This window comes from Misgurnus anguillicaudatus, chromosome 23, assembly GCF_027580225.2.
Source record: "Misgurnus anguillicaudatus chromosome 23, ASM2758022v2, whole genome shotgun sequence".
Lineage (NCBI taxonomy): Eukaryota > Metazoa > Chordata > Actinopteri > Cypriniformes > Cobitidae > Misgurnus > Misgurnus anguillicaudatus.
Genome location: NC_073359.2, coordinates 10,194,651 through 10,760,486, shown reverse-complemented (window position 1 = coordinate 10,760,486; position 565,836 = coordinate 10,194,651). Strand labels below are relative to the sequence as shown.

General features: G+C 36.9%; 21 protein-coding genes and 3 long non-coding RNA genes across 41 annotated transcripts; 8 read left to right on the top strand and 16 right to left on the bottom strand.

Annotated features, from left to right (window-relative positions):
• Positions 1 to 3,961: 3,961 nt before the first annotated feature.
• On the top strand, positions 3,962 to 63,242 carry mark1 (MAP/microtubule affinity-regulating kinase 1). Of its 4 annotated transcripts, XM_055217638.2 has the most exons (18): positions 3,965 to 4,275; positions 20,379 to 20,582; positions 21,435 to 21,488; positions 29,661 to 29,709; positions 33,061 to 33,126; positions 33,219 to 33,289; positions 34,024 to 34,080; positions 34,172 to 34,408; positions 35,730 to 35,849; positions 36,060 to 36,159; positions 36,250 to 36,362; positions 36,444 to 36,606; positions 46,934 to 47,115; positions 47,209 to 47,306; positions 49,415 to 49,579; positions 49,666 to 49,926; positions 57,250 to 57,294; positions 61,514 to 63,242. In XM_055217638.2, exons 1-18 carry the CDS (start codon positions 4,225 to 4,227, stop codon positions 61,854 to 61,856), a joined length of 2,379 nt encoding a protein of 792 aa, XP_055073613.1. In that variant the 5' UTR covers positions 3,965 to 4,224; the 3' UTR covers positions 61,857 to 63,242. The 4 variants fall into 4 exon arrangements, with proteins under 4 accessions (XP_055073610.1, XP_055073611.1, XP_055073613.1 ...); XM_055217635.2 differs by having other exon boundaries at positions 3,962 to 4,275; positions 36,060 to 36,362; XM_055217639.2 differs by lacking the exon at positions 57,250 to 57,294.
• A 3,788-nt stretch (positions 63,243 to 67,030) lies between these two features.
• LOC129453400 (creatine kinase M-type) lies at positions 67,031 to 81,038 on the bottom strand. The gene is made up of 9 exons (XM_055217634.2): positions 80,840 to 81,038; positions 80,646 to 80,692; positions 77,606 to 77,804; positions 76,133 to 76,293; positions 74,648 to 74,780; positions 74,401 to 74,557; positions 71,033 to 71,156; positions 67,862 to 68,051; positions 67,031 to 67,328 (listed from the first exon to the last, which is right to left on the bottom strand). The coding sequence occupies exons 1-9, from the start codon at positions 80,871 to 80,873 to the stop codon at positions 67,144 to 67,146; spliced, it is 1,230 nt and encodes a 409-aa protein (XP_055073609.2). The 5' UTR covers positions 80,874 to 81,038; the 3' UTR covers positions 67,031 to 67,143.
• Positions 81,039 to 83,293: 2,255 nt separating this feature from the next.
• Positions 83,294 to 97,093, bottom strand: traf5 (Tnf receptor-associated factor 5). The gene is made up of 11 exons (XM_073861702.1): positions 96,921 to 97,093; positions 95,160 to 95,387; positions 95,007 to 95,064; positions 92,818 to 92,916; positions 92,560 to 92,727; positions 92,408 to 92,485; positions 92,161 to 92,235; positions 91,985 to 92,077; positions 89,014 to 89,133; positions 88,610 to 88,778; positions 83,294 to 88,525 (listed from the first exon to the last, which is right to left on the bottom strand). Exons 2-11 carry the CDS (start codon positions 95,375 to 95,377, stop codon positions 87,960 to 87,962), a joined length of 1,644 nt encoding a protein of 547 aa, XP_073717803.1. The 5' UTR covers positions 95,378 to 95,387; positions 96,921 to 97,093; the 3' UTR covers positions 83,294 to 87,959.
• A 3,001-nt stretch (positions 97,094 to 100,094) lies between these two features.
• Positions 100,095 to 110,397, bottom strand: rcor3 (REST corepressor 3). Of its 2 annotated transcripts, XM_055217629.2 has the most exons (12): positions 110,138 to 110,397; positions 109,976 to 110,032; positions 107,316 to 107,393; positions 107,181 to 107,233; positions 106,946 to 107,107; positions 106,607 to 106,731; positions 106,417 to 106,495; positions 105,856 to 106,074; positions 104,248 to 104,325; positions 102,263 to 102,320; positions 101,954 to 102,189; positions 100,095 to 101,326 (listed from the first exon to the last, which is right to left on the bottom strand). In XM_055217629.2, the coding sequence occupies exons 1-12, from the start codon at positions 110,259 to 110,261 to the stop codon at positions 100,967 to 100,969; spliced, it is 1,629 nt and encodes a 542-aa protein (XP_055073604.2). In that variant the 5' UTR covers positions 110,262 to 110,397; the 3' UTR covers positions 100,095 to 100,966. The 2 variants fall into 2 exon arrangements, with proteins under 2 accessions (XP_055073604.2, XP_073717860.1); XM_073861759.1 differs by lacking the exon at positions 101,954 to 102,189.
• Positions 109,566 to 118,470, top strand: LOC129453398 (fetuin-B). Of its 4 annotated transcripts, none has more exons than XM_055217633.2 (8): positions 109,566 to 109,632; positions 111,540 to 111,689; positions 111,961 to 112,074; positions 112,177 to 112,255; positions 112,406 to 112,572; positions 112,667 to 112,780; positions 117,187 to 117,282; positions 117,938 to 118,470. In XM_055217633.2, exons 2-8 carry the CDS (start codon positions 111,546 to 111,548, stop codon positions 118,073 to 118,075), a joined length of 852 nt encoding a protein of 283 aa, XP_055073608.2. In that variant the 5' UTR covers positions 109,566 to 109,632; positions 111,540 to 111,545; the 3' UTR covers positions 118,076 to 118,470. The 4 variants fall into 4 exon arrangements, with proteins under 4 accessions (XP_055073608.2, XP_055073607.2, XP_055073606.2 ...); XM_055217632.2 differs by lacking the exon at positions 109,566 to 109,632 and adding an exon at positions 110,426 to 110,567; XM_055217631.2 differs by lacking the exon at positions 109,566 to 109,632 and adding an exon at positions 111,330 to 111,438.
• A 1,833-nt stretch (positions 118,471 to 120,303) lies between these two features.
• Positions 120,304 to 146,878, top strand: hps3 (HPS3 biogenesis of lysosomal organelles complex 2 subunit 1). 2 transcript variants are annotated; one of them, XM_055217626.2, is made up of 19 exons: positions 120,304 to 120,612; positions 120,975 to 121,196; positions 121,778 to 122,062; positions 124,893 to 125,070; positions 125,144 to 125,226; positions 127,317 to 127,497; positions 128,215 to 128,296; positions 128,445 to 128,599; positions 128,776 to 128,877; positions 132,539 to 132,647; positions 135,660 to 135,847; positions 139,105 to 139,279; positions 139,368 to 139,601; positions 139,685 to 139,870; positions 140,608 to 140,802; positions 142,294 to 142,398; positions 143,536 to 143,742; positions 144,347 to 144,434; positions 146,398 to 146,878. In XM_055217626.2, the coding sequence occupies exons 1-19, from the start codon at positions 120,396 to 120,398 to the stop codon at positions 146,523 to 146,525; spliced, it is 3,120 nt and encodes a 1,039-aa protein (XP_055073601.2). In that variant the 5' UTR covers positions 120,304 to 120,395; the 3' UTR covers positions 146,526 to 146,878. The 2 variants fall into 2 exon arrangements, with proteins under 2 accessions (XP_055073601.2, XP_055073602.2); XM_055217627.2 differs by lacking the exon at positions 128,776 to 128,877 and having other exon boundaries at positions 120,306 to 120,612.
• Positions 146,681 to 165,625, bottom strand: cp (ceruloplasmin). The gene is made up of 20 exons (XM_073861756.1): positions 165,453 to 165,625; positions 162,589 to 162,833; positions 161,802 to 162,014; positions 160,290 to 160,461; positions 157,066 to 157,322; positions 156,146 to 156,311; positions 155,915 to 156,054; positions 154,381 to 154,521; positions 154,253 to 154,297; positions 153,927 to 154,141; positions 153,634 to 153,784; positions 153,335 to 153,547; positions 152,194 to 152,401; positions 151,627 to 151,766; positions 151,412 to 151,540; positions 151,065 to 151,171; positions 147,998 to 148,217; positions 147,528 to 147,667; positions 147,279 to 147,441; positions 146,681 to 147,174 (listed from the first exon to the last, which is right to left on the bottom strand). Exons 1-20 carry the CDS (start codon positions 165,608 to 165,610, stop codon positions 147,137 to 147,139), a joined length of 3,261 nt encoding a protein of 1,086 aa, XP_073717857.1. The 5' UTR covers positions 165,611 to 165,625; the 3' UTR covers positions 146,681 to 147,136.
• A 2,766-nt stretch (positions 165,626 to 168,391) lies between these two features.
• On the bottom strand, positions 168,392 to 170,870 carry tm4sf18 (transmembrane 4 L six family member 18). The gene is made up of 4 exons (XM_055217624.2): positions 170,476 to 170,870; positions 169,216 to 169,287; positions 168,988 to 169,133; positions 168,392 to 168,915 (listed from the first exon to the last, which is right to left on the bottom strand). The coding sequence occupies exons 1-4, from the start codon at positions 170,650 to 170,652 to the stop codon at positions 168,717 to 168,719; spliced, it is 594 nt and encodes a 197-aa protein (XP_055073599.2). The 5' UTR covers positions 170,653 to 170,870; the 3' UTR covers positions 168,392 to 168,716.
• Positions 170,871 to 198,044: 27,174 nt separating this feature from the next.
• tm4sf4 (transmembrane 4 L six family member 4) lies at positions 198,045 to 201,743 on the top strand. The gene is made up of 5 exons (XM_073861875.1): positions 198,045 to 198,338; positions 198,587 to 198,672; positions 200,898 to 201,034; positions 201,130 to 201,313; positions 201,478 to 201,743. Exons 1-5 carry the CDS (start codon positions 198,161 to 198,163, stop codon positions 201,487 to 201,489), a joined length of 597 nt encoding a protein of 198 aa, XP_073717976.1. The 5' UTR covers positions 198,045 to 198,160; the 3' UTR covers positions 201,490 to 201,743.
• Positions 201,744 to 208,949: 7,206 nt separating this feature from the next.
• wwtr1 (WW domain containing transcription regulator 1) lies at positions 208,950 to 262,890 on the bottom strand. Of its 3 annotated transcripts, none has more exons than XM_055217621.2 (7): positions 262,193 to 262,890; positions 228,902 to 229,041; positions 221,983 to 222,084; positions 213,452 to 213,630; positions 212,187 to 212,305; positions 211,999 to 212,108; positions 208,950 to 209,485 (listed from the first exon to the last, which is right to left on the bottom strand). In XM_055217621.2, the coding sequence occupies exons 1-7, from the start codon at positions 262,600 to 262,602 to the stop codon at positions 209,304 to 209,306; spliced, it is 1,242 nt and encodes a 413-aa protein (XP_055073596.2). In that variant the 5' UTR covers positions 262,603 to 262,890; the 3' UTR covers positions 208,950 to 209,303. The 3 variants fall into 3 exon arrangements, with proteins under 3 accessions (XP_055073596.2, XP_055073595.2, XP_055073597.2); XM_055217620.2 differs by having other exon boundaries at positions 212,187 to 212,308; positions 262,193 to 262,889; XM_055217622.2 differs by lacking the exon at positions 221,983 to 222,084 and having other exon boundaries at positions 212,187 to 212,308; positions 262,193 to 262,888.
• A 1,416-nt stretch (positions 262,891 to 264,306) lies between these two features.
• Positions 264,307 to 271,633, bottom strand: commd2 (COMM domain containing 2). The gene is made up of 5 exons (XM_055217619.2): positions 271,416 to 271,633; positions 271,076 to 271,153; positions 270,906 to 270,988; positions 266,026 to 266,199; positions 264,307 to 265,096 (listed from the first exon to the last, which is right to left on the bottom strand). The coding sequence occupies exons 1-5, from the start codon at positions 271,480 to 271,482 to the stop codon at positions 264,899 to 264,901; spliced, it is 600 nt and encodes a 199-aa protein (XP_055073594.2). The 5' UTR covers positions 271,483 to 271,633; the 3' UTR covers positions 264,307 to 264,898.
• Positions 271,634 to 274,939: 3,306 nt separating this feature from the next.
• pex6 (peroxisomal biogenesis factor 6) lies at positions 274,940 to 288,153 on the top strand. The gene is made up of 17 exons (XM_055217618.2): positions 274,940 to 276,081; positions 276,158 to 276,324; positions 276,408 to 276,491; positions 276,565 to 276,670; positions 276,770 to 276,909; positions 277,571 to 277,682; positions 281,301 to 281,503; positions 281,628 to 281,814; positions 281,896 to 281,972; positions 282,051 to 282,183; positions 282,309 to 282,514; positions 283,661 to 283,722; positions 283,817 to 283,925; positions 285,307 to 285,423; positions 285,541 to 285,618; positions 287,443 to 287,582; positions 287,748 to 288,153. The coding sequence occupies exons 1-17, from the start codon at positions 274,981 to 274,983 to the stop codon at positions 287,882 to 287,884; spliced, it is 3,159 nt and encodes a 1,052-aa protein (XP_055073593.2). The 5' UTR covers positions 274,940 to 274,980; the 3' UTR covers positions 287,885 to 288,153.
• A 2,000-nt stretch (positions 288,154 to 290,153) lies between these two features.
• On the bottom strand, positions 290,154 to 298,974 carry LOC141359370 (uncharacterized). The gene is made up of 3 exons (XR_012365832.1): positions 298,834 to 298,974; positions 294,090 to 294,237; positions 290,154 to 290,930 (listed from the first exon to the last, which is right to left on the bottom strand). It is a non-coding gene; the product is annotated as an uncharacterized lncRNA (long non-coding RNA).
• Positions 298,975 to 311,740: 12,766 nt separating this feature from the next.
• kcnh1b (potassium voltage-gated channel, subfamily H (eag-related), member 1b) lies at positions 311,741 to 363,136 on the bottom strand. 2 transcript variants are annotated; one of them, XM_055217615.2, is made up of 12 exons: positions 362,733 to 363,136; positions 362,396 to 362,422; positions 360,229 to 360,352; positions 359,323 to 359,429; positions 359,110 to 359,238; positions 352,800 to 352,918; positions 352,015 to 352,407; positions 346,833 to 347,259; positions 329,409 to 329,608; positions 328,984 to 329,236; positions 325,081 to 325,277; positions 311,741 to 313,222 (listed from the first exon to the last, which is right to left on the bottom strand). In XM_055217615.2, exons 1-12 carry the CDS (start codon positions 362,803 to 362,805, stop codon positions 312,401 to 312,403), a joined length of 2,871 nt encoding a protein of 956 aa, XP_055073590.2. In that variant the 5' UTR covers positions 362,806 to 363,136; the 3' UTR covers positions 311,741 to 312,400. The 2 variants fall into 2 exon arrangements, with proteins under 2 accessions (XP_055073590.2, XP_055073591.2); XM_055217616.2 differs by lacking the exon at positions 362,396 to 362,422.
• Positions 363,137 to 368,170: 5,034 nt separating this feature from the next.
• LOC141359467 (uncharacterized) lies at positions 368,171 to 369,896 on the bottom strand. Its single transcript, XR_012365923.1, has 3 exons — positions 369,776 to 369,896; positions 368,742 to 368,801; positions 368,171 to 368,189 (listed from the first exon to the last, which is right to left on the bottom strand). It is a non-coding gene; the product is annotated as an uncharacterized lncRNA (long non-coding RNA).
• A 101-nt stretch (positions 369,897 to 369,997) lies between these two features.
• Positions 369,998 to 385,828, bottom strand: LOC129453098 (uncharacterized). The gene is made up of 12 exons (XM_073862415.1): positions 385,460 to 385,828; positions 380,553 to 380,711; positions 380,149 to 380,310; positions 379,730 to 379,885; positions 376,475 to 377,269; positions 375,710 to 375,804; positions 375,533 to 375,586; positions 374,742 to 375,108; positions 374,506 to 374,613; positions 374,237 to 374,335; positions 371,720 to 371,912; positions 369,998 to 370,001 (listed from the first exon to the last, which is right to left on the bottom strand). The coding sequence occupies exons 1-12, from the start codon at positions 385,587 to 385,589 to the stop codon at positions 369,998 to 370,000; spliced, it is 2,322 nt and encodes a 773-aa protein (XP_073718516.1). The 5' UTR covers positions 385,590 to 385,828.
• Positions 385,829 to 387,019: 1,191 nt separating this feature from the next.
• Positions 387,020 to 392,660, bottom strand: LOC129453385 (uncharacterized). Its single transcript, XR_012365996.1, has 5 exons — positions 392,340 to 392,660; positions 391,756 to 391,983; positions 389,793 to 389,927; positions 389,440 to 389,539; positions 387,020 to 388,927 (listed from the first exon to the last, which is right to left on the bottom strand). It is a non-coding gene; the product is annotated as an uncharacterized lncRNA (long non-coding RNA).
• A 12,686-nt stretch (positions 392,661 to 405,346) lies between these two features.
• LOC129453383 (uncharacterized) lies at positions 405,347 to 422,034 on the top strand. Of its 4 annotated transcripts, none has more exons than XR_012366124.1 (16): positions 405,347 to 405,874; positions 411,812 to 411,976; positions 412,229 to 412,390; positions 412,754 to 412,870; positions 413,087 to 413,254; positions 413,889 to 414,887; positions 415,334 to 415,428; positions 415,558 to 415,614; positions 416,297 to 416,681; positions 416,788 to 416,904; positions 417,168 to 417,267; positions 419,673 to 419,840; positions 420,204 to 420,251; positions 420,812 to 420,903; positions 421,045 to 421,090; positions 421,840 to 422,034. XR_012366124.1 is itself a non-coding variant. In XM_055217614.2 (12 exons), the coding sequence occupies exons 1-11, from the start codon at positions 405,796 to 405,798 to the stop codon at positions 417,257 to 417,259; spliced, it is 2,436 nt and encodes an 811-aa protein (XP_055073589.2). In that variant the 5' UTR covers positions 405,348 to 405,795; the 3' UTR covers positions 417,260 to 417,267; positions 417,394 to 418,390. The 4 variants fall into 4 exon arrangements, 2 of the variants coding, with proteins under 2 accessions (XP_055073589.2, XP_055073588.2); XR_012366123.1 differs by having other exon boundaries at positions 420,985 to 421,090; XM_055217614.2 differs by lacking the exons at positions 419,673 to 419,840; positions 420,204 to 420,251; positions 420,812 to 420,903; positions 421,045 to 421,090; positions 421,840 to 422,034 and adding an exon at positions 417,394 to 418,390 and having other exon boundaries at positions 405,348 to 405,874.
• A 4,641-nt stretch (positions 422,035 to 426,675) lies between these two features.
• Positions 426,676 to 431,556, bottom strand: fetub (fetuin B). The gene is made up of 7 exons (XM_073861315.1): positions 431,260 to 431,556; positions 430,188 to 430,302; positions 430,023 to 430,109; positions 429,751 to 429,917; positions 429,540 to 429,653; positions 429,329 to 429,412; positions 426,676 to 427,552 (listed from the first exon to the last, which is right to left on the bottom strand). Exons 1-7 carry the CDS (start codon positions 431,476 to 431,478, stop codon positions 426,737 to 426,739), a joined length of 1,602 nt encoding a protein of 533 aa, XP_073717416.1. The 5' UTR covers positions 431,479 to 431,556; the 3' UTR covers positions 426,676 to 426,736.
• Positions 431,557 to 433,450: 1,894 nt separating this feature from the next.
• On the bottom strand, positions 433,451 to 439,573 carry ahsg1 (alpha-2-HS-glycoprotein 1). Its single transcript, XM_055218276.2, has 7 exons — positions 439,319 to 439,573; positions 438,649 to 438,756; positions 438,476 to 438,560; positions 436,551 to 436,717; positions 434,378 to 434,494; positions 434,132 to 434,206; positions 433,451 to 434,038 (listed from the first exon to the last, which is right to left on the bottom strand). Exons 1-7 carry the CDS (start codon positions 439,529 to 439,531, stop codon positions 433,544 to 433,546), a joined length of 1,260 nt encoding a protein of 419 aa, XP_055074251.2. The 5' UTR covers positions 439,532 to 439,573; the 3' UTR covers positions 433,451 to 433,543.
• A 7,697-nt stretch (positions 439,574 to 447,270) lies between these two features.
• LOC129454047 (fetuin-B) lies at positions 447,271 to 455,191 on the bottom strand. 2 transcript variants are annotated; one of them, XM_073861734.1, is made up of 8 exons: positions 454,925 to 455,191; positions 454,658 to 454,768; positions 453,246 to 453,333; positions 451,974 to 452,137; positions 451,166 to 451,270; positions 449,322 to 449,408; positions 447,922 to 448,366; positions 447,271 to 447,860 (listed from the first exon to the last, which is right to left on the bottom strand). In XM_073861734.1, the coding sequence occupies exons 1-7, from the start codon at positions 455,111 to 455,113 to the stop codon at positions 447,926 to 447,928; spliced, it is 1,185 nt and encodes a 394-aa protein (XP_073717835.1). In that variant the 5' UTR covers positions 455,114 to 455,191; the 3' UTR covers positions 447,271 to 447,860; positions 447,922 to 447,925. The 2 variants fall into 2 exon arrangements, with proteins under 2 accessions (XP_073717835.1, XP_073717834.1); XM_073861733.1 differs by having other exon boundaries at positions 447,271 to 448,366; positions 454,925 to 455,190.
• Positions 455,192 to 456,036: 845 nt separating this feature from the next.
• anos1b (anosmin 1b) lies at positions 456,037 to 545,860 on the top strand. 2 transcript variants are annotated; one of them, XM_055218222.2, is made up of 14 exons: positions 456,037 to 456,308; positions 474,845 to 474,892; positions 509,157 to 509,219; positions 510,002 to 510,206; positions 512,831 to 513,015; positions 516,028 to 516,157; positions 526,388 to 526,584; positions 529,707 to 529,845; positions 537,477 to 537,632; positions 538,709 to 538,803; positions 541,562 to 541,730; positions 543,457 to 543,668; positions 544,071 to 544,212; positions 544,390 to 545,860. In XM_055218222.2, exons 1-13 carry the CDS (start codon positions 456,135 to 456,137, stop codon positions 544,209 to 544,211), a joined length of 1,914 nt encoding a protein of 637 aa, XP_055074197.2. In that variant the 5' UTR covers positions 456,037 to 456,134; the 3' UTR covers position 544,212; positions 544,390 to 545,860. The 2 variants fall into 2 exon arrangements, with proteins under 2 accessions (XP_055074197.2, XP_073717415.1); XM_073861314.1 differs by having other exon boundaries at positions 509,999 to 510,206.
• A 2,539-nt stretch (positions 545,861 to 548,399) lies between these two features.
• Positions 548,400 to 560,190, top strand: senp5 (SUMO specific peptidase 5). The gene is made up of 10 exons (XM_055218067.2): positions 548,400 to 548,567; positions 549,910 to 550,793; positions 550,873 to 550,978; positions 553,195 to 553,342; positions 554,603 to 554,650; positions 556,661 to 556,738; positions 557,628 to 557,765; positions 557,835 to 557,918; positions 558,257 to 558,307; positions 559,750 to 560,190. The coding sequence occupies exons 2-10, from the start codon at positions 550,031 to 550,033 to the stop codon at positions 559,882 to 559,884; spliced, it is 1,551 nt and encodes a 516-aa protein (XP_055074042.2). The 5' UTR covers positions 548,400 to 548,567; positions 549,910 to 550,030; the 3' UTR covers positions 559,885 to 560,190.
• A 2,703-nt stretch (positions 560,191 to 562,893) lies between these two features.
• Positions 562,894 to 565,634, bottom strand: ncbp2 (nuclear cap binding protein subunit 2). 2 transcript variants are annotated; one of them, XM_055218600.2, is made up of 4 exons: positions 565,431 to 565,634; positions 565,064 to 565,245; positions 564,244 to 564,382; positions 562,894 to 563,173 (listed from the first exon to the last, which is right to left on the bottom strand). In XM_055218600.2, the coding sequence occupies exons 1-4, from the start codon at positions 565,503 to 565,505 to the stop codon at positions 563,075 to 563,077; spliced, it is 495 nt and encodes a 164-aa protein (XP_055074575.2). In that variant the 5' UTR covers positions 565,506 to 565,634; the 3' UTR covers positions 562,894 to 563,074. The 2 variants fall into 2 exon arrangements, with proteins under 2 accessions (XP_055074575.2, XP_055074576.1); XM_055218601.2 differs by having other exon boundaries at positions 562,894 to 563,278; positions 565,431 to 565,630.
• Between the last annotated feature and the right edge of the window lie 202 nt (positions 565,635 to 565,836).

Here is a 565,836-nt window from a genome sequence, read left to right as displayed (position 1 = left end):
TGAGTAGTTACACAAGTAAGTATCACAATCTTTCATGACTTTATTTTATTGAGAACAACCCAAAAACCTCATAGTACTCATGAGCTTTAAGAGGACAGGGTTCCCACATCTTAGTTAACTTCAAATTCAAGGACCTTTAAAGGACTTTCCATGTACAATACCCTCAAATTCAAGGAGTAAATGTGGGCACATTTCAAATGAGAGCAAGGTTACATCGTGTTACCTTTAAAGATACATTCTTACAGTTTCCTTTTGAGGGAACTTGCGCTGCATCACTGCGGTGACACTTTGGGGACGCCTCCAGTGGTAAGTGTGTCTGAATGTGTATATCAAACTCAATCAATGGTAAAGACAGGGTGAAATACTGGCTATCTGAAATATTGCCAAAGACGGCGTTACAGGGATGCAGGAAGTATGGCAAGGGAGACGCAGCGTCTCATTCCCTTCTCAGGGAACAACAGTTACATACGTAACCCGAGATGTTTTCATGTGTCAAACACAACTATGGAAAAAAGCATTTTGGTATGAATCAACATTCGCATACAGAAGATATAAGCATTTAAAGCGAACAGTTTAGCACGTGTGCTTAAAAAGTCTAGAATTTTATTATCCTACGCTACACAGGGAATAATATGGATCTTTTCCAGAAAACTTCTTGCATAAAATAGATTCAAGCACTTTCAATGACCTGTATCTATGCATGTATATTTTCAAAAACTTCCCAGGGCCTTACATGTTTCTCCCAGATTCACAAACTTTCAAGGATTTTAAGGACCCGTGGGAAGGATCTACGATCAAGAATTGTTGTTTAACATAAAGCTAGGAAAGGTTACAAAGTTATTTCAAAGACTTTAGAAATTCAACCGTCTACACTTCTACAAAGTGGATGCTTTGCTACTCTACCAAAAAATGGGCGCCCAGTCAAAATGGCACCAAAAGCACAACGAAGACTTATCAATGAGGTAAAGAAACAACCCCTAATGACATCCAAAGATTTGTAGGCATCATTGGAACTTGCTAACATCTCTGTTTCATAAGTCTACAATACATAAAACACTGAACAAGCAGAGTTAGGAAGCCACTGCTTACTAAAAAAAACATTGCCACACGCCTGAAGTTTGCAAAAGAGCACATTGACACTCACAGCGATATTGGTTAAATGTTTTGTGGACTGATAAAACTAAGATTTAACTATTTGGGAAAAAACACACAGCGCTACATCTGGTGTAGAAAGGGCACAGCATATCATCATGAAAACATCATCCCAACTGTAAGGAGGAAACATCATGATTTGGACCTGCTTTGCTGCATCAGGGCCTGGCCAGCTTGCAATCATTGAGGGGAAGATGAATTCCCAAGTATATTAGACAATTCTTCAGGATAATCTGAGAATGTCTGAACGTCAGCTGAAACTGCACTGCAAAAAATGATTTTTAAGAAAAAGAAATCTTAGTATTTGTGTCTTGTTTTCAGTAAAAAATTCTAAAAATTCTTAAATTAAGATGCTTTATTTAAACTAAGATCTTTATGAGCAAAACGACCCAAGAAAATAAGTCTAGTTTTTAGACCGAAAATATCAAATTTAAGTGATTTTGTGCATAAAACAAGCAAAAAAATCTTGAACATTTTTCTTAAACACTAAATTCAAGAAAAATTTGCTTACCCCATTGGCAGATTTTTTTTGCTTGTTTTATGCACACAATCACTTAAATTTGATATTTTTGGTCTAAAAACTAGGCTTATTTTCTTGGGTCGTTTTGCTCATCAAGATAAAGCATCTTAAGTTAAGAATTTTTAGATATTTTTTACTAAAAACAAGACAAAAATACTAAGAATTTTTTTTCTTGAAAATATTTTTTTGCAGTGTGTGTAAGGTGGGTGATGCAACAGGACAACGACCCAAAACACCGGAGCAAGTCCACAACAGAATGGCTTCAGAAAAACAAAATAGAGATGCTATTGATTGACTTGAAGAGGGCCACACATACGAGACGTCCAAAGAATATGACAGAGCTACACTGCAAAAAATGATTTTCAAGAAAAAATTTCTTAGTATTTTTGTCTTGTTTTCAATAAAAATATCTAAACATTCTTAAATTAAGATGCTTTTTCTTGATGAGCAAAATGACCCAAGAAAATAAGTCTAGTTTTAAGACCAAAAATATCAAATTTAAGTGATTTTGTGCATAAAACAAGCAACAAAGTCTGGCTATAGGGTAGTTTTAGATTAGACAAATTTTTTTTCTTGAAATTCATTTTTTGCAGTGTAAAGCAGTTCTGCCAGGGGAATGTGCTAAAATTTCTCCTCAACAATGTGCAGGTCTGATCCACAGATACAGGAAGTGCCTGGTTGAGGTTATTGGGTGATTCTCGCGAAATTAGACTTATGAGGTGTCATGAAACATTTTGATAAAAAGTAAATGCTATAAAAATAAGAAGCATACAGTTACAAACATCTCTTTATGTACTATTTTGCAAACGATTTCAAATGACATCATACAAACCAATTTTGTTGTTTTTCCACATTTAAGGGATAGGATTTGGGTTCTTTGACATGGAACTATTTATAATAAAAAAATCTAAAAAATAAAAAGCTTCAGTGCATGTTATACTATAAACATTTACAGTAAAGAAACATGTGGTATTTGGTGATCATTGGTAAATGTAGAGACAATAATAAGGAATATAAATGTGTCCAAGACCAATTTTCTCATCCTCCGCAACAATTTTCAATCATTGTTTAAGCCCTTAAGGAACTAACATTTAAAAAAAATAATTAGTTGGAAGGGACATAATTGACTATGACACTCAAGATGGCTACCGGGTAAGCAGTTCTTCCTTTTTCCCTCCAGATAATAGTTGAAATTTTGTTTGTCATAGTACCTAGACAACTTTTTAGTTCTCATTACCGAACCATGAGTTTATAAATGCATATATTTAATGTAATATCACGTTGCGGTAATGATAATTTTTGATAATGATAATCTGAAAAAATTTAAATAATTTTATAGGAAATATTTTTAAAATTCTTTAAAAATAATGGTTGTAGTAAGTTCAGACCTTAATCTTATATGTGCAAAAATAAATAAATAATTGGCTTCAAGTGCTTTTTAAAAACTCTGATGCTGGACACCTTCTAAATCTGGATTTTTGGTCAACCAGTTATACACATACATATATAAATTAATTGTTGGAAGGTACATAAATATATATCTATAAAAACTTTATTTAAAAGCCGAGCTTTACAATTATATTGTATTGACATTAAAGATTCATAAAAAAGTCTTATGTCTCTCCACCTTACTGTCATCTACTGAAAATGTGAAGATGCTTTGCCACAATGCAAAATAAAATAAAATAACATAAAAAAATCGAATTGAATCGATGAGGGCAGCCTCTTGTGGTGTGGAGGGTGAGGCACAATAAAGTTAGGTGCGGTCCCGACTCCGGACACAGTTTGAAATATCAGAAGATAACAAGATATAGGAGCTTTAAGTTATTGTAATAAACTGACTTTCAAAAAAAAAAAATGTTTTAAAGCAACGGAACGGGGGAGACACAGGGGACAGGGTGACTTTGGACATGGGCGCGGCCTCTGACGTCACACATGGATGTGAGTGGGGTCCATCAGAGGATGCAGCGAGCCCTCCCTAACTGCAAGGTGATGTTGGACATGCAGTACTGTTTTAAAGCCATTAGATGGTGATGTCGATCAGATAAGTGAGCTTTTTCAGACAATTTTAATGTACCACACACTTTAAACTCTTGAATCAAACGATAGTCATGCAGTATGTTGTTGTATTTTTATGTGTATGTAGGTAAAGAGTAACTAATATTTAAGTTTAATTATCTGGCTGTTTTATTATTTCACAGTTTTATTATATAATGGATTTATCCCGTTACCTATGTATATGTGTATGTGTATATATGAATGAGTATTATATGTGTGTCAGTGTGTGTGTATCAGGGTGGATCAATGCACGCACACACACGCACGCGGGCGCGCGCGTCCTGTCCGCGCATCCGCAGCGCGCGCTCTCTCTGTCTCTCACCACCGGGCCGCTCGTGGATACGCGCGCGTTATAGACCGGAAAGCCTCCGCCGTCTCGTCTCGTGAATGCCGGGAGCAATGCCGCTGTGAGGGCGGATCGGATATCTCTCTCCTCCGCGTTATCTTCCGCACGGCCGGCCGGCGCTGGGGCGAGCGGCCTGTAAACACACAAGATGTCGACCCGAACGCCATTGCCCACCGTGAACGAGCGCGACGCCGAGCATGTAAGTGCACGACACAATGTATGAGTATGCGTGAATGCCCGTGTAAACATTTGCGCTATTTATCGTGTCGATTTAAAGGCATACCGAAAGTTGAACGGGTTGGTTAAGTGTGATGTGATGATGATCAGACACATTCAGTATCAGACTCACGTGTAACTGCATTGTCATTGTGAATAACAGTAAAGTCAGTATAGGTTTTATATGGCTGAGAAATCCACAGCAGGGTGGGCAATATAATGTACTAAATTTAAATGATTTTATTTGACACAATATTGTTAAGTATTATTTAAGCGGAATGTTGGAGGATGATATCACATCTATTAAAAAAAGAACGTTAGTTCAAACATCCATTCATTATTTACAAAAGGAGATGTTTTGAGGGATATAATAATTATTTATATACTACAGTAAGCAGTTATAATAATCAATAATATAGAGTTAGATTTATTACAGACACCGCGATCAGGTTATGGTAGATTTAACGATGATCTCTTGTTTATATGACAAACAGTAAATTATCTGAATAAGAAAATGTACTAGTAAAGATTAAAACTAATATTAAAGCAGAAGTATTTAAATGTTTTTGTGGAGAATTACGTTTTTTTTTTAAATAAATTAAATGCACATATTTATTCCTGGATGAATTTATCATTGTGATAAATGGGACATATCTTGTATAGTCAGTTATTGAAGAGAGAGAGAGAGAGAGTGCAAGCATGTGTGTACTGCTGGGTTAATGCAGATCTCTGATAATATTAGATTATGTAAAGGATTCCTTCACGTGAATGCAGTAAAACAGATTCGGCCTGTATCTGAATCTTTATGATCACATCACAGTGGGATTGTTGTTTCAATCATATAATTACAGACACAGAAATGCTTACAGTCCATCCATGTGTGGCTCATGAATGAATAAGACACATTTCTGTCTGTTAGATGTAAGCACGTGCTCTACAATTTTACGATGCATTTTGTACAGTTGTATTTTTTGTTTATTCTCAAACATTAGTGTTTATGAGATCCATTTCATGTTTAAATCTGTTCCTCACCGCTCTGCAGATTATCTTAAAAAATCAATGTAGAAAGGACAAAACACAGCACATGACATCTTGGTCTGACTGTAAGCTAGCAGGCTAATGGGTTGAAGTCATGCTAAGTAAGGCCGTTGAATGATAAGCTTGCCTAGGGTAACTTAACAAAAATCAGGCAAGGTTTTTTCACTTCTCAACCATTTAGGTTTTAATTCCCTATCACTGTCATGCTCACTAGGAGGATATAATTGATACATGTTAAAACATTTCCCTGCATTATTATGACACATGCAGTATTTAGCGAGACCTATTTAGACAACTTTTTATTTGTAAGTGCTGCTTTGCAAAATGCATACCATGCATGTTGTAAAAACGCTGGATTGGTGACGGAAGTTTCTTTATTTTTGAGAAATATTTTCCTGTAAGCCCATGAAGAATGTTATCGCTTATGTTATGAATTCTGATGCAGGATAAAACAACAGAGGACAAGTGAAATCATGAGACTCTGTCTGTTTTTATTGTGCTTTTGAGTGCAGTCAGACTAATACAGTATGTTGAGAAGAGGAGTGTGTTGTAAAGCAGTGTTTACTGCAGTGTGTCCTAACAGAGGTCAAAGAGGTTTTAAATATCAGTGCAGTGCTCTCTGTTAAAATCAATACAGCTGTCTACCACACACCATACTCAGACTCTGCTGTCTCTCTCTCTCACTGCTGTCTCACTCTCTCTCTCTCTCACTGCTGTCTCACTCTCTCTCGCTGCTGTATTGCCGTGTTGGCACCGTCTCATTTTCTCTCGCTGTCATCTCACTCTCTTCCCACTATCTCACTCTCTCAATACTGTATTTATCCCACTATTGTCTCATTCTCTCCCTGCTGTCTCACTTTCTCTCATTGTTGACTTGCTCTCTCACTGCTGTATCTCTCTCTCTCTCTCCCTGCTGTATTGCTCTCTTGGTACTGTCTAATTTTCTCTCGCTGTCATCTCATTCTCTCCCCACTATCTCACTCTCTCAATACTGTATTTATCCCACTATTGTCTCATTCTCTTGCTGCTGTCTCACTCTCAAAGCTGTCTCTCGCTGCTATATTGCTCTATCACCTTTTCTCGCTGCTGTCTCTATCTCACCACTATCTCAGTCTCTAAAAGCTGTATTGCGCTCGTTATTGTCTCACTCTCTCTCCACTGTCTCTCTCTCAATGCTGTCTCACTCTCTCTGTACTGTCTCACCTTTTCGGTCTTTCTCTCTCGCTCTCTGTATTGCTCTCACTGCTGTCTCTCTCTCTCTCTCTCACTGCTGTATTGCTCTCTTGGTACTGTCTAATTTTCTCTCGCTGTCATCTCATTCTCTCCCCACTATCTCACTCTCTCAATACTGTATTTATCCCACTATTGTCTCATTCTCTCCCTGCTGTCTCACTCTCTCTGTACTGTCTCACATTCTCTACCTTTCTCTCTCGCTCACTGTATTGCTCTTGCTATTGTCTCACTCCCTCTCTTTGTTGACTTGCTCTCTCACTGCTGTCTCATTTTCTCTCGCTGTCATCTCACTCTCTCCCCACTATCTCACTCTCTCAATACTGTATTTATCCCACTATTGTCTCATTCTATTGCTGCTGTCTCACTCTCAAAGCTGTCTCTCGCTGCTATATTGCTCTATCACTATTGTCTCACTCTCTCTCTTCAATGTCTCTCTCTCACTGCTGTCTCACTCTCTCTGTACTGTCTCACCTTCTCGATCTTTCTCGCTCACTCACTGTATTGCTCTCACTATTGTCTCACTCTCTCTCTCTGCCATCTCATTCTCTCCCCACTATCTCACTCTCTCAATACTGTATTTATCCCACTATTGTCTCATTGTCTTGCTGCTGTCTCACTTTCAAAGCTGTCTCTCTCTGCTATATTGCTCTCTGACTTTTTCTCGCTGCTGTCGCGGTATCTCACCACTATCTCAGTCTCTAAAAGCTGCATTGCGCTCGTTATTGCCCACTCTCTCTCCACTGTCTCTCTATCAATGCTGTCTCACTCTCTCTGTACTGTCTCACCTTCTCGATCTTTCTCTCTCGCTCACTGTATTGCTCTCACTATTGTCTCACTTTCTCTCTCTGTCATCTCACTCTCTCCCCACTATCTCACTCTCTCAATACTGTATTTATCCCACTATTGTCTCATTCTCTTGCTGCTGTCTCACTCTCAAAGCTGTCTCTCGCTGCTATATTGCTCTTACTTTTTCTCGCTGCTGTCTCTGTATCTCACCACTATCTCAGTCTCTAAAAGCTGCATTGCGCTCGTTATTGTCTCACTCTCTCTCTTCACTGTCTCTCTCTCACTGCTGTCTCACTCTCTCTGTACTGTCTTACCTTCTCAATCTTTCTCTCTCACTCACTGTATTGCTCTCACTATTGTCTCACTTTCTCTCTCTGCCATCTCATTCTCTCCCCACTATCTCACTCTCTCAAGACTGTATTTATCCCACTATTGTCTCATTCTCTTGCTGCTGTCTCACTCTCAAAGCTGTCTCTCGCTGTCATATTGCTCTCTCACTTTTTCTCGCTGCTGTCTCGGTATCTCACCACTATCTCAGTCTCTAAAAGCTGTATTGCGCTCGTTATTGTCTCACTCTCTTTCCAATGTCTCTCTCTCACTGCTGTCTCAATCTCTCTGTACTTTCTCACCTTCTCGATCTTTCTCTCTCGCTCACTGTATTGCTCTCGCTATTGTCTCACTCTCTCTCTCTGCCATCTCACTCTCTCCCCACTATCTCACTCTCTCAAAACTGTATTTATCACACTATCGTCTCACTTTCTTGCTGTTGTCTCACTTTTAAAGCTGTCTCTCACTGCTATATTGCTCTCTCACTTTTTCTCGCTGCTGTCTCGGTATCTCACCACTATCTCAGTCTCTAAATGCTGTATTGCGCTCGTTATTGCCTCACTCTCTCTGCACTGTCATTCTCTCCCTGCTGTCTCACTCTCAAAGCTGTCCTTCGCTGCTATATTGCTCTCTCACTTTTTTTCGCTGCTGTCTCGGTATCTCACCACTATCTCAGTCTCTAAAAGCTGCATTGCGCTCGTTATTGTCTCACTCTCTCTCTTCACTGTCTCTCTCTCACTGCTGTCTCACTCTCTCTGTACTTTCTCACCTTCTCAATCTTTCTCTCTCTCTCACTGTATTGCTCTCGCTATTGTCTCACTTTCTCTCTCTGTCATCTCATTCTCTCCCCACTATCTCACTCTCTCAATACGGTATATATCCCACTATTGTCTCACTCTCTTGCTGCTGTCTCACTTTCAAAGCTGTCTCTCGCTGCTATATTGCTCTATCACTTTTTCTCCCTGCTGTCTCGGTATCTCACCACTATCTCAGTCTCTAAAAGCTGCATTGCGCTCGTTATTGTCTCACTCTCTCTCTTCAATGTCTCTCTTTCACTGCTGTCTCACTCTCTCTGTACTTTCTCACCTTCTCAATCTTTCTCTCTCTCTCACTCACTGTATTGCTCTCACTATTGTCTCACTTTCTCTCTCTGCCATCTCACTCTCTCCCCACTATCTCACTCTCTCAAGACTGTATTTATCCCACCATTGTCTCACTCTCTTGCTGCTGTCTCACTCTCAAAGATGTCCCTCGCTGCTATATTGCTCTTTCACTTTTTCTCGCTGCTGTCTTGCTCTCTCACCAATATCTCAGTCTCTAAATGCTGTATTCTGCTCGTTATTGCCTCACTCTCTTTCCAATGTCTCTCTCTCACTGCTGTCTCAATCTCTCTGTACTTTCTCACCTTCTCGATCTTTCTCTCTCGCTCACTGTATTGCTCTCGCTATTGTCTCACTTTCTCTCTCTGCCATCTCACTCTCTCCCCACTATCTCACTCTCTAAAGACTGTATTTATCCCACCATTGTCTCATTCTCTTGCTGCTGTCTCACTCTCAAAGCTGTCTCTCGCTGTCATATTGCTCTCTCACTTTTTCTCGCTGCTGTCTCGGTATCTCACCACTATCTCAGTCTCTAAAAGCTGTATTGCGCTCGTTATTGTCTCACTCTCTTTCCAATGTCTCTCTCTCACTGCTGTCTCAATCTCTCTGTACTTTCTCACCTTCTCGATCTTTCTCTCTCGCTCACTGTATTGCTCTCGCTATTGTCTCACTCTCTCTCTCTGCCATCTCACTCTCTCCCCACTATCTCACTCTCTCAAAACTGTATTTATCACACTATCGTCTCACTTTCTTGCTGTTGTCTCACTTTTAAAGCTGTCTCTCACTGCTATATTGCTCTCTCACTTTTTCTCGCTGCTGTCTCGGTATCTCACCACTATCTCAGTCTCTAAATGCTGTATTGCGCTCGTTATTGCCTCACTCTCTCTGCACTGTCATTCTCTCCCTGCTGTCTCACTCTCTCTGTACTGTGTCACCTTCTCTAACTTTATCTCTCGCTTACTGTATTGCTGTTGTCTCACTCTCTCATTGTTGACTCGCTCTCTCGCTGCTGTCTCTCTCTCTCTCTCTCTCTCTGCTGTATTGCTCTCTTGGTACTGTCTCACTTTCTCTCTCTGCCATCTCACTGTCTTCCCACTATCTCACTCTCTCAATACTGTATTGCTCTCACTGCTGTCTCCCTCACTCACTGTTGTCTCCCTCCCTCTCTCTTACTGCCGTATTGCTCTTGGTACTGTCTCACTTTCTCTCACTGTCATCTCACTCTCTCCCCACTATTGCTCTCTCTCAATACCATATTTATCCCACTATTGTCTTTCTTGCCGCTGTCTCATTCTCAAAGCTGTCTCTCGCTGCTATATTGCTGTCTCACTTTTTCTCGCTGCTATCTCACTACTGTCTCAGTCTCTAAATGCTGTATTGTGCTTGTTATTGTCTTACTTTCTTTCTCTCTGTCTATCTTTCATTGCTGTCTCACTCTCTCTGCCCTGGCTTTCTCTGTCTGCTGTCTCGCTCATGTTTCACTCTCTCTGTACTGTCTCACCTTCTCTACCTTTCTCTCTCGCTCACTGTATTGCTCTAGCGATTTTCTCACTTCTCATTGTTGACTCACTCTCTCACTGCTGTCTCACACACTCACCGACATCTCTCTTTCTCTCTCTGCTTTATTGCTCTCTTGGTACTGTCTCACTTTCTCTCTCTGTCATCTCTCTCTATCCCCACTATCTCACTCTCTTTATACTGAATTGCACTCACTCACTCACTCACTCACTCACTCACGGCTTACTCACTCACTCACTCACTGCTTACTCACTCACTCACTCACTCACTCACTCACTCACTCCTGTCTCACTCACTCACTCCTGTCTCACTCACTCACTCCTGTCTCACTCACTCACTCCTGTCTCACTCACTCACTCCTGTCTCACTCACTCACTCACTCCTGTCTCACTCACTCACTCCTGTCTCACTCCTCACTCACTCACTGCTGACTCACTCACTCACTCACTCACTCATTCACTCACTGCTGTCTCACTCACTCACTCACTCACTCACTCACTCACTCACTGCTGTCTCACTCACTCACTCACTCACTCACTCACTGCTGTCTCACTCACTCACTCACTCACTCACTCACTGCTGTCTCACTCACTCACTCACTCACTCACTGCTGTCTCACTCCCTCACTCACTCACTCACTGCTGTCTCACTCACTCACTGCTGTCTGTCTCACTCACTCACTGCTGTCTCACTCACTGCTGTCTCACTCACTGCTGTCTCACTCACTCACTCACTCACTCACTCACTCACTCACTCACTCACTCACTCACTCACTGCTGTCTCACTCACTCACTCACTCACTCACTGCTGTCTCACTCACTCACTCACTCACTCACTGCTGTCTCACTCACTCACTGCTGTCTGTCTCACTCACTCACTCACTCACTGCTGACTCACTCACTGCTGTCTCACTCACTCACTCACTCACTCACTCACTCACTCACTCACTGCTGTCTCACTCACTCACTCACTCACTGCTGTCTCACTCCCTCACTCACTCACTCACTGCTGTCTCACTCACTCACTGCTGTCTGTCTCACTCACTCACTCACTCACTCACTCACTCACTCACTCCTGTCTCACTCCTCACTCACTCACTGCTGTCTCACTCACTCACTCACTGCTGTCTCACTCACTCACTCACTCACTGCTGTCTCACTTACTCACTCACTCACTGCTGTCTCACTGCTTTCTCACTGCTTTCACTATTGTCTCACTCTCCCTCTCCCTCCGCTGTCTCCCTCACCACTGTGTCTCGCTGCTATATTGGTATCTCACTGCTGTCTCACTCTCTCAGTCTCTGTGTGCTGACTCTTTTACCACGCTCTCACTTTCCCAATAGTGTGTTGCTGTCAGTAGTGTCTCACTCTTTTAGTGCTGTCCCTTTTACCACTGTATCTCACTGCTATATTGCTCTCTCACTGCTATCTCATTCTCTCAGAACTGTTTCGCTTTCTCACTGCGGTTTCTCTCTCTAGCTGCTGTCTCGCTCTGTCTTGCTTCTTTTTAACTGCTGTCTTGCTCTCACAGTGCTCTTTTTTTCTTTCTCACTGCTCTCCCACTCTCTCACTCGTACCTAACCCACTCACTCACTCTCAATGCTGTCTTACCCTTTCGTGTCTTACTCTCAAAGCTGTCTTACTCTCACTGCACAACATGGAAATCAGAAATGTTCTTTAAAGATACAGACTCTCCCAATCATTGAAGAATAGTGTTTTTATCTTTGTGTTTGGAACAAAGCAAAATAGTATTTTTCCTTTGTCATCATTTTCAAAGCTCATTGTGATCATTTGTACAATAATGGCATTTGCTGTCCTTGACGTCAGACCTGACTAGTGTACTAAAACAGCATATTAAAATGTGCCTGTTAGAGATGACCAGTTTAGCACTATACTATGGCAAATGTAAAGGGCATGTAGGCGTCTTTTTTTTCTCCTTCCAAAAAAGTTTGGTCTCCAATCTACATATGGTAAAAGAACATTATTCCTCTTCATTTTTACAGTTTCTCTTTTAGCAAAGTTAAACATGATATGCTTTACACAGTATATTGTTTAGTGTGTACTAAAGAAGCTACGACGATACATTGCCGTACATGCCTGACCATGCGCGCATCGATACAGCACCTTCCGTATCGATTCAGATGCACTTTTGAAAGTAACGTGGCGAATCGCTGTTGATCCGTGATATATCGAGTACTAATGCATTTGAGAAGAAACACAACAAAGACCTGCATGTGCAAAGTGTACGTCTAGAGAAGAGATACAGAGCTACTTTAAACTATAGCCTTCACATTAATAATCTGATTTCTATTAAATAGTATTAAGTCTGACTGTAGGTTTATACACATATAGATATAGAATAATTAAATGAGAGACAAATATAATGCCTAGAGTAAGGCACTATCTTTGTAAAACTTCTTTGTACAACATAAGTTAAGTACTAACTTAATTTTAAGTATTTCTATGAGTTACCCCAAAAGCTAATAAATGAATGGCAAAACCACAACTGTTACAAAACTGCTTATTCAATGTACAATAAACAGAAAATAGTCTTGAATAGTGATGCGCATCGTATCGGGAAATTGTTGGCGATATACAGCCCTAATAAATACCAATAATCATGCCGGCGAGAATCATTAATCCGTTTTGTTTTGATAGACGACAAGGTAGTTGTTGTTTTGGTTAGGGCTGCTCCATAAATCGCATGTGATTGTCATGCGTATCTTGTCACAAAGTCGTAGGTAACTGACAATCGGGGCAACTTCGCATTAATTATCGCAGGCAATACGTCCGCGATAATTAATGCGAAGTTGCCCCGATTGTCAGTTACCTACGACTTTGTGATGAGATGCGCGCGACAATTGGGGCAATTTCGCATGAATTATCGCGGACGTATTGCCTGCGATAATGTCTGCGAAATGGCCCGGTTTGTAAGTGAACTACGGGTTTGTGTAGTTTCGCTCCATATGAAAGCAGGTGATGGTGATTTACTACTATTCAAGAAACCGGCTTTACTGATGAGATGCAAATTTGCAATCGCATCCGATTTATCGTGCAGCTCTATTTTGGTGTTCTGAGTCTGGTCTCTACTGCTTGCTTTTTGTTGTAAATGCATTTCTAGGGTGTTTTGTGGGATTGCTTCAGGACCCAGTCACCACCAAAGTCTTTGATATCCTGATAATCCCTACAATAGACTTTTTATGATTTCTGTGAATTTTAGGCTGTTTCTCAGTGGATGCTGTGAAAGTTGCTTACTGTCTGAAGTCAAAATTACTCAGAAGAGAAAACGCTTAGAAAGTATCAGTACTTTAGCATACATTTCCTTAACTTAAGCCAGACAGTAGTGTCATCCGTGTTACTAAACTTCTCTCCACCCAACCCACCACCTGCCCCCTCGACCCAATTCCCTCCCATCTCTCACAGGCCATTTCAGACACAAACTTAAAAAAACACTCAAAAGAGCTGTTTGCAATTAGGTATCTTTCTTTCTATCACTGAACAACCTACTAGACGACAAGCAGTCAGGTCGAAACTAAAAAGCACTGCTGTCTGTCATAAAAGCATTACACCGTAGCAGCACACAGTACAGCCTGCTGAGCGGCACCTTGTCATACCATCACAAAAGGCACTAAATTACGTTTCCACTAATTTTTCTTCACTACTCCCTGCTGGTGGAATGATCTATACTAAAAACGTATAACTTTGTATTATCACTCCTTGTATTATTGCCTCCCTATGACAAATGGCTTTATTGTTTCCTAACCTTTGTAATTCGCTTTGGAAAAAGTATCTGTTAAATAGCGTCAAATTCACATCTATTGCGTCTAGTTTGCCACTTGAACATTTTGAATGCATTCGCGCGTCTAGAGCGAAATAGACTAGCCCAGAGTCACTCCTTGCCCCTCCCACAAAAAGCAGATTTCGCCTTAGACCAAGGCGAAATCCGCTTTTTGTGAGGGGGGCAAGGAGTGACTTCGGACTGGCCTGCCGCCACAGCAGTAAGCAGGCTCCTGATTGGTTAACGCTGCGTGTATTGACGACAAAGTTAAAATTTTTCAACTTGGGTGTCAGACTCAAATTCGCGTCATGCGCGCCATGCTTCATGCCTCATTCGTGTTGCGAGACCTCCAGATTCACGCAAACGCGTCTTTACATTAACTTAACATTGAAATCATTTGCGCCATACACTCTATTCGCGTTTGGTGTGAACGCAGCATAAGGTTTTAAATTCAGTGTAAATGCTTTGTTCAAGTCATCAACCATAGGTATAAGCAATAATAAGGGATGCTTGCCTTAGCAAGTTATGTCTGTATTTTAGGTCTCAGAAAGTGCAAGATTTGCTCCTTGGCAGTGTTCTGTATCATGTTGTGTATGGATCATTTGATACCTCGCTGAATCATCAGTTACTCTGAATGTTGATGATCATGACCTGGATTTGGGTTTTTGCCAATCTGACAAAACATAATGTGGATCCACATTTCATTTTTTGAGGATTAACAAAATAAATTGACAGTCGAACACCATATCATTTTAACTAATCTTCATGACATCCCCATTAACACAAATGTAGACATCTGGCATGGCATAAAGGGGTTAAATGATTAGCGAAACTTTGGTTTTGGGTGAAATATTTCTTTAAGTAGTAGTAACTAAAGCTGTCTGTCCAAATGCCGGTGTACAGATTCAGCCAAATGTAATTGAAATGTTGATGTTTGCTGAGGAACAAAATCAGCTCTCCAAAGGCTGTGATTTTATCATTGAAGTTAATTTGGTTTATTTACATTGAAGTAGTTTAAGCTGTCCAAGACAAAGCCTTTACTGTGTCAGAACTTACTAGTTGTCTTTAATCTGTCTACGAAACAGGAACAAGTAATATAAGTCTCAGGAGTGCCTAGAATGTGTCTGTGAAGTTTCAGCTCACAAAACCGCACAGATCATTTGTTATAGCATGTCCAAAATGCCTCTGTTCATTTCTCACCTGATGCGCTTGATGTAGCGTCAACATGTTGGATCCTATATGTAGAGAGATAAAGTAAATGTCATATTTTATACAATTTTTTTCCTTTAAGGTTCTCAGGAAACTCACAAACTGATATAATGTTAATACTCTGTAAGTCACAGTAAATCTGTGCATATCCACGTTTTTGTTTGTCCAGTTATGTGAATTTGGGGTGTGACCTGTATGTTTAACTTATGTCAGATGAGGTAAATGTTTGAGAAACTTGTTTGAAATCATTCTCTGTTCTGGTAGGTGAGGCTAATGGTTCACATTTATAAATACATACAGTAATGTATTTACAATTAAAATAAACAGGATTCATGTAATGTTCAAATAAATGTTGTAATAAAGTGATCTGTACCAAATAGGGGTGCACCGATATATTGGCCAATAGGGGTGGAACGGTACATGTATTCGTTTCGAACCGAATCGGTACGGGGGTCACGGTTCAGTGCATGAATTTAAACTGAGAATACATGGTATGAAAATAAAAAAACTTGCGTGCAAAAATAATTAATGTAATGCGGAACTACTGTTAGATACGCGGGTTCTTTAGGGACAGCTAATCTGTAGCCCCGCTTTAGCTTGAAGCTCCGATTGGCGCCGATGCAGACGAGCTCCACCTATGTATGCGCTCTATCAGAGCCCGTCTACATTCTGGCACTCTGCAGTTTTTTGTCAGGTTGACGGTTGAGTGAGTGAGTGAGATAGCAGCGACAGCGAGTATGACAAATGGTGGTGAGGATCCGCCGGCCTCTTTAAGATCGCAAGTTTGGGAAACTTTAGTTTTCCAGTCAGTTACAGTAGTACAGGCGAGAGAGTGGTGGAAAAGAAGAGGACTGTTTGTCGGCGTTTTCAGCAATTGTTGGGTATGTGAGTGGAAGTACATCAGGGCTCTCAAGTCTCACGCATTCACCATGAGACACACACATTTCAGTCAGTTCGCACGCCACACCTTGTATTTCTCACACTGAGAAGTAGGAGATAAGTTGTCCTGCTAATATACAATTAATGGACGAAGCGCAGGCATACTCAGGGCAGTTCTGTCGAGTTCAGCTGCTTTCAGTTTTTTAAGTGTGCTCAACTTTACGCCGCGCCATCAGCGTAAGAGTACTGCGAGAAATCTTGCGAAGGAGGCTGATTTCAAATCGCTCTTGCGTTACTCTGATGTCATCCACTTGTCGTTTCTTGCAGCGCCTCATGAAGTCGTACACACCTATTTATGCATCCTACAAGCCTACTTTTTTTTTGTTCTTTAGTACATTAATATTAAATAAATGTGCTAAAATGTAATTTAAAAATGTTTTTAGGTAACTTGTAATACATTTGAAACCCATCTTTGTATGAAAGATTAGTACAAGTTTATACATTTTTGTTATACAAGATAGTATGTTAAATGCATTTCAGTTCATATTCATTACATCTCAAAATAACACCGATAAGGACACCTATGTTTTTAAGATTATCTTAAGTTCAAAAAATGTTTGCCTTCTGCATTTTTGTTTGGCTTTTCCCTCCATTGTACCGAAATTGAACCGAAACCGTGTCGTCTGAACCGAGGTACGAACCGAACCGGGACTCCTGTGGTACCGTTCCACCCCTATTGGCCAATGATGCTTGCTATGCTTCTCAATGAATTACGGTGAAATGCCGCTACCTCCAAAAGCCAGAGGGCGCTCTCGAAACTGCAGAAGAAGAACCATACACACGCAGCTCCAGGAAATGGCTAAAAGATATATTTATATTGCTATTCTTCAAACGTTTTTAGGTATTTTCGTGATGATAAAGAATATGTATAATGATTATGTTTTTACGATTGTTGCTTTTTCAAAAGCATGTTATAAATGACTCAAACTAACAGTGATTTCAGATCGATAAGGACTTGCTGATTAAAAGCCGTAGTACATGAAATGGCTGTCAATAACATCGGCTGTGGGATTCAGAATAGTTATCGGTAGGGATGCACCGAAATGAAAATTCTTGACCAAACCGAAAACTGAAAAAGAGGAAACCAAGGCCAAAAACCGAAACACCGAAAGAAATTATTATGCCATTGCCAATTATTAGTACCATTGCATTTATGGCTATCACTGTGTACTAACTTTACTAGGGGTGTGACGGATCACATTACAGTTTTTGAGGCACGGATCTGATTATTTTTCGGATCAGCAAAAAGGGGGTGGGGAAAATCTAATAACAAATAAAGAAATTGCAAACATTTATATAAAGGAACAAAGTTGTACATAAAGTAAGCTCTGAAATTAGCATTAGGTACAGAAATCGAATTAAATGAGTCAAAACACACTTATTGTATAAATGAAATATAATAATAATTATTATTTTTAGAGCTACAAAAGTGATTTTCTCTTTGTCTTGGGTTGTTTGATTAACATTAATGACACAGACTTAAGTAGGTTAATTGAGGTTACTGTCTCTTTAAGACCAAATAAGCACATGTTTCTGACTGGATTCTATACATACACTTAAGGCATAAACAAATGTTTTTATTAGAAAAAGAATACCGTGGAGATCATTTTGTTTGTATGTGTGAGATTTTATGTTCGCTTGCTTTTTGAAACGCGTCTCTCCGTGAATGCACTACTGGGTGCACTTAAATGCGCGTGCACACAGACCGAGGGCGAATCCCAAACAGCGCAGCATAAACAGTCACTCCACATAAAAACGTTACGTTGTTTTTCATTGCTTTATTCGCCAAATTAGATCAATGGACTACAGTATGAGAGACATTAGCGCAACTCGCTCTTAAATTTACACATCAAGAGTTCTGATCGATCACGTCTGACACATTCAACCGCATGTGCCTCTGTGCTTTAGCGCCTTTTTGCGGTTAAATACGTCCACACTGCAGACATGTTGCTTCAGACAAGCACGTGCAGGTAGTGGTTTCTGTTTGCGTCATAACATTTCGTCCGTATTGTTTCGGTGATAAAAGTCTTTCGTCCGAAAACCGAAATGGGCCATTTTCGGCCAAAAATCTTCGGTGGCCGAATATTCTGTGCATCCCTAGTTATCGGACGCATTATTAGTGTATATCGGCATTTATCGGCACACCCCTAGTACTAAACACAGTCAGCATTTTATGTCATTCAGTTGAATGAAATGAAAACATTTCATGAATGAAAACTTCTTTTAAATGCAGACAAAACGTATATGTAACTCATATCAGTCATAAGTCGCACGAGTATATTTGTAGACAAAGCCAACAATACATTGCATGGGTCAAAATTATAGATTTTTCTTTTATGTCAAAAATCATTAGTATATTATGTAAAGATCATGTTCCATGAAGATATTTTGTACATTTCCTACCGCAAATGTATAAAAATCGAGTGAATGCCTTAAAATCGCAAAAAACAATTGGCCAGAAGCTCACCAACAAACTTCACTGTTGCTACCCACTCTTTGGGGATTTCCCATTCAAGTTGCCTTTTATGTAAAAGCTTACAGTTTCTCTATTCAGTCCACAAGGTCAATACACCGGTAAGCCAGTAGAGAGCGCTAAAACAAACCTTTTTATTACTAATATGCGTTGCTAAGGACTTAATTTGGACTTTTTCCTCATGCTAAACGTAGGTAAAGTGTCAAAGCAGTTGGGAGTGTTACAGAGTATTTCTGTGCTGAATGCACTTCGCCAGGGTTCGTACAAGTTTCGGAAAGTTTTTTTTCCAATTACGGGTCCAGCTGACGTTTCCATACGTCCATTCTTTTTATGGGCACTTCCGCCCGTCAATCAACGGGAGATGCTAAAACTTACAAACATCACATTTTTTTTGCTTTACTTCCTGCTTTGTTGACGAAATGATGAAATCGCGCCTGGGGTCGGACGATAAAAGTACAGTGTGAGTGCGCGTGCATGCTTCTGGGGGATTAGGGAGGGGGGCAATCGCGGCAGGGCATGGTTTGGATAGAGTAAGTGCGCCTTTGGTGCATGAAAGTTGAATTGGATAAATCACGACGTGCAAAATAACCATAAATCACCATTTAAACTTGTGTACGTGGGCCTGAATACAACCTGTCTGTGGCAATCACATGGATCGCAGCGCCACCTAATGTGTGGTTTGATTTTTATCATTTGCAATGTTTCTAGTTGCATCTTCAGTGATTTTGCAAAATGGTAGTGATATTTCTATTTATACCCTCGTAAGTTTATGACTTGACGTCCAGAGTGTGTATCAGATTTCCACAGGCTTCAGGTAAATGATGCTTCATCACTTCAGTGCTCTCTGTGTTTATGATGGATTCTTCTGGAAGTGCTCTGTGTGGTTTTAGTCTGAAGGTCTCTCATTTCAGATCTCGGTTTTATCTAGTAGCTTCTGGAATGGACCACTGTGTTTACACTGCAAGATCACAGTTATTTACGTTGGTACGAGTACCAAAACACACTTGTAGCCAATCAGCAGTGAGGGGCGGGTCTACTAACCGACATCATTGCCTGGGTTGCGTATGCGTGGGGCGGGTCTATCAAAAGAAGGTCCAGATTCTATTGCGGTTGGGGCGTGTTTGTTTAGGTGATTTCAAATGTCAACATTGACTTTCAGAGATCATGCACCCCACCTTTAAAGATGCAACGCCACAACACAATCACATCTCCTATTGTCCCACTTCATCTCACTGTATTTTAAACATTACAATTGCAGCAGGATTGCTTCTATTAATCTTCTTAACACGTTACTGATCTTTTTGCTAAAAATAGTTTTTCATATAGTATAACTGATGTCTTTGCTTAAGTGCATGGGCCCGTGCTGCGGTTAAACCACCACATTTACAAATATCTGCCTGTTTACAATGAAACCACACATTTAATCTCGATCAATAATCAGTTTTACTTGGTACAGAAGTCATGCTGGGTTATTATGATTGTGCCATGTCACTTTCATCTCTCTTTGGTTTAGACGGCACAAAAGATAAGTTTTTATATCATCATCATCCACCAGTCGATGGGTTGTCTGAATGAAGTCATGTATAAAAGTCATGTGTAAAGTGTATAGGGTGACATGCCCCATCAGACATGGGGGACGGGACAGACATTTTTTTGAAAATTCAATTTTGAACACTTGTGTTTCAGCACACGTCTGTCGATGGCTACGGCGACACACCAGCACCGCCCACGAAGTCCTCGAGTCGACAGAGTCTCCCACGCTGCCGAAATTCAGTGGCATCCATCACAGACGAACAGCCTCACGTCGGCAACTACAGACTGCTTAAAACCATCGGCAAGGGGAACTTTGCTAAAGTCAAACTCGCCCGTCATGTTTTAACAGGACGAGAGGTGAGGGACTCTTTTATACAGTGGTGTTTGTTTTGTCATGTGGGCGATTATGTAATAGCAGGGGTATTATTTAATTATTTTAATAATTTGTAGTCATTGACCACAAGATGTTACAGACCATAACAATGTAATATTCTCTCTCAGTCTCTCTCTCTCTGTCTCTCTCGCACACGCACACATGCACGCACACAGATATATATAACACGGTTTGACCAGACAAAACTCACATCTCACACAGGAACATTGAAGATATTTTTTATGAGATCTAAAATTGGGTTTGTAATAGGGTTGCATAACGATTAATCATGATTAATCTATAGCAGAATAAAAGTTTTTGTTTACATTATATGTGTTTGTACTGTGTATAATAACTTTGTATAGATAAAAGCACACACATGAATGCATGTATGTATTTAAGAAATGTTTACATGTGTATATACATTTGTATATTTATGTATAATTTATATTATATATAAATATAAATACTTAATATATAAATATATTTTTTTCTTAAAATTATACATGCATGTGTGCATATTTATATAATATTATACACAGTTCACACACATATATAATGTAAACAAAAACTTTTATTCTGCTATAGATTAATCGCGATTAATCGTTATGCATCCCTAAATAGCAGTCACTTATCTGACAGTATAAACGTTATTCATAATTCACAAGCTGTACATCAGAAGCCGCTGTCAGGATCACCAGAGTTACATAAATTTTGCCTAAACGACAGAGAAACGGCCTTAAATACTCACAGACATGTGTGAAGATATACAGTCATCATATATGAATGAATGAATGAATGAATGTAGAAATATTCACACTTTCTTTTTCTTTCAGGTGGCTGTGAAGATCATCGATAAAACACAATTGAATCCCACTAGTCTTCAGAAGGTGAGACCACTGTTTGTTTTTTTGCCGCACAACGTTTTTAAATATAGGATTACTCTGCTTATGAAGTCTATCCAAATGCGCTTCCCAGAGCTGCCTTCATGCTGCCGAAAAGTGTCTGTTTCTCAATACCAAGAACGCCAAGTTCAGACTAGCTTCCTCAGTAGTTCGGACTAGCTTCCTCAGTAGTTCGGACTAGCTTCCTCAGTAGTTCGGACTAGCTTCCTCAGTAGTTCGGACTAGCTTCCTCAGTAGTTGTTCGCACTTGCGTCCTTAGCTGTTCGCACTTGCGTCCTTAGCTGTTCGCACTTGCGTCCTTAGCTGTTCGCACTTGCGTCCTTAGCTGTTCGCACTTGCGTCCTTAGCTGTTCGCACTTGCGTCCTTAGCTGTTCGCACTTGCGTCCTTAGTAGTTCGCACTTGCGTCCTTAGTAGTTCGCACTTGCGTCCTTAGTAGTTCGGACTTGATCCGTTAGTAGTTCGGCCTTGCGTCCTTAGCTGTTCGCACTTGCGTCCTTAGCTGTTCGCACTTGCGTCCTTAGCTGTTCGCACTTGCGTCCTTAGCTGTTCGCACTTGCGCCCTTACCTGTTCGCACTTGCGTCCTTAGTAGTTCGGACTAGCTTCCTTAGTAGTTCGGCCTTGATCCGTTAGTAGTTCGGCCCTGCTCCTTTAGTAGTTCGGCCTCGCGTCCTTAGCTGTTCGCACTTGCGGCCTTAGCAGTTCCCACTTGCGGCCTTAGCTGTTCGCACATGCGTCCTTAGCTGTTCGCACATGCGTCCTTAGCAGTTCGCACATGCGTCCTTAGCAGTTCGCACATGCGTCCTTAGCAGTTCGCACATGCGTCCTTAGCAGTTCGCACATGCGTCCTTAGCAGTTCGCACTTGCGGCCTTAGCTGTTCGCACTTGCGGCCTTAGCAGTTCGCACATGCGTCCTTAGCAGTTCGCACATGCGTCCTTAGCAGTTCGCACTTGCGTCCTTAGCAGTTCGCACTTGCGGCCTTAGCTGTTCGCACTTGCGGCCTTAGCAGTTCCCACTTGCGTCCTTAGCTGTTCGCACATGCGTCCTTAGCTGTTCGCACATGCGTCCTTAGCAGTTCGCACATGCGTCCTTAGCAGTTCGCACATGCGTCCTTAGCAGTTCGCACTTGCGTCCTTAGCTGTTCGCACATGCGTCCTTAGCTGTTCGCACATGCGTCCTTAGCAGTTCGCACATGCGTCCTTAGCAGTTCGCACATGCGTCCTTAGCAGTTCGCACTTGCGTCCTTAGCAGTTCGCACTTGCGGCCTTAGCTGTTCGCACTTGCGGCCTTAGCAGTTCCCACTTGCGTCCTTAGCTGTTCGCACATGCGTCCTTAGCTGTTCGCACATGCGTCCTTAGCAGTTCGCACATGCGTCCTTAGCAGTTCGCACATGCGTCCTTAGCAGTTCGCACTTGCGGCCTTAGCAGTTCGCACTTGCGGCCTTAGCTGTTCGCACTTGCGGCCTTAGCAGTTCCCACTTGCGTCCTTAGCTGTTCGCACATGCGTCCTTAGCTGTTCGCACATGCGTCCTTAGCAGTTCGCACATGCGTCCTTAGCAGTTCACACATGCGTCCTTAGCAGTTCGCACTTGCGTCCTTAGCAGTTCGCACTTGCGGCCTTAGCTGTTCGCACATGCGTCCTTAGCAGTTCGCACCTGCGTCCTTAGCTGTTCGCACTTGCGGCCCTAGCTGTTCGCACTTGCGGCCCTAGCTGTTCGCACTTGCGGCCTTAGCTGTTCGCACTTGCGGCCTTAGCTGTTCGCACTTGCGGCCTTAGCTGTTCGCACTTGCTGTTCATAAAAGTGAGAGCGTTGTTGTTCATTCCCATTAATTTACTTATTTCTCAGTCTGCCACAAAATTAAAATTGGCCACAACAAATAGATGTTTGCACATCGCGTTTATAACTACCTCTGTCTCGCATGACAGTTTCTGTTCAAACACCCGACCCGTGGCGTCAGTCGGCGGCGCTTCGCTGAGCCTCATTGAAGTTGCATTTAAGCATATATAATGTGGACGTGCACATCACGAATGTGCCGCCACAAACTGGAAGTCGGGAAAAAACTGTTATGGTGTCCCTGATTCTCAACCTGTGGATGTTTTTCATCGCTAAAAGGGTGTTTGGAAACTTAAAGCTGAGCACAGATAACAACATGTTTGCTCGAGACAGCGCAAGCTAGCAGTAAGCTAAAGCTAATCTTTTACATTATAGCGATGACGCTGATGACGATTCTCTCAGACCAATCAGTGATCTACAGGGTTTTTGCGTCACGTTTGGTATCAGCTCGGGTCGCTTGGAACCCAAACCGAGGTTGTACGAAAAAAGTATCGAGTACTACGTACCGCACCCAATGGAAAAACTCCCAAAAGTAAGCTGACCCGACCCAAACTAAACCAAACCGTTTGGTACTATGCAATGGAAAAGCGCCATACGCGTTCTTAGCGACCCTCGTTGGTCGGACTTGCAAGTTCAGACTCGGGCCTGGTTATTTTGTAAATGGAACGGCAGAGTACCTGAGGTCTTCATCAATATTTTCAAATGCAAATTTGAAAATGTGTTTCAGAAAAACACACGCATACTTTGATTAACTTAAATCAAATTTCAAAAGGACTTGCGGATGAGGCTGACCTCGATGGTGTTCACAGCGCTGACCGCCTGCTGATCACCTGGAACTCACTCATATCTAAAACAAGTCTTTAGTAACTAACCACATATTTGAAGTTTATTCATCTATTTTCTTGACTAAACTGCTCTTAAAACTACATTTTATTACACAGGTAACTAAAAAGTACTATTTAGAATATTGTACAGGTTTTAAGCTCCATTCGCTGTTGACACAAAATGCATTCGGGGATCTTTGGCTGTCATAAGTCCACACAAGTCACCTCCTGATGCATCCTTGATAAAATAGGCGGATCAAGAACACATCCAGGGATGTTATGTAAACTTGGCTTGATGTGAACTTGAAATTGGAATTGTACTTGGGCGACTGATGATGCTTCACAAGTCCACAAGAGGGTGATTCTCACAAAAACTTGGTTTTAAAAATGTCAAGCATGAAAATGTAAAAATTGCTTAAATTTACTTTTTTTCCCACCAGACATTGAAAAACAAAGTCTGGAGTAAATGGGAACATTAATTTAAAATCTTTTACTTATCATTTAACACTTTTTGTAACATAATTTTAAAAAATTAGTCCTAAAAAATCAGAAAACATCAACACTGACATATTTTCAAAATGACATGACAAACCTGAAAGAACATAATTTGGAGATTCTGCACATGCATTTAAAATCAAAGTATTATGCTTCTATTAATTAAATTAACATGTAATAAGCATCTGTTGCGGTAATGATAATCAAAATGTCGTGTAAGCATTCCGACAAGACAATATTTCAAATTAACTGTAAAAAAAATGATCTTACCTGGTAGCCATCTTGAAGTAACTGGTCCATGTGCTTGGTCTCTCAAAATCAAACTTTATTAAAATTCTGTATGTGTGCTTAAACTGTTCTCAAAAAGTGTTGCGGAGGATGAGAACATCAGACATGGACACATCATTTTCCAAATTTTTCTTCATTATTATTATACATGAATATTCAGTAAATATTTTTTCTGTCATCTAAAGTAGTCTAGCAAAACATCCATTTATTTTTTTTTCTTAATATTTTGTGTTAATTTGATTAAATTACAACATAACGCATGTTCAAACACAGCCGGACACATTGCGGTAATGAGAATTTCAGCAGAAAATGAGATAAAATGTACAATTATAAATTCTTATGTTGAAATCACACATTGTGCAAGGTAGAACACAGTATTGTGTTAATTCTGATGCTTTTTAATGTTACTATATTACACATTTTAAAGCTAAAATCATTAGTGCCGTGGTGTTTCAATGGTTTTGTGAGAATCACCCAAGAACACATAGACAAGAATGTATATTGAGAAACGGCCACTGCCTCATGAGGCAACAAGGAACCTTCTTCAGTTTTCGGACAAAGCCTAAGGGAGTTTGGCCTATGTGTGACCTCATATTTACGAAATCATGGTTAAAAAAGAAACGGAAATATAATGTGCTTCTACAATATGTTGCTAATGTGAAGGGGTGCCAATAATTATGGCACAAAAATTTTTGTAAATATTTGGGGGCAAAAGACATTTTTTTCACACCTGTCTTTGCTCATATTTACCAAGGGTGCCAATATTTGTGGGAGGGCACTGTGTTTTCTGTACTTTTATTCTACAGAGTCAATATTCTGATAATGTCATTTACATCTCACGCACACACACATAGAGTAGTGAGCACTACAGTACGTGACACACTTGTCATTGTTGCTCTGGTTAATTTTAGAAATATTGCTCTATAAATAGCAGCCTGGGCGCCTGTGCTGGTTATTTGCCACAACTTACTGCCAAGAAACCTTTTCTGTAACTGTTTCTTCTCCTCAATGGACATGGAAAACACATTCAACTAGACATCACATCAGATCTCATCATGATTTAAGTTGCTAACTCCTCTTGATCAAATATGTTATAAATATATCATTAAACAGAGACTCTGTGTAGAGTACAGAAGTACATTGTCTATATGTTGGATTTCTTGAGTGATGTTCCCGTGTAGAAATGCCTCATTCCTGAAGTGGTGCACAAGAGACAAAGACATTGTTGGATGTCTTTGTCCAGAGATAAATGCATGTGTCAGTCTGTATTGTTCAATCTTTTTGGGATGTTCACTTTACACGCCCCCTTTCTTCTGTTTAGTGGTGGAGGTTTCTAAATGTCTGCCTGTCACATCCACACTTGGCAAGACATTTTAACCGATGTATGGCTGATATAACATAAATGTTTTTTATTACAGAAAATGAATTCAGACAAACAAAAAATTGATGAAACTAAATAAACATTTGTTATACGGAATATTTATATATATACTATTTTCAAGTACCGTATAGATCACACTTTTTTCATAGTTTGGCTGGTCCTGCGACTTCTAGTCAGGTGCGACGTATGTCAAATATCCGCTCTATGCTGCCTTGTATTTATGTAATTCAGTGATGTGGAATGACTTCGGGACCTTTTTGGACTTGATTTGGCTTGTCGTATTAATTAGCCTATTCAGCGTCCTAAGTATGTTTATTGTGTTCGGTGAATAACTGTTAATGTTACTTTAACATGTACGGACACCTATTCAGCCTGCTTTCTATGAGCCATTGTTTAGTTCCCGAAACTCTCTCTCTCTTTTTTATTAGTTATTAATGCACTGAATTATTACTGAACGGTGGATGTGTGAAACACAATTTCGTTTTTATGTACAACATGAAAATGACAAATAAATAAAGAATCAAGAAAAAGAATCTAGTTGAATAACTTGCCTTTCCAGATTAAATGTTTGTTCTTGGGCTTGAATTTTGTGAAATCATTTTCTAAATAAATGCGACATATAGTCCAGTGCGACTTATATATGTTTTTTTCCTCTTTAAAACGCATTTTTGACTGATGCGATTTATACTCTGGAGTGACTTATAGTTCGGAAAATACGGTACTTGAAAAATATTTACCAGACACACTGTAAAAAAATTATTTTCAAGAAAAAAAATTCTTAGTATTTTTGTCTTGTTTTGTTAGTAAAAATAGTTTTTAGACCAAAAATATCAAATTTAAAGGTAGGGTTTCACATTTTGAAAATGCTAACGGTAGCCGCCTAGCAATGAAATAACGATCCCACCCCCAAGTCAAATCGCCATCCAAAGTCACGCTTCTTTCAAAACACATGAACACGCACAGATCACACGGTCACATCTCATATCTCATTCACCAGTGAGAAAACTTTGCAGTACAAAGTGAATCAGAATTAGTTTAAGCACACTTTCGGTTGTGTAGACGTAGTAACTATATCGTTACGCTAATCCGTAATCCGTAATAAGCAACACAATGTTTCATCAAAGTAGAATATCTGAATCCATCTCAATACAAACATATCGCGTACCTACCTTACCAAAATAAACAGTGCAACGACCCTTTCAGACCCTTTGCCTCCTGCAGCCATTTGCATCTCGTGGTAAAGCAGTAAAGTTACCGATGTTCATTTGGGTTTTTGCTCTTTGCTCTCCAGGCAGTTTTTGCTGTTGTTGTTATAAAAGATTTCTTTCGTTTTGTGGCTCCTGTGTAGGTTGTCAATTCAGCAGAAAAGTTTGCCATTCTCGCTGTTTACAGACAGGAGTTGAGCACACGTGAACGCGCAGATGACGTATGGTGTCTGCGTGGACTCGCTGCGCGGTGGGCATTCAAATTACGCTTACGTATGAGGGACAAAAAAGGAAATGTCCGTTCGGACCGAAATCTATGATTGGTTGAACATTTTTTGGTCCTACGCCTTTCACGGATGACATGCATTTTTACAAATACATTAAAACAACTTAACACAATGATTGCTATCAGGATGTGAGGAGACTTTTAACCAGCATAACTAAAAATGTTTCAGGATCAAATCTGTTACCCTACCTTTGAGTGATTTTGTGCATATAACAAGCAAAAAAATCTGCCAATGGGGTAAGCAAATTTTTCTCTAATTTTTCTTTATTTAAAATTTGGTGTTTAAGAAAAAATGTCAAGATTTTTTTTGCTTACCACATTGGCATTTTTTTGCTTGTTTTATGCTCAAAATCAATTAAATTTGATATTTTTGCTCTAAAAACTATATTTTCTTTGGTCGTTTTGCTCATCAAAAAAGCATCTTAATTTAAGAATTTTTAGATATTTTTACTGAAAACAAGACAAAAATACTACGATTTTTTGTCCTTGAAAATAATCTTTTGCAGTGTATGTACTGCGGTTCTGACTAAAAATGAGACTTTGCTGCACATCAGATTGTTGTTCTACATAACATCATGTTAAAAATTAAATGATGATTGTCTTTTTACTGTTTGTTAGACTTTGACTTTACACCCGAGTCTCTTTTGATTAGGAACAGCAATTTAAGGAATAGGAAGATTTACTGCCGAATTGAAACGATTTAGTACCCAATGTCGATAATAAAATATATTGGTCTATTACTATTTATGACTTTACTTGGTGTTGGTTTACGGTAAAATGGCGAAAAAAATTGAATTCAAAGGATATATGGCACATATCATGTACAGTAGTGTTATTTACTTTGACCTGTGTAAGAAAAAAGGATGAGGACTTAAATCAAATCTACACACTTAACTGTGTTGTTTTGGACTGAAACAGATGTTTGACTGTCAACCAAGACCCACCCACTTACAGAGACTACATTAGATTGGCTGAATGACATGTCAAATGACTAGTCACAAGGTTCCCAGATCCTTGAAATTCTTGAAAGTTTGTGAATCTTTGGGAAAAATGTAAGGCTCTGGGAAGTTTTTGAAAATATACAAACGTAGATACAGATCATTAAAAGTGTTTGAATCTATTTTATGCAAGAAGTTTTCTAAAAAAAAAATCCATATTATTCCCCGAGTAGTGTAGAATATCATCATAAAAATTCTAGACTTTTTAAGCACACATGCTAAACTGTTCGCTTTAAATGCTTATATCTTCTGTATACGAATGTGGATTCATACCAAAATGCTTTATTGCATAGTTGTGTTTGACACATGAAAACGTCTCGGGTTATGTATGTAACTGTTGTTCCCTGAGAATGGAACAAGGCGCTGCATCTCCCTTGCCATACTTCCTGCTTCCCTGTAATGCCATATTTGACAATATTTCAGATAGCGATATACTTCCTGTACTTCCTGGCTCCCGTGTCACCCTGTCTTTGTCGTTAAGCCTCACCATTGGTTGAATTTGATATACACCCTTACCCCTGGAGGCGTCCCCAAAGTGTCACCGCAGTGACGCAGCGCGAGTTCCCTCGAAAGGGAACTGTAACAATGTATCTTAAAAGGTAACACGATGTAACCTTGATCTCACTTAAAATGTGTCCCCACATTTACTCCTTGAATTTGAAGATATTGGACCTGGAAAGTCCTTGAAAGGTCCTTGAATTTGAAGTTAACTACAGTAAGGTGTAAGAACCCTGTAGTTTCAGTTCACAGCAAACTAAGCTTTATTAGATAACAGGTTGTGTTCATTGATAGAGATGTTTTGAGTTTTGCTATGATGATACATCATTTCTCTCTTTTACCTACAGCTCTTTCGTGAAGTGAGGATTATGAAGGTCTTAAATCATCCTAATATTGGTAAGACAACATTTTATATTTGCATTAATGCATTTATCCAAAGTGACTTATGGTGCATGTTTTCTTTGGGTATCGAACCCACAACCTTTGTGCTGCTAACACAATTCTGTTACAGCTAAAGGAACACATTCTCATATTATATCTAATATATCATACTTTATATTACTGATCACACATCTTGTTAAAGGGTCATATTCTGGTTTCTCTGAAGCCCAAACAGTCCAAAAGCACATCTTTAGATTTACATGAATCATTTAGTGGCGGTTCTCATTTTGTGTCAAAAACGCGTTTGTACTATTGAGCTTTGGGAGCGTCTGCTTTGCTAATCAACATTTAGCTGCGTTTCCCATAGATTCAGTAATGTGTCTTATATTTTGTTCTGTGTATCCTTGTACAGCTATGATCAGCTGTTTCTCCATATTAAAAACGGAATAATCCAATGTTTGCATGACAAAATGTTGACACGTAAAGGGTAAAGATGATAGATTAGTTCTTGTATATACCTGGAAATATTTTCAACCTGCTCCAGTGCTGACGCACCTGGAAAAAAGAGCATGCGTGTGTGTGTGTGTGTGTGTGTTCGCACGCGCGCGCGCGCGCGTGTGTGTGCGTGTGTTCGCGTGCGTGTGTTCGCGTGCGTGTGTTCGCGTGCGTGTGTTCGCGTGTGTGTGCTTGTTCGCGTGTGTGTGCTTGTTCGCGTGTGTGCGTGTTTGTATGTGCGTGCGTGTGTTTGTATGTATGTGCGTGTTCGTATGTTTGCTTATATGTGCGTGTGTGTGTGTGTGCGTGCGTGCGTGCGCATGCGTGCGTGTGTCCATGAGTGCGTGCGTGTCCGTGGGTGCGTGTCCATGGGTGCGTGCTTGTCCGTGGGTGCGTGTCTATGGGTGCGTGCTTGTCCGTGTGGGTGTGTTTGTGTGGGTGTTCGTGCATGTGTGTGTGCGTGTGTTCTTATGTGCGTGTGTTCATATGTCTGTGTGTGTTAGGGGTGTAACGGTTCAATTTACTCACAGTTCGGTACATATCACGGTTTAAGGCTCACGGTTGCGTTTGTATGGATGTGCGTGTGCGTTCGTATGGATGTGCGTGTGCGTTCGTATGGATGTGCGTGTGCGTTCGTATGGAGGTGCGTAGGGCTGGGCGATTTGACCTAAAATCAAAACCTCGGTTAATCTAACATTTGACATCGGTTACGATTAATAAACGATTATTTTTTTGCCTCATAGTTCACTGACAAGGTTGGAAAGTTTAGGGCACACCTTAAATCAGCCTGCAATGCAATTATTCACATTTTTCCCAAAATAACTGCATTACTGAAAAATATTAAATAGACTTAACTCTATGCAGATGTTGCATGTCATTATGTACAATTGATGAAACTTTCAGAATGGGAAGTTATGAACCAAAGAATCATACAACCCCCATGACTAATTATAGACATAAGATACATACATAATAAGTTGTATCCAGATAGCATATTGTAATGAGATGAGTAGGGCAAAATACATACTTGGACTGTATCCTTTACACGTTTCTTGTATTCAATCCATTTTTTCTTAACTGGGCACTGATGTCTAAGCCATTTATTCTCATCTGTAATGCTTTTGGTGTTAATGTAGACTAGAAGTTCTCCCGTTCTCTCTCTCCGTCATCTCTGAAGTGTCTAATTAAACTCACGCGGGCGCGTCTTTTCGCAGTTTTGAGTGAGTGAGATGTGATGACATTACCCGGGCTGCTTAGAGACCCATCGGTAGATTAAACTGAGCGCGTGTGCGGTAAAAACCTGACCGGGCATTCCGTATTTTTGTCACAGGTGCCTGCACATTCGCGAGTACTTCTTAAAAAAAAGTACTGTGCTTCTTTTGGGCACTAGATGATCCTGATGCTCAGTTAAACAGTGTTTGAGTTCTCCTCCATGTTTCGCGGTGCCACTGACAGGACGGGGCGGAGTTACGCAACATCACATGCAGCAGTTTGTTTTTAAAGGGAAAGTATTAACAGGATTAAAAACCGAAATAACCGACATGATAAAATAATGTCGGTTAGAGGTTCTGAATTTCGGTTTCGGTTATTTTTCGATTAATCGCCCAGCCCTAGAGGTGCGTGTGCGTTCGTATGGATGTGCGTGTGCGTTCGTATGGAGGTGCGTGTGCGTTCGTATGAAGGTGCGTGTGCGTTCGTATGGATGTGCGTGTGCGTTCGTATGGAGGTGCGTGTGCGTTCGTATGGATGTGCGTGTGCGTTCGTATGGATGTGTGTGTGCGTTCGTATGGATGTGCGTGTACGTTCGTATGGATGTGCGTGTGCGTTCGTATGGATGTGCGTGTGCGTTCGTATGCATGTGCGTGTGCGTTCGTATGCATGTGCGCGTGCGTTCGTATGGATGTGCATGTGCGTTCGTATGCATGTGCGTGTGCGTTCGTATGCATGTGCGTGTGCGTTCGTATGCATGTGCGTGTGCGTTCGTATGCATGTGCGTGTGCGTTCGTATGCATGTGCGCGTGCGTGTTTGCACATGTATGCGTGTGTGTGTGGGGATATAAAGAGTCTTTATCACCACCATCATTATTTGTCTCTCTGTATTCATCCTTTCATTTTTTCACAGCTCAGTTTTATCCGTGACATGGCACTTTCTCTAAAGATTATTTATATTGTTAATGGACAGGAACGGCAGGAGTATGATTCACTCTTTATGGCTGATGTCTGAACAGCTCAGCTTTTTTCAGTCTGTTCTTAACAACACAATCCTCTGTGTTTGATCTGTGTATTGATTACAGTGACTCACTGGTTTCAGTGTGTGTGTGATCGGTGGGCCGCATGCGTGTAAAATCTGGCTGCTGATTGGCTGAGCAGGATGTGATGAGAGAATAGCTTTTCTCTTTTGTCTAGTTAAAGCTGCAGTGAACAGTGGCTGCACCAAAATAAACCGTCTGACATACCAACAATCAAGAAAAGATGTTACTTTTGGACAGCACTACCTTTTTATCCAAACAATGGAGGGTCTTTTCAACATCTGAAGTTTGTTTATGTAGTTTTGTTTGGTAATGCTAGTGGTGCACTGCAGCTTAATAAAACATGTCAGTTTTGCATCTGAGTCATACCTCACCCAAAATCAAAAGATGATCATTTTTTGGTGAAAGGAAATGAAGCATTTTAGGACCATTAGGGTTTTTGTACTTTGTGATGGAGTATTTATTTTGTGTAAAAATTAGCATGAAGTATGTTTCTGGCCTAAGAAACCTCTTTTTGGCCATATTTAGATGCAGAATCTATCAAATTTAAGAAATCAGAGTTTTGTTGATTTTGATCTCTCTCTCTCTCTCTCTCTCTCTCTCTCTCGCTCGCTCGCTCCAGTTAAGTTATTTGAAGTTATTGAGACGGAGAAGACGCTTTATTTAATTATGGAGTATGCAAGTGGAGGTGAGTTATGATACATTCTTATATGAATATTAGTGTCTGTCTGTCAGGTACAGCCGTATATCTCTGACTGTCTGTCTGTCTGTTTGTTACAGGTGAGGTGTTTGACTACTTAGTTGCACATGGGAGAATGAAGGAGAAGGAAGCCAGAGCCAAGTTTAGACAGGTGAGAGTCAACGCACATTCAATTCAATTGTATATATATTATATATTAGGGGTGGCATGGTTCACAAAACTCACGGTTCTATGGTCATGGTTCTCGGTTCAGTACGGTTCTTGTTGTTATTTTTTCTTTTAATTTTTAACACTCCAGAAATGTATTATCTTATTAATGTATTAATTATCCATAATTTAGGATACAGTATTAAAAAAGTTATATCATGTAATCATGCACAAACTGAATTTGACTTTAAGCACATTATTGTGAAATATCGAAACGTTTTGGTTATTTTGCGTGATGCTAATGGTCTAATCAGATTCAATGGATTATGCTAAGCTATGCTAAAAGTGCTAGCGCCAGACCTGGAAATCGGCTGAATGGATTCTAAAATGGTAAAAATTAAATGTTTAACTCTAGGGCAGCTAGAAAATGAGCCTATTTTCAAAAAAGTGGAATGTCCCTTTAAATAAGCTATTGCTCTTCACTCCCTTACCAAAAGAGATGCTTTGATTAAAATAGATCTGATTTCTCAAAAAACAGAAAAAAAGAGCAGACAATGTCTTACACACTGAAGGCAGAAATTATGGAAATACAAGACCGTGGGCGGGGCTTCAGCAGTGTGCCCCAAGTGTCCTCACTTTATTTTTATTGTCCTCACTTTGAAGGTTCTTCACACAAAGATACCAAGTCCATACACGCACACAGATTAAGTTGTTAATTGTGATATGTGTGACCTTCAGATTGTGTCTGCGGTGCAATATTGTCATCAGAAGAGAATCGTTCACAGAGATCTCAAGGTGAGACGCACTGAATGTCGAATCCTGTAGCACTGATCTAATGTCCTGTTTTATTGATTTCTAATAATTGTACACTGTGTGTCTCTGTAAGGCTGAAAACCTGCTGCTCGATGCCGATATGAATATAAAGATCGCCGACTTTGGCTTCAGTAATGAGTTCACCATTGGGAGTAAGTTGGACACGTTCTGCGGAAGTCCTCCATACGCGGCTCCTGAACTCTTTCAGGGTAAAAAGTATGATGGACCGGAGGTGGACGTCTGGAGTCTGGGGGTCATCCTGTACACACTTGTCAGCGGCTCACTTCCGTTTGATGGACAAAATCTAAAGGTCATTTTCTATTTCAGATAACATCATCGCAAACAAACTTATGAGACCAGATTGGTGTAGGCTAATAGTGATTTAAATATGGTCATTGATATATATTCTACACTCACCTAAAGGATTATAAGGAACACCTGTTCAATTTCTCATTAATGCAATTATCTAATCAACCAGTCACATGGCAGTTGCTTTAATGTATTTAGGGGTGTGGTCCTGGTCAAGACAATCTCCTGAACTCCAAATTGAATGTCAGAATGGGAAAGAAAGGTGATTTAAGCAATTTTGAGCATGGCATGGTTATTTGTGCCAGACGGGCCGGTCTGAGTATTTCACGCACAACCATTTCTTTACAAAGAATGGTGAAAAAAAGAGAAAATCATCCAGTATGTGGCAGTCCTGTGCAGGTATTGATGCTAGTGGTCAGATGAGAATGGGCCGTCTGATTCAAGCTGATAGAAGAGCAACTTTGACTGAAATAACCACTCGTTACAACTGAGGTATGCAGCAAAGCATTTGTGAAGCCACAACACGCACAACCTTGAGGCGGATGGGCTACAACAGCAGAAGACCCCACCGGGTACCACTCATCTCCACTACAAATAGGAAAAAGAGGCTACAAGTTGCACAAACTCACCAAAATTGGACAGTTGAAGACTGGAAAAATGTTGCATGGTCTGATGAGTCTTGATTTCTGTTGAAACATTCAGATGGTAGAGTCAGAATTTGGCGTAAACAGAATGAGAACATGGATCCATCATGCCTTGTTACCACTGTGCAGGCTGCTGGTGGTGATGTAATTTTGTGGGGGATGTTTTCTTGGCACACTTTAGGCCCCTTTGTGCTAATTGGACATCGTTTAAATGTCACGGCCTACCTGAGCGTTGTTTCTGACCATGTCCATCCCTTTATGACCACCATGTACACATCATCTGATGGCTACTTCCAGCAGGATAATGCACCATGTCACAAAGCTTGAATCATTTCAAATTGGTTTCCTGGGTTCACTGTACTAAAATGGCCCCCACAGTCACCAGATCTCAACCCAATAGAGCATCTTTGGGATGTGGTGGAACACGGCAGCTTCGTGCCCTGGATGTGCATCCCACAAATCATCATCAACTGCAAGATGCTATCCTACAATATGGGCCAACATTTCTAAAGAATTGTTGAATCAATGCCACGTAGATTTAAGGCAGTTCTGAAGGCGAAAGTTGGTCAAACACAGTATTAGTATGGTGTTCCTAATAATCCTTTAGGTGAGTGTATGTGCCTTGTGTATAAACTATGTATGTGAATCAGTTTTAACTGAATGACTCTGTTCACACAGGAGCTGAGAGAGAGAGTTTTGCGAGGGAAGTATCGGATTCCCTTCTACATGTCTACAGATTGTGAAAACCTGCTGAAGAAACTGTTGGTGTTGAACCCTGGCAAGCGTGGCAGTCTAGAGGTGACATTCATATGAATTATTGACTTTCTGTTTCGGGCATACTGCCTGTGCACTATAGTCTGAAATTTCGTTGGCTATTGCCCATATTCACACATGGTGCATGCTGATTGGTCAAGAGTATGTTGTAAAGGTCTATGTGCAGTTATCTTCTCTTCTGTAGTTGCATTGTTTTACTTTTAATGTCAGCGATATCTGATCTGTCTCACACAGCAAATCATGAAGGATCGCTGGATGAATGTTGGCCATGAGGAAGAAGAGCTGAAGCCCTACACAGAACCTGAGCCAGACTTCAGCGACACCAAACGTATCGGTCTGTATCCTGCTTTAGCCTATATCTGCTTTAGTATTCATAATCTTACAAAACGTGTTTTAGTACCAGTGATCTCTCATGTTGTTTCAGATCTCATGATCACTATGGGTTTCCCTAAAGATGACATCACAGAGTCATTAGTGGGTCAGAAATATGATGAGGTCATGGCCACGTATCTTCTCCTGGGCAGGAAAGCACCAGATGTGAGTCTTTATTATTGAGTTATAGTTAACATAAGCCACGTGTACTGATATTTACTCGCTGGCACTTCTGTGTAATTTCAGTTTGAAGGGAGTGAATCAGTATCCAGCACAAACCTGTGTCAAAGATCTCGACCCAGCAGCGATCTGAACAACAGCAGCAGCAGTAACACGCAGTCACCGGCACACATCAGAGTCCAGCGCAGTATCTCTACTACTCAAAAACAACGGCGATTCAGTGATCACGGTAACATGAGTAAATCACACTAAATACACTCATCTTAAACACATTTACAAGAAGTGTAAAGAATACTGTGCACATGTAGTTTAGAGACACTTTGTGTTTTGATTAATAGAGGAGGTTACGTTTACACTAGAGATGTAACAACTAATCGATAAAAACTGATTATGCCATTCGTTGTCAATGAATTCATTATCGATTAGTTGGTCTGTGACGTCACATGCTCCTTGATTTGATTATGTTTTCGATTCTAAGGTCACGATTCGATTCGATTCTCAATTTTTTAAATCGAAATCGTGACGCCATTAATCTTGACGTTTCTGACCGAATTACGATATAAATACTTTTAACAATTAGTTCACTACCGGACATTCGTTCGAATCTCACTTTTCATTCACGATTTATTATGAATATATTCGGATGTCACGTTTCTTGTGCAACGTCTGAGGAACAAATACGCCCCCTTGTGGAATTTCAGCCGTTTCATAAGAGGCTACTTCATTTTGTGAATTGATATTTTGACATTTAAAGATGTTTTACTATTTAAAAGCTGCACAAACCTTTTAATTTAAGGGTTAAAATATATAAATCAAAAATATTATGTTAGTAAAACTCTGTAGTAGTGTGTGGCTTTTGACCTTTTAAAAGTACACGTGTACCCAATTTAAAAAAATCAGCCAATTATTCAATTTTGAAAATAATCGTTAGTTTCAGCCCTAGTTTACACAATAACAATGTCGTAAAAAATGTTAAAAATGTCCTTTTGCGTTTTTCGACAAAATTCATGTACACATGATGTCGCTGCTAAAAAGATGTGCGTTTACACGAAGATGCCAGCGTGAAAAAATTGCCAGCCAGCGGAAGCATTTTTTATGATTTTCTCAAAAGTTTAATGCCTTCCAGAAGAGTATTGGGGAAAGTTACTTTTAAAAGTAATGCATTTCAATATTAAGTTACTCCCCAAAAAAGTAACTTATTGCGTTACTTAGTTACTTTTCATGAAAAGTAATGCTTACGTTACTTTTAAGTTACTTTCGCGTTACTTTTTCTTACTTGGCTGAGGCTTGATCTCTTCAGGCCTTGCAGGTGTTTTTAATGATCGCAAAAATGTCAAGCTCTGGCCTGCCATCTCCGACTGGTCCCGCTCAGAAGTGCGTAATTCTACGTTAATATGTTCAGTTTAATTCAGTACATTTATTTTATTTTGAATTAAATTTAATGAATTAAACTGAAAAGTAACTTTGTTTACTTTTTTTAAAAAGTAACTCAAATAATTATGTGTACATTTATAAAGTAATGTGTTACTTTACTTGTTACTTTAGAAAAGTAATAATACGTGAAACAGAAAATGTTCTTTAAATATATATAAACATACAATATATCAAATAAAAGAACAGAGCCTCTGCTTTAAAAAAAAACAGTTCTTCCTACCTTCATTTTTTCTCTTTTTATCACCTCTCAAATATGGGTAGGTTTCTTAAAAAATACCACATTTTGAGCAAAAAAGAACTTTTGATAAATATCAGATTCAGATCCTCAAAACATAAACAGAGTTTGAACGGTTTACCGTAAGGGAATACTTCCGGGTTTTATAAGTTGGGTAAGAGCTCCACCTGGTGGATAATAGTGGAAATACAGACTGCCGAAAAAACTTGTCATTGGCAGGAAAGCGTTTTCTCTTAATTGCCGGGGAAAGCGTTAAAAATCCTGCATTATGTGTGTCTGACCAATAGATGCCGATGTTACCTTGTAAAGAAACACTTCATGGCTGCGCACAAACACATTCATCTACAGAGCGATAAATAATCAAGACGGCAAAAGCATAGAGCAGTTTTGTTTAGATGGACGATGAGGTAGGTTTATTACAACTAATTGACCCTGGACTATAGCCTGGTCCACCCGGGAACGGGTATTTTTATAACCGTGACTTTTTTAACGCGGTTCGGTCGTTCGTCCACACGAAATCGCAATATCAGGACACAGAAAAGCCGGTTGCAGGGTGGTCATGTAGACAGTAAAACCGGGGTTTTTGCGTTTCGACGTCACTTTTGTTAGGCTTCTGATTAGCCAAGGTAGCTTTACGATTAGTGTCATATCGCCGCCTGCTGGTGTGGCATGCAGGACGGAGATTTCTTTTAAACCGAGCATGTGTGGACGGGATTTTTTCGGAGGAAATAAAAATACCCGTGTCTGTGTGGACTAGGCCTATAACGCAGAAAAATTTTAAACTTAACTTCTGGTCTCTGTTTGTTAAATGGTCTGACTAGTGGATAAAATGAACTCTGGAACAAAAACCTCATCGAAAAGAACGAATGTTTTGGTTTCCTAAAGACGAAGGAGCGGCGATCATGAATCACCACTATGTGAAAAACCGTATGGCAGCAGATCTGTAGTTAACATTGGCGCTGTTTACACTTGGCATTAAGATGTGTTTTCATCGATCGGATCACAAGTGGACGAGAGAGACACATTACGTTTACATACGTAACCTGGAATTTAAATCCGTCTCTTTTGTCCACTTTCGACCGCTTTTATTCTGAATACTGTGAGCGGACGGTCCGTGAGACGGTGGGCGAGTCTCTCTGCTGTCATTCAAACACGAGTGGGAGTAATTATGAGTTTATATGGACGCGAACTAATATTATGTCGGAGTTCGCTGCTTGTTTAGCAAGTAAACATGCTGCACAGAGTTTTGTACCTGTATATGTTAGAGCTTTCTCTGAATTTTCAGCGCAATTGATGAAATAGGATCGCGCAACTTTCACACGCTTTCAAAACGAAACTACTGAGATCAGACGCTTTAGTTTTATCAATGAAAGGCTAAAAATAGCACTGTTCACCGTATGCTCACGCGTGGCTGTTCGAACACATTCAACCACATATGCGTTCCGCAACTCCAAAGCGATCCGATCGAAAGTGGTTTCGACTATCTCTGGATGTGGTTGAAAGTGGTCGAAAGTGGACAAGCTCAAAACGTTTTAAACACCGTTTACACCTGGCATTAACGTCGTCCACTTGTGATCCGATCGACGAAAACGCATGTTAATGCCAAGTGGTAGGAAAGGAGGAGGAGTGGCTGCCTTATTTAAGGACACATATCAATGTAAAGAAAATAAATTAGGTCATTTTAATTCATTTGAATATCTTTCGTTTATATTGAAGGGTACTCCCAAAATTTTGTTTTTAACTATTTATAGACCACCACGACACCTTGTTAATTTTATTGATGAATTTGCTGAATTACTCTCTATTATATCAGTTGATTTTAAGATGTTCATTATTACAGGGGATTTTAACATTCACATAGACAATAGTATAGACAATAATGCCAAAGAACTTTTAGCACTTTTAGACACTTTTGATCTTACTCAACATGTGAAAGAGTGTACACATACTCATGGTCACATTTTAGACTTGGTAATTTCTAAAGGTCTTGATATTTTTTCGGTTAAGGTTAAAGACTTAGCCCTGTCTGATCATTTTTGTGTCTTTTTTGAATCATTTGCTACCTTGAATTTGCCAGTAAATTCTGCACCTATTAAAAAAAGATACATTACTGAGAGTACTAATGCTCAGTTTACAGAAGCTATAGCCAGATTTCCAACAATAAGTGCTGAATCAGTTGATATACTCTTGGATCGTTTTAATGCTAAAACACTACACGTCATCGATCGTGTTGCTCCGCTGAAGGTAAAGAGAAATATAAGGAAACATAAATCACCATGGCGAATCACCACAACGGTAAGCACCCTTAAAAGAGACTGTAGGAAAGCAGAACGCAAATGGCGGAAAACTAAACTACAAATACATTACGATATCTATAAACAAAGCCTTGGCTATTTCAATAATGAGCTACTTAGGGCCAGACAGCAATATATATCGGCAATGATAAATAATAGCATTAATAATACCCGCACTTTATTTAATATGGTTGATAAGCTTACAAATCCAAAACAGCAAATAGCATCAGAATTTAAATCTACATCAAAATGTAATGAATTTGCATGTTTTTTTAATGAAAAAATTATAAATATTAGACAGTCTATTGATACTACAAAGTTTAACATTGATTCTTTGTCATCATTATCCCTGCCAAGACATAACTTGGTTACGTTGTCACATTTTAATCTAATCGACCAAAAACTCCTGGATGAAATAGTAAAACATCTTAAATCTACCACGTGCTGTCTTGATGTATTTCCTTCAGATTTTTTCAAAACAATCTTTTCTTCTATATCAATTGATCTGCTGCAAATAGTGAATAGTTCCTTGCAATCGGGTATTTTTCCAACGTCCTTGAAAACCGCTGCTATTAAGCCCATTTTAAAAAAGAGATCGATGGATGCTTCTATAATAAATAATTATAGACCAATTTCCAATCTTCCTTTTATAGCTAAGATAATCGAGAAGGCTGTATTTATTCAACTAAACGAATTTATAACTTCAAATGGCATTTTAGATAAATTTCAGTCTGGCTTTCGACCACATCATAGTACTGAAACTGCTTTGATTAAAGTTTTAAATGACATTCGGCTGAATACTGACTCTGACAAAATAACAGTTCTGGTTCTATTAGATCTCAGTGCAGCATTTGACACTGTAGATCACAGAATTCTCATAGACAGGCTGGAATACCTGGTAGGAGTCTCCGGGACAGTCCTTGATCAAAAATATTATGTTAGTAAAACTCTGTAGTAGTGTGTGGCTTTTGACCTTTTAAAAGTACACGTGTACCCAATTTAAAAAAATCAGCCAATTATTCAATTTTGAAAATAATCGTTAGTTTCAGCCCTAGTTTACACAATAACAATGTCGTAAAAAATGTTAAAAATGTCCTTTTGCGTTTTTCGACAAAATTCATGTACACATGATGTCGCTGCTAAAAAGATGTGCGTTTACACGAAGATGCCAGCGTGAAAAAATTGCCAGCCAGCGGAAGCATTTTTTATGATTTTCTCAAAAGTTTAATGCCTTCCAGAAGAGTATTGGGGAAAGTTACTTTTAAAAGTAATGCATTTCAATATTAAGTTACTCCCCAAAAAAGTAACTTATTGCGTTACTTAGTTACTTTTCATGAAAAGTAATGCTTACGTTACTTTTAAGTTACTTTCGCGTTACTTTTTCTTACTTGGCTGAGGCTTGATATCTTTCAGGCCTTGCAGGTGTTTTTAATGATCGCAAAAATGTCAAGCTCTGGCCTGCCATTTCCGACTGGTCCCGCTCAGAAGTGCGTAATTCTACGTTAATATGTTCAGTTTAATTCAGTACATTTATTTTATTTTGAATTAAATTTAATGAATTAAACTGAAAAGTAACTTTGTTTACTTTTTTTAAAAAGTAACTCAAATAATTATGTGTACATTTATAAAGTAATGTGTTACTTTACTTGTTACTTTAGAAAAGTAATAATACGTGAAACAGAAAATGTTCTTTAAATATATATAAACATACAATATATCAAATAAAAGAACAGAGCCTCTGCTTTAAAAAAAAACAGTTCTTCCTACCTTCATTTTTTCTCTTTTTATCACCTCTCAAATATGGGTAGGTTTCTTAAAAAATACCACATTTTGAGCAAAAAAGAACTTTTGATAAATATCAGATTCAGATCCTCAAAACATAAACAGAGTTTGAACGGTTTACCGTAAGGGAATACTTCCGGGTTTTATAAGTTGGGTAAGAGCTCCACCTGGTGGATAATAGTGGAAATACAGACTGCCGAAAAAACTTGTCATTGGCAGGAAAGCGTTTTCTCTTAATTGCCGGGGAAAGCGTTAAAAATCCTGCATTATGTGTGTCTGACCAATAGATGCCGATGTTACCTTGTAAAGAAACACTTCATGGCTGCGCACAAACACATTCATCTACAGAGCGATAAATAATCAAGACGGCAAAAGCATAGAGCAGTTTTGTTTAGATGGACGATGAGGTAGGTTTATTACAACTAATTGACCCTGGACTATAGCCTGGTCCACCCGGGAACGGGTATTTTTATAACCGTGACTTTTTTAACGCGGTTCGGTCGTTCGTCCACACGAAATCGCAATATCAGGACACAGAAAAGCCGGTTGCAGGGTGGTCATGTAGACAGTAAAACCGGGGTTTTTGCGTTTCGACGTCACTTTTGTTAGGCTTCTGATTAGCCAAGGTAGCTTTACGATTAGTGTCATATCGCCGCCTGCTGGTGTGGCATGCAGGACGGAGATTTCTTTTAAACCGAGCATGTGTGGACGGGATTTTTTCGGAGGAAATAAAAATACCCGTGTCTGTGTGGACTAGGCCTATAACGCAGAAAAATTTTAAACTTAACTTCTGGTCTCTGTTTGTTAAATGGTCTGACTAGTGGATAAAATGAACTCTGGAACAAAAACCTCATCGAAAAGAACGAATGTTTTGGTTTCCTAAAGACGAAGGAGCGGCGATCATGAATCACCACTATGTGAAAAACCGTATGGCAGCAGATCTGTAGTTAACATTGGCGCTGTTTACACTTGGCATTAAGATGTGTTTTCATCGATCGGATCACAAGTGGACGAGAGAGACACATTACGTTTACATACGTAACCTGGAATTTAAATCCGTCTCTTTTGTCCACTTTCGACCGCTTTTATTCTGAATACTGTGAGCGGACGGTCCGTGAGACGGTGGGCGAGTCTCTCTGCTGTCATTCAAACACGAGTGGGAGTAATTATGAGTTTATATGGACGCGAACTAATATTATGTCGGAGTTCGCTGCTTGTTTAGCAAGTAAACATGCTGCACAGAGTTTTGTACCTGTATATGTTAGAGCTTTCTCTGAATTTTCAGCGCAATTGATGAAATAGGATCGCGCAACTTTCACACGCTTTCAAAACGAAACTACTGAGATCAGACGCTTTAGTTTTATCAATGAAAGGCTAAAAATAGCACTGTTCACCGTATGCTCACGCGTGGCTGTTCGAACACATTCAACCACATATGCGTTCCGCAACTCCAAAGCGATCCGATCGAAAGTGGTTTCGACTATCTCTGGATGTGGTTGAAAGTGGTCGAAAGTGGACAAGCTCAAAACGTTTTAAACACCGTTTACACCTGGCATTAACGTCGTCCACTTGTGATCCGATCGACGAAAACGCATGTTAATGCCAAGTGGTAGGAAAGGAGGAGGAGTGGCTGCCTTATTTAAGGACACATATCAATGTAAAGAAAATAAATTAGGTCATTTTAATTCATTTGAATATCTTTCGTTTATATTGAAGGGTACTCCCAAAATTTTGTTTTTAACTATTTATAGACCACCACGACACCTTGTTAATTTTATTGATGAATTTGCTGAATTACTCTCTATTATATCAGTTGATTTTAAGATGTTCATTATTACAGGGGATTTTAACATTCACATAGACAATAGTATAGACAATAATGCCAAAGAACTTTTAGCACTTTTAGACACTTTTGATCTTACTCAACATGTGAAAGAGTGTACACATACTCATGGTCACATTTTAGACTTGGTAATTTCTAAAGGTCTTGATATTTTTTCGGTTAAGGTTAAAGACTTAGCCCTGTCTGATCATTTTTGTGTCTTTTTTGAATCATTTGCTACCTTGAATTTGCCAGTAAATTCTGCACCTATTAAAAAAAGATACATTACTGAGAGTACTAATGCTCAGTTTACAGAAGCTATAGCCAGATTTCCAACAATAAGTGCTGAATCAGTTGATATACTCTTGGATCGTTTTAATGCTAAAACACTACACGTCATCGATCGTGTTGCTCCGCTGAAGGTAAAGAGAAATATAAGGAAACATAAATCACCATGGCGAATCACCACAACGGTAAGCACCCTTAAAAGAGACTGTAGGAAAGCAGAACGCAAATGGTGGAAAACTAAACTACAAATACATTATGATATCTATAAACAAAGCCTTGGCTATTTCAATAATGAGTTACGTAGGGCCAGACAGCAATATATATCGGCAATGATAAATAATAGCATTAATAATACCCGCACTTTATTTAATATGGTTGATAAGCTTACAAATCCAAAACAGCAAATAGCATCAGAATTTAAATCTACATCAAAATGTAATGAATTTGCATGTTTTTTTAATGAAAAAATTATAAATATTAGACAGTCTATTGATACTACAAAGTTTAACATTGATTCTTTGTCATCATTATCCCTGCCAAGACATAACTTGGTTACGTTGTCACATTTTAATCTAATCGACCAAAAACTCCTGGATGAAATAGTAAAACATCTTAAATCTACCACGTGCTGTCTTGATGTATTGCCTTCAGATTTTTTCAAAACAATCTTTTCTTCTATATCAATTGATCTGCTGCAAATAGTGAATAGTTCCTTGCAATCGGGTATTTTTCCAACGTCCTTGAAAACCGCTGCTATTAAGCCCATTTTAAAAAAGAGATCGATGGATGCTTCTATAATAAATAATTATAGACCAATTTCCAATCTTCCTTTTATAGCTAAGATAATCGAGAAGGCTGTATTTATTCAACTAAACGAATTTATAACTTCAAATGGCATTTTAGATAAATTTCAGTCTGGCTTTCGACCACATCATAGTACTGAAACTGCTTTGATTAAAGTTTTAAATGACATTCGGCTGAATACTGACTCTGACAAAATAACAGTTCTGGTTCTATTAGATCTCAGTGCAGCATTTGACACTGTAGATCACAGAATTCTCATAGACAGGCTGGAATACCTGGTAGGAGTCTCCGGGACAGTCCTTGATTGGTTCAGATCTTACCTGCATGGTCGGAGTTATTTTGTTACCTTTGGAGATTCTGAATCAGATAGGGTGGATATGACTTGCGGAGTCCCACAGGGATCAATTCTCGGACCACTTTTGTTTAATCTTTACATGTTACCTTTAGGTCAGATTTTACAGAATAATAAAATTAATTATCATAGTTACGCTGATGATACTCAAATTTATATGGCGCTTGAATCAGATGATAATAGCTCACTTGACTCTTTGTTCCACAGTATAGAGCAAATAAAAATCTGGATGAACCAAAATTTCTTACAATTAAACCAAGATAAAACTGAGGTTATTGTATTTGGTAACAAAAATAAAAGAGCAAATATTATTAAAGAACTAGATTCTCGTGCTGTTAAAACTAGGGATCAAGTTCGTAATCTTGGTGTTCTGATAGATTCAGATCTCACATTTAACAGTCATATCAAAGCGGTCACCAAAACAGCATTCTATCATTTGAAGAACATATCTAGAATCAAAGGCTTGGTACCTCAAAAAGACCTAGAGCAGCTAATTCATGCTTTTATTTCTAGCAGGGTCGATTATTGCAATGGCCTCTTAACTGCACTCCCGAAAAAAACTATAAAGCAACTGCAGCTTATTCAAAATTCAGCTGCTAGACTACTAACTAGGACTAAGAGAATAGAGCATATTACCCCTGTTCTAAAATCTTTGCATTGGCTTCCTATCAGTCACAGAATAGTTTTTAAAGCAATGCTCTTAGTTTACAAAGCACTGAATTGTTCAGGACCTGAGTATATTTCTGAAATGTTTGAACAATATAAACCAAACAGGAACCTGAGATCAACAAACTCTGGTCAGTTAGTGGAACACAGAGTTAAAACAAAATATGGAGAAGCTGCTTTTAGCATCTCTGCCGCACATGATTGGAATAAGTTACCAGAAGAAATTAGATGTGCTACAAATGTATTGATCTTCAAATCCAAATTAAAAACATTTCTTTTCTCTTGTGCCTATGACTGAGCTTTAAACATAGCTACACTGTTTAGCATTACAGTTTTTATTTTTATTTTTATTTTATCGTCTTTTATTATCCTTGAATCAGCTTTGTGTCTGTGTGTTTCCTGTTTTTATTGTGATGTTTTTATTAGCATTGTTTTTTTTGTAAAGCACACTGAATTGCCTTGATGTACGAATTTGTGCTATATAAATAAAATTTGATTTGATTTGATTTGATTTGAAGTGTAAACAGCCTCACAGTATACATTATATAGTACACCTAGCTTTAGCTATGATTTGAACTAAGGTAATCTACTTGTTTATTTTTCTTGTTATCAGAAAAAAATTCTCTAAAATGACTGTGTTGTTATTGATACTTTGCAGAGTTTACCGAAAGTTACATTTGTACCACGAAAGCCATTTGTTTATGTTGTTACTACTGAAACCGTCTATAAACTGAATTAACACATGAGCGTGATGTCACCGTTATCACAGATTCATGTAGTTTACATGCCTTGACTGTAAATTCAGTCGGATTGTAAACGTAGCTATTAGATGACTCATCAGTTTTAAGCAGCTGACTGTAATGTTTACGTTTCCTGCAGTTGCTCCGTCCATACCTCCAGCCGTCTCGTACACCAAACGCTCTCAGGCCAACAGTGTGGAGGGAGATAAGAAAGATGAATGGGAAGCGTCCCGTAAGCTGCCGTCCTCAAGCTCAAAGGGAGACGTGCCCACCTCTCCTCTGGTAACACAGGAGCGCAGGAAATCCTCTATAGCATCAGGGGTGAGAGGTCACAGTAATGCACACAATCGACTTGAAACAATGATTTGTGTGAGATTGTCTAAATGTGTTTTGTGTTCATGTGTTTATGAACAGAACGGCGCTTCTGGAGGAATGACCAGAAGAAACACATACGTGTGTGAACGCACCAGTACAGACCGATATTCAGCCATCACCAACGGCAAAGACAGCAGGTGAGGACACATATAACATCTTCACATTAAACTCTCCTACAGGATTTAAATCCAAATTCCACTTATTTAAATTTCCATATACATTTTTTGGTTAAAAAGTCTTTATTTTCTGTTTAGTATAATAATTGTTCAATAATGACATAAAGATACATTTTTACTGAAATGCATGCATTAGACAAGTGCGTGATACATTTTTAATTTATCTCTAATATGCAAAATGGCAAAAAGTTGGTAACTTTTTACAATAAGCGCGGGATTCAATTTGTGAATCTGGTGGGGAAAATTCAAGGCCCTGGGAAGGTTTTGAAAATATACATACATAGATACAGGTCAATGAAAGTGCTTAAATCTATTTTATGCAAAAAGTTTTCTGAAAAAATTCCATATTATTTCCTGTGTAGTGTAGGATAATATCATAAAAATTCTAGACTTTTTAGGCACACGTGCTAAACTGTTCGCTTTAAATGCTTATGTCTTCTGTATGCGAATGTTGATTCATACCAAAATGCTTTTTTGCATAGTTGTGTTTGACACATGAAAACGTCTCAGGTTACGTATGTAACTGTTGTTCCCTGTGAAGGGAACGAGACGCTGCGTCTCTCTTGTCATACTTCCTACATCCCTGAAACGCCGTCTTTGGCAATATTTTAGATTAGCGATATACTTCCTGGCTCCCGCGTCACCCTGTCTGTGTCGTTAAGCCTCATCATTGGTTGAATTTGATATACACATTCAGACACATTTATCCCTGGAGGCGTCCCCAAAGTGTCACCACAGTGACGCAGCGCGAGTTCCCTCAGAAGGGAACTGTAACAATGTATCTTAAAAGGTTACATGATGTAACCTTGCTCTCACCTGAAATGTGTCCCCACATTTAGTCCTTGAATTTGAGGGTAGTGGACCTGGAAAGTCCTTAAAAGGTCCTTGAATTTGATGTTAACTAAGATGTGGGAACCCTGAATAAGGCTGAATTTGTTAACATAAGTTTACCTTAACTAACAATAAACTTCTACAGCATTTATTAATATTAGTTTATGTTAATTTTTGCCTTAACTAATACATTTATAAAATCAGGCATTTTGTTTTCACCAAAAATAACATGAATAACTTTATTGACATTAACAATAATTGGGTGATTCTCACGAAAACTTGGTTTTAAAAATGTCAAGCATGAAAATGTAAAAATTGCTTAAATTTACTTTTTTTCCCACCAGACATTGAAAAACAAAGTCTGGAGTAAATGGGAACATTAATTTTAAAAAGTTTACTTATCATTTAACACTTTTTGTAACATAATTTAAAAAATAAGTTCTAAAAAATCTCATTACCGCAACAGTCAGAAAAAATCAACACAGACATATTTTCAAAATGAAAATACAAACCTGAAAGAACATAATTTGGAGATTCTGCACATGCATTTAAAATCAAAGTATTATGCTTCTATTAATTAAATTAACATTTGATAAGCATCTGTTGCGGTAATGATAATAAAAATGTCGTGTAAGCATTCTGAGAAGACAATCTACCTGGTAGCCATCTTGAAGTAACTGGTCCATGTGCTTGGTCACTCAAAATCAAACTTTATTAAAATTCTGTATGTGTGCTTAAACTGTTCTCAAAAAGTGTTGCGGAGGATGAGAACATCAGGCATGGACACATCATTTTCCTAATTTTTCTTCATTATTATTATACATGAATATTCAGTAAATATTTTTTCTGTCATCTAAAGTAGTCTAGCAAAACATCCATTTTTTTTTCTTAATATTTTTGTGTTAATTTGATTAAATTACAACATAACGCATGTTCAAACACAGCCGGACACATTGCGGTAATGAGAATTTCAGCAGAAAATGAGATCAAATTTACAATTATAAATTCTTATGTTAAAATCACACATTGTGCAAGGTAGAACACAGTATTGTGTTAATTCTGATGCTTTTTAATTAATATATGCTGAAAAACTATATAGTTCATTGTTTATTCATGTTAGTTTGTTCAATGTAATACAACCTTATTTTAAAGTGTTCCCAAAATCTCTTATAAAGCTTAAAGTAACATTTCCAAATGTTTTTGTCTTCTCTGTGTTGTCGCATCCATGTCCCTGTCAGTTTGACGGAGATGTCCACTGCGGCTACTGGTTCATCTTCAGTGTCTCCTGGAGCGTCGTCTGCACTGGCATCCACTCGGCCACGTCACGTGAAGTCCATGTCCGCCTCGGGTCACCCGACCAAATCCCCGCTGCCGCCCATCGAGGACAACGCTGAATACAAGAGGTTATGATTCATTAACCTGCTTCTCATAAGAAGAGACCGTTTATAATGACATTATTTTAAATATTTGCCCGTGTGTATGGTTTTAGCTCCGGTGGCACTAGAGCTCCGTCCGCCTCTCCGTCCGCTCACAGCATCAGCAGTATGACTCCGGACCGGACCCGTTTTCCTCGAGGCACCTCCAGCCGGAGCACTTTTCACGGAGCACAGCTCAGAGACCGACGCAGTGCCACCTACAACGGCCCGCCCGCTTCACCCACCCTGTCACATGACACTGGTGCTCTAGCCCAGGCCCGCAGAGGAACCTCATCCGGTTTCATCAGCAAACTCACCTCAAAATTTGGGCGCAGGTCAGTGAATCTGAATCTTTCCGTATTAATGACGGTTGAGTTTGTGTGCTGGAAGATCCGCAGTACTGTGAAATGTCAAATCCTGAAAAAACTGAAGTACGTGTCGGTTCCTCTGCAAACCGTCACGCACAGTGATTCTGTTTAGGGTAATATCATGTTTCCTGCAAATCATTGCTGTCCTTGCTCCAATTGTTTGACAGTGTAAAACACTTTATAAATAGACTTTTATTGAAAGATGAAGCCTGTGAACGCGCCTGTGTCATATTTAAGGAACCGAATGGCCATTAGTTAAATTGGTGAATAAGTATTTAACATTATTTTTCATGGAAATCCTTTGTGTGAAAGCGAAAATTCACTCTTTTAAAAGAATTTACATTTTAACACACACTGGCTACGTTTACATGCACAAAATCAATTTGTCAATCCAACTGAATTTAATACGATTAAAGGTTACGACAACACAATTTACATGCACCATAAACATTGCAATCTGATAAAATGTTCGTTTACATGTACATTCTACTGTATATAATCAAAACGTCAGCCAGGGTTGCCAGCTTTGTGTATCAAAACCATCCCAATGACTATTCACAGCCCAAATATTAATAACTAATGAACAAAATCCTTTCATCTTTAACCTGCAGAAGAAAAAAACAACCCGCGAAGATAGTTTAAACAGTAGCCCAAATCTAAACTCGAAATAAAGCAGAGGACTTGGCAACGCCACCCACACACAGCATCTCTCGTGGAGTTCACGCTTTATCTTTGAATAAATGTACAAAATTGAGTTGAAGAAAGTTTTTCTTTAACCCTTAATCAGTGTTCAAAAAGGATAACGTGTTATCTGACAGACCCCAAACTTTTAAAGAGCGATTGCATAAAGAAATATACTTTTTTTATATTATTTTTTTATTTACTTCTCAACTATACATTTATGCTGTGTATTTTGTGGAAATTATGACGTTTTTTACATATTTACTGCACAATTTCTTAACTAGGACTTATATTGTATTTAAAGAAAAAAATCACTTAAATGTCAATCTAAATTGTTTTTGGACATTGCTATATGTGTTAGGGATAGAATACTGACATCTGCTGGTTTTCTGGAAAAACTGCAATGACCACACACTGCAAAAAATGATTTTCAAGAAAAAAAATCTTAGTATTTTTGTCCTCTTTCTCAGCAATTCTAAAATTAAGATGCTTTTTCTTGATGAGCAAAACGACCCAAGAAAACAAGTCCATAAGTCTAAATCTAATATCAAATTTAAGTGATTTTGTGCATAAAACAAGCAAACAAATCTGCCAATGGGGTAAGCAAATTTTTCTTGAATTTTTCTTGAATTAAGTGTTTAAGAAAAATGTTCAAGATTTTTTTTTATTGTTTTATGCAGAAAATCACTTACATTTTGATATTTTTGTTCTGAAAACTAGACTTATTTTCTTGGGTCGTTTTGCTCATCAAGAAAAAGCATATTAATTTAAGATTTTTTTTTTGTTGATATTTTTACTGAAAACAAGATACTAAGATTTTTTTTCTTGAAAATCATTTTTTGCAGTGCATATATGTCCTTAAGGACTCATTTCATTTTAACTTTAAGTTTCTTGATGCTTTAACTTCTCCTCACAACTTTATGATATATATTTTGTGAATATATATATATATATATATATATATATATAAACATTCCGAAATACATAAAAAATCTGTATTTTGTGTGTGCACTGCTAAACATGATTTTCAAGAAAAAAAATCTTAGTATTTTTGTATTTTTCTTAGTATCTAAAAATTCTTAAATTAAGATGCTTCTTCTTGATGAGCAAAACGACACAAGGAAATAAGTCTAGTTTTTAGACCAAAAATATCAAATTTTAGTGATTTTGTGCATAAAACAAGCAAAAAAATCTGCTAATGGACTAAGCAATTTTTTCTTGAATTTAGTTTTTAAGAAAAATGTTCAAGATTTTTTGCTTGCCCCATTGACAGATTTTTTTTGCTTGTTTTATGCAGGAAACCACTTAAATTTGATGTTTTTGGTCTGAAAACTAGACTTGTTTTCTCTCGGTCGTTTTGCTCATCAAGAAAAAGCATCTTAATTTAAAAAATACTAAAAATTTTTTTCTTGAAAATCATTCTTTCAGTGTGTGTATGAGATAGAAAGTTCGTTCCACTTTTTATTTATGCTCCAGGACCAGACCTTGGTTTATATGTAGAACATTTTTAAGATTTATAAAGGATTTACTTTTATTTTTTTTGACAAACAAAATTAAAAAGTTTTTTTTTTCATTTTCCCATTCATTCAAAATGTATTTTTTTTTTCATTTTCCCCTTAATTGTCAATGTGGGGTCATTTTGACCCCAAACACCTTAAACTGTAATTATTTTTACACACCTTTAGAACAACCAAATCAAGCCCAGATTTGTGTGCATGTTCAGATAGATTATTCAGGAAAAGTCACAGAGTTTCATGCCCCTGAGATGAAAGTAACGCTTTTAAAAAATAAAGAAAAAAGTCCATTGGGGTCCTCTGGGATCTCCTGATGATCGAATAACAGATCGGACTATACCACCCCCTTCAATCATGCATCCGATCGACCTCAGTCGTATTGATTAAGGTGTTTACATGAAGGCTTTTCAATACTATTGAGCCATCAATACGATAAACTGATTATTTGGTTGCATGTAAACGTACCTACTGTGTTAAAAAATCACTTAAAATGAAAAACACAATCTACAAGATGATAGAAATATACAGATTTGAGATTTATGAAATTATTCCTGTAGATAAACTGGTAAAACACTGTGAGAATCAAACCCATGATCTTCAGACCGATAATGTATGGTTTACATAAAAATCATCCAATCACAATAACGTCGCACACCTGTGTGTGATAGGTGCGTTGGTAAACAAGACAATGTAGTCCTGAAATCAGCAAATAAAGTCAACACTATCAACGAGTTTTATTGCAACGTTTTGATCATTCAATCTTCTTCAGGCTGAGTTACAATAAAACTCATGAAACACAGAGAATTATGTGAGACGTAAATATGAGGTAAATATAAGACGTGAACTTGAGCACAAATGTTCATCATGGATGCCTGAAGAAGATCGAATGATTGAAACTTTGCAATAAAACTCATTGTATTTATTTGCAAGTTGACAGTGTGCGGGACTTCTCTTTATTTACATAAAAATCATAAAAGAGTTTAAGAATTAAAGCCAGTGGACGTCATTCAAGAAACAACCAGATGAAATATCTGTACAAATAGTTCATAAAACTGCTCTTAGGTAAATAAAGTCATTTAAGAATGGATTCATGAATGAGGTTTTTTCTGTCTATGTTTCATGAAGGATTAAAGAGTTATGGTTTAAGCCCGGAATACACTGCAGGATTTTTGCACTCCTATAGACTGTTTCAGCAGTAACAACATAAACAAGCGGCTGTCGTGGTCCGCACGTAACTTCCGGTAAACTCTGCTAAGAATAAATAACAACAAAGTTCTTTAAACGTAGTTTATTTATATAACAAGCAAAAAAAACAACACATAGATTACCTAGGAAACCAAAACATTTGTTATTTTCGACGAGGCATTTGTTCAAGAGATCAGTTTAGCAACTAGTCAGACCATTAAAAAAAACGAAACCGGAAGTAAAGTTTGGATCCAGACTAATATCGCGTCAGTGCATGTGCGTCCGATGAAACCGTCTATAAGATCATCACCTTATGACACTGTGCGACGTGGATCGTTTAAACTCGGGTACGACAAGCGTGTTGACTGTACGATGATGACACGGAAGCTTCGGCGGCTGCGTCACACGTTAGCGCAACGTCACCATCGTGCGCTTGTGGTAAACAAATACCAGTAACGTGGACTAACTGTGTTCCGTACACAACGATATTTCGTACAGACGACCTTTAAAGGTGGAGTCCATGATGTTTGAAAGCTAATGTTGATATTTGAAATAACCTAAACAAACACACCCCTACCCCATCAGAATCTGGACCTTCTGTTGATAGACCCGCCCCACACATACGCAACCCGGCAAGGATGTCGGTTAGTAGACACGCTCCTTACTGCTGATTGGCTATAAGTGTGTTTTGGTAGTTGGCCCGTCTCCTTTTCCAAAGCGTTTTTCAAACATCGTGGACTCCGCCTTTAACTGCCAATAACTCAATAAATAATTTGAGATCACACACAAAATGTATATCTGTGTCATCCTCATTTTCCCACCTTTCATCCACGATCAGGAAAGAGAACCTAATGCAAACTGTTTCAGTGATTATTTAGTAAGTCTGCAGGGTGCGCCTCTTGTGTTTGAAAACGGCTGGTGGGCAGGCTTACGCTAACAAACTGCAGCTTCGGGGGGAGACAGGTGGGGCAGCAAAAATGTGGATTTCGGTTTAATTTATGCTTCACACTGTATTTACATCTTTATAAAATGAATGATATTTATCACAAACTGTTAAATATATTACCTTTTGTTGAAAAAATATTTGAAATTGGAATATTTGGGTGCTTCTCACGAAAACTTGGTTTTAAAAATGTCAAGCATGAAAATGTAAAAATTGCTTTAATTTACTTTTTTTCCCACTGGACATTGAAAAACAAAGTCTGGAGTAAATGGGAACATTAATTTAAAAACGTTTACTTATCAATTAACACTTTTTGTAACATAATTTAAAAAATAGTCCTAAAAAATCTCATTACCGCAACAGTCAGAAAACATCAACACTGACATATTTTCAAAATGACATGACAAACCCTGAAAGAACATAATTTGGAGATTCTGCACATGCATTTAAAATCAAAGTATTATGCTTCTATTAATTAAATTAACATTTAATAAGCATCTGTTGCGGTAATGATAATCAAAATGTCGTGTAAGCATTCTGACAAGACAATATTTCAAATTAACTGTAAAAAACTGGTAGCCATCTTGAAGTAACTGGTCCATGTGCTTGGTCACTCAAAATCAAACTTTATTAAAATTCTGTATGTGTGCTTAAACTGTTCTCAAAAAGTGTTGCGGAGGATGAGAACATCAGGCATGGACACATCATTTTCCTAATTTTTCTTCATTATTATTATACATGAATATTCAGTAAATATTTTTTCTGTCATCTAAAGTAGTCTAGCAAAACATCCATTTATTTTTTTTCTTAATATTTTTGTGTTAATTTGATTAAATTACAACATAACGCATGTTCAAACACAGCCGGACACATTGCGGTAATGAGAATTTCAGCAGAAAATGAGATAAAATTTACAATTATAAATTCTTATGTTGAAATCACACATTGTGCAAGGTAGAACACAGTATTGTGTTAATTCTGATGCTTTTTAATGTTACTATATTACACATTTTAAAGCTAAAATCATTAGTGCCGTCGTGTTTCAATGGTTTCGTGAGAATCACCCATTTAATGTTTAAAGTCGGTTGCGTCCGATGACTGTATAGAGCCAGTCGGACAGCACGTCTGTCAGCACCATCTTGTACGCAGTGATTATGTTTAACTTAACTTTCATTATGCTTTAACAAATTAAAGAACATCACAATCAAGTAAAATAAAACATTATTTTATATTTAATGTCCATTTTCGCAGTTGAAATCAAGTTTCGTGCTCTGTACGGAACATCGTTAGCATGTACGGAAGATCGTTTCCCTCATCATCTTTCATACACAGCCGGAGGAGGTACTTTTCCTCACTTTTCTCAAAAACTATTGGTCCAAAAGACATCAATCAAAGTTTTACTCATACAATAGGCTTTCCCCCAGAGAATGTGCACACAAACATGCTTATTTTGAGCAAGTTGCTTCGAGGAGTAGCCGAAAGCTTTCGAAAAAGCACGAAAGTGTACGGAACACAGTTAGTCTACGTTACGCAGGTCGTAGCAGCGGTGCGCGGTGATCATGCCAAATTTCTGACACTGTCAGTATCGTAGGCTTTCTTTGGACGCAAGACCGAGAAAACGGCCGTCTTTGAACCTCTCTCACTGTACGACATAGGACCACCGATGAAGAACCATGATAACAGATTGTTTCAACGATTGTTTCACGATGGCAATCTTTCGTTTGTGACAGCCAAAAATCGTGCAGTGTATCCCGGGCTTTAGTTTCAGCAGTTAGATTTAAATCTGCTGTTTATGTGTTTGTATCATAGGACTCTGTCCTTCAGAGCATGGAGGTAGGACAATAGTTTGACGTTCCCCTTTGATGAAAATGTGTTGTCTTCCTGACAGATCCATGTGTGTGTGTTTGTCTTTAGACGTTTACAAAGGATCATAATGATCCTGATGTAAAACTGCTGTTCCTCTCCGATTTATCCTGTGTCTAATGTGTGATACTGCGGTGTTGATGTTCTTCAGTTTGAGTTTAGTTCAAAAACCAATATTATTAGTTTAGTAAGAATATATCAGTTCGGGTATATTAAATGTTTGGTAATGATTAAAGGGACACTCCACTTTTTTGAAAAATGCTCATTTTAGAGTTAAACATTTCATTTTGGAGTCCATTCAGTTGATCTCCGGGCCTGGCGGTACCACTTTTAGCATAGCTTAACATAATTTATTGAATCTGATTAGATCATTAGCATCGCGCAAAAAAAAATAACCAAAGAGTTTCGTATTTAAAACTTGACTCTTCTGTAGTTACATCGTGAACTAAGACTGACAGAAAATTTAAAGTTTTAATAATCAAGGACTTTGCATGCCAAAAATAGTCCCCTGCTATTGAAAGTTACCAAGGGGACTATTTTCGGTCACTGTGTAATATCATTGCGCTTCCTGCAGCCATGTTACAGCAGCAAAGTCCCTGCTTATTACGCCAGAATGAGAGTATAGTTCCTAACCATATCTGCCTAGAAAATCACAACTTTTAATTTTCCGTCGGTCTTCATACACGATGTGGCTACAGAAGAGTCAACTTTTAAGTAGGAAAAATATCTAAACTCTTTGGTTATTTTTTTGCGCGATGCTGGTGGTCTAGTCGGATTCGATGGATTATGCTAAAAAAGGTACCGCCAGACCCGAAGATCGGCTGAATGGATTCCAAAACTGTAAACCGTAACCAAGTGTTTGAGACAGACTGTAAAGACAGAGCTACTGTAATAATGTGATATGTGCCATAATCAAGTAATGTGTTTTTCAAGCATGAAAACCTCCCAAAAACAAAATCAAGACTTCAAAAAAGAGCATAATAGTACCTCTTGATTTACCAGCTTTTGTAATGATGTAACCGTTTGTGCTGTCTCATTTAAAAAAGATGTTTAGAGGTACTTTTCTGTTTTCTTTCTCAACATGAACTGTGATATTTTCTTAAGGTTACCGAGTGAAGGAGAAGCCCGCGGTCGGGCGTACAGCGTCAGGTGAGGTTTTTGTCTTGTTTTGGGGGCTTTGCACTGCAAAAAATGACTTTCTTACTTAGTATTTTTGTCTTGTTTTCAGTAGAAATATCTAAAAATTCTTAAATCAAGATGTATTTTCTTAATGAGCAAAATGACCTAAGAAAATAATACTAGTTTTTAAACAAAAAATATACAATTTAAGTGAATTTGTGATTAAAACATGCAAAATTATCTGCCAATGGGGTGAGAAAATTTTACTTGAATTAAGTGTTTAAGAAAAAAGAAATCTTATTTCACAATTTTTTTTCTCACCCCATTGGCAGTTAATTTTCCTTGTTTTAAGGACAATTTCACTTAAATTGTATAATATTCGTCTTAAAACTAGACCTATTTACCTAGGTCACTTTGATCATCAAGAAAAAGCATCTAAATCCAAGAACTTCCAGACATTTCAACTGAAACAAGACAAAAATACTAAGTAAGAAAGTCATTTTTTGCAGTGTGTTTGTTGCTCCTGCAGCTCGGTTGATCTTTAAAAAACGAATGGATGATACTTACAGTATTGTTGCCTACAGTATTGGATAAAGTCATGTGTTTCTGATGACTTTACTTGTTCAAGGTCCTATCCGTCATTCAAATTCAAGTTTCACATGGCTTAAAGGTGGTGTGTGTTCATTTTAGCAGCATCTAACCAACAGCTCACCCCTCAATTTCAAAACGCGTATAGTAGCCGCCGCAGGACAAACATGTCGTCGTCTGAGACAACGTAGGGATGAAACGCGCATTATAGAGCAGTTTGTCCGTTTAGGGCTACTGTAGAAACAAGATGGTGACTTTTATGAAAGGGAACATGCAGTGTATGGAGATAAAAACAGCTCATACATAGAAAATAAAAACAATAGAGTTCATTATGTAAGGTCTTTATACACGGCTGATAATATAGTTCTGTCAAAAGATCCTTCTAAATGTTACACAATGCACCTTTAATCTAATTGTAATGGACATGCAAAATAGGGAAGAGCTGGGGCGAAAGTACCATTTTTCAGAAAAATTTAATTTTTAAAAGGTAATGTTTTAGACTAGAAATCTAGAGATTTATTTTCGCTGTGGTCAATAACTCACAATTGTGGTCTATCAATACTAGGGATGTAACGATTCAACCGTGTGTCCCATTAAAAATGCCTGTTTGAAATCGATTCTGAATCGCAAGGCTGCACAGCTTGTGCGTGTACTACGGCATTTGGTCAGTAGGAAGTCCTTATCAATCTAAAATCATAACGAGTTTGAGTCGTTTATAACGTGCATTTTAAAAAGCAACACTCGTTAAACCAAATCATTAAAAATATTCTTTATTATCATGAAAATACCTGAAACAATTTGAAGAACAGTATATAAATATTCCTGTAGACATTTCCTGGAATAGCATTCGTAATGCTACTTCTTCTGAGGCACAAAGGGAGTTTCTGCACGGGAGCGCCCCCTGGCGTTCGGATGTGCCTGGATTTCACCGTAATTCATTCAAATTTATTCATTGAGAAAACGCGCATTTGCACGGTTAATCGTTACACCCCTAATCAATACCATTTGGAATTTTGATCAAATTGAAAATTAAGTATAACATAAGTAGCGCATTGTTACTTTTTAACACAACCGAACAAGATAGATTTTTGTGTTATACTTGTTTTATACATGACTATGACCTTGTTAATATGTAACTGCAAACATATTTTGTCATTTATCTTATTTATCAATTTGATCAAATGTTTCAAAAGCAACCTGACAGTACAAACTTGAATTGTTGCGAATAAAACATATTTTCAACAGTTTGAACACTATGAAAATTTAACGATTTCAAATTAGAATAATATAAATTTTCAACATAATGCAACAGTATAAACAGCGGGGCAAAAGTGTTACTTTCGTCCCGACAGGAACTCCTGACATTTAAACCTGATTTACTATTATTTTGAAAAACTCTGAGAAGGCAAACTTTAGGATGTTATGCTGTGTTCACACCGAACGCGAATAGAGCGTATGGCTCGAATTATTTTAATGTTAAGTCAATGTAAAGGAGGTCTCACGGCGCAAATGAGTTGTTTAGGGAGGCGCGGTAGACGCGCGAATGACTCATATTGGGCGTTGCCACGGGAAACGCGCGAGTTGAAAAATCTGAACTTTGGCGGAAAATTGCTTTGCGTTTACCAATCATGATCTTGCTCTAATAGTGACGTGATTACAGAAAGCGAGCGGAGTCGCAGAAGCTCCTATGACTTGAATTTCCGCGTGAATGACTAGAATTTCATGCGCAAATCCAGTGAGTTCACTCAAAATGTTCAAGTGTCCAACTATGCGTGAATAGCGCGTTTTTGTCGTCTCTTTGTCGCACTAAATAACCTATAGATTGATCAGTACTGTAACACATGAAAACAAAAACACAATGCGTTATAAGAAAAAAATGACCGCTTTATCATAGTTGAAAACAGCTTTCTGGACCTAGACACACAAAACGGTGACGAAATAACGCAATATTTGTCCACTCTGTCAAGGGTTGCGTGCTAAAGACGCTGTCATAGTTTGAAATGCGAATGTTTTCAGGGCTCTGAGAAAATCACGTTGTTACTTTCGTCCCACGTTACTTTTGCCCCGGTTCTCCCCTACTTACTTTCATGTTATAGATAAATATGACTATTTTAAATAAACATTTATTAAAACAAAACTAAAATCAATAAAAATAATCATAGTAACATAACAATTTGTAATTCATCTAAAAACTGTAATATATGTTTTACCATTAAAAGACACAATATAAACATTTGTATTTCGCAAAAAACAGTAGACGCTTTTCCATTACCCTTCAAAATTACGCAAATTGAAATGGCGAACTGGAAATGTGCCCGATGAAAACCATCAATTTCACAAAAACTCATATGTCGCACAAGCGTTTTTACCCTCGGATGAGGTGTTTTTTCTGACAATTCGAAAAAGGAATATATCGCTAAACATTTACAGGTCACCTGATATGCATAAAAGTCATATGATTATACTTGTTTGGTTGTAGAAAAGACAGAAGAAGATGTGTTCAACAAGAACCGACATGCGGACGACATCAAATAATTGCGCGATGTGCCAAGTCGACTGCCCTGTATGCTTTTGAATCGCTCTCATTGTATTTTGATGTCAACGCCATGTCGGTTCTTTCGACGCCAGAAGTCAAACACACCTCTTTTGTCTTGACCTCTAACTAAACAAACCCCGCCATTTGTTTAACATTGGTTAAGGAAAACGCTGTCATTTCACAATGTTTTTTTTTAGACAAAAAACACGCAAAACTTCAATAAAAATCAAGCTAGTGATGGCATTTCTGTCATATTTATATTAGAACAAATGTAGGCACAGATTTGATTCTGTTTATCAAAAACTTATTTTGTTTTTGAAAACGGATGTTTCATAGCAGATTGAGACAAAGAAAACAGGTCATTTGAGTTCACGTAAACATACCTGAGACCAGATTCACGTGATGTTACATTGTCAAATGTTAAAACTATTTTAATAATTCATATTTTCCTGTATAGTATGGTGGTAGAGATGTGCGTTAGCAGAGCTAATGGGTTCAAACCCACACATAAAATGTAAATGTATCTTTAACTGTGCGTTCACACCAGCCGGACTGTTCGTGCGTAGTTGGCCACTTGAACATTTTGAGTTTATTTGCTTTGTTTGCGCGTAAAATTTGTGTAATTCATTCGTGTTCAGGTTAACACGGCGCGACTATTCGCCAAAGTTCAGATTTTTCAACTTGCGCGTTTCCCGCTGCAACGTTCAATTCGTCATTCGCGCGTACTGCACTCGCGTGTCTTTGCATTGACTTAACATGTAAATCACTCGCACTTGCCGCCTCTTCCACGTCTGTTGAGAATGCCACAAAATGCTACGTTCACCCACTGTTACCCGCTGTAGATTACTCGCGGGATTTAACATCGTGTCATGCATTTTTCGCTCGAGTTGAATATTTTCAACTTGGGCGAAGATGCGTTTGAGTCGAATAGCGGGGTTTCGCGGTAAACTCGCCGCATATATCGGGTCATTCGTATCGCTGCGCGAAGTCTCATCTGATTGCGTGTTTCCATTGACTTTGTATGTAATCTACTTGCTCAAATCGTTGAACTCGTGTCTTGTGTAAACCCACGATAAATCGCTTTGGATAAAAATATCTGTTATGTCTCTTCTGTTATGTGTTCAGGAGCGGATCCGGAGAACCCAAAGAAGACGGTCGCGACTCAAAGCCGAGATCGCTGCGTTTCACCTGGAGCATGAAGACCACGTCCTCCATGGAGCCCGGAGACATGATGAGAGAAATCCGCAAGGTGCTGGACGCCAACAACTGCGACTACGAGCAACGCGAACGCTTCCTACTCTTCTGCGTCCACGGCGACGCTCGCCAGGACAGCCTCGTCCAATGGGAGATGGAGGTGTGCAAACTGCCCCGCCTCTCTCTCAACGGCGTACGCTTCAAACGCATCTCGGGGACGTCCATCGCCTTCAAGAACATCGCCTCTAAAATTGCCAACGAGCTCAAGCTGTAAGCGAAGGCTTTGGGACGTGCGTGCACCATTAGAGTTACTGCTTCTGTGATGTGTAGTGGAGAAAAAAAAAGATGAATGCTAAAGATGAAAAGCGCCCTCACCTGACCTCTCGCATTATATACACCTGGTTATAGCAACCATCTCGCAATAATACCGAAACCCTTTTAGGGTCGCCAGGACAACGAATGCTAACAGACTCAAAACGGACTTTTTCCACATGTACAGATCTGGATTGTTTTTGTTGTATCGAATTAATGATAGAGTTGTATAATACAGGACTTTAAGCCTACTGATGTGCAGATATGTTGTATAGCCACTAATGAGTCTGTACAGAACAAATCACTGTCGTCATTTACTTCCTGCATAGTTTTATTTTATTATTGCTTAATAGATTTTTTTATTTAGATTTTAGATTGTTATGCCATTCATCTGTTTTTATATTTTCACAAAGGAAAAGTGAATTATTAACTTGACCGTCCAGTCGTTTCAAACCCCCGTGCAACTGCAGCATTTTTTAATTGTAGACATGAATGCAGATTCATGCATTGTGAATATTCGGCATCGAGTATTAATAGACTACTGTCACTGGCAATGATTGTATAGTACAGCTCTGTGGGTTTGAAACGACACGTCGGTCAACATTGACTGAATTTCAGATTTGATGGGACGATAAAATGGAGGAAATGCTGAATAAGTGTTTATTTAGTAGTTTAGAAGGTCCGGATGTACATTTCATCAGATTAGATTTCAAGCGGTAGTGATTGAGCGTTGCATTAACAAACACACTGAGACTTTATACTATAATGTGCAGACAGTTTGCCACTACTCAGCCATACTTCTATAACGCTAAAACTTTTATTTATTAAGCCATTTTATGCCTTTTACGTTGTATTAAAAAACTCACCCAGAGAATGCATGACTTTTTGTATTTGTTTTTGTATTTAGTGATGATGATGATGAAGATAGGGATTATGACCACCTGTACTGGTACATTTCTACTATTGTGTTTTGTACCAAAGTATCAGAGGATAAATGTGCAATGCTGTCTATGCTGTGTTACTGTAACGTTGATGAAAGAAGTCACGACTGCACACTTCTCTTAAGGGGAGATTACATTGGAGAATAAGTGGCTGAAGCTGTGATGATAAAGATCTTATTTGTTTCATGGTACCTTTTTTATAGTTTTTTTGTTTTGTTTTGGCATTGTGGATGAAAGTGATTTAGATGGCTGAAGTTTTCCAAATAATGCAAGCGACTCTTCATTCCATCTCATCATTCCTCGCACCTCTGCCCTGTTTTTCTCTTAACATGGTACTGTACAATTGTGAGCTGAAGTCTCTTGGGCCGCTGTGGTTCAGTCCCCCATTAAAGCTTACTTGAAACCGGTCTTTGAACTTACATGTTTTGTGTCTTTTTTACCTGTATGACATTTTCTCATTGTGATATAAAAAAATCTGATTATACGCTGCAAAAAAAGATTTTCAGTAAAAATCTCAAAAAATTCTTAAATTAAGATGCTTTTTCTTGATGAGCAAAACTACCCAAGAAAATAAGTCTAGTTTTTAGACCAAAAATATTAAATTTAAGTGATTTTATGCATAAAACAAGCAAAAAATCATCTGCCAATGGGGTAAGCAAATTTTTCTTGAGTTTAGTGTTTAAGAAAAATTTTCAAGATTTTTTTGCTTACCCCATTGGCAGATTTTTTTTTGCTTGTTTTATGCATCAAAATCACCTAAATTTGATTTTTTTTTTGTCTAAACACTAGACTTATTTTTTTGGGTCATTTTGCTCATGAAGAAAAAGCAACTTAAATTAAGAATTTTTAGACATTTTCACTGAAAACAAGACAAAAATACTAAGAATTTTTTTCTTGAAAATCATTTTTTTTTGCTGATTTTGTATGTGATGCTGTCTGATATTCCGACTTAAGTCTCAATCTACACTGCAAAAAATTATTTTCAACATTTTCTTAGTCTTGTTTTCAGTAAAAATATCAAAAAATTCTTAAATCAAGATGCTTCCTCTCCATGAGCAAAACGACCCAAGAAAACAAGTCCAGTTTTCAGACCAAAACATCAAACTCAAGTGACCCTGTGCAATAAAACAAGCAAAAAAAATCTGCCAATGGGGCAAGCAAAATAACCCCAATTACCCCATTGGCAGATTTTTTTGCTTGTTTTATGCACAAAATCACTTAATTTGATATTTTTGGTCTAAGAACTACACTTTTTTTCTTGGGTCGTTTTGCTCATCAAGAAAAAGCATCTTAATTTAAGAATTTTTAGATATTTCTGCTGAAAACAAGACAAAAATACCAAGAAACTTTTTTCTTGAAAATCATTTTTTGCAGTGTAATGATGAAATTTGGAGCTTGCACTCATTGATATGAATCTTTGACATGGCTTTACTCTGTCAATATTAAAGAGCACCTATTGTCCGATTCACGATTTTACATTTCCTTTGATGTGTAAGTGTGTATTAGTACATGTTAACGATATGCAAAAGGTACAAACCCCAAAGTAAACGTTGACGCGAGTTATCGTCTCCAACGTAAATCTCTTTTCTTGGACTACAACACAGATTGTAGGCAACAGTTTACTTTCTGGGATTGTTGATGTAGACAAGACCGACATTATCATAATTCCCGCCGCTTCAGCCTGTAAGTTAACTCCTGTTAGCATTGCATTGGGAGCGAATCTTTCAAACATGATAAGGAGCGTCACATTTCCGGCTGACGTCAGAGGTATTCAGACCAATCACAACGCACAGATTAGCTGGGCAATCAGGGACACAGAGCTTTTCAAATTCACACGTTTCAGGAAAAGAGTGAAATAAGGAGCTACAAAAATGGACGGTATTTTAGTTTTTTTAACCATAAACGATGCAAAACCATGAAATAGGTGCTCTTTAAATATATCAACATTATATTTAAAAAAAAATCTTTATGTATAAAACCACAAATGACAAGAAATTGAACTTGAATTGTTTTCGGTACAAATATCAAAAAATTATTAAATCAAGATGCATTTTCTTGATGTGCAAAATGACCCAAGAAAGACATAAAATTTAAGTGAATTTGTGTTTAAAACAAGCAAAAAATCTGCCATTGGGGTAAGAAAAAAACTAAATTAATTTACCTTTTTTAAACCCTTAAGTCAAGAAAATTCTCTCACCCCGTTGGCAAATATTTTTGCTTGTTTTAAGCACAAATTCACTTAAATTGTATATTTTTTTAGATTTATTTATTATTTTCTTAGGTCATTTTGCTCATCAAGAAAATGCATCTTAATTTAATAATTTATTATTAAAATTATTAAAAATATTTGTACTGAAAACAAGACAAAAATACTAAGTCATTTTTTGCAGCGTAGGTCACATTTGATTTTTCTACATCACACATTATAATTTACCAGCTCAATGAACAACATGATATTTCTGTAAACTGAAATATAGCAAAAATACCATAACCTGTAACATTTTTGGTAAATCTTGTAAATAACACCCCAACAACCCCCCAAAATTTTTTTTGCAGAAATGTAATAATAGCTGCTTAGGTCAGTTATTTAAACAGATTTTCTTTTAACTTTAGTTTAATTGTCTTGTGACAGATAATATTTTGTACAGAACGAGTCAGATTTTTATTACTGTATTTTTAACAATACATCAATGGGGGGTTCTTAAAGGAATATTCCATTTTCTTAAAAGAAAAATCCAGACAATATACTCACCACCATGTCATTCAAAATGCCGATGTTTTTTTTTTTGTTCAGTCGAGAAGAAATTATGTTTTTTGAGGAAAACATTGCAGGATTTTTCTCATTTTAATGGACTTTAATAGAGCCCAACACTTAATACTTAACTCAACACTTAACAGTTTTTTTCAACAGAGTTTCAAAGGACTATAAACGATCTCAAACGAGGCATAAGGGTCTTATCTAGCGAAACGATTGTCATTTTTGACATGAAAAATAAAAAATATGCACTTTTAAACCACAACTTGTTGTCTAGATCCGGTCGTGATGCGGCAGCGTGACCCCACGCAATACGTCATCACGTCAAGAGGTCACAGAGGACGAACGCGAAACTCCGCCCCAATGTTTACAAGTTTTGTGAAAGATCACCGTTCCTACGTTGTTGTATGTCAACTGATACTAATTAATGTCCGCAAATGTGCGTTTTATATATGTAACACGTGACCTCCCTACGTCACTACGCATTTACGTTAGGTCGCGCTGGACCGGACCTAGACGAAAAGTTGTGGTTTAAAAGAGCATATTTTTTATTTTTCTTGTCAAAAATGACAATCGTTTCGCCAGACAAGACCCCTATGCCTCGCTTGGGATTGTTTATAGTCCTTTGAAACTCCGTTGAAAAAAACTGTTAAGTGTTGATTTAAGAAATTAAATGTTGGGCTCTACTAAAGTCCATTAAAACGAGAAAAATCCCGCAATGTTTTCCCCAAAAAACACAACCTCTTCTCGACCGAACAAAGACATCAACACCCTGGATGACATGGTGGCGAGCAAACCATCTGGACCCTTCCCCCAAGAAAATGGAATATTCCTTTAACTGTTATGAGGATAATTCAATAATTAAACGGGCTGGATAACTTGAGGCTGGGTTATTTTATAAATAATTTTATTTTTTGGGTTAAAATATGAATATGAAAGTTCTTAGTGGGTTTTTACCGAGCCCTTAAGGTGACATTGGAGCAAAAAAAATCTAAAGTTTAGTTTTGCGTGCTCACGTGAAACTTTTGCGCGATAGTTTCACGTGAGCACGTGAAAAGCGAAAGTTTTACGTGAGCACGCGAAACTAAACGTGGTAGTTTCACGTGCGCACGTGAAAGTTTCACGTGAGCACGCGATAGTTTCACGTGCGCACGCAAACTAAACTTTATGTAATTTTTGTTCCATGTCCCCTTAGGGGCTCCGTAGGTTTTACCTGTTTGGACTGGAAACACATGACATCAAATATTACACAAACATATAAAGGGTTTACTCTAAAAATGTCTGGGTTATTTATATAGACATAACACATGCTGGGCCAAAATGACCCAATGTTGGGTTGTTTATATGCAATCATGGGGTATAATATCCCAGCAGTTGGGTTAAAACAACCCAGCATCGGGTCAATCCCAACCCAGCAATGTGTTCTGTCCAATATTATCCCAATATGGGTCAAAATTAACCCAGCCATTTTTAGAGTGTTATAAAGTCTCTTGTGTTACTGATACCGCTGACCTTAAAGATCACATGTAAGCTATTTTGTTTTTGGAGAACAGCTAGAGGCGCACTGCAGTCCTCTCAGTCTTCTTTAATGGCACCAGGTCTTCAATGCCCCCGTTGTTTTCCAGTCTCTTCTCCATTTGGATGAGAAGTTTGACCCCATCCACCACCAGCTGAGTGAGCTCAACTTCATTAAAACCAATAGTCTGCAGGTTGCTGACTTTATAAATGCATGGGCAGCCTGCAAATGAAATACAAAAACACCAGGTGAACATGCAACACCCCTTTGTTAGTGGACCCTATTCACTTCCATAGTAGGAAAAAAGCATGGAAGTGAATGGGGTCCATGAACGGTTTGGTTACAAACGTTTCTCGGGATATCTTCCTTTGTGTTCGTCAGAACAAAGAAATTTCTACAGGTTTGTAACAACATGAGAGTGAGTAAATGATGACAGAACTTTCATTTTTGGGTGAACTATCCCTTTAACGTGGTAACAGAGGAAAGTACAATATAACTGTGACCACTAGGGGGCGCGTTTATGCGTAGCACAAACATCATTTGCTCATTGACAAAATTACTGTTATTCAGTATCAATTTGAGATAATTCCTCATAACATTAATCTCTAATGCAATGTCTTACATTCATAACCAGACATCATTTCAAATCTTAAGATAACACCTAAATACTGTGGCAAAACGTTTTAACATACCATAACATGATCTTTATGACTGTTGACTACATAATTTGACTCTGCAGATGATTTTTGTCATACCAGTTTCTTCCATTTGAATTCTCAGTCTGTCCAGGATGTCATCCAGACGTTTATTTTCAGCGAGATGCAGGAGTTTTACTGTGACGGATGCTTTCAGTCCCGTTCCCACTTCAGCAGGTGAGCTCACCACCCAACCCAAATGAGGCTTCCAGATAAACGGATGTCTGAGCTTCTTATACAGAGCCTCCAGCTAAAATAACATCAGAAATGATTTCGTTTGGGTTATTCAGACAGGAGCGAGGATATTTAAACATTTTTCTGATTAAATGAACAATAAATGGACAGAAAAGCAGAATCACATGAAACAGTATGTGTTTAAGATTTGTAGCATGAAGGGTTAAATATATGAGCTTTTAAACATTAAGATTCTCCTTTGTTTTAAAAGTCTTGTTTTAATCAATTTTTCTTGATTTTTTTCTTGAATTTAGTGTTTAAGAAAAATGTGCAAGATTTTTTTGCATACCCCATTGGCAGATTTTTTTGCTTGTTTTAAGTTATTAAGTTATACAATGTAGTGTTATTGGTTAAAAAGCACAGAATTTATGATGAATTAATGTATTTTTATTAGTGCAGGGCAAAGATTAATTGCATACAAAATACAAAAAAGTGTGTTCTGTGCGTAATTATTTTGTATATATAAATACACACACATTATTTAAGAAACATTTACATGTGTGTGTGTATATTATATATTTTATACGCAAAAAAAATCACTTTTATTTTGTATGCAATTAATCACGATTAATCTTTGCCTAGCTCTAATTTTTATCTATTTTAATAAAACTGGACCTTCCTGGGACCATCTAACACCCCCCAAGTATGAGAAGTATGAGATAGGTTTTGTCTTTGCATTTTTTATATATTCTATATTATATAAAAATTAATAAAAATTATATATAACCCAAAAAATATAAGTGTGTGTGTATATTTATATTTTTATTTATTCTATATTATATATAAACAAAAAATTGAAATGTTTATATGTATGTGTGTGTTTTTAAATATACATAATTACGCAAAAAAAACACTTTTATTTTGTAAGCAATTAATCGCGATTAATCTTTGCCTAGCTCAAATTTTTATCTATTTTAATAAAACTGGACCTTCCTGGGACCATCTAACACCCCCCAAGTATGAGAAGTATGAGATAGGTTTTGTCTTTGCAATTTTTATATATTCTATATTATATAAAAATTAATAAAAATTATATATAAACAAAAAAATGTAAGTGTGTGTGTGTGAATATTTATATTTTTATTTATTCTATATTATATATAAACAAAAAATTGAAATGTTTATATGTATGTGTGTGTTTTTAAATATACATAATTACGCAAAAAACACTTTTATTTTGTAAGCAATTAATCACGATTAATCTTTGCCTAGCTCTAATTTATCTCTATTTTAATCAAACTGGACCTTCCTGGGACCATCTAACACCCCCCAAGTATGAGAAGTATGAGATAGGTTTTGTCTTTGCATTTTTTATATATTCTATATTATATAAAAATTAATAAAAATTATATATAAACCAAAAAATTTAAGTGTATGTGTGTGTGTGTGTATATTTATATTTTTATTTATTCTATATTATATATAAACAAAAAATTGAAATGTTTATATGTATGTGTGTGTTTTTAAATATACATAATTACGCAAAAAAACACTTTTATTTTGTAAGCAATTAATCACGATTAATCTTTGCCTAGCTCTAATTTATCTCTATTTTAATAAAACTGGACCTTCCTGGGATCATCTAACACCCCCCAAGTATGAGAAGTATGAGATAGGTTTTGTCTTTGCATTTTTTATATATTCTATATGATATAAAAATTTATAAAAATTATATATAAACAAAAAAATGTAAGTGTGTGTGTGTATATTTATATTTTTATTTATTATATATTATATATAAACAAAAAATCGAAATGTTTATATGTATGTGTGTGTTTTTAAATATACATAATAATTGCGCAAAAAACACTTTTATTTTGTAAGCAATTAATCGCGATTAATCTTTGCCTAGCTCTATTTTATCTCTATTTTAATAAAAATGGACCTTCCTGGGACCATCTAACACCCCCCAAGTATAAGTAGTATGAGATAGGTTTTGTCTTTGCAATTTTTATATATTCTATATTATATAAAAATGTATAAAAATTATATATAAACAAAAAATGTAAGTGTGTGTGTGTGTGTGTATATTTATATTTTTATTTATTATATATTATATATAAACAAAAAATTGAAATGTTTATATGTATGTGTGTGTTTTTAAATATACATCATAATTACGCAAAAAAAATCACTTTTATTTTGTAAGCAATTAATCGCGATTAATCTATGCCTAGCGCTAATTTTTTATCTATTTTAATAAAACTGGACCTTCCTGGGACCATCTAACACCCCCCCAAGTATGAGAAGTATGAGATAGGTTTTGTCTTTGCAATTTGTATATATTCTATAAAAATTAATAAAAATTATATATAAACAAAAAAATGTAAGTGTGTGTGTGTGTGTGTCTATATTTATATTTTTATTTATTTTATATTATATATAAACAAAAAATTGAAATGTTTATATGTATGTGTGTGTTTTTAAATATACATAATAATTACGCAAAAAAAAATCACTTTTATTTTGTAAGCAATTAATCGCGATTAATCTTTGCCTAGCTCTAATTTTTATCTATTTTAATAAAACTGGACCTTCCTGGGACCATCTAACACCCCCCAAGTACAAGTAGTATGAGATAGGTTTTGTCTTTGCAATTTTTATATATTCTATATTATATAAAAATTTATAAAAATTATATATAAACAAAAAATGTAAGTGTGTGTGTGTGTATATTTATATTTTTATTTATTATATATTATATATAAACAAAAAATTGAAATGTTTATATGTATGTGTGTGTTTTTAAATATACATAATAATTACGCAAAAAAAACACTTTTATTTTGTAAGCAATTAATCACGATAAATTTTTGCCTAGCTCTAATTTTTATCTATTTTAATAAAACTGGACCTTCCTGGGACCATCTAACACCCCCCAAGTATGAGAAGTATGAGATAGGTTTTGTCTTTGCAGCCCTCGGTTTAGACCTATAACACACTACTGTATAAAGATAAACATTATATGACTAAAAAAGGTGGTAACTGATATCGAACCTTCATCAGATGGATGCAAACCGTTTTAAATGCCTCTTGTAGGTTTGCATCTTTTCTGAATGCTATCAGTTTTAAATGCTCCTCCATGTTTATCCAGATAGCCAGAGATCCATCTTTACTCAACCTGACAGAGAAACAAAAGAAATTAATTTATGAATTCACAGATTTGTGCCACAAAACTCTAATCATTTATTCAGTTTATTGTCATTTTTTTCATAAATTTTCAGCTCATGTGGCTTTATGGGATATTAAATTGTCCATGAGATCAATATTGAGAAACTTAATAAATGTACTACTATAAATGTAAGCTGATCCTGTCCATACATTTGATTCACAGTTTATTGATTTCTAATGGCTAACATGTCGCCACGTGTGTGTTCAGATCATCTCAGACTGGTTTCTTGAACAATGACAATGAACTGAAATGACCTTCATGTCAACAGGGCCCATCATGTATCCAGCACCTAGCTGAATAGAGGGCCACAGGGATGACGCAGTTTTATAGGCAACACCCGGAAGCGAGTTAGCACTTCCGCTCCATTCATTGTCCCAAAGGCAATGGGTTTTTAGAATGGGGTTAACTCTTAAGGTTAACATGAGCCCAATGTGTTTTCATGTTTTATTCCACGATTTTTTAAAAGTGTCTTTGAAAGGACGGTTGCTAACAAGCTGTTACATGGGACTTCAGACATTGTCGGGGACTTTATAACGCATTAAGATCTCAAAGCAGCGCACAATTCCCAACAAAGATTAATCCACAAAGTATTTCCTTTTTTTTTAATATTATTTTTTGGCCCATTTTGCCTTTATTTGATAGACAGGAATTAGACAGGAAAGTACAGGGTGGAGAGAGGGGGATCTCGAGCCCCCGGAAGTGCGTCTGCACCATATTTCGGAGCACTGTCCACTACACCATCGGCTCCGACACAAAGTATTTCCTTAAAGGATTAGTCTATTTTCTTAAAAAATCCTGATAATTTACTCACCACAATGTCATCCAAAATGTTGATGTCTTTCTTTGTTCAGTCGAGAAGAAATTGAATAAGTTTTTTTAAGGAAAGCATATCAAGATTTTTCTCAATTTAATAGACTTTATTGTTTCAATGCATTTTCAACGCAGTTTCAAAACTCTCTAAACAATCCCAAACTTGGCATAAGGGTCTTATCTAGCAAAACAATTGTCAATTTTGGCAAGAGAAAATGCACTTTTAAACCACAGCTTTTCGTCTTGCACCAGCTGTGTGTTACATATCGTCAACTTCCTAAACTCATTTTTTTGACAATTTTTTTTGCATAAGTCATCTCCTCATGATCCTGGCCACGTCTGGTACAATCGCCCACATCCTTATTTGGACAGATCATGCTATTCTACCCCTGTAATTTAATGGCCTAAGTCAAGAGCAATTTTACAAGCTTTTCTAAATGGCAGCTGCATCAAGAACAACACAAATCTACTCAACCTCTGAAGTTAGTTCCATTTATTTGTGTTTTCTGAGAAAATGACTTAGGAAATTATTTTAGGAAGGTGACGTTAGTATCCCCTTAGTATCTTTCAATAGCAGGGGACTATTTTCGTTCACTACGTAATATCATTGCACCTCCTGCAGCCATGTTACAGCAGCAAAGTCCTTGATTATTACGCCAGAATGAGAGTATAGTTCCTTGTCGTATCGGCCTAGAAAATCGCAGCTTTTAATTTTCCGTCGTTCTTAGTACACAATGTTATTACAGAAGAGTCAACTTTTAAATAGGAAAAATATCAAAACTCTTTGGTTATTTTTAGCGCGATGCTAATGGTCTAATCAGATTCAATGGATTGTGCTAAGCTATGCTAAAAGTGCTAGCGCCAGACCCAGAGATCAGCTGAATGGATTCCAAAACTGTAAAAATCAAATATTTAACTCTAGGGGAGCTGGAAAATGAGCCATCAACATATTGGATGACATGGGTGTGAGTACATTATCTGGATTTTTTTTTAAAGAAAATGGAGTAATCCTTCAACAGGGAACATGTTTTTAAATGAGTTAAATAAAGTTTGAAAGAGTTGTCGGAAGCTTGGTGGTGATGACGTTGATGTCTTGAGACTGTAGTGTAGTTCACTTGTAACCTACACTGTTAAACATTTCTGTAGAAATGACAATTTGATCTCACGAATTTCCGTGGTATAGTCACGAAATATTTTGCTCATTTATCTGTGTCATTGTCATGGATTGGTTTCTCAACAATTTTGTCTTATTTTATTACCATTGTCGCTTCGGTTTAGAGTTAGATTTACATAAAATGACATTCCTACCCAAACCCAACTCTAACCCTAATGCCAGGCGACAATGGTTTAAAATCTGAAAATATAAAAAAATAAATCTGAAAAAATAGTATAAACCAATACTTAAAGTGTAACACTAACGCAAACACCAAATCTAACCCTAAACCTAAGCGACAATGGTTTGAAAATAGAAAAACGCAGTCCGTGGTACGGCCACGGAAAAATGCGGAGATCCGTGACAATGACACGGATAAATGAGCAAAATATTACGTGACTATACACTGCAAAAAATAATTTTAAGAAAAAAAAATTGTATTGTATTTTTGCCTTGTTTTCAGTAAAAATATCTAAACATTCTTAAATTAAGATGCTTTTTATTGATGAGCAAAACGATCCAAGAAAATAAGTCTAGCTTTTAGACCAACAAATATCAAATTTAAGTGATTTTGTACATAAAACAAGCAAAAAAAATCTGCCAATGAGGTAAGCAAATTTTTCTTGAATATTTCTTAAATTTAGTGTTTAAGAAAAATGTTTAAGTTTTTTTGCTTAATTCTTAATTTAAGAATTTTTAGATATTTTTACTGAAAACAAGATAAAAATACTAAGAACATTTTTACTTGAAAATGATTTTTGGTTTCCAGAATGCTTTGCATGAGGCTGTTATTTTATAGTTTTATTCTGGAAAGACAAAGACTTGTTAATGTTTAATATTCATTAAACTTTCAACAAACTGTTGCCAGTTCATAACATAAGTTCAAATCTACAGTAAGTTACTGGCAAACAGCTGCATAACTACAGCAATTTAGTTTTACAGTGAAAGGTTAGCTATTCATTTCTAGTAAACACATTTAGAGACTTCATAAAAGTTAAAATTATCTTGTCGGACAAACATGTAAGTGTCATATACTATTGTTAAACACAAAGCTTATTTTTTGCGATCCATGGGAAAATTTTGCTTTTTTGGTTATGGAACCAGTGTTCCGCTAACTTCCGGGTTGGTTGGCCTACAAAAATACATTATTCCTGCGTCACTCTGTTTATGGCACGAAGAACTGATGCAGATCAGAAGACAAAATATAAATACATTTGGAGTTAAACCAACCACAGAGCCCGAGCATCAGGCCAATCACGAGCCACGCCGATCTTCATCAGTGAAGATGGTGGAGAGTCGAGAACAAGCCCACGATCATCACTCTCATGACTCAGTTCATCTACAGAGTAAAGTTTTCCTGTTGGACCTTCACTCATCTGCTCCAGAGCTAGAAACACATAAGCAAGACCATCATAATTCAATCATCATTAAAAAAGCAAGACTCATCACTCATGTATGATAATGTGTTGATGTGTACCGGTTTTGGCCAGCGTGAGGAGCTGTCTGCGTTCTCCTCTACTGCAGTGTGTGGGGAAACAGAAGTCATCTACAGCACGACCAACACTCACTTCACAACTCAGAACGTACACTTCATCAAAGTCATCACCACCCTGTACACAAATACACACAAATACTGTACACAACATTCAACCAGAGGAAAATAACACTTCACTTCAAGATCATCTAACAAAATTGATTCAAAGAAACAGACAAAGTCAAACTGTGTGAATGTGAGCTTAAAGTGCAGCTAAAAACAAGGTTATTTTGTGGATTTGGTATAATATAATGTGTTTGCGTGGTTTATGGTTAAAAACACGGTATTTTTCACATACAGTACATTTTTGTAGCTCCAGATATCCTGCCTTCTTCAAACGCTTTAATTTTGTACAAAGCTCATCAATTTGAAAAGTGCTGTGTATCTGATTGGCCAACAAATCGGTATGTTGTGATTGGTCTGAATACCTTTGACGTCCGGCGGAAATGTGACGCTCCTTACCATGTTTGAAAGATTCGATCACAATGCAATGCTAACAGGAGTTAACTTACAGGCCGAGTCCGAAGCGGGAGGAATTATGATAATGTCGGTCTTATCCACGTCACCAATCCCAGGAAGTAAACTGTTGCCTACAATCCGTGTGTTTGTTGTAGTCGCGTCATCGTTTACTTTGGGGTATGTACATTTTGCATATCGTTAACATGAACTAATGCACACTTACACACCAAGGGAAATGTAAAATCGTGAATCGGATGACAGGTGCTCTTTAAAACATCTTACGAGAAATCTCTTTATCTCTGAAAATAACAATCAGGACATTTCACAAAAAACTCATTTTACATTTCATTTTAATATCTGCAATGTTGGACAAACAAGATGGCTCGTGATATTAAAGGGATCATGGAATTAGCTTGAGAAGCAGTTTTCTGACAATAAGTGAGTTAATAAGTTTATAGGTTACTTTAAAGGAAAATTGTTTTTCAATATTTTACTATGTTCTTACCTCAACTTAGATGAATTAATACATCCCTATTTTTCTCAATGCGTGCACTTAATCCTTGTACTACAGTCGTAAATGTGTTAGCATTCAGCCCAGCCCCACCCATTCCCCAGGATCCAAACAAGGATGAATCCAGAAGCCACCAAACACTTCCATGTTTTCCCCATTTAAAGACTCTTACACGAGTAAGTATGCTGACACAAAATAAACACTTTAAATAGGGAAACAATGGAAGCGTTTGGTGGCTTTTAAATTCATCCATGTTTGGATCCTAAGGAATGAATGGGGCTAGGCTAAATGCTAACACATTCACAACGCGCAGTACAAAAATTAAGTGCAAGCATTGAAAAAAGATAAGTATGTATTAATTTGTCTAAGTTGAGGTAAGAACATAGTAAAATATTGAAAAACTGTGGTGTTTTCCTTTAAAGCTAACATTCGCAGATTGAAATCCACACAGCTCTCACCTTCAGGTTGTCATAATTAAAATCACTCTGTTGTACGGCATCACTGGTGACCTTATAGCCGTGATAAGACTCAATGATACGATCGAAGAAGTCACAGAAGAGTATGTATGACTGAGCATCACCTGCCAAACAACCTACTGACTTTGGTCCTGTAGGAAGTCCTGTAGCACAAAGACATAGAGATATAATATTAACACAGAGTGGATTGGTGAAAGAAGTTGACACCATAAAACTTGTTTATGGTGTCAAAAATAGAAACAAGGACAAAAAGCTGCACCTTTTTAAATACCATTTTTAAAAACCATCTTTGTTATGAGCAAATATGCTCACCATGAACAAATAAATCAATTATCATAGAGATGTAAAGAAAGTCAGGTTTAAGGGGATGGCACACCGGAGGTGCAGCTCAGCGCCACGTCGAGTCGCGTCTACGACAGTGCACATTAATAGCGCAAGCTTAGTCAGATAGCGTCTACTTTAAAATGCAAAATATACGTTAGCAGCCAATGTTAATCGCTAACGATTCGGGACAAATATGATGTTATTTAATGTTAAACTATGTGAGTGGCGCTGTGTGGCACGACAGCGATTTGAGCAACTTCCTGAGTCAAAGCTGGGCGCCGCGGACAGGCGCCACCTGTCGGCGCCAGTGTGCGTATACTCATAGAAAGCAATGTGTTCGATTTCTTAGAATGGCGCGACGCGGCGCTGCGCGTCCGGTGTGCGACCCCCTTTAGAGTCACGGAGATCACAGACTGATCTGACGGAAATTCGTGTTATAGTCACGCAAAATTTGATTAATTTATTTGTGTCCATGGCACGAAATTCAGCTTTTTTCATGCCTCGAGCACGAATGTCTTTTTTGGGTCACTCGCATGAATTTCTATAAATAGTTTTTCGTGTCCGTTGCACGACTTTCTTTTTCGTTTGATTTTATGTATTGTTTTATCACCATTTTTTTTTCTATTTTCTTACCTTTGTCGCTTGGGGTCAGAATCACTTTCCGTTACATTTTTAGACATCCTAACCCCAACCCCAAGCGACAATGATTGAAAAAAAAGGGAAAAAATGAGATAACAATACATAAAATTACACCAAAAAGAAAGTCGTGCCACGGACATGAAAAACTATATCTAGAAATTCGTGTGGGTGACATTGAAAAAAATGCTGAGCTTTGTGCCATGGACCCAAATAAATGAATCGGATTTTTGTGACTATAACACGACTTTCCGTGAAATCCTGTTGCGAGATCAACAGAGTCGACAGGAAGTCCCTATAAAAATACAAAGTCTATTGTTTGAATGTTTTCTGAGGTGTGATGTGGAGAATATGAGTCATGTCTGTGAGGTGATAATAAAGGTGTTGCTTCATTTCAACAATTAATGCTGAAAAACCCTCACTTACAAAACACATGTAGACAGCAACGCGCTCAAGAGTTTAAAAATTCTGATACAAAATAAACATCTACTGTACCTGGATCTTCAAGACCAGGACGTATGATGTCATCAAAAATGACACCGCTTTCAGTGGCCCGGCTGAATTGACGCGTGTACATGTGCAGGTTAAGGATGCGGCCCATAATTGTGTAGTTTCTGTCCAGGTTAGGAAACTCTTCTTTAGGTGAACCTCTCTTCAGATTAAACCTGCTCATTGGATCCCGCGGGATCAAACTCTAGAAATAACCGGAGAGAAAATGAAGAAAACGTTTTTTTCTAATCCATTTAGTTATTTTGTGGAATATAAAAGTTATGTTTAATCTGCTGTTTTTGAAAGTAAAGGGTAATTTGGTACCAATTTACTTGAAGGGGTGTTCATAAGACTGACATGACAGATTCACATGCTATGAACATGAAGGTGATTTTATGCACATTTATGACAATTGTCATTGAGTGCCATTTGTCATTTTTAAATTATTTGTCCATTTTCTTTAAAAAAATCCAGATAATTTACTCACCACCATGTCATCCAAAATGTTGATGTCTTTCTTTGTTCAGTCGAGAAGAAATTATGTTTTTTGAGGAAAACATTCCAGGATTTTTCTCAGTTTAATGGACTTTAATGGACACCAACACATACCAGTTTTAATGCAGTTTCAAAGGACTCTTAATGATCTCAAACGAGGCATAAGGGTCTTATCTAGCGAAACGATTGACATTTTGGCAAGAAAAATAAAAAATATTCACTTTTAAACCACAACTTCTCGTCTATCTCCAGTCCTGTGACACGCCAGCGCGACCTCCCACAATACATCATCACGTCAAGAGGTCACGGATGACATATGCGAAACTTCACCCCAGTGTTTACAAGTGTGGAGAAAGAGGACCGTTCCGATGTTGTTGTATGTGGTATGATAGTTATTAATGTCTTTGTGTCAGTTTATTGTTAAAAATGGTCCAAAAACGTGCGTTTCATATATGTTACACGTGACCTTTCCACAGCATTACGCAATTACGTGAGGTCGCACTGGCGTGTTAACGGACTGGAGGAAGACGAGAAGTTGTGGTTCAAAAGTGCATATTTTTTATTTTTCTTATTTTTATTGTTTGGGATCGTTTAGAGTCCGTTGAAACTGCAATTTTAAACTGCATTAAAACTGTTACGTGTTGGGCTCTATTAAAGTTCATTAAAATGAGAAAAATCCTGGAATGTTTTCCTTAAAAAACATAATTTCTTCTCGACTGAACAAAGAAAGACATCAACATTTTGGATGACATGGTGGTGAGTAAATTATCTAGATTTATTTTAAGAAAATTGACTAATCCTTTAATGCAAAGATGACATTGTTTGAGTCTTTGTTATGACAGCTTGACATTAACTAATACATCAAACTTTTCATGACAACTTGACATTACCAAGACAACATAACTGACCACTTTTTACCAGTGATACAAATTGAATTTGTCATTTAAATGTCATTAAGTGTTAATACTCTGTCAAATGGTTTTATAACGGCGTCATGAATATTTTTCTTGATCTCAACTACAGTGGTACAAATATAATTTGTCATTGAAATGTCATTAAGTGTTAATACTTTGTCAAATAGTTTTATAACAACATCATGAATATTCTTTAGTTCATAATTGTTTTTTTTTAAGTTTCCTCCAAGTGTTTTAAAAAAAATCAATAAAAAATAAAATCAATCAATCATTCAATAATAATAATAATAATAATAATTATTATTATTATTATTATAATAAATAATAATCATAATTAAAATTGATTAAATAATATTTTATTGCATTTAGAGACCGATTCACCTAAAATAAATGAAAACAGAACAATATTGGGTTAAGCCATGCAGCGTTGGGTCCATATCGCTGCAAACTTAATTACATAAAAATTAAATTTATAAAAAATTTTGTTTGTTTTTTCTTCGATGTCAGACAATTTCAGAACCTCTGTGTGAGAAAGAACAAATTCTTTTAGTTCTCAGTTTTTTATGTATTGTGCACATAAAGTTCAATATAATATTTTGACGTGTCTGTTGCACTTTATTAAGGTATTTAAAATTATTTGACAGAGTATTAACACATAATGACATTTAAATGACAGTTAAATGTAATGTTAAACCATAAAGCTAGATAGTTTGATAATTATTCTGCTATGTCATGTTTATGGCAGATTTATAACAAGTAATGATGTATTGATATATGTCAAGTTGTCAGAACAAAGAAAATAAAAAAATTTCATCTTTGCATTAAAAATGGCATAATTGAACAAATGACAGTTGTCATAAACATGCATAAAATCTCCTTCATTTTCATGACACGTGACGCGTCATATTCATACCATCATCATATGTACCTAAATTCACAAAAAAAAAAACACTTCAATCCAATTCAGTTTTTTTCTGTTTCTGTGATGCTTTTCTTCAAAGCAACTTTACAAAAGATAATATTTCGCTTAAGTGTCCCTTAATAAAAATGACTGAAAAAAGCAAAAATGCATTTCATCTCTATTACCGATCTTTTTAAGATGCACCAGTATTGTTTTTGGTAAGGTTTGCTTGTTAAAACTACCTAAATGTCCTTATATAACTGGATTAATCTAAAAACCCTGTCTGAGAAACTGCTTTAAATAAATTGGTATAAAAAAAGTAAAATGACTAAAACAACATGTAAATGTATTAAAACTTCTACACAATATCATTACAATGTATAGAGGAATTAAACAGCGTCACATCCTGTATGGCAAATATAAGTCATATAGACCACTTTATATTATCTATTTCTATATTCTCTTTTTAAACATGTAAGGTTTTTATCATGCAATATAAATTTACAGTCACCCATCATTCCTAAATAGACAAATGTTTAGCAGCATTAGCAGTGAATTTTTAGTGCCAAAAATCTCACAGTTGCCCCGGGGTGAATACATGACCATTCACTTAAGATCACTGAAATATGAAGAATGAAACTGTTTGGCAGTGTTTTTTCATCCTCACACAGACAAGAGTACGGGACTTTCCACTGGTTTCATACATGGGTGTAAATGCGTTTGTGAAGGGGAATACCTCCAGTACGGGCCTGTATCTAGACTCCTTTGGGTGCTCAGTAGGTGCTAAAAGAAAAGAACGACACATGAAAGAGGAAGACTGACATCCTGTCACACACATTTAACTAAACAAACACAATCTTTGTGTGATTTCATCAGAAGATAATAGGGATTCAAGTTTAGTAAATCAAACTCATGCCAGATCGGACTTACGCTTGATCATCCACATTTTCTCTCTCTTCCACATCTTCTCTTGTGGTTGTTTTAATCTGCAACACAGTGATCAGTACAAAAACACACGCCAGCTTACAACAGTCAGATGTAATAGTGAAGAAAAGCTCTATGTATAGCTCATGGTCATATGAGCCGCTATTGTCCCATCACCCACCTCAAACAAACAAAAAAATAACACAAACCATTGGCATGGGGTCATGTTGCTCACTGTCATAATGTGACTATTAATAGAGATGTGTTCATGTCACTCAGGGATTAAGGAATGGACATTAACATAAACAATGATAGAATAACAGATTTGAGGAGGAAGAACGTGGGATATTATTGAGGAAATAAATATTCAACATGTTCTCTCTATATATATACACATATACATACATAGACATAAAGTGTGTACACATGTAAAGGTTTCAATAAAATGATAGTAAGTCTTAAAGGAAAACACCACAGTTTTTCAATATTTTACTATGTTCTTACCTCAACTTAGACGAATTAATAGATACATATCTTTATTCAATGCTTACACTTAATTTTTGTACAGCGCGTCGTGAATGGGTTAGCATTTAGCCTAGCGTCATTCATTCCTAAGGATCCAAACACTTCCATGTTTTCCCTATTTAAACACTGTTAGGTACTGTTTACATTAGAGCATTTGCGTTTTAAAACGGCATTTTAAAATGAAAACGATCCTCGCTTATACTGGCATTTTAAAAAGAATCTTCATTCACACTATACACAACCATAAACGCATGAAACATGACCAATCACGTAACTGGGTATGCGCATAAAGAAATCGGTTAAGTATAGCTTTAGCCTACAGAAATGCTTATTGTAGGGAGTTCCTCTTCAGAAATTTCACGGTGTTATATTTATAAAAGTTAATTGTTCGCAGTTCATGGTCTTATAGCCCATTTGAAAATTTTTGTACGAACGTACTGTATTCTTCAGAAAAACACCAAATAACTTAACTTCCCTTACCTGTCTCTTCAGTGCGTGTGTGTGTTTAATTTTTAACAGAGCGAGGTCCGTGCACATCCTCCGCTAGCAACACAGAAATAGCAAAAAACGCAATCGGCTAAACGAGCATTAAATATTTTAATATGACGTTGATTTTATTGTTTTTGTTAATTTATATTCACAAAACTTATCAACAAAACATCAATGAAAATTAAATCGGCTAAACGAGCATTAAATATTAATATGACGTTGATTTTATGGTTTTTATTAATTTATATTCACAAAACTTATCAACAAAACATCAATGAAAATTAAGAGACAAATGATATTAAACGAAATTAATTTTAAGTAGCAAACAAAACTTAAACTAAACTCAAAAATAATGTCTGACCCATTATAATTCTCCCTTCATACTTTCCTTTACAACGCCCTATATGGCGTTTAAAATTACAGTCTCTTTCGTAATAAGCAAACTAAATTTAAACAAAACATAAACAACATTACAACAATATTCAAACCCAACAATACTCAAACATAAATATAAAACAGACATTATCTATAAGGATACATAACAATCTGATATAGCGTTTATAATAGCTGGTTGGTATGTTTACTATTTTTGGCAAAACCTCCGTTACAAACCTCCATTTACCTGAATAAAATAATTTTTACTTTGAAAATGATGCTCTGTCACGTTAACATCAGCTGTTTGTTTACATAAGACTCCGTCTACGTTCATTTACACTGCGTCATCTTCAGTGTTTACGAACGACTCCATTTACGAGGGTCGAAAACGGTGGCGTAGTGTAAATAAAAGGCGTAAACGTGGCAAAAGTAATGCGTTTTAAAAGGTAAACGCATTAATGTAAACATAGCCTTACATGAGGAGTTACACAAGTAAGTATGGTGGCACAAAATAAAAAGTGATTTTTAGGCGGATAAAAATGAGAACTATATTGTATGGCAGAAAAGCACTTAGTTTGCAGCACTTCGACCTCTGGCTTAAAAAAAATCGCCAATTTTTATTTTGTGTCACCATACTTGTGTAACTACTCATGTAAGAGTATTTAAATAGAGAAAACATGGAAGTGTTTGGTGGCTTCTAAATTCATCCCTGTTTGTATCCTAAGGAATGAATGGGGCTAGGCTAAATGCTAACACATTCACAAAGCGCCTTGTAAAGATTACGTGCATGCATTGAAAAATGATAGGTATGTATTCTTTTGTCTAAGTTGAGGTAAGTACATAGTAAAAAATAAAAAAACTGTGGTGTTTTCCTTTAATATTGTGGTGATTGACCAGTGATCCTCATGCATGATTCAAATTGATTATAAATCAAACAGAATGATGTTTATTAAAAATCTAAAATGGCAAAAAGTTATCTGTGAGGGTTAGGTTTAGGGTTTGGAGATACAATATATAAATTTGTACAGTATAAAAACGTAATGGTAAAGTGAGGGGTCTCAGACACTCATAGACACACAGGTGTTTTATTACAAAATCTCTTTGATCACCAGAATTGAAACTCATAACAGGAAATCTTTAAATAAAAATGTACATAATAAATCTTAAATCATTAACAAATGTAAAACAATTCATTATTCTAAAGACAGACATTTTGTATTTATATCTAAGAAAGCAAAGTCTTGAAAGTCATTTGCATATTAAAAAGCTCATGTTTTGATTCCACTGCACTTCTCTAAAATATTTTACAGTGGATTCAAGCATATATATGTTTTATCAGCGTGTGTTTTCTGGGATTAAACCTATGACATTTGTGGTGTAAACATAATACTCAACCAATTGATTAGAAACTTATGCCCAATGTTATAGCAAGAGTTACAGTAAGAGTTAAACAGACGTGTAAAGTACTGAAGTATTTTTACTTTAATAAAAAGTATCTGTATCACAGTGTTTTTCTTTTACTTCACTACACTTCATATTCAATTTTATTAAATACTTATAAAAATCTAGTATACTTTCTTAAGTAAAGGCAACTAAAGTTCTACTTGAGTATAAATAAAACAGTATTACATTTTTAATGTACAGTAATACTTTACTTGAAGGGGAGTTCATAAGACTGGCATGACACCTTCACAATCATGAACATATAAACATAAAGGAGATTTTATGCATGTTTATGACAATGCAAAGATGACATTTTTTTATTTTCTTTGTTATGACAACTTGACATAAACCAATACATCATAAATTGTCATAAATCTGTCATAAACATGACATAGCAGAATAATTATCAAACTTAAGAAACTACCTAGCTTTATGGGTTAACATTACATTAAATTGTCATTTAAATATCATTAATACTATGCGAAATAGTTTTACAACAGCATTATGAATATTTTTCTTGACCTCAACTACAGTGGCACAACTTGAATTTGTCATTAAAATGTCATTAAGTGTTAATACTTTGTCAAATGATTTTAAATACCAGTAACAGACCTGTCAAAATATTACTTTATTTATATGCACAATACATCGAAAACTGACAAATAACAAAACGTGTTCTTCCTCACACAGAGGGTTCTGAATTTTTCTGACATAGAAGAAAAAACAAACAAAACATTTAATCAATTAAAATTAATTAATTTAATGTAATTAACTGTTTTTGCGCAATATAATGTTTTTGCGCTGTTTTTCAGCGATATGGACTTAAAGCTGCATGGCTTAACCCATTATTGTACTGTTTTCATTTAATTTTAGGTCAATCTGTTTCTAAATGCAAGAAAATAGTATTTTATCAATTTTAATTATTATTATTATACTACTATTGGATGATTGATTTTATTTCTCTAACACCTGGAGGGAAAAAAACATTATGAAGAATATTCATGACGCTATGAGTATTAACACTTAATGACACCTCAATGACAAATTAAACTTGCACCACTGCAGTTGAGGTCAAGAAAAACACCCATGATGATGCCACAAAACTACCCGACAGAGTATTAACACGTAATGATATTTTAATGACAAATTCAATTTGTATCACTGGTAAAAAGTGGTCAGTTATGTTGTCTTATACAAGTTATAATATACTGGTTAATGTCAAGTTGTCACAAGGACATCTCAAACAATGTCATCTTTGCATTAAAAATGACATAATTGAACAAATTACACTTAATAGCAAATCTCCTTCATGTTCATGAAACGTGTCATGTCATGATTATAAATGTGTCATGTCAGTCCCATAAACACCCCCTCAAGCAAAGTGTTACCAAATGTACTGAAGTATTAAAGGTAAAACCAACAATGTACAATGTAGTGAAGTTTGCCAAAGAAAAACACTTTGATAAAGTACAGATACTTAAATAAATTATAAATACTACTATACACCTGTGGAGTTAAACATGTGACAGAATCAGCTAAAAGGGTAAAAAAAAACATTTTATCAAACAGGTCTATGTATTATTACATGAACATGAAATTTGAGATCTTAATGGAAAAAAGGCAAACGTGATCTATCAGAAATACAATGAGCTGAAAACATGGACATCTTCACAAGCATTAAATAAAATATCAGAATGTGACTTAAAACAATACTGTTGATAGAAAAACTTTAATACTGTAATAACCTCTATTTTATCTGACTCAGATCAAATATTATGTCCATTTTATTATGTTTTACCTTTAACATTTCATTATTTCAAAGCAATGCTTTATAACAATATTTATTATTTGAAGAGTTTGGTTCCAAAACGCGATAAACGGCATAAAAAAAAGAGTTACCGCCAAAATCAGTATTGTATCAGGTCAGTATTAAAAATGTCAATTCTTAATTTTACGCAAAATCCAATATCCGCCGTGTTATTCTGTCATCTTTTCTCACTTTTTCTCAAAACGCGATAAACGGCAGTCCTCCTTCTCTGCAGAATGCAATAAATCCGCTTAACCAATCACAGCGCACCTTTCCACGCACTGTAAACAACAATGGCGGCGCATTAAATACACACAGAATCCTAGTTTTCTTCATCTACTTTGTACTTTGTGATCAAAAAACAAACAAAAACAAAATAATACTTTTAATGGCATTGATAAACCTGTTTTTTTTTAATCAGTGTATACCACTAGTCAACTAAATGAATATAACATGGCAAAGATGAATGCACATTTATATATTGATTTAATAGATTTATAGAATTTTGAAGAAAAAAAAACTTTTTTGCAAAAAAAAAAAATCCGTTTTTATAATAAATCTTTAAAAATTGAATTTTTTATGTTATTATAACCTAAAGGCTATGTTTACATGAATGCGTTTATCCTTTAAAACGCGTTACTTTTGCTACGTTTACGCCTTTCATTTACACTACACCACCGTTTTCGACCCTCATAAACGGATTAGTTCGCAAACGCTGCAGACCCTGTTTTAATTTGAGAACTCAGACGTTGCGCTGCAGTGTAAATGAACGAAGACGGAGTCTTATGTAAATGAACAGCTCATGTTAATGTGACAGAGGATTATTTTCAAAGTAAAAATTATTTTTATTTTAAAATTATTCATATATTTTTATAAATGGAGGTTTGCAACAAAGGTTTTGCCAAAAATAGTAAACATCTACCAACCAGCTATTATAAAAGCTATATCAGATTGTTTTATGTATCCTTATAGATAATGTCTGTTTTATATTTATGTTTGAGTATTGTTGGGTTTGAATATTGTTGTAATGTTGTTTATGTTTTGTTTAAATTTAGTTAGCTTATTACGAAAGACAGACTGTAATTTTAAACGCCATATAGGGCGTTGTAAAGGCCAGTATGAAGAGAGGATTGTAATAAGTCAGACATTATTTTCGAGTTTTGTTTGCTACTTTAAAATGAATTTCGTTTCATATAATTTGTCTCTTAATTTTAATCGATGTTTTGTTGATAAGTTTTGTGAATATAAATAAATAAAACAATAAAATCAACTTCGTATTAATATTTAATGCTCGTTTAGCCGATTGCGCTTTTTGCTTTTTCTGTGTTGCTAGCAGAGGACGTGCACGGACCTCGCACACTTTCAAAAATTAACGTCATATAAATTTTTAATATTTATATGTTTGTATTTGCAAAATTTTTACTTTACTACATTCTAAAGCATATAGATAAAGCTATAATCATACTGTGTATTCTTCAATATTGCATATTAAAATTTATTTAATACCTAATTACATTTAAATTGTGTACTTTTACTTCAGTAAAAGTATGTTAATGTACTTAAATATTAAATTAAAAAATATATATTTATGAAATGTAATAAATAATTAATTAATTTTCATCGATGTTTTGTTGATAAGTTTTGTGAATATAAATAAATAAAACAATAAAATCAACTTCGTATTAATATTTAATGCTCGTTTAGCCGATTGCGCTTTTTGCTATTTCTGTGTTGCTAGCGGAGGACGTGCACGGACCTCGCACACTTTCAAAAATTAACGTCATATAAATTTTTAATACTTTAGTCATCCATGCTTTTTGTCGGAGAACGTGAGGGAACAGCAACAGGTAGGGGAAGATAAGTTATTTGGTGTTTTTCTGAAGAATACCGTCAGTTTGTACGAAAATTTTCAAATGGACTATAAGATCATAAATATGTCTGTTGTAGTTGCCGGCAAAGGATCCAGGTATGAATTTGTCAATATCGCACACCCCTAGGCTGCATAAACGCGCAAAAGTAAGCTATTATTAGAGTAATACGTTATTTTACACTTTTATGCGCATGCCCAGTTACGTGATTGGTCATGTTTTTATGCGTTTATGGTCGTGAATAGTGTGGATGAAGATTCTTTTTAAAATGCCAGTATAAACGAGGATCGTTTTCATTTTAAAATGCCGTTTTAAAATGCAAATGCTCTAATGTAAACAGGGCCAAAGATGCTCACTTACTTGGTATAGAAAATACATTTTTGCCCAAATTAGTCAAAATGGATCTATTGCGTTTTGGAACCAAACTCTTCAAATGTTTTCACAAATTAAAGACAACTGGATCAAATGACTGCTGTAGGTCAATAAAAAAAACTGAATTCAGATTGACATTATTACAGATACCTGTACCTTACCTAACCCCAATCTTTATGCATCTATAATGTGACACTGTTAAGACTCCCAAGTATCTAAAGGTAATGTTTCGAGACTGTTTGTAAAACTACAAGTCTTCTAACCCTGTTGTGTCCACCTTTGCTTTGATAAACAGTGTGTCATCTCTAACATAAACAGCATTTCGAGGGGTTTCCAGGTCAGCGTGAGATATGAACCGTGGGAACCCTGCGGCCACGTTGGCATCAGATATTGGCCGGCAAAAGCTGTCACTGTTGGGATCGGGAGTGAAAGTAATGCTCATGTGATTCCTCGAGCCGCTTTGATCCAGCAACGTCAACGTGATGTTTTGACGGAAAGGCCACGGTAAGAGCGAGTCGAAGTCTCCGTGCATTATGGTGACATAGAGCGACAGGTGAGTGCTTTTACCTGAGCTGTCTCCTCCGAGGTAAGCCCTGATTTTAAGCTTATAGCCGCTACGGCTGGTGTAGAAGGGGGTCGAGTTGACGGGGGTGCCGGCTTCTTTACTCCGCCTGTAGTCGCGCACCTTCCAAATGAGTTTGCCATCATAGGAGGTGGATTCAAGCTGGTGAAAGCGTTGCTCGTTACACTGGAGCTGTTCCACATGAATGTCCAACAAACGGCTGTGACGCTGACACGTCTGCTCTAATGCACCTGACACACATAAACATACAATATGAGATGCAATAATGCTTGTGGTTGTTTAACACCGGTATAGTCAATCAGGTAAGAGCTTACCCAGGTGTTCCCTCAGGCTTTCGGTGACAGCCACCTGTTGTCTGAGTGAGTCCAGTGATGTTCGGAGAGATGGGAGCTCATCACGCACCTTTGAGCCCAAAACACCTCGCAGGTCCCGCAGTTCGCACTGTACACTACAGATACGTAATCTCTGCTCTTCAACAGACCTCTGATAAACAAAATAAGTCATCTATATACACATCTATGACTTTCCAAGAGACTTCAGATAGCATGGTCCCGTCACTGGTAGTTATACCATAAAACTTACACCCCATCATCCTGCATTTCAGGTTTGTAATTGGCAGAATCTACAATGTCTATTCTAATGTCTAGTTGTCTATACACAACAGATACAACAGTTATGAATGTATTGTTATATCAAAGTATTGATAGGGTTTCTTTACCTGTAAGGTAGCCAATGTGTTATCGCATAAACTGATGTCCCTCTCCAGACTGCTGAGCGTGAGACTTTTGTCCTTTAGTGTCCCCTGCTGGACCAGCATGTCCTTCTGTAACTGCTCCACCTAAAACAAGCAGACCATTTAAACTTATAGTATATAGAGGGTATGCATTGATGTCACTTTTCCACGCCGGAACTCGCACTGTTGAGTGGCAAAGATTCAACAAAATGGCTGGTTTTCATAGCGGCTGCTGCGAAAATGCCGCTAAAACGGACTATTATCAGCTTAAATTGAATTTAGTTGGACTTGATAGCAGAGGTGGACAATACTTAGTTACATTAGTTACATTTTCCAAGTATCTGTGATTTATTAGGGTGTTTGTATTTGCAAAATTTTACTTTACTACATTCTAAAGCATATAGATAAAGCTATAATCATACTGTGTATTCTTCAATATTGCATATTAAAATGTATTTAATACCTAATTACATTTAAATTGTGTACTTTTACTTCAGTAAAAGTATGTTAATGTACTTAAATATTAAATTAAAAAATATATATTTATGAAATGTAATAAGAGTAAAAATTATGATAATATGTTTTGGAATGTATGTTTTCCAAAGAAAAACACAAATACTTGATAAAATACTTTTAAGTAGAAAGTAAAACCTCTGCTTAATTGTGACCCTAGCAACTTATCAACCCACCTGTGGTCTGTGTACGTTGGCATTAACGATCAATTTACTTTTCCTTTCGGTGTTTTTTGGCAGTCTTTAAAACGATAGCTCAGACATCTTGTTAATCTGTTAGTAGGGCTGTCACAATGATTAAATAATCGTCTCATCGCGATTGTTTGACCTCACCGCGATGATTTCAGATCACCGCAATGATTGCACATTTCCTTAAAAAACACAAGGGGGAGCTGCAGCGCATGCATAAATGAGACCGCATTCCTTAAAGAGTAGTTCACTTTAAAGATAGGGCCCATTGACTTACCATTTTTTTCTACTATAAAAAGCCAATGGACCCCATCTTTAAAGTGGACTACTCCTATAAGTGACAGTGTAACGTGATACAATGCAAACCCATTCAATACAGTGGAAAAACAGCATTTAAAGAAATGCTGCAAAACTTTGATAAGCAGTATTAACTTCCAGGTAAAACTCTTCTGGTATAATCAGTTTATTTGTATTGCATTTTGACACTTAATTGTGTTTATTATATGAAGAATTTTCAGTTTTTGAAAGATATATTCATTAAATAAATACTTTTAAATATGTGTTATGTTTATTAATATTTACTGCCATGTAAACCTTGCAAAGTATTTAATTTAAATAATCACAACATTGTGTGAAAATTATTTCAGAAACAAACAAAAAAAAGTGAGAATTAAATGTCAAAGCAATAAAACAGACAACTAATCGTCACAATTGTCAAAGCCCTAACAGGCAAATAATCGTCATAATCGTCACAATTTATTAGGCAATTAACCGTCAGCAAAATTTCATAACCGTGACCTATCTGTTAATACAGTCTATTACACAACAGCTTTTTCCCATTTAGACGCGTTTTCGCTGATTTCACACTGTACGTTACTCAAATTCTGCCGCTCTGTCTTTTGCCACTCAGTGGCCGTAACCGCAGGCCCTTTCGCCGAAGGTGACGTCACGTGCATACCCTCTACACCTTTAAAGGAATATTCCATTTTCTTAAAAGAAAATTCCAGATAATTTACTCACCACCAAGTCATCCAAAATGTTGATGTCTTTCTTTGTTCAGTCGAGAAGAAATTATGTTTTTTTGATGAAAAAAATTCCAGGATTTTTCTCATTTTAATTGACTTTAATAGAGCCCAACAATTAATACTTAACTCAACACTTAACAGTTTTTTCAATGGAGTTTCAAAGGACTACAAACAATCCCAAACGAGCCACAAGGGTCCCACCTAGCAAAACGACCGTCATTTTTGACAATAAAAATAACAAATATACACTTTAAAACCACAATTTCTCGTCTAGGAAAGCGCCGGCATGACCTCACGCAATACGTCATGACGTCAAGAGGTCACAGAGGACGAACGCGAAACTCCACCCCAGTGTTTACAAGTGTGTTGAAAGAGGACCGTTCCGACGTTGTTGTATGTGGAATGATACTAATTAATGTCTTTGTGTCAGTTTATTGTTTAAAATGGTCCACAAATGTGCGTTTTATATATGTAACACATGACCTCCCTACGTCACTACGCATTTACTTTAGGTCGCGCTGGACCGGACCTAGATGAAAAGTTGTGGTTTAAAAGTGCATATTTTTTATTTTTCTTGTCAAAAATGAAAATAGTTTCGCTAGATAAGACCCTTATGCCTCGTTTGGGATCGTTTACAGTCCTTTGAAACTCAGTTAAAAAAAACTATTAAGTGTTGAGTTAAGTATTAAATGTTGGGCTCTATTAAAGTCAATTAAAATGAGAAAAATCCTGGAATGTTTTCCACAAAAAACATAATTTCTTCTCGACTGAACAAAGAAAGGCATCAACATTTTGGATGACATGGTGGTGAGTAAATTATCTGGATTTTTCTTTTAAGAAAATGGACTAATCCTTTAAGTTCAAATAGATTTGATTGGCTGTCAATGGTTTATCGTTCATCAGGTGGAGGAAAAATCGCTCAGAAAGTGATCCCATCGATATCGTTCGTTGTATCTTTATCGTTATAGTTGTTGTGTGAACTCCGCTATTCTCTTTAATATAAAACGATTTTCTAAACAATATTTTTTATAGTTATAATGTGAACGGCCCTTAAGTCTCAGACATGCACTACGGCTAGATTGTGCAACAGGTGTAAATTAGACAAAACATGCAAAAATATTTGAAAAATGTGAACAATTACACATGAAAACCAAATTCTAGTAGACGCTTAAATAAACAAAATTAAAGGACATTATATGAGATGACGTCATGACTAAAACAGCTTCATACCTGTTTCTCAAGTTTGGTGTTACTCTCCAGCACAAGCCGAATGTGTGAGCTGAACTCTGTGTTTTCATGAACCTCCACTTTTCCTCTTTTATCCTGAAAGAGTTCAAGACAGAAATTACAGATCAGGCCTGCCGCCTGCTAAGCAAAACAAAGTAGTTTCTCGTTTAAAGACTTACTCTGACTGTACAGCCATAGTTTTTATAAATGCAGTCTGTCTGGACTTCAGGACATTCATCATCGTGCGCCTGTAGCTGTGAGGATGAGCACATGACAGTCATTAAAGTCCATGTAAAGTTATATTAAATATGTGTTCTGAACCACAAAAATTTGTGTTATTAACCACCCAGTCAAATTTGAATGATAAAAAACGCAAAGTATTGAAATCTGGGCGAAATAGATAGGACTCTCTGCTCTCAATCAAACCTTGTGTCTCTTGATCATCTGTGGACAGTTGTTGGAACACTGGATCTCAACTTCTGGGCATGAGGTCATCTGATGGTCCTATTAGAGTTTAAAGGTAAGATTAATGACAAACAGATGATTAATAGTTATGATGATGAGAGAAATATTCTGACCAATAGTTTGGATACAGGATAAGACTGTCTGCAGTGTTCACAGGACTCCAATCTGAAGGAACAGATGTTCGTCTGATGTCCTAATAGGTTCATACGTAACAAAACTTCTGTGCAACCTGAGTTTGAGCATCTGAGTCGCTCATATGGACAAACATTCAGATGATCCTGAGACACAGTATTGATATATAATTAATATGCTACACATGACGGAGACCTCTGGTGTACACATTCACTGTCTTTGGTTATCAAATGATCCTGCAGATAACATAAGGTGATCCTCTGTGTGCAGTCTGGAGCGTTGATACAGTAAACCTCTAAGTTCAGCAGTTCTCTTTTACAGCAGTTGTCTTGAAAAGTCTGCAAGCATTCAGTGAAATATCACATGGGAAAATTAAACCTTTTAATGCACTAGCATCGGACCATCCTAAAGTCTCAAATCTGTAGTGCACTAACACAGACAGACAAAAAAAAGACATCTATCTGGACTCTCGCTTAAAGGCGGGGTGCATGATTTTTGAAAAACACTTTGGAGTGGGCCGACTACCAAAACACACTTGTAGCCAATCAGCAGTAAGGGGAGTGTCTTCTAACCGACATCATTGCCTGGGTTGCGTATGTGTGGGGCGGGTCTATCAGAAGAAGGTCCAGATTCTATTGGGGTAGGAGCGTGTTTGTTTAGGCGATTTCAAATATCAACATTGGTTTTCAGAGATCACGCACCCCGCCTTTAACAGAGTATCATCAGAAAATGTGACTAAGACAGAAAAACTAAAGACTCAAACCTGTAGCATGCAAAGTCAATGTGTTCTTAAACATAAAAACCTTTCACATATACACAAACCAAACTGAAATTAGTGATGCACCGAAATTAAAATTCTGGGCCGAAACCGAAAATTTTGGATGCACTTGGCCAAAAACCGAAACTGGAGATGAAAATGGCTTCTTTTAAAAACATCAAAAAATAAAAAATAGCTATACATACAAAAATTGGACTGCTGTCTATTTTAGCAAACGTGGCTGGTTTCACTTTAATAACAAAAGTTGTTCAGCTTTGGCTGGTAAGACGGTTCCTTACTCATTAAGAAAATGAGATGTTGCAAGCAATGGAAAGTGTTTTTTGTTCGCGCCCCAGTAGTCAAGGGGATTGTCCAAAAGTTCTTTGGCACCACACGTCCTCTTGAGATTTGTGCAGAATAAATGTTAACTTTGGTGTCCTCATCTGAAACTTTAAAATACTTTCATACCGCTGACATGCTTAAAGGTGCAGTGTGTTACTTTTAGAGAGATTTAAAGGCAGAAATGCAATATTTTATACATAACTATATTATCAGTGGTGTATAAAGACCTTACATAATGAACTGTTATGTGATTATTACCTTAGAATGAGCCATTTTTATCTACATACACTGCTGGTCCCCTTACATGGAAGTCGCCATTTTGTGGCCCAATGTTTCTACAGTAGCCCTAAACGGACAAACTGCTGTACAGAGCGCGTTTTCAACATGTTGGTCCTTTGGCGGCTACTGTAGCTTCTCTATGCGTTTCAGTGAATGGTGGACTGAGCCATTGGTTGCAATTCACTGCTAGATGCCGCTAAAATCTACACACTGCACATTTAATCTTTGATGTGCAGACGCGTGATAACAGCTCGACCGTAAGTGAAACCTAAGTGCTTGCGCAAGGATGCGAGGGGCGACATTCATTTTCGCCCCAAAGCGATAATGCCATCTTCGGCGACTAGAATTTCGGTGCGCCCCTAACTGAAATGTGTGCAAATGTTGACCAACCCTTTAAAGACTTATTAGACCTTTGTCATGTTAAATGGATAGTTAAAGGGACACTCCACTTTTTTTGAAAATATGCTCATTTTCCAGCTCCCCTAGAGGTAAACATCAGATTTTTACTGTTTTGGAATCCATTCAGCTGATCTCTGGGTCTGGCGTTATCATTTTTAGCATAGCTTAGCACAATCCATTGAATCTGATTAGACCATTAGCATTGCGCTAAAAAATAATAATAATAATAATGTGCCGTTTTTATTGCACAAGTGGCCATATTCAAAAATGCGTGCAAATAATTAATACAATTCACTTCGACTGCCATACCCTGCCATACGCAAACGCCGCCCCTGGTCTAAGAACACAATGTATCTACAGAAGAGTCTATATTTAAATAAGAAAAATATTGAAAGTCTTTAGTTATTTTTAGCGCGATGCTAATGGTCTAATCAGATTCAATGGATTATGCTAAGCTATGCTACAAGTGTTACCGCCAGACCCAGAGATCAGCTGAATGGATTCCAAAACTGTAAAAATCAAATGTTTAACTCTAGGTGAGCTGAAAAATGAGCATATTTTCAAAAAAAGTGGAGTGTCCCTTTAACGCAAAAATGAAAATTATAGAGTAAATGGGTATTTCAAATATTTTTTGTATATTATTTATCTTACCTCTTCAGGTTTAATGGAAATGTTGTCTAAAGGACATTTTGAAATTTCTCCATTTTCACTAAAAGACAAGAAGTGGCACACATATATCATGTCACAATCTTTGACTTTGTATAGACAGTCGTGTGTACAATATCTCTGTTGATGTTTACTCACATGTATGTGCGTATGCACTGAGAACAGAAGATGTGTCCACAGCCCGTCTGATGTGGATTTAGTACAATGCCACTGCAGGACGGACAAATAAACTGTTGCTCCAATCTTGTCACAAAGCAAAGCGTACGATTGGTCAGAAATGACTCCAGTTCCCATGACCTCGAGGATCCAGAGATCTGCCGGGTGAATCCAGCACCCTGGCTCTCTTCTGCTGCCATTTAAACCTGGCTGTTATCATTAAAACATACTTAAATTATTTACAAAACTAAAAAAAAACATATAATTTGGTTTTTGTTTGTTTCGTTTACGCCCAGCAAGCAATTTAGCATTTGAAAGACTTAGCTGTCCACACACAGCCCAGACAATTAGGGTTAAACGAGGAAAGATTTGGTCTGTCAGTAAATTTAACAGATGTCTAAGTCCAAAAATAAATGAAATCAAATAAATAAATAAATGAATGAAAGCAAACACGACATCATGCCATATCAGACATCTCTCACAAGTTATTTTGGCAATATTTTTAGAAAACTGGCGCCCCATTACACTAATCAATAATGCAAAAATATTTGCAGAAAGATTGAAGTTTGTCTTGATCCAGACCGTTTGGTGACGCCATATTAAGCGTCTGGTCCGAACTTTACTTCCGGTTTCTGACTAGTTGCTGAAACTGAACGCTTAAACAAATACCTCGTCCAAAATAACATGTTTTGGGTTTCTATGTTTTCTACATGTTGTTTATTTTGCTTGTTATATAAATAAACTACTTTAAAAGGACTTTACTGTTACTTATTCTTCGCATAGTTTACCGGAAGTTACGTGAGGACCACGAAAGACGCGTGTTTATGTTGTTACTGCTGAAACCGTGCATGTCAATCAGGGTTTATGAAAGGTCAACATATATTTTTTTTACAGATAATAGTTTTGTTTTATTAGATTTTTAAAAAACATTTGATAGTATTGGTCGTCATATTATGTTGGAAAGATTACAGTTTTTTATAACAAGCATTTAAAACCGTATAATGATTGTAATACCTCAATTAAGCGAACACATGGAACGACAAACAGATTTAGTATAACAAACCTAACAGCATTTTATTTAGAACAGAACTATTATGTCGAGACTCTTGCAATAATAGCCTACATACTGTACATATTAAATATATACTGTATAATGAAATGAAAAATATATAATGAAAATATTGTAAGATAGACATTCAAATGATTATTCTCTGTAAAGAAAACCAATATGACGTGAGGATAAAGAGAAACTCCTAGTTTATAGTCTATATTTGTGTTTTTTAATGACTATTAATAAGCATGCGCACAACTTACGAGGTGCAAGTCATAAGAGGAAACTCTAAACAAAAAAGAACGAGTGCGCACTTAGTCATGCTTACTTTACACAGATAATACTTTATTTTTAAGTGACTGTGACAGACAGTTGGGATCAGCTTGTCATTGTTGTTCATGTGCAGTACAGCTTGCACCGCATACAACACCGTGCACAACATGGGAAATCCCCAGTGCAACAACACTATCATCTCAAAACACCTTTATTATTAGTATTATTATTACACATACAGATGTTTAACTCATAATAAAATACACTATACTACACTACACTACACTACGCATATACATATATGAATTGCAGCTGTAACTTTATTAAAACACGCTGTTAAACATTCACTTTCGCTTTACACTACCTGCTGCAATTCAACATTCACACATGCAGTATTTTAAATTGCAAGGGACACATACCTGCGGCTTGATGGAGTTAAGAGTTTATGTTATGAGCTGTGAATTAAAATGATTTAAAAATAAATACAACACAGTAATCTTGAAATCATTATCTGACAGCTGCGAGCGGCGTCCAGGCGCGCTTCATATGAGCGGAAACCCAACGACCAATCAGAATGCTTCGCTCATGAATATGAATAAAACCGACGGTAGCGTTTCCCATAACGAGAGTGTGAGTTAATGAATATTCATGAGCGAGCTCAGCTGTAATGAATTTCGTCATTTGGCGAGCGGAACGTTTATCACAGGAAGTTTCTATAACGCATCAGTGGATAAACTGAACCTTCATTTACACGTACGCATTAAACAGACACTTTCTTCCAAAAGTGCGGATAACCACACACAGTAGGGAATCACACACTATTATGTTTAATGGGAACGCATTGCGTTAGTGACGTCGAAATAAGATTGATCATTTAATATGTTCCTGTCATACATGAAAACAGAATCTGTTTAAAGTGGAAGTGTTTAATACCTGCAGATAACAAACACATGACACTGTACACATATAAACATGCTCAGGTACAAACTTCATATATAATCCCATCAAGACTACAGGGCTATAAAACCTCTCATAATAATAAAACAGCAAGGAATCATCATATAAGTAAGCAATAAGGTACGAGAGGCTGTGCTGTATCGTGAATAAGTAACGGCTGAAGGGCGTTGTTAGGCACGACGCGAAGCGGAGTGCCTGCAACCCCTTCAGCCGTTACTTATTCACGATACAGCACTTGCCTTGAGTACCTTATTGCTTTTATAAAACGGTTACCACACAATATTAAAGTAAAAAAAATATTAGTGCAACTTTCATGAAGTTAAATTAATAAAAGCATTCCTTCCGCTAGAAAAAATAGTCCCTGACTGCAAAAAACAACATGAAAGTTCAAATAAAAACAACAAACTGTTCTCAGACTTTGTCTCATTATATGTTTATGTGTTGCTAAGGGTGTTGCTAAGGGCGCAGTGATATTAAATAGAACCGTTGGGTGAAGCGGTCATAGCAGTGTTTTATTGCGAATAAAGCACACCTATTGACCAATCAGAATCAAGGATTGGAACTAACCGTTTTATAAAGTGTAAAGATCATTCTGTGAAAATATAATCCTGATATCTTTAATACTGACAAAGATTGAAATCAATGAGTGAAACCAAACTTTTAAGACTTATTCTCACATAATGAGACAATAGCTTTCCAGCTGTAAAAGGCCCAATATTGGTTTTGAAAAACACTATACAGGACTATATTTACAGGAGACAGAGTACCAGAAAGGCATTTTTAAGAAATAAATAAGTTTAAGTTAAATCAGGTAAGAACATAACCTGCTTTTTGTGAAATCCTCCTGATGTAAAGGACTCGGTGTGAAATACAAACACACAGCCCATGCGGCAAAAAATACATTTCTCTGGCAAAAAATATGTTTTAAATATATGCTAAGTAAAGCATAATTAAATACAAACTGTTAAAAATATCTGTAGAAATTACACTATTTACAGCTGTTTTCCAGTAACTTACTGTAGATTTAAATACTGGCAACAATTTGTCCAAAGTTAAATGAACACCAAAGAACAACAAGTCTTCATCTTTACAGAATAAAACTAAAATAGTCATAGCTGATGATTTAGTGGGCAGCGCTCCGACATGTGGTGCTTTTGCACTTTTAGCGACCCGAGTTCATTTCCCGACTCATGGTCATTTGCCGATCCCATAACCCTCTCTCCTCCATATACTGTCCTCTCTTTATTTACTGTTTAAATAAAAGCAAAAATGCCAAAAAAATAACAGCCTCATGCGAAGCATTCTGGGACCCAAAATCTGAAGGAAACAAACTGAAAAAGGTTGATGAGGATGCATGAGGCTGTTATTTTATAGTTTTATTCTGTAAAGCTGAAGACCTGTTAATGTTCAATGATCATTTAACTTTAACAAACCGCTGTCAGTAAATAACAATAATAACATGCATTTAAATCCACAGTAAGTTACTGTAAAACAGCTGCATCACTACAACAACATTTTCTACAGTAATTTAAAAGTATATTTAGTTTTAACCTTCATATCAACATAGATTTTAAACTGTATTTCAAGGGCAAGCAAATTCATTTCTAATTTTACAACCCATATGGCAAAAGTGTATTCTTGGCCAAAATATATTTTAAATATATGCTAAATGTAAGCTAATTTGATAAAGTATATTTTTGAAATTTAAAATAAATGTTAACTTTAACCTTTTCAAATCGGTTATGTTTAATAAAAAATCCTTGGTTTGAAATATATGGAGGGCTAAATATATATTTAAAAAATTTAATTAAAAAAATTTATTGTTGAAGATATATTTCAAAATATAGAAAAAATGGCCAAAAATATATTGGTGAAATGTTTTTAAACATTCCAAAATATATTTCAGTAAATATCTATTTTCAGCCATTTTTGTATATATTGAATATGTTTTAAATATATGCTAATTTTTTTTTATAAAAGTAAAGCTTAATTGTTATTTTTTTACATTTTGAAAATATATTTAGTTTTAACTTTCATATAAATTAACACAGATTTTAAAATGTATTTCAGGGGCAACAAATACATTTCTAATTTTACAACACATAGGCTACAAAATATATATATATATATTTTTCCGGGCCAAAATTTAAAGTTTGCAAAGTATGTATAAAATATACGTAAGCAATAACCTTATTGCTTTTATAAAACGGTTACCACACAATATTAAAGTAAAAAAAATATTAGTGCAACTTTCATGAAGTTAAATTAATAAAAGCATTCCTTCCGCTAGAAAAAAATAGTCCCTGACTGCGAACAACAACATGAAAGTTCAAATAAAAACAACAAACTGCTCTCAGACTTTGTCTGATTATATGTTTATGTGTTGCTAAGGGTGTTGCTAAGGGCGCAGTGATATTAAATAGAACCGTTGGGTGAAGCGGTCATAGCAGTGTTTTATTGTGAATAAAGCACACCTATTGACCAATCAGAATCAAGGATTGGAACTAACCGTTTTATAAAATAAGAAATAAAACATCTTTGACATCGTCCTAACGTTCATTATGATTAAAGTATTTTACCACCAGATACTCAAACTGTATAAAATCAAATATAACTTCAGATAGACGAGCTAATGATGAAATCAAACTCAGTTTTAATTCTTTTTGTTGTAGCGCCCCCTGTGTGTATGTTTATGAAACAGCACAATTGTCCTCCAAAATGAATGTCATTCAGTTTAAACTGTATTTAAAAACAGTGGGTCACACTCATATGTCTGAGAAACAACTTATTTAAATATAAATACAATTTAGTTTCAGTCAGAACACTTTAGAGAATTAAAGAAAAAGTTTAAAATTCATTAAAAATCATCATTCCTTCATATATATACTATTACAGCCTTCAAACCCATATACGTTTTTCTTTAGCAAAACACAAAAAGCTCATTGATTTGTAATGTAAGGGTAAAAACAGCTCAGATCCTCAAAACATCTGCTGTGGATGATAGTTTGGCATTGGGCACAAATATATTATGACAATTTCAACTACATATCTATTTAACCTATATGACACAAAGTAAGATTTCTTATGTGATTTTCAATAGCAATTCTTATTGATAATAGTTTTTCTGATCTGTTAAGAGCACTTTGATGACAAAAAATTGTGAAAAAGCTTCAGACACACCATCAGTCTATAGCACCAAGAATTAAAATATAAAACACAACTAAATAAGAAATAAACAACAAGACAAGCTACACCTTTTCGTTTGACATTGAAATGCACTTGGGCACATGAAATGACCAGCAGAAGTGCCAAAAACGTAGATAATATCACAATAATATTTTTTACTTTTCAATGAGGTGACGTACAATACGACATGATAACAAAATCTAAAGTTAAATCATTCAAATAAATAAAAACAGTTACCTTATATATATATACAGTGTAAAACTTAACATAAATATCAATTTCTTTACTACCACTACTTAAATCAATGATATATAAAAACGTATCAGTGCAGAGAGGAGGAGGAGGGCGATTCTGACTGGATGCCCACCAGACTGGGCGGCTGCTGACCCGGCACTGTGCTGACAGAGCTGGACGCTGGTGCCGCGGGTCTGGGGTTAAGACGTGGAGGGAGCGGGTTGGAGGGTCGAATGAGTGGCGGTGGTTGGTTTAGTGCTGGACGGGGCTGAAGAAAGCGAGCCTGCTGCTGCAGAGGTGGAGGCTGACGGTGTAATGCGGGGGTAGCAGGCAGTGATGGACGCAGGAGCGGTGGAGGCTGATTCAGAGAGGTGGAGCTGCTGGCTGCTGTTAAAGCTGATGATGAGGTGGCTACAGGAGATGGACCAGACGCTGGAGTCACCTGACCCTAACAAAGTGTAAAACATTGATCAATTTTTTGACACAGGGTTCCCACGCCTCAGTTAACTTCAAATCCTTTCAAGGACTTTCCAGGTCCAATACCTTCAAATTCAAGGACTAAATGTGGGGACACATTTCAAGTGAGAGCACAGTTACATCGTGTTATTTTTAAAGATACATTGTTACAGTTCCCTTTCGGGGGAACTCGCGCTGCGTCACTGCGGTGACACTTTGGGGACGCCTCCAGTGGTAACTGTGTCTGAATGTGTATATCAAATTCAACCAAAGGTGAGGCTTAACAACAAAGACAGGGTGACGCTGGAGCCAGGAAGTATATCACTATTTGAAATATTGCCAAAGATGGCGTTACAGGGACGCAGGAAGTATGGCAAGGGAGACGCAGAGTCTCGTTCCCTTCTCAGGGAACAACAGTTACATAAGTAACCTAAGACGTTTTTATGTGTCAAACACAACTATGCAAAAAAGCATTTTGGTATTAATATATATATATGGTATATATGATGGTATATATATATATATATATATATATATATATATATATATATATATATATATATATATATATATATATATATATATATATATATATATATATATATATATATAGCCTCACCTCATCCTCTTCCTCATCTGTGCTCTTTCCAGAGGAACTGTTGCTGTTCTTGCCATCTTCAGCAGACAGGACACTTTCTCCGTTTGGAGTTCCCTGTTCAGCCTCCCACTCCTGAAGCACTTCGTCCAAGTTAAATCGTCGTCGATAGTTTACAAAAAAATTCTTCACCTGCCCCACTGTTTTATTTCCAATCACATCAGCAATAGCTTGAAAGTCTTTCCCATACTTTCGTACACCTGCAAACAGGATGTCGCGGATTACAATTTGGGAATTGACGATTGTGAAACTAACATCTGAAATGTAATTCACCTTGTACAGCCAAGAGCTGCTCATCTGTTGTCCAGCGGGCGTTAATTTTTTGGGTGCACTGAAACGAAAATGCAACAGTTAAAAGGATGACAGTAATATGCAAGCAGAAAGTCACTGCGTAAGCTGCCTTAAATATTGCTTATAAATCTGCGTGCAGCAGTGAGCCTTACTTTCACTTTTGAAATAAATGCGAGGGCAACAATCGTATAAATTAAGTGCTTGAGCAAGAATGTGCAGGTACTTCTTATGGAAGCCTGTCTGTCCCAAGCTGAGCAACCGGCTCTTCCTCCCTTTTTATCGATGCTTAAATGGTGGGATTATTATTATTCTTAAAGGTGACATAGAATGATTGAACGGGGTATTTATCCTTGTTCTGTGATGTGACATGTAGACAAAAATATTTTTTTGTTTGGGTCTGTAATGCCTTAGAAGCTTCCTAAAAACCTCTCTCAGATAGCTCTATTAGGGTGGGGGGTTTTAAACAAGTGGTTTTGCACATATTTGGCTCCCCCTACTGGCTTAACTTGCAATCTCATTACTGATTGGCTGACTTTGCTGCCACTCAAAAAATGTAGCCAATTATTTTAAAGTGGAGGGGCAGTTAGATGTCTGTGATGTCATAAGCATCATTTTTTCAGATTGGGCTGTTTTCTGGCTGACATTTCTATAAGAGAAATTTCTATGAGACTGAGATGTTTAGCATGTTTAGCACTTTTTGTAAGTTTGTGAATGCAGGTAGACTACCATTATTCAACAAAGACAAGGTAAAATGGTTTTTCATTCTCTGTCCCCTTTAATAAAAAAAAAAGATCTTATTTGTTTCTTATTACTAGAGAAAATCAAAACGACATTGGAAGAAGGTGCAGCGGTGGGCAAATGATCTAATCAGTGACAGGCTAAAGCAATCGGTGGATCACCGGTTACACCGACAATCGCAACATGCCTAGTATAGTGTAATACTGAGAACAATGCCCCTTGCCAGATTATTTGCCTCATTTCCTACTATGGTTGGGGTGGAATAAGGTATAATAAGTGGAATAATTAACAAATCAGAAAGCAGATTCAATCGGGGGGGGCATAATTTGGCAGGTGTTGTGTTTTTGGCACAACTGTAGCATTTTTTAGCATATATAACTTCACATGAGCTTCCCAGATAATAGTGTCAGATAACTGAAGTTTTAGGGCCTAATTTCAGGAACATAAAGCATGTCCGAAATGTAGGATTTTAACCTGGGATGATTATTACTATGCTCTTATTAGTACATTTCTATAAGAAGACTAAAGGTAAATGAGAAACTTTCATGTGAAAGTTAGTATCTTGTGTGATACATTACAATTTATACATTTTGTAGTATGAGCATGTTTGAGATTTAAGTTAAAAATGTGTGTAATGTTACTACTAGACTTTATAATTAGGGATGCACCGATAGGATTTTTTGGGCCTATACCGATTGCGATTTAAACAGACAACTTCTGCCCGATACCGATGCCGATACCGATATTAAACACTTGTATACAATACTATACAGTTGGTCTATTAGCTAGTTTATTTCTGCATCAAATTATTTTTACTGAACATGGATTGGATCTAATTAACATTCAACTGACCAACATAATAAGAGTGGCACAAATTAAGCTAAAACAAATATAATAAGACAGCATGACTACCTTCAAAGGTGGTTTTTGCTATTCAGCATTTATTTTATTAACAACATCAACTCATTTTTTACATATAATGGATTTCTTTATGCAGTTAATTAATAAACAATGGGTATCGGCCTTTCTCGTGCTATTGCCGATATGCCGATGGTTTCAAATTCATCAAAAATCGGCCGATAAATATCGGTGGCCGATACATCGGTGCATCACTATTTATAATCAGTAAGGATTCAAAACTAATATAGTCTGAGACTGGCATAAAACATCTTGTTGAATAGTTTAAATCGAAAACACCATAAAAAAAATTGAAGACACAAATGATTTACCTCAGCCAATCGACATTCATCAATTCCATTTTCAATCTGTTGTTTAAGGCCACTGTTTAACTGTTTGGCATTTTGAACCTAAAAAAATATAACAAAAACAAATGAAAGACAAATCAATCTTCTTAAATGCATGTAAATCACTTGCAGTTGTCAAATCAAATTTTAAGCGAAGCAATTTAAAAATGTCTCTAGTCAATTGCTAGTAAACTGTCAGACTTACTCGGCAGTAATGTATAGGCGTTTTTCAGATGTGTAAACATAACATTTTTAGACTCGGATTGGCAAGAAAATTTTATTATTAGTCCTAAACACTGAAAGTGTGAGGCATATACATGCCATGTTAAACAAATTCACAAACTAAATCATATCATCTCTAAATTATCTTTGTTGTGCAGTTTTGTTGTTGCTGTTTTTAATTATTCTGTAAATGACTGAATATGGAACTTGGCTGTTTATTCAGCTCTCTGTCATTCTCTCTTTATCGCCTACATTTTATTAGCACGTATGTCAAGCACCAAGACTACTGACAGAAATGAGGACTATGGGGTGGTTTTCCGGATAGGGATTAGTTTAAAGGACAACTTCGGTATCTTACACTTAAAGCCCTGTTGTTTATGATGAAATAGAATGGTTTTGACTGAAATTTGGACATATGCGGCTGCCCCGAGAATTTTCGGGTGTTTCTTGCATCACCTCCCACCTCTATAATGGCTGTATAGGTGCACAGAAACAATCCTTCCTAAAATGCATTAAACTTTCATTTACAAAGACGTGGAACTCACCAAGTGGTCAGAGGGGTGTTCACTGATATGCTCACACAAAAATCACTGCAAAAGATGCTTTTCAACAGGTTTTATCGTAGTTTTGTCCAACTCTATTGACTTGTATTAGATGTGCTGTGAGGTACGGTATTACTCCGCGCCGGGAACTTTGTTTGTATTCTTGCAATTGGCAAAGCCAGATTATCGCCACCAACTGGGCTGAAGTGTCTATTAATCAAGCTCTTAACAGAAAAATGTACGGGGGGTGTGAGGCGTTTGGAAAAATAGGTCCACAAGTTTACAACGAATGCTAAAACACCTGTTGGAAGACATCTTTTGCAGCGATTTTTGTGTGAGCGTGTCGGTGAACACCCCTGACCACTCGATGAGTTTCACGTCTTTGTAAACGAAAGTTTAATGCATTTTAGGAAAGTATGGTTCCTGCACTTATACACACATTGTATAGGTGGGAGGTAAAACAACAAACACCTGAAAATTCTTGGGGCAGCCGCATATGTTGAAATTTCAGTCAAAACCGTTCTATTTCATCATAAACAATCTGAAAACAGGGCTTTAAGTGTAAAATACCGAACTTGTCCTTTAAGCCAGGACTAGGCCTTAGTTTAATTAAACAATATAACTAGTTTAACAAACATGCCTTACTAAAAACATTACTGGCGTGCATTTTGTGGGAAAACAAATGGCATTGATGTATTTTAAGATATGTCAGTACAAATTGTTTTCAGTTTGAACAGTTCTTACATTTATTTTAGTCTAGTCTAATCCCTGTCTGAGAAACCGCCCCTCAGTCTCTCATCAAGTCTAGTCTGGTCCAGTAATCTTATACCTGGCGTTTGAGTGAAACCAGCTCCATGTCCAGCTGGCGCAGGACAGTGTTAGCTGCGCTGGAGCTGCAGGAGACGGCCACCACATCCTCTTGTGTCAGGTACATGCCTTTGGGTGGGCGGCACTTGGACCTCTGGGAGTGGTGACGGTGCTGAAGGGTCTGGTGCTCTCTGCGCCCAATTCCAATCTTACAGCTCAGTGTCTGAGGCTCTGTGTGGCTCTATTAAAGACAGAAGCATGTATTACCTTTCCAGATCTCATCACTTAATATAACAAACACATTACTTTCCCAACACACATTTCTGAACCTACTGTGCATGATTCATATTAATAAAATACGTTGTCTTTATAAACTTTCAACAAAATGTACCAACTAGCTCTAACAGCTGACTTCATCCAATAAATTCTCCAATGACAAAATCCTGCCCTATAGGGTTGGGCCAATAGACGATATTATCGTCCATACAGACGACTTCTCGCACCTGAACTTGTAATGCATGCGCTATGAACTCTTGCTTGCACATGAACATGCAAGTAATAAATGAATGCAAAATCTTGGTACCTCCTTCTTTGCCTCTTTCGTTGGGTCATAATCACTGTCGTTTGCTTCAATAGGGTTTGCATCTTCCATTTCTTCCTCACTAAAACAACATAAATAACGGCAGGCATCATTTCTGTAAACAAAAAACAGCACTGCACCAACTATGAAAAATAACACCTTAAAAAAAGTGGTCAGTAAATAGAAAAGTAACCTTTCATCTTGATTACTCCGGCTTGCCAGCTTTCGTGCTTGTCGATCCATGAGGCTTGTCCGGGATCGTGTTTTTTTCCAAGAATAGTAGTACTTCACAAGACTGGAAATGGATTTGTCCGGCAACTACAATAAATAATCAAATTCTGTTATTTGGTATATTTCCCAAAATCCTTAAAACAATGTCACGATGGAAAGACTGTAATGTTCCCTAAAAACACAGATTTTTTATTTTCCTCAGCTTATCTATATTGATTGTGGCTTTAGCATGTACACACAGACACACTACAAATCTGTCACAGTGGATCTAACACTGAAACACCACCATCTTACGACTTACCATCTGCTGAATCCTATGGAAGCTCTTCCCATGAAAACTGAAGGCTTGTTCAAATAACACCTTATCCTCTACTGTCCACTCATCAGGGAAGGGTGTGAAGTTTGGAAGATCAGCCAGAGACTTCTCAATGTTGTGTTTATGCCAGAACAACATGCCTAAAGCCTGTATGTAACGGTCAACAATAAGATGACCATACATTAGATAATTCTTTAAAGGCCATGTTGTGTTAACTCACCTGCTCAACATTGTACCCATGCTTTTCTTTTGCAATTGCAATGTACTCGTCCACTGTGGAAAAACATGTAAAGTGTTAGATGCATGATGCATTCACAATGGAAAAAAAACTATAGAAGAAATAATATATACATACACTTAGAGTCAACTATTGTGTGATATGGTGACCAAACCAACATTCCTCCACTGTCCTTATCACTGTACTTCATAGAACCTAAAATCCCAACACAATAAAACATCAGCAGCAGTTTATCCCAAGGTTCTTTTTAAACATTTATACTGTTTTCGGAGTTATACTGTACCGTCTGAATTTTAGAAGTATACCGCTGATAGAAACACGTTTTTATGGACACATTTCATTATTCGGTGCCGTGAAGAAGACAGAAATATTATGACAGTGTCTGTAATGGTTAAACATGCTGATGTCATGTAGGGATGCATATCAATTAATCGCGATTAATCTATAGCAGAATAAAAGTTTTTGTTTACATCATATATGTGTGTGAACTGTGTATAATAATTATGTATATATAAATATGCACACATGCATGTATAATTTTAAGAAAAAAATATATTTATATATTAAGTATTTATATTTATATATAATATAAATTATACATAAATATACAAATGTATATACACATGTAAACATTGCTTAAATATATACATGCATGTGTGTGCATTTAACTATACAAAGTTATTATACATAGTACACACACATATATGATGTAAACAAAAACTTTTATTCTGCTATAGATTAATCGCGATTAATTGATATGCATCCCTAATGTCATGTTATTTGAGCTGTTTCTGGATGAAGGCAGACTGCTTGCAGCGAAATTGTGTTGACAGAGTTCAGGGAAAACTACCTAAGGTCAAGTTTAAAATGAATTCATGCTTACAGGGACACTCCACTTTTTTGAAAATATGCTCATTTTTCAGCTCCCCTAGAGTTAAACATTTGATAACATGGCTGCAGCAGGCGCAGTGATACTACACACTGCCCGAAAATAGTCCCCTTGGTTACTTTCAATAGCAGGGGACTATTTTCAGGCGCTGCGTAATATCATTGCGCCTGCTGCAGCCATGTTACGCCAGCAAAGTCCTTGATTATTAAGCCAGAATGAGAGAATAGAAGGTTTCATAGGACGCACGTGCGGTGACGCGATACGCGTCTGGTCCGAACTTTACTTTTGGTTTCAGTTTTTTTAATGGTCTGACTAGTTGCTAAACTGAACTCTTAAACAAATACCTTGGTGAAAATAACAAATATTTTGGTTTCCTATGTAATCTACGTGTTGTTTATTTTGCTTGTAATATAAATAAACACCATTTAAAGTACTTTGTTGTTATTTTTTCTTAGCAGAGTTTACCGGAAGTTACGTGTTGACCACGAAAGCAGCTTGTTTATGTTGTTACTGCTGAAACCGTCTATAGTTCCTAGCCATATCTGCCTAGAAAATCGCAACTTTTAATTTTCCGTCTGTCTTAGTACACAATGTAACTACAGAAGAGTCAAGTTTTAAATAGGGAAAATATCAAAACTCTTTGGTCATTTTTAGCGAAATGCTAATGGTCTAATCAGATTCAATGGATTGTGCTAAGCTATATTGCCACAATCTCACTATAATCACATTACGAGGGTCACAAAGTCATGCCAGTAGTCAACAGTTGTTATGTGACCAACATCTCGATTATAGGATTTAATATTCACCAATAATAAAATCTAAAACTCAACAACAAACTTAATTTATAAATCCAAAAAGTTTTCCATTTCCTTTCTAATAGTCTTATCAACATGATCAATCCCTTCCATAGTATTCTAATGGTAGATGGATTACTGTTATGTGTTAATTTAAAAATTCATCAAAACTCACTTGACTTTATACAGCATCATAAACTATTTACCAAATATTTTAAGATAACATTATAAAAATAAACATTAACATTAAATTTTGATTAAAAAAATTTAAACAGAGCATTCTGGAAAATGTTCTTCCACCAGTACTCATCAAATAAAATTGAAATTATTTAATTATAATGAATCCGTTCCAAATTCCTATAGGTGACTGATAGTTTTGTGTATATAATATTTAATTATAATATAATATGAATTATTTAAACTAAAAGTTTGCATATGTTCTTAAAAGTTCACTATTTAGCATTTTATGATTTTTATGTTAAACTTTAATTTTTACGTCCTTACATTTACATATACTGGATACAGTTCATGGTGTTTACATTAAGGACCTCATAAGCGTTTTCACAACACGTAATATTCTGTTCATTAAATTGTGAATTTGTTAATGAACACACAGCAAAGTTAAATGTAAATCATATTAAATATAATAAAGTGAATTTGTCATGACATGAAGTTTTGTTGTTTATTAGCGTGCGGGCGGCTAGGCGATAAAGCTTATAGTCTTTCACAAACGCTTTTCACGGCTAAACATGTAAGTTACCCACTAGCAGGTCATAAAAGTTAATTTGTCATGATAAAAAGTTATGTTATTTATTAGCGGACGGGTGGCTAAGCGAAAAAGCTAATGGTCTTTCACAAACGCTTTTCATTCATGGCTAAACATGTAACGTTAAGTTACGCGCCAGCGGAAGAAAACAATTTATACAAACATCTTTTAGCGTCCGACACCCAAAACTATTGAAAGACACTTAATAACATCAACTTCTTTTGGTTTGTTTATTATGAATAAGCGGAGCGCTATGTGAACCGAGGCTACCACAGTCAGTCGGTCAGTCAGGTTCTTATAAGCAGTAACATTTAAAGCAGTCTCATACCCGGATCAAACTCAGGAATATTTGCTTGATAATCCGACCCCACGCGCATGCCAACATCTGTAAAATAGAAATAAAAATGCTATCGTTAAAGTTCGTAAGTTATTAGCGCTTAAAATGTAAGGTTTTTAAAAGACAGATCTTCGGTGGTGTTCGAGGCTATACCGTGCTCGTCGTCACTGCCGCTCTCGTCTGTAAAATGTCCGTTTGAGGCACTCGACGGGCTTTTCGTGCCATTGGTGCGGCCTTTCCCCAGATACTCCGTGCCTTTGTCCATCATTCCCGGCATTTTCGCGATTAGTGTGAATAGCACAAATAAAAACGAAACTATATGTAAACACTCGAGCGATTGTCGAGTCGCTCTGTGCGGTGACTCTGCGCAGCTGCGCCGCTGTGCCGCGCGGTATCCCTCCGCTCGATCACATTAATGTTTCCTGAGCTTCACTCTCCGTGTCATCATCATCCACATCTGTTGCGTGTTTCAACTCGTGTTTAAAGTAAATCGACGTGTTGGCAGGATTTTCGTTCTGTGTTTATAGATAAAATAACAGAGTGACGAGGTCTGCTTTTCCTCGCGGAGGTAATTCGGATAAAGGTAAACACATATGTAATGCGGCCCTCTTCTGCGCCAGTGTTTTGGAGATGCAAAAATTTTTTCATTTTAATTCGTTTTACTTTAAAATACATTACATTTAACATTCAACACAATTATTACCTTTATTAATACACTTAGAGAGAAGAATATTTAAAAATTACAGCAATATAGCCTATTTATTTGCAATACAATTATTGCGAATCAGAAAGCCTTTGTATAAACGATCTGCATTTAAGTTATTGACAAATATGTCAAACATTTAAAGGCCACACATTTGTATCAATTTCGTGCCATAAATTGTTATTTTGAGTTGCATTTCCATATTCAGTGACAAAAAGTCTTGACATTAACAGACGCTTATGCAATGCATTACAAGATACACCTTTTTATCAGTATGTGTGTTCCGTGTGTACCCATGACCTATACAAAGCTATGCAAATGCAGTTTATTATAACTTGCAAAATCTTTAAAAAAATACAGTAAACCAAAACAGAGATCAGAGGAAAAAATTTAAACATACTAATAGAATAACGGATACAATAGGGGTCTTCGCCCATTCTGAGCTTGACCCCTAAAAATTATGTAACAAGCAAAAAAAGTGTTTAAAATGCAGGGCCATGCAGTTTTCCTCTGGAACTAACATAACACTTCTGCTAGGTCTATTTCCCAGACCTAAATCACGCAGACATGCTTGACTTTTCCTAACTGATCAAACACATGATAAAAGCAACTTTATTGTGTTTTACCCCAACACCTTCTTAATATATTTGTTATATGGTGGTGTTTTTAGGTGGATTGCATCACTGTTTACCAGTGCGCAGACGTACAGAGCAGTGCCTGATAAACACTGTTTGCTGATAGCTGCCTGATGGTGAAAGTTCACTTTTTCATCTCTGTCATTTCTTCAGATACTGTATAGCGATTAAGATGGATGTTTTCTTTCTGGTGTCAATCATTTGTGTTTTTTGGCAGTGTGGCATGGGCTCTGTCATGCCAGTGACGTGCCAGGACGATGCTGTGGTGAAAGCGGCTGAGGAGACCATAGAGCAGATCAATGCAGACAGACAGGAGGGTTATATCCTCTTACTCAGCCGAATCTATGATGTCAAACAGGATAGAAAGGTGAGTTTATGCTACTAAAAATATTTTTTCTTATACATTGGACACACTTTTTAACACTTTTTTGGGATTCAAGCCGTTTTAAATATGAATTTCCTGTTTGTATTTATTATTCAATAAATTCATCCACACAAACAAACACAAAACTAACCAATTACCCAAAATAAGGAAAAGTTTTTATTTGTTTGGATGTTAGAGGTTCACTATATGATTTCCTCAACAAACATCCCATTAAAATGTTTGTATTTTTAAACAATTTGATTTTTTGAGTCAGGTAGAAGGTGTGATGCATTTACAGCTGACAATAGATGTGCTGGAAACAAAGTGTCATGTGATCAGCAGGAGGACATGGAAATCATGTGCTGTTAAAGGGGTTGGTGATCTACCGGTATGATCTATAACTTCATAAGAGCTTCAGTAATAGACAGACGTATTTTAATTCATGTCTGATTTGATCTGATGTTATTATGTAAACTATTTTGTCTGCTAGGTTTATGGGACGTGTGAGGCATCTGTTTCCATTGAGAGCACCATCAAAGTTCAGAATTACAACTGTACTATTCAACAAGGTCTGGTACTGTAACCATAGACATAAGAAATGACTAGACCGGGCATTGGCCGCTTTGGTCAGCTGCTGCGATACGTTAGCGGTGGCAAAAGTTGCTTGCAAACAAATGCGACTGTTTTAGATATAAAACACAATAACTTTTACTTTACAGTGGCAGCTACGGCTATAGTACAAACTTGTCCCGACTGTCCAACCGCAGAGAAGTTAGATGATCCAATAATAACTGAGACTACGAAGCTGGCGCTACAGAAATTTAACAAAGAGAACAGTTCTCCTTATTACTTTGCTCTTCTGAATATAACAGCGGCCAGCATGCAGGTATGTCAACATCAGTCAATCAATCAATCAATCTGGTGCTTATGCAAATACATGCACCATTGACAATGAAAACAGCTGACTGTGTGTTTTGCAGTGGGTTGAGGGACCTTCTTACTTTGTGGAGTTCACCATTCAAGAGACAGACTGCAAGAAAAACACTCCTGATATTGACCTCACACAATGCAAGCTCAAGGACTCGGATTCAGCTGTAAGCACTTATCACACGTATTGCAAACTATTACAAAACTAACCTCGCAGAGCCACAAGGAGACCCAAATGAGAGTCGGCTCGGAGAGAGACTAACTAACATACCTAGAAATTACATAATTCCTTTCCATTCCTGAGAAATGGATTAAGGCCCTATGTCGGATATGACATCTGATACACTCTATTGCCAAAAGTTTTGGGACACCTGCCTTTATGCACCTGAACCTGAATGACATCCTATTCTTAATCCATTGGGTTTAATATGGAGTGGGCCCACCATTTGCAGCTATAACAGCTTCAACTCTTCTTGGAAGACTTTCTACAAGGTTTAGGAGTGTGTTTATGGGAATTTTTGACCATTCATCTAAAAGCACATTTGTAAGGTCAGAAAGCCTCGCTCGTAGTATCCGCTCTAATTCATCCCAAAGATGTTCTAGTAGGTTGAGGTCAGGACTCTGTGCAGGCCAGTCAAGTTCAACTCGATTATCCATGTTTTTATGGACCTTGCTTTATGCACTGGGGCACAGCCATGTTTGAACAGGAAGGGGCCATCCCCAAACTTCTCCCACAAAGTTGGGAGCATGAAATTGTCCAAAATGTCTTGGTATGATGAAGCATTAAGAGTTCATTTCACTGGAAGTGATTGGAACACCTGAATTCAATGATTTGGAGAGGTATCCCAAAACGTTTTGCAATAAAGTTTATTTCAGGGGTGCCCAGTCCTGCTCCTGGAAATCGACAATCCTGCAGAGTTCAGGTCCAACTCTAATCAAACACACCTGCCTTCAATTTTCAAGTGATCCTGAAGACCTTGATTAGCTGCTTCAGGTGTATTTGATTTAGGTTGGAGCTAGGGTGACCATTCGTGCCAGTTCCGTCCCGAACATGTTTTCGGGTTCGTTCTCCGAAGTCGCGTTGGTCGACCGCATACGTCATCAAGGTTTAATATTTCGGGTTTAATTTCAGAAAAGCAACCGTTACATTTCAAGGTAAGAATGAAACTACAATGATTGTATGTCTTAAAAGAAATAAATCTTAATTTTCTAATGTATTTCAACTGAAATGTGAGAACCTCGATGACATATGCGGTCGAGCAACGCGACTTCCGAGGAACGAACCTGAAAACATGTTCGGGACATGTCCGGGGGAACTGGCACGAATGGCCACCCTAGTTGGAGCTGAACTTTTCAGGACAGTCGATCGCCAGGAGCAAGGCTGCTTTCCACTCCAGTTTTAGACACGCACTTGCAAACTTCCCTAAACGCTTCCCCTCGGGGGAATCCCTGTCGCCATTTTGAAGTGCGTTCCACTTCGTCAAGTTTATATGGGCAGACCCTCGCTCCCTGATTTTGACTTCATATGTACACTTCAGGCCGCTCCATATACCACAATGCAACACGATTGTGACATCACTTCAGCAGCTCGCTCTTTGCACAGTTCAAATGATGGAGGGGGCAGTCTCCATTTTCCATGTGATCAAGGGCTTAGGGCAGGGCTATTCAAATCCTATCCTGGAGGGCCGGAGCACTGCAGAGTTTAGCTCCAACCCTGATCAAACACACCTGAGCAAGCTAATCAAGGTCTTCATGATCACTAGACAATCACAGGTGGTTAAGTTTGATTAGGGTTGGAGCTAAACTCTGTAGTGCTCCTGCCCTCCAGGGTAAAATTTGAATAGCCCTGGCTTTATTGAACCCACTTCATGTGTTATGCCAGTAGTGGGCACTCGTACAATGTAAGCAATGACGTACATCCGAGTGAACAAGACGAAGATAGCGAGGGAAGGTCATAAAAAACGAACTGGAACGCAGGGCGGGATTGGGCACCCCTGGTGTATTTCATTGTAGTTGAGGTGGATGAGGGCCTCAGCAGACTCAAAAGCATTGGGTGGATGTTTTATGGAAAGACAAGTCTGGATGATTTTTAAAAACAGTCTATTACTAGTAGGATACATATGTATTCCTTCAGGAGAAAGATCGTTCAAGGGTAGTGCGGAATGGGATGATGCAATACTTTACCAGCTGGCAGATGTTGGGCACACTGATGAATTGTTGGGCTTCCTGGGATAAACAAGGCTACCAACATTTATCCTTAAGGACTGTGATTGGTTTTCGAGTGCCAGATTGACAGACGTTTTTAATGGCGGTTCTGTTGCCTCACGGCATAAAGGTCCTGGTTTGAGCCCTTGCTGGTTCAAGTGGCCTTTTTTTGTTTTACTGCGAGTACTCTGGTTTTCTCCCACAGTCCAAAAACATGCAGGTTAGGTGAATTGAAGATGCCAAATTGTCCCTCCCCAACTTGTGTAGATTAACTGGTTCTTGCTATAGAGGGGTTGCCGGTTTACAAACATTACAGGGTGCGCGCGCTTCCAGGAGGCAGAAAGCCCACTTGGTGAGCTGATCCGCTACTGCAACAACCTTAATTATTGAAGCGTTCTTTATTGTTTGTATATAAATAAAATTTGATTTTAGTTGGATCTGTTTTTCTGTCTTTATTTTTGCAGTGTTACTGTGATACATGTATGAATTATAATTTTAGGCTAGTAACGTAATAGTCGCATCTACTGGTATGTTAACATCAGGCACCACCCAGCACTGACTCTGTTGGTACTATTTTCCACGCAACAACTTCTTGGCATTTTGACTTACAGACACAGCTACTAGCCTCTACAACACAATGCATGTCTCTTCTTTCTGTCTCTCGGTTGCGCGCGCAACCAGTTAATGACGTCGCTGTGCAACCCGTCTATATTCCCTTAAATGCTGGAATGGACTGAGAGTTTGGCCTCATAATTTGGTGGTTTTGATGATCTGGAAGGGCTGGTGCACTCTTTTAAACCAATGGCATTATTCCTCAAGCACAAGCTTAATATACATCTTCTCAGTGTTTCTGATGTCATAGTTCTGCTCTGCCAATGTTAACTTCTCGGAGATAAAGTTGTTTAACTGTAGTGGGTTGGGTTCAGTTCGCACTACTCTCACCTTTGCTGAATCTATGTGTCCAAGTCTTTGCCAAATCTATGGTGGTGAAATCGATCTGCATCTATTCTGTGAATAGTGCGCCCTGTCTTGAAAAGGAAAATATGCAGCTAGGTATGATAAGCTGACCAGGAGACGGGGAAACATGCTGTGTTCAACCCTGTTAAAAAGTTGAATGAAATGTTCCTGTCTCATGGTGTCATCATAACCAGCCAATTGTTGAACAAGTAGTTTGTTCTATCCACTGGCCACCATTAGTCTTAAACATAATAGCATAGTTAGTCACTGAATGTTTGCACTGCCAGAGACAATAAAGTTGTTCACTGCCATTGCTCGTCATTACTGATTGGGATAATGAAATCATCACAGCTGTCAATTTGTGTTCTGTTCTGGGCAAAGATTGTGGTAGTCCGTCGAAGAGCTCTGCTAGTTAATTAGTATATGATGAAAATACCATAGCTTAGAACCAACGAAACAACATCTACATGACCAGGAATTATAAAGTAAAATAATATGTTGCAGTCCTTTGCCAAGTCAATGAATGGTGGTTGAGGGCTGATCAGGTCCATTGCTCTCACCACAGACAGAAAACTGGAGTCAGGAGGAAGAAGTGGAGGGTGCTGTCTTGTGTTTTTGAGGAGCATGATATATATGGAATCTGAGAATTTGGGAGTAGAAGATACAAGAACATTAAGATGGTGATTAATGTGTGTGCTGACTGGTTGAAGGGGGAGAGCCTGGTGTAAGTGTAACAATATCTGACTGACAGTTTTTTGTAGGTACTGTTTAGGGGCATGAACATCAGAGGTATATTGTATCAAATCGATAGGCATGAACCATTTAATGGGACTCCATACATTTATGCATTTGGTAGACATTTTCATCCAAAGTGACTTACAGTGCATTCAAGCTATACATTTGATCAGTATGTGTGTGTTTCCTGGTATCATGACCTCTTGCACTCAGTAGTGTGTTTACCCACCAACCAAAGCACATGATTGCGTGGGGCCCCGTTGTTTGAGAAGTTTTGTCTAGGTGCATATCCAAAGCATACGCCTGAAAACCACTGCCAAGAGAGCACATGTATACACGCAAATGGTTTATATATGTCTGAATGTTGTGCAATTCAAAGGAAAATCTTGGTCAGTGTTGGGACCCAGGTCATTGGACTTTGCTTAGGGCCCCCAAAATGGTAAACTTGCCCCTGCTTGCACTGCTAATGCAATTCTGTTGCTCAGCTACGGGAACACTGATTGTACAAAAATAAATCACATTTTTTTTGCAAGAAAATCTAAAATATAAACTCCTTTTTCTCATCAATTGATATTAAACAAATAATAAAAAAAATAAATTAGGCACGTATTTTCTAAAGATTTAAACATGTTTTGTATTATTGTTTACAATAGTAACTTGCTTTTATCTGTTAAAGCACACTGGGTTTTGCACTGGTTCACACGTAACAGCTGATGATGGATTTGAAGTCAAAGTTCCTGTCGAGGTGAAATGTGAAATCTATCAACCTGCGGTGGGTGATTTTCCTTTTTATGATAGTGATGTTATTATAGTAACTGTCTGCTGCTTGAATGTAGTGCAATAAGACCAAATTTTATATTTATAATAAGTGCCTAATATATATTAAAGCAACACTATGTAGTTTCCATGTAAAAATGACTTACAGCTCCCCCATGTGGTTGAAAAGCGCAACAGTGCCTGGTATCAGAGACTCTTCTGCAGGCAGGGGGAGGGGCGGGGCTGTGTGCTCTACCCTCCACCGCCACTTTCAGAGTGTGCTTGTAGCAGCTAGGAGGCTGCTCAGGTTGCAGCAACAGTATAATTTGTCCAGTTAAAAGTTGTTCTATCACTGAAATAATTTTAGAGACATTATTTAAAGGTAAAAAAACTACATAGTGTTGCTTTAAACATTCTTTATAGATGTGTTTATGAACCACAGTTTAACACCTACCGACCCGAGGGAGGAACGGAAGATACTGTTAACTGTTCGTTATGATGTTAGAAATTGAAGAAGAGCCAGAATCTTATTTAATATAACTGTGTTCAGAATCAAATTGAGAAATTAAGTCATATACACCTGATAAAACATTAGAATAAGTAAATAATAATATAATTTTTAGACCTTCGGATGCACTTGGTTTATTTAATCCATTTTTTTGGTACTCTAGGGAATTCAACAAGGAACCTCTGGACCTCTTGGATTAATACAAGTCCTCTCCCCTCCGCCCAACCAGCCTTCACCCAGAGCGCGACCAGTGGCCAGTAACTGTCCCGAAGCAAGACGACATAATCTTGCATTGTCCTGACCTTCATAGTGCTCTTTTTTACTATATTACTCAAATTTGTACTATATACTATATAGTAACAAGTGGATATGGTGTTAAATACACTGAACTACAGTAGCATTTAAATCATTTACACAATGAACAATAAATGTGGGCAGATGTTTTGGCCTGACTATCTCAAGACTTGGCATGTGATACTGATCAAACTGTTACAGACCTCCAGTATCAGAGAGCAAATGTTGTTAGTTAATAACTGTCATGTGTTCGAGGGGTCAGATGATGGATCAAACAGCTGAAACATCCAATGAGCTGCAGTCACATCTCAGGACATTTCTCATTTATAACCATTGCACACAAAACAGGCTTTAAAAGATGTGTATGCCAATTCCTGCACATAAGGTGGGATTTATTAAATTTTGCAAGTCAAAATCAGTTTTTGTCATCTTTCCAGCCAACATAGCGTCATTTTTATTAATATTATAGCAACAGGATAGTAAAAATGCAGGCAAGGATAACACACCAAATTAGTCTAAATGGTCATCCAGAAACATGGGACAATGGCAAAACCAGGACATAAAATCAGTGTCAAACTAAATTTAAAAATCTTATTAATGCATTCTTGTATGTTTTAAGACTTATGAATATACGTTTCTGTGATGTGTTCTGAATTGATGTGCAGGTGTGGCAGGAAGCAGAAGTCAGAATTCAGTAATGGTTCCTGTTTTTATCTTTTGAATTTAAGAGAAATAGGACTTTGAAAGCAACCTATCAACGTTAGAGCTTATTTATAACTAGGAAGTGAAATGTTTTCCATATGGCAGAAGAATACAATTCAAATATATTTTTAAATATATTTCAAAATATTTAAAAAATGGCCAAAAAATGTGCTGAAATATATTTTGAAATATGTTTACAAACATGTATTTTTTTGGCCATTTTTTATTTTGACATATATTTTAAAAATAAATATATTTTAAGGCATTTATACATGGATATTAAAGTCATTGACAGGTGACTTTACTGTGTCACTGTTTAGAATGGCAATTTTCTCGTAACTTACAAGTAGTTGAAAACATTAGAGATGTTGTTAGTAAACAGCTGCAAAATATATATAACAATGGCCTAGTGGTTTTTGGATATTTTACTGCAAATATCTTACAAATTGTACCTTTAACATTGCATTGAAAGAAACATTTTGTATGTTATAAACCTGTAAATACTGTTCAACTGCAAAAATATACTTGTCATTTAATATTTTATACTGTAACTTATACATTTTATTCTTATACTTATACTTAATCATTTTATAAAAATGTTGATATCTTGGCCAGGAAAATATATATTTTTGGTGTATTGGTTGTAAAATTAGAAATGTATTTGTTTCCCATTTTGAAATATATGTTAACAGATTAAGGTTGAAACTAAATATATTTTCTAATACAAAAATATATTTAATTAAGTTCTAATTTCTACATAATGTATTTAGCATATATTTAAAACATATTTTTGGCCAAAGAAATTTATATATTTTTTGCCGTATGGGTTTACGCAGTAGAAAGTTTTATTCGGTTGTTTATTCCTCTGATATTTCTAGTATGAGTAATTGATTAACTGAGAAGGGCTGACAGTGTTAATAACTTTGTCCTGATCGTCACAAGACACGTAATCACAGTGTTAAAAGTTATGATGCTCGAGCGCACATATTAGGCTTGTTCAACTATGCGGCGCTGCAAGAACCGACATCCGGATGACGTCAGAGTACCGCGAGAACAATTCGAGAAATCATACGAAGTGTCTAGCTCTCGCGGCACTTTGACGTCATCCGCCCTGTCAGTTCTACCGGCGCCGCACTAAGTCGAAGCCTATTCTCATGTCTTATTAATTTGTCCTCCAGTGGGCGCGTGACCTTCATTTAAACCTCAAGACGGTTTTAGTTTTCTTTGGGACATCCGTGTGTGCATACTATTTTAAATCTGTAAAATCAAACGATTAGTTTTAAAGCGCATTGGCAAATACTCTCCGTCCATTGCATGATCTACAGCGCTGAGAAAAACACCAGCAACCACGTGATTATCCGGAGATAATGTGATACAGTAGTTGCTTGGACAATATATAGTATACCTAAATAATGTAACTGAATAACTTAAAAAGACATTCAACTGAAGTACACTATCAAGAGTAAAAAACTGAAGAACTTTTATTTAGAAGAACTCTCGTACAAACAACTTCCTATCCGCAGTGCCCCGCCTACTATACAACGTCACATTTCGACGTCACATACTGCCTGTTTGTTGTGTCTGTCGGCTCTCTGCGCGTGACAGCCCGTGCTGTCGCCGCCGAAATGGTGCATGTTTATAACTGTCATCCGTTCGCGTCTCAGCGCGTGGTGTCGGCGGAGCAGGAGCCCGGGCTGGTGTGCTGTGGCGGCGGGGCGCTGTTCGTGGTTTGCGCCGGAGGCTGCAGGATCGAGGCGTATGACGTGCGGCGGGACGGATGTCCGCTCATATGCCGCTTCAGCAGCGCGGGCGTCGTCCGTGCCATCCGCCACAGTGGCGCGGGTCAGTCACTGATCTCTTGTATTGACAATACTGTCATCGCACACTGATCAGAGGTTACTTACTGTAGTATGGTACTTACGGTACTTACTGTAGTATGGCACTTCCTGTAGTATGGTACTTCAGAGTAGGCTACAGTCCACTGTAAGTGTGTTAATTAAGTATCAGAATAGTGCACAAACTGAAAGCATAATGGGAACATACAGTACAAGATAAATGGTTTCACTTTTGGGGACTGTGTCTTGAAAGGCTAAAGACTTTTAGTTAAAAACAGGTTTATCCAATTGTATTTTTTTTATTTTATTTTATTGCCTTGAAAAAGAGATTGTACCTAGACAAAAGACTGTCATGTTTTGTATTTTTAGGGGATTATTTAGTGACTATTGAAGAGAAGAACAGAGCCACATACCTCAGGGCTTACACTAACTGGAGATATCAGGCTGTTGAGAAGACTCGTGTCGGTGTACGTCTGCTGGGTCACTTTCTGTCAGGCTCGTCCCTCCGCGGAGCGCCCAAAGAGCAAATGGAGATTATAGAGATTCCTCTATTTGAGCCGCCGCTTTGTGTGGCATGCTGTCCTCTCACAGGTAAAACCTGCCTGGATATATGAAGTATAAAGTAGGGCTGTCACGATTATTAAATAATCGTCTCATCGCGATTGTTTGACCTCATCGCGATGATTTCAGATCACCGCAATGATTGCACATCTCTCTAAAAAAACACAAGGGGGAGCTGCAGCGCCTGTATAAATGAGACATTATCAGATTACTTTTAAATATGTGTTATGTTTATTAATATTTACTGTCAGGTAAACCTTGCAAAATATTAATTTAAATAATCACAACAATGTGTAAAAATTATTTCATAAACAAAATGTTTGAGAATTAAATGTCAATCGTCATAATCTGCTAAGTACTAAAACAGGCAATTAATCGTCATAATTGTCACAATTTATTAGACAATTAACCATCAGACAAATTTCATAATCGTGACAGCCCTAGTATTAAGTCGGATTGTTATTTTAAAATCAAGTGAAGAGACCTGGGCACACGTTGGCACATGACTCTGGACGATTATAAATGTGATTTGTTTGTATCGACTGACTCAGTGTTTACATTCAGCAGATAAAGTTTTTCATTTCAAAATTACATTTTCATGAATTCTGCAGGTGATCTTCTGGTGGGTTGTGCTAAAAGTTTGGTGGTCTTCAGTCTGAAGCGTCAGACGTTGAGTGATCAGCTCTCTATACTTGACTTTGAGAGAGTTCAGATCCTTCACATCCAGGGCTGGAGCCCATCACAGGTGGCCTTCTGTGCTGGATATGTGGCTCTACAGAGTGAGCTGGAGGTGCTGGTGATAAAGATCACCCAACAACAGAACACTCCAGCCACAGGCGATCATGTGCTGCTACCAGATGATATCATGACTGATGCCAGTCTGGATGAGGATGCAGGTATTACTAGTATTCTTAATACAAACAGAATAACTGCAGCTAACATGATTTTCCTTCTGATTTTGTTCTGATCTTTGAAGGGCATAGGGATAATCACGTTTGATTGGAGTTGGACCGGACACATTCAACCGCATGTGCGTCTGTGCGTACAGGAAATTGCTCACTTTAGCGCCTTTTCCGCGGTTAAATTGTTTAAAATCACTTAAGTGTTAACATTTGGAAGCCTTTGAAATGCGTGCAAATGATCAACTTTCACACTATTTAAATTTGAGTATTAATCCGCGAATCGCATGCGAGCGGAACCGTGGGATCTGTACGGATCACGGATCAACTGCGATCCGTTACTCCACTAATTAGTATTAAAAAAACAAACATCTTGAGATACTTGGTAGCCTACACTATTTACCTCTTATGATTGAGCATTAGAGACTTGGGCTCTAGTAGGCTACTTGCTGGTGACAAGCTTCTCATTTCTCCGATGAGTCAACGAGGACCGGGAAGTTAACTTCACCGAGTCATATTGCACAGATATCTTGTCAAAGAACGAAAAAAAAAAAAATAACGGTATTAACCGGTAACCATTATTTTAAATAAACGATTATGTTCCAGAACATATATATATTTTTTAAAGTTTTTGGTTTTCGTTCCGTGAATCGGTTTAAAGCCTTGCACTCGTCATAGGTAGCGTTGACTAGAATTGTGCCCCAGTGGTGGGCAATGTTTAATCGCGATTAATCGCATACAAAATAAAAGTGAGTTTTTTGCATAATATTTGTGTGTTTTGTGTGTAATTATTATGTATATTATTTAAACAGAAACATACATGTATACATTTCAGAAATGTTCTATTTATATATCAATTTTGTAAATATATTATGCAAAAACTCACTTTTATTTTGTATGCGATTAATCGGTACCCACCACTAGCTCGTAGTCTAATAATAATATTACTTGCCTATCACCCCACTATTGTTTAGCATTTTTATAGAAATAAAATCATTTTAGTTTAGGACAGGGAGACAGTGCGATGGTTGACAGGACACACAAAATAATTTTTTTAATAATTGTTGGTCTTTGTTATTTTGTTGTTGGGTGTTCACAAAAATAATAATCAACCACAAACTAAGCATTTGTTTTAAAGTAAGGAAAAAAAATCCAGCAGTTTTTTATTTATTTGTGTTACAACATGGGAATATCATGTCATTCATCTTATTCGTTTTATTAATAATGTATAATGTTAATGAGTATACTTGTTCAAAGAAAGGGAAAGATGTAAAGGTCTAATGTTAAAGATCAAAATAAGTGTGTAATAAATAAATAAATAAATAATCTAGCTGGCACATCCCTATTTAATACCTTATTACAGACAAGTGTCCTAATTTTATGTTCTTCTTTTGTTTATTAATATTTTGGATGTTTAAATAAGTTTTACAGACAAACTAAACAAATGTTTAAATATTTAGGTTTTAAATGTCAAAAGTATATACCACTTTATGTCCTGTTTTAAATTATCTTTAACTCATTCACTGCCTGCCTTTTTTTTTAAAAGTTGCCCGCCAGCATTTTTTTTCTAATTTTCACAAAAGTTTCACAAAATGCCTTCCAGAAAAATTTTCTTCTAAAAATATATAAACATACAAATATATTAAATGAAAGAACAGACCCTCTGCTTTCAAAAACAAACAAAAAAACCGTTTCACATCCTTCTATATTTTTTTTCTCTGCTTATAAACTCTTAAATTTGGATATTTTTCTTTAAAAATAGTATTTTTTTAGCAAAAAGCTGAAATAATTGTATTTTTGTAAAGGAATTTTGTAATGGTACATTCACACCAGCTGCGATAGAGGCGGCAAAAACGCCTTGAACATTTCAGTTTACTCGCTTCATTCGCTCGTGAAATTCTAGTCATTCGAGACATTCACGCTGAAATTTGCGTCATGGGAGGGGCTTCTGCAACTCTGCAGAGTCTCCGCTCGCTTCTTGTAATCACGTCACTACTACAGCAAGGTCCTGATTGGTTAACGCGGCGCGGAAATGCACCGAAGTTCAGATTTTTCAACTGCCGTGTTTCCCGCGGCAATGCTCAATTCGCGTTACATTTTTTTTATGCAAATGTTTTCTCTTAATTGACGAGATAACTCGTCATTGGTGGGGAAAGAGTTAATCAACATGCCTAAGAAAAAGACGTTACTGGTGTGTATCTTGAGACAAATCAATGGCACTGGTATATTTTCAGATCTGTCAGTGCAAGTTATTTTCAATCGAGACAGCTCAAACATGTGTCTTAGTCTAGGATAGCCTTAAGCCTTGTCTGTGAATCCAGGAGTATATAGTACTCCAAAAGGGGCTTTTTTACTTAAGTACACTTAATACACACAAATATACATAAATTTAAGACTTTATTTTGTTATAAAAAGCAAAAAGTCTAACTGGAAAAACTGATTAGCATTTTATACAATAAAAATAAATTGTCTAAATCAAAATAATCGGTAGTCGCTGTACTCGTCAAGTTAAAATGCTAAACTTGCATGATATGATTTCCATACTGTACAACATGACAGAATCACAGCCATCAGGACAAATGTGATGTTAAATTACAGTACACCTATTTGGAGCAGGATTTCACTGCCGACAGAACACAATTTTGAAAAAAAAAAGTGTCAAAATGTCCATTTGCTAGCCTTGATAGCTTCTTATTTTAAAATCTGCCAATGTATTAGATATACATTTATCTCAGTGTTCAAAAGTGTAAATTCAGGTAATATCCTTGTGTAAGTACACTGTTGTATATCACTCATTTGTTTGTTCACATGTTTGTTCATGTTTAAGAGATGAAGAAAGATGGATTCAGCCCCCTCTATGAGCAGGATGACTTCTTCATGTTCCCCAAACATCAGGAGATGTTGGGCAGTGAAGCTCAGGACTGTGGCATATCTTTTCTTCTGGAGTGGACTGGTACAGAGACGGAGATACCTGGAGACCTAAGTGTGGATTATGTTTTATACAGGTATAATAACCTCTTTCTGCATGCAGTATGTCTGTGCGTAAGGTGTTATCTTATACTAGTGTGCTCTTTTTAGGAGGTTCGCACCTGATTTCTTTCAAGGCTGCAGCATAGAGGAGACACACTTACATTCTCTACAGCTCCATCCCATGTTTATTTGTAAGTATACTGTACATCTGAATAGATCAGCTCTTACTGTGGGATACTGTATACTAAGAGTTAAAAAGTCTGTGAATGTGAAAAGATTTACATGAGAATGGTGCAACATAAACTTAAAATAACACAATGCAGTCCCCAAAACAGTTCATTAACTCTTTCCCCGCCATTGACAAGTTGGCAAGTCCCCGCCTTGTCAATTAAAGGAATATTCCATTTTCTTCAAAGAAAAATCCAGATAATTTACTCACCACCATGTCATCCAAAATGTTGATGTCTTTCTTTGTTCAGTCCAGAAGAAAATATGTTTTTCTCATTTTAATGGACTTTAATGGACCCCAACACTTAACACTTAACTCAACACGTAACAGATTTTTTCAGCGGAGTTTCAAAGGACTCTAAACGATCCCAAACGAGGCACAAGGGTCACATCCAGCGAAACGACTGTCACTCCTGACAACAAAAATAACAAATATACACTTTTAAACCACAACTTCTCATCCAGGTCCGGTCCTGAAAGCGTCAGCGTGACCTCACACAATACGTCATCACGTCAAGAGGTCACAGAGGACGAACGCGAAAGTCCGCCCCAGTGTTTACAAGTGTGTTGAAAGAGGACCTTTCCTACGTTGTTGTATGTGGAATGATACTAATTATATATGTAACATGTGACCTCCCTATGTCACACACATTTACGTTAGGTCACGCTGGACCGGACCTAGACGAAAAGTTGTGGTTTAAAAGTGCATATTTTTTATTTTTCTTGTCAAAAATGACAATTGTTTCGCTAGATAAGACCCTTATGCCTTGTTTAGGATCGTTTATAGTCCTTTGAAACTCCGTTGAAAAAAACTATTACGTGTTGAGTAGAGGTCTTCTCAGGTTCAAAGAAATGTACCCAACCCGAAATGACCCGAATCACTTCATACCCGAACCCGACGTGCATAAATAAAAAAATTTTAAAGAAAGACCCGACCCGAGACAAACCCGAGAAAATTAGACCCGAGTCCGACCTGAACTAGTGAAATTTTTTTTTTAACCCGACTGGAACCGAATGTAAACGGCACTGACGCAGACCCACGCGCAGCAGTCAGACAGAAATAAACTCCGGTGGCCTTGCAACCAATTTGGCGAGCTGCTCCATTTGTTTTACTTTTGTTATCTGACAACGACACCAACGTAACCGCTAAAATGTACATTTATAATTGACTGACATGTTTGTCTCAACGAAAATGAACCTTCCGACAACCACACAATGTCGCAAGCGCTCTTGGCAAACAGATGAGAGGTTTGAAAAGGACATTGACGCACACAGGCGAGAGAGTTCGGGTCTTCTCGGGTCCGTTCAGAAAAAACACATTCATTTTTAAATTACCCGAGACCCGATGCCGCTATTATTGTACCCGACCTGTGTCCGAGGCACTAGCTCCCCTAGAGTTAACATTTGAGTTTTACCGTTTACCATTTAGCTGATCTCCCAGTCTGGCGGTACCGCTTATAGCATAGCTTAGCATAATCCATTGAATCTGATTAGACCATTAGCATCAGAAATAGTCCCATTGGTAACTTTCAATAGTTGGGGACTATTTCGGGCTCTGCGTAACATCACTATGCCTGCTGCAGCCATGTTACGGCAGCAAAGTCCTTGATTATTACGCAAGAATGAGAGTATAGTTCCTAGCCATATCGGCCTAGAAAATCAGAAATTTTAATTTTGCACGATGTAACTACAGAAGAGTCAAGTTTTAAATAGAAAAAATATTGAAACTCTTTGGTCATTTTTGAGCGCGATGCTAATGGTCTAATCAGATTCAATGGATTATGCTAAGCTATGCTAAAAGTGGTAGCGCCAGACCCAGACATCAGCTGAATGGATTACAAAACGGTAAAAATCTAATATTTAACTCTAGGGGAGCTGGAAAATTAGTATATTTTCAAAAACAGTGGAGTGTCCCTTTAAGAGTTCAAGTATGTTAAATGTGAAAGATGAATTGGATAGTGACCCTCTCATTGTAATATCTCTTGTCTTTATTGTTACATACAGTACGTTTTGTCTTTTTGTCTTAATGCTTTCTTTCCTGCCGTCTAAACAGCTGAAGACACCATCATTTCCAAACAGTGTGAACCAAGCTGTATGTTTGTTTTCTTCTCCTTACCAAACACTGGGTACGTCTACAGTTTGAAGGACTCTGTGGAGCTTGTGTCCACTTACCAGTACCCTGAAAAATCCCATCAGGCTGTGTTGAGCGACCAGTTCCTCTATGTTATCACCAGGTGAGACCAGCATACTCACACTCACACTGCAAAAAATACTACTAGTACTTTTGTCTTGTTTTCAGTAAAAATATCTAAAAATTCTTAAATTAAGATGCTTTTTCTTGATGAGCAAAACAACCCAAGAAAATAAGTCTAGTTTTTAGACCAAAAATATCAAATTTAAGTGATTTTGTGCATAAAATAAGCAAAAAAAATCTGCTAATGGGTTAAGCAAAACATCTTGATTTTTTTTAAACACTAAATTCAAGAAAAATTTGCTTACCCCATTAGCAGATTTTTTTGCTTGTTTTATGCACAAAATCACCTAAATTTGATATTTTTGGTCTAAAAAATAGATTTTTTTTCTTGTGTCGTTTTGCTCATCAGGAAAATCTTAATTTAAGAATTTTTAGATATTTTTACTGAAAACAAGAAAAAAATACTAAGAATTTTTTTCTTGAAAATCATTTTTTGCAGTGCAGGTGACACTTTAATCTTTGCTTTGGTTAATTTCAATGCTATTGATAAGAAATGGTAACTGTAAACTTTAGTTAATGCACAAGGTATGAAAAACAATGAAAAACTAAATTGCTAATTGTTAGTTCGTGTTAGCTAATGCATTTTCTTATTTCAACAAATACCTTATTGTAAAGTTTTTTATTTAAATATGCTTAGTAATAGTACTGTATGTGAAGGATTACTTCATTGATTATATAATGATCATGTTTGGTGTAGGAATGCTCTGCAGTGTTTTACTGTCAGGTGTAGTGCGGTAGCAGCACGGGTACAGGACCCCTACATTGACACCACTATGAAGGTAATGTTAATCATTATTGTATTGCCTGTTTTTGACATTGCTTTTAATCGTAACCAGGGTTTGATATATGATGGAGCAGTCTTGAACAAGAAAAATTAAGATTTAAAAGATGTTTGACTGTGTACACGACTCTATCGTGTTGATCCAGGCCTGCCCACCTGTCACGATGGAGGTGTGTGCTTTGCGGATCCAGCTGTTCATCGGCCTGAAGACTCTTTGTCATGATGAGAATCACATTGTTCTGCTCACAGCTGCTGATGTGGACAACAGAGAGGACACAGAGAGATCTGCACGCAAAAACACGTAGGTGTCTCAGTGGACATGCATACCGAGACCAGAAGTACTCAGAATATTGTTCTGATGTACTTCATTCTGTTTTACACCATGTTTTCACTGCAGTTTGTATTGGTGTGTAGTATAATAGTGTGGTACTGTGTAAATATATGTTCGGTAAACCAGCCATGTAATTCTTATTGTAGTGAATCGAGAGAACACAAAACCCTCACAGGCATTTTAGTAGCTGTAGGTCTAGAGCCGTCCTCAACACCAGCTCTGGAAAACCTTCTGTCCAGGGCATTTCTGTAAGTTAGACAATAGCATGAAATCCTTAAATCCCTCCTAACCCAACACTGTGTGACTCTTACCTATGTTACTGTATATAATTCATCTAACATCACAATACTGTCATGTTCTCTTAATGATGACCAGGCCCAAACGGAATCCACCGCGGATTTAAAGGGACACTCTTTTTTTTAATATATTCAAAATGTTCAGCTCCCCTAGAGTTAAATATTTGATATTTACCGTTTTTGAATCCATTCAGCTTATCTCCGGGTCTGGCGCTTCCACTTTTAGCATAGCTTAGCATAATCCATTGAATCTGATTAGACCATTAGCATCGCGCTACAAAATAAACAAAGAGTTTCGATATTTTTCCTATTTAAAACTTGACTCCTCTGTAGTGACATTGCAGCAGCAGAAGACGAAAATAGTCCCCTTAGTAACTTTGCAGGGGACTATTTTCGGGCAGTGCATAATATCATTGCGCCTTCTGCAGCCATGTTACGGCAGCAAAGTCCTTGATTATTACGCCAGAATGAGAGTTTAGTTCCTAGCCATATCTGCCTAGAAAATTGCAACTTTTAATTTTCTGTCAGTCTTAGTACACGATCTAACTACAGAAGAGTCAAGTTTTAAATAGGAAAAATATCAAAACTCTTTGCTCATTTTTTAGCACGATGCTAATGGTCTAATCAGATTCAATGGATTATGCTAAGTTATGCTAAAAGTGGTACCGTCAGACCCGGGGATCAGCTGAATGGATTCCAAAACAGTAAAAATCAAATGTTTAACTCTAGGGGAGCTGAAAAATGAGCATATTTTGAAAAAAAGTGGAGTTTCTCTTTAATGCCCATCATTGACAAGCACACAAACCTGTGCTTGAGCGTGTGTGTGAGCAGGAGCTGTCAATGACAACAAGCACACATATCCTGCGGGTGTTGTTAGTCGTCATTGACAAGCAGTACATAAAACCTATCATTTTTAATGATAGAGAGCACAAACCATTTGATATTCGAGATTAAAAAAAAACTAGGAGATCTCAGTCAGCACTCAACCCATGATCATTTTAAATCCGTTACACGACGAATGCACTTGTTATGTTTAATATAAAGTTTACATTGCGTTGTAAAAATGCTGAAATTATCTTGATACATACTAAATGCACAATGATAATGTATTAGCACAAGCTTTTTTATTCTGCTACAGTATAATATATAATACTATAAACAATAGTATGTGTCATTTTATAGAGAAAAGCCTTTAAATAGTCATTATTTTAGATGCAATTTTGTAACATTTACAGCTTAAATTATCTAATATCTTTCTAAAACATTTATTTTTTTGAAAATAGGCTTTTTTTCCAGCTCCCCTAGAGTTCAACATTTGATTTTTACCATTTTGGAATCCATTCAGCTGATCTCTGAGTCTGGTGCTAACACTTTTAGCATAGCTTACATAATCCATTGAATCTGAGTAGACCATTAGCATCGCTCAAAAATATCCAAAGAGTTTCAATGCTTTTTTGTTCTTTAAAACTTGACTCTTCTGTAGTTACATCGTGTACTAAGACCGACGGAAAATTAAAAGTTGTGATTTTCTAGGCCGATGTAGCTAGGAACTATTCTCTTATTCTGGTGAAATAATCAAGGACTTTGCTGTCGTACCATGGCTGCAGCAGGCACAATAATATTACGCAGTGCCCGAAAATAGTCCCCTGCTATTGAAAGTCATAGATATGTACACTAGATGTCGCCTTGGCTACGGCAGTTCATTGGACCGAATGCGTCAACTAGAGCCGCCATCTTGAAACAGGGGAACCCCGCATCAGCGTCATTCAGGCAATGATGTAACAGAAATAAAATCACCATAAGTCGTCATGAATGCAATTTTTTTGGTTTTCTTTTGGTTCATTTCAACAGTCAGACATGTATTAAGCATTGAGTCCAGGAAAAAATAAAAGTTTTTTTTTAGTAATGCATAGTGCTAGTAGGCCTAACATCCATACGCAGCACAAAAGTCCGGCATCGTCCATGAATTCGAAGTACAGGCGGAGATAGCAGCTTTACCTAGCTACTTCCTATGACAAGACCTCTGTTCTAAGATGGCGTCGGTTTTGATGCATGCTCGGAGCCCCAAGGCGACATCTAGTGTATATATCTATGATTGAAAGTTACCAAGGGGACCAAGTTTTAAATAGGAAAATATTGAAACTCTTGAGTTATTTTTTAGCGCGATGCTAATGGTCTAATCTGATTCAATGGATTGTGCTAAACTATGCTAAAAGGGCTAGCGCCAGACCCAGAGATCGGCTAAATAGATTCCAAAATGGTATAACTCAATTGTTTAACTCTAGGGGAGCTGCAAAATGAGCCTATTTTCAAAAAAAGTGGAGTGTCTTTTTAAAATCATTCACAGAAAAATCTCATTGAGGCTGTACTAAACTCAGGCCCATACAGAACCTGTACAGTATGTGAGATTTCTGAATGAACTGTCCATCATTCACAGTTCCACCCCCTACATGTGTCTGCAACCCCATTTACTGACTCTTAAGTAGCTAATTGTTTTTTATAAAACATTTACCACATAGTAAACGTTGTAAGATTATTATTAAGTAGTTTAAGCAAACTGATTAATATTTTGCTTAAAGGAATAGTCTACTGATTTTCAATATTAAAATATGTTATTACTTTAACTAAGAATTGTTGATACATCCCTCTATCATCTGTGTGTGTGCACGTAAGCGCTGGGGCGTGCTGCGACGCTTTGATAGCATTTAGCTTAGCCCCATTCATTCAATTGTACCATTTAGAGATAAAGTTAGAAGTGACCAAACACATCAACGTTTTTTCTATTTAAGACGAGTAGTTATACGAGCAAGTTTGGTGGTACAAAATAAAACGTAGCGCTTTTCTAAGCGGATTTAAAAGAGGAACTATATTTTATGGCGTAAAGCACTTTTGGGAGTACTTCGACTCGCCTGAAAAGTCCGCTCCCCTTCTCACTCTCATAATGGGAGAGGGAGGGTGTTACTGCGCCGAGTCGAAGTACTCCCAAAAGTGCTATTACGCCATAAAATGTAGTTCCTCTTTTGAATCCGCTTAAGGGAGGCGCTGCGTTTTGTTTTGTGCCACCAGGCTTGCTCGTATAGCTACTCGTCTTAAATAGGAAAAACGTTGATGTGTTTGGTCACTTCTAATTTTATCTCTAAATGGTACAATTGAATGAATGGGGCTAAGCTAAATGCTATCGAAGCGTTGCAGCGCGCTCCAGCGCTTACGTGCACGCACACAGATGATAGAGGGATGTATCAACAGTTCTTAGTTAAGGTAATAACATATTTTAATATTGAAAATGAGTACACTATTCCTTTAAACTATAACTTCTACTGGAAGTTATAATTCATAATAAAATAATGCTCTGTTATGGGTGCTATGTTGTGACACGCAGGATGAAGGTAGGTGTAGAGGTGTAGAGGTCTTAGCTGTGTTTATTATGTGAATATTAATCAATTATTATCTGCTTTATAATCCCCTGTAATCCTCTGTTCCCAACTGTTATATGTTTATTTTATTCTTGTAAAGAGGTTGAGCTTAGTTCCTAACTGCTGAATGCTGGTTATGTCAACTAACTCAATGCTGTATGACTGTTCTTCATCGTCACATCCTCTTAAATTTTCTTTAGATCCAGAAAGACCTCTGTGTGTAAAGCCCCAGAGTCGACTGACAGCGGTCACGGCTGGAATCTTTATGTCATCACATCTGTGTCCACGCTGCAGCTCTACAGTGAAATAGTACTGTATCTTCACCTCATACAGTACATTTATCAAAACAAAATAATATCACAAACACTAGTATAGTTATCGTTTGGACCATTGACATACAGTCTGCAACACTTTAGTAAAGCTAGGGCCACAACAAAATATCTTTAATAAAACACCACAAACATGATGACAAAAAAATCAGTTTTGTTCCTTTAGTGTGTGGAGTGTCGCTATGTGGTCATGACAGCACATCACACATCTTCAAATTCCCTTCACAAACAACACAAGTCTCAACGGAGAACACAGGAAATCTCATGTAAATCTTGAGATGTCCCTCGTGACTTCTCATTAAACAAACATGACGGACGACAGGCATAAAGAAATTTCACTAATACTATGTACTGCTTTTTACATCTCGGCTGTCCGTCTCAATTTGGACTGTGCCTGCTGCGCCATGACTGCGGTTGTTATAGTTTTGTATTTTATCAGCTCGCTTTCTGATTGGGTATCGTGTCGTTTCAAGTGACTATCTAAACCGTGCGTGCCCGTTTGTCCTCGGGGAGACAACAGGATTTCTGGTCGTAAATATTCAACATGTCGAAATGCCTCTGACATACTTCCAAGCAGATTCAATCATTCTTAAAGGAAAACACCACTTTTTTTTCAATATTTTATTATGTTCTTACCTTGACTTGGAAGAATTAATACATACCTATCTTTTTTAAATGCGTGCATTTAATCTTTGTACAGTGCGTCGTGAATGTGTTAGCATTTAGCCTAGCCCCATTCATTCCTTAGGATCCAAACAGGGATGAATCCAGAAGCCACCAAACACCTCCATGTTTTCCCTATTTAAAGACTGTAACATGAGTAGTTACACGAGTAAGTATGATGGCACAAAATAAAACGTAGCGATTTTTTAAGTGGATAAAAATGAGAACTATATTGTATGGCGGAGGATCGCTTCGTTTGCGGCACTTTGACCTCGGCGCGCAGTAACATCATCACTCCTGACTATCGCCCCTTCTCGCTCATACTTCCGTCAATATTACTGCACTGAGGTCGAGGTGCTGCAAAAGAAGTGCTTTTCCGCCATACAATATAGTGCTCATTTTTTATTATGTTTTATTTTGTCCCACCATACTTACTTGTGTAACTACTCATGTAACAGTGGAAAACATGGAAGTGTTTGGTGGCTTCTGGGTTCATCCGCGTTTGGATCCTGGGGAATGGATGGGGCTGGGCTGGGTGCTGGCGCATTTATGGCGCGCTGTGCAGAGATTGAGTGCTGGCATTGGAGGAAGATAGGTGTTTGTTGGTTTGTCTAAGTTAGGGTGAGAACATGGTAAAATGTGGAAAAACTGTGGTGTTTTCCTTTAACACACCACGCACCATAGGAAAATCTGATATGATAATGTGTTCAACCACAAAGACGATCGTGACTTTACCTAGGATTGTCATAAGGGGGAAAATCGGCCCAAATTCGTCCAGATTATCTTTTGGTGTGTTCCGGGCTTAAGTAACGTCCACAAAGACAGGAAAAGACTAACATCTAAAGTGAGCAACCATAGCTAAAGTTTCATGCAATATTTAGGGATGAGTATATCTGATATCAGTTATACAGCAGGGAATAAGGGGCCGTTCACATGTCGTGCCTAAAACGCGTGGAAAACGCTATGCGCGCCGCTTTCTCCTTCTTTCCAAAGCGCTCACGCAGTTGTGCTCCTGAGGCGTCTGTCATTTCTAAGCAGCCATCAGGTGCGATCTCCATTACAAAAAGGACATTTCAGCAAGTAATTAAAGGAATAGTCTACTCATTTTCAATATTAAAATATGTTATTACCTTAACTAAGAATTGTTGACACATCCCTCCGTCATCCGTGTGCGTGCACATAAGCGCTGGAGCGCGCTGCGACACTTCGATAGCATTTAGCTTAGCCCCATTCATTCAATGGTACCATTTAGAGATAAAGTTAGAAGTGACCAAACACATCAACGTTTTTCCTATTTAAGACGAGTAGTTATACGAGCAAGTTTGGTGGTACAAAATAAAATGTAGCGCTTTTCTAAGCGGATTTAAAAGAGGAACTATATTTTATGGCGTAATGGCACTTTTGGGAGTACTTCGACTCGCCTGAAAAGTCCGCTCCCCTCCTCACTCTCATAATGGGAGAGGGAGGGTGTGACTGCGCCGAGTCGAAGTACTCCCAGGGGTGCTATTGCGCCATAAAATATAGTTCCTCTTTTAAATCCGCTTAGAAAAGCGCTATGTTTTATTTTGTACCACCAAACTTGCTCGTATAACTACTCGTCTTAAATAGGAAAAACGTTGATGTGTTTGGTCACTTCTAACTTTATCTCTAAATGGTACTTTTGAATGAATGGGGCTAAGCTAAATGCTATCGAAGCGTCGCAGCGCGCTCCAGCGCTTACGTGCACGCACACAGATGATAGAGGGATGTATCAACTATTCTTAGTTAAGGTAATAACATATTTTAATATTGAAAATGAGTAGACTATTCCTTTAAGCTCAGGAAATCCCTGGACCGCAATTATGAGCTGCTCCTCCATTTTACTGCTAAGGTTTCAAAGTAACGAAAAAGGTGAGGAAGCTGATTGGTTGGTTCTTGTCGCATGACCTGCGGTGCGCTTGCGGCATTCTGAAAAGTTGGGATGTTTTTAACTTGATGCGGTGCGGACGCGCCTGGAAAGACGAATACGTCACAAAGCATTCGAATCGTGAGTGCATTGCTTACATTATAAGCGTGAATACCGCACGCCTACATTTGAAATAACGAAAAAAGACGCAATATGTGAACGGCTCCTAAAGTACTAACACATACTGTAGTGATATTGCCACTAAACAGCCATAGACATTAATGACACTATTGGTGCAAAAATTACACACCATAGTTTTTAAGATTGTCTTTTATCAAACATTGGCATCAGAAAACAACTAAGTAAAAACACTGTTTGTTACAAAACTTAATCCCATAGCACATAAAGTATGTTTAATGTAAGGGATGCTATTGTTTGTTTCAGGTGGAATACAGTAAGCGTTACGAACAGTCGAGTCCTCTGTCTCAAAGTTGTATTCATCTGTTAAGTGAAGCTCATTTACTCCTGCGTTCAGCACTGATCTCACAACAGGACTATGAGTCTGGGGAGAGAGCTCAACTCCAACAGGCCTTTCAGCAGAGCTGTGCTCACTTAGGAGACTGTTTCAGCAGGCAGGTGACATTTCATCTGACATCATTATGAAAATTATTCATCCAAAACCACTATTCTCTTTGATTTATTCTCGTATCATCCCAGATGTACATGACTTCAGCTGAACACAAACTAAAAGATAAACTATCCCTGCAATGAGAAAGGGCCAAAAAATGTGTTGGATCTAAAATCTAATTGTTTTAATCTAAATTATCTGTTCAATCTTTCAAGCCAATTCAGAGAATTGTTTCTAAACACATTATAAACTTTGAGATGTATTACAAAGAGTGTGGACTTTGTAGTACTGAAATGTGGAGTTATGGGCCATTCATACTTCAACGTTAACAATAACAATAGCTGTTTTTTAGCAATATCGCTTGATTTTGCCTACGGCCTCGTGCCGCTAGCCTAATCACAACTGTAAGCTATTTCACACAACTACGAGAGCGATATTGCTTTTGTTCAACAGTTCGACGGCACACGTTTAAAAAAAGAAAACTAGAAAACAACAAAAGAGTTTGTTTTGAATGTCATAATAACTCAATAGACGGAATAGCCGTTTCTCAATATTAGCGTTTCCTTGGTCACAAAATGTAGTTTTAAGATTAGTTCAGAATATGTACACTGCAAAAAATGACTTTCTTACTTAGTATTTTTGTCTTGTTTTCAGTAGAAATATCTAAAAATTCTTAAATCAAGATTTATTTTCTTGATGAGCAAAATGACCTAAGAAAATAATACTAGTTTTTAGACAAAAAATATACAATTTAAGTGAATTTGTGCTTAAAACGAGCAAAAATAACTGCCAATGGGGTGAGAAAATTTTACTTGAATTAAGTGTTTAAGAAAAAAGAAATCTTTTTCACAATTTTTTTTCTCACCCCATTGGCAGATAATTTTGCTTGTTTTAAGGACAATTTCACTTAAATTGTATATTATTTGTCTTAAAACTAGACTTATTTTCTTAGGTCATTTTGCTCATCAAGAAAAAGCATCTTAATTTAAGAATTGTTAGATATTTCTACTGAAAACAAGACAAAAATACTAAGTGAGAAAGTCATTTTTTGCAGTGTAAGGAATAATTGATGATGTGCCGTTAAATTATTAGAAAAATAATGCACACCCGAGATGGTGATGCGGCCACGATGCGAAGTGGAATGGATAATAGCAGCCACCTGGTGGATAATAGCGGTATTACGGATTGCTAGAAACACTCGTCATTGGCAGGGAACAGTGATGTGCGGGTCACTGAGTACGTTTACATGCACAGAATAAGTGGATAACTATCAAAAATCTGCTTATTATAAAAAACTGTTTTCATGCGTTTACATGCAGATCAATAAACCGGCTACGCAGACAACTGCGTTTACATGGGAATTGGAGATTTGTCAGGTTTCTCGCAGGTAGTGACGTCATCACCTATAGTACATAATAGTCGATCAAAAAGCAGACGGCATATCTGTCTTAAGCTATGTTATTTTATCTCTACGTGTCTCCAGAACATGTAAATATAACATCAGTTTTTATTTTCGCAGTTTCTCTGCCAACTGCTTAAGTAGAGCAGAGACTATTATGCGTAACTTTGCGCTTACTTCTGCATGTGATGTTTATCTTTCACATGCGGAGACATGTGCACATGGACAAAACCGTGAGAAAGCCGGTTAGAGTGTTTACATGCCACGCGAAATCGGGGTAATGAGCAAAAAACTACCTGTGCAGATCGTTTTTTGCTTGCGCCGTTTATGGGCTTTCCCCGATTAAAGAAAACCATTTTACGTGTTTACATGACCCCACGTGTTATCAGTTTATTAAGCATAATCGGTGCATGTAAACTATTCAATGTATAAACAACCCACACCCGACTGACGTTTTCAACTAACCCGCCCGCAACTCTGACCGCAAAAAATAAAAAATAAATATTGTACCCGATCCATTCCCTGGCTTGCATTTTTTTAAAGTAGTAAGTGTTTAAAATAGATAATTGGCATCTTTATTTTAAACGACTCGACCGACCGCAACCCCAATATCATAAAAAATGTTTTTGAATGACTCAACCCGCGCATCACTGGCAGGGAACCGTTTTTTGACGAGTTAACTCGTCAATTGCTGGGAAAGAGTTAAGATCAAGACATGACATATCACTCCATAGAAAAAACATTACGTAATGATACTGCTTTGCTTTAGCACTTTGGGAAAACCCCTAATTTTGTACTTTACATACACACACACACACTGCAAAAAATTATTTTCAAGAAATTTTTTTTGTATTTTTGTCTTGTTTTCAGTAAAAATATCTAAAAATTTGTAAACTATGATGCTTTTTCTTGATGAGCAAAACGACCCAAGAAGTCTAGTTTTTTTACCAAAAATATCAAATTTAAGTGATATTGTGCATAAAACAAGCAAAAAAATCTGCCAATGGGGTAAGCAAAAAAATCTTGAAAATTTTTCTTAAACACTAAATGTCAAAAAAATAGCTTACCGCATTTTTTTTTGCTTGTTTTATGCACAAAATCACTTAAATTTGATATTTTTGGTCTAAAAACTAAACTTATATTCTTGGGTTGTTTTGCTCATCAAGAAAAAGCATCTTAATTTAAGAATTTTTAGATAGGGCTGTCAAAAGATTAATTGCGATTAATCACATCCAAAATAAAAGTTTGTGTTTACATAACATATGTGTGGGTACTGTGTATAATTATTATTTATATATAAAAACGTTCCCAATCATGTAGATATTTAAGAAAAATTGGTTATATTTATATATAAAATATTTATATATAATATAATTTATATAAATGTATATACAGTATTTAAATGCAAATATTTCTTAAATATATACATGAATGTGTGTGTTTTTATATATACATAATATTTACACACAGCACACACACATATGTTATGTAAACACAAACTTTTATTTTGGATGCGATTAATCGCGATTAATCTTTTGACAGCCTTAATTTTTACTGAAAACAAGACAAAAATACTAAGAAATTTCTAAGAAAATAATTTTTGCAGTGTAGACACACAACTGTGCTTTTGTTTAAATTGTGGATCTGTTAATTGAGTCATTTGGATTACTTTTATTATGGATTGATGTGCCTTTGGATCTTTAACATTCTGGATCCATTATATAAACACACAGAGATATATTTGTAAAAATCTTGGTTTGTGTTCAGCCGAAGATAGGAAGAAGTCATACATCTGTGATGCCATGAAGATAAGTAAATTAATTGCATTAATATTATGTTATGCACTTGTTTGTGATATGTAGGTTAAAAAAAGACTGTCATTTGGCTCTACCATACTACAAGATGTCTGGCCTGTCTGTTACTGAAGTCATTCAGAGGAATGCAGCCGTGAACAGTTTCTCGTCTGAATACGGCAATGGATTTCTCTTCTATCTCAAACATTCACTCTATGAAGAAACTGTTGAAGAACTCAGTGAGGTATTTGTGTGTCCTTCAGAGACCAACATGCACTGTAAAAAAAAATGCTTTTCTCATTTTCACTGTCACGTCTTTGTCTGTGATACAGGATATGGCTAATAAAGTATTGGAGATCTTTAGTGCGTCCGAACCTGCTCAGCTCCCTCATGTAGTCAGCAGCCCATCCATGCTGAGAGTAGACCCTGATGGTGCCATGATCCATCTGAAACAGCTGGAGGTTTTGGGCACCTCCTCCATTACCCTGTCCCTCTGCCTGGCTTCTCTGGCACTCCGTAAGGGTGATCTGCACAGTTATAAGTTACAGATGGACCGCCATGCCGAGGTGATTTACAGTACAGTGCTCAAACTGAATGTTTACTGGTGTACTGGTTTCGTGAATGACTGAAATGTGTCTGAAATGTGTAGATGCTGCAGGTGTACGGCTTCATAGAGGAGCCCAGACTGCTGCTGCATGGTAGAGGTAAAGCCATGATGCCCACCGTACTGGCACGACACCTGCGTAGCGCACATGAGGGCCTGCTGGTGGCCGCGGTCGTTGCACTGCATGAGAACAGTAAGATCAAACTGGAGGAGGCCGATCTTTTTCTCCAGGTACATTTTTAAGCTATGCCACCAGGGACTATTTACGTTTATGTATTTATGTATCGTATTGAATCTATTTTATGCAAGAAGTTTTTTGAAAGATAAAATCCATATTATTCCCTGTGTAGTGTAGGATAATATCATAAAATTTCTAGCCTTTTAAGCCCACGTGCTAAACTGTTCGCTTTAAATGCTTATATCTTCTGTATGCGAATGTTGATTCATACCAAAATGCTTTTTTGCATAATTGTGTTTGACACATGAAAACATCTCGCGTTACGTACGTAACTGTTGTTCCCTGAGAAGGGAACGAGACGCTGCGTCTCTCTTGCCATACTTCCTGCGTCCCTGTAACGCCGTCTTTGGCAATATTTCAGATAGCGATATACTTCCTGGTTCTCGTGTCACCCTGTCTTTGTTGTAAAGCCTCCCCATTGGTTGAATTTGATATACACATTCAGACGCACTTACCCCTGGAGGCGTCCCCAAAGTGTCAGCGCAGTGACGCAGCGCGAGTTCCCTCGAAAGGGAACTGTAACAATGTATCTTAAAAGGTAACACGATGTAACCTTGCTCTTACTTAAAATGTGTCCCCACATTTAGTCCTTGCATTTGAGGGTATTGGACCTGGAAAGTCCTTGAAAGGTCCTTGAATTTGAAGTTAACTAAGGTGTGGGAACCCTGCGATTCGTTGAATCTATGTGTTAGTGTTGCTAACTTTTGTTGTGTGGATCTCTGTTTGTCAGGAGTTGTGTAAAGATGCTGTTGAGGTTCAGAGCTGTCCTCAGTTACTTCAGGATTTCTGGGAAGCTCTGTTAGTAGCATCTTCTCAGGAGTCCATCATCCAAGAGCTGCTGTTTCGCCTTGTGTCCGTCTACATCGACCGGATCACACGCAAAGATCACTCGGGTGTCAGACCCCTCAAAACAGCTGAGGACCTGGTGAGCAACATCAAAAAATGTGAAATCAAACAGTCCCTCCAGAAAAACGTGATTATGCGATCGTTTGATTTAACGCATAATCAGCCAAAGTCCCCATATTTATGGGGGGGACGCATTTTTCAAATATGTCGCACTTTCGCAGCATAAATTGCAGATTTCCGTGCGCAAAATTTGCGGGGCTTGCATGATTTCATAATCCGCACATTTTCGTAGCAAAAATCACATATGTCTTAGCAGAAAGTTGAAAAATGTTGCATTTACCTCACACAAGCACAGCCATGTCTCCTGTTGCCATGGGAACTTTATGAAGTGACGTGATTATGTGAAGTGAACATCATTGAAAAGCTGCAAAAGATGAAAACAGTTTTCGCAAGTTCCCGCAACTTTCGCAAGGTCCCGCAGTTTTCGCAAGGTCCCGCAGTTTTCGCAAGGTCCCGCAGTTTTCGCAAGTTCCCTCCGTTTTCGCAAGTTCCCTCCGTTTTCGCAAGTTCCCTCCGTTTTCGCAAGTTCCCTCCGTTTTCGCAAGTTCCCTCCGTTTTCGCAAGTTCCCGCAGTTTTCGCAAGTTCCCGCAGTTTTCGCAAGTTCCCGCAGTTGTCGCAAGTTCCCGCAGTTGTCGCAAGTTCCCGCAGTTGTCGCAAGTTCCCGCAGTTGTCGCAAGTTCCCTCCGTTTTCGCAAGTTCCCTCCGTTTTCGCAAGTTCCCGCAGTTTTCGCAAGTTCCCGCAGTTTTCGCAAGTTCCCGCAACTTTCGCAAGTTCCCGCAACTTTCGCAAGTTCCCGCAACTTTCGCAAGTTCCCGCAGTTTTCGCAAGTTCCCGCAGTTGTCGCAAGTTCCCGCAGTTGTCGCAAGTTCCCGCAGTTGTCGCAAGTTCCCGCAGTTGTCGCAAGTTCCCGCAGTTGTCGCAAGTTCCCGCAGTTGTCGCAAGTTCCCGCAGTTGTCGCAAGTTCCCGCAGTTGTCGCAAGTTCCCTCAGTTTTCGCAAGTTCCCGCAACTGTCGCAAGTTCCCGCAACTGTCGCAAGTTCCCGCAACTGTCGCAAGTTCCCGCAACTGTCGCAAGTTCCCGCAACTGTCGCAAGTTCCCGCAGTTTTCGCAAGTTCCCGCAACTTTCGCAAGTTCCCGCAACTTTCGCAAGTTCCCGCAACTTTCGCAAGTTCCCGCAACTTTCGCAAGTTCCCGCAACTTTCGCAAGTTCCCGTTTCGCAAGTTCCCGCAACTTTCGCAAGTTCCCGCAACTTTCGCAAGTTCCCGCAACTTTCGCAAGTTCCCGCAATTTCATCGCATAAAATTGCATACATTTTTCCGCATATTCCATCACATTTTTTAAGAAAACGTGCCGCAAGATCAAGAATTTTTGCCTGGAATAATCATTAAAAAACTCTTTTCTGGAAGGACTGATCAAATATTAAAACCAGTTATTAAGTAAAAAAAATATATTTTAAAGAAATTAAGAGTTGTTTTTATTAAATGTCAAATATTTCTTTATGTGCAGATCAATTCCTGCTCTCATTATGGGATGTTGTATCCATGGGTGAACATTCTGACACCCATTCAATTCGACGTTACCCATGACCAGCAGGACCTACACAAACTTCAGGTGTGTACTAATAGTGTAAATGCATGTATTGTAACTTTGGTACTGCCAATAGAGTTGAGGGCATGTACACAACATTTTAAACTTACAGATTTAAAGGAATAGTCCATTTTCTTAAAAATAAAATCCAGATAATTTACTCACCACCATGTCATCCAAAATGTTTATGTCTTTCTTTGTTCAGTCGAGAAGAAATTATGTTTTTTGAGGAAAACATTCCAGGATTTTTCTCATTTTAATGGACTTTAATGGACCCCAACACGTAACAGTTTTAATGCAGTTTAAAATTGCAGTTTCAAAAGACTCTAAACGATCCCAAACGAGGCATAAGGGTCTTATCTAGTGAAACTATTGTCATTTTTGGCAAGAAAAATAAAAAATATGCACTTTTAAACCACAACTTCTATCTATGTTTCTGTGACGCACCAGCGCGACCTCACGTAATATGTCATCACGTCAAGAGGTCACGGATGACGAATGCGAAACTCCGCCCCAGTGTTTACAAGTGTTGAGAAAGAGGACCGTTCCGACGTTGTTGTATGTGGAATGATAATAATTAATGTCTTTGTGTCAGTTTATTGTTTAAAATGGTCCGCAAATGTGCGTTTCATATATGTAACACGTGACCTTTCCACGGCATTACGCAATTACGTGAGGTCGCGCTGGAGCGTCACACAGCCGGAGGAGGAAAAGAAGTTGTGGTTTAAAAGTGCATATTTTTTATTTATTTTTTGCCAAAAATGACAATCGTTTCGCTAGATAAGACCCTTATGCCTCGTTTGGGATAGTTAAGAGTCCTTTGAAACTGCAATTTTAAACTGCTAAGTGTTGGGGTCCATTAAAGTCCATTAAAGTGAGAAAAATCCTGGAATGTTTTCCTCGGGAAACATAGTTTCTTCTCGACTGAACAAAGAAAGACATCGGCGTTTTGGGTGACATGGTGGTGAGTAAATTATCTGGATTTTTTAAGAAAATTGACTAATCCTATAATGACTTTGTTATAGACAGTATTGATCTTTTGAACTTTTAACATCCTGTTTTTAACTTATGTTATGTAATGCAGTTCGTCTTGAATCATGCAGTGAGTAGTGTGTAGAAGTTTACTTAGAGATGTAATGAAGGTTATTATTTCTCTTGTAGTCTTTACTGTGTGGCCCAACACTGGAGGTGTCATCCATCCTTCCTCTGTTAGAGCAGCTGTCTGATGATGATAACACTGGCCTCAGTGTGCATGTGCTGTGTGACACTAAACTGGGCCAACACGAGCGCTCCCTTGACAAACTTCTGGATCGCTGTCCACGAGCCATCATCCCTTATGCCAACCATGAGCTACAGAATGAAAAACTGGTAACAAACTTGACGGCTTTAATATAGTGGCGGCCGGTGACTTCTTTTTTTCGATGCGAAGTTCGTCACAACATGTATGTAGCTTGTCATGTGTGTGGTTCCTTTTTCAAAATATGTGTTCTGTACATCGAGAGATCCTGTGTGCATCACGTGTCTTGTCAAAATAAGTGCCTGCTGCAGACGCGTCTGAAGGGCCAGATACTTGCATAAGCTCATGCAGAATCAGAGTTTACTGTTAAGGGAGTGTATTGCGTGTCTTTTGTGAACGTGAGCGTCTCTTTTATCATTGACGCGTGTGCACGCATTTTTCTCTTGGGAATACATTTTTAGTGTTTAGAGTTAAATCTTTTTTGGCCCATTTTACCTCTAAAAGAAAACCTGTGTAATAATTATGCATATCTGAATTTAATGTGTGTTTTACTATCAGTCATCTTTAACAATAATATATCACTGTAAATGATTATATACAATATTAATGGTATTTAATAAGATTGTTGCGGTTTAGAATTGGTATTGCATGCAAGTGTATATGATCAGTTGTTTTGCTAATGGCATTTTATAACAACATGATCCAGTTTAGTTTATTTGTCTCTTGTCTCTTTAGTGTCTGTGGTGGCAGAAACTTTTCCCAGAGCTCTGTAGGAGAATGAAGAAAACGGCGCACGATAGCACAATCCTCTTTGCACTTAAAGGTTCATTATTAACTTTCCAAAGCAACACACACTGCAAATAAATGACTTTCTTACTTAGTATTTTTGTCTTGTTTTCAGTGGAAAATCTAAAAATTCTTGAATTAAGATGTATTTTCTTTTTGTGCTCAATTTGTGCTCAAAACAAGCAAAAAAATCTGCCAATTGAATAAGAAAAAAATTCTTGAATTTAGTGTTTATGAAAAAAATTAACTTATTTCAAGACATTTTTTCTTATTTCATCTGCAGATTTTTTGCTTGTTTTAAGACATAATTTACTTAAAGATTATATTTTTTGTCTAAAAACTAGACTTAGTTTTTAGATAAATTTGCTCAAATTTTATATATCAAGAAGAAACATCTTAAATTAAGAATTTTTAGATATTTTTATTTTTTTATTAGAATTTGTATTTTTTATACAAATATTATTTTCAAGAAAAAATGTTCTTAGTATTTTTGTCTTGTTTTCAGTGGGAATATGTACAGATTCTTGAAGTGAGATGCTTTTTCTTGATGAGCAAAACGACCCAAGAGAGTTAGTGTAGTTCTTGGACCAAAGGTATCAAGTTAAGTGATTTTGTGCATAAAACAGGCAAAAAAACTCTGTCAATGGGGTAAGCAAAAAATCTTGAACATTTTTCTTGAACATTAAATTCAAGAAAAATGTAGGAAACATTTTCTTACCCCATTGGCAGATTTTTTTGCCTTTTTTATGCACAAAATCATTTAAATTTGATATTTTGGGTCTAAAAACTAAACTTATTTTCTTAGGTCGTTTTGCTCATCAAGAAAAAGCATCTTAATTTAGGAATTGTTAAATAATTTTACTGAAAACAAGACAAAAATACTAAGATTTTTTATTCTTGAAAATCATTTTTTTGCAGTATACAAACGCCACTCACACTGCAAAAAACGACTTTCTTAAGTAGTATTTTTGTGTTGTTTTCAGTAAAATTATCTAAAAATTCTTGAATTAAGATGTATTTTCTTGATGAGCAAAATGAGTTTTTTTAGTTTTAGACTAAAAATATAAAATTTAAGTGATTTTGTGCATAAAACAAGCAAAAAAATTTGTCTATGGCGTAAGCAAATTTTTCTTGAATTTAGTGTTTAAGAAAAATGTTTAAGGTGTTTTGCTTACCCCATTGGCAGATTTTTTTGCCTGTTTTATGCACAAAATCATTTAAATTTGATATTTTGGGTCTAAAAACTAAACTTATTTTCTTGGGTCGTTTTGCTCATCAAGAAAAGCATCTTAATTTAAGAAGTTTTAGATATTTTTACTAAAAATAAGACAAAAATACTAGAACATTTTTTTCTTGAAAATCATTTCTTGCAGTGTACAAACGCAACAAACAAAAATCACTTTCTTACTTAATATTTTTGTCTTGTTTTCAGTAAAAATGTCTAAAAATTATTGAATTAAGATGTATTTTCTTGATGAGCAAAATGACCTAGAAAAATAAGTTTAGTTTTTAGACCAAAAATATAAAATTTAAGTGAATTTGTGCTCAAAACAAGCAAAAAATCTGCCAATGGAATAAGACTTTTATTTTTTGAATTAAGTGTTTATGAAAAAATTAAACTTATTTCAATACAATTTTTTCTTATTCCATTGGCAGATTTTTTTGCTTGTTTTAAGCACTAATTTATATTTTTTGTCTAAAAACTAGACTTATTTTCCTAGGTCATTTTGTTCATCAAGAAAATACATCTTAATTTAAGAATTTTTAGTATTTTTGTCTTGTTTTCAGTACAAATATCTAAGTAAGAAGTTAATTTTTTTGCAATGCAGGGTGTTTATTATGCAAATTTTTTTATTTAATTGTATGTATATTTCATACGCATTGCTGTCTTTTTTAATTGTTCAAAATAAAGATTTCATTCATTCATTCATTTTTTTGCAGTGCAACAGAATGAAGTGATTTATTAAGCGTTAATAATGAGATCCTCTTGTATTTCTCAGAAGCGTTGGTTGTAATGGGTGCTGAGCTGAACCCATTGGAGTTCCTCGACTTGTTACCGGACGAAGGAACGGCTCATTTTTTCCTGCCGCATCTGTTTGAGTGCAGCCAGAGAAATCTTCTGATGTGAGGATTTGTTTTCCATCAGTTTATTTCAGACAATCAATCAATCAATCAACACTAAACTTGTTTACACTTCTGCTGGATTTATAGTTAACCTGATGCATTAAATGTTCATAATCACTTAAGCTGGAATGTTACGCAACAATCACACAGACCAGAATGTATTAAGAAGTTCTTCTTTATTAAATGCGAATTTATGCAATTACATAATGCAAAATATAGCAATGCTTGACAATATGATAAATATTTGTAGGTCAATAACAGGAGGCTGAAGTTTAAATGTTTTAATGTATTATTGTCTTAATGTGCAAAAGTTTATGAATCATCTCAGTTTCAGAATAAATGCTGTTTTTAATGTGTCGTCTGATTTATATTATTAAATTATAATTAAATGTGCACTGCTCAGTTTTTCTAAACATTTCTATGTGTACTATGTACATCTTAAAAAATTGTACACAATGCAAATAACACTTAATATTTATATTCAGTTTACGGTTACTTTCGGGTATGGGTTTGATTTAACTCCTTTAGCTTAAGACAATAAGTCTTATTTTTCACACAGACACAATGTTTATGTATTAAACTGAATACTGTACTTCCTGTTACAGGTGAGGGAACTTAACCACTACCAAACAAACCCAGGAATCCCTTTTTCCCTAAAAAACAAACAAACATTAATGTAGACATTCACACATAGTTCTATTTATAAATAGATCATGTACATATTAATGCCTAGTGTTATAATTTAAAGCAAACATACCCTCTTTATCGAGCACAGTGTACGTGGTCTCCATTCCGGCATCAATGTGATCGGTCACATGACAGTGCAGTAACCATTTGCCAGGATACAGTGGACGCATGATGACCGTCTGAAATGTCCCAGGAAACAAATCATAGACATCTGCTCGATGAGTTCCACCGATCTGCAATTAAAACAGACACAAGATGATGATGTTTTAAATACATTGAATGGATTTTCATATGGTGAATGATGAATAAGATCCTTTACCTTATAGTCAAAACTGTGTCCATGGTAGTGAACCGTGTGTATGTCTATTTCATTTCCCATTCCCATCAGATACCAGTACACTTTATCTCCTACCCGCATATTCAGGCCTTTAAGATTACCATACACTAAACCATTAATACCTGTGATGGATGGAAATAACCATTACTTAACTGTTTGCCTTCTAGTCTGTAAGTATGCATGCAAATGTAAATTTTGATCATTTTTAAAACTATCAATCATTAACATGCTACTACAGCCTCATGGCAGATGCTAATGGTCTAATCAGATTCAATGGATTATGCTTCGCTATGCTAAAAGTGGTAGCGCCAGACCCGGAGATCAGCTGAATGGATTCCAAAACGGTAAAAATCAATGTTTAACTCTAGGGGAGCTGAAAAATGAGCATATTTTAAAAAAAAGTGGAGTGTGCCTTTAATATATAAGTTGGCCGTTGATGCTTTTGTACTCACCATGCATTTTGTTGCTTTCAATGAACAACTTGTCTTCTTTCAAGTCTTTGGGAGGACTTTTAACGTGAGCTTTGATGTTGTCGTCCAGCAACCAAGATTCATTTTCATCAAAAACCATAAAGAGTAAAGCAAACTCTTCGATCTCTTTCTTTAGTCCCAGTGATCGTGCTAGGCTTTTCTTGCAGATGACCAGCGGCCCGATCAAACCGGTGTACATGTCCTACAAAGTGACAATATATCTTCTGTTTTAAAAATGTATAAACATCCGAAAATAATCTTCATAAATCTTTTCTAATATACACACTTAGGGCCCTATTTTAACGATCTGAGCGCATTGTCTAAAGCGCACAGCGCAACGTCTAAATGGGCGTGTCCAAATGCACTTGCTAATTTAATGACGGGAAAAATGGTTTGTGCGCCGAGCGCATGGTCGAAAAGGGTTGGTCCTTTTTTTTAATGATTAATGGGAGTATTTTGGGCGTAACGTGCAATAAACCAATGAGAGTTTTAGCTCTCATTCCCTTTAAAAGCCAGTTGCGCTGGCGCTATGTCTAATCCCTATTTAGGTGACGGACTTTGTAAACTGAAAATCTAAGCGGAGGAAGAAGATCCCCAGTTTAAGATTAATGTTAAAAAATTTGTTTTTCACTTGTATTGAAATTGTTATTTTTTCATTAAAACCTTTAAAACTCGTTTTCTTTTAGTCATGGAAGTAAAAAAGCAGGCTTTTAATTGCTTTAAATATATGGCTATCCAATAATATCATCAAAAAATAATTTACAAGTATGTAAGAAAAGGTTTGTACTGTAAAAATACTTTATTTGTAACAAATAGGAGATAAAGAATTTACAAACAGCTCTCCGCATGTTTCAGCACTTGGACAGCGTCAGTTTTTTTAAGCATTACTTAAAAATGTTTCTCATCTCACCATATCCACAGGCAAAGAGTCATCATTACAACAAATCTGTGAGGTAGCATTAAAAAAACCATTTAAAACAGATGCATTTGTTTAAAGCAAAGCATTTATTTACTTACCAGGCTGCAGGTGAAGCAGCTCTTTGTGCCTTCTAACGTCTCATAATTAGTCCTCATTTATGTCCAAGAGACTCAATAATAATCTTTTACATTCAATCCTTTAATCTTTCATATTTAAAAGCGTTTTTGTGCTGCTGCGCATTCATGTATGTGTTAAGCAAACCCGCGTCGTCATCCCGTTTAGGCGCATATTACTAATTGACTAATTTAAATAAAAAAATATATTGCGCCATTGACTTTAGACTTTAGAGCAGGTTTTTGTTGGTCAATGGCGTAGTCTATTTTAGTTGCCTCAAAATAGCAACGCGCCAACAATGCGCCTGAACACACCTCCTTTTCAGACCAGAACGCCCATGGGCGCAAAAGGGGGCGCAAATGCATTTGCTATTTAAACAACGTGGCGCTAAACGTGAAAATTATAATTGCGCAGGGAGGAAAATAGCAAATGACACTTGCGTCGCGCATTGCGCTGCATTGCGCCGGGTGTAAGATAGAGCTCTAACATTTTTTGCTGTAGTTATGCAGCAGTTTACTTACTGTAGATTTAAATGTATGTTATTTACCGGCAACAGTTTGTTCAAAGTAAGCTAATGGGACACTCCACTTTTTTTTTTAAATAGGCTCATTTTCCAGCTCCCCTAGAGTTAAATATTAGATTTTTATTGTTTTGGAATCCATTCAGCTGATCTCCAGGGTCTGGCGGTACCATTTTTAGCATAGCTTAGCATAATCCATTGAATCTGATTAGACCATTAGCATCACGCTCAAAAATGACCAAAGAGTTTCGATATTTTTTCTATTTAAAACTTGACTCTTCTGTAGTTACATCGTGCACTAAGAACGACGAAAAATTAAAAGTTGTGATTTTCTTGGCGATATGGTTAGGAACTATACTCTCAAAGTGGCGTAATAATCAAGGACTTTGTTGCTGTAACATGGCTGCAGCAGGCATAGTGATAGTCCCCGAAAATAGTCCCCTGCTATTGAAAGTTACTAAGGGGACTATTTTCGGCTTCTGCGTAATATCATTGCGCCATGTACCACCAGCAAAGTCCTTTATTTTTCTGCAAGATCAGATTCAATGGATTGTGCTAAGCTATGCTAAAAGTGGTACTGCCACACCCGGAGATCAGCTGACTGGATTCCAAAACGGTAAAAATCAAATGTTTAACTCTAGGAGAGCTGGAAAATATTTTCCAAAAAAGTGGAGTGTCCCTTTAAAGGAATACTCTACTCATTTTCAATATTAAAATATGTTATTACCTTAACTAAGAATTGTTGATACATCCCTCTATCATCTGTGTGCGTGCACGTAAGCGCTGGAGCGCGCTGCGACGCTTCGATAGCATTTAGCTTAGCCCCATTCATTCAATGGTACCATTTAGAGATAAAGTTAGAAGTGACCAAACACATCAACGTTTTTCCTATTTAAGACGAGTAGTTATACGAGCAAGTTTGGTGGTACAAAATAAAACGTAGCGGTTTTCTAAGCGGATTTAAAAGAAGAACTATATTTTATGGCGTAATAGCACTTTTGGGAGTACTTCGACTCGGCTGAAAAGTCCGCTCCCCTTCTCACTCTCATAATGGGAGAGGGAGGGTGTTACTGCGCCGAGTCGAAGTACTCCCAAAAGTGCTATTACGCCATAAAATATAGTTCCTCTTTTAAATCCGCTTAGAAAAGCGCTACGTTTTATTTTGTACCACCAAACTTGCTCGTATAACTAACTGAATGGGGCTAAGCTAAATGCTATCGAAGCGTCGCAGCGCGCTCCAGCGCTTACGTGCACGCACACAGATGATAGAGGGATGTATCAACAGTTCTTAGTTAAGGTAATAACATATTTTAATATTGAAAATGAGTAGACTATTCCATTAACATGGTATACTACGGTATGAATTGAAATTAAATGATGTCTTATGTTCTTCACAATAGAAAGATGTGAAGCCAATCTGTGAGGTTTCATGTCAGCTAGCAGCTCAAGAAGGATTTTCCTCAAATAGTTTAGCTGATGAAAAACATGAAAGTTACCTTAGTAACATCTACAGTGGAGTAATACGCTCCAACACTGCACTCCTCCTGTTCTTCTGTCGGTCCAGCACTTTTTGGGATATACCAGGTATATGACTTAGTTTCACCTTGGGAGAACAACACATTTGAGAAATGTATAATGAAGTAAATGACTAGAAAATATTTATGTTTTGGGACATGCTGTATAATGAGTCTTATAACAGTGTCTGGATAGTTTCTTTAGTTCGTATAATTTTCTAACATTACGTTTTATGACATTGAACTAAACTGAAATTAAGCATCAGTCATCAGTTAACAGTGTTGGTCTGTTATGAGAGATTTATATTGTACTGTATATCCTCACATACCTGGAAGGGTAGGAGCGACCTCAGGACTGTCAGTTTTAACTCCATGAGCGTGTATGGAGTATGGTCTCTTTGCCATGTTTTTAAACACCACCTTTACTTTCTCCCCCACATTACCGTGGATCATGGGTCCTGAGGTGAGCAACATTACAATGCATTATATCCTAAAATTTTACAAATATTATCAATGAATTTAACATTGTTGTGTAAATATTTACCCATAATTCCCAGGTGTTCCATATCAGCGGTCCTTTCTTTGGGTTTTGTAAAGCTGTCATCAGTGTACTCTCTGTAAAGAACCTTCTTGTATTTTGAACCAATCAATTTCCCCTCTTTTTTCAGGAACTCATTGCCTGGACTGAAACAATTATAAATAAATACTGTATATATTATTTATAAAAGATGTTGCAATTTAATGAATGCATACATCGTTGGTTCTTTGAAAGAAGGGAAAAAGATGCTGACACTACTGTAACTCCACCCATGAGTGATGTGGATCTCATGAATAAAGAATTATACACTATACATTATTATACAGAGTCAAGTTTAATATAGGAAATATGGTTATTTTTTAGCGCGATGCTAATGGTCTAATCAGATTCAATGGATTATGCTAAGCTATGCTAAAAGTGGTACCGCCAGACTCAGAGATGAACTGAATGGATTTCACAGCCTTTAGTCAGTTTATGTTGTGTATTAATAAGATCACAAAATATCCTGTTGTCATATGAGTGTGTCAGTAAATGCTGACCTGATGTTATTATTTCTTCACATTAACTGTTTACCTGTCCTTCAGATTATGATGCATGTTTTCTTCCCAGACACGGCTGGGTGAATAATCCCACTCCATCTCGACGGCAGCTATGTAATATTTACTCTGATGTAACATCACCTCAGACTGACGGTTCCAGAAGTGACACTTCTCTACTGTATAGTTAGCTCTCATTCCTCCGTGATAATGATCTGTAGTTTTACACGCCACCTCAAACTGACCTGTAGTAGACATCATCAGAATAGCACATTTATTGACTTCACAATAACATCATGAGGTTACATAAAGATACAGAATCATACAATTATTGATAACTATGCACAATGTAAAGTAGAATACTACGGAAGCCCTAAGGGGACATGGAGCAAAAATTGTAGTTTCATGTCCGCACGTGAAACTATCGCGTGCGCACAAGAAACTTTTGCGCGCGCAGGTGAAACTTTTGCGCGCATGCATGTGAAACTATCGTACTTCCGAGCCCCTAAGGTGACATCGGAGCTCACGTGAAACTTTCGCGTGCTCACGTGAAACTTTCGCGTGCTCACGCGAAACCCCCGCGTGCTCACGAGAAACTTTCGCGTGCTCACGAGAAACTTTCGCGTGCTCACGAGAAACTTTCGCGTGCTCACGAGAAACTTTCGCGTGCTCACGTGAAACTTTCGCGTGCTCACGTGAAACTTGCGCGTGCCCACGTGAAACTTTCGCGTGCCCACGCGAAACCTTCGCGTGCTCACGTGAAACTTTCGCGTGTTCACGTGAAACTTTCGCGTGCTCACGTGAAACTTTCGCGTGCTCACGTGAAACTTTCGCGTGCTCACGTGAAACTTTCGCGTGCTCACGTGAAACTTTCGCGTGCTCACGTGAAGCTTTCGCGTGCTCACGTGAAACCTTCATGTGCAGAATTTTTTTAAGTTTAGTTTTGCGTGCGCACGTTGAACTGTCACATGTGCGTTATAGTTTCATGTGCGGACGCAATAGTTTCACGTATCGCACGTGCGCACGTGAAACTATCGCGTCCGCACGTGAAACTATCGCGTTTAGTTTTGGGTGCGCACGTGAAACTAAACTTTATTTAATTTGTGCTCCATGTCCCCTCCGGGGCTCCATATAAAGGTGTCTGCTTAATGAATGTACTGTATATACTGTATGTTTACCCATGCTGTCAGGCTCCATAATAACAGTGTGAGAAATATGAGGAAACACACTGATGGTGTCTCTTCTGGTTTCTTTGTAGAGGAATCTGTTGCCCGCAAAGTAAAGTCCATGGATGTCTACCTCTGATCCCAGACCAGACAGATGCCAAGACACTTTATCACCTTTACACATATTCAAGCCTTTCAGATTTCCATACATGTATCCATTGAGTGCTGTGAATAAACCGTTCAGATTTGTTTAAGTAAAATACTAAACAAGAGACATATAAATGTATGCTTTATTGAGGACCGATGCTTACAGTGCATTTTATTGGACTCCTGAAAATCTTCATTCTCTTTATCAACAGTTTTGGGCTGTTTCGTGTATCTGTTGATGTTGTCATCTAAATACCAACTCAAGTTCTCATCAAAAACAGTGGCAAGAAGGTGAAACTCTTTTTTTACGTTCTTCTGTAATGAGAAATATTGGCTGCTAGTACTGCAAGTATTATTATATCACATTATCTGAAACAGCCAGAACCCCACAAAACGTTATCACATATCATTTATTGTCATCATGTCCTGTCTGGACCTCAGCATTGATTTCTCTCACCTGCTTCCCAGATTTTAAGGATTTTGGCTTGCATATAAGAAGCGGTCCAATCAGTCCAGAGTTTGTGTCTCGGATGGGATCGACAGCGGAGTAGTACAGATATGTGATGCAATCTGGGTCATTTTGGGTTGGTCCTCCACCCTTAGGCACCACCCATTCATACTGATAGGTGGTGTCAGGAAGGACCTTCGCTGCAGGCAGTGGCTTAATTACTCCTGAATGAAGTCAATACAAGCTAACTTCAGTAAAGTACATTACACTTTTTTGCATTCAATAATAGCATACTTTGCCATTTTGTCAGGAGCATCAGTAGTTTTTGGTCTTACTTGCTTCTTTCTTGAGTTCCCGAAGCTTTTTCTCAGTGTATGACTCTGTATGAAGACATTAATATATTATATCTTTTATATTTTTACATATAATTTTTTTTTTACAGAGGAAGAAATTGATTCTTTACCTTCAAGGACATTGTGATAAAGAGTGCCATCCATCTCAATGCTGTATTGCACTCCATGAGGTTGAATACTGAAGGGTCTGTTAGCTTTATTTCTGAATGTTACTTTTATTGTGTCCTCTTCCTCTGCTCTGATGACTGGACCTGAATAACAAACCATCATTCTGGTGTTAAACGATTAGTCTATTTTCTTAAAAAAATCCTGATAATTTACTCACCATCATGTCATTCAAAATGTTGATGTCTTTCTTTGTGTTGTTTGAGGAAAACCTTCCAATATTTTTCTCATTTTAATGGACTTTAATGGACACCAACACTTAACAGTTTTAATGCAGTTTAAAATTGCAGCTTCAAAGGACTCTAAACGATCCCAAACGAGGCATAAGGGTCTTATCTAGCGAAACGATTGTAATTTTTGGCAAGAAAAATAAAAAAAGCACTTTTAAACCACAACTTCTCGTCTATCTCCGGTCCTGTGACACGGCAGCGCGACCTCGCGTAATTGCGTAATGCCGTGGAAAGGTCACGTGTTACATATACGAAACGCACATTTGCGGACCATTGTAAACAATAAACTGACACAAAGACATTCATTAGTATCATTCCACATACAACAACGTCGGAACGGTCCTCTTTCTCAACACTTGTAAACACTGGGGCGTAGTTTCGATACGTCATCCGTGACCTCTTGACGTGATGACGCATCACGTGAGGTCGCGCCGGCGCGCCACAGGACCCGAGACAGACGAGAAGCTGCGGTCCAAAAGTGCACATTTTTTATTTTTCTTGTCAAAAATTACAATCGTTTCGCTAGTTAAGACCCTTATGCCTCGTTTGGGATCGTTTAGAGTCCTTTGAAACTGCATTAAAACTGTTATGCGTTGGTGTCCATTAAAGTCCATCAAAATGAGAAAAATCCTGGAATGTTTTCCTCAAAAACACAATTTCTTCTCAACTGAACAAAGAAAGACATCAACAGTTTGGATGACATGCTGGCGAGCAAATCATCTGGATTTTTTTTACGAAAATTGACTAATCCTTTAAAGGGACACTCCACTTTAAAAAAAAATGCTGATTTCCAGCTCTCCTAGAGTTAAACATTTGATTTTTACAGTTTTGGAATTTATTCAGCCGACCTCCGGGTCTGGTGATACCACTTTTAGCATAGCTTAGCATAATCCACTAATCACGCTAAAAAAATAACCAAAGAGTTTTTTAAAATTTAACTCTTCTGTAGTTACATCGTGTACTAAGACAGACGTTCAATTAAAAGTTGCGATTTTCTAGGCCAATATGACTAGGAACTATACTCTTATTCTGGCGTAATAATCAAGGACTTTGCGGTCGTACCATGTCTGCAGGAGGTGCAATGATATTACGCAGTGCCTGAAAGTAGTCCCCTTGGTTACTTTCAATAGCAGGGGACTATTTTCAGGCACTGCGTAATATCATTGCATAATATCATCATCTCTTTGTCACTGTTGTCTATAGCATGGTCCAGATGATAATTGTAATTAAAAAAAAAAAAACATATTACCCAGAATGCCCAGATGTTGCTCCTCAGTTGTTCTCTCTTTACGTTTGCTGAATGTGTCATCTGTATACTCAATATATTGGACCTTCTTGTATTTGCCACCAATGCGATCATTACGGTTGTCAAAGAAAGTATCGGACACACTGTAGAGTATTTAGAGACAAAAAAACATCTATGATCAATGATTGTCTTCTTTAACACCATTCAACTGAGAGATTAGGAAAATATTTATACCTGTCTTCTGTAAGTTTTTTTCCTGTATACTGGTTTATCGCTGTGGGCCCATAATCCCAGATGATTTCTTCAGCTGCAATGTAATACTGTCGTACTTCTCCAAATGGTCTGGGTTTATGTACATTTGGAAAACACTTCTTTATCTCAAAAATGGCCTGCATGCCAGCTGAAAATGGGGAGAAATGCCATTAATGCAACACATTTCAATCTGTAGAGAAGACTTATAGCAATTTTGCTGTCTTGCTCCCTGAACTGTTTTAATTTTTCGTAGCTATGTTTACAAGTTTAATCGAGCTCAAGCTGGTTTATGTGTAGTTACTCAGCATTCAGCTTTCCAAGTACAACTCACTTCTCTTTATTTATTCACCCTCATGTCATATAACAGGAGTAAATGGTTTGACAATGTTGGCAAACATGTTGGCTACCATTTACTCCTATTATATCAGCGTAATTTAAGTTTTTCCCTACTGAAAAATCCAGCTAAAACCAGCATAAGCTGGTAGCTGGTTTTAGCTGGTTTAAGGTTATTTACGCTGGTCCTCCCTGCCTGGCAATGCTGTTCATGCTGGTGGGCCAGCTGGTATTCCAGCCTGACCAGCTAAGTCCAGCGTAACCAGCTTAAAATGTGACCAAAACACAGCTAGACCAGCTTGCTACACCAGCAAAACCAGCTTCCTACACCAACAAAACCAGGTAAAACCAAGCTGGAGACCAGCTAAAACCAGCTCACCAGCTTATGCTGGTCTTAGCTGGATTTTTCAGTAGGGTTGTTAGGGCTTAGCCGAATAAATGAAGTCAGTGATGGCACGAAAGTGCGTAAATAATTTTTTAATGATTGATATATTTATGTAAACTGGAAACCAAGCGAAATAAGATCATTATGGTGACAACATAAAGAAATGTAAGAAATATTACTTTACCTTCCAGGTGATCGTTGACTTGACAGCTGAGAAGCCACTGGCCAGGATTATCTGCAACCATCTCTACATTGACAAATGTGGCTGGAAACAGACTGACCGTGTCAACATGGTGGGTTTTGTCTGTCAAGACCTGACCATGAAAGTATGCCGAGTGGATGTCCACCTCATTTCCCATCCCAAACAGGTGCCAGTGGATTTTGTTGCCCATACACATACTGAGATCCGGCAGATTACCGTAGACATAACCGTTAATAGAGAGTAATATTGTAGGAGAAAGATGAGATTTCTGATTTAGCCTTGCAACTACAGAACACAGAATAATATCATAGTTAGAATTCATTGCGTTTTTTTTTCTTGTCTTAAATACTGTTGAAAGTTTTTTTGGTATTTTCCTGTTTTAGTATTGCATTTCTAGAAGAGATTAGGTGTTGTAGCTTGTTATATAACCATGACCATAAAATGGCATTTGCATCATCCAGTGCAGACAAAGTGTCTTTGACATGCACCACTTGTGGTACCCTGTCGTCCAGCATCTTGCTTTTGGCAAAATGGGTCACAGGTGACGTCAACAGTGCACATGTGCTCATATGCTAGTGCGATTGCATCCTTGATCCAACGTAACTAACCCTGTTGCTTTTTTGAAGCACCTCTATTGAGGGTGCAAGAAATAATTGACCAGTCCTGGAGCAAAAAACAAGCACAGAATCCTCAGAAAGTAACTCTTGTTGGACAGGCACCACGTAAAGAGTGAAATACTAGAAAAAACCTCCACAAGTACCATCAAATGGCACCTGCCCCACAGTAAAATCAGCCACATAGATCTTTAAAGAGCCAACCCTACAGAAAACCACTCTTGAAGAAACAGTAGCTCTTAAGAGTCATTACTTGAGTGCATACAGGTACCTTGTAGTAGCCTGGTCCAACCAGACTCGCGTACATTCATTTCATTTGTACAGAGAGTCTGGCCACGCTCCATTGCAAAGCATTACTTCCGTTAAGGAGGGTCCTCTGTTGAAGTTTAAAACTATTGGATCTGCCCAGAGTCACTCAGGATCTGCCATAGACAATCGCTAACGTGTGGTCGTGACGTATATCATGCGCCAAAACCGGCCGGAAACAACAAGTCCGAATAATCAGACCAACAAAACATAGCAAACATTGTTCTTGCTCGGTGCACCACACATGAGACAGAAGGTCCCTCCGGTTTAGAATTTCCCAGCAAAGATACTATTTATGAGAACCATACTAAAGCAGGCCAAAACTGGGCCATATGCAAAAACCATACTTCATTCTCCTGTACCCTTGCTAGAACCCCCAGGAGTGGCGCTATATGGGAAAATGTATGCAGATACCTCAGCCACATCTGTATTATCGTGCCCAGTCCTAAAGAAAAGAAACAAGTGAGTGGACTTGACCAAGATAAACAGTCCTGTACTTCCGCCTTGCTGAGCCTCAGTGAGAGCAGTTTGTCCTGGAATCAAAGCAGGTTTACCAACCTGATCAAAGGATGCAAATGCAAACCGCCTTGGTAATTTCTATATGATAACGCACCCCAGCCTGTATGAGAAGTGTCCCTCATGCAGAGTTGTTGGATTCGTAGTCGACCGGTGTCATCTCCACAGAAGAATGGTTTGAACACTTGTGCGTAACCGTTACAAAACTCTTACACAAGTCCAACAGAGCTCTTACATTTGAGCCGTCCTTGTAATGGCCTTATATGGAGCTGGTCTAATGGGATGACTAGGTCTGCTGCTGCTATAAGACCTAGCAGGCTTTAAAATGAACAAACTGTCATACTCTGGCTGAGCCTGAAGCTGCCAACACAAGCAAGAATCGACTCAACACATGCAGGAGATAAAGTTCTCACAGTACACCTAGAAAAGCTCACCACTGTTTTAGAGAAGGACTACTTTTTGAGCTTCAGTTAAAGACCTATACATCTTAAATCAACAATAACAACATAAATCAATGATAATGAACCAATGTCAAACTGAAAACTCTTCAGACTGAGCTGAGCCAGTGTCAAGGTCATTCAGTACAGGGATGCCCGGGAGTCACTTCCTGCTAATTTTGTGGTGACTAGGCCAGACTGAAAACAAACATGAGAATCTACCAAACAACCTCCTCACTGGATATGAGCTACAATATGATTAAATGTTATATCTCGGACCTGTATGTTCTTAGAGTGTCATTTAAATAACATAAATCAAGATTGTTAAGAAGAAGTCAAGAAGGTCCGAGGCGATGCAGGTCCCAAACCAGGCACTGATGCAGCTGCTCAGGATGCTCTCAACAAGGAAAACAACTTCTGTTTCTCTACGAAGAATTAGAAGCCAATGGATAGAAAAGCAAGAATCTCTGAAGGTCAGGGAAGACTTTAGTTCTGGGAACTGGTCTGATGGTTGCCCTGAAACAGCTCACTGGCAGGGAACAATTGAACATATTGAACTTGGTACTGATTAAAAGTAGATGAATGCCTTATTCAGTACAATCTCTTGTGTCCCAATACCCTCCAAGAAGATGGTGGGCTAACCAGAGACTGGGTGGAAATCCTGTTGGACAATCCTGCTCCTTAAAATGCAGGTTTCAGCCCCTTGAGTGGACTGAGGAAGAATGGAGACACAGTGATGTGTTGAGGCAGATGCTCACATTGGGGCCACTGCGATATGCTATGCTCCAGCAACAAAGAAAGTCTGTATTCTCTCCATAGCCTTAAGGTTGAATCTAAATATTCTACATCCAGCTCCTCAAAACTGGATGCAGGCCAGCAAAATATCCAAATGTAGATCAAAAGACATTACAGAGTGAGTCTGCTGATCTGACATGGGAACATCAGAGTCATGTGATAGAGAGAGAAAATCGGTTACCCATCAACCAGCAAACCTCATAATTGCATCTGATGCACTGCCTTGGCAAACCCATGTCAGTAAAATGACACCTGGCTCACTTTACTTAAAAAGAGAGCCAAACAAGTTTTTTTAACACACATGCACAAATAAACATATGTCTTCCTGAAGACAAAGATCTGAGGATGACTGATGCTTCCTTTGTCTTGATGACATAACGTTTCATCACCTGACCTCTTTGTCTTACTTTACATGCAGTGAGATCATGTTGGAAACTGTTGTTTACTGGATATTGTTCCATATTAGCGGACAACCTACAGTAGCCTAGATTGTTCATAGTTATAACAAAACATTATTGACTTTTTTATGTACTCACAGTGCATTTTATTGCTTTCCTGAAAGCCCTCATCATCTTTGCTGATTTTGGTGGCTGCTGAGCAGTGCGTCTTAATGTTTTCATCCAGATACCAGCTGAGGTTCTCATCAGACACGGTAAACATGAGGGTGTAAAGATAGTCACTTGACTTATCACCATGAACATCCAAACTGACTGAGAATTACACAAACGAATAAGAATTATCCAGATACTATATCACAACTTCTGTTAAAGGTACATTGTGTAACTTTTAGAGGATCTGTTCTATCTGTAGCGTATCTCACATAATAAATGTTTTTTATCGGGTCCCCTTACATCGGGGTGGGCATTCCTGGGGAGGGTCACTGTCCTGCAAAGCTCCAACCCTAATCAAACACACCTGAAAATCGAAGCAAAGGCTGCGACTAGGAAATGGCATTGAATTCAGGTATGTTTGGAGCTAAACTTTGCAGGACAGTGGCCCCTCAGGACCAGGAATGCCCACCCCTGCCTTACATGGAAGTCGCGGTCATGTTTCTACAGTAGCCCTAAAAGGACAAACTGTTCTACAAACTGTGTTTTGTCACTAAGGCCCTGTCCCAAATGGCGCACTTCATGTGGACTTTCGGTCTTGTGGACTTAAATTGCGCGTGCTCGCTTAGTCCACGAGTCCGTAGGGTGTCCCATCTGTCATTTTTACGCTTTGAAGTGTGCTCATCAGCGCCTCCTTTGCCCCCTTGATGCGGTCTTCAGCGAAGCCCGCACTGCAGCAGGCTTCGTGCACTTTACCAACCCAGAAGTCCTTGCGAAAGAGCAATCAGACCAATCAGACGACGGAAGGGAGGAGCTCACACTGACGGGCAACTTCTCTACCTATTTTTGGTGTGACGCTTGAGTCTGTCCCAAAATACGACTCCGTTGCACCCACATGGACTCGCATTAAGGGTCCCTAAAGTCTGGACTACGTGATGTCATCAAAGTGTGGACTCTGAGGAGGACCACAAGTCCGGAGTGTGCCATTTGGGACAGGACCTAATTTGTCTTAGACGATGACGTGTTTGTCCTGTGACGGCTACCATATGCGTTTTGAAATTGAGGGGTGAGCTGTTGGTTGCAATTCGCAACCTCATCACTAGATGCTGCTAAAATGTACATGAAAATGTTGTCATGATTTGAATGTCAATTTGTGAATTGTCAAAGAGGTTAATTCCCAGATAGATTCAATTCCAGATTCCGAGGGTGGACCCACTCCAAAGTCAGCAGCATCGCTGTACCTCTATCTATTGCTATCTGGGTTCAGTTTAGGGAACTGACTACTGTAGACAAAATATAAGCAATACATCTCAAAATGGAGTCAGTGCTGAATGTTAGTGACCTTAAAACCACATAAAAAGGACAGATTGTTCAAGATTAATTTAATGCTTAATAATATCAACAACAATCACTCAAGTAATCTGTTGTTGGGATGTTTGCTTCTTCTGGGACAATAAAAAAATATATAGACTTCTGGCTACACAGCTAAGTGAATTTTGTACCTTTTTTACATATGATGAGAGGTCCAATCAGACCAGACGCGATATCTTTAGGCGCATTAACATGTGAATGATAAATTCTTGTCAGACAGTTCGTGTCATCTTTTCCAGGGGTGTGGGAAGCAGGCAGAGTCCAAATATAGGTGAAGGATTTCCCAGGACCCACAGCATCATCTGCTTTTTCGGCCTTTTCTGATGAATCAGGATAAAGTGCCCCTGAAGAAACAGTACACAGTGTTTTAACTCTTTCACCGCCATCGACAAGTTATCTCATCAATTAAGAGAAAACGCTTCCCTGCCAGTGATGAGTATTTCTGGCTTTCCGCAATACAGCCGTTATCCACCAGGTGGATTTCCGCAATTTATAAAATCTGGAAGTATCGCCTAGGGCAAGCAGCTGGATGTTTGTGTATGTTTTGAGGTTCTCGAATCTGATCTTTATCAAAAGTCCTTTACAAAAATGGAATTATCTAAACTTTTTGCTCAAAATGTGGTGTTTTTGAAGAAACCTACCCATATTTGAGAGGCGATAAAACGAGAACTAATGAAGGTAGGATGAAAGTTTTTTGTTTGAAAGCAAAAGGTCTTTTCTTTCATTTGATATATTGTATGTTTATATACAGTATTTAAAGAAGAACATTTTCTGGTAGGCATTACATTTTTGTGAAAATCATGAAAAATGCTAGCGCTGGCTGGCGGCGAAAGAGTTAATGAGCAGGAGCACAATAAAACATACGGATAGATAGGAAATTCACAAACGACCCATTTAAAGTTTCATTGCAGCACAAACCTTCATTGGTCTTGTTGTAACTGAGTCCATGAGCGTGGAGGGAGTATGCCCGTGTGGCCATGTTCTTCAAGTGCACAATAACAGTATCATCTTCCTCAGCACTGATAAGAGGACCTAAGTAGCCCAACCATTTGGGTTTTTCTATCTCCTGTCTGTAGGTGGCATCAGTATATTGCAGATACACAGCCTTCTTATAGACCCGACCAATTCGCTGTTCTCCTTTCTCCAGAAACACTCGTGCATGTCTGTTAAAACATGTAAAGATATTGATCAATTCACAGATTTCTTCCACTTGATGTGTGTCCTGTCTTCACAGCTATAACTATATAGAAGCTCACCATTTGAACAAGACATATTTTCAGCATGATCTCACAAGAATTCGTACATATTTGAGTTGGCTAATTCGTATGAATTCATCTGAAGTTAAAGGAATAGTCTACTCATTTTCAATATACGAGTAGTTATACAAGCAAGTTTGGTGGTACAAAATAAAACGTAGCGTTTTACTAAGCGGATTTAAAAGAGGAACTATATTGTATGGCGTAATAGCACTTTTGGGAGTACTTCGACTCGCCTGAAAAGTCCGCTCCCCTTCTCACTCTCATAATGGGAGAGGGAGGGTGTTACTGCGCCGAGTCGAAGTACTCCAATAAGTGCTATTACGCCATAAAATATAGTTCCTCTTTTAAATCCGCTTAGATAAGCGCTACGTTTTATTTTGTACCACCAAACTTGCTCGTATAACTATTCGTCTTAAATAGGAAAAACGTTGATGTGTTTGGTCACTTCTAACTTTATCTCTGTTTGATACCATTGAATAAATGGGGCTAAGCTAAATGCTATCGAACTGTCGCAAGGCGCTTCAGCGCCTTCGTGCACGCACACAGATGACAGAGGGATGTATCAACAATTCTTAGTTAAGGTAATAACATAGTTTAATATTGAAAATGAGTAGACTATTCCTTTAATCGTGCAAAAACGTATAATTCTCATTAAAAAAAACCCAACCCCAACGTCACAGGGGTCAAGGAAAATCATACAAAAACTTACAAATGTGGTCATATGAATTAATATGAATTAGCCAATTTGTAAAATATGTATGAATTCTCTTGACATAGCGTTGATATTTTGAGATTTGGTACTACCTATACCCTGTAGTAATGTCAAAAGCTGTCACTGGGATTGTTCCCCTAAAAATAGTCCCAATATGTACCTTTAAGGTACTTATAAGCACACTTTAGGTACAAATGTGTGCTTTTTGAAAAGGTACTGCACAGGGGCAGCTCGTGACTTCTCTTCCAAGAGGCGCAAATTCAAAATATGTGTTCAGAGTGTCATGTGTGTTGCTCGTGTTTTCAAAATATGTGTTTGTTGCGTCATGTGAACAATGTGCATCACGTGTTTTGTCAAAATTAGTGCCTGCTGCACACACGTCAAAACCGTTTACGATAAAAGAGACGCTCACGTTCACAAAATACACGCAAGACACTCCCTTAACAGTAAACTCTGATTATGCATGAGATTATGCGAGTATCTCTTTTATCATAAACCCTTTAGACGCGTCTGCAGCAGGCACTTATTTTGACAAGACAAGTGATGCACATAGGTTCACTCGACGCACCGAACACATATTTTGAAATTACGAACCACACACATGACGGGCTACATACATGTTGTGACGAACTTGTGACGATTGGGTTTAAAAGGTGCAAACCCAACCTGTTGGGTTTTAATTTAACCTATGCTGGGTTGTTTAACCCATTTTTGGGTCAATTATAAACATTATCTGGGTTATTTTAACCTAACCGCTGAGTTTGTCCTTGTTTGACCCAACGCTGGAGCTTCAACTCTGCCTCTTTGGACCCACTGCCCTGTAAAGTTTAGTTTCAACCCTGCACCGACACACCTGCGTGTAATTGATCCTGAAGACCTCGATTTGTTTGTTCAGGTGTGTTTAATCAGGGATGGACTTTGCAGGACAGTGGCTCACCGGGAGCAGGGTCGAAGACCTCTGCTTTAGTGTGTATAAACAATAGTTAACGTGATGCTTAATATAACAAATACCATTAAAGGGACATTCCACTTTTTTTGAAAATATGCTCATTTTCCAGCTCCCCTAGAGTTAAACATTTGATTCTTACTGTTTTGAAATCCATTCAGCCGATCTCTGGCTCTGGTGCTAGCACTTTTAGCATAGCTTAGCACAATCAATTGAATCTGATTAGACCATTAGCATCACGCTAAAAAATAACCAAATTATTTTTCCTATTTCAAATGTGACACTTCTGTAGTTACATCGTGTACTAAGACCGACGGAAAATTAAAAGCTGCGATTTTCTAGGCAGATATTTTCTTTGTTACTTTTAATGACTATTTGTGGACAGTGCGTAATATCACTACGCCTGTGCAGCCAGGTTACATCGGCAAAGTCCTTGATTATTATGCCAGAAAATCGCAACTTTTAATTTTCTGTCGGTCTTAGTACACGATGTAATTACAGAAGAGTCAAGTTTTAAATAGGAAAAATATTGAAACTCTTTGGTTATTTTTTAGCGCGATGCTAATGGTCTAATCAGATTCAATGGATTATGCTAAGCTATGCTAAAAGTGCTAGCGCCAGACCCGGAGATCAGCTGAATGGAATCCAAAATGGTAAGAATCAAATGTTTAACTCTAGGGGAGCTGGAAAATGAGCATATTTTCAAAAAAAAAAAAAAAGTGGAGTGTCCCTTTAACAAATGATACATATAATATTACAGTTTTAAAATTTAATTGCATTTCATATTACAATGATTATTCTGTTGTAAACTACAATTTTACATATGTCATGTGTATATATTTTACGCAAAAGTATTTGTACTCACTCATCTTCTTTGATGGTTTTGTTCTGAATGACATTTTTACCAGTCGGTGCATAATCCCACTGAATTTCCTTAATGGCAAAGTAATATTCTCTGGTGATACATGACACAATACCAGCAGAACACAAAACCACCAACAGATTCAACTGCAGACGCTTCATTGCGGATCAAAATCAAGTGATTGCTTCACTCTTTTAAATGTTGAAGGGTGACGGTGGTCAGCCAATCATCACAAGAGATGAACAGAGGGCAAAAGATCATTGACATATCAGACCATGGGACAGTACATGACCCTTTGAATATAGTGTTACTTACTCAACTCTATCAGATCTGGGAAACTCCAGCTGTCAGTACACTTAAAACAAAGCTGAAGGTTGTTATTATGACTTGTTTGGCTTTATCATTCATTCATTTCGGAAGAAAATGTATATTGTTTTGTTTGGACAAAAACCAATGCCAAAAATATAATGAGAGTTGTCATAATGTCATTACTGAAGTGTTTGTCCATGTTGGATGCGAACATCATCTCATAAAAGACTTTGTTTGCATTACGTAACGTTTCCTGTATTTGGGTTATTTGAAAAAGAAATCAATGGGGTTTTGGGAATTTGCATTTGTTGAGGTTGACCTGATAAAAGGTCAAATACTTACCAGAGAAAATATCTGTCACAGCCCTGCCCTCATGAAAATTAAACACCCTTGCTCAAGAATATTGGCACCCTTGGTAAATATGATCAAATAAGGCTGTAAAAATGTATCTGCATTGTTAATCCTTCGATTTTTTTTACTTAAAAAATTCACAAAAATGTATTTAAAATGAATTAAAAAATTTAAAAACCAAAAAAATATATTTCTGATGTGCAACAAAAGATAATTGAGCTTCATAAATTGGTGAAGTGGCTTTAAGAAAAGAGCTAGAGCAGAATTTTTTGGATTAAAACCTTTAAAAGCCTTTTTCTTTCAGTCATAGAAGTAAATAGCAGGCTTTTAATTGCTGTAAATGTATTGATTTCTTACATAATCATTAATCTCATAAAATAGTATGCAAATATGCAAGAAAAGGTTTGTACTCTAAAAATACAAACAAGAGATAAAGAATTTACAAACGTTTCAGCACTAGAGCAGCGCTATATGGGATTTTTACAAAGCATTACTTAAAATGTTTCTCATCTCACCATATCCACAGGTACAGAGTCATCATATACAATAAATCTGTAGGTTAGCATTTAAAATACATTTAAAAATAGATACATTTGTTTAAAGCAAAGCATTTATTTACTTACCAGGCTACAGGTGAAGCAGCTCTTTACGCCTTTTAACGTCTCATAATCGGTCCTCATTTATGTCCAAGAGATTCAATAATAATCTTTTACATTTCAATCCTTTAATTTTTAATATTTAAAAGCGTTTTTGTGCTGCTGCAGTTGTTGTCCCTTCTATAAGCGCATATTACTAACGCGCTTTTTAAATAAAAAAAAACATGCACCATTGACTGCATTGCGCCGGGTGTATGATAGAGCCCATATGTGTCATTTTGTGTTCAAATATAACACAAGTTTTGTTAAAAGTAACACAACATTTATTAATTGTAATTCTAAACATAGGATCGAGAGGAGCCTATACATTCAGGCCTGTCAATCCTCATTATGGCTTACTGCATATACAGTATAAGGCAGCCTTCAGGCCTCCTGGTCTAGCTGCAATTTTTGCGGCATCCCTCCTCCTCCCCATCTCCACCTTCAATCTCTCTTTCTTCCTCTTTGTAGTTCTGTTTCAGAGACGTTGAACTTGGGGATCGAGCCCCGCTCTCAGGTTTAGGTACAAACTCCCTTCGAAACTCCCTTCGAGGACAGTAAGCCAAGTTCGTTTACCATTAAAGGTCCATTTTCTAAAAAAATCCAGATAATTTACTCACCACCATGTCATCCAAAATGTTGATGTCTTTCTTTGTTCAGTCGAGAAGAAATTATGTTTTTTGGGGAAAACATTCCAGGATTTTTCTCATTTTAATGGACTGTAATGGACCCCAACACTTAACAGTTTCAATGCAGTTCAAAATTGCAGCTTCAAAGGACTCTAAACGATCCCAAACGAGGCACAAGGGTCTTATCTATTGTCATTTTTGACAAGAAAAATAAAAATATGCACTTTTTAAACAACAACTTCTCGTCTTCCTCCGGTCCTGTGGCGCGCCAGCGTGACCTCACGTAGTTGCGTAATGCCGTGGGAAGGTCACGTGTTACATATATGAGACGCACATTTGTGGACCATTTTAAACAATAAACTGACACAAAGACATTAATTAGTATCATTCGACAATACAACAACGTCGGAACGGTCCTCTTTCTCCATACTTGTAAACACTGGGGTGTAGTTTCGATACGTCATCCGTGACCTTTTGATGTGATGACGTATGGCGTGAGGTCGCGCTGGCTCGTCACACAGCCGGAGGAAGACGAGAAGTTGTGGTCCGAAAGTGCATATTTCCTATACCTCTTGCCAAAAATGACAATCATTTCGCCAGATAAGACCCCCATGCCTCGCCCGGGATCGTCCAGAGCCCTTCAAAACGGCAACTTCAAACTGCATTAAAACTAATAATAGTTGGGGTCCATTAAAGTCCATTAAAATCAGAAAAATCCTGGAATGTTTTCCCCAAAAAACACAATTTCTTCTTGACTGAACAAAGAAAGACATCAACATCTTGGATGAATTTTTTTTTTAAGAAAATGGACTAATCCTTTAATCATTAAGATCTGAATGCGCAAGCAAACTATTGAACAGAATTTACAAAATGTATGTGCCGTAGATTATTGATGTAAGAGGATCACGAGGCTTTATGAAAAACAACTATTGTGTACTGTACCTGATGCTTTAGTTAATCTGAAAATGTTGAAATACAAAGTAACAAGGTCCACAAAAGCTCAATAACATAAAAACAGTACTCTAAAATGAAACATTTATTCATTAAAAGTGTGTTTAAACATAACACAACTATTAGGGACATTTTAAAAAACATTTCTTCTATTACTTTCAATAATTACAAAATAACTTACAGAACTTAGTGTACAAAACAAACAATACTCAATAAAAATACATTTATATGCAAATAATACTGATAGTAGTTCTTTACAGAAAACCTGCTAACAATATAGATTTAGCTGAAAATGTCTTAATACATACAGCAGAAACGTTCACTGTTTTTTGTATTATATGTGTGTGTGTGCGTGCGCGTGTGATTCACAGATCTAAAAGAAGTCTTTATGTTTATGCATTCAAGCTATATTCCTGCTTATAGCAGCAGGGTCTGCAGACAGCATTAACCAATCCACTTGTAAACTGCATGAGACAGATGAGAAACTCGAATGTACTGAGACCCAACAGGATGGACAGCAGCGTCACGTTCCACTCCACTATGTGTCTGGGCTGATCGCATTCAGACCACGTATCGGGGGCAAACAGATACCTGAACCAATGAAAACCAGGGTTAAAGACGAACAGGAAGATGCGTGTTTCATTTATCACAAAGAGAACCTACTTTCCACCATCGTTCTCAAAGGGAGACGTCCATCCCTTCGCCGTGGTAAAGCAATTTGGTCCCTTCAACAGTGCTATGGCAGAGATCAGGAAACAGTATCCGGATCCGACTAATCCGACAAGAGCTGCTATCACCGAACCACACATCTATAAAGACACACACATCAACCTGCTGTTAAATACTGTATAGATGAGCGAGAATCGAATTCGGTAGATTCACCTCACTCACCGCACAGCTCTCTGTCCCGCAGCTTTTTGCACATTTACCCATTCCCAAAAACACAAAGGCTGGAATCAACATCTGTATAAATGAACAAACAGTTTATTGTTTCATATACTGTACATCAGTGGTTCCCAAACTTTTACAGCGTCCGGCCCCCCTTGTGTACGGTGCATTCCTTCGTGGCCCCCCAAAGAAAATTTGTGACAAAAACTGTTCTAAAACTCAACATTTTAATAAAAAAACCATTAAATTCAACAAAAAAGTAGTGCTTTTGGTTAGTAGCCTTATTTTTTTAGGTTTAATTACACAAACTTCATGATAAATAATGAATTTCATAAAATGTCATAAAACTGGGGCCCCCCTGGAACCATCTCGCGGCCCCCAGTTTGAAAACCACTGCCTTAGAGCAGTGGTTCCCAAACTTTTTCAGCGTGCGGCGGCCCCCCTTGTGTACGGTGCATTTTTTTGCGGCCCCCCGAAAGAAAATTTATGACTAAAACAGTTTTAAAATGTAATATCTTAATTAAACAAAACATATAACATTATACCTAGTAGTGCTGTTGGTTAGTTGGCTTATTATTTTTTTAGGTTTAATTACACAGAATTCATGATAAATGAATGTATTTTATAAAATGTCATAAAACTGGGCCCCCCCTGGCACCATCTTGCGGCCCCCCGGCCCCCAGTTTGAAAACCACTGCTGTTACATTAGTACTTAAAGGGATAGTTCACCTTAAAATGAACATTCTGTCATTATTTACTCCTCCTCATGTTGTTGTTTCTTTTTTCTGATGAACACAACAGAAGATATTTTGAGAAATGATGGTAAACACACAGCACATAGTGTCCATTAACTTCCACAGTAGGAATAAAAAATATGATGGAATTTAATGAGTACCGTCAACTGTATGCTTTCCATCATTTATCAAAATATTTTCTTAGTCATTTATCACAATACTTCCAAAATATTTTTTTCTTACTATGGAAGTCAATGCTCACTACCTGCTGTGTGTTTACCCTCATTTCTCAAAATGATGACAGAATTTTCATTTTAAAGTGAACTATCCCTTTAAGTCGGTACATGGGTCCTGTGATATGCATTTAGTGGTTAAAAACAATCATATCACACAACTAAACATTGTGTAAAAACTATTTCATTCAATTCATCTTGTTTCGGACTTTAAGTGATTTCAATCCGACTCCTGTCCAGAGCCTAACAACAAATCCGAGCACAAATACAGAAAGTCACAAAAATATGATACTTACAGCCAAACCGCCTCCTCCGATTCCCATAAAGTACCACACATATGAAGTCACATGATTCTCCTGTACATAAATCACCTGCGCATCAGGGAAGAAGAGCAGGACATTACCCACAATACAGCAGATGGCCAAAGGTACAAGAGCAAAACCCAAAGACCGGGCGAAACCCAGTGAACACATATTCACACCGCACGACTGAAGTCATGAACAGAAAACTACTGAGCTGCTGGATGAAGAAGTGAAAGAATTTTAAGAGGCCCTCACCCCTGACGCCTGACGCCCCCCCTCCTTATGAGCAACAGTTTGACCGAGGGAGGAGACAGGAAACACATTGACATTATACTTTATGAAGATTTCAGCAGGAGGGCTTATGAAAGATTGTTTCCCACCACATACTCAAGCTATTTCTTTGTGTTACAAATCTGTGTTTGGATATGAAATATGCGTCTTATTTAACTTTGATAACATTGATCAGAAAAATTGAATGTTTAATTGTTAAGGAATTGTATTGTATGTATATGTATGTATAATTTGTTTATGTGGTAGGATTTAACAAAGAAATTAATACATTTAACAAGTATTGACTTTAGGAAATAAAAAACTAAATGTATTTGCCTTTAGTTTGTTTTGATGAAAACAGAATAAGTTGAAAACACAACACAGGCCTGGGTACAAACTAAAACATTTTCTTCATAATGAAAGTGAAAAGTCAATGGATCAAAGGTGACAACAGCTACTCATTGTTATGTTTTTCAGATGTATTACAGTCTAGATTAAGCATAGCTTTCAAACATTTCTTATCCTATAGATGGCATCCTAAACAAACATGTAAAACATCTGTGCTAGGGGATGACATTAGGTCAGAGATTTAAACTTTTGATGAAAAGACCCAAATGTTATTAACAAAAAACATGATGTTTTATTTAAATTATTCTTAGTTACTCTTAAAGGGACACTGCACTTAAAAAAAATGGGTTCATTTTCCAGCATCAACATTTTGGATGACATGGTAGTGAGTAAATTATCTGGATTTTTTTTTAAAGAAAATTGACTAATCTTTTTAAATATGCTGATTTCCATCTCTCCTAGAGTTAAACATAAAATTTTTATCGTTTGGGATCCGTTCAGCTGATCTCTGGGTCTGGCGCTAGCACTTTTAGCGTAGCTTAGCATAATCCATTGAATCTGATTAGACCATTAGCATCACGCTAAAAATAACCGAAGAGTTCGGATATTTTTCCTATTTAAAACTTGACTCTTCTGTAGTTACATCGTGTACTAAGACCGACGGAAAATTAAAAGTTGTGATTTTCTATGCAGATATGGCTAGGAACTATACTCTCATTCTGGCGTAATAATCAAGGACTTTGCTGATGTAACATGGCTGCGGGAGGCGCAATGATATAGACCTTTCTCACAGTAACCGGAAATACGTAATCGTCGTGAAAACGGAGTTCCTGTCAAGCGTCAACACACTAGAAAAACATAAACCCGGGCAAATTTAAAATGGATCAAAGAGTCTACACAACTTTGTTAATGGATTTGCCAAATATTACATTTGCTGATGTGACACGACTAATGGAGGAAAACTTTTTCCATGAAGAATTTGTCCATACATTTCTAGGTAAGTAGAGAGCGAGTCTAACTGTTACTGAACTGTTAACTAAAACGACACATTATTAGCGTGTCCACTTACACATAATGTATGTATAGTAGATGATATAGACTACCTTACTAAAACATAATAGTCTGCTTTCAATGAAGCATTAGGGCTCAGTCACACCAAAAGCGTTTATGGCAGTTGCAGGTGCCTTTTTTGAATGATATTCTATGGGCAGGGCGCGTTTGAGCTCTGTTTATGCGAGCAGAGCGCCTTGGGGTTTTCTTCCGCCTGCCTCGCACGCGTTTTTGACGGAGCGCTGTGATCGGAGGAGCGCCTTAAGTCATTCGCGTCTTCGATTGTACAATCGAATGAGGGGAGATGCGGGCCTCACGTTGTGCTGAGGGAAGTTTACAGTTGCTTTGAAGAACCAGACTTCACTCGCTCACTCTCTCCTGCGTGTTTGTGCTCCTCTTATCCTCAAACAAGGTCAGAGCAAGCGCCCTCTTTTTAAAGCTTCTGCTAATATGACAGTTAACAGCAAAAGAGCGCTCACGCTTCAATATTTGATTGACAAGACAGCTGACTCGGTGGTTGCTTAGCAATACGAAAAGCCGCGCCGCACTGCTCTTTTTTAAAAAAGGCAGTGCGTCGCGCCTTGCGTTTGCAAGCGTTTAAAGCGCTTTTGGTGTGACTGAGCCCTTATGGTATCAATTACCTTCAATTACTGCCTATGGTTGTCCAAGTGAACGTCTTGTGTGTAGCAACAATAACGTTAGCCGGATATTATCATTATCAGTTAACATTTTTGTCTGGTAATGTCTGTGATCGTATGTTTGTGTGTCGGGGTGAACTCGTTCCAAGAAAAATGGGTAGAGACAGCATTTGGTTGCAAGCGGCGACCAGTGAGCCCTAAAATATAGTCATCTTTAGTGAACGGTCTGCTGCATACCTAAGTGCTCCACTTTCTTATGGTGAAGTTAGGTCCTTAATCTCGCCGGATAGCCTAAATCCACTTCTGTCTAACTTCACCATCAACAGGGAATTAATGGAACATATACGGCTTTTTACATTGCCTTGACTGCGGAGGAAGTAGATTTCCGTGACGATTGCGTATTTCCGGTCATAAATACGGAAGTTGTGAGAAAGGTCTATTACGCAGAACCCGAAAATAGTCACCTTGGTAACTTTCAAAAGCAGTGGACTATTTTTCGGGCACTGCGTAATATCACTACGCCTCCTCCAGCCATGTTACGGCAGCAAAGTCCTTGATTATTACGCCAGAATGAGAGTATAGTTCCTAGCCGTATCTGCCTAGAAAATCGAAACTTTAAATTTTCCGTCAGTATTAGTACACGATGTAACTACAGAAGAGTCAAGTTTTAAATAGGAAAAATATCTCAACTCTTTGGTTATTTTATTGCGCGATGCTAATGGTCTAATCAGATTCAATGGATTGTGCTAAGCTATGCTAAAAGTGCTAGCGCCAAACCCGGAGATCGGCTGAATGGATTCCAAAACGGTAAAAATCACATGTTTAACTCTAAAATAAATGAGCCTATTTTCAAAAAAGTGGAGTGTTCCTTTAAGAATTTTTAAGTTTTACACAGCTAAAATAGCAACAGCACTAAAAATTTGTTTAAAAAAGTAAAATATTTCCCCTGAGTCGAGTAAAGATTATTAAAACTATTTGTCAGTGTTTGTGATCCAGAATAAGCTGTTAGATTAATCTGGCTTTACTGTATGAAGAAATGAAGTGAATTATATAACTGAATGGGGAATACAGAAAGACTGAAGAATCAGAAACAAAAACTATTTAGCCTTGAATAACACATCAGTACACTTTTATGTTCCTCTAAAACACTTTATATGTAACTAAAAACATTTTTTTTAACAACAGCATACTATATTTCAAGGAAACTTAATGTCAATGTCCATTTATTAAATATGTGTGCACTGAATAAGCTGCTAAATAATACGTTTTTAATATCAAGCCAAATTTCTAAAATGAAAAAAAAAATATATATATAGTCTGAAGTGAATTATTACTTTATAAAATGCCTGCAACATCTAATATGATAAAAATACCAATGTTCAATAAAAAATTATATTTGAATAATGATGATAGGATAAAAGTCATTTAGCCAATTAATGTATTTTTACCGAATGATCTTCAAATCTAGAAGGATGTGGATAGGACAGTAAATTTTCCCATATCTTTAAGTCTGTCAAATGTGTGTGGGTTAAGGAAAGCACATATCTGTCATGAGCATTTATAACATTGTGATTGAAAGCATGTTTATCTAGATAGAAGTTTTGAGAACTACTGGTTTAATTTAGTTTAGTTCCCTTTCAGTTCTCTGGATGGCCAACCGAGAACAATGGATGAAAAATGATTCAACTTCCTGTTAAATGTAACGTGTTTATTCTTTCAGACCTCGCGTTTCCTCCGATTTCTTCTGCGTGAAGATGAAATTCCACAGCAATGAAACATATGTGAAGGATATTTCTGCCGTGATGCCATGTGTCGCTAAATCACACCCAACAGCCGTTTGACAAGAGCCAGATTGTTCTTCATACTCACAGATCTGCTTTATCTGTTTGCTGATGTCACTGAATCATTATGAATAAATCATCTGTTCATCTCTGTAAGATATTCACAGCAGCTTCTACACTGTTCACAAAGAAAGTTTCAATGGCAACTTTACCAACTCTTATGCATGGACCAAAAAATCATGCTTTCTCACACATGAATATTCATGTATCTAAATTTAATCAGTTCAATTGGTATTACTATAGCTCAACTTTTTATATTTATCAGACAAATCATATGTTTATACGGTATGTTAATGAATTTTATTGTATTATGTTAGTCAGAATGAATTTATTTTAATATGTAATAGGATATAACATTCAGAGAGAGAAAGAGAGCGAGAGGAACCGAAGGGGGGGTCAACGCTATTTTACAAGAATTCGTACATATTTTACGAGTTGGCTAATTCGTATTAATTCATAAGATCACATATGTTTTTGTACGATTTGCCTTGACCCCTGTGACATTGGGGTAGGTGTGGGGTTAGGGGTTGGGTTTCGTTGTTGTTTTTTCATGCGAATTCTACGTTTTTGCACAATTCACTTCATATGAATTCATACGAATTAGCAAACTCGTAAATTATGTACGATTTCTCGTAAGATCAGGCTGGGGGGTTGACAGTTTATATTCACAAGTCTATTCTAATGTTACTTACAAAGAAATTTATTTATACGTTTGAACAAGTATTCACTTTAGGTAATGAAAGACAAAATTGTTTATTTTATTTACCTAAACTTTTAACTTCACATAAGTTTTTAAGTCCACATATAGATTTTCTAAATCACAAAACCTACATTTAATCAAAACAATAATTCAAACATTATCATTTTCTTTAAAACACAAATTAATATGGAATGCATCCATTAAAAATTATTATAAATAGAATTGATTAAAATAAACTTGTATTTTGTTAATTATACATTAGCATTTTTTTGCATCATAAAAATAAAAAAAATCACAAAAAAAAATCAGTTCAGTTTAAGTTTATTTAGTGTTTTTCAACAGTTTTGCAGCAATACAAAACAAATTGTGAAATCAGATGCGCTTTTAATGTCAGGTGCTATACAGTATGTGCACACATTGAAGGCACAGTGCAAACAGAATGAGACACTGTAAAAATAGCTGTAGTTATGCAGCAGTTTGCCACTTACTTATTGTAGATTTATATTTATCTAATTTATTGGCAACAGTTTGTTCAAAGAAAAATTAATATTAAACAGTAAGTCTTGGTCTTTACAGAATGGAATTATAAAGAAACAGCCTCATGCAAAGCATGCTGGGAACCCAAAATCCTCTTTTTTCATTTTTTATGATTTTGGTTCCCAGAAACGCTTTGCATAATGCTGTACTTTTTTATAGTTTTTTCATGTAAAGATAAAGTCTTGTTGACATTTAATGCTCATTTATCTTTGAAAAAACTGTTGTCAGTAAATAACATAAATTTAAATCTACAGGAAGTTACTGCCAAACAGCTGCCAGTAATACCGTAATTTCTACATACATTTTTAACAGTGCAGTGACAGGTACAGATAATAAAAAGATAGAATAAAATATGCAAATAAAAAGTACTTAAAAATACACAAAATAGAATTTAAATAATATATTAAATATGTTAAAAGTATGTTAAATGCAAAAAATTTTGTGGAGATTGGCCTGTCTTTTGCATGCACAAGGTTTACATAAGAATGAGGAAACTAGTGTTGGATATGTCAGAACTCTTATTATTCCTCTATGTAAATACAGTTTTACATTTATACAGCACCTTTAAATAAATATTGTTGTGTATTGCACAAGTTTATTGCCAACGCTTTCTCATGGCAAATTTTACGCATTTTACAAGGTGGCTAATTTGTATTTGTACAACCACATTCATACATTTTTGTACGATTTGCTTTTGAATCCTTGATGTTTTTATGATGACTGTCTGCAGTCATTTATGTGATTTTGGTTTTCTTTGGTATGGGGAGGAGTTTGAAGCAGGAAGGAACTACGCACATCTCCAGTGCTGAAAATTTGTGTAAAGATTAGGGCCAGCTGGTCACCACAGGGTTTCAGACAGGCTGGTGGTGTAACGTCATCTGGGCCTGGTGCTTTCCTCGTCTAATAAATATAGATATAGCAATAATTATGCAGTATAATAATACAGAAATAATGTAAATGTCACAGGTGACGGTTTGTGAGGGCGGAACCAAAAGTGTGGAAAACGGGTTCCGCCCGATGATGGTTCCGCCCGGACGCTTCACTCAGAACACCGGAATTCCCGGGGCTTCCCCGAAGCCGAAATTAAGCCTGATCACGCTCAGGTGGGGATAATTTACACAGCGGTTGCTAATAGGCTGACAAGGAGAAGAGTCAGAGCATAAAAAGACCTTTGAAGACATCAAACGGTGTGCTTGTGGTGTACTTTGTATACGCTGTGTTGCTGCTTTGCAGACGGACTGCGCTGGTTGGATCGTTCCCCTGGGGAAGAGAGAAAGGGACAGTCAGCTGGCGAAGGAATATTGAGAGGTTTCACTAGAGAGAGAGCGGACACAGAGCCATCAAGAGTACAGAAATTAGAAATCGTTGACAACGAAGATTGAGTAACAGCTGTAGTACTTATCTGTGCAATACTTGTAAGAAGAGTTGCTTGGTGTGTTCCTTTGTGTTTTTGAGGTCCCTGGCCCCACTGGAGAGGAAAGCGTGGGTGAGCCGCGGGTTGACCGGAAGCACGGAAGAAGCATTTGGTAGGAAGTGTCGCACACCAGTAGAGCAGTGGCCCTGTGGGAAAAGGAAGCGCAGGTGAGCCAGAGGAGTGAGAAACAACACACCGGGCCTGTGGATAGCCTACAACTCACGCTCATTGTTGGCCCAGCTATCGCCCAACTAACCTCTCGAGGGAGTCGAAGCCAGGTGGCGAGGGCGACTTAAAACCACGTGAAGTTTGCTCTGGGTGAGTTTTACTGATTGATGGTGTTCACGCTATGCTTGCTGTGTGTGTGCTGTGCTATTAACGTACAAACTGACTAGCCTCGGACGAGTCGCGAGACGACGACATCTGTTGTGGCCTGGGTCCTAAGGAGAGCGAGAAAATTAAGCCCTGTGCCCTGGGTGTGTCAACGAGAGCTTCGTTCTTCCATAGGGCAGACAGTGGTGAAACCCAGTGAGTATTATAAAGAGTGTACCGTGCGGATTGAGGGTTATAGCTGTGTGTGTACTGGCCTTTCCAACAGAAGCTCGTGGTGAGCGGAGCCCCGACGAAAGTTCGCCCCAACTCGGGACCCCGGCCGTGGAAGTAGGAGGGGGAGTTCGGGAAGCGTTCGGCTCCGTGCCACTGGACCCACCAGTCCCTACGACGCCCGGACAGCTTGAGTGGATGGGCGAAGGAATACGATGCACCAACGCTGTAGCGAAAATCCACTGTCTGCAAGTGAACGAAGACCTCTAGTGCTGAGAGCAACGTAACTGGTGAGCTGAAGTTGATCTGTGCTTATAGCAATTACTTACCTGTGTTCAAATGAAGCTTTGTGTGAACGAAGATCCCCAGTGCTGTGAGTAACGTAACCTGTGAAGTGAAGTTAATCTGTGTTTATAGCAAATGCTTATCTGTGTCCCAACGAAGGCTCCGTGTGAGCGAAGATCCCCAGTGCTGTGAGTAACGTAACCTGTGAAGTGAAATTGTTCTGTGCTTATAGCAATTACGTACCTGTGTTCAAATGAAGCTCTGTGTGAACGAAGATCCCCAGTGCTGTGAGTAACGTAACCTGTGAAGTGAAGTTAATCTATGCTTACAGCAATTACTTCTCTGTGCTCCAACGAAGGCTCCGTGTGAGCGAAGATCCCCAGTGCTGTGAGTAACGTAACCTGTGAAGTGAAATTGTTTTGTGCTTATAGCAACTACTTACCTGTGCTCCAACGAAGGCTCCGTGGGAACGAAGATCCCCAGTGCTGTGAGTAACGTAACCGGTGAAGCAGATTTGATCTGTGCTGGTAACCATTACTTACCTGTGTTCCAACGAAGGCTCCGTGCAAATGAAGATCCCCAGGGCTGTGAGTAACGTATTCTGTGAAGTGGAAATTAACCTGTGCTTATAGCGATTACTTACCAGTGCTTGAAGACTCCTGGCGAGTGAGGAAACCCAGTGTTGGTCTGAAGAGCCACGCGACTAAGACACAGGAGAGAGAGAGAGAGAGGCAGAAGGGTGAGAAGAGTAGCGATCTGCAACAAAGTACCATACCATCGACTAACTTTTATTTGATTCTGCCTCCAGGAGAAGCGGAGCGCGCCACGGATTTTCGGACCAGAGCCCCTGTCCCCAGTCCTTATCCCAAGTGGCCCTGGAGGCGAGAAGTAGACCCATTAGTTTTAAATTGCCCCTTCCCCTTTCCCCCCTTCCTTTTAAATATTTAATAAAGTTTATTTTAACTGTAGTTTACTCGTCTGTCTGGTCATTGGGGTGGTCTTGGGAAACTCCTCGAGGTGGAAGAGTTGAGAGGGGCGTGACCTTTAGTATAGTCGGGTCCGCCCCCGTGGTGTGACATAAACACACAAAAACAGAAAAATACATATTTTGTATTATCGAATACAGAATAATATTGGAAATCTTCCATAAAGGTACCTTACAAATAGTCAACATTCGTCTGTAGGATTTTAATCAAATTATTATATTCATAGCTCAATTAAATATGTTTGTCAGTTGTATATAATTTTTTTTAATGTTTTGAAGAACATATGAAAGCTTTGGATTTACAAGGTTTCACAGCAAAACTCTAACCATGGGTTTACACCAGTTGCGAGTTCAACGATTTGCGCGAGTAGATTACATACAAAGTCAATGCAAAGAGGGGAGACACGTTCTCACGTGGGGCGATGTGAATGACGCGATATGGGCGGCGCGTTTGCCGCGAAAACGCGCTATTCGCCTCAAACTAAAAATTCGCATGACACAAAATTAAATCCCGCAAGTAATCTAAAGCGAGTAACGCGATGTCCCGCATTTGGTGTGTATGTAGCATAACTGTGGGTTCACACCAGACGCGAGTTCCACGATTGCGCGAGTAGATTACATAATAAGTCAATCCAAAGACGCGATTAGACGCGTCCTCGCTTGGGGCAATGTGAATGACACGATATGGGCGGCACGTTTGAGGCGAAAACATGCGCTATTCGCCTCAAACGCATCTTCACCCTATTAAAAAAATATTCAACTCGAGTGAAAAATTTGCATGACATGAAGTTAAATCCCATGAGTAATCTAGAGCAAGTAACGCGATGTCCTGCATTTGGTGTGTATGTAGCATAACTGTGGGTTCACACCAGACGCAAGTTCCACGATTTGTGCAAGTAGATTACATACAAAGTCAATGCAAAGACGTGATTAGATGCATCCTCGCATGAGGCGATGCGAATGAGACGCTATGGGCAGCGCGTTTGCCGCAGAAACACGCAATATTCACCTCAAACGAGTCTTCGCCCAAGGTGAAAATATTCAACTCGAGCAAAAAATTCGCATGACACAAAATTTAATCCCGCGAGTAATCTAGAGTGAGTAACGCAATGCCCAGTGTTTGGGGTGTACGTAGCATAACTGTGGGTTCACACCAGACGTGAGTACCACAATTTGCGCGAGTAGATTTCATACAAAGTCAATGCAAAGACGCGATCAGATGCGTCCTCGCGTGGGGCGATGTGAATGACACGATATGGGCGGCACGTTTGAGGCGAAAACACGCGCTATTCGCCTCAAACGCATCTTCACCCTATTAAAAAAATATTCAACTCGAGCGAAAAATTTGCATGACATGAAGTTAAATCCCGCAAATAATCTAGAGCGAGTAACGCGATGCCCCGTGTTTGGTGTGTAGGTAGCATAACTGTGGGTTCACACCAGACACGAGTTCCACAATTTGCGCGAGTAGATTATATACAAAGTCAATGCAAAGACGCGATCAGACGCGTCATCACGTGGGGCAATTTGAATGACAAGATATGGACGGTGCGTTTGCGGCGAAAACACACGCTATTTCGCCTCAAACGTATCTTCGCTCAAGTTGAAAATATTCAACTCAAGCGAAAAACTTGCGTGACACGAAGTTAAATCCCACGAGTAATCTAGAGCGACTAACGCGATGTCCCGCGTTTGGTGTGTATGTAGCATAACTGTGAGTTCCCAAGTTGAAAATATGAATTATTCATTATGCTACGTACACACCAAAAGCGGGGCATCACGTTACTCGCTCTGATTACTTGCGGAATTTAACTTTGTGTCATGCGAATTTTTCGCTCGAGTTGAATATTTTCAACTTGGGCAAAGATGCGTTTGAGGGGAATAGCGCGTGTTATCGCCCCACGCGAGGACACGTCTGATCGCGTCTTTGCATTGACTTTTGTATATAATCTACTCGCGCAAATCGTTGCACTTGCGTCTTACCCACAGTAAGACAATTTTTTATATTTATTTTTGACATATTTTTTATATTAGAATGCCTTCTTTTATGTATGTTAACATTTGAAACACTGATAAAAGTTTTTTTATCATAAAACATATCAATAAGTAAAATAAAAACGTTTTTATAAAAGTAGCCCTCCAGATTGTTTTATCCATTGTGGTAGCCCCAGCTCACAAAAAGGTTGGAGACACCTGCTCTAAGCTATAAATCCAAACATATATATTCTGCATAGTTTAAATAGTTTATGAAGAATTTGAGTTCCTGACATGTGCACATGGACTTATCTATTAAAGTCTGTGACACACCCATATCCGAACGCACACATCCACAGACCACTGTTCACACTATACATACTATTGCTTTTTGCACTTGGATGCTAAATTCATTTCATTGTCTCTTTACTTGTACTTATACTCTGCACAAAACAGCTAAATCTAATGTTATGTAAAATAGTGATAAAATATGGATAAAACATGTAATGATATCACAGTAACATAACGTATACACTGAGTACAGTCCAAAGGCTCAAGGTTTGATACGTCCGGTTAACTCCTTCTAGCCATTATTATTATTATATTATCTGTAAAAATCATCTTTTAAAAACTGATAAAACAGATAATATATAGAGTTTTATACTTTCAGATGTGCACATCAGCCCTGATAAGACATCGAACTGTTAATTTTTAGCAGCTTTTTGCGCAATATGTGAAGCAATGATTCAGATAAGGCTGTGATTTTGGTCTAGGTTCGAGATTACTTATGTTCAGACCCATCTGGATAAACTCAAGTCAAGCAGAGGTTTCTGTTGGTATTCCTGAGTTTTCTTTCTGTAAAACAACATTTCGTTCTCCGTAACAATATCATAGTTTTATTTTGTGGTTAAAATGTTTTCTGTAATGTTTTGGTCTTTCTGAAGAGTGTAAAGTCTGTGAGCGTCTGTTTATTTAATTTAGCAGTCAAGGGATGATGTCAACCAATCTTGTAAATGTGTAATGGGAGCAATAGCATACAGGGGGCGGAGTCAAATAAAAACAGGAAGTGTTTTTGTATTTCCATTTGGAACCACTAGAGGCACAAACCAATTGCCGTGATCTTTGATGAATTGTATCCTGTAGGAAACTCGCAGCTTAATGTTATCATCTTAACTGTTTAAAAAAGTCACACGTCAGGGCGTCTCTGTACCGAATCCTACAGCAAACACTTCTGTTCTTTGTTCAAACAATGAGATCTTTTAAACAACGACACTGAGCAGATTTATAGTTTTAGATCTTCTTACATTTCAAGCAGTCATGTGTTGTAATGAGATTTGACATTGAGTTTCTGTTAAAGTAGCATGAATGGGGATTATAGTGTGATAAGACCTCTTGTTTGGGTGAGAAACACACAGGGATATGACATCACCTCTGTTAGATGAGAGGATGACTGTATACTTATTGTCGGAAAATGTATTTTTAGTCTTTCTATGAGCAGGATCTGACCTAATAAAGTCGTACTTATGACCTCCATTTCAAAGGTAAAACACCCTGGCAAACCTATTGATCGTTGGCTGGGAGATCCTAGTTGATAAGATGGATTAAACAAAGGATTCATTCAACCGACGAAACCCAAAAAGTTAATAATAAACTAGTAGATTTGTTTAATCATTGAGAGATTTAACAAAACTCCCAGCACATACTCCTCAGATTCATTTTAAAGTAAATGAAGAAATAAAGAAAATATTCCTGATTTTGTCTCATACACAGAGTTTTTGACTTCCGCTGAGAGTTCAGTTGGACATGAACACAAATCACAAACTAATCTCTAATCTTCATCTGTAAATCTGAGCTGTTTAATTCCTTTATAGCCACAGAGTTTGATTGAGAAAGAAAGAATTCCTATCTTGCTTATGTAATAAACATTGGAATTGTTGTGGACTTTAAAGGGACACTAGAGTTAAAATATGCTCCCCTAGAGTTAAACATTTGATTTTTTTACCGTTTTAGAATCCATTCAGCTGATCTCTGGGTCTGGCGGTACCACTTTTAGCATAGCTTAGCATAATCCATTGAATCTGATTAGACCATTAGCATCACGCTAAAAATGACCAAAGAGTTTTGATATTTTTCCTATTTAAAACTTGACTCTTCTGTAGTTACATCGTGTGCTAAGACCGACGGAAAATTAAAAGTTGCAATTTTCTAGGCCGATATGTTTAGGGACTATACTCTCATTCTGGTTGAATGCTGTATTCTGATTGGCTGAGAAATGTTCCGTGGGTATGCATTAATTTCTGATAACCGCACACCTAACTTGTCAAATGTCTTAAAAATAGGGACCAAAGCAATGTTTGTGGTAACCGTGGTATAAGAGGAATAATTGACTCCGGCCTTTGAATTATTTGAAAATAATGCACACCCAAGGTGCAATGGGGCACGACGCAGCGCTCGAAAATAGTCCCCTGTTATTGAAAGTAACCAAGGGGACTATTTTCAGGGGCTGCGTAATATTACTACGCCTGCTGCCGCCATGTTATGGCAGCAAAGTTCTTGATTATTACGCCAGAATGGGAGTCTATATCGGTCTAGAAAATTGCAACTTTTATTTTCCGTCAGTCTTTAGGGGTTGTGCACACCAAAACTTTTAAACGCGTCTGGAACTATTTTCGAGCGCTGCGTAATATCACTACGCCTGCTGCAACCATGTTACGGCAGCAATGTCACTGATTATGTTCCGTGGGCTTTGCGTCGTGCCGCATTGCACCTTGGGTGTGCATTATTTTCTTATAATTCAATGGCCCGTTGTCAATTATTCCTTACGTAATCAGTGACTTTGCTGCCGTAACATGGTTGCAGCAGGCGTAGTGATATTACGCAGCGCTCGAAAACAGTTCTCTGTTATTGAAATTAACCATGGGGACCACTTTCAGGCGCTGCGTAATATAATTGCGCCTGGTCCAGCCATGTTACGGCAGCAAAGTTCTTGATTATTACGCCAGAATGGGAGTCTATATCGGTCTAGAAAATCGCAACTTTTAATTTTCCGTCAGTCTTTAGGGGTTGTGCACACCAAAACTTTTAAACGCGTCTGAAACGCCTGGACAACGTCGAATGCCAGCTGTTTTTTCAGCTGAGTGCCAGCTTTCTTCAGCTGAGCGCTTTGGTTGCTGTTATACTATAGCTGTGAGCCGGTTGGTTGCTGTGGTAATGTCCCGCCCCTCCGCCACTGAGATTGACGAGCAGGGCTTTTCAACCAAAGTTGAATATTTTTCAACTCTCGCCGCTCAGCGCTGAGCGTGGACAAACCGCCGGGCGGCAGTTTTCAGCACGGAAGAAAACCGCTAGCCTGCTGGCTTATTTGAAAAATGCAGAGCTTCCATTGGAAACAATTGAAAACAAGCGCCGCTTGCGGGCGTAAAAGCTTTGTTGGGCACGCCCCCTTAGTATACGATGTAACTACAGAAGAGTCAAGTTTTAAATAGGAAAAATATCGAAACTCTTTGGTTATTTTTAGCGCGATACTAATGGCCCAACCAGACTCAATGGACCACGCCAAGCAACGCTCAAACTGGTAGCACCAGACCCGGAGATCAACCGAATGGACTCCAAAACGGCACAAATCAAACGTTCAACTCTAGGGGAGCTGGAAAATGAGCCTATTTTCAAAAAAGTGAAGTGTCCCTTTAAATTACAATGTGGGGCACAGTGGTTCAGAGGGTAACACTGTTGCCTCACAACAAAAAGGTCCCGGTTGGAGCCCAGGCTGGGTCAGGAGGCCTTTCTGTATGAAGTTTGCATGTTAGTTCAGTGTGTGTTTACTTCCTCCCAAAGATGTACAGGTAGGGTGAATTGCTCTTCTCCCAAAGTGTGTATGTGACGAGTGACAAAAACAGGCGGAACCAAAGAACAGCGGAAGAAGGTTCCGCCCGGACCGACTTCCGCAAACACCGGCACTTCCGGGTAACCCAAACTAGTCTGCCTAGCGAGTGTTAGAGTCTTACTAGAGCCTCGCGAACAAACATACTCACCTCAAGAGTCCGTGGGTCCCACTTCAGCACGCTAGCAACATCTAGGGCCCGGTTGGACCAAAAGTTAACTTACCTGTGCATTCCTTACAGAACCAGAGCCATACCCCGGGACCGGGGCCCCCGTCTGAGAGGAGTCTAGCGCCCTCTGCTTCCAGCCTGTCCCCGTAACGACCTGGCGTCCCTCAAAACGAAAGTAAGACCATATTAACCTGTCTGTCCTTGTGATCATAGGAACTTTTGGAGAACAGGACCTCAGAGGTATGGGCAAAGGCCTATCCCATCATTGATTCTACAAAGTAATTTATTTGATCCGCTTGGTGGTCTACACCAGACCCGGAAGGGAGGAACTTACCTGGCCACAGGAAGTCGCTTGGACGAGACTAGGACGTCGCGCAGTAAATTGAGATACAGGTAGCCGCTGGACTTCCAGGTCATTAATTGTGTGTCTCTTGTTTGCCTCCAGGATCCGAGGAGGGCGCCACGTGTTCACTGAAACAAAAAAACAGAAATCAAGATTAGAACTAATAGGAAGAGGAAATACTTACCTGAGGACGAAGGAGCTCCGTCCTTTTCCCTTGGCCTCCCCCCTCCTTCCCTACAAAGAAGAACACATCGGCTATTATTTTAAATCCCCCTTTCCCCCTCCTATTTTGATTTTAACTAATTTAAATAAAGTTTGTTTTAAATTCTACTCATCTGGTTCCGTTGCTTGGTCATTGGGGTGCTTTTGGGACCTCCTCGAGGTGGGACGTCTGGAGGGGCATTAGTGGCCCGCTCCGGTTGGTAACATGTATAAATCAACTTCTGTGGGTAAACTATAGAGATTAACCTGTTCTCGACATGAATATAGCCATAGATGCTGAAATGAAATGGCGGTAAGAATGAAAAAATAAATAAACTGTAATGTTTATTTTTCTGTATGGGACATAATGATTAGTAGATAATGTCTTCATTGTTATAGTTGATGGTTTCCACCGCACTAACACACGTTTGATATGGAGTCTAAAGTCTACAGGTAATAACCTACAATTATTGTTCGTCACTGAACACCGCCTCTAGATAGCATCCTATCATCCAGAGAGAGAGAGAGAGAGAGAAAGAGAGAGAGAGAGAGAGAGAGAGAGAGAGAGAGAGAGAGATGTGAACCACCAGAGCTTGACAAACATCACTATCTAATGTCAACACAGTACCTGACACTGCACGGTACCAACAGACACACAGATATAAAACACTATGAGCTGCTTTCGCTCTAAAATGCCGGGTTATTTTTTAACCAAGCGTTGGGTCAGTAAGGGGCAAACTCAGCCGTTGAGTTAAATTAACCCAGACATTGTTTATATTCGACCCAACAATGGGTTAAAACAACCTAGCATACGTTTAATTACATTCCAGGGTGTTGGGTTCATCCCTTTTTGGCTGTACACCCAGCGTTGGGTCGTTGGGTGTACAGCCTTTAAATCTATTCACTATTCACTGTTAATGTATATCTTTTAATACATTTGGTGGTTTTGCAGGGGTCACTGTTTTAGCACCAAATATTCATGCAACAAGGGCGTGGCCAATCAAATTATCTTTCAATGTCTAGACCCCACCCATAAAACCACAATTGAGTTACTGTAGGGGATTTGACTAAAGTTTCTTTTAAATATATGATTGCTTTAAACAGCACCAATTATTTGATTCACAATTTTACATTTTCTTTGGTGTGTGTGTGTATTAGTTCATGTTAACGATATGCTAAAGGTACAAAGCCCAAAGTAAACGATGACGCGAGTTATCGTCTTCAACGTAAATCTCTTTTCTTGAACTACAACAAACATACGGATTGTAGGCAACAGTTTACTTCCTGGGATTGGTGACGTAGACAAGAGCGACATTATCATAATTCCTCCCGCTTCGGACTCACTGCCAAGGCCGCCTTAATGCACGGGCTTACCTGGGCTGAAGCCCAGGGGCCTCCCAAGTTAAAGGGCCTCCCAAGTTTGCGTTCATGACGAGCTGAAAATGTCATATTGTTTTGTAACTTGTCGGGTTTTCTGTCAATCACTCTAATTGCACGTTACATTGCTGCTGATTGGTCCGTTGTAACTTAACGTGAAATAAAATTTCAGCGGGACGCACCTATAGCCGACAGCTTAGGGCTGGCGGCAAAAAGAAGTCCTGCGGATATTTTTTGCTATCTGGGACGTAACATATTTTTTATTCCGCGTAATGTAATTAAGTGCGCGTTGTCAACTTGACATTCCTGCACGTTAGACTGAGTGTGACAGAGAAACGGGAAATAATCCACCAACAAATGAAAGAGTAATTTCTGAAATTTCATAAAAAGCACTATAGTGAGGTGCATCTCTCTCTCTCTTTCGTGCGCGCGCTCGCTCGTTCGCTGTGCTCGTTCAGCTGAGTTTCTGGCATGCAGAAGTCTCTGACCCGTGCACAAGAAACTGTGCCGCTAAATTAAGAAAGGAGTTCCCGCACATAATGCTGTTAGTTGTTATAAAGTTTAAGTTTACTCGCGTTTATATCGGTGACGCGTGCGCAGCTGGAGCGATGTAGTTTGACGCGACGTCAGCTCACAGTACACACATCTGTTGGTAGAAAAACGAGAAAGAGACGCAACGGTAAAGGTGCAAGTCTTAGAAAGTAAAGAGCGACAAAACCATCTCAAATGATCATCCCCTGATAGCACCATTATAATCTCATTATCTAAAGATCTTATATACAGGTAATTCCCTGTCTGTGTTGTGCATATTCATACTTGGTCGTTTTACATGCTTATGTATGCATAAATACTAAATACAATTCATACTATATCTTCAATAGCCTACAAAATAAATAACTGATTAAAAAACAAAATTCTGTCTATAAAGACTTAGCTTTTGTTATCATTAATGCATTTAACAAGATTCTGTCTATAAAGACTTATATTTTGTTATCATTAAGGCATTTTCACTTTAAAACTAACTTTAACTTATTATATTTTTAAAACTGTGGTGAGCATTTAGTTAGTGAGTGGCAATTTTCTGCAAATTATATTCCAAAAACTATATAAACATAAAGCTTATAAACATATAAACTTTCACACATTTTGGTTTTATTATCACCACATGTTGCTGTGTGTGGTTGTTAAATAAAGTGTCTTGTGTTTATGCTCAAGTGGGCTCAGTGATATGTTAATAACAATATTATGGTGTTTTCTGGTTCAAAGAGGGAAAACTCACTGTTGTATGTCTCGAAAGAAACTAATGCATTTTGTGATGTAGATTACCTAGATATTACACTTAAAAAAAGACTATAAATCGAGGGGAAGGGGGGCCTACAAAACCTCTTAGCCCCGGGGCCTCACATTAGGTTAAGGCGGCCCTGCTCACGGCCTGTACGTTAACTCCTGTTAGCATAGCATTGTGTGTGAATCTTTGGTAATCTTTCGGAAATGTGACGCTCCTTACCATGTACACGATGTAACTACAGAAGAGTCAAGTTTTAAATGGGAAAAATATCGAAACTCTTTGCTCATTTTTTAGCCCGATGCTAATGGTCTAATCAGATTCAATGGATTATGCTAAGCTATGCTAAAAGTGGTACAGCCAGACCCGGAGATCAACTGAATGGATTCCAAAATGGTAAAATACAGTGTGTGTTTCACTGTATATAAATAAGCAAATGTCTACCCCACAACTCTGTACTTCTGGCCCAGACGATGATTTTATGTAGAAAAGTGTAAATCTTAAAATAAAATGACTTTAGCTAAGTTTTCCCAGGCTGGGTCACATATCTGCACAAAAAACTTCCTCATAGAAGATGAGAATTGCATACCCTTTAAAAATGTATGGGTTATTTTTAAGCCATGTTGGGTAAATATTGGACAGAAAACAACGCTGGGTTAAAAATGACCCAATGTTGAGTTGTTGTTATGCAACCACGGTTTATAATAAAAAAAGCCAGCATTGTATTAATTTTTACCCAGCGTTGTTTTCTGTCCAATATTTACCCAACATGCCTTAAAAACATTCCAGACATTTTATCAGAGTGTACAATATAGTGAGATTTATATCAATGTCATGCACCATTTCTATGAGTATATAAAGTGATTTATTTTTAGTGACAGCTATATTTTAAGGGAAAGCCCACTGAAGTGACCTAAGGTTGTTTTTCATAGTTATAATAAGAGGTATAACAGAGGGGAATCCCCATTGAACTCTAAAGACTTTAACGCACAATCTTTTTTAACTAACACAATCAATAAGATATTGACTTATAATAACATATGCATAGTTAATGGTGTGTTTTTTGTGTAAAGCCTAGGAAAAGGGATTTCAGTTAGTACATGTGACAAATGTACGTTAACACATTATCCCTTCCGACACGTACTTCAGATAAACACTGTAAATATATAACAATGTGTAATAATGATGATGATCATAAATGGGTGTGCTGCTGGATGTTTTATAGCTTTGAGGCCGATAACAGTTTCTCTTTGACTTTTTATATCACATCATATCTGTATGTGTATTATGGTGAATTTAAAGCTTTATAAATGAACAGATCAAAAGATTTTTTATAAAGTCAAATCTTTTTATGTGAGTACAGCACTACAGTGATATTTGCTTGATGTTTCTATTTCTGGTATTGAAACACTGAGCAGATCCAACTGATTCAGAATCAGACTATAGCTGTGTTATATTAGTGTTGTGTGTACTAAAGTATGATGCAATCATAAGAGTTAAGTATACACTCACCTAAAGGACTATTAGGAACACCATACTAATACTGTGTTTGACCCCCTTTCACCTTTAGAACTGCCTTAATTCTACGTGATTCAACAATTCTTTAGAAATGTTGGCCCATATTGATAGGATAGCATCTTGCAGTTGATGGAGATTTGTGGGGTGCACATCCAGGGCATGAAGCTCCCGTTTCATCACATCCCAAAGATGCTCTATTGGGTTGAGATCATTTTAGTACAGTGAACTCATTGTCATGTTCAAGAAACCAATTTGAAATGATTTGAGCTTTGTGACATGATGCATTATCCTGCTGGAAGTAGCCATCAGAGGATGAGTACATGGTGGTCATAAAGGGATGGACATGGTCAGAAACAATGCTCAGGTAGGCCGTGGCATTTAAACGATGCCCAATTGGCACTAAGGGGCCTAAAGTGTGTCCAGAAAACATCCCCCACACCATTACACCATCACCACCACCAGTCTGCACAGTGATAACAAGTCATGATGGATCCATGTTCTCATTCTGTTTACGCCAAATTCTGACTCTACCATCTGAATGTCTCAACAGAAATCAAGACTCATCAGACCAGGCAGCATTTTTCCAGTCTTCAACTGTCCAATTTTGGTGAGCTCGTGCAAATTGTAGCCTCTTTTTCCTATTTGTAGTGGAGATTAGTGGTAACCGGTGGGTCTTCTGCTGTTGTAGCCCATCTGCCTCAAGGTTGTGAGTGTTGTGGCTTCACAAATGCTTTGCTGCATACCGCGGTTGTAACGAGTGGTTATAGAGACAGAGCGCAGTTATGCAAATTTGAAAACCACGCCCACCGGGGGGGAAAGCGATCCAACCGTCTCCATTGACTTTGTATTGCGAGAAGCCGCCTCCTTGTCATTTCTGGCTTATAACAAAAAACTGAATAATGCCTAAAAGCTGCTGTGTGACAATATGTACAGCTAACAAGCCAAAGAACCCAGAAATAAGTTTTTATAAGCTGTCGAGCCGTAAAACCCAGTCTTTAAGGAGAATAAAGTGGATCGCAGACTACGTTTCCCCCTATTGGACGCAGTTCTACTAATAGTATTACTATGAAAAGTTGCCTGTATCCATTTCTGTGTCTTTAAACGCTCGTTTTTTGGGGTCAACAGCTTATAAAAACTTATTTACAGATTAAACTTAAAAACAGATTAATACCTAAAAGCTGCTGTTTGACAAGGTGTACATCTAACAAGCCAAAAAAACTAATAAGTTTTTATAAGCTTTCAACCTCAAAAAAACGAGCGCTCAAAGACACAGAAACGGAAACAGGCAACTTTTCATAGTACTACTATTAGTAAAACCGCGTCCAATAGAGGGAAACGCAGTCGGCGATCCACTTTATTCTCCTTAAAAGGCTGGGTTTTACGGCTCGACAGCTTATAAAAACTTATTTCTGGGTTCTTTGGCTTGTTAGCTGTACATATTGTCACACAGCAGCTTTTAGGCATTATTCAGTTTTTTGTTATAAGCCAGAAATGACAAGGAGGCGGCTTCTCGCAATACAAAGTCAATGGAGATGATTGGATTGCTTTCCCCCCCGGTGGGCGTGGTTTTCAGGTTATGACGCGCTGTGCTCTGTCTCTATTTCAGTCGTCCCATTCTCCTCTGACCTCTAGCATCAACAAGGCATTTTCGCCCACAGGACTGCCGCATACTGGATGTTTTTCCCGTTTCACACCATTCTTTGTAAACCCTAGAAATGGTTGTACGTGAAAATCCCAGTAACTGAGCATATTGTGAAATACTCAGACCGGCCCGTCTGGCAACAACAACCATACCACGCTCAAAATTGCTTAAATCACCTTTCTTTCCCCTTCTGACATTCAGTTTGGAGTTCAAGAGATTGTCTTGACCAGGACCACACCCCTAAATGCATTGAAGCAACTGCCATGTGATTGGTTGATTAGATAATTGCATTAATGAAAAATTGAACATGTGTTCCTAATAATCCTTTATCTGAGTGTATGTTACTCTGGTTTATCGACTTAACTGTCATGAAAACAGTTTCCAGCGGCAACAAATGTTTAATAATGGGCTATGGGGAAAACATAGATCTTTCCATAGATGTACCACTGACCTCACTTCCACATGTGATAAGATTTCAGCTATAAGAGAAGTCCTTTGTACCTGTTACATTGATCACTGAGCACTAAAGATGACATACATGAAAAGGAATAATGTGAGAGTACCTCTGTGTGTCCTTTATGATAACAAGATGTGTAAAGTTCAGCTAATGATTTCAGATAAAAAAAAACTTCAAATCATTAAAGTTATACAGTATACGGCAATTTAAAATGTTTGGCTTTGGATAAAAACATTTGCTACAAACTTTTTAACATGACAAAATAACACAATTTTATGCAATGTTGTCAAGATAATATATAATCGCTCATAGTAATGTGTTACTGTGTTTTTACCATTGCTAGTGTGCTTAAAGGAATAGTCTTCTCATTTTCAATATTAAAATATGTTATTACCTTAACTAAGAATTGTTGATACATCCCTCTATCATCTGTGTGCGTGCACGTAACGGCGCATTCACACGGGGCGTCAGCGTTAACGCTTCCCATTCACTTTTAATGGGTGACGTCATGCGTTGCCGAACTGAATTGTGGATCCGTCGGCGCTGCGTCAGTGCCGTTGCTCGCGGCAGAAGTTGAACATTTCTCAACATTTCAAGCGGCAACGCGCGCGTCAGCCAATCAGATCGCCTTATGCAAATTACCTAGACAGAGCCAGCCAATTACGTTTATGGAAGAACGGAGCATGTGTAGCGGCCACTGTGATTGGCTGTTGGCCACGCTTCAGACAAGCCTTCCGTTAAGCGTTAACGCTTACGCCCCGTGTGAATGCGCCGTAAGCGCTGGAGCGCGCTGCGACGCTTCGATAGCATTTAGCTTAGCCCCATTCATTCAATGGTACCATTTAGAGATAAAGTTAGAAGTGACCAAACACATCAACGTTTCTCCTATTTAAGACGAGTAGTTATACGAGCAAGTACTCCCAAAAGTGCTATTACGCCATAAAATATAGTTCCTCTTTTAAATCCGCGTAGAAAAGCGCTACGTTTTATTTTGTACCACCAAACTTGCTCGTATAACTACTCGTCTTAAATAGGAAAAACGTTGATGTGTTTGGTCACTTCTAACTTTATCTCTAAATGGTAACATCTAAAGTTTTAAATGACAAAAACAACACATTGAAGAATAACACAATCAGTGAAAACGATACACATCATCATGAGTTTACCATTTAAATGAGTTTTCCGTGGTTTTATTTCAGTGAAATGAGAGGAACTCTGGGAACCGATCCAGCAATACACACAGTGAACGAATACACCCGGAAATTAAAGTGAGGCGTGGTCGTGGTTGCAGGGGTAACTCTTTCTTGCTGGATCTATTTAAAACACTGTCAGCTATTGTACACTGTTTTTAACACTAGTTTATTGGTGGGCCTGATGGTGGCCTCTTGTGTGTCATGTTTCCTCTGTACACCATCAGAAAACTTCATCTGCTTTTAAATACCCCATAAATAATATCATAAATGCTTAAAGAAACATTGAGCACATTTCAAACAGCTTGGTTTTTTTTGTTGCTCCAGATAACCTCCCTTCCTCAAATGCTTTGATTTTATACAAAACTCATCAATCTGAAAAGCGCTGTGATTGGCCAGCTAATCTGTATGTTGTGATTGGCCTGAATAGATTGAAACTACATTGATGCCACATTTAGGAAATTAAATTACTCACAGTAATCACACACATTTTTCTGGAATAATAAATAAAATGTAATTATCACACGGTTAAAATAACTACACAAACGTGTTTTATTATGCTGTAAATATTTCAGTTTGGCCTGACATTTCCTCACACATCCAGTTTCCATAAAGTTCAAAGTTTATTGTAGGTGTGCTATAAAAGCAATGCATTGTGTGCTATATTTAAACTGTATATGAGCTTACATAAGCAGGGTAATCCGTTTAGAAATGATAAAGTCAGATATTAACAGAATCATATTATACTACAGTACAGAATATATTAGGAATGATTTTAAACTTCATAAAATTATTGTTTCTGACTGCGTTTACTCTGTATAGACAAAATACAAATGAATGTCTTGATTTTATCAAAAATACACTTGGAGACAAAGCTTGTTTATATTTATAAAGTCCAGACATAAAAAAAATGTAGCGATTGTTTTCTGTTTAAGGTGAGGGAAATATACATATGTAATAATGGATGTAAACTTAAAATTCACAAATAAAAAGCAATAATACTCATCAAAAGGATAGTTAATCAAGAAACAACATATATATATATATATATATATATATATATATATATATATATATATATATATATATATATATATATATATATATATATATATACACATTTTCATGTGTGCTTTTCTGAGGAAGTAACTACTGAGATATCAGTACAGGTAAAAACTTTTTTCACGGTGAGGTTAATATTTGCATATACTTGCTCATAGAGATAACATTTACATTTAGTATTAAAGAGTAAGAGAGAATACTAAAGTGACTATAATGTTGTAGTTAGACCATCATATATTTAATTATAATTATTTAAATAAAGATCGGTGTGCTCAATAGTTTAATTATGTGGTTTTATTATAATACTGCTTATATATTTATATTATTACACTGAAAAAAAATTAAATACAGTGCATCATTTTTGCATCCACTTTTTTTAAAGGTGCAGTGTGTAAATTTTAGCGGCATCTAGTGGTGAGGATGCGAATTGCAACCAACGGCGTAGTCCACTGCTCACCCCTTGCTTTTGTTCATTCATCGTCGGAGACAATTAGTAAAAAAATTTCCGTTAAGGGCTTCTGTAGAAACAAAATGGCGGCACAAAATGGCGACTTCCATGTAAGGGGACCCTCTTTGTATGTAGATAAAAAGGTCTCGTTCTAAGGTAATAAACACATAACGATTCATTATGAAAGGACTTTATACACCCCTGAAAATATAGTTTTGTATATTATTTTGCATTTCTGTCAAGAGATCCTTCTAAAAATTACACACTGCACCTTTAAGTTTTACATGGAATTTTAAGCAATTTAAGTATGCAATTTTTTAAGTATGTTTTAGGTGAACTTTTAAGCAATTAAAGCAACTGCAATTTTTTAAAGTAAGTTTTAGGTGAAATTTTAAGCAATTGCAATTTTTTAAGTAGGTTTTAGGTGGAATTTTAAGCAATTTAAGCAAGTGCTTTTTTTAAGTAAGTTTTAGGTTGAAATTTAAGCAATTGCAATGTTTTTAAGTAAGTTTAAGGTGGAATTTTAAGCAATTTAAGCAATTGCGTTTTTTAAAGTAAGCTTTAGGTGGAATTTTAAGCAATTTTAAGCAATTTAAAGAATTGCAGTTTTTTAAAGTAAGTTTTAGGTGGAATTTTAAGTAATTTAAGCAATTGCAATTTTTTTAAGTAGATCTTAGGTGGAATTTTAAGCAATTGCGATTTTTTAAAAAGTAAGTTTTAGGTGGAATTTTAAGCAATTAAAGCACTTGCAATTTTTTAAGTAGGTTTTAGGTGGAATTTTAAGCAATTTAAGCAATTGCGTTTTTTAAGTAAGTTTTAGGTTGGAATTTTAAGCAATTTAAGCAATTGCGCTTTTTTAAGTAAGTTTTAGGTTGAAATTTAAGCAATTTATGCAATTGCAATGTTTTTAAGTAAGTTTTAGGTGGAATTTGAAACAAATTAAGCAATTGCAATTTGTTACGTAAGTTTTAGGTGAAATTTTAAGCAAATTAAGCAATTGCAATTTTTTTAAGTAAGTGTTACATGGAATTTTAAGCAATTGCGATTTTTTTTTAAGTTTTAGGTGGAATTTTAAGCAATTTAAGCAATTGCAATTTTTTTTAAGTAAGTTTTAGGTGGAATTTTAAGCAATTTAATCAATTGCGATTATTTTTAAGTAAGTTTAGGTGGAATTTTAAGCAAATTAAGCAAGTGCAATTTTTTAAAAGTAAGTTTTAAGTGGAATTTTAAGCAAATTAATCAATTGCAATTTTTTAAAAGTAAGTTTTAAGTGGAATTTTAAGCACATTAAGCAATTGCAATTTTTTTAAGTAAGTGTTACAGGGAATTTTAAGCAATTGCTATTTTTTAAGTAAGTTTTAGGTGGAAGTTTAAGCAATTTAAGCAATTGCTTAAAATTCCATGTAAAATTTAATTAAAAAAGTGAATGCAAAAATGATGCACTATATTCTTAAGTAAATACAGCCTACTATTTTTAGTCCACTGCCCAGTTAGTTATATTTACTAAAATAATTCAAAATAATTCAAGTAGTTTCAACCAAAAATACGAATTTTACATGATAAACTAGTTGAATTTACAAAAACAATGTGTTCATTTAGAATTACTCACCTTTTTGTGTTATTTTTACTATAAATTTTTATAGAATTTATTCATTTTATTTAGTCCACAAAATAATTTTTACAGTGTAGTTTTGTAAAACCATTAGGGGACTCTGCACTGTAAAAAAAATACACTGTATTTACTTTAAAATGTAGTGCATCATTTTTGCATCCACTTTTTTAATTAGTTTTACTTGAAATTTTAAGCAATTGCATAAATTGCTTAAAATTCCTTGTAATACTTACTTTAAAAAATGGATGGAAAAATAATGTTATATTGTGTTATATTGAAAATATGTTTAAAGGGGTCATATTATAAGATTTAAAAAAAATGTTTAATAAGTATTTGGTGTTCCTAGAGTGTGTATGTGAAGTTTTAGCTCAAAATACCACATAGATAATTTATTATAACATGTTAAAATTCCCATTTTTTTAGGTCAGAGCAAAAATTGTGGGTGTGTCCTTTAAAATGCAAATGAGCTGATGAAATGCAAACACTAATCGCAATGATGGTGGTCTGTTCCAATTGAAACTGTAAATTTTGTCTGTCAATTTTTTCCTCACTCTCTTTTTCCCTCCACCAAATGGCAGTGCCGTGGTTGGAAAGTACTTATTAAGGGGCGGTATTATTATAATTGGCCTTGCTACCTACCTCCCAAAACAGGCAAAATCTGAACAACATAATTTCTTACATGCTTGCAGAGTTACTGGGTTGATCTTTTTCATGTTTTCTAGATTGATAAAAGCACTAGGGACCCAATTATAGCACTAAAACGTGGAAAAAGTCAGATTTTCACACTATGACCCCTTTAACAACATCCTGAAGTCATAACTATTAGTACTGATATGAGAAAATAATAAAATATGAGACTCTTATACCTTGCATACACCACTTCCATATATTAAATAGCTGGGAACGTCTAAACTGGTGAAACTAAGTGATAATATTTTGGAAATACTCTATGTAGAAGTTAATAATATGTATAATGTGATTTAAAATATGTAATGCTCTTGAAACTAAATTTATCAAGTGTTTTTTGGTAGATGAATAAGTGTGAGTTGTAGTTTACCACTTTTGTCATAATATTATTGACATAATTCTGAGCTTGGCCCAATAATAGCAACGGAAGTTTGGGGATGCAAGACCTTCCTTGTTTCTAGTTTTGGAAAGGTGCTTTTATAGTTCCATATTAAGAGCAAGATGATTTTGACGAGTTGCTTAAAAAGGACTGGGGAGTGTTTTAAGACTACGGAGCCTCAAAGGGACATGGAGAAAAAAATAAAGTTTAGTTTTGGGTGCGCACGTGAAACTACTGCGTGTGCACGTGAAACTATCGAATGCGCACGTGAAAATACCGCGTTTAGTTTCGCACACACACATTAAACTATTTCACGTGCATATGAATGCGAAAGTGAGCACATGAAACTAAACTTTAGATTTTTTTACTCCAATGTCACCTTAGGGGCTCGGTATAAAACCAATATAATAGTTGCGTGAGAAAAAACATCTTAATAGCACTTATTTTATCTATTAGCGAGATAGGGAGAGTCTTCAAGAACAATTTTTTTGTTTGTTTTTTTAAAAGAGGGGCGTAGTTAGCTTCCATAAAGAGATAAACTTTAAAATTAGGAGAATTCCTAGATAGGTAAATCTATCTTTAGCTATTGTAAAGATGGGTTAGGTTTTGTGACTCAGTGCTGATAGACTGTGTGGGCTCTGACAGATCAATGTTATACATTTACAGGTGAGTGTTCAGGTGACATCACACACCTACACCCCGTCAGGGGTGTATATATACACACCGACATTCACCTGCAGAAGCAAAGAAGAGTAAACCACACTGAAATATAGGACTCGGAGAGACCAGAGCCATCGCATCGCCTCTTATTTTTGTGGACTCTATCTATAGGACAAACTGAAAAATGTGTTCCGGAGGTTTTGCCAAATGTTTGGGGATAACCCTGTTACCTCTGTCCATCATCTGTGTCCTCTGTAATATTCTGCTGTTTTTCCCTGGAGGTAAAGTTGCTGACAACACCGCCGAGATCACAGATGAAGTCTTTTATCTAGGAGGACTTCTGGGATCTGGTATACTGATGAGACTGAGGAACAATTTATTTATTTATTTGTGTGCATTTTTACAGAATTATTCTTTTGTAAACTGAATAAATAGACAATATTTCTGAGTGAAATATATTTGTGTTTACATTATGTATATTGGTTAATTTTATATGCATCCCTCTAGCTGATATTTTAGGAGGAAACTTTATTCATTTTTATTTAAGATTTTATATTTCCAGTATAAAGGTGTAAAGTAAGACGATGTGGGTTTATCTGCATTTAGATGATTTTTCCCGCTCTGGTCTTCCTGGGAATGAAGAACAATGACTGTTGTGGCTGCTGTGGGAATGAAAGCTGTGGAAAACGATTTGCGGTGAGAAAACTTACGTTTGACTCCAACACTCCAAACCAAAATGTCTTTTAAGGATTTTTTTGTCAACATGACAAATTATATTTCTACACCATTCCCACCCACAAACACGTTTGAAAGTAATATATGGGTGTTAATTCCTCCATGAAGTTAATTATTTTGTGTCCGTATGGTTTAATTAAATGTTAAAGGGTTAAAATTTCAAAATAAAACTGTAGATTATTTCTCTTTTTTGAGGACCAAGTCTAAAATTTCTGTTTTTATTTCATTTTGAAAGAATATTTGGGGGATAACTGCAAAAATGTCAATGTGGTGTAACCGGTCTGTGTCAATTGGTGTAACTAGTTTTTTTTTTAAATAAAAATATAAATAATTCATAAAAAATATATTTATCTATAAATATAATCATCTAGTTTAGTGTAATATGATTTTTTACATACATTTTTACATCATTTGTCAAAGATTATTTAGAAAACAAAACTGTTTTCAGTACATTTCAGGACAAATATTACAAAAACGCATTAACATTTACATTTAGAAATAACTAATAAAATTGTATTTATATATTTTTATGATTACGCTTACATGCCATCAAGGTGGATAAAATATTGAGTGTTTCTCGTTCTTTGCCGCGGTTGGCGGTTGCACCATTCGACATTTTCAGGACCGTTCAGTCTTGACTTTCATAGAAATGGTGCAGGTTTGGTTTTTTATTGCATGGAGTCAACATGGATACACTATGTGCATTGAAATAAACCTGATGCGTGCTTTTTAAAAAAGTTTTTTTTAATATATTTTTGAATTTCTAATTCTGCCAAATCGTTTTTTTGTCACTGCCCAGTCTCCCGAAATTTCGCTATATAGTCACGTAATTTGTGATTCTTTCTTCGTGATATTATCACGAATTTCCGCATTTTTTTGTGATCGTGTGGCGCATTCCTGTTTTCGTGTGATTGTCACGTATTGGTTACTCAACAGTTTTGTCCTATTTTCTTACCATTGTCGCTTCGGTTTAGGGTTGGATTTGGGCTACATAAAATGACATCCCAAACCCAAACTCTAACCCTATCGCCAGGCGATATATAAAAAAATAAATCAGAAAAAATAGTATTAACCAATATATAAAGCGTCATTCTAATGCAAGCACCAGATCTAACCCTAAACCGAAGTGACAATGGTTTGAAAATGGGAAGGAGCAGTTGAGTGACCAATACGTGGTAGTCGCACGAAAACAGGAATTCGTTGTACGATCACGAAAAATGCGGAAATTCACGAAAAAAGAATAAAAAAATTACGTGACTATATAACGAAATTTCATGAGACTCTGATGAGAAATTCAAAAATCTTAAAAAAAAGCACGCATCAGGTTTATTATGCAGGTGGTGTGTTTGTGTTGATTTTGTGCAGTGGAAAATTGCATTTGCACCATTTTATGGAAGTTGGGACTGAGTGAACCTGAGGATGTCAAGTGGTGTGGCCACCAGTTGCGGCAAGGAATGAGAAATATTGGATATTTAATCCACCTTGATGGCATGTATAAATATAATTTTATCGATATCACGAAAAAAGATTCTAAAAATTATGTGACTATATCACGAAACCTTGTGAGACTGGGTAGCAGTGACCCACACTGAAAAAAATATACATTCAATTTACTCAATTTTTTTAAAGTAAGTGGTTGCAATCAATTTATTTAAGCTACATTTAAACAAGTTTTTTATGTAGCTTAAATATTTTTTTAAATGTAGCTTAAATAAATTGATTGCAACCACTTACCTTAAAAAAAAGTCATTTTTGAGTCATAATTCTTTCACTGAAAAAAATGATTCATTCAATTTACTCAAATTTTTTGGGGTAAGTGGTTGCAATCAATTTATTTGAGCTATATTTAAACAAAAGTTTTTTATTTTACTTTACTTTACTAATCATGTTTGGGTGTGGCTTAAATGAATTGATTGCAACCACTTACCTTAAAGGAATTTAGTAAATTGAATGAATAATTTTTTTGGTGTATATAACAAAATATCTATTTCAAAGGTTTATTAAGTCAATTGTTATTGCAGAGCTTTCAATATTTCAGAGCAACTTTAAAGAAAAACGAATGACAATCCAATCCATGCAATTTAATTTTACAAGCCCAAACATTTGCATATAAAAGCTTCCAATAAGGTCAAATCAAATCTTTTCGAGTTGTCTGTTTTAACTTGGTTTGTTTTTTTTATATTCAGATGTTCGGCTCTATTATCTTCGCTGCAGTTGGTGTTTTGGGTGCTGGTTACGCTGTGATTGTATCTGGTGTGGCCATTAATCACGGACCTAAATGTTTCATTAACGACCTCAATGTTACGTACCCTTTCGAGAATGGGTATGCATTTATTATTAACTCACATCAGGTGATAATAAAGTCTATGGGCATAATGGAGCTTCTGTATTTGAATGTATGTTTTCTTTATCTTTCAGGAACTACTTGTCGAATCATTCGCTGTGGGATGAATGCGTGAAACCATCAGGCATTATCACATGGCACTTGTCTCTGTTCTGTATCGTGATGGTGGCGAGTCTGGTTGAGATTGGACTTTGTCTCTTTCAGGTGATCAATGGTTTGATCGGTACCATCTGTGGAGACTGCTGCGGCTGCTGTGGGGTACGTCTCAACACACTTAAGCATGCTACCAAAGTTTAGACACATCTACTTATTAATCATTTACATTTTAAAATAATAGTATTATCTTTAAAGTTGCTCCTATCATAAGATGTTTTAGATTGAAACAATATGTTAAAATAACTTGAGTTTATTTGTACCCACAGGGCTCAGACTAAACTCTGGATTTGTGACTCTTTGGTACAAAATCTACATAAAATCTGAATCTGCATCCATTTATCACCTCATGATTTGTATTTATACTGTCTGGACGGGTTTTGCTTGTTTGTTTATTATTTTTTTTTCTTGCATGCCTGTTCAAAGTCTGCCTGATGGCTGACAGCTTATGAAGGCAATAGAGATGTTATATTGTTAAATAATGTTTTATATATATATATATATATATATATATATATATATATATATATATATATATATATATATATATATATATATATATATATATATATATATATATATATATATATATATATGCATATAAAATTGTGAATATGATATAGCATATATACAATATATGAATATAGATAAATAGATATTTATTTATTAAAAGGTTAATGTTATTTTCTAAGAGTTAATAAATATTTTTAATAAATGGAATATTTGATAAATACTTAATAACAGATTTATATTTTATTTCATCTCAGGAAATCGGTTAAAACGTCTTATTGTCTTATTTTAATATACAGTATAAAAAGACTTAATAAATTTGGAATGTAAACAATCTTTGTCCTTGTTATTTCTTCGACTTTCCACCTCACTCAGCAAAATTAATTTTTATTCGAGGAAAAACAGGAAACAGCAGGAAGGACGATGGGATGATCTGAAAAGCAGCTTTAGAGACTCTAGAGATTTCTTTATAAACAACAGCTGCTATCCTTCAGATTTCATAGTGAAATACACACATCGAGTATTGCGCACGAGCATTGATTATACGCTGTACTTTTGTTCTTATGTAATTTTATAACTTATTCCCTGGCTCTTCCTGGCTAAAGCAAATGTTTGTTGTTCCGACTTTGTGATGTTGATCTTTTATCGGGGGTTTTATGAGGGGAATGTTGTTTTATGGAGGATCTTCATTCGAGAATCATTAACTTTATGTGCACATGATGAATTCAAATGATGACTGACTGAACTGATCAAGGAATCATTTATGTTCAAACACTACAGAATTGCATTCAATATTTATTTTTTCTTCTTCTTCTGCTTATCGTGTTAACAAAAAATATTTAATATGGAGTTAGATATTTTGGAGAATCTTTTAAAAAAAATGTTTCGCCACAGTTATGAATCAGTTGACATAAGGAGCTTTAAATTATTGTCTTTGTGATTGTCTTTATTTTAATCAGAATCTATTTGCAGGCTTTAAGTAAAAAAGGTTGGCATTGCGCGACTGCAACTGGCTTTTAAAGGGGAGGAGAACTGAGACTCTTATTGGTTTATAGCATGTTACGCCCAAAACACACCTATTACTTATGCTGCGTTCACACCAAACGCGAAAAAAAGCGTCTGGCGCGAATTATTTCAATTTTAAAGGACAAGTTCGGTATTTTGCACTTGAGGCCCTGTTTTCGGATTGTTTGTGGTGAGGTAGAGCGGTTTTGGCTGAGGTTTGGACATGTGATGCTGTCCCAAGAGTTTTTGGGTGTTTGTTGTGTCACCTCCCACCTCTACAATGGCTTTATAGGTGCACGGGAACAATCCTTTCTAAAATGCATTAAACTTTCATTTACAAAGACGTGAAACTCACCGAGTGGTCAGGGGTGTTCACTGATATGCTCACACAAAAATCGCTGCAAAAGATGCTTTTCAACAGGTTTTATCGTAGTTTTTGTCCAACTCCATTGACTTGTATTAGATGTGCTGTGAGGTACTGTATTACTCCGCACCGGGAACCTTGCTTGTATTCTTGCAATTGGCAAAGGCGGATTATCGCCACCACCTGGGCTGGAGTGTATTCAAGCTCTCAGCGGAAGAATATACGGGTGTGAGGCGTTTGGAAAAATAGGTCCCCAAGTTTACAATGAACGGTAAAACACCTTTTGCAGTGATTTTTGTGTGAGCATATCAGTGAACACCCCTGACCACTCGGTGAGTTTCATGTCTTTGTAAACGAAAGTTTAATGCATTTAAGGAAGGATTGTTCCTGTCCACCTACACACCCATTGTAGAGGTGGGAGGTGATACAACAAACACCCCGAAAAATTATCGGGTCAGCATCATATGTCCAAATTTCAGTCAAAACCGTTCTATTTCATCATAAACAATCTGAAAACAGGGCTTTAAGTGTAAAATACCGAACTTGTCCTTTAAGTCAATGTAAAGACACGTTTAGGCGCGTCTGGATGTCTCGCCGCATGAATGAGGCATTTAGTGTGGGTGGTAGACGCAGATCTGCCTCGAACTAATGATGCGTGAATGAGTTGAAATCAAAAACGCGCAAGTAAACTCAAAATGTTCAAGTGTCCAACTACAAAAACAACTAAGTGTTTTTGCCACATCTACCGCGTTTGGTGTGAATCCAGAATTAGGCCTATTACGAGAATAGGAACAAAACCTTTTAATAGTGCGTTCACACAAGAAGCGGATGAAACGGCAATCACAAGTAGTTTACATGTTAAGTCAATGCAAAGACGCGAATAGGGATCCTGCTATGGAGGACCACAAGAGTCATGCAAAATGTAATAAAGAACTTCAATATTTAATAATTGGACAATAAAAATAGCAATTAATACATTTGTTTAAAAATTCATTAATTAATCTATAAATAAATAGACAAAGTTACAAAAAATCATTATGTTACATTTTATTAGGCAATAAAAAGATTATAAAAATAACGTAGAAATAAAATATTAATCCATTAATAAATTGTTCAAATTAATATAACAATTTACAAAAACAACATAAAACACTCAATAAGTTCAGTATTTTAAATTGCATTTATAAATTCTTAACTTTTCCGTGACTCTTTGGGTCCTTTGGGCCAGGTGGATCTCGTAAATCTCGGATGAGGACCCATAGAGTCATGGAAAAGCTAAATAGAGAGGCTAAAATGAAAAGCAAATTGAATAGCGAAAAAAAAATTATGTTTAACAGAAATGTTAAACGGAAATACCCTTTTAAATGCCTAATTTAAACCTGTATTTCTAGTTCAATTTGTGAATCCAGTTGTTTATTTCTCTTTATAAATCGCTTTTAAAATACATTTTAAAATTCCATTGTTTGGTTGGGAGTTTGTAAATGCAATTTGGAATGATGAACTTATTGAGTGTTTGTGTTGTTTTTGTAAGTTGTTATGTTGATTTGAACTATTTGTTGGTGGATTGATATTTCATTTCTGCATTATTTTTATAATCTCACTTTTTATTGCCTAATAAAATGTTGCATAATGATTTGTTTTGTAACTTTGTCTATTATTTATAGATTAAAGAATTTTTAAACAAATGTATTAATTGCTATTTTTATTGTCCAGGTAGTTATTAAATATTGAAGTTCTTTATTACATTTTTGCATGACTCTTGTGGTCCTCCATATCCTGCGGCATAATATCACTACGCCTCTGCACCCATGTTACGGCAGCAAAGTCCTTGTTTATTACGCCAGAATGAAAGTATAGTTCCTAGCCATATCTCCCTAGAAAATCACAACTTTTAATTTTCCGTCGGTCTTAGTACACGATGTAACTACAGAAGAGTCAAGTTTTAAATAGGAAAAATATCCAAACTATTTGGTTATTTTTTTTGCGCGATGCTAATGGTCTAATCAGATTCAATGGATTATGCTAAGCTATGCTAAAAGTGGTAGCGCCAGACCTGGAGATCAGCTGAATGGATTCCAAAAACGGTAAAAATCAAATGTTTAACTCTAGGGGAGCTGGAAAATGAGCATATTTTTTAAAAAAAGTGGAGTGTCCCTTTGAATTCTAAATAAGGAGGAGCATTAAAGTTTGATTTCAACGTTTGACATGGCCTTACTCAGTCAATATGAAAGATGTCAAGATTATATTGTTCTTTACAATATTTAGGTTTTTATGCAGGGTCACATACACCCAAGACTGCAGACTGACTTAATGCTGACGAAGAAACCGATTTAGAGAACATAAAAATGTATAGCAATTTTTATTTCATTGAATCCAAACAAAAATTCATGCTAAAACCATTTTATTCATTTCTTTTTTGATTTTACTGACAGTTTCAAAGAGGTTACAACTCAAATGCATACATTTCACATACATTACACCACTTGAATATTTCTCCGTTATGTTTTCTTTTTTTTATCTTTCCAGCATGACGTTCACAGAGTCTGTAATCTTACGAAAAGCCTCCATGTGTAGTGTGCTACATAACTTTGATAGTCTATAGTCTTTCTTTTAGCATTAATTCATTTTGTATGATACAAATTCTGTAATATTAGTTTTTAATAATAGAAAATAAAATCATTTAAATGTAACTGCAAAAGATCTCAGCTTTATAAAGAAACCAACAGCTCCATCATGTGGGCTCTTCCTAAATCACAATGATGTAAATCTCTGAAGGTCAAACGGGTTCGAGTACAGCTTGTATCGACCCGGTACTCAACCGGTCAGTCCTCACGAAAGACGTCATAAGCTCAATTTGACCTAAAGTCGCATTTTAACATTCTTTACTTTCTCTGCAATCCTCAAATCCAACACACATTTCTACTTATACCCCATTGATAAAGTAACCATACAAATAAATCATGGCAAGGGGTGTTTATACACACAACAGATCAAACATGCAATACAAAAAAATTAGACCTGTGTAGAAATAAAAATAAAAACATTTATATGTGTAATATATAAAGAACTGGATTTCAGATGGGCTTATAAAAGAAAGAAAAAACAACAACTATGTGTTGGCCCCAATATAATCCAGTTTCACAATCTCACAAATAAAAACAAATGATCTGCTGTATTAGAAAGTATTTAATCCCTAAAGATATTATGGGATATTCTTCACCTGTCAGATGAACATAACACTGCTTTCATTAACATCAGATTGGGTATGTGAGCAGAGTTTCAATTCAATCTTCAGATCAAAATCAGTATTGCTGAATCCTCACCGTAATGTAGTGCTTTCATTATTTAACATTTGAAAAAATCTATAAACTATATTAAAATAGCTCTTGATAAATACTACACTGCAAACTAAATAAATGCACCAAGAGCAAACATCAAAGGTTTCTTTTACAGTATACAAACAAGAATACTGTAGTAGTACATAAAAAACATACATGATATAAAACGTTTATGTGAAACAATAACTATACTGGAATAAACGTGAATAAAAAAACTGAAATATTTCAGTGCTGGATATAAAGTGATTTATATTTACACAGCTGCTATTCATTTGGTTTAATGTATATTGGATTACCTATAAATGAGCCTTAAAAACCTTTATCAAAAAATTAAAAAATGAATGATTTCGTTTGACCACTTAAGATTTTTTGCGTCGTAATATTTTCATGACGGTTAAGCCCAAATCATAATATTAGAATACAGTAATGTACAGAAAAATACTGTAGTGCACTTTGTTCTATTTAATGAAACTAACATTTAAAGATGTAAAACATCATTTGGTAACACTTTACTTGAAGGGGTGTTCACAAGACCGACACGACACCTTCACAATCATGACATGACACATGAAGGAGATTTTGAGACAATTTATGTCAATTTTAATTCAAAGATGACAGTGATTTCAATGTTAAGTCAATGTGAAGACGCGTTGACGCGCGTCTGGAGGTCTCGCATTGGCGCGGTAGACGCAATTCCGCCTTACTCGTGCATTTAGTTTAGAATTAAGCGTATGGCGTGTTACGAATGGTGTCTTTTTGTGCATTTTGCATTTGACGCGAATTTGCGGCTGACGCCCAAGTTGAAAAATTTGAACTTTGGCGGATTTTTGTGCAGCGTTACCCAATCAGGAGCCTGCTTGCTGCGGAATAACTCATTCAACATGAAGGAACGCTTGATATTGTCCGTAAGCAGTCACCGGGAGCTATACGACACAAGTTCTTATTTCTATAGATGAGACAGGAATAAAAAGGACCTCGCTTGGAAGAGTGTCAGTGAGGACATTGGGCAACCTGGTAAGTTGTAAATACACATTTCACTTTTGAGTCACGTGACGTTTATAGACCCGCGCTGTTTATTTTCCCCCTATAGTAAGGTGACCAAATACAAACCGGTAACTCTCAATAAATGCACGATCAACATCAGCCATCTTGCAAACAGACAACCGCATAGCACTTGCCCCTCCCACAAGCAGCGGATTTTGCCTCTGACACGCGTCAAACGCTTGCTTTTTCCGCGCGTCTACTTCGCTCTACACGCGCGAATGCATTTAAACTGTTCAAGCGGCAAACTAACTATATATTGGTGTAAACGCAGCATTATGACAACTTGACATTAAAATGTCATGAAGTGTTAATACTCTTTTGAATAGTTTTATAACAGCGTCATGAATATTTTTCTTGACCTCAACTACGGTGGTAGAAATATAATTTGTCATTAAAATGTCGTAAGTGTTAATACTCTGTAGAATAGTTTTATAACAGCGTCATGAATATTTTTCTTGACCTCAACTACGGTGGTAGAAATATAATTTGTCATTAAAATGTCATTAAGTGTTAATACTCTGTAGAATAGTTTTATAACAGCGTCATGAATATTTTTCTTGACCTCAACTACGGTGGTACAAATATAATTTGTCATTAAAACGTCATTAATTGTTAACACTCATAGCGTCATGAATATTCTTCATAATGTTTTTAAAGTGTTCTCCAGGTGTTAGAGAAATAAAATCAATTATTCAATAATAATAATAATAATAATTAAAATGAATAAAATTATATTTTATTACATTTAGAGACCGATTCACCTAAAATAAAATGAAAACAGTACAATAAAGGGTTAAGCCATGCAGCGTTGGGTTTATATCGCTGAAAAACACCACAAAAATAGCGCAAAAAAAGTTAATTACATTAAATTAATTGATTAAATGTTTTGTTAGTTTTTTCTTCTATGTCAGAAAAATTCAAAACCCTCTGTGTGAGGAAGAACAAGTTGTGTTAGTTCTCAGTTTTTATGTATTGTGCACAGACATAAAGTTAAGTATAATATTTTGACGTGTCTGTTGCATTTTGTTAAGGTATTTAAAATTATTTGACAGAGTATTAACCATTAATGACATTTAAAAGACAAATTCAATTTGTATCACTGGTAAAATTGTCTAGGTAATGTTTTGACAGAGTATTATCACTTAATGATATTTAAATGACAGTTGAATATGATATTAACCCATAAAGCAAAGTCGTTTCTTAAGTTTGATAATTATTCTGCTATGTCATGTTTATGACAGATTTATGACAAGTTATGTTGTTTTGGTTTATGTCAAGTTGGTCATAACAAATCTCAAACAATGTCATCTTTGCATTAAAAAAATGAACACAGTTGTCATAAACGTGCATAAAATGTCATGTCATGATTATAAAGGTGTCTTATGAACACCCCTTTAAGTAAAGTGTTACCCATTATTTTTATTTTGAGTTAACTTGTTGATTTAAATAATATAAATGCAAAATATTAATGCTTCATCTTCTTATTCTAATAAAAATAATTCAGAATTTTTTACCTGACATGATGAGATTGACTCTTTTTAGGTAACATTTACTGAAAGCAAGCATTCAAGAGTCTCTTATCAACATGATTGAGAGATTGTTCGGTAGCTCACTACTTTAGCATTGTCAAAAGTTATAATTCTTACTCTATCCTACATCAGTTACAAAATGAAACCTCTTCATCTGCTACAGCTTTAATTGATGTATGCTCGATGATTTGTTCTCAGGCTAAACACTTTGGTAAGTTTTGTTCTGTGTCTCATGGAAGAAGCTGATTGTGTTTATAATATATATATATAAAATGTGTTAAAAGTCTTTTGTCTTTGGTGTGAATCTAGAGCCAGGTGAGAAACGGTTCACTTTTGTTCAGGACAGACTCCACATCATTCAGGATGGGCATGAGGTCAGCACCCTCCAGGGTGCCCAGGTCCACGTTGGTGCCGGGCATAGAGTCCAGAAAATCTGGGAAACGGTTCTGCTGAGGGACGTTCATACCGACAGACACCATGCTTTCACCTGTACACAGGACAACATCATTTATACTGTGAGTTAGCCTATACATCAGTGGGAGTTTTTCATTCTAAACGCACTTTTTTAATTAAAACTAGGGCTGGGAAAAGATTAATCACAATTAAATCGCATACAAAATAAAAGTGATTTTTTTGCATAATATATGAGTGTGTGCTGTGTGTAATTATTATGTACATATAAATATCTATGTATTTAAGAAACATTTACATGTGTGTAAAAAATTGATATATAAAAAAAATCTGACATATATTATGCAAAAAAAACAACACTTTTATTAATTAATCTTTTCCCAGCCCTAATTAAAACATTAACATGAACTGAATTAAACACTTAATAATCATATTTACTATCAATATGCATTTATATATGTATATATGTATATATATATATATGTGTGTGTGTGTGTGTGTGTATATGTATGTGTGTGTATATGTATATGTATATGTATATATTAGATTATGTTAGCTAATGCATTAACCAATATTAATGAATGAGACCCTATTTCTAAAAGTAAAGTATTACAAATCTGCACCAATGATGTAATATTTACATGATTTTTAGTATGTCATTACAGCTATTACAGGTCATAAATCAAATCCGATGGGACATGCAGATGACCGCAGTATTACAAGTGTGATTAAATCTACGAGTCGAGATTCACAATCTGTTTCGCACAATGTTTGTGTCAGTGACAAAGTTGTTTGGGTCAGTTTGGCAAGATGAGAAATTCTAAAAATCTTAAAAAAAACTTGTTTTAAAAGCACGCATCAGGTTTATTTCAATGCACATAGTGTATTTATGTTGATTTTATGCAATAAAAAATAACATTTGCACCATTTTTATGAAAGTTAAGACTGAATGGACCTGAAAATGTCAAATGGTGTTACCACAATTGTGTCAAAGAATAAGACATATTTAATATTTTATCTACCTTGATGGCATGTAAGCGTAACCATCAAAAAAATTTAAATATAATTTTATTAATCATTTCTTTATGTAAATTTTAATGTGTTTTTGTCATTTTTGTCCTGATATATGCTCTGTTTTCTAAATAATCTTTGACAAATGATGTAAAAATGTATGTAAAAAATCATATTACACTATACTAGATGATTATATTTTATTCTACTTTTTTATGAATATATTTATATTTTTATTTTAAAAATATAAAAAATACTAGTTACACCAATTGACACAGACTTTTATTTTTAAAAGTAAAGTATTCCCAAAAATCTTGTAAATATTACATCATTAGAGCAGTTTTGTATGTCTAAAGACTCACATGTCATTTACAGTGATTACAGGTCATAAATCAAATCCGATGGGACATGTAGATGACCGTAATATTATAAGTGTACGATTAAATCTATGAGTCGAGTTTGGCGAGATGAGAAACTCAAAAATCTTTTTAAAAAACTTGTTTTAAAAGCACGCATCAGTTTTTATTTATGTTGATTTTATGCAATAAAAAATTACATTTGCACCACTTTTATGAAAGTTAAGACTGAATGGACCTGAAAATGTCAAATGGTGTAACCGCCAATTGCGCCAAAGAATGAGAAATATTAAATATTTTATCACCTTGATGGCTTGTAAGCGTAATCATAAAAAAAAATGTAATTTTATTAGTCATTTCTGAATGTAAATTTTAATGTGTTTTTGTCATTTTTGTCCTGATTTATGCTCTGTTTTCTAAATAATCTTTGACAAATGATGTAAAAATGTATGTAAAAAATCATATTACACTATACTAGATGATTATATTTTATTCTACTTTTTTATGAATATATTTATATTTTTATTTTAAAAATATAAAAAATACTAGTTACACCAATTGACACAGACTTTTATTTTTAAAAGTAAAGTACTACCAAAAATCTTGTAAATATTACATCATTAGAGCAGTTTTGTATGTCTAAAGACTCACATGTAATTTAAAGTGATTACAGGTCATAAATCATATCCGATGGGACATGTAGATGACCGCAATATTATAAGTGTACGATTAAATCTATGAGTCGAGTTTGGCAAGATGAGAAACTCAAAAATCTTTTTTTTATGTTGATTTTATGCAATAAAAAATTACATTTGCACCATTTTTATGAAAGTTAAGACTGAATGGACCTGAAAATGTCAAATGGTGTAACCGCCAATTGCGCCAAAGAATGAGAAATATTAAATATTTTATCACCTTGATGGCTTGTAAGCGTAATCATAAAAAAAAAAAAAATTAAAACGTAATTTTATTAGTCATTTCTGAATGTAAATTTAATGTGTTTTTGTAATATTTGCCCTGATATATGCTCTGCAATTTTTGCAATTATTTTTGCAATTATCCCCCAAATATTCTTTCAAAATATTTAGATTTGGTCCTTAAAAAAGACATTGTATGCAAGCAATCTGCAAATTTATTTTGAAATTGTAACCCTTTTACATTTAATTGAACCATACGGACACAAAATAATCAACGTCACGTCATTGGCCTGTTTACACAGTACCTGTGTCCATCTCATCTATGTTCAGAAAATCCTCAGGTGTAGTAGGGATGCTGTAACATCCCAGGCCGAGGCCGCTGTCTGTGCTCTGCTCCCGAGAGTGATACGGCCCACTGTTAACACATTTCACATGTTTAACACGCTTAATGCAAGCCAACTACAAGAAACTACGGAGCACGGCAGACACTTACCTGTTGAGGAAAGGATCTGAGCTGTTGTTAGGTATATTTCCCTGTGTCATAGCCGGAGAGCCGATAGACGCCGTCACGGGTGCCATATCAGAATCCATGGGGAGCTGCCGGAGCGCCGCCTCCTGGAGAAACACAGACAACACTGTAACCCGACCACAAAGAGGCATCTTCCCTTTAAATCAAAATAAAATCAGCAAATACATTTTATCATTTTACTTTTTATTTAAAATGAATATGTTATTGCCCACAGTGACCTCTGTGAATGAGTGTTTTACTTCTGGTCTTTTTTCACAGATATTTTGGCAGTGTGTTAAAGTATGAATCACATCAGTTTATATATAGATGCGAGTCTCTTGGCACTGCTTTCAGGGTGGAGTGCGCTCACAAAAACAGCTGCAGGAATTCACTGTGGAAAAAGTTTAGGACCAGAAACTGACTCAACTCTTTAATAAGTTGTTGTTTTTCTCAGCCATGATCTCTACAAACACATGCACTCTCTGAGCAAAGAAAAGTCAAAATACTAAAGTAAGAGAAGAGTCGGAGATATAAACAGACGCTGTGTGAGGTCTGTCTGCTTTAGTAAACTCTCCCGCTGCTGTATTTGTCAAGCTGCTGGTACAGAACAACCATGACCTTGTTTAAATCATTTGTGTAAACCTGAGCTGTGATTTATGTTGCTGACACGCACACTCACACATCACTAGGGGGCGTTAAAGTCTTTGTTTCTTATGTTAGCAGCTACTGTAACACTAAAATGTGTGTGTGTTAAAGAATGGTACTGATAGAAAAGGAATGATCTGTTTGGATTTTAACTGTCTGAACACTTTTCTAATGTTGCTCAACTCGGCCCCATTCCAGGCATTTTCACACAAGATGGAAAAAACTGACTCTGTACTGGCACAGAGTCACTGGCCAACACACAACATGTGTTTTCCACAAAACCACAACAGCCTTGCTGGACTAAGTAAACGGAGCCAAATGTGCATTCCATTTAATATCAGAGGCTAACTTTTATCTTTGTTATTTTCATAAATATTTGGTCTTTTGTATGGTCTACCGCAAGGTTCTGTTTTGGGCCCGATCTTATTTTCAATGTACAGTACATGTGGCCATTAGGTTCTATTTGTCACCATCACACTATTCTTTTATTACAAGTTTGTAAATGATACACAGTGTTAAACAATCATGTAAGTTTGGGGAAACACAATAATCTGTTGGCGGATTTAGAAACAGTATTTTATCAGTATTGTGTCTATGATGCTCACCTGTCGCATAAGCTCTTCTTGTCTCCTCTGAATGCGCTCGCGCTCAATCTGAATACGTTGCAGTCTGATCTTCTGCTGGTGCTGTTGGGCGCTGATGGCTCCACTCATGTTCATCATGGCAGACTGAGAGCTCTGCGGCTGTTGCTGCAGGTTCTGCTGATGGGCCTGCTGATTCATCACTGCCATCACAAACACACAACATCACAGTGAGATGAGCTGTTAGTCTTCAAAAAAACTCTTCATCTAGTGTTCATCTAGGTTTCTGCAAGTCTAGGACACAATTGGTTTTACCAGTCTGTCTGGAAAGCGAAGGGCAACCTTCCGATCTCTCTGATGAAGCCAATACGGAAGGCCGCTAGATGCTGGCTCCAAAAGGGAGTCAATTCCAATAGACCCCCCCCATGTAAAAATGGCCAACTTTACAGTAGAAATTAATATGTTTACAGCCTGGTACAAAAAATATTTTGGGTCTGTATAGCTAATTTTGCCCTTCATGACAACTGTAAGGGGAGTGAATTTTTTTGTAACTCATCAGTTTATATTATATTAAGCTTTTAAGTTCTGCATAATTAAGGGTGTGGCAACTTGAGTGAGGGGTCAACTGCCACTGCTGTCACTAGAGTTGAGCTGGGGGGCGTGGTTTCACGTCCTGCCTCTTTAACCATTTTCGAGTATCCGCGGATGATGTGCGGTGACGCCTTGCCAAGAAAGTGACGGCAGGCTTTGCCTACTTTAAGCTTCAAAAACAATCTTCAGAAACCTATGGGTGATGTCACGGACACTACCAGGGTTTCCCGCAGAAAATTTGTTAGTTAAGGTGGTTTTGGGGCTGAGGGCGTGGTAATCAAAGGGGCTAGCAGGTTGCTCAAAGCACAAAATCACCAGCTAACTTACTTTAAAATTGCAAGAACAATAGACGAATGCAATAACAGGCTTAAGTAAACCCAAAACATAAGTCCACTTACAGTTCTCACGGACACACGTTTTATCAACTGGCTATTCTCCAGACATGACGGACCACGTCTTATCTCATTTCGGCCGTGTGGTGCGCATGCACGCTCGCGGTGTGAAGCGCGTCCGCGCTATTCTTCGAGATGTTTTATCAACTGGCTAGTTATCCTCCAGACAGTGACGGTTCGGACCACGTCTTTCTCATTTCAGCCGTTTGGCGCGTGTCCCCACTCGCGGTGTGATGCGTGTATGCGCTATTCTCTGAGATGCACTTGACGGCCTTTTGTGCAGTGTTTGTTTTTTTGTTTTTGACGAAATAGTTAAGGCGGTAGGGTTTCCAAGCTTACCCTACAGTCACATTAGCTACAAAAGTGAACGACACCGAGCGACACACACTCGCTTGATGGGCGTTCCTTGGCTAGTTTCTCAAAGCGGTATCAAAAGTCACTTTAGAGGTATTGTTAAGTTACAAGAACGGTGTCTTTGGATTTAAAAGTATTTATTTCTCGATAAAAGTAACAAAATATATGAGATAAAATGCCAAACTTATCAGATATATACATAAATACGCATTTTCCGCCATCTTGAATTATTTTCTCAGACTCGACCACAGACCTACGTCACGCTGCTCCTTCACTCTGATTGGCAGTCGCTTTGTCGCATCGCTCAGCATTTGCATAAAATAGCCTGCTTGTCTATTTTGGCCCCGCCTTGCTCGCGCAGCGGCAAGCTCGTCGCTTGTCGCTGGCAAACGGCCACTTCCATTGAAAATGAATGGTAGCCTGTCGCTCTGTCTCTGTCGCTTGTAGCTAATGTGACTGGGGGGGTTAGGCGGGCCGCCTTAACTGAAATGTGCTGCGGGAAACCCTGACTACGTTCATCTTTTTTTACAGTCTATGCTGGAAAGTCAAGTGTGCACTTCGAAGAAGCCAATCACTGCACTTCATCAATGAAGTTTGTACATTTCCTGAAATCAGTCCAACATTGCCAAACAATTAAACACTTACTGCAACTACTGCAATAGTAGTTTGGGCCCTAATAAAGCAAGCTTTGTAATTATGTGAGCGAGATACGAGAGAAAATCTAGCATAAATATTTTAGCAGGCTAAATCAATCTTTTGTGCTGGAAAACCAGCAATGTGCACCAGACTTCATGCAGGGTGTCAAAGTACTTGTTAAATAAAACGTGGTTCATGTTACGTTTAGCATGTGGAGCTGTTGCGTACACTACTTTTATAGTAAAATGATGAGTAACTCCTTACAGTCATGTTGCTTAATAACACAGCTTCATCACAAAGAAAGACTGGGTTAGACCAGATCAGACCTGGTCTACACAAATCGGTAATATAAGCAGTAGAACATTTAACAGTGTTGTTTAACAGTAAAAAAGAGAAAACAAATCTCTTCAGTGTGAATGGAGATGACACATATAGAGGATATAATAAAAGAGTCAGGACAAACTTTGACGTTGACTTAGAAAAGAAGACTTGACTGAAAGTTTAAACTGTTTTATGCCATGCACGCACATACTATACTTTACTGTTTACACACACACACACACACACACACACACACACACACACACACACAATACTGTGCAGTGTGCACACACCGTACTGTACTGTACAGACTCAGTGGTCTGCTTTCTTTAAGATTTACATTTATTTTTATTAGAAAGCTTTTTCAAAGACGAGTTTTATTGATGAGGAGGAGGAAGATTTGGCAAGCGGGAGATGAAGGTAAAGCAAACGCTGCCTTTTATGGTTAGATGAAGTGGACAAACGCCGTCCTACACTACGGTAGATCTGTCATCGGCTGAATCAAAGTAATGTGCTCCGCTGAATCCCAAAATCAACTTGTAGCACTAATAAAACATTACTCAACTCAACCAAGTCTGTCCAACCAATAGCAATGGTCAATATTACGCTGTACAAACGTAACGAAGTGAAAGTCAACGACAATAACAAACATTGCTTTTTATAATAAAGCGTATTTGATCACCTGATTGTCAGGAGGAAGCTCTCGTGCAAATTGTTTGCAATGCCAGATGGGAGCTGTCTCAGCTGGAGGAGTATAGAGCCACACCCCCTCCAAAATCTGAGTGTCACAACACCCATCATGATAGAAAACACGTGTGCTGAACAACCAGAACACGCAAGTCACGACAACGAGAGAGAAAGAGAGAGAGAGACACTGAGACCCAACTAAATGAAGAAGAAACAAAGCCGGACATATAGCATGATGTCCAAACTGGACCAACTTTACTGTAAGAAATCTCAACAAGCCAATGGACCAATGAAAAAGAAGCACAACTGGGTCACAACAAAGTGGTGTCCAAACGCGTGAATAGAAAAGACTACATATCAGAAGAAACCTTCCAGTCCTAAACATCATCCAATAACAGATCTCAAATGATCTCAACATGATTTAACAGGCTGATTTGATTTAAACTGGTGTTAAATATGGAGAGGGAGGAGTTTATGATCTATAACGCAGTCCTCCACCAGAGGGCCATTGAAATATTTTGTCTTCACTCTTCAGGATGTGTACATAACGCAGGATTAAACTCTCATTAATGCATTAAGACAGGACATCAATCAACTTTCAGCCCAATTTCAACAGCCGCCTGCTTTTCATTTCTTGTTGCACTCAGTTAAATGGTATAATGTGCTTGTGAAACAGTTAAGGTTACTGTAGGGCAGAGCACAACCTAACGCTTTTTGGCTCAATCATTCAAAAAATATTTTGAAAAAGTTTGATAAATTATATTTTTACACAAGCAACACACACATGAACATTTGAAGTTTGTTTCTAGTACTTACCATTCTTGGACAATTACACCAAATGTGACAGAAGTGCAAACGTTACAACTTACCCCATAGGTGGGGTTCATTGTAACAGGCAGGTTAGTTGTAACACTTTCTAAAAATTAAGTTTGCAGGCAAATATTTCAATAATATTTTGTCTATATACTTGAAGTGGATATTGTTTATATATCTGTCTATAATAGACAGCTATCCACACTGTATTCATTCATCCAGCCCTTTTCTAACAATAGTTTAATTATAAATGGATACAAATATGTGAGAAAAAGCAGCACAATTATGACAAAAATTTTTTATATATGTGACCCAGACTGTAATAACCAAACTACAGTTTCAAAATCAAATTCTGAGAAATCTGATTTAAGCCATTTATTTCCTTATGATTTTAATCTTTGACCTGACCTTATTCAATCAATATTAAAGATATGAACAAAAATACATTTGACAAGACAGGCAAATTTATTTTGTTGTAGCCAGCAAACATTCATGTGTAACCTATTTAAAACAACAGCAAGAGTTATGCTAACATGAGCTGTTTTCATATCGTAAGTGCTGAGGGGTTAGTTGTAACACAGCGTTACAATTAACCCCGCTGGGTCAAAATATTTTCAAGCCCACCAAAAAAGTGGCTAAGAGCTGCAGACATGTTGACTAAAACATAGCATCGTTTTGAAATAAGACACTGATTAATATGAAATAGCATTGGATCTGGTATATTACACACCCAACTTAGAAACCGAAAAAAAAACATATGATGACATTTTTTTTACTTGTATGCCACCAAAACACACGTTCATCAATAAATCTCTGGAAAACAGTCCGTGTTACAACTAACCCCGCACTAGTTTTAAAGTAAGCACTGCATTGATAATGTATATTGAGCGTATTGTAAAGGTACTGTAGGTACACACAAAGTCAAGAGTCGGGCAGGTTTGAGCATCAACTCTTTCCCTGCCAGCGTTTAAAAAAAAAAAAAGTTGCCAGCGCCAGCATTTTTGATGATTTTCACAAAAGTTTAACTTTTTCCCCACCAGCATTTTTCATGATTTTCACAAAAGTTTAATGCCTTCCAGAAAATGCTCCTTTTTAAATATATAAACATACAATATGAAATAAAAGAACAGATCCTCTGCTTTCAAACAAAAAAATCTGTTTCATCCTACCTTCATGTGTTCTGAAATATGTGTAGGTTTCATCAATAACACCTAATTTTGAGCAAAAAGATGAGATAATTAAATTTTTGTGAAGGACTTTTGATAGAGATCAGATGCAGAGCGATCTTTAAAACATACACGGACATACAGCTGTTTGCCCTAGGGCAATACTTCCGGTTTTTATAAATTGCGGAAGTGCGCCACCTGGTGGATATAGCGGTATTGCAGAATGACGAGATAACTCGTCAATGGCGGGGAAAGAGTTAATGCCTTCCAGAAAATGTTATTTTTTTACCATATACCAAATGAAAGAACAGATTCTCTGCTTTTAAGCAAACAAAAAAACCTGTTTAATCCTATCTCTTTTTTTCACCTCTCAAATATGGGTATCAAATTTTGAACAAAAATCTCTGATAATTGCATTTTTAAAAAGGAGTTTTGTTAGAGATTATATTGGGAGCGATGATCAAAACATACACAGAGTATTTACTGCTTTGGAAACCATAGATGCTTTAGTGCTTTATAAGTTGCATAACCCTAATAGCAGAAAAATGAATTGCTGTAAAAACTCATCAATGGCGGTAAGAGAGTTAATAAGTAGGACTGTGACAAATAATCGTGCAAATGCGCGTTTTCTGAATGAATGAATTTTATCCACCGACATTTTGTTGTTTTTGTAACAATGACAAATAAATAAATTGAATTGAATTGATTGAATTGAAATTGAATTGATTAATGAACTACAATGAAATTCCGCCCCATCCAAAAGCCAGAGGGCGCTTTTGTGCAGAAACGCCATTTGTGCCACAGAAGAAGTACCATTACAAACACTACATAGATGTGTATAATAAAGGCTAGATGTTTCGCCCGCGCTGCCGGCCAATTGAGTGGAACATCCGCAATTGGCGACCATTGTACCACAAGGCGATCGCTCACTTGTAGCATTGTTTTTTAATGGTACATGTACTTTTAAAATGACCAATACTTGAAGAGTTTGGTTCCAAAACGCGATAAACGCCATTTTTGAAAAAAAAAGTAGTAACTGCCAAAATCAGTATTATAACAGGTCAGTAGTTAAAAGTAAATTCTTTATTTTACGCAAAATCCAATATCCGCCGTGTTATTCTGTCATCTTGGTATAGAAAACACTTTTTTCCGAAATTTGTCACAATGGATTTATTGCGTTTTGGAACCAAACTCTTCACTTGCACCATTTTCTACCGATTTTCAAATGGTTTGGTTTGTTATAAACGTCAAAAATATACCTATGACACTGCATATACTTCAAAAAATTTTTTCATGAAACATGTTAAAGCACCTACAAATATAGCCACGTTAATAAAGTTTGACCATTTGAAAATTGGTAGAAAATTGAGCAAGTTATGGTCATTTAAAAAGTACATGCATCATTAAAATGCTACGAGTGAGCGAGCTGCCTGTGGTAAGATGGCCGCCAGGTGATGACATTAAAGACTCCGCTGTAAGCCTTTGTTATACATATCTATGAAACACTATTCCAGGAAATGTCTAGAGACATATTAATATCGCCGTTCTTCAGATTGTTTCAGGTATTTTCATGATAGTAAAGAATATTTTGAATGATTGTGTTTGACGTGCTTTTTTAAATGCACGTTATAAACGACTCGGACTCGTAATGATTTTAGACTGATAAGGACTTCCTACTGACCAAAAACCCATAGTACACGCACAAGCTGCACATGAAACACAGAATCTGAGTCTTGCAATTCAGAATCGATTTCAGACAAGTCTTTTCAGTCCTTCCAGAAAAACGCAGATTTTTTTTGTGATTGTTGCGGGTGAAAATCCTTGATTTTGCAGCACGTTTTCTTAAAAAATGCGATGGAATATGCGGGATATTTATGAAATTTATGTGATGGAATTGCGGGAATTTGCGAAAATTGCGGAACTTGCAAAAGCTGCAATGATGTTCACGTCACATAATCACGTCACTTCATAGTGTTCCCATGGCAACAGAGGACACGGCTGCGCTTTTGGGAAGTAAATGCAAAATTTTTCAACTTTCTGCTAATATATATGTGACTTTTTGCTACGAAAATGTGGAGATTATGAAATCATGCAAGCCCTGCATATTTTGTGCGCGGAAATATGTAATTAATGCGGCGACAGTGCGTCGTATTTGGAAAAAATGCAGCCCCGCATAAATATGCGGACTTTGGCTGATTATGCAATATATCGCGCGATCGCACAATCGCGTTTTTCTGGAGGGACTGTCTTTTTAATGGGAAACACGATGCATCGTCACAGCTCTATTAATTAGATATTTTAACAACTATTTGACGAATCCTTCAGTAGTAAGCGAGATTCGTATGATACTGGTAGGTGTATCATTCCAGACACTTATGCCACCTGCTGGTATGGAAAGTTATCTCATCTCATGCAGGCGCAGAACGAACGTCATACGAAGTTGTCCGAATTCGTTTGATTTTTCAGGGCAACTTTAGACCCAGACGCAGGGAACCAGTCTGCACTACTTTGTTGGCGTGGGATTAGCATACGGTATATTAGCATAAACCAATAAATCTGCATTCATGTTGGGTGCACCTCGAAAAGTATGCAAATTGAGATTTATGGTGCTTTTCCATTGCATAGTACCACATGGTTTGGATTGGGTCAGCTTACTTTCGGGGGCTTTTCCACTGGTACCCGATACTTTTTAGTACCACCTCGGTTGGGGTTCCTTGTGACCGGAGCTGATACAAAAACGTGACGCGAAAACACTGTAGATCACTGATTGGTTTGAGAGAATCGTCACTACCAGCGTCATCACTATAATGTAAAAGATTAGCTTTAGCTTCATGCTAGCTTGCACTGTCTCGAGTAAATCTGTTGTCATCTGTGCTTTGCAACAAGTTCCCAAACTCCATTTTAGCGATGAAAAACATCCACAAGCTGAGAATCAGGAACACCATAAAACATTTGTGGTGGTCAATTTGAATTGTGTGGCAGACTGAGAAATAAATGAATGTATGAATGTACAACGACGCTCTAAATTGTATGATGTCACAGCAGTAGGCAGCGCAAATATAACGACACGCCTATAATCCCTCCCACTGTGAAGTGTTACTAAACTCGATGGAAAAGCTAACCAAGCCAAAGTGAGGTGAGCTGGCCCGGCCTGACCCGGACCAGGCCGTGGGGTGCTATGCAATTGAAAAGCGCCATTAGCTTCAGCCCTCATCCGACCCTTTAGCAATATTAATATTGATGAACCTTTTAAAGCTAGTATAAATACTAATTTAGTATACTATAAAAAAGGTAGTGTGAGAAAAGCTAGAGCAGCATGTCACATGCTTTACTCGACCACCAATCACTATAAAGCACAGATTTGACAAACAATCAAATACAATGTTTTGATGTTAGTCATTGACACAAACACTTTATGATTAGAACTGATTGATTGATTTTAATGATTTCTGTAAATGATTTCAGATGAGAAACACATGCTGAATTTCTTCTGTTGTGCTGTTCTGAGATCAGAGGAGTGAATTGTGTATGGGGTCAGGGATTAGGCAAGCACTACTAAGGCTGACTGGACTCAGGTCTAGAAGGCTTTACTCACCCATACGTGGGTCCAGCCATGAGGTACTTTGGGTTTTGTGGTCAATGAAGTACGTTTCTCCCTGAGGAGTGACGGCCTGCTCCCAACCCTCGGGTAACTGTCCTGTTCAGTACAACAGTATAACAGCTAAAGATCAGACAGCCGTCATCTTAAGTGATGACCAGAAGAGAAGTGCACACGCTTTTAACAATAGCTGGATGGCAAAAATAGTTCTTCACATGAAATCTAAATTCACCTTAAAATGACTTTTTGTTTTTATTTGATTAATGATTCATTAGTAACTGATTGGGGTGTAACGGTACACGTATCCCTATTGAACCGTTTCGGTACAGTGCACGTGTACTAAATGCACTCTTTAATAGTAGGCTTGTCTTATGTTTGGAACATACTTTAAATACAAGTTCCCACACAAACATATTAAGTAGCGGACCACCAGTTTGTTTGGCAAAGCCGCTAAAGGCGAATGTGTTTTTTCCATTGCTGACCGTTATATGTCTTGCGCACAAGCTCAGAGTTTTAAGACGCGTGTCAAGTTAAAATAATTTTTAACTTTTGAAGGCAGTGCAGAGCATCAATGTCAGGTCCAGAACAGTGGACCAATCAGGATACCTTGGAGGTGGGCCAAGCATTGCAAGCTATTGTTAACAGAAGTTGTTTTATTCCATTTAGTTTTTATTTTTATTAGGGATGCACCGATATGGAAATTTTGGCCGATACCGATAACTCTTTATATTTGGGGGCCGATAACCGATATATATAGGCCGATAAATATTCATATTATTTTCGCAATGAAAAACTCCCAGACCGCGGACATCTTGTCTTTGCGCTAGACTAGCATACTCTTCTTAAGCCCGCAACACGTGTCATCTTCGTGCTATGTCACAGAAAGCACCAATCAAAACTCCACATGGCCAGCAATGAGCAAGTGAAGTGGTTCAACCAACCAAAATAATCCATCATTTATCGGCATTCATTTATCGGCCTAATTTTGCTATCAGACCGATAACCGATAATATTAAAAATAAGCAGTTATTGGCCGATAACAATATGTCGGCCGATATATCGTGCATCCCTAATTTTTATTTATTTTATTTATACCAGGTAGGCGTTTTATTTACAAATTTGTTTCAAATATATAAACAGTTTTTATTCTATGAAAACTTTTGATGTTTGCTAATATTGATGTTTACAAATGTTAAAGCAACACTAAAGAGTTTTTTTAACCTTAAAATAACGTTTCCAAAAAAGTTTCACTTTCACATTGGCTTTGCAGCCCTCTATCGGCCAAAACCGCACTAAAGAAGTTTCCAACCGTCGGGTCGTGGTCCTGTAGTTCGAGTGAAAACTACAAAAACTTGCTTTAAGGCAGACCTACAATCCAATCAGAGCCAGCTTTGCTGCAGTAGGCTAAATTATTTACGACAGTGGTAATGGACAATTCCGCTTCCAACCTGTAGGGGGAGCAAAGAGCAAAAACTGTTTAGTGTTGCTTTAGTAGTAATTTTATGTTTTGCTTTTCGTCCCCTCTAAAGGGGGTCGCACACCGGACGAAAAGCGCAGCGCCGCGTCTAGGACAACTCGGAGGTATCGTACACTGGAAGTGCACATTAAAATGCGCGAGCTAAGTCAGATAGCCCCTACTTCAAGATGCATAATATATGTTAGTAACCAATTTTAAGTGCTAGCGATTTAGGACAAATATGTTATTTAATGTTAAACTATGTGATTGGCGCTCTGTGATTTGAGCAGTGTCCAGAGTCACAGCAGACAGCCGCCAACAGGCGCCGCCGATGTGCGTACACGCAACGCTGCGCTTTTTGTCCTGTGTGCGACCCCCTTAATTGTATTAAAATGGAACTTAACATTCATTTAAAAACTGAGGTATGCACCCAAGCATACATTTTTGTACCGTTACACCCCTAGTACCTGTTCTCAATTATTCCATTATGACTTTATGTATTGCTTACATGATCCACAAATATTGATGATATGGATGTGCTGTCATGAAGAATGATACTTTATTTACAAATACCGTTTTAGCTCTTATAGCATTCGTTTATGTTGAACTGTGTCCTATTTATAAATTTCACACATTGTTGTGATTATTTAAATTAAAACTTTTGCACGGTTTACTTGGCAGTAAACATTAATACACATAATACATTTTAAAATTAATTATTTAATGAATTTATCTTTCAAAAATTCTTCATACGAAATAAACACAACAAAGTGTCTGAAAATAACTAAAAATAAAAACGCAATCAAAATAAACTGACTATACCAGAACAGGCCTTAAATAATAGCCATTCCTACTAAGGTCATACTAGTACTGGACCACATGTCTGTAGTGGCTGCAAAAAAATCAATTCCTTACAGATCTCTAAGAATAGTATCCTTCACTTCCTTAAATTTGGAATTGCTGTTTTGGAAATGTATGTTTTACCTGGCACTTCATACTGCTAAAGTTTTGCAGCATTTCTTTAAATGCTGTTTTTATTCCACAGTACTGAATTGCTTTGCAATGTATCACGTTACACTGTCAGTTAAGGAGCACCATCTGATACGCTCTCATTTATACAGATGCTGCAGCTCCCCCTAGTGTTTCTTAGAGAAATGTGCAATCATTGCGGTGATCTTAAATCATCGTGATGAGGTCAAACAATCGCGATGAGATGATTTAATCATTGTGACAGCCCTAGTTGCAATATTGCGAATTGGGCCTTTAGCGTGATGTCATGCTTTGTGGTAAAAACCTTAAACAGATTTCCTTGTTCCCTGAAAGAGAGAGAAAATATAGAGGGACAGAGTAAAATCTGACCCGGTGAACTTCTGTACTAGAGTCTCAATTACCCATAATCCTCACAACAGATTACTGTGAACACACACACAAGACAGGTGTGTCAAACTGAATAAAGAAAAATGTCCTCCGAATGATCCTGAAGACAGAAAAACACCAGACCACAGCAAGAGCCACAAGGTATTGTGGGATTGTAAGGACAAGGTTTGAGTTTCAGATTTCTATTGTGTGTCTCATGGACTTCAACATCAGTATACTGTCAAGGAATCGTCTACCCTTTTGCCATATTAAACTATGTTATTACCTCAACTTAGACGAATGAATACATATCTATCTTTTTTCAATGCGTGCACTATACAGCGCGCCGTGAATGTGTTAGCATTTAGCCTAGACCCATTCATTCCTATGGTACCAAACAGGGAAGCCACCAAACACTTCCGTGTCTTCCCTATTTAAAGACTGTTACATGAGGAGTTATACCAGTAAGTATGGTGCCACAAAATAAAACTTTTTTGGTACCATAGGAATGAATGGGGCTAGGCTAAATGCTAACACATTCCAACACGCTGTCCAGTGCACGCATTGAAAAAAGATAGGTATGTATTAATTCGTCTAGGTTGAGGTAATAACATAGTTTAATATGGCAAAAGGGTAGATAACAGAGGTTTAGTGACTGAACACCTTTATTCAGATAAACACAAGCTCAATGAGATGTTTATGCAACTGTGACATTAGCTTTATGTGAAATAACAACATTATTCACCCCAAACCCATATATAGATGGTTTCAGCAGTAACAACATAAACAAGCGGCTGTCGTGGTCCGCACGTAACTTCCGGTAAACTCCGCTAAAAATAAACAACAACAAAGTTCTTTAAACGTAGTTTATTTATATAACAAGTAGGGCTGTGCTGATTAATCGTGCAAATGCGCGTTTTCTTAATGAATGAATTTTAATGAATTACGGTGAAATGCCGCCACATCCAAAAGCCAGAGGGCGCTCTCGTGCAGAAACGCCATTTGTGCCACAGAAAAAGTAGCATACCAAACACTATTCCAGGAAATGTCTAAAGGAATATTTATATCGCTGTTCTTCAGATTGTTTCAGGTATTTTCATTATAATAAAAATATTTTGAATTATTGTGTTTGGCGAGTGTTGCTTTTTTAAATGCACGTTATAAACGACTCAAACTCATAGTGATTTTAGATTGATAAGGACTTCCTACTGATCACAGAGCCATAGAACACGCACAAGCTGTGCATGAAACACAGAATCGGAGCTTTGCGATTCAGTATCGATTTCAAGCAGGTCTTTTTAATGGGGAACGCGATGTATCGGCACAGCCCTAATAACAAGCAAAAAAACAACACATAGATTACCTAGGAAACCAAAACATTTGTTCAAGAGATCAGTTTGGTAACTAGTCAGACCATTAAAAAAACGAAACCGGAAGTAAAGTTCGGATCCAGACGTGTATCGCGTCAGCGCACGTGTGTCCGATGAAACCGTCTATATGTAATGTGAACAAATACAGATTAAAAATTATGTGTTTTGGGGTTAAATTATTAATTTGTGAATTATTTGTGAATGATGGTGGATTTACGAGCTATTTTATTTTATTTTGCCGCTGTTTGTAAATACATGAAAATGACATACAGTAGGTTCACAATGCAAAAATCTAAAAATATAATTTCCGTCTTTATGTCTTGGCCTGGGATTTATGTGAAATGCGACTTTTCTTGAACATTTTCACAAGATTGAGCTGAATGCTCATAGTCTTAAACCTAAATGAAATGATATAGGCCTAGTTTATTTTACACATGTTAAACTCTAGTGTATTTGTTATAATTCGATATGCTCAGCATCTACTGTACAGCAAATGATTTTCATCTGACTGGAATCTGTATCTCCACTGCCAACACCACAACACAGACACACCTTTTTTCCATTTCATCACAAATCAGGATTTAAGAAGAAAAAAATGCAAAGAAAGAAAGAAAGTACATCTGGAAGTATTTTTCAGGGCCTGTGTCACAACACAAAAACAAGCTACAGAGTGCTTTTAAAGCAAGAGACTTAAAGAGACACTCCACTTTTTTTGAAAATATGCTCATTTTTCAGCTCCCCTAGAGTTAAACATTTGATTTTTACCGTTTTGGAATCCATTCAGCTGATCTCCGGGTCTGGCGGTAACACTTTTAGCATAGCTTAGCACAATCCATTGAATCTGATTAGACAATTAGCATCGCGCTCAAAAAATTTCGATATTTTAAAGCGCGATGCTAATGGTCTAATCAGATTCAATGGATTGTGCTAAGCTATGCTAAAAGTGGTAGCGCCAGACCCAGAGATCAGCAGAATAGATTTAAAAACGGTAACAAATCAAATGTTTAACTCTAGGGGAGCTGGAAAATTAGCATATTTTCAAAAAAGTGGAGTGTCCCTTTAAGCCTGAAGTTCCTTTTATATGCGCATGCGAGTGTACACCCACAATCGGATGTGTCACTGGTTTTGAATGGGGTAGATCGCAACGGTCAGAATGAGGCTTCTGTCCCGCCACCCAGTTAAAAGAGCCTATTGGCAATCGAAAAAGAACAGAATCCTCTGGGAGATGGACTGTGCACAGAATCGACAGGCGTTGCAAATATGGCAGTACAGTACTACGACTTCCTTAACTCTTTCGCCGCCAGCGTTTTTCATAGATTTTCACAAAAGTTTAATGCCTTCCAGAAAATGTTCTTCTTTAAATATAAATGAAAGAACAGATCCTCTGCTTTCAAACAAAAAAAAACTTTTCATCCTACCTTCAGTAGTTCTTTTGTAATCAGCTTTTGAATATGGGTAGGTTCTGCAAAAACACCACATTTTGAGCAAAAAGCTGAGATAATTCCATTTTTGTGATGGACTTTTCATAAAGATCCCATTCAGAGCGATCTTTAAAACAGACACGGACATGCAGCTGCTTGCCATAGGGCAATACTTCCGGGTTTAAAAAGTGGCGGAAGCCACCTGGTGGATAATGGCGGTATTGCGGAAAGCCAGAAATAATCGTCATTGGCAGGGAAGCGGTTTCTCTTGATTGACGAGATATCTCGTCAATGGCGGCGAAAGAGTTAAAAAGACTTCGGTTACTCGCACTGTGCGCTTATTTCCAACACAATCTACTAAGACCAGCGCAAATTAGTTCTGGGGCACAAGTAAGCAGAGCTGATGGGGTGTAAAAAGAACCAGAGGATGGGTTACAAGAAGTTTACTCCTCTTTAAATTTCCTCCAGCAAACCAAAAATAACATTGCTTGATAAACAATATTTTTAAATAGTATGTTCATCTGGTATTCCAAATAAACAGTTGCATGTTAAAAAAATCCACTGCCTTGTACTACGCACTCTCTGATGCCTTTCCTATCTGCAACAATTGCAGCTATCTCATGCGCTAAATGATTTAAGACATGCTTTTTTCGGCGTTAAATAATGGCGCAAATACCAGTAATATCACACGCGCAAACATTAGTAAATCGAGTTGTGTGAATCTATTAAATACTCCCCTCCCGTCGGAGCCGATGGTGTAGTGGACGTACTTCCGCGACCCGTGTTTGAATCCTGGCTCGAGGGGCCCATACCCCTCTTTCCACCCTGTACTTTCCTGTCGTCTCTTAATAACTGTCTATCAAATAAGGCAAAATGCCCCCCCTACAAAAAAAACCTTAAAAAACACTCCCCTCCCATAAATTTTGTGTCTAGGAGGACACTCCTAGAAATGCGTATGCAATAAGATCAGTCGCAAAAATAACTAGACCACACCTTTTTAGTGCTAATTTTCAATTGCACGTCTATAGTAAATCCCGATTATTTAACGTCAAAATGATGGTGAAACCTCTGGCCCTAAATCTGCAGTATAGCACTGAAAGCAAAGTCCAGTCCAGTCGATCAGTAAAATAATCCTATTCAATGTCAAGAATTATGTATAATTAAGTATAAACAGTGTGGTGCTGATATATTCAGAAATATTTCATACTTTATATTTTATCAGTGTTGATGCTTGGGTTACATACAAAAACTTGATGATTATTAAGCTTTATAAGTGTCAATGTCATGTGAAAACAGATGTGGTTCACACTCACCCAAGTTAGGTTGAGACAGAGCCATCGAACGTTGCTGAACATTGCTGTTATTGGAGGTTTGATTGTGCAAACTCATCTGATTGACAGGTGGTGTTCTGCTCTTTCGAGGGTCGTGCCATGTGGTGATCTTCTCAACATGACTGTAGAAGAAACACAACATATGTTACTTTATAAAAAAACACCACACTGAAGGAAACCTCCTCTATAAAGATCTGCTGACATAACATAGGGTGACCATATTTTAGTTTTCAAAAAAAAGAGGACAGTTGGGGCAGACCGACACCCGCCACAGTGGGTGCAGTTTTACAAAATAGTAATTTACCAGGAACAATTATAGGCTATTAATTGTATTGTTCTGGTACAAACCCTGAAATTTGGACATATGTGGCTGCCCCGAGAATTTTCGGGTGTTTCTTGTATCACCTCCCACCTCTATAATGTGTGTATAGGTGCACTGGAACAATCCTTCCTAAAATGCATTAAACTTTCATTGACAAAGGCGTGAAACTCACCGAGTGGTCAGGGGTGTTCACTGATATCCTCACACAAAAATTGCCGCAAAAGACGCATTCAAACAGGTTTTATCGTAGTTTTTGTCCAACTCCATTGACTTGTATTAGATGTGCTGTGAGGTACGGTATTACTCCGCGCCGGGAACCCGTTTGTATTCTTGCAATTGGCAAAGGCGGATTATCGGCACCAACTGGGCTGGAGTGTCTATTATTTAAGATCTTATAATCGATCTTCGATTAATAGTCGATAAGAGTTAAATCGATAAAACTTAACGATTGTCGAAAAAGCAAGCACGTGTGTCTGGCGCCTGCGCAAAGCACATACACAGCTGGTCACAATTGAGTGCTGGCTGCTAACGTAACAAACGAGGCTGGCTGCTAACGTAACAAAATTGCATTCGCAGAGGATCTGAGAGGGTCCGATGCCGAAAATCTAAACACAGTTAGGATACTGAAAGCAAAGACCCTCTTCAGGGAAGCCTGCAAGATTAGCATAGCAGCGCTGCTAACACTGCTTTACACAGGGAAGGCGTCCAGAAGCCGTTTTTAATAAACAGATTAAAATGAAAAACTTAAATTCTGGCAAGAAACTGTTAAATGTAAACTGTAACTGACTGACGTTACACTCTGAACTCCCGCAACATATATCATTGATCATCATCATGACTGGCTGAGGCGCTACACGCTAAACACTGTTGCGGGTTTTCTAATGGAAGGTTGAAGTCTTCATAACATAAGCATCTTTGCTGAAAGTACGCTGCAGGTCTAAAGCTGAGGTAACGACGGGAAAAGTGCCCTTTCGTGTGCTTCTTGGATATAATTACAACAAGCGGTGTATCGACGACTCAGAAAGCGAGGTGAACAACTAGAAAAATAACACTTGATGATAATGAAACTTTTATTTTGTCATAGATGCATGCGACTGTGCGGAGTGCCCGTTATGAGGCGGAGTTTATTGTGTCTATTAGTCATTATATTTCGTTACGAGATTAAATTGATGATTTTTATCAAAACACCAACTACATTGACTCATTTTACAATCCCACTAGCATATTATTTAGACAAAATAAAATCTTTTGATTCGCGTGAGGAAGCTGGCGTTTTTATGCACACTTTTATGTCATTGGCTATATGCCACTGCTGTAATGGCTTATTGCACTATTACTGTTAACAATTATTCGATTGATTGATCGTTAATTTAAATGATCATCGAATATGGGAAAATGCATAACTTGACATCCCTAGTTGGATCAACTTAATAAATTACTACAATTGGTTACACATAAAAAATTCAACTTACATTTTTCACAAAGGATTTTTTTTCACTGCAACCCTAAAGAGTTTTTGCTCTTTGCTCCCCCTACAGGTTGGAAGCGGAATTGTCCATTACCACAGTCGTAAATTATTTAACCTACTGCAGCAAAGCTTGCTCTGATTGGATTGTAGGTCTGCCTTAAAGCAAGTTTTTGTAGTTTTCACTCAAACTACAGGACCAGACCGACGGTTGGAAACTTCTTTAGTGCGGTTTTGGCCGATAGAGGGCTGCAAAGCGAATGTGAAAGTGCCGTTCACCCTGGTACGAGTGGATGAACGACTGAAACACTTTTGGAAAGGTTATTTTAAGGTAAAAAAAACTCTTTAGTGTTGCTTTAAAAATACAAGTTTAAAATTGTTTAGGTGTTACCAATTAAAGTATTTAAGTGATTGGATTTAAGTTGATCCAACTTTTTACTTTTTACAGTGTACTGGACTTATGGGACACATTTGTGTTTGAGAAACCACTGCAGTTTGTCAAGACAAAAATCAACAATCAATCTAGATTACTGCTTCAAGTTTGTCTGGCTGCACAATGTGACATAAAACTGTATCGTGACGTGTTTAGTCATGATACAACATTACTGGAAAAACCACTACAGCTCTTTCAGTTGGATTATTTCTCATTACAGGATGATGGGCTGATGATGTTTAGTCACATGTAATTCCCTAAACTTGTGTTATTTAGTCAACTAAAGCTGTAGTTGACCAGACTGATATAGATGACACTGTATCAGATAGACGTGTGTGTGCCTTCTCCTCCACCCATACTGAACTCCTCACTCCTCCAGCAAAACTGCAGAGACGTGAAAATCTGGCTTCTCTACATTTTTTAATGCAAGGTCACAAGCGTCAGTCAGACGGCTACTAAATGACTACAATGCAATCTCAATGATACTAAGGTGATAAACTAGTTTAACACTGTCTGTACACTATCAGGTGGGCATCAGGGTGCTGAGGTTACTCATAATAACCTTGGTTGCCCTCATCTATAGCTTCACATGTGCCTTTAACTCGACTTAAAATAAGCTTACTAAATAATGAGAATTTGGTTTGACATTTCTCATTTCATAAACCTGTTTTATAGCCTACTGATATAAAGATTTCCTGAATATGTCCACCATTTTTATAGCATATCAAGATCATTTAGAGGAAAAAGGTTTAAGTGAAATTTACAGTATATGTCCTTTAATTGTATATATAGACTAAGAAATGGCCAACTGAGTCACAAAACACATCAAATCATCAACGAACAGAATGATTCAGTGAAAGATGAACTACTCTCCCTGCTGATCTCAGGTCAGTTTAACTGATGATCAGATTGCATTCCACCCAGCACAAGCTTACTTGAGTAAGTGTGAATATTTAAAGAAGAAAAAAACGTACAAAAGGTCATGCTAAAAATATTGAATAAATATAAAGGCTATATAAAATATAAAGATAAAAGCAAAATAAAAATGAAGACTGACAGACCGTCATCTTAGATTCATGAAGAGACCTGGGTTTCGGGTTCAGGATGGGGCAGCTGTCCTGCACCTGTGGGTTTAGCCAAAAAATCTATAGGCCTAACTTCCCAAATGTGTACTTGTGACAGCTGCTTACTACAGTATATCTTATATAAGCTAAAGACAACAGTTATCTATCTAAAACCATCCAGGGCCAGGTTTCTCTCTTGACATGTATGAAGAATTCATAGGATTTCATTTTCCACCATGCAAATTTTTTTATTATTTACTATAATCTGACGTACAATGAGCAGAGCAGAATAAAGTCACCAACTAACATCATCAGAGCTTCGACAAATAAAAATCACGTTTTTTGGTTCAGTACTGAAACTTCTGTATTCAACTTTTCATTTGATGTTGTGACTATACTGAACACATCTGAAGATCCTTCAACATCAAGCATGAAAATACCAGGAATGTGTGTCTGTCTGTATCCATAGCAATAAACACACACACACACACACACACACACACACACACTCTCTCTGTATAAAACTAATCGGTTAGCCAACTACCGTTTAAACCGATCCACCTTATTTTTGACGTAAATGTGGGTGGGTGATTCTCACGAAACCATTGAAACACCACGGCACTAATGATTTTAGCTTTAAAATGTGTAATATAGTAACATTAAAAAGCATCAGAATTAACACAATACTGTGTTCTACCTTGCACAATGTGTGATTTCAACATAAGAATTTATAATTGTAAATTTTATCTCATTTTCTGCTGAAATTCTCATTACCGCAATGTGTCCGGCTGTGTTTGAACATGCGTTATGTTGTAATTTAATCAAATTAACACAAAAATATTAAGGAAAAAAATAAATGGATGTTTTGCTAGACTACTTTAGATAACAGAAAAAATATTTACTGAATATTCATGTATAATAATAATTAGGAAAAATGATGTGTCCATGCCTGATGTTCTCATCCTCCGCAACACTTTTTGAGAACAGTTTAAGCACACATACAGAATTTTAATAAAGTTTGATTTTGAGTGACCAAGCACATGAACCAGTTACTTCAAGATGGCTACCAGGTAAGATAATTTTTTTACAGTTAATTTGAAATATTGTCTTGTCAGAATGCTTACACGACATTTTGATTATCATTACCGCAACAGATGCTTATTAAATGTTAATTTAATTAATAGAAGCATAATACTTTGATTTTAAATGCATGTGCAGAATCTCCAAATTATGTTCTTTCAGGTTTGTCATGTCATTTTGAAAATATGTCAGTGTTGATGTTTTCTGACTGTTGCAGTAATGAGATTTTTTAGGACTCATTTTTTATATTATGTTACAAAAAGTGTTAAATGATAAGTAAAAGTTTTTAAATTAATGTTCCCATTTACTCCAGACTTTGTTTTTCAATGTCTGGTGGGAAAAAAAGGAAAATTTAAGCAATTTTTACATTTTCATGCTTGACATTTTTAAAACCAAGTTTTCGTGAGAATCACCCGCGTGCCGCCATCTTTGAGCTCCTTTGTGTAAGACTTCTGGTCGTATTGCAAGTGACACGAGTGTGCCGTTTTGACTGGCTTTTTAATGTTTATTATGAAATCCAGGTAGATCGGGATCATTGGTGCAGTTAGGGGTTGCCGTAATAGCTGGTACAAATGCAGTTAATCTCTACAAAACGTGTTTTAACCATAATACATGCACAAGAGCTGAATGTGTATGTGGCACACGTGCATCCATGATCTGTATTCACAAATACATCCAGTAAAACCTTTAATAGAAACTGCCAGTAAACAATAAATACAATAATTGTTTTAAAACAACTAACAACAGCTAGTTTATTTATTCTGCTACTATACATTATTACAAAAATGTGATTACAGTACAGAATATATACAACATAATCTGCTTAGTTAATGTTTATAATAGTTCTTAATGTGTTTGTGTGTACTTTTATCATGTTTTAAATGAAAAAGCAAATAATGTCATAAGCTCGTTTCGATCTAGTGCGTAAGAAGCGATGTAATAATATAAACGAAAACAATACTGAATACATGTAATAGTTTAATATGTTTTTATGGTTTGTTCAAATAACTTACAATGTGTTGAATGAGAAAGATGCTGCTGACTGTAAGAGTGAGTGAAGCTTGATCTGTTGCCATAAAAACTCAAGTCGATTAAAAATTGCCGTTTAAAAAAAAACTCTCACACCAAAGGGACAGTTGTGACATTTTAAACCATCGCCTGAAAAGGTATAAAACACAAAGTCTTGGTCTATGTATAAAACACTCGACTGACTTTCCCATTGTAAAGATACTGGTATGTCTCTTTGCTTTTATATTTGCGCATTGAAGACCCGACTGAATATATCTTCATATGATGTATCAGGCCACTTCTTAATTTCATCCTCGAAATGGTTCATACATGTTATGTGTAGTAAACATTTACCATAACGTTTAAATCATGTTTTATGTGTGCTCCCACTACACTGTTTTCTACCGGCTGGCTATTGAAACGGAAATACGCAGGGAAAAACGTCACTTCACTTAGTTCCGCGTTTGAAGTTAAGGTGGATATGACATTATAGATAATTTACGGACACTAATATAAGTGTATAATATCAGTGCTGTTTTATTCTTTGATATATATTTTGTATATAAAATGCATCATTAATGTTTTTTTACATTAGCATTACATTACATTAACATAAGCAACACTTTATTAGCCATTTCATAGCATAGTCAAGTGGAGGGCTAGTCATATTAGTTGTGTCTGACGTTATAAAAGCAAAATATATTTATAATCATTCTGATATTATTTTTTCCTATTCTAAATCAGCTTCAAACATATTATATGAATAAAACAATATTTACATTTGTCATTGTCACAGTTTCTACAGTTTCTAGAGTAGAGGCGGGGACTAATTTGCATATTCATAAATCTACTACTACTACTGTAGAGTTACATTAAAGCTATTTAAAGGAATAGAGAATTATTTTTACAGGAGAAAATGTTTAAATAAATATGTCATTTTGAAAATCAAAAAAGAGCTTTAAAGGGATACATTTTTTGACTACATAGGGACTTTAAAATATGTCTAAAAGAATGAAAATTATTTGAATTATAAACTGAAAAGGTTCAAACATACAACAAGTAGTTCATATTAACTATGCATCATATTTCCACCTAAAAAATTCACTAAAACTAGAAAAATAAATGACATTATTGCACAAAGTAAAAGATTTTAATAATTATTTCTTTGTAATATGATTCATTTGTTCGATTGACAAATTCAGTTCTCTATTTTCTATTAAGTTTGTGAAACTGCTGTGAAAGGTCATATTTTCCTGATATAAGGATGGACGGTGATGTTCTTGAGTCAGTCCTGTCCACAGGCTGACAGCAGGTCTCTCCACCCAACTGTGCTCATTGAAAACAAGAACAAAAGAATAAGATCCACTTTCCCAAGAGCCGGAGCTCGAGTTACTGGGGAATTCCTGCACACCCAACACAAAAGAGTCATGACGGAGGGCCTGTCCTAAAGACAGATGGTCAGAGGTCAGATTTAGATGGACACCAGCTGGATGTGCTGGAATCAGAAGTATTTCATTGAATGTGAAAATGTGAAGGCGGAGCCACAGGAAGTGGAATGCGTTACTAATTATAGTCACATACATTCAGATAACTCAGCACTAAAGCTTCGCTTGAAACAGGACAGGTTATGACTTGTGTTTACCAGTCAGCACTCAGTGAGGACAATACAATGAAAACTTTCAGTGCCGTCAAGATGCAAACTACACTCATGCAATTCTGTTGTGCTTTCTTTTGCTTTGCAACAATGCAAAATTGTAAAGTGTAAAAAATACATATTAGTAAAGACAGTAGAGAAACAAGGAAAAAAGAAAATTATGAAATATACACACATAAAACTTATTTTAACAAACTGTAAAAATATTTGTCAGTCCAATTGTGATCAGATTCCAAACAGAAAGAAGAATATATTGTTTAAATGAGCTAAACTTCAAGAAAAGAGCTTTTAAAAATACCTCTCAATTCTAGGGGATGCACCAATATATTGCCTTATAATGAATATGTGAAGTAGGGATGCATATCAATTAATCGCGATTAATCTATAGCAGAATAAAAGTTTTTGTTTACATCATATATGTGTATGTACTGTGTATAATAACTTTGTTTAGATAAAAGCACACACATGCATGTATATATTTAAGCAATGTTTACATGTGTATATACATTTGTATATTTATGTATAATTTATATTATACATAAAAATAAATACTTAATATATAAATATATTTTTTTCTTAAAATGATACATGCATGTGTGCATATTTATATATACATAATTATTATACACAGTTCACACACATATATGATGTAAACAAAAACTTTTATTCTGCTATAGATTAATCGCGATTAATCGTTATGCATCCCTAATGTGAAGATAAAATCATTTTTCTTGCATGTCCACTACAGGCGATTGTTTAAAAACAGCCAATGATCAGGGCAGGTTATATCCTGACAATCCAAATGGATGGAAAAACTCATACTGTGGTTGAATTGGGAGACGATGAAAAACAGAATTGTAGTTTGTACTTCTAGGATTTTACATTGGGCTTCATCTATTAATCTAAAATAGAAACCAGCACAGATCTGTGGAAAATTATCATCTTAAAACACATGAAACATTCATATACCGCCAATCTCATGGTACGAATGATCGTCTGTTGATAAACATGGCGAATGAAAGGTATCGTAATTTGAATAAATCGACCATATAATAAATGAGGCCTCATGAAATGTTGGGTTTAGGGTTAAAGACGGGGTGCATGATCCCTGAAAGCTAATGTTATATATGAAATCACCTAAACAAACACGCCCCTACCCCAATAAAATCTGGACCTTCTTTTGATAGACCCGCCCCACACATACGCAACCCAGGCAACAATGTCAGTAAGTAGACATGCCCCTTACTGCTGATTGGCTACAAGTGTGTTTTGGTATTCAGCCTGACTCCCTTTTCCAAAGTGTTTTTCAAAAATCATGCACCCTGCCTTTAAGTTTGGATGAAAACAGCACACATTCGGGGAGATTTTAGATTTTGACCATAGCTGTACCCCTTCTAGCCACAACCTCGAAAAGTATTAAAGAAAATCTGGAAAAATTCAGTTTGAAGCCAGAATTCTCAAGAGAAATTTATTTTCACACAAAAAAGGCAACCTTGTAATTTCAAATATTTAAAAAATAAACATAATTTGACTTATATATTGCAGCTGTGTATGTGTAGTATAATAATTTTTATGTAGAAATATTCTGCATCGATGCAAAAATAAAAAGTAATGTAAATAAATATAATACTGTATGTGAATTTCATGGCTGGTTTTGCACATGGCAGTGTAGGTAAAATTAAAGGGACACTTCACATATTTTTCCTATTTTAAACTTGAAACTTCTGTAGTTACATCGTGTACTAAGACCGACAGAAAATTTAAAGTTGCGATTTTCTAGGCCGATGTGGCTAGGAACTATACTCTCATTCTTGCATGAAGGATAATGAAGGACTTTGCTGTCGTAAATAGTCCCCTGCTATTTAAACTACAAAGGGATCTACTTTCAGGCACTGCGTAATATCATTGCGCCTCCTGCAGCCATGGTAAGGCAGCAAAGTCCTTCATTATTACGCCGGACTTGCCATATCGGCATAGAAAATTGCAACTTTTAATTTTCCGTCGGTCTTAGTACACGATGTAACTACAGAAGAGTCAAGTTTTAAATAGGAAAAATATCGAAAACTCTTTGGTTATTTTTTAAAGCGAGGCTAATGGTCTAATCAGATTCAATGGATTATGCCAAGTAAAGCTGAAACGATTCATCAAGTTACTCGATTAACTCGATTAAAAAAAATTCCTTGAGGCAAAAATTCTGCCTCGAAGCCTCGTTAAATTCCTATGACACGCACTGCGCGCGCCGAGATCTGATTCACACGGACCGATGTTCAATGTTCAGGAAGCACATCATAGTGTGTGATACTTTTATGCTTTATCACTTTTTAAAATGCTTTATCACTTACAAATCGCTTTGAATTAAAGTATCTGGTAAACGAAGAAATTTAAATATAACTAAGGCTGGGTATCGATTCAGATGTTCCAGATCGATTCGATTTCGATGCACAAGCTATCAAAACGATTCGATTTCGATTCTCAATCCAGTTTTCGATTTCGGTTCTCGTCGCGGTTTTTATACTCAGTTATTGATTCAACTCAAAGAATATCGATTATATAGAATATTATATTATATTAAAATATAGACTGAATGAATGAATGACAGGCTCGCCTCTCGCTCCTTGGTAACATGGCGCAAGGCAAAAAAAAGGGTGACATCTAGTGGAGAAGACTAGTAATTAGATTAACGTTAATCTTACGTTCAATGTTTGCGGAATTAGGTTCGTGGCCTGTGAGAATCGATTTTGAATCGACCACGGGAAAAAAAATGTTTAATCGAAAAATCTATTTTTGCCCAGCCCTAAATATAACCAATGCTATTCACTAATAACAACTATTGCCAACGAACCACTAAAATTATATTTTTATACTTGCATTTCATACATAGAAAGTCTTAAATTTTACATATGTTGGATTAAACAGCACAAGATCGTCTACAAAGCCAACGAATAGTTGCAGTGTTTGTGTGGATACAGACTCCAAAAATACATCTTCAGAGAGTGGAAATCATCAGATCTTCTTCAGCTGCCTTAGACAACTGTAAGGGTGGGAGTAAATCTCTGCACAGCTGTTATTGGGTCAACTAACTTTAGATCTGGCAGCCATTTACTGGACCTGTTCAGTCATTTCTCCAGTAACTGACCGACCGGCACTGTGTTAGAAATGTTAATACACAAAACATTGACTAATGCAAGTTTATAAGGACTGGGATGATGAACTATTCAGGGAAACGTACAGTTTTATATAAACACAAATGGAGGCGAACAACCCCACAGAAAATGTTTGATTTATAAAAAATTATCTAAAATTACCAGCCCCATCTAATGACTCTATCAAAGAAAATCATCATACTATTGCTTCATTTCATATTGTGAATATTACTCAACACTACACTAAGAGATACGATGTACACATGCGTTTCAACACAGACTGTACGGCTTTATTATTTTTGCTGTGTGTATGTCACACACAAACCGAGGCTTTGAATACAGAGATTATGAGAGTAAGCCGATGATTCATGAACATTGCCTTTCCCGTCAGACACAAAGCAAAGCCTTATGGGAAGAGTTACTCGACTCTCGACACAATAAAGAGATTTGTGTCATTGTTTCAGTACACAACAGTGTTAAATGGTTTTGACATTAACATAATAATACCTTTTAATATTATTTGACATGATTTGTACAAAAATATCAGGACAAACCGTGTGTTAAAAGTGTGATTTAGGATTATTTCATTAAGACTTTATAATGCAGCAGGGCTGGAGCACAGCCCAGTATGTTAAACAACTCCAGACTGAAGACTAACAAGCAACAAATTGTGCTGCGGAAAAATGTCCTGATCCAATCTCTGAAAGCAGAGGGCTGTCGAGTCTCTCACGATCCTATACAACTCATGAATATAACACAATAACATCTCAAACCTTTATGACTATACATGATTCCTTTATAAACTATAAAATCATCATGAAGTCGCTATGATGTATTTCAGCATCCAAAAGGAGAAAACCTTTAGGATGGGACTTAATCCTTTCAAAGAGTTTGTGAATAGTGAAAAGTGGTAAAACAATCTATATGAAGAATGAAGAAGTTGGGTTTGGAGTGGATCAAGTTGTGAATGATCCTGTGGAAAGTGTCAGCTATTAGACATCATCTTTTATACAGTGTGCTGCTCAATATATCAGTAACAACAGGCCAACATCAGCAAAATCCCACGTGATTGCCAGGACTTGGAGTTGAGCTGGAAAACTCTGTGCATTGGAAAACGGTCTGTCTGAGCGAGGACTGCTCTTTCCCATCCAAAATAAAGACCTGAGCGTCTGCTGTCTGTTTAATGACCCCAGTTCTGGATGAGACATCACAGAGAAGACAAAGAAGGCTATGAACCCACGCTACACACTGATCCAAAAAATAATGGTGCTAGGCTGAAGTAAATGAGAGGTCCAAAGCTTTCCTCTTTTACAGCAGTCCATCTTGGTGACTTAAAAAAAGGATTTAAAAAGTTCAACTAAAGTACTGTGAGTGCTAATAGTGGCGCTGATCTGACATTACTGGGACTGTACCACAACTGTACACACCAATATGAATCTGAATTGTCTGAAGCCGACACCTGATGAATGAATTTGACCCCTGGAGGCTAAACCAACCAAACTGTGCCCCAGCACGATTGTCCCCCTTCCATACTCGCCCAGATGCGGGCACTCACACTGTACTTTGAGCTATCCAGCCTGGGCACGCTCTCGTCATTAGGATGTGATTGCTATATTTTGAAGAAAACAGGAAGTAAAGCGCTCTCTTAACATTGGAGCCCATCGTAATGTTAAGTTTGTGTTTTTTATTCGGATTTGTTTGGTATGATGACACACAGCCCTCTCACATGACTATCATATTGCTTAGTTGATCTGTCGCGTGTGCAGCTCAGACATTCACACAACCCTGCTGCGCGCATTAAAAGGTTTTTACGAAAGGCAGGTGAAGGTGAGTGGTCGCGTAATTGACTCTGGCACGATTTCTGATCACACTGTATGTTCCGCGACTGAGCCCAAGTGAACTGCCCTCGAGCCCACCTCTGCAAGGCGGCCAGGGCACAATTACCCAAACTGTGCCCGTGCATGGTACAGAGTGATCACATTAGTTAAACAAACCAGGCTTGGGGGGGGGGTCAAAAGCGCCTGGGCGCGGTTTGGTTCGGATGGTGTAAGTGCACCCTTAATTAACTGAGTCTGAGACCTAAATCTAATAAATCTGACACCTGAATCAACTGAATCAGACACCTAAAATCAAGGACTGAAAATCTGAAATCTGAATCAAATCAGAGACATAAATCTGGCACCTGAATCAACTAAATCTGAACCTGAAACATGAATCAAAACTCTGAAACCGGAATCAATCAAATCTGAATAAACCTAATTTGAGATCGGAATCTGACACCTAAATCTAATGAATCTGACACCTGAATCAACTGAATCAGACACCTAAATCTGATAGCTCAATCAAATGAATTTGACATTTGAATCAACTGAATCTGACACCTTAATTAACTGAAACTGACACCAGAATCAACTGAATCTGACACCTAAAACTAATGAATCTGACACCTGAATCAACTGAATCAGACACTTAAATCTGATAGCTCAATAAAATTAATTTGACATTTGAATCAACTGAATCTGAAACCTTAATTAACTGAAACTGACACCAGAATCAACTGAATCCAACCCCTAAATCTAATGAATCTGACACCTGAATGAACTGAATCAGACACCCAAATCTGATAGCTCAATCAAATGAATTTGACATTTGAATCAACTGAATCTGACACCTTAATTAACTGAAACTGACACCAGAATCAACTGAATCCAACCCCTAAATCTAATGAATCTGACACCTGAATGAACTGAATCAGACACCCAAATCTGATAGCTCAATCAAATGAATTTGACATTTGAATCAACTGAATCTGACACCTTAATTAACTGAAACTGACATCAGAATCAACTGAATCCGACACCTAAATCTAATGAATCTGACACCTGAATCAACTGAATCAGACACCTAAATCTGATAGCTCAATCAAATTAATTTGACATTTGAATCAACTGAATCTGACGCCTGAAATCAACAGAGTCGGAGATCTGAATCAAATAAATCGGAGACATGAATCTGACACATAAATCAAGTAAATCTGAACCTGATGCCTGAATCAAAACTGAATCATCTGAATTACCTGAATAAACTTAATTTGAGATCTGAATCAACTGAATTGGACACATTAATTAACTGAAACTGACACCGACACCAATCAACCGAGTCTGAGACTTGAATCAAATAAATCGGAGACATGATCCTGACACCTGAATCAACTAAATCTGAACCTGATACCTAAATCAAAACTCTGAGACCTTAATAATCTGAATTCGCTTAATCTGAATAAACTTAATTTGAGATCTGAATCAACTGAATTCGACACCTAAATCTAATGAATCGGACACCTGAATAAACTGAATCAGACACCCAAATCTGATAGCTCAATCAACTGAATTTGACATTTGAATCAACTGAATCTGACACCTTAATTAACTGAAACTGACACCTTAAATTAACCGAGAATCAAATAAATCTGAGACATGAATCTGACACTTTAATCAACTGAATCTGAACCTGATACCTGATCAAAACTCTGAGACCTGAAACAACCGAATCTGAATTAACTGAATCTATATAAATCTATATATTAATCTGAGATCTAAATCAACTGAATCCGACACCTAAATCTAATGAATCTGACACCAGGATCAACTGAATTGGTTATCAGAATCAACTGAATCGGATACCTAAAATCAACAGAGTCTGAGATCTGAATCAAATCAGATAAATCAGAAACATGAATCTGACACCTGAGTCAACTTAATCCGAACCTGATACCCGAATCAATCAAATCTGAATTACCTGAATCTAAATAAACTTAATCTGAGATCTGAATTAACTGAATCCAACACCTAAATCTAATGAATCTGACACCTGAATCAACTAAATCAGACACCTAAATCTGATAGCTCAATCAAATGACTTTGACATTTGAATCAACTGAATCTGACGCCTGAAATCAACAGAGTCGGAGATCTGAATCAAATAAATCGGAGACATGAATCTGACACATAAATCAACTAAATCCGAACCTTATGCCTGAATCAAAACCGAATCATCTGAATCTAAATTACCTGAATCTGAATAAACTTAATTTGAGATCTGAATCAACTGAATCCGACGCCTAAAACTAATGAATCTGAGACCTGAATCAACTGAATCGGACACTTAAATCTGATAGCTCAATCAAATTAATTTGACACCTGGAATCAACTGAATCTGACACCTGAAATCAACCAACTCCTGAATCAAATAAATCAGAGGCATGAATCTGAATCAACTGAATCCAACACCTAAAACTAATGAATCTGACACCTGAATCAACTGAATCGGACACTTAAATCTGAATCAACTGAATTAGACACCTTAATCTAATGAATCGGACACCTGAATAAACTGAATCAGACACCCAAATCTGATAGCTCAATCAACTGAATCTGACACCTTATTTAACTGAAACTGACACCTTAAATTAACCGAGAATAAAATTAATCTGAGACATGAATCTGACAATTTAATCAATTAAATCTGAACCTGATACCTGATCAAAACTCTGAGACCTGAAACAACTGAATCTGAATTAACTGAATCTATATAAATCTATATATTAATCTGAGATCTGAATCAACTGAATCCGACGCCTAAAACTAATGAATCTGACACCTGAATCAACTGAATCGGACACTTAAATCTGATAGCTCAATCAAATTAATTTGACATTTGAATCAACTGAATCTGACACCTGGAATCAACTGAATCTGACATCAACCAAGTCCTGAATCAAATAAATCAGAGGCATGAATCTGACACCTGAAACAACTAAATCTGAACCTGATACCTGAATCAAAACTTTAAGACCTGAAACAACCAAATCTGAATTAACTGAATCTGAAATAAACTTAATTTAATTTGAGATCTGAATCAACTGAATCCGACACATAAATCTAATGAATCTGACACCTGAATCAACTGAATCAGACACCTAAATCTGATAGCTCAATCGAATGAATTTGATAGTTGAATCAACTGAATCAGAATCTGAATAAACTTAATTTGAGATCTGAATCAACTGAATTAGACACCTAAATCTGATAGCTCAATCAAATGAATTTGACATTTGAATCAACTGAATTGGACACATTAATTAACTGAAACTGACACCGACACCAATCAACCGAGTCTGAGACTTGAATCAAATAAATCGGAGACATGATCCTGACACCTGAATCAACTAAATCTGAACCTGATACCTAAATCAAAACTCTGAGACCTTAATAATCTGAATTCGCTTAATCTGAATAAATTTACTTTGAGATCTGAATCACTGAATCTAAAACCTGAAACAACTAATAGTGACACAAAAGCGCACAAAATGTTTTGATATATGCACAGTTATAATATATTATTGCTTGATGATGATCAGAAGATGTACACAAATGTCCTTATAACTGAATTCCAAAATACCTACTTTCCATGTACAATAATAACGGAGCAGAACGGCAATGGCAAATAAAACTGACATGAATACACACAGAAAAGAGTCGAGTCGTGGTGAATTAGTGAATTTGCTAGGAATGAATGTGCACACATCTCACAGAGACCCAATATTTTCATTCACTGAAAGTCAGAGCAGAGCAAAACTCAAGAGCGTCTGTAAGAGCGAACATACGGCACAACACAAAGAACAAAAGAGCATTTCACCCCGTCAGCTCATAACACAGGCAGACACACAGAAAGTGCAAATATAAAGACTGGACAGATATTAGCCTAATGTCTACAGGACAAAGCAGTCATTGTGAATAATCCTACAGGAGACATGGGAAGGAGCAGACAGACCCCCACCAACTTTCCTTTCCATTTGGTTTTCTCTTCTCTAGAAACAATTCATGCACTCACAGTCCAGCTTTGCTGTAAAACACCCATAACTTTTTCTATTTCTATTATTGTGTCAAAATCTGATTATGTCAAACATACAAAACAAGTAAAATCCATTTCAAGAGTTAGTTCTTCTTTAAAAGTTCTCAGAATATTAAACAATCATATAATCAAAAAAAATGTTTTTAACTAGAAACCCTTTATTTATTATAAAACCAATGTCAAAAAGCTTGTTTATAATGTTACTAAAACTTTAAAGGTGCAGTGTGTACATTTTAGCGGCATCTAGTGGTGAGGTTGTGAATTGCAACCAACGGCGTAGTCCGCTGTTCACCTCTTGCTTTTGAAACACATAGAGAAGCTACGGTAGCTGCCACCGGACAAACATGTCATCGTCGGAGACAACTTAGTAAAAAAAAAAATGTCCGTTAAGGGCTTCTGTAGAAAAATGGCGGCACAAAATGGCGACTTCCATGTAAGGGGACCCTCTTTGTATGTAGATAAAAAGGTCTCGTTCTAGGGTAATAAACACATAACAGTTCATTATGAAAGGTCTTTGTACACCCCTGATAATATAGTTTTGTATATTATTTTGCATTTCTGTCAAGAGATCCTTCTAAAAATTACACACTGCACCTTTAAATCAGTATAAATACAGAATTTTTCAAATGATAATATTTACTTAAATATGGGACATGTACACACTGCAAAGTTTCAGAAGTGACAACCGCATTAAAACAAGCGAATCCCCTAAATAATCGACTTGTGTATACAGAACACGACTCCCACCTTAAACTGCCAAGTCCTGTCGTCTCGTGTTTAACAAATGCTGTTTTAAAGTAATAATCCAGCATTATGATCTCCAATTTTGACTAAACTACTGTCTACAGAGGGGTTGTTTGTTAAGCTAATTTGCAGTGGGTGTAGCTGTTTGGGCTCATAAAGCATTTTTAAAGCGACAGGTGCAATATATTAATGTAGATTTATTGTATAACTTGTAATCATTTACTCTCGATATGAACATGAGATTGATCAGACATGTAATGGTGAACAGGTTGACTGGTTAGGTGTCTTTGTGCCTGTAGGGGTAATCTGTTCAGACATCGACCGGCTCAGAGCTCCACTGCACAGCTATGCTGCTTTACCAGTTTTCAATTCAACACTTGAATGTCGCCTGCTTGTCCAATGTCTCGATGTAGTCCAGGCAAAATAGCGTTTTACGACAGACTAATTGTAAAAGAATTTTTTTCAGCCTAGATCATTTCTATGAGGTGTCCAGAACAACATACTAAAAGTCCTAAGAAATCCTAGTTGAGGAAATGTGTTAATTTTTCATCAATCCGAAATGTGTGCCAATAAGGCCAGACTACAATACACCCCAATAGGGCTATTTGTTTCCTTTACTCCTATCAAAATGAAACTTTACACAATGAAAGTACCCATGAAAAGTAATTTTTTTTGTATTACAAGTTGCTTAGAAAATTTAATTTAATATGCAAATGAGCTATACACTAATAGAATATGCCCAAAATACACCCAAAAGTAACATTTTGGTATTACAAGTTTCTTTTGAAATGAATTTGAATATTCACATGAGCTTTACACTTATTTAATATGTCCTAATTTGCATAAACAGAAACACCATTCATATGTATGATAAATATATCGGCCCAATGTTCATCCAATCATCCTGCTGCTTTTAGACAGGCCTCTAACCTAACCTACAGTTTTTTCAATTCAATTTTATTTATATAGCGCTTTTCACAATTTGGTACCTTTTAGACCTATGCGTATGTGTTTAGTCATAGCAGTGATTAACAATCCCTACTGAAAAATTTAGCTAAGACCAGCATAAGCTGGTAGCTGTTTTTTGCTGATTTAAGGTGGCAGTAGCTGGTTTAAGCTGGTCCTCCCAGCCTGGCAAAAAGTAACCTGGTGTTGGCTCGTTACGCTGCTCGGCTGATCAGTCATTATTGGCATTAATCTCCCATCCAAAACATGGCACCCCCAAGGTTTTGGGTCCATAGGTTTACTTCCCCCTTTCCAATTCATCATTTGGTAAAAGACCTGAAGACTATGGAACTTTGCAGCTGCTGACGTTGGAGGGAGAGATTGAGCTTCCACTGGAGATGAGTTCTGAGTTCCTTTAATAAAGAATCGCCTGTATCTTAGCATGTCCAGTGATTCATCCTTTTGCCCCCATACAGTGATACTAGAGCTTTTTCACCTGCAATGATGATGCCTTTTCCCACATTTTCCTGTGACTGGCTAAACACCTTAACTTGTTTGAGAAAGCCAGTGTCATTCTTTACTTTTTTCAATGCCATCCCTTTCCTATGCAAAATAGACGAGATGTAGAATTAAAGCCTCAAAATGATTAGTGTTGGATTGTTTGAAGAGCTCGATGTGTCATCTTGAATGGAAAAAGTCTGAAATCATTTAGTTGCTTTTAAATAAATATCTATAATACGGTAGTGTTTTCGTTCCCTGATTAAAATGTAAGTATGGAAAACAATCAATTACACATTCTTAATAAAAATGTCATTTCAATTCTGAAACATAAGAGGATTTTATATCAATTGTTTCAGCACTGACCCATAATAGTGCCCCAACAAAATAAATGGCCAATTGAACTGCATTGTAATGAATGTATTTTGCAATGCAATTTTTTTACCCATATCAATGCTGCAAGGAAACCTCAGGTACATTTATGCTGTTATACTAGTGACCTTAAGAAAAAAGGTATCAGTCTTTCTTGTGTTTTGTTAATGATTTACTGTGTTGATCTATTTTCTAATTTAACATGCATTTAAATTGTACAGATTTTGCTAGTGCAATTCAGATTGCTTTAGTGAGGCAATTTTATCAGATGAATATAATCCGGAGGGGAAGAACCAAGTAAAGAACAAACCAGGAAATGATATGGGGGTGCCCGAACCAAATGCCACAAAGAAGGGGTTGAGGATCCAGGCTGGATAAAAAACATAAAAAATGTAAAAACAAAAACACACCAAAAAAAAACACAACCCTCCCCTTCTGTTCAGGCTTGTGTTCCTCCGTGACCCTGAAGATAATACTGGCGGGGGTTATACAGCTGGCAGGAACTACCAAGCCAGGCAGTTTTCAGGTTGGGGGCCGGTTTGAAAGCAGCAGGGTGGTTGGGTGAACATTGGGCCGATATATTTATCATACATATGAATTATGTTTCTGTCTATGCAAATTAGGACATATTAAATAAGTGTAAAGCTCATGTCGATATTCAAATTCATTTCAAAAGAAACTTGTAATACCAAAAAGTTACTTTTGGTTGTATTTTGGGCATATTCGATTAGTGTATAGCTCATTTGCATATTAAATTTAATTTTCAAAGCAACTTGTAATACAAAAAAAATTACTTTTCATGGGTACTTTCATTGTGTAAAGTTTCATTTTGATAGGAGTAAAGGAAAAAAATAGCCCCATTGGGGTGTATTGTAGTCTGGCCTTATTGGCACACATTTCGGATTGATGAGAAATTAACATATTTCCTCAACTAGGATTTCCTAGGACTTTTAGTATGTTGTTCTGGACACCTCATAGAAATGATCTAGGCTGAAAAAAATTCTTTTACAATTACTTCTATTTTTTGCTCCAAAATGAGTTAGTTTGCCTGGACTAATGTGTAAGAAACAGATTACATCTGCATGTGTCGTCTGATAGCTGCCAAGACGGCCAGTGTGACACAGGTCATTTACAGCCAATAACAAAATCAAACCATCCTAAATCCCCATAGGTTCCGTTTAAATCGTATTATTTGTCTCTGAAATGCAGTATGAGTAGACAAAATAATAAAAACTTCATTGGGTGATTCTCACAAAATCCAGACTTAGAAGGTGTCTAGCATCAGAATTTCTAAAAAGCCCTTGAAGCCAATTTTTTTGCACATATAAGATTAAGGTCTGAACTTACTATAACCATTATTTTTAGAGGATTTAAAACATATTTCCTATAGTACTTCGACTCGCCTGAAAAGTCCGCTCCCCTTCTCACTCTCATAATGGGAGAGGGAGGGTGTTACTGCGCCGAGTCGAAGTACTCCCAAAAGTGCTATTACGCCATAAAATATAGTTCCTCTTTTAAATCCGCTTAGAAAAGCGCTACATTTTATTTTGTACCACCAAACTTGCTCGTATAACTACTCGTCTTAAATAGGAAAAACGTTGATGTGTTTGGTCACTTCTAACTTTATCTCTAAATGGTACCATTGAATGAATGGGGCTAAGCTAAATGCTATCGAAGCGTCACAGCGCGCTCCATCGCTTACGTGCACGCACACAGATGATAGAGGGATGCATCAACAATTCTTAGTTAAGGTAATAACATATTTTAATATTGAAAATGAGTAGACTATTCTTTTAAGAGTCTAGATTGAAAACTTTGACAGTTATGGTCCATTAAATGTGACCATAAAGCCTGGGAACTCTCTTCACCAGAATAATGCAGATTCACAAAGACATCTCATCTGGAATGCGTTTCTTCAGAGGAGTCACTTGAAGCAAAACTCTTTCTTTTCTCTTCTTGTCATCCAACTATCCTTCTTGGTGTGTGGTGAGTGGAATGCAGGCGCATCTATTCCATTTCAAAGATCGGGCACATGCCAGGCCCTTAAGGAGGAGCCACTTTGACTCCGTGATTGCATTCAAGAAAGTTGGACAATAAGCATCACATCATGCTCAAATTGTCTTTCGCTAAAGCCTCTTTGAATCAAGTAATACATCACATAAGATAGGATGACGTGACTGTGAATCGGGGGCCTGATCTATTCCAAAACAAATGTGACCACACGCATTCCCCCCACACCGCTGAATAAAACGCCCATTGTAGTGGAGCTCTGAAACAATACATCCACATAACTGAGGGAGAGGGAGGAGTCTGTCACAACCTGTCAACAAGTCTGAAAGAGGGAGGGGCTACTTTAAGCCCCTCCCCGCATGAACGTGCCCCTCTTACAGCAGCAAAGGGTGGGACGATTTCTGCTTGACCAAAAGAACTCCAAACTAAGAACAAGCTGACAGTATTTGTACAGTATTTCTCTGGTTCATAACATCACATAAGTTGCAGAATTACTAAGTTTTTGGGTACTTTTAAAGGGGACATTTCACAAGTCTTTAAGATGTCAAATAAATCTTTCCCCAGAGTACGTATGTGAAGTTTTAGCTCAAAATACCATATAGATAATTTATTATAACATGTTAAAATTGTCTTTGTAGGTGCTGTTTTTGCATGTGTCGTTTTTAAATGCAAATAAGCTGATCTCTGCACTAAATGTGGTTGAATAGTGCAGATTAAGGGGTGGTATTATCCCCTTCTGACATCACAAGGGGAGCCAAATTTCAATTACCTATTTTTTCACATGCTAGCAGAAAATGGTTTACCAAAATGTAGTTAGTTACTGAGTTGTTTTTTATTACATTTTCTACGTATATAGATGCACTGGGGTCCCACAATTATACTTACACTTAAACATAAAAAAGTCAGATCCTCTTTAAGCTTAAGAACGTACGTTATTACTGTAGTGACAAAAGCCATGACCATTTTATAAAACTATATCCGTTTTGGTTTCTAAAAACAAAAGAAAGTCATATGGGGTTTGAATTAAAGGTCGACCGATTTATCGGCCGGGCCGATAATTTGGCCGATTTTTGCCATATTTTAAAAAAATCGTCTTTGGCCGATTATGCTGCAAAATTAGGCCGATTAATAGGCAGGCGCATCTGCGGGCACCTAAGAGTTGTTGTAGAACTCGTTTTTCGTGTTGTTACAGAAACACTTTGTTTACAGTTTTGCGCTGCTCAGCCTGGATTAGAACACAACGCGTCCGATTCGCGAACTGACTCCTTTGAACGGATTTGTTTGAATGAACGGTTGAAACAACATATCTGTACCAACACTAAACTCACAAGACGTCAGCACAATTAGTCACTTATAGCGTCTTAGAAATGAGAATGTAAATGTGTTTAGAAAGATTTGCCCTAAATAACAGTCTCAATTAAAAAACATAAATATTTACTATGTTAACTTTATGATGAATAAATAATTTGTCAGGTCTACCAAATAAGGAGTTTATCCTACAAAGCAATAAAAGCCATGGTAAAAAACTGATCAAAGATGATGACAGCAGAGTGTCAGGTAATATCTGTGTCTGATAAATGCATGGTGCAGAGGAGGTTGTAAAACTCTTCAGAAAGACCAGTCATCATTTTTTTAAATACTTTGACTTAAATAGTGACATTTTTACATTTAAAATATCTGCTAATGATGAGAATATTTTAATTATTATGTACATATAGAAAATCGGCCAAACAAATCGGTCATCGGCTGCCCTGATTTCTAAATATCGGAATCGGCCTCGGCCAGAGAAAAAGCCATATCGGTCGATCTCTAGTTTGAATGATGCAAAGGGTTAGTAAATGATTACTAGAGCTGTCACAATGATTAACTAATCATCTCATCGCGATTGTTTGACCTCATCGCGATGATTTCAGATCACCGCAATGATTGCACATTTTGCTAAAAAACACAAGGGGGAGCTGTAGCGCCTGTATAAACGAGACGGTATTAGATGGCGTTCCTTAACTGACAGTGTAATGCGATACATTGCAAAACCATTCAATATAGTGGAAAAACAGCATTTAAAGAAATGCTCTAAAACTTTTATAAGCAGTATGAACTATTTTCATTAAATAATTACTTTTAAATATGTGTTATGTGTATTAATATTCACTGCTAGGTAAACCTTGCAAAAGATTTAATTTAAATAATCACAACAATGTGTAAAAATGATTCCATGAACAAAAAAGTATGAGAATTAAATGTCAAAGCAATAAAACAACAAATTAATCATCATCATAACCGGCAAAGCCCTAAAACAGGCACAATTTATTAGGCAATTAACCGTCAGCCAATTTTCATAATCGCGACAGCCCTAATGATTACTAAATGTTTATTTCCGGACAAACAACCCCAAAAAATGACGTTGTAGCTTTAAATAAAGAGCATATTGTAGATATTGTAGACATAGAGATGCATTTGGTTTATTATTGATATTCTACCCAGATATGAAACTATTACATTTCTTCACACATGATTTTACGCTATGGAAAGCAGGGTTAACTGAAATACTGTAAACTACAGTTTTTTGGGTGTCTTTTTTGAGCTACATTCGCAAGATTTTCTTTTGAAACACTCTTTCATGGTTTTTTTTGTTGTTTCTATTCGCCCCAAGCATCCCTCCTGTCATTCTTCTTACAAACAAAAGGAAATGAGCTGCTTTATATCCTGTGGACGGAGACGTCCCTCTCAAGAGTTTACTGGAAAACACATGGAAAAACCCTTGCAGAGAACAAACTTAAAACATCTAAACTAAAACAATCAAAACTCCAAAAGAGTATGAAGAAAAACACATAACCAGGTAGACATTAGATACAACTTAGAAACTAAACTATTCCCATATATTCAAATAATATCTGAAGAAACAGTAAGTGTTGTGTTTTTAACACACTGTTATGTGGTTTCTAAGTGGCTGATAACCTCCAGCTCTCTTTGTATAATAAATACAGTTTAGCTCCTGTAAACAGCAATGATTTGAGATTCACATCAGTTCATGCAGAAAGGCCAGGGAGAGTTTGTTCAAACATTTTTACACTTACATTTTTCATTTAACATCACTACGAAAGAGTGAAAGCTTTTAAGTAGAAACCCTTTGTGTTTTATTTTAGGTCACTATCACTGCTGCCAGAGATATAGGGGCCATGTGTACAGAAATCTGCTATCTAGCCCTGCATGTCTTCAGTTCATCTGTTAATAGTCATCGACACAAGAGACAACTGAAGGGTTAAAAACCATGTCAACACATGTGAATGATCAATGCAAAACAACTTTCTTAGCAGACAAATAAAATCACAGTCAATAAACTCTTATCTGCTTGATAAAACTCTCTCTACTGTCGGAGTCTGAATGGACTCTTTGTTAGATGTTTAAAAGTGTTTGTCTTACTCCGAACAAAATGTCAATACATTTAGTGTCAGCATCATACAATGACAACTTTAAGACTGAGCCTCGTGTAGCATAAGTAAAACATTTCTGTTATTAGGCTCACTGACTTCGATCTTTGAACTTTACTGAAAAAACTAAAGGTAGATCAATTAATCGGCACCGATAATTCATTGGTGAAACAATCGGCTATCGGCAAAAAATCAATGCTGATAGTTTTTCTGAGTGCGTCCGTTGTTTCATATCATTATCATCATATAATTTGCTGAATAGATGCTGCATTAACAGAAAAACAACAGCAGGAACTGCTGGAAGCAGGATTGGTTCACAAAAGCCGCATTTGAGGCGTCAAATTCCCGTCTACCACGTCTAGTTTGCCGCTTGAACATTTTGATTTACTCGCTTCATTCGCGCGTGAAATTCTAGTCATCGAGACATTCACGCGGAGGTTCGCGTCGTGGGAGGGGCTTCTGCGACTCCACTCGCTTTCTGTAATCACGTCACCACTAGAGCAAGCTCCTAAAGTTCAAATTTTTCAACTCGCGCCTTTGCAGCGGCAACTTATTAGGCGGAATCGCTTCTACCGTGCCGCCCTAAATGCCTCATTCGCACCGCGAGACCTTCAGACGCGCGTCAATGCATCTTCACATTGGCTTAACATTGAAATCACTTGCACTTGACACCTCTACCGCGGCTGGTGTGAACGCAGCATAAGTTTGTCATCAAGGCTGACAGGACAATAATCTCTTAAAGGGACACTCCACTTTTTTGAAAATATGCTTATTTTCCAGCTCCCCTAGAGTTAAATATTAGATTTTTACCTTTTTGGAATCCATTCAGCTGATCTCCAGGTCTGGCGGTACCATTTTTAGTATAGCTTAGCATTACTCATTGAATCTGATTAGACCATTAGCATCACGCTCAAAAATGAGCAAAGAGTTTTGAATTTTTTCCGATTTAAAACTTGACTCTTCTGTAGTTAGATCGTGTACTAAGACCGACAGAAAATTAAAAATTGCGATTTTCTAGACTAGGAACTATACTCTCATTCTGGCGTAGGAACTATACTCTCATTGTGGTGTAATAATCAAGGACTTTGCTGCCGTAACATGGCTGCAGCAGGCGCAATGATATTAAGCAGCGGCCGAAAATATTCCCCTCGGTTACTTTCAATAGCAGGGGACTATTTGCGGGCACTGCGTAATATCATTGGGCCTGCTGCAGCCATGTTATGGCAGGAAAGTCCTTGATTATTACGCCAGAATGAGAGTATAGTTCCTACGCCAAAATGAGAGTATAGTTCCTAGTCTAGAAAATTTTCTGTCTGTCTTAGTACACGATGTAACTACAGAAGAGTCAAGTTTTAAATAGGAAAAATATCAAAACTCTTTGGTCATTTTTGAGCGCGATGTTAATGGTCCAATCAGATTCAATGCATTGTGCTAAGCTATGCTAAATGTGGCACCACCAGACCCGGAGATCGGCTGAATGGATTCCGAAACGGTAAAAATCAAATGTTTAACTCTAGGGGAGCTGGAAAATGAGTATATTTTCAAAAAAAGTGTAGTGTCCCTTTCAAATTGTATCTGTTTACCATGACAATTATTCCTCTTACGTACTGCTCTTGAAAAATACAGGAGACCTAAAATATGACCTTACCCAGACCCCACCCCAAAAAACTACAGACGCTTTATGTGTTAGATATGTGTGAGTTTAAAGGTCATCACATCTGACAGCCGTCACTCAGCTGTTGCTGTGTGTGTGACATTGTGTGCTTGTGTGCACGTGTGTTATTGTCACTGAGCTTACTGAGCATTTCGCAACACTGGCCTTTGTCTGAAAACACCACCAGACTCTCACTCTTTCAATGGAGCAACACAGAGTACAAATGATAGCCATTTAGTAGACAGCACACAATGTGTTTAACTGGTATGATATTCTGATCTACTGGATTATTTACTTGTATTTAAAATAAAAGCAAAGCTCTCGTGAAGCAGCTGCAAGATTCGAGCTGTCACTCATGTATTCTCATTCTTCAGGTGATGTCTCATCATATTCATCATTCTGAAGTCCAAATGCTGAAAGTTAAATGATCGCTTCATTCTGAATAGTCCAGTATGAGGTCTGCCTCCATGTGTTTAAATCAAAGCAGTCAACTTTATTTATCTCTACCAATTCTGCCAAACCCTGCAGAGCCAGTGGTGCTCAGCACTGCCCATATGGCATTTCCTTCAAGTTTCGTTGCTTTGATACAGTTTATATGTGCGAGTCACGCAAGGCCCTGAAGAAATCACGGCTACAAAGAGACTTTTGTCTTTTGACGGCAGCTATCGGTGTGAGAGAAAGAGCCAAGCAGATGCGGCTCTGCCAACGGGCCTCAGACGACTGGATCTTCATGCTTTTCTAATTCACATCCCGGATAAAAAGTCCCACTCCTGACAGTCCACCATCTCTTCTCAAGCTACTTAACAGACCATGAAAAATCCTAAGCGTCATACATCTCGATGTGTTGTCTTCAGTTTAGATAGCGGTGGTTTGGGATTCCATTAAAACTGCTGTATTGTTCTGACAGTCATCCTGCTGAGCTACAAACAGAGTCCTGACATTCCTTTAGATTCAGACCATAGACAAAAATGTATCACTTGACCTAAAGGTTCATCTGCTAACTTTAATGTTTAAAAAAGAAAGTTTGCAAAACTGGACTTGAGTAATAACCGAGCAGGATTTTGTTTCATAAACCTCCAGCATGATTCAGATAGAGCGAAACATTTCTGGTAAACATCACATACACGACAATATCACAGAGTTAAACTCGACATCAATGTCACCAGCCAGAACACCAGACAAACAACTTCAGTCTTTCTGTGCGTGATGTGTTTTTTTATATGAGGGAATCTCACGAAACCTGTTCAGAAATGTCCTGTTCTTACTTAAGAAAAATAAAACACAGGGAATGCATTTAAAATGAAAAGAAAGCCTATTGTTTGTGCATTGTGTTGAACTGCATTACTTTTATAACAATTAAGCACATTTCCTTCCCAAATTATCATTTTAAGATTGAAAAAAACATTGTTCCTATAGTGTTTTTGAAAAATTGAACTTTTAAACACATTATAATAACATGTAGATAAACTAACAATAAGGAAATCCTGAAAGTTTGTGAATCTGTGGGAAAAAATGTAAGGCCCTGGGAAGTTTTTGAAAATATACATACATAGATACAGATCATTAAATGGGCTTGAATCTATTTTATTCAAGACGTTTTCTGAAAAAAAAATCCATATTATTCCCTGTGTAGTGTAGGATAATATCATAAAATTCTAGACTTTTTAAGCACACATGCTAAACTGTTCGCTTTAAATGCTTATATCTTCTGTATGCGAATGTTGATTCATACCAAATGTTTTTGCATAATTGTGTTTGACAAATGAAAACATCTCGGGTTACGTATGTAACTGTTGTTCCCTGAGAAGGGAACGAGACGCTGCGTCTCTCTTGCCATACTTCCTGCGTCCCTGTAACGCCGTCTTCGGCAATATTTGAGATAGCGCTATACTTCCTGGCTCCCGCGTCACCCTGTCTTTGTCGTTAAGCCTCATCATTGGTTGAATTTATATACACATTCAGACACACTTACCACGAGGCGTCCCCAAAGTGTCACCGGCGCAGTGACGCAGCACGAGTTTCCTTGAAAGGGAACTGTAACAATTAACCTTAAAAGGTAACATGATGTAACCTTGCTCTCACTTGAAATGTGTCCCCAAATTTAGTCCTTGAGGGTATTGGACCTGGAAAGTCCTTGAAAGGTCCTTGAATTTGAAGTTAACTAAGGTGTTGAAACTCAGCATTTACTTTATTTATCAGGCTGGTTTTAGAAGAGTTTTGGACACTTTTTAGTTGATCTTACCTGGTCAGGCTGGAAGACCAGCTGACCCATCAGCTTAAACTAGTTTGACCAAGCTGAAAGCTTGGCCAGCTTGGTCATAGCTGGTTTAAGATGGAAGTAGCTGATTTAAGGTGGTCCTCCAAGCTTGGCAAATTAGTTAAGATGATCAAGCTGGTATTCCAACCTGGTCAAGATGGTGGGTGAGGTGGTCTTCCAGCCTGACCAGGTAAAAAGTGGCCAAAAGTCTTCTAAAACCAGCCTGCTACACCAACTTAACCAGTTTGGGCTGGTTTAAGCTGTTCTTTTCAGTAGGAAAACTTTACACTTTCATTTTAAAAACTCAAAACAAAAAAATACACAGCCATGTTTCTATTATTAATAATAAAAAAGTAATTATTGTTACTATTAATAATATTTCTATTATCTAGTAAGGGTGTCAAGATTTCGATTTTAAATCAAAATCGATCTAAATTAAGTCACAACCTCAAACTTTGAATTAAAAAAATGGGATCGTCGAGGCTGCCACGCCCCCATGTCACGTCCGGTCGGCTTGCCAGGCGGGGGAAAAACCTCTCAGATATTTATATTTTATACACGAGGGATGTATTGCTACAACTCCTTGAAATGCATATCATAAACAGGATTACTACCTAGTGATCTGACTTCGGACAGAGCGCAGCTCTCTGCACGTACGCGAGAGTGAAAGAGGCGCCAAGATGCAGCAGATTATATTTTAAACAAAAGGGATAGTTTGCCTCAGCTCGCATGAAACGCATAAAACTGAACAAAAACGTAAGGATTACTACTTTAGTTTATGTTTAAACTTCGGACAGATGCGAGAGTGTGTGCACGTGAGACAGAGAGAAGCGCAGCTGCTTATGACGCGCTGGATTTTTTTCAGATGCTTGTCCAAGACGCGTGCATTAAGTCCATGTGCGTGCAAGAAGGAATTCTCTCTCTACAAGCTCTCTCGCGTAAAGTTAAGCCCACAAACCCCCATGCGAGGAAAAGCACGCAATCTGCATGTTAATGTGAAACTATAATAATAATAAATAAATAAATATTAAATGGCATAGCATTTTTTGTCTTTCAAAAAAAAAGAAGAAGTAAAAATCGAGAATTGAATCGAATCGTGACCTTAGAATCGAAAATGTAATCGAATCGAGGATTTGGAAAATCGTGACACCCCTATTATCTAGTTTTACAAAGATTAATAAATGCTGTAAAAAACACACTTCTCATTATTAGTTCATGTTAGCTAATAGATAACTAATGTAAAAAAAAGCTTTTACAAACATTTATAAGAAGACCTGTATGAAACATAACCTGGCCATGTTCCTGACAGGTTACATTTGATTCACTTATATAAACATATCCAGGCTTAGAGTTTGAAAAAGTATCGCACAAACACAAGTGAATGTTTAGGAAATTTGTGGAGTCGCAGCTGGCAGCTATAAAAACCTAAACTGTTCACAGCTTATCTTCAACTTAATGCAAAAAAGACACAGCCAGAATCAAAGCACATGGTGGAAATCTAAAGACGTTATAATGACAGAGCACCTTTGCATGAGAAACAAAGAATAAACACTTTCATTCTTTTGCAGGGTTTGTTTGGATCAAAGCTGTTTGGTTTCGACCTATTAAATATAAACTAAAATATCGACTGAGAGTCTTCTAAAGACTTCATTCACTTCCTTTGGTTAACCATTATACATTTCTTATTCTTTCTATTTCAGTCAACAGTAATATGGGGTAGGGAATAGTCGACTCGACACTTCGAACTGACAAAGAGCTCATTAGAAATTTTAGAAGAAAAGGAGTTTCTTTATAGTGTAGAACTGCCCTCTTATGATAAGCCCCGCCCCCTTTGTTTCCTATAAGCACTTATTTAGTGGTAAGTAAACACAGCGAGAATCAATCAATCAGATGAAGTAATTATAAAGACTAATTATTACTCAATAATACTTAACATCTGGATTTGTGCATTTATATCTGGAAATTATATCGGCCTAGTTGTAAAAATCTCTCCTGTATGATGAGAGACATGATGGTGATGCTTAAAAGAAGTGGTGTAGTGTATCATAGTGTAGTATGGTACAGCATAGTACAGTACAGTAAATAAATCACGATTTTCAAGTAGATTTCAAACACAACTTAGTCAGGTCGCATAAACCAAACACTTAACATTTAAGGCAAAAATACAATATTTTCCAAGTATTAAAAATGTTCTCCTTTGTTTTCGTCAATTCAACTCATGTTCAATTCTGCTGTAGTGTCTTGTGTTTTAAGTTATTGAGACAGCAGAAAGAGGAGTCTGTGTGACGCTGAGGGAGGGATACATGAACCCTAACAACAGCTGTGATAGGTCAAACTTGAAAATACAAACCAAATTACTGAGCACAATACCCACGTCCTGAGCTTTAACATGCACAAGAGAAATAAAGGCACAGATATGTGAGATGTTAGGCCTTAAGGAGTACAGGTGAACATTAAGGACAGCTCATAACTGGTTAACTGTAGGGTATGTGAAACTCTGTGTCTGATGTTCTGTTAAAGGCTGAAGGTCTGCAAGATACGGCACGTTTTCTCATTACGAGAGTTTCCACGTAAAAGACTCAAGACTTCATGCGGTCAGACTGAAACCCCAGCATCCACTGAGATAGTCTGCCTTTGTTTATAATTCGAGTGATTTGAAATGAACTATATAGTGTGTACATTTAAAATGGATCAAAATCCTTTTGTAAAAGCCGTCTTACAATTTTAAACAATACCCGTTCTTGTCTTAGGACAACTTTGATTTACTTTTTTGATCCACTTCAAATATTGACTAGTGTAGATTATTAGAAATGATTAAAATCATCTGAATAAATTTACTGAGGTCAACCGAGGTAATAACATTTTAAAAATATTAAATAGATGCTTATAAAGAGTCTGTTTGGCAAATATGATGATTTTGATTATATGTTATGACATAGTGAAAAGTCACCATAAATAATAATAAATAAAAAAAACGATTACTATTTCATGCTATTAATATTACGATTTTTCCACATACTCATTTTAGTTTTCATTCATTTTAATTTAATAAAAATACATTTCAGTATTTTTATTTGTAACTTTAAAAATGAAGAGTTTGGTTCCAAAACGCGATAAACGGCATTTAAAAAAAAAAAAGTTACCACCAAAATCAGTATTGTATCTGGTCATTACTAAAAAGTAAATTCTTAATTTTATGCAAAATCCGATATCCGCCGTGTGTTATTCTGTCATCTTTTCTCCCTTTTTTACCAAAACGCAATAAACGCCAGTCTTCCTTCTCTGCAGAATGCAATAAAACGGCTCAAAAAAATCACAGCGCACCATTTCACACATTGTAAGCAACAATTGCGGCGCGTTGAATACACACTAAATCCTAGTTGTCCTCATCTACTTTGACTTCATAATCAACAAACAAACAAAAACAAAATATACTTTTGATGGCATTGATAAGCCAGTCGTGGTTTTCTGTGGCGGGGAAGAAAACTAAGCCATCAAAATCGAATAATTTATGCGAGTGGCATTCGGGAGACGGAAAAATGCCGGCTGTTGCTTGTTCTCATACGACAGCATCAAGCTTTTGTCATGCTAACACATTGACCCCAGGCAATCTTATGAAAAACTTTCCATTATTTTACTCGAAGTAAACAAAAATCTAGCAGAACCCAAACATTTTACAGCTCGCTGTCAAAAAAGTTGAGCAATGACGTTCTAACAGTGTTTTTTAATATGATTAAGTAAGTGTTTTGATTAATGCTTAATTGTTTACTTTTTTAAATCAGTGCATACCACTAGTCAACTAAATTAATATAACATTGCAAAGATTAATGAAAATTTTATATAGATTCAATAAATTTGTGGCATTTTGAAAAACAATTGGATTTATTGCATTTTGCGGAAAAATAATCAGTTTTTATAATAAATGTTTGAAAATCAAATTATGGATTGAATTTTTAATGTTCTTACAACATAAAATGCTATGTGAAAGTTTTTAATAGAAAATAATGGTTTTCATCTTGTCACTTTCTTGGTATATAAAACACATTTTTCCCGAAATTTGTCAAAATTGATTTATTGCGTTGTGGAACCAAACTCTTCGAATTAATATCATGTTAACAATGAAGTGATAAGTTTGTTGGCTCAACACCAATGTAAAAACTGAATGCAGGAGTAAACCAGTTCAGATCTGTTGTATGGATGACATTGTGTCATCTTTGCCGAGATTGATGTTGGTCGTTAGTCTTATAAACCAAAATGAACTCACAGTATTATTAAGGATATTTACACAACAACAATGTAGTAAAAAACAAAAAAGTTTTCCCTTTTATGAAGACGCTATCAAAAAGATCTGTGGGATCTGCAAAGCCAACTAAATCCGCTGTTTTATTTGTGCCAGGCCAGTAGATGGCGATGTTACCTTGTAAAGACACTACAAGCTGCGCACAAACACATTAATCTACAGAGCGACAAACAATCAAGACAGATGATGAGGTAGACAGATGATGAGGTAGATTTATTACTACAAGTACAGCACAAACACAGTCCTATAGGCCATACTCACGCAAGAACACATGAGCATGAACTCACCGATATCACAGATTTAGTCGTTATCAAAAACTTGCCCTACTTTGGAACCCATCTTTAAAAGCTCAAGTTTTCGTTGTGTTAACGAACAGCCAAACCACATAAAAACATAAAAATTTACAGTTTATGGCTGAAATCATTGTTGTATAAACAACCCCTAAATCTCAACCTTTTCTCGTGTGAACGCAGTCAAAAAGAGCTGTGATCCCGGCGGGTGGGACTGAGTTAATGCCAGTAGGCAACATTATAGCCGATATCCCACTGAGACTGATCAACCTTTCTGAATGAGATAAGAGCCGAGTCCCCGGGGCCACAGAGGAACAGTCATCTCATTCCTGAAGTCAAAACACACTCACATTTACATTGAGACACACTGGAGATATGTTAAACACACCCTTATCAGGGTGTCAGATGATTACAGGTATGTTTCTCACACACACACACACACACACACACACACACAGCTGTCTGTGTTTCCGATTCAAACCTTTAACACATGAATCTGTCAGTGTGAACGTGCACTGATTCGGATCACGAACCAGTTTAGTGACCACATTATGGTTTGGAACTATGTAGATGATTTTAAATGAAATGTAAGTCAATAATAAAGTTAATTATATCATTAATAAGTGAGTAGGAGTGTTTGTGTTTGACAGTAATGTAACTTAAGGGTGAAATGAAGTTAAACTCTCTTACTTGAGGAAATATTTTTGTCCCGTGGCCGTGTACGCCATCTCCCAGCCCGCCGGTAACGGCTGATCCTCCAACACATCAAACGACTGGTGACGGATGTGCCCGTGATGACGCGCGGGCGTCGGGGTACTCAACGCGCCCGCGGACTGCTGCAGCAACGCGGGCGACGAGATCGAGCGGACATGCTGTGCTTGGAGCCGCGGCGGGTGCCCGCTCGAGTCCGTGCTAGACTGGCGCGAGTGCGCGCCGGAGTCTGGCTCTCTGAAGAACGATTCGGGCAGATGTTTGTTTCTCCACGAGCTTGGCTGCGGGTTCATGACGGAGTTAAACAGCGCCTCGAGGTCCGTGTTTGGGTCTTTAGCCACATGAATCACCTGCTGGCCCGGTAACGGCTGCACAGGGTTACTGGTCATTTCCACAAATGTAACGACAACCGTCGAGCAAAGTCCTGAAAACTGCTGGGAAAAATTCCTTACTTCGGGCCCGTGGTTTCTTTCTTTGGTAAAAGTTGTTTCGGCTCGCTGAAAAGTTTTTAAAAGTCTTTAAAAAGTTGTCATAAAAGAGAAAAAGTCGATGTCATACTGGCCCGTAGAAGAAAGTTTTCGGAGATTTTTCCCTTGCGCGTGCCCTCACTGAGTTTCTGTCCCGACGGAAAGTTTGTAAACTCTCTCTCTCTCGCTCCCTCTCCAGCGCCTGCGTCATCTCATGAATATCCAATGACTCCAGCCTTTTCCTTACTTCAGCTCCTGCGTCATCTCATGAATATCCAATGACTCCAGCCTTTCCCTTCCGCTCCTGCGTCATCTCATGAATATACAATGACTCCAGCCTTTCCCTTCCGCTCCTGCGTCATTTCATGAATATCCAATGACTCCAGCCTCTCCCTTCTTTTAGCTTCAAGGTCTTCTCATGAATATTCAAAGACACCAGCCTTTCCTTCCTTTAGCTCCTGCGTTAAAGAGTCATATAACTTTACTAAAGGATGAATTGATGTGTTTTTTGGAGTTTTAATAATTTGGGGATCATTCAATGGCATTGGTGAACGTGACATTTTCAATAACTAATAAGATTGCAGGATCAGTGTGTATGTTAGATTTAAGTTTACAATTGGGTTAGGGGCTAGTAAAAAATCTTTCCAAACTATTATTTCACAATTATTTGAGAGGTAAAAAATGGTTGGGGTTTGTTTGATTAAAATGTTGATCCAGGATCACATCTTATGAAATCACGGCGACCCAATGGCGTTATTTAAATTTCAATTTATTTATTTATTTTTCAAATTTATTTACACCAATACACACATGTACAGTATATATTTACATTGTAAAACTAATATATTTAAATTACAAATTAAATAATACATGTAATTTATATATTATAAACGGCTTGCTTTTATTTAAAAAAAAAAAATAGCGCAATATATAATATATAACAATTTTAGACTATAGTAGTAAGTCAGGGATAATGTAACTTAAATCCAAATGTTTGTTAATGCAAAATACACCCTGGTAGAATGATCGGGACTCCAATGTGAAACAGATGATGGTTAGTTGCCATATGAGTAAATAATTAAACATAAAACATGAATTTGATATATTTTTAGCAGCAGTTAGGTAATTTGTTTATGTTGGGAGGAGAAAGTGTGAAGTGACACATTAAACATGCAGTAAGTCATACTGATGATAACTCACAGAAAGTTTGAAGTTAAAGCTCCAAAAAGCACAAACATCAATCATAAACTAACTAAATTCATAGTTAATAAATGTTTTCTGAGGTGAGGTGATGTGTTTTTGTAGGGAAAAAAAAGGCTGTAGCCTAAATGTGTTCATGAGAGAGTTAAGGTCAAGCTGTGACTGACATCCGACTCAACGTTACAAAAACCATCACTTATCAACAATTACAACAAAATGTTAAACAATCACTCGTCTGGAATCGACAGCCGGATGACTTCAAAGTACCTTGAGAGCGATTCGCGAAATCATATGGAGGAGTTTGCCTTTAAATCGCTCTCGCGGGACTTTGACGTCATCCGGCTGTAGGTTCTTGCTGCGCCGCATGAAGTCGAACAAGCTGAATAAATGTGATACCAAAAATATCTATAAAATAAAAAAATACAATTTACTGTACGCAAGTTAATGCATTTATTTATAAAAGCATAAATGATGAAATTTGAAAAATATTGTTAATGTTACATAAAGTGAAAAACAACAAAAAGCACAAAGTACATTTCATGAGCTCAAGTGTTAATGCAGTTTCATGAATATCATGGTTATATTCTCAGACTGAACATATCAACAGCCTCTCTTAAATGCTCATTTATTAAAGATTTTGGCTAATTTTGTACTTTTAACACACTGTACAATGTTAAATACCTCAATGTAAAACTACACAGAGTAATGACAGAATGATTAATATGATGATAAATTGGTCCATAAGCACATAAAACACGCCTGTACACACACACATGTACTGAATACAAAGAAAGGCACAAATAAAACAAAATCTGCATCCATTCTTCACACAAAACAAGCCCAAATCATCCATTATTGCAACAGTATCATTTTGACATCACTGAGATCTGTACAGCTAAACATGACAGTAGATGCCAAAAAATCAAATGTTGTGTGAGTGTGTTGAAACTATCAAAAATAAACATCAGCTTTATTTTTTAAGTGTTCTTCAGTGCTGATCTCTGTGATGGTGATGTTATTATTTAATGTTGCGGAGGATGCGACGGCAGTGGTTGCTCTTGAGCTCAGTGAGCGCTCGCTCCATCTCCTGAATCAGATGGTGTAGCGTGGCCGGATCCGTCTGCAGCACCTGTGCCCGACGCGTCCCACCCTCCTCCAGATGAAGCTTTAGGGTCACAGTGGGCTTCACCTGATGCCGAAGAGCCCTGCTGGCCAACTGCACACACAAACATGCAAAATAAAAGCCAGGGAAATATAGCAGTATTTGCTGTATGTCAAAGATCCAAACATTGGGAATTCAGAAACAGGGTAACAATCTCAACGATTTTGCTATACTGTTTGTACAATGGTAACTATACTTGTGTGGCTAAAAGTATCAAGTTACTTACATATGAGAATGGTGAAAAAACAGAGCAACTTCATGAAAAAATTGATGTGTAGTAACAGGTGTAAAGACTTTTAGCATAGCTTAGCATAATCCATTGAATCTGATTAGACCATTAGCATTGCGCAAAAACTAAAGAGTTTCGATATTTTTCCTATTTAAGACTCTTCTGTAGTTACATCGTGTACTAAGAAAATTATGAACTATACGCTATGGCTAGGAACTATACTCTCATTCTGGCTGCTTTGCTGCAATGATATTACGCAGCCCCTGAAAATAGTCCCCTGCTATTGAAAGTATCCAAGGGGGCTATTTTCAGGCGCTGCGTAATATCACTACGCCTCCTGCAGCCATGTTACAGCAGCAAGGTTACAGCCAAGACTGCAATTCTTGCAAGGTTATTCAGTATATGACATACTACCCAGTTTACATTCTGCATCACTCAGTGTCTGTTAACGTCACTCAATATCTGTTTACATCCCATTGCATTTACAATTCCTTTATTATGTGACATACTGTACCCATGCAGTACATTACTGTATATTATGCAATAACTTATCAATATGATGTGCAATACGTGATTCCACTGTGCCACTCAGTACATTACGGTCTATTGTGCAACAATAAACATTTATTATACGACGTGCAATAAGTTTCTACTGTGCAACACTTGACTACCCAATACCTGTGCTACTAGAATGCAGTATTCATAGATTCTTGTTTTATGTCACTTTAGTTACTTGAATGATAGTTGTTTTTACCTGAACATCCAGCCGCCACTCCAGATTGTGATAATGTGGGAGATTTGGGCTGAGATTACAGAGGATCTGTCGAATCTCTTTCCTGTTCTCCACATAGAGCTGAAGGAGAAGTTTATTGAGCTCTTCACTGAATCCTAACACCATCACAGAGTCCTGAAAATCCACCTCAGAGATCTGTAGACACACATTTAAACATAAGGCAAATGTTAGGGGCAATTATACAGCAATGAACTCTTAGGGGCAGGGTTTAGATTAATTCAGGACTAGGCCTTAGTTATTTTAGGAAATTTAAGTAGTTTTAACAAACCCAGCAAGCAATTTTGGCTAAAAATTTGGGCTCTCAGTGAAAGTTTAATAGACGTCTAACCATAGACGACGCGTATACTTTTACTATTGAACAAATGAAAGCAAACACTTTGAACAGCTGTTGACTTTGCTTATATGATGGGATATAGACCTTTTGCGAGTTGACGTCACAGTTACGTCACGCGCGCAATGTGGTGTCAGAAAAACAGTGGAAATTAATGAGACACGAGTGAAACGAACAATATAACTCACTAGAAAATGTCTTCTTGTGCTGTTGAGTCTCAGAATAGGAATGCCAAAATAGTTGACCTTCATTTTTATAGTATACCGTCGTCGAAGACACCATTTGAATATAAACTTGGTGTTTATGGTTGCAATAAGCCCTTAACCGGACAGACTGGAGTGATGAAATCATCTGAAAATCTTTCAATAATTTGAATAGAAAATAATTAGAGAAGATATCCGGTGTTCTGTCGAAGTCTGATCCCTCTATGTGTCTCTTATAGCGTTTTCATCACGTTACGTTTATAATTTATTTCGAAAGATTAAAGATTTAAATGAGTTCATAATATCAATAATATTACTATTTAGTAAAGTTTTTATATTTTTTTCGTTTTCTATTACTTCTTTTTACCTTATATCTTAGCCTATGTCTTCTTCCTGTTTGTTCTAAATTATGGTGTTTACTAATAAATATATACACATAGCACACACGATGTAAAGTGTTAATAATATATAAACAGGCATATACAAATTAATTTGTATGTAAACATAATAGTTTTAGAACAAACACGTAGGCTATTGATATAAGGAAGAAATTGAAAACAGGAAAATGATGAAATATTTAACAAATTATTTTATACAGAGTACATGATAGTATTGCTCTTATAAGTACTTCAGCGATTCATAATTGATTTACCAATAAAGAACAATACATATACATTACATACATGCACACATATCAGTAGCCAAGCCATTTAAACTTTTAATTTATTTAACAAATAAACATAACTTGATGAAAACGTTATAAGAAACATTACACTTAAGAGAAATATAGGGGAAACAGACTTCTACAGAACACCGGATCCATAAAAATCACAGTTTAATGCTTAAACACTTCACACCCCTATTGCGGAGCTGTCACTTTCTGCCACCAGTTGGGCTCCGCCCACAAAAAAACGTCATCTCTGTTTGCAAACACGCAAAAGGTCTATAGTACTTCTCAAAGTTATTTGGGCAAAAACGATATGTAACCAAATTCAAGGTTATTTAGGGTAGAAGTGGGTCACTCATAGCTGGACTATATTTGGTCTATAGTTAGCCGTCATTTCACTTGCTGAGGAACAATGGCACAGATGTATGTTAAGATCTAGGACAGCCAAGGCAGCTTAAACATGCATTTTAGTCTGGGACTAGGATAAGACCTGTCCGGGAAACCGCCCCTTAAAGGGACACTCCACTTTATTTGAAAATATGCTATTAAAGGCGCTTTTCCATTGCATAGTACCCCACGGTTTAGTTTAGTTTGGGTCATGTCAGCTCACCTCACTCTGGCTTGGTTAGCTTTTCCATCAAGTTTAGTATCACTTCGCAGTGGGAGGGATTATAGGCGTGTCGTTATATTTGCGCTGTATACTGCTGTGACATCATACAAGTGAGAGCGTCCTTGTACATTCCCATTAATTTATTTATTCATCAGTCCGCCACAAAATTAAAATTGGCCACCACAAATAGATGTTTGCCCATCGCGTTTATAACTACCTCTGTATCACATGACAGTTTCTGTACAAACACCCGACGGCGCTCCGGTGAGCCTCATTGAAGTTGCATTAAAGCATATATAATGCGGACGTGCACGTCGCGAATGTGCCGGTCACAAACTGCAAGTCTGGAAAAAACTTTTATGTGATCCTGATTCTCAACCTGTGGATGTTTTTCATCACTAAAAGGGTGTTTGGAAACTTATTGCAGAGCACAGATAACAACATGTTTGCTCGAGACGGCGCAAGCTAGCAGTAAGCTAAAGCTAATCTTTTACATTATAGCTAAGACGCTGATGACGATTCTCTCAGACCAATCAGTGATCTACAGTGTTTACGCATCACGTTTGGTATCAGCTCAGGTCGCTTGGAACCCCAACCGAGGTAGTACGATAAAAAGTATCGGGTACTACGTACTGCACCCAATGGAAAAGCTCCCAAAAGTAAGCTGACCCAATCCAAACTAAACCAAACCGTGGGGTACTATGCAATGGAAAAGCGCCATAAAAGTTACCAAGGGGACTATTTTGGGCAGTGCGTAATATCACTACGCCTGCTGCAGCCATATTACGATAGCCAAGTCCTTGATTATTACGCCAGAATGAGAGTATAGTCCCTAGTCATATCGGCCTAGAAAATCGCAACTTTAAATTTTCTGACCGTCTTAGTACACAATGTAACTACAGAAAAGTTTTAAAAAGGAAAAATACAAAAATTCTTTGGTTATTTTTTAGCGCGGTGCTAACGGTCTAATCGGATTCGATGGATTATGCTAAGCTATGCTAAAAGTGTTACCGCTAGATCCGGAGATCATCTGAATGGATTCCAAAAAGGTAACAATCAAATGTTTAACTCAAGGTAAGCTGAAAAATTAGCATATTTTCAAAAAAAGTAAAGTGTCCCTTTAAATTTTATAACAAATTTGATCTTTATTGTCATTCCTTTCTGTCTTACAGAAACATGGTGCTACATATTTAAACTATATAACATGTTACATGTTATGCTTTTGGGGCACTGCAGAATAAGCTAGACATTTTTATGTGGTTATGCATAACATGTCAACCTTGCACAAGAAGATGATAGAAGAAATGAATATAAAGGATAAAATAATAAACATTAAAGATTTGATTAGCAAACAGATAAAACTTTGTTGGTTAGATATAATGTGCTACAGTCAGGGACCCTTTTTTCAAAAGTATCAGATTAGATCAAAATGGGTTGTTCTAAATAAAAAAAATGGATTCTGAATTTGGATTGGATCACAAAATCCAATTTAGGTTTTGATCTGGATCAAATCATCAGTTTGTGTTGGTCAAAACTTTTTAGTAAGATTGGGATTTGTTTAATCCCAAAAAGTAGGATTATTCTGATCCCAGCAGAAGGGTGGACTTCAGGAACAAAAATGTAATAAAACGTCTTGAATTTTTACTTGAACTTATAAACCTACCGTTAGTCTATAATACAACATTTTTGTTGTGTGATATGTATAAATGTATAATTTGTTTGATGATTTTTTTTTACTTGATTAGTTCAATCCTTATAATGATAAAGTATTAAAAATTATAGACGGTTTCATCGGACGCACGTGCGCTGACGCGATACACGTCTGGATCCGAACTTTACTTCCGGTCATAGCGTTTTAATACAGATGACGCGTTTACCCCCCGCACTGTTTACTGACGTTTCCACACACATGCTGCTTGAAAGTTGAGCACACCTGAAGTTTACGTCCACATTTCTTCACCAAAGTTGTTTAAAACAGCTTACCGCCGAATTGCCGACGTCCTTAGCACGCCCTCTGTGAAGCCTAAAGTGCAAACAGTACTGTTGTTAAAAACGCATTTTTGGTTTGACGTCGTCTCATTCAATGTTGTTTGGTCATGAGCAACTTCGCGACTGTTTACCACAGACGTGAAAACAACAAAATACGGACCGTGGTTATGAACGACGGAATTGTTTACAAATACAACACTGAGCTCGCCGCGTGCTACAGGTACTTCCGCTTTCTCAACGAATTTACCGGCATTTTGATACTGATGTGTGAATTATGTCTTACTGGTAAAATAACGGAACGCCACTGCGTGTGTGAACAGCACATTTTTGTATTTACTGGTAAATTCATTCTGGTAAATTCATTTACCAGAATTACTGTGTGAAAGACGCTATTAGCAAACAAAAAAAAATGACATTTACTTTTAACAAAAGTAATCTTTTTGATCCAGATTAAACTTTTTGAACAACTGGCCTCAGGTGCCTAAAGTGAAAATCCTGTTTCTCACTTGAGAAATTGATTTTAAACGATAACTTATAAACTTTTAAAGTCAAGAGGTACAGTAACTCTGATGCTGTTAATCAATGGTACAGTTAAAAGAAAACATACGCTAAACCTTTCAACAGAACTGTATTATTATTTTCTGAATAGATTACTTATACAATATGCTAAAGTAAGATTTCTTGATAAATGTAAAGGTTCAGTTACTTTGTTAACCCTGTACTGTCAATGATTACTCTATATATTCAATACAATTTTTACAAGAAACTCTGTGGTAGTTTGGTATCACTTTACTTTTATCAAATCAGATAAAACTGGGACTGCAAGAATTATACACTAGCAGTCAAATAATCTAACATGTTTGCCCATAATACAATGGACATTATCTTAATAATTTGTGTTGAAAAATGTTTCTATTTATTAAGTATTATGAAACACATGACAGGGGAATCAAGGCAAATGTCTGATGGATCGGTGCTATAATTTACATCTTAAGCCTAAAGGGATTTAAATCTCATGGTAAAACAATGTACTGTACACACCATCACTTTTGAGCTCTCGGTGAGGAGATACATCAATCCCTCCACAGCATGCTGTACAGTATCTGATGATACATTCAGCTTTCCTGCAAACACATTTAACATCATCATTACACATCTATACATATCAACAAACATCAGCTTGCTTTTAACACATCATACGCTGTACTCACGTGCAGCTCCTTCATATATTTTGGGGTTTGAGCCCTTTTTCAGAAACTCCAGAGCAATTCTGCCAAACTCACCAACAACTGACAAACATTCAATTACACATAAGCACACATTATTTATTAAACTTCAACATGAGCACAAACTGTATGTATGATGCTTTCATATACAGATTCTACTCTGTATGTTATAAACAAGCACTATAATCACACACACTGCAGAATATATTAATAATACACCGATAACTCAAATACACGTGCACGTTATTACCGTGGTTATTACGTGTTGTACATGAAACAGAAACACCTGTAAATAATAATGATGTGATTGACAGCTGTCACTTACCAGCATTATCCGCTTCCGATAAAAAACACAAATGCTGCTTCTGCTCGTCTGATAAAACTAACAACATCTTATATGTTTATTTTAAAGTCAATGCACTGGATTCAAACATAAATCAGAGCGAATCAAATAAAATCATGTAAAGGTTTGCTTGCTTTGCAGTCATGTGATCAGTTGAGAGAGGTGCGCGTCACTAATGTCCGTCAGAAACAAACTCTCGTGTTTGATAGTTCCGCTTTACCCGCGTCATACCCATAGACTGTAAAATATAAGGTCATAACAATAGACTGTAAAAAAACGAAACAAAAAAAAACAGGTCATAACACATTCTGTACCTATTCATTTGTTAAGTGATTTTGTGCATAAAACAAACAAACAAAAAATCACTAAATTGAAGAAAAATTTGCTTACACCATTGGCAGTTTTTTTCTTAAAATCACTTAAATTTGATGTTTTTGGTCTAAAAACTAGACTTATTTTCTTGGGTCGTTTTGCTCATCAAGAAAAAGCATCTTAATTTAAGAATTTTTAGATAGTTTTACTGAAAACAAGACAAAAATACTAAGACCTTTTTTCCTTGAAAATAATTTTTTTGCAGTGTAATGTTAACATAAGATTACAGTCATTTTACGAGGCTGAAGTTAGAACTAGATTCAGATTTCAGTGGAATCTAAATTAATTTAATAAAAATAAAATAAATAAAATAAAATAAAACAAATAAAAAAATTTAATCGGTCAGATGACCCATTATTAAAAGTTAAAACTGTTTTTTTCATTCACTAGTTTATTTATTTATTTATATTTCTCCATTCATTCATTCATTCATTCATTCATTCATCTCTATACTGATTATATTGAGGTCTTAACATATTTACATTTTATTTTTAAAATAAGTGTATGTTACATTTCATAATATATCATAGTTGATATATATTTTTATTTGTGTAAAGAAATCTAATTAAATAAATACGGGGAAAAGACTGTCTTTTCCTTTAACTTTAGCATGATTTTCTAAAGCAAAACAAATCAAAATGTATATAATATGAACATATACTATTGTCTATTTATGGTGTAGTAATAAGTCATAAGTCAATATGTAGCCTAACTGATGGGAAATGGCAGTTCTTGACCTGCCAATTGAAATTAATGTAAATTATAACAGGATTAAGGATTGGCAGAGGGGAACTTAATCAGTTTCTGAAACTGAAACAATATGAAGGTGAGAAAATAAAGGTTATATAAGTACAATAAATAACCTATATGGCCAAGCTGTAAATGACATCCTCTGTAAAACTTTTTACAGTTTTTGAGATATCCTGTATTTAATTCCCTTTAATTGAAATGGATAAGTGTTTGTGACTGCATGGTGTCCGGAAATAATTGTGGCAGTGGAGTCTCTATACTCCCATGACTATTTTCAACTGGCAGGATTTCCTTCGAGGTTTCCCTCCTACATGATCTACTCCTGCTGAAGTTTTATTCACACTTTAACTCTTGTGAGTCTGAGGAGGATGCAGCTGTGGCAGTTTTACTAATGCAATCTGGGAAGGTGCAGCAGCGGGGTGATGAGAGACACAGGAAGGACACACAAAGGATGATGTCAATGTAAAACCACAGGATGATCCTTTGACCTCTACACATCCTCTCACTGCTATGACTTTAGGATTTAAGGATTTCTTTTTCATGGGAACTCCATCAACCTGCATTGTGTCACATACTCTGGTTTCAAATGAATGTTGATAATGTTGTGCCCTGTTTGATCTGATTGATTTGATGGTGTCCATGAGCTGCTGTAAGTACAGAGTCACACATCTGAAAACCTAGGCACTCAAAGACATTATCATACATGTGAAAGGATTAAGTACATCAAATACATTATTACAGGCTTCTCTTACGAAAGATGATGCTGAAGTAAATGTTTGCATGATGCTTTTAAGAAAACCTAATCCAGGTTTTCCATGTTTCCAGGTAAAGGGTTTCTCCTGAATAAAATAAGTAATGTTTGCTTAGTAACTCTGGATTTATTTTACTGTAATACAGTGTAACTAAAAGGTAATGTATATCATTATTTTTAAAATGTATAAAACATGTACTACATTTAAAAAGTATGTTATGTCACATATGTAACCTGTTCTCAACATGAGCTCATGAAGTGAAACCAAACAGTTTAAAATAAATTAACTGATTAAAAATATATACATTTAAATTGAAAGATAGACAGATATCAACGATACATAAAGTAAATCTTAAGTGTCGTCAATTCACATCACGTCTTGTGTCAAACATTTCACTGAATCTAAAGAACACTGTAAAAAAATAATATAGTAAGTTTTACTTGAAATTTTGAGCAATTGCATAAATTGCTTAAAATTCCATGTAATACTTACTTTAAAAAAAATGGATGCAAAAACTATGCACTATATTTTTCAGTAAAAATAAGTGTGGGGTTTCTAATAAAGTACACGTTTGCCATCCAGTGGTGACACCTGCTAACTACAATAACAGCCTACATATTTTTACTCGAAAATCTTTACACTGGAGATATATAAACTCTGTCATTATACAACTTATTTTGCAATTTTTGCAACCCTATTACAAAAAATTGGGATATGTCATAATTAGTGCTTAAAACAAAGACAAAATGGAATAAGCCAATGGAATAAAAAAGATTTCTTGAAATAAGTTTACTTTTTCATGAACACTTCATTTAAGAAAATTGTTCTTATTCCATTGGCAGTGCAATTTGATATTTTTTGTCTAAAAACTAGAATTATTTTCCTAGGTAATTTTGCACATCAAGAAAATACATCTTAATTTAATAATTTTTAGATATATTTTTTTAGAGAACCACATTGCAAAAAATTATTTTCAAGAAAAAATGTTCTTAGTATTTTTGTCTTGTTTTCAGTAAAAAACATCTTAAAATTCTTAAATTAAGATGCTTTTTCTTGATGAGCAAAACATAACAAGCATAAAACTGCCAATGGGGTAAGCAAAAAATCTTGAACATTTTTCTTAAACACTATTTTTTTTTTAATTCAAGAAAAAATTGCTTAGCCCATTGGCAGATTTTCTTGCTTGCTTTCTGCACAAAATCACTTTGGGGCGGTTTCCCGGACCAGGATTAGCTTAATCCAGGACTAGGCCTTAGTTTAATTAGGAAATATAACTAGTTTTAACAAACATACCTTACTAAAAACATTACCTGTGTGCATTTTGAGGTAAAGGAAAGGGCACTGATGTATTTTAAGATATGTAAGTGCAAGTTGTTTTCAGTTTGGAGAGATCTTTAAAGTGTTTAAGTCTAGGACTAGTCTAATCCCTGTCCTGGAAACCGCCCCATAAAGTTCAAAGTTTTGGTCTAAAAACTAGACTTATTTTCCTGGGTCGTTTTGCTCATCAAGAAAAAACATCTTAATTTAAGAATTAGACAAAAATACTAAGATTTTTTTTTCTTGAAAATCATTTTTGCAGTCCACTTATGTAGAACACATCTAAATCTGTCCTCCGTTTAATCTGTTTAGGCTTTTAGTTGTCTCTGTACTGCGCAGGCGCGCGCTTCTTCAACATGGCGGCGCGCATGAAACTGCAGTGTTTGGATGAGTTTCCTTCGCACATGCACCCGCTGCACGTCCTCGTCAACAAATCACAATTCACTCAGAAGTTTCCAGGTCGCGACGGACTCGCACACGCATTGTGTATTTCACCGGTGGACCATCAGTCGTCATCGAAACGGGGCTTTATAGTGAGCGCGCACGTCAGCGAGGCTGAAGAGACGAGTGTCAACACTCACTCGTGTTTGACTGTGCACGTGAGCAGATCTTTCCTCACGCATTACGATGTGAAGGATCATTCCGAGGGGTGTGCTCGTCCGCAGAGTCTACTGCCGCTGAGCAGGGTCGTGTTAGGCGCTAGGACCCAGCAGAGCTTCAGATGGGCTTCATCTGAGCAGTTCAGCGATGCTTTATTGTTCCTTTGCAGCACCTGTCATGAGCAAACACTACTGGTGAGACAGGGGGATGTGTTACTTCTGCCATATCATCCGTCATTGGGTGCCGAAGCAGCACAGTATCAGTCAGATGTGCTCGTGCTGGAGTGCACACCTGTCAATCAGGGCAGGATCACAGTTGACACGTGTCTGCTGCTGTCAGACTGTACAGATCTCGGCAGCATCAGCACCAGCAGACTGTCAGCAGCATCCTCTCTGTTCGTCTCTGATTTTGCTCAGTACGTCAACAGTTTGAGCTCCAGCAGCTGCTTGCTGAACTGTAAAACCATGGCAGGCTCAGACTTCAGTGCAGTCCTGCAGGCTCTCGAGGCTCGACTGGATGTCCGGGTGCTTGATGTCTCAAGTCTTTATAAACCCGGAGGAATCCTGTCCGGTCTCGATCAAAGAGATGCTGTGGATATTGACAGCGTTATTTTTGTAAACAAGAGCTTGTTGTTGAAACTGGGCGTGTTTAATGGAGAGTGGGTGATTGCGTCCATCCCATCAGAGAAAATTAAACAAAAGAGACGAGATAAAGTTCATCTAGTTACAATCCAGGCGTTTGAAGCAGTTAGACACCAGGAGCTGGATGTGAATGTGGGATTTATATCGCCCGTTCAATGGTTTAACTTGTCTGGTGGGATGCCAGTACCAGTTGGAAATATTACCATCAAAATAAAGGTGATGCCGGACTATCACTAGTACATAATGATGATATTTAGTGAGTTAATTTAATAATTTTTGTAACTTTATACAGAGGTGGAATAAAGCATCACATGCAGCTTTACAGGTTTCTGCAAGCGCATGTCGATTTGCAGCCCCGCCGTTTGCTAAGGAGCTGCGCATTGAAGCCGTTATATCCCCGGATTACAACTGTCATGGACCTTTTGACAGTATCCTCTATAAACACTTCAGTAGAGCAAGGTTTATACGGTTTACTCATATATCCCACATCATCTCTTATTTGTGTTTACCTGCTGTTTCTCAGTATTTTGGGGTTTTTTCAGACTCGTTCAACAGGGTAATTTACTGGCAGTCCCATCACAAGGGCATCCTGATCTTATAGAGAACAGCACTGAAGGAATTTTCAGGTTCGTTTTTTAATCTTCAATAGACTATGAAGTGTTTCGACTACAAAAGCATTCATTAATAATGTTTTTGTAGGTGGCCTGTGCTATATTTCAGAGTAAAACGTGCGTGTGGTTTTTCTGAAGATGAGGATGAGCTTTCTTCATATCTGGCTGATTCTGATCACACAACACTGTACATGGTGAGGAATGACAACATTTACTGCTGTATCAATTTTGTACATCTCCGATTTGAATCTTTAATTTGTCAAAAATGACAAGCTGTGATTGGTTGTCCACAGGAAAGCCCCACCCACAGTCACTCCCCCTGCTCAGTGTTCCAGAAAGACAGCATGTCTTACTGGACAACTCTCTGTCCTCCGGGTCTGTCCGGTACTGTAGAGAAACTGGTGACCATCATTCAACCCTACTTCAGTGACAGGTCTGGAATGGATTGTCCAGATAAATTATTAAAATTTTAATGTATTATAAAAATATCAAGAACAAACATTTTTAAAAAAATGTATTAGGTGTAATTTTTAGTACCTGACTGTTTCATTTCATAGCTCTTATTGTTGTTTATTGTGTATACTTTTTAAAAAATGTTTTAAATATCACATTTGTAATCATGGTATGTGTATTACTGTATTTTCCAGACTTTAAGTCGCTCCAGAGTATAAGTCGCATCAGTCAAAAATGCGTTTTGAAGAGAAAAAACATAAATAAGTCGCACTGAACTATACATTGCGTTTATTTAGAAAATGAACTATACATTGCGTTTTATTTCACAAAATCCAAGCCAAAGAACAGACATTTAATCTGGAAAGGCAAGTTATTCAACTAAACAATAGCACAGAACAGCAGAAGATCTAGTTCAAAAAGGTCCCGAAGTCATTCCGCATCATTGAATCCATTGAATTACATAAATACAGGAGCAGCACCGAGCGGATATTAAATAATTTTGACATATAAGTCACACCTGACTATAAGTTACAGTACCCCCCAAACTATAAAAAAAGTGCGACTTATAGTCTGGCAAATATGGTATGAAGTGTGTGTGTTTTAGTTTTAAGTTGATAAAGAAAATTTTTCATGTGTTACAGCTCCGTAACATTAAAGCGAGGCTGTTCTGTGATTCTGACGGGTCCGAATGGCAGCGGTAAATCAACAGCACTTAGAGCGGCTACCAGGAGGTTACATCTACATCTGATCCAGGTCAATCCCTTCTGTCTGATCAGATTTATCACACTTTAAAGTCCCACTGTGGTGAAAATCAAGAATTTGTTGTTGTTTATTTGTCCATTTGGTGTTTTTAACTCTTTCCCCGCCATTGACGAGTTATCTCGTCAATTAAGAGAAAACATTTGCATAAAAAACGTGTTCCTGATGAGTTTTTATGTTCATTTGTAATATTACCCACTAGATTACGCATTTCCCAATTTATACACTACAGCAAAAAATTATTTACAAATTTTAAACTCCGTGTATGTTTTGATAATCGTTCTGAATCTGGGGTGCGTTTCCCAAACAACGACATAACTCGTTGGTGAACGACCATAGTACGATGCGTCGTTGGAGAAACGAACTACCTTGTCACGACTGTTTCCCCGAAAGCATTGTAACTTTGTCGCACATTCGTCGTTTGAACCATGTTGGTTTAACAACATAGTTGATGATGTCAAGTGGGAGGTGAAGTACTAATTAATCTGTGCAATTCGATTTAATGTCAGATTATTGCTGTAAATAACATATATTGCATCGAAAGACTGATTTTGTTATCGTGATTTAGTTACCTGTTGTTTATTTTCAAGATATTTATTTCACGCGCAAGTTCCCTCTTACGTCACTCCTCCCTGGGATTCCCCAGGGTCTTAAAGCTCGTAGTGCTGCGCACATGCTTATTTTGTTCAAAAGCATGATCAACGTAAGTCTACATATGAAGAGTTTGGTTCCAAAACGCAATAAATCCATTTTGACAAATTTCGATAAAAACGTGTTTTCTATGCCAAGAAAGTGACAAGATGAAAACCACTATTTTCTGTTACAAACTTTCACATAGCATCTTTATGTTATAAAAACATAACAAATTCAAATCCATAACTTGATTTTCAAAGATTTATTATAAAAACAAATTCTTTTTTCCACAAAATGCAATTAATCCATGACAGTTTTTTATTTCAAAATGCTATAAATCTATTAAATCAGTGTATAAATGTGCATTCATCTTTACCATTTTATATTTATTTAGTTGACTAGTGTTATACAATGATTAAAAAATAAACATTAATGGAATTAACCAAAACACTTACTTTGTTATATTAAGAACACTGTCATTGCTGCGGGTATACTTGACGTCGTCTCTTTACATTTTCACAGCGATCACGAATGGATTTATTGCATTCTGTAAAAAAGGAGGAGTGGCGTTTATCGCATTTTGGGGAAAAAGGGAGATAAGATGACAGAATAACACGGCGGATATTGGATTTTGCGTAAAATTAAGAATTTACTTTTAACTACTGACCTGATATAATACTGATTTTGGCAGTCACTCATTTTTTTCAAAAATGGCGTTTATCGCGTTTTGGAACCAAACTCTTCATATGATAATAACAAGGAATGATGCTTCTACAACAAGTGAAGAGCTGTTGTTCCAACGACACAAGTTTGCGATGGAGTTTGCGAATGTTCGTTTGAACGATGGTTTCGGGAAACACCAAATCGTTGAACAATGTTAGTAACGATGGAACTTACGATGTTCGTTGGCTAACGATGCTTTTGGGAAACGCACCCCTGATCTCAAAAAAAAAAAATACATATTTAAGATTTTAAAAAAATTTAAAAGAAAAATACCGATATTTAAGAGTTATTTAAAACAGAGAAAAAATATAGTTTGTTTTTGTTTGTTTGAAAGCAGAGGGTCTGTTTTTTATTTGATATATTTGTATGTTTATATATATTTTAGAAGAAAATTTTCCTGGAAGGCATTTTGTAAAACTTTTGTGAAAATCACAAAAAATGCTGATGGGCGACTTTTCAAAAAATGGCTGGCGGGAATGAGTTAATATGCTTTAATGCTGCGTTCACACCAGCCACAGTAGAGGCGTGAACCGTGAGTGATTTCAATGTTAAGTCAATGTGAAGACACGTTGACGCGCGTCCGGAAGTGTTGCGGCGCGAATGAGGCGTTTAGCGCGGCACGGTTGAGGCGGAATCGCGTCTTTCGCGCGTCTAGCATTAATCATTGCCGCGGGAATTTCCGTGTGAATTTCTTTATCACATTTGTACTCACATGTACTGAACATACATGCAGTGTGTATAGTCTAACCTGCTAAAAACAGCTATTCTGATAATTTAGGTGACCCTCCAGGACCGGAGATGGCCATCCCTGATTATACTAACATGTCTTGTCTTGTCTGCCAACTCCACTGAACTCTCGCAGTGCATCCTTATGTTGCCTTATTTCAAAATAAACGCGGCATTCTTGAAGTCTTAAAGCTGGAATACACTGTAGGATTTTTGCCCTCCTATAAGATCATTACTTTATCACACTGTGCGACATGGATTGTTTAAACACGGGTACGACAGGCATGTAGACTGTACGATGATGACACGGAAGCTTCGGTGCCCGCTCGTGGTGAACAAATACCAGCGTGCAGGTCGTATCTCCAAACACACTGTGCGGTGATCATGCCGAATTTCTGACACTGTCAGAAAACGAACGTAGGCCATCTTTGGATGCAAGACCGCGAAAACAGCCATCTTTGAACCTCTCTCATTGTACGACATAGGACCACCGATGAAGAGCCACGATCACAGAAATTGCGACGATTGTTTCACGATGGCAATCTTTCGTCTGGGACAGCCAATAATCATGCAGTGTATCCCGGGCTTTAAAGCTGTTTAGTTTTTTACTCTTTCCCCACCATTGACGAATTATCTAGTAAATTAAGAGAAAACATTTGCATAAAAAGTGTTATGTAAATTTTTATGTTAATCTGCAATACCGTGATTATCCACTACCCAATTTATGTAAAACTGAAGCCAAAACGTTATTTACTAATTTTAAACTCTGTGTTTGTTTTGTAATCATTCTAAATCTGTTCTTTAACAAAATGCCTTCAGCTTTTTGCTAAAAAAAAGCTTGTTAAAGAAAAATACCCATATTTAAGAGTTTATAAGCAGAAAAAAACTGTAGGCTGCACAATGGTGGGGAAGACTGCTGACTTGACAGTTGTCCAAAAGACGACCATTGACACCTTGCACAAGGAGGGCAAAAAACAAAAGGTCATTGCAAAAGAGGCTGGCTGTTCACAGAGCTCTGTGTCCAAGCACATTAATAGAGAGGCGAAGGGAAGGAAAAGATGTGGTATAAAAAAATGTACAAGCAATAGGGATAAACGCACCCTGGAGAGGATTGTGAAACAAAACCCATTCACTTACCCAATTTATGAAAAAAAAAAGTAAACTCTGTGTCTGTTTTGATAATCGTTCTGAATCTGATCTCTAACAAAATGCCTTCAGCTTTTTGCTACAAATTTTTTTTTAAGAAAAATACCCATATTTAAGAGTTTATAAGCAGAGAAAAAAATATAGATAAGATGAAAAGTTTTTTCTATTGTTTGTTTGAAAGCAGAGGGTCTGTTCTTTCATTTGATATATTTGTATGTTTATATATTTTTAGAAGAAAATTTCCCTGGAAGGCATTTTGTAAAAAAAAAATGCTAGCAGGGAATGAGTTAAAACAAAGCTCTAAAGTCTTAATGTTGCATTTACGGTCATATTAAATGAACACAGTTTTAGATTTTAAAGTGACATGTGTGCTCTCTCGTGCAGGTGGACACTGTCACTGTCTGCGGAGACACTGCAGCTGCGTGTGAGGTTAAGATGAAGTCTGTCTTTGAGAGGGCGGAGCTCCATCATCCATGCGTTCTGTTGCTAAGGAACCTTCAGTTGCTCGGTCAGCCGCGGGACGGCACTGAGGTAGACTGTAGGGTGGTCTCTACGCTCTGTCAGCTCATAGCAGCTCTTCCTGTCAGGTAAACTTCCAACAATAAAAATGCCTGCTGGATAGACAAAAACAAGACCCACTGTTATTGTGATTATTATTATTTTAAGCCCAAATTGATGTCGATGTTGATGTCTCACTCTTCTGGCCTTTAGTGTGGTTGTGGTGGGCTCAGTCAGCAGCAGACGAGAGCTCTCTTCAGATGTAATGACAGCATTTGTACATCAAGTGGCAGTAGAGAGTCCCACAGAAGAACAGAGGAGAACGATGCTGTCCAGTCTCAGCGAAGACATGCCATTGGGGAAAGACGTAAATCTGAGCAAGATAGCCAAACAGACAGCTGTGAGACGGATCATCTATCACATCTGTGTATCGAATGCGAATATATCAGACAGCTATTGACTTATTGTCTCATTTCTTAAGGGCTTTGTTTTAGGGGATATCTGCGCGCTTCTTACCAGCGCAGGTAAAGCCGCTCACAGAAGACTTTTGAAGACATTGTAAGCCTTGAACCGATCTCCAATCAGATTCCCAACGTCATTTTGCTTCGACTCATAGTGTGATGTTTTTGGTTGTAGCTTTCCAGATGGGGCGAACGAACAGGAAGAAGAAGATCTGTGTGTTTCAGGTGTGAGCGTTCTGTCTGAAGACTTCAGCACGGCACTGGACGCCCTACAGGAAGCTCATTCACAGGCCATAGGAGCTCCAAAAGTAAAATCTCTATGGCAATGGCATATTCGACTAAAACAGCACAACATTCACACATGTGCCACACTGTGTTGTGAAGGTTATTATTTCTTGTGTAAGGTTTGTATTTGTGCTCCTCTGTGTCTCAGATCCCATCCGTCAGATGGCAGGATATTGGTGGACTGCAGCAGGTTAAGAAAGAGATTCTGGACACTATTCAGCTTCCTCTGGATCATCCAGAACTGCTGTCACTGGGTCTGAGACGATCGGGTCTGCTGCTTTATGGCCCGCCTGGCACTGGAAAAACATTGCTGGCTAAAGCCGTAGCCACCGAATGCTCCATGACCTTCCTCAGGTTTGATACATCACTTCAGTTTCACATTTGAGGTTAAATCCTGCCTTGATATTTCTCAGAGACATACTAAACAATAAAAAAACAAATCAGCAGTGATGGCATTAATGGGCGAAGAGGTCATTGTTGTGCTTTATTGTATATAACTGATTGCTGTTGGCCACTCGTTACAACCGAGGTATGCAGCAAAGCATTTGTGAAGCCACAACACGCACAGCCTTGAGGCGGATGGGCTACAACAGCAGAAGACCCCACCGGGTACCACTCATCTCCACTACAAATAGGGAAAAGAAGCTCCAATTTGCACGAGCTCACCAAAATTGGACAGTTGAGGACTGGAAAAATGTTGCCTGGTCTGATGAGTCTCGATTTCTGTTGAGACATTCTGACGGTAGAGTCAGAATTTGGCATAAACAGAATGAGAACATGGATCCATCATGTCTTGTTACCACTGTGCAGGCTGCTGGTGGTGGTGTAATGGTGTGGGGGATGTTTTCTTGGCCCACTTTAGGCCCTTTAGTGCCAATTGGGCATCGTTTAAATGCCACAGCCTACCTGAGCATTGTTTCTGACCATCTCCATCCCTTTATGACCACCATGTACCCATCCTCTGATGGCTACTTCCAGCAGGATAATGCACCATGTCACAAAGCTCGAATCATTTCAAATTGGTTTCTTGAGCATGACAATGAGTTCACTGTACTAAAATAGCCCCCACAGTCACCAGATCTCAACCCAATAGAGCATCTTTGGGATGTGGTGGAACGGTAGCTTCGTGTCCTGGATGTGCATCCCACAAATCTTCATCAACTGCAAGATGCTATCCTATCAATATGGGCCAACATTTCTAAAGAATGCTTTCAGCACCTTGTTGAATCAATGCCACGTAGAATTAAGGCAGTTCTGAAGGTGAAAGGGGGTCAAACACAGTATTAGTATGGTGTTCCTAATAATCCTTTAGGTGAGTGTACACACACCGTGCAGTGTTTTAGGATTCAGGGGTTGGTGAAAAAAATCTCACTAGATACATAAAAACACTTACTGACGACTATAAATCAGACACGTATAAACGTGATGTGTCAGAGAATGAGTTTGATCAACAGAGATCAGATGAGTTATAATGACAGGTGAATGTTTGTGTGTTTTCAGTGTAAAAGGACCTGAACTCATAAACATGTATGTCGGTCAAAGCGAAGAAAACATTCGAGAGGGTAAGAGTGACCAAATCATTCAGTTGTTATGTCTTCAAATCATTTCTGTATGTATGTATTTCTTTGTCATTTTGTCTTTCACATTTCACTGCAGTGTTCAGTAAGGCCAAATGTGCGGCTCCTTGTATTGTGTTCTTTGATGAGTTGGACTCATTGGCTCCTAACAGAGGTCACAGTGGAGACTCAGGAGGAGTCATGGACCGGTTAGTAAACATATATATATTGGTGCTGGTCATATAATTAGAATATCATCAAAAAGTTATAGGTTATCCCTATTGCATGTACATTTTTTTCTACCACATCTTTTCCTTCCCTTCGCCTCTCTATCAATGTGCTTGGACACAGAGCTTTATAAACAGCCAGCTTTTTTGCAATGACCTTTTGTGTCTTGCCCTCCTTGTGCAAGTTGTCTATGGTCGTCTTTTGGACAACTGTCAAGTGCGTCATCTTCCCCATAATTGTGTAGGTTACAGAACTAGACTGAGAGACTATTTAAAGGCCTTTGCAGGTTTATTGTTAGTTTATTAGCTGATTAGAGTGTGGCACCAGGTGTCTTCAATATTAAACCTTTCCAATATATTCTAATTTTCTGAGAAAACTGAATTTGGTATTTTCCTTAGTTGTCAGTTATAATCATCAAAATTAAAGAAATAAGCATTTGAAATATATTCAAATGTTACAGTTTTTATTAGGGATGCACCGAATCCAGGATTCGGATTCGGCCGAATACTGGGCTTTTTGACGGGGTTCGGGTTCGGCCGAATCCTAGATTTTTTTTCCACCGAACCGAACCCTAGGCTTGCGCTACGCTGGTCGACGTCACGCGGGCATTGATTACACACATCGGGTGCAGACGTGGAGATGAGCTTTTTCTTTCGGTGAGCCTTAGAGGCTGGACACACCAAAACTTTTAAACACGGCTGAAAACGCCTTGAGGATGCCAAATGCCAGCTGTTTTTCAGCCGAGCGCTTGGTCGCAGTGATGCTTCAGCTGTGAGCCGGTTGGTTGCTGTGGTAATGTCCCGCCCCTTCTCCACTGTAATTGGACGGCCGTGTGAAGACTGTGACATTGACGAGCGGAGCTTCTAACTCAAAGTATATAGTTTTCAGCGCTGAGCTGCTTGCTTATTGGAAAAACGAGCTTTCATTATGCATATGCTTATGGTAATTGTCAAAATAGTTTTCCAACTTGTCATCCTGGCATAATGTACAGTTAAATAAAATGAAAAATACACTGCTGTGGACGTTGTTTACTTCATTAATGTGCTTTACTGTGTTAATGGAATAAGGATGCGAGTAGGATTCGGTATTCGGTTTCGGATTCGGCCGAATCTTAAACGGTGGATTCGGGATTCGGCCGAACCTAAAAAATCTGGATTCGGTGCATCCCTAGTTTTTATATATACAGTTTGTGTGTAATGAATGAATATAAAGTACAAGTTTAACTTTTTGAATGGAATTAGTGAAATAAATCAACTTTTTAATGATATTCTAATTATATTACCAGCACCCTTATATAGACAGAATTAGAAGAATAGAAATAGAAAGAATAGAAAGATTTGTTGACATCATTTGTCTCATTAGGGTTGTGTCACAGCTATTAGCAGAACTCGATGGTCTTCATTCATCTGGAGATGTATTTGTGATTGGAGCGACCAATCGTCCAGACCTACTGGACCAATCACTGCTCAGGCCTGGCAGGTGACCTCATCTTTAGATACTATATAGGAATTATACGGGGTAACAGCGGATCACACAGCACATAAAAACGCAAAGCACTGCTGTTGTCTCAATTACAATTTTTTTTTTCGTTTTCAGATTTGACAAATTAGTGTATGTTGGAATTAACAAAGACAAGGAGTCACAACTTCAGGTTCTCAAAGCAATCTTACGCAAGTATGTCTGATTATCTTTAAGTGAAATACGTGACTCTTGACCACAAAACCAGTCATATTTGTAGCAATAACCAACAATAAATTTTTTAAATGCCAAAAATCATTAGGATTTTAAAGGAATAGTCTACTCATTTTCAATATTAAAATATGTTATTACCTTAACTAAAAATTGTTGATACATCCCTCTATCATCTGTGTGCGTGCAGTACTTCGACTCGGCGCAGTAACACCCTCCCTCTCCCATTATGAGAGTGAGAAGGGGAGCGGACTTTTCAGGCGAGTCGAAGTACTCCCAAAAGTGCTATTACGCCATAAAATATAGTTCCTCTTTTAAATCCGCTTAGAAAAGCGCTACGTTTTATTTTGTACCACCAAACTTGCTCGTATAACTACTCGTCTTAAATAGGAAAAACGTTGATGTGTTTGGTCACTTCTAACTTTATCTCTAAATGGTATAATTGAATGAATGGGGCTAAGCTAAATGCTATCGAAGCATCGCAGCGCGCTCCAGCGCTTACGTGCACGCACACAGATGATAGAGGGATGTATCAACAATTCTTAGTTATGGTAATAACATATTTTAATATTGAAAATGAGTAGACTATTCCTTTAAGAAAAGATCATTTTCCATGAAGATATTTTGTAAATTTTCTAATGTAAATATAATTTTTTTTTATCATTAGTTATATGTGTTGCTAAGGACTTCATTTGGACAGCTTTAGAGACGACTTTCTAAATATTTTTCGATTTTTTTTGCCCCCCCCCAAGATTCCAGATTTTTCAAATAGTTGTATCTAGGCCAAATATTGTCCAAACATCAATGGATTTTGTATCAGATTATATACATTCATCTTTCAGATTATGCATTAATCTCAATTTTAAAAAATTTCCCCTTAAAGGGACACTCCACTTTTTTTGAAAATGAATAATGTTCCAGCTTCCCTAGAGTTAAACATTTGATTCTTAGGGGCTGGACGCACCAAAACTTTTAAACGCGGCTAAAAAAGCCTTGAGGACGCCGAATGCCACCTGTTTTTCTGCCGAGCGCTTTGGTAGCTGTGATACTTCAGCTGTGAGCCGGTTGGTTGCTGTGGTAATGTCCCGCCCCTCCTCCACTGTAATTGGACGGCCGTGTGAGAACTGACATTGACGAGCGGAGCTTTTTCACTTAAAATTGAACATTTTTGAACTCTCGGCGCTCATCTCAAGATTTTCAGTGGGGAAAAAAAACGCTAGCTGGTTGCTTATTTGAAAAAATGAAGAGTTTCCATTGGAATCGATTGAAAACATGCACCGGCTGCGGGCGTAAAAGCTTTGGTGCGTCCAGCCCCTTACTGTCCTAGAATCCATTCAGCCGATCCCCGGGTCCGGCGCCAGCACTTTTAGCATAGCTTAGCCTAATCCATTGAATCTGATTAGACCATTAGCATCGTGCTCAAAATAATCAAAGAGTTTCTATATTTTTCCTATTTAAAACTTGACTCGTCTGTAGTTACATCGTGTACTAAGACCGACGGAAAATTAAAAGTTCCGATTTTCAGTGCCCGAAAACAGTCACCTTTTTAGCATGATGCTAATGGTCTAATCAGATTCAATGGATTATGCTAAGCTATGCTAAAAGTGGTACCGCCAGACCCGGGGATCGGCTGAATGGACTCCGAACCAGTAAGAATGAAATGTTTAACTCTAGGGAAGCTGGAAAATGAGCATATTTTCAAAAAGAAAGTGGAGTGTCTCTTTAAGACTGGTTATGTGGTCCAGAGTCACCATATGTTTGTCAGTGATCTAGTGTGTTATTGTTAGTGACTCTGTCCTTGTGTTGCAGGTTTAAAGTGGATTCAAGTGTGTCTCTATCTGAGGTGGTGGACTGTTGTCCATCTCATCTGACAGGTGCAGATCTTTATGCTCTCTGCTCAGACGCCATGATGTGTGCCATCAAGAGAAAGATCTGTCGTATCACCGAAGGTCAGTAAATACCTCAGTCAGAAGTGTAATTACCCAGAATTCATCTACACATTGATTGGCTTCATCTCATGAGAAGCTTAAATACAAAGGCAAAGCCTCATGTTTATTGTATTTTCACTAAATCTCTTTATTCTTTTATCTCTCTGTCTGTCCGTCTCTGTGTAGGTGTTGATTCAGAGACTTCTGCATTGACGTTGTGTCCTCAAGACTTCAGTCAGGCTCTCGAAGGTCTTCAATCGTCCGTCTCTGAGCAGGAACTCAATAGATATAAAATCATTCAACAGAAATTCAGTGTTAAATAACACAAGAACCAGCAGATGGGCTCAGGCTCTGTTGTTTTGTGTTTGGCTAAAGAAACCATTCATCATTTTATTGATTTCTGAACAGAAAGACAAAAACAGTCAAATGTGTATTGATCTTAAATCTTTTCTTTCCTGTCCCACAGGATCTTCAGTAATTGGTATTTAATGCTTGAATGGAACTCAGTCATGTTGAATAATGGCAGAATAAAACGTTCATTGACTTACAGAATCAGTTTATTGATTCTGTAAGTCTATGAACTATTACTCTTTACGTTTCATAAATACAGAGCAAACTGATTCATATCCAGTAGACATACCTGTACAGTATTAAATTTAAGTTTTTAAAGAGGTCTGATCATGGGCGTTGGAACCATTATATTTAGGTGCAGGACCTATTCACTTTTTTAGTGCATATGTCTGTTAAAGGCGGGGTGCATGATCTCTGAAAGCCAATGTTGACATTTGAAATCACCTAAACGAACACGCCCCTACCCCAATAGAATCTGGACCTTCTTTTGATAGACCCTCCCCACACATACGCAACCCAGGCAATGATGTTGATTAGTAGACACGCCCCTTAACTGCTGATAGGCTACAAGTGTGTTTTAGTAGTCGGCACGACTCCTCGTTTCCAAAGTATTTTTTCTAAAATCACGCACCCCGCCTTTAACTTGTCAGAGTGCCGGCTTTCAATATAAAAGCAATTGTTTAATTAAAAAGTACAAGAATACAAAAAAATGGCATTTACTTCGGTAAATGTTTTGGATTCACCCCCACATTGTTTTCGCTTCCGGCGCCCATGGGTGTCATGGAAACGCATATCCTTTCTGTAGTGTAAAATCATTATAAGATGGTGTGATGTGGTTAATTTTAGCTAAATTATGTTAATTTGCTATGTAAATGTTAAAAGCATAATGATATCGGTGGATTGATTAGTATTTATGGCGTTTTCAGCGAAAATATCTACAAATTCTTAAATTAAGATGCTTTTTCTTGATGAGCAAAACGTCCCAAAAAAATAAGTCTAGTTTTTAGACAAAAATATCAAATTTAAGTGATTTTGTGCATAAATCAAGCAAAAAAAATTTAAACATTTTTCTTAAACACTAAATTCAAGAAAAATTTGCTGACCCCATTGGCAGATTTTTTTTGCTTGTTTTGTGCACAGAATCACTTAAATTTGATGTTTTTGGTCGAAAAACTAGACTTGTTTCTTGTGTCGATTTGCCCATCAAGAAAAAGTATCTTAATTTAAGAACTTTTAGATATTTTTACTGAAAACAAGACAAAAATACTAAAAAAATTTTTTCTTAAAACATTTTTTGCAGTGTATAATATGGAAAGACTTAAATTTTTACTATTTTTTGATTTTATAATAAATTATAACATCACTGTGATGATGATAATAACAAGGGATAATATATTAATAACAATGTGTTAATAACAAGGGAGAAATAAGACATAATATTAAGTGTTTCATGTTTATTCAAAGAATCAGAAAATGAAATAAAAATAAATGTGATACTTCAAACAAAGATCTCAAAATGTGTGATTCGACAGAGTAGCTAAAGATATGAGACGATATGAACACAAAAGACAAAGTTGTTTAAAGAGAAAATGATTTAGTAAATGTTCAAACTATATAAGCATATTACATAATGTATTGTGCTTGTGGCTAAAGGTTTATCGAGCTGATTCAGACCGAGTACATTGTGAGAAATAAAAAACAACAACTAGTTTGCCGTAAAAAGCTCAAATTCTCAGTATCATAAAAAAGGTAATATTTAAAGGGACACTCCACAAGCTCATTTTTCATCTCCCCTAGAGTTAAACATTTGATTTTTACCGTTTTGGAATCCATTCAGCCGGTCCTCGGGTCTAGTGTTTCCACTTTTAGCATAGCTTAGCATAATTCATTGAATCTGATTAGACCATAAACATTGCGCTAAAAAATAACCAAAGAGTTTCAATATTTTTCCTATTTAAAACTTGACTCTTCTGTAGTTACATCGTGTACTAAAACCGACGAAAAAACAAAAGCTGCGATTTTCTAGGCCGATATGGCTAGGAACTATACTCTCATTCTGGTGTCATAATCAAGGACTTTGCTGCCGTAACATGACTGCAGCAGGCGCAATGATATCGCAACTTAGGAAATCGCAACTTTTAATTTTCCGTCGGTCTTAGTACACGATGCAACTACAGAAGAGTCAGGTTTTGAATGGGAAAAATATTGAAAATCTTTGGTTATTTTTTAGTGCGATGCCAACGGTCCAACCAGACTCAATGGACCGTGCCAAGCCACGCCAACAGTGGCAGCGCCAGACCCGGAGATCAGCTGAATGGATTCCAAAAAGGTAGCTGAAAAATTAGCTTTTTTTTTAAGTGGAGTGTCCTTTTAATAAAGATTCTTATTGTGTTTGGTATTTTTGGTCTTTATGGTAAATGTTTTACTCATCAGGACGTTTGAATCTCTTTGTCTTTGCAGGATAAAAAAGCCACTGGTGTGTGATAGTTACCAGCTCATAACATCTATACATGATCTCTGTTTTTCTTTTCATTCACTCTAAAAATGGCTGGGTCATCCTTGACCCACGCCGGGCAAATATTGGACAGAACACACTGCTGGGCCAAAATGGACCCATACAACACTGGGTAATTTTTAACCCAGCATGTGTTCCGTCCAACATCCACCCACCATAGGTCAAAAATAACCCAGCCATCCCTCGAGTGTTTAATTCACTCACACCTCATTTAGAATCAAAACTAAAAATCCCTGAAATCCTTAACACAGAAGAAAACAATGTCAACCGAATGTACAGCCACACACACTGTACTGAATTAAAGATGAAGAGATGTCAGTCAGGAGCCCGGGATCTTTTCGGCAGATCTCTCATTTTTACAACTAATTCTGCAACCGTTCTGGGTTTGCATTGGACTTTAGTTCGATAACGTGGTTCCTCTGTTTCTGGGTCCATGTAGACAACAGACGAGGTTTCTTTGTGTGTCAGAGATTCAGCTGAAATGTGGCATGCGATGACAGCTTCTGTAACACAAGTTAGGGTTAGATTTTTGTGGAGGGTTTTAATCAATAGTCTAAAAAACAGTTGCAGTTGCAGTAATGCCTATACATTAACCACTGCAAAAAATGATTTTCAAGAAAAACAATTCTTTGCATTTTTTTGTCTTGTTTTCAGCAAGAATATCTACAAATTCTTAAATTAAGATGCTCTTGATGAGCAAAGCGACCCAGGAAAATAGGTCTGGTTTTAAGAACAAAAATGTCAAATTTAAGTGATTTTGTGCAAAAAAAAGCAAAAAAAATCTGCCAATGGGGTAAGCAAAAAATCTTGAACATTTTTCTAAAAAAAATTGCTTTTGGCAGACCCTTTTGTCCAAAGAAACTTGCGGTGCAATAAAAGGTATATATTTTTATCAGCATGTACACTGCAAAAAATGATTTTCAAGAATAAAGTTCTTAGTATTTTTGTCTAGTTTTCAGTAAAAATGTCTAAAAAGTCTTAAATTAAGATGCTTTTTCTTAATGAGCAAAATGACCCAAGAAAATAAGTCTAGTTTTTAGACAAAAATATCAATTTTTTTTTTTTAAATCTGCCAATGGGGTAAGCAAAAAAATCTTGAAAATTTTTCTTAAACAGTAAATTCAAGAAAAATTTGCTTACCCCATTGGCTGATTTTTTTGCTTGTTTTATGCACAAAATCCCTTAAATTTGATAAGTGTTTTTTTTTATTCGTTTTACTCATCAAGAAAAGCATCTTCATTTAAGAATTTTTTTATATTTTTACTGAAAACAAGACAAAAATACTAATAATTTTTTTTCTTGAAAATAATTTTCGCAGTGTGCAATGCTAACTCACGAGAACTCGTACATATTTTACGAGTTGGATAATTCGTATTAATTCATACGACCACATTCGTAAATTTTTGTGCGATTTGCCTCGACCCCTGTGACGTTGGGTTGAGGGGTTCGGTTGTTTTTTTCATGAGAATCTTACGATTTTGCACGATTAACTTCGTATGAATTTATACGAATTAGCCAACTCGTAAAATATGTACGATATCTCATGAGATCAGGTTTAACGCAATGCTCAACACCTGAGCTATACAGGAACAGAAGACACACATCAATAACATAGTATGTTCTTGGGCTGCACAATTAATTGAATCGGGATTACAATTACAGTTGAAACAATGACATAATCTGCAAAAGCCTCAATTACAACTGTCCACTTGTGCTCATTTCCCTGCGTTTCGGCACACTCTAAAATAAAATGGTGCTAAATAGCAGTAAAAGCTCGTAATCAAGGAGAAACCATTTTTAGTGCTATACAGCACCTATAAAGCACCTATATAACCATCTGAGGGTGAAAGAGCACCACTATAGCACCAGATATGGTTCTATATAGCACAATATGGTTCTACACAGGTGCTACAAACAGCAGGGAAAATAAGTATTTGAGACATAAGCATTTCTATCAGTAAGGGGATTTCCAAGTGGGCCATTGACACAAAACCCCCACCAGATGCAGCCATCAAGCCAAACATTGAATTCAAACAAAGAAATCAGAACATTTAAGTATACAAGTTGAGTCATAATAAATAAAGTGAAATGACACATGGAATAAGTATTTAACATACTTTATTTAATACTTTGTAGAAAAGCCTTTGTTGGTTATTACAGCTACTAGATGCCTCTTGTATGGAGAGACCAGTCGTCTGCGTTGCTCAGGAGTGATTCTGGCCCATTCTTCCACACAAATAGTCTTTAAATGTTGAAGGTTCCTTGGGCCTCTTTTATGAACTTTGATCTTCAGTTCTCTTTATAGATTTTCTATGGGATTTAGGTCAGGTGATTGACTGGGCCTTTCAAGCAACTTGATTTTCTTTCTCTGAAACCACTTCATTGTTTCCTTGGCCTTGTGTTTGGGATCATTGTCTTGCTGAAATGTACACCCTCTTTTCATTTTCAGCTTCCTGGTAGATGGCAGCAGATTTTTATCCAGAATGTCCCAGGTACATTTCTCCGTTCATCCTGCCTTCAATAATATGAAGTCTGCCAGTACCCCTTGCTGAAAAGCAGCCCCAAACCATGATGCTTCCACCCCCAAACTTAACTGTTGGTATGGTGTTCTTGGGGTGGTGGGCAGTGCCATTTCTTCTCCAAACATGGTGTGTAGAATGACTGCCAAAAAGTTCAATTTTCTCTCAATAGTCTCCCAATTATCCACAGGCTTCTCCAAATGCTCTTTCGCAAACTTTAACTGAGCCTCAACATGCTTTTTGTTCAGCAATGGAGTCTTGCGTGGTGAGCGTGCATGGATGCCATGGCGGTTCAGTGCATTGCTTATAGTTTTCTTTGAAACAACAGTACCTGTTGATGCAAGGTCTTCCTGAAGTTCTGCCCGAGTGGTTCTCGGCTCTTGGAGAACTGTCCTGATTATTCTTTGGACTCCTGGGACAGGGATCTTAAGTGGAGCACCTGATCATGGCCGGTTTATGGTGAAGTGATGCTCTTTCCATTTCCGGATAATGGCCCCCACAGTGCTCACAGGAACATTCATCATTCTAGAAATGCGCCTATAACCATTCCCATCAAAATGCTTTTCAACAATAAGATTACGAAGATCTTGAGAGAGTTCTTTGCTTTTACCCATCATCAAGTCTTTCCTGTGTGCCTCCTAGGTAATGAGAAGCCTTTATAGGCCATCAATTAGGACTAAAGCAGCTGATATCAATTAGTACTGATAGGGGGCAGGGTTTCTCTCTCAATACTGACAGTTTTCAGGTGATCTCCTGGCTTTCTATGCCATTTTGCACCTTGTTCTCTTCATGTGTTCAATACTTATTCCGTGTGTCATTTCACTTTATTTATTATGACTCAACTTGTGTGCTTGAATGTTCTGGTTTCTTTGTATGAATTCGGTGTTTGGCTTGATGGCTGCATCTGGTGGAAACGCTATGTCAACAGCCCACCCAGAACTCCCCCCTCTGATAAAAATGCTGATGTGTCAAAAACTTATAAATTACCCAATGCAAATCCGATTTGAGACATGAGATTTTATTTACTTTCTGTACCCAACATTATGTGGTTATTTTTTTGATCTGTTCTTATTCAATATAACTGTAACATGTATGTGTTTGCTCTGAGAGATGACTCAGGCATACAGTAACAACCATATTTACCGCTTACGTGGCCTTTGCTACTTTTGTACGTTTCATCCGTTTTCTCCTCATGAGGGTGACCTGAGGTCTCTTCAGACCAGCAATGAGGAGCAGTAGTCTCGGTCGGGACTTTGTGAGCCAGCTTCTCAGTAACGTCCCCTTGGGAAACCTGAAACACATTCAACGTCTACATCACTGATGATTCTTACTGATGTGTTTCCAACCCTTATCTTTTATGGCATACATGTTTATTGGTTTGACTAGCACATACTGTACATGGTGCAGGCAAATTCATACAGATTTAGATACCTGGATTTGAGAGGAGACATAAAATACCTTTAAAGGGGACATTTCACAAGACTTTTTAACAATGTAAAATAAATCTTTGGTGTCCCCAGAGTACATATGTAAAGTTCACCACCAGCCCAAGGCAGACAAAATTTCTAACCAGCATGCACTGCTTCAAGCCAGCAACCGATCGGTGGCGCATGAAGTCTAAGGCACTGTCCCAAATGGCACACCGGACTTCCTCAGAGTCCACACTTTGATGGTGACATGTTGTGCAGACCTTAGGGACCCTTGACGCAATCCACAAGGGTGCACCGGAGTCGTATTTTGGCACAGACTCGAGAGTCATGTCGCAAATAGGAAGAGAAGTTGCCCATCAGCGCGAACTTCTCCCCTTAGATATATACACTATATGTTACCTTGGCTACGGCAGTTCATTGGAACGAACGCGTCAAATAGAGCCGCCATCTTGAAACAGGGGAGCCCCTCCTCTTTAATGCATTAGGGTCAATGTAGGCAAAGGTGTAACGGAAATAAAATAACCATAAATCGTCATGAATGCAATTTTCTAGTTTTTCTTCTTTCCAACGGTCAGACATGTATTTAGCATTGAGTCCAGATTTTAAGGTTTGATATTAAGAAAATCTACTTTTTCTAAATATAATGCATAGTGCTAGTACGCCTAACATCCATATGCAGCACAAAAGTCCGGCATCGTCCATAAATTCGAAGTACAAGTGGAGATCGTTAATACTTCCCATGACAAGACCCTTGTGCCAAGATGGCGGCGGTTTTGACGCATGCTTAGAACCCCAAGGCGACATCTGGTGTATATATCTATGACTTCTCCCATCCATTGTCTGCATGCTCTTTCGCAAGGACTTCTGGGTACGTAAAGTGCGTGGAGCCTGCAGCAGTGCATGTGGACGAGTTGGCAAGTGCCTCCTCACGTGACTCTGTACAGAGCCCCTCCCCCAGAGAATCATCAGTCGTTATCCATTGATAATTGGTTCAAATAGCACTTAGTTCGCAGAACTTCAACCTCGGGCGCAGTAATATTGACGGAAGTTGGAGTGAGGAGTGATGATGTTACTGCGCGCCGAGGTCGAAGTGCTGCAAACTAAGTGCTTTTCCGCCATACAATATAGTTCTCATTTTGTATCCCCTCAAAAAATCGACACGTTTTATTTTGTACCACCATACTTACTCATGTAACAGTCTCTAAATAGGGAAAACTTGGAAGTGTTTGGTGGCTCCTAAATTCCTCCCTGTTTGGATCCTAAGGAATGAATGGGGCTAGGCTAAATGCTAACACATTCACTACGTGCTGTACAAAGATTAAGTGCACGCATTGAAAAAAGATAGGTATGTATTAATTTGTCTAAGTTGAGATAAGAACATAGTAAAATATTAAAAAACTGTGATGTTTTCCTTTAAGGATAGTCTTAGACTAAAACACATGTTAAACTTGACAGATCTTAAAATATGCCAATGCCATTGATTTGTCTCAAGATAAACCCTTTTGTTTTCACAGTTGGCTAATTTCATGAATTTATATGAAGTGAATTATACAAAAATATATAATTATTGAAAGAAATATTGAAATTCCACAGCTAACCCCGCCCCTGAACCCACTGTGTTACAGTGACAAATTGTACAAAAATGCACGAATATAGTCATACGAATTAATAAATGACAACATCACATTCAGTGTAAATGGGTCAATGACGTGACGTTAATTATTTTGTCTTCGTAAGTTTCAAAATACATTTGCAGATTACTTGCACACTGCAAAAAATGATTTTCAAGAAAAAAAATTCTTAGTATTTCTGTCTTGTTTTTAGTAAAGATATCTAAAAACCCTTAAATTAAGATGCTTTTCTTGATGAGCAAAACGACCCAAGAAAATAAGTCTAGTTTTAAGACCAAAAATATCAAATTTAAGTGATTTTGTGCATAAAACAGGCAAAAAAAATCTGCCAATGGGGTAAGCACATTTTTCTTGAATTTAGTGTTTAATAAAAATGTTCAAGATTTTTTTGCTTACCCAATTTGCAGATTGTTTTGCTTGTTTTATGCACAAAGTTGTGTCCTCCAGTGGGATTTAATGTCAAAGATTTTTTGCTTACCCCATTTGCAGATTTTTTTGCTTGTTTTATGCACAAAATCACCTAAATTTAATATTTTTGATCTAAAAACTAGACTTATTCTCTTGGGTCGTTTTGCTCATCAAGAAAAAGCATCCCAATTTAAGAATGTTTAGACATTTTCACTGAAAACAAGACAAAAACACCAAGAATTTTTTTTCTTGAAAATATATATTTTTTTGCAGTGCATACATTCTCTATTTTGAGGACCAAGTATAAAATTTCTAGTTTAATTTTGAATGGCTTGACCGGTGTGTGTCAATTGGTGTAACTAGTATTTTTTTAGATAAATTATAAATATATTCATAAAAAATGTGGAATAAAATATAAACATCTAGTTTAGTGTAATATGATTTTTTTACATACATTTTTACATCATTTGTCAAAGATTATTTAGAAAACAGAGCTGCACTGCAAAAAAATATTTTCAAGAAAAAAATTGGTAAGTAAGTATTTTTATCTTGTTTTCAGTAAAAATATCTACAAATTCTTAAATTAAGATGCTTTTTCTTGATGAGCAAAACGACCCAGGAGGATAGGTCTAGTTTTTAGACCAAAAATATAAAGTTTGGGTGATTTTGTGCATAAAACAAGCAAAAAATCTGCCAATATTTCTTGAATTTTTCTTGAATTAAGTGTTTAAGAAAAATGTTAAAGATTTTTTTACCTACCCCATTTGCAGATTTTTTTGCTTGTTTTATCAAAAAAAATCACCTAAATTTGATATTTTCGGTCTAAAAACTACACTTATTTTCTTGGGTCCTTTTGCTCATCAAGAAAAAGCATCTTAATTTAAGAATATTTAGATATTTTTACTGAAAACAAGACAAAAACAGTAAGACATTTTTTCTTGAAAATAATTTTTTGCAGTGCATACATTCTCTTTTTTAAGGACCAAGTATAAAATTTCTGGCTTTATTTAATTTTGAAAGAATATTTTGGGGATAGTTGCAAAAATGTCAATGTGGTGTAACCGGTCTGTGTCAGTTGGTGTAACTAGTATTTTTTTTACATAAAATATAAATATATTCATTAAAAATATAATAAAATATAATCATCTAGTTTAGTATATGATTTTTTTACACACATTTTTACATAATTTGTCAAAGATTATTTAGAAAACAGAGCTGTTTTCAGCACGTCAGGGAAAATATTACAAAAACGCATTAAAATTTACTTTTAAAAAATAACGAATAAAATGATTTTTTTTTATGATTACGCTTACATGCCATAAAGGTGGATAAAACATTTAATATTTCTCATTCTTTGGCGCAATTGGAGGTTACACCATTTGACATTTCAGGTCCATTCAGTCCTAACTTTCATAAAAATGGTGCAAATGTAATTATTTTATTGCGTAAAATTAACATAAATCCACTGTGCATCGAAATAAACCTGATGCATGCTTTTAAAACAAGTTTTTTTAATGAATTTCTCATCTTGCCAATCCGTTTTTGTCACTGACCCAAATACTTCTCTCATAGACCTCTCTGAACTTTCATATAACATGTGTTTCATATCTATCTGCTGGGCTCAATGGTAAATATATCAAAATTCATTTGTTTAAACTTTTGCTGGATGGGCCAGAGAGAGATCTAGTAATGTTTAGTTCTTACTGAACCATTGTTGTGTCCTCCAGTGGGATTTAATGTCAAATCTGCTGCTAACGCATTGTTTGTTTTACAGTCTTGTTTTTCTCTTTATACGTTTCTGTCATTTAGGAGTTTTTTTGAACGATGTCTGTAACTGATGTTTGTGTTTCTCTTGATGCCAATGATCATCATATAAGAAGCCAAAACACTTTGTATTCATCAGATTGTACTTCACTATTGAGTATAAATCCTGATGCCCGATGTAACACCTCTGGAGATTTCTTCAACATTCAACAGAAGGTAAAAACCCTTCACAAATGTTATACACACATCAATGTCTGTCATTTTTATGTCATGTTAGTGTATATTTTACAATTTGTAACTTGTATATTAAGTATATTGTTGTTGTTGTTTTGCATTGACATAACTATCAAACAGCGTTATTTACTGACGAAACTAATGAAAAGCCTCACAATTATACTTCAAACCAACATGTACATTTTAGTTAGTTTAGTTAAAGAGACACACTTTCAAGCCAAACTATATTTCACATGCTTGAATGATGAAAAATCCTCACATTGTTTTATGATTATCTCAATTAACATTTAGTGACTGAAAAACTGAGCCGAACAATAAGCGAATATCTTCAAACAATAAAACATCAGTTAAGTTTGTCACTGGCATTTTATCCCGAAACATATTTTCCACTAATAAATAAAACCTGAAATTGTTTCTTACCAGTTGACTCCACACATTTGTTAGGCTTTGCCCCCTGCGCCCTCCTGAGTCGCATATATGATGCTAACGGACTAAGTGTCCCGCTAGAAAGTTCAACCAGGATGGAAAAAAAACAACTTTGTGGGACAATAGAAAGTGCATCAACTCCAGCGAGGGCTTTAACGTGAGAGTCAACTCAGCACTTCTGTCAGCGAGCAACAACAACACATGATCCTCGTCTCTCCACCAATCACAGAGCTCGCTGATGCTGCTGCTGTTTTTATGACATCATCACATGCTGTATAAAAGGCTGTGATCGTGCAGAGAGAGGTCAGCCAAACTATCATCTTTACTGTATGTGAAAAATAAACTCAATAAACTGTAAACTGTTTGGTTTACATTATCTCTTACAGTATGCTGTTGAGTTCTGTTTATTAAACCGCAAGACAACAGACATCATGAGGCATAAAAAAACAATTAGAAGTGTCACGTGCCACGTTTTTTAGCCCTGTTTTTAACCAAAATATTATTGTTTGAACAATAATCCAGGATAAAGAGAAAAACGATGATTATTTTTTTCACGGTTTTGATTTTTTGAGATATGAGCGCATTTTAGAAATGTCTTGTTGTTGAACACATGTGTAATATTTTGTTATTCCTGTGAGGGGCAGTATAACACCTTTCTAGAGAGACTTCAGTTTGAAAAAGACTGCAGATGAAACTCATGTGTGCTGGGAAAACCCTGACACTGCATTGCAGATCAACAGAGGAGGAGGAGACGACTGCAGGAGTCTTGACTGAGGGAAATCATCACACAGGGATTCCCTCATGAGATCAAACACTAAACATTCACAACACAATAAAATACACATGAAATATTTCCTATATATTAATAGCCAGCCTGAAGCAGAAATTGATCATTCATGCAGTTACTGTTTATACAGTCTGTATCCATAATTATGATGTCCATAATAATTGCAAGTCAATATTTTGATCACATTTGTTTTCCAAGCACATTTTACCACGTCTGCTCATTGTAGATGCTCACACCTTGCAAAAGTGATGGTCGCTGAAGAGTCACTCTTTATAAAAAGTTGTATGTACAATATATTCTCCACACCAACAAAATAAATACATGATGAGACTCATTTTTTTAAAATAAATATTTATAAAATTGTTTTGATAACACTTTATTGTTCATAAGACTGACACAACACTTCATAATCATGACATCATGACACGTGTCATGAACATGAAGGACATTTTTTGACATTAAATGTCATTTTTAATGCAAATATGACATTGTTTAAGATGTCTTTGAAATGACAACTTAACATTATCAAGACAACATAGCTGACCACTTTTCACCAGTGATACAAATAGAATTTGTCATTAAAATGTCATTAATTGTTAAAACTCTGTCATATAGTTTTATAACCGCATCATGAATATTTTTCTTGACCTCAACTACAGTGGTACAAATATAATTTGTCATTAAAATGTCATTAAGTGTTAATACTCTGTCAAATAGTTTTATGACAGCGTCATGCATATTCTTCAGTTCATAATGTTTTTTTAAGTTTCCTCCAGGTTTAAGAAATACAATTAATCATCCAATAATAATAATAATAATAATAATAATAATAATCAGTGTTGGGGTAATGCATTACAAGTAACTTGCATTACATAATAATATTACTTTTCGTAACGAGTAAAGTAATGCATTACTTTATTAATGCACACATTAACATTTGAGTTACTTTTTTTTAAAAGTAATGCGAGTTACTTTTCAGTTTAACTTATTTGATAAAAAAAATTATGTACTGAATTAAACTTAACTTATACCACGGGCCTGTTGATTGCTTTATTCTGATTGGTTGAGAAATGTTCCACGGGTGTTGATTATTTTTCTGTAAACCGCACACCTACCAGTCATATGTCTTAAAAATATGCACCAGAGCGATGTTTGTGGCATAAGAGGAATAATTGACTCTGGTCCTTTGAATTGGTGTTGGGTGTGCATTATTTTTTTTATAATTTAACAGCCCGTCATCAACTATTCCTTACAGATTAAAGGCGGAGTCCATGATGTTCGAAAGCCAATGTTGATATTTGAAATCACCTAAACAAACACGCCCCTACCCCAATAGAATCTGGACCTTCTGTTGATAGACCCGCCCCACACATACGCAACCCGGCATTTGATTTGATTTGATTGGCTATAAGTATGTTTTGGTAGTCGGCCCGTCTCCTTTTCCAACGCGTTTTTCAAACATCGTGGACTCCGCCTTTAATGTAGACGTACACACTCTATGCGTCACGGCTGAGCGGGAACAGTTTCAGTCAGAAACGGAGATGGCAGGCCAGAGCTTGACATTTTTGTGATGGAAATGACTTTTTTTATGACTTTTCTGTCATAAAAAACACCTGCAAAGCCTGAAAGAGATCAAACCTCAGCCAAGTAAGAAAAAGTAGCGCAAAAGTAAGTTTAAAGTAACTTAAGCATTACTTTCCATGAGAAGTAACGCAATTAGTTACTTTTTTAGGGAGTAACTTAATATTGTAATGCATTAATTTTAAAAGTAACTTTCCCAAACACTAATAATAATAATAATAATAATAACAATCAAAATGGATATAATTATATTTTATTGCATTTTATTGCATTCACCTAAAATTAAATGAAAACAGAACAATAATGGGTTAAGCCATGCAGCGTTGGGTCCATATCACTAAAAAACAGTTATTTAAATTAATTATTTAAATGTTTTGTTCATTTTTTCTTCTATGTCAGAAAATTTCAGAACTCTCTGTGTGAGGAAAATTTCCTAAAGTTCTGTTAGTTGTCATATTTGTCTGTTGCATTTTTTAAAATTGTATTTAAAATGATTTGACATAGTATTAACACTTAATGATATTTACAGTTTTTCACAGACGCTAGGACACATTTCTCCATACTTAGGTCACTTTTGCAAAACTCTTAACACAGTTCTCCTAACCAACTTTCAGCTTGGCAAAGCAGTTCATTTCATATTCAAAATGCACTACAACTACCAAAACACTTTATACAGGTTTCAAATCAACTCATTCTTCCAGAACACTAGCAAAGGTTGACAGCCGACAAACACACTTTGTCACCCACAAAACAATGACCTAAAAAACACTAACAACATGTAGCATTAAACAATGTTTTCTTGTGTAAAACAAGGACAGAACTCTGTTTATAATTCATTGCAATATATGTTACTGGAATGAATCAAACATGATGCAGAATTCGTCAATATTTTATGTAGTTCATTTTTATTTTTTGGCAGTGAGTAATTCCAAAATACAAGAATTTGTATACACACCATCCACAGATACAGATACAATAGTAATGCTAATCTACTCGGTCTTCTCCATTTAGCCAATTGTTTTTATAGCATGTTATTTTAAGATTGAAAATAAATCTCATAAAAAATTATTGTAGAAATGTAGCAAATTGCTCTCTTATTCAGTTATTGTTTTGAACATATGTTTAACAGTTTTGAAAACAGTATGCAAGCATGTGCAAATTGCCCTGTATGTATAAAGAGTTTTGGCAGTTGTTGTGTCTGAGTGACAAAAGAATTCATGAAATTTGAGAGATGTAGTCATTTAATGCATTTTGTGCCAAACCAATGATAATTGATCCTCATTCTCAACCTCAACTTCCAATAATAATGTTTTCTATTATAGTTCAGAGAGCTGTACAGATATATGAAGATATAGAGACAGAGCGCCGTTATGCAAATTTGAAAACCACGCCCACCGGGGGGGAAATCAATCCAACCGTCTCCATTGAGTTTGTATTGCGAGAAGCCGCCTCCTTGTCATTTCTGGCTTATAACAAAAAACTGAATAATGCCTAAAAGCTGCTGTGTGACAATATGTACAGCTAACAAGCCAAAGAACCCAGAAATAAGTTTTTATAAGCTGTCGAGCCGCAAAACCCAGCCTTCAAGGAGAACAAAGTGGATCGCCGACCACGCCTCCCCCCAGTGGACGCAGTTCCACCAATAGAAGCACCGTGAAAAGTTGCCTGTATCCATTTTTGTGTCTTTAAACGCTCGTTTTTTGGGGTCGACAGCTTATAAAAACTTATTTACAGATTAAACTTAAAAACAGAATAATACCTAAAAGCTGCTGTGTGACAAGGTGTACATCTAACACGCCAAAAAAATAAATAAATAATTTTTTATAAGCTGTCGACTTCAAAAAACGAGCGTTTAGACACAGAAATGGAAACAGGCAACTTTTCATAGTACTCCTATTAGTAAAACTGCGTCCAATAGGGGGAAACGTAGTCGGCGATCCATTTATTCTCCTTAAAGGCTGGGTTTTACGGCTCGACAGCTTATAAAAACTTATTTCTGGGTTCTTTGGCTTGTTAGCTGTACATATTGTCCCAAAGCAGCTTTTAGGCATTATTCCGTTTTTTGTTATAAGCCAGAAATGACAAGGAGGCGCCGAGGCGGCCTTTTGCAATACAAAGTCAATGGAGACTGTTGGATTGCTTTCCCCCCCGGTGGGCGTGGTTTTCAGGTTGTGACGCGCTGCGCTCTGTCTCTATGGTGAAAATGTCACTCGGCTGCAAGATCTGAAACACTAATATTATAGGTTGACATTAAAAAAGCTATCTATAATTCCTTCCCCGTTTTTCAAATGCAAATCATTGTGGTAACCTCAGAATCTTCTCGCTTCCCGCTGAAGGCAATAGAGATGTCACGTCGATGACCGATAAGGGAACTCGAGAGACCAACTTGCTTCAGGTGTATCTAAAAAGAGCCAATGCACATTGGCATGCGGTATTTGCATCTGTTGGCCATGGCCCGCCGGAAAAGTATAAATAGGTGGCAGGTGTAGTGCATATTCAGGACAGATCTTTATTGAGGATCTGAGCCAAAGACGCTCAACAGTGGTACAGAAAATGTGGCGAAGGGACTTCATTCCCTTCCTTCAGGGAATGACAGTTACATCCATAACCGAGATGTTCCCAAACATTCACTTAAGTTACATGTGCTTATTTATTTAAAATGTGTGAAATAAAGATTCTCATTCATTAATTGGAGGCACAGAGAAAACTGTCCTCCCATTGCCATAGCGTGGCTTACATCAGTGGACAGCAAAATTGCTGCCATAATTGGTGAGGTCAGCGTGTGTGGGATTGTGTCAAAAAAGTGACCTGGCTAAGACCGGAGCAAGGTTAAACAGATTTTTTATTAGTTACATTGTACATTCAGTGTATGGTGTGAAAACGTGGCCAATTGTTTGTCCTTCAGTCCTTCCAGAGTCTGAAGCGGTGGGTGAACAGGAGGTTCAAGGTGAGGGGGTCCTCAACAGATCCACAGCGTCCAGCTCAAAGCAGTGGTGCACCTTGTCAGTTTTGTCAGTGACAAAAACGGTTTGGCAAGATGATAGTGTATTTAAGTTACAGAGTGTATTTAAGTTAATTTTATGCAAATGTGCACCATTTTTATAAGACTGAATGGACATAAAATGTCAAATGGTGTAACTGCCAATTGCGCCAAAGAATGAGAAATATTCCATATTTTATCCACCTTGATAAGCGTAAAAATAATCATCAAAAAAAAAAAAAATTTTTATTTGTTATTTCTAAATGTACATTTTAATGCGTTTTTGTAATATTTGTCCTGACATATGCTGAACACAGCTCTGTTTTCTAAATAATATTTTACAAATTATGTAAAATGTATGTAAAAAAATTATATTACACTAAACTAGATGATTATATTTTATTCCACATTTTTTTATGAATATATTTATATTTTCATTAAAAAAAAAATACTATTTACACCAATTGACACAGACCGGTTACACCACATTGACATGTTTGCAGTTATCCCCCAAATATTCTTTCAAAATGAAATAAAACCAGAAATTTTAGACTTCCTCCTCAAAAAAAGATTGTATGCAAGTAATCTGCTAATTTATTTTGAAAATTTAACCCTTTTACATTTAAAGGTATAGCAGAAGATTTTCTTTTTTTCCGGGTGGATCATCAAGACTATTGGTCATCCCAGTTGTCAATCATTCTGATGATATGTTGACGTAAGGCCATCGTACGTGCTCGTCCCTAGGTTTGCTCTCTGCACATGTGCACTTTCAGTTGTATATGTGTGGTGGGCTGCGGTTTCAACCATTCATTGAAGCTCGTGTTCTCACCATATTTTTCAAAATGTCTCAGGGTCGCAAGAGAAAAAGTGCAGACGAATTGTATGACAAGTAGAGAAAGGCCTCTGAAGAAAGAAACAAGACCAGAGTGTGTTTGGGAGAATTTCTCACAAAGGTTGGGCTTCCCACTGATGCCTCAGTCGCAAAGTTTCTACTCGACAGGTAAAGTTTGTCATACTATTTGGAGAAATCCATTAAAAATCACTGCTAGTAAGAGTTGATGTAAGCTATGATTAACGATGCTAGTCACGAACCGCGCAGACACGGTAAACATGTTGTCTCTGTCTCGTGCATGCATTTAATAGGCGTTCCCTCTTTTTTAAGACTTTTCAAAAATTCGGGAAAATTTTCCGCTATGTACCTTCAATTGAACCATACGGACACAAAATAATTAACGTCACATCATTGACCCAAATAAGTGTGTTTGACTTTCCTACAGTGTTGTCCAGATGATCACACGCAACCGTATCGCTCGCTCCCACGTAATTGAGATCAAATGCGTAGACTGTGCAGCTCCTTATGAAGCCCACCACACCTGTTCATTTCCGTGTTAAGGGGGTTGCACACTGGACGCGCAGGACAGTGCCGTTCTAAAAAAAAATCGAACACATTGTTTCTATGAGTATACGCACACCGGCGCCGACAGGTGACGCCTGTCCGGGGCGCCCAGCTACGACTCAGGAAGTTGCTCAAATCCCTGTCGCGCCACAGAGTGCCATTCATATAGTTTAACATTAAATAACATCATATTTGTCCCGAATCATTAACGATTTACATTGGCTGCTAACATATATTTTGCATTTTGAAGTAGACGTTATCTGACGAAGCTTACACTATTTAAAGGAACAGTATGTGAGAAATGTATATCAATTAATCATAAAATGGCCCTGATATGTCACTAGACATTAAGAAATCATTTTCATTTCAAATACTTGTATCACTGACAACAGTGGTCTGGCCAGGATATTGTCATTTAAAAAGTGAATTTGCAGCCCTCAACTGATGTTTATGTTTTGTACGTTTTGTGTATTGGCCACCAGTTGTGTGATTGCAGTACCTGTTTTAGCCACAAGTTTTGTTATTGCAATACCAGTTTTGGCCACAATCCTACATACTGTTCCTTTAATGTGCACTTCCGGTGTACGATACCTCGGAGTTGTCCTAGATGCAACTGGACGCGACGCTGAGCTGCGACCCCCTTTACAGTGTGCTGTGCGTGACATATATTGTACTTTTGCACACGCGATCCACTTCAGGACCATGACCAGTTCACACAGGTGTCTGATTTTAGTCATGTCAAACAAAAAATCGTATATGAGCAAAGAATCTGAACTGAGTATTAATGCTTGCAGTCTGAACGTAGAAAACATAAACGTATAAAACATCTCTTTGAACCGAATGAGACGACAGTTACTTCTAAACTGAATCAGTTTATTGAACAAATGTTTGTATGATTCCAAAATATAAAAAATATATAAACATTTAAATCAACTTATTTGACTCATTTTATAGATAACATAAACAGTAGCAAAAATAACTACAATTCTTTCATTTTAAGATAAAAACGAAAACAAAAAATGTTAAGGCCCATGGTTTGACATGAATGATCTCAAATTAAAGACTTCGGGGAGATTTAAAAATATAACAGGACATTTGTGCACAGACTAAAATAAAAAAAAACAACAGGCGAGAAAAAAATAAAACAATGACATTGCTTTTTTCCACATCAAGTATAAACATATGCTTCATGTAATTCTATATAGATTAACTCATAACAGCAGCTGTTTATAGTTATGTTTAAAGTTTTGTTTCTATAGTTAAAGCCCTACCAAATGTTTTCAACAGTATTTCTTTTTATAAAATGCTAAATTATTTTTCTTGCACACATTTGTTTGACAGGTTTGTTTACAGGTATATCTGCATAGTCAAGTAAGTAAAAACTGAAAAAGTAAATTAGCAGCAATTTATATCGACCAATATCATACATTTTCAAAGAGGGTGTTTTAGACTCTCCAGTGTCTCCATATAAATTTATCATACTTTAATAATCAAGTATTTTTCATAATTTCATTTGAATCTTTTAACATTAAAGATCTTTTATTGTAAATATTTTGATAATTTAACAAGATTTGCTAAAAGCTAGAATAAACAATACTTTGCATTCACATATTTCTATCCAAGCTGTCGTTTACATTTCTGTAATGTACACACAGATTCATTTAACATACAGTTTACATACAGAATTAAACACAGCAGTTGTTCAGTGCAAATTTTGCAGTATGTTTCACAGGAATTATAACACTTTTTTTACACAGAAAAAATGAAAAAAGGACAACAAATGCAGATACAGTTGAAAGAAAATTTGACGAGACTTCTAAAAACCGCATGCTAGTTTGACAATAGTACAATTTCATGCTTATATGAACTTACATAAAGACATACAGTGAAGGTTTTCTGTATTGCCTATTCGCCACATAATAATTTGTTATCTTAAGACACTGTTTAGAAGGATCTGTTAGGATCTGTATAGTAAATAACACTAATACTCAAAACAACAGCAATGAATTCAGGTTAAAAAGCACAACAGTATAATGCTGCGTTCACACCAGCCGCGGTAGAGGCGTCAGGCACGAGTGATTTCAATGTTAAGTCAATCGTTGACACGCGTCTGGAGGTCTCGCGGTGCAAATAAGGCGTTTAGCATGGTGTGGTAAACGCGATTCCGCCTCATTCGCTCGTCTAGTTCGCGCAAATGGCGCGAATTGAGCATTGCCGCGGCAAACGCGCGAGTTGAAAAATTTGAACTCTGGCAGAAAAACGCGCCGCGTTAACCAATCAGGAGCTTGCTCTAGTAGTGATGTGATTACAGGAAGCGAGCGGAGTCACAGAAGCCCCTCCCATGACGCGAATTTCAGAGTGAATGTCTCGATGACTAGAATTTCACGCGCGAATGAAGCGAGTAAATTACTCAAACTGTTCAAGCGGCAAACTAGGTGCTATTTTGATGCCTCAAACGCGCCTGGTGTGAACCCACGGAGGTCTCGCAGCGCAAATGAGGCGTTTGGCGCAAATGTTGCGAATTGAGCATTACCGCGGCAAACGCGCGAGTTGAAAAATTTGAACTTTGGCAGAAAAACGCGCCGCGTTAACCAATCAGGAGCTTGCTCTAGTAGTGACGTGATTACAGGAAGCTAGCGGAGTCGCAGAAGCCCCTCCCATGACAAGAATTTCCGAGTGAATGTCTCGATGACTAGAATTTCATGCGCAAATGAAGAGAGTAAACCTAAACTGTTCAAGTGGCAAACTAGGCACGGTAGACACGATTTTGATGCCTCAAACGCGCCTGGTGTGAACCTACAGTAACAGTTTCCTTTCAAGGGAACTCAACGCTGTGTCATAAAAATGACATTTTGGGGAGAATGGCATCAGCGTTTGCACATCTGAATGAGTTTGTGAAACTGGTTAATCTTAAATACTATTCGGACGGGATTAGTTTTACAAAGGGAGGTGGGTTAAGCCATTTTTATCAGAGCTTCTCAGTGATTTTTGTTCCGTCCGAATGCTCCATGTAAGTAATCATTACGGACAATGTCAATGATTACGGCGACTTTTACCTTCAATCAAGAAAGCAATCTTAAAATATTGGTCACTTTCTAAATAATAAAAATATAGTGCATCTACTAATAAATGATACATAAATACAAATACATATCATTTATGCTATGATTTTGGCAAGGTGTACGATATAATGGATGCCGGCTTCATTAATATGCAGCGGGCATTCATGAGGTGATTTGCATTGACTATATATGGTTAAAAATGGGAGTCTACAGGTTGGGATATAAGGCAGATTAACGTATGCACACTTGCAGGTGATCTGTGATTTATAAAAGGAACATTGCTTGCTGGTGTGGTTTTATAAATCGGAATATTTTTTGGCGTACACTATTTTTGGCTTTTGTCAGTACATATAGACTTTTAGTAAGATCTTACGCACAGTTTTATAAATGAGGCACCAGATATGTGCACAACACCTTCACAACAGGACAGACACAAATTTTATGACATAGTAGGCATTCATTCCCCAAAGTGTCATTTTATGATGCAGCGTCTTTTTCCCCATCTCAGGAAACAGAGGTTACTGTCGTATCCAAGACGTTTTACTTTTAGCTGTTGTTTATAAAAAAAGATTGCAATGCATATTTATTATTTAAAGGTGCTCTAAGCAATTTCACGCATTTAGACCATAATTTTTTTTTTGTTACATACAGCAAACATCTCCTCACTATCTGCTTGCTACCTGACCACTGATCAAACTGTAAAAAACGCGATCTCTGTAGACAGCCCAGCCTCCACAAACTGCAATAACAACACAGTGGCCAAACCTACTATCACGAAACATAACAAAGTGTTTCAGCCAATAAACGACAAGAAGGATTTGTGGGTGGGGGTTGGGCATGTTCATGAAAGCATGGAAGGGAGAGGGAGGGGGAGGAGTTAGCTACGCTCCGTTTGTTTGAAAACAGTTCAAACATCAACAAAAAGTGACGTCGCACAGATTCGCTTAGAGCACCATTAAGTATTTTTACTTTGTACTTAACTCATTCCTCGCCAGCCATTTTTTGAAAAGTTACCCGCCAGCATTTTTTTGTGATTTTCACAAAGGTTTCACAAAATGCATTCCAGGAAAATTTTCTTCTAAAAATATATAAACATAGAAATATATCCAACGTGATCTCATGAGAATACGTATTTTTACGTTTCAGTGTGGTTGTATCATACGTACATTTACTTACGTTTAAAACACACTGAAAACGTATAATATTGACGTTTTAACAGGACTAATACGTAAATTATTTACATATTTACAGCTTTACAGACGTTCAAATTGTACGCAAGTTATTCCTATTCATAAATATTAAGATTGCAGGCATTGGCGTTTCTTACTCATATCAATGACATATTTTCAGTCATATTTTCTGACTTATTTAAGACAGTTTACCCATTTAGGTAATGAAATGATTATGATATTCAGAGACTTACACAATATTGAACATTTTAAAAGGAATAACATTTCTGTATTTATTTAACTATTTTTTATATTTAGTTTGTTTGCCATGACACACAAAAACGTGTTTTCTCCTGCTATCTTCTATGCAATACGTTATTATTACTACTAAGCAATAATTACACCAAAAAACAACATAAATTCACAAAATATGTTACTTTTATTCATTTGCTGTAATCCACATCTTAAAAATTCATACGATTGCGAGGAACAGATCCAAATTTAGCCCTTTATCCCGCGATCTTCATCCGAGTTCTCATCAGCAACCGTAAAGTCAGATCGCGCGTTTGTTATAATATAAATTTGAATTCAAATATCGCGCCTCAAGAAGCTTTACGACACACGGCAGTGATATCAAAAGCTTGTTGTCTCTTTGCGTGCTACGTGACACATTTGCGTCATTTCCGTTGGTGTACGTTTAAAATGTAAAAAAATGCGCCGTGCCAGAGGGAAGCCGAATCAACGTTCTCTTGGATTAATAACTTTAATACTTCTATTTACTTTACTTCATATACTCCAGAGAGGATCGCGGCTGCAGCACATCGTCATTTTAACTACTTTTGGTACTGATTTTAATATTCGCAATAAATAAGTTGTTGTGATTACACTGTTATGCTTTTTGTAACAGTAACGTTAAAAGATTTTAATAAATAGTTTTGCGTAGGACTGTAGTGGCTTAAAATATCTTTTAAATGCTATATTGTTACTAAAATGTTCCTACACATATCTGTCCGTTACGTTGCATAATATAAAAAGAATACATTACATATTTAAACATTTTGTATAAAAAGGGTTTGGGTTTAGGGTAAGGTTTAGGGTAGGATTAGGGTGGTAACATATCGCTAAAATGGTTAAGGGAAATTATACAGCAATCTTTATGGAATGAAAGATACGTAAATGTTTTATTTTTTTTAGCTGTAAAAACATAATAATGCTACGTTAAAATGTTGTAAATACGTCTACATTGTACGTTTTGGCATCTATTTAAACGAACAAAAATAACAGTGAGTATTAACAGTGAGACCAGGCTGAAATATCAAATGAAAGAACAGACCCTCTGCTTTCAAACAAAACGGGGAAAAAATTCATCCTATCTATATTTTTTATCTGCATATAAACTCTTAAATATGGGCATTTTTTCTTTAAAAAAACAAATTTTTAGCAAAAAGCTGAAATAATTGCATTTTTGTAAAGGAATTTTGTTGGAGATCAGATTTAGAACGATTATCAAAACATACACGGAGTTTAAAATTAGTAAATAATGTTTTGGCTTCAGTTTTTTTTTTATAAATAGTAAGTAGTGGCCATCTAGTGGATAATCGCGCTATTACAGATTAACATAAAAATTCATCAGGAACACGCTTTTTTTTATGCAAATGTTTTCTCTTAATTGACGAGAGAACTCGTCAATGGCAGGGAAAGAGTTAAGTACATTTATCAAGTAATTGTACTTTATCAGTGTTTTTCTTTGAAAAACATACTTCACTACATTCCAAAAAAAGTATTATACGAAGCTTTATAATATAGTGAAATAAAGTTTTCCCAAGAAAAACACTGATTAAGTATTAAGTATTTTTTCAATGTGTGCATGTGCAAGGTGGCATTACTTATTGCAAGCAAATTGATTTAAAACATTTCATTAAAGCAACACTATGTAGTTTCCGTGTAAAAATGACTTACAGCTCCCCCATGTGGTTGAAAAGCGCAACAGTGCCTGGTATCAGACACTCTTCTGCAGGCAGGGGGAGGGGCGGGGCTGTGTGCTCTACCCTCCGCCGCCACTTTCAGAGTGTGCTTGTAGCAGCTAGGAGGCTGCTCAGGTTGCAGCAACAGTACAATTTGTCCAGTTAAAAGTTGTTCTATCACTGAAATAATTTTAGAGACATTATTTAAAAGTAAAAAAAACGACATAGTGTTGCTTTAATGAAATACAAGCAAAAGGAATTTCTGTGTAATACAATTATCATAAAATGTATAATGCAACAATTCATGTAAGAAATGAGGATTATTTTCCCATTTACAATTTTGTAAATCAAGTTTCTCAATTTAGTTTTTTGCTTGTATGGTAAACTTTGAAATGACACAATTTTGGTACTCAAAAACCAGGAAAAGACTGGTAACAATTTTACATTTCACAGAAACAAATATATGTTCAAGTGTCACAGTTAATTTCATTATAGAGATTAATTCCATTTCCACATTCCTGCAGTTCATCACGAATCATACAGTTATTTATTTCTTATGAATTAATGTGGGATCACACAGTGTTACCGGCGGTATACCGTCAACATGGGTTAACAAACAGCATTAGGATAATGTATTGTCATCTTTTTCTAAGTCTGGCGACTCAGGTCTTGATTTGTCAAGAAGGTTTGAAGAGTTTCTTGCTTTGAGAAGTCTGAGCATGTCTGCGAGTTGGCTTTCAAGTGCTGACATTCGGCTGCTGAGGGAGTGGATGTCTCCTCGCAGCTCCTGCTTTAGTTCTGTGAAGCAGGCCTGAAGATTGTGCTCCGGAATGGGACAGAAGACTCGCCGTCCGTCGGGTTGCACAGGACTACGATCCTGAGGGGTTTGGGTGTAACCATCAAACATACTATCGAGTCGCAGGTCACTCTTTGTAATGCCACTGTCGCATGAGTCAATCTTCTTGAGGGACAGTTCATCTTGTGACTTAGTTCTATCTGGGAGGATCTCCATGGATTCTGCTTTAGAGAGATCTGACTTGACCGTGGCATCTTTAAACCGACCCCAGCCTTTACTTTTGGGTGCTTCGGCCGACTTACTTCCGTTACAGTTTCCATTAGGAGCCATGTGAAGTTTGGTTCGACATGATGTTCTGGATGATGAGGCTGCAATAGATGTAACTGCTTTTTCGGTACCCGTGATGACATCAGTTGGTACAGTGATGTTGTGCATCTGGGTCTCCTCTATATGGATCGGACCTCTCTCGATGTCTTGTTCTCCCTGATTGGCTCGTTCCGCGGCCAGCCGAGCTTCTTTCTGCTGCCGGAATCTCTGGAAGAGACGCCTTACTGGATGATCTGGAGGAAGATTCAGAGGGGCTTCGTCCTTTCTCCGCAGCATTTCCTCTTCCTCCCGTTTAACATCGCTTATTTTACGAAACACAATCTGCATGATTCAAACAAAAAAGCACATTTAAATATAGAGTAATTTCATGTAATTTGTATATTTCTTAAAAAAATACCAAATTTTGAGCAAAAAATAATTAAACTTAAATAATTGCATTTTTGTGAAGGAATTTTGTTAGATATCAGATTCCGAACGATTATTAAAACATATTGGGAATGTAAAATTAATAAATAATTTTTTGCTTCGGTTTTTTATAAATTGGGTAATTTATATAGTAGATAATCGCAAATATTAATTACAGATTACCATATTTTGGAAGACACCTTCCCATATTTAAGAAGTTATAAAAAGAAAACAAATAAAGATAGGATGAAATTTTTTTACCCGTTTTGTTTGCTTGTTTGTTTGTTTGAAAGCAGAGGACATTTTTGTGAAATTTTTGTGAAAATCACAAAAAAATGCTGGTGGGGAACTATTATGATCTTTTTCACAGCAAATACCGGTTTGCCAAAGTGTGATAATTCTTTAGTTAACACCTCATCTTTAACTCTTTCCCCGCCATTGACGAGTCAATTAAGAGAAAACATTTGCATAAAAAAAGTGTCCCTGAAGAATTTTTATGCAAATCTGCGATTATCCACTAGATGGCGCACTTATCCAATTAAGAAAAAAATGAAGCCGAAACGTTATTTACTAATTTTAAACTCTGTGTATATTTCTGAATCTGATCTCTAACAAAATTCCTTCACAAAAACGCAATTATTTCAGCTTTTTGAAAAAAAAATATTTTAAAAGAAAAAACACCCATATTTAACACATTCCCCGCCATTGACGAGTTATCTCGTTAATTATGAGTTAATATTTAACTAATAATATGCCTTTCTGGACGAATTTCAAAGTGAAAGTGTAATACCGCTTTTATCCATTGGATGGCGCCAAAACCGAATTTATCAAAAACGGAAGTTAAAAAGATTTCAAGATTTATTTTAACTGCCTTTATGTTTGATAGTCATTCTGAGTCTGATATCTAACATAAATTTGTTTACAAAAACGCAATTTTTTAAGCTTTTTGCTCAAAATGTTGTATTTTTTAAGAGAAATATCCATATTTCAGTGGTTAAATTAAGTGGAAAAAGTAAATATATAATGAAACGTTTTTTCCCCATTTTGTTTGTTTGTTTGTTTATTGTTTGTTTGAAAGCAAAGGGTGTGTTCTTTAATTTGATATAATTTGTATGTTTATATATTTATAGAAGATAATTTTTCCTGCAAGGAATTTTGTGAAACTTTTGTTAAAATCACAAAAATGCAGGTGGGCAACTTTTCTCAAAAAGGCTGGCGGTGAATGAGTTAAGAGTTTATTAGCAGAGAAAAACCATAGATAGGATGAAACGTTTTATCCCGTTTTGTTTGTTTGTTTGTTTGTTTGTTTATGGTTTATTCTTTCATTTGATATATTTCTATGTTTTTATATTTTTAGAAGAACATTTTCCTGGAAGGCATTTTGTGAAACTTTTGTGAAAATCACAAAAAATGCTGGCGGGCAATAAAAAAAAATGGCTGGCAGGGAATGAGTTAATGTGACATTGCCCCCATTGTCAGTGAACTACGGCTTTGTGTAGTAAATGGATAGACTGATGTCTAGTACAGTAAATCATACATACCATGTAGCCTAATTTTACAATTGGTATGTAGTAATAAAAAACTTTCATTTGTAATTTTACAATTTCTTTCATTTCAATTTTTTACCTCTTTATTACCCAAAAATTAACATATTGTTCCCTTATACCTACAAGTACATACTGTAAAAGTACTTTGTTGTTACAAATAGGTATGCTGTAAATTCTGTTTAATTATGCAGTACATTGCGGGCCATAATCTAAAGCGTTACTCACATTTTTTTTTCAGATAGATACTTTGACTAACCTGATGTGTCTGCTTTGTTTTACATGTTATTTTAAATCCTGTTTAGGTCTCCACTGCGGTCTAACTAGAAAGCAGCATTTCTCTGTTGTTTCAAACAGTTATTTATTTTTGTGAGACTTATGTCTGTGCTTTACACAAGGTAATATGCTATAAACCAATAAACCCCCCAAACTCATTTAGGTTTGACACAGCAGAAAAATGACACATCTGAAATTACACGTCCTCTATTCCAATGCTGCCACCTCCACATCTCTCACTATCATCCATCTGAAATGATAGAAAATCGAATCCACTTATGTTTGCACTTCACAATAGTTTATAAGGGTTTATCAGGTCTTAAGGTCTCATTTAAATTCGTAAGTAATCAAAACTTGCTGATTCAGATTGTGAATCAATGAATGCACACAGTCACTGAGGCATGGAGGGAGAAGTAGATCAAGGGAACCATAGGCGCTCGCTGCTGGCATTGACAAAAGTCCAACTCAAGTGCCCTAAAACTCTTATCACATATAAACACAGCTAGTTTAAATAATCATCATTCCATAAAATATGTATAATGAAATGTGTAAAGGATTTTGAACGTCTCCAGCTGTGGCAATGTTTCTGGTGGGGGTAATACCCCAATAATGTGGCCTATACAGACCCAACTCTGGTCATGAAGACCATAATGATGATTTTCAAGTGTAAGTAGATTAAAAACTGTCCAAGAGTTTAAAACAGAAACATAGATGAAAAAATTCTATCATAAAATGACATTAAAAACAATTATCTAGCAAGACAGAGCCCACCAAAGGTTTTGAACAAACACAAATGACAAAAAGTCAAATTCCACAAGGTAAAGTAGGTTTTAGGCTGTTTTTAACCTCATGGCCTTGCCAAATCAGTCAGACCTTGACCCGTTCATTAACTGGCAAATTGCAGGAGGGCGCCAGTTTTAGCCTGCCCAGAAAAAAATAACAAAAACCTTCTGCAGACGCTGCCACATCAGTGAAACATCTTGGTAAATGGTAAATGGACTTTATATAGCGCTTTTAACAGACCTATGGCCATCCAAAGCGCTTTACAAGTTGCCTCATTCACCCATTCATACACTGACGGCGATGTCAGCCATGCAAGGTGCCATCCAGCTTGTCGGGAGTAGCTGGGGTTAGGTGTCTTGCTCAAGGACCTTGACACTTGGTCAGATGGAGTCGGGGATTGAACCACCAACCTTCCAGTTAGTAGACAACCTACATGAACCACTGAGCCACTGCCGAATTTTCCCATTCAAATTATGGATTCTAATTATTGCCAGTTAATCCGAGAGGAAGATGCTTTCTGATGAATCTCAAGAGAGATCTCAAGAGATCTAATAATGACAGTGACGTCATCAGCATAAGCAGTAAGCCTAACAGTTACCAAGTTTGTAGTGGACGGACACACTGTTGATAAACCACAAAGTTTGCTCCTCAATTCTTCCAAAAGAGGTTCAATGGCAATATCATAAAGAATTCATGACAGATGGCATCCTTGCCGAATTCCTCAGTTTACCTTAAATGGTCTAGTAAGGGAGCCATTTATTTTTAGCATTCTATAAATGTCTGTGTAGAGCAGTTTTACATGTGCAATGAAAGATGAACCAAAAGCCTCCATGCGTTTTAAAAGGAAAACATGAAAAACCTGATCAAAGGCTTCCTCCTGGTCCAAAGAAACAATACCAATGTCAAGTTTATTTACTTTGGCAAAAGCAATCATGTCCCGACTCCCGAATCAAAGAAAGATTATCGAAAATAGTCCGCTCTGAAATGCAATATGACTGATCTGTATGAATCACTGAGGAAATGTCAATTTAATCCTGTTGTTTAAAGTCTTAAAAAGCATCTTGTAGTCAGTTCCGAGTAACGAAACTGGACGCCATCATCTAATATCCTCAAGATCACCTTTCGTAGGAAGTAGGGTTATTACAGCTCTCCGTAAACTCACAGGTATAGAATAGGTCTTTTAATACTTTCCTTAAAGGAATATTCCATTTTCTTAAAAGAAAAATCCAGATAATTTACTCACCACCATGTCATCCAAAATGTTGATGTCTTTCTTTGTTCAGTCGAGAAGAAATTATGTTTTTTGAGGAAAACATTGCAGGATTTTTCTCATTTTAATGGACTTTAATAGAGCCCAACATTTAATACTTAACTCAACACTTAACAGTTTTTTTCAACAGAGTTTCAAAGGACTATAAACGATCCCAAACGAGGCATAAGGGTCTTATGCTTTTTTTTATTTCCTCGGCTAAACAGCCCGGGGTTTTTTTTCTCCTAGGGGTTTTTTTACCCCGGGGAGGCAGCCTTCTTGGGCTTAACTTAGCTTCCTCTTCTAGACGTTACATTAGTAATACGTTCACTTATAATGTCGAGTCATAGCCGCAGCAAATTTGACTGCTTATGCTATCGTGTATTATGTTGTGCTATCTGTCGTTTTTCGGTGCTTTTACTGCTTCTATTAATGTAAAGCTGCTTTGAATCAATTAACTATTGTGAAAAGCGCTATAGAAATTGAATTGAATTGAATTGAATCGAATTAAGGCCGGGTATACCTTTTTTCCGTGTCTGTGTCTGGCTCGCGCGCACAGGTTCGCACAGCTTTCCAAGTATGTTCCCCGCAGCTACACACGGATGGCCGCGTTCGACACTTCACGCAATACAAATGATTTCGTATTCAAATTATTACTCTACCAGGTCGTCAGGGCAGCACTGATTTGGCAACATTTACAGTATATAAAAACGTTAGGGTAGGTGAAGAAAAGTAACCGATCCACCATTGCAAACACAGTTTAAACCTCCGTAAACGCTCTCATCTTGAATGCGGACGCGACTAAGATGGTGGCGTTACCAGAAGATTATAAAGAAGTTTATAAAATTTTAAATGTGGATATTACTACCACAACACGGCATGGATTACCCTCAGAAGACCTTTGTTTATCACCGTGTAGCTGTTTGGATTTAGTTTGTGAAGGATAGATGCACATTTTTTGGACTAGAAGGACGTGGACCCCGTAACTTTACATTTGATTAACTAAAAGATCTTAAACATTTTCTCGGACGTCTTCGGGGTGAGTAAATCATGGGTTTAATATAATTTTTGGCCGAACTATCCCTTTAACCAGGCTTGTGCACAATTCGGAATTGAATTGAGAATGACTCCAATTCAAATTCAAAAATTGAATTGGAATTCAGATGTCAAAAACAGGATCTAGAATTACAATTCGAATTTGAATTAAAGGAAGGCGAATTGCAATTCAATAGAAATTCAAAGAAATTCATATACATATTATACAGTAAGTGAAGGGTTAAAAATGAAGCTTTCAGTATATGTCAGATATGATTGCGTTACATATTCTATAAATTATATTAGTTTGAACTACTTTTACAGAATACATTAACAGGAAATGTTTTCCCCCAGCAATTAATGTTAAAAACTCCAGTCACATAAAAATAATTAAGTTTGATTTTTTTGTTGTAATTTTGTGGAACACGATGGAACATGAATTAATTTCCCAGAATGCTTTACATTAACCAAGTATTTAAAATGGTTGCCAAACAATTTTCCAAAGTAACATTCCTAGCACTGAATGTATGTGAGATTCTTTTTATTGTGTGACTATGGAATTTCTTTGAATTGCCATGAATTTATTTCCACTTCCTGTCATTCCAATTCAACTTCCTGTAGGGCGGAGTCAATTCAATACAAATTCCAATTCATGAATTGAATGGAGGCCAATTCTGAAATCCAGCCTGCCTTTAACGACGGGAAAAATGGTTTGTGCGCCCAGTGCACAGTCTAACTGTGCGTTCACACCAACCGCGGTAAAGGCGTCAAAAACGCGCTATTCGCGCGTAGCTGGATGCTTGAACATTTGCGTTTACTCGCTTCATTCTCACCTGAAAGCTGCACGTGAAATTCTAGTAATTCGAGAAATTTACGCGGAAATTCGCGTCATGGGAGAGGCTTCTGCAAGTCCGCTGAGACTCCGCCACTCCGCTCGCTTCCTGTAGTCACGTCACTACTACAGCAAGGTCCTGATTGGTTAAAGATCCAGTATGTCATTTTTTTTCAACACAAGAGGGCGCAGTTTCCAACAATAACAAAGGCGAAGCTTGATGACGCTTAGAAAGCAGGTGACGATGGAAGATGTCGTTTTCAATGAGTTTTCACCATCTATCAATGCATCTACGTCGAATTATTGAATCATGACCACGGATGAGGTAATTTATTCGTTTTTGTATTACCTTTATGTCTGATAGCATTATTTTATGTCATCATAATCAATGAACTGCAAGGAACATGACATGTTATGCTATATTATCCTGTTACAATTAAATAATTTTTTTGGGTTAATGCTGTGCAGTTTTATGCGTTTGTAGTTAATGGCGTGTTATTTAACGTGTTCAAACCAATTGTCTCATAGTAAATTTGAACGAACATTTGCACATGGGGATAGATGGCAACTCTCACGTATTGTCCGCAACATTCACGCATTTGATTGGTTTCACACGCTCGTTTGAGCGCCTGAATGTTGCGGACAATGTGTGAGAGTTGGCTGCTCTTTAATTGTACTGTCATAATCTCGGTCACTAAACGTGATGAAAAGCCTTACCGAATTACAAAGAGCAATATAACTGTTTATAAGTGCTATTAAAATCGTCTACAGATACTTAAATAATAAAATAGATTTGCTTACCTGTCTATTAATACACTCGTGAGAGCAGAGTCTCTGTCAAGTCCAAGATTGTCGCGAAGCTCTTTCCATCTGGAAAACGCCTGGCCGAGATTTACTCTGGTTTTATTCCTCCGTTTGTCACAAAGTCTGCGTGTATCCGAATATGGACGCTTACGTTTTGTCGCCAAAGAGTAATCGTGATCCATATCAGCCGATAACAGCTAAACGCTATAACCCGCACTTCCGCATTTGATCATGTGATATTCCGGTGTAGTGAATATCACATGGTCTACACTGGAAAAATACGATAGTGCGGATATTGCGTCACTGAAAGGCGACGTTTTTTTCCGGGACGGACAATTATTTAAAATTTGAATTTATCTAAAATAAAAAAAAGATGTGGAGACTTTTGAGATATTGTAACTACACTACTGCTGGAAATATATCACACTGTGCAAGTTAGTTTAGGAAATTTTATTAAAAAATATGCATATTGGAAATGCATATTGGATCTTTAACGCGGCGCGGAAATCCGCCGAAGTTCACGTTTTTGAACTCGCGCGTTTCCCACGCCAAAGCTCAATTCGCGCCGCAGGATGCGTAATCACGTCTTTGCATTGACTTAACATGTAAATCATCCGCGCTTGCCGCCTCTACCGCAGCTGGTGTGAACGCACAGTAAAAGGGTTATTCCTATTCTCGTAATGAGTAAGAGCGCCATCTAGTAGATAATTGCAATATTACAGATTAACACAAAAACACATTCAGGAACACATTTTTATGGAAATGTTTTCTCTTATTGACAAGATAACATGGCAAAAGTCAGATTTTCATAATATAATTCAAAACCCGAATAAAAGTATCAATAATCACGATACCACTTGCTAAAGTTGCTACAGCTAAAAACACTTTGTCAATGCTGTCCAAAAACAACATAATAGTGCTGTTCATTCGAAAGGCAGAGAGAGAGAGAGAGATAGAGAGAGAGAGAGAGAGAGAGAGAGCAAGCTGTACATTCCAAGGTCACTGTGTTTCACTATAATTCAGCTCTTGACTCTACATGGCCATTTTTTGACCGTTACTAATTGAAATGACTTCAGAGCGATCTTATCTTTCTCTCTGTCCTTCTCTCTGTCTTCCACTCACACTTAAGATTTCAGTATTAGTTCAATAAGCTGGATCTGATAGATTGTACCTGGATAATACGGAGCGGATAATACGGAGCAGCTTATCCAGACAATCTTCATCTGAACAAATCAGGCTTTTACACTGATGATAGCCATACAATCAGTCGAGCACTTTCAGACCATTATTGCTTTCGGCCTCAAACCAACAGAGAACAGTAGGCAGTACATTTGTATTCACTGTCCCGGACCTAAAGTGTCAAGACTGCAACAGATTGAACCAGTCATCCTGGATCACCTTTAAAGATTTCATTTAATCAATAATTTAATCCAATTAAGAATATAAACAAATCTACCACATTTGTGTCATTATGATTAGTATTTGTAGACAAATAGATAGATGGAGAATAATATAATCTATACTGATACCAAATCCTCAATAACACACATGTTCATTTACTATTACACTTTGGTTCTCATGCAGTCAGCTTCTGGAAGAAAAGGTGTTTAATAAAAATGACAAAACCTTCTGCATTCAAAGTAATATATTCTCTATGAGTAATGGATAGTCATTCTGGTGTCTGTGCTTGGAAGAGATTTGTCGAACACATAGATCTTCCAGCTCAGTTGGTTTCATAATCGCTCTGCTGTGAAAAGTGCTTACACACCGACATGAATTTAAATGAAACTGGGTTCAGTCCTGCCTCCGCTCACACGCAGTGCAGCTGAAGGTGAACCTGATGGTTTGGGTTAACATCCTTGTTATTCCTGTAAACACTCTTGACAGCTAATCAGGTTTAGCGTTGAGTTAAAGGCAGGGTGCATGATCTCTGAAAGCCAATGTTGACATTTGAAATCACCTAAACAAACACGCCCCTACCCCAAAAGAATCTGGACCTTCTTTTGATAGGCCCGCCCCACACATACGCAACCCAGGCAACGATGTCGGAAAGTAGACACGCCCCTTATTGGTGATTGGCTGCAAGTGTTTTTTGAAAATCAAGCACCCTGCCTTTAAAGGATTAGTCCATTTTCTTAAAAAAAAATTCTGATAATTTACTCACCACCATGATATCCAAAATGTTGATGTCTTTCTTTGTTCAGTCGAGAAGAAATTATGTTTTTTGAGGAAAACATTCCAGGATTTTTCTTATTTTAGTGGACTTTAATGGACCCCAACACTTTACAGTTTTAATGCAGTTTAAAATTGCAGTTTAAAAGGACTCTAAACGATCCCAAACGAGGCATAAGGGTCTTATCTAGCGAAACTTGTCACCTTTATAATGAAATGTAAAAAAATATGCACTTTTAAACCACAGCTTCTCGTCTATCTCTGGTCCTGTGACGCGCCAGCGCGACCTCACGTAATTGCCTAAGCCGTGGAAACGCAAGGCGTTCAGCGCGCATAAACAGCACGCAAACGCTCCCTGCCCATAGAATATCATTCAAAAAAGGCGCCTGCAATTGCCATAAACACGTTTGGTGTGATCGTCCCACTTACTTGACCCGCTTAGCGCGTCGTGCCGCATTACCACCTTGGGTGTGCATTATTTTCGAATAATTCAACGGCCTGTCGTCAATTATTCCTTACATAAAAACAATATTTAAAGTGCACCTGTTTAATTGCTAAAAAACGACGTTATTTTTTTCCACATACCGTACATTTTTGTAGCTACAGATATCCTACCTTCCTCAAACGCTTTGATTTTGTACAAAGCTCATCGAGCTAAAAAAGCGCTGTGTCCCTAATTGGCCAGCTAATCTGTACGTTGTGACTGGCCTGAATACCTCTGGCGTCAGTTGGAAATGGGACGCTTAACATGTTTGAAAGATTCGCTCACAATGCATGCTTACAGGACTTAACTTACAGGCTGTGAGTCAAAGCAAGAGGAATTATGATAATGACCGTTGTGTCCAGGCCCAGGAAGTAAACTGTTGCCTACAATCCATGTGTTTGTTGTAGTCCAAGAAAAGAGATTTAAGTTAGAAACGATATCTTGCAACATTGTTTACTTTATGGTTTGTACCTTTGGCATATCGTTAACTAACTAATACACACTTACACACCAAAGTAAATCGTGAATCGGACCATAGTTGCTCTTTAAAATAAATGTTAAATATTAAAAAGGCAATTAAACCAATGCTTAAGTGTTTTTAAAAGTGCAGTGTGTAATTTTTAGAAGGATCTCTTGACAGAAATGCAAAATAAAATACAAAACTATATTATCAAAGACCTTTCATAATGAACCGTTATGTGTTTATTACCTTAGAACGAGACCGTTTTATCTACATACACTGAGGGTCCCCTTACATGGAAGTCACCATTTTGTGCCGCCATTATTCTACAGAAGCCCTTAACGGACAATTTTTTTACTAAGTTGTCTCCGACGATGACATGTTTGTCCGGTGGCAGCTACCATAGCTTCTCTATGTGTTTAAAAAGCGAGGGGTGAGCAGTGGACTAAAGCCTGAGTTATAGTAAGTAAGTATAGTAAGTTCTACGCCGTAGCCTGTGCTTAGCCTGACGTGCACCTCACCACATTTTTAACAGCGCGTCAGTTCTACACGGACCGCAAGCGCTGTGATTGGTCCAGCAGAACCCCTACCGTCAGGTAAAAAAACTGCGTCATAGGTATTTCCGTTTGCGACGGTGAAAACAAAGATGAGCCAGGTTAAGGAGTGATTTAACTCAAACTGCAACAAAAGTCACGGTTTATTTACTTCCATCATTGCTGGTCTTCTCAAATCATACACAACAAGTTGCTGTTTCTTCTTCATTTGTGGGTTAACTTGCCAAGCTTCTTCTCTGATAGTCGCGCTGCTACTGTGGTTACACGCGTAGATACTGCCTACCAGCGGTTTGCGCGTGTGTTTGCACGTCGACGTGGAGGACGACGAAAAAGTATAAATGAAAACGGAACCTACGCTGTCGCAGCTACGCCGTAGGACCTACACACGACTATAACGAGCCCTTAAGCCGTTGGTTGCAATTCGCAAGCTCACCACTAGATGCCGCTAAAATTTACACACTGCACCTTTAAAAGATTTTGTTTTTGTGCTTTTGCATAAATAAAATTTTTTTCTGGACTTTCAAGGTTCATATATTATTTATATATATATTTATTTATTTTTAAATTCCTATATTTATTTATAGAATAGCTTTTTATACAGTTATATTCTAAAACTAAAATACCCGTTTCAGATTACAGTGTTAGATTTGTGACCTCTTTTTCACTTACAAAAAAGAAATAATTTTACTACCAAATGTATTTCAGTTAATAAAAATACTCTAGTTCACTGTATGTATTTGTTCATGTTTTAAGTAAGGGATAATGTAGAGGCAGCCGGTAGTTATCGGGAAATAAGCCCCGACAGTGTGATCAGGACCCGACGCGGCTGCCTCTAAATTATCCCGCTTATTACACGGCTACTTGCCCCATAAGAAAAAAAACTGGACATGAATATGAATTTTAAACATTTTATTGGCATATTTGTTTTAAATTAACATTTTTATCCTTCCGCGAATCTTCGCACAGATGCATAAAATGATCGTAATACCTGATTAAGATCCTCTGCTTCATACTTGTGTGTCTTCATTTTTTTCTCTTTTAGCCAGTCTTTGAGAAGTTTTAATGCCCATTCTGTATTTTTTTTGTGTGTCGGCTTCGTAGCTGTCATGCTATATTTGGTCAAGTTTAGTCTCAGTAAGCTCTCTGTGTCTTGTCGTTTTTCGTTCTTCTATCCACTGTTTAAATGTTTAGTTTTTTTCCGTACATGTTAAAATTAATGTCAAAATTGTCCATTCTTAATTGTGGCTGTCCAGTGTTTGTCACAAGATGGCGCCAAACAGTAATCTTTATTGGCGCAGAGCGATTTTAAATCGTACAAGTAGTACCGGCTATGCGTTATTACTTGAAGCGGTTATTATTTGAAAAGAACAAACCTGCAAATGTCTCAACTGACCAATCAGAATCAAGCATTCCAGAGAGCCGTGTAATAATAAGGGATAAGTCTAAAGCACACCATAAAACAATTCAAATAATTCATCCTTATTTTCGTATGAGGTGAGCATTTTGTTAATTAGATTTTTTGTGTGTTGTAATTTCCTTTTTCTCAGTTTGAAATTAAAAAAAATTTCATTAGGTACCCACCCTTTTCCTCAGGTTGTAGTTGAGCACCAGGTTTCGAGAGAAGTGACCTGCAAATCCCGTGTAGAACTCCAGAACCTTCTGCAAGGCATCGCGTTTGATGACGTGAAGATCACAGTAAGTCAGTGCTCGAACATTCGCACAGGCCTGAGCTAAATTCACTTCCTTCCAGAACACGTCACCAAATACATCACCCTTTCCTATAAGACAGACAGAGAGCGAGAGAGAAAGGAGGAGGATGGTGGGAAATGATTTTCATCTGCTTTCCAGATACCGAAAAGGCCCTTATTCATGCATAGATGGAATCAATATACACTTCAGAATAAAACCAATTAGGTTAAGCATGTAATTTCAGAGCAACATTAAATAAGCTCATGCATTTACATACGACTAACTACTGTAATGCGGCACATGAGATGAATGAGTACAAACGGCAGCTATAAACCATTACGTTGTGTTAGTGACCAGCGGTACAATCTATCAAGCAATGTCAGCTCAAGGTCGCACGCCCTGCTTTAGCGGCAGTACAGTCTCATGTCACCAATGATTATTCACTAACAATTGACCAATGACCTACAGTATAGTTCACTATTGGAAAAGAAAAATAGGTACGTGAGTACAAAAGGTCAAATGTGAGGTGACATTGGATTTAGACATAAATAAAGCAATTATTATTTGCACTGTAAAATGTGATCGCAGCCTCTGTTCTGAATAGATGAGGCGTTTGTGTTGAGTTATAACTGTATTCACTAAAATTATTTAGGAATAAATATTGTAGTTTGATGCCCACAAGAATTATTGATGACTGCTGTGATTTATATGAGAGCAGTTGTCATCTCCACAGTTCATTCTGTTTCTAACGCATTTACACCATCAGTTAAATGATAAATCATGTCAGAGACCTGCTGCCCTGCATGACGCATGCAATACCTCTCCTGGCCTTCATACTACATACTCCTGTACGCATATGTGCGACCTATGCATGCAAAGCACTCACAGTTACAAAAACCTGGTGTACAGTATGCGCGTACTATTCTGATGACAAAATTTGTGTCACGTGCACTATATGCTGACCCTTGCATATGAATAAAACCTGAATTAGGATAGACTCTTGCATAAAAAGTGAACTATACCCAGGCCTTTATAGTACATTGAAGGAGGGACCTGAACCATATCAAGAATATGGCACTTTTGAAAACTAGGCCAGTAAGAAACCACCTAACAGCCACCCAGGACCTAAAAGCACCCAAACAAAAACACAGTCACCTTACTTTAGCAACCATGGAGTAAAACGCTAAAAGTGTTTACTGTATTTTTTTGCTAGTTCAGCTCCATGCATTTTTCACTTTCACCTTTTTGTTTAAATGCCAAAATGTATTTGCGCCCATTTGTGCGTCCATGGGCGTGATGATCTGAAAACGAGGTTCAAGGGAATTTTTGGCATGATGATATTTTGATGCAACTGAAAAAGGCTATGATATTAACTCATCCCTCGCCATTGACAAGTTATTTCGTCAATTAAGAGAAAACATTTGCCTGAAAAAAACATGTTTCTGATGAGTTTTTATGTTAATCTGTAATACCGCAATTATCCACTAGATGCGCTCTTACCCAATTTATAAAAAACTGAAGCAAAACATTATTTATTAATTTTACACTACGCTTATGTTTTTATAATCATTCTGAATCTTATCTCTAACAAAATTCCTTCACAAAAATGCAATTATTTCAGCTTTTTGTTCAAAATTTTGTATTTTTGAAGAAAAATACCCATATTTAAGAGTTATAAGCAGGGAATAAAATATATATAGGACGGAACAGTTTTTCCCTGTTTTGTTTGTTTGTTTGCTTGTTTATTTGAAAGAGAATCTGTTCTTTTATTTGATATATTTGTATGTTTATATATTCATAGCAGAAAACTCTCCTGGAAGGCATCTTGTGAAACATTTGTGAAAATCACAAAAAATGTAAGTGGGCAACTTTTCAAAATGTATTTGAAATGCCAGCATTTTTTTTCACAAAAGTTATGCAAAAATGCCTTCCAGAAAGTTCTCCTCCATAAATATATAAACATACAAATGAAGAGTCTCGTTGCAAAACAAGATAAATCCATTTTTTTTTACATTTTTCTCAAAACATGTTTATTATTATGTTATCATGTTATTATTTTGTTTTATGGTGCTACTTAGCTGTATTTCTTAAGTTATGAAGGTTTAAATTAAAACAAACCAACTGCAGTTGCATTGAAATTAATTAAATAATTAATAAAATTAATAAAAACGAGATTTCTGAACAATTAAAAAAAAACGGTGGTTATCTCGTTTTGCAACGAAACTCTTCAAATGAAACAAACAAACTGCTTTCAAACAAACAAACAACTAAACAAAAATAACGAAAAAATGCTGAAAAGTCTTCATTTTTTCTCCTTTATCACCTCTCAAATATGGGTAGGTTTCTTCAGAAATACAACATTTTGAGTAAAAAGCTAAAATAATTGCATTTTTGACAATAACTTGTTCAAGATCAGTTTCAGAACGATGATCAAAACATACACTGTTTTGGAATTAGTTGATGCTTCAGGTTTTATAAATTTGGTAAGAACGCCCCCTAGTGGATAATAGCGGAATTATATATTACCGTAAAACTCGTCATGGATTTATTTGCAGGGAAACGTTTTCTCTTAATTGACGAGATAACTCGTCAATGGCAGGGAAAGAGTTAAAGGGAATTGTAGATGAGACTCTCATTGGTTTATTGCGGGTTATGCCCAAAACACACCTATTACTCAATTAGCAAATAAGGAAAACCCTTTAAGACCATTCGCTGGGCACGCTGACCATTTCCCGCCATTGACAAGTTATCTCGTCAATTAAAGGGTGCAGTGTGTAATCTTTAAAAGGATCTCTTGACAGGAATGCAAAATAATATACAAAACTATTATTATCAAGACCTTTTTATAATGAACCATTGTTTTTATTACCTCAAAATGAGATGTTTTTATCTACATACACCGAGGGTCCCCTTACGTGGAAGTCGCCATTTTGAGCCCCATGTTTCTACAGAAGCCCTTAACGGACAAACGTTTTTTACTAAGTTGTCTCCGTCGATGACATGTTTTTCCGGTGGCGGCTACCGTAGCTTCTTTATACGTTTCAAAAGCGAAGGGTAAGCAGTGGACTGAGCCGTTGGTTGCAATTCACAATCTCACCCCTAGATGGCGCTAAAATTTACACACTGCACCTTTAAGAGAAAACATTTGCATAAAAACGTGTTTCTGATTAATTTTAGGTTAATCTGCAATTATCCAATGCAACCGTGATAATCCACTAGATGGTGTACTTACCCAATTTATGAAAAAACTGAAGCCAAAACGTTATTTACTAATTTTAAACTCTGTGCATATTTCTGAATCTGACTGCTAACAAAATTCATTTTATATATTTGTATGTTTATATATTTTTAGAAGAAAATTTTTCTGGAAGGCATTTTGTGAAAATCACAAAAATGCTGCCGAGCAACTTTAAAAAAAAATGGCTGGCGGGGAATGAGTTAAATCAGCGAATGTGGATTCGGCTTGTGGCGTGCACTTTAGACTATGCGCTTAGATCATTAAAATAAGTGTTTTGAATCCATCAGTCATTAACTGAAATGTATGTGAGAAACTTGACACCCTTTAGACAGCCATTATTACTGTCATTGTTTTAAAACATATCACTATTGCTTTAAAAAGCAATTTATGACTATGTATCATGATTGTCTGGATTATGTATCAGTTGCAACTAAATTTTAAAATGTCCTTTTGATCAATTATAAATTTAATGCAAAGCTATACATGAAAAGCCAACCAACACCTGACCTGACATAATTTATCAACTTGAGTGTGTTAAAGTACAAAAATAGCATTACCCAAAATAGCAACAACTTCATCGTCTTGAATGACCTCTAAAGATCCAGACACCACAAAACAAAGGCTGTCCACACTTTCTCCAGCATGATAGATCAGGTCACCCGGAGCGCAGTGAATGGTCTGAAACTCCATAGCGAGAGCTCGCAGACACCCATCGCTGGCCAATCGGAAAGCTGGATGCTCTTTGAACACCTTTCTGTTGAGATGGACACAGATATCTGCTCGCATGTCCTTTGGGCAAATTTGCAACACCTGCAGAAGAAAACAATAAAATACTGTGATTTTCACGCGTGATTGCTTATTAATCAAACCAAAACTGGAGGATTTCTAAGCTAAGATTTTAATATTCACAATTGCTATGAATGTTATAGCAAAGAAAACAATTCACAGATAAACTCCCTTGAGACTGATCTGTGCCAGGTACCTTATCTGTGTCAATCCCTCTGGACATGGACCACGTTGAGACGATGTAGTCCATCACCCTCTCACTGAGACCCTTAGGAACCTGGTAGAGCTTCAGGAAATCTCTTACACTATTTAACATCTCATGGTAGCGGTTGGTGTTGGCATACATTTGCTGGAAGATGGTGGTTACATTACCAAAAATGGTAGCGTACAGGAGAGCTAAAAATATAAGGACATACTGTGTTACCCAAACTCTGCTGTATCGATCAGAAAGTGCAGAATATGGCTAGCACAATAAAACACAGATATAAAGTGGATTGGCAAGTCCTCTTATTGCTCAGTAGATGTTGATACATGATGCAATCTGAAAGTAACACAGTCTCATTAGAGATTTCAGTCATGTCTCAACTCTGTGTTATTGAGAAACTCAGTTAAACTTCATTTTTGGCAGAATGTAGTTTGTTTCAAAGGTCTCAAAAATCAGACTCATGTTTAAGTGCTATAATTGGGTGCCCAGTGCTTTTATCAACCTAGAACATGTGAAAAAGATCAACCCGTTAACTTAGTTTTGGTAAACCATTCTCTGCAAGCATGTGTAAAAAATAGGTCATTGAAATTTGGCTCCCCTTGTGATGTCAGAAAGGGATAACACCGTCCCTTAATTTGCACTATCCAACCACAGTGCTGCCATTTAGTGCAGAGATCAACAACACATTTTGCTCATATTTTGAGCTAAACCTTCACATACTATTTATTTGACATCTTTAAAAAGTCTTGTGAAATGTCCCCTTTAATATATAGGATTATTAGGAACACCATACTAATACTGTGTTTGACCCCCTTTCGCCTTCAGAACTGCCTTAATTCTGTGTGGCATTGATTCAACAAGGTGCTGAAAGCATTCTTTAGAAATGTTGGCCCATATTGATAGGATAGCATCTTGCAGTTGATGGAGATTTGTGGGATGCACATCCAGTGCACGAAGCTCCCGTTCCAACACATCCCAAAGATGCTCTATTGGGTTGAGATCTGGTGACTGTGGGGGCCATTTAAGTACAGTGAACTCATTGTCATGTTCAAAAAACCAATTTGAAATGATTCGAGCTTTGTGACATGGTGCATTATCCTGCTGGAAGTAGCCATCAGAGGATGGGTACATGGTGGTCATAAAGGGATGGACATGGTCAGAAACAATGCTCAGGTAGGCCGTGGCATTTAAACGATGCCCAATTGGCACTAAGGGGCCTAAAGTTTGCCAAGAAAACATCCCCACACCATTAAACCACCACCAGCAGCCTGCACAGTGGTAACAAGGCATGATGGATCCATGTTCTCATTCTGTTTACGCCAAATTCTGACTCTAACCATCTGAATGTCTCATCAGAAATCGAGACTCATCAGACCAGGCGACATTTTTGGTGAGCTTGTGCAAATTGTAGCCTCTTTTTCCTATTTGTAGTGGAGGTGAGTGGTACCCGGTGGGATCTTCTGCTGTTGTAGCCCATCCGCCTCAAGGTTGTGCGTGTTGTGGCTTCACAAATGCTTTGCTGCATACCTCGGTTGTAACGAGTGCTTTTTTCAGTCAAAGTTGCTCTTCTATCAGCTTAAATCAGTCGGCCCATTCTCCTGACCTCTAGCATACAACAAGGCATTTTCGCCCACATGACTGCCGCATACTGGATGTTTTTCCCTTTTCACACAATTCTTTGTAAACCCTAGAAATGGTTGTGCAGGAAAATCCCAGTAACTAAGCAGATTGTGAAATACTCGGACCAACAACTATGCCACGCTTAAAATTGCTTAAATCACCTTTCTTTCCAATTCTGACATTCATTTTGGAGTTCATGAGATTGTCTTGAACAGGACCACACTCCCTAATGCAATGAAGCAACTGCCATGTGATTGGTTTATTAGATAATTGCATTAATGAGAAATTGAACAGGTGTTCCTAATAATCCTTTAGGTGAGTGTATGACCACATAGTAAAAAACTAAATCCATAAATTCCAGTGTCAATGATTTATGGTGACGACAACATATGATGACCAGCTAAGAAGGTTTATATCATGAGACATTTGATCATTTAGCTTGTCAGAAGACCAAATATCATGAAATCAGGAAGTGGAAGTAAATGGGGCTCATGATCGGTTTGGTTACAAACATTCCTCAAAATATCTTTCTTCTTGTTTATCAGAACAAAGAAACTTATACTGGTTTGTAACAACATGAGAGTGAGTAAATAATGAAGCTGATGCCTATGAGAGTTTCAAATAATCAATTTTGAAAAGTTTGAATATTGCATTTGTAGACATAAAATAGTATTGTCTGTCTGAATGACACAGAGCAGTGTTTGTCATCCCAAACATTTATTCTGCAACCATCTGAACATCTGACCTTATAACAATGAGCTCAAACCTCCAGGCCACAAAAGCTGCTGATGTCTTCTGCGGGTCCATTAGTGTCTCATACAGACTCTTATTGATTGAAGTATTTAAGCTTAAATGCTCCACCTCGGCTAGTTAAAGTTGCACGTGCGTATAAAATTCCCTCACTAGAGTTGAACAGTGGGTTAAACTTAAACTGAATTGAGATTACCTTACCCCAAACTAATTAGAAATAAAATCAGATACTTCTTTATTAATTCTTTTTTGGTCAGCACAGAATTTGGCTACAATAAATTATAAATTAACTTATAAGTGAAGGTAATGTAATGTTATTGTCTGGGCTTCACCTCTACAATGTTAATGGCTGTGAGATTAGTAATTCTGCACAGCATCACTGCAGCCAAAAGCAATTTCTCTCTCTCTCTCTCTCTCTCTCTCTCTCTCTCTCTCTCTCTCTCTCTCTCTCTCTCTCTCTCTCTCTCTCTCTCTCTCTCTCCAATGAATTACAACCAAGCTGAAGTGAACCAGTTACATCTCAGGCTTTTCCAGTCAGCACATTTTAAGCAATCCATTAACCTCAACAGAAGATACGATACGATCCTGCTCTCAGGCACAATGTTATAGGTACTGTGTCAGTGAACTGCTCATTTGGCACCAGGAAAGAAATGTTAACATTACAAAATGTTTACTGCAACCTTGAAAGGACAAACTCAAGAGGACGCGAGGAAATAGAAAGCATCTTTGTGAGAATTGAGATGTGCTGATATTCCTGTTGGGTTACCTGACCTTCAGCTAACCCTGTATCACAAAATTATGTACCTATAGACACGTAATTTTTTTATTCTTTTCCGTGACAGTGTCACGTTTTTTTCGTGACTGTATCACGCATTTCTGTTTATGTGTCATTGTCACGTATTATTTACTCAACTGCTTTTTCCTATTTTCAAACCATACGGACTACCGGCACATCCGGGAACTTGACTGTAAATTTCGTCACCGCCCCTTTTTGGGGGAAACAAACCCGACCTCTCACAGACTTCCATCCAAAACAGCGGAACAAAGCAACGTTCACACACAGCCGGCAGGCATAAATAACTTAAGAAATCACTCAGATTAAACATGTAGAGTAATTATCTGTCCACCCTGCCTGCCATAGAGCGCTAATTATACATTAACCCATTTAATTTGGTCAATATAAAAACATGTCCCTTTCATTCTCACAGCGTCAAATTTGTGTAACAATGCTAAGGCTAGTTGTAAGGCTGGACAGAAAAGTGCACTCAGTACTCTAAATATAAAGACTAGGGATGCACGATATATCGGCAGACATATCGTTATCGGCCGATAACTGCTTATTTTTAATATTATCGGTTATCGGTCTGATAGCAAAATTAGGCCGATAAATGAAAGCCGATAAATGATGGATTATTTTGGTTTGTTGAACCACTTCACTTGCTCATTGCTGGCCATGTGGAGTTTTGATTGGTGCTTTCTGTGACATAGCACAAAGATGACAAGTGTTGCAGGCTTAAGAAGAGTATGCTAGTCTAGCGCAAAGACAAGATGTCCGCGGTCTGCGAGTTTTTCATTGTGGAAATAATATGAATATTTATCTGCCTATAGATATCGGTTATCGGCCCCAAAATTTAAAGAGTTATTGGTTATCGGCCAAAATTTCCATATCGGTGCATCCCTAATAAAGACATAATCTATAAATTTGAAGTAACTTTCAAATACAAAGTAAAATCGTTCACTTGCTTCCCTGTTGACGTGATGAGGTACGAGTAAATGCCTGGGTAAGACACCTCTAGCCAATGGGGAGCGTTGTTACACAAATGTATTTATATGTGTATATATTTTTTATTTTATTTTGTGATGAACTTAAAACTTGAAATCACAATGATGTGACTGTATATAATAAAATCAATTAAACTAAACGTATGATATATTAACTCCTGCATGTACTAACTATTCAATATATTAAAATACTTCTTCAGTAATGTGTGTCATTTATAAGGACTAGTAGAATAAGGCCTATAGTATGTCTATAAAAACACCCATTGGCTGTTTCATCATGTGCTTTTATCTTTGTCACAAAGCAGTCATGAGACAAAACCACAGCTGCTGAAGGCTGAAATAAGTGTTAAATAACTTTAAAGAGCAAAATCCCAAAATATTAATTCACTTCATGGGCATGTTGCACAGCTAGCTGTAGAAACAGAATTACAGTAAAAAGTCTTAAATTGTTTCCATAGAAAAATAGAAATAGTAAAATCCATGAGATATTGGCACATAAAGAGACATAGTAGAAAACTTATTGAACGTTTTTATTTCATTGTGTTTAAATTCTGAATTTGTAGAATTAATCAGCAATAATTACCTTATGTGCAAATAGAAAAGGCATTAAAGTAGGGATGCACGATATATCGGCCGATAACTGCTTATTTTTAATATTATCGGTTATCGGTCTGATAGCAAAATTAGGCCGATAAATGAAAGCCGATAAATGATGGATTATTTTGGTTTGTTGAACCACTTTACTTGCTCATTGCTGGCCATGTGGAGTTTTGATTGGTGGTTTCTGTGACATAGCACGAAGATGAAACGTGTTGCAGGCTTAAGAAGAGTATGCTAGTCTAGCGCAAAGACAAGATGTCCGCGGTCTGGGAGTTTTTCATTGTGAAATTAATATGAATATTTATCTGCCTATATATATATATATATACACTGTTAAATATTTCCCTGTTAAATAACAGGAAATTACTGGCAGCAGGGTTACCATTATTTTCCTGTTATTTTAACAGTTAATTCATGTTAATGTTTTTTTACAGTGCACTCCCCGTAATGTTTTTTAACAGTTAATTCATGTTAATGTTTTTTTACAGTGCACTCCCCGTAATGTTTTTTAACAGTTAATTCATGTTAATGTTTTTTTACAGTGCACTCCCCGTAATGTTTTTTAACAGGAAACAACTGGCAGCAGTGTTACCATTATTTTTCTGTTAAATCACCATTTATTTTGTTTCCATCAAATATTGTTGATTATTTATCATAGTAACGTGTACCACTGAGTGTTATAGACATTTTCTAGCTTGAGTTAATACAAGAATAGGCATAATCCATCAGATAACACTTAAGTAAAAGAAAACTAATAGTCCGTGTTGAAATTTACTTTTTTATTGTAATACAAACACTGAAAGGTAAATACTTACAAATGAAGGCACACATGAATCAGACAAATCACAGAAATATATTGTATATCATGTTCATTGCTGACATCAGTGGTCGCTGGATGGAAAATAACAACTGCGTCTGTCTTAAACTAGCAGAGACACTTGCGTTTGGCTTTGCACTGTGTCAGTGCAAGATAGGGCCCTAAACCTCGATTTTTAATGTTCCAAGAATTGCTAAGATTCAAATAAAAAGACTCAAACCAAGGATATACACTCTTGACTCCTGGTCATATAAAAATGTTACACATAGGCTCAGATTAATCACAATCAAATCTCATTTTCTCATGTTCATAGCTTAAAAAGTAGCAAATTCATTTTACACCCAAATACATTGTTCATTATAAAAATTTCTGACCCTCAAAACATAGTGTTACCTAAACCACTAAAATTCAACATGTATGAATACATTCAAACTGATACTTAACTCATCATCAATAAAGAACAATAAACAAAATAAACAAATAAAAAAACAGTGTCACTGCTTAGACCACTAACCATTTTCTCAAAGCACACATTGAGGATCCTTTGCGAAGTCTTGGGTCTGTATATGAGAGAGAGAGAGAGAGAGAGAGAGAGAGAGAGAGAAAGAGAGAGATATGAGTTCCATAATTTTACATTTTTAATCCAAAATTATGGCTTGAACTAACAAAAGCTAATGTATAATGTATACATCTTACTCACCATTTTCAAATGAAATCCCACTGAAAGTCCATGAGCTTGCTCCCCCTTTGCAGCATTTGTCCCTTTTTCTGGGTTTATACCCTCAAAGTGTCTGAAAAATTATACACTTGTTAAAAATTGAGTAATTCACACAGACTAACAACACAACAAAGACAACAAATGTACATGAACTATCCTCAACATGCACTAACTGATTTTCAAAATCAAAGTTAATTGCTAAGTCCCATCACCAGACCTGTTAAAACCATGCTTGAGCCACAGCTAGGGCAGAAAAAATGTAGGTGTTAGCAGACAATATCTTACCTCTGGATGAATTCAAGCGTGCAGGCTGCCTGCTCTTGGTTAAAGATGTGAAAACAGAAAAAAAAGACGCCAGCCCTGTCACAAAGGTGGACTGGATCCCTTCGCAAATTTGGCCCTCAAGGCTGAGCATCCAGCGCTGGAAGCGGCTTCTCGTTTCTCCTGAAACAGAATTTTTTAAACTGTGAAAGTTTTAGTTTTCATTTTGAATACAGTTTAGTTTGATACCATTGAATTCACTACATACAACACTAAAGACAACTGTCATATCTACAACCAACTTACCAAGAAGTATCAGACGAGGAGTTGCAGGTATAGAGAGTGAACTCTCAAGGTCAGCTGCAATGGCATATCCCTACATAGAACAAATTAAACACAATATTAATGACATAAGACTACCACTGAGTGAGTGAGACAGACAGACAGAATGAGAGACAGACAGACAGACAGACAGACAGACAGACAGACAGACAGACAGACAGAATGAGAGATGGAGAAACAGGATTAAAGGTGGAGTGTGTAAATTGTAGTGGCATCTAGTGGTGAGGTTGTGAATTGCAACCAACGGCTCAGTCAACTGCTCACCTCTTGCTTTTGTAACACACAGAGAAGCTACTGTAGCCGCTACCGGACAAAGATGCCATTGTCGGAGACAACTTAGTAAAAAAGTTTGTCTGTTAAAGGCAGAATAGGCAGGAATTATCTAAAAAAACTTTTTTACAAATTTGTTTAAACTGACTTTATATATCAATACATAAGTAAAATGTAAGTACTCTGAAAAAGAGAGTATAAAAATCGAGTGTCTGTAGACCTCTCATGACTGTTTTAAACACAGCTAACTTTTCCATTCACTCCACCCCCTCCCTTCTGGGTTTCTTCTTAAGCCACGCCCCCAAAACACATGAACGCGCGAATTACCTCAGACAAGCGGAGAGGAAGGAGCGCGGTGCATGTAATAACATCAAGTCACAATCACATGTAATAATACACCTAACTTTATCACTAGGAATATAAACAGATGGCTTTTATAAACGGATGGCTTTTAGTACTCACTCAGCCAGTGTTTTGCATGGAAGAGTTTCTGTGATGAAAGCATTGTTGACTCTGACGAGGACTACACTCCGCAGACAACACCGCTACCGCATCATCGACTCGAGGAAAAGCCACGCGATATTTCCTCTCGTTTGATTGCTTCATTTATTCCTTTTTTGCCTTCGCTGACTGGATATGCAGGTACTGTAAGATGTGAATGCAGTTTCTGTGAGTTGTGAGTGCTATTTCTCTGCTGTACTATTGCTCTTCCTAGAGTGCCTTGTGCACGTTCAAATCAATCGGGTGTGCGCATGTCTGGGCAGATCCCATAGCAACGGGTGGAGCCATGGTCGCGAGAGAGAGTGATATTTGAGCAAGCTAATCATATGTTTCGTCCCGGATGGAAATAATTAGCTGTGTTTAACACAGTCGTGGGAGGTCTACAGACACTCGAGTTTTGTGCTCTCTTTTTTAGAGTACTTACATTTTGGTTGTGCATTTGTATGTAGGGACGGTTTAGACAAACTTGTGGGAGGGTTTTTTGGATGATTCCTGCCTACCCTGCCTTTAAGGACTTCTGTAGAAACATGGCTGCACAAAATGGCGGCTTCCATGTAAGGGGACCCTCTGTGTATGTAGATAAAACGTCTCATTCTAAGGCAATAAACACATAACGGTTCATTATGAAAAGTCTTTATCCACCCCTGCTCATATAGTTCTGTATATTATTTTGCATTTCTGTCAAGAGATCCTTCTAAAAATTACACACTGCACCTTTAAGCAAGTAAGAAACCATTCAAATTTCCTCCTGGTTCTGAGATATAAATCCTTGGATATCTTGAACAGCAGTGTGATCAGCATCTGTAATAAAAATAAATAAAGAAATAAACAAATGTAAACATTGATCTACAACTCAATGATAATTAAAACAGCAATAAATAAATAAATAAAAAAATAAAAATAGGATGCACTATGCCAATGCAATAAAAAGTGAATAGCTGTTAACATAGCTAGATACTGCACTAGCCCGATCAGTAGCCTACTGGTTTTTTTTTTTTTTGCTGGATTTACCTCATTGATAGCATAAAACATATATATAAAATAGTCACAACAGCATGTCTGGTAGCCCAAACAGCTATAATTCATCAAAGACAAGCAACTGTCATGAATTCATTAAATAGAGTTTTAGACCAACTATCTCTAGCATAAGAAACAGCTATCAGTAAATAAATTTATAGCCGTTTGATTTTCAGGATGAATCTGCTTTAACCAGATGTGCACATGGCAATAATGCCACACAAACCAGACCACGGGAATGCTAAACGTTATAGTTGTTTATAGATTTGGATCGTACTATACATAAATGCACATTAAAATAAGCGCATTCTAAAATTAATGGACAAACTATCGAAATGTTGCTAGCTTAAATCACCTTGCCTTATTAACTAGCTAAGTTACTTCATTTCGTGTGGTGTTAGTCCCCGTAAGTCCGTTGCGTTTAGTATACATCAACATCACTGATAGATGATTAAAACTATGCATGACTTTCAAGAAACTCTTTAAACTCACCTGATTTTTGTGATTTTGGTCAATGACCGCGATCTTCCGACATGGTTCTCCGTGTTCGTTGCTGGTTAAAATGCCGCCTTCTACGCTAACGTTACTTCACAGGATGCAAAAAAATACAGTATGAACATGTTATTTCAAATAGTGCCGCCAAATAAAGTGGCGCCTGTCGTGCTGCGCGTCATACGGATATTTACACCGGTTTCAAAAAGAACAGGAGACACACACACATTCGGAGCGCAGTTACTCAATAAATGTCGTCTTGAGTAAAATCCGGAGTGTTTTAATACGGTAAAAAAAGACTATTATACCCACGATAACAAAGACATTCGCGTATGAACAGAAAACATTGAGGTGTTAAATAACAAAAATAAGACGTTATTTAACAATGAGGTGTTAAATAACAAAAATGAGGTGTTATTTAACAATGAAGTGTTAAATAACAAAAATGAGATGTTATTTTACATATATCTCCTAAAATTAACAGTAAGGCGCAGTTATTAAAAATAACAGGTAAATCATGTTGAAATTTGGCCGTAAATTAACAGAAACATTTTACAGTGTATATATATATATATATATATATATATATATATATATATATATATATATATATATATATATATATATATATATATATATATATATATATATATATATATATATATATATATATATATATATATATCGGTTATCGGCCCCCAAATATAAAGAGTTATTGGTTATCGGTGCCAGGTCACAAGACTTTTAAGATGTAAAATAAATCTTTGGTCTACCCAGAGTACACTGTTAGCCCTTGCTGTAGATTTCTGGGTAAATAACTGTAAAATTGGCAGTATTTAGCTTTAACATCAGTGAAAGGTATTTTACTGTGATATGAGGTGCAGTTATGCTGCACTAATAATAAACTACAGTAAATTACTCTTTGCACCAATTAAGGGAAATAACTGTAATATTATCTGGTAAATTACTGGCACACACATACACAGGTGCAGGTGTCACCAATTTGCCTTGATAAACTTGTTTGTTTACTCGTGCTGTGTTGAACAATATAATAGTGGATTTGTATGTTTAAAAGCTGAAAATGAGTGAGTAAACTGTTAAAATATTTGTGAGTGTCTTTAAAACAGATAAGTTAAGGTTCCAAATAGCTTCCTGATTAGCAAGTTTTTAGCATCTCCTATCAACGTTAACCCTTGTGCATTGTTCAAATTCACTGCCCTTTCCTGTTGTTCGTGGCAAAAAATGCCACTAAATGAAACTGTTGTAAAAATGTATCAGATTAATATAAAAAATATTAATCTGTTAATCAACCTCAATACTGATCAAAATTACCAAATATTTACAAAAATTCCATGATTGTAACTCTTTAAAAAGTTTATAAGTGAACTTCCCAAATAAGTATTTGGGAAAAAACACAAAATGACTTATTTTCAATATAAAAAGTGATTTTGGACTGGATTTTTTTAAAAGCCTTTCCACAGTCTTGGGCATTTCAACGATTAGAAAAAACATAGGCTTTGATGAATTTTTAGTTTTTGTGCAGCATCAGATTTAATTTTATTTTCCTCATTTATGGTTTGTGGTCATTTTTGCCCCATTGACTTCCATTATAGCAACATTTTTTTGATTGCAAAGCCATTTTTGATTGATAATGGTTTTTCTTTTTGCAAAAAGGTAAAATTTTTCATTTTTACTGTTGATCACCATGTGGCACCATTACCCCTTAGTAGGCCTGTGCAAGAAACAGAGCTTAATTTCTGGTTTCTACTTCGTGTTGAAGCATTTTTGTTAATGCTTGAATTGTAAGGATATAAGAAGGTCATTAAAATTATGTTGAATAACTGCAGGTTTGGAATAACCTGAGGGTCAACGGAGATCTTTTTTTTTTGAGGGTGGGATTTGACATGATTGTCTTATGAGTGTCTTAAAAGAATTTGTCTATTACAGTGAAAGTAAACCACACAATTTGCCACCATATGTGTTTTTTTTTTGCTATGTGTCGCACTACCAATAAATAACCTGAATGTTATTTGATTGCATTGTTTTGGAGTATGATTTTGTTAGTTTTGGTTTAACTGTCATGCAGTGGCAGAGTTCTTTGTTTATATTATTGCTTTTTGTTATCTTATCTTATTTTGCCAATTCTACAGAAAATTTGGTCTGTTTAGTTTAATTTTGTGATTCCTTGTGCTATGTATTTATCTATTGTCAGGATCCTGCCAAGGAGTCTTGTTTTGTATTTATATCTAGTTATGATGGCAGTTTGGCGTTCTGGCAGTCCCATGCTCTATGTCGGGGATGGGCGGCTTCGGTCCTGGAGGGCCGGTGTCCTGCAGAGTTTAGCTCCAACCTTAATTAAACACACCTGAAGCAGCCAATTAAGGTCTTACTAGGCATACTAGAAACTTTAACGCACGTGTGCTGAGGCAAGTTGGAGCTAAACTCTGCAGGACATTGGCCCTCCAGGACCGAAGTTGCCCATCCCTGCTCTATGTGGAGGTTCATGCCTTGTTTATTGGGTCATGTGCTTTCGGTGTCTTGTCTCTTGTCCCCGCCCCCTCGTTCTCCTGCTTATTAGTAATCATTGGTTTTCTCCCATCACCTGTTCCCCCTCGTTATCTTGTTTGTTTTTTTCTATATAATGTCATTGTGTCCTTAGTTCTGTGCAGGTTCGTTTTGTTTTGTTCTTGTGTTCATGAGGTTATCTAGCCGAGTTATCTTGTCAAGTTTAGTATTATTTATCTGCTTACAGTGTTTCATGTCATGTACACCCTCGTGGGTTTTGTTATATGTTGGTAAATAAAGTGTTTTCTGTTTTCCCCGACTTTGTCTGCAATTGGGTTCATCCGTCCTCTGATCCTGACATCTATTGCCACAGTAATAAAGTTTATTTGTCTAAATATTTTGGGGTTCTTTCTCCCTTTTTAATAAAGTAACATAAAAAAATAATCTTTCAAAAGTTTTAGAGTACCACGAGTACGGCATTTTATATACTATACAGTATTCTACCTGAAGCATGTGGTACTGTACAGTAATTAACTGAAATCACTGCTGCCAGTTATTAACTGTAATTCCTAACCTACAGTATAAAACTGGCAACACTGTTGCCAGTAAGACACCGTAATGGTACAGAGACAGTAAATTACTGGCAACACTGTTGCCAGTTATTCACTGTATTGTCATAGACACAGTACTATACTGGCAACACTGTTGCCAGTAAGTCACCGTTACAGATGCTGTACAGTAACTAGCTGGCCACAGTGTTGCCAGTAATTTACTCCTAAAAAGCCTGGTAAGGTTTAACAGTGTACATATATGAAGTTTTAGCTCAAAATATGATTTCACAGAAAGACGTGTTATAGTCACGCAAAACTTGATTAATTTATTTGTGCCTATGGCACGAAAATCAGCTTTTTTCCGTGCCTTGAGCAGGAATGTTTTTTTTTGTGACAGTCCCACGAATTTCTATATAGTTTCTCGTGTCTGTGACTTTCATTTTATGTAACTTTAAGTATTGTTTTCTCTTTTTTTTCCTATCTTAAAATCATTGTCACTTGGGGTTGGGCAACCTGATCTCACAAAATACGTGAAATAGTCACGCATTATTTTGCTCAGTTTTGCGTGACATTGTCACGTATTTTCACCATATTACGTGCCCCTGCCACAACTTTCTTTTCCGTGACAGTTTCACGTATTGGTTACTCAACTGTTTTTCCTATTTTTTAAACAATTGTCGCTTCGGTTTGGGGTTAGATTTGCTGTTTGCGTTAGGATGTCACTTAAAAATTTTCGTATGCTTTTTAAACCATCGTCGCCTGACGTTAGGGTTGGGTTGGGTAAGGATGTCATTTTATGTAACAGAAAGTTGTTCTAACCCCAAACCGAAGCGACAATTGTAAGAAAATAGGAAAAACAGTTGAGTAACCAATACGTGAAACTGTCACGGAAAAGAAAGTCGTGGCAGGGGCACGTAATATGGTGGAAATACGTGACAATGTCACGCAAAACTGAGCAAAATAATGCGTGACTATTTCACGTATTTTGTGAGATCAGGCTGGGTTGGGGTTTATTTTTAAGTATTGGTTTCTACATGTTTTTCTTCCGCTTTAAAAAACTATTCTCGCCTGGAGTTGGGGTTATATGGGTTTGGGTTAGCATGTCTAAAAATTTAAAAGAAAGTGATTCTAACCCCAAGCGACAATGGTAAAAACCATGAGAAAACAATACACAAAATGAAACTAAAAAAAAAGTTCGTGCCATGGACACGAACAAACCAATAAAATTTTGCGCGACTACAACACAACCCTCAGCGAGACCAATCTGTAAAATTTCCACTTTGTAGATGCGAAGAAATATTTTGGGTGTGTCATTTATAATGCAAATGAGATGTTGAAATGTAAACATTGATCACAATGATGGTGGTCTGAGTACGGTTTGCTTCTGGGTACTTTTTTGGGGGGGGGGGGGTCTGTGATCACTTGCTTGGTTTACATACTGTATACACACTGAACTGCTCTGAGAGCTTTTGGAGGGCTCAAACGAATTAGGTGTGAAACATCCTAAAATCAAAATTTCTCATTCGCAATTTTTGCAAAGCCTCTGATTATTTAATTTCTTTATTTTCATACTGTAACATCTGATCATCTGATTTGATACCCTTTCTATCTGCAGTTATTGTGTTTATATACAGGAGAAAAACCCCTGGTTTGTGGTTGCAATGCAAATGAGGTAGTGTCCTAAACCCTAAGCTTGTGATGTCTCATCTGTGGCTGAAACCACTTTCACTTTTTTAATGTCACACATGAAAATGAAATGGGAATTTACAGTGCGAGTTGTTGAGGGGAAATCACAAAACGTTGAGAAACAGAGAACTGAAACTAAGATTTACATCGTTTTTAAACATTAATGGTAAATGGTAAAGGATCAATCACTTTGAAAGAGTAATATTACTGTGATTTAGTTGTACTGTATGTGTGCACATTAAGGTCTGAACTTACTATAACCATTATTTTTAGAGGATTTAAAAAATATTTCCTATAGAATTTTTTACATTTTGTTAGATTATCATTATAAAAAATTATCATTACCGCAACATGATATTACATTAAATATATGCATTTACAAACTCATGTTTCGGTAATGAGAACTAAAAGGTTGTCTGGGTACTATTTTGTTTGTCATTTCAACTTTTATCTGGAGAAAAAATAAAAACTGCTCACCTGGTAGCCATCATGAGTGTCACAGTCAATTATGTCCCTTCCAACATTTTTTTTTGTAAATGTTAGTTCGTTGAGGGCTTAAACAATGATCGAAAATTGTTGCGGAGGATGAGAACATTTTTCTTGGACACATTTATATTCCTTATTATTGTCTCTACATCTACCAATGATCACCAAATACCACATTTTCTTTACTGTAAATGTTTATAGTATATGAACTGAAGCTTTTTATTTTTTAGATTTTTTAATTATAAATATTTTCATGTCAAAGAACCCAAATCCAGTCATTAACACGTTGCGGTAATGATGTGGAAAAAACAACATAATTGGTTTTTATGATGTCATTTGAAATCATGTGCAAAATAGTACATGAAGAGATGTTTGTAACTGTGCTTCTTATTTTAATAGCATTTACTTTTTATCAAAATGTTTCATGACACCTCATAAGTCTAATTTCGCAAGCGCATCTCTTATTGAACTCAAGCAGAAATTATTTCTTCATGAAGTGTTTTATGGATAAGGGGACATTCTATAAAAATGAATGGATATCAACCAGACACCAACAAATAAATACATATATTGATCTCCACTATAGTATCAAATTAAACCAAAACTCTCCCGTAAAACCAGCACAGGGTGTCTCTGTAGGCCTCTATTCATGAACACTGTCACAAGAAATACACTGGCCTTAATTTATAGACCAAATAAAGGCATACGTAAGCTCTCTCTCTCTCTCTCTCTCTCTCTCTCTCTCTCTCTCTCTCTCTCTCTCTCTCTCTCTCTCTCTCTTTCTCTCCATCTGTGCCTGTTGTGTTCCACCTCATGACTCTCCACATCAGCATCACCCTCACCTCCTGTTCCAACAGCCACATCCACACACCAAACACATACTGGCAGATAAAACACACACATACATTCTGTTTACTCACTTCCATTGTTGTAAACCTGTATGCGTCTTTATTCTGTCGAACACAAAATAAGATATTTTGATAAATGACGTAATTACACAGTTGATGGTAACATAGTAGGAAAAACAAATACTATGGAAGTAAGTGGGTACCATCAGCTCTGTGCTACCATTTATTATTTAACAAAATTTCTTCTTTTGTGATCAACAGAATAAAGAAGCTCATACAGGTCTGGAACAACATGAGGGATTTTTGGGTAAGCTAAGGGTGTTTTCACATCTGTAGTTCGGTTCATTTGGTCCGAACCAAAAGCAAAAAATGATACATTGTAACTTTTTTGGCAGTTTTGGTTCCATTTCACACCACACTGATTTCTCTGATCCGCACCAGTTGAAACGAACCAAAATTCTGTCATGTGATAAGATCAACATCACTCATTGGCCACATGTATTTGAACGTATTTCCTAAACTGCTTCTCGATTGGTCAGAATCAACGTGCGTGAAATTCCAATGGAATCCCTGGAAGTAAACAACAGAAGGATAATACAGCAGACACCATGGACAGACGGCTGCGCGCTGTAATTTTTTCTCCGTGGTTGTTATACATAATTTGTATGCAGCACTCTACAAACCGTTCATTTTCAGAATAAATCGCGGATGCGGCTCGAAACTTTTTAATGCACTACAAACGGCGAAGACACCAAATTTCTTAGGCTCCGCCCGCACCTCCTTACAACTCCAGGTATGTCCGCGATTTGTCATTGTGTTAATATTGTTAATAGAAACTGTCAACAAACACTTCCTCATCCGATAATGCACTGCGCAGCTGACTACGGCAGCTGGTTTTGTCCAAAATGTGCAGTACTTCTGGAGTTAGGTCGGTTATATCTCGGATCGTGTTCTCACCACAAACGAACCACTCTAGAGTTCGTTTGAAAGCGTACCGAGACCACCTCTGCAAGGTGGTCTCGGTCCGTGGTTTGGTCCGCACCAGAGTTTGATTGCTGCATTCTCACCTGCCCAAACGAACCGCACCAATTGAGCAATCGAACTCTGGTACGATTCAATCGAACTAAACAAGGCAGGTGTGAAAACACCCTAAAGACGGCATAAGAAATGAAATTGCATAAGAAGATGAATGTGCTGGATATCGGAGAAATATACGAAGAGTTTGGTTCCAAAACGCAATAAATCGTATAAAAACATAAAAAATTCAAATCCATAATTTGATTTTCAAAGATTTATTATAAAAACTGATCAGCTGTAAAATGGTTTGGTCCTGCTAGATTTTCTTTGACTTTGAGTAAAATAATAGAAAGTTTTTCATAAGATCCTCTGGGGTCAATGTGTTAGCATGACAGAAGCTTGATGCCGTCTGGAGACCAAGCAACAGCCGACATTTCTCCTTCTCCTGAGTGCCTCTCGCGTAAATTATTCGATTTTGATGGCTTACGTTTCTCCCCCGCCACAGAAAACCGCCACAGGTTTATCAATGCCATCAAAAGTATTATTTTGTTTTTGTTTGTTTGTTGACCACGAAGTACAAAGTAGATGAGGAAAACTAGGATTCTGTGCCTATTTAAAGCGCCACCATTGTTGTTTACAATGTGTGGAATGGTGCGCTGTTATTGGTTGAGCGGATTTATTGCATTCTGCAGAGAAAAAGAACTGGCGTTTGTCACGGTTTGGAAAAAAAGGGAGAAAAGATGACAGAATAACGCGGCGGATATGGGATTTTGCGTAAAAAATAATTGAAAATAGCGTTTATCGCATTTTGGAACCAAACTCTTCGTACACATATTGCATTATACTTTAAGATTTAATTTTAATGGAAAGTAACTGCTAGGTTATTATACGCCATGGGTGCATAACAACAACCCAACGTCGGGTCATTTTTAACCCAGCATGTGTTCTGTCCAATATGGGTCAAAATTAACCCTGCCATTTTTAGAGTATACTTAAAAGTGGGATGATGCTGACTGTTCTTTTCTGAGGAGATTTAGACCTAATGTAATGGATCTGTCCATCATATCTGCTCTAGGTAATGTACATTACTGTATAGCACTGTAGATTTTGTGTAAAACAGAAAAAAATGCGGGAAATGTTTCATTTACTCACAGCCAATCATCATCATGGCCACAGCGAAGATCTTCTCTCCGTCAGTGGTGGGCGCGATGTTCCCAAAGCCGATGCTGGTCAGACTGGTCATGGTGAAGTACAGTGATGTGATGTACACCGAGTCTTTGCTGGGTCCACCCTCCCACTTTCCAGTGCTGGCATTAACATAATATGGTGTCCCGACGGCTTCTCCCAGGAGATACAGCCAGCTATCTCTTCGGACCATGTTTGCTTCCTCATCTATGACCTCGTAGTCACCGATGCTGAACCAAATACAGGCCAGCCAGTGGGCGGCCAAACCAAAGACGCAGACCAGCAAGATCAGCACAGCCGCCCCGTACTCGATGTAGTGGTCCAGTTTACGCGCCACGCGCCCTAATCGCAACAAACGGACCACCTTCAGAGAGCTGAAGAGGCTGCTAATGCCCTTCAAAAAATAGAAAAGAGAATAGTTTAGTAAATAATTCAAGAAAATAATCATTCAGTGCTTTTAACTCATTCCCCGCCAGCCATTTTTTGTGATTTTCACAAGAGTTTCACAAAACGCCTTCCAGGATTTTTTTTCCTAAAAATATATAAACATACAAATATATCAAATGAAAGAACAGACAAACAAAACGAGAAAAAACGTTTCATCCTATCTATATTTTTTCTCTGCGTATAAACTCTTAAATATGTGTATTTTCTTTAAAAATACAATTTCTTAGCAAAAAGCTGAAATAATTGCATTTTTGTAAAGGAATTTTGTTGGAGATCAGATTCAGAAGATTATCAAAACATACACAGAGTTTAAAATGAGTAAATAACGTTTTGGCTCACTAAATTGGGCGTCTAGTGGATAATCACGGTATTGCAGATTAACATAAAAATTCATCGGGAACACGTTTTTTAATGCAAATCTTTTCTCTTAATTGATGAGATTAGGAACACGTTTTTTGTGCAAATGTTTTCTCGTAATTCACAAGATAACTTGTCAATGGCAGGGAAAGAGTAAAGTTGTTTGAAAATTTCTTGTGATGGCATATGACTACATCTGGCATCATGAAGGCCTAATAAGAACAGTTTTTAACATGAAATTAAAATTAAAAACTTTTTATGGCATATTTTAGTGTTTTTATAAATGCAGGGTTCCCACACCATAGTTAACTTTAAATTCAAGGACCTTTCAAGGACTTTCCAGGTCCAATATCCTCAAATTCAAGTACTAATTGTGGGGACAAATAAGAGCAAGGTTACATCATGTTACCTTTTAAGATACATTGTTATATAGTTCCCTTTTGAGGGAACTCGCGCTGCGTCACTGCGGTGCCACTTTGGCAACGCCTCCAGGGGTAAGTGCGTCTGAATGCATACATGAAATTCAACCAATGGTGAGGCTTAACGACAAAGACAGGGTGACGCGGGAGCCAGGAAGTATATCGCTATCTGAACTATTGCCAAAGACGGCGTTACAGGGATGCAGGAAGAATAGCAAGGGAGACGCAGCGTCTCGTTCCCTTCTCAGGAAACAAGAGTTACATACATAACCCAAGACGTTTTCATGTGTCAAACACAACTATGCAAAAAAGCATTTTGGTATGAATCAACATTCACATACAGAATATATAAGCATATAAAGTGAACAGTTTAGCACGTGTAGAAATTTTTTATTAATATTCCCCTTATAATCTTTAATCAAAAACTTTAATCTCCTCTCCTCCACAGACAACCTCTCTTCACGTCTATAAAGAATCACCAAATTAATTTAACAATCTCCTCGTCTGCCATTTTTTCTGACCTTCAGCTTTCATGTCCTCCTCAACATTAGGGTCCCAGATGGTTGAGGCTTAAATTAAATATAGATGTTGTGGAGAGGATGAAAGAAATTGTTTTACTCCTGACCAGTCCTGAATGTTTCAGTCAAAAGGAGCCTGAGATTTCTAATTCCTATCTCTTTTATTATGTAAAGGTGCAGTGTGTAAATTTTAGCGCCATTCAGTGGTGAGGCTGCGAATTACAAGCAACGGTTCAGTCCACAGTTCACCCCTCGCTTTTGAAATGCATAGAGAAGCTACGGTAGCCGCCACCGGAAAAACATGTAATTGACGGAGACAACTTAGCAAAAAAAAGTTTGTCCGTTAAGGGCTTCTGTAGAAACATGGCGGCACAAAATGGCGACTTCCACGTAAGGGGACCCTCTGTGTATGTAGATAAAAATGTCTCATTATAAGGTAATAAAAACATAACGGTTCATAATAAAAGGTCTTTATACACCCCTGATAATATAGTTTTGTATATTATTTTGCATTTCTGTCAAGAGGTCCATCTAAAAATTACACACCGCACCTTTAATTCAAGCACTTGTTATTCAGCTACACTCCTCCTATCACTCCTATGCAGTTTTCAGATGGACTATAATGAGGAATACCTTTACATGAAATTACTTTAGAGTACCTGCTGACAGACAAGATGTTTAACAATAAACAGACTTACATATATAAGACACAGCACATATTCTATTAACTCCAACGTACACACAAATCTCATTAACAAAAGCTTCTTAATCACAAAATTCATGTTTGCTACACTAATCAATGCCAAAAAAGATTTCCTTGTACCCTGCGGCGCGCCATAATCTGAAAATAAAGCTGAATGCTTGAACGAGTTTGTAACACAATAACTTCTGCAATGTATTATCCATTGGCCACAATGATATCTGAAGGGCATGAATTTACATAGAATTATAAACCATGACAAATGACAAGCCAGTCGCTGTGGTTCATTTCTGCAGCAATTTAAAGATCTGTAAGACGTCTGCATGACACAGCAGATATAACTCAGCACGGTCTGAGGGAAACATCTGACATGTTAGGTTAAAATCAATTCTTCAGTACAGCAAAACCTGTTACTGTGAGGCAATAATGCAATTTCAGCAGAAAGATTGAGACTGACACCAGCGCATGCTTTCAGGCATCACATCAATTCTGCAGTTTTTCACACAACACACTGGCTTTGCAGAACTTTGGCACTAGGTTGCACACATGCACTTTATGTGGCTAGACAAACTGTATAGTCCTGGAAAAATGTCTCATTTTACTATGTGCTGCACTGCTATATAGACAGTTTCATTGGACACACACACATTGTCGTGGTTGTGCGCCTAAACCGAAGTAAAGTTACGGTCTGTATTTATTTATTGATCTGGCTAGTGGCTAAACTGATCTCTGAAACAAATACCTTATCGAAAAAAGTTTCGGTTTGCTAAAAGATGAGGGGAGATGACGAGCATGGATCACAACTGTGTGGAGAGATTTGGCCCCCAGGCAAAAATCCACAAAATGTTTAGTCCACATAAGCGGTTTGTTTATGTTGTTGCTGCTGAAACGTCTTTATGCTTGAAATAACGCTTCTTGACTCGACTTAATATTTCATTTTATTTTATATTTAGCATTATATAACATTATACATATATACATACAGTATATATATATATATGTGTGTGTGTGTGTGTGTGTGTGTGTGTGTGTGTGTGTGTGTGTGTGTGTATATATATAAATATATATATATATATATATATATATATATATATATATATATATATATATATATATATATATATATATATATATATATACTGTATGTATATATGTATAATGTTATATAATGCTAAATATAAAATATGTGTATATATGTGTATATATGTGTATATATATATGTATATATATATATATATATGTATATATATATATATATATGTATATATATATATATATATATATATATATATATATATATATATATATATATTAGCAGTATACTACTCGCCTACTGCTTTTCGCCTACTGTATAGTATGGAAGTAGGCGGTTTTGGATGCAGCACATGGTTCCCTTTCGAGGGAACTCGCGCTGCATTGCCATAGAGATGCAGCGTCTGGTTCCCTTCTCAGGGAACAAGGGTTACATATGTAACGCTGTGTCGCCATGGAGACGTAGCGTCTCGTTCCCTTCTACATACGTAACCAGAGACGTTCCCTTTCGAGCAAACTCGCACTGCGTCGCCATGGAGACGCAGCGTCTCGTTCCCTTCTCAGGGAACAAGGGTTACATGTCATTCCACCGCGAGAACAGCCACATGCCTCTTCTTTTTTGTTGGATAACTCCACTCCCGGGCTATCATGGGATAGTGAAGTGTCCGTTGTATGCACACTTCAAAATCTAACTGGAAGTAGTAGGTCATCCGGGGACTTTTCACCTACTGTTTTTGAAATACTATTCATTCAGACATACTAATTGCCTTGCCTACTGCTTTTCACCTACTATATAGTATGGAAGTAGGTGGTTTTGGACACAGCACATGGTTCCCTTTCGAGGGAACTGGTGCTGCGTCGCCATGGAGACGCAGCATCTCGTTCCCTTCTCAGGGAACAAGGGTTACATGTCATTCCAGCGCGAAAACAGCCACATGCCTCTACTTCTTCGTTGGATAACTCCACTCCCGGGGCATCATGGGATAGTGAAGTGTCCTTCGTAAGCACACTTCAAAATCTAACTAAAAGTAGTAGGTCATCTGAGGACTTTTCGCCTACTGTTTTTGAAATACTATTCATTCAGACATACTAATCGCCTCGCCTACTGCTTTTCGTCTACTATATAGTGTGGAAGTATGCGGTTCCGGACGCAGCACATGGTTCCCTTTCGAGGGAACTCGCGCTGCGTCACCATTGAGAGCCAGCGTCACGTTCCCTTCACAGTAACTTACGTAACCAGAGACGTTTTTTGGTTTTAACTGTAGTAAAACCATGGTTAATATTCGTAAGAGACTTGCTCCAAACAAAAACAACATGACTTAAATTTTTATAAACAAATTTTGTGCTTTTGCATCTCCAATCATTGCATTGTCTATCCTTGTCATGTAAATCCCATTGCTCTGAACCGTATACTATATAAACAAGGAGTTAAGGATTTATGGTGCAGACACGCCTCTGGTGCAGACACGCCTCCAAAGACCAAACTAATCAATTAGGACATTCGTTGAACACCATTTTCATTATGGATTATTACTAAATATAGCCTACAATTAGTTGTTGCATCCCTACATACTGTCCTATAGTTTAAAAACACAAGAAAATATCCTGCGTTTGGCTCAATTATAAAAATATGCATGTGTTCATCGGCTTAAGATTTCAGGGGAAAAAAATCCCACCTCATCAACATTCTCAAAAGCATTGATGACATCATAAGGAAGACACGAGAGGAGGTCTATGACGAACCAGGTTTTCACATAGTTCATCCGGATGAGTTTCGGATCTGATATGACTTCCCCAGCAGGTCCCACAAAGGTGGTGTGGAAGTTGAGCACAATGTCCACCAGAAAGATCACATCCACAATGCTATCCACAACCAGCCAGGTGACGTTGTTTTGCTTGGTCTTGAAGGACACGTTGTAGGGCACCATGATGGCCGTGTAGAAGGTGAGGATGAGGATCACCCAGTCCCAGGTGGTTTTGAAGGTACAGTAATGAAGGATGATGTGAGGAGGAGTTTTGGGAGCCTCTTGTTTATACTGGGGGAGGATGTCAGAGCCCAACTGCAATACCTGGATAGCACCAGATAAAGAAGGAAAAGGTGCATAAACATCAGCTGACATTTAGATTACATTTACATTGACTTGCATTCATACAGCCAAAGCAATGACTTCTTATTAAGTAATGATAATTTGATTGACGGTGTTTGAAATACTCATGGAAATCCTACATTAGGCTTTTACAGAGCTTTTAGTTTCATAAGCCTCAAGTGACGTTCAGCCGCACAGCAGCCGCACGTGTCAGTGATTTATCTCAAGACGACAGAGATGTTTTTGGAATTGCAGTACATAATCGTGGCCAGAAAGGCTCAGGGATAAATTGATGCATTTTTCCTTTGATGAATGTGCTAACACACACACACACACCTTGACACAAGCACAAACTCACAACACACACATTTTACCTCAGCCAGACGGGAATGCTTGTGGACGTTCTCGCCCTTCTGAACAGCTGGAGCAAGCTGCTGTAAAACCCCACGGCTGCTGGTCAGTGCTCTTGTCAGGCGAGCAAATTTGCCCCAACCTTTAGAAATATAACAATGGGAAACGGAAACATAAGCTTTTTTATTTAAAAAAAAATACAACGGTAAGTCATGAAATACTTGCTTAATTCATTTAGTTACGCATGCAGCAAATTGTAGAGTTGTTAAAATGTATGCACACTTAGTGGTTCCGCCTACATTTCAGTGTTTTGCATGTGAATTCTTATCCAATCATGACAAACTATCGTTTGAAAGCTCTAAGAGTGTAGATTCCATTTATTATCACTATTTTGGTGAAGGACTGACATAGTGAGAGCTATTTTCTAAAACGCCACGGGTCCACAGGTGGGCACACTTTGTTATTATATATTTGTAACACTAATACCCTATCCTTAACCTAAACAATCTTGACAAACTATATATCATTTGAAAGCTCTGAGAGTGTCTTTGTCTTTCATCACCATTTTGGGAAAATTATGACGTAGTGGGAGTCAGTTTCTAAAATGTCACACAGCCACATGTGGACTAGAGATGCGCGGTTGGCGGTCACAGCCGCGGACTCCGCGGATAAACCGCGGATCGGGCGGATGACGTGACGAAATTAAATTCGGGCGGGTGGCGGATCGACTGCTTGTTATTAGCTGTGTCCTTCTAAGCATGCGACCTTAAAAGGTGAGCACTCTGTCTTTCAAGGTGGCAGGCTCAGAAGTTCGCGAAGAGAACTGAAATGAGACGGTCTAGCCTTCTGAGGACCCATAATTTGCGTCACCTGTTGCACGTGCCCCCAGTAGCGCCCACTGCGCCTGTCAACAATAAACAGCAGAGACATTTCTGACTTATTAAAATGAATATGTAATCAGAAAAATATTAATTTATTTTAGAAAATATGACACATTGATGTAGATTAAACTATTCAACAGTATATCAAATAATCAACCTTAGAAATATACGCAACATAAACCGAATAATATTAACACAAAACATAACTTATAATACTAAAACAGTGACAATAAAAAGTTTTCTAATACACTTTTATTTAATAAAGGTTTTAATTGTTTGGGATAGCCTCGGCTGTTAAGGATCCATTCGTTCTATCATTAACAGCGCGGAGAAATGAGGACGCATTTTGACACAGCTCTTATCAACGCCGGTGAAGGAGGTACGTGGCAAACTCAAAAATGAGAATTAAAAACAAAGGAAATAGAAGGTCAGAAAAGGGTTGTCTGGAATAAGTTTTACAAAGTGGTAAATCAGGATGACACCAGTGCAGACTATGTAATTTGTGCGTTTAATTTAGGCTATTTATTTATTTATTTTTGTCCCATGTGCGCCGGAGACTGAGTTCACTGCTGATATTCTAGAGCTCTAGTCTCGCGGCTGTCATCAGCAGCGGCCGTCATCAGCAGTGCCTTACATCGCCCAGTCAGCGGATGGCGGGCGGGTGCGGTTTTGAAAACTGGTCAGAAACGTTGGTGCGGATGGATGGCGGACGGATGATGAGTTTTGTGATGCGGTTGCGGATGAAATAATAGCCCATCCGCGCATCTCTAATGTGGACCCAATTTGTTTTTACATAAGTATAGCACTAATACCCCTGTTCTAAACCTAAACAATCTTGACAAACTTATTGTTGGAAAGCTTTCAGAACAACCTGATCTCACGAATATCCGTGGCATAGTCACGGAATTTTGTGCTCATTTTTCCGTGGAATTCTCACAGATCTTCGCATTTTTCCGTGGCCCTGTTACGGACTGTCTTTTTCCGTGGCATTCTCACGGATTGGTTACTCAACTGTTTTGTCCTATTTTCTTACCATTTTCCCTTCGGTTTAGGGTTAGATTTACATAAAATGACATCCCTACCCAAACCCAACTCTAACCCCAACGCCAGGCAACAATTGTTTAAAGTTTAGAAAATATAAAAGAATAAATCAGAAAAAATAGTATAAACCAATATTTAAAGTGACATACTAACGCAAACACCAAATCTAACCCTAAACCGAAGCGAAAATGGTTTGAAAATAGGGAAAAGCAGTTGAGTAACCAATCCGTGAGAATGCCACGGAAAAAGACAGTCCGTAGCAGGGCCACGGAAAAATGCGGAGATCCGTGAGAATGCCACGGAAAAATGAGCACAAAATTCCGTGACTATCCCACGAAACTTTGTGAGATCATGTTGTTCAGAATGTATTTTTATATGTTAAGGTCATCTGATAATAGAAATAATGTAGAGACAGTTTTTTTGTAACATAACCCCCCATAGAAATGCATATATTAATTATCATGTATTCATAACATTATATCCTATTATAAATCTTCAATTATCAATAAGCTATATATCATAGGAAAGCTCTAAGAATGTAGTTTTCATATTTCGAAACCTTGTTGCATTAATAATAATGCAGTAACAGTCATTTATACATTTATGACAAGAGTATGCAGCAAACCGTTGACACCTAGTGGCCGTTGTTGGTAAAACCACTAAAAGTGTGACACAAACCTCATTTTTTGTCATTTAACTTGAAACAACTACTTGAGACTTGTGGCTTTATGTTTACATTATTGCTTTTGTGAAACATTTACATTTTTATAATTTTATTTATAAAATCAATATTATATTGCATTACTTTTATTAAAATTAAAATTTAAACTGCTATAACAATATTTTTATTTCACCTCCAGACACTTCTGTGGAAAAACCTTAAATTGTCTTCTTTAAAAGAAGGCCAAGATTAGGCTTCTAGACCAAAAAATCCCAGCGTTATATTAATTTGAAGGTGTACATTACAATTTCACAATTTGTGCCAGTTAAGGGGTTAATATACAAGCCGGTTGTCAAGAGTCCTGTCTGTGTCTGCCCTGTTTTAGGCCTATTCCACACGGACATGGGTATTTTTATAACCGTAGTTTTTTCTCCAAAAAAATCCTGTCCACACATGCTCGGTTTAAAAGAAATCTCCGTCCACATGATAAAGCAACAACACGCATGCCACACCAGCAGCCGCCGATATAACCCAAATCGTAAAGCCACCTTGGCCAATCAAAAGCCTAACAAAAGTAACGTCACAAGGCAAAAACCCCGGTTTTACGGTCTACACGACCACACTGCAACCGGCGTTTCTTAAAATCTTGGCAGGGGTTTTAAAAAATGTTCGGTTTCAGTGCCCTGATACTGCGTTTTCGTGTGGACGAATTGCCAAACTGCGTAAAAAAGTCACGGTTATAAATACCCATGTCCGTGTGGACTAGGCTTTAGTGTGCCTGCTTTCCCTCCTGCTCTTGTGTTGCTCCACCCCCTTGTTTGTTGCCATTCATTCATACTACACCCACTGCCTATCCGTTTCCATCATAGTTTATAGTTTCTGCTCTGAGTTGGTGTCTAGGTTTGATAATGTAAAACATTCCTACCAGACTTCAAGCCTTGCTCTCAAGTTGGGCCACTCATTGCATAAGATATGTAATATACACTGATTATACACTGCAGATCTCTAATGGCAGAAGACAGTGAGGGAATAAAGTCAACCCAGACTTTTAAAAAGCTGCAAAGTGGTCTGAACATATTTCTCAGACAGGTATGACCACCTTGAATTGCACTTCAACAAGCCATCCACCCTTCCTTTCACAGAGGACGTCTTTACCAGCATCTTGAAATAATTGCTGGTTTAGCATCTAAGAAGTTGATAGAGATGCCATCAGCACAGGTTTACGTGGAAGTTTGCAGAGCAACTTGGCTTACATAATACTGTTCAATCGAATACGGGGTGGAGTGGTTGCAACGATGCAACTAAAAGGTTTCCTAGAGAGGGATACGGCTCCCTTACGTATACAAGACGTTGCTGTTGGCCAAAAAATCCAAACTACTACTTGCAATGGAGAAAAGTTCGCTTATAAATCTACAGCGCAAAATGCTAGGAGAGATTGGATAGGAAAATCTAAATTGAAGGAAACTAACTCTAAAATTCATTTTATTATAATGAAAAGTGTCATGCATGTTAATCTAACACCAAATGTAAATTATATAATTTAAGACATTAATAAAAACTACATAAAACTAGTACTGGGCAAATATTAATCGTGATTAATCACATACAAAATAAAATAGATTTTTGCCATAATATATGAGTGTGTGCTGTTTGTAATTATTAGGTATATATAAATACACACACATTCATGTATGTATTTAAGAACCATTTACATGTGTGTGTGTGTATATATATATATATATATATATATATATATATATATATATTTATTTATATATTTTTTATATTCTATAGTATATATACATTTAAAAAAAATTATATATAAATAAAAAACATTCTGAAATGAATATATGTATGTGTGTGTGGTTAAATATACATAATAATTACACACAGTACACACACATATATTATGCCAAAAATCACTTTTTTATTTTGTATGCGATTAATCGCGATTAATCTTTGCCCAGCACTACATAAAACCCTGAAAAACAGCATTTTTCTATCACTCTACTTTATCTTTAAATATCAAGCATAAAATTCTTTAGATATCTTTATTTTTTTGCATTTTTGTGTGGCTCCATATCCCATTGTTGCTTTAATTATTTTAAAGATTAATCGTGATTAATCGCATAAGAAATAAAAGTGATTTTGCATAATATATGTGTGTGTACTGTGTGTAATTATTATGTATATTTAACCACACACACACATAGATATATTCATTTCAGAATTTTTTTATTTATATATAAATTTTACATATAATATATAAAAATATAAATAAATATATATACACATGTTAATGTTTCTTAAATACATACATGAATGTGTGTGTTTTTATATATACATAAGAATTACACACAGCCACACTCATATATTATGCAAAAAATCACTTTTATTTTGTATGCGATTAATCGCGATTAATCTTTGCCCAGCACAAATTGTTTGCATTTAAAAAGTTATAATATTTTAGATAAATATTTTAGTCATGTCCCCAGGATTTCACTTAGTACTGTTACCCAACACGTTCCCCCCTCTGAAAATCTCGTCATATTTTCACAAGTTACAACATCTGAATATTGTGAAGATCGAAGGTTACTTTTCTCATTTTCTTTTCTGTATATTTTATGATATTGATGCTGACTGTGAATGTAGTCCAAGCATGAGATGAAGACAGACACAGTCTAAACTTGAGAACATGACACATAGAACAAGGGAACCAATGAAAACATAACACATCAGGAAACAGAAACAAGAGGCAACGTGGCAAGACATGATATCAAAATAAAAGATAACTAGAACTAGAACTTCAAAATAAAGACATGAACATGACAAGACAAAACTCTTACAGAATGTTAACATGTACCAATATACACCAAGAGAAATGTAAATCGTGACCCGGATAATTGGTGCCCTTTAATGTCTACTCCTGTTACCTATATTATTTCTTTCATGTTAAGCAGCCTTAATTGTATCATCATTGGCAACTGCCATGCAAGCAACTCCTTAGCAACAAAAAGACAGTATCCTAGGACTGATTAACAAAGCCTATATCTCTGCATCAGAACATTGTGACATGGCAGTTGGTTTATATCACTCAAACCTTTGGAGTATCATCATTGGCAGCTGCCAAGCCACTCCCTTGCAACCAAAGACAGTACCATAGCAACCAAATACCAAAGGCTATTTCTCTGCATCAAAAAATTGTAGAGACAGGGGGTTGGATTGTTTCACTTGTGGCTTGGACTATAATCATTGGTGGATGCCAATTCACTCCGCAGCAACCAGACAGAGGTACCCTAGCAACTATTTAGCAAGACCTGTATCCAGGACTCGCTTTGAGAAGGATTCAGGGGGGAAATGTTAAGAAAAATTACAAAAAAATTCCCTCTATCAAACTACCATCCCCCTATGTCATCCCGCAACAACAGCACAGTTACAATGACAACGAAAAGTAGTCAAAGTGGAAAAAAAGAACCAATGTTCGGCGAATCCACTGCAAATCACTATCAGTGTGACAGTTCAAATCTTGCCTTTCATAGTTTTATAGTTCAATAGTAGCCTAAACTCAAAAAAAGTTCACAACCATGAGCTAATATCTGCAACTTGCTATTCATTATACAAAAATGCAAAATGCAAGATGAGTCATTAAAATGTATGGTTTGTTTTGGTTTGTAAATGTAAGATGCATTTTGCGTCTGATGTAACAAAATGAAAGCTTGAAAGGTTGATGTGTAATGTATCATATCAGACCTTTAGATGAGTCATCTTCAATAGGCTGCTTGAATGCTGTGATATCATTAAAGGTGCAGAGAAACAGCACAACTTTGTCCTGTTCATTTCGGATAGGTGCAATTTTGACAAAGAACCACACGGGCATCCCTGCAATAAACATTTTTTTTTAAATAAGTTCCTAAAACATGGTACGCATACACTATTGTCAAATGATTTTAATGTCAAACTCACGGTTCTTCTTGTACATGAGTATTTCAAAGGAGTTCATCTCGTAGTTCTCAAAGGTCTGACGGACTTTCTCGCAGGTTTCTTTGTCAGTAAGTTCTCCGTACATGAAGCTAGAAGACAACAAAAAGAGATTCTGATGACACAAAAACAACCTTTTTAACAAAGATGCACCAACAAAAAGTCACAATCCACTATCCAGAGAGAAACTAGGGCTGTCACAATGATTAAATAATCGTCTCATCGCAATGTTTTTACCTCATTGCGATGATTTCAGATCACCGCAATGATTGCACATCTCTTTAAAAAAACACAAGGGGGAGCTGCAGAGCATGTATAAACGATACCGCATGGCGCTTCTTAACTGACAGTGTAACGCAATACATTGCAAAGCAATTCAATACAGTTGAAAGAACAGCATTTAAAGAAATGCTGCAAAACTTTGATAAGCAGTATGAACTGCCAGGTAAAACCTACATTTCCAAAACAGCAATTTCAAATTTAGGGAAGTGAAGGATGCTCCGATCTGTAAGGAATTGTTTTTTGTAGGCACTACAGACATAGATTTAATGTAAATAATCACAACAATGTCGTAAAACAGTCAATTAACCGTCATTAACCGTCTCAATTTATTAGACGATTAACCGTCAGCCAAATTTCATTATCGTGACAGCCCTAAGAGAAACCAAACAATTTTAAACCTACAAACTTTCCAAAATCACCAGGTCTCGAGAAACAGATTTCCTTTTCCATATCCTAAGTCTTTGACATGCCACAATTTAACAGTTAAAGTCTGTGAATCTCCATTACTGTATGTGATTTAGGAGTTCAGATGAGAAAGACTTTCTACATTTCCTCATTAATTCTAATATAATAACTGCATCAATACTGTTCATTGATGAGCAGACAAACCTGCAAGTGCTGCTCTTCTGCATGACTTCAGCACGATGGTAACCGGACAGCTTGCAGAATCCATCATTGCTGTAGACAATAGGCCAATCCACAATTTGGGCATTACCCAAAACAAAATTGGTGTCTGCCAGGAAGCAATGAGAAATCCGTTAGAGAAGTTTTTCATTTTGTTATCAAACTATGTTGTATCTGTAATGGTATATTGGTCTAAAAACTTTCAATACAATAATCTGATTTATTCTTATATGTTATATTAAGAACGCCTTGTAAAATGTCGGTCATATGTCATTAATGACGCTTCAGTACCTGAAAATAGTCCACTTCTATTGAAAGTAACCAAGGGGACTATTTTCGGGCGCTGCGCAATATCATCGCACCTGCTGCAGCCATGTTACAGCAGCAAAGTTCTTGATTATTACGCCAGAATAAGAGTATAGTTCCTAGTCATATCGGCCTAGAAAATCGCAACTTTTAATTTTCTCGGCATCTAGCAGTAAGATTGTGAATTGCAACCAACGAACGCATAGAGAGGCTATGGTAGCCGCCACAGGACAAACATGTTGTTGTCTACGACAAAATACAGATACAGATAAAACACAGTCTGTAGAGCAGTTTGTCTGTTTAAATAGGGCTACTGTAGAAACACAAAATGGCGACTTCCATGTAAGGGGACCCGCGGTGTATGAAGATAAAAACAACTCATTCCAAGGTAATAGACACATAACGTTCATTATGTAAGGTCTTTATACACTACTGATAATATAGTTATGTATATAATATTGCATTTCTGTCATTAGATCCTTCTAAAAGTTACACACTGCACCTTTAAGGTGTTTACATGCCACGCAAAATCGGGGTAATGAGCAAAAAACTACCTGTGCCGATTGGTTTTTGTTTACGCCGTTTATGGGCTTTCCCCAATAAGAAAACCGTTTTACGGGCTTATATGACCCCACGTGTTATCAGTTTATTAAGCATTATCATTGTGGCGGTACTTCTTCAAAAAGTACACTTTTGTACCTAAAAGATACACATTTTGTACATTTTGTTTTTAGTACATTAGATCAGTAAGTAAATGAACTAAACTAAATTGTGTTAATTAATTCATTAACTATGTGTTCTTCCTTATAAATGCCTCATAAGAAATGTTTAATGATGGCAACTACGTAAACTCGAGTGAACAACCCATAATTAAAGGCGGGGTGCAGAGTACCAAAACACACTTGTAGCCAATCAGCAGTAAGGGGCGTGTCTACTAACCGACATTGTTGCTTGGGTTGCATATGTGTGGGCGGGTCTATCAAAAGAAAGTCCAGATTCTATTGGGGTAGGGGCGTGTTTGTTCAGGTGATTTCAAATGTCAACATTGGCTTTTAGAGATCATGCACCCCGCCTTTAAAACAATTCGCACCAATCATCGCCATTAACCTTGCGCAAATCTGAATGCTAGAGTTTACAAAATGTACAGTGTAAAATCTATCCAGAATTAAATATTAATTCAGGGTAAAGTACAAATAGAGAAAATGAAGGATTAAATGGTCCCCAATGTTCCTATATGAGAAGCCTATATTAAAGGGATAGTTCACCCAAAAATGAAAATTCTGTCATTATTTACTCTTGTGTCTTGTGTTGTTACAAACCTGTATATATTTTGTTGTTTTGATGAACACTAAGGAAGATATTTTGAGAAATGTTTGTATCCAAACCAATTCGTGGACCCCACTCACTTCCATAGTAGGAAAAAATAATAATGGAATGAAAGGAAATGGGGTCCACGAATGGTTTGATTACAAACATTTCTCAAAATATCTTCCTTTCTGTTCATCAAAACAACAAAATGTATACATGTTTGTAACAACATGAGAGTGAGTAAATGATGACAGAATTTTCCTTTTTGGATGAACTATCCCTTTAATTTAAAACTAAATATATGATTTTATCCAATATTGTTATTTCACAACCTTTACATTTTCTTCATGCAGAATATATTCATATACTGATAAATAGTGCATGACATCTTTGATTACATCACACTAATAACATTGAACACAAAACAGAATGATGTGAGTATTAAAACATCACTTCTACTGATCTAACTCAAACTACAGATGCCAAAGCAAACAGTGACACAACAGGACAATAAGAAACACAAATGAAACTGAATCACCTGTCTGTCTATGAGAAAATGTCCAAACTGAAAAATCAAAAAGGAAACATTAAGTTAAAGCAGAAATATGCATCGTTTTAATCCACATTTACCCTGTCTCAATTATTTATTCCAGGATTAATAGTTATTAAACTGAATTTACACATTTGCAACAGCCTCAATCAACTGCATTTTGTTGGCATATTTCTGACTAAAAAATACGGTTAATCCGATGATAAAACTAAGGACACAAAATGCAATGTCTATAGAATATCTCCAAATATCTCTCGAGTACTTGGAGTGAGTCGAAGGTAATGTTGCAGAATAAATGATTATAAACTGTGAAAAACTTTCTCACCGTTGGAGCGGCGAACTATATTCTCTAGAAAAGTGTTCTGAGGAGCCACCAGACCTCTGCGTCCTCCAGCCATCCCTGCTCCTCCGAGATCCCTGTGAAGATGCGCTTCGCGAGCTCCGAGATCCGCGTGAAGATGCGCTCCTCGCGCGTGTGAAGATTCGCCCGGGTCGCGTTACTCACGCGCTTTGAGATCAAATGTTATCTACATGGTTGTGTCCGGTGTCACAACAAAACATAAGCGCAGAGTGTCGTGCTTCCCCTGCCGATGAAGACTGGTCCTGAATGAAAGACATCTGTGTGGAAATTACACACGAGCCTGACATAAATCCGGAGAACAACGAGGACATCTGTTGGCCACGGAAAGAACATCTAAAGGTATCACGCGGAATTTTTGTAGAGTTAATCCAGGTCTATTTGCACCAAAACATATTCATTATTTATTTAGGCTACTTTAAATAAAATAAAATTAACACGTAAACACTCTGAAATTAACATTTGCTGAACTTAAAGCGGTATTAGTTTCCCGGACAGGGTTTATTCTATAGTTACAGTCTAATATGAATATTTGAGCTGACTTTAATTTAAAACTTACAACTTGTACTGACATCTCTTGACATATATCAGTGCCATTGTTTTGTTTCAAGTATTGTTTTGGTAAGTTCTGTTTGTAAAAACTCAAATGTCAAGGATTAATCTAAACCCTGTCCGGGAACTAACCTCGAAGATTATTATCTACACTTATCTGAAACGTCCAGAAGCAAAAAAAAAAAAAAAAACTCTTCATTTTGTACATACAGCTTTATTAAAAGTCCCCTGAATAAACAACACCATTAATGTTGTTTTAATGTGATAAAAGCAGTTGCAGATGTTTTACAAAATACAAAACTAAGCTTGCACCAATAAAATGTGCAACACGTTTCGTTTACCATCATAATATGTAATATATCAATTTATTAATTTACAATTAAAGTTTTCCATCTCGCGAGGTTTGAGCAAAAGTCTCACGATTTACATCCAGAACATGATGCATGATGGGATAAGCTTAGCCTTGAATACTGAATAATAAAGTGGTATTTCAGAAAGTGTGGGTTAAAGGATACGTCTATTTTCTTTTAAAAAATCCAGATAATTTACTCACCACCATGTCATTCAAAATGTTGATGTCTTTCTTTGTTCAGTCGAGAAGAAATTATGTTTTTTGAGGAAAACATTCCAGAATTTTTCTTATTTTTATGGACTTTAATGGACCCCAACACTTAACAGTTTTAATGCAATTTAAAATTGCATTTTCAAAGGACTCTAAACGATCTCAAATGGGTCTTATCTAGCGAAACGATTGTCATTTTTGGTAATAAAAATAAAAATATACACTTAAAACTTCTCGTTTTCCTCTAATGATTGGTGGGTTTAGCTTTATGTGCATTTGTTCTGCTGGAATTACTTTTTCACTTCAGTTATTTTTCACTACTATTTTTATTGAGATTTTTCAACACCGACAAAAAAAAAAACAAAACAAAACAATACAAAGAAATTAAAGTTCAAAATTAAATTAAATTAAACTAAAGCAAGCATAAAATAATGACACTTATCCATTAAAATAAATCATTTGATAATATTTGAATATTGTGCAATGTTTTAACAGATGTCCGCTGGTGCTTTCTGTTACCTGGTGTTTTGTGGTGTGTTGGCGTGGAGCTCTATGTGTACTTTATTGTCCCTTAGACAAAAACAAAATTTTTGTGAAGATCAAACATATGTTTGCCTTAAAAAATTGAAATTGTAAAAGAGCCCCTGACCAACTCAGCCTTAAAATGATGAATGGCTGGAAGTGTTGTGCCTGCAGATCTGGAGAAATAGTGTTGATATTGTACGCTGTGATCTGCTGATCAGAGTGCCATGAAAATCTGAGATATCTTTGGCTTTCAAATATGTCATGTTATTCAACTGTTTAAAATAGTTTTTAACCTTTTTAATATAATTTACATAAAAATATTTTATTCAATAATCTTTTTCAAAGCTGTTCAGTGTCATTGTTTTCTATGTTAATACTTCTCTTAAAATGCAAAGACAAGTTAGTAATAAGTTAATTTCCCTAACACAAGCCTTAAATGACAGCATTCACCTAACCAATGGCCTGAACTTGAGACTGGATTATCACTTTTACTGTCTAATTGTCACTGCAACAGCGCCCTCAAGCGATCATTTTAAGAACAACGTTCAGAAATTGAATAAATGACTTAATGTACTGTTTACTAAATATGAATTTCCCTTTTCGTTTATACTTGTGTTTTGCATTGAATTGTGTTGTTTTAGAAGTAAAGAATATGTCCTTAAATTAAACCCTGAGATTTTTTTCTTGCATTGTATAAAGTAAGTGGAAAAGGTATTAAGCCTCAACTTTAATGTTGTTTATATTTACTGTCAACCTAAAATTCATCATGATTTAAGACGCTTCAATATTTGATCACAGTTTATAATAAAAACTGTTACAATGCGAGTAATTTTACAGATTAAAGTATTAATATTATTAATAAAAAGCATAATTGTCCTCATTCTTTACTTTTAACAAAAAAATGAAATCCATTATCATGTTTTATTTTTATCTAAAATTCAGGCAGCTATTTTAATGTAGTCAACAACAATATTTTTCATAAATTATCGGTAAAAATCATAGCACATGTTTTTCAGTATAGATCGACCACAATACAATATAGGCTATACAACAACAAATGAAAAAAATTAACTCACTTTTGTGTCTATATTTTGAGGTTACATGCTGTGTGGAATAAAAAAATATGTCGTCTTCTGTCCTTAAGTAGTCATTTTGGTGAAACAGGCTTTTAGACAAAATTCATTTTAATGTTGCTTAGTGATTTTATGTCCTAATACGATAACTAAAACAATGTCTTTAATGAAATCCAAATTTAAATGATGATGGTGCAAAAATTGTGTTTTAAACTGTTCTTGCTCCTTTAAGACATGAGGTGGTCTGTGTACTTTACACATCTGTACAGATTTCACAGTGAAGAGTGTGAATTGCAATCTTTCAGGTTTAAAATTTGTAATTAATTTGATCCTAATAAAAAACTTTCTTCAACACCTTCATTTTCACTTAAAAGCATAAAACTGTACAATGTGTTTTAAAGGATGTGATTATAAAACAAACATGTATGGGTCTTATGCAACACGACATGATGACAGAATAATGATGGCATACTATCATAGGTGAGCTTAATATTTGAGTTTGGGGGGTCAGACAGATCTGTCAAAATATCTAAACCGCAACATGTGCTATGATGTTTACCCCAAACTAGATCATTATAATTAAATCAAAAACATTTTCGCTGACTACATTAAAATAATGTTAAATAAAAATATTATAAGGGATTAGATTTTTTGTAACTGTAACACACAGTTAAATGTAAAGAATTAGGACAATTATTTGTATTTTTATTAATAATATTACTTTAATCTGTGAAATTACTCACTGTAACCATTTTTATTAGGCTATAAACAGTGATCAAAACCTAAAGCATAAACCACAATTATATTAAAGTTAGGAGACTTGGTTCACACAAAAATGAAAATTCTATCATCATTTACCCTCATGTTGATACCAACCTGTATGAGTTTCTTTTATTTTGATAAACACATTCCATCATATTTGTTTTTTCTATGGAAGTCAATGGTTACAATGAGCTGCGTGCTCAACATCATTCATCAAAATATCTTCTTTTGTGTTAATCATAAAAATGTAAATTAATACAGGTTTAGAAGAACATGACAATAAGAAAATAATGACAGAATTTTCATTTTTGGGTGAACTATTCCTTTAATACCTGCACGAAAAAATCCAGGGATAGTTAATTTTAGGACATTTTTACTTCTAAACACAACAGAATTTAATTCAAAACACAAGTGAAAACGAAATTCATATGCAGTGAACAATTCATTAAGTTATTAATTTATTCAATCTCTTGAGATAATTAACTACACCGAAGGCTGAACGCCCCAGGCGTTGTTCTTAAAATGGCCGCTTGGGGGCGCTTAAGCGCTTTGGTTGCTCTTATACAAACCTCTGCTAAATTTCTGTCTTATAAGGATCAGATTTATTGATTTATAATTTGTTTAATCAAATCGTATTTATATTGTGGTAGCACATTGTGTTATATATATTAATCGAGACGCTGTATTAACTTTTATGTTTTTGTTTAGTAGTAGAGGAAAGATGTTCCGGTTGGTCAATGTAGTGTTTGTCCCGCCTTTCCTTCATCGTGATTGGACGGCTGGATAACTGACTTACCAAGCGCTATGTTTTGATTAAATACACATATTGTTACCAGATTAACAATTGTTTCACACATTATCTTACAAAGTAACGTTTAAAATGTATAAGAACCTAAATTAAAATGTATATGTTTTGTGGAATGTAATTTATTTTATCAAACTCCTTTTAGCCAATCGGAGGCCTTGCCCCCACAAGCTCCGCCTATGCATACTATTTACGAGCCAATGCTTAAACCCAGCAATTTGGGTCACTAAAATATAATTTCTTCTATGAGATCTACTTGATTAGTGAAAATAAAAAAACAAAACATCATCTAAAAGTACATAGAATGTAATGTTAATCACATTAAGGTCATAAGAAAAGAAAAAAAATATATAAAAAAATACAAAAAAAGAAATTAAAGGAGAGGGCATAAATAAATGTACATGCATATTAAGGTAGAATATTGAAAATGTCACAATTTTTAATAGATTAAATAGCTTTCTTATTAAGAGTCTTAATAAGACATAAATTCTTGTTTGAAGACATTAAAGTGTTTTTTTTTTTTTTAGTGTTATGCAGATCCCTCTGGCAATAAATATCATTAAATCTTTCTTTAAAGCTTTGGGCCTTCATTTAAAATGGCAAAAATACTGAAAAACTCAATTAATTATATCAGATAATCTGAATGCTGGTAAAAGGGTGGTCTTATTTTTTTAATTTTAGTATTTTAAATTATTCCTTTAAAAGTAGTTGTTTGAAACATTTCAGAAGAAATCCAGTGTCTTTGTGAAACTTTATTCCCAATTATGTTTTTTCTCAGTTTGGTGGCCTTGATTTTCTTCTGCTGTGTAACTACAAAATTGAAAAATAACCAGCTTAACTATCTGCTTTAAATAAACAGGCTTTGTTGGCTTGGTCTCTGATATTCAAGCGCACATTTTCACCTCATATTTTATTTGGAATAATTGTAATATTTTGTACAATAATAAACTTATATTAAATTTATATAGAATTGGTTTGTTAAAAATGTGTTAGTCTGTCAGTAAATCAATTCTCAAGGGATGTTATTTTCATATTAATTTCTAGATCATTTTCAGTTTCTCCCAAAGAATTGTCAATAGTTATGAGTTTAATCCCATCAGGTGTCCTTACTTTACTGAGAGGTGCCTTGCATCTGGTCAATACTCCTGTTGGGAAAATTGTGCTTTTGTCACCTTATAAAAATAATAATTAATACATTCACTAATCCAGCAGGACATGCAGCCGGCATTTCAACGTTGAATCAACTTCAAGGACCAAGGATGAATTAACATTGAATTATCTTTTGATTTTGCAAATTAAATCGATATCGCGATGCAGTTTCAACTTTCTGTATTTCAACACTGAATACAGATTTTTACTTTTACACTCCAATACTCACTAAGTGATTTACTGTATGTCACGTTTTCAGTGCAATTATCATTTGAACGCAACTTGCTGCACATAACTTACAATTCCATTCATAATACTAAACAACTGATATAGGTAAAGTTTGAATGTGAACAAATAAGATGGCCCTTGCCTACCATTACTAAATAAACATATAAGCAGCTGTTAAAATTGCTCAATAGTTGTGCAGAAGTGAGATATTCCAAAGAATAAAAACATAAAAGATGAAAACAAAAAAATCATTTTATTCATCCGAATAGAACACTTTTTATTTAAGGAAATCTGCAAATATTAATTTTGTTGTTGTTTACCTGACAGTCTTCTTATGGTCATCAGCACCCATCCATTCTGGCTCATACTGTACTTAACATCTAAACAGGAAAAACAAAACCACAAGTTATTTCATATTGTCAATGCTGTATTTATAAAAAATTTTTGTTATTACACATCAAAAAATGTGTTCTTTAATAGTCTGACTAGAAACATAGCATAGATGTCTGATGAAAAAAGAAAGCTGTTGTGTTTACAAAAGTGACAATGAGCTTCAGTCAAGATCATCTACAGTCACAGTGCATTCAGAAAGTATTTAGACCCCGTTTACTTTTCAACTTTATGTTGTTGTATGGTAATTTTATAAATCTACACTACAATATTTACCCCATGACAAAGTGAAAACAGAATTTTAAAACCTTTTGCAAATGTATTCAGACCCTTTACAAAAACATTTGAAATTTTACTCAGGTGCCTCCCATTTGTCTTGATGGTTGCTGAGATGTTTCTACATCTTAAAGGGTTCTGACGAACACACAGGAATACGTTTTGAATAATGTTTGTAACCAAACTGATCAGAAGCATCATTGACTTCAATAGTAGGAGAAAAGAATACTATTGAAGTTAATGGTGCTTCTGTTCGGTTTGGTTACGCAGCAAGCTTTGCAACACCTGGATTTGTTTGTCAGACCTGAGGGTGTAACTGATGCTTTAAGTACTGAGTAAAGGGTCTGAATACTTAGATGATATCGACTTTATACCCCCCCCCCCAAAAGAGACACTAAACAAAGCAAACTGACTTCAAACGTGAAGATGTGTGATGAAGTTAATCGTAATAACAAGTTCATATTTCCTTCAAAAAGGAAATAAACAGGTCGGGCACGGGTAGCCATCACCGGTGGTGTTAATGTTCTTTTTGAGCGATCGGCCTCTATCCTGTGTACTTAAAAAAAAGATGTCTTTACTGTAGGATAGGGAGAGTATCCTGTACTTGATATTCAAATCTGCAATATGAATATACAAAAACCATTATAGGTACATACGTAATATGTCTATTACTGTTACTCAGACTTACCTTTCTGCGTCTATTCTCAGATTCTTCAATATTCATCTTCTTAAGTTCCTGAAGCAACAAATGACAAAATCAGACAGAAGGATTAATACACAGAATGATGTCCATCATAAAGTCACAATGAAGTTCAGGTAAGATCCTCCATCGGCCAAAGCTTAAAAATTAAAAGAGCAGTCTCAAAGTTTAAACTGTAATAAAAAATAAATTTAGTACAAATGTATTGTATTACCTACAAAATGTAAAAAACTGAATTCAGAAAATTTGAGTCATGCCTAACGTTGTTGTTAAAATTTGGTTTTTAAAATTATTTTCAGCACAGGCGCGGAGCTATGGGCGGGCCTGGGCGGGCCTGGGCCCGCCCAGATTGATAGCTGGCCCGCCCAATCAGAAATGTAAAAAAATACTAATGTGTATAGTTAGACATGTATACTACTTTATGTGGTGTATTTTATCTATTGCATGTTATGTTAAAAACAGTAAAATTATAAGTAAGCCTGATAACTATAAAGCAGTTGAATGTTGCGTTATAATGAGAAAAATATTCCCGAGCAGCTTTCAGCCATGATCACTTTGAGAACTTTTTTTGCAAGCAAGTGGGAAACGTATTTTGAATAACAACATAAATATGTGCTGCGCGCTTTCCTCTCAATAACATAAACACACAACAAATATGACAGCGGGGTAAAAAATAGAAAGAAAACATCTGATCACAGTGATGTTGTTTGATATAGCGATATAGCAGCACTATAAGTCATGCCACGGAGACTGGGTAGCTTATTGCTACACTTTATACAATATAGCCTATTGCTTTTAAGCAACAAATAGCCTATCATAACAACCTATAAGCCTACTGTGTAATTGAGACATTAATTTAAGAAATGCATTAAAAGCAGAAAGACGTGTAGGCTGCGGAAATATAGTGGGTTCACTTCAATCCACACCACAGACGTTCTTGGTTTGCTTCTTATTTATTAAATCGAAGCAATTGTTTGATCAAACATTGATTAATATTAAGATACAATTTATACAAAACGAAATTCACTTTAAAGAAAGACTTTCTACTACACAAACCTCGCAAAATCGCTTGCCCGACGTCCATTACGGGCTATGGCGAATGCCTGTCAGGCTACAAAAATGTATCTGCGCCTTGGCCGTCCGCGGAGAAAAAAATATTGTAATGTGTTTTCATTCTCTCAGATTTAATTAGGTAATTATGTTGTATGTAATTCGGCGTCATATTGTTAGCATTAGTATCCTCACTAACAAGTGAAACTGTCAGGAAATGAAGTGAAAGCATTAAATCCATTATTCATTTCGTTCACGTCTGATATGCGCGCTCCTCGGCTCCGCTCTTCACGAGTAGGCTTGCTCTTGTGCTCATCAAAAAGTATATTAAATGTTTCTTTATTTGTCATTTCGTTTAACCTCAGAGTCTAACATTATTCTAGCAATTCCCTTTTTCTTTTTTTATTTAGTAAGTTAACTTAAATATGTGAGAACGAAAATATATTTTTAGTTATTTGCATGAAGAGAATATGATGTTAGAAGCTTCATTTTAAGCATTTAGTAGCCGTATTTATTTAAAAACTTTAATAGGCTATTTAAAAAAGTATAAGGTTTTTTTTGGGTTCATTTATATTTCCTGTCACTGTGTGCAGGTTCTTTTTTGTAGGCTATGACCAAAAAAGGCTTAATAAATGTCACGTTGCATTACAATTTAAAGTATCAATAATGTCAAAAATGTGACGTGCAGTTCGGGTGTGGGGGTGTATGCTGTTTAAATTAGTGTTCTGAAGTTTTCACGAATTTTATAGACTTGTTATAGTATCTTATTCAAAAGTGACACCCATAGATCACGTTCTGCATCCGCCACTGTTTCAGCACACATTCTCCAAATCCTAAAAGTTCTACTTGTTTATAAAAAACATACAAGCCAAAAAAATGTACATTTTTTCTCTCTCAGAGTCCGGCAGCTTCCAGTTCCTTTCAAACTTTGTTGGTGTAACCCTCTGTGTCAGGGTACTTAAGCAGCAGATCACTCTTGTGAAGCTCCAGCGAGGTCTTGCAAAACGATTACGACGACTTAAACGTCTCCTGCTGGCTTCTACTCCATAGATTGTAAACAGTCTGTGTACTTCAACTGTAAATTTGAAAACAATGTGAATATAAACTTATCCCATCAAACATTTAATTAAATTTTTGAACATCTGCAGCCATGGACGTTCTGCCACTTGGCCTCTCCTGAAGTCTTGCAAGTTTGTTTCATTGAATGGCATAACTCCAGTGACCATGACAGACAAAATCACTCCCAGTCTCCATGTAAATGTGCAGCGTCATACCTTCACAAATGTGCACTAAATCACGTTCCCGCTCATTTTCCTTCACTACTCCCTGCTGGTGGAATGATCTTCCTATAGGAGTCCGGTCAGCCGCATCTCTTGCAGCATTCAAAAAACAACTAAAAACTCATTTAGTCCAAAAGTACTTGACAAATTGATATTGACTGCAGATATACCTCTTCTATATTAAATAATAAAATAAAAATGACTAACTCTCTCTCAATAGGTACACAGGTTTCGTAATAGTAAAAACTTGTAACCTGGTATAAGCACTTCTTGTATTATTGCCTCCCTATAACAAATCACTTTATTGTTTCCTAATCTTTGTAAGTCACTTTGAATAAAAGCGTCTGCTAAATGTCTAAATGTAAATGTATCATACTATGGTTTATTTTTGAAGACGTCAGGAAGAAGAACTGCAGGTGTCATTGAGCTGAAAATGATCTTGAACAGTTAGAGATCTTCACACGTGAGAGTATATTTTCACACTTAAGATCTGGTGCAGGTAGTTAATTCTGCTAACCATCTGAAAGAAACTGTATTTTTTCTCTCTTGGGATGAGTTTAACTTCATGTATCTTTTGAAGATCTATTTCTGCAGCCTTCATCACAAAACACGTGTACTTATGGGTAAGGTTGGGAATGGAATTTCGATTACAATTCTGTAATCGGATCCATAAGAAAGGAATCGGATCCTTGTTATAAAATAAGAATTTCGATTTTTTCATTTGTAAAAACGCGAGTCACCTGACGTATAGCCATCTGCACACACTGCGGAGGACCATCCACTTGAATACTAAAAGCCAGTTTGCATGATGGACTGTGGTGGAAGGCGGTCTAAAGTGTGGCTGCATTTTGTACAAAGCTAAGTGACAAACTATCATTATGTTACAAGTTTGGTGTTAACAGCAATATGGCAAAGGACCTGCTTTTGGTTTACCTTATCAAATTAAAAGAATGCACCCTGTTTGATTGCACCGTCTGCCGTGTGCTCTTTATTAGTCACCGCCAGTAGTTTGGCGGCAGTGCTGGCACATGCTACATGCAAGATCTCTCTTACTTTGAAGGGAAGGCTTACACAGGAAAAACTAAGGAGTGTGACAAATCGATCACAACAAAATAATCAAAGTGCTGCATGTATTTTCTGTTGAAAATTATTTAAAATCGTTTGGAGCTAGCCTAGCCATGTTTGGATGTAGCCTCCTTTTTTGTGTTCAGTTGTAATGGCACAAAATAAGTATTTTTGATCTATAAAGGCTTTCATTTTTTTGTTTTTCACCTCTTTGGAATAGAAACCAAGAATCATTAGGAATCAAAATCGATAAGCGGAATCGAATTAAGAATCGGAATCAATCAATTTGAAACGATGCCCAACACTACTTATGGGCCACTTCGATGAATTCATGCCAATGAATGATGTGCTGATTTTCATGTCAATGGAACGTAAAGTACTGTGTGACTGCGGCATGTCTTACATGACTATAATTCACATTTTCTGGGTTTTCTGGGTTGTTGCATATTACAAAATGGATTAGTTTAGATATTATAAAATTAGTGTTAACTAATCTACTAATAAACAGTAGTACTGTAATGTGTGTTAGACAATAACAGTGGGTGTTACATAGAATTTGGCCATACACATTACAGTACTGTAAGAATTTTTTTAAAGAATATTTTCAACTTTAATTTACTTAACTAACTACTATACTTACAAAACACTTTTTTAAAAACACCTGCACTAATCAGCCAATAAACTATCAACAGTGCAATGCATAAAAGCATGCAGATAGGACAAATTTTCTACTTCTTTCCTACTTCTCACTTTATCTTTTGGTTTATAAATGCACTCTCTGTTACTCAACGACTCTGTGCTTTGATAATAAATAAATGTATTGATTCTGTTGTATTTTTTCTCTGTGCTGTATTTTCATTTGCTTCTTTGACTTCTACACTTTGATGAATGACTTCTGTCTCTGTTCTCAATCGCTGGAGTCAATTTGTGGATCTGCTAATTCAAGCAATGTAAAGAACTTTGTATTTAGCATTTTACTTTAGTTTTCTTTCTTTTGAAAAGGTCTGTCTTTGATTACCTAATGTATAATATTTCTGAAAAATATGATCTGCACCTTTTTCCTCATTGAACCATTTATGTTGTAAGACTTCTTCGAATGTTGGCCTTCTGTATAGTTGAGGGACCGTGCACAGAGATATCACCTCTTGACACTCTGTATTTGCAAGTTTAGACAAGAGCATTGATTAGACATTTAGGTTTTATCATAATAATATAGAAACATATAACACATAATCAATGTTGGCATTTTAAGGTTTTTCATGATTGTGCAGAATCTTTGCTTGTGTGTAACAATGAATTTTTTTGTTAGTGCCGTTCTCTTACCTCCGGATATCATAACGTCGCTGCTTTTATGCCCATCTCGTCCATGCACCATTGTGTCCAATAAAACACCCAACTCGCCGACCATCTGAGCAACAGCAAAAAGTAGCCCTGTAACATATATAAGAGGTGAGAAAATATTTCATTAGTAAAAGTCATCAGAGTAAAACAGCATCCAATCCATCCCTGTAAAGTTCAGTAATGTGCTGTCAGAGGAATTATTCAGAAAGTCAACTCACCATCTGGAGATCTTTCCACAATTCTGCAGATTCCAAAGTCTATCAATTTCAGCTCCATCGTGTCTATTTTGACCAGGATGTTTGAAGGCTTTAAGTCCATTTGAATTACACCTCTGTCAACGCAGTGCATAGATGCGAGCACTGCTTGGCGCATTAATTGGCGTGCTTGGGTTTCAGACAGACGACCTCCATTAATGTAGGCGAAGTCGAAGAGATCCATGCAACGTTCTGGAAACTCCAAAATGATGATGTACCGATCTTTCTCTTCAAACCAGTCCAACATTTCCACAATGTAGGGGCTTTTCTCTGGTTTTAGCAGCATCAGATTGAAAGCCACTTCTGAATAAAGAGGTTTCGCATGTCCACGCTAGTACAAAAGCATTAAAAGAGATTAGCTGAAAAAGCTGAGATGTTCAATTTCCATGCAACACTTTTACTAAGACACAGTGGGGTCTTTATTTATGAATTTATTATATCTGCTTTTTGTAACTTTTGCCTCTCTATCGCCATCTCTGTTTGAACTATAAAACTGCAGTTATTTGCAGAATAATTGTCTGTATGTGCATTGTGCTTCGAATCAGAGCGGATCGGTCATTATACATCAACATGACAGAGAGAAAAACATCCTATAACTTTGTATGAGTAAAATATGAACAGTAACCTAAAATAGAATAGTTAATATTTCTGTTTGAAATTGTTTGTTTAGAAATCCCGATTGCCTCTTAATGCTCTCAAATGTTGGGACCCCATTGTATATTACATTTCATATACATTAAATCTTGCTAACTTACCATTTCAATGGGACAGTCAAAATCCGATTCCTTCAGAATAAATTTGATGGCGACCTACAAGGGAAAGTAATCATTTGTAAGTCACATCAAACCCCACTATAAACATTTAGATCAAAAGACTGAACATGGATCTATATGTTAGATCACATTTGGCTGTTTGATGAAGAGCGGTTTTACCTTTCGCTCATCAAATTTTCGATATCCCTCATAAACTGTACCAAAGCCACCTTTTCCTATCTGCTTTCCCACATTATAAAGCAATTCAAATGTGCCTGAAAAACAATCAATACAAAATGAACAAGGTTTTTTGTCTCCAATAGCAGTGCTGCTTATAATAAAATGGACAGAATAAATATTCATGTAGTGAGAGTTGTTCAGTACATCCAAAGCTAATCAGCTACTAGCATCATAAACAAGATGAATGTTTGGGATCAAGTAAGAGTAAAAACAGCAGGACAACCATTAAAAAACCCTAAATATTAAATAAGAGTCCATCAGAGTAGCACATTACATTGAATACAGCGAGAAGATATTACATAAACATCTGGGGCCTCATTTATAAAGCGTGCGTACGCACAAAACAGGGCTGGAAACATGCGTACGCCAGTTCCTACACAAAGGTTGTGATTTATAAAAAAACAAACTTGATGGGAGAATGGGCTTGCAGGGTGGGATATTAGGATGATTCCTTTTTCTGTAAACCGCACACCTAGCCTATCAAATGTCCTTTAAATTATTTGAAAATAATGCACACTCCGCTTCGCATCGTGCCAGATTACCACCTTGGGTGTGCAGTATTTTCTTACGGTCCGTCATCAATTATTCCTTACTTATTACAGTTAAGGGGCACAGGTTTAAAACAATAAGTAAAAGAGCAGTTGACAAGAGAGAAAAATAAAGCTGACAATAAAATCAGAATAATGTGAATAACAGTATACTCACTAGCAGGCTGGTAAAGTTCATGACCACTTGACTGCAGGCCGGATGGACCTGGCTGAGGGTCAGCCTGATCACTGTGAGCACTTGGCTCCTCGTCGACTGGACCGTGTTTAAGATCAGCCTCTTCTTGGATTTCTTTTTTCTCCAAGGTAAATGAACCAGCCTGGCAATAGGCTGGTTCTTCATGGCTCGCTTGCTCAAGTCCGAAGGGACTATTTTGCTTACGGGCTCCGTGCAGGCCGAACGGGCCTGGCTTACAATCAGTCTGATCAGGTTGAGCACGAAGCTCCGCCGGGTCGAATAGACCTTGGTTATGACCAGTCTCTTCTTGGATTTTTGTTTTCTCCAAGGTATATGAACCAGCCAGGCAATAGGCTGGTTCTTCATGGCGCGCTTGCTCAAGTCCGAAGGGACTATCTTGCTCACGCGCTCCGTGCAGGCCGAAAGGGCCTGGCTTACAAAAAGCCTGATCAGGTTGAGCACGAAGCTCCGCCGGGTCGAATAGACCTTGGTTATGACCAGTCTCTTCTTGAAGTTTGGTTTTCTTCAAGGTATTTAAACCAGGTGGGCAACAGCCTGGTTTGTGATAGCCCACTGGCTTGAGTCCTGAGGGATTCTGCCAGTCATCTTTACGGGCACTTGATGGCAGGTCAGATGGACCTTGCTGAGGATCAGCTGGATCAGTTGGCTCCAGTTCATCCTCATTTTCGCAGATACAGCAAAAACGCTTAACATCCCGCCATTTTCTAGAGATGTAAGCACGGATGCCCTTTTTATTCCGTTGTGTTTTTTGCTTTTCTAAAAGACAGAAAAGACAAATAACAGACGTTACCACCAGAATTAATTAATTAATCTCTTAACCGCTTGACATGTACAGTGCCATATGTGGGATTCAAATCAACATCCCCCAGAGACAACAGTCCCATATCTGGGATTTCTGAATTTACAGTGACGTAATGCTGTCAGATTCAAACTAGATATTTAAAGGGGATATTTCACAAGACTTTAAGATGTAACATAAATCTTTGGTGTCTCCAGAGTACATATGTGAAGTTTTAGCTTAAAATACCATATAGATTATTTATTATAATATGTTAAAATTGCCACTTTTAAGGCAATTTTCACATTTTCTAGGTTGATGGAAGCACTGGGGACCCAATTAAAGCATTTAAACATGGAAAAAGTCAGATTTTCATGATATACCCCCTTTAAATATTTATGTAATATATATAATATTTAAATCTGATTTTCTGAAACACAGTGAGGACCCGGTTGAAGCATTGGTCATTCATATTTAGAAAAACAGCTTCTCATACAGTTTTGTTGTTACCTGTATAAATTTCTTTGTTCTGATGAGCACAAAGGGAGATATTTTGAGAAATGTTTGTAACCAAACCGTTCGTGGACCTCATTCACTTCCATAGTATTCTTTTTTATACTATGGAAGTCAATGGGGTCCACAATCAGTTTGGTCGCGCCCAACTTCCCAAGTAGCAGTGCTTCACCTTCTGAGACTATAGTTACCAGTATGTATACGGTCTAAAAGATGGCTGTGTCTCATATGACCTTGTTATTTGTACATGCTGTGACTATACAAAATCACAACATATAAATACGAAAATGTTGGCGTTAATTTGTCACTTATTGGAAGCAGTATGCTAGCTGGAGCCATTTACTTCCAGTCTTTGTGCTAAGCTAGGCTAGCAGTGGGTGCGTCAGACAGAGTTACAGGAAGCATGGAGATGAAAAGGGTATGCATGGACTTATCTAACTTTGGAGAATACAGTATATAAGCTAAAGTCCCAAAAAGTCGGCGTGTTCCTTTAAAGGAACACTATTTTTTACCTTTAAATAATGTCTCTATTAATATGGCAAAAGGGTAGACTATTCCTTTAAATAATTTTAAATATGTTATTACCATACATATCTATCTTTTTTCAATGCCTGCACTGTACAGCGCGTCGTGAATGTGTTAGCATTTAGCCTAGACCCATTCATTCCTATGGTACCAAACAGGGAAGCCACCAAACACTTCCATGTTTTCCCTATTTAAAGATTGTTACATGAGGAGTTATACTAGTAAGTATGGTGCCACTTTTTTTTGGTACCATAGGAATGAATGGGGCTAGGCTAAATGCTAACACATTCACAATGCGCTGTACAGTGCACGCATTGAAAAAAGATAGGCATGTATTAATTAGTCTAGGTTGAGGTAATAACATAGTTTAATATGGCAAAAGGGTAGACTATTCCTTTAAGTGATAGAACAACTTTTAACTGGACAAATTGTACTGTTGCTGCAACCTGAGCAGCCTCCTAGCTGCTACAAGCACACTCTGAAAGTGGCAGTGGAGGGTAGAGCACACAGCCCCGCCCCTCCCCCTGCTTGCACAAGAGTGTCTGATACCAGGCACTGTTGCGCTTTTCAACCACATGGGGGAGCTGTAAGTCATTTTTACATGGAAACTACATAGTGTTGCTTTAAAAAGTGATTTGAACTGCTGAAAATCAAAAATGTTAATGTTTACATGGTCACTAGGTCACCCATGCCTTCATTTACATAAGTGAGGTGCCTGAACGTCCCACGCAATTTGTGTAAATGTTGGTAACCCTGCTAAAATACTAACTAAGTAATTTACACCACAAAGTACAAACGTTAAAACTATAGAGACACTTTAACTGCATTCAGATTGCTCTCCAAAATCCACTTAACTAAAGTCTAAACTTCCTGATGAGAGAGCTCTCAATTCAAATCTTAATTGAAACTTGACAGTGTAATCAAAAACTGTCAGTAAACGTGAAATTTTTGCCTTTTGAGTTTTTTTAGTTTCATTTTAAGTGTTTCCTTTCGTTCTCATTCTATATCTTTGTTTATTTCTTAAAAGTTTGAATACATTTTTATTGCCACAAAGGTAATTGCATATTTTGGAGCCAAAACTGTGAATTTTTCCAAAAGGTGACAAGTTTGCAATTCTGAGATTTTTGTTATAATCTTGGCTTCCAGATGTACTTAAGCTACTTCATTCATTATGACTAAGTTGGTAAATTATATTTTTCACTACCACTTTAATGTGGCTGACATTTCTCAAAAAAGGCTCCAAATGTCACTACAACTCACAGTACATAAACTTAAAACTGAAGTATATACTTAAATTATCTTTTAAAGGTATAGTTCATGCAAATACAAAAATTCTCCAATTATTTACTCCACTTATATGAATTATATTTAAGATGTCATAATAATTGTGACTGACTGACCTGCTCCTCTCCTCTCATCGGCCCCTGGAGGGGCGATCCTCTCCTGACCAGCTGCAGGTGTAGAGATGTTCAACGTCCGCTGAACATCACGTGCACCGCTGCTGCTGGTCACTAGCCCACGAGCTGACTCAGACAGAATTGTATTCTGTCTAATAGCTGGACAAACCAAACACGAAGAACACAGTATAAACATCTGTAAATTCTAACTCATTTTACTGTATAGTTACTGTGGTATTGTGACAAACATTATAAAACATATTATAGAAATAATTTAAATGTTTTCGTTGCATTGCGTTATTCCACACTGTTAATGAGTTTATTCTTATTGTAAAATATGAAAAATATATATAATGAGTGTTACGTATAATATATATTATTTCATATGTATATTATTCAGTCATCGTGATGGTGTGACTGACCTGCTGGGCTCCACTCCTCTTCCTCAACAGCCCCAGGAAGGGTAAACCTTATGTGACGTGCTGCAGGTGCAAAGACGATTGACTTCCGCCGAACATCATGTGCACCGCTGCCAGTCACACCCCCATGAGTTGACATAGACAAGATGTTACTCTGTCTATCAACTAAACAGACCAGACATTAAAAAAACATAATCTCCTCTAAATCAAACATATTTTACTGTATTGTTATTGTGGTATTTTGACAAACATTGTAATAATAAAACTAATAACAACAACAACAAAAATAATTTATTATAACATATGTGTGTACATACAGTATGCGCACACACATATACATAGATATAAGCATGTGTTTATCTTTGTTTCAATATATTTAACATTTTATTACAATGTGAGTGACTGACCTTCTGGGTTCCACTCCTCGTCAATAGTCCCAGGAAGGGTGCACCTCACATGACCAGCTGCAGATGTAGAGATGGTCAGCCTCCGTTGACCATCATGTGCACCTTTGCCGGTCACGGGCCCACGAGCTGATGCAGACAAGAGTGTATTCTGTCTAACAGCTGGACAGAACGGCATACAAACACATTATAAAATGCTTTAAAATGTCATTGTGAACTGTTTTGTATTCTATAAATACAATTCTATAAAATGACACTCCTGCTATGAGTTTTTATTGCACGTGAAGCAAGAAGAGTGCGAGGCAACTAAAAAACTAGCATTTATAACCATAGACATAAGAAATAACTAGACTGCTTATTGGCCGCTTTGGTCAGCTGCTGCAATGGGTAAGCGATGTCGCTACACTCTAAAAAATCCAATTAATGAAATGTTGGAAGGGCAAAAATATATAAGTTAAACCAATTTTCTTGTTTGGGCTTAGTTGAGTAGACATATTATTTTAAGTCTACATAAATCTGTGTTTAAAACATTAAGTGAATGGTTATTTTTAAATTCAGTCAACATTCAGAATGGCTATGTTGACTGAACTAATTAAGACAAATCTGGTCAATATGTGGACTTATGACAGCTATGTTTTCTGACAACAAAATGCTCATAATATTACTGTTATTTGGTTACAAAATGTAATTGTAAGAGTTGTTCAGACGTGAATGTATGTGCTTTAAGTTTAAATATGCGGTCGGTTAATATAGATAGCGTCTATTTAAAAATGTGCTCGGACACTTTCAGACGGAGAAGAGCTCCAGATGAGCTCCAGAAAATCACAGACACTTAAGCGCTCACACCCCGCCCAGCGCAGCCTCGCCTCGGCAAGCCCATCAGAAACCGACTGCTGGCTCTTATATCTCTGTGGCGTTTATACATGCGATTTAATTCATTTTAATTTCTTATACTTAATAATAAAAGGTTTACCGGTATGTTTTAAATCATATTTTAGGATTGCACTTAAATGATATCGCTGTTGAATGATATTTCATATCTTTCACATTTGTTATAACTAGGCTGCGTACTGCCTGCGAATTTGAACTTCAGAGCTGAAGGTGCGAGTGGAGAAATAGTCCCAATATCATAACAATCTTAAAACTTCTAAATATACCCGTATGTGTACCCGAGTGCGTGCGTGTGTGCATGTATGTATGTATGTATGTATGTATGTATGTATGTATGTATGTATGTATGTATGTGCGTCTGTGTATTTTGAATTTAAAATGTTTTAACTCGGAAGGATCTGGATCACAGGTCATTTCATCTGAGATCAATCCGCACATAACAGCCTGAATCACTCACTGTTTCCCACAAGGACACAAGTCAGCCGTTTCCTCAAGTTCACGTCAGGTAAGTGTTTGCAATTAAATGTTAATTTTAGAATATATTAATTGGCAAAGACGCAAATACTCGACGTTTTTGTAATTATATTTTTGTAAAGATATATTTAGAAGTGTGTTATGTTATGTGTTCGAAGTAAAGTGGAGCTATTTTAGTTAAGATAAAAAGCCTGTATATAGGGTTGGTTTACCGGACAGAGTTCAGAACTCTGTCTTTATTATAATTGGGACATTTTTACAAACAAACCTTATAAAATACAATACTGGCGTGCATTTTGAGACAAAACAATAGCACTCATATGTTAAGAGATGTCAGTAAGTTATTTTAGTCAGTGAAAAGCCCTGTCCAAGAAAACTGCCCAATAGTGTTTAATTATGTGTGATGTCTGAGGGAAATTTGGCCTAACGTTAACGTTATTTGGGAAATAAAGTCTTTCACCGTCAAGCTTTATTATATTAAACATGTTATTTATGTATGTGTGTGTGTTTATATTCCTCTGTTTATCAAACCAGAGCGGAGATGATGTGAGAGGAAGACCAGAGGAATAAGCGAGACAGTCTCTGCTTGGACTGGCTGAAGAAAGTCTGCTAAATGGCCCTGGAGATGTTCTGAGTGACTTTGGAGTGCTTTTGGACTGTTTTATGCCCTTTATTTAAAGAATACTTAATTCTGTATGTTCAGTCTGTATGATAAGTGAATAAGTGAATAAAAAGCTTTTGTTTTTATGTGACTGAAGTTAATTATTTTGTTAACAACACCAGCATAAATTATTTGATAAATAATTTACAAATGTTATAAAAAAATCCCAAATAATAAATATTAATTGAAGTAACACATAAAACATTGAGTAAATACTTAAATTTTAATTGACAGAGTCTTTGCAGTAAGTTTTTAAAGATTCAACTGATTAAAACATTTTAGTTGAATGAACTATAAAGCTAATTGAGCAAACATACTTTTTTATATTTGAGTCAAGTTTAGGCCAACTAAAAAACATCAATCCAGGAAACACTTTGGAGACAGAAATTGAGTGAACGTAAAATTTCTGTGGAACTAGTTACTAAAAATAATTCATTGAGCCAACAATTTATTTTTTACAGTGTATATTAGTCTGCAAACAAATGCAAGTAAAAAGGGAAGCTGTGACTTATTTAGATATAAAACACAATAACATTTATATTTCTCAACTGATTTTAATGATTTTTGACCTGTGTGAGAGTACCAGTATATTACTGCAGTAAAGTCGGTTTAAGGTTCAATATTTGCTTGATATAAATTTTTCCCTGGTTTTGTTACAAGAACGTTATCGTTTTACACATACAACAATACCACAATCACATCATAAGAAATCTGCCCAGGATTTACAGGGTTAATTCTTATGATAGCTGAGCCACTGAGGTGTTCATGTTAAGAGTCTGCAGATGTGCCTTAAATACAATTCTAAAACAATTCTGATAAATAAAATTATAACAAATTAAATTATGCAGATTTTTCTCTATAATAATGTAGTACTATAATTGTATAAATATAAACTAATTAATAATCATTCATAATTAATTAATAATAAATTTAACTTGAAATAACATCAAACTAACCTCACTGTGAGTCAAATACAACAATTAAAATGTAGTTGACTTTGAATATTAAATATTTAAAGTCATTTGCATGAACAACTGAATAGTTTAAGTTATTTTGCGCTGTGGGGTACCACGATAAAGTTAAGACTTTATTCAAATTATTCGTTTTATAGGGAATCATGATCGTGTAAACTTATGTATTGATTTGGCTTGACCAATCTTATATAGCTTAATGTACATGAAATTAATAAACACTTCCCATTGATTTTTATATTGCTTAGCCCAACTATTTCATTTTCTTGTTCTTTAAGCAAATCCAAATCGAAGAGTGTCCACTGTATTTGCTTTTATAGCACTAAAATTATATCAAACATTATTTACAATACAAGGATTATTTGAGGTCTTTTATATCAGCCACCTCTCAATGCCTCATCAAGTGTTTCTCTTTAGGAAACCATCACTAAAACCTAGCTAACCAGCGAACTACAGTAAGACAGACAATTTATAATAACTTTAATAAATATAACAATTTTATTTAAAAAAGGTAAACATTCATAGCGATATTGCTAGCTATTAATAGTTGCCATCTCGCTTTCAAAACAATGTTAAATGATCTAACACATCAAGAAACAACTGTCTAACTTGTAAAAGGTAATTCCCTGATATTTATTTTTTAGGTGAGTGACTGTCTGTACACCTCAAACTGCACATGACCGAGGCATTTTTAACTTCAGTTGCTTTGAGATTAATGAAGAAGTTGCCACCACTACTAATATGGCGGCGCCGTTACCCACGATGGTACAGCCGAGAGAGGCCATGCACTATTGTTATTTTGTTGTTTTGTTTGTAAACAGAAAAGGCATATTTTGCTAAATTAGCATGGATGAACAAAGAGATTTTACTTCAGAGATTTGCTCAAGCTCAAATAGCTTTGTCAATATTTACAATTTTACAGTGGTGAATTTAGGGACAGTCTTTAAGTTACTTAATAATATATACGTTTCTACTTTTAACAGCATTTAAATGTAATGACTTAAAGTCAATAAACAGTCACAAAACCAACCTGTTTATGTGGTTGTCAGCTATAATGCACACTTTTAAGACTTGTAATATGTATTTAAATAAACTGTTAAATACTATTGAGGATAGAAACGTGTACAGTATTAATTTAGAGATGGTCCCTTAATTCACGAACATGAACCGTCCAACTTTATTTATTTATTTATTAAGTCTATCGGCTACACATTAGCTGTGTGGTAACGGCAAAGACCCCAACTCATATGCATTAGCAGTCCACTTCAAAATACACTAATATTATGGACAGGAAATTACATTATGACATTTGAATTATCATGTCAGGATAACGAGAAAACAACTTTTTTATCTCGAGATCACGAAAAATTAAGTCGTGATCACGAAAAAAACAAGCAAGCAAAAATAACAATAGTGCATGTCCTCTCTCGGCTTTCGTACTACCGAGCAGCCAATGCCTGGTGTAGTAATTTATTTAATGTACGCTTATAACACTATAGCGTTAACGTTATATCCGTCAGAATAGGTGTTAAAAACAAGTTGGTAAAGCGTTCATAATCTGTGCTAATAGTTGTTGGATCGTTTAAGGGTGCAAACCTCCATTTAACAGAACAAAAACAACGTTATGTCACTTTAAATCATGACATTTACCAGCACAAATAGACAAGAGAGGTGTCGCGAATACTGATGGATTATTTTTGTTCTCATAATGGCGAAAACTTAATTTATTGTAGTTTTAATGAGGTTGTCTGTGGAATACATAAAAGTTTGATCATTTAAATGTGTGAGTGAAAACCGCCTGCAGCCGGTTTACACCGCTTGTTCTCAGACGCTGGCGGTTTTTTCCATTCACATAAATAGGGATGAAAGGTTATCGAGTTCAATATTTGCTTATCGTCTGCTGTTTGACATACCTGCAGGGCTGCACTCATCTTCCGGAACCGCAAAGCTTACTCGACCAGCTGCAGGTGCACCGATGCTTAGCCTCCGCCGAGCATCAGGTGCACCGCTGCCGGTCTTCAGCATATCATTGAATTTAGACATGATGTAATTGTCTAATTCACTCTATTTCACGACAGTGTTGTACACTAGTCGATTTAAATAGACGTGAAAGTATAAGAATTACTGACTGTAAAGTCCGTAAGAGAGAGAGAGTTGTCAGCGCTCGACTTGCTTTCGCTCTGAGAATCACTGAACTGAAGGTTCTCTCACAGAGCGCGGCCTTTTATATGACTCCACCCCCGTTGTCACGGTTACGCGTCTGTGCGGAACTTAACTCGTCTTTCTTTGTTTACTGGCTAAACTGAACTCTGTAACCGATAACTCGGCAAAAATATCAAATATTTTCGTTTCCTAAAGACGAGGGGAGAAGACGATCACGGATTACTGCTATGTAAAGGGAGGTTTAACAGCCGATCTGTAGTTAACATAGTACACATTTTACACCTAACGTAAATTTAGTCTGTTTACCCTTTAGCTATGATTTAAACTAAGGTAATCCAGTTGTTGTTTATTTAGCTTGTTATCAGAAATAAACAATTCTCAAATGACTCTGTTGTTATTAATTTTTTGCCGAATTTTATCGTAAGTTACGTTTGTCCCACGAAAGTCATTTGTTTATATTGTTACTTCTGAAACTATAGATCTCTCCCTCTGCTAAACTGTTTTATACATTCATCCCTGAGAAACTGTTACCTAAAATAAAGATATTTATGAAACATAAGCAGTGTAGTGCAAGGTATACACATGTATAAAGACTATTACCACTTCTTTATTAGATGGCATGGCACTTATACATATTTCTGGATATTAATTTATTAATATTTATTATTTAATAATGTTAATTTCATATTTTCAAATCCATAAGAAGTCCAGCTGCAATATGACAATATTATAAGCACAATAATTACCCATTTTGGAGTGAACTAAATATTATTAACGTCACCTACTTAAAATAAAAAAGTGGAGATACATAACATTACTTTGTGACAGATCTGTCATACATTGTGAAGCACAGACCTTTAGACCATCAGCTTTACTTCCAGCCACTTTAATGGGTTTAAATTACATACACGCACGCGCACACACACAATATATTCCACTAGCTGCTCTAGTTCCCCTTTCATGTTTGCTAAAAGTGTTAAACTGGTGATTGTAGCTGATTCTAACCATTGACACCCATAGTAGGGAAACAATCATGGAAGTTTTGTAAAAAATAATGAAGATGACATTTTGATAAATGATGGCAAGCACACAGCCGACGTTACCCACTGAATTACATCGTATTTGTTTTTCCTACAATTGAAGTCAATGTTTACAATCAGCTGTGTGCTTACAATCATTTATCAAAATATCTTCTTTTGTGTTGAACAAAAACAATCATACAGGTTTAGAACAACATGAGGATGTAAAAATGATGACAGAACTTTCATTTTTGGTTGAACTATCCCATTAAGGTCCAAAAAGAGGACATGTCCTGGAAAGAGAGACTGTATTTGAAGCTTTAAACCAGACAAGACAAAATACCTACAAAAAAGTACTGTTCTGAAGTTAATATTCATACATTACATTACACTTGTTAATATAAATATAATACTCATATTATTCATTGTTGCGTATTCCATTGATGTAATTCAGTAGTTAACTAAAGTACCTATTATTAAATCTAAAGTAAACAACAGCTGAAGATGTAAAACATAGAAATCGTATACGGTAAATGTGATTTAAACCTCAAATTCAGATGGGATTTCATGTTACATGTTTTAACATTTATAGTCTATAAAATGCATATTAGTTATATTTTATATATGTATGCATTAAAGTAACATTCAGCAAATGTCTTAAAATGAAAAAAAATTATAGATCAGTTTATACTCCAGCGCTGGTGTCGTCTGAAATCCTTGGAAAAGCCATTGTCATCTTCCTTATGTGTTGGGTCATCTGATGGAGGTGGGATCCAGACTGGAGTTGGTATAATCTCTACTGCAGTTCCCTCAGGATGAGCATAGAAACAGAAAAACAAAGAGAGAAAATTAGCGTAGCTGCTGTTCATAGCTTTTTAGGTAGAAGATAGTTATTAAGAAGTTATTCATAACTTTATGCAAAGTTACAGGAAGCAGTTGTGTATGCTCGCCTGAAGAGATGTGTCTGAACCCCGACCAGTGTCAGGAAGGTTGATCAACAGTTTAGGTGTGAGGTGGGTAAAAGCGCAACCTCTCTTGGTGAATTTTGCAATTAAAAGTACAAAGTGACAGATGCTAAGGTAGCATAGTTGTAATAAGTCATCATTACACAGTGAAGAACTGCACTAAAAGGCAATATGGAAGAAGTGGTTAAGATCTCTGGTGTCATATAAAGGGTGTGGTGTTCACCGTTCAGTAGTGCAACTACCGTATGGGGAGGTCACACTAGACTTCAAGCATGAAAATATTTTTTCGGACGTTGCTGCAAATATGGGCGGGAGAAAAGTCACGTGCTGGTTTTCTGCTAGTCACGTCTTACGAATACAAATTCGCAGGTCAGAGTTCACCAGACTTGAACTTTGGCACACAGCAAAACATGAAATATTGTTACACAAGCTTGCATTTTCACATGTGCATGACTGGACGTTAATGGAACAAAAAGTGTAGTATGACCGTCCCTTTATGGTACACTGGAAAACATTTTTGCACTACATTTTTAAGTATAATCAACCTGAATATACAAGTCATTTCACCTTTGATTTTTTATCTTGACTAGTGATTCGTTGCTGTAACTTTATTTAGTCAAAGCAACTCATCACTAGTAGAGTTAAAAAAGTTTTTCAAAAGTTGTATATCCAAGCTAATTACACTTAAAAATGTAAGTGCAAAACTTTTTTTTTTAAATGAAAAAGCAGTTTTTAAATCTGTTTGTGAGAGCATACTGTACAATACTCTGTATCGTTTGCCAGATGTCACAGGGGTGAACATGTTGTGGCCAGGATGTAAATGGCTGTGACCTTTCTGGGTGGAACATGCCCTGTAATTGTTCTCCAGACTTGGGAGTTAGGAACAGGTGAGGTTTCCCATTTTCTGTAAAGTCAGAGTACCCCACTGGAATGAAGTGAAAATTATATAAATCAGAAATCAGAGACACAAACAACAACAAGAACATGTTATATTAATATTTACAGCAAGGCTGGAACTGTCAAGATACAATGAATCACTTAATTATCTGTAATAAGTGAAATTGGGCAAGTTTACCTCCGGCACCATTAGCACTGGTGCTCCTCAAGGCTGTGTGCGATCTTCACTTCTCTTCTTCCTTTACATCAACGACTGGATTTTAACACACCCCTCCATCAAACTCGAAGTGTGCATATGACACCACAATCATCTGCGTCATCCAGAGCAGTGATGAATCTGCATACAGAAGAGAGGTTGAACAGCTGGCAGACTGGTGCAGTCAAAACAACCTAAAGCTGATAAGCTCAAAACTGGGGAGCACTGAGGAACTATGGGTAATTGTCGTTGTGTTAGCATGACTTTACGAAAAAAAAAATTCTATTAGACTGTAGGTTGTTTTGTGGCAAGCCCATTGAAACAACATATCCATGGTATTTAAAGAGATTAAATGAATTTAATATAGCAAGTTAACATCAATTTCTCTCCTGTCTGCTGTTCTTCTCATCCATCTCTGTATCTGAATTGTGGTGTTAACTCACAACAGAGTAATTATGGGACGAATGATTTTTCCCTGACATCAGAGAGAGCTAGTAAACCGGATCTAAAGTTGAATCCGTTGTAAATCAAGAAATGTTAAAGACCTTTGTAATAAGCATCCAACTTTAGTTTTTGTTTCTTTTTAAAAACTCTGTTTCTCATATGACCTATGCTATTTGTGTATAAAGATAAACTCATGAGCTGCTCCTGACCTTAATTTCTTGTCAAACCCTTCTTGTTGTAAGATCTCTTCTAATGTCGGTCTTTTGGCTGTATTGCGTTCCAGGCACCGATCTATCAGGTCTTCATGATCTGTATTAGTAAATGTTGACAAAAGCACTAATTAGACATTAAGGTTCTTGAATAGTGTCACATATATAACAAAAGCTTATGAAATATGTAGCATATAGCAATAAATAAATCAGTCCTGTAATTTTCAAGTTTAAGCAGCAATATCCTTTCTTGGTTTATAATTTATACTTGAAAGCTGGTGATAATTGTTGATCGATGATTGTGTAAAAACTTTGGTTGAACAATGTATTTTTTGTTTGTGCTGTTCTCTTACCTTTGTATATATCTTCCAACTGAACAGTATTTCGTGAAACGGTGCAATAGTTGGTCATACGCTGTTGTCCATGAACCATTATGAACAGCAAAATACCCAAAGCACAGACCGTCTATGCCATTGCATAATATTGTCCTGTAATGTTAACAAAAGGTAACAAAACATTTCATTATTAAAAGTAATCCATGTCAAAATTTCATCCTTGTAAATTTCAGTAGTGTGCCATCAGGAGAACAACACAGAAAGTCAACGACCGCTGTATGATGTGCCTGCATCACCACAAGTGTCCACAAGCTCGCCGAGTTCAAAGTGAAGTTTCTGAAACGAAAGGGCTTGGCATAGACAGGCTAGTAAAAAACAATAACATTATAAAAAGATTAGCTAACTATAGGTAAATAAGTCTATTTCATGCAACATTTGTATTGAGATACGGTGAACGTGATTTCACCAAGTAGGATGTGATCCTGGATCAACACCATTGTTGGTCCTGGATCAACATTTTCATTAACCAATCAGACTGCAGGATTAGGATTAGTGTGAATGTTAGATTTAGGTTTAGGATTGGGTTAGGGGCTTTTAAAAAATACCCCTCGAACTATTATTTCACACTAATTTGAGGCTTTAAAAAATGATTAGGGTTTGAGTTAAGGGTAAGTTGGGGTATCTTTGATTAAAACGTTGATTCAGGATCAACAAAAAATGTTTATCAAGGATCACATCTTACTTGGTGAAATCACGGCGACCAAAAAGAAACAATTTGGTATACGTACTGTACACAATGAAAAAGCCCACAAAAGTAAGCTGACCCGACCCAAACCTTGGGGTACTATGTATGCAATGGAAAAGCACCATATATGTTAGGTCACATTGGGCTATTTCAAAGGAATAGTCCATTTTCTTAAAAGAAAAATCCAGATAATTTACTCACCACCATGTCATCCAAAATGTTGATGTCTTTCTTTGTTCAGTACAGAAGAAATTATGTTTTTGAGGAAAACATTGCAGGATCTTTCTCTTTTTAATTGACTTTAATGGACAACAACCCTCAACACCCAACTCAACACGTAACAGTTTTTTTTCAACGTAGTATCAAAAGACTCTAAACGATTCCAAACGAGGCATAAGGGTCTTATCTAGCAAAACGATTGTCATTTTTGACAAGAAAAACAAAAAAAATGCACCTCCAAACCACAACTTCTCATATTCCTCCGGTCCTGAAAGCGTCAGCGCGACCTCACGCAATACGCAATGAGGTCAAGAGGTCACAGAGGACGAATGTGAAACTCCGCCCCAGTGTTTACAAGCGTCTTGAAAGAGGACCGTTCCGACGTTGTTGTATGTGGAATGACACTAAATAATGTCTTTGTGTCAGTTTATTGTTTACAATGGTCAGCAAATGTGCGTTTTAAATATGTAAACGTGACCTCACTACGTCACTACGCATTTACGTTAGGTCGCGCTGGACCGGACCTAGGCAAAAAGTTGTGGTTTAAAAGTGCATATTTTTTATTTTTCTTGTCAGGGGCGACAGTCATTTTGCTGGATGGGACCCTTGTGCCTCGTTTGGGATTGTTTGTAGTCCTTTGAAACTCCGTTGAAAAAAACTGTCACGTGTTGAGTTAAGTGTTAAGGGTTTGTGTCCATTAAAATGAGAAAAATCCTTCAATGTTTTCCTCAAAAAACATAACTAATTCTCGACTGAACAAAGAAAGACATCAACATTTTGGATGACATGGTGGTGAGTAAATTATCTGGATTTTTCTTTTAAGAAAATTTACTATTCCTTTAATGAAGAGCGGTTTTACCTTCTTGCCACCAGATTTGTAAATACCCATATACACATTTAGATACCTGTATGAAGAGTTTTGAAAATGCAGCCTCACTATTGAACAATGCTTGTTAGCAATGTAAATAATGTACATTATTAACGTAAAATGTAAATAAAGCCCTTTAAGTGTCTTACCTGAGCCTCGTCTGAGAGACTGATTCAGTGTTACATGGCTGTGACAGCACTGAAGGGGAAAGACGCTGTGGGGTCCTCATTCAGCACTGAACTGTGATGTCCTCCATGATCTCTTCCTCAAACCTCTCATCTTACAGGTCCTGCTCATCAACAGGTCTTTCTCCTCTGGGTTCTGGAGCACTGGGCTCAGTGTTTTGGCTCTAAAGGACTCCATTCCCAACAATTCACCTACAAAATAAAATGGAAAAAACAAAGCTTTCTTAATAATTTGTCTAGTACATTAAGTTAGGTCATCGAGGCGGTCTCATTTGAGCAAACTAACCGTTAAATTGCAAAGAAAGAAAGAAACTGACTTTTTAAATGTTTTAAAATGAACACTCGTAGTTTAATTGGTTTCTGCGGACCTTATTTATAGACACTGCTGTCTGTACTAGGGCATTTGGCCAGGTTGGTTACAGCTTGTAACGTTAGGAAAAAATTATCACAACTTTACTAAAGACTACACTTGATTTGGCAAATTTAAGCAACTAGTACCGAAGTTATAAGTCAATTTAAGGGCATAACATCGTTAAAAACAAACTTACCTGAGAATTGCTAATGTATCGCGAAAGTTGTCCATAAAAAATAAGATGACCTTATCTTGCTTTTGAATGCTGATTGGTCAAAGACGCGAGGAGGATGATTGCGACGCGGGGCGTCAGCTTGAAAGATGGGCTGCGAGCGAAACCGCCTACTTACATACTAAATAGTAGGCGAATAGCATTAGGCGAGGCAAGTAGAATGTCCGAATTCATAGTATTTAAAACCAGTAGGCAAAAAGAACCCGGATGACCTACTACTTCTGGGAGAATAGTTATATTCCACTACAAATATACTTATTCAATTATGTTCGTATACACTTTAAACGTTTCTGTGTAAGATAATGTGTAAAACAATTGTTTATCTGTTAATAATAATCTGTATTTATCAAAACGTGGCGCTCAGTAACGTCACTTTTCTAGCTGTCCAATCACAAGGAAGGAGAGGCGGGACTAATACTGAACAAAAACATAATTGAATTATAGCGTGTCGATTAATATATTTAACATCATGTGCTGCCACAATATGAATACGCGTTGATTAAACAAAGTATTATTAATTAAAAATCTGTACTTTATCGAAGGTTTGTATAATAGCAACCAAAGCGCTAAAGCGCCCTCATGAAGCGCCCTCATGCGGACATTTTTAGAACAGCGCTTGACGCGTTCAGCCATTGGTGTTTAATTTTACATTAAGAGATTGAATAAATGAATGACTTAATGTACTGTTCACTGTATATGAATTTTCGGTTTTACTTGTGTTTTGAATTAGGCAGTGAATTGTGTTGTTTTAGAAGTAAAAAATGTCCTTAAATTAACAAACCTTGGGATTTTTTTTCTTGCATTGTATATTCAGAGAAAAGGGTATTAAGCCTTTTAATTTTAATATAATTGTTGTTTATATTTACTGTCAAACTGTAATTCTTCATGATTTAGGATGCTTCAATATTCAAAAGGGAGTGGGAGTTATTTCAGAGATTAAAGTATTAATATATTTTTTAATAAAAACATAATTGCCCTCGTTCTTTACTTTTAACAATAAATTAAATCCACTATCATGTTTTATTTTTATCTAAAATTCATGCAGCTATTTTAATGTAGTCAACGACAATATTTTTCATACATTTTCGAAAACAATCATAGCACATGTTCCGTATAGATCCCATAATCAACCACAATGCAATATTGTAAACGTTTTTAGAAACAGTGATCAAATATTGAAACGTCCTAAATCATGATGCATTTCAGTTTGACAGTAAATATAAAACACTTATATTAAAAATAAGAGGCTTATCTTTTCCACTGACTAAAAAAAAATCTCAGGGTTTGTTAAATTAAGGAGATTTCTTCACACAACTAATTTAAAACACAAGTAAAAACGAAACGGAAAATTAATATGCAGTGAACACTACATTAAAGTCATTTATTTATTCAATCTCTTGAGGTAAAATTAACTCCACCAAAGGTTGAACCATAGACTGTAAAAAAAGAACGCGCCAGGTGTTGTTTACAGATTATGTAGATAATTTGTTAAATCAAGGCGTATTCATATTGTGGAATCACATGGTGTTATATAAATGTATATAAGTTTTTATATAAGTTTTGTTCAGTAGTAGAGGAAGTATGTTCCGGTTGGTCGATGTAGTGTTTGTCCCGCCTCTCCTCCATTGCGATTGGATAGCTAGAAAAGTGACTTTACTGAGACCCAGAGCCATAGTGGTCGATGTATGGCATTGTAGTGTGATTTCTACCGAAAATTAATGAAAAATATTGTCGTTGACTACATTAAAACAGCAGCCTGAATTTTAGATACAAATAAAACATTATGATGGATTTCATTTTTTGTTAAAAGTAAGGAATTATGTTTTTATTAATCATATTAATACTTTAATCTGTGAAATCACTCCCGTTGTAACCGTTTTTAATATAAACAGTGATCAAATATTGAAACGTCCTAAATCATGATGAATTACAGTTTGACAGTAAATATAAAAACAACTATATTAAAATTAAGAGGCTTATCTTTTCCAATGACTAAGAAAAAAATCTCATGGTTTGTTAAATTAAGGACATTTTCTTCGCACAACTAATTCAAAACACAAGTAAAAACGAAACGGAAAATTCATATGCAGTGAGTGAACAGTACTTTAAGTCATTAATTTATTCAATCTCTTGAGGTAAAATAACTCCACCAAAGGCTGACGCGCCAAGCGTTGTTCTAAAAAATGACCGCTAGAGGGCTCTTAAGCGCTTATGTGCTTTGGTTGCCATTATACAAACTTCCGCGGAGTGTTGTCTTATACATATCAGATTTTGTAGATAAGTTGTTAAATCAAGGCGTATTCATATTGTGGAATCACATGGTGTTATATAAATGTTATATAAGTTTTACGTTTCTGTTCAGTAGTAGAGGAAAGATGTTCCGGTTGGTCGATGTAGTGTTTGTCCCGCCTCTCCTCCATTGTGATTGGATAGCTAGAAAAGTGACTTTACTGAGCGCCACGTTTTGATAAATACACATATTATTAGCAGATTAACAATTGTTTTACACATTATCTTACAAAGAAACGTTTTAAAATTATAAGAACTTAAATGAATATGTATATTTGTTGTGGAATATAATGTCCTTAACCTTGCATTGGAAAAACTGACTTAAAAGATTTTTATAAGATTTGAACATAATTTTTAAACTTATGCGACCAAGTGGACCTGACAGTAAAATAACGTAGGACCTGAATAAAACAAAAAGGTTAAAGAACAATGAATTGCTGCATTTTTTCAAGTTATTACTGAAGGTTGGAGCCAAAATGTCGTTTTGTATTGCACCACCAGAGGGCGCTATGGATTTGGTAAAAACGCATGTTAATATAAATTAAGGTAGTTTGGGTGTTTGCCAGTGTGTGGACAGGTGCCAGGATATATGATTTAGTTTAGTTTTGGTATTTAATTTATTTTACAAGGTTGTATAACCCAGTCAGAGTTTAATTTCTTGTATTGTCAACATCCAAATCAGACCTGCTTTTATACACTGAGGGGTGGTTTCCCGGACAGGGAGTAGCTTAAACCAGGACTAGGTCTTAGTTTAATTTAGGAAATATTAAAAACCTACTTTACTAAAAAGATTATTTTGCATTTTGAGGCAAAACAAAGGGCACTGATGTTTTTTAAGATAGTACAAGTAGTTTTCAGTTTGCACAGCTCTTACATTTATTTTAGTCTCGGACTAGTCTAATCCCTGTCCGAGAAACAGCCCCTTATTCATAAGAACTTATCTGATCCTTAGGTTGTCTGACTCTTGCACAGACTAACTCTTATCTCATCACAACATATTGATATTTTCATTAAGCTGTTTGTTCATGAAATATAATCATATATTAGAGGCTACAGATTTTTTGAACAAAATTTTGGAACTTCACACTCTATCTGATACTTCTTTGTTATTCACTTTGGATATAAGTTTGTATACTAACATCTCCCATGAAAATGGATTAAGTGCCTTATTTTTTTGTCTATACCCTTTAAATATAATTACTTTTAATTTTTATTTACAAGTGAGAGCCACAACCATAGGTTCTATATTTGCCCCTAACTATGATCATTTAATTTGGGTTTCTTTAAACATTGTTTTTTGTTCTAAGATTATCAAGTGGTACAGAAGAGAAACATTGACGAATGTGCACACCTAATATTTGCTCTTCTAACTTTAATACCTATTGGGATGAATGATGTAATATTTAATATCTGATTCTATAATGTTGTATTTCCTCTCTTTACTTTTTAAAATGTATCTCCATTTTCTTTTATATTGTATATCTTTATTATATTGTTATTATATATTATATATTATTATTCTGCTTATTGGCAGAAGCGCGCGTCCGCCTCTCGAGTGCTTTGTTGTGATCACGTGATTATTCAAATCGCGAGACGCGGGTTCTGGTAAAACCGATATTCTCCGAGTGTTCCGTTTCTGTTGTAGATTCTAAGGTAGGTTTCCTTAAATTCGTGGTTACTTTATTGAATTACTTAATAGTGATGTTTATTCAGTTGTCAGTATATTTCGATATAACTAACAAAGATGATAAACTTGTTGACGTTAGTGAGCTAACGTATCCTAGTGGAGATCTTTTATTTGTCTTTATATCTTCTATAAAAAACGTGCTTGTTCTTAAATGTATTTTAAATTCTTTGGTTAATTATAACGCAAGTTGACTCCAATTATTGCAATCTGGGTTAGCTTGACTGAGCTAGTTGCGCAGTTATGCGATTGCGCAGATGTAGCGTCTTTCATTTTAAAAGAGATTATATTTGAAGAAATTAATTATTGTGTAATTCCATGTATTTTTATAATTCTTGCATCTCATATTAATTCTTGATTTTTTTTTAATGGCAGGGAGGGAAAATATTTTGTGAAAAATAAGCATAGTTTGAGTGACGTCACTTAGTGGCCGCGTCATGCTGCTGCTGCTGCTGCTGCTGCTGCTGCTGCATGTCTGACAGAATGTCACTTGGTCTCGGCCATTTTCATGTATTCTCAGAGGTGGGCCCTAATATTTTTACACTAGTTGTGGTCATTATAGTATACTGATAACATACAACTAAATATAAAAATGCATAGTGTTATCTACCAAATTTAATCCCTGTAATCATCTCTTACTGTATGTTCACACCACCGCTGGCTAGAGCGTCAAAAAAAAAACACTCTGGCTGCCCGACAACAACGATAAAGACAAAGTGTTAGAGGACGGTCTGATGCTCAATATGAATGTTTTGCTGTAGAAAAAAAAATACTACGACCAGGCGCAGGTGTGCTCGGCATAGACGTCCCTGTGTATGCGGTTAACCACATTGATAATTGAGATGCCACTCGTTTCGCAATGGTTACAAACTCGCATTTACTGCTGCCAGCTGATAGATGACAAATGAGAGCTTTCCCTTCTCTCTCACGTGTACAAGTGTGCTGTCCCTGAAGATGCGTGCGTCACATGCAGAACTATCAAACCTGTACATTAACTAAACGAAAGCCTTTCCAATTTGCACAAAAGGAAATCATTTCGCGATACATTCTAGCAATTCTAAATTAAAACAAAAAAAAACAAAGCTTTTAATAAGTTTTATATGCTGTAAATATATAAGTATTACATGATATAACAATTTATTGGTGCTGTCAATCATTGCATGCATGAAAGCCTAGTGCTGCTCGCATATGCATTAGACGTGCAAGTGTCTTGTCAGTTTAATTATTTCTATGTTGCTATAGAAACAAGTCAAGACTTTATATTTACACCTACCTTTGACTAGACTTAATGTTTATGCTGTGTTCCAGAGCCCATACAAACCAGTGGGACTTATCCTACCTCCAACTAGGAAAAGTGCACTGGAAAGGCTGTCGAAGTGGAACCTCCTACTGGCAATCTTGGGGGAGTTCGACCTACCCCGACTTCGCAAAATGAATTCAGAGGAAATGAGTCTCGCGTCATGAGAGGTAAAGCGTCAATGAATAGGCTATAAACTGTACTTCTCTGCTTGTTGGGTTGTTTTATAAGTTATATTTTTGGGCCATTTTTGCCTTTATTAGATAGACAGTGATTAAGGAGATGACAGGAAAGTATAGGGTGGAGAGAGGGGTGTGGGATTGGCAAAGGACCTCGAGCCAGGATTCGAACTCGGGTCGCCAGAAGTGCGTCTGCACCATATGCCGGAGCACCGTCCACTACACCATCGGCTCTGACTGTTGGGTTGTTTTAGACACTGTAATTTGAACACAACTTGTTTTTTATGTTATGGAGTAAAATTGTTGTTATTATCTGCTAGCATGAAGCTTAGCGTTCTACTTCAATTGCCTGGAACGCTTTGAAGTAGGAGCTAGTACACTTCAGGAAGGATAAGTCCCAAGTTCCACTGGTTTGGATGGGCTCTGGAACGCAGCATTAGTCTCGGATGTACGCTATGCCTAGATGGTGCTACATGTGTAGCCATATGATGTAAAGTGCATTTTACCTCCAGAGTCCAGACTAGTCTTACAACCGGGTGTACACCCAGCTGGTGCCACTGGCCCCTGTTTCTGATGGCTAGGAGGACTGTTGGGCATTCCTTTATCATGGTGGTCCTTGTTTGTCTGGGAGTGATACATGTTTTAAAAGGGAAATCTGCTGAAACTGCCACTATTCAGCTACAAGACTGCCCAGATCATTGTGCAACTACACAGTTGGTATGCAAATGTGTGGTACTAAACTAAAATCTGTCACCTGTATAGCTGAAGTTTTTGTTAGAAATTTCTAAATGAAATTGTTTCCTACAGTTTATAGGAGATGCTGAATTTTCAGATCAGGAGAAGAGGGCTGTCATGGGACCTCCAAGGTATAACAAACAACAATAGACATTGGCTGATCAGCAGACTCGTGGTGTAATTTATAGAGTTTTTCTTTTTGTATTTTACTAGTTTAAAGAAATTTGGGGATTTATTTTTATTTAAATACACAATCATAGATTTTTTACAGTTCATTCATCATATTGAACCCTTAAAGTAGTGTATGAATTTTATAGAAATGTGGGTTACCCTTTATAATAAAGGTCCATGAATCATTATGATTACTAAAGTTAATGGTGACTTCAATAGTTTATTAATAGTATATGCTTTAACTCGGCACAGGTTCATGTTTAAGTAAAAAATACATTTATGTCTTAGTTCATTATGATTCATGGACCCTTATATTAAAGTGTAACCGAAATGTTATTATTTGTTGTTTTCTAAAAAGCATCAAAACCATCAGGTCTATATTTGATATTTTACAGGTACTCCAAGATCAATTGGTCAGATTAATCAATAATGTTAAAAGGACACAGAAGTTTGATTGCTGTTGCAACAACGTCCAGATGTCCATTTGATCTTCCCCAGAAACTCAGAAGCTGATTGCTCATGTTTTATTACTTAATCTAATTTGGCATTGAATATAATTAAATTCATTATACGGCGCATTCACAAAGGGCGTAAGCGTTAACGCTTAAAGGATTAGTCCATTTTTTTAAAAGAAAAATCCAGATAATTTACTCACCACCATGTCATCCAAAATGTTGATGTCTTTCTTTGTTCAGTCAAGAAGAAATTATGTTTTTTGAGGAAAACATTGCAGGATTTTTCTCATTTTAATGGACTTTAATACAACCCAACATTTAATACTTAACACTTAACCGTTTTTTTCAACGGAGTTTCAAAGGACTATAAACAATCCCAAACGAGGCATAAGGGTCTTATCTAGCGAAATGATTGTCATTTTTGACAAGAAAAATAAAAAATATGTACTTTTAAACCACAACTTTTCGTCTTGGTACGGTCCAGCAAGACCTAACGTAAATGCGTAGTGACGTAGCAATCCTGCAATGTTTTCCTCAAAAAACGTAATTTCTTCTCGACTGAACAAAGAAAGACATCAACATTTTGGATGACATGGTGGTGAGTAAATTATCTGGATTTTTCTTTTAAGAAAATGGACTAATCCTTTAACGGAAGGCTTGTCTGAAGCGTGGCCAACAGCCAATCACAGTGGCCGCTACACATGCTCCGTTCTTCCATAAACATAATTGCCTGTCTCTGTCTAGGTAATTTGCATAAGGCGATCTGATTGGCTGACGCACACGTTGCCGCTTGAAAAGTTGAGAAATGTTCAACTTCTGCCGTGAGCAATGGCACTGACGCTGCATCGACGGATCCACTATTCAGTTCGGCAACGCATGACGTCACCCATTAAAAGTCAATGGGAAGCGTTAACCCTTACGTCCCGTGTGACTGCATCGTTAAAGAGGAGGAAGGTGGCGTTGTCACGTTTTCGCATGGTTTTAGACACGACATGTGAAGCAAATGAGCATATGTGCTTGGACATTTTGGTGGGTGCTCAAGCCGAGCCCTGGAGCACTCACGGGATCGCCGTCTATGTGTGTGTTTATTGTAGCACTTCCATCCTTGAAACAACAAGTGAGGAAAGTTTTTGGGATTATAATTTTACCAGCCAGGCTGAAAACGCATTCTGATGGTGTAGCGCAGATTGATACTTTTTCGCAACCATTAGTGACCAAGAGAGAATGGTAGTTTCTTAATCCGAAGGCTGCAGCCTCCGGAGGTCGTATATCCAGTCTGCATACGTCATCAAGCCTGGTTTATTTCAGTTAACTGAGCATTACAATTGCAAGTCATAAGCATATAACAACAATGTACAATTAACAAAGAATAAAAGTCAACTTTATAATTGACTATACTGTAAATATTACAATCATCACAGCCCTAATACATACTCACTTCACATCAAATGTCGCATTGCAGAGTACCTCTGTTGTTTTATTGAAAGTGTTATGACAATTATTCTTTAAAATGATTTGAGATTTATGAAAAAATACAACGAGTGTACCAGTATTTATTTGCTGATCAACATGTTTTTAAATGCTCAGATTGCCCGTTCTCTACAGAACATTTCAAGAGTTTTCTAATGACCTGGAGGCCTGAATGGCAACATGTGATCCTGGGTTTATCTAAATAAATTGGCTTAATGCTGTGTACACACCAAATGTGAAGCACGTATTCACATCATGTTCCTCGCTTACTAGATTACTCACAGGATTAAACTTTTTTGTTCGCCTCTACTATGAGGAGTGTCGTCAACAACAACATTTCTTTCTGTGTTATTTTTATGTTCACACAGCACCATCCAGAGGCGAACGCAACTGTGAATTTCACCGTATTCTCCATGAACGCCACCTGGATGACAGTTGCTTTCAGTGGTACTTGAGGATGACGGCTGCAGTTTGATAGCCTGCTAGCTTTGACCGATTGTAGGATTGCTCATATGAACACTAACTACAGAAAGTCCGTCTCAGCTGCGGAGCGCCTGTCCATCTGTCTCAGGTCAGGAGCCGTTACATAATTAATTCTCATTACCAATTAATATACAACCTATTAAACAACTCTTCTTACGTGTTGCGGTCTCCACAGTCTTCAAGATTGTCCCAGATGTTGGACAATAGATTGCTATGGACTTAGTAAAAACACCTGGGGCACGTTCAATCTCACACCGGTGCGCAACGTTTTGCTACGTTTTCCGGGTTGAACGACATGTTTCCTGGAAACGGTGTGCAATGGCGTACAACAGGTTTTAGATGCGTTTTCTCTTGTTTGGTGGGTGTGTCAGAAATGTCGGCCCAATCAGCGGCAAGATGTATAAAACCACGCGGTAGTAAAGAGACAGCTCTCTCAATGAGTTCAAGTTGGAATCATGTCTTTCATTCTGGACAGCAAGGTCAGTGACTGTAACATTGAGCGTATTTTATAGTATTAAACACATTTATAACGATTTCATCAGGCTTCAGAAACATTTATAAAAGAACACAAAGAATGGCCTCTCAGCTATCGTAGTTGCAACTCTTGCGTCATCACAACAGGGTGTTCAACGCATCACTGTTTTTGTTTAATAAACGTTGTGCAACGTTTTGTCGGGGCTGAACGCAGCCCTGATTTCAACTCTCCTCGACGCTCACGCCATACATGACGTGCCACGTCGCTGCTCGCCGGATTTCGCCGCTGGCTTTCATTGAAAATTAATGACTTCCAGGCACTTTGACGCTCTCGCCGGTGGTGGTGTGAAAGCACAGTTAGAGAGGAATAAGCAAGAGTGTTTTTTCATATTTGAAGTTGATTTTAATCTGCAAAATAAAATCAGTGTCATCAACTGCACGTTTTACTAAAGCAAACATATCCAATACAAAGGTGGTGCCCGTGGCTGTTGGTGACACGTGGACGTCATGTTAAACAAATCGATTAGTTTTTGCAAGATATTAAACAGTATTTACAACATAATGCCTTCTCCACATATGAAGTGTGCATTACGCTCTCCCGATCTATAGGTGGCGCTGAAAGGCAAACCAGCTTCTCAGCGCCACCTACAGAGCCGGAGCGTAAAGCGTACTTCATATGTTGCAGAGGTTTTGCAATAATGCTAATAATAATGTTGTAAATGCTGCTTAATATCTTGCAAAAACCGATCGATTTGTTTCGCGGGACGTCCGTGTGTCGCGGGGAGTCATGGGGGTTGCTTTTGTATTGGATATATCTGCCTTTTGAGCTCACAAAGAGGCGGATCTGTTGCATTATTTGAATTATAGAGGGGGTTTCTACAAAATATCTTCTTAAAAATATATCTCACTTATTGCCTGAGCTAACGTTACACGCGATTCTATATGTAATGTAATATGCTACATATCGGATTATGGAGCAATCCTGCTGCGCAGTTTGTAGTCATTTTCATGCACTGTACCCTAACACAGAGAGCAACAGATGACGTGAACACCAGCTAAACCAGCATAGACCAGCATAATTCCCATGCTGGTTTGATGCTGTTTTTTCAGCAGGGAATATGCTAAAAGTTGTTTTAAACTGTCCTTTAAGAAATGGGGTTGTCTGTGTACTGTACACCAGTGGTTCTCAAACTGGGGGTGGCTAGGTGGTGACACATAAATTCATCATACATTCTTTGTAATTAAAATAAGGTTATTAACCAACAGCAATACATTTTATAATTTAATGTTTTTTTATTCAAAAATTCAAAGTTTTATTTTTTAAATTTTCTTTGGGGGCCATGAAGGGATGCACCGTACACAAGGGGGGCCGCATGCCGAAAACGTTTGAGAACCACTGCTGTACACATCTGTACAGATTTCACAGTGAGGAGAGTGAATTGCAATCTTTTACATTTGTAATTAATTTTATCCTAATACAAAATACTTTATTCAACACCTTAATTTCCACTTAACACATTGTACAGTTTTATGCTTTTTTTAAAGGATGTGATTATAAAACACATGAATGGGGCTTATACAACATGTAGCAATAATGATGGCAAAATAATGATGGGCGTAGCTTGACATTTGAGTTTTGGGGGCCAGACTGGTCTACCATTTTTATCACAAACTAGATCATTAAAATAAATCAAAAATATTTTCGTAAAGGTCTGTTTTTCCTGATCCCATTTTTAAAAATGTATTTAGTGTATAATGTTGCTTTTACAGCATAACACTGCATTTTTTTTACACACGAAACATGAACACATGCTATATTGCGTACCATAAACACAACCATAGCTTTAAAAACACAGGAAAAACGGGACCTTTAGGGTTAGTCCTCCTAGAATAAAACACAATCTTTGAGCTGTGCACTGACATCTTAAAACATCCGAAGGTCATTGATTTGTCAAGATACACACCAGTAACGTCTTTTTCTAAGACATGTTTGTAAAAGATGCATAAATGTCTTAAATGAAGGCCTTGCTTTAGAAAGTTTTGTCTGAAAACAGGCCAATATGTACTAATTAAATCTTTTGTCTTTGGCTTTGGGGAATGACTGTCGAGCACCTGGGATATTGAAATAATGACTGACGTGATGATATCTACTGACCCACTTCAGAACCAAGGTACAAATCGGAAATGTAAAGATGATACATTATTACAATTGCTGAATATATTTTTCTTTACCACAGAAACTGCTTTGTAACCACTCTCTCACCACCAATGCCCAGGAAGCTACTCGTGAGAAATCAAGTCCCCACCAGAAACGGATTTTTAGGGATGGCTGCAACTTCACAACCTTTCACTGACCACTGCCTGCATTTATGCATCATCTGGTCAATAAAAAGTTTTAAGCACAATTGGGTGGTTTCCTGGACAGGGTTTAGTTTAAGCCAGGACTAGGCCTCAGTTTAATTAGTAAATATAACTAGTTTTTAACGAACATGCCTCACTAAAAGCATTTTGTGTGTACATTTTGAGGCAAAACAAAGGGCACTGATGTATTTTAAGATATGTCTGTGTAAATTGTTTTCAGTTTGGACAAATCTTACATTTATTTTAGTTTAGGACTAGTCTGATCCCTTTCCAGAAAACCGCCCCAATACATTAAAAAAAATTACAGCTTAATAAATAGCGATACATTTAACTGCCATTATGTTATAGATTGTTTATCCAGAGGAAACAGTGTGTTCACAGTGTATGCTGGTTTTTCCAATGGCTTTTATTCCAAAATCTATGTTTTCAAAGTTTTTGTCTTCACTTGTCACGGTTGCATGTGGCTAGCTTGATTATGTGAAACATTAGAGACATATGCAGACATACAGTGTGTTTTTCTGTAAAACACTTTCAAATGTTATGCATTCTGAAAAGCTCAAATGTCATACAATGAAAGTGTTCATGAAGCTTTAGAATTTGTGTAAATAATGTAATGCTAGTTATGATGTTACTTGCACTGTATGTAACGATTAACTAAATACATACTGTGTAAGTGTGTTGCATGATTACATTGTGTATAAACAATATGCTTGAAACATTATTGACCTCTTATTAAACTTTATAATTGTAATGTAATAGTAACACTAAATGAACTATTCTATCCTATGAAGACTAAACAATATTGAAGATTAGGATTGTTGTAACTTCAGATTGAAGTAATTTATTAACTTTACACAATATAAAAGTGGAAAGGGTACAGTATATAATATCTAAATAATAAAATGACAATCATTAAAAAAACTCAATTCATTGCCATATTAAATAAACATCAAAAACCACATTTCAATGTTTATGTTTATTGATTACCAGTTCAACAACTAACGTTAATTACTATTAGAAAGATAACAACTGTAATTGGACACTGTTATTATTTACTTAGATATAGACTGAGGACTTCTTTTTATTTGATGTAATGTTATTGTACAGTGAGTGCAACTGGTGTTTTTTTCAACTGGTGTTTATTTTAAAACATAGATATGATTTTAAAATATCTTCGCTAGCTGTACCCTAAGCTACGTCACGTGAAGCTAATTTTAAAAAAATCTGAGAATGAGATTCGATTTGGTAGATCTTATTTTTTATTTTTATTGCAAAATAAAATAAATACAAAATAGCACTGCACTGACATACAATGAAAAGGAAAGAACAAGAAAAATAAATAAAGAAAAAAATAAATCATTCTTTAAGTATAGAGAAACACGATTGATTAAAAGTAAGCCTTCTGACTGAATGACGGGGCAATCGACACATAACACAATTAAAAGAAATATACTGATTAACAAATATATGAATTGTGGGTTTAACACTTGAGGGCCTAAAAACTGGAAGGATTTTATACACGTGAACTGAAACATCACGTGGCCTGGTCGCACGTGCAGGAGGTATGGCAGAGCGAATAGAATGTTTGACGTCACAATGAGAAAAGAGCGAATAATGGAATGTTTGACGTCATAAACAGAACATATAAATTGGCGCGTTCTGAAAAAAATCTCTTTAGAGCAGCGATTCTCTGAGCGAAAGCAAAGCTAATCCCTGACAGCTATTACAGACTTTCAGTCCGTAAAACACTTGCATACCGAACGTTTAAACGCGACAAGTCAATAACACTGTTACAGACTGTCGTGAAATAGACTGAGGTAAAATGCCTAAATCAAATGATCAGCTCAAGAGCGGACTTTCCATTCCGGGAGCCGTAATGGAAGATGAGTGGATGCCACCAGGTCAGTTAATCACAACATTTGGGAATATTGAACTCGCTGAGCCTTTGACACAAGTTATCTGTGACTCGGACAGCGTCCGAAAACAAGCGGAGACAACACAGAGAGATAACAGTTACGCTAGGCGGATTTCACTCACAAATTTAATTGTTCAAAGTATAAACTCAATAATATTATTACACTAGACAACCAAACTAAGCACATTAGTACTACGATGAAACTTTCCGCCGATAATGAGAAATATAAATATTAGGACCGGCTTTAAAGTGACAGCGCCTCATTTATGGTCCGTTAAAAGCACTGATCTATATAAATGACTGGATTGCGCATGACGTCACACTTGTGAAGCCACCGCGCCGCCATGTTGGTATACCCAAACGTTCTATTAAATCAATGGACGTTATCAGATTTTAATGATAAAACATCACTTTACTCGTCTTCTTTTTTATATGTGAAGTTACCCTGTACACTATTACAACACAAACGTCCAAAGCATGTAAATAGTTATTTACTGAAAGTTGTACATTTTGCGTTTTAAACAGTTATTATACATTCATCTTTATTACAGTATCAGATCAGCAGACAGACCGCAGCATATTTAGTATTAATGACAATAAACGTGCTCATTCTGAAATCTAAATAAATAATCATGCTTTGTACCGTATGTGCATGCAATAATTTGCTAGTTTTGTAATTATGTTATCTAAACTTACAAGTTACCTAAACTTATTTAGAGAAATAACGCCGACCGTCACAGTGTAGCTGAATGTCAAACAAAACTTTATTTATACCCGTGTCATTAACAAATGCAACAGACACACTCACCTTAACGGTTTTTTATAAATCCATTATCCTGCCCGATTAAAACATAAACATTGCAAATAACACCAGAATTAACAAATAATTAATGTACACATATCCTAAAAATTAACCTAATGTAACTGATACGCTGTAAAGGGGGTAAATTTTGATCATGATTTTGAATGGAAGTCAATGACGCTCTCTGCCGGTTGGGTATACCAAGATGGCGGCTCGAACTCTGCGCTGGCTTCACCTCACGCAGTTACGTCAAGCGTTCTATGCGCAATCCAGTCATTTATATAGATCAGTGGTTAAAAGATTATTAGCACAGACTACGAACTTCATACCAGCTTGGTTTTACTGATGGATGTATAATTTTATATTATGTATAGTGTTAAACATTTATATTTATAACAGCTTATATAATAAAAGTTATTTCGCGTTCTTGAAATTGATTGGCTGAGAGCCTTGCGCTATTTCTCCTCAGAGCCTTGAGAGAGTTACATTGAAATTAGGGCTGTCAAAAGATTAATCGCATCCAAAATAAAAGTTTGTGTTTACATAACATATGTGTGTGTACTGTGTATAATTATTATTTATATATAAAAACACACCCAATCATGTATATATTTAAGAAAAATATTTATATTTATATATAATATAATTTATAGAAATGTATATACAGTATTTAAATGCAAATAATTCTTAAATATATACATGAATGTGTGTGTATTTATATATACATAATACTTATACACAGTACACACACATATGCTATGTAAACACAAACTTTTATGTTGGATGCGATTAATCGCGATTAATCTTTTGACAGCCCTAATTGAAATACATCGAGTTAGAGGCAAAGAGCTGTGATTTTTCTTAATTAATTCATTGAAATACAATATTTATGTGTCACACCAATATGTGTAGGTAGTATTTTTATGTAAATCTATCAACAATTGAAAAAAAAATTCACTAATATGGGAAGATTAGTATGGTCAGGTGCCTTGTTAAAGGTACAGTGTGTAATTTTTAGAAGGATCTCTTGTCAGAAATGCAAAATAATATGCAAAACTATATTATCAGCAGTGCTGGGCAAGCTACTTGGAAAATGTAGTGAGCTAAGCTACCAGTTACTTCACATTAAATGAAGCTTCACTACACTGAAGCTACCCCCCTGGGAAATGTAGCAAGCTAAGCTACATCAATAGTAGCTTGCTACATCCAAGCTACTTTTTTATTTTTAACCAGTTTTCATTATGTAATTATGTATTCAGTTTCAATTTATCATTTTGGTAATTATAGGCAATACAAGCATAATGTAGGCCTAGGTACTTCACATTTTGGGGCTGTTTGCTGGACTTATCCTACTCCCAGAATAAAATGCATGTTTGAGCTGCCTTTATTTAAAAACACCTGGCCCTGACATATCTTAACACACAAGGGTCTCCAACGTGGGCCCGCAGGCAGCAGGTAGCCTGCACAGAGTCTGTGAGGTGCTCGCCAAAGCACATTCTATTAATAGTTTCAATTGTAATATTTATTACATGTTTTTATATTAGCTTGGCTTGATGACATAACCCAGTCAGAGGTAGAGCACGAGTCTTCACAGAATGTGAGTGGTAATGTTTTGTATGAATGAAAGCTGCTGCACAACTCGAAAATACGGGACAAACGACGTCCTGTGGCGATTCAAATGACGCGCTTATTCTCAAATTCAGGACGACTTCAGAAATGTTTGGAAAATTGTAGTTTGTGTGGAAGCTACCTCACTACTTGGTCAAAAAAGAGCTTAGCTACTGAAAAGCTATTTGATTTAGAAAGCAGCTAAGCTAAGCTACAATCAAGTAGGGATGCACCGAAATGAAAATTCTTGGCCGAAACCGAAAACCGAAAAAGAGGAAACCAAGGCCGAAAACCGAAAGCCGAAACACCGAAAGAAATTATGCCAATTATTAGTACTACCATTGCACTTATGGTATTTTTGCGTGTAATAGAAATGGAGTCAACACACACAATTTGAGAAGAAAATTAAGCCAAACAGCATATGGCATAAACAAACCCAACTTCAGTTATTTAGGCCAGTGGTTTTCAAACTGGGGGCCGCGAGATGGTGCCAGGGGGACCCCAGTTTTATGACATTTTATGAAATACATTAATTCATCATGAATTCTGTGTAATTAAATAAAAAAAATAAGGCTACTAACCAAAAGCACTACTTTTTTGTATAATTTAATTTTTTTATTAAAATTTTGAGTTTTAGAACAGTTTTTTGTCACAAATTTTCTTTGGGGGGCCGCGAAGGAATGTACCTTACACAAGGGGGGCCGCACGCTGAAAAAGTTTGGGAACCACTGATTTAGGCTATCTGCCTCACGTCTGGAAAAACTGATGAGTAGGCTACTAGTAGTGACACATCAGGTTGTTAAAAGTTAAACTGTTTGTTTAATTAATCCTTTGGTGCTTGTTTGCCATGCAGTACATTTAAAAACTGAGATGTGCTAGTTGTGGTTTTGTTTAACGTTAATGTTACATAATGCTGATAAAAATGATGGCATTTTAATGCACGTTAAAACCCTGAATGGATCGAAGGCTCAGTCAAATGTGAATATCTTCGTTATTTAGTCTGACATGTTTTTGTTTAGATAGAAAGTCATATTTAGCCTACCTTCTCCGCTGAAACCCGTTTTTCTCATTAATGCCAGCTGCAGAAAAAACTCTGCTCTGTGGTTATCCAGTGAGAACAACAAACGGATCTAACAAATATATCTGAATTTAATATTATGTTACAAATAACGCAAGCTGGCTTGATACATTATTGCTGAGGGTGCAAAGTTACGAGCTTAATTTAACAACACTTCACAAAACGGAGCTATTGTTTGCTGTTACGGCATTTGCAGTTTTCGGGTTCGTTATAACCATATCCACAGATAAAATTAATGTTCTCCGTTTCGCTTTCCATGCGTGTCTCGTGTCGTTTTAACAACAAAATAAACTAGGCTATATAAGGAAGCGAACAAGTCTCTCATCATGCACGCTGATGCGGCGGCGGAGAAGCACGTCTAACACCTGGCATTAAAACTCTAAACACTTAAATGAGTCTGCAATCTGAATTACCAAAACAATCAGAAATACATACATATTAATTTTCATGTATATTTTATATTAAAGTCTGTAAAAGACCGTACAGGTGAAGTGAAAAAGGATTAAATGAGCAGTAGCCGTAATGCTGCGGTGGCGGATTAAAAACGTTTGAACATCATTTTTCCCCATTCTAATTATTATTGCAGATCGAATATTTGACCATTCGTGCACATCACTAATTTTAAAAGCAATCATGTTAAATGTCTGTTGTTCTGGATGTTAATCTGAACGAATGTTTAGTCGGAGCTTGTGAAAACAGTACACAAATGCCCAGAGAAAAGGCATTGCGGAGGTTGCGGAGGTCCTGGTCAGAAATTCGGCGGACGCGGGTTTGAGAGAAACCTAGTCCACACCGCAGATATGTTACTTCAGACAAGCACGTGCAGGTCGCGGTGTCTGTTTGCGTCATCACATTATTTCGGCCGTATTTTTTCGGTGATAAAAGTCTTTCGGCCGAAAACCGAAAATCCACTTTTGGGCCATTTTCGGCCGAAAATTTTCGGTGGCCGAATATTCGGTGCATCCCTACTGAAAAATGTAGTTAAACTACTAGCTTCGCTACTTGTAGTGAAGCTACTGCCCAGCACTGATTATCAGTGGTGTATAAAGACCTTTCATAATGAACCGTTATGTGTTTATTACCTTAAAATAAGACGTTTTTATCTACATATACCAAGGGTCCCCTTACATGAAAGTCACCATTTTGTGCCGCCATGTTTCTACAGAAGCCATTAATTGATAAACATTTTTTACTAAGTTGTTTCCAATGACATGTTTGTCTCGTGGCGGCTACTGTAGCTTCTCTATGTGATTAAAAAATGAAGGGTCACCAGCACTTCACCACTAAATGCCGCTAAAATTTACACACTGCACCTTTAACATGTTTTACGCTGCCTCAACAATTTTAAAGGTGCGATGAATCGGCTGTTTTTATTGTTTTATACTGTTGTCTGAGGTCTACATATGACGTTCGTGTGGTTTTTACATTTTAAAAACATCAAAGGCAATAAGTAATAGGCTAGTTTGTACCCTGGTTTTGAGGCTGGCTCGAAAAATGCTCTGTTTTGATGGGCGGGTCGCATTGAAGACCTGGATGTAAATTAGAGCTGAAGATCTTTGCCCGAACCCGACGGGACCCGTCGGGACCCGACGGGCTCGGGCGGGTTCGGGCTTCATTTCTTACATTTTACACGGGCTCGAGCCGGGCTCGGGCTTGCGCTCCGGCTTTGTGAGGTAAATGAGCGGTCAAGTTCAATGCTGCTGGATGCTGCATCAGTAGCGCAGGACCGCGCTGAATTAATTTACAGTGGATTTAATGATTTTCCTCATCAAAAACATGTAGCCTAATCTTGGTGAATAAAGGTTTTTCAATGTATAACTAAATATGAATCGAGTCTTAAATACATAATTTAGACAGAGGATATAGACTAATGTTGGCAGTAATGGAGAGAAGTGCCGACGCAAATCCCGCGGAGCCTTTCTCTTAATTTCGTTATTGCCAAATACCCATCTTAATTCAGAATGTATTATCTTAATTTAATTCGTTAAGAAATAAAAAAATGTATTGGCATATTTATAGTGTATTGCATAAGCCCATTTAGAATGAGATGTTACAATGTTACAGATGCCTTATTTTATTTCTTTTTTTCAACTTCCAAGTGGGGTGTAGATTATTAGTCATGAATAAATAATGTTAAAACCTGTCTAAATTTCTCATTCTTGACAAAAGCTGTGTGTGTGCGCACATTTAAATAATGTCGGGCTGTAAACGGGTTCGGGCTTTTAAAAAGCTGTCAATCTAAATGTACGTTCGGGTTCGGGCTGCATTCTGTCGGGCTTCGGACATTTCGGGCTTAACTTTTAAGGCCCGATTACAGCTCTAATGTAAATGCCCACTGCCAAAGCTTGTTTTGTGGTTCGGGGATTACAACTATACAGTAAAATATATTAGATGTTAGAAGTTTATAAAGTGTGCTTGTTTTTTTGTCTGTCCAGCTGTTAGACAGAATACAATTCTGTCTGCATCAGCTCGTGGGCTCGTGACCAGCAGCGGTCTAGGTGGTGCTCAACGGAGGTTGAACATCTCTAGACCTGCAGCTGGTCACATGAGGTTCACTCTTCCAGGAGCTGTGGAGGATGATGAGGAGTGTAGCCCGACAGGTCAGTCACACTTTTAAGATGACACCTCAAAATTATACATATGTAATAATATATATTATGCGTTTTTAAAACGCACATTTTATATATTTTTTCACATTAAGAGTAAACTCAATAAACGTTTGGAATTGAAACACATGTAACAGTAGCATACTGTATAATTAATGTTTGTCAAAACACCACAATAACTATACAGTAAAATATGTTAGATGTTATAGAAGTTTATAAAGTGTTCTTGATTTCCTGTCTGTCTAGCTGTTAGACAGAGTACCATCCTGTCTGCGTCAGCTTGTGGGCTTGTGTCCGGCAGCAGTGTAGGTGATGCTCAACGGAGGTTGAACATCTTTACACCTGCAGCCGGTCACGTGAGGTGTGCCCTTCTTGGGGCCGTAGAGGACTACGAGTGTAGAGGAGAAGGTCAGTCAGTCATTATAATGACGCCTCAGATATAATGAAGCAAAAATGTGTTAAATAAGGAAACATCTAAAACATTCTGGGAGGGGTCCTCAGGGACCAGGATTGAGAAACACTGGTGTAGATAGTAAATAGTGTAGAGTTCATAAAATAATATTTAATTTTATATACATAAAATAATATAGTTATTTTGTCTGGCATAGTTTCAGGACTTTGTTTAGTATTTTTGGTGCTTTTGTTTTAGTTTTCAATTTAAATGTGTATTATTATTATAATTATTTTTACTACAATGTTTGTCAAAATAGCACAATAACAATAACAATGTGTTCCTTATGTCTGATTTGTCCAACATCATGTCTTCGTCAGCTCGTGGTTTCGTGACCAACAGCGGTGTATGTGATGCTCGATGGAAGTCAAACATCTCTACAACTGCAGCTGGTCACGTAAAGTTTGCTGTAGATGATGAGGAGTGCAGCCGAGCAGGTCAGTCACACCATTATAATGACACCTCAAATATATACATATGTAATAAGTTTCTCAAAAGAGGTGTGGAATAATATAAAGTAACCATAGCGTACAGTATATACAATTTTTGTTTAATATGTTTCATAATGTTTGTAAAAATACCTCAATAACTATACAGTAAAATGAGTTAGATTTTACAGTTTATAATGTGGTGTTCTTGTCTGGTCTGTCCAGCCGTTAGACAGAATACCATTCTGTCTACGTCAGCTTGTGGGCTCGTGACGGGCAGCAGTGCACGAGATGTTCGGCAGAGGTCAAACATCTCTACACCTGCAGCTAGTCAAGAGAGCATCACCCCTCCAAGAGCTGCAAAAAAGGAGGAGAGGAGAAAGAAAAAAGCTGGTGAGTCACAACATTATTATGACACCTTAAAGGGATACTACACTTTTTCTTTAAATATTCCAATTTTTCAGCTCCCCTAGAGTTAAACATTTGATTTTTACCATTTTGGTATCCATTCATTCAGCTGATCTCCGGGTCTGGCTGTACCACTTTTAGCATAGCTTAGCACAATCCATTAAATCTGATTAGACCATTAGCATCGCACAAAAAATAACCAAAGAGTTTTGATATTTTTCCTATTTAAAACTTGACTATTCTGTAGTTACAATGTGTACTAAGACGGACAGAAAATTAAAAGTTGTGATTTTCTAGGCCGATATGGCTAGGAACTATACTCTCATTCTGACGTAATAATCAATGACTTTGCTTCCATACCATGGCAGCAGGAGGCGCAATGATATTACACAGCAGCCGAAAATAGTCCCCTGGTATTAATAGTTATTAAGGGGATTATTTTTGGGCACAGCGTAATATCATTGCGCCTCCTGCAGTCATGTTACAGCAGCAAAGTCCTTGATTGTTACGCAAGAATGAGAGTATAGAGTATTTAGCTATGCAGGGAAAGAGTTAAGAAATATATTACTGGTATCTGGTGGTAACATTACTATTTGTCTTTTCTATTTCTGTCTTTTAGATAAAAAACCAAAACAGCAAAAGGGAAAGAGCATCAGTGCTTTTTTCCGTAGAACAGTCCAGGCTATACAGCATGCCTGCTGTATCTGCCAAAATGAGGATGACCTGGAGTCATCTGATTCAGATGATCCTCAGCCAGGTCCATCCAACCTGCTGTCAAGTACCCGTGAAGATCCAACTGATTTGCAGAAAGGTCCATCTGGACTCAAGCATACGGGTTTTCAAGAACCAGCCTATTGCCTGGCTGGTTCATTTACCTTGGAGGAAACGGAGATCCAAGAAGAGACTGATCATAACCAAGGTCCATTCGACCCGGCGGAGCTTCGTGCTCAACCTGATCAGGCTTTTTGTAAGCCAGGCCCTTTCGGCCTGCATGGAGCCCGTGAGCAAGATAGTCCCTTCGGACTTGAGCGAGCGCGCCATGAAGAACCAGCCTATTGCCTGGCTGGTTCATATACCTTGGAGGAAACGGAGATCCAAGAAGAGACTGATCATAACCAAGGTCCATTCGACCCGGCGGAGCTTCGTGCTCAACCTGATCAGGCTTTTTGTAAGCCAGGCCCTTTCGGCCTGCATGGAGCCCGTGAGCAAGATAGTCCCTTCGGACTTGAGCGAGCGCGCCATGAAGAACCAGCCTATTGCCAGGCTGGTTCATTTACCTTGGAGAAAAAAGAAATCCAAGAAGAGACTGATCTTGAGACTGATCTCGAGCCAGCGGGCTGTCATAAACCAGGCTGTTGCCCACCTGGTTCATCTAAATTAAAGCCAAAAGCTCAAGATCAAGATCCAGCTGACTCTCAGCCAGGCCCTTCCGGTCTGCAAAGTGCCCATTCGCAGAATAGTCCCCTTGGACTCGAGCCAGCGGGCTGTCATAAACCAGGCTGTTGCCCACCTGGTTCATCTGAATTGAAGCCAAAAGCTCAAGATCAAGATCCAGCTGACTCTCAGCCAGGTCCATCTGGCCTGCAGTCAAGTGGCCCTGCAGATTCCCAACCTGCTAGTGAGTTTACTGTTATTATGTTCTGTTTTTTATTGTCAGCTTTATTTTTCTCTCTCGTCAAATGCTCTTCTCCTAATTGTTTCAAAACTGTGCCCAGTTAAGTGTATTTATACACCATATGTTTATGTAATACCTTCCCTTTGTATTCAATATACAATGTGTTATTCTGAAGGACCCTTGATTCAGCACAATAACTCTTGAACTTTTCCATCCATCTTGTCCTGATTTCCCGTGTAAAGAAATATTTAGGGTTTTTTAATGGTTGTCCTGCTGTTTCACTTGTACTTGATCCCAAACATCTTGTTTATGATGCTAGTAGCTGATTAGCTTTGGATGTACTGAACAACTCGCATTAAATTAATATTTATTCTGTCTGTTTTATTATAAGCAGCACTGCTATTGGAGACAAAAAACCTTATGTTCATTTTGTATTGATTGTTTTTCAGGGGCATTTCAAATGCTTTATACAATAGGAAAATTGATAGGAAGAGGTGGCTTTGGTACAATTCGTGAGGGATGTCGAAAATCCGATGGCAGAAAGGTAAAACTGCTCTTCATCAAACAGCACAATGTGACATAACATATAAATCCATGTTGAGTGTTTTGATCTAAATATGTTTATATCAGTTATAGTTTGATGTGACTTACAAATGGTTACTTTCCTTTATAGGTCGCCATCAAATTCATTGAGAAGTCGTGCCCCTCAACTAACAGTTACATTAAAATGGTAAGTTAGCAAGATTTTTAATACATGTAAAATTTTAAATTGAGATGTATTTGGCTTAGTTGAAGCACATAAGATGCTCTTTAGGACATATTTCAGATAACATGAAACATCAGGTTTTGTCCATATCACCACGAGGGGGACAAACCAAATAACACAAACAAAAATCAGTTGTTGAGTAAATGCATAAAAAATAAGTGTTCGTTGTCTACTTACCTAAATCCAATTCATAATGATAGCCTATAAAAATTATTTATTTATTATTTGTTAAAAGTATAAATAGTTTTAAGCAACGTAACATCTGAGGAATCATCTGTTGTTAAAACACTGAAAACTGTAAAGAGCATTCAGCTACACAGGGGAACGTGACGTGAATATCAGCAGGGCTTTCAATAGTTTTAGGATAGAAAAACTTCTATCTGTCATGTTGATGTATAATGACCGATCCGCTCTGATGCGGTAATCACAGACATCAGATTCAAAGCAAAACGCACATACAGAAAATTACTCTGCAAATAACTGCAGCTTTATAGTTTAAACAGAGATGGCGATAGTGAGGCAAAAGTTACAGAATGCAGCTGTAATAAATGTGTAAATAAAGACCCCACTTTATCTTAGTAAAAGTGCACAAAAATTATATATCTCCGTGTTTTTCAGTTAACCTCTTTTAATGCTTTTGTTTCAGCCTGGACATGCCGAGCCTCTTTATACAGAAGTGGCAATCAATCTGATGCTGCTTCAACCGAAGAAAAGCCCCTACATTGTGGAAATGTTAGACTGGTTTGAAGAGAGGAATCAGTACATCATCATTTTGGAGTTGCCTCATCCCTGCATGAATCTTCTTGAGTTTGTCGAGAGTAATGGAGGTCGTCTGTCAGAAGTCCAGGCACGTCCATTAATGCGCCAAGCAGTGCTCGCGGCCATACACTGCATTGACAGAGGTGTCTATCACGGAGATTTAAAGCTCGACAACATGCTGGTCAACACAGACACGATGGAGCTAAAATTGATAGACTTTGGACTCAGCAATCTTGCGAACGATTGTGGGAGACGAGGCGCACCATACAGGGGTGAGTTGACTTTCTGTATTGTTTTCTTGGAAGCACACTACTGAGATTTACAAGTACATTTACTTTTGAATAATGAAATTTTTTTAACCTTTTGTTTATGTTACAGGGCTATATTTTGCTGATGAACAGACTATGCATGCTTTGGCTATTTTATTGTTCAAAATGTTGCATGGACAAGTGTTTAGAGGCAGAACCACTGAAGGCACTGCTGTGATATCCAAAGGTAAGAGAATGGCACTAACAAAGCAATTCATTGTTAAACGCAAGCAAAGCTTCTGCACAATCATGGAAAGTTTTAACCTGATGCAATTTTCTAAGTTTTAATTCGAAGAAATTGCTACTTAAACTTCAAAATGTCAACATTGATTAATGTTTCTATATAGTACATATTTCAGAAGCTTATATAAGATAGTATATATATATATATATATATTTGACAAAACCTAAATGTCTAATCTGTGCTCTTGTCTACACTTGTGAATACAGAGTGTCAAGACTTGATAGATTGGAGCCTGGACCTCCAGCGAGGCACTCGGCCAACATTGAAAGAATTCTTTCAACATAAATGGTTCAATTAGGAATAAAGGTCAGGAGCAGATCATATTCTTCAGAAATGTTATTCATTAGGTCATCAAAGACAGACCCTTTCAAAGGAAAAAAACTAAAGTAAAATGTTAAATACAAAGTTCTTTACATTTTCTTGATTTAGCAGATCCACAAATTGACTCCAGCGATTGAGAGCAGAGGAAGAAGTCATTCATCAAATACAACAGAATTAATAAATTTATTTATTATCAAAGCACAGAGTCGTTGAGTAACAGAGAGTGCATTTATAAATCAACAGATAAAGTGAGGAAGTAGTAAAGAAGTAGAAAATGTGTCCTATCTGCATGCTTTTATGCATTGAACTGTTGATAGTTTATTGGCTGATTAGTGCAGGTGTTATTAAAAAAGTGTTTTGTAAGTATAGTAGTTAGTTACAATCGGTAGAATTCACAAAAAAATTAAAGTTGATTTGCAAATGAAAATATTCTTTAAAAAAAGTTAGTAATGCAACTCACAGTACTGTAATGTGTATAGCCAAATTCTAGCCTGACGTTGTCATACTCAATTCTAGTCAGAATTTGAGTCTGATACCGCTCCATTGAGCTAAAATTATGAGGCGTGTCTCAACCGAAAAATGCCTCTGCACTCAATTGGATAGACATACGACCAATCAGAGCAACGGAGTGTGTGATGTTGAAATGGCGTCTTTAGCAGCCTGACCGAACTGCTAGTAATTGCGCTACAATGATACTAACATCATTGTAATTATACTAAGGCTGAGTTAGCGAAGGTACATCAACAACTACTATGTTTACAACATTTCATTTATATCACAACATTAAGTATTTACTAAGTCATACAGTAAGACTATCTCTTACCATTTGTACGTTAGGTGAACTTCAGCCACGACGATAACTACCCATTACGTTGGCTTGAAAAATATCGGAGCCTAGCATGTCCCTCCACTTATTCAGCAGTCACGATTCCAGGCTTCCGAAAAGAAGCTGGCAACGACCGCTAATTGCATCGCCATGATACCCATTTCAGTTGCTTCTTTAACTTTGTCCTCCATAGGAAGGACGGCGAAAACATAAACAAATGCCTTGATCGCGTTTCTCTGTTCCTCTTTTTAAATCAATGCTCTGTCGATATCTTTTAGAACAGACTCATGTCAGAATCCACACATCTGAATTCACCAGCAGCAGCCATTTCATTGTAATCAGATTGAACACACGCGCTCTTTGGTGACGTGGTTGATACGTTACTGTTGATCATCTGTCCATCATCGTATAAAGCCCGCCCTCACAATTTGATTCGTCGGCCGGTTTTGGTATTCGCATAGTAGCTCCTCAACGGTGAATCCCCAGACCGATCTTCCCCGTTTTTCAAATCTTGGTGGGCGGGGCTAAGATCGGCTGGCACCCAGGCTAGCCAAATTCTATGTAACACCCACTTTCAATGTGTAACACCAATTATGATACTGCTGTTTATTATTATCAAATTAATATATTCTCAATATATTTGTAGATCGCATTCTGTGCATTTGTGAATTCGACATTTATTTGTGAATCATAATCTATTTATAATCAGTCACACAGTACTTTTCGTTCTATTAACATGAAAATCAGCACATCATTCATTGGCATGAATTCATCGAAGTGGCCATTAGTAGGGTTGGGCATCATTTCAAATGTATCGATTTCGATTCCACTTATCTGATTAATTAACAATACTTGGTTTTGATTCCAAAGTGGTGAAAATATACTCTCACGTGTGAAGATCTCTAACTGTGGTGTTCAATATCATTTTCAGCTCAATGACACCTGCAGTTCTGCTGCATGAAGTCCTCAAAAATAAACTATAGTATGATACATTTACATTTAGACATTTAGCAGACGTTTCAGCCGAAGCAACTTACAAAGATTAGGAAACAATAAAGCGATTTGTTATAGGGAGGCAATAATACCAGAAGTGTTTATACCAGGTTACAAGAAGTTTTCACTATTCCAAAACATTACCTGTTAAGAGATAGAGTTAGTCATTTTTATTTTTTATTTGAAGATAGTAGAGGTGTGTCTGCAGTCAATATCAATTTGTCAAGTATTTTTGGACTAGACGAGTTTTTAGTTGTTTTTTGAATGCTGCAAGAGATGCGGCTGACCGGACTCCTATAGGAAGATCATTTCACCAGCAGGGAGTAGTGAAGGAAAATGAGCGGGAACGTGATTTAGTGCCTCTTGTGAAGGTATGACGCTGCACATTAACATGGAGACTAGGAGTGATTTTGTCTGTCATGGTCACTGAAGTTATGCCATTCAATGAAACAAACTTGCAAGACTTCAGGAGAGCCCAAGTGGCAGAACGTCCATGGCTGCAGATGTTCAAAAAATGTTATTAAATGTTTTATGGAATAAGTTTACATTCACATTGTTTTCAAATTTACAGTTGAAGTAAACCGGCTATGGAGTAGAAACCAGGAGGAGACGTTTAAGTCGTCGTAATCGCTCTGCAAGGCCTTCACAAGAGTGATCTGCTGCTTAAGTAGCCTGACACAGAGGATTGCGAAGTTTGAAAGGGAGGAACTGGAAGCTGCCGGACTCTTAGAGGAAAAAGGTAAACTTTTTGGTTGGTATGTTTTTATAAAAAAATTGGTAAAATGCTTGATTATATTTTGAGTATGTCTGTTTTGTCTTTTAACTGATACTGAATTTTTTTTTAAACTACATTTTAAAAACATACTCGAAACTTAATAACTGTGTGGATTTGAGAAACATTAGGCATGACTCAAATTTTCTGAATTTTGTTTCTTACATTTTGTAGGTAATGCAATATATTTGTTTATAATGAACGAACTGTCTGTGAATCTTCCAAGCTTTGGCCGATAGAGGATCTTACCTGAACTTTATTGTCACTTTATAATGGACATCATTCTGTGTATTAATCCTTCTGTCTGATTTTTTTCATTTGTTGCTTCAGGAACTTCAGAAGATGAATATTGAAGAATGTGAGAATAGACACAGAAAGGTAAGTCTGAGTAAATGTAATATAAAACATATTACATATTTACCTGTAATGGTTTTTGTGTATTCATATCGCAGAGGCTTTAACCTAAAGCAAATTCTAGCAGAAATCTTATCTGTATCATAGAGAGAGTAATATAGCTTTAATTCAGAGTTTATACTGTAGGTTAGACTATGTGTCTATAAACACTGATCTTTCACCAAGACATCTGTCTTGTTCTCCTCACACAACACCTCAATTTGTCTCCTCTGACCGTATATTTAATCCTGACCCGTCCCTGCACTTTTGGCTGCATAAACTCATATTTGTATGGCTGTGGTATAACATACGAGTTTAAATAAACATTTAATATTTCCTCAGCGTCCAAACTGCCATTGCTATCCATTGTTTTCCTACTGAATTGATCGCTCTGTCTTCCAGTTTGGCGGTTTTAGTTGCAACACAACTCAAATTTAAATTAAACTGCGATCAACAAACCCTAGATCCGCTCTAAACTCTTCTTCATTTATTCCTTGTTGGGTTATGTTTCTATAATAATAATAAAATCTGTATTTCTATTTAAGAACTTCATCAAAGGCCACGATGGCTAAGATGAGCCTGAAGGGAAAAAATGTGGGAAGATGCTGTTTCATCTCTGCTTTCCAGATCATCTGGGGTAAGTTTGTAAAACACATATTAAAAATAGGACCAGAACATTTCTAAGGACAGATGTGTCTGTCTTTTTTTTACACTTCAGGCTATGGATATTCAAATGACATGAAAAGTCAAGAAGCTTAAAATTGTAATTTCTCATCAGTGAATTCTCTGACAGACGGTCCAGAAGTTCATCTTAGCTTTCAATGGTAAGTGACTTGACTCCACAAGAGGCTGTTTGATCGACACGTAAACCAACCACTTAATTTGCTTTAACGTCTCATTTTGGTTTGAAAAAATAAAGTCGATATCATCTAAGTATTCAGACCCTTTACTCAGTACTTAAAGCAGCAGTTACAGCCTCAGGTCTGACAAACAAATCCAGGTGTTGCCAAGCTTGCTGTGTAACCAAACCGATCAGAAGCACCATTCACTTCAATAGTATTCTTTTCTCCTACTATGGAAGTAAATGGTGCCTCTGATCAGTTTGCATACAAACATTATTCAAAATATATTCCTTTGTGTTCGTCAGAAACCTTTAAGATGTAGAAACATCTCATCAACCATCAAGACAAATGGGAGGCACCTGAGCAAAATTTCAGGTGTTGTTGTAAAGGGTCTGAATACATTTGCAAAAGTTTTTAAAATTGTGTTTTCACTTTGTCATGGTGTAAATATCAACAATTGTTCATGCAATCATGCAACAACATAAAACTGAAAAGTGATAGGGGTCTAAATACTTTCTGAATGAACTGTGACTGTAGATGATCTTGACTAAAGCTCATTGTCACTTTAGTAAACACAACAGCTGTCTTCATTTATCAGACAGCAATGCTATGTTTCTAGTCAGACTATTAAAGAACACAAATCTTGCCCTGATGTGCAATAACAAGATTTTTTTATACATTGCCTGCAGCATTGACAATGAAATAACTTGTGGTTTGTTTTTCCTCTCTAGATGCTACAGTACAGTATGAGGGTAAGGTAAACTAACAACAAAATTCATATTTGCAGTTTTCCTTGAATAAAAAATGATGAATAAAATGATTTTTAAAAATTTCGTTTTCATCTTTTATGTTTTTATTCTTTGGAATAGTCTCCTTCTGCACAACTAATGATCAATTTTAACAGCTGCTTTCATGTTTATTTAGAAATGGTAGGCATGTCCCTACTGAAAAATCCAGCTAAGACCAGCATAAGCTGGTGAGCTGGTTTTAGCTGGTCCCCAGCTTGGTTTTGGCTGGTTTTGCTGGTGTAGGAAGCTGGTTTTGCTGGTGTAGCAAGCTGGTCTAGGTGTGTTTTGGTCACATTTTAAGCTGGTCTAGCTGGACTTAGCTGGTCATGCTGGAATACCAGCTGTCCCACCAGCATGACCAGCTTTGTCAGACTGGGAGGACCAGCGTAAACCACCTTAAACCAGCTAAAACCAGCTACCAGCTTATGCTGGTTTTAGCTGGATTTTTCAGTAGGGGTGCCATTTTATTTGTTCACATTCAAACTTTACCTGTAGGTGTTTAGTTTTATCAATAGTGTTGTACTCTTGAGTTATTTGCAGCAAGTTGTATTCATATGATAATTGCACCGAAAACATTTTTATTGGAGTGTAAAGTAAAAATCTATTTTCAGTGTTAAAAAATAGGGATGTGAAACTGAATCGCGACATCGACTTTGATTTATTTTGCAAAATCAAAAGGTAATTCAATGTTGATTCAACAAATCACAGTAGATCTAATTGGAGATATTATATTTTAGTGACCCAAATTGCTGGGTTTAAAGCATTTGCTAGTGAATGGTATGCATAGGCGGAGCTTGCGGGGGGCATAGCCTCCGATTGGCTAAAAAGAGTTTGATAAAAATAAATTATATTCCACAACAAATATACATATTAATTTAGATTCTTGTACATTTTAAACTTTAATAATGTGCAAAACAATTGTTAATTTTGTAATAATATATGTATTTAATCAAAACGTAGCGCTCGGTAAGTCAGTTATCCAGCTGTCCAATCACGATGAAGGAGAGGCGGGACAAACACTACATCGACCAACCGGAAGATCTTTTCTCTACTACAAAAACATAAAATTTAATATATAACCCAATTTCCTACCACAATATGAATACGCTTTGATAAAACAAATTCTATGCAAAATCCGATACTTATAATACAGAAATTCAGCGGAGGTTTGTTCTTTGAGGTTTGCAACCAAAGAACTTAAGCGCCCTCAAGCGGTCATTTTAAGGACAACACCTGACGCGTTCAGCCTTCGGTTGAGTTAATTTTATCTCAAGAAATTGAAAAAAATTAGTGACATAATGTACTGTTTACTGCATATTTTACTTGTGTTTTGAATTCAATTGTGTTGTGTTTAGAAGTAAAAAACATATTGAAATGAACTAACCCAGAATTTCTTCTTGCTGTGTATATATGGGTAAGGTAATAAAGTTCACCCAAAAATGAAAATCTGTTATTATTTTCTCATTGTCATGTTCCTCTAAACCTGAATACTTTTTTTCATGAACACAAAAGAAGATATTTTGATAAATGATGGTAAGCACACAGCTAATAATTAATCATTGACTTCAAAGGAAAAACAAATACGATGGAATTTAATGGGTTCACCAAAACTCATACAGGTTTATAACAACATGAGGGTAAATGATGACAGAATTTTCATTTTTGTGTGAATTATCTTTTTAGTCTCCTGTTGTTTATATTTACTGTCAAACTGTAATTCATCATGATTTATGTGAACATGAGATGTGATTTTTTACAGAAAACTAGATAAAAATGTATGAAAATGAAAAATAGATAAAAATAAAATAAAAAAATAAAATGTTTTTATGTATAATATTAATACTTTGATTTGTGAAATTACTCCCATTGTAACCGTTTTATTATAAAAAGCGATCAAATATTAAGCATCCTAAATCATAATGAATTATACTTTGACAGTAAATATAAACAACAATTATGTTAAAATTAACAGGCTTAATACCTTTTCCACTATATACACTGCAAGAAAAATCCCATGCAGTGTTTGTTAATTTAAGGACATTTTATTTATTAACTTTATTTTATTTACGCAATTCAATGCCCAATTCAAAACCCAAGTTAACACAAAACGGAAAATTCATAAGCAGTGAACAGTAAAATTAACTTCACCAAAGACTGAAGGCGCCAGGTGGTGTTTTAAAAATGGCCGCTGGAGGGCGCTTAAGTGCTTTGGTTGCTATTACACAAACCTCCGCGTAAGTTCTGTCTTATAAGTATCAGATTTTGCAGATAATTTGTTAAATCAAAACGCATTCATATTGTGGTAGCACATTGTGTTATTAATCGAGACGCTATATTAAATGTTATGTTATTGTTCAGTAGTAGACGAGAGATGTTCCGGTTGGTCGATATAGTGTTTGTCCCCCCTTTCTTTCATTGTGATTGGACAGCTGGATAAGTGACTTTACTGAGGACCACGTTTTGATAAATACATATTTTTACCAGATTAACTATTGATTGTTTTACACCTTATCTTACAAAGAATAAATAATGTTTTATTTAAATTATATTAAAAGGTTACACTATTTTTAATAGTTAAATAACATGATTATGATTACAATTATAGTAAAGACAAATTAAAAGTAAAGGTAAATAGCGTATAGTCCGCAAAGAGTTCAGAGATCATCAGTATTATAACATATGCTGTGTGTATTCAATATAGGCCTACCAAATAAATGTAATTAACTAATACATTTAAGTAAGCTTCAGGTCAAACATGTCATTGCATTAAAATAGAAAGAGACTCAAGGACCATCTTCTGATCAAGGAAATGTCCTTAACCTTGCTTTTATCAAATTTGGACACACCTTCTACACTTCTGCGATCAAGTGGACCTGACAGTGAAATAACTTAGGACCCGAGTAAAACGACAAGGTTAAAAAACTGAATTGCTGCCATTTTTTAAGTTATTACTGAATGTTGGAGCCAAAATGTAGTTTTTTATTGCACCACCAGAGGGCGCCATGGATTAAGTGGAAATACCTGTTAATATAAATTAAGTATTGAAAAATAAAATAACTAGGAAATCAGCTGGCACCAAGGTTATTTTTGTAAACGAAAACTAAAAAATAAGACTAAAACTATCAGCTAAAAACATTTTCCTTAACTGAAATAAAATGTAAAATTACAGATAATGAGGTCAGCCAGCATAAATGGTACCTCTCCTTACATTAATACAGATTATATAAACAGGCAATATTTGTTTAGATTGTAATTAGTTTGTTTAAAAGAAGACATTTCAGGCTTGCTTTAGATATATGTGTATCATGTTTGTGTGACGAGTATTCGCGGAGTTTTAATTGATTTTTGTAACATGTTTTGAGAGACAGCTGGAGGAGACACAGACGTCCGTAAGCACACCCTGTTTATTTTCTTTATTTGACAAAAACAAAAGGTTTACACTTACCTATCTAGTATCTAGTAAGAAATAACTTATACTCCGACTCTAAGTGACTAATTAATGTCATAGACCTAAAAAAGAGTGCTTGTCAATGTTTAATACCCTTTCGAGCAGCAAGAATGGCTTATATTTCCAAAAACATGCATCAATCAGACAAGCAAAGTGCGTCCGTCGCATGTCAAAGACAGTTTTTATAAATATGGACTGTGCCGTGGATTTTTTCATACGCACACTTTACGATCAAATCTGTGCGTACACTCTAAAAATGGATGGGTTACTCTTGACCAACAATGGGCAAACATCGGACAGAACACATGCCGGGCCAAAAACTGACCCAATGCTGCGTTATTTTCACCCAACTGCTGGGTTATTATACCCCATTGTTGCATAACAACAACCCAACATTGGGTCATTTTTGACCCAACATGGGGTAATTTTTAACCCAACATGTGCTCCGTCCCACATTCACCCATCATGGGTCAAAATCAACCCATCCATCTTTAGAGTGTACGCACGCTTATAAATGAGGTGTGCAGAGTTCAATTTTGATAAATATGTCTTGACACATACTTGACAAATATGTCTCACTTTCAGATCATTAACTCTTTATCCGCCATTAATGTGTTAACTCGCCAATTAAGAGAAAATGCTTCCCTGCCAATGACAAGTTTTTCTGGCAATCCGTATTTCCGCTATTATCCACCAGGTGGCTCTCTTACCCAGCTAATAAACCCGGACGTTTTGCCTTAGGGCGAAGAGTGAGAACTCTGTGTGTGTTTTGATCTTCGCTCTGAATCTGATCTTTATCAAAAGTCCTTCACAAAAATGCAATTATCTCAGGTTTTTGTTTAAATTTTTTTCTTTTTGAAGAAACCTGAAAGGGGATAAATATTTGAGAGATGAAAAAAAAGAACAAATTAAGTTTTTTTTAAAGCTGAGGGTCTGTTCTTTTATTTTATGTTTTGTTTGTTTATATATTTAAAAAAGAACATTTTCTGGAAGGCATTAAACTTTTTGTGAAAATCATAAAAATGCTGGTGCTGGCTGGCGACTTTAAAAAAAAAAGAGTTAAGCATCATTTAAAAATAAACATGCTACTAATAAAAATGACAGATAAGAAATAACAAAGAAGGTTTTACACCTGATCTAGAGCTATCTGAATTAATACATTTCTCAATAATAAATCATTTCAAATTTTTAATTAATAAACAAACAAACATTTCAATCTGTTTTATATATGACAAATATTAAATAATGTGGTCACAAAATTGACATAAGTTGAAGTGTCCCTTCCATTTTAGAAAATAATTACTTTCATCAGCAAATGACCCAAAACACACTTACTTGTACAAGTGTTTGTTTATTTATGACACTGTACAAACATAAAATATTCACAGGGCTCTACACGGTAGGTTTGAAGAGAGGGTCCTCGCTGAAGACCTGCTTTAGGATGACATTTTGAATGTTGGACTCTGCGGGACACTCAGGGGATATAGTGCTTGGGAAGGGGTGGATGAAAGGTTCCATCTGTCCTGGAATCTGGGGGTCAGGGTGAGCAGGGAGGGTAGAAGGTTTCTCGGGTCCCGCAGCAGGCTTGTCAGGGAAAGATGGAAGAATCATGGGCTTATCCACGGGTGGCAGAACATTGACAGATCCCTCAGGTTTTCTCGCTTTGGTTCTGCTGTCATGGTCGTGTTGGTGGTGATGATGTTCATGTTCGTGGAGGTGTCTGTGTTTGTGGTCGTGGTCCAGGAGCAGCTCATGGTCGTGTTCATGGGTCTCATCTGTTTTGTGACCATACTGGTGGTGTTGGTGTTCCCATTCATCCTTGTTGTGCTCGTGGGCCTTAGCGTAGTGGGTGTGAACGTGTTCTTGGTCATGAGAGTGATCATGGGAGTGTGTGTGTCCATGACCTTTGCCATGCTTGTGTGGGTGGTGGTGGTGGTGGTGGTGGTGGTGGTGGCTGTGATTATGGGGTTTTGTGTGGTCAAGGGCATGGTCATGGGAATGGTCATGGGCATGGTCATGGGAATGATCGTGGGCATGGTCATGGGAATGGGGATGGCCATGGGAATGGGCGTGGCCATGGGAATGGGCATGGTCGTGGGAATGGTCATGCGCATGGTCATGTGCATGTCCAGGAGATGAGCCAGTGTTGTTGTGGGTGTGGTCCAGTTCTCCCCCCTTCAAGTGTTGTCTCTTCTCCTCTTCAGATGCCTCAGTAACATAAGCAAGTGTTGAATAAGTTACAAAGTGGATATTAGCAAAAAAATAATATTTAGTTTTGATATTAAAATATGCTTTTGGGGCAATTTCGCGAACAGGGTACAGATTAATCCAGGACTGGGCTTTAGTTATATTAGGACTTTTAAGTCGTTTTATCAAACATACATGACAAAAAACAAAATTGCTGTGAATCCCCAGGTGAAAAAGAAGTACACTCCCATAAAGTAGGCTTACTTAAAGTGCTCTATTTTTAATATATTAAAAATTCTTCTTCAGTACTTCTTAAGATAATCTTAAGAACATCTAAGTTCTCTGTGCTGTTTTGAGACACCATGAAAATGAATTAAAATGTGCTAAAATGTATTTATAAAATGTTATTCGGTACCACTTGTAGTAAACTTTGGATGAAAGTTGGGTTCAAGTTTAACTCTTTCCCCGCCATTGACGAGTTATCTCGTCAATTAAGAGAAAAACTTGGCATAAAAACATAGATGTTTTTTCAGTTAACCTGCAATACCGCGATTATACACTAGATGGCCTAATTTATGAAAAAACTGAAGCCAAAATGTTATTTATTAATTTTAAACTCTGTGTATGTTTTGATAATCGTTCTGAATCTGATCTCTAACAAAATTCCTTCACAAAAATGCAATTACTTCAGCTTTTTTCTGTTTCGATTGTTTATTTGCTTGTTTGAAAGCAGAGGGTCTGGTCTTTCATTTGATATATTTGTATGTTTATATATTTTTTAAATAAAATTTTCCTGGAATGCATTTTGCAAAACTCTTGTGAAAATCACAAAAAATGTTGGCGGGCAACTTTTTAAAAAAAATGTCTGGAGGGGAATGAATTAAGAAGTACTAAAGACTTTTTTGTAAGTAAAAAATTAAGTAGGGTACAAACTGCCCTTTGCTTGGACTGGCTGAAAAATGTAATAACTTGTTTGGCTCTTGAAAAGCTTACATATCCAATAAGGAAGAAACCCTCTGAATTTTTTATATATTTTTTGTTAAAAATTGAGATATTGAAGAAGCTTTGCATGTGTAAAATTATAGAATGTAAGATGTGGTTATTTTTATTTTATTTCATTATTTATTTTTATTTTATTATTTAATTATTTTTATTGCCTGGGGTAAAGTTTTTTTTTAAATATTTTGTAAAATCTCAATAATACCGAGCCCCTAAGGTGACATTAGAGTAAAAAAAATCTAAAGTTTAGTTTCATGTGCTCACGTGAAACTTTCATATGCTCACGTGAAACTTTCAAGTGCTCACTTGAAAGTTTCATGTGTTCACACGAAACCTTCAATTTTAAAAAAAAGTTTAGTTTCGTGTGCTCACGTGAAACTATCGCGTGCGCACCCGAAACTAAACGCGATGGTTTCACGTGTGCAGGCGATAGTTTCACGTGTGCACGCGAAACTAAACTTTATTTAATTTTTGCTCCATGTGCCCTTAGAGGCTCTGTACACTAAAAACATGTTCTACAAAAAAAAATATATATATAAAAAAATATATAAAAAAGTACAAAATTAGTGCCTGAAAATAGAGCACTTTAAGTACATTATGTAAGTGTACTCCTTTATCGACTGGGTCATATTTTCAAGATTTTTTAAAGATTTTTACATTTTTTAAAAATTAAGGCAGCTCAAACATGAATTTTATTCTGGGACTAGGATAAGCCGTGTCTGGGAAACCCCACCTATATGTTAATGTACAATCAACAAATTATGAACTTATGTCATTGTTGAAAATCAGTAGTCTTACCTCAGGCTCAAAGATTTCACACGTAACACTAAGATGTTCCTCGGGACCTCTCATAATGTGGGAAGCTTTGCAGAATCCTTTGTGCTGAAATTTTCAAATATGTAAATATATAGATTCTGTAGTGCTAAAATGTATTTATAAAAGAATATAAAAATGTAAATGTATTTTAAATGGCAAAGAAAAACACAAAAATGTTTTTCTAGCGACTTACCGCAAACTCACATGCCATCATTTCACATTTAGAGACGTCAGCAATATCGGTTTTGTTAGAGCAGTTTGTCTCCTGAATGGTGAACTCCACAAAATAAAATCGTCCGAAACCATACTACAAAAAATCGAATCCATTCAGTTTATGATAACATTTTCTATACACATTAGTTACAGTAGTCAAACTCTTATGCATATATTCATATTATTCTTACCTGAGCAGAAGATCTCGTAACTTTCAGAGGAGCAAAGTAGTTACCCAGTCCACTGTCTTTATTGTATTTCTCCATTGCCATCTTCATAGTCTTCAAGATTTCTTCATGATCTGCAGGTAATTGTGTGGGGCAGTCTGGGCATCGTTCTATAATTTTGCTGGCAGGCACTGCCATTAAAGGACAATTTTTTGAATTATATGCTTTTTTCAAAGTTATGTTAATTTTAGGCTTATGTCAATAAAGTCCAGCTGTGCTTGGCATTTGGTTGTTACCTGGTCTCACAATGCAGTTGTATTTGTACAGGCGGTTTACCCTGTGAACTCTGTTCATGTAGATAACGGCCTTACACTGTCCGTACAGTGGGTTGAAACAAAAGGTTATAACAACTTCTAATCAAACAACGTGTATTTACTAGTTTTTATGAATAAAAAGTCATACTGGGTATTCTTCAGTGCTTCGGGTTACACAGTCTTTCCAGTTCTTCTTGCTCAAGACATGACACGTAGTCTCCAAAACATCAAGAGTAAGATAAAAGACAACCCCGTTCTCACCCTGAGAGAGAGAGAGAGAGAGATTCAGTCAAGTATTAAAACTGCTGCTGGGCAAAGATTAATCGCGATTAATTGCATACAAAATAAAAGTTTTTTTTTGCATAATATGTGTGTGTGTGTACTGTGTGTAATTATTATGTTTATTTAACCATACACACATACATGTATTAATTTCAGATTTTTTATTTATATATAATTTTTTTTAAATTTATATATAATATAAAATATATAAAAATATAAATAATACATGTAAATGTTTCTTAAATACATACATGAATGTGTGTGTATTTATTTATACATAATAATGACACACAGCACACACTCTTGTTTTGTATATGCGATTAATCGCGATTAATCTCCAGCACTAAAAAATATAAAGGTATAGTATATATATATATATATTTGTATAAACCTTTGACTTGACTAATGTGCACTGCAAAAAATGATTTTCAAGTAAAAAAATTCTTAGTATTTTTGCCTTGTTTTCAGCAAAAATATCTAAAAATTCCCAAATCAAGATGCTCTATCCCGACGAGCAAAACGACCCAAGAAAAAAAGTCTAGTTCTCAGACCAAAAATATAAAATTTAAGTGATTTTGTGCATGAAACAAGCAAACAAAATCTGCCAATGGGGTAAGCAAAAAAAATCTTGAACATTTTTCTTAAACACTAAATTCAAGAAAAATTTGCTTACCCTATTGGCAGATTGTTTTGCTTTTTTTATGCACAAAATCACTTAAATTGTATATTTTTGGTCTAAAAACTAGACTTATTTTCTTGGGTCTTTTTGCTCATCAAGAAAAAGCATCTTAATTTAAGAATCATTAGATATTTTTACTTAAAACAAGACAAAAATACTAAGAATTTTTTTCTTATAAATAATTTTTTGCTGTGTAAAATAAAAATGTATTTTATTGGTTTTGTTAAAACAAGAATTAGAAAATAAAAAAGACTCACCATGCATCATCTGGTGGACATTACTGAGGCGATCAAGGGTGAAGACGTAGCCTTCTTTGCGGTCCAGATTGATTTGATTTAAGGCTTCTGTGGCAGCACCGCTAGCTGCAGCATCATTACAGGATCCTGGGGTCAACGTGTCCACCGGAGCCCCGCGGACACACAGAAAGACCATCATCAATACCACACACTGCTTCATGGTGGAGCTGTGGTTGTTCATCCAGACACAGCAACAAAGTCTAGATGGAGCATGCAATCTTTTATACACGTCCTAGAGAAGGCATGACTCAACCCCTGACCAGGTCAGTACACAAACCTATCTCTCCTAAATCTCATGATTCCGATTTAATCAAAATCACAGCTTCAGTCCACCCACTCTTATCATTGGCTTCCCAAATGACCAATGATCAAATCGATTAACAGGGCATGTTGCAACATGCCGTAAACCCACATGAGAGATTTTCTAGGAATATGAAATGTCATGGGTTTCAATAATAATAAAAACCCTATAACTAAATCTGTTTGACCTACAAGTATATCAATTCCTAAAACAGTGATGTATACAGAAAGTTTATGTAAACAAAGCTTATGTGTTATGCTTTAAATTCACATAAATTTATAAAGCACATTAAGGTTGACCAAAGTCCCGCACAAAGGCAAACATAACTATAAATACAAGAAATACCAAAAATCATGCAGTAACAAAAAAGACACAATAGTAGTGAGTAAAACCTGTGAAATAAGTTTTAAGCTTGGATTTAAAAACAGAGAGCAAACTCTTTTTTTAATGGAATTTTGGGCCATCTACAAGTTTATTTTACCTAAAACGACCCAAGAAAATAAGTCTAGTTTTTAGACCAAAAGTATCACATTTAAGTGATTTTGTACTGAACCCCTAAGGGGACGTGAAGCAAAAATTAAATACAGTTCAGTTTCGGGTGCACGCATAAAACAATCGCTTGCGCACATGAAACAATCGCGTGCTCCCATGAAACTTTTGCATGCACGCATGAAACTATCGCGTTTAGTTTCGCGTGCTCACGTGAAACTATTGCGTGCGCACGTGAAACAATCGTGTGCGCACGTGAAACTTTCGCATGCACGCATGAAACTATCGTGTTTAGTTTTGCATGCTCACGTGAAACTATTGCGTGCGCACATGAAACAATCACGTGAGCATGTGAAACAATCGCGTGCGCACGGAAAAGCAAAAGTTTCACGTGCGCACAAGATAGGTTCACGTGCTCATCCGATAGATTCACGTGAGCACGCAAAACTAAACTTTAGATTTTTTTTACTCCAATGTCACCTTAGGAGCTCTGTAATTTTGTGCATAAAACAAGCAAAAAATCTGCCAATGGGGTAAGCAAATTTTTCTTACATTTTTCTTCAATTTAGTGTTTAAGTGTTTTAGTTTTTTGCTTAACCCATTGGCAGATTTTTTTGCTTGTTTTATGTACAAAAGCACTTAAATTTGATATTTTTGCAGTGTTCTTACTTAGTATTTTTGTCTTAGAAAGCAAGTCTAGTTTTTAGACAAAACATATCAAATTTAAGCAAATGTGTGCTTAAAACAAGCAAAAAATCTGCCAATGGAATAAGACATTTTATTTGCTGAATTTTTCTTGTATTAAGTCAATTCAAGAAAAAAATTCTTATTCCATTGGCAGATATTTTTTGTTGCTTGTTTAAGCACAAATTCACTTAAATTTGATTTGTTTTGTCTAAAAACTAGACTTATTTTCTTAGGTCATTTGCTTATCACGAAAATACATCTTGATTTAAGAAGTTTTAAATATTTTTACTGAAAACAAGACAAAAATACTAAGTAACAAAGTCCGTTTTTCAGTGTTTGTTGATTGGATTTTTTTTTTAGAAGATTTAAAGAGGAAAAGTACAAGGTTTGATGGACTTTACCACCAAGTTTTGTTTATTGTCAACTGATGTGCTTTCTCCTTATCATCGCAATGATTACACAGGTCAGGTTGCTAAATCAATGAATGTAAATGATTGTGATTGTGGGTTTGTTACAGTCAAATAGCTTTCAGCTTCAGTTTTAACTTCTGAAATGGGGTTTGATTTTATGCTGTAGCATTTTAAAGCTGATTCAAATGCAAATTTACACAGTCACACATTATTAGTTTTGTAATATTGTAATACAGGCTAACCCACTATAAATGAGACAGCAAAACTGTTGAATGAAGAATATTTATTGTGTCTCACACAACAATACTCCGATGTTTCATAGTTTAAAGACAACCATGATGTAAAGCCAGTTAAGTGAATTACTCAGTATGTGGTGGTACAAAGTCTGGAGGTCCCCTGCAGTGATGTGGTGGAGGAAAAGGACAGATGGGATAAATAGAGGGGGGTATTTTTACAAAACCGTGACAGGGAAATTCATGGTGTCCCTCAGATGCAGATCCTGGAACCCCTGACGGGACTTTTGGACAACTGGGTATGTCTTTCTCAGGGTGGTGTGAGTGTTCAGGCCGTCCCCTGTGACCAGGTGTTTTGTCCTTATGGCCGTGGCCTGCATGTTTTGGGCGATGTGAATGTCCGTGGGAGGGTGGATGTCCGTGGGGAGGAGGATGTCCGTGGGGAGGAGGATGTCCGTGGGGAGGAGGATGTCCGTGGGGAGGAGGATGTCCGTGGGGAGGAGGGTGTCCATGGGGAGGAGGATGTCCATGATGAGGTGGATGTCCGTGGTGATGTGGATGACCATGGGACTTGCATTCTCTTCTTGAATGGGGATGATGGTGCTTGTGTTGAGTTGAGTTCTGGAAGAATTTGGAGCACAAAATATTTAGGTGAAAAACCATAACTAAGTCTAACCCTGTAAGTATGTATTTGTGTGCATGTAAAATATATACCTGAACTTCAAAAATGTCACATTCCACTGTCGGTTCCAAATTTCCAAGCTTGGTAGATTTACAGAACCCATACCGCTATAGAGAAAAACAGACAGAGATATTCAACAATGACTGATATTAAAGGAGCTCCAGATTGTGAATCATTCATTCATTGCCGACTGTAAAATACAATAATATATTCTTAGAGATCTCACAGATTGTTAAACATTGGAGGACATATTATAATCAGAATTTGTCGTTACTTACAACCTGAGCCATACATGAACCCTTGCATACTTCTGGATTCGGGGATGCCTGCTTGTTTGTACAGTTTGTCTCCACAATGGCAAACTCAACAAAGAAGTCTTGCTGTGCAGATGTCCGCTAGAAAAAGAAATGTATTTTCTTATAATATGCAATTTATGTTATTAAGTACAGTATCCAAATAGTTGCTATGACGGCCAGAAATACTTTTTGTGCATACATACATGCCCAGTGCCTTGCACATCTTGGGGTACAGTTGTACAAAATTAATGTGTGTTTTCAGCCTGATCTCAAAAGAAATCGTACGTATTTCACGAGTTGGCTAATTTGTATCAATTCATACGCTGCAAAAAATGACTTTGCTTAGTATTTTTGTCTTGTTTTCAGTAGAAATATCTAAAAATTCTTAAATTAAGATGAATTTTCTTGATGAGCAATGACCTAAGAAAATAAGTCTAGTTTTTAGACAATATTATCTGCCAATGGGGTGAGAAAAATTTGCTCAAATTAAGTGTTTAAGAAAAAAGAAATCTTATTTTTAGATTTTTTTTCTCACCCCATTGGCAGATATTTTTGCTTGTTTTAGGTTTAAATTTACTTAAATTGTATAGTTTTTGTCTATAAATTAGACTAATTTTCTTGGGTCATTTTGCTCATCAAGAAAAAGCATCTTAATTTAAGAATTTTTAGATATCTCTACTGGAACCAAGACAAAAAATACTAAGTAAGAAAGTTATTTTTTGCAGTGTATGACGTTAATCGTGTAAAATTTTCATGAATGAAACCCAACCTAACCGAACCCCTAACCCCGCATCTAACCCCAACATCACAGGGATCAAGGCAAATCATACAAAAACTTGCAAATGTGGTCGTACACTGCAAAAAATTATTTTCAAGAAAAAAATTCTTAGTATTTTTGTCTCGTTTTAAGTAAAAGTATCTAACAATTCTTAAATTAAGATGCATTTTCTTGATGAGCAAAACGACCGAGAAAATAAGTCTAGTTTTTAGACCAAAAATATCAAATTTAGGTGATTTTGTAGGGAGCCCCTAAGAGGACATTGAGCAAAAATTAAATAAAGTTTAGTTTTGCGCGCGCACGTGAAACTATCACGTGCCCACATGAAACTTTCACGTGCCCACGTGAAACTACCGCGTTTAGTTTCGCTTGCTCACGTGAAACTTTCTCGTGCGCACGTGAAACTATCACTTTCACTTGAGCGTGCGATAGTTTCACGTGCGCACACAAAACTAAAAAAAAATAAATAAATCTGCACATGAAGGTTTCGCGTGAGCACATGAAACTAAACTTTAGATTTTTTACTACATTTTTTTTACTTTTAAATAAAGTTTAGTTTCATCTGCTCACGTGAAACTTTCATGTGCTCACGTGAAACTTTCATGTGGTCACGCGAAACCTTCATGTACAGAATTTTTTTTTAAAGTTTAGTTTCGCGTGCGCACGTGAAACTATCGCGTGCTCACCTGAAACTATCGCGCACGCACGTGAAAGCGAAAGTTTCACGTGCACGCGATAGTTTTACGCGAACACGTGAAACTAAACTTTAGATTTTTTTACAATGTCACCTTAGGGGCTCGGTAATTTTGTGCATAAAACAAGCAATTAATCTGCCAATGGGGTAAGCAATTTTTCTTGAATTTAGTGTTTAAGAAAATTTTTCAAGATTTTTTTGCTTGAAAAAATTGATACTTGATGTTTTTGGTCTAAGGACTGGACTTGTTTTCTTGGGTTGTTTTGCTCATCAAGAAAAAGCATCTGCATTTAAGAATTTTTAGATATTTTTACTGAAAACAAGACAAAAATACAAAGATTTTTTTTCTTGAAAATCTTTTTTTTTTGCAGTGCATGAATTAATACGAATTAGCCAACTCGTGAAATATGTATGTATGTGTTTTTGTATGAACGCTGGCTGTAACAAACACTGCTGATAGCGTCATCTCCATATGTCTGTGTCACTAAACCAGCCAGCTTAAAACCTAATAACTTCAACCATAATTAACTTCCCATCTACCATTGTCTGCTGTCAGCATAGCAACAGAAGAGTATGCGAGTTTACACTCACTGAAAGTAAAACACATATTCTGATGAATTTTGTGACATTGCGCTTTATGTCCTTTTATGTTTCAATCCTAAAACTAGTTTAAGAGGGATCACCTGTGTGCTGATCCTTCCAACCTCCATCAGCATAAAATAAGAAGTATGGTTAGATTCCTTGTTGAATTTCTGCAGGGAAGATTTGACAATTTCCAGACCCTGGGGGTCATGCAGGGGTAGGAGAACTGGGCAGTCGGGGCATTTTGCCTCCACCGATTCACGAGAAGCTAGAGCAAAACACAGAATAATGAATGTACATGCAATTTTTTTACAGTATAATATGATAATTTTAACAATGTATGATTCTGTGTAGCTTTTGGATTGTTATGGCAAAAAATTGTGTGACATAAGATTTTCTGAAAGTGTTTTTAACTCTTTCCCCACCATTGAAGATTTAACTCGTCAATTAAGAAAAAACGCTTCCCTGCCATTGACGAGTATTTATGGCTTTCCGCAATACCGCTATTGTTCACCAGGTGGACACTCTTCTGCAACTTATAAAACCCGGAAGTATCACCCTAGGGCATACAGCAGTATGTCCGTGTAAGTTTTGAGGATCACTCTGAATCTGATCTTTATTAAAAGTCCTTCACAAAAATGTAATTACCTCATTTTTTTGCTTAAAATTTGTTTTTGAAGAAACCTACCCATATTTGAGAGGAGATAAAAAGATGAAGGTAGGATAAACATTTTGTTTGTTTGTTTGAAAACAGAGGGTCTGTTCTTTCATTTGATATATTGTATATTCATATATTTTAAGAAAAACATTTTCTGGAACACTGCAAAAAATTATTTTCAAGAAAACATTTTCTTAGTATTTTGTCTTGTTTTCAGTAAAAATATCTAAAAATTCTTAAATTAAGATGCTTTTTCTTGATGAGCAAAACGACCCAAGAAAATAAGTCTAGTTTTAGACCAGAAATATTACATTTAAGTGATTTTGTGCTTAAAACAAGCAAAAAATCTGCCAATGGGGTAAGCAAAAAATCTTGAACATTTTTCTTAAACACTAAATTCAAAAAAAAAATTACCCCATTGGCAGATTTTTTGCTTTGTTTTATGCACAAAAAAAATAATTTTTGGTCTAAAAACTAGACTTGTTTTCTTGGGTCGTTTTGCTCATCAACAAAAAGCATCTTAATTTATGAACTTTTAGATATTTTTACTGAAAACGAGACAAAAATACTACGAATTTTTTTTCTTTAAAATGATTTTTGCAGTGAAGGCATTAACCCTTATGTGTTGTTGGGGCCATTTTTTGTCTTAATTTGGCCACAACTTTCTCTTTGTTTTCGCAAATGGAATGATTTTTGGTGACAAATCTTATATGTACACATATTTTGAGAAAATGCTTTGAAATTTTTCAAAAACGTAACAATATACCGTGGGCAAATTTACTACCCTTATGTGTTGTTAGCGGCCAAAAATGGCCACTAAATTAAACTGCTGTAAAAATTTATCGGATGATTTTTTTCTTCTTTTTTTTCATAAATCTGTTTGCACCAAAAAAAAAAAAAAAAATGCACCAAAGCCAATGTTTTTACCAATCTTTGGCATGCCCAAGACTATGAAAAGGGTGAAAATCCACAATCACTTTTTATATTGAAAATCAGTGATTTTGTGTTTTTTTCTCAAATCATTGGCATCACTTATGAGCTTGGCAATTAAACAGTTAAAATCATGAATTTTTGGAAACATTTGGCAAAAAATGTGAAAAAAATATTAATCTGATACATTTTTACAGCCGTTTAATTTAGTGGCCATTTTTGGCCGCTACCAACACGAAAGGGTAGTGAATTGGAACAAGGCACAAGGGTTAAACTTTTCTGAAAATCATAAAAAATGCTGCCGCTGGCTGGCAACTTTTTTCAAAAACGTGGAAAGAGTTTTTTAAGTAATTTTACTAAAAAAAGGCATACATTTGAGCCAAGGTCAAGTGTCTAAGGAAATACTAAAATAAATATTCATTGTTTTTGTTGTATCACCTGGTTCAGTGTCACAAATGTAGCGCTTCACAGCTGCTTTTCTTTTCACGCTGAAGATGGTGACGTTACATTTAGCTGTCACATGCTTGAAGGAGAACGTAGGAGCGTTACATAAATTAAATCATAAACATCTCTCATCCTAAAGTGATTGTATCCGAAATACAACATCTCACCGTCTCTGTCTCTGGTCTGATGTCACACTGATCTAAAGGTTTAGGGTTCACAATATGGCATTTCGTTTCCTCTAAAGTCATTCTGAAGACCACCTCACAAGAATCAGCCTGCACAGAAGCAAAACAGTCTGAGTTATTATCAGTTGTTATTATGTTGCCATTTAAAGTGCATATACTTCACACAATCACTTGATCTCACATGATTTTATTATAGAGTAATGGCCAAAAGTAATCGTCGAGGGTTGGTGTGTGGGGGAAATGTACAATATTTGCTGTCCCCTCAGTTTAGTATATACAAAACACAAAAGAAAAGACAGACTGTATTATGAAATCTGGGTTTTATTCAAATATACAAAAAGTAGATAGAAAAACAAAAAGCTAATAACGGATTTATTAACTGCAGTTTCGTCTATTATTTATATTTGTTAATTCACTTTTGTGGTAATATTAGTAAGTAAAACTGAAATTTTTTGAAAATTTTACACACGCCATTTCTTGCCAAGCCGCCTTAAATTTTTCTCAAAGCTGAACCTCAGTTTATACTTCAAACGCACTAATGCAACATGCATAAAAAATTGTAATGTACTTTTAATAAAATATTTCAAAAAGTTTTCCATTTTTTTAAGTTCACTTTAGGCCACTAGTGTGAATGATACCATGAAAACTCAGCCTTCTCCACTGCTGTCCGCGTGTCCAGTGAAACAAACTTAAACTTGTATCCATGATGATGATGATTGTTAATGAACTGCTCGGCTACATGCGTCGTAATATTGTCTTGATCTTCCTGACACTTATATTCCACCTCATTTATTGACGGGAGGCTGGCCGCGTACAAGGCCGTGGTCAGGGCCAGTACAATCACCAGCTCTCTCATACTGCACATAGCAGCGGTAAATCTTCAACTAAGAAACAGACCGTCTCTCCTGTGCAAACCTTTATAATAGACACGGTAAGAGAATGAGCAAACAATTTTGTGCCAGCAAGGCCTGCCAATGTAAACGAAATACAAGTATACAAGGAGGGACGAAAGTAACAGATAGTAAATGAACTATTAGCAGAAATTATTATAATTATTATTAAAGGAAAACACTACAGTTTTTCAATATTTTACTATGTTCTTACCTCAACTTAGATTAATTAATACATATCTATCTTTATTGAATGCGTGCACTTAATCTTTGTACAGCGCTTCTTGAATGTGTCAGCACTCAGCCCAGCCCCATTCATTCCCATGGCTCCAAACAAAAGTTTTATTTTGTGCCACCATACTTACTCGTGTAACTACTCATGTAACAGTCTTTAAATAGGGAAAACATGGAAGTGTTTGGTGTCTTCTAATTCATCCCTGTTTGGATCCTAAGGAATGAATAGGCTTAAATGCTAACACATTCACGAGATGTTGTACAAAGATTAAAAGTGCACGCATTGATAAAAGATAGGTATGTATTAATTTGTCTAAATTGAGGTAAGAACATAGTAAAATATTGAAAAACGGTGGTGTTTTCCTTTAAGCCATCTTGCACTTCAACACCATGTTTCGGTATGTTTCTCATTCCCATTACTTTTAAGCAATTGGATTACTGCGCATTTAGCATAACTTGAATTTAGGATATTTCCCATAAATAATTTATGGAATGGCGCTCTTTGAAAGGGTTACTTAACACTTTCATTGTTTTGTTGAACAACAACTGTCATTAAAACATTGTTACAAATGATTTAGTAACATTACTAAGTCATTTGTAACAATGTTTTAATGACAGTTACAAAACAGCAATATATATAATTATTTAGTGTGAACATTTATAAAATGAGAAAGAATATTAATTCAGTGCAATCAACAGAGAACAGCTGTCAAACAATTTATCTGTTCTTGTTTTATAACAAAGACGAAAATTAAATGCACTTAAAAATAAAGGAATTGAAAATAAACGTCCTTCGGCATAGTTCATTAAAATCATGTTTAAATAGAGGGGTCAGCACTTGGGTAGGGATGCAAGGGACATGTCCCTACCAATATTCAGGGAATACTGAATTGGCCCTAGCAATAATTTCAACCAAGCAAATTATTTTTATTTATATAAAACAACTGATGTCTGTCTGTTTTTTGTGTTTTTTTAACTTATTACCTATTTAATTTAACATGAATTTATTCAGGAATCATTTAAATGAGATTTAAACTTTTATAAAAAGAAAAGTAGCACTATTTGTGGTACACAAATGGTTAACAGATGAGTCCCGCCTCCATAACTCACATCGCTAATATGATTGGCTTTACCTTTCTTAAAGGATTGGTCAATTTTCTTAAAAAAAATCCAGATAATTTACTCACCACCATGTCATCCAAAATGTTGATGTCTTTCTTTGTTCAGTTGAGAAGAAATTATGTTTTTTGAGGATAACAAACCAGGATTTTTCTCATTTTTATGGACTTTAATGGACCCCAACACTTAACAGTTTTAATGCAGTTTAAAATTGCAGTTTCAACAGAGTTTCAAACGATCTCAAACAAGGCATAAGGGTCTTATCTAGCAAAAAGATTGTCATTTTTGACAAGAAAAATAAAAAATATGCACTTTTAAACCAAAACTTCTCGTCTATCTCCAGTCATATGACGTGCCAGCGGGACCTCACGTAATACGTCATCACATCAAGAGGTCACGGATGACGTATGCAAAACTACGCCCCAGTGTTTACAAGTGTGGAGAAAGAGGACCTTTCCGATGTTGTATGTTGAATGATACTAATTAATGTCTTTGTGTCAGTTTATTGTTTAAAATGGTTGCAAATGTGCGTTTCATATATGTAAAACGTGACCTTTCCACGTCATTACGCAATTACGTAAGGTCGCGCTGGCGCGTCCGTACCGGAGATAGACGCGAAGTTGTGGTTTAAAAGGGCATATTTTTTATTTTTCTTGTCAAAAATGACAATCGTTTTGCTAGATAAGACCCTTATGCCTCGTTTGAGATTGTTTAGAGTCCTTTGAAACTGCAATTTTAAACTGCATTTAAACTGTTAAGTGTTGGGGTCCATTAAAATGAGAAAAATCCTGGTTTGTTATCCTCAAAAAACATAATTTCTTCTCAGCTGAACAAAGAAAGACATCAACATTTTGGATGACATGTGGTGAGTAAATTATCTGGAATTTTTTTAAGAAAATGGACTAATCCTTTAAGTCCCACCTCTCTAACCTACATTGCTTTATGATTGGTTTTGTAATCTTTGTAATTTGATTCAATGTGTAATTTAATGTTGGGGCGTACATCTCGACTGTGACATAACAGTTAGTGTTATTTTAAAATTGGCCTGTTTTCCAGCTGTCTTTTGTATGCACGAGGTTTACATAAAAATGAGGAAACAAACGCGTTTGAGGCTCATGATATGTCTTAACCATGTACAGAGCTCCTATTATTCATCTATGCCTAGGTAAATTTTTCATTCTATGGCATCTTTAATATTAAGACATTATTTGCGTCCCCACCAATGTCAAAATCAAAACTGCGCCCTTGCTGACAGTTAAACAGATCAATACAGTGTTGTCCTCACTGAATGGAGTGAAGGTAACATTCCCTTTTCAAACTGAAGTTGCATCATTTAGAAGGCAAAATTACAAAACTTTGTTAAACAGAAACAGATTTGTTCTGTTGGGGTGGTAAACATGAAATGAATTTGGTTTAACATTTGGAAGGTTTCCAGTGTGGCCAATCTACCAAACTATATAAAATCCCTGCAGAAAAATCATATTGTTCACATTCACGCCCGCTTCTGAAATACAGCCTGTAAGTATTGTTTTCATATTTAAAGAATTTACTACTGACGTAACCATGATTTAAACGCAAGTTTTGTGCAGTGCAGAGCAATGCTTGTTGTTTGTAGTTTCTACGATCACAAATGCAGACATGGTTTTAATGTTTTAGCAATCCTTACCTTACCAATCGGTTATGTTCTGCCTAAGCCGTGCTAGTAAAGTTGATCGATCAGCTTGGTCATCTACATTTTCTGGATCAGATTCAACTAGGGTGGCCATTCGTGCCAGTTCCGCCGGACATGTTTTCGGGTTCGTTCTCCGGAAGTCGCGTTGGTCGACCGCATATACGTCATCAAGGTTTAATATTTCAGGTTTCATTTCAGAAAAGCAACCGTTACATTTCAAGGTAAGAATGAAACTACAATGATTGTATGTCTTAAAATAAATAAATCTTAATTTTCTAATGTATTTTAACTGAAATGTGAGAACCTCGAGGACGTATGTGGTCGAGCAACGCGACTTCTGGAGAACGAACCCGAAAACATGTTCGGACATGTCCGGCGAAACTGTCACGAATGGCCACCCTAGATTCAGCTTGTATTGATAAGACGGTATTAATTCCTATAAGCATTGGATTGTGAGCGAATCTTCAAAACATGGTAAGGAGCGTCACATTTCCGGCTGACGTCAGAGGTATTCAGTCCAATCACAACGTACTAGTAAGCTGGCCAATCGGGGACACGATGAGCTTTGTACAAAATCAGAGCATTTGAGGAAGGCAGCGATATCTGGAGCAACAAAAATGTGCGGTATGTGAAAAATAATGTGTTTTTTAACCATAAACCCCGCGAACACACTGTTTTATATCAAATATAAAAAATTAAAAATTTTTAGCAATGAAATAGGTGCTCTTTAACTATAGCTGAGAATTGGTATCAATGTTAGAACTTGTCCTGGCCCAGGTCTGGGCCATTTATGGGCTATAAATTGGCTCAGACTTGGGCCAATTGTGACCCATGTGTGGCCATTGTCTGTAATCCAGATCTGGGCCACTGTAGGGCTATCATTCTTTGTTATATGTGGGTCGAGGAAAAACTGGCTGTGTGGGCCGTAGCTGGGCCAGAACAAAATTGCATAGTCATGTATATTTAGTAAAAACAAGTCTAACACAAAAATCTATCTTGTTCTGTTGTGTTACTTCAGTGGTTCCCAAACTTTTTCAGCGTGCGGCCCCCCTTGTGTACAGTGCATTTTTTCGCGGCCCCCCGAACGAAAATTTATGACAAAAACAGTTTTAAAATGTAATATTTTAATTAAACAAAACATATAACATTATATCTAGTAGTGCTGTTGGTTAGTTGGCTCATTATTTTTTAGGTTTAATTACACAGAATTCATGATAAATTATAAAATGTCATAAAATTGGGGCCCCCCTGGCACCATCTCGCGCCCCCCAGTTTGAAAACCACTGTGGTCGGGGTTAAAAGTAATAATGTGCAATTTATGTTCAAAGTGAAATTATACTGAAGTTGTTTTACATTTGTTCAAAATTTCACCTAGTATTGATAGACCACACTTGTAAGTTTTTCTGAACAATTGTACTTTTGTCCTTGCTCTCCCCTATATAATGCAGAATTAGTATTAGTAGCATGGTAGTACCCTAATCTAAGAATTAGGTAAAGTTAATAACCCCTGGGACACAAGCAAAGCTCTGTTTATCATAGTTTAGCAAACAGTTTCTGCTGAATAAAGCAAGTTCAATATGTATGACTGGTTTTGAGAGCAAGGTTACCTTATCTCTTTGCTTTCACAGAACAACAGATCAATGTTTCTGTCAGCACTGATGAGACATTTCTGTCCCTGCCGGACACAAACGTTAATGAATGCTCTTCATGTGGTAATGTATGTTGATTATTATTTTAGATTATTAATTTATATTAAACACAGTGTACTAAGACATGTAACATGGCTGCAGGAGGCGCAATGATATTACGTAGTGCCCAAAAATAGTCCTCTAAGTAACTTTCAATGGAAAGGGACTATTTTCGGTCAGTGCGTAATATTATTGCGCCTCCTGCAGCCATGTTACATCAGCAAAGTCCTTGATTATTACACCAGAATGAGAGTATAGTTCCTAGTCACTTTTAATTTTCTGTCGGTCTTAGTACATAATGTAACTACAGAAGAGTCAAGTTTTAAGCAGAAAAATATTGTAACTCTTTGGTTATTTTTTTTAGGTGCGATGCTAATGGTCTAATCAAATTTAATGGATTATGCTAAGCTATGCTAAAAGTGCTAGCGCCAGACCCGGAGATCAGCTGAATGGATCTCAAAAAGTTAAAAATCAAATGTTTAACTCTGGGGAAGCTGGAAAATGACCATATTTTTTAGAAAAAGTGGAGTGTCACTTTAAATGCTTGAATGGTCTAATAAGTGTCCATGGCAACGCCATAACGGTTTCCGCCCCCTTGGTCTTGTTATGAGAAGTTAAAGGTAATGCAATGTATCACCACAATACGTTATTACAACTTTCCATTAATTCAGTACTGCGAATGAGAATCATATATCAACCGTTTGTGGTCTCCCAGTTCTATACAGAATTAGCAGTTAAAGGTGCAGTGTGCAACTTTAGAAGGATCTAATGACAGAAATGCAATATTATCTACATAACTATATTATCAGTATTGTATAAAAATCTTACATTATGAACTGTATGTGACATTTTGTAATATCTTGGTATTTTCCTTCCTGTTAGACAGCCTATCAAGAAACCATCGGTGGGCGTAAAGCCCAAGTTGTCACTAGGACAGCGGTGTCCAATCCTGCTTCTGGAGAGCCGGTTTCTCAAACACACCTGATCCAGCTAATCAAGGTCTTCCTAGACAGAATTAACTTTCATGCAGGTGTATTAAAGGAACAGTATGTAGGATTGTGGCCAAAACTGGTATTGCAATCACAAAACTTGTGGCTAAAACTGGTACTGCAATCACATAACTGGTGGCCAATACACAAAACGACAACATAAACGTCAGTTGAGGGCTGCAACTTCACTTTTTGAATGACAATAACCTGGCCGGACCACTGTTGTGAGTGATATAAGTATTTGAAATGAAAATTATTTCTTAATGTCTAGTGACATATCAGGGCCATTTTATGATTAATTGATATCAATTTCTTACATACTGTTCCTTTAAGGGAAGTTTCAGCTATTCTCTGCAAGAGACGAGGGGTCTCATTTATAAAGAGTTTGTACGCATAAACAGAGCTGGAAACCTGCGTACGCCAGTTCCCACGCAAAGGTTGTGATCTTTAAAAAAAAACTTAATGGGAGAATTGGTCTGCAGGGTGGGATCTAACTTAAGGATGATTCATGTACACACACTTGAAGGTGATCTGTGATTTATTAAGGGAACATTCCTTTGTTTTATAAATCTTATTATTTTTTGGCGTATGCCTTTTTTGGCTTTTCAAAGGCTATAAGACAACTCTCCTTTCAACCAAGTCCTTCTGATTTTGAAGTTGAGAGTAAGATAAAGGTGTGGTTGCAGAATTCAAGACCGAGCGGGTGGACGACAGGAGTGCTACCACCGTCTGCTTAGTTAAGAGACCACAGGGGAAGAGTGACCTCTGTTGAAAATCTTTTGGTGTTATTCATTGGCAAAGCTCAAAGTAATAATTAGTTTATTTTTTGTTAATTTGCATTATTTTAAGAATTGTAAAAGCGTAACTAAACCCCTGGTCAGAGCTTGACTCCACCCACTGGCAATATTTGAAAAAATCAAGAAAAGTGTGCAGATCCCAACGGAGATAGAGTGGACGAACTTAAGTGTGTAGTGAGATCGTAACAAGGGCGTGGTGAGCTTGAATCTGCTTACGTCCCGAGTTACTTTTTGGACCCAGCATCCAATAGGAAAATTCAACTGCAGTGGCCACCGTTCAACCTGAAGAGGGCAGCACTCAGACGTTTTTACACCATATATTGTAGTATTGAAACACTTTATATACAAATGTCAAAAAACTTACTAAAATGAATGAACAGCGCTAATAAAGCATAATTCTTACAGATCTTTAACTAAAAAAAGTTGGTTTAGGGTTTAGTTACTCTTTAAATAATTTGTAGTCGGGGTGTTAAGATTGATTTAAATTGAATTACGTTTGTAATTAATAAATCCACTGGATTGAAATCCCTTTGACTACTGTAAATTTTTGACAGGCTGGCAAGATGAAAAGTTGTGTAAAAGTGCATATTTCTTATTTTCTTGACGAAAATGACAATCGTTTTGCTAGATGAGACCTTTATGCCTTGTTTGGGATTGTTTAGAGCCCTTTGAAACTGCAATTTTAAACTGCATTGAAACTGTAAACTGTTTAGATCCAAGGGGATTTTTTTTAAGTAAGTGGCGGTACCACTATTAGCAAAGCTCAGCACAATCCACTGAATCTGATTAGACCACCAGCATCGCGCTAAAAAATAACAAAAGAGTTTAAATATTTTTCCTATTTAAAACTCGACTCCCCTGTAGTCACATCGTGTACTAAGACCGGCAGAAAATTAAAAGTTGTGATTTTCCATCGGTCTTGGTACATGATGCAACTACAGAAGAGTCAAGTTTTAAATAGGAAAAATATCGAAAGCGATGCTAATGGTCCAATCAGATTCAATGGATCACGCCAAGCCATGCCAAAAGTGGCAGCGCCAGAAGCAGAGATCAGCTGAATGGATTCCAAAACTGTAAAAATCAAATGTTTAACTCTAGGGGAGCTGGAAAATGAGCATATTTTCCAAAAAAGTGGAGTGTCCCTTTAAACAAAAAATTAAATATGGTGTTAATCAAAGAGTTAGTTTGCATAAGCATAAATCCATTGTACGGCACTGTATGCGACTCAATTTAATTGAGAACAACTGAATGATATTGAAACAATCACAAAGTTACAATAGCTGGATTTTCTCATATGACATTTGAAATGCATAACACCACTTGTAGTTCTTTAGGTATTTATACCTTGGTAAAATATGACAAATATAATAGTTCATATCCCAGAATTAAAAAGTAAAAATGTTGCTCTATAAGATCAGATCACCAGAAAATAAGTTCACCACCTTAGAGAATGATTAAAACCTGTTAATAATCTGTTAACATTAATAATATGTTACGTCTAATGTTATGCCACTTCTTATGTCAGATATGCTACATCACATCTACTTTTAGTGTATGTCAAACATGTCAAATCGTTCGACAACACGTAATCTTATAAATGTCAATAATGCAATACTATAAGCCAATATAGTACAGTTAATACGATACAAATTAAATAATCCTGTCTTAAAATGAATTATCAGGCATAGATATACTCATCCTTAAATGTCTATGTTGTATTTAATTGAAACTGTATTTTGTCATTCCTGCACCACTAGTACAAAACAAGTGCAAAAAAATTGGATTAGAGCTTGTAATTGACATATCTGAAATTTTTTTCCAGCATTTGTCTTTGAGCTCAATTTCAGAGTGCTCATTATTTGTAACCCCTTTACACAGTGGTGTAGCGAGAGACCCCTGGGCATGATCGAAAAGGGGAAGGAATACTGGGAAAAACGCTGAAGAACGTTGGTAAATGAAGGGGTGTGGTGTCTGTGGTCGTCTGCCGCCTCTGGCGGTGCTGCACGTAACGGAAGTTTAGTGGAGGTTTAGCAATGCGTACAGATCCTTCCATTTCCTCGGATGAGTCTGAGCCAGTCTCAGCAGACTCATTTGATTCGCTGGAAGAGGTGGTGAGGGTGGCACTCGACACCTGCTGTAGTCTGGGTTCAGCGGGGACAGCCTGATACACAGGGTCAGCTAGCTGAGGTGTTTCTGGTTTGACATCCTGGAGTGGGGGTGCAGGGATATGAGGAGTATGAATCTCATGGGTTGAAGTCTTGGAAAGCGTGGTTAACGTCTGCTTATGCTGCGTTGGGTTGACCACATTCACCTGTGGCCGAAAAAGTCAAAAATTAATGTACAAACGTATTGTTTCATTTCAGAAGACACGCTGTACACAAATTCTGCCGTTCAGCTTTTGCCACTCAGTGGGCGTAACCGCAGTCATTTTTGCCGAAGGTAACGTCACGTGCATGTCTCATGCAAGAACCATAGATATGTATAAAGGCTAGATGTGTTCTCTAACGTCATCACCTGGCGGCCATCTTTACCACAGGCAGCTCGCTCACTCGTAGCATTGTGTTGTAATGATGCATGTACTTTTAAATGACCATAACTTGATCAATTTTCTACCAATTTTCAAACGGTTTGGTTTCTTACAAACGTTATTAACGTGGCTATAATTCTGGATGCTTTTACATGTTTCATCAAAATTCGTTTTTTGTACAAGTAGGCTATGCCGTGTCATAGGTACATCTTCGATGTTTATAATAAACCAAACCATTTGAAAATCGGTAGAAAATTAAGCAAGTTATGGTCATATAAAAGTACCTGCACCATTAAAACACAATGCTACGAGTGAGCGAGCTGCCTGTGGTAAGATGGCCGCCAAATGCGGACGTTCCACTCAATTGGCCAGCAGCGCGGGCGAGACATCTAGCCTTTATACATATCTATGACAAGAACTAGCACAACATTTGTTTTTCTCAAGTCACGTTTGATCTCGCATTTATGTAGGATCTCGCGTCATTTTGAAATCGTTGCTACAGTAATCACGTGTGTGACCTCGCAGTCTGGTTGAATCATCCAGTGTGTATGTTCTGAGGATTATGTTGCTAAAAATCACTTCAAACTGTCCCTACATGTGGTCACCCATGGATTCAAAATCATTTAAGATGTAAAAATCGTCCAGTGTGTCCCAGGCATTAGTCATCGAGCTTTAAGCTTTTCCAGAACTAGAAAGATGTCACTTTACAAAGCCTGACAAATAAGAATATTAAGTGTACCTGTGGCCGAAATATTTCGCAGGACACCTTCACATCTTGCTGGCTGTGATCAGTGCCAAGAACCGACCCAACACAGAAACCAACGGGCTAAAATGAAAAAAAAAGACAAACATTAGTTCCCTCAACAGGAAACGATTGTGGTACCAGATTAAGCTGCAGCCTTGATTAAAGGTGCAGTGTGTAATTTTAAGAAGGCTCTCTTGACAGAAATGCAAAATAATATACAAAACTATATTATCAGGGGTGTATAAAGACCTTTCATAATGAACCGTTATGTGTTTATTACCTTAGAATGAAACATTTTTATCTACATACCGAGGGTCCCCTTACATGGAAGTCGCCATTTTGTGTCGCCATGTTTCTAAAGAAACTCTTAATGGACAAACTTTTTTTAACTAAGTTGTCTCCGATTACATTTTTGTCTGGTGGCGGCTACCGTAGCTTCTCTATGTGATTAAAAAATGAGGGGTAAGCAGTGGATTGAGCCATTGATTGCAATTCACCAGCACCTCACCACTAGATGCCGCTTAAATTTACACACTGCATCTTTAACAAATGAAACTCTGTAAAACTCTCATTAACTCTCTTACTATTTACTACTAATAGAATACTTGCAGTTTAAATCATGTGTTGTTACTGGAATGGGCTTATTTTTCCTCTTTGCTATTTTAACGGGTGTTGTAATATGTACTGTGCAATTTCTGCAGACAGTGAACAAACAAACTTTGGGTAACGTGTGTAGCACATTTGACCAATGTGTGAATAATTTACAAATGAATTATTCTAGCGGTGCAACGATATATCGGCCAATGATGCTTGCTGTGCTTCTCAATGAATTACGGTGAAATGCCGCTACATCCAAACGCCAGAGGGCACTCTCGTGCAGAAACTCAATATGTGCTGCAGACGAAGAACCATACACACGCAGCTATGACACGCAGCTCCTGGGTTAAAGGGACACGCCACTTTTTTAGAAAATATGCTTATTTTTCAGAGTTAAACATTTGATTTTTACCTTTTTTTGAAATCCATTCAGCTGATCTCCGGGTCTGGCGCAACCACTTTTAGCATAGCTTAGCATAATTCATTGAATCTGATTAGACCATAAGCATTGCACTAAAAAACAACCAAAGAGTTTGGATATTTTTCCTATTTAAAACTTAACTCTTCTGTGGTTACATCGTGTACTGGGACGGACAGAGAATTGGAGGTTGTGATTTTCTATGCAGATATGGCTGGGAACTATACTCTCATTCTGGCGTAATAATCAAGGACTTTGCTGCCGTAACGTGACTGCAGGAGGCGTAGTGATATTACGCAGTGCCTGAAAATAGTCCCCTAAGTAACTTTCAATGGTAGGGGACTATTTTCGGACACTGCGTAATATCATTGCACCTCCTGCAGCCATGTTACAGCAGCAAAGTCCTTTATTATTACGCCGCCTTGGGCTTCTCGGGTGCTGCAAGCAAATCACTCCACCCAGTAGCAGTGCTTCGCCTTCTGAGAATATAGTTCCCAGTATGTATACTGTTAAAAGATGTCTGTGTCTCATATGACCTTGTTATTTGTACACAGTGTGACTATTCTAATCACAACACATAAATAGGAAAATGTTCACGTTATTTTGTCACTTATTGGGAGCAGTTTGCTATCTGGAGCCATTCACTTCCAGTCTTTGTGCTAAGCTAAGCTAGCGAAGCTGCGTTAGACAGAGTTACAACACGCACGGAGATAAGAAAGGTATGTATGCACTTATCTAACTCTGGGGGATAGAGTGAATAAGCTTAATTCCCAAAATGTGGGCGTGTTCTTTTAAAAGCAATGACAGAATGAGTGGAACCCACCTCTTTTTCTTTGTGTCCTGGCTCACACAGAACCTCAGAAAATGGTGCGTTGGAGCATTCCTGAATAGTGTACTCCACAAAGCTTGCAGAGACAGGTGATCTCTGTGGGAGAAAATATTAAATATGTTACCTTTTATTATTTTATTAATATTATTTTATTACCTTCTCCCCAAGATAATTCTCAGCTTGGACAGAGAGGCATCAAATTCAGCTCAACCGGAACCTAAAGTATACATCTATCATATACCACCACCAAAAAATAATATGTGAACTTTGGCTTTAATATCTGCACACTAAACGTGTGTCCCTGAATACATACATCTCTGTGTTATAATTGGAACAACATACTATACAGCCTCATAGTCTATCTTTAAAGGTGCAGTGTGTAATTTTTAGAAGGATCTCTTGACAGAAATGCTAAATAATATAAAAAACTATATTATCAGGGGTGTATAAAGACCTTTCAAAATGAACCGTTATGTGTTTATTACATTAGAATGAGACGTTTTTATCTACATACACTGATGGTCCCCTTACATGGAAGCCGCCATTTTGTGCAGCCATGTTTCTACAGAAGCCGTTAACGGACAAACTTTTTTATTAAGTTGTCTCCAACAATAACATGTTTGTCCGGTGGTGGCTACCGTAGCTTCTCTATGTATTTCAAAGCAAGAGGTGAGCAGTGGACTGAGCCGTTGGCTGCAATTCGCAACCTCACCACTAGATGTTGCTAAAATTTACACACTGCCCCTTTAAATAGTATGATATATTGTAAAACTGTTTTAGTTTGATGTCTATTGTAACTCTGATGTGAGGCTCTGGTAATTGTGTCCACAGTAAAGCTGACTGGAAGTGTACTTTGTCTGTTGTATTTAAGGAGGGTCATTCGAGCAGTTGAGATGGCTGATTCACTGTCTACTGGCAATAGCAAAGGACAATCCGGACACGTCAACTGTAACTTCTCTGGAGGATCTTGAGAAAGAGAAAAAAACGTGGGTCACAACATGGTGCATGGTGAGTAGGATACGGCACTATAAGATGACCTACAATTAACATGGGTTATATGACTATATGATGGGTTATATACTGTAGGATTGATGCCTTTATAGACGGTTTCATCGGACTCACGCATGTTGCCACAGTTACTCGCCTGGCCCCAAGTTAACTTTCAGTCTGTGCTTGTTTATCGGTCTGGCTAGTGACTAGACTGACCTCTGGAACAAATACCTTGTTTCATTTTGTTTCAAAAATGTTTCATTTTTTAAAAGACAAGGGGAGACAGTGAGCATGGATCTCCAATGTGGTATTTGGCAGCCAGGCAAGAATTTCAGGATCTGTAGCTTACATTGTATACTGTACATTCATTTTACACAGTCATGTTAGCTCAGTCTAATGGGTGATAGCTATTTGAACTAAGGTAATTTAATTATTATTTATTTTGCTTGGTATTAAAAACTACTTAGAAGGACTTTGTTGTTATTGAAGTCTACCGGATTTTAATGAGATAGTTCACCCAGAAATAAAAATTCTGTCATCATTTACTCACTCTTATGCCGTTACAAACCTGTACATTTCTTTTATTCCGATGAACACAAAAGAAGATATCCTGAGAAATGTTTGTAACCAAACCGTTCGTGGACCCCATTTGCTTCTATAGTATTCTTTTTTCCTAAGTGAATGGGGTCCACGAACGGTTTGTGGTAACCAAGGCAGTGCGTAAAATCATTACGCCTAAAATCATTACGCCTGGTGCAGCCATGTTACATCAGCAAAGTCCTTGATTATTACGCCATATCTGCCTAGAAAATTGCAACTTTTAATTTTCTGTCGGTCTCAGTAACTACAGAAGAGTCAAGTTTTAATTAGGAAAAATATTTAAACTCTTTAGTTATTTTTAGCACGATGCTAATGGTCTAATCATATTCAATGGATTGCGTTAATCTATGCTAAAAGTGCTAGCGCCAGACCCGGAGATCAGCTGAGCATATTTTCAAAAAAAGTATTCACTGAACTCTTTTTGTGACTAAAAATATAAACTCTCAAAAAATGTTCCCATCAGAAATAGGAATAAATAACTGACCTGGAACCAGTGTGCAGTCATAGGTGTATAGATAGGAAAACCCCTCAGTTGTGTGCAGTATTGTGGTGTTGCAGTTTCCAGAGATTTGCTACAACACAAAAAACGCAAATCAATGCTGCAAACAAGTTCAAACCTTTTGTTAAGTGTCTAACCATGGACATATTCAGAGATTTTGCAGTTAAGCACTTATCATGTTTGTTTATCATGAAAAACTGCACTTTCACAAATATACTTCATAAACATTTATGACATTAAAGGTGTCATAGAATACGAAAATGTATTTATCTAGGCATAGATTAATAATAAGAGCTAATGACATATCGTGAGCCTCAAACGTGTTTGTTTCCTCATTTTTATGTAAACCTCATGCACACAAAAGACTGCTGGAAGACAGGTCAATCTCAACATAACAACATAACTCAAAACGTACGCCCCAACATTAAGTGCGAGGTGCATGATCTCCTAAAGCCAATGTTGATATTTGAAATCACCTAAACAAACATGCCCCTACCCCAATAGAATCTGGACCTTCTTTTGATAGACCCGCCTTACACATACACAACCCAGGCAACGATGTCGGTTAGTAGACACACCCCTTACTGCTGATTGGCTACAAGTGTGTTTTGGTACGTGGCCCAAGTGTTTTTCAACAATCATGCAGCCCACCTTTAAATTACACATTAAATTAATTACAAAGTTGCTCAAATGCTAAAAACAGAATTGTAACTGCTGAGTTAGCGCTACATGCTAATTAATGCTATATGCTAGAGTTTAGGCTGAAGTTCTACTATTCACTTTACAGTTACGTTTTGCAGGTCCATACTGAAAAAACACAAACTTACCACTTAGAAATGAATTGTTCCTCGAAATCTGTATTTTCGTCTGATACAGGTTCAAACATAAGGTCTGTTTACTAATGTGAGCTGCTGGCATGAGCCGCAGAGCAGAGGAATCAGAGCAGAGCTCAATATTATTATTCATGACCCTTCCAAATAGGGCAAAAATAGACCATTTAATTTAAAGGACAAATCCTATCCCCTGGATAATTTTTGCACTTAATAAAGTTACATACCTTCTATGTAAATATCAAAAATCAATTTAACATTTTTAATGCATCCTTTGGCACCTTTAAATCAGAATCCCTTTAAACATTTTTACAAACAAAAAGAAGTTCCGATTGAGGGGCGAGCTACCAATAGTTCTGGTTAAAACTTGATCCAGATCTAAAAAAACATCACAAAATGGTCCTAGTTGTCACCTTTCAAAAAGTACACCTTTGCACCTAAAGAGTTTATATTAGGATCTTAGAGGTATATGAGTGCACAACATTTCCATGCTGTAAACAGATATTTATTTCCTGTTTAGTAGTAAGAAACATTTTTACTGTCAGCAGCAAGCAGCTGAAGTCTTACCGTTTCCATGAAAGGTCTTATAGCACACTTTTTCCATGATTTTGGACTAAGGACATGGCACTTGGTCTCCAGGACATCTAAATCCAGATAATAGACCTTTCCAGCTGGACCCTAGAGCACAACAATGCAGCAGACTCTTTAAAATGAACAGATATCACAATTGTTCTGTCTCTGAAATTATAAAATGCTTCACGTTATTAATAATCCATAATGATTTAAGTGGATCTTTAGTTGCCTTCCCACTGGTAATAAAAACTGCTTACCAACCTGTGGATGTGCCTGGACGTTTGTGATTCTATTAAGGGCAAATTTGTAACCTGTTTGTCTGTCCTCATTTATGTACGTGGTGGCCAGGCGGGATAACTTCTCCACGACCTTGTCGTCACAGGGAATATGCATTAAATTGGTCCCCAAGACACACAAAAGGTTTGTGGTCAGAATAATCCAAATCAACATCTTACTTTCTAACGGTGATCACTTTCTTGCACAAGATAACCAGTTAAACGTATGCAGCCTAGATCTGTTTATATAGAAAGATAAATGTGACTTTGGAATCAGGCTCGATAAAGATTAACAAGGTGATCAATATGTGACCTCATATATCTCTGTGTGTAATGCATTCGGCTAAGTTGAGAACCTGTAGATATTATTCAAATTGAGTCATAATATTCATTTTTAAAGCAGTATAACATGTATTCATATTTAAATCCTGTTCATGAACACCAGGCTTCTAGCAAAGTTTAGTGCCAACCACGAAAACAGTACAAACCTGCCAGCTACAAACAAGTTTCAGGATGTTTGTTTAGAGGTGGATCTAAATTCAGAGAATAAATGACTTCAAACTTTGAAGTATGGGGTGGTTGACTCTGTAACAGCTATACTTAATTCAACCACACGATGGCACTAGTAGAACAATAAATCTTGGTTATATTTGGGATATTAAAGTGCTTATTATAGCTCTGCGCGTAGGTATCAATGAACAACAGGAGCTTTTTAATTAAAATTAAACAGTCACGTAATCGTACGTAATATGCCAATAATACGCGACTCTGCATATGAAAACCCATCTAAAGTAATTATTTCTAATTTTCTATCATCCTAAAAAATGTAAAAAAAATTCTAGGAAATAAAATCTCTCACCCAAAATGAAGAGTATTAATTTATACATCCACATATTGTTCTAAACCTGTATGGGTTTCTTTATTCTGTTAAACACAAAATGAGATATTAAATAAATACTTAGATTTTGGGCATCAACGTTTCACTATTTGTTTTTCCTACTATGGAAGTCAATGGGTACAGTGTGATTTAAATTTACAGATGGGACACACTGCAAATTATCAAATTTGCCTTAGATGACACGTGTGTGTGCGAGGGACCGAGAGAGGGGGCGTGTCTGAGCGCGCGCATCTCAAACACACGTGCGGCTCTCAAACACACAGAACACCACACGTGAACTCGACGAGCAGTGCTGAAAATGATGTTCATGAGGAAAGTTTGCTGTTTTTTGCTTTGCTGTATGTTGAAGCCGAGTTATGCTCGCAGGACTGAAGATGCGGAAACCTTGGAGAAGATTGATAGCTCGCGCTGCGTCTCGCGGTGCCTCACGCTTCACATGACGCAGATCACAGCGTCATTCAAACACCTGCAGGTAAGGAGAAGACGCTTATTTTCAGTTTCTGTAGAAATACATACTTCACAAACAAGAAAAGCTATTTACTGTAGCATTTTCACATTAATTTTATTTTGCCTTATAGTTTTTAACTTGGGAAGTTGTCACACTGACTGACATCTTGATGTTTTTAATAATGCATTTAAATGAACACTTGATTGCAATTAAACTGTATTAGTAACTTATATAATGGCATATTTAACGACTAAGCAACAGTAAAATTATTATCCAAAACAAACCTCATTAAACAGAAAATACAGATTATCTAAAATAGTGTTTTTGATTATAAATGTATAATTATTAACAATATGACAACATGAGAATATGTGACAACTCGACTTTACCTTATTAATGAAAAACATCTTATGATCTCATTAATATAAAATTTTCTGTTCTATTCATTCTTTATATTTGTTGTCTTATGTGTGCCAGTGTGGTATTATGTTCCATTGTTTACCAAAAATGGTTTTGGCAAAATGATTTTAATGCTGAAATTTATAAAGATTTATAAAACATATCAAGTAATTATATAAGTTAAACTCCTGAGGTGAGGTGAACTCTTTATGACACTCTCTCTGTGACAACTAGCCACAGTCTGCTGTATTTCTTTATTGTCAGATGGTGAGCCGATATCTTTTTTAGGCACATGTGATGTGAGTTTATTTAATGGGAAACTTACTATGTTCTAGTGTTTAAATGATGTTTTATGGCTGTTTTACCTGGTTTATCACCTAACATATTGGAGGTCAGTTTTAGTTAAGTGTGTGGTATTTTGATGGATGTTCAATTTACTGGTGCTGAAAGCATATGGTTTGAAAGCATATCACTGACTATGATTCAATTCAACTGAAGATTTTCCTGTATATGTGTATCAACTTATATATCGGTGATGTTTCTAAAGTACTGCAGCGCATTTTTATAATTTCACAGCTGCAGTCTCTTATCAGAAGTAGAGCCTGACCGATTTTTTGGTTTGCTGATTTTATCGGCCAATATAAGCCTGTGGCAGATGTTTTTTTTACAGAACATATAACACAGATAACATTCTTGTAAATTGTGAAAGTACTTGTTTGTCCAGCAGAGCGTTCTCCATTACTGGCTAGGCGACCCAGGGGCCTCATTTATAAAGGTGCGTACGCACAAATAAACTTGATTTGACCCCATATAAGATGTTAGATCCACATTATCATGAAGAATAAATCCAGCAGTGTTAATTGCGCTTGTACTGACCATAGACTGTTAAAGAAGATGGACGTAGTGTCCGTGACGTCACCCATTGGTTTCCGAAGATCGTTTTTGAAGCTTAAAGTAGGCGTTGTCTGCCATCGCGTCATCGTGCATCACTCGCGTATATACGAAAATCATGGGTAAAGAGGCGGGACGTGGGTGAAGCTGAGGTGACTGGTTGCTGAAACCACGCCCGCCTAGCTCGATTCTTATGACCGCAGTGGCTGTTCACCCCTCACTCAAGTGGCCACGCCCTTAATTATGCAGAACTTTAAAGCTAAGTATAATTTAAACAAAAAAATTCACCCCCTCACAGTTGTCATGAAGGGCAAACATGGCTGCCGCTGTACAGACCAAATACTATTTTTGTACCAGGCTGTAAACATATTATTTTCTACTGTAAAGTTGGCTATTTTAAAGGTTCTCTAAGCGAATCTGTGTGTTGATTTTTGAAATGTGTTTTCAAACAAACTGAGCGTAGTTAACTCCTCCCCCTCCCTTCCGTGCTTTCATGAACGCGCCCAAACCCAACCCCCAAATCCTTCTTGTCGTTTATTGGTTAGAACACTTTGTTATGGTTTCTGGTGTAGGTTTGGCCAGTTTGTTATTATTGCAGTTTGTGGAGGCTGGGCTGTCTACAGAGATCGCGTTTTTTACAGTTTGATCAGCGGACAGGAAGGAAGCAGATAGTGAGGAGATGTAGGGCTGCACGATATATCGAAAATGTATCGCCATCGCGATAATTGTGTATGCGATATGCATATCGCAGGGAGCTGCGATAACTTGCATTTATTTTACGTGTCTATCATTTGAGTGTTGCATGCTTAGATCGTCCAAATTACACCGATCAGAAGGTGATTCCCACACACTTACTGTACTTGGGCGGCTCTCTCACGTATATTAACAACTGTCCAGGTATATTTAGCATCAACATTTTTTTTTTCTGGCCGTGATAATGACATTATGCGTGCGAGCAGGTCGTGTCTTTGCTGATGAGTTCGCTGTGCGTTCGCGTGCTTTCTGTTTCTCGATGGATAAGGTGCGACGCAAAGCTCAGTGTCACATTGTTTCCTTCCATGTTCCTGAACTTGATCACAGTTGTATCCAATAGGGGTCTTCACGGAAGGACACGAGTCTACATTTTGAAAGGTCAGTCGGGTCCGAGTCGGTCCCATTTTAATTACTTCAGGTACCGGGTCTGTTTAAACCCAAGTCGATCAGAGACGGCCGTGAAGAGTCAGTCAGCGCTAACGTGCTATAGCGCATGTGCAGTCTCAAGCGTGCCTCCGGTTTCTATGGCGATGAAAACTGACTGTTGTTTATATAAAGTGACGGCCACGCGGTGCACTTTCTTTCTCCCATGTTTATAGTATTATTATCAATGAACCGTCTTTTTATATGTTTGCTACAAAGATGGTAGCAAATAACCAATGTTAATGCCAAGCCCATTGTACTGAACGAGCAGCTCAAACTGTCAAACATCACGTCATGCTGAATCTACATACTTTATATAGAGTATACTTTTGAATCTAAAGTAATGAGGGATTAAGCTCTTTTAATCTGCAACAGAGGAATAGAAAGAGAGGCAATTTTACTGCTCCTACACATCAACTTTATAATCTTTAGACCTGCATTGTCTATCATTAATATATTATACATTTTATTGTATAAAGTTAGTCTTTCTACACCTCTCACAATGTTAATAAATCCCTTTAAAGGGGGTCATATTCACAAGTTCATTCAGCTTTGTTCATGTCAAAGAGAAAGGAAATAGAGTTTGGAGTAGTTGGATTTATGAAATTAATATAAATATTCAATAAATCAAAGTACTGCTTTATTGTCACACATTACTATTTTTTTGTCACATGTATAGCATAATTTAATTACATCTTTAGAATATGCATTACCTCTTTATTTCATTGCATATCTAAATGCTAAAATAAAAGCAAATAAAAAATAATTTCTCTAAGTAAGACATATCGCAAGGCATATCGCCATCGCACCCACCAACAGAACTATCGCATATCGCATATTTTCTCATTATCGTGCAGCCCTAAGGAGATGTTTGCTGTATGTAACAAAAAATGTTTTATGGTCTAAAACACGTGAATTTGCTTAGAGAACCTTTAACATGGGGGTATATGGGAATTGACTCCCTTTTGGAGCCTGCCTCTAGCGGCCAGTTGATGAATTGCAGTTTAAGTCACTTCCGTATTGGCTTCATCAGAGAGATCGGAAGGTTACCCCTTGGTACTGAATGATAATTGTTTCACCTAGGCCATTACATCTTGTAAAATCCAATCTTACATAAAAACAGTTTTACAGTTATTTCCGTGACCTGATTATGTGGACACGTTCATTTGATAATGTCCGCCCACTGGCTGCTTATAGTGCCCACTTACTGTTACCAACGAGACCTGATTTGTTAACTAGCCCAAGTCTGTTTGCAAACAGTATTGTGGAGTAATTGATTTCAGTATGTCTGAAAGAATAAAGTGGATTACAGTTTATGCAATAAACAGTTGCAATGCAAGTCATCTGCACTGTAACCAGAAACTATTTCTGCTCTTGTCCTAAACAGAGTTCAAGGCTGGATTTGTAAAACGTCTGTTCCTAAAGGATGGATCTGTTCCTACTTTCGCTTCAGGATCACAACCAGTATACATTATTGTGTATATTTATTTCTAAAGTCGTGTACAATCGGAATGCTGTGGTAAACATAAAAAAAAATCTAAAATCATATGATATGTGAGTTTTGTCGCACTTATTTACGTCATGTTGCGTGCAGAATTCAGTAAATCATACAAAACCATACAATATTACAGTGTCGCACTTTCAAAAAGTGTGAGTCTAAATGGGAAGTGGAGAGAGATAGAGATACTTAAAACCTCATAACACCTGTTACATTTATAATCAGGGCTGCGTTTTCCGATAACGTTGTCTCATTGCGTGCTATGATACCTTTCTTACGCAAGACATTAGCAGGTGCTGTCCATGGCGATGGTGCTGAATTGGTTGATAGCGATCTTTCTAGATACATATTTCATACAGGCATGTTTTTACAAAGTGTTGGGAGTAATGCATTACGTAATAATATTACTTTTCTGAAGTAACAAGTAAAGTAACGCATTACTTTATAAATGTACACATTCATATTTGAGTTAATTTTTTAAAAAAGTAATCCGAGTTACTTTACAGTTCAATTAATTCAATTTAAAAATAAAATAATGTACTGAATTCAACTGAACATATTAACGTAGAATTACACACTCTGTGCCAGAAGTTAAAAAAATATATTGTATTCATTGTGCCTTCTTTGCAAAAAAAAGTATTTGGCTACTTTCAAAATAAACTTGACATTGTACAACAAAAGTAGACGCAAATATATCTGCACGTTGTGTTAAATCCCAAGCAAAACAGTCAGATAAATGCAATGTGTTTACACGAGAGTTTGGGTTGGGCTGGGCTGTGGAGAACACGTGTATGGTATTTTATTTTAGCGCATATGTTTGTTGATCGACTGTGTTTAACAATATAAAGCAATTTTATTTCACATATTAGGCAGCAACTTACTGTTAAGACACTGGATTAAAAAGGGAATGTGACTCTCTCGTCCATTTATGATGATCCACTCGACCATATGCATCTTAATACCAGGTGTAGAAATGTTGTGAAGACATCGCTTGACTGATGTATATAGATAAAAAGTGAGGGAAAGTTTAATAAGTCATAATTTACACTGTCCCTTCACTCTTATCCTTTGTTGCAGCAGCTTATTTGACTGCACTTGTACAATTTATGACCGCTCCAGACAAAAGTATTTGTGGTGTGAATGGCAAAGCATATCCAGTGTCAGCATAAATGGTTTTTCTGCAGTAAAACTACAAGTTATCACACATCAGTCAGTCAGACCTGCGAGGTGTAGAGTGACAAAGATCAAACAAATGCAGGCAAAGTTTCATCTGGGTGTAATTACATTCCTTCTTTGTTCTTCTTAAAGGGGTGATCACATTGACAGCGATTAAATAGCTTGTGGTCGTTCTGTTCAAGGCTTCTCCTAGATTTGGCTGATTCACTTCAGCAGTTATCCTGGATGATGCAGGGGTGTTTCCAAAAATAGTGGTTATACATAAACAACAGTAACATCTCTCAACTTGTAGATAAAAGCGATAACATATTTTCACCTAATATAGAAGCAGAAGCAGAGTTTTTGGTAACTATTTTTAATAAGGGTCCATGAATCTGCCATCTTTGGAGTTGGTGCGGGTTTGGCAGCCATCTTGGGAACTGGCTCGGCTTTGGCAGAGAGCAAATGAAAAAGGATGAAACTTTTTTCCCCATTTTGTTTGTTTGTTTGAAAGCAGAGGGTCTGTTCTTTCATTTTACATATTTGTTTGTTTATATATTTATAGAAGAACATTTTCCTGGAAGGCATTTTTGGAAAAAGATAAGAAACTAGAGTTATTTGTGTGTTGTCAGCTTATGCACATTGTGTTTGTCTGTTGTTGTGATCTAGATGAGGATCAGATCACATTTTATGGCAAATCACTGTAGAAAACCAGTTCATTCCTAGGGGTTTACATACTTTTTCTTGCCAGTGTATACTACATGTTTATGTCGTTGACATTATATGCACTTACGCAACGATTGGCAACAAAAAATTTGATGCAGTTTTACTTACTGCCTCGACTCATGACCTGGTTGGGAATCGAATTTCAATTCCAATTCTAGAATCAAATCCATTAAAAAAGGAATCGAATCCTTAATGTTATTAAAGAACAATTTTTACTCCACTTAACAATGCCAAACTGCACAGTCACATCATTTTCACATCATCTGCACAGTGCGCCGGACCATCTGCTCAAAACTAAATAAATCAAAGGGGCGAGGGCGGCATACGCGTCATGATGAAAATGAAAATGTTTTTATTAACAACACTCAAATAAAACTTAATTTTGAAGAAACTACGACAGAAAATGAACACATACTAGATTATTAATCAATGAAATGTTTTTAACAGATACCTCTAACGGGAATAGCTGTGTGATGAAGTGAAACTAAAGTGTTAATAAACACAAACTGAAGCAGATTTGTAGAACGTCTGGCGAACGCACATAATGCACATAAATAACGTGAGCAAGAGCGCTCAACAATTATATTGAATCAACAGGCACATGCAACCTAGCTAGCAGGTACAACAACAACAAAATCACCAGCTTACTTACTTTAAATTTGCAAGAACTATAGACTAATACAATAACAGGCTTAAATTAACCCAAAACATAAGTCCACTTACAGTTCTCACGGACACGTGTTTTATCAGCTGGCTATCCTCCACATGACGGACCATTTCAGCCGTGTGGCGCGCGTGCACGCTTGCAGTGTGAAGCGCGTCCGCTCTATTCTCCGAGATGCACTTGATGGCCTTTTGTGCAGCAAATTTTTTTCTTTTTTTGGACGACCTAGGCGGTAGGGTTTCCCAGCTTAGGCGGGCCGCACAAATTGCAAAGTGCTGCGGGAAACCCTGAGTGGCTGCATTTTGCAAAATCAGAAAAGTGTAATTATTGTGACAAACTATTATGTTGCAAGATGGGTGTCACCAGCAATATGGCAAAGCATCTGCGGCTGGTTCATTGCATCGAATTAAAAAATGCACCTTGTTTGATGCGTTGCACATCCTGAGTGCCAACTTTGCCGAGTGCTCTTTATTAATCGCCGCTGACAGTAGTCGGCACATGCTACTCGTGAGACTTCCTTCTTCCTTGCTTCGAAAGGAAGGCTCACACAGGAAAAAAACTGAGAAGTGTGACAGGTCGATCACAAAATTTATAGTGAAAGGGCTGCATGCTTTTTCTGTTGTTGAGTCACCATCATTCAGGCAGGTGATATGTTACGAGGGAAAATTATTTAAAAATCATTTTGAGGGAAGCCTAGCCATGTTTGTTTTTAAAATTTTGCAGCTCCTAAAAAGTTTTTATAAAGGCTTAAATTTTATTGAGTTTCACCTCTTTAGAACCACAACCAAGAATTGTTAGGAATCGGAATCGATAAGCGGAGTCGAATTCGGAATTGGAATCAATAAATTTGAAACGTTGCCCAAACCTAGTTGGGACTGCCCCATTTCAACAAAATCCAGCTTTAAACAAACACACTTTAAACGTTTTAAATGCACAACTCCGCTGCTACCCCAGATAAACAAACTATATCCATTGTTTCCATAAGCCTGGGTTCCATTTGCCTATGTTTAGTGCTAATAAGTCAGAATGCATGAAGTAGCTTTAGACCCCCCCACCCCGTTTAATGTTTTTTGGCAGTCATGTGTGGTGAACTGTACAGTAAGTGATGAACGACACTACTCGTGGTTGTTTTCAGACATGGTAACAGATGTATGCTTGTGCTACAATTCTGGGACCTGTGATACAAAACTCTGTAGCATCAAAAACTAAACATAGTATACCTAACTTCACAGTTATGGAGGCAAAATGCCATTCAGATGTGTAATCTGAGGTAACAGTTATTTTGCAATAAACATTCGGCACATTTCATTTTACCGTGGTATAAGTGCTTCTACAATAAAGTTTATGTACTGTATTCTGTCTAAACATAAAAAGTGTTTTTTGTGTTGAGAAAATCTCCCAACTGTCTCCTAAGAGAGGGAACTTTATTTCTTATCAACTCTTTCTGATGAGTACGGTAGTAAAACATTATCAACTAGTATTTAAAATAAAGTTGCCAATGAATGAACTTTACATGACATTCTACAGTGATCCTGGATGAATACATTTTTTCAGGGTACTGTATATAAGTACAGATGTAATTGTCTGTACTGATGATATGTTATATCATGATAAAGATAAAATTGCAGTTTGGATCATCAATGCATACCATCTTTTAAATGAAAAAGGCAGAGAGTTGAATTATAAGACCTATCAGATATGTCAGCACTTGTAGAAACTTGAGAAGAGACTCATTTCTCACTCATTTCACACACTTTGAATGACCGAGGCCCTGTCCTAAATGGCAATGACTTGTGGACTTCCTCAGAGTCCCTCAGAGTGAACTCCTCCCATCCATCGTCTGATTCGTCTGATTGATCTTTTGCAAGGACTTCTGGGTTGGTAAAGTGCGTGAAGTCGAAGCCCGCATCAAGGGAACAAAGGGGGCACTGATGAGCACACTTCGAATGTAAAAATGACCACAAGAGTCCACAAGAAGTGTGTCATTTTGGACAGGGCCTGAGTCAGACTCTCTTAACAAAGCTGGAATCTCCCTTTCATGGTTTACTGATGATTTATTGCAGAATAGTGCATAAGTAAACGCATATTTTAAATGCTTCTTCACTAATTATATTAGAACTTTTTATTGTTTTTTATTCCAAAGAGATGCGTGTGGGTGATTCTCGCGAAAGTAGACTTATGAGGTCAGTGTCATGAAACATTTTGATAAAAAAAGTAAATGCTATCAAAATAAGAAGCATACTGTTACAAACATCTCTTCGTGTACTATTTTGCACATGATTTCAAAGACATCATACAAACCAATTTTGTTGTTTTTTCCACATTTAAGGGGAAAATTTTCATTACCGCAACGTGTCCATGACTGGATTTGGGTTCTTTGACATGGAAATGTTTATAATTAAAAAATCTAAAAAATAAAAAGCTTCAGTGCATGTTATACTATAAACATTTACAGTAAAGAAACATGTGGTATAATGGTTATAGTAAGTTCAGACCTTAATCTTATATGTGCAAAAAAAATTGGCTTCAAGGACTTATTAAACATTCTGATGCTGAACACCTTCTAAATCTGGAATCTGTGAGAATCACCCGTTTGTATCCATTTTTGAATATCAAAAGGGAAGAAGCCGATCGGATAGAGTTTGGGAAATGGTGAATTCAGGAATGAGATTTGGTGACAAGAGCCACCATTTATTTGCGGAATGCATGTTCAGGATGAGATGTAAATGCTTGCAAGCGATGCATGATAAGATATGCAGAACCAGTGGTCGTTTTGTATGAAAATATTGACTTAATATGTGCAGCGACCGGTAACCAGTTGAGTTTAATGAAGAGAGGTGTTAAATGCTCTTTTGGGCTCCTGGAAAACAAGTCAAGCTGCTCCATTTTAAATCAGTTCGATTGCCTGTGCAGGAAGACCAGCAAGCGGAGCATTGCAGTCTAGAAAAGTCCAGTCTAGAAATAACAAGGACCAATGGTGTGTTCACACCAGAAGCCGAAGAGGTTAAGTCAATGCAAAGTCAATGCAAAGACGCGAATAGGCATCCTGCGGCGCGGTAAGCGCAAATGGCACGGCGCGGAAGGCTCTGGGCGTATGCCGCGAATTGAGTGTTGCCTCGGGAAATGCGAGAGTTAAAAAAACTGAACTTTGCCGTATATTCACCCCGCGTTAACCAATCAGGAGCTTGCTCTAGTAGTGACGTGATTACACATTCATAGAAAGAATGTGTTAAAACAACACATTAGTATTGATTTTGGGACAACACACTAAATGTGAAGCCTCTACCACGTCTGGTGTGAACGTACAGTAATGTTGTATACTAATTGCCCTATGAAATCCATTTTTTCATTAAAAAACTCGGTTTTATTTATTCTCAAGATTCCGTGTTTTTGTGCTGTCTTTTTCTGTCTGGTCATCAAAGACTACACCAATGTTTTTGTTTGTTTCTAGTTGGTTTTATGGTTATAGTGTCTAGTTGGATAGTGAAATTGTATAACACTGTAAGTGGGCCAAAAAGACAAGAGTTGGCGTTTGTCTTCAAGACAGGCTGAGATTTATGCCTCTCCGTTGGCATTGTCTGACTAGAAAGAAAATCTGGGTGTCGCTGACAGTAATAAGAAACTTCCACTTGCTTGTATGACGGGTGCCAATGATGTTTTTTTTTTTTTTTAAAGAAGTGGTCCTAGCACTGATCCTTAAGGAAGAGTACAGTTCTGTAAATTTGGTTTATCTATTGTGGATTACAAATGTTTATCATGATCTTTATTTACTATTGATTCATACATTTCTAGTACAGGTGGCACTAAAGAAAGCAACATGTAGTCTCCATCCAGTTGTTAAAACGTGTACCTGGCAGAGTAGTTATCATATATTTATATTTGTTCGCCATTCATAACAGACTAAAATAGCTAATTTGAGTTATTATGTGCATAGTGATGTGTATATGTACATGCTGAAAACCACAAGAACTTCTGGAAATCTGTTAAAATAAAAGGGGTGGTTAGTCACAGATACTATAAAAGTCTAGCAAAATGACTTTATTTAACCATTTTACTGTTTACAGGAAGAGGCCACACCACAGAAATCAGCTCTGATCTGTTTCTCTTTAACTTTTAAACAATACTGGAAGGGAACGCTGGGCAATTGTTGGGTAGCTTAAGGCAGTTCAGGGAAATATCGTCATGATAAAAAGCATTTATTGCAGTTTATGGCATGACAGGGAAAATATATAGGTATTTTCCGAAAGTCTAAACTGTAAGAAATGTGGCATAACTCTCTAGAGGTTTTGGTGGTAAGTGGTGGGACCATGAAAAAGAAAAACTGCTTAAACGGTCCAAGAATGACAGGAATTTATGAGAGGAAATTAAAATCCCAATGAGTGATACCTTCAATACATTAAATATTTTTTATGCTGTGGTCAGTTTTATTTGTTTTCTGTTGCAAATATCCTGTTGCAGGAACAATATACGTTTCATAAATAGCATACAAACAGTCCTATTACATTTTAAAAGCAGTTTAGGGCCCTACAAATCCCATGTTCTTTTTTCTTAAACTGATAGGTAATAATAAAACAATAAAGTTTTACCTGAAACTTATTTGTTTGTCCACAGTTTACAGAAGTAATAGTGCATGTGGCTCATGTTCAAACTTTTTTACTCAGAAAGTAAACATTTTTAACAAACATTGACATATGTATACATTGTTGTAGTCCTGAGGAATGAGATATTTCCACCTGATCTCACAAGAAATCATACATATTTTGAGTTGGCTAATTCGTATCAATTTATACGAAGTTAATCATGCAAAACCATAAGATTCTCATGAAAAAAAATCGTACGATTCTCATGAAAAAACAACATGAAAACCTAACCCCGCACCTAACCCCATCCGCACAGGGGTCAAGGCAAATTGTACCGAAACTTACGAATGTGGTCGTATGAAATGATACGAATTAGCCAACTCATAAAATATGTACGAATTCTTGTGAAATAGTGTTGGATATTTTAAGCTAACCTATGGGATTCACAGATATTATTCGCTATTAATCCCAACCGCACCTAACCCCAACTTCACAGGGTTCAAGGCAAATTGTACAGAAACTTACGCATGTGGTCGTATAAATTGATACGAATTAGCCAACTCGTAAAATATGTACGAATTCTTGTGAGATAGTGTTGGATATTTTAAGCTAACCTATGGGATTCAGAGATATTATTCGCTATTAATCCCAACCGCACCTAACCCCAACCTCACAGGGTTCAAGGCAAATTGTACAGAAACTTACGCATGTGGTCGTATAAATTGATACGAAATAGCCAACTCGTAAAATATGTACGAATTCTTGTGAGATAGTGTTGGATATTTTAAGCATAACCTATGGTATTCAGAGGAATTGTTCGCTATTTCCCTTGTCATATAAGGGCTTTTAGATGTTGTACCCAAGCTGTGGCAAGTTCAATTTAGACCTGCCAGTAGAAAAACAAAAACTCACAGTAATTTAGTTGAGAGGTTTTAAAGAAACCGGTTCAACCTCAATGTCAGGGGTCTCCATTCTTCCCAGACCTGCACAGGTGTCTAGGTCATGGAAAATGCTGCTTTCTTCTAAAATTGCTTAGCAGTCATCATATAGTTTTTCTATTATTCAGAAGAAATGGCTATAGGATGATCCCAAGGTAGATGAACCTTGGCTAATTATTTCTGAAGATCGTTTTTGAAGCTTAAAGTAGGCAGTGCCTGCCGTTGCCATTTGGCCGCGCATCACGCACATCACTCGCGGATATCCGAAAATGGGTAAAAAGGTGGGACGTGGGTGAAGATGAGGTGACTGGCTGCTGAAATTACGGCCGCGTAGCTCGACTCTAGTGACAGCAGTGGCTGTTCAACCGTCACTCAAGTGGCCACGCCCTTAATTATGCAGAACTTTGAGGCTTAATATCATTTAAACGGATGAGGTACAAAAAAATTCACCTCCCTTATGCCGAGTTCAGACTGCACGATTTTAGCCCTGATTTTGACTCGCCGACAGGTTTTGAGAAATCGCCGACAGGTTTTGAGAAATCGCCGACAAATGCCCGAAATCACAGGCAAATCGATGCTCGTGCACGCGAGTGACAATCACACAGTGTGAATTATAAAAGACGCGTTCTGAGAGGATCGCCGACGAGTCGCCGACACCCGTGAGATATTTGGCATGCTAAATATCTGGACCGGTCGGCGATTTAAAATCATGCCGTGTGAAATGTGTTTTGACTGACAATAACATCGGCGATGACCTACATCCAATGAGAGAGCAACATACAGGACAGCTTGAAGTTCGGGGAGGAGTCTCTCAAAACATTTCCTCCTTCATAATTTGTATTTCTTCTTCTTTCTGCTGCAAATGAGCGCACATGCAATTTGTATGGTAAACTTCTTGCGGGTGACCATTTTTAATAATAATCCCAGTCTCACGTGAGAACTCCGGTCTTGCACGCGTGAGCTCGCGTTGTTTCCTTCGCGTCACTTCTCGCGTGCGTTTGGTTGTGAGACGTAGTTTGCGGACCGGGAAAAAGTTATCGGCGATTCTTCTTACGGTAAAGTCATGCAGTATGAAAACCCCTGTCACCAATCCATCATGCAGTCTGAAACAGCAGCGACTGAACCCTTCCCCAGATAATCACGCAGTGTGAAACGACAGATGACTCGACTAGTTTGAAAATCATACAGTCTGAACTCGGCATTACAGTTGTCATGAAGGACAAAATTAGCTATACAGACCAAAAACAATTTTTGTATCAGGCTGTAAACATATTATTTTCTACTGTAAAGTTGGCCATTTTAACATGAACGTCTATGGGAATTGGCTCCCTTTTGGAGCCTGCCTCTAGCGGCCAGTCGACGAATTGCAGTTTAAATCACTTCCGTATTGGCTTCATCGGAGAGATTGGAAGGTTGCCCCTCGCTAAAAACCCAGACACTGCCCATAACCTGTAGATTATTGCCACGTTACATCTAGTATGGTGGGCAAAGCTTTGCGGCTCACAGGGGTCCATAGCAGCAAAACAGAGTGTTAACACTCGCACAGCCCCCCTCAGGGAGCTTGGTGGTCGAAGCAACAACCACAGGCCACACCAAAAGCAGATGAGACCAATCGAAGGACTGTCATTATTGCTCATAAGGCCGTCACCAAGAAGCCCTGATTATCACGCAGGGTTTTGGAGGGTGCCGCTCTTTGGGATCAAGAATAATCTGCTCTCCCAATGTTCCCCTTTAAAAGGTACCATCTCGGTTACATATGTAACCATGGTTCCCTGAGAAAAGCATGAAGACGCTGTATCTCTTTGCCATAACTCAATGTGCATGTAGCGCTTGCTTCACGTTTCAAAGCTGGCATGCTTTGCTTACACATCCCTTTTATACCTTCTGGTTTCACTGCCACTCGTGACATCATCACTCTGTGCTTTTATAAGGACTTGGAATAGTTGTACAAAGATTTCACATGAGCGCACGCTGCTGGCGTGTTCCCAATGTGTCATTTCATGACGCAGCATCTTGTTCCATTCCTCATTGTTACATACGTAAACGAGACGTTTCCCATCTTATTAAATAAAATAATTTGAAAAGGATAGTTCACACAAAAATAAAAATAATGTCGTTCCAAACTTGTAAGACCTCCGTTCATCTTCGGAACACAGTTTAAGATGTATTATATTTAGTCAGAGAGCTTGTTGACCCTTCATTGAAAATCTATGTACGGTATACTATCCATGTCAAGGAAGGTAATAAAAACATCATCAAAGTAGTCTGTGACATCAGTGGGTCAGTTAGAATGTGTTGAAGCATCGAAAATACATTTTGGTGCGAGACTAAAGTCACATGACTGCAGTGACGTGGCTGACATGTTTGCAAAGTTTTTTTTCCAAACTTACAGCGTGCGTCTCCCTCAGACTGTAAACGAAGCCCGCGAGCACAAAAAAAAATCAGCGGGGCGCACCAGATATCACGTCAGCCGCGTCGTACGTAATCCGCGTCACTGCAGTCACGTGACTTTAGTCTCGCGCATGCACTTCACAACAGATACCGAAGATAAGACAATGCTGAATAAGTCGTATTTTTTGTTATTTTTGGACCAAAATGCATTTTCGATGCTTCAACACATTATAACTGACCCACTGATGTCACATTGACTACTTTGATGACGTTTTTAGTACCTTTCTGGACATGGACAGCATACCGTACATAGATTTTCAATGGAGGGTCAACACAATCTCGGACTAAATATAAAACATCTTAAACTGTGTTTCCGAAGATGAACGGAGGTCTTACGAGTTTGGAACGACATGGTGGTGAGTCATTAATGACCCCACTTTCATTTTTGGGCGAACTATCCCTTTAACACCACCATTATAACTGTATGCTGTACTGTATGTTCCTGTAGCTTAATTAGTAAAGCATTGTGTTAGCAGCAAATTTTTGTGTTCAAACCCCAGGGAACAAATATCAAGATAATATCAGATTATAGATAATACCGATTTACCAGAAAGGTTCTGTTCACACATCACCCAACTGCAATTTACCAGTAAATTATCAGTAAAGACTATGATAAAGCCCCGATAGTACTGACTTTGACTTGACTATGTTTAAAATCACTTGACCAATGAAACGTCTGTGGTAGCTATGTTAGTTTCGGCTGGACTTCAGAAGAAATGCAACAAGGCATACCCTTGAACTGAAGTTTAACTCTGTTAAATAGTTACTTCTTAATGGTCCAAGCAAACATGTGAGAGTTTCTGAACCACACTAATGATTATTTGTGATTATTTAATATATATTACTGTTTTCACACAGTGATGTACGGTATAGGTTGCCTAGTCTACACTGAGATGCTTTATTTATTTTAGTAGATAAATGAAAGGATTAAGATGATTTCCATTGTCTAAAGCTTTCATTATGGGATAACAAAAGCTCTTTTCTCGACTAAGATGACAAGGCTTCAAAAGCCTTTTTTTACTTGTGTTTGTTTGTCTTTGAAGAAAAACAGTGAGAGTTTTAATTTCCTCATTAAAGTTTGTCACATAAACCTGTAAGTGTTTTGGTTTAGTTTAAGGGTGTGGAGTAAAAGCATTTGTCTGGGAACCTCATCAAGAAGGATTTAGGTTTGATGTGATCTCCTGAGATGATGTTACGCTCCAGCATTCCTTTGGAGACTTGATGACACACAATGAGCTCTCTATGTCCCTGAGGTCCTAATTGAAACTTTACAAAAGCCTGGTCAGACCTCTTAGTGTGGCATTCGTCTGTTGAGCACTTAAAACAATTTTGTCATGAGTTTACAAGAGTAATATTGTTTTGTATTTGTGATGTCTAATGTCAGTTAATAAAAAATATGACAGATGTCTAAACACAGACACTCATCACCATCACTCATTAGCCACATTAAGTGCTCATAGCCACATAGGCTGTGGTTACGGTGTGTTTACGTCTTTATACATGATTCATTCTCGCCCACGTCGCCCCAGACTGGAAAAATGTTGACTTTAAATGCCACTGACGGCATCATGACAAATATACAGTACGTAACTAGTAATTTTAACAGACACTTAACACACATGAACTCTTATATGATGCATATGGATCTTTATTTTATTTCCGGATGATTTGGAATGAATGTAGAAATGTTAAAGATAATTAGGAGTGATGACCACAATTGTGCAGGTGTTTAAAGGAATAGTCAATTTTCTTAAAAGAAAAATCCAGATAATTTACTCACCACCATGTCATCCAAAATGTTGATGTCTTTCTTTGTTCAGTCGAGAAGAAATTATTTTTTTGAGGAAAACATTGCAGGATTTTTCTCATTTTAATGGACTTTAATAGAGCCCAACATTTAATACTTAACTCAACACTTAACAGTTTTTTTCAACGGAGTTTCAAAGGACTATCAACGATCCCAAACAAGGCATAAGGGTCTTGTCTAGCAAAGCGATTGTCATTTTTGACAAGAAAAATAAAAAATATGCACTTTTAAACCACAACTTCTCGTCCAGATCCGGTCGTGATGCGCCAGCACGACCCCACGCAATACATCATGACGTCAAGAGGTCACAGAGGACGAACGCGAAACTCCGCCTCTGTGTTTACAAGTGTGTTGAAAGAGGACCGTTCCTACATTGTTGTATGTCAACTGATACTAATTAATGTCTTTGTGTCAGTTTATTATTTACAATGGTTCGCAAATGTGCGTTTTATATATGTAACACGTGATCTCCCTACGTCACTACGCATTTACGTTAGGTCACGCTGGACCGGACGAAAAGTTGTGGTTTAAAAGAGCATTTTTTTCTTGTCAAAAATGACAATCGTTTCGCTAGATGGGACCCTTGTGCCTCGTTTGGGATCGTTTAGAGTCCTTTGAAAAGAACTGTTAAGTGTTAAGTATTAATTGTTGGTGTCTATTGAAGTCCATTAAAATGAGAAAAATCCTGCAATGTTTTCCTCAAAAAACATAATTTCTTCTCGACTGAACAAAGAAAGACATCAACATTTTGGATGACATGGTGGTAAGTTAATTATCTGGATTTTTCTTTTAAGAAAATGGAATATTCCTTTAAGAGCAAGTTTGATGATAATTAATAATTTAGATTGGTCGCCAGGTGATGTCCAATATAAAATATGTGTCCTAAAGCAAAATTAGTTTATAATTCATTCATTTCAGTAGTAGTTGCAAGGGTTTTTGAAAGTGATTCTTCGTCATGACCAAAAATTGAGAAAGTCTTGACCTTTTGTTTTGAGGGATTTTGTCCTAAGCATCTCCTGAGAATTTTATTAAGACAGATCCAAATTACCGGTATTTCATAAGTTCCAACTTCCAATTAACACTTAATATTAAACAGGTTTTTATTCAAATGTGTCAACAGACTCCTCCTCCTTTAACTACTGACCTCAGTACTGCAAGTCATCTTGACTGGTACTACTTTCATGTTGAATGCATTACTCCACTGTCTATTTTATCTCAATATTAACATAACATTTTAACAGCCACTAAAATATTTCATACCAATAGGTACGTTTACATGCAACCAAATAATCCGTTTGTAATCGTATTGATGGCTCAATCCTATTGAAAAGCCTTCATGTAAACACCTTAATCAATACGACTGAGGAACGATCAGATGCAAATTTGGATCGTATTGAAGGGGGTGGTGTACTCCGATCTGTGATCCGATCCGCAGGAGAAAAGTACGCATGTAAACGCATGAATTGTAGTATTTTCTCAGTCGGATGCAAAAATACCTAACATTTGTGCTCAAGTTCACGTCTTATATTAAACTCTTATATCACATGATTCTCGTCACAGAAACAATAGCAAGGAAGTGGCATCGCACATTATTATTGCGTTTATGTGTACTATTAAAACATTAGGTTACTTAAAGCAATAAAATAGCGTTGTGACTTTTGAAAAGGGTGTTTTCATCAGCTATATCTGAAAACATCTTAAGAACAACTTTCTCCAACTCCGCTTTGACTTTAATCCAGAGATAAAGCCTGAACTCGACGAGAGATGCTGTCCGCAGCGAGGCGTTGCCAAGTCCTCTGCTTTTTTTAGTTTAGATTTGAGCTACTGTTTAACTGTTTCCACCAGTTGTTTATTTTCTGCGGGCTGAAGATTAAAGTATTTCGTTCATTAGTTATTGGTATTTGGGCTGTGAATAGTCATTGGGATGCTTTTGAGCTAGTTTTGAATGTCCATTTGGGATGGTTCTGATACGCGAATCTGGCAACCCTGGCTGTGCGCTTGCGCATACGTTCGGTTCGGATTCTATTTAATGTACATGTAAGCGAACATTTTAATCGGATTGCAATGTTTAGGGTGCATGTAAACTGTATCGTCGTAACCTTCAATCGTATTAAATTCTGTCGAATTGACAAAATTTTGTGCATGTAAACATAGCCAGTGTTTTGTCTTAAACAAAAATAAAGTCCCTTCAGAGTGGTACCTTGGTGTTCAGGGTAATTCATTTAATTTTTGAATGTATTTAATGTTTTATTTGTATGTTTTTTATTTCCTTCAGAATGACCGTGTGTTGGGCTGGTGTGACATCCACAGAAGATGTTCACAGGTAAGACCTTCTTGCATATGTCATATTTACTTTACATAGCAAAGTGCACCCATACTGTCTCTACTGTTACTAAATACATTTCACCCGAATGTCCTTTTTCCTTTCATAAAACATTTACCCTTTACAAACCACATGTCTACAATAAACCTCACTCGTGGCACCTCTAAATCCAACATAAACAACTAAGTGTTGCTTTTGTAACTGAGTTCTGTCTGCTGCCTTGTAAATTTTGTCTGCCGCCTTGTAAATGCTAAATAATACCAAAATATTATATTTTTGTACTTTTCTGTATACAGCGGACCCTTACATTTAAGTCACTAACATGTAGCATTCTGAAAATAAGCTCATTTTCCAGCTCCCCTAGAGTTAAACATTTGATTTTTACCGTTTTGGAATCCATTCAGCCGATCTCCGGGTCTGGCAGTACCACTTTTAGCATAGCTTAGCAGAATCTGATTTGAACATTAGCATCACGCTAAAAAATAACCAAAGAGTTTTAATATTTTTCCTATTTAAAACTTGACTCTTCTGTATTTAAATCGTGTACTAAGACTGACAGAAAATTAAAAGTTGTGATTTTCTAGGCAGATATGGCTAGGACTATACTCTCATTCTGGCGTAATAATCAACGACTTTGCTGCTGTAACGTGGCTGCAGCAGGCGCAATGATATTACGCAGCAGCCGAAAATAGTCCCCTTGGTAACTTTCAATAGCAGGGGACTATTTTCGGGCACTGCGTAATATCAAAAGTGGAGTGTCCCTTTAAGACCCAACAATTAGCACAATGTATGAAGGTAGTACTGAAGCTAGAAAATAAGGGAACAGCACAAGTTAAAGTTAAATGAGTTAAGAGTTTAAATAAGTTCAATATTTGACAAGTATACCTACAGTAAAATCTATAGCTGTGTCGGAAACCGCTCCCTATCCATTAAATAGTGCACTGTATCGGGTGTCGGGCATTTTGTAGTGGTGTCCGAAACCTAAGTGAACAAGTCCATTCCCTACATCCGTTCACTACTTTTTACCCACAGTGCACCTTGATTCTGAGGGTACATTCGTGTACACTCGCTCACTTATATTTCCCATGATGCAACGGGAGACGAATGCATAAGTGGAATCAGCTAAAGGATACTGACAGTAAACACCAAAGATTTACGTTTATACAAAAAATTTTAATTCTTGTTGCCAGTTATATTTCAAAAATAAACAAATTCAAAATAATTGTGATATATTTTACTTAAAAAATGTAATACACATTTTTATTAATTAATAAATAAACAACAGTAAATAAATATGATAAGCCGTTGTTTTGTTCTCTTTATTATTAACTATTACAATAAATATGACAAATGATGTGACAAACAATAAGAAAGTAAACTTTACCGTTTCACAGTACAATCAATAAAGCCTCACAGGTGTAAGGGTTTATGACGAATCTCTGCGACAGCTCTCCAACGCATGGTATTTACGTCAGTGTCCGAAATCGCTCACTCATTTTCGTTTCCTTCTTCCCCATATAGTGGACTCAATTGTCATTTGCTAAATAGGGAATAGTGAATGAGTGAACGAGGGAGCGGTTTCAGACACAGCTTATATATTCTATATATATATATATATATATATATATATATATATATATATATATATATATATATATATATATATATATATATATATATATATATATATATATATATATATATATATAATACATATTCTGTGAATGCAGCAACATCAGTGCACATTATTTCAACGAAAAAGGCTTGTCTGTGCCGAATTTTTTTTTCTAATTTGTTCTAATTTGGCTATAAAATTGAGGGTAATGGTGAGTAAATAAATGTACAAAAGCTCCATCCACTAGAGACTACAAGGTGTGTCTCAAGAAGTCCTGTATTTAGAGATCACATAAAGACGTAACAGTTCAGTTTAAAACAAACCTTGTCTTGTGACTTTTCTACCTTATTTTACAATTATTTTATTTGCTTATTGAAGCATGATGTCATTAAAACCCCACATGCTCCAAACACTCCAGATTTTGGCTTCTTCAAGCTCTCAAACATGGGTTTATATCACCATGAACTGAGATTGAGTTTGCAGAATGAAGTGATATGCAACTGAAATTATCCTCTGATAAGCCAGTAAACGTGGTTCACTCATTAATAGTAATTGCATAAGCCCAGACATCTCTTGCTGACGTCCGCCCCTTACCAACCTCTGCTCACCCTGAGGGCCTGAGTAAAACCTTTAAATGAAAAAGAGCCAAGATTTTCCCTTGAAAGCCATATTTCTCACACCAGCCGCTTGGGCGCCCTAATTGCTTTCAGATGGGAGTAATCGACTGCCAGCCCTTCCAATAACAGGTAAAGTAAATGTTGTGTTTCTTATAAAAATAACGGGAGCCATTTCACATCCTCCTGGGCTGAGCTGTGCTCTTGAAATTAGCTACTGTTTATTCGTTTAGAACCCAGGCCAGGATGAAGCTTTTTTCGTTTTTTCTTGTTTTGGTTTTAATGTTTGTCTCCGTTTATCTATTTTGAGCACTGGATCAATATGTTAATATAAATGCGTCACAAATCCACACTTAAATCCACACTAAATCTAAAACACGTTTGAAATAAGTGAGGTTTGAGCTCAGTTCCATTTTTTATGTTGTACCCCAATGCCTACTCCTTGCCCCTTGAAACAGAGTGAAAAGGGGAATGGTTAAACATAAGAAATGGGACATCACTACTACCCCATCATATGACCTTATACATCCTACGTCAAAGTAGATGCAATTTTTATCACAAACTTAACAGATGGCGCCTCATATAAGTTTAGTTACAGCCTAAAAAGTGATCCGGGAAGCCTAAAAGCAGCACACCACACACCCCTCTGTTAGCGATTCAGATCCTCTCCGTCTTTTCACATTCCGGTTTAAAAAGTAGTTTTTCTCGCTGGGCCACCTCCGAAACGGGAGCAGACCGGGGGAACCAGGACGCGATCAGACGGGGGAACAGGGACGCGTTTAGTCAGAGGGATCTCGGACACGATTGCGCTCCGGAGGTTTGTCTATGTTGCTTTTTTGTTTTTGCTTAATCATTCAAAAAACATTTGAGTTTGATTATATTTTTACACAAGCAACACACACATCTCTGCTACAAATGAAAATTTGAAGTTTGTTTCTAGTAGTTACCATTCTTGGACAATTACACCAAAAACGTGACAGAAGTGCAAACGTTAAAACTTTCCCCAATAGGTGGGGTTAATTGTAACAAGCAGGGGGTTAGTTGTAACAATTGCTAAAAATTAAGTTTGCAGGCAAATATTTCAATACTGTTTTGTCTATATACTTGAAGTGGATATTGTTTATATATCTGTCTATAATAGACAGGTATCCACTGTATTCATTCATCCAGCCCTTTTCTAACAATAGTTCAATTATAAATGGATACAAATATGTGAGAAAAAGCAGCACATTTATGACAAAACATTTTTTTAAATATGTGACCCAGTCTGTAATAACCATACTACAGTTTCAAAATCAAATTCTGAGATAATGAGCATCAAATTCTGATTTTAGCCATTCATTTCATAATGATTTCATTCTTTGACATGACCTTATTCAATCAATATTAAAGATATGAACAAGTCACAATGTTTGATAAGACATGCACATTTATTTTGTTGGGAGGCAGCAATTATTTGTGTGTAGCCTATTTAAAACAACGGCAAGAATTACGCTAAGGTTAGCGGTTTTCGTATCGTAATTGCTGAGGGGTTAGTTGTAACACAGCGTTACAATTAACCCCGCTGGGTCAAAATATTTTCAAGGCCACCAAAAAATTTACTTACATGCCACCAAAATACTCGTTCATCAATAACTCTCTGGACAACCATTATACATTTCCAATAATTTGTGGGAGATCGTCTTTTGGTGGTGTGAAAAAAAACACTGGAAAAACAAAACGTTCACCCTTGTGCAACAATGTAAACAGTCCGTGTTACAACTAACCCGCGTTAGTTTTTGCCCCGTGCACCCCTACTATTGTGCAATTAGTAACGTGGGATATGTTGGTAAACTTTTGCGTTTTTTTTTGTTGCAATCATTTCTTTTAAAGGTGCAGTGTGTAAATTTTAGCGGCATCTAGTGGTGAGGTTGTGAATTGCAGCCGACGGCTCAGTCCACTGCTCACCTCTTGCTTTTGAAACACACAGAGAAGCTACGGTAGCCGTCACCGGACAAACATGTCATCGTTGAAGACAACTTAGTAAAAAAGTTTGTCCGTTAAGGGCTTCTGTAGAAACATGGCTGAACAAAATGGCGGCTTCCATGTAAGGGGACCCTCTGTGTATGTAGATAAAACTTCTCATGCTAAGGCAATAAACGCATAACGGTTCATTATGCAAGGTCTTTGTGTACACCCCTGATAATTTAGTTTTGTATATTATTTTGCATTTCTGTCAAGAGATCCTTCTAAAAATTACACACTGCACCTTTAATTACATGACTGTCAATATGATCACAAGATTGAATGTAACATAAAACAAAAAATTACTTGTCATTAAAAACTTAATTAATGTGAAAAAAACTAGAATTATACTCACATGAGCAAGTGTGGTCCTGAAAAATCTTTGTTTAAAGGGCTATTTGGCCCTTTCTATACCCCTCCAATTAAAAGAGCATTGGGACATCTCTAGCCCTTCACGTGAACGCGCTGAACTGAGTGTAGGGGAAAAGTGTAGGGGTAAAACTGAAAAATGGGCCTTAGTGTCGAGATCTCGATCTGGTTCTTGTCCGGTTTTATCTGCCAGGTCTGACCCTGGAGAATCAAGAAAGCTGTCAGATGTTTAACTGTGGCATTTCTGCTGTACAGAGTTACACATGCAGCCTACAATGCCTTGGGAGTGGGATTAACCCCTTAAGCCACTCTCTCTTTTCTAACATTAAGAGACTGGACAGCTGGGAGCCTAGACACACCCAGTGTCCCTCTGGAGTTGACCCCGGCTGGGCTAGGGCACGAGCTTCAGTCCCTGTTCATCTAGAGCAGGGGTCTCAAACTCAAACTGGCTTGGGGCCATTTCTGAGACTGACATTTCATCAGAGGGCCGCAGAGCTATTTTAACGTTCAAAAAAGTACAATATTTCTTTAAAATATTTTTTTATGTATAATAATACTTGAAAATATATAAACAGTGTTTTTTATTTTTTAATATACATTATTTTATAAAAGTAAGTAATTTTTTTAACCTTATTAGGCTTTGAATTATTAACTAAGGCCTATTAAAACTAACAAATTTAATTCCTATACATTTATAAACTATTATAAAAAATGTACCAACAGTAAGTGTTTCTGTTTTTATTTGTTTTTGACTGTTTTCAGTCATAGTATTGACTTTATTATGTTCCTTTTTGTTATTCCACCGTTTTAATGAATTTGCTATTATATTTAGAAAAATATTAATAAGTGAAAGTGATCCTAAAACATTTGGATGGGTAGTCAATGTTACATAAGCTTGGACAGTAAAAATAAATAATACTGCTCTATGTATAAGCAAGCAAGATAATAATGTATTATACTTCATATATATTTCATATAGAAGTACTTGTATCCTCTGTAATTTCTCCTCATCTTTCCTCTTTTCCTAACCTGGGCACTTTGATGGGTCATTTTCTCATCCGTAGTTTAATATTAAACTGTTGCACTACATCTCACTGCGGTTTCTCCATTAGAAGCTGTGACTTGATGTGAACTACGGTAATAACCCCACAGCAGCTCTTCTCTGAGTAACAGAGTATCCACCCGGAAGTAACAAATCTTCTCTGGACAAACACTACAAAGTCGCGATCAGATGAACTGATCGCATTGTGACAATGATATGATTGACGCGAGAGGAATTAAAATCCGATCACGCATTCCGTTACCCTCGCCATCACGGAGCGCGCGCTCGTGGCTGCGTAGCAACGAATGACGCGACCCCACGCTGCGCAACCTCCGCTCCCAAGCAAGCACTTTGAAAAGTAAACAAACTTTAAGAAACGCCTCGACTCGTTTTAACTCGCGTTGTTAGACGCGACATGTGACCGGACCCTTAAACGTTTAAATAAAAAACGAATTTAAATAAAAATCTTTCTGCGGGCCAGATTACGTTATATTGTTGAAGGGTGACGCGGGCCGCAGAGAGGGGGAGGGCGGGCCACAAATGGCCCGCGGGCCGGGAGTTTGAGACCACTGATCTAGAGGATGGCTCGTGGGCTTGCCTGTGAGTCGAGTCATTGGTGGTTGTATATGATTATCATTCTCTGTGTGACCAGCTTTCTTCTCTTGCTAAGAGCTTTAGTTTTTGAACAGTGCTGTAGCCATGAAGGTTCCAGTGGACACTACTGACTGAGCTGTTTTTTTATTTCAGAATAACTTTCATTTTATTATTCAACAGACACTTTTATTCACAGTAATACCATTTGAAATATTGCTAGGAATTTATCTTACAAGAGTCAAGATTCAAAAGTAAAGTAGAGCAGAAATAAAAATGCCAACGTAGAGAAAGTTTCTTAATACATAGTGGTTTACCATTAGTGAGTATAAAAAGGAGATATAAAAGTGGTTGTTACTTTAAACACTCCCTGGACTTTTTGCAGAAGAATTTATTTTTTGGCGGTTTGTATTTTTGGCATTGTAAATAATAACAATAAAGATAACAATAAGGAATAAAAATGTAGGAATATTAAGTGTTTCCTGAGTGTATCGGAAAGCAGTAAAGTTATATTTAGCTTTTCATGCTGATAAATAGTGGTGTGATGGATCGCAGTTGGTACGGATCATGACCCACGGCTCAGCTCGCATGCAATTCACGGATTAACACGCAAATTTAAATGGGGAAAGTTTATCATTTGCACATGTTTCAAAGGCTTGAAAATAGTAACATTCAAGTGAACATTCAAAGGCACTAAAGTGAGCAGCTTTCTATATGCACAGATGCACGTGCGGTTGAATGTATCCAGTCCAGCTCCAGTCAGACATGATCATCCCTATGCCCTTCAAAGATCAGAACTCATAATGTGTAGACTATAGAGCAGTCCTTCCAGAAAAACGCAGAGTTTTTTTGTGATTGTTGCGGGCAAAAATCCTCGATTTTGTGGCACGTTTTCTTAAAAAAATGCGATGGAATATGCGGGATATTTATGCAATTTATGCGATGGAATTGCGGGAATTTGCGAAAATTGCGGAACTTGCAAAAACTGCAAAAACTTGCAAAGGCTGCAATGATGTTCACGTCACATAATCACGTCACTTCATAATGTTCCCATGGCAATAGAGGACACCGCTGCGCTTTTGGGAAGTAAATGCAACATTTTTCAACTTTCTGCCAATATATATGTGACTTTTTGCTACGAAAATGCGGAGATTATGAAATCAAGCAAGCCCCGCATATTTTGTGCGCGAAAATATGTAATTAATGGGGCGAAAGTGTGTCGTATTTGGAAAAAATGCAGCCCCGCCTAAATATGCGGACTTTGGCTGATTATGCAATATATCGCGCGATCGCACAATCGCGTTTTTCTGGAGGGACTGATAGAGAGAGTATAGATACTATAAATGTCTATTACTATAAAAGTTGATTAAAATACATTTGGTGAATAGAGCAATGAAAAACAACGTAACGTTTTTATGTTGAGCGACTGTTTATGCGGCGCTGTTTGTAGTTGGCCCTCCGTCTGTGTGTGCGGTCACGTTTAAGTGCACTCCTAAGTGTATACACGGAGAGATGCGTTTCAAAAAGCGAACCTAACATTTTTTGTGCTTGACAGGGCACATAAAAACTAAATGAACTATACAGTATTCTTTTTCAAATAAAAACATTTGTTTATGTTTTAAGTTTATGTATAGATTCTGTGCTTAACTTAAAGGGCTCTATCTTACACCCGGCGCAATGCAGCAATGCGCGACGCAAGTGTCTTTTGCTAGTTTCCACCCTGCTCAATTATAATTTTCACGTTTAGCGCCACGTTGTTTAAATAGCAAATGCATTTGCGCCCCCTTTTGCGCCCAAAAGGGGGTCTGAAAACGAGGTGTGTTCAGGTGCATTGTTTGCGCATTGCTATTTTGAGGCAACTAAAATAGACTACGCCATTGACCAACAAAAACCTAGTCTAAAGTCAATGGCGCAATATGTTTTTTGTTATTTAAAGAGTGCATTAGTAATATGCGCCTATAAACGGGCTGAAACGGGAGGACAACGCTTTTAAATATGAAAGATTGAAGGATTGAATGTAAAAGATTATTATTGAGTCTCTTGGACATAAATGAGGACCAATTATGAGATGTTAGAAGGCGAAGAGCTGCTTCACCTGTAGCTTGGTAAGTAAATAAATGCTTTGCTTTAAACAAATGCATGTGTTTTTAAAAAAAAAAATTAAATACTACCTCACGGATTAATTGTATATGATGACTCTGTATCTGTGGATATGGTGAGATGAGAAACATTTTTAAGTAATGCTTAAAAAAACTCTTTGCTTAAAAAAACGCTGTCCAAGTGCTGAAACGTGCAGAGAGCCGTTTGTAAATTCTTTATCTCCTGTTTGTTACAAATAAAGTATTTTTAGAGTACAAACCTTTTCTAACATACTTGTAAATTATTTTTTGATGATATTGGATAGCCATACATTTAAACAATTTTAAATTTCTGTACATAATGCTAATTTTAGACCTTACCTAATGTTCAACTTTGTTCTTTTTTTATAAATGTTTGTAATTTCTTTATTTGATTTTTCCCACCCCTTTTTTGCTGATCTGAAAAATGATCCCATCCGTTTCTCAAAAAAAGCATAATGTGATCCGAACCGTGAGTTTTGTGATCTGTCACACCCCTACTGATAAACTGTCTAGTGGTGTTGGATAATATAATACTGGTTTATGGGTGTAGACAAAGACAGTTCAACAGGCACAAGTTAAGAAAGGATAACACACTGCATCTGTGTTAAGGATAACACACTGCATCTGTGATAACACACAAAGTGCTGAACAGGGATAATACAATAAAAGCACACATAAACATATGTAGATATAAACACATAAAAAAGCTAGAGAAAATAAATAAATATGCCCGCCATCTCCCCCTATTTATAGAAAACCAAAACATTTGTTATTTTTGACGAGGTATTTGTTCCAGAGTTCATTTTAGCCACTAGTCAGACCATTAAACAAACAGAAACCGAAAGTAAAGTTCCGACCAGACGCTAGCCGCGACAACGCACGTGCGTCCGATGAAACCGTCTATAGCCATGTTACTCATCATTATTACAATATGCTAACTGGATAACACTGGAGGTTGTGTGATTCTTATAACTTTCTGAAAGTTTGATCAATTGTGCATAACGGCATGTGCAACAAATGCATATAGGATGTCAGATTCATAGATTTGCATCATTTTATGCAAATTAAAACGCTCTTTTTAAAATATATTGGGTTAACTTCTGGCACAGCTTCAAAGCTAAAATGTATCAAATCCCATCAGAGGTCCAGCATGTCACTAAAACACAACAGTGGCTTTGCTGTCATCAGTATTAAAGGGGACATTTCACAAGACTTTAAGATAAATAAATCAAATAAATTTCAAATAAATCTTTGGTGTCCCCAGAGTACAGATAATTTTTATAACATGTTAAAATTGCCACTTTGTAGGTGTGAGCAAAAATGTGCCATTTTGGGGTATGTCCCTTTAAATGCAAATGAGCTGATCTCTGCACTAAATGGTAGTGCTGTGGTTGGATAGTGCAGATTAAAGGGCGGTATTATCCCCTTTGACATCACAGGGGAGCCAAATTTCAATTACTTATTTTTTCACATGCTTGCAGAGATTGGTTTACCAAAACTAAGTTACTGGGTTGTTTTCTGATTTTCTAAGTTGATAGAAGCACTGGGGACCCAATTATAGCATTAAAACATGGAAAAGTCAGATTTCATGATATGTCCCCTTTAAACATGTTACCTCTTGCCCCCCCCCAACAGAGCCCCCACATAAAAAATCTCAATTTAACCCCTGGCTTATATACATCTGTCTTTACTACTGTGTATTTGCTGTAAGGTGATTTAAAATACTGATAAATTATTAAAAAAAACTAAAAAAATGTACTTAAATTGAATAAATAATTAAACAGTTTATGAACTAGTTATTAATATATTAATACATTTTGTGTCAAGTGAAACTAATGTGTAACTGTAATGAACTTGGTTAACTAGCAGGCACTGTTTACTTGGTATGGCTAGAGAAGAGTCTTTCATAATTATTTTATTATTTATTATTAATGTTATTTATCAGGAAAATCACATTTTATTGTCTAAAATTTATATGTAATTATTATTATTAAAAATTAGAATATTGTTTTTAATTCAATACAACAAAATTTAAAACGGCTTCACATTTTCTTTTACTACATAGTGGTTTTACATAAAGCAATGGAATTAGAAAAAAGTCTTAAAGCTAGAATTACATAAATCATGCTTGGTTACCATTTACACATCTAAAATATGCACTGTTACCTTTAACGGCACGTAAAAGTGTTTATGATGATGGATTCATTCGAACCATATGAGAAGATCGGCATAGATGACTTCCGGCCGTGGAGAGTTTCTGCAGGCTGTTGAACTCTATGCATCACCTTTTCTCCACCCTTAGCAATATTTTGTGTGTGGCCTACAGACACCTGAACTGAGTAAGATCACACACGTTTTGTCCAATACATTGGCAAGTGAATGAACTGCAGACATTTGGAACACCCATGTTGTTCCCATAATGTACCACTGTGTAGATTGTGTGTGCCGACTGCTGTGCAGTAAGCAACGGATGTTTTCCAGTTCATTTAGTGCGTGTGTGACACCTTAATGACCGGCCTGTCCTCTATTCGTCAAGGAGGCTGACGTTTCACCGTGAACACATCCACACATTTCCTTCAATGCTCTTGGGTTTTAGAAATGCTCCAAGCTTGAATAAAAAATGTTTCTTCACATATGGTTTTTGTCATGGTGAGACTGGAGGCATTGAAAATTTACATGACAGTATACTAAATCAGAACATGGAGACTTACTTCTGAATCATACACAGGCAAAATGAGAATGTTGAAACGGGGAAAGGTCAACAAAGGAACTCGGGATAGCGTCTTTTTTAAATGAAGTCCATGTTGGCTTATTGACTTAGCTAGGGGGTGGGATGGACTTTTGTCATCAACTTCCACATGGATAAGCAATTTGAGTTATTTTTGAAAAGAAAGAAATAATGGACGTTTCATTTTCCTTGTGATACACTATCTCTCCTAATGTCTCAATTTTTACATCTGGTATTTAAAGGTTCATCAGAGGTGAGAGCAGAAACTATAACTTACTGTTTAGTTTTTCTCTTGACTCTTTTAAGGACCACAGCTTTCTTCCATTTGTTGCGATCTTGTTTGAATGTCTTTCAAGATGTCTCGCAAGGTTCTGCTCTGGTTCAAAAAAAGATTTTCTGAATTTGTTCTGCCACATTACACGCCCCTTTAAGTTACTTTGCCATATGTTGATGTCCATTCAAAAGATAACACTTTTTATGAAACATGTTAACCTGATAAGGAACATTGTGCCGTACACAGCATAAACTTCATTGTAACTTTGAAGCATTAAATCTTCAAAATATACTGTCATGCGGCACATCGTTTGAAAGCTTAGACTCTCAGGATTCCATTAAGTGCACACATAAAGCATAAGATGATTTATAACGGAACCGGGTGGCGCGTTTTAGGTTTGCTTACTTACCTTCAAAATCTTCCCTTTATCCGCTTCTGTGAAATTGTCCAAAACAAATTGATCATAAATGTCTCCAAAAGTCCAAGGAAATGGAATATCCAAGCATTTTAATCCAAAAAGATTTGTTCGCCTCACAATCTTGACGTTTCTGACTGAATTGGGGTGTAAAAACTGTAAACAATTAGTTCACTACGGGCATTCGTTCAACTCTCACTTCTCATTCAAGACTTATTATGCTACATTTGGGTGTCACGTTTGTGGTAGTCTCAGCCTCAGACATCACGCCCACAAACTGTTGGCTGAACGTCTGATGTTTTTCGTACACTTTTCTGGAAATCCTGTGGGAATGTCTAAAGTCGTCTTTTGATTGGTTGAAATCAACCGGATTTCCAGGAGACGCGAGTGTCGCGATTAGATTTCGGGCCCCTGGAAAACAAAACTCTGACGTTCCATCGAGAAAGAGAATCACTCGTGTTCATGTGGATAATAATGACCAGTTATCATGATCATTGGATTCTCAAAAATATGCAAAGTTCGCAGCATAGACTCTCTAAAAGACGTCCAAGAGTTTTGCTTGAGGCAGTTAGTGGAGTCAAAAAGTTCGGTTCTACTGAATTGATTGTAAGTGTTAAAAAGTGGAGAGATATGCTTCAAACCGACATTTAACGGGAGCATCTCATTGGTGTGGCTGTTGATGAAGTGCACAACGTTGTTCTATCGTGAGTAATGTTGTTTATTTAGATGCTATTCGATTGCGGCTGGTTATTAACTGACTTGTTGCCAGCCGGCTCGTTATTGTGAGGAGTCCGAAACGTGACGCTAGACGAAACAAACTGTGATTGGTTGTTTGACATGTCGGTCAAACAGCTTGTGGGCGGGCTTTGTCCAGAAAATGCAGCGAAAAACACCAGACCTTCAGTATTGAAGACTACGTTTGTGGACTAAAAACTAACGAAATCAAATTTCATTAAAGCAGATTTTGTACATTACAAAGATGGATGCCCGTGTGAGCTCGTTAGAATCAGCTATTGCGTCTGTTTTAAGCGATTTAAACTTTCCTTTTTGTTAAAACCCGAGCAAAGAACAACACTCGAAGTCTTCATATCTAAAAAAAGATGTTATCGCTGTCTTACCAAATGGATTCGTCAAAAGTCTGATATACCAGCTTGCAACTTTTTTGGCTAAACGAATGGGTCTTCGCGAAAGCGGCGAGCCCTGGTAGTGGTGCATAAGTCATGCCCTTCATCGCTCTGATTGGTTTTAGGTCTATCCAATTGCGCCCAGAGGCATTTGAGCAAGGCCCCCCTTTGGAAATTATTTGTCTATGAAGCTTTGCCAGACCATACCTCAGTTACTACTGAGAATGGTCTGGTTTTAACCAGGCTACTCATTTTCTACCTCTCCTAGAGTTAAACATTTTATTCTTATCGTTTTGGAATCCATTCAGCTGATCTCTGGGTCTGGTGGTGCCACTTTTAGCATAGCTTAGCAAAATCCATTGAATCTGATTAGACCATTAGCATCGCGCTAAAAATAACCAAATCAATATTTTTCCTACTTAAAGCTTGACTCTTCTGTAGTTACATCGTGTACTGATGGAAATTAAAAGTTGTGATTTTCTAGGCAGATATGTCTAGGAACTATACTCTCATTCTGGCCTAATAATCAAGAGCTTTGCTGCCGTAACATGGCTGCAGGAGGCACAATGATATTATGCACTGCCCTAAAATAGTCCTCTGCTATTGAAAGATGCTAACTCTACTCTTACAAGGTAACTTTGCTGTCCCTTGAAATGTCATTGAATTTGAGGGTATTGGACCTTAAAGGTCCTTGATTTTAAGTTAACCAAGGTGTGGAATCCTCGTCTTTGCGTTTACCAGTGGGAATGTTCTATTCTTATTAAACTTACTGCATTTGGATCCGCGTCCTGCTTCATCTCTCCACAACGTTACAGATAGATTCACATGTGTTTTGGTGCAGGAAATTAGGTCAGGTAAAAGGAATTTGATTGGACAGGAGCCTCCTTCACGGCTTCATCCATCTGGTGACTACAGTACGTCTTCTATTTTTATGATGAAACATGGGCTTTTATCTCCATGAAGACGTTTTCCATATTGCCTTTAATGCTTTCCAGTCTACACTTGTCTCACTCTTTTGTGCTAGGCCTGGATGTCATCTGCCTTTTTAAAAGGGGACAGCCAATAAACCAGCAGGATACCAGAGAGTGAAACACTTTACAAGTTTTGAGTCTGCCACCATATAGAGCTTTCAGAATTCAGGGCCGAGGCCTTTTCAAGCACTTGTTCATTATAGCAGCTGCATAGCACCATGTTACATTTGTTTAGATCAGACTTAAATTAACTGTTGGCACATGCCAGATATGTTCAGACCTCTAAGCTGCATGCATATTAAAGGCTCCAGCATAGTTGGATACAACTTCGTGTTCATTCTTCTTTTGTTGTAAAAAATAAATTGTGTAAGAGTGAAAAGCGGTATTTTGTTTTTGAACATTCCAACACCCACTTTGCATCTGGAGGCGGGATTATGATGTTAACCCGCTATCTCATTTCCAGAATCTCAAATCAGCCTATCCTACTATTTCTTAGGGGGGGGGGGTAATGGTATTTCATGCATTTTGACTTATTAGCACAGTTTAAGAGTTGGATTCCTCATACTAAACATAGGCAAAGTGTCTAAAAAAGCTGTGTGACAGAGTATTTCTGTGCCGAATGCACTTTGCCAGGGTTCGTACAAGTTTCGTAAAGTTTTTTTCGAACATGGGTACATCTTATGTATCGTGTGTAGACCTTACGTAACATTTCTTTTATGGGCACTTTCCGGGAAAAGCACGCCCACACGTCAATCAGCGGGAGAGCGAGAACCGAAGACGCTAGAAGTTACTTCACGCGACAGCTTTGTTTTATATCAAGACTCAACAATGGCATGAAAGTGTTTTTGGATGTAAGGAGAAGTAAGCCAGCCTTTTGAAAATAATTGATATAGTTTGTTTATCCGGTGTACGAGCTGAGTTTTGCTTAACACTGGATTTCGCTGAAAAGTCCAAACTGGGACATGAGTTGCAGCTGTTAAAGAGCCCCTATTTCATTGCTAAAAACAAAGTTATTTTGTGTATTTGGTATAATACAATGTGTTCGTGTGGTTTATGGTTAAAAACACATTATTTTCCACATGACGTACATTATTGTAGCTCCAGATTTCACTCTTTTCCTAAAATGCATGGATTTGAAAAGCTCTGTGTCCCTGATTGGCCAGCTAATCTGTACTTTGTGATTGGACTGGAGATTGGACGTCAGCAGGAAATGTAACACTCCTTACCATGTTTGAAAGATTCGGTTGCTAACAGGAGTTAACTTACAGGCTGTAAGTCCGAAATAGGAGGAATTATGATAATGTCGGTCTTCTACATCACCAATCCCAGGAAGTAAACTGTTGCCTACAATCCGTGTGTTTGTTGCAGTCCAAGAAAAGAGATTTACGTTGGAGACGATAACTCGCGTCATTGTTTACTTTGCATTATGTACCTTTTGCATATCGTTAACATGTACTAATACACACTTTTACAGGAAATAAAAGTTATCCAACAGTTGCGGTATTTTTATTCTTTTTCATTATTTCATTTTTTTAAATAATTAAAATATTTCATTTTCAAATTCAGAGGTTTATAAACATACAATACATGTTTTAAATGATATTTTAAATGACAAAAACTATAGGCAGTATTGAGTTCAGGATTTGAACACAGGTCTCCTGAGCAGTGGCGGCTGGGGACTTCTTTTTTTGAGGGCGCACGATGCGAAGTTCGTCACAACATGTATGTAGCCCATCATGTCTGTGGTTCGTCATTTCAAAATATGTGTTCTGCGCTTTGAGAGATCGTGTGTGCGTCACGTGTCCTGCCAAAATAAGTGCCTGCTGCAGATGCGTCTAAAGGGTTTATGATAAAAGAGACGCCAGATACTCGCATAATCTCATGCGTAATCAGAGTTTAGTGTTAAGGGAGTGTCTTGCGTGTATTTTGTGAATGTGAGCGTCTCTTTCATCATAAACGGTTTTGACGCGTGTGCAGCAGGCACTTATTTTGACAAAACACGTGATGCACACAGGATCTCTCGACACACAGTACACATATTTTGGAAAAGGGAACCTTACACATGACACTCCGAACACTTATTTTGAATTAGCGCCCCTCGAATGAGCAGTCACTAGCTGCCACTGCTCCTGAGAATAGATTTCAGTGACGGCAGGCAGATTCATACGTATAAACATGTTCACTTTTGACGCGGCACTCGTGTAAGGTGTTTATCGACTTATGATGTAATAATTATAAATAGCAGCAATGACCCACACGTCACATATTTTAGGTTAATTATGAACAAATGAAATTTTAATCATTCAAAAAGTAGAAAATGTTCACTGGGAATGGATGAATAGCAACAAGCTATCATTTAGATCACTTGAGCAACACTGAAAAAAATGATTCATTGAATTTAATCATTTTTTTATGGTAAGTGGTTGCAATACATTTATTTAAGCTACATTTAAACAAAAAAGAATAGTAAAGTAAAATAAAATTTAAAACTTTTGTTTAAATGTAGCTTAAATAAATAGATTGCAACCACTTACCTTAAAAAAATTGATTTAATTTAAAGGATTAGTCAATTTTCTTAAAAGAAAAATCCAGACAACCTACTCACCACCATGTCATCCAAAATGTTGATGTCTTTCTTTGTTCAGTTGAGAAGAAATTATGTTTTTTGAGGAAAACATAGCAGGATTTTTCTAATTTTAATGGACTTTAATAGAGCCCAACATTCAACACTCAACTCAACACTCAACAGTTTTTTTCAACGGAGTTTTTAAAGGACTATAAACAAATCCCAAACGAGGCATAAGGGTCTTGTCATTTTTGACAAGAAAAATAAAAAAATATGTACTTTTAAACTACAACTTCTCGTCTAGATCCGGTCCAGCGCGACCTAACGTAAATGCGTAGTGACGTAGAGAGGTCACGTATTACATATATAAAATGCACATTTGCGGACCATTGTAAACAATAAACTGACACAAAGACATAAATTGGTATCAGTTGACATACAACAACGTAGGAACGGTCCTCTTCCTCAACACATGTAAACACTGGGGCGGAGTTTCGCGTTCGTCCTCTGTGACCTCTTGACGTGATGACGAATTGCGTGGGGTCACGCTACCGCATCACGACCGGATCTAGACGAGAAGCCGTGCCCCAAAAGTGTGTATTTGTCATTTTTCTTGTCAAAAATGACAATCGTCTCGACAGACAAGACCCCCACGCCTCGCCCGGGACTGTCTATAGTCCTCTGAAACTCCGCCGAAAAAAACTGCCAAGTGTTAAGCACCAAATGTTGGGCTCTATTAAAGTCCATTAAAATGAGAAAAATCCCGCAATGCCTTCCTCAAAAAACATAATTTCTTCTCGACTGAAGAAAGAAAGACATCAACATTTTGGATGACATGGTGGTGAGTAAATTATCTGGATTTTTCTTTTTAGAAAATGGACTAATCCTTTAATGAATCATTTTTTTCAGTGAACAAGCTCACTTCCTCCCTGTTGGGGGCTGCAGTCCTGGTGTGTGTGCATGTGCTTGTGTTTGCGTGCGCATGTGTGCGTTCACTACATCGGGATGAGTTAAATGCAGAGGTCACATTTAATTTTTTTTAAATGTATTTCTGACCCAATGTGCACAGATCTTTAGTCCTGGGGGAAGGAGCCGATAAGTGTTTGTGGAGCATAGCGAATGTTCTGGGATCTGTGAAGTAAGGAATTTTTTAAGATACTGTGCACAAAATTACACAGGCAGGGTCCAGGTAGGTTCACCAATGTCATGAAATAAACTTCTGGATTAAAAGGTTTGATTTTTTTTTATTCTGCTTGACTTTCTGAAGGTTCTTCCCGATAGATTCTGCTCAGCCTTTCTTTCTTCAAAGAAATATGTACAACTGCCTTGACTCTGTGGTATGGTTGCCACATTGTATAGGGTCACAAAATGATCCATTACTGAAGGCTTTCTGTACGTGTCTGGTTTCAGATATATTCTGTGTGAAAAAGACATCCAGTTCACCTTCAGTGTTAAACTAAGGTGAGACATTGGGTTCCCTCCGTTTATAGGTTGGTACACGACTTTGATGCAGCACTTCTAGAAAGTGTCACCCGCTGTGGGTGAACATGCGATCAAAGCTGAACTGGGGCTAAATCGCAGACAGACAAGCGAAATGATGACGTGACCTTTGGGATTCTCAATTTTGTGCTTCCCGCTGCATTTCCAGACAGTCCACTGCAGCTCCGATTACAACAGTGAAGATATGATATCTGATATTCCTCTCGCTTCCCTATGCAACATTTACTTGAATCTTGAGCAACCAGAGAAAAGCCCATCAAAATCATGATTTACTTTAATTGTTCAGTTAGCTGCTTGTAGTTTCTTTACTGATCCTCTTGACTTTTTTAAGACGTTTTTAAAAAATTTTAAAGTAACAAAGCAGACATAGATAAATAAATACTTGCTCGTCTTAGTTAAACAGATTTGTATTGTACCGTTTGGTACTTAATATAGGCCTACTTAATATGTCTCCTTGCAGTTTAATTTGAATAAAACACAGCCGACTGAACATACAGATGTATTTTGATCATTCATTATTGTACCTTTTGTAAGTATGCACAAATACAAGATACAATGCATACTTCCATATGGCAAAAATATATATATTTTTAAATATATTTCAAAATATACAAAAAAATGACCAAAAAATATATTATATATACCGGTAAATATATTACTTTAAAAATAAATACATTTTGAAGCATTAAAAATATATTTAGCCCTCCATATATTTTAATCCATAGAAATATATTCACATCGCATTGGAAGAAAAACTGTTTATCTTACAAACCTATAACAGTAACAGGGTTGAAAAGGTTCAAATTAAATATATTTTCAACTTCAAAAATATACTTTATAAAATTAACTTGTATTTGACATATATTTAACCCGTTAATTGGCGCTGTCCCGTGAGCGGGACACCTACGTTTATTTCAATATTTTCTATGTAAATGTTAATCTATCACGACAAACTATATATTGTTGGAAAGGTCTAAGAATGTAGTTTTCATATTTCAAAACCTTTTAGCAGTAATAATAATGCAGTAACTGTAATTTATTCATTTGTGACACAAGTATGCAGCAAACCTCAAAGCAAACCAGCACAAACCTCAGTTTTTTGACAATTTTATGTATTAAAAAGTATACTATATTGCATTTTTATTTATTACAAATAAATGTAAACTGCTTTAAAAAAAATTAATATTTTCACCTCCAGACACTTCCCTAAAAAACGTTGAAGTGTCTTCTTTAAAACCAAAAATTACCAAAATTAAAACCACAATTAGGCTTCTAGACCAAAAAAAAAATGCCAGAGTTATATTAATTTAAAGGTGTATATCACCTTTTCACCAACCCCCCACTCAAAAAGGGCTGCGCCAGTTAAAGGGTTAAAATATTTGTGGCAAAGAATACAATTTTTGCCATGTAAAAGTAGAAGTGTATTTGCTTGTCTTTGAAATAAATTTTGAAATATATTTTGATATATAAATGCTTAAACTAAATATATTTCCAAATTCAAAAATATATGTAACTCTTTCCGCACCATTGACGAGTTATCTCATCAATAAAGAGAAAACATTTGCATAAAAAACGTGTCCCTGATTCTTTTTTATGTTAATCTGCAATACCACAATTTATGAAATTACCCAATTTATGAAAAAACTGAAGCCAAAATGTTATTTACTCATTTTAAATGTGTATGTTTTGATAATCGTTCTGAATCTGATCTCTAACAAAATTCCTTCTCAAAAATGCAATAATTTCAGCTTTTTGCTAAATAAAATATTTGTATAGTTTATAAGCAGAGAAAAAATATAGATAGGATGAAACTTTTTTCCAGTTTTGTTTGTTTATTGTTTGTTTGAATGCAGATGGTCTGTTCTTTCATTTAATATATTTGTATGTTTATACATTTTTAGAAGAAAATTTTCCTGGAAGGCATTTTGTGAAACTTTTGTAAAAATCACAAAAAGTGCTGGCAGGCAACTTTTAAAAAAATGGCTGGCGGCGAATGAGTTAATTGAGCATTACTTTCTACAAAATGTATTTAGCATATATTTAAAATGTATTTTTGGCCAGAGAATGTTTTTTTTTCCGTATGGGCTGTAATATAGCCTACAAAATAAATAACTGATTTAAAAACAGAATTAATCTTTTGTTATCTTTAGGGCATTTTCACTTGAACAATAACTTTAACTTATTACATTTTAAAACTGGTGAGCATTTAGTTAAAAGCTAATTAGTAAGTGACAAATTTCTGCAAAGTTTTATATTCCAAAAACAATATATATAGTTACCGTGAAATAAAATGACACATTCAGTAAAATGGATTTTGGGTCATATTGCCCACCCCTAGTCACCAGCATGCGTCCTGTAAACAATAAGTTCTCGACATACCCCGGTCGAAAACAGTCATTTCTGAGAGTAACAACATCAAACTCATTCTGCCACACAAGCATAAACTGAAGAATATATTCAAGTAATGTTCAGTACTGTCTGTTTGTAACCTTGAATAAATGGACACTCCAATCAAAGCGATATGTACCAGGAGAAACTTATTTTAGTATTTTGTTACATTATTTAAATGAGACTGTGTAGCAAAATTTCTCATAACCCCCGAAAAATATCTGCTTTTCTTTACTGTCAACGAAGATTAAGCGTTCATCAGGGACCAGTCAGTGCAGGCTGAAAAGGGCAAAGAGTCTGCGGTCTTACTGAAGAAAATGTATCCCAAGTTTTTCTGATCTGGAGGAGGATGATGAAGAGCAGTAGTGGGAATGTCACCATGAGTCACTATGAGACACCATGAAAAACATTCAAACATTCTAAATTAAAACTTGGGTAGAAATAAGAAGCATTATAAAATGGGCAGTTCTGGTCCTTCATTCTGATTGGTTGAAACGCGATCTAAGTTGTGATAAAATACCCTGGTAACCCCACGGTTCAGACCGCATTACATGAGTATCACTGCGCCACTGTTGCTACATACTGATTTATGAAAATAAACACCACAGTCTTTAATCATATTTTCTAGGGCTGCACGATTTGGGTAATTTTTCCCATTGCGGTTATTGATGCTAATATTGCGATGTGCGATTGCGATTATACTAAATGGTATCATGAGTCAACTTGATGGGTTTTAAGGAAAATCCACACACAGTTTAGCTAAAATGTGTATTTGTAAAACTAGAAATGTTTTCGTATTGCCACGTAATGTAGCAACTGCTCAGTGTCAGTAATCCTAAATCCAAAATACCGCCATACAACAGATGTAGAGTTTTTTGTTAGCTACCAGATCACTGTCAACCTCCTCTGCATCCATCTTCGCTCTGGTATAAGTGACGACGCACACAACACACGTGCATGCCACATGTGCACTGCCTTTTTTGTTTGTTTTTCTTTCTTTTTTTAAACAGCAAGGAAAATCATCAAACTGTTATTTATTTAATATAATTGCAACATTTTGCTGTCATATAATCGCACAGGCTGACATTGCGATTGCGATGCGATTAATTGTGCAGCACTAATATTTTCATTGTGTCTTTGCTGCGTCTGTGTTGCTTGGGAACTGCGCTCTGTTGCAGCCACACTTGATTTTAAGGAACTACTTTGTTTGGCGAAAATAATAATATTTGTACTAATATATTTAGTTACAACTTATTTGCTGTGTTTTATTTTATGAATCCTGCTATGCAAATGAAGTAACCATTTTATAAAAGCAATAAGCCCCGCAAAGCAGTGGTGTTACAGTGCATTTTATAACAGCTAAGGGGGCATTGGCCGAAGTGGGAGGAATTATGATAACTACATCACCAATCCCAGGGAGTAAACTGTTGCCTACAATCCGTGTGTTTGTTGTAGTCCAAGAAAAGAGATTTACGTTGGAGACGATAACTCGCGTCATCATTTACTTTGGGGTTTACCTTTTGCATATCGTTAATGTACTAATACACAACAAAGGAAATGTAAAAACGTGAATCGGACAATAGGTGCTCTTTAACTTGTCAGTAAGTTAGACTAAATTAATAATAGACAAGTTGAAGCTAATTGGTAAGGGCTGTTGTGATTAGGGTCATGTCCACCATTCTCTGATCAGATGTGTTTATTAGTGAATATGGATGCTGGTGGACTCTACTGATAATTGAAGACTACACTATTAGCACTATTAGTCATTGTGCCAAAATCCCTCCCCGAAATGTACTTAATAAAGCCATGCTCATGAGATAAACTGACTTGACTTCACTAATCGTCTACTTTGCTCACTAGTAGACTCTCCTGACCCCTACTTTAAACTTTCTAAATGTAGGGTCAACTTGCATTCGGATCTTTCTACCCCTCACTGTTTTACACTTAGATCTTTTGTAATCGGAAGCAGCAGATGTTTCAGTCATCCATTTATCATTACTTTCCATAATCCTGTGTGTGTGTCACATCAGAGACCTGTATGTAGAGAATTAGTCACTGATAACCTGGGTCACAGCTTCTAATCTCCACACGTTCGTCCTCCACTGCCGTGTTTGTGAAAAATCTGCTGCTCTGGAAACACAAGAGAGATGGACGCTCTAATGCAATCCAGATCTTTGGCTCTGTGTGTTTGTTTCTGCAGGGAACGTAAGTGGTCATTAGATAGATTCAGGACAGACATGACCTTTACTGACCAAACACAGTCTTTACCGTTGATCTCTGACTTTAAAAATCATAACTGAGCACACATACCTCCTTATACATAATCATTATTACATGGCACTGGCCAATTGTAGCATTGTGCAGTTAAATAACCGTGTACTGAATGCTTTAAACAGCTATAAAACTTCTATAGAACTGATGTTGTCCTGGGCTGAAACAAGACACATATGGATCACCCACAGCCTGGAAAGTTGCAGTTGTAAGAGTGCAACGTTTCAAAAAGTAGATCACAAATAAATGGCATCAGATCTAATTATTTGTAATCTGTGTGTTAATAACAGTATATGGCAGGGGTGTCAAAACCAAACTCTGTAAGGGCCATGCTGAGGGTTGTGAATTAAATCAGCGGCCGGACATATATTTAGAGGATTTTTTATTGATTAAAGACCCTGTAAGATGCAAATTTTAAGCGTCCCATTACTGTTTATAAGTCCCGGACAACAGGTTAAAATGCATGCAAGGTCAAAAAATACTGTAATTTTCTCAAAAAATAAATGTAAAATGACCCCATTTCTCAGATCCCCAAACAATTTTTGTTTAGCCGTTTAATGACTCAGTCTGCCTAAACCCCACCTTTCAGTAGCCTACTCTGCTCTGATTGGTCAACTGACAGAGTCTCCGCACAGACCACAGATCAGTGGCACAGACCAAAAATAGTGCAACATGTATTAACCTATAACATGATTTACTGAGAAGACATTATCGACATCAATGGGTGATTCTCACGAAAACTTGGTTTTAAAAATGTTAAGCATGAAAATGTAAAAATTGCTTAAATTTACTTTTACTTTTTTCCCCACCAGACATTGAAAAACAAAGTCTGGAGTAAATGGGAACATTAATTTAAAAACTTTTACTTATCATTTAACACTTTTTGTAACATAATTTAAAAAATTAGTCCTAAAAAATCTCATTACCGCAACAGTCAGAAAACATCAACACTGACATATTTTCAAAATGACATGACAAACCTGAAAGAACATAATTTGGAGATTCTGCACATGCATTTAAAATCAAAGTATTATGCTTCTATTAATTAAATTAACATTTAATAAGCATCTGTTGCGGTAATGATAATCAAAATGTCGTGTAAGCATTCTGACAAGACAATATTTCAAATTAACTGTAAAAAAATGATCTTACCTGGTAGCCATCTTGAAGTAACTGGTCCATGTGCTTGGTCACTCAAAATCAAACTTTATTAAAATTCTTTATGTGTGCTTAAACTGTTCTCAAAAAGTGTTGCGGAGGATGAGAAAATCAGTCATGGACACATTTTCCTAATTTTTCTTCATTATTATTATACATGAATATTCAGTAAATATTTTTTCTGTCATCTAAAGTAGTCTAGCAAAACATCCATTTATTTTTTTTCTTAATATTTTTGTGTTCATTTGATTAAATTACAACATAACGCATGTTCAAACACAGCCGGACACATTGCGGTAATGAGAATTTCAGCAGAAAATGAGATAAAATTTACAATTATAAATTCTTATGTTGAAATCACACATTGTGCAAGGCAGAACACAGTATTGTGTTAATTCTGATGCTTTTTAATGTTACTATATTACACATTTTAAAGCTAAATTCATTAGTGCCGTGGTGTTTCAATGGTTTCGTGAGAATCACCCCAATACACATCATTCATCATTATTCCAAGCAATAAAAAAGATAGAAACTAACATTTTACACTCATTTAAGCATTTATGTAACCTAACCGGGTCATAACAAAACCGTTAGTGCAGCATGCATTAGCCGCTTGCTAACGTGACTCTCTGACAGTATATTAATAGTTTAAACAACAACATCAATACACATCATTCGTCATTAGTCCAGGTTATAAAAACGACGACAGACATTAACATTTTTACACTCATTTAAGCAAGTATGTAGCTATAATCATACTTACAGGTTGTGGTTAGGAGACCCATGTTGTTCCAAATAAAGTGGGTACTGAACCATCTTTCATTGCCAAACGTTTAGTAAATCCCTTCTTGATAAAGTAATTTTAACCACTGATTCTTCACAGCCAAACGTTTAGTATATCCCTCCTTGAAAAAGTAATTTTAACCACAGGTTCTTTATATATTTTTATCCTTTGGTAGTGAAAACTAGCCTGACTAAGTCAGACTTCGTACTTCCGCTAAATTTCATTACGCTTCTGTACTCAGTATGAGATAACTCCCAATCAAACACATTTCCACCGGTCTCAAAACGACAGTCCAATCAACGAACAGAGGGCGGGCTGAGAGCCGTGACGTAGACGCTAAACGCCGAATCACGGTTGTAGTTTGTTGTGGACATGGAGACACAGGAAGCTCTGTTGTGGAGAACCGGCACTTGCCAACTTAAACCCGAACAAGAAAAGTGTTTGTTAAACATTTGAATGGAGATTATGTTGTTGCCCTGCTCCCGACAAGTTTTTGGAAAAGTTTAATTTATCAACTTTACCGATCGTCAGCGAGAAACTGTGTGCAGCACAGCTTGACGTGCACAACGATCGAGAAATCATGGAAGGGAATTATATTGTTCACAGTTAATGGTGGAGGACGCGTGGGCAAGCATTCTTTGGTGACATTCCTGATTAACCAGAAAATAAGGTAGGGAGATTTAATTTACATATGGTTATGGTTGTCTGGTGGAAGAGTTTGAGAGGAGAGAGGGGCGTTCCTCCCGTTAGACGTGAGTGGAAAGCCACCGTAAGGATAGTGTTCAACTAGCTCTGGCACGATTTACTTTACATAATCTGCAAAAGTCGTTCATAGCCATGTTAACTCTGGTATTTCCCTCGATGGGGTTTGTTTTCACATCATACGTGTATTTTACAGCAGAGATTCGATGCGGCTGATCCGGCGCATAAAGCACATCATATCCAAATGTTATGTGTGATTGGCTTACGTTTAGACCAATGATTTTAAACTTCAGACAAGCCCCTCCCACGAGAAGGAAAACGATTGTCAATTATGCCCAGCCAGACTCTGTCTATGAAGCGAAGCAAAATAGCAGAGGATGGTATTACCAGGCTAAGTGAAAACAACACAAACTGAAAACACAGCGTGATATGATGTTTACACACTAACTAGCTGTGGGCAGGTAATAGTTTCCGTCTCTCCCGGGGAAGGCTGTAGGCGGAGATTATTATGCAAAGTGTTCGTATTACGTGGATAAAGACAGGCAGGAGATTCAATCCATATGAAGACTCGTTTTAGCGATTCAGAGTCGACTCCCTACTTAAGAAGCCAAACACTTTATTAATCGTGCACTTTTTGGTTTTGCACATTGTTTACATTGATGGACAGCTACATAACACTCTGCAATAAAGGTCAGTTTCGATTTTGGATCTGTGTGGCTCTTTAACTCTTTCGCCGCCCGCGTTTTTTTTTTTTTAAAGTTGCCAGCCAGCGCCAGCGTTTTTCGTGGTTTTCGCAAAAGTTTGATGCCTTCCAGAAAATGTTCTTCTTTTGAATATATAAACATACAATATACCAAATGAAAGAACAGACCCTCTGCTTTCAAACAAAAAATAAACATCCTACCTTCAGTAGTTCTTTTGTAATCAGCTTTTGAATATGGGTAGGTTTCTGCAAAAACACCACATTTTGAGCAAAAAGCTGAAATAATTCCATTTTTATGACGTACTTTTAATAGAGATCCCATTCAGAGTGATCTTTAAAACAGACACGGACATGCAGTCGCTTGCCATAGGGCAATACTTCCGGGTTTAAAAAGCCACCTAGTGGATAATAGCGGTATTGCGGAAAGCAATACTCGTCATTGGCAGGGAAGCGGTTTCTCTTGATTGACGAGATATCTCGTCAATGGCGGCGAAAGAGTTAAAGAAATAATGTCTGTATTAAAGAGCTCAACGTTCATTAAGCCTTATTAATTAAAATTTAATTTTAAGGTTTTAAATCTAATTTTGATTTGGAACACATTTAGAGAACAGAAAATAGATGAGATTGTTTCTAAGAAAAGATGCAGGGTGTCTGGTAAGAGTTAAAAATGCCTAATTTTCTTATGTTTTGCATACTGTACTGTAAACCCACATAAAATACCATTTTTTGCCATGTGGTAGTTACAGACGTATGCAAAAGTTTGAGCACCCCTGACAATTTCCATGATTTTCATTTATAAATATTTGGATGTTTGGATGAGCAATTTCATTTTGGTCTGTCAAATAACTGTAGGACACAGTAATATTTCAGCAATAAAATTAGGTTTATTGGATTAACAGTAAATGTGCAATATGAGTGTCTGGATTCTGGATGAATGTGTTTTGAACCATTCCTCCTTACAAAACATCTCCAGTTCAGTTAGGTTTGATGTTTTCCAAGCATGGACAGCCCGCTTCAAATCACCCTACAAACAACTCTCAAATGACCTGAAAAGCATTATGGTTTAGGGGAAGGCTACAAAAAGTTATTGCAGAGATATAAGCTGTCAGTGTCCACTGTGAGGAACTTAGTGAGGAAATGGAAGACCACAGGCATAGTTCTTGTTAAGGCCAGAAGTGGCAAGACACATATAATATTGGACAGGCAAAGGATGGTGAGAACCGTCAAACAGCCTACAGACCACCTTCAAAGACCTACAACATCAACTTGCTGCAGATGGTGTCAATGTGCATTATTCAACAATTCAGTGCACTTTGCACTTTGATGCGAAAGAAGCCTTTTCTGCACACACGCCAGCTTCATTTTGGTATAAGGTGCTCAAAGATTGAGTTATTTGATCATAACAAAGGCCGTTATGCATGGCGGCAAAATAACATGGCATTCCGAGAAAAACACTTAAAAAAAAATTTGGGTGGAGGTTCCATCATGCTGTGTGGCCAGTGCCAGTACTGGGAATCTGGTTAAAGTTGAGGGTCGCATGGATTCCACTCAATATCACCAGGTTCTTGAAAATAATGTAGAGGAATCGGTCCCAAAGTTGAAGTTTTGCCAGGGCTGGATATTTTTTAACAAAACAATGACTCAAAACACTGCTCAAAAATTTACTCTGGCATTTATGCAGAGGAACAAGTACATTCTAATATGTTCTGGAATGGCCATCCCAGTCCCCAGACCTGAATATCATTGAACATCTGTAGGGTGATTTGAAGCGGGCTGTCCATGCTCGGCAACCATCAAACCTAACTGAACTGGAGAGGTTCTGTAAGAAGGAATGGTCCAAAATACATTCATCCAGAATCCAGACACTCATATTGCACTTCATATTGCATTTTCTGTTAATCCAATAAACTTCATTTTACTACTGAAATATTACTGTGTCCTTCAGTTTTTTGATGGACCAAAATGAAATTGCTGATCCAAACACCCAGATATTTATAAATTGTTAGGAAATTGTTAGGGGTGCCCAAACTTTTGCATACGACTGTAACTACCAGATGGCAACAAATGGTATCTTATGTTGGTTTACAGTACATTCCAAACATAAGAAAATTAGGCATTTTTAACTCTTACCAGACACCCTGCATCTTAGAAACAATCTCATCTATTTTAGGACTAATGTGGCCACTTTCATTACAGAGACCAGATGCTGGAGGGATATGTGGGATGTTTTGGTTAACTTCATTATAGAGAAAGAACATCTGTTCACACGTGTAGGTGCTCCCGAACATAGACATAATGCCTGCAGCGTTAAGGCGCAGATGTGGCATTGATTCAGGGAGTAGAGGTGCAAACTCAGCTGCCCCAATTAACTCTTACCGGGTCTTTAGATGAGTATTACATTGCAATTCAATGAGTTCTAACTGGAAGTGCACAGGCGCAGTGTCAGCATCAACTGCAAATTGTTTAACAAACAAGTCAAAGTTGATTTGCTGTCTTTCAAAATCAGCAAATCTTTCAGTGTATTCAGTTTGTCAGCATACACTTTAGTCGGGAACGGGATGGTGACTGCCAAACCACGGATCACGTCGCAGGTGCACCATCAGTTGTCAGGGCAACAGCTCATCCACCCAACTAGCAACTGTGTTTCGGGAAAGGCTGATGTTAGCAAAGGCTTTCTTTTTATATAGATATAGCTTATCAAGCACATGGTGGAACCTTGAGCAAGTGTTACATAGTGTTGCTTTAATAAATAAATGATTGTTAAAATACATTTACTTATTTTTTTTATAAGACTTTGCAGCGAGGTTGAAACCAGCTCCACTTCTCCAACATTTTCTACTTTTTTTTAAACTGGTCTTGACTTTCAGGTCAGCTAAATGAAAGCTGTCTGTTCAGGTGGGGGATTGATGGGGCAGATGTCAGAATAATCCATCAAATAACACAAAACAGATGTGTTTATATGTTTCAGCACATGAACGACTGGAGGCCTGCCAGCGGCAGCTTGACCAGGAGCATGCCTCGCAATGAAATAACAGACAATTCTGATAGATTAAATAGGAACACTTAAGCAATAAAGACAAAATGCATGCTTGTATGAAATATACAATTTGCTTAAACATTTTGATTTGTTTTCAGATCTGATATTTTGTAAATGATGAAATTGGACCGATTTGTTCATACGGTAGTCAACATCCAGTATATGCCATTGCAGCTGCCATTGTAAACAGAGGACTGATAACTGTTTAAGAAGTTCATTATTCCATCTTTTTTTAAGGTATATTTTTGCCTTTATTTAAACAGTGATAGAGGAGAGGACAGGAAAGTATAGGGAGGAGAGAGATGGTATGGGATCGGCAAATGACCACGAGCCGGGAATCAAACTCGGGTCGTCGAAAGTGCGAAAGCACTACACCATCGGCTCTGACTCATTATTCCATCTTGCTAAGGAGCTGAAATTTTTAAAATGCTTCAAATACCATGCAAATAAGTTATGAGCCTTAGTTCACCCGGAAAAGACTTTGTTAATATAAATTTTGTTTACAAGTATTATTTAATTGTTATTATATTGTTGTTTGAATGAAGGCTTTCATTGTTCATCTGGTATCCATTGCAAAAATCGTAATGAAACACAGAGAAAAATTCTTGACATTCACTGTAAAAAATACCGTAAAATAACGGGCACAATAAATTACAGATTTTTTCCGTAATACAAACATTTTCGGGTTTTAAAGAACAAAGAAAGCCATGGTGGATTTAAACTTTAGTGACTTAAGTTTCTATTTTGGGTAAATTAATAATTTTATTTTTTGCATGCATTATTTATTTGTACACTGTTCACAGTGTAGCATTTTTTGTAGCATATAACACAACAAAAACTAAACAAATTTAAGTCTGATACATAATTAAAAGTAAAACTGGTTGGCACATTTTTAAGCAGATTATATTATGTAGTGCCGAATAATTTTTTTTTAAAGTTGCAATTCGATGTGTTCAGAAAAATGTGTCACAGTCATCCACAGAAAATGCAGTCTAAAGCAGTGGCTTTAAAAAAAATTTAAAGAACGACCCTAAAAAATATTAAAAACAGGTTACGCGACCCATATACCTTTCAATTTCAATTTAAGGACATGTTTATACTTGTAGTTTGGTTCTTCTGGACCAGACAAAAAATGTTCGCATTCATACTGGCATTTTATCAGCGAACCTAAAGATAACAAACCTTAATGTGTGTAAGGATAAGGTCACCAGGTTACCCACAAAACCATGCTGCATGCTGGAGTAAATGTGCTCATTTGATGTGTATTCATATGTAGGGATGGGTATTGTTTGGGTTTTTTTCGATACCGGTGCCAAATCGATACTTTTAAAACGGTTCCGGTGCCTAAACGGTGCCTAAAGCGGTACTTTGAAAAAAAAAGAGTCACAGAAAGATGGTAGATGAAAGTACAGCATAAAACACAATGAAAATTCTTCTCTGTTTGTCATTTGTTTATTAATGATTTGCCTAAAGCACCATCATCTTTTAAGACCTGCATTCTTGATTTCTTTTTTATGAAATTTTTGATTTGTGAATTAAATAAAATCTTCTCAACACTCCACTTTGAGCTCAGAAAAATTTTCTATGATTGGTTGTTAATAATCTGTTCAATGATTGGTTAAAGCCTACGCGGCTGCCGCTCACAAAAAGATAAAGGGCGAGTTCTAATCGAAAGTGATCCTCCCTATTGTCCATTGTCTGCTACTGTATGTATTTACTGTTTACTCTTAACTGTTATTGTGAAGCGTCCTTGAGCTATGGAAAGGCGATATATAAATTAAACTTATTATTATTATTAGTAGTATTATTCCCTTCGAAGATCAGATCTCTTGAACTCTAGAGAAAGTTGCGCAATTGTGTCTCATAGTGTGGCTAATTAAACACACTTGGCAAATAGAGCAATAAAATACAGCGTCTTTTTTCTCTTTATTTGGATCGACTGTTCATGCGAAATCCTCTTCGTGAAGTGCCCTTCAATGGCGCAAAACGGCATTTGGAATTCACCCAAAATATTTTCTTATCGCTTGTAAAACCATTCACGTTTTGACGCTTTCTGCTTGTCTCCGATGAACTTGACACTCGTGACTGCTGCGGCCCATCTTAGGCCAATATCAGCCGAAGTACTAATAAAAACATTAGTGAGGTAATACGTTTTAGCAAGTTCTCTGAAGGAATGTTACCATATAAAATATAAAATAAGCTGCCGTCAGATCAATTGCGGCATTCACGCGCTCCTCTGAGGATCTCATTTTCCAAATTGTTCTTTTAAGTCAGAATATAAAAATAACCTGGACATATATTCTTACAAAATTTGTTCAATTTGTATTATTAGGGATGTGCAGATGAGGATTTTTTCACATTTTAAACTTATTAAACACAGCGCATATTTTAAATGAAAATATATTTGGCAAAGACGTTAAAAAGTTGGCTATTTAATCTTTAACATTAGATTATTTAATATTTCCATTTATTAATAAAATTAATTTTTAAAATGTTTGTTCATTATTATTCTTAACGAAAAACTCAACTCCAATAAAATAGTAGCTCCAATGACAAACTTGCTTTTATTGCTTGTTTATTAATAAAACGAATTCGACGGATGGTATCTGCGTTAAAACACAAATAAATGAAATATTTAATTGACATAATTTTCATTACTACGAATGCTTATTTGTTCATTATTTTTTTTATTAAAACAGAACAACAATAAAAATGTAAAATGACTCGCTTATATTAGCCTAAACCAAACGTTTAACAAAAACGAATAGACGGAAAACATTTTACCCGCTCTATAACATAAATAAATCTAAGATCCTTAGATTTTCAAAACAAATGATTGGTTTTTGTTTTTTTATCAATATAAAACTACAATAATGTAAAATATGAACAAACTCACCTAAGTTAAGAGAAGAAATCAAACTTGAATCATCTGTACTATCAAATCTTTCCGACTTTCACATTCACGTGAATTTTGTAAGTGAGGAAATTATTTACACCATATGAGTGCAGTATAATTTAACTAGCGATTGTGCTGTGCTTGTGTGATTATGCTTTTTGCGCTACAGAGAGCAAAATACGTCAGTCAACCATTCATGCATTAAGAGGCACCGAAATGAGGCACCGAAATCTGTGTTCTGATTCGGTCCGGTAGGTACCGCCCATATAGGCTTCGGTGCCATAATGGCACCGCGTTTCGGTACCCAACCCTATTCATATGGTGGTATTATTACCAACTCAGATCTCATGAAGATGTTTTACTATCACTAAACATTTAAAAAAAGTAAACATTTTATGTGTTTTTTTTCTAGCATACGCTCGATGGACCAAATGATAATGAAGCTCTGTACTTCTTCATTGCTCTACGTTTGCCCTTGGCTCATTTTGTTTTTGCATACACCGCTCATCCCGCTGTAAAAGACGTCATTTTCGGGGTCGGGTCTTGTGACATCACATTCTGATTTTGGTTTGTTGCGCAGTCTCCGGTCTGAGTGCGATCACATATCAGTTTGTTCGGAAGCGGAACTAGACCCACCTTTTCAGTGGTCTTGGTGCACTTGATTAGTGCGCACCAAAGGTTTGGGTGTCAGAATTCATATTACTGCACCAAATGAGCAATCGCATCATAGTTCGCTTTAAACTAATCAAATGTGACGTATATGAACACGGCCTAAGTTTGCTTTATTGGCATGACAAAACTGTACGTTTGTATTGCCAAAGCATTTGGAGCTGGGCTGCGTACAGAAAGTGAAAATAAAAGTAATATATAGTGCAAAATTAAAGTGAAATAGAAAAAAATTAAAGAATAAGAACAAAAAGCTAGACACAAAGTTAAATAACAGGATAAAGCAGGAATATACATTAAGTAATGGAGACATTCAAGTCATGTCAGATTAATGTTCTCTTATTTATGACATGCAGACTTGTATTGTGCTGCTAACACACAGCAGTCCTTGTGTTCTTCTAACAGAAATATCAGACACGTTTTTTCTTGCAAAAGTTTTCTCTCAATTGACGAGATAACCCAATTCAGCTCTGCATTCATTATTTTTTGTGTGTCGGTGTTTTTAAAGGATGTTTATAAAGTTTATTTTATTAAAGGTGGAGTGCACGATATCTGAAAAACGCCTCGGAAAAGAGAGTCGGGCCGACTACACTTTTAGCCAATCAGCAGTAAGGGGCGTGTCTACTAACCGACATCATTTCCTGGGTTGCGTATGTGTGGGGCGGGTCTATAAACAGAAGGTCCAGATTCTATTGTGTAGGGGCGTGTTTGTTTAGGTGATTTTAAGTATCAACCTTGGCTTTCAGAGATTATGCACCCTGCCTTTAAATGATTAGTCCGTTTAAAAAAAATACAGATAATTTACTCACCACCATGTCATCCAAAATGTTGATGTCTGTCTTTGTTCAGTCGAGAAGAAATTATGTTTTTTGAGGAAGACATTCCAGGATTTTTCTCATTTTAATGGACTTTAATGGACCCCAACACGTAACAGATTTAATGCAGTTTAAAATCGCGGTTTCAAAGGACTCTAAACGATCCCAAACGAGGCATAAGGGTCTTATCTAGCGAAACGATTGTCATTTTCCGTGACCTCTTGACGTGATGACGTATTACGTGAGGTCGCGCTGGCTCGTCACGCAACCGGAGGAAGACGAGAAGTTGTGGTTTAAAAGTGCATTTTTTATTTTTCTTGTCAAAAATGACAATCGTCTCGTTAGATAAGAACCTTATGCCTCTCTCTCTCTCTCCCGCTTTGTCCATTAGGACTACCTGGACATTTTTAGGGGCCGTGGACATATAATATTAATACTTTAAATGACTATAATATTATTTAAAGTTCCAACCTATGTGTCTGTCACAGGACACCTGAAGCTGATGCTTCGCTACTTTCTACTTCATGCGGTGCTGTGCAGATTGATCGGCCTATGACCTCCGTGAACAATTCAAAAGCTGTGCTCTCGTGGTAACTTGATCTCATCCGCCAATCGGTCTGCACAGCGTTGCATGGACTCGAAAGCACCATCTGCTTATGCAGACCGAGTACTGTTCATCAACAGCACCACTGAAACAGGAAAGCGGCGATCGCTAATGATTGATTTATATGTTCTCATTAGTATCAAAATAATTAACATTTTCCTTAAATCATCCTGGCGACCCAGGGTTTGAAAAACTGCTGTACAGTAACACTGCGTTCCTTGTGTTCCCATGTGAATGTTTGTGTGTTTTTCCATGTCATGGCATTTTATAAAGTTATAGACAGGTTTGTTTATTTGTTTGTCTGCAGTGCCTACAACCCTGCAAGGAGCTGTGGGAAACAAGACGAGCGCTGTCTCCCAAGACCTGCGAGGTAAAATCTGTTTCAGAGTCTTTCTGCTGACTGGAGATTGAAGAAGAGGGTAATTGCGTTGGACGTCTCTTTGTGATTAAATGCTATACGAATCGACACAGGACCACACATCAAAGATGAACTTTTGTTTGTATGCGATGCAGAATTAAAGACGTAGTAAAAAGCATGTGTGTGCTTTCGTGCGTGTTAGTTTAACTTGAATTGGTTTAACTCTTGATTTCTCAGGCCTTTTATCTCGTCGTGAAAGGTCTCAGTGGAAAGCAATGCGTAGTTGAAGTGAACCAGATAAGAGCGGATTTACATCCAGAGCTTTGTTCTTCGCAGAAAGCACAACAGCTGTTAACATCTTGTTGAAATTCACTGATCATTATCTGCCTAAAGCTGTAATTTAAACAGTCAGCATGAAGCGTTTCAACGCTTGAGGTCCGTCAGATGGCCACGTGCTGCGCGCTTCAGTTGGATAATAAGCACCCAGAATGCATCACAGCCACACAGAATAAGCATTGAAGGCCTTTGTTGTTCTCCCAACTCTGTGATTCAACCAACAGAAGAAACATTTGCCTCATTCAGACTGTTTGAGTTGGGTAATCTTGGAAATGTTGCACAAATAAACAGTTTCCAGAGCGCACACGTGTGTTCAGAATGAGTCTGTGTGAGGGTTTGACTCAGACAATAAAGCACGATATGCCAAGCTCTGTGTGAAATGTGATGCAATCCATGGAGTTGTTTGATTTTCTGAGTATGCATTTTTCTCTCTCGTTCTCTTTATCTTTGGAAAGAAGCGTCATGAATGCAGAACCAGCGCTGAGTTCCTGCGGTCACTGCAGACACAGAAGCAGGGCGACTGTCCGGCACCGCAGAGGGCATCTGGTTTTGCCGCCGCCTGTGTGGAGGGCTGCGCTGTCGACCGCGAATGCTCTGCCTTCAAAAAGTGCTGCTCAAACGGCTGTGGCCATACCTGTCAGACCCCGACGAACCTTTACAAAGGTGCAGTACACTTAAAAGGGAAAAAAAGATGAAAATCTGACTTTTTTCATGTTTAAGTGCTGTAATTGGGTCTCCATTGCTTCTATCAACCTAGAAAATGCGAATAAGATCAATCCAGTAACTTAGTTTTGGTAAACCATTCTCTGCAAACGTGAAAAAATAAATCATTGAAATTTGGCTCCCCTGGTGATGTCAGAAGGGGATAATACCGCCCCTTAATCTGACCTATCCATCCACGGTCATTTAGTGCAGAGATCGGCTCATTTGCATGTTAAATGACGCATCCAAAATGGCAGATTTTTGAACACACCTACAAAGTGACAATTTTAACTTCATATAATAAATTATCTATAGACAAGAGATAGTCAATACGTAACTTCCAGTAAACTCCGCTAAGTCCCGTTGAGGTTAAAAACTTCTTTTTCAAGGGAGTCCTGGCCAAGAGGCAGCAAAAATTACATTTATAAAAGTTGTTACAATACAAATAATTAAAGACAATTTATACAAATCATTTCAGGTTCTCTCAATCTGACCTTAATAACATTTAATGAAATAAGTTCAGATAATTTCAAGTCTTTTTGCAAAGAGTTTCATGCAGAAGGAGCGGACTATACAAAAGCCCCTTTTCCCAGTTCTGTACGGGCAAATGGAACCAAAAGCAGCAAGTGATCGTTTGATCGTAATGAATAAGATCCAGCACTTCTCCATGTGATTAAATTACAGATGTAGGATGGCAACAGACCCAGCATGGCCTTATAGATAAAAATATGCCAATGCCCTGATCTCCTGTTAGACAACGATCCCACTCTGGAATACAGTTCACAATGATGGGTCAATTTTTTACAATTCGTAATAAATCTCAGAGACGCATGATGAACAGTGTCAATCTTATGCAAACATTGTACTAAAGCAGTCCTATACACCAGGTCTCCATAATCTAAGACAGATAAAAATGTTGCAGTAACTAGCTGCTTTTTGGCTTTAAAAGAAAAACAAAATTTATTTCGGAAGAAAAAGGACAGTTTGAGTTTCTTCACAAGGTTGTCTGTATGAGGTTTAAAAAAGCATCATCAAGCCAGATACCAAGGTACTTATAAGAATGAACCACCTCTATAACATTTACAGTCAAAGTAAACACAGAAGGAGGGACTTGAAAAACCTTTTTGGTATTACTAAACAGCATACATTTGGTCTTATCAGCATTGAGAACCAGCTTAAGCTGGCATAGTATATGTTGAACCACATCAAAAGCCTTCAGCAAAGACTCAACCACTTTAGCTGGGGATGATCCAAAACAATAAATAATCTTGTCATCAGCATAAAAATGCATATTAGCATCTGACACATTCTGGCCTAATTCATTTATATACATAATAAACAAAAGAGGACCTAATATTGAGCCTTGTGGGACCCCCTTGTGAACCTTCACTAATGCAGAACATAAACCGTCACATTTAATGCACCTGTCCTGTCGCTCAGATAATTCATAAACCATGAAACTACAAAATCATACAAGTTTGGACCAGACGCGTAATCGGGTCACCACACGTGCATCTGATGAAACAATCTATATGGTCCTTCACATATGTACTCTGGGGACACCAAAGGTTAATTTGACATCTTAAAGTCTTATAAAATGTCCCCTTTAAAGCTGAATTTATACTTCTGGGCTGGGTGGACAGTGTAGCCTATGCAAAGACGAGTACCCTACGCTGTACCCTGACCTGCACCTCCCTAAAAATTAGTAGTTGTCTGCATGTCCACGCGGACAGTATTATTGAAAATTGACGTGTAGCCTATGGCATAGAAGATCCAAGGTCTGATGTAGATATATAAATTAGACTTATAGGTCTACCAGGTTCACATCTCAGGTCATAGCTGTTGACTATTTAGCATAATGGCGAGGTTAGCATGTTTGAGAAAAATATGTTGTTACTTTTTACTTGATTGTCAAAGCACCACATAAAAAATCAAATCCTTTTAACTTTTTCCCCGCTATTGACGAGTTAACTCGTAAATTAAGAGAAAACGCTTCCCTGCCAATGACGATTATTTCTGGCAATCCGTAATGCCGCTATTATTCACCAGGTGGCGCTCTTCCGCAACTTATAAAACCCGGAAGTATCGCTCTAGGGCAAACAGCTGTATGTCTGTGTATGTTTGGAGGATTGCTCTGAATCTGATCTCTATCAAAAGTCTTTCACAAAAATGGAATTAACTGAAGAAACCTACCCATATTTGAGATGTGATAAATAGAGAACCAATGAAGGTAGGATGAATCTTTCTTTTTTTAAAAGCAGAAGGTCTTTTCTTTAATTTGATTTGTTGTATGTTTATATATTTAAAGGAGAACATTTTCTGGAAGGCATTAAACTTTAGTAAAAATTAAAAAAATGCTGACGCTGGCAACATAAAAAAAAATGCTGGCGGGGAAAGAGTTAAAATGTTGTAAAAAATGTTTTTAAAGCAGCATTATTACAAAAACACATTTATTGTAATCCATATTTGTCATTGGCCTAAATACGATTTTACAGCTGAACATCTGCTATTGTTCGTAAAAAGCTACATTTTTATGATGTTGGAATTTTGTTGTCATGTGTGTGGATATATTTGTTATCACTTAGGAGTCCCGCTGAAGCCAAGGAGGGACATTTCTTTTTCTGAAGACCAACAAGGACATGTGGAGGTTACGTGGATGTCCAAGTTTAACGTCTCAGTTGAACCGGTTCTTTATATTCTTCAGAGAAGATGGAATCACGGAATTCATCCAAGTGAGGATGAGGCATCGACCTGGCAAACAGTTCTCATGGTACAACATTGACCCTTACAGACACAGAGCTTTGTGTATTCGTCAGTATAGCTCACTGGTAGAGCATTGCATTAGCAGACACAAATGGTCTTAGGATTGATTGCCAGGGACCAGACATACTGATAAAAATGTGTAATGCACTGTAAGTCACTTTGGGTAAAAGCGTCTGCCAAATGAATAAACGTGAATCCTAGGGAACGCCTCTATTCTGTTCTGCTGAACAGATGTTTTATACATTTACAGCCTAAATATTGTTAACCTTGCTGATGATGTGCGGAGGACTGTATTTTATAATCATTAGCACATGGTCTGTAAAGTGTTTAGAGCGTTTGGAGAGGTGTTTATAATGTACTTGTGCTCTGACTATCACTTTGAGTTCAACTGCCTCTACCATTTACTAAAAATGTAATCAGATTCAGCCTGTGCTAGCTGTTTTTTATGGGTTTTCACGATTACGTTTTCAACCGAAATGGGTAAAGTTTTTATGTGGTTTGGCTGTTCGTTTACACAACAGCAGCATGTTTTGGGGTCCTGAAAAAGCTTTTGAAGACGGGTTTCAAGTTTTGAAAACACAAATCTGTGATGATGGTGAAGTCATGTGCATGTCTTAACCTTCATAAGCCCCGATTTTCCTGTTTACATTCGAGGTCTGCGGGGGTCAAAATGACCCCAGAAATTGAAAGAGTGATTACAAAAAAGAAATACATTTTTAATGATACAATTAATATATCTTTTTTAATTACTTCCCTTTTTGGAGATATGAAGTACTTTTGTACCACTAAATTCCTCAACTACAGCATTAGCTTGCGTGTAAAATTTCACATTTTTATGAAAAATTCACATAAATTGTGATCTAAATTTGATTTAAATAGTTTTTTTAGATATTGATCTAGATGTTATGTGTTGAATTTGGCCATCTGCTGCTTAGAAAAAAAAGAAAAGAAAAGAGAGTCATTCATTTCACTGGATGTGGCCAACTGCTCACATCACTACTTTAGTAAAACATTTTTATGTATATATAAACATTAGAAAGCAAGTAAGTGTGTGTATGTGTGTTTCCGCGCGCATGCACACACCTGTGTGAGCATTTACATCTTCGTTTTGCATTTGTGGCTGTTTTTTTTGCCAAATTCTTTAAAAAAGCTCTCTGTGGCAGTCATAGAGCATTTCTTTTCTATATTGCATTTGTGCTCTAGTACCAGGCCTTCTTGTTCTGTGTTTTCAGATTTTTTTCTGGATGCATAGATTTTTTTGACAAATAACAAAAATTATTTTTTTAATTAATTTCCCATTCATTTTCAAATGTGGTCATTTCGACCCCTAAGGGCCTCTTTTGTAAAAAAATGTTTTACTCATCTTTACCGTGGGTTCACACCAGCCGCGTTTGAGGCGTCAAATTTGCGTCTAGTTTGCCGCTTGAACATTTTGAGTTTACTTGCTTTATTCGCGCGTGAAATTCTAGTCATCGAGACATTCACGCGAAAATTCGCATCATGGGAGGAGCTTCTGCGACTGCGCTCGCTTCCTGTTATCACGTCACTACTAGGGCAAGCTCATGATTGGTTAACGCGGCTCGTTTTTCCGCCAAAGTTTAAATTTTTCAACTCGCGTGTTTGCCGCGGCAATGCTACATTCGCCCCATTCGCGCAAACTAGACGCGCGAATGAAGCGGAATTGCGTCTACCGTGCCGTGTTAAATGCCTCATTTGCACTGCAAGACCTCCAGACGCGCGTCAACATGTCTTCACATTGACTTAACATTAAAATCACTCACTCTTGACGCCTCTCGCGCTTGACGGCTTGTGTGAACGCAGCATTAGACTGACCAAATCAATCCCAGTTATTTTTATATGAATATTGACAAATAATCTAGTAAAGTCGCGAAATCTTATTCCACTGAGATGAAGGGAACCATTTTTTTACTAAAGAAAAGTGGCTTGGGGGTCATTTTGACCCCAAGGGTTTATAAGGGTAAATTTAGTCTATAGGTATGTGCGACAACATTGGCAGGCTACAGGACTGTGTTTGTGCTGAGTTTATTAATGTTTCTCCAACAAAGTTTCAAAACAAAATTTTGGCACTTTATAATCTACCTAAAAACTGCTCAATGCTTTCGTTGTCTTAATTATTTGTATATATCGCTCTGTAGAAGAATTTTTAGATGAATCTGTGAAGTTTTAATATCATAAATGAAATTGACAGGAAAGATTTACATTTGCCAGACACTTTTATTCAAAGCAACTCACAGTACAGTAAGTCTTAGGCCACCATCACCAGCAAATTCAGAACAAAATGTCGTCTTCAGGCATCAGTCAGTATTTAGTGTGACCTCTCTTGGCACGAAACACATCTTGAGCTTTTTTGAGGAGACTGAAGTCATTCGATTAGAATAAGAAAATAGGATTTAATTTTATTTGGGTTTAAGAGATCTTGCATTTTCCTGCTATTGCTCAAGTGGAAGGGGAGTTTACCCTAAATACTTGACAGTTCAGCTTATACTTTTATACTGTTTTTAATACTACATACACATTTCCTGTATTTTCTATTTTTATTCTAATACAGAGACTGAGAAATAATTATATATTATCATTATAACATTGCAAAGCAATGTTGGTAGCATGGTGGCCTAAGACTTTCATTGTAAGTGCTTTACCGCTTTCTTTTTATTCAAACACAGAGGGTAAAGTTGTTTTTCTGTGACAACCAATACTGTAGCACCTTCGAAGCACCTTAATAACCCAAATTCCTATTTAACTTAAATATTTAAGTACATCCCCAGATTAGTCATAAGGAATGAGTTTAACGAAACAAGTAGCTCATTATGTGTGATGTAATGGATAGGGATATCTGTGCTACACTTTTCAGCAGGCTTTAATAGAAAGTTCTCTCTGTGCTGGCTCAAGCTGTCATTACCGCATCTTTTATCAGTGTATGGCAGTGACGGAGCTACTCCATCCTGCATCCAGAAAGGATTTGTTTTTAATGAAAGTCTCTCCGACCCCTCTCTCCCAGACCATGGAAGACCGCTCTGTGTTGAAAGACATTCGACCTCATAGATGGTACCAGTTTCGAGTTTGTGCAGTCAACAGTCATGGCACAAGAGGCTTCACCACTCCCAGCAAGCATTTCTTCTCTGCACGAGGTAAAAAGCTCTCTCTGCTGTGTAAAAAAAGGCCTGCGCTCCATTTCCAGATAAGTGAAGCAGTATGAATGACTTCAGATTAATGGCAGCCATGCACTGTATGGGAGGGGGGCATAGTTTAACACCCAGGGGCCGATGTTATCACGGGCGAACGCCCCGCTTTTTTTCTTATCAGTGCATAAGAGACTTAAATTACTATGCTGATTTTGGACATACGGATATGATATCGGTATGTCCAAAATCAGCAGAGTTAACATCATTCAAAACTTTAAAGTGTTTAGTTTTTATTGTGTCCACTTTCCAAAAAAACTAAATGTTGTGATTTTCATAAAATTAAGAAAATAAGTTCTTTCTGTCTCAGTGAAGTCCTTTCTAAAACGTGTTGTAAATTTAACTATAACTTAGCGAATACTTATCAGACAAACAAAAAATGTCTACATAATGCTTGGAATGTCTACTTTTAAATGATTAAAATAGTTTGGACAATCCATATGCATGGCACACACCCTGCAGGCAACAGACAGTCAATGCCCCACCAGTTTTGTGAATGAGTAGGCTGGAAGATTTTCACATCATTTTGGAAAAAACTTATAGAATACAAGCTCCAGTTAAAAAAAAAAAAAAATTTAGTATGGGTTTTGTGGCATTATTTCAGTAACTTAATTTTTTTGCTTTTCAATAAGCATGCATAAGCATTATTTTCTATGTTGCTCAGATATTATGGTAGCCAAGTTTGTATAATAATAATGTCTTCTTAGTAAGTCATGTTAGCACTAGGTCAATGCATGTTGCACTATTGTTGGACTGTGCGGAGACTGTGTCAGTTGACCAATCAGAGCAGAGAAGGCTACCAAATGTGGGGTGTAGGTAGACTAATGCTGCGTTTACACCAACCGTGTTTCAGGCGTCAAAATTGCGTCTACCGTGCCTAGTTTGCCGCTTGAAAAGTTTGAATGCATTCGCGCATCCAGAGTGAAGTAGACACGCGGAAAAAGCAAGCATTTGACGCACGTCAGAGGCAAAATCCGCTTCTTGTGGGAGGGGCAGGTGCTATGCGGTTGTCTGTTTGCAGGATGGCTGATGTTAATTGTGCATTTATCGAGAGAGTTACCGGTTTGTATATAGTCACCTTACTATAGGGGGTAAATAAACGGCGCGGGTCGATAAACGTCAAGTGACTCAAAAGTGAAATATTTATTTACAACTTACCAGGTTGCCCAATGTCCTCACTGACACTCTTCCAAGCGAGGTCATTTTTATTCCTGTCTCTATAGAAATAAGAACTTGTGTCGTATATCTCCGGGTGACTATTCATGGACAAAATCAAGCGGCTAACGCGGCGCGAAAATCCAGCAAAGTTAAAATTTTTCAACCTGGGCGTCAGCCGCAAATTCGTGTCAAACGCAAAAAATGCGAACTAGACGCCTCATCCGCGCCGCGAGACCTCCAGACGCGTGTCAACGCGTCTTCACATTGACTTAACATTGAAATCACGTGTGCTTGACGCCTCTACCGTGGCTGGTGTAAATGCAGCATAAGGGGCTAATCACACCAAACGCGCTTTAAGCGCTTGGAAACGCAAGGTGCGACGCACTGCCTTTTTATATTGCTAGGCGTGGCTTTTTATATTGCTAGGCAACCACCGAGTCAGCTGTCTTGTCAGTCAAATATTAAAGCGTGAGTAGAGGTCTACACGGGTCCAAAAATTCCCGATCAGACCCGTAAATGTGCTACACTAAACCGACCCGGACCCATCTGTTGTTTTGAAAGCTGGACCCGGAACCGACCCGGACCCGTCTATTATTTAAAAGCTGGACCCGGATCCGACGCTGACCCATCTATTATTTAAAATCCTGACCCAAACCCGTCCGGGAAGACACAGACCCGACCGGCAAATATTCTTTAGCTTAATGTTATTAATAAGTCAATAAACAAGTAGCGAAAATTAAACTTTTTGTCTTACCCATAGAAGTTAGTCTTCTCCCTCCTTGTACCTGACTGTGTGTTGCACAATCCTTATTTCCAAGAAAGTTCCATCCATTTTATTCCTCTATTGACGATTGAAATGTTTAATGTTTATTCCAGCTTTAAAAGTCCACTTTACAGTCATGGTGTAATAATAATGCAGTTTTACATTTGTTGTGTATCGGGTCAACTTGCTTAATAATGCTTGCCCATTTGGATTAAAATAACGATTGCTCGTTCAGTGGCTGCTTTCGTTAGCTTTACTTCTTTGCTATCATCTCAGTGCTCTTTGAGCAGAGTCGCGAAAACTTTAGATATAACAGCAAGACGGTCAATTTATAATATTATTATAAAAATTAGAGAAGTCAGTGCAAAATGCGCGGTACGGCGGAATAGGTCCCGCCTTCTGAATAAAAGAGCCAATTGTCAAATGTAAAGTCATTGCGTCTCACTGCAGAAGCTCCTGACTGGTAGCCAGAGAAACATTACAAGAGCACATGCGCGTTAGCTGCCTGGTTGGAGCAACCAAATATAAACGCAATTTTAGCATCATAGAAAAAATGTATGTGACAGTTCATCTAAGTTTTTGTTGCTGTTTTTGAAATATTTTATTTAAATGTGAGTGTGTGTTCTCCGAGTCCGATCGACCTCGAGTATTACCCACAATGTTAAACAGACCCGGGACCCGAAGTAATAGATTGAGACCCGACCCGGACCCGGCTGATCATTTAAAATAAAGACCCGAGCCCGTACGGGTCCCGGGTCGGGTCCCCGGTCTTCGGGTCTCGGGTCTTCCGTATAGACCTCTACTCTAAGCGTGAGCGCTCTTTTGCTGTTAACTGTCATATTAGCAGAAACTTTAAAAAGAGGACGCTTGCTCTGACCTTGTTTGAGGGTGAGAGGTGCACAAACACACAGGAGAGAGTGAGCGAGTGGAGTCCGGTTCTTCAAAGCAACTGTAAACCTCCCTCACCACAACGTAAGGCCCGCCTCTCCCCTCATTCGATTGGACAATGGAAAGATGCGAATGATGTCGGCTGCTTTTCCGCTGTCAGCGCTCCTGCGTCTGGCGACAAAAACCGCAAGGTGTTCGGCGCCCATAAACAGCGCGCATACGTTCACTGCCCATAGAATATCATTCAAAAAGGCAACTGCCATAACGCATTTGGTGTGATTGGCCCCTTAGGCTGTTTCTCAATTCCAAGAACGGACTTGCGTTCTCGTGGAGATCGGTCTTGCCAGGTGACCTTGGAAGAACGAACTCAGAAGGTCACTAGAACACACAACGCATTTGTTCGAAAAGGTACGCGAAAGGCACTCGGGCGAAGGAAAATGTCGGCTGTTGCTTGTTCTCACACGACAGCATCAAGCTTCTGTCATGCTAACACACTGACCCCAGGGGATCTTATAATAAACTTTCCATTATTTTACTCGAAGTCAACGAAAATCGAGCAGGACCAAAACATTTTACAGCTGATTGCTGTCAAAAAAGTTTTGCGACGACGTCTTAAGGATGACAGCAGCAATGACAGTGTTCTTAATATGACAAAGTAAATGTTTTGATTAATGTCATTAATGTTTATTTTTTTAATCCGTGTATAACCTAGTCAACTAATCGAATATTACATGGCAAAGATGAATGCACATTTATATATTGATTAAACATTTTTATAGCATTTTGAAAAAAAAACATATCAGTTTTTATAATAAATCTTTGAAAATCAAATTATGGATTTGAATTTTTTATGTTATTATAATCTTAAGCTATGTGAAAGTTTGTAACAGAAAATAGTGGTTTTCATCTTGTCACTTTTTTTACCCAATTTTTACCCAAAATTGTCAAAATGGATTTATTGCGTCTCTTCAAGTAATTTTGCATTTCAGTCAGCCCAAGAGATGTAAAAGTATATAAAGTTCATCAAGTCAAAAGTATAATTTCAAAACGTAAAAAAACTCCTGCTTTCCATCATATGACCCCTTTAAAGAAAAAAAATAGTAGAAAACTGTCGACTGACAGGAAGTCATTTGCAATTCAACATTCAAGTGAGGTATATCAGAATACTGCAAAGTTCAGTCCACAGCCACTTTTTAGGCGAACCTTGTCATTAACAATTCAGTTCACGCTTGGCTAAAAGGCTTCGTTTCTGTGACACAGTGCAGCATGTGGAATGTGAAAATCCCTAAAGGACAAAACATGGACGGCAGAAGGTTTACAACACTGTCGTCAGCTGCCTCTGGAAAACCACTCTGCTATAAATCCTTTAGAAACCTTTGACTTCACCACGAAAAGTTCAACGTCGCCCCCACACACATTCACCGTAATATCACCCACATAGATATAAACACACATTACCAGGTTTATAAATAATCTGGCCACCGTTCGGAATCAGAAATGTGTTGGGCATCTGACATAATATGAAATAAACTTTTCTTAAAAAAAAGAAAGAAAGCGTCCTTCATGGCAACCGATTCAAAATTGGACCATTTTTGGGTTTGAAGAAGTTTTTGGTCCAGTGTTTGTTTTCATATTTGTAATACTCTCTGATCTAATCACACTTTTAAACGATACAGTTCACATAATCTGAGGTCTCAGGGGTGCTTGCATTGGCCTGTTTTGTAAGCCCAGCTCAATACTGCAGCCAAGATATAATTACACACAGACTATGGCAACACACATCCCACTGCCAAAAATGACTGGAATCAAACCTTTTGCTATTTTGAAAGATTACAAACTGTTGGAGAGAGCGTAATAAACAGAGGTTAGAAAAATGAGTGTCATGTATTGATGCTAAGAGGGTGCCGTCATGCACACTATTTCTCAATATCTCATCTGCCTCACATCAAAAAAGTCAGCGTATGGGAGGGGAGCGGAAATTAGCACAGCAGCCCAATGCTGAAGCAATATATCGGACCACTGGTGCAGACATCACCTGGCACAGTTATTTACACAGTACATGCTGGAGAACTTTATTGCTAAAGATGGTGAACTTTCCATCAGACGGATTAATTTCTTCTTTGGGTTGCAAACATGCTATGCTAATAAACTGCCAAAAGATGTGAGGGCCGAGAGTTGAAAGGGGGGCGAATGAAGAATGTTTGGGGTCAGAGGTTGGGCAGTGGCTGCTGTTGCTCAAGGGAAATGGCAAAGGTGGTGTTGAGAGTGGAAGCAGTGTTGTGAGCTCCAACCAAACTCAATTTACCGTCAACAGTATTATTGCCTATGACAGATGCATACTTTTCGAAACTGGCTCCTTCGTTGCGCACCATAAACCAGACTTTTTGTGTACAAACACTGCATCGGAGCCTAATGTCTTGGAATTCCTGTCAGGCAGATGTCAGGTGGTCAGAATAGCCTATATCTCCTCTCTGCTGACCCTCAACACTGGTGTTCCTCAGGGCTGTGTCCTTGGCCCACTCCTAAAATCACGATACACACATGACTGTGTAGACTGGGCAACAGAGAGGAGTTGTGCACTCTGACTCACTGGTGTCGGGAGAACCACCTTTAGTTCAACATCAACAAGACAAAGGAGCTGTTGGTGGATTTCAGGAGACAGCATAGAAAACACATCCCTATCATCAATATCAATGGGACACCTGTGGACAGCTGGAACAACAGTTTTAAGTTCTTTGGTGTTCACGTCATTGGATGGACACATGCAGTGCTGAAGAAGGCAGATCGGTGCTTCTTTTTCCACTGTGAAGAGCATTCTGATTGGCTCGATTACTGTCTGGTATGAAAAAACAACAACACTGACAACCAAAAACCACAGCGGAGGGAAGTGAGAACTGCGTACCATGTTGTAGGAGGTGAGCTTCCCTACTTCCAGGACATCTACATCAGGCAGTCTATGAATGGTGCCCAGAGGACCATCAGTGACCATTCAGCATCTGGCGCGGTGCGCGTGAACTTTGCTTTTTGTGCATTTTGGGTTTGACGCGAATTTGCGGCTGACGCCCGAGTTTAAAAATTTGAACTTTGGCAGATTTTCGCACCGCGTTAACCAATCAGGAGCCTGCTTGCTGCTGTGGCGGCAGCCCCACCCGGAGTCACTCATTCTATATGAAGGAACACTTGATATTTTCCGTAAGCAGTCACCCGGAGTTACACGGGTAATATTGTGTTACACGACACGTATTTCTATAGAGACAGGAATAAAAAGGACCTTGCTTGGAAGAGTGTCAGTGAGGACTTTGGGCAACCTGATAAGTTGTAAATACAGATTTCACTTTTGAGTCACGTGACATTTATCGACCCGCGCTGCTTATTAACCGGCACCGTTTATTTTCCCCCTATATTAAAGTGACCAAATACAAACCGGAAACTCTCTCGATATGCACAATCAACATCAGCCATCTTGCAAACAGACAACCGCATAGCACTTGCCCCTCCCACAAGAAGCGGATTTTGCCTCTGACGCGCGTCAAATGCTTACTTTTGCGAATGCATTCAAACTGCTCAATTTATACAACTATCGGCTAGACCAAGGGTCAAAAGGAAATGAAGCATTGCGTTAATCACACGTTAATCAAATTAGTGGCGTTTAAAGTAATTTGCGTTAACGCATTATTAACGCGTCCATTCTTGTTTGGTGTAACCTTACAGTATGTGTGTTTTATTCTCCAGACGGTTCCTGGGTTTTTACCGTTAAATATACTTTATATCTCTTACTCCTTGTCTTGCGTTTGGATTAAACACCCAACCCTCACAGTAGCTACATGATCTTAACACATTACATTTTTGCCTCTGTAGTCATAACTATTATTACGATTTTAGTGAATGTGATGACAGTAAAATGAAACCCAGACTGAATGTTATGTCTGGATTATTCTTGCATTGCTGGCAGCATGCGTGTGTGTGTGTGTGATGGGTGGTGGTTTGCTTCTACCGCCACACCCAGTAACAGCAGTGGGCACATTACACTTTCGTCATCTGTCATACGTCATATTGCCATATATTTACATTACACACACACTCACTTTCACATCATGTCTGGACCAGAAATTTTAGGTCCATTCAATTTAAAATTTCCATGGTCTGTTAACACAGAAAACAGATCACTTTAACAACTTCTTGTGCTCAAATTGCTTAAAATGCTTGAATGTTAACATATGCAAATGATAAACTTTCCATATTAATAGTTATTTATTTTATGAATGATGCATTTTTGAGTGATTATTATTATTAACATGGCTGCAGGAGGTGCAATGATATTACGCAGTGCCCGAAAATAGTCCCCTGCTATTGAAAGTTACCAAGGGGACTATTTCGGGTGCTGCGTAATATCATTGCGCCTCCTACAGCCATGTTACGCCAGCAAAGTCTTTGATTATTACGCCAGAATGAGAGTATAGTTCCTAGACATATCTGCCTAGAAAATCGCAACTTTTAATAGTACACAATGTAACTACAAAAGAGTCAAGTTTTAAATAGGAAAATATTGAAACTCTTTGGTTATTTTTTTAAACACGATGCTAATGATCTAATCAGATTCAATGGATTATGCTAAGCTATGCTAAAAGTGCTAGGGCCAGACCTGGAGATCAGCTGAATGGATTCCAAAACGGTAAAACTCACATGTTTAACTCTAGGGGAGCTGGATAATGAGCATATTTTCAAAAAAAGTAGTTTCCCTTTAAAGAGATTATTATCATTTATGTGTGATTTCTTCTGCTTTTACAAAAAATATTTAGTCTGTTCTGACTGGATGGACATTGGCCCTTATGTAGCCTTGCCACTGGTCTGAACCAACTTCTTTAGCCACATTAACAAGAACATACAAACTCACACACACTGCCATTTCATGTCCCAATGAGCCATTTTGACCACACAAACTCCTCTGTTGGTGCACATGAAGACAAGAAACATTAAATCTGTGAAAAACTAGAGTGGGATTATTGTGCATTTATTTTCAATATGTGTGTTACCTGGTAACACAATACTCTATTAGTAGAGCTACAGTAACACTATATCATAAAAACTTATGCTCAGTTTTTGTCTAAAATATGAATTTGTAGGCAAAATATATATATTTATTGTGAATGCAACTTGTACAAATACAGCTTACTGTTCATCTTGACAAAATTGGTAACACTTTACTTGAAGGGGTGTTTATAAGACTGACATGATATATTCATAATCATGACATGACACGTGCTATGAACATGAAGGAGATTCAACTGTCATTTTTAATGCAAAGATGACATTGTTTGAGATGTCTTTGTTATGACAACTTGACATAAACCAATACATCATAACTTGTCATGACAACTTTAAATTACCAAGACAAAATAACTGACCACTTTTTACCAGTGCTACAAATATAATTTGTCATTAAAATGTCATTAATTGTTAAAACTCTGTCATATAGTTTTATAACAGCGTCATGAATATTTTTCTTGACCTCAGCTACAGTGCTACAAATATAATTTGTCATTAAGATGTCATTAAGTGTTAATACTCTGTCATATAGTTTTATAACATCATCATGAATATTCTTCAGTTCATAATGTTTTTTTTTTAAGTTTCCTCTATATGTTATAATAAATTCAATCATTCAATAATAATAATAATTATAATAATTAAAATTTATAAAATTACATTTTATTGCATTTGGAAACCAATTCACCTAAAATTAAATGAAATCAGTACAATAATGGGTTAAGCCATGCAGCATTGGGTCCATATCGCTGCAAAGTTAATTACATTAAATTAAACTGATTAAATGTTTTGTTAGTTTTTTCTTCTTTGTCAGAAAATTTCAGAACCCTCTGAAGGTTTTTTATGTATTGTGCACATACATAAAGTTAAGTATAATATTTTGACATGTCTGTTGCATTTTGTTAAGGTATTTCAAATTATTTTACATAGTATTAACACTTATAACATTTAAATGACAGTTTAATGTAATGTGAACCCATAAAGCTAGGTAGTTTCTTAAGTTTGATCATTATTCTGCTATGTCATGTTTATGACCGATATATGACAAGTTATGTTGTATTGGTTTATGTAAAGTTTTCATAACCAAGACAATTTAAACAATGTCATCTTTGCATTAAAAATGACATAATTGAACAAATGACACTTAATGACAGTTGTCATAAATGTGCATAAAATCTCCTTCATGTTCATGCAACCCAGTATCACAAAAATACATACCTATAGACGGTTTCAGCAGTATCAATATAAACAAGCGGCTGTCGCGGACCGCACGTAACTTCCAGTAAACTCCGCTAATAATAAATAACAACAAAGTACTTTAAACGTAGTTTATTTATATAACAAGCAAAAAAAAAACACATAGATTACCTAGGAAACCAAAACATTTATCATTTTCGACGAGGCATTTGTTCAAGAGATCAGTTTAGCAACTAGTCAGACCATTAAAAAAACGAAACCGGAAGTAAAGTACGGATCCAGACGTGTATCACATGCATCCGTTGAAACCGTCTATAGTCACATAAATTTGTGAGTCTTTTCCGTGACACTGACACGTTTTCCGCCTTTTTGCGTGAACATGTCACGCATTTCTGTTTACATGTCATTGTCACGTATTTGTTACTCAACTGTTTTGTCATATTTTCTTACCATTGTTGCTTCGGTTTAGGGATAGATTTACATAAAATGACATCCTTCCCCAAACCCAACTCTAACCCTAACGCCAGGCGAAAATGGTTTAAAAATCATAATATATAAAAAATAAATCATGAAAAAAGACATAAACCAATACTTAAAGTGACATCCTAATGCAAACACCAAATCTAACCCTACACCGAAAAACATCAATGGTTTGAAAATAGGACAAAGCAGTTGAGTAACAAATACGTGACATGTTCGCGCAAAATGTGGAAAAACGTGTCACTGTCATGGAAAAGACTCCCAAATTTATGTGACTATAGGTACGTAATTTTGTGATACAGGGTTGGTTCATAAAACGCGTCATGTCATGATTATGAAGGCGTCATTACAGTCTTATGAACACCCCTTCAAGTAAAGTGTTACCAAACATAACATTAGCCATCTTATACTGAAGTTATTCTTATGACATTTAATTTAATATTTAATGAAAATGAGGCTTTACAGAAAACAATGTCTGAAACAATGTCAGAAAAAGCGTTAAAATTAAATATAGAATATTTTCTCTGAGGTCCTCTTTTCTGTCCTAGTTCACTTAAAGTTGTGTCAGTTTAAGAACAGAAATAAACAGAAGAGAAATTGACGAAAACCAGCGTTCTGACAGAAGCACCTTTATGTTTACGTTCCAGATCCATTTCCTCCAGAGAACCCACAGAATGCCAGAACAGGCAACCAGATGGTAAATGCTGACGGCACCGTGAGTGTTCTGGTCCTTTGGGATGCCCCCAGGGAGAGTGACCTGAAGGTCCACCATTACAAGGTGACCTGGAGCGCACAAGGAACACCCTCAACCAGACAAAGTCGGGCTGGAAGGGTCACAGATGGGGTAAGCACTCGCGAGTTCAGCCCGGTGTCTCGTCTCTCCACCGGTGTCTCTTAAATACTCTGCATACTTGAATATTCCTGTTAAACTGTGAACCTGTAGGGGGTTGCTTCCAGTGTTTATGTAAGTGGAAAGTATATTTCATAAGACTGATATTTAGCCAGACTACGGCTGTAGATGATGGCTGATATCTCGATGAGGCCGTCAAGGGTTCCCTGAGGAGAAATCTTAACCTTTCTCTCATAACCCTCAGAGAATGAAGAAATTTTCCTTGTTGTTTTGTTTGGATTCAGTCTCAAGATATCAGACCCAGGAAGTGCTAAATCTAAGGTTTTAAAGATATTTTCACTCTCTTTTGGCCACAGCTGTTTCACAGGTGTTGGATTCATGCGCACCACCTGTAATGTAGTAAAACACTGAAGCCGGTTACCTCAGTTTCCCCTCAACGGCTGCAGAATAAAGACACACAGCTGCTGTAGTGATCAGCATATTTTATTGTAGTCCAAGTAGTCTCTTGAAAAAAAATCTCCTGAAGCCACAGCTCTCAAATGGTTTTGATTAGGTAATTTGTTTTTTACAATGCAATAACCTCAGAGTCTGAAAAAGCAGTCTACTTTATTGAACAGTAGCCTATAAAAAAGAACTATTTGTTCTGAGAGCTTGAAATTAAGTAGTCATATCGACCCCAAAAAAAAATATACAGAAATACTGGTTTGTTGGCAAAATCTGTTAAATGCCACAGCAATTTATTTTTAAGTGCATGAAAGACAAAAGTTGGATGAACGATGACCAGCGTATTAGTCCTCAAGAGTTTTTACCGGGTTAATTAAAATCAATTACATTTTATTTATAGCACTTTTAACAGGATTCCTACAAGTTTTGGAAGTATGGAATTAGATTTGAGTGTTTTTCAAGTCTGGATTAGTATGGAAACAAAAATTGTTTAACACTTTACTTGAAGGGGTGTTCATGAATCATGAACATGAAGGAGATTTTAGGACAACTGTCATATACACTGACCTAAAGAATTATTAGGAACACCTGTTCAATTTCTCATTAATGCAATAATCTAATCAACTAATCATATGGCAGTTGCTTTAATGCATTTAGGGGTGTGGTCCTGGTCAAGACAATCTCCTGAACTTCAAACTGAATGTCAGAAGGGGAAAGAAAGGTGATTTAAGCAATTTTGAGCATGGCATGGTTGTTGGTGCCAGACGTGCCGGTCTGAGTATTTCACAATCTGTTCAGTTACTGGGATTTTCACGCACAACCATTTCTAGGGTTTACAAAGAATGGTGTGAAAAGAGAAAAACATCCAGAATGCAGCAGTCATGTGGGCGAAAATGCCTTGTTGATGCTAGAGAATGGGCCGACTGATTCAAGCTGATAGAAGAGCAACTTTGACTGAAATAAGCACTCGTTACAACCGAGGTATGCAGCAAAGCATTTGTGAAGCCACAACACGCACAACCTTGAGGCGGATGGGCTACAACAGCAGAAGACCCCACCGGTACCACTCAACTCCCTCACAAATAGGAAAAAGAGGCTACAATTTGCACAAGCTCACCAAATTGGGCAATTAAAGATTGGAAAAATGTTGCATGGTCTGATGAGTCTCGATTTCTGTTGAGACATTCAGATGGTCGAGTCAGAATTTGGTGTAAACAGAATGAGAAAATTGATCCATCATGCCTTGTTACCACTGTGCAGGCTGGTGGTGGCGGTGTAATGGTGTGGGGGATGTTTTCTTGGCACACTTTAGGCCCCTTAGTGCCAACTGGGCATCGTTTAAATGCCACGGCCTACCTGAGAATTGTTTTTGACCATGTCCATCCATTTACGACCACCATGTACTCATCCTCTGATGGCTACTTCCAGCAGGATAATGCACCATGTCACAAAGCTCAAATAATTTTTAAATTGGTTTCTTGAACATGACAATGAGTTTACTGTACTAAAATGGCCCCCACCATCACCAGATCTCAACCCAATAAAGCATCTTTGGGATGTGGTGGAACTGGAGCTTCGTGCCCTGGATGGGCATCCCACAAATCTCTATGAACTGCAAGATGCTATCCTATCAATATGGGCCAACATTTCAAAAGAATGCTTTCAGCACCTTGTTGAATCAATGCCACATAGAATTAAGGCAGTTCTGAAGGCGAAAGGGGGTCAAACATAGTATTAGTATGGTGTTCCTAATAATCCTTTAGGTGAGTGTAGTTTTTTATTTAGTTTAAGTTTAGATTTTTTTTCCAGTTAATTCAGTGCTTCAACTTAAACTTAGGCCCTGTTTACATTAATGAGTTTATGCTTTAAAACGTATTACTTCTGCAACATCTACGCCTTTCACTTAAACTATTCAAGCGTTTTCAACCCTCATAAACGTAGTCGTTGAAAAATATTCAACTTTGGGTGCAAAGCTCAGCTTGTCAATGTCAGTTCTCACACTGCCGTCCAATCACAGTGGAGGAGGGGCGGGACAAATATCACAACAACCAACCGGCACATTGGACAACGACTGATAAATAAAGCAGAAGTATCACAACTACCAAAGCACTCAACAGGAGTAAGCTGGCACTCAGCTGAAAAAACAGCTGGCATTTTGCATCCTCCAGACGTCCACGCCCCCTAAGAGCTCAATAAGCAGATATATCCAGTACATAAGTAATCCCTATAACTGCTGGTGAGATTGAAATCTTGTGACGCAAATTGATTGGTTTTGCAAGAAATATAACATTATTTACAACATTATTAGCGTTAATGCACCACCTTTCAAAATAAAGGCACCTCATATCGATATTTTATGTTTGGCATTGATGCATCAGACATTTGATCGATACATCAATCCATTTCAATGTATTGTTAAACCCCTTTCACTGTTAAATACCTGACAGATAATGACCAGCGTACATTTGAACAGATTCCAAAATCTAATACTAAACACTCTGTACACTAAACACACATTTTTGCAAATGTATGCAAAAACCAAAACCTTTAGCAATGAAGTATCATGTTTTACAAAACAATGGTGCTGTTGGCTCATCTGGTTTATGTCCAGATTTGATCAAAGCTGACCATTACAATGTGCTACTAATGTCCTGTATTGTTTTGTTCTGTAGGATGGAACCGAGATGGAACTTCACTCTCTCCAGCCCAACACACAGTATATAGCGCAGATTCAGGCTGTCTCTTACTGGGGTCAGAAGCGACTTCGAAGCGGCCGAACTCAACTCTCCTTTAACACTGTTGCAGCCACCAGTAAGACCCTTTTACAAGAGAGATCTCTTTTGTTTGGCAAAGTTTGTGTTTACATTTATGCATTTTTCCAAAGTGACTTTGGGCCCTATTTTAATGATCTAAGCGCATGGTCTAATGCTGCGTTTACACCAGCCGCGGTAGAGGCGTCAACATCCTGGGTGTGTTAATTGTAACACATTGTTTTGTGTTAAACTATTTAATTAATTATGTGTTGTTTTTAACACATTATGTGTCATTTGAGTTCATATAAATAAAAGGGACAACACAAGATGTGTTAAAACAACACAAAGTGTAAAATAACACAGAGATTTGTTAATTTAAGGCCAACACATTAGATGTGTTGTCCTTAACTAGACACAAGATGTGTTATTTTAACACATTCGTTTTAAGAGTGTAGATCGAAGTAGACGCGTGGAAAAAGCAAGCATTTGACACAGTCAGAGGCAAAATCCGCTGCTTGTGGGAGGAGCAAGTGCTTTGCGGTTGTCTGTTTGCAAGATGGCTGATGTTGATCGTGCATTCATCGAGTTACCGGAAAATAGTTCAGTTTGCCCAATGTCCTCACTGACACTCTTCCAAGCGAGACCTCCAGACGCGCGTCAACACGTCTTAATCATTGACTTAACATTGAAATCACTCGCGCTTGACCCCTCTACCGCGGCTGGTGTAAACGCAGCATAAAGTGGTCTAAAGGGGCGTGTCTGAATCCACTTTTGCTCATTTAACGACAGGAAAGATGGCTTGTGCACCAAGCACACAGTCTTAAAGGGTTGTTCCTATTTATGTAATGAATAATGGGTGTGTTTTGGGCATAACGTGCAATAAACCAATGAGAGTCTCAGCTCTCATCCCCTTTAAAAGCCGGATGCACTTGCGCCATGCCGATTCCCTATTTAGATGGCGAAATTTGTAAACTGAAAAACTAAGTGGAGGAAGAAGGCCCCTTACTTGAAGATTGATGTTAAAAAAATTGCGTTGTTTTTATTTGTATTGAAATTGTAATTTTTTGTATTTAAATCTTTGGTTTCTTTTTAAAAGTCGTTTTTTTTGTCATGGAAGTAAAATTAGCAGGCTTTTAATTTCTGTAAATGTATGGATAGCCTACTTGATGATCAGTGTAATCTTCTTAAAGAATAATTTAAAAATATGCAAGAAAAGGTTTGTACTCTAAAAATACTTTATTTGTAACAAATTGGAGAAAAAATTAAGGGATAAATATTTTGTTTAAAGCAAAACATTCAATTACTTTCCAGGCTACAGGTGAAGCAGTTCTTTACATCTCGTAATCGGTCCTCATTTATGTCCAAGAGACTCAATAATAACCTTTTACATTTTAATCCTTTAATTTTTCATATTTAACTCATTCCCCGCCAGCCATTTTTTGAAAAGTTGCCGGCCAGCATTTTTTGTGATTCTCACAAAAGTTTCACAAAATGCCTTTCAGGAAAATTTTCTTCTAAAAATATATAAACATACAAATATATCAAATGAAAGATAAACAATTTCAAATAAACAAACAAAACGGGAAAATAAGTTTCATCCTATCTATATTTTTTTCTCTGCTTTAAATGCTTAATTATGGGTATTTTTCTTTAAAAATAAAAAAATTAGCAAAAAGGTAAAATAATTGCATTTTTGTGACGGAATTCAGAACAATTATCAAAACAAACACAGAGTTTAAAATTAGTAAATAATTTTTTTGCTTCAGTTTTTTTTATAATTTGGGTATATAGTGGATAGTCGCCATATTACAGATTAACATAAAACCTCATCAGAAATGCAAATGTTTTCTCTTAATTGATGAGATAACTCGTCAATGGCGGGCAAAGAGTTAAAAACGTATGTGTGCTGCTGCGCATGCATGTGTGTGATAAGCAAATGTGCATTGTCATCCTGTTTATAGGCGCACATTAGCCTACTAACGCGCTCTTTAAATAACAAAAACAATATTGCGCCATTGACTTAATACCAGATTTTAGTCGGTCAATTGCGTAGTCTATTTTAGTTGCCTCAAAATAGCAACGTGTCAACAATGCGCCTGAACAAACCTTGTTTTCAAAAAATTTGCGCAAATGCATTTGCTATTTAACAACATGCCGCTAAACGTGAAAATGATCACTGCGCCGGGTTGAAACTAGCAAAAAACACTTGCATCGCGCATTGCACCGGGTGTATGATACGGCCCTTAAAGTGCATTGAAAAAATACATTTTATTCGTGTGACCTGTGGGATCCAAGCATGACCTTTGTGTTGCTAACGCGATGCTGTACAAGTGATGTACATTGTGTATTGACTTTCCACTCAAGTCACAGGTGAATCGTGTTCGGGGAGTGAGCAATTAGGGAATTATCCTTTAAATGCTGACTTTTGTGTCTTTTATTGAAGTAGTAGCGAGCAATTAACATATATTCGTCATAGTTCAGTTGTTTATTCATCCACAGTTTCCAAGCCAATCCTGAACATGTGTAGCTAAACAAACGATTCCAAAAACGCATGCTCCCAAAACAATAACACAATAAATCTCACATGCAGTTAAACACTCACATCCACGATAACAATCAGGTTCACGATCAAGATTCGCCTCTGACTTGAGTCATTACTTTAAGTACACAAAAGCACCTGTCGCTCTATCCTTGGTGCACCCACTTATTCATTTAGAGAGACTGCCCTCTACTGGTTAAACACAGTATAGTCTATATAGTCGTATTCTACATAGTGATATTTTTAGATTTGATATTCAGTCAGTTTAATAACTATATGTTGAAAAGGGTGTCAAAAATAAAACTATTTGTTTTGTTTTAAAAGGCTTTGGCTTTGGCCCGTACTGTTTGTGTGCCATGAATCAGTGTTACCGTTGATAATTGCGGCATAACAGAGCCATTAAAAACACACAAAACCTTCTTTGGCAAGTAGAGTGTTTTGTCAGAAAAAAGTTGTCCTCTTATGGTGACTTCAATTTTGGCACGTGAGCACATGAGGTTAACCTCTGCACATTTCAGCCCTCCATCAACACCCACAACGTATTGCACCATGGTTCTTTTTGGGCACAACCCACGACTGCAGTCACCAGTTAACCTCACACAAATGTCTCACCTCCAGCCTGTCCGAAACGCTAGGGAGACTTTCTTCTGCTGTTGTTGTTATTGCTGTTTTTAATAAGGCTTTAGTAGTTTTCCAGTAATTCTGACATAACTAATTCCAGACACACCAAACAAATCTGGTTCTGTACTGGCTCAGTATAGCAGTGTTTCCCAATCCAGGTCCTCGAGTACCCCATTCCAGAATATTTACATGTCTCCTTATTTAAAACACCTGATTTTACTCATCAGATTGTTAGGGAGGCATGTTAACCATTTTGGAAGGAGGCTGATAAGTTGAAGCATGTGTTTTAAATAAGGAAACATTTAAAACGTTCTGGGAGGAGGTACTCGAGGACCAGGATTGGGAAGCACTGATGAAGAGCGTACACTGACATGCGTAAACATTATTTGTTTGTTTTTTTAAATAAAATTTTTTATTAGTTTTCAAAACATTTTTCCACTTCATTACTCTTTTTTTTTATATGTTAAATGTGTATAGAGTGTTGCATGGATGGCGAATTAGCATTTTAACACTTCTGCTTCCAACCTCCTGAAGTCAATAGGTTTTTTGAATGGGATTTTGGTTAGATGCCTCAAATATAAGATTTTGAGTTAACATAAGCCCAACATATTTTTACGTTTTATTCTACAACATAAAACGCACCATTAATGCCCCCACACATGACTCTTAAAGAGTTTACATGTTTTAAAAGGGCGGTTGCTAACTACAGGGCACTACAAACATTGTCGGGACTTTAACTCATTCCCCGGCAGCCAATTTCTGAAAAGTTGCCCGCCAGCATTTTTGGTGACTTTCACAAAAGTTTCACAGAATGCCTTCCAGGAAAATGTTCTTCGAAATATATATAAACATACAAATATATCAAATGAAAGAACAGACCCTCTGCTTTCAAACAAACAACAAACAAACAAAACGGGGGGGAAAACATTTCATTCTATCTAAATTTTTCTCTGCTTATAAACTCTTAAATATTTTTCTTCAAAAAGATTTTTTTAGCAAAAAGCTGAAATAATTGCATTTTTGTGAATGAATTTTGTTAGAGATCAGATTCAGAACGATTATCAAAACATACACAGAGTTTAAAATTTGTAAAAAAAAAATTTGCTTCAGTTTTTTATAAATTAGGTAAATGCCATCTAGTGAATGATCGCGGTATTACAGATTAACATAAAAACTCATGAGGAACACGGTTTTTCATGCAAATGTTTTATCTTAATTGACAAGATAACTTGTCAATGGCGGGGAAAGAGTAAGAAGGGCAGTTGCTAACAAGTTAGGGTAGCTACAAGGGACTAAATTCATCCCTGTTTGGAGCCATAGGAATGAATGGGGCTAGGCTAAATGCGAACACATTCACGATGCGCTGTACAAAGATTAAAAGTGCATGAATTGAAAAAAGAAAGTATGTATTAATTTGTCTAAGTTAGGGTAAGAACATGGTAAAATATTGAAAAACGGTGGTGTTTTCCTTTAAGGATCTGTAAGGAATAGGTTTTTTTGCAGCCACTACAGACATGTTGTCCAGTACTTATATGACCTTAGTAGGATTGGTTATTATTTAAGGCCTGTTCTGGTATAGTCAGATCATTTTTATTTTCAGTTATTTTTCAGACACTTTACAGTGTTTATTTCTTATGAAAATATTTCAGTTTTTGAAAGATATATTCATTAACTCTTTCACCGCCAGCGTTTTTTAAAAAAGTTGCCAGCCAGCGCCAGCGTTTTTCATGATTTTCACAAAAGTTTAATGCCTTCCAGAAAATGTTCTTCTTTAAATATATAAACATACAATACACCAAATGATAGAACAGACCCTCTGCTTTCAAACAAAAAAAAAACCGTTTTACCCTACCTTGAGTAGTTCTTTTGTAATCAGCTTTTGAATATGGGTAGGTTTCTGCAAAAACACCACATTTTGAGCAAAAAGCAGAGATAATTAAATTTTTGTGACGGACTTTTCATAGAGATCCCATTCAGAGCGATCTTTAAAACAGACACGGACATGCAGCAGCTTGCCTTAGGGCAATACTTCCGAGTTTAAAAAGTTGCGGAAGGGCGCCACCTAGTGGATAATAGTGGTATTGTGGAAAGACGGAAATACTCGTCATTGGCGGGGAAGCGTTTTCTCTTGATTGACGAGATATCTCGTCAATGGCGGGCAAAGAGTTAAATAATTAATTTTAAATATGTGTTATGTGTACTGCCAGGTAAACCTTAGTTGCAAAAGATTTAATTTATATAATCACAACAATGTATGAAAATTATTTCATGAACAAACAAAAAAATTATGAGAATTAAATGTCAGAGCAATAAAACGGACAATTAATTGTCATAATCGTCAGAATTTATTAGACGATCAACCGTCAGTCAAATTTAATAATCATGACAGCCCTACTGGAAACCACCCCTAAGTGTCTTTAACTTTTAAGCACAGAGCTTATTTATTTGTGATTTAATCCAAAAGTTTGGATTAAAACCAGTGTCCTGCTAACCTGCAGCACTTTATTGTACCAGAGTGGTCTTTTGAAATCGTACTCAACTTTTTCTAGGTGGATAAAGTCTGGTGTTGGGTGAGACCCCTGGAATTCTTATGAATGATACTTGCTGATATTTGTTTATTTAGCAAATGTTTTTATCCGAAGTGACAAATTACATTCAGTATCAAACATACTAGTAAAAATTAGTAAAAAAAAATTTGCTTCAGTTTTTTATAAATTGGGTAAGCCATCTAGTGGATAATCGCGGTATTGCAGATTAACATAAAAACTCATCAAGAACACGTTTTTTCATGCAAATGTTTTATCTTAATTGACAAGATAACTCAATGGTGGGGAAAGAGATAAAAGGGCAGTTGCTAACAAGTTAGGGTAGCTACAAGGGACTACAGACGTTGTCGGGGACTTTAAAAGTCATCACGTATAAAAATTTTCAAAACAACGTAATGTGGGCACAATTCCCAACAACGATTAATCTTCAGAGTATTCCCTTAACAAGGAACATGTTTTTAAATGTTTGATAAAAATTGAAAGTGCTGTCGGAAGCTTGATGGTGATGACTTGAAGTCGAGTGGCCGTGGTGTAGTTTGCTTGGTTAGCTTTTTATTTCACATTTAGACTTTGAAATTCATAATTCAAGTTGTGTTGATCTGTGAAGATTATCTTGTAGGACAAAATGTGTACTGTAAGGCACGGTTTCCCGGACCGAGATTAGACTAGTCCAAGACTAAAAAAAATGTAAGAGTTGCCCAAATTGAAAACAACTTGTGACATCTTTAAATACATCAGTGCCCTTTGTTTTGCCTCAGAATGCACACAAGTATGTTTTTAGTAAGGCATGTTTGTTATATTTCCTAAATAAACTAAGGCCTATTCCTGGTTTAATATAATCCCTGAAAATAGGGCTGCCACAATGTGCCACAATTAAATAATCGTCTCATCACGATTGTTTGACCTCATCGCAATGATTTCAGATCACCGCAATGATTGCACATCTCTATAAAAAACACAAGGGGGAGCTGCAGCGCCTGTATAACAAGACAGTATCAGATGGCGCTTCTTAACTGACAGTGTAATGCGATACATTGCAAAGCCATTCAATACAATGGGAAAAACAGCATTTAAACAAATGATGCAAAACTTTGATAATTAGTATGAACTGCCAGGTAAAACATACATTTCCAAAAACAGCAATTCAAAATTTAGCAAAGTAAAGGATGCTATTCTTAAGATCTGTAAGGAATTTATTTTTTGCAGCTTATGGCTACTATTTAAGGCTTGTTCTGGTATAGTCCGTTTATTTTCATTGCATTTTTATTTTTAATTATTTTACAGACACTTTATTGTGTTTATTTCTTATGAAAATGTTTCAGTTTTTGAAAAATGTATTCATTAAATAATTACTTTTAAATATGTGTTATGTGTATTAACATTTCCTGGGGGGTAAACCTTGCAAAATATTTAATTTAAATAATCACAACAATGTGTGAAAATTATTTCATGAACAAAAAAATAAAAAATGATGGTAATAAAACATCATTATAACCAAAGCTATAAAACAGGCAATTAACCGTCAGCCAAATTTCATAATCTTGACAGCCCTACTGGACTTTTGTTAAACACAGAGCTTATTTTTTGCGATTTAATTCAAAAATTTATGGGATACATGATTGGACTTTTTGTAGAGGAAACCAGTGTCCAGCTAACCTGCAGCACTTTATTGTACCAGAGCGGTCTTTTGAAATCTTACTCAATGTTTTTTAGTTTGATAAAGTCTGGTGTTGGGTGCATTACCAATGAAATGCTGAATGATATTTGCTGTATTCATATTTGTTTATTTAGCAAATGTTTTTATCGGAAGTGACAAATGACATTCAGTATCGAACATTCAGTACAAGTACAGTACAAACTGTAATATCATGTCCCTCACACACCACAAGTGTATATAGAGATTAATTTTGAAAATACATTTTTGATTTAAAATGTTTTTTCTTAAATCAATCAGGTTTTTCATGTCCTCTATATTTTTTCTAGCATCCTCCTATGGGCGTGGCCACATTTCTGGAGAGTTTTCCAATGAGCTTCCCGTATCCCATTCCTTACCCACTATCCTAAGACTTGAGGCGGCTGCCCCACACTACCATGACAACCAGCTGCAGGTCAAGATCTTCTGGAAGAGCCGAACCCAAGGCAAGTGATTTTCTTCACCACCGTTTTTCAATATTTTACTATGTTCTTCCCTACACTCAGACGAATTAAAACACACCTATCTTTTTTCAATGCGTGCGCTTAATCTTTGTACAGCGCATCGTGAATGTGTTAGCATTTAGCCTAGCCCCATTCATTCCTTAGGATCCAAACAGGGATGAATTTAGAAGTCATCAAATGCTTCCATGTTTTCCCTATTTAAAGACCCTATTACATGAGTATTTACACGAGTAAGTATGGTGGCACAAAATAAAACTTTAAAAAATGAATGGGGCTAGGCTAAATGCTAACACATTCAAGAAGCGCTGTACAAAGATTAAAAGTGCACACATTGAAAAAAAATAGGTATGTATTAATTCATCTAAGTTGAGGTAAGAACATAGTAAAATATTAAAAAACGCTGGTGTTTTCCTTTAAGACCAACAAACAAACCGAAAGGTCATACAAGGTTTTCTTCTGAGCGGAAATGATCTTCCAATAAAAAAATACTTTACTTCTAATTACTTCACACCAATCATTCAAAGTATGTTTGTTGACAGTTCTGCTAGAGCCATCTGTGTTCTTATAAGCTTTTGCCAAAGTAAAGCAACTTGCTAACTAATAATTTATTGTTAGGAATGTTACAAGCATTAATATTATCTATCCTGCATGAAAGAATAATCTCACAGGGATGTTTTTCTTTAGACTCTTTCCAACTGATTATTCACGATTTGCTTCGCAAATGTTTCGCTTTGTGACATCACAATTTTCAAAAGGAAGATTCCAGTGAAGCCATTAATAAAGGGTGTTGATTTACTGTCATCTTCTGATAAGAATGCCATAAAGAGATATTTAATAATGGCGAGTGTAAAATCAAGAACAGATAAAGTGAATTTAGTAACCTGACATGATATGGTAGATGAAGAATTGGGTTTGAGAATAAATGTAATATTGCATTGGACTGGAAGGATGAAGGATCCCCTTAAATAACATCTTGATGTCTTTTGGGCTCAAACTCAGCAAGGTTATGGTAAGAACATACAGTAATTTACAATAAACTGTCTTGTTTTCTCTTATAGAAAGCCTGAGGGATTCCAGTTCATACCTGCTGACATGGTATCCGGACGTTTGTGCAAAAAATGTCACAAAAACAGAGAAAACAGCCACAGTGCAGGTACACCTCATCAATTTACATCATCAACATCTACTTGCTTAATGGTTAAGGTGTCGTTGATTTTGCCCATTGACAAATACAAATCTTTGTATTTTTGTCTTGTTTTCAGTAAAAAATATCTAAAAATTCTTAAATGAAGGTGTATTTTTTGATGAGCAAAACTCGTAAGAAAAAAGTCTAGTTTTTAGATCAAAAATATTAAATTTAAGTGATTTTGTGCATAAAACAAGCAAAAAATCTGCCAATGGGGTAAGCAAAAAATCTTTAAAATTTTTCTTAAACACTGAATTCAAGAAAAATTCAAGAAAAATTTGTTTACCCCATTGGCAGATTTGTTTGCTTGTTTTATGCACAAAATCACTTAAATTTTATATTTTAGACTTATTGGGTCGTTTTGCTCATCAAGAAAAAGCATCTTAATTTAAGAATTTGTAGATATTTTTACTGAAAACAAGACAAAAATACTAAGAAAATGTTTTCTTGCAAAGAATTTTTTGCAGTGTGGTCTTTTGTCTTGTGTTTTATGTGGACGTTTTGGTGTGTATTTTGTGTTCTGGGCCATTTATTAATACCAAGAACGTCAAGTTTGGACTTGCGTCCTTTGTAGTTCGGACTTGCAAGTTTAGACTCACAAGGCCAAACTTGTGAGGACAGGAGGACACGAGTATGGTTATATTACAAATGGAACAGCAAAGTACTTGGGTGATTTTCACGAAAACTTGGTTTTAAAAATGTCAAGCATGAAAATGTAAAAATTGCTTAAATTTACTTTTTTTCCCACCAGACATTGAAAAACAAAGTCTGGAGTAAATGGGAACATTAATTTAAAAACTTTTACTTATCATTTAACACTTTTTGTAACATAATTTAAAAAAGTAGTCCTAAAAAATCTCATTACCGCAACAGTCAGAAAACATCAACACTGACATATTTTCAAAATGACATGACAAACCTGAAAGAACCTAATTTGGAGATTCTGCACATGCATTTAAAATCAAAGTATTATGCTTCTATTAATAAATTAACATTTAATAAGCATCTGTTGCGGTAATGATAATCAAAATGTCGTGTACTGTAAGCATTCTGACAAGACAATATTTCAAATTAACTGTAAAAAAATGATCTTACCTGGTAGCCATCTTGAAGTAACTGGTCCATGTGCTTGGTCACTCAAAATCAAACTTTATTAAAATTCTGTATGTGTGCTTAAACTGTTCTCAAAAAGTGTTGCGGAGGATGAGAACATCAGGCATGGACACATCATTTTCCTAATTTTTCTTCATTATTATTATACATGAATATTCTGTAAATATTTTTTCTGTCATCTAAAGTAGTCTAGCAAAACATCCATTTATTTTTTTTCTTAATATTTTTGTGTAAATTTGATTAAATTACAACATAACGCATGTTCAAACACAGCCTGACACATTGCGGTAATGAGAATTTCAGCAGAAAATGAGATAAAATTTCCAATTATAAATTCTTATGTTGAAATCACACATTGTGCAAGGTAGAACACAGTATTGTGTTAATTCTGATGCTTTTTAATGTTACTATATTATACATTTTAAAGCTAAACGAAATATATAAAATACAAAAACCCTGGTAACAGATTAGACCCTGTATGGCTGCGCATGATTTATTGCCACTGGACATCTGATTCATCTTGAGGACAACAAAATCCTTTACAGTAGGGCAGAGCGGGGCACAACCTAACCCTTTTTGGTTTTAGCTCAATCATTCAAAAAATATTTGAGTTTGATTTATTTTTACACAAGCAACACACACATCTCTGCTACAAATGAACATTTGAAGTTTGTTTCTAGTACTTACAATTCTTGGACAATTACACCAAACGTGACAGAAGTGCAAACGTTACAACTTACCCAATAGGTGGGGTTCATTGTAACAGGCAGGGGGTTAGTTGTAACACTTGCTAAAAATTAACTTTGCAGGCAAATATTTCAATAATATTTTGTTTATATACTTGAAGTGGATATTGTTTATATATATATATGTCTATAATAGACAGGTATCCACACTGTATTCATTCATCCAGCCCTTTTCTAACAATAGTTCAATTATAAATGGATACAAATATGTGAGAAAAAGCAGCACAATTATGACACAAAATTTTTTATATGTTGCCCAGTCTGTAATAATCATACTACAGTTTCAAAAATCAAATTCTGAGAAAATGAGCATCAAAGTCTGATTTTAGCCATTCATTTCATTATGATTTCATTCTTTGACGTGATCTTATTCAATCAATATTAAAGATGTGAACAAAAATAAATTTGATAAGATTTTTGATAAGACAGGGACATTTATTTTGTTGGCAGCCAGCAATCATTCGTGTGTAGCCTATTTAAAACAACGGCAAGAATTACGCTAACGTTAGCGATTTTACACAGCGTTACAGTTAACCCCGCTGGGTCAAAAAATTTTCAAGCCCACCAAAAAAGTTGCTAAGAGCTGCAGACATATTACAAAACGATGCTATGTTTTAGTCAACAAGACACTGATTAATATGACATAGCATTGGATTTGGTATCTTACACACCCGAAAAAAACATTTTTTACAAAATGCTCAACCTTGTACAACAATGTAAACAGTCCGTGTTACAACTAACCCTGCATTAGTTTTTGCCCCGCACACCCCTACTTCACTACTTCATAAATCCTTTTGTTCAAGTGTTTTTAATCCCTATAAATGTTATATTTTGTAACCACAGCGTTGTTGTTTTGTGCTCTTTAGGAAACACATTTTGTGATTACCGGCCTGTTTTTCGCTTGCAAGTACTGGGTGTCAGTGAAGCCTCTTATAGAAGTAGAACAGAGGTCTGAGGTTGTGACCTCGTTTACCACCCCGCTTTGCTTGGCGCTGATGGGCCGACGAAAGAAGGTTTCTGCATGTGCCAGAGATGGTAAGATAATATTATTGAGTTTTATAATAATCTACATACAGTATACACGCACTCACCAGCCAGTTTATTAGATGCATCCTGGTTTGACTGGTTTCTCATGTTCTCACTTGTGTGGCTAAATATATACAGATATTAATGAAATGTAAATAATATATAAAGGTATATAGTAATAAAGAGGATATATAACAATAAAACTCTTCAAATGCACATCGGTTGGGTGTCAAAAAATAAAAATAAAAAGTTTAAGGATTAATGTACACAAAATGTATCAATACTTTAATGCTGAAGTATGCATATCTCCAGTTGAAGACAAATTTCATGTTATCATCTTATATGGGTGCTAATAATGCTCCAAAAAGCACAAACATCCATCACAAAAGTAATCCAATCCTTAACAAAAATTGAATTATTTCAGCTTTTTGCTCACAATTTTTGTTTTTGAAGAAACCTACCCATATTCGAAAGGGTCTGTTCTTTCATTTGATATATTGTATGTTTATATATTAAAAGAAGATCATTTTCTGAAGTCATTAAACTTTTGTGAAAATCATGAAAAATGCTGGCAACTTTTTAAAAAAAAACTGCTGGCGGGGAAAGAGTTAAATCTGCTTGTGTTCAGATAAAAAACTATTAAATATGATGGCATAAGTGCGAGTAAATCAAGTTACCTTTCATTTTCTGGTGAACTATTCCTTTAATATAAATATATTATACATTTATATTATTGTTAACTCTTTCCCCACCTTTGATGAGTTATCTTGTCAATTAAGAGAAAACATTTGCATAAAAAAGTGTTCCTGATGAATTTTTATGTTAATCTGCAATTATCCACTAGATGGCGCACTTACACAATTTATGAAAAATTGAAACCTACACTGCAAAAATTGATTTTGAAGAAAAAAATTCTTAGTATTTTTGTCTTGTTTTTAGTAAAAATATCTAAAAAATAAAAAATATCAAATTTAAGTATTTTTTTTGCATAAAACAAGCAAAATAAATCTGCCAAAGGGGTAAGCAAAAAAATCTTGAACATTTTTCTTAAACACTAAATTCAAGAAAAATTCCAGAAAAATTTGCTTAGCCCATTGGCAGATATTTTTGCTTGTGTTATGCACAAATTCACTTAAATTTAATATTTTTGGTCTAAAAACTAGACTTATTTTCTTGGGTCGTTTTGCTCATCAAAAAAAAGTATCTTAATTTAAGAATTTTTTGATATTTTTACTAAAAACAAGACAAAAATACTAAGAATTTTTTTCTTGAAAATCATTTTTTGCAGTGTAAAGGTTATTTACAAATTTTACACTCTGTGTATGTTTTGATAATCGTTCTGAATCTGATCTCTAACAAAATTCCTTCACAAAAATGCAATTATTTCAGCTTTTTGCTAAAAAAATATTTTAAAAAAATAATACCCATATTTAACAGTTTATAAGCAGATAAATAATATAGATAGGATGTTTTTTCCTGTTTTATTTGTTTGTTTGTTTATTGTTTGTTTGAAAGCAGAGGGTCTGTTCTTTCATTTGATATATTTGTATGTTTATATGTTTTTATAAGGAATTTTTCCTGGAGTCATTTTTCGAAACGTTTGGGAAAATCCCAAAAAAATGCTGGCCGGCAACTTTTCAAAAAATGGCTGGGGGGGAATGAGTTAAATAGACTTCTTTTTAAATAGACATTTTTAATATCCTTTTATAAAGTCCTATTTTATTATTTGTTCTAGAGCGCCACCCTCAGGTTAAGAAAGTATTGCAGCGGCCTGAGACGCTGGCAGCATCATTTCAAGTGCTAAACGGCTCCATACAGGCACTGTTCAGCTGGCAGGTGTCACCGGAGAGTCCAGGACAAACACCTGTCACAGGCTTTCAGTTCTCCTGGGTCAAAGTGTCCGGCACCAACAGCACACTGATCTCTCAAACATACATCCTACCACCTGTGAGTCATATTTACATTAGTACAAAACTTAAAGCTAATACACTTTTTGACTCTAAACAAGATCTGAAAGCACTTAAAGTGTATATAATATACTGGCATTTTGCTATTTTTATCTCAATGAAAATTAATCAATAAAACCAGGCCACAGTCATTTAAAGAAAAAAAATACAATGTCTTTCAAAAAGATGACATGACCCCTTTTAAATTTTGGAACAGTTTTTGAACCCTGTTTACATGATGACTGTAGTGACAGAAATGAAAATGCTGATTTGAGCAAATATCGTGATTGCCATAATTAAAGTTTCTGTAATAATGGTTATTGTGCCAGAATTACTGTCAAGTGAAGGTGCATTGAACCCGAAATGGTTAATTAATTATGAATTTATCTATGCATATTTTCAGGATCAGATGTCACTTATTACAGACGCATTACAGGAAGATAGCATGTATGAAGTTCAGGTCCAGATTCTGTCGGAAGCAGGAAATGGACCCTCGGTGACCAAAACTTTTCATACACCTCATCTGAATGGCACACTCCTCTAAGGTATGAAAACTTAGACTTAAAGGCGGGGTGCATGATCTCTGAAAGCCAATGATGACATTTGAAATCAGTTTTTTAACAAATCATGCACCCTGTCTTTAACAAAGACTACATTTTAATCCACAGCTGTATGGTAAGATACCGTAATATGTGTAATGTATCATCTATTTTTTTCTGTAGATGGAAGAAGGCTGTGAAGAATTAGGCTGCTATACATTCCAGTATAATCAACTTGTCTGTTATCACGTGAACTGACCGTTCTCACAAGATCAGCACATTTAATGCAAATGCATTTATAAAGACAGAAGTGAAGGGTTTAGCATGAAAACTATGTGCTGTAACATATGAATGTTAAATAACTGAACTCAAATGTAAAAAATGTGTAGGAGTCATTTATTTTGTTTAGTTGTTTAGTTATAGACATTTATTTTTTCATACAGAAGATTGTGCATATATTCAATGGGCCAAAGTTACATCAAATGTTTGTATAATCAATTCAACACAAAAATTCGAGATTGCGGCCATGTGTTTCCAACTATACTGTTTCAAAAATGTAATGATGTGAATTTTAACTGTACATCTGTTTAGATCTCAAATTGCATAATTTAAATAAGGCCAGCACCACTGCTAAAAGTTTGATTTAGTTTATTGTGAATGTATGGCATTACTCAAACGAGTTTTTATTATAACCTCTTTATAACCTATAGGAGCAATTTCCCGTACAGGGTTTAGATTAATCCAGGACTAGGCCTTAGTTATATCAGGACATTTAAAGGTGCAGTGTGTAAATTTTAGTGCATCTAGTGGTGAGGTTGTGAATTGCAACCAAGGGCTCAGTCCACTGCTCACCTTTTGCTTTTGAAACACATAGAGAAGCTACGGTAGCCGCCACCAGACAAACATGTCATCGTTGGAGACAACTTAGTAAAAAATGTGTCTGTTAAGGGCTTCTGTAGAAACATGGCTGCACAAAATGGCGGCTTCCATGTAAGTGTATGTAGATAAAACGTCTCATTCTAAGGCAATAAACACATAACGGTTCATTATGAAAGGTCTTTATACATCCCTGATCATTTAGTTTTGTATATTATTTTGCATTTCTGTCAAGAGATCCTTCTAAAAATTACACACTGCACCTTTAAGTAGTTTTTACAAACATACCTTACAAAAAAAACATTATTGGTGTGCATCGTGAGACAAAACAATGGCACTGATATATGTTAAGATAGATCAATGCAAGATGTTTTAAATGAAGGCAGCTCAAACATGCATTTCAGTCTGGGACTAAGATAAGCCCTGTCCGTGAAAGCGGCCCAGAGTGAGATACACTGTACTTTATACTGTTTATATCAGTTAGTCAGATCAATTCATCTCATAGCAACTTTACTTTTTCTTAAAAATTACAAATTATCTTACTTTTATTTACAAATGACATACTGTATATATCGCTTCAAATGTTGTACTACTTTTCAAAGGTCAAAGTATGTATTTGAATAAGTACTGAATGAATTAATTATAGAAATGTTTACAGACAAAATGCTTTTTTTAAATGTAACTTTGTAAAATATAACATGCTGTTTTGTAAATATTAGGCTACATTTGATGTGTTATCTGTGTTGTTGTTACTTATAAACTCAATGCTCTACATATATCTTCTTATGTGTGATCATATTGATTTAGTCATATTTTTCATGCCAAAAATAAGATCATGTTCCATGAAGTTAGTTTGTAAATTTCCATACATGTATCAAAACTTGTTTTTGAGTAGATGCAGTTGCTAAGGACTTCATTTGGACAACTTAAAAGGCGATTTTCTCAATATTTGGATTATATGCACACTCCAATTCCAGATTTTCAAATAGTTGTGTCTCATTGTCCTAACAAACCATACTTCAATAGTAAGCTTATTTAATCTTTCAGTATACATGTCAATTTCAATAAACTGATCTTTATGACTGATTATGTGGTCCAGGTCCATCAAGTCACATTTATTTGTATATTTGAAGAGTTTTGTTGCAAAACGAGATAAATCCATTTTTAACATTTTTGTCAAAACATGTTTATTATTATGTTATCGTGTTATTATTTTGTTTTATGGTGCTACTTAGCTGTATTTTTTAAGTTATGATTGTTTAAATCAAAACAAACCAACTGCATTTGCATTGAAATTAATTGGAATGCACAACCAAAAAACGAGATTTCTGAACAATTAAAAAAACGGTGGTTATCTCGTTTTGCAACGAAACTCTTCATTTATTTATTACATAGGCTACAGTGCATTTAGAAGTCTACACACCCCTGTCAAATTTGCAGGTTTTTATGATTTAAAAAAATAAAACCAAGATGAATCATGTCTTAATCTGTTCACCTTTTTGTGAAATTGCAACCTATATATTTCATTTATAAATATTTGGGTGTTTGGACAGTAATATTTTAGTAGTGAAATGAGGTTTAGATTAACAGAAAATGTGCAATATGCATCAAAATGAAATTAGACAGGTGCATAAATTTGGGCACTCACATCAATAGTAGAGCCAAATTGCTGGTCAAACACAAAAATAAAATGAAAATCATGGAAATTGTCAGGGGTGCCCAAACTTTTGCATCAATTGTATATAGGTTGCAATTTCACAATATAGGTGAAAAATATGACTGTATTAAAGTGAATAACAATAAGAATAGTACACTAACCTGATTGCATAAATGTGCACATTATTTTATAATACGGATTGTGTCAGTGTTAAGAATGACTAAAATGACTATAATTAACCATTAATAAAGTGTGACTGGTCAGTTTGGTAACATCCAACTTACAACTGACAATTTATATTGTCTTTATAATAAAATAAATAATAAATTACAATCTATAACATACATGTATATAATTTTTCAGTGACTATAAAACAACGTGCCAATTCATATGATAAATAACATGCGTCATGTATGATATGATGTAAAATAAATCTTTAGTGTCCCCAGAGAACATATTTTGCAGTTTTAACTCAAAATACCATATAGATAATTTATTATATCATGTTAAAATTGCCACTTTGTTGGTGTGAGCAAAAATGTGGCGTTTTGGGGTGTGTCCTTCTAAATCCAAATGAGTTGATCTCTGCACTAAATGAAAGCGCTGTGGTTGGATAGTGCAGATTAAGGTCTGACATCACAAGGGGAGCCAACTGTCAATGATATATTTTTTCACATGCTTGCAGAGAATGGTTTACCAAAACTAAGTTACTGGGTTGATCTTTTTCACATTTTCTAGTTTGATAGAAGCACTGGGACCCAATAGCACTTAAAACGGAAATAAGTCAGATGTTCATGATATGTCCCCTTTAACCTCTTTGAAAGGACTAGATGATAATAATATGACAATTGAATGGTAATATTACACTGAATAACATTCAAACGTTGTATTAATTCATTGAAAAAAGGTTTTGAATTAAAGAACAAACGATCCAACACTTCTCATCACAAAGAGATATCAGCTATTTCTCTGCAGTTCACATTATTTTCTCCACGTCCATGTATAAATGATTGGCAGTGGCTCACAGACTTCAATGAAAAAAATATTCATTGAGTTTAAGCAATTTTTTGGGGTGAGTGGTTGCAATCAATTTATTTAAGCTACATTTAAAAAAAATCTTTATAATTTATTTTACTTTACTAATCTTTTTTGTTTAAATGTAGTTTAGATAAATTGGTTGCAACCACTTACCTTAAAAAATTGATTAAATTCAATGAATCATTTTTTCAGTGTTCGTTTACTTTTCATTTACTTTAACACTTTAATTTACGTTTAATCACTTTTTGATTTAGTATTTCATCGCACTCGGGGAGTAAATAAACACCCTGCAGGATTATGTGAGCACTTTGGAGTAGAGGAATAATCAGAACATGTTATTTGTGTGTCAAAGTTTACTAATGAACACTTAAAAATATAATCTATTATAGATAAGACAGTCTTTATCTCAAGAGAACAGAGCTGATTAATAGACTTTAGCGGAAATGTGTTTATTTATTTATTTATTTTACATTTTTATATGAGTAAACGCTGGTCCACACTCCAATACACTAGGTGACGCTAATGCTCCTTAACGTTCGTGCCGCTTGCCATTAAGGAAAAGAAGACAAAGAAGAAGAAGCGCGCGCCAAGGCTCCTCTCCACCAGGTGGCGCCAGAACGTGCTGACTTTAGTTTGTGACGTGGTAAGCGCGCGCCGCGATCTTTCTGCGACCATAACAACGTCTGATAGACTTCACGCGTATCGATGCCATTAATAGCGGAATATCGATCAGAATTTATCTACGTTGTATCACAGCTCCAGGACACATCACAGTCAAGACTGACACACGGTAAGACTGTCAAACACAAGCGTCTGCGCGTGCTTCCATAGCTCCTCATTGTGTTTACAGCAGCAATAGATGATCCTGTGTAATTTGAGTCACTGACAATTATTTTATTTACTTCACATCATTTATAGTGTTGGTCTCTTTAAAGATAGCAGATATACTTGGTTTTCTTCCGTATAAGTTTCTATCTGAACGTAAGAAATGTATTCAGTAGAAAAGTAGCGTGCTTGCTAGAGATCAGAGAAATGAAAACATCTTTCATAGCTGGTATTGATTTTATTTACTCAAAAAGCGTATTCGTAAGCATGTTTGCTTTCGTTTGTTTACACCATGCAGGAGCACGTACCTTGAAGTATAATTTAAACACAATGCTAGGCTAACACATGTCATTTTTAGTCAGTCAGTTTTTTTAATGGAAATAAGCATCTTCCAAGTTAAGTTATGCATAGTTCGAGATATGTTCTACAGGGTTCCCACGGGTCCTTGAAATCCTCGAAAGTTTGGAAATTAGGGGCGAAAAAATTCAAGGCCCTATACATACAAAGATACAGGTCATTGAAAGTGCTTGAATCTACTTTATGCAAGAAGTTTTCTGGAAAAAATCCATATTATTTCCTGTGTAGTGTAGGATAATATCATAAAAATTCTAGACTTTTCAAGCACACGTGCTTAATCTGTATGCGAATGTTGATTCATACCAAAAGGTTTTTTGCATAGTTTGACACATGAAAACTAAACTGTTGTTCCCTGAGTAGGGAACGAGACGCTGCGTCTTCCTTGCCATACTTCCCGCGTCCCTTTAATGCCGTCTTTGGCAATATTTCAGATAGCAATATACTTCCTGGCACCCGCGTCACCCTGTCTTTGTTGTTAAGCCTCACCATTGGTTGAATTTGATATACACATTCAGACGCACTTACCCCTGGAGGCGTCCCCGAAGTGTCACCGCAGTGACGCAGCGCAAGTTCCCACGAAAGGGAACTGTAACAATGTATCTTAAAAGGTAACACGATGTAACCTTGCTCTCACTTAAAATGTGGGGACACATTTAGTCCTTAAATTTGAAGGTATTAGACCTGGAAAGTCTTTGAAAGGTCCTTGAATTTGAAGTTAACTAAGGTGTGGGATTAAATTATATGATTTTCAAATATCCTTAAATCATAAGCTACTGTAAATGCTATATGATTTTTAACGATATATATAAAAGTACCAAGGTATCACCATCACATACCGGCATTGTGCCATAAAACCTCCATAGTATTTCTTATATGACTGCTGTAAAATAATCTGTATGAATTTACAGTTGATGTTTCATCTCAGTTCACCAAAACTGTTCTTTTAACAGACCTTGAAAATCAGAAAGAATCGAAGAATTCCAGTTCGGTGTCCTTATCCCAATGATGGACGTCTGCTAGAAACGCCGCAAAGGGAAGGAGGTTCCGTGTAGGAATGGGGTAAAGTTCGCAATGAGGGTCCCGGCACCAAACAGCTCTGATCAGGCAGAATCGGGTTTGGGTGAGATGCCCGAGAATGGACGTTCCAGGAGGAAACGCGTGCCGAAAACGTGTGACTGCTGTGGGCCAAACGGCAAACCGCACGTGCCAGGACATGACCAAATTACAAAGAAACGTGGTCGCAAGAAGAAAGAGATCGTTAACCACGTGGATACCGCCGCAGAGGAAGAGGTGGGCTCGTCGGAAATGGAGTCGGTTGTAACTTTGGATGCGGACACGGTGAATGTTTCTGAGATGGAGGTGACAACATCTCCAAAAGGGAAGCCCGATGTTTCCCAGACTGAGGGAAAGATCATTTTTGTAGAGAATGAAACCTCTGTCATGGTTAATGGGACAGAGAACAGTCTTCAAACACAAACCAACTGTTTAGATCCTCATCTCAGCGCATCCACTTGCACCAAAGATCTCAACTCCACTGAGCGGGACCATTCAAAAACCAGTGCCACGGTGAACAGCATTGATGCCAGTTTGGCCACACTTAATGACTCGGAAACGCCCTTTAATTCTTGCTTGGACACTAACAGCTCACAGCCAGATGTTTCCATTCATAGCGACGCCATGGAAACTGAGCCACCCAATAAGTGTTTTTGGGACCACCAGTACTGCAGACCTCTTCAAGGGGACACCAGGAAATCCTCTACTGAGGTGATAGGTGACCCACCTGTATTGACCCCAGCTGAAATCACCACAGAGGGAATTATCGAGATTATTCATGGTACAGAAATAGACCATTTTCTGATGATTTCACAGATTGTGTCTTTTTTTTGTAAACATGCTTTGTTCTTATTTGTCAGAATTCCTGGAGCAGTTTTATGGAAAATATGGAAGCTTCACTCCATTGGTTGACACAGACGTCCTTGATCACCTAAATAAGATATTTCAGTCTGACCTACGTGACCGGCAAGTTTAATCTTTAATGAATCATTTTTAGCACATTTTTGTAACTTTCCATGACCATTCAGGAGTAAACAAACCATGTTTTTTGTTTTATTAATTACAATTCTTTTCTGTTAGTCACTTGTTTCTTAGCACGGTGTTACGAATCATGTGCTGATTTATATTTGCGCAAAATAAATGTAGTTATAACATTTTTATTGACAATAACGACAGGTACAGTAGTACAGCTCATAAGTTAGTTAAATATTCACATGGCAGTTTTATGTTGTGAAAATGCACTAGGCATGAACTTAAAAGAGAAAAAGGAGTAACACAGTAGAGTAAAGCCCCCTTTTACAACACACAGCGATTCAGCGCAGTTAAACAGAACTATAGGGATGCACCGAATGTTAGGCAACCGAAAATAGCAAAAAACACATTTTCGGTGTTCGGCCGAACAAGTGAAAAGGCTGAATAAATTTTACCGAACGATGAGGTCTCTGATGACGCGATCGAATGGTAACCAGCAGAGTGAGAGATGCGCAAATACAGCAAACTTGCTGGTTAAAGCATTTTAAAGTGTCTGAGAAAGAGAACACTACAGGTTTCATTTATCATTTAAAATCAAGACATCCTGAACACCATGCAGCGCATGAGAAAGACACGGCAGCGATCCGGGGTATTTGTCTGCTGAATACACAAGCACTGAGAACGAGAGACTTTAAGTCTTCATCTTATGTCATAGAATGATGAAGAGCGTCAGCAGTACGTAATAAAAACTTCCTAAAACCAGTTAAGTCCTACAATGACAAACACGCTTCTATTAAACCAGAAATAAAACGTTAATTAACAATACGTTTTTTGTTGAGTGCTTTTTCCTTTGTCATCTCCTGTCAATCTTGCCGCCGTCTCTCTCTGTGCTTGTGATTGACCGTTCCCGCAGGTGCGCGTCTGCAGCTCAACATACAGTGCTATATAAACGTTGTTGTAAGTTTCTTAAAGGGACACTCCATTAATTTGAAAATATGCTCATTTTCCAAAGGTAAACATTGGATTTTTGCTGTTTTGCAGTCCATTTGGGTGGTCTCCGGGTCTGGGGGTACCACTTTTGGCATGGCTTAGCATTATCCATTGAATCTGATTAGACCATTAGCATTGCGCCAAAAATGGCTGCAGGAGGCACAATGATATTACGCAGCGCCTGAAAATAGTCCCCTGCTATTGAAAATTACCAAGGGGACTATTTTCGGTTGTTGCGTAGTGTCATTGCGTCTCCTGCAGCCATGGTACGACAGCAAAGTCCTTGATTATTACGCCAGATTGAGAGTAGTTCCTAGCCATATCAGCCTAGAAAATCGCAACTTTTAATTTTCCATCGGTTTTAGTACACAATATTACTACAAAAGAGTCAAGTTTAAATTGGGAAAATATCGAAACTCTTTAGTTCTTTTTTAGTGCTATGCTAATGGTCTAATCAAAATCAATGAATTATGCTAAGCTATGCTAAAAGTGGTAGCGCCAGAGCCCGGAGATCAGCTAAATGGAATCTAAAACTGTAAAAATCAAATGTTCAACTCTAGGGGAGCTGGAAAATGAGCATATTTTCAAAAAAGTGGTGTCCCTTTAAGGCATAGTAATGAATAGGTTATTTGCATTTTGCGCGGCAAGATCAGATTAATAACCAGTTAGACAAGACAAATTTATGTTGTTGAATGTAAATGGAACAGTTTTAACTAGTCTATCTATAGCTGATCAGAGAAGTGACTCGGTGTAAAAAGGCCCTACTGCTGGAATGTTAAAACAATGTCATTGTTAAATAATGTAAAAATAAATATAGTAAAAAGGTTAAAAATTCTGAAAATGTAACTTGTGCAATGGTGAAAAAATTGGCAAAATAATTAAGAAAATGGAAAAAAAATAGTTTTTCATTTTATTTGGCTTCGGCCAAGAATTTTCCTTTCGGTGCATCCCTAAACAGCACGGTGCATTTTAAGAGTTTGGTTCCAAAATGCGATAAACGGCATTTTCTTAAAAAATGAGTTACCGCCAAAATCAGTATTGTATCAGGTCAGTACTTAAAAGTAAATTCTTAATTTTACGCAAAATCCAATTCGTAAGCCATCAACATCTAATAATTTACGCGAGAGGCACTCGGGAGACGGAAAATCTGTAGTATATCCAGGTGCAGTATACTTTCATTAAGGATGTGCTACATTCACATGTTTTTTGTATGTTGACAGAATGAAGCTCATAACAGCAGAGGTGGCCAAATTCAAGGCTGGTCTGGCCTGTGCTCCTATGCATTTCTTCCAAGTGACCTACAACAAGCACACTTTGACCTTAGATGACCTCTCAACACTCGATGACCAAAACTGGGTCAATGATCAGGTGAGTTCATATGTATTTGGGGTGCATTCACATACACAGTGGGTAAAATAAGTGTTGAACACGTCACAATTTTCAGCAGATGTTGGTAACAACCATAGACTGTAAATAATAGTGCTGTGACGGATCGCAGTTGATCTTGCAATTCGTCTCGCATGCGATTTCGCGGATTAATATGCAAATGTAAATAGGGAAAGATTATCATTTGCACATGTTTCTAAGGCTTGCAAATGTTAACAGTCAAGTGATTTAAAACAATTTAACCGCAAAAGTGAGCAGATTTCTGTACACACATGCGGTTAAATGTGTCCGGTTCAGCTCCAGTCAGACGTTATCATCCCTTCAAAGATCAGAACTCCTCATGTAAACTATAGAGAGAGTTGCGCTATTGTGTCTCATACTGTAGTCCATTAACATACATTTGCTGAATAGAGCAATGAAAACAACGTAACGTTTTTATGTGAAGCGACTTTTTATGCTGAATCTTCTTCTTGAAGCGCCGTTTGAAATTCACACTCCGCCTGTGTGTGTGCGCGCGTTTAAGTGCCCTCAGTAGTGCATATACGGAGAGACGCGTTTCAAAAAGTAAGCCAATATAAATCTTTCTATTCTTGACAGGACACATACACACAAAAGTTTCTCACAGTATTCTTTTTCTAATAAAGACATTTGTTTATGTCTTAAGTGAATTATAGAGTCAGAAACCAGTCTGTGCTTATTTGGTCTTAAAGAGACAGTAACCTCAATTAACCTACTTAAATCTGTGTCATTAATATTAATCTAACAACCCAAGACAAAGAGAAAATCACTTCTGTGGATCTAAAAAAAGTAATAATAATAATATTTAATTTGTACAATAAAGACAATGTTATTATTCATTTAATTTGATTTCTGTACCTAATGCTAATTTTAGACCTTACTTAATGTGCAACTTTGTTCTTTTTTTATAAATGTTTGTAACTTCTTTGTTATTAGATTTTTGTCACTCATTTTTATTTATTTTTTTTGCTGATGAAAAATGATCCGATCTGTGCCTCAAAGACCGTAATGTGATCCGAACCGTGAGTTTTGTGATCCGTCACAGCCCTAGTAAATAATGTGGATGTAGTGCCTTTTTGCACCTTTTTTTTTTCAGTGGTCCAATACTTTTGCCTGTGCCATTTTACATGATGTGTGACGGTGACATGTTCAATACTTATCTGAACTGCTGTATACAGTACTGTGTTAAACACTGGACCTTGATGTGTTTTGTGGATTTTGCAGGTGATTAACATGTATGGAGAACTGATCATGGAAGCCACAAACCACAAGGTGAACATGTTGTAACAAAGTATAGGACTTGTTTTTCAATTCTGTTTTCCAAGATTAGTCTGAGTAATAGTTATCTGGTGTTAGTTTGGTAGTCTGAGGTTGTTGCCTTGAATTATTTTCCTGAACTGTTTCTATCAATCAGTTCTTCAGCCACATGAGTAGAAATACCTCAGTATTTACCACCATAGACTGTAAAAAAAGATGGATGACGCACATTTGCTCTCTTCTATTGGCGAAAAGTGAAGCCGTCAGTGTCCCGATACGGCGCTGAAATCTTGTGTTTTGAGTTTGCGCAGTAGAGATTTCGGGACCAGTCATGCGCAGTAGTGAGCAGGAAGTAAAGCTGCGAAACCAAGGCCCCGCCCTCGCAGAATGCGGATATCACGGCTGTCAATCATGACGTGACACCACCATTTTTATAGCATTAAATAACTAACTAAAAACAAACACTTGAATTTACATCAGCGTGATTAACACTACAGTAAATGACAGAAACCAGCTTCGGAAAAAAGATAATTGAAGTGTAATTAAATTATTTAGTTGGTCTCAAGTCCCATTGAATAACATGGGGGAGGCGGGGTTTATGACCTATACTAGGACCAGTCTCTATCGCCCCACAGTGATGTTTTGGCGTCACTTTTCAGGGCTTGTTTGGCACGGTTGGTATTTACATGTGAATGTTATATGTGTTATTCAAAGAAACTATGGGGCGGTTTACCGGTCAAGGCTTATCCTAGTCCCATGTTTGATCGGCCTTGAGGGAATATTCCATTTTCTTAAAAGAAAAATCCAGATAATTTACTCACCACCATGTCATCCAAAATGTTGATGTCTTTCTATGTTCAGTTGAGAAGAAATTATGTTTTTTGAGGAAAACATTGCCGGATTTTTCTCATTTTCATGGACTTTAATGGACCCCAACATTTAATACTTAACTCAACACTTAACAGTTTTTTTCGGCGGAGTTTCAAAGGACTGTAGACGATCCCAAACAAGGCATGAGGGTCTTATCTGGCAGGACGGTTGTCATTTTTGACAATAGAAGTGGCGGATATGCACTTTTAAACCACAATTTCTCATCTAGATCCGGTCCTGAGAGCGTCAGCGTGACCTCACAGAGGACGAACGCGAAACTCTGCCCCAGTGTTTACAAGTGTGTTGAAAGAGGACCGTTCCGACGTTGTTGTATGTCAACCGATACTAATTAATGTCTTTGTGTCAGTTTATTGTTTACAATGGTCCGCAAATGTGCGTTTTATATATGTAACACGTGACCTCCCTACGTCACTACGCATTTACGTTAGGTCGCGCTGGACCGGATCTAGACGAGAAATTGTGGTTTAAAAGTGTATATTTGTTATTTTTATTGTAAAAAATGACAATTGTTTCGCTAGATAAGACCCTAATGCCTCGTTTGGGATCGTTTATAGTCCTTTGAAACGCCGTTGAAAAAAACTGTTAAGTATTAATTGTTGGTGTCTATTAAAGTCCATTAAAATGAGAAAAAATCCTGCAATGTTTTCCTCAGGAAACATAGTTTCTTCTCGACTGAACAGAGAGGGACATCGGCATTTTGGATGACATGGTGGTGAGTGAGTTGTCTGGCTTTTTCTTTTAGGAAAATGGACTATTCCTTTAATAAAAAAAAAATCTTGCACTGACATCTATCAGTGTCATTGTTTTGTCTCAAGATGCACACCAGTATTGCTTTTTTGTAAAGTATTATAAGGTAGAACTACTTGAATGTCCTAATATAACTAAGGCCTAGTTTTGGATTAATCTAAACCCTGTCCGAGAAACTTTTTTATCTTTTAGAAATTTAATGGTTAACGATTTTAGTTCTTTATAGGCACATTTTATTACATGTTGAATGTATTTGAGCGTGTGTCATTTAATCCAGTAACTGAAACATAGTAAATAGTAAAGTATATTTTTATTTTTGTAATAGATGCTTATTTTAATGTCTTGATTTCATGAATTTATCAACACTGTGTGTCTTTTCTATTCTAGGTTCATTTCTTCAACAGTTTCTTTTACCGGCAGTTTGCTGGAAAAGGTTATGAAGGAGTAAAGCGATGGACCAAAAAGGTATACATCACCTACTTTGCGAACTACTGTAGTAAACTGCATTTAAACATTGGGTCTTTTAAAGGAACACACCGACTTTTGGGGATTTTAGCTTATTCACCGTATCCCCCAGAGTTAGATAAGTCCATACATACCCCCTTTATCTCTGTGTGACGCACACACCACTAGCCTAGCCCAGCACAAAGACCTGAAGCAAATGGCTCCAGCCAGCACACTGCTCCCAACAAGCGACAAAACAACGCCAACATTTTCCTATTTATATGTTATGATTTGTATAGCCATATCATGTAAAAATAACAAGGTCATATGAGACACTTTTATCGTATACATACTGGGAACTCCATGCAGTAACTCCGCCCAAGTAGCATTGCTTCACCTTCTGAGAATATAGTTCCCAGTATGTATACGGTTAAAAGATGGCTGTGTGTCATAGGGCCTTGTTATTTGTACACTATGTGACTATACAAACCACAACATATAAATAGGAAAATTTTGGTGTTATTTTGTAACTTATTGGGAGCAGTATGCTAGCTGGAGCCATTTACTTCCAGTCTTTGTGCTAAGCTAGGCTAGTGGTGAGTGCGTCAGAGTTACGGCACGCATAGAGATGATAAAGGCATGTATGGACTTTTCTAACTCTAGTGGATACGGTGAATAAGCTAAAATCCCCAAAAGTCAGCATGTTCCTTTAAATACATCTAGACTGATCTTACAGTCTTACAGACTTTACAGTCAGGAAGTTTAAAAGATGGGATAGTATTAAATCAAAAGGAGCAATAAATCAATGTTTAAATCAAACTACTTCTCTTGTAGTGTTTATGTTTGTACAATACAAAACGATTGGGGCACCACTTTGTTTGCCTAATGTCTTTTTGTTTGACTGCTTCAGGTTGATCTCTTCTCAAAAAAAATAATCCTGATTCCTCTTCACCTGGAGATTCACTGGTCGCTCATAACTGTAGATGTCTCAAAGCAAAACATCAACTTCTACGACTCCCAGGGCATCCTGTTCAAGTTTGCTATGGATGTAAGTGATGTTCAATTTGGTTCAGACTGAAATCTCTACATAGATCTGATGTGTGACTCTCTTCCACAGAACGTTCTGAAATACATTCTGGCCGAAGCAAAAGAGAAAAAACAGCTCGTCTTTCAAAAGGGTTGGAAGATGGTTGTCAACAAGGTCTGTAATGCAGGCTCACATTTAAAGATGTAGGGGCGGTTTCCCGGACAGGGATTAGCTTAAGCCACGGCTAGGCCTTAGTTTAATTAGGAAATATAAGTAGTTTGAACAAATATGCCTTCCTAAAACATTACTTGTGTGCATTTTGAGGCAAAACTATGTGTTTTAAGATATGTCAGTGTAAGTTGTTTACAGTTTGGACAGCTCTTACATTTATTTTAGTCTAGGAGTAGTTTAATCCCTGTCTGGGAAACCTCCCCATAGTGATATAGTAAATAAAACAACAGCTTTGTGTGGTTTCTTTTTAAATACTTTAATTATTTTTCACTCCTGCTTAGATGATTCCACAGCAGAAGAACGACAACGACTGTGGGGTTTTTGTCCTGGAGGTAAAAACATTAGGGATGGCCATACAACACGACACTATTTTAACTCTTTCCCCGCCAATGACAAATTATCTCATTTATTTTATGTGCCTGATGAGGTTTTATGTTAATCTGTAATACCGCAAGTATCCAATAGATGGTGCACTTACCCAATTTAAAAAAAAACTGAAGCAAAAAATGTAGGGCTGTCAAAAGATTATTTGCGATTAATCGCATCCAAAATAAAAGTTTGTGTTTACATAACATATTTGTGTGTACTGTGTAAATATTATGTATATTTAAATACACACATTCATGTATATATTTAAGAAATATTTGCATTTATATACTGTAAATGCATTTATATAATTTAAATTATATAGAAATATAAATATTATATATATATAAATATAAATTTTTTTTCTTAAATATATACATTATTGTGTGTGTTTTTATATATAAATAATAATTATACACAGTACACACACATATGTTATGTAAACACAAACTTTTATTTTGGATGTGATTAATCGTGATCAATCTTTTGACAGCCCTAAAAAAAAAAAAAATCTAATAATTTTAAACTCTGTGTACATTTTGATAATCGTTCTGAATCTGATCTCTAACAAAATTCCTTGAGAAAAAAATGCAACTATTTCAGCTTTTTTCTACAAAATTTGTATTTATTAAGAAAAATACCCATATTTAAGAGTTTATAAGCAGAGAAAAAATATATAGATAGGATGAAAACATTTTTCCCTGTTTTGTTTGTTTGTAAGCAGAGGGTCTGTTCTTTCATTTGATTTATTTGTATGTTCATATATTTTTAAAAGAAAATTTTCCTGCGCTGCAAAAAAAATGAAAAAAATTCTTAGTATTTGTGTCTTGTTTTCAGTAAAAATATCTAAAAATTCTTAAATTAAGATGCTTTTTCTTGATGAGCAAAACGACCCAAGAAAATAAGTCTAGTTTTTACACCAAAAATATAAAGTTTAAGTTATTTTGTGCATAAAACAAGCAAAATAATCTGCCAATGGGGTGGGCACATTTTTCTTAATTTTTTTCTTGAATTTAGTGTTTAAGAAAGATGTTCAAGATTTTTTGCTTACCCCATTGGCAGATTTTTTGCTTGTTTTATGTTTTAAATTTTATATTTTTTGTCTATAAACTAGACTTATTTTCTTAATTTAAGAATTTTTTGATATTTTTACTGAAAACAAGACAAAAATACTAAGAATTTTTTTCTTAAATCATTTTTTGCAGTGTGGAAGGCATTTTGTGAAAAAAAATCTCATAAAATGGCTTGCGGGGAATGAGTTAAAAGATATTATGCTTTATATCTAGCACAAACAAGATGCGTAAGAGCATACATTTACATGTATATAACTTATTTGTAATATATTAAAATATGTGAAATAATAAATATAGAAGATAACAATAAAAGGTGGTTTCTTGTTATTTTGCAGTATTGCAAGTGCCTGGCGTTCACAAAGCCACTGCTCTTCACTCAAGAGGACATGCCGCGGGTCCGCAAGAGGATCTACAGAGAGCTATGTGACTGTAGACTTTCTGACTGTTCAAACCAAGACAAAGCCACATAAAAAGACCAGTAGACTTGTGTCTGGCTGATAAGCAAACAGGAAGGACAAGAGAGACTTCAGACATTCAGGTTCGGTCAGCAACGCTGAGGATTCCTATATGAGCCTATGTGGTTCAGCCGCTTAAAGAGTATGTCAGGTTTACCTCTTTGCTTGACATTCACGGTTAAAATATGCCTTTTTTCCTAACATCCTCAACCTTGAATTCGTAAGGAGGCGGTGACAACTTTTCTGTGTAGCTGGAGGTGCTGAAAAACTGAACATTCTGAGAAAAAGGAGAAACTGGTAAACCAGAAAGATTTAACCTTCTTTTAGAGTCGGGATCTCTTTTCATTTTATTTGCAGTTTCATTTATTGCCATTCATCTTTGCAGCTTATAATATGCGTCTCTATCAGGTTTCTTTTTGTAAAAATGCAGCTTTGCACACTGCAAAAAAATATTTTTAAGAAAAAAATCTTGGTATTTTTGTCTTGTTTTCAGTAAAAATATGTAGAAAATTTTTAATTGGGTTGCTTTTTCTTGATGAGCAAAATGACACAAGGGGGTAGGTCTGGTTTTTGGACGAAAGTATCAAATTTAAGTGATTTTGTGCATAAAACAAGCAAAAAAAAAATCTGCTAATGGGGTCAGCAAATTTTTCTTGAATTTAGTGAAAATGTTAAAAAAGAATTTGCTTACCCCATTGGCAGATTTTTTTGCTTTTTTTATGCACAAAATCACTTAAATTTGATATTTTTTGGTCTAAAAACTAGACTTGTTTTCTTGTTTTGCTCATCAAGAAAAAGCATCTTGATTTGACAATTTTTATATATTTTTACTGAAAACAACACAAAAATACTAAACATTTTTTTCTTGAAATTCATTTTTTGCAGTGCACCACGAAACTTGAAGGACTTTTATTAACGTTTATTAATGTCATGTTTAAAGGTACAAGAAGCATTTATAAGAGGAAACTTTTAAATGAATGTACTGTAAAACATGGAGAATTAAGTTAAATATTACCCTGGTCCAGATTGCTTTTAAAAGTGTTTAAAGCTCCTGGTTTGTCTTATTATATAGCCTTGATCATTGATTTAACATCTTTGTTCTACTTTTGAGCACTTTCTTCTTTTTCTCAAACACTGGTCTTTCCTAAACAGCAGTGGTTCAAACAGTTTTGTAGTCTGTAGTGTCATCATTTATTCAGGTTTGGTTAAATGCCATTTGTAAATCAGCACAGGAAGTGTTTGCCTTTATTTATATCATTTTAAAAGTGAAGGCTGGTCTAAAGAGGTCATTTAAACTGTCTTTGTCTTTTATATCGTTGCTTGAAGGAAAACACCACTGTTTTTTAGTATTTTGCTGTGTTCTTGCCTCAACTTGGACGAATTAATACATACCTATCTTTTTTCGGTGCGTGCACTTGGTCTTTGTATAGCGCGTTGTGAATGTGTTGGCATTTGGCCTGGCCCCATTCATTCCTTGGGATCCAAAGAGGGATGAATTTGAAAGCCACCGGACACTTCCAGGTTTTCCCTATTTAAAGACTGTTAGATGAGTACTTGTCATTTTGTGCCACCATACTTACTCGTGTAACTACTCATGTAACAGTCTTTGAATGGAGAGGACATGAAAGTGTTTGGTGGCTACTGGGTTCATCCCTGTTTGGATCCTGGGCACTGAGTGGGGCTGGGCTGGGTGCTGATACATTCGCGGCGCGCTGTACAAGGATGGAGTGCTCGTATTGAAAAACAAGGATGGGTGTGTATTGATTCGTCCGGGTTGAGGTGGGAACATGGTAAAGTGTTGAAAAGCAGGGGTGTTTTCCTTTAAAACAAACGCTGTACATTAAGTCAGTCCTAAGGTTGACCATGTTGATTTAATGCGTTTGTTATTTTGGCTTACTGTTCTCTAAATTGTTTTTACCTTATTATGCTACTTTGGTAGAAACACATTTCTGGTTTAAGGACATTAAAATTATACTTTTCTCAGAGACCAACTATTTCAAACGTAAAGCTGTACTGAATACTGTCATTTTAGTTACTTGAAATGTACCAACAGATCATAACCTCAGAGAATGACATGACTGAGTTTCTGACTACTAGTTTGTTATTATTTAATGCATAAAATCACATTGAGTAACAACGTTGTTTCTGTCGTTGTGCTTGCAAATGTATTTGTCACTTTTTCACAAATACTTTTTGTCTCAAATTAATGAACCTTAAAGTATTAGGTATTTTACTTCTTGTAAATCTCACAATATGTGTTATTCAATATGATTAAAGGGACACTCCACTTTTTTTGAAAATATGCTCAGCTCCCCTAATGTTAAACATTTGATTTTTATCATTTTGAAATCCATTTAGCCGATCTTCGGGTCTGGGGCTACCACTTTTATCATAGCTTAGCATAATCCATTGAATCTGATTAGACCATTAGCATCGCACTCAAAAATAACCAAACAGTTTAGATTTTTTTCCTATTTAAACTCGACTCTTCTGTAGTTACATCGTGTACTAAGACCGACACAAAATTAAAGTAGCGATTTTCTAGGCCGATATGGCTAGGAACTATACTCTCATTCTGGCGTAATAATCAAGGACTTTGCTGCCGTAACATGGCTGCAGCAGGTGCGATGATATTATGCAGTGCCCAAAAACAGTCCCTTTGGTAACTTTTGATAGCATGGGACTATTTTCGAGCACTGCGTAATACCATTAATAAAATAACGGAACTCTTTGGTTATTTTTGAGCAAAATGCTAACGGTCTAATTGGATTCAATTAAGTATGCTAAGCTATGCTCAAAGTGGCACCGCCAGACCCGGAGACCAGCCGAATGGACTCCAAAATGGCAAAAACCATGTCCAACTCTATGGGAGCTGGAAAATGAGCATGTTTTCAAGAAAAAGTGGAGTGTCCCTTTAATGTTTTTACTTTGGTCATTTTGAACTGAGCCAAGTGCGTGTGTGTAACATACAAAGTATTTTATATTTAGGATAAATGCATTCAATAATTTTTACAAAAGCAGAGATTATAAAATAACTTGAAATTTATTTAAGAAAAAGTACACAAAGACCTGTCAGTCTACACCGGAACACTGGATCAGATAGTGGACACTCCTAGAACTAAACCTTCTTGCGCAAATATTTACATTACCATTTAAACAGCCTTCCCAAATTCATTCCATGATCCCATTCAGTAAATCCCAAAAACTAAAATTTCTGAAGTCCCTCCGGTGCCTTTTGAAGCTGAGCTAACTTCCCATAACCGCCCCTGGCAGGATCATAATCTTGCCTGTATTCATCTCTGACCTGTAAAAGGCAAAGACAGAGCACAGAGATGATTCAAGCTTTCTGCACAACCTTCCCATAACCCCCTCTGGCAGGGTCATAGTCCTGCCTGTATTCATCTCTGACCTGAAAACACAGAGACTGGATTTGTAAGAACTGCTGAACCTGGTAACAACACACAAACTTAAATCACATGAGAAAATTATTATGCTTACAGGCACAAATACACTCACCTAAAGGATCATTAGGAACATTATACTAATACTGTGTTTGACCCCCTTTCGCCTTTAGAACTGTCTAAATTCTACGTGGCATTGATTCAACAAGGTGCTGAAAGCATTCTTTAGAAATGTTGGTCCATATTGATAGGATAGCATCTTGCAGTTGATGGAGATTTCCAGGGCACGAAGCTCCCGTTCCACCACATCCCAAAGATACTCTATTGGGTTGAGATCTGGTGACTGTGGGGGCCATTTTAGTACAGTCAACTCATTGTCATGTTCAAGAATCCAGTTTGAAATGTTTCGAGCTTTGTGACATTATCCTGCTGGAAGTAGCCATCAGAGGATGAGTACATGGTGGTCATAAAGGGATGGACATGGTCAGAAACAATGCTCAGGTAGGCCGTGGCATTAAAATGATGCTTGATTGGCACTAAGGGGCCTAAAGTGTGCCAAGAAAACATCCCCCCACACCATTACACCATTGCATTAATGAGAAATTGAACAGGTGTTCCTAATAATCCTTTAGGTGAGTGTATAGTTTTTATACAAATAAATCTATTATCTGCACAGAGCATAAAGCAAAACGACCCTCCGCGGTCGTCATACGTCACTACGAAAAGTGTGTGGGTAATTTCATAATATCTCCAATTTTAATAAAAAAATTCTATATTAAACTATGACCCATTTGAGGTCTGGCTTTTAGACCTCAATGTATGAACCAATATAATTCAAATCTGTTGTTACCAGCAAAAAAATCTCTTTTAGATAAAAAATTGTGATTTATAACATAACTAAGTCATCAATAAATAATACTTTATGCATTAATCTAAAATAAAATTTTAAAAGTTAGAAGTTAGTTACACTTACTTGTCCACCAGATTTTCCTCGGCCGTACTGTCTACCCTCTTTGAAGCCTGCGTCCCAGTCGGTTCTGATGATCCGGTCATCCAGCCTGGTACCATTAACGAATCTCATGGCATTCTCAGCATCTGCACGGGTGTAATATCTTCACATTACAGTTAAGGTATTCATGTTTTATTAGTTAATGAGTTCATTGACCACAAAAACGTTTGCTCTGTTGTTGAATTAACTGTGTCCACTAATATTCATTTTAAGGGCTCATATAATGAGTTCAATGTACTATGACAAATGGTCACTAAAAACGAATTGCCTAAACTTAAAAAAGCTGATGATTAATCGTGCCAATGCGAGTTTTTAATGAATGAATTTTAATGAATTACAGTGAAATACCGGTACATCCAAAAGCCAGAGGGCGCTCTCGTGCAGAAACTCTATTTGTGCCACATAAGACGTAACATTACAAACGTCCAGGAAATATCTATAAGAATATTTTTCGCTGTTCTTTAGAATGATTAATGTATTTTTTACGATAATAAAGAATATTTTGTTTAACTAGTATTGCTTTTTTAAATGCACGTCGTTAAACGACTCCGACTCATAATAAGGACTTCCCCATTGCCCAAACGCCATAGTACACGCACGAGCTGTGCATGAAACGCATAGAATCGCATCCTTGCTATTCAGAGTCGATTTTAGACAGGCTTTTTTAATAGGAAAGGCGATTAATCGTCACAGCCCACATCTAGCAATAATTTTAGAGTAAAATTGCCTCGCAGGTTTTAAAGCAACATCACGTTGCATTCTTCTTTCTAAATGAAAAGGATACTCAACAAAGCAGAATCCGCAAGCGGTCTTTTTGACTTTATCCAGGCCGATGATGATCCTCTTAACATCTCCACTCTTGGAGAAGAGCTCGTGTACCTGCTCTTCCGTCGTGTAGAAAGACAGATTGCCCACATACAGCGTGGAGCTCTGTTTTAACAGCTTCTCCTGCTCATAGCGGTTACCCTAAACACATTCAACAACACTGCATTAGGCTTTCTTCTCAACGTACACCAGAGTCTCTCAGATAAGCTCACTTTTCTGTCTTATATCGAGAGACGAATGAATTTGACTTTTTTCCAAATGACTTTATTTAAACAATGCCGAACGCATGCTGCACGTAAACCTTCATTTAATGTTTAGTGGCTTACCTTGAAATGCTGGTCTCTGTATTGACTTATATCAACATACGAATCGCTGTAGAGTGCGTTTAGTTTAACAGACATGGCGATAAAATAATAAAAAACAAGCAAATGGAGAACGTAGATAAACGGATTGTTACTCAAAACATCACGAGCCGAAAGGCGCCTTCTTCTTCATTTGATTGCGGCGTTTGGCAAACTGATTCAGATGCGCCACCTACCGGACTGGAATTCTTCTTCTTCTTCTCTGGTGTTTTACGGCAGCTCGCATTCAGCTGGTTGCCATCTTCTGTTCATATTTGTCTCATCCTATATTCTCTTATCCAGTCCCGTTTCTTTTAGATTGTCAAAAAATAACTTGCGCCTGTCCCTTTTCCGCTAAATATAAACTATTTTTTAACATTTCCAGCTATTT

Coding starts and splice junctions, on each gene's coding strand:
- LOC129454047 (XM_073861734.1), bottom strand. CDS start 455,113: ATGTTGATTTGGATTATTCTGACCACAAACCTTTTGTGTGTCTTGGGG. Junction 453,334..454,657: donor TAAGACCTTTCATGGAAACG/GTAAGACTTCAG, acceptor TTTGTGTTGTAG/CAAATCTCTGGAAACTGCAA. Junction 452,138..453,245: donor TGACTGCACACTGGTTCCAG/GTCAGTTATTTA, acceptor CTCTTTCTCAAG/ATCCTCCAGAGAAGTTACAG.
- commd2 (XM_055217619.2), bottom strand. CDS start 271,482: ATGTTGTTAGTTTTATCAGACGAGCAGAAGCAGCATTTGTGTTTTTTA. Junction 270,989..271,075: donor AATATATGAAGGAGCTGCAC/GTGAGTACAGCG, acceptor ATGTGTTTGCAG/GAAAGCTGAATGTATCATCA. Junction 265,097..266,025: donor AGTGGCGGCTGGATGTTCAG/GTAAAAACAACT, acceptor TTGTGTGTGCAG/TTGGCCAGCAGGGCTCTTCG.
- pex6 (XM_055217618.2), top strand. CDS start 274,981: ATGGCGGCGCGCATGAAACTGCAGTGTTTGGATGAGTTTCCTTCGCAC. Junction 282,184..282,308: donor AGGCCATAGGAGCTCCAAAA/GTAAAATCTCTA, acceptor TCTGTGTCTCAG/ATCCCATCCGTCAGATGGCA. Junction 283,723..283,816: donor CGAAGAAAACATTCGAGAGG/GTAAGAGTGACC, acceptor ATTTCACTGCAG/TGTTCAGTAAGGCCAAATGT.
- LOC129453400 (XM_055217634.2), bottom strand. CDS start 80,873: ATGTGGAAGAGAGAGAAAATGTGGATGATCAAGC. Junction 74,558..74,647: donor CCTCACGCTGGCCAAAACCG/GTACACATCAAC, acceptor ATGTGTTTCTAG/CTCTGGAGCAGATGAGTGAA. Junction 67,329..67,861: donor AATTCAAATGGAAGAAACTG/GTATGACAAAAA, acceptor TTTCATTTGCAG/GCTGCCCATGCATTTATAAA.
- tm4sf18 (XM_055217624.2), bottom strand. CDS start 170,652: ATGTGTTCACTGGGTTTCGCCCGGTCTTTGGGTTTTGCTCTTGTACCT. Junction 169,288..170,475: donor TCGGAGGAGGCGGTTTGGCT/GTAAGTATCATA, acceptor TCATTTATACAG/ATGTTGATTCCAGCCTTTGT. Junction 169,134..169,215: donor GCGGGACAGAGAGCTGTGCG/GTGAGTGAGGTG, acceptor GTGTCTTTATAG/ATGTGTGGTTCGGTGATAGC.
- kcnh1b (XM_055217615.2), bottom strand. CDS start 362,805: ATGGCTGGAGGACGCAGAGGTCTGGTGGCTCCTCAGAACACTTTTCTA. Junction 359,239..359,322: donor ACTCATGTACAAGAAGAACC/GTGAGTTTGACA, acceptor TGTTTATTGCAG/GGATGCCCGTGTGGTTCTTT. Junction 329,609..346,832: donor GGCCATGATGATGATTGGCT/GTGAGTAAATGA, acceptor TTATATTTTTAG/CTCTCCTGTACGCTACCATT.
- cp (XM_073861756.1), bottom strand. CDS start 165,610: ATGAAGCGTCTGCAGTTGAATCTGTTGGTGGTTTTGTGTTCTGCTGGT. Junction 156,055..156,145: donor AAAAAACTTACAGAAGACAG/GTATAAATATTT, acceptor AATACTCTACAG/TGTGTCCGATACTTTCTTTG. Junction 148,218..151,064: donor CCACTGTAGATGTTACTAAG/GTAACTTTCATG, acceptor GTCACTTTGTAG/GACATGTACACCGGTTTGAT.
- tm4sf4 (XM_073861875.1), top strand. CDS start 198,161: ATGTGTTCCGGAGGTTTTGCCAAATGTTTGGGGATAACCCTGTTACCT. Junction 198,339..198,586: donor GGGATCTGGTATACTGATGA/GACTGAGGAACA, acceptor GCATTTAGATGA/TTTTTCCCGCTCTGGTCTTC. Junction 198,673..200,897: donor GCTGTGGAAAACGATTTGCG/GTGAGAAAACTT, acceptor TTTTATATTCAG/ATGTTCGGCTCTATTATCTT.
- senp5 (XM_055218067.2), top strand. CDS start 550,031: ATGAGGGTCCCGGCACCAAACAGCTCTGATCAGGCAGAATCGGGTTTG. Junction 550,979..553,194: donor CAGTCTGACCTACGTGACCG/GCAAGTTTAATC, acceptor GTATGTTGACAG/AATGAAGCTCATAACAGCAG. Junction 557,766..557,834: donor TGTTCAAGTTTGCTATGGAT/GTAAGTGATGTT, acceptor TCTCTTCCACAG/AACGTTCTGAAATACATTCT.
- ncbp2 (XM_055218600.2), bottom strand. CDS start 565,505: ATGTCTGTTAAACTAAACGCACTCTACAGCGATTCGTATGTTGATATA. Junction 565,246..565,430: donor ACAGAGACCAGCATTTCAAG/GTAAGCCACTAA, acceptor GAATGTGTTTAG/GGTAACCGCTATGAGCAGGA. Junction 563,174..564,243: donor GAGGAAAATCTGGTGGACAA/GTAAGTGTAACT, acceptor TGCCTTTTACAG/GTCAGAGATGAATACAGGCA.
- wwtr1 (XM_055217620.2), bottom strand. CDS start 262,602: ATGACCAGTAACCCTGTGCAGCCGTTACCGGGCCAGCAGGTGATTCAT. Junction 212,109..212,186: donor TCAGATCCTTTCCTCAACAG/GTAAGTGTCTGC, acceptor ATGTGTTAACAG/TGGGCCGTATCACTCTCGGG. Junction 209,486..211,998: donor CATAGATGAGATGGACACAG/GTACTGTGTAAA, acceptor TCCTGTGTACAG/GTGAAAGCATGGTGTCTGTC.
- traf5 (XM_073861702.1), bottom strand. CDS start 95,377: ATGGCAGCAGAAGAGAGCCAGGGTGCTGGATTCACCCGGCAGATCTCT. Junction 92,917..95,006: donor TTTCCATTAAACCTGAAGAG/GTAAGATAAATA, acceptor GAATGCTTGCAG/ACTTTTCAAGACAACTGCTG. Junction 92,236..92,407: donor AGATGATCAAGAGACACAAG/GTTTGATTGAGA, acceptor TCATCCTCACAG/CTACAGGCGCACGATGATGA.
- hps3 (XM_055217626.2), top strand. CDS start 120,396: ATGGTGCATGTTTATAACTGTCATCCGTTCGCGTCTCAGCGCGTGGTG. Junction 135,848..139,104: donor TTAGGAGACTGTTTCAGCAG/GCAGGTGACATT, acceptor TGTGATATGTAG/GTTAAAAAAAGACTGTCATT. Junction 139,602..139,684: donor AGATGGACCGCCATGCCGAG/GTGATTTACAGT, acceptor TGAAATGTGTAG/ATGCTGCAGGTGTACGGCTT.
- LOC129453398 (XM_055217630.2), top strand. CDS start 111,495: ATGGATGTTTTCTTTCTGGTGTCAATCATTTGTGTTTTTTGGCAGTGT. Junction 111,690..111,960: donor ATGTCAAACAGGATAGAAAG/GTGAGTTTATGC, acceptor TTTTTGAGTCAG/GTAGAAGGTGTGATGCATTT. Junction 117,283..117,937: donor GTGAAATCTATCAACCTGCG/GTGGGTGATTTT, acceptor TTGGTACTCTAG/GGAATTCAACAAGGAACCTC.
- ahsg1 (XM_055218276.2), bottom strand. CDS start 439,531: ATGTGCAGTATGAGAGAGCTGGTGATTGTACTGGCCCTGACCACGGCC. Junction 438,757..439,318: donor CGCGGACAGCAGTGGAGAAG/GCTGAGTTTTCA, acceptor GCTTCTGTGCAG/GCTGATTCTTGTGAGGTGGT. Junction 436,718..438,475: donor CATTTGTGACACTGAACCAG/GTGATACAACAA, acceptor GTTTTGCTCTAG/CTTCTCGTGAATCGGTGGAG.
- rcor3 (XM_055217629.2), bottom strand. CDS start 110,261: ATGCCGGGAATGATGGACAAAGGCACGGAGTATCTGGGGAAAGGCCGC. Junction 110,033..110,137: donor CGGCAGTGACGACGAGCACG/GTATAGCCTCGA, acceptor TCTATTTTACAG/ATGTTGGCATGCGCGTGGGG. Junction 102,190..102,262: donor GCAGCTCTTGGCTGTACAAG/GTGAATTACATT, acceptor TCCTGTTTGCAG/GTGTACGAAAGTATGGGAAA.
- LOC129453383 (XM_055217614.2), top strand. CDS start 405,796: ATGCCTAAATCAAATGATCAGCTCAAGAGCGGACTTTCCATTCCGGGA. Junction 405,875..411,811: donor AGATGAGTGGATGCCACCAG/GTCAGTTAATCA, acceptor TTGTCTGTCCAG/CTGTTAGACAGAATACAATT. Junction 415,615..416,296: donor CTAACAGTTACATTAAAATG/GTAAGTTAGCAA, acceptor CTTTTGTTTCAG/CCTGGACATGCCGAGCCTCT.
- fetub (XM_073861315.1), bottom strand. CDS start 431,478: ATGAACAACCACAGCTCCACCATGAAGCAGTGTGTGGTATTGATGATG. Junction 430,303..431,259: donor ATGTCCACCAGATGATGCAT/GGTGAGTCTTTT, acceptor TCTCTCTCTCAG/GGTGAGAACGGGGTTGTCTT. Junction 427,553..429,328: donor GTGAAATCTTTGAGCCTGAG/GTAAGACTACTG, acceptor TATGTTACTGAG/GCATCTGAAGAGGAGAAGAG.
- LOC129453098 (XM_073862415.1), bottom strand. CDS start 385,589: ATGTCTAAATTCAATGATATGCTGAAGACCGGCAGCGGTGCACCTGAT. Junction 375,109..375,532: donor TTGACTGTCCCATTGAAATG/GTAAGTTAGCAA, acceptor CTTTTGTACTAG/CGTGGACATGCGAAACCTCT. Junction 371,913..374,236: donor ATGGTTCAATGAGGAAAAAG/GTGCAGATCATA, acceptor TCAAATTTACAG/TTGAAGTACACAGACTGTTT.
- anos1b (XM_073861314.1), top strand. CDS start 456,135: ATGATGTTCATGAGGAAAGTTTGCTGTTTTTTGCTTTGCTGTATGTTG. Junction 526,585..529,706: donor CTGGAAGGGTCACAGATGGG/GTAAGCACTCGC, acceptor TTTGTTCTGTAG/GATGGAACCGAGATGGAACT. Junction 543,669..544,070: donor AAACATACATCCTACCACCT/GTGAGTCATATT, acceptor GCATATTTTCAG/GATCAGATGTCACTTATTAC.
- mark1 (XM_055217635.2), top strand. CDS start 4,225: ATGTCGACCCGAACGCCATTGCCCACCGTGAACGAGCGCGACGCCGAG. Junction 33,290..34,023: donor CCAGAGCCAAGTTTAGACAG/GTGAGAGTCAAC, acceptor TGTGACCTTCAG/ATTGTGTCTGCGGTGCAATA. Junction 49,580..49,665: donor GACAACGCTGAATACAAGAG/GTTATGATTCAT, acceptor GTATGGTTTTAG/CTCCGGTGGCACTAGAGCTC.